The following is a 567,641-nucleotide window of genomic DNA, read 5'->3' as shown; positions in this document are numbered from 1 at the left end:
TCTTGGTGAGTAGTATTCATGTGAGACACGAGGCTCACACGTGCTGCTTCAGTGCCCAGGTGCGCGCAGCAGTTGGCCATGCGCAGGGGCACGGTTCAGGGTCTCCCCCGTGGGCGGCAGGGACCCAGTCATTGAGTCCTCACTCGGCCCCTGCGAGTCTGCGTTTCCAGCCCCAGCGCTCCAGTGTCCTGACTGCTTCACCACGAGGCTGAGTGCCCCCGAGTCTGTTCTTGGCCCCTCCTCCTAGCCAACCAAATAGATTGCTCAGAGGTACACCTGCTTTCTAGCAGAGCGACTGGCGTGGCTCAAGGGACCAGGTCTGGATTCACGCGTAAATGTCTGGAGCTCATGGGAGTCACAGAAATGAGCGTTTCTCCTTGAGACAGGACTTCAGAAAGTTCACGGGAAGGGAATTCAAAGAGGAGTTTATTGTGGTGCAAAAAATTCTGAAATTCCTGCATATCAAGGACCTATAAAGTATGCAGACAGTGTTATGAGAAAACATGGATTTCAAAAATTTTTTGCACCAAGATAAAGCATTTTTGTTTTTAAGATTGGTTTGCAAGGCAGAGTGACACATCTTTCATGCACCGGTTCACTTCCCAAATGCCCACAACGCCTGGGGCGGGGTCAGGCCGAAGCCGGGGATGCCCGCCAGATCTCTCGGGAGAGCAGAACCCAAGTCCTTGGGCCATCACTCACTGTGCTCCCAGGTGCGTTAGCAGGAAGCTCGGTTGAGCAGCCAGGACTTGAACAGCACCCGGATATGGGGTGCAAGCATCCCCCAGTGGCAGCTTGACCTCCGTGAGCCGCAGCACCTGCCCCTGAACTTCTAATTCCATCTCCCATGAACTTTTTGAAGTCCTCTCATAATGTTCTCAAATGGAACAAGGTTTCTGTGCTTTGGAAATAAAAAAAAAAAATCACTCCCAATGCATTGTGCTGTCTGGATGCAAAATAGTGTTTTATTTATTCCTCTTTGGGGGGTAGGGGGAGCAGGGGGGCTCAGAACACGTGCAGCAGCCCGGGCCCTAGGACCCACGCCCAGCTGGTTTGTCCCTCTGGGCAGCTGGATGGGGGAGGAGCCAGAGCTGCTGGGGTGAGAACGCAGGTCACCTGCCAGCATCAGCCAGCAGGGTCTGTGAACGGGAACTTCAGGATGGTCCCAGGACTCGTCACGGGGGGTAGCCACAGGCAGACCCCTTGGCTCCCTCCACCTTCTGGTGGGCGTGTTGCTCCCTGCAGCCGCTGGCCTGGGGAGGAGCTGCCCACAGGTCTCTGTGCTAAAGCCCACTGGACAAGAGTGTGTGTCCCATTTCTGCAGGCTCCTCCCAGACTCTGCTTGCTACTAACAGCTTGATTTCCTGGGGGACCGCTTGGGCTCCCAGGGTTTTGAGAGTCGGCCTGCAGCACAGTCACAAATGTATGCATCTTCTTCCGCGATCTGAACCTGTTCGCCCAGGGCCTGAGCATCCCAGAACGGTGGGACCTTGCGGTGAGAAACACCTCTTGCATTGAGACCACGAACTGCACACTTGTCTGCATCAAGGCTTGCTCTGCACAGGAGACCTGTCGCTAACGGTGCACTGCCGTCGGCTGCAGCTTCTCTCCCTGCACCGCGGGTGAGCCAGGGCCGGGCACGGGGTATTGTGAATGCTGGCAGCAGCGCCAAGGACCTGGAGAGCGCCCCTTCAGGCGCTATGATGGGCGCGGCAGGAGCCTCCCTCAGGGCCTGCTCAGCCCAAGCCCCACTCGCTTCCACCTGGGAGGGCTCTCCCCAGTGGGGTGTGTGCGCACGCGCGCTTGTGCCGTGTGCCGTGTGCCGTGACTACGCTGGGCACCGCGCTGGCTCCTCTACAAGACGCCAGCCGGCTGTTGTCTGTCCTACTCCAGACCCCGAAAGCGGAGGCCCTCCAGCACCAGGCAGGACGATGATGGGTGCGCCAAAGCCGGGGTCCTCGCTGTCCTCCAGCAGACTAAAGAACAGGTGTTCTTTCCCCTTGCACGAGTGACTCGGGGGACCATCCTGACCTCCCCAGGAGGAGAGGCTGCCCAGGCCAGGAGCCCAGCCACCCCTGGGTTTCTGGACCTTTGTCCCGTTAAGGAAGCTGAGACTGCAAAGCAAACAGGACACAACTCGAGAGTGCTGTTAGGGGCGTGTATTTCAGTCGCTCAGCCAGGTCCTATTCGCGGACAACTGGCAGAAATAACAGTCTGGCTCAGTAGCTTTCTCTAAGAGGCCTGGGCTCCTCGCAGCGGGAAGCACTTGGCCTCAGGGGCTCTCAGGGGTCTCTGGGACACTGGGAGTGGGAAGGGTCCCGGGTAGGCCAGATGGCGCGACCTCAGCTTAGGGGAGGAAGAGGTGCCACAAGGGACGGTCCCCGGTGACAAGTACCCTCTCCCTCCCCCACGGGCGGAGGGCGTTGAAAAATCCACCGAGGAAAAACAAAGACCCCCGCCACCCAGCTCTCCTGCAGGCTGGGGCTCCTCCGGGCTCCTCCGCAGGCAGCAGGACCGGGGCCAGGCGGCAGGCGGGCGGGCTCAGGCCGGCTGCAGGGGCGCGGCGGCGCAGCCCACCTTGTTGCTGAAGAGGCGCGAGAGGCTGCGTTTGGAGGCGCGCCTGGGCGGCGGGGGGCGCGGGGCGCGGAGGCCGCGCACGTCCCAGAGGCGCAGGGCGCCGTCGTGCGAGGCGGTGTAGAGCACCTGGCCGTGCACCTGTGGGCGGGCGGCCTGTTCAGCTTGCGCGCCCGCCACCCGCTGCGGGGGTGCGGACGGAGGGGACCGCATCTGCCCACGGTGCGGGGCGGGGGGGGGGGGGAGACAGGGTGTGGAAGGTCTTCACCTCCCAGAGGGAACCAGGGACCGGGCGGCGGAGGTCCTACCTGGATGCAGTTGATAACGAAAGCGTGGCCCCGGAACACCCTCTGCAGCTCTCCGGTCTGGGCGTCGAAGGCCCGGGCGCAGGCGTCCCCGCTGCCCGTGAACACTGTGGACACACAGTGGGCGTCGGGGCCTCCGCCGCCACCTTCTCCCCAGAGCCCAGGAAGAGAGAGCAGTGTGGCCCCCGGCTGGCCCGCAGGGACGCCATAAGGGTCATTCGGAAGTAGGCAGAAGCCCCCACCCCGCCACCCCGCCCCTAAGGGAAACAGGAGTCATCTTCGCTGTGTCACCCCATCCCTGTGGGTGTGTGGAAAAGAGGGACCTCCCTCCATCTGCCTGCGGTCCTGCACCCACCCCCCACCCCGCGCAGGGGAAGCAGTCTCCTCTCCCTGGGAGCTTCCTCCAACCAACCCAACTTCTCTGCTGGCTTCCAGGAGCATCAGTCACCAGGAGGGGCCTAGGAAGTTTGCATTTCTCGCCCCTCCCCTCCCGCCTGAAGCTGCTGGGGGGGCGGTCACACTGAGACTACAGGAGCTCCCTCCCTTGGCCAACCCTGACTCCAGGATTGGAGGCGAATCGTTTGCTTGGCAGGCATCCCAGGGAGCACCCGAGGGGAGCGGGGGGGGTGGGGGGGAGGACGGGACCCAAGCAGGGGCTGCCCCTGAGCAGCAGGTGGCTGCTGGGGCCCTGGGGAGACTGTAACGACCCCCGCGGGCGTCAAGACCCTGGGCACTTACCCATCAGCTCAGTCAGTCATTGCTAGGAGGACTTGTGGGTGTCAACCCCCTCAGCACCGCCAGGGGGCGCTGCCCCTGCCAGGCTCTGTGTGTGTGTGTCTCCCAAGCACTGCCTGGGGGACTCCCTGCTCTGGGTACATCCACGCCTCGCCCTCGCTTCCTGCCTTCATCTGTCCGTCTGTAGCCTCTTTGCAAAAGCTGCAGGGCGCATGTGGCCCTGGGTGGGTGGGGGGTTCGCTGCCAGGCCTCTCCAGCTCCTTTCCCGCCTCCCGACCCCGCAGACCAGAGACAGCATGGCTGCTGAGCGGGCGTGGGCGGCGCGAGGGTCAGGAATTAAATCCTGTAACCTCGGTAACTTGGGGCAGCAGGGAGGGCCCGCGGGGAGGGGCTTCAACGTAGCCCTTGAGCCTAGCTGGATTACCGGGTATCTGCCTCGCTGGGAGACTTGAAGTGTGTCCTAGAGATGCGCTTTGGACCCTAGGGCCTCCAGACACCCAGGGGTATCTTGCAGGGGACGGCGAGGAGGCGGGGGCGGGGGCCTGGGACAGACGCAGGAGGAGCAGGTGCTGACAGTCCCCAGGGGGCTGCCCAGGCTCGAAGCAGAAGCCAAGCAGCAGAGGAAAGGGCGGGCAGCGCCCCCTGGCGGCACCGCTCACTTACACGTGCCCGCGTGGTACTTGAGGGCGCTCACGTTCCGTCTGTGGGCGGAGAAGGTGCGCAGGTGCTCGCCCGTGTCGGCCTGCCAGCACTTGACGGTCCTGTCGGCGCTGCCCGAGTACACCAGGCGGTCCACGAGCTGGGAGGAGGGCGGGGGCTGGCCTCAGCCGGGGCTCCGCGGCCGGGCCGGCTGCAGGCTCCAGGCGACCACCTGCTTTAGGTGGACGGCGCCCACTGTCCACTCCCGACAGCGCCCACTGCCCACTCCCGTGGCCCTGGGTGCGGGGTGAGGGGCCCGGAGAAGGGCTCTCGCACAGGACTTCGAGCAAGAGAATGATCTAGAACCCGACAGCCGGCTGCTGGCCCGGCAGCGGGCCCTTCAGGGACCAGCACAGGACTCCCCTGGGCTGGCACCCCCAGGGCAGGGAGGAGGGCCCGAGGCGCGCTGATTAAAGACAATCCCGCAGGGCGGGCCCTGTGCTGCAGGTTGGGCCGATCCGATAGGCTCCCTTCCCCTATCAGGAGTGCAGGCTGCAGTCCCAGCCCCTGGATTCCGAAGCCATCGGACCACCCAGGTATTCAGGGGCTGGCGCTTTGGTGCGGGCATCCCATATGGGCGCCGGTTCAAGTCCTGGCTGCTCCACTTCCGATCCAGCTCTGCTATGGCCTGGGAAAGCAGTGGAAGATGGCCCAAGTCCTTGGGCTCCTGCACCCGTGTGGGAGACCCAGAAGAGAAGCTCCTGGCTCCTGGCTTCAGCCTGGCCCAAGCCTGGCCATTGCAGCCATTTGGAGAGTGAGCCGGTGAATGGAAGATCTGTGTGTGTGTGTGTGTGTGTGTGTGTGTGTCATTCTCTCTGTAACTAATGCCTTTCAAATAAAATAAATAAATCTTAGGAGAAAAAAAATACCCATGTCTGGGTTTGAGTCCCAGCTTGGCTTCCAGTTCCGGCTTCTTCCTAATGTGGATCCCGGAGGCAGCAAGTGATGGTGCAAGTACTTGGTCCTGCCACCCATGTGGGAGACCTGCATGGAGTTTCGGGCTCCTGCCTTTAGCCTGGCACGGCTCTGGCTGCTGTGGGCATTTGGGGAGTGAACCAGCAGATGGGAAATTTCTGTGTTTCTATGTCTCTGCCTTTCAAATAAATACCTAAGTGAAAATGAATAAAGCAGTAGCTGGCGTTCATAGTAGTCCTAGGATGCAGGGTGCCCCCCACTCCTCAGGATCTGCTTGCTATAACAGCACTTTTTTAAAATATTATTTATTTATTTGACAGATAGACAGTGAGAGAGAGAGACAAAGAGAAAGGTCTTCCTTCCGTTGGTTCACCCCCGAAATGGCTGCTACAGCCGGTGCTGCACCAATCTGAAGCCAGGTGCTTCTCCTGGTCTCCCATGGGGTGCAGGGCCCAAGCACTTGGGCCATCCTCCACTGCACTCCCGGGCCACAGCAGAGAGCTGGCCTGGAAGAGGGGCAACCGCGACAGAATCCGGCGCCCCAACCGGGACTAGAACCCGGTGTGCCGGTGCCGCAAGGCGGAGGATTAGCCTAGTGAGCCGCGGCGTCGGCCCTGTGACAGCACTTTTGCAAGGAGGCTGGGCCAGGACAACACAGGCCCAGTGATCTCAGGCTGCCTCTCTGGCCTCAGGGCCTTGCCTTTCTCTCTAGCTGTATTGGAAACATTCACTCTTTTTTTGTTTGTTTGTTTGTTTGTTTGTTTGAAAGGCAGAGAGAGAGAGAGAGAGAGAGAGAGAGAGAAATCTTCCATTGCATGGTTCACTCCCCAAATGGCCGCAATGACCAACGCTGGGCCATGCCGAAGCCGGGAGCCAGAAGCTTCATCCAGGTCTCCCACGTGGGTGCAGGAGCCCAAGGACATGGGCCATCTTCTACTGCTTTCCCAGGTGCATGAGCAGAGAGCTGGATCGGAAGAGGAGTGGCCAGGAATTCAACTGGCGCCCATTTGGGATGCCGGCACTGCAGGCAGCGGCTTAGCCCACAATGCCGCAGCGCCCGTCTCAGCATTTCACTCCTTTAGGCCAATGTTAATAACTAATTTCAAGAGCAGGATGTGGCAGCAGTCCCGGCTGCTCCACTTCCAATGCAGCCCCCTGCTAATACACCTCGGAAAGCTCAGGAAGATACCCAAGTGCTTGGGCCCCTGCACCCATGTGGGAGACCCGGATGAAGCTCCTGGCTCCTGGCTTCAGCCTGGCCCAGCCCTAGCCACTGTGGCCATTTAAGAAGTGAATCAGCAGATGGAAGATCTCATTCATTCTCTCTCTCTCTCTCTGTACGTCTGCCTTTCAAATAAATAAATAGATAAACCTTTAAATAATAATAATAAAAGAGTGAGCACACACGTGTATTTGCTATGCTTTGCACTGGAAATGTTTCACCCTGGCCCTGCACCAAGGGGACTATAAGGTCCAATAACACTGCGCGGATAAGGTCCTGGAAGGGGCCAGGGAATTCAGCGCCCAGAAGCCCTCCACCAGACGGCAGGGGGCGCCTGTGCGCATGTCCATAAACCTCCAGTGTGGACGCAGACGGCAGACCCGGCTCTCAGTTCTTTACCCAGATGCCTGTCTGTCTGCCTGGCATTCGCGCCACTAAACCTGGCTAGCATGCTTACTGCTTGAAAAGAGAAGGGGAGGGGAGGGGAGGGGAGGGGAGAGGATGGGGGAGGCAGGGAAGGGGAGGAGAGGAGAGGATGGGGAGGCAGGGAAGGGGAGAGGAGGAGGGGAGGAGGAGAGGAGGGAGGAGGGAAGGGGAGGGGAGCCAGTGGAGGTCAGGAGGGCCTCAGCCTGGCAGCAGAGGGGCCGGGCCCAGCCTCCCCACACAGATACAGCAGCCGGGAGCTGTAAGCCAAGTCCTCTTACCCCGGGTTCCCTGCGGAAGCCCTACCCCACCCCCAAACCGGGAAGGTGGCCCTATTTCGAGAAAGGTCTTCAAAAAGAGGTCGTGTGGGTGGGCGTTCGTGCAGTAGGGCGCCCCCCCCCCACCAGTCTGGGGTGCGTGGTCCCCGCGGAGCCGATGCACACAGCAGCCGGGCCGGGCAGGGCAGCTCTCACCTGCAGACAGATGACGGAGCCCTGGTGCTCCCGGAACACCCGCAGCTGCTCCCCGCTCCGGATGTCCCAGGCGCGGACGGTGGCGTCGGTGCTGCCGGTGAAAGCCGTGTAGCCGGGCGTGTCCAGCACCAGGCACAGCACGGCGCCCGTGTGGCCCCGCAGCGTCTGGTGGCAGCAGCCACTGGCCACCTGCCACACCTTGGCCGTGCCGTCTGTGCTGCCGGTCACCAGGAGCCCGCCGGCCGCCGTGGCCACCTCCTCTGCACAGGGAGCTTCCGGGAGGTCCCAGGGGGCAGAGTAGGCCAGCGTCAGCACGCAGTTGCGGTGGCCCCGGAACTCCCGGGACATCTGCCCCTTGTCCACCGTCCAGACGCGAGCTGTGCGGTCGTAGGAGCTGCTGAAGAGCTGGTTGTTGGCCACCAGGATCCTGGGGGCATCAGAGGCAGGGTCAGGGTCCATGGGATCCACACAGCGCCCCCTGCGAGCCAGCCTCACCCCCGGCAGCTGTAGCAGCCTCTCCTTCCGGTCCACACACTCACCTTCCAAGGCCCAGCTGAAAGCACCCCACCTCCAGGAAGCCACCCTGACTTCCCTTCTGTGACCCATCCCCGCGCTCAGCCACCTGCTCACCTGCCCTGCACCTGCAGCGGGGAGTAAGGTCAGAGGCTCTGCTCCCGCCCAAGGCTGCGCTCAGGGCAGCCACTCATGACAGTTAAAGGAGGAGGGCAGGAGGGAGACAAGGACGGAGGGCACTGAGCTTCCCAGGAAGTCTGGGGCTGAGGGGCTGAGCTGGTCCCCCTGGAGACAGCTGTTAGGAACTCCAGAAACACCTCCTGCCACTCCAGCTCCCAGACCCAACGCTGCAGCAGGTGGGGCGGAGGTGGGCTGTCGGCTCAGCTGCAGCTTTAGTGGCAGCCCTCGTGGGGTCCCAGGCTCCCAGCAGGCCAAGAGGCCCGGGGACTGCGGGTGGGAGAGCGACGGGGGCCTTGCCTCCCAAGGGAGCAAGCGGTCAGCAGGCCCGCCTCTGGATCTCAGGGTGCAGAATGCTAAGAACTTCTCCCGTTTGTCTCCTGAGCACAACCACGCCTAGCATTTCAAAGGGCCTGGGTTCCCGCCCCTCGCACATCTCTCATCCCCAGGGGAGGCCACAGGGCTCAGGCCCTGGCTGCAGCAGGAAGGGGTGGGGTGGGAGGAACGTGTGTCCCTGCTGGAATGGGACAGAGGAGCTGCCAAGGGTCAAGACCCCTCCTGAATCAGAGCTGGCCCCTGCACGGCTGGGAGGAGACCCAGTCCCGGGACCGCCTGCTGCCCCTCCCCTGCCCTCTGCAGGAACCCCTGCATTTGCTGCAAGTGACTCAGCCAGGATGCGCTGACACGCGCACTCTCGGCCCACGAAGCACCGTTTTCCCAAGAGGAAAGTGACGTTCTGGCACTGTGGCCCAATGGGTGCTGCTATGGGGCACGGAAGCAGCTTGCTGGCTGTGGTCCCGCGGGAGAAGGCAGGGACGGGGTGAGGGGCTTGGTGCCCCCCAACCCAGACTCACACGCCCAGCACAGCCCTGAAAAAAAGGAGCAAGTGATCAAGGGCCTCGCACTCACCCGCCGTGATCACGGTTACCTGACCAGGGACTCATGGGAAGAGTGTGTGCACCCGTAGGAGCGTGTGTCTGTGTGTCTGGGTGTGTTGTGTGTGCGTTCCGTTTGTGTTGTATACGGGTGATTGCATGTGTGCGCACATATGTGTACGTGTGTGTGTGTGCACAGGAGACTAAGGCTGGCAGATAAGAATTCCCACCTTGCACTGTTCACTTTTAGCTCTGACAAGCCAGCAGCCAAGGACACACTGCATCCCCTCCCGCCCCCCACAGCCCTGGCTGACTGATTCACACAGGGGGTTCTCCCCGCCCCCATACTGTTGAACTTCCGGGACAGACTGCATTCCAGGAAGGTCAGGGTGCCCAGAAGAGGCCGGCCTGTTGGTCCCAGGGCAGGTCTCTGGCCCCGCCTACTTCAGCTAAGGCAGGGGCTGGGCCGACACCCTCCCTGGTGCCTGGGGGCCTGCAGACTGATCTCTCTTCGGCCTTCTCCTTGCGGGTGCTCGGACCCCAGGCTGCTGGCCTGATCCCCGCTGCCGCCCTCGTCCACCCACCATGCCTGCCCCACCCTGCACTCTCACAGCCCCCCAGCTTGTCCCTGGCCTCTCTGCTGGCCCAGCGCCAGCCCCGGCCCCCTGCGGAGATCAGCCTCCCGCGCCTTCCCATTCCCCTCCCGCCCACTCCCTCCAACAAGGCTGCCAGGCGCCACGGCTGCCGCCCCAACCCCGCGCCCCGGTACTGGGCAACCCCCCAGAAGCCCGAGCAAGCATCTCAAGTCACACAGATGGTGTCCATTGATCAGCAAAGGAATGTCTACTGCTCAGCTCAGTGAGGAAAGAAAGGAAAACTTCAAACCCTCTCGGGGAGGGGGTGGGATATTTTCAACAACCACACAGAAAGGTTCAGAAACACCCTCCCCGCCATCTTATAGCAATCTCTCTCCGTTTGCTCTTTGGTCTGACGACAGGAATGAATTCAGCATCTTCCTCTGCCCCAGCAGGAGGCGCCCTATAGGCTTCCGATGCCTGTCCGGTGCCCAGCAGGGGGCGCTGTGCTGGCAGAGCAGCCCCTCAAGGGGGAGGGGGTGACAGGCACAACTCACAGGGGTGCGCCCTTTTTCCCACGCCTCCCCTTCCCAACCCTCCTTGCAGCCCCAGGCAGTGGGCACTTGGGCCCAGGGACACCTCCGTCCTAGACTTTCCGTCCCTGCGTGCTGCTGTCCACACAGGGACTTCCCCAGAGAACCTAGACTCCTCAAAGTCCAGGGTCTCTGTCCCCTTGACGTCCCATGGACAGGACGCGGCCCAGGCCCCAGGGCGGGCTGACCTGTTCACAATGGATGTGTGTCCTCGGTACACCTGCACACACTGCCCGGTGAGCACGTCCCATCTCCGGATGGTGCAGTCGGCGCTGCACGTGAAGGCGGCTTCGTCCTCCAGCTGACAGAAGGTGACGTAGCTCTCATGTCCTGCAGGAAGGGGGAGGTGGGCAAGGAGTGTGGGAGACCAGCCCGGGACTTGCCAGTCCCTTTTAAATGCGGACTTCAGTCCGGGAGCTTGTCGGAAGCCTGGGGCCCTGGGAGCAGTACGGCCAGTCCCCTAGCCCCGAAGCTTCTCTTCCACTGTCTCCCTCCTCTTCCTTCCTTATTGTGCCTTCTCAGTCTCCAGGCCTATTCAGCAAACCCAGCCTACACAGGCAGACGCACAGGGGCCAAGGCTACGGGCTCCATAGCCGGGAAGGCTGGACAAGGTCCTGGGACTGCCCGTGGCAAAGCGCATTCACCTGCGCAGCCTCCTGCAGTGACCGCGCCCGCCTCAAGGGGTCGTCGTGCAGACTGAGCTGCAGGAGTTGCAGTGCAGCCAAGCCGAGAGGTTGGCTGTTTTCCCTGCATTCGGCAGGCCCAAAGCTCGCAGGTCCTGTGTTACCTTACGGGAAAAGGGACTTCGCAGAAGTGATTAACTTGAGGATCTTGATTTGGGACGCTCACTCTGGAGTATCTGGAAGGGATCTGAATGCCATCACAAGGGTCCTTAGAAAGGAAGAGGGGGATCTGACACCCCAGAGGAGATGGCCACATGAGGCTGGCGCTGTGGTGTAGCAGGTAAAGCCATTGCCTGCAATGCCCGCATCTCACAGGGATGCCGGTTCAAGACCTGGCTGTTCTATTTCCGATCCAGCTCTCTGCTATGGCCTGGGAAAGCAGTAGAAGACAGCCCAAGTCCCTGGGCCCCTGCACACACGTAGGAGACCTAGAGGAAGCTCCTGGCTCCTGGCCTTCGGATCGGCGCAGCTCTGGCTGTAGCGGCCAACTGGGGAGTGAACCAGCAGATGGAAGATCTCTCCCTCTCTCTCTCTCTCTCTGTCTCTCCTTCTATGTAACTCTGACTTCCAAGCAAATAAATCTTAAGAGAGAGAGAGAGAGAGAGAGAGAGAGAGAGACAGCCAGCCACATGAAGACAGAGGCAGCCAGAAGCCAAGGAATGCTAGCAGCCACCAAAGCTGGACGCCACCAGGCATAGCTTGTCCCCCACAGGCTTCCCGAGCGGTGTGGCTACCTGCTGGCACTGGCGTCAGCCCAGGGACACTGACTGCACGCTCGTGGCCCTCACAGACTGCAAGAACACACGGGAACTGTTTCAAAGCGCCAGGCGTGCTCATTTGTTGCGGTGGCCCACGACACAACCGGAGAGACAGAAACCATCAGTGCATACGCCCCCTTCCAAGACAGCTCCCATAGCGCGAGTGCAGGCTGCGCTCAACAGGGCTCAGCTCCTGCACTGGCCAGAGGCTGGACCAGGCTTCCCAGAGGCCGCGGGAGGCTCCCACCAGGACTTCAGGGCAGCACACAGCATGTGGGCACTGGAGGCACCGGGGGCCTGGGAGGCCTCTCAGGGCAGAATCGAGCTGATGGCTGAGGAGTTTGGGACCTGGTGCAGGCAGAGGGTGAGCCACAGGTAAAGACGATTCCCCTGGGAGAACCATTGTTAGGGCCAAACTAGCAATAGAATGTAGGAATGTTAGAACCAAGAGCCATTTTACAGATGAGAAAACTGATAGATTCAAACACTCACAAGATTTGGGGGATACGTATTGGGAGGAATATTTATCACATTAATTCTGATTGATTTAAAACATTTATCTTGGGTCTGGCATTGTGGCGCAGCAGGTAAAGCCGCCGCCTGCAACACTGGCATTCCATATGGGCGCCGCTCCGAGTCCTGGCTGCTCCACTTCTGATCCAGCTCCCCACTAACGGCCTGGGGAAGCAGTAGAAAATGGCCCAAGTGCTTGGGCCCCTGCACCCACCAGGGAGACCTGGAAAAAGCTGCTGGATCCTGGCTTTGGATCAGCCCAGCTCAGGCTGTTGCAGCCATTTGGGGAATGAACCAGCGGGTAGAGGCGCGCTCTCTCTCTCTCTCTCTCTCTCCCCCTAACTCTTTCAAATAAAAAAGTAAATCTTTAAAAATAAATAAATAAAAGTAAAAATTTTCTCTTGATGTCTGGTATCGGGCAGAGAGAGATTCAGACTCTGCTGGTGGTTCAAGCTGATTCATTTGGGGCTGGGGGTCTTGGGTGTAGCCCCTTGGAGTCAACTTCCTGGGTTGTAGGAAATGGAATTTTTTTTTAAATGACAGTTTCCCAATCTTCTTGGAGAGCGTGCATCAGGCCTTTAAGAAAACAATGTAGGGCTCAAGTAAACACTTGAAGAAACTACAGATTATGTTTCCCTGAAAATACACGTTGGCTTCAAAGTTCAGGGCAGAATGTGTTTGGCAAAACACGGCCCAGATTTTTTGCCAGCCCCCAAGAGCTTATAAAATATTTTTCAGTTGTCAACAAACTTTCCCTGAAACCAGATCTGTCCCACCCTCGCTGCTGCCACCGGGTGGGCTCAGCTTGGACTCCGGGGGGGGGGCACCTCAGGCTCCCTGCAGGCCGGGCAGGGACAGGCAGCCAAGGTGCCCGCAGGGAGCCAGGCACTGTGTGTCCAGCCATTTCCATCCCATCCCATCCCATCCCAGGGGCAGGGAGGTAGAGGTGGGGGTGGGTGGTGAATTCAAAGCCAGTGGCCAGAACTACAGCCACCAAACCTGGGTAGCTGAAGTCCTGAGCCGGGAGATCACTTTATGACAAGTGTAAGGCGGTAAAAGGATATACAGATTGTGAATCAATGAAACATAAGTGCGCATGAAGTCTGGAAGAGGCAAGATAGAAAGGAAGTTACATTTTCCAATGTAAAAGAAGAAGCTTCATCTTTGAACTTGGGCCTGGCTGACCCCAAGCCTCCATCTCTGAACTTTGGCCTGGCATTCAGCCAGCCGAGGCTCCCGGTGGAGCCAGGGCCCCGCGGAGAACAAGCCCCTGACTCTGGGTTCCCAAGCACTCACCTCCCCGCCCCTTCTGAAGATAAACCCGCACAGGTCACAGGTCAGAGCCCGCCAGCCAAGGACTTTGCCTGACCCCCAAGATCCATATCCCACAGGACTCCACCAACCCGAGACACTCAGGGTCTGCCACGCCACCCAGGGCGCTCATGCCCCACTCCGGACACCAGCGATGGCTGAGGGAGGGCCCCCCACGCCTCCAGGGAACACAGCGCCTGGGCCTTCAGCTGCTGGAATTGTGCAGAATAAGCAAAAAACGCCCCAACTAAAAACAAATATTTTCGAAAGGATGAAGAATGCAGATAAGATACAGCTATGTTTAAAAGAACACGCTGAGGCCCGAGGGCTTCCTGCCAAGGTAGGGGGCCCCTTCCCGCCTCCCTGCCCGCATGCTAGGGGCTTGCAGCAAGTTCAAAGCCAAGCTGCTCCCTCCCTGCACTTCCTGGGCAGGGATAGGCTGCAGCCAGGAGCCTGGTGCCCCAGGGGACAGCCCAGCTGCACCAGACCTTTGTTTTAGCATAAAAGCTGACTCTGGGGCCGCTGCTGTTGTGGCCCAGTGGGCTAAGCCACTGGCAGTTCTCTAGGAGTGCTGGTTGGAGTCCTGGTTGCTCCACTTCCAAACCAGCTCCCTGGGAAAGCAGTGGACGATGGCCTAAGCGCTTGAGCCCCTGCCACCCACATGGGAGACCCAGATGGATTTCAGGACTCCTGGCTTCAGCGTGGCCCAGCCCTGGTTGTTGCGGCCAGCTGGGGGGAGTGAACCAGTGGATGGATGACCTCTCTGTGTCTCCCTCGCTCTGTAACTCTGCCTTTCAAATAAATAAATAAATCTTTAAAAAACAAAACACAGGATCTGGCCGGCTTGATGGCTACATGGAACAGGGATGCCATTGCTAACTTGCACTATATCCCAACACAGCAAGTATATGCGGAGAGAGCTGTCCGAAGGCTGTCTGCAGCCCTCCCCTTCGCTTCCCACCCTGCTCTCCTCCCCACCCCCACTGCGTGGCCTGCAGGACAAGGGGGAGACCCAGCAGGAGTGGCAAAAAGCCTCAGCCTTCTCCCCAGCTGACTCCGGGGCAGGACACAGAGGCGGGTCCGCTCCTCACCCTCACTTGTCAGGGAGAGAAGACAGTTCTGCAGGGTGCACCTCCCTTAGACTCTGCCTCCTTATTTGGAGGGTGCCGCCACCTTGCAATGCCATCTCGGCAAGCTCAGGAGTGCAGGGGTGTGGCGGCTACAGCGGGCAGTGACACTGGCGACTCTGGAGGGATCCCAAAGGCCAGCTGTGCTCTCACCCCTGCTGAGCAGCAGCACTCACCCCTTCCAGCCCAACCTCCCCCCTGGCCCTGACCCTTCCCATGACCTTGGCCACGGCTCCCCTGCCTCCTTCTGCGCCCATCTCAATTCACTCCAAAGAACTGAAGAGTGAATTACTGGAACGGGCTTCCCTCGCATCTCTACTTAGAGCAAACTGCTAGGGCAGGCATTTGGCTTAGCAGTTGAGACACCAGTCGGGTGCCTACTTTCCAATCCCAGCTCTGCTTTTTTTTTTGACAGGCAGAGTGGACAGTGAGAGAGAGAGACAGAGAGAAAGGTCTTCCTTTGCCATTGGTTCACCCTCCAATGGCCACCGCGGCCGGCGCGCTGTGGCCGGCGCACCGCGCTGATCCGATGGCAGGAGCCAGGAGTCAGGTGCTTTTCCTGGTCTCCCATGGGGTGCAGGGCCCAAGCACCTGGGCCATCCTCCACTGCACTCCCTGGCCACAGCAGAGAGCTGGCCTGGAAGAGGGGCAACCGGGACAGAATCCGGCGCCCCGACCGGGACTAGAACCCGGTGTGCCGGCGCCGCTAGGCGGAGGATTAGCCTAGTGAGCTGCGGCACCGGCCTCCAGCTCTGCTCTTAAGTACAGCTTCCTACCAACGCGCACCCCTGTTAGCAGCAAGTGATGGCAAAGCAGCTGGATTGTGGTGCCCATGTGGTGGCACTGGGGGGTTAAACCTCTGCTTGATTCACCTGCATCCTACACAGCAATGCCTGCTTCATGTCCTGGCCTCTGTTTCTGACCCAGCTCCCTGCTACTGCACCCGAGAGCGAGAGCAGCAGACGACGGCCAAGTACCTGGGCCTCTAGCACTCATGTGGGAGACCCAGTGGAGTTGCTGGCTCCCACCTGGCCCAGCTCTGGCTGTTGAGGGCATTTGGGGAGTGAAGCAGCAGATGGAAGATCTCTTTCTCTCCCTCTCCTTTTAATCTCTCTCTGTTGCTCTGCCTTTCAAGTAAATAAAAAATCTTCTTAAAAATGTACTCGGGGGGCCAGTGCCGTAGCATAGCAGGTAAAGCCACCACCTGCAGTGCTAGTTCGATATGGACGCGGGTTCCAGTCCTGGCTGCTCCACTTCCAATCCAGCTCCCTGCTAATGTGCTTTGGAAAGCAGTAGAAGATGGCCTAAGTCCTTGGGCCCCTGCACCCACGTGGGAGACCTAGAAGTTCCAGGCTCCTGGCTTCGGATCAGTGCAGCTCTGCTGTTGTGGCCATTTGGGGAGTGAACCAACAGGTGAAGACTCTGTCTCTCTCTGCCTCTCTGTAACTCTGACTTTCAAATAAATAAATCTTTAAACACACACACACACACACACACACACACACACCTGAGTTTTGAGCTCATGAGGAAAAAGTGTGCACCTCTTCTCCCCCACCAAACTTCTGCTGTTCTGCAGCTCCTCTGCCCCCGGCCCAGCTGGGTCTCTGAGCCTTTGCTTCCATCCTACCTGAAGTCTCGGTGGCCTCCTTCACTGAGCCCCTCCAAATGCCACCCTTGCTTCAAGTCTCCCTTCCAGTCCCACCTGGGCCAAGAGCTGAACCCTGGCTACCCCCAGAGTGCCTGCTTATCACAAGTTCAACTGCACACAGAGGTCCTCAACCATTTCCAATGCAGTCTGCACATTCACTGGGACAGGACCCGTGCCCTCTTGCATCTTCAAAACCGACAATGGCACCCAGCACAGTTAGCCCATCAGGCTGGCTCAAGTACCACCTGCTCAGGAGGTCAGCCCATCTGAGACTCAGTTTCCCCATTCACAAAGGGGACAATAAAGGGTCGGAGACACAAATTAGGAGGAACCTGTAACCTGGTGAAGTCAGGCGCCAATGACCAACTCACACAGGACACAGGCATGAGTGGTAAGACGATGCGATGCCAGAGCTGTTCACGAATTGGTTTCACCCCCACCGCAACTCCATTCGGCTAGGTTACCATTGCTAGCATAGGGTACAGAGGAAGAAACGGTGGCAGAAGAAGAAACAGGATTCAAACCCAAGCAATCCAGCTTCACTCGGAGCCAAGTCCAGCTCTCCGCTCACCAGAGGCCAGCAGTTGTCAATCCAGACAGGTTCAAAAGCACCAGGAGGGGGCCGGCGCCATGGCGCAGTAGGTTAATCCTCCACCTGCTGCACCGCCACCCCATATGGGCGCCGGTTCGAGTCTCAGCTGCTCCTCTTCCAGTCTAGCTCTCTGCTGTGGCCCGGGAAGGCAGTGGAGGATGACCCAAGTGCTTGGGCCCTGCACCCGTGTGGGAGACCCGGAAGAAGCTCCTGGCTCCTGGCTTCGGATCAGCATAGCTCCAGCCGTTGCGGCCATTTGGGGAGTGAACCAACAGAAGGAAGACCTTTCTCTCTGTCTCTCCCTCTCTCTGTAACTTTACCTCTCAAATAAATAAATAAAATCTAAAAAAAAAAAAAAAAAAAAAAAAAAGCACCAGGCCCACATTGTGGGGCTCCCAGGAAATAGAGGTCAAACCCAATCTCCCAGTCGTCAATTTCCCAGTCATTAGAAGACACAGTGAGAAAAACTGTGGACTGGCTACAGTGGGCACACCCTTTGGGCTGCGTCCCTTAGTCCTAGGCGCTGCCATTCTGGGCAGTGTTGTTGAGCTCACTGATGGAGTGAAGTGCCCCCAAGTGAGGGCACTTTTTCCCCTCAGGGGGAAAAGTGAGAAAGATGGGGAGACTGGGAGTAGCCATCAACTGCATCTGAAAACGGATTCCATGCATTTGAAAGCTAACAGTCCACAGTGAGGGCGCAGCTCTGCCACCCCAAAGCCTTCAAGGGCAACAACCTCACAAGGGTTCTGCTGCACAGGATCAGCCCTCCTGCCCTAAACTCTGCGAGATACACAGGGAAGCCTCCGGACCCCGACTTGCCTCTGCTACAGAGGACAGAGCTAGATGCTTGTCTTCAGAGGAGGAAGGCACGGTGAGAACCATCAAGCCCAGCCACTCTGTCCAAGAAATTCACAACTGACCAACAGGCTTTTTGATCAGAGGGCTTCTGGGGGCTCAGAGCCATACAGGGAGCAAGCACTCCACAGAGGCTGGAGCTCTGAATTTGGAGTCAGGAGCTTTTCTGGGGCTGCCATTGATAACCCCTGTGGGCCAGCACCGCGGCTCAATAGGATAATCCTCCGCCTAGCGGCGCCGGCACACCGGGTTCTAGTCCTGGTCGGGGCGTCGGATTCTGTCCCGGTTGCCCCTCTTCCAGGCCAGCTCTCTGCTGTGGCCAGGGAGTGCAGTGGAGGATGGCCCAAGTGCTTGGGCCCTGCACCCCATGGGAGACCAGCAGAAGCACCTGGCTCCTGCCTTCGGATAGGAGTGGTGTGCCGGCCGCAGCGCACCGGCCGCGGCGGCCATTGGAGAGTGAACCAACGGCAAAAGGAAGACCTTTCTCTCTCTCTCTCTCTCACTGTCCACTCTGCCTGTCAAAAAAAATAAATAAATAAAAATAAAGATAGCCCCTGTGTCCGGGTATGAGCAGCAGCCACGAGGCAGGGTGGATGCCCTCCCTGCTGTTGGCCCAGCCCCGTGACCTGGGACCAGTCCTGGGACCTCAGGGACACCAGACAGCACCCACCCACCTCCCAGGGTAGGATCTAGAAAACGTGGAGAGTGGGCTGTGTCGGCAAATCAGTCCACACCTCCTCACACCCACGGATGGCAGAGTCCTGAGGACTACTCACGCATCTCACTCAGATGAACATTTATAAAATCAAGGGTCCTAAGCCGGCGCCACGGCTCACTAGGCTAATCCTCCGCCTAGCGGCGCCGGCACACCGGGTTCTAGTCCCGGTCGGGGCGCCGGATTCTGTCCCGGCTGCCCCTCTTCCAGGCCAGCTCTCTGCTGTGGCCCGGGAGTGCAGTGGAGGATGGCCCAGGTGCTTGGGCCCTGCACCCCATGGGAGACCAGGAAAAGCACCTGGCTCCTGGCTCCTGCCATCGGATCAGCGCGGTGCGCCGGCCGCAGCGCGCCAGCCGCGGCGGCCATTGGAGGATGAACCAACGGCAAAAGGAAGACCTTTCTCTCTGTCTCTCTCTCTCACTGTCCACTCTGCCTGTCCAAAAAAAAAAAAAAAAAAACATTTAAAAAAAAAAAATCAAGGGTCCTAAATAAATGTGCTGACGTCACCAATACAAAGGCGCCTCCAGGAGGGGGCTGGCAAAGGCCTTGCTTTCCCCAGGGAAGCCACACAATAGGAGACCCTCACACCCCCAAGATGACTCCTGGACAGCTTGAATCTATTAGTGACCTCAGAATAAAGAAAGGCTACCTTTGTCCCCTCTGTCCTTAAAAATTCTTGAAATGCCAACCCTTGTAACAGCAGAAACTCTCGTGGTGGGGGAGACAGCCAAGCAGCTGGCCAATAGTTTTCCACTCCAGGGAGGATGGCCCTTAGCTAGGGCAGAAGGTCGGACACTGCCCCACCCCCCAGAGCATTCAAACAAGGAGCTATGAGGGCCACCCAAGTGGGTGCCAGGGAAGGAGGCCCAGACGCCAGGTGCAGAGCTGGGCAGGAAGGTGCACCCTGGGGGATGGGTCAGGCTGCAGAGGGGGTGGTCAGCCAGGCACCACCAGGCCAGGACGAGCCTGGAAAAGCTTGGCTGTTGGTCGGCGCCACGGCTCACTAGGCTAATCCTCCGCCTTGCGGCGCCGGCACACCGGGTTCTAGTCCCGGTCGGGGCGCCAGATTCTGTCCCGGTTGCCCCTCTTCCAGGCCAGCTCTCTGCTGTGGCCAGGGAGTGCAGCGGAGGATGGCCCAAGTGCTTGGGCCCTGCACCCCATGGGAGACCAGGATAAATACCTGGCTCCTGCCATCGGATCAGCGCAGCGCGCCAACCGCGGCGGCCATTGGAGGGTGAACCAATGGCAAAGGAAGACCTTTCTCTCTGTCTCACTCTCTCACTGTCCACTCTGCCTGTCGAAAAAAAAAAAAAAAAAAAAAAAACAAAACAAAAAAAAAAAAAAAAAAAAAAAAGCTTGGCTGTTGACAGGAGAAACTCAGCTAATAAGCTGGGCTCCCACAATGAGACCTGGACCCCAGGGCTCCCTGGTTACTTGAGCATCAGACCAACCCCAGAGCTTGTTAGAAATGCCAATTCTAGGGGCATTTAAGCCACAGGCCGTGATACCGGCATCTGGTATCAGAGAACCAATTCCAGCCTAGCTTTTCTGCTTTGGCTCCAGCTCCCTGCTAATGCACCTTGGAAAAGCAGTGGAAGATGGTCTAGGTGCTTGGGCCCCTGCCACCCATGTGGGAGCCCGAGATGGAGTTTGAGACTCCTGGCTTTGGCCTGACCCACTCCTTGCCTTTGCAGCCATTTGGGGAATGAACCAGCAGATGGCAAATCTCTCTCTCTCTCTCTCTCTCTGTGCAACTCTGCCTTTCAAATAAATCTTTTAAGAAAAAAAATGAAGAAATGCAATTCCAGAGACAGAGTTTGTGACACAGCAGGTTACACTGCCACTCAAAATGCCCACATCTCATATTGGAGTGTCCACGATTGAGCTCCACTTCCAATCCAGCGTCCTGTCAATGCACCTGGGAGGTAGCAGATGATGGCTCAAGTAGGTGGGTTCCTGCCACCCCCATGGGAGATCCAGGTGGAACTCCTGGCTCTGGCCTGGCCCAGCCCTGGCTGTTGCAGGCATTTGGGGAGTGAACCAGAGGATGGAAGATTTCTTCTTCTTTTTCTATCACTGTGCCTTTCAAATAAATAAATAAAAACTTAAAAAAAAAAAAAAAGAAACAATTCAAGAGTCCTATTCATGGGGGAAGAAAAAATCACGGGAGCCCAGGCCCAGGACTCTGCATTTCTGAAACCCCTTCAAATAAAGGCTTATGTTTGGGAAGCAATGCAAGTTGGATGAAGAATTTCTAGCGTGTTTCCCATCTTCTACGCTTAGTAGAGGGCTCACCAACGTGTGTGACTACCTAGGGGAGAGGGGACTGCGCGATCAACTCTCGCCCACACTCTTCCTTACCGAGCTTTGAAATATCTACCCTGTTTTTGTTTAAAGCCGACAGTGTCCGGAGCAGCCAATACTGAGGCTAATATCCTATGGAAGGAAAAGAAGCAGCCCAGGTTTTGCCGGGGGTGGGGTGGGGGTGGGGGGACACCCAGGACAGAAAGCCTGCTGTCTCGCCAGGGGCCTTGGGCGGGCTACTCTGGCAGGATCAGCGTCCATCCCTGCAGGCAACACACAGGCCCCAGGGGGGCAGGGTGGGGGGAGGACACACCCAGCACACAGGCCAAATCAGCAGGTGTGTGCCTGTAGAACTGTCACCAAATCTGTACACTGTGTGATACACTGCTGTCTCACCCCTCTTTTGAGAAACTTGGATCAGTCCCAGTCCACTCCCCTTCCTTCCACAGTGCAGAGACGTGGGGGGCAGGGGTGGGGAAAAGAGGAGAGAGGACAGCTGGCCAGGGTGGGACAAATCTGTTACACCTGTCCACGCTGGCTGTGCCACCCAGGGCAAGTTGGGTGGCTCTGAGCCTCAGCAGCTACGTCTGCTCGTGAGATAACACAGTGCAGATGACACACGTCCGGGACGTCACTGCCCACCACGATGGCCCCACAGTCAGCCAAAGGTCACAAGGCTACCCAGAGGCCAGGCAAGGCTTGCTTTCCAAGAGTGAAGGTGCAACTTTTTGTTTGTTAAACTGTCGGAGCGGTAAGGACTTGGTACAGCCGGTTGACACATGGTCGTTGCCTCCGCAGCGGGCGCCCCTCGGCCCACCAACCCCCAGCCGCACCCGCAGCCTTTTACCCCTGGCCGCGGTGCGCCGGACTCTGGCCTGGGCGAGCGCTCTTCCACCAGCGTGCGGGGACGGACAGGGAAGGGGATCTGCGGACGAAGGGTCAGGTCCTCTGCCTGGGGCAGGTGAGCTGGCGGCGGGGAAGTCAAGGGAGGGGGTCGGGAGCGCGCGGCGAGGCGGGTCTACCTTGCAGGAGCGCGCAGCACTGGCCGTCGGCGGTGCTCCAGAGCCGGGCAGTGCCGTCCTCGCTGCCCGTCAGCAGTCGCTGCCCGTCGGGGCTCAGGCTCAGCCAGTTGATCCCCCCGTGGTGGTCGGCACAGACCCTCAGGGCTGACCCGCCGCCCCCCATCCTGCCGGCCGGGCCGGGGTCGCGGAGGAGCTGAGCCCCGCTAGGGAGGGGCACCCCAATGTCCGCGCAACCGCTCCGCGCGGCGGCGGCGGCCGGCGGCCATCACTGGGGACCCAGGCACCCCACTCTTTCGGGCGCTTGTGGCGCGGCCGGGGTCACTGACCCTGGTTTCCCACGGCCCACCCGCCTCCGGATCGGTTCACCGGGCGGAAGCGGCCAACTCGTGACCCCCACCCCGCGATGGGGCAGTCTCAGGAGCGCGGGGCAGAGGGATCCCCTTCTCCGCACCGCCTCGGAAGACCCGCACGTCACCCCCACCCCCACCCCCACCCCAGGCGAGCAGGGCAGCGGCGAGGCCGGGGCCCGGGGGCCGGGAGAGGAATCCGGGAAGCTGAGCACCCAGAGCCCAGCGCGCCCGCCCCGGCCAGCGCCGCGCGCACCAGGCGACGGAGTGCGGAACAATGCGGTCCAGCCTGGCTCCTCCTCAGAGACCACCCCTCAACCTATCCCCTCCCACTTCTCGGGCTGCGCCCCAGGCCCCACCCCACGCTCCTGCAGCCTCCCCGCGGCGTCCTCTGGGGCTTGACCTCTGGCGCTCGCGCCAGCGACGGCTCCACGTGCGGACACCCCACCCCGGGCAGCCGGGCTGCGCCTCTGGGTTCTGCTCTCTGCCACTCCCGCCGCCCCCGTCCCCAGGAGGGAGCACGAAGTATGGAAGGGTTTGGGCCCTTTGGGGGCGGTCCCCCTGCTGGAGGGCGCGACCGCGTCAGCCCCTAGCCCGCCCTCCGTGTGGGCAATCGCGCGCAGAGCCCGGATTCTGCAGCCGTGCCGCCGGGCGTCCGTGGAGCTTCGCGGGGAGGCCGGGCCCGGCTGCGGCCGCCGCGAGTGGCCCCCGGCTGGGCGCGCGCAGTGCATGGCCCCCTGAGACCTGCGCAGGAATCCCGCAGCCCTCCCGGAGCGCCCGGCCGCTGGTTCCCATTAGAGCAGTTCCGGCGCCGACCTCGCTGCCTCGCTGGGGGGCGGGGAGGGTGACCCCCTACTCGGATCCTCTAGGTCCTAGAGGTAGCAGGATTTCCCGAACCTTGCTCTGCTCTGCCAGGAATCTCGGGGGCGGGGGGGGGGCGGTGCACCTCACCCGCCGGCTCTGGCTGACCCCCAGAGCGCGGAGCCCTGTGTTCCCCAGAGGCCTCACTAGAGAGAATCCATGCTTTCCCCCCTCAAACTTGTAAATCCGGTCGAACCTTAGCTTAAGGAACGTGGGCAGTGGGGGGCCACTGAAGTGTGTTAAGGGCGCTAGGGTGAGATTTGAGGTCTCCGGAAGAGGGCTGGTGACCCCTGGGGAGGAGGTGGCTCAAGGAGGCCGGAAGTGGTTGGCTGATCCCGTGGGAGAGAGGAAGGAGGCATGAAAGGGGCGAGGTATTCAGAAGTGGGCTTAGGCTCCAGGCCCCTGCAGTGGGGGCTGCGTGGTGACGCTGCCCTTGAGTTCATCCTGAGATCTGAGTTTGACTGCGAAGACTGACGGGCAGGTGGCCGCACAGCTGTGGCCGCCAGGTGCGATGGGATGGGCAGGGGAGGGTGGGAGTCCGGGTGGGCTTTGAGGCTCCGCTCTGATGGGAGCCAGAAGTAGGTGAGGATTGAGGACCCCAAAGACAAGGTTCACCCCGGGAAGAGCTGGGGGTGGGTATGGAAATCTGGGCAGAAGGGTGGAGGGCAGCTGGGCACCCCCCCCCCCATCCTAGAAACTGAGGGGAGGCCCGAGGCGGGGTGCAGCGGAGGTGGCGGAACTCTGAAGGAGCTTGCGCAGCGGCGGCGGGGCAGGCAAGCCGGCCACAGCGGGAGAAGTCTCAGTTCAAGGGCAGCGCGCAGTGTTACTGAATGAGGCAGGGCCTTGAGTGCTCACCCGGTTCCTCCAGCCAGCCACCTACAAACCATCTGCCTCCTGGCTCAGCCCCCAGCGTGCACAGCTGCCACCATCAGCTCCTGTACCTGCTGCTCACCCCTGCCAACTGCCTCTTTCCAAGTCGTTCTTCCTTTATTTCCCCTCCAACCCCCCCTCCCTCTACCCCCCTCTCTCCTACTCTCACTTGATTGGGGCAAAGCGGCCCCCTGGTGCCAGCTTTTCTTCCCTTTTCTCTTCAGGTTGCAAATGACATACTCAGCTCTGGAAAGTTTCGCCCAAACCCAACATGAGTATGAGGAGGTGGGAAATTGGAAAGCAGCCCCCTTCCCGCCCCCGGAGCTAACAAAGCCATAGAGATCCAGGGCCAGGCTAGATCTGCCAGCAAAACCGTGCAATCGGAAAAAGCTGACCTCCCTCCCACTGGAACCCTCCATTCTCTTCAGAGCTCCCCCCTCGTGTGGCACCCAGGTCTCTCTGAGCTCAGTCACCTGATGCATGCAAGGCCCCATGGAGGTCTTGTTGGAGGCATCCACGCAAACAGTCACAGCATCACCTATGGGAAAGCATGGCCCTCTGCGGCCTCCCGGAGAAGCACCAGGAAAGGTGGATGCCCTCACGTCTGGGAGGCGGCAGAGCGAGGCACCTTTGGTGGTGCCCACAGGGAGCTTCGCAGTGATAGCTCTGTCAGAACTGTTCCTTCGGGGCCTACGTTCTGGTGTAGCTGGTTTGCTGTCGCAAGCCATGCCGCATCCCACGTGCGCACTGGTTCAAGTCCTGGCTGCTCCATTTTTGATCCAGCTCCCTGCTAGTGACCTGGGAAAACAGTGGAGGTTGTCCCAAAAGCTTGGGCCCCTGCCACCCACCTGGGACACCCAGGTGAAGCTCCTGGCTCCTGTCTTGGGCCTGGCTCAGCCCTGGCCGTTGCAGTCATCTGGGAAACCAGCAGATGCAAAATCTCTCTCATGTGTAATGTCTCCCCTCCCCTCTGGAACTCTTTCAAATAAACCAACAAATCTTTTATTTATTTATTTACTTATTTGAAAGGCAGAGTCACAGACAGGCAGAGGCAGACAGAGGTCTCCTGTCTGCTGGTTCACTCCCCACATGGTCACAATGGCTGGAGCTGGGTCGTTCTGAAGCCAGGAGCCAGGCATCTTCCTGGTCCTCCATGTGGGTACAGGGACCCAAGCATTTGGGCCATCTTCCACTGCTTTCCCAGGCCATAGCAGAGAGCTGGATCAGAAGAAGAGCAGCCAGGACTTGAACTAGTGCTCACATGGGTGCCCATATGGGATGACAGCACTGCAGGCTGTGGCTTTATCCACTAAGCTGGCCCCCATATTTTTCTTTTTTTTTAATTTTTGTTTCTAGTTATGTTTGAGAGGTAGAGGGAGAATCAGAACTCATGCCCACTAGCTCACTCTCCAAACTCCTCCCAAAACCTGAGCTGGGCCAAAGCTAGGAACGTGGGAACTCAATCCAGGTCTCCTATGTGGGTGGCAGGGGCCTAAGCACTTGAGCCATCACCATTGCCTCCCAGGGTGTGCATTAGCAAGAGGCTGGAGTGAGGAGTGGAGCAAAGCATTGGGCCCCAACACTGCAGTATGCAGTGCAGGCATCTGATGTACAAGGCTACCGCCTGCACGGGTGACAGTATTTTTTAACAGGATGGAAGTCTTCCCTGTCCATAAGTCATTTGCAGACTACATTCCTAAGAAGAGCTCTGGGAATCCACAAGGGAATAAGAAACTCCTGAAGGTTTTCCAACCTGGAGTGAGGGTATGTGATCAGAAATGTCCTTTAAGGGATGGACATTGGGCCCAGTTAGGACACACGCATCTTACACCAGCGTGCTTGGATTCAGTGCCCAGTGCAAATGACTCCAGCTTCCTGCTGATGGAGGCCCAAGAAGGCAGCAGTGATGGTCCAAGGGGGCGGGTTCCTGCTCCCCATGTGGGAGACCTGGATTGAATTCCAGGCTCCTGGGTTTGACATGGAACAGCGCTGGCTCTTGTGGGCATTTGTGGAGTGAACCTGCAGGTGGGAGATCTTTGTCTTTCTGTCTGTCTGCCTTTCAAGTAAACACATTCAAAAACATTTTAAAATGAATTTATAAATTTAAAAATACACGAAATGCTCTATGAAAAAATAGATAAATTGGACTTGGTAAAAATTTAAAACTTTTATTGAAAAACACTATCAAGAGAATGAAAGACAACCCACAGAATGGGAGAAACTCTTAGGTCTGAAACAACTGTGTAATTCAGGATATATAAAGCACTCTTAGGTTCCAACACAAGAAGATAGCAACCCAACTTAACATGGAGAAAGGACTTGAATGGACATTCCCCAAGAAGATAAACAAATGACCAAAGAGCCCAGGAGATGCTCGGTAGCATGAGTCATCAGGGAAAGACATCAAAGGCACGATAGATGCCACTTCACACCCATGAGGACAGGGAACTATAGGATGGGAAGAATGGTAAGAACAAAAAGTTGGGCCAGCGCTATGACTCACTAGGTTAATCCTCCACCTGCGGCGCCGGCATCCTATATAGGCGCCGGGTTCTAGTCCCGGTTGCTCCTCTTCCAGTCCAGCTCTCTGCTGTGGCCCGGGAAGGCAGGATGGCCCAAGTGCTTGGGCGCCTGCACCCGCATGGGAGACCAGGAGGAAGCACCTGGCTCCCCGCTTTGGATTGGCGCAGCGCACTGGCCGTAGCGGCCATTTGTGGGGTGAACCAATGGAAGGAAGACCTTTCTCTCTGTCTCTCTCTCTTTCTCACTGTCTAACTTTATCAAATAAATTAAAAAAAAAAAAAAGTTAGTGTTGGCGAGGGTGTGGAAAATTGGAGCCCTCTTCTGAGCTGGTGGGAATGGGAAGCGGTTCTTTGTGAAGCAGCCTGACAGTTCCTCAGACTGCTCGTCACGCAGTGGCCGGCTGACCCAGCAGTTCCACAGAGACCCAAGAGAAGTGAGCATTGCTCATAACAGCCAAAGAGGACTCACCCCAGGCCATCCGCCAGTGAGCTCCTGTCCGGCATGGATTATCTGCTTGGTCCCAAACAAAAATGAAGTACTTTTATGTGCTTGGGCAAGGCTAAAGCCTGAACATATGTTAAGTGAGGGGAGTCAGTCGTGCAAGACCACAGACGTGATTCCATTCATGTGAAAGACCAAGAACAGAAAGATGTATAGAGATAGGAAGCCAGGTGGTGGCCGGCGAGGGCGGGGGCAGGAGACTGGAAGGAGCAGGAGGCGGTCGGTGAAGCACTCAGTGCTTCTTTCTGGGGTGATGAAAGTGCTCTAAAATGCATCATGTGGGTGATTGCATATGTCTGCGAATGCACTAGAAACCCTGGAATTCTGCTCTGGACGAGTGAATCGTATGGGATGTGAGCTGCTTCTCTCTAGAGCTGTTAAATGCATGCACACAGTGAGACACCACTAGGATGGTTTGAAAAATGGAAAGCCACGTGTTGATGAGGATGGGGAGAGATTGGAGCACTCCTCCATTGCTGGCGGGAATGGGAAATAATGCAGCCGCTTGGGAAACCAGTTTGGTGGTTCCCTCAAGAAGGTTAAGTGCAATGACCCAGGAACTCTACTCCTAGGTACATACCCAGCAGAATTGAAAGCAGGTGTTCAAACAAGAATTTGGGCATAAATATTCATTGCAGGTCTATTCACAATAGCAAAAAGTGGAAACAGCCCAAGTGTCCATCAACAGATGAATTCACAAACAAAATGTGCTATATTCATACAATAGAGTATTATTCACCTATAAAAGGAAGGAAGGACTGATCCATGCTGAACATGAATGAACCTAGAAAACATGCGAAGTGAGAGAAGCCAGAAACAAATATTATATAATAAAATATCCAGAATAAGCATCCACACAGACAGAAAGCAGATTAGTGGTTGCCAGGAGTTTGGAGGAGGGGAAATGGGGGATGATTGCTCCATGAGAACTGGGTTTCCATTAGGGGGTGGTGAGAAAATCGCGTAACTAGACAGTGGTGACAGGTGGATGCCAATGCGAATGTTCTAACACTGAGTTGCGTGCGCATGTGGTTACAATAGTAAATCCTGTGGCATGTATTTTACCACACAACGCAAAACTTACTTATTTTAAGGATTTATTTTATTTATTTGAATGGCAGAGTGACAGAGAAAGAGAGGGAGAGACAGAGAGAGAGCTTTTCCATCCACTGGTTCACTCCCCAAATGGCCACAACAACTAGGACCAGGCCAGACTGAAGCCAGCAGCCGGGAGCTCCATCTGGGGCTCCCACGTGCGTGGCGGGGGCTCAAGCACTGGCCATCTTCGGTGCCCTCCCAGGTGCATTAGCAGGGAGCTCGATTGGAAGTGGAGTAGCTGGGACTCAAACCCGGTGCGCCGATAAGGGATGCCGGCATTGCAGGTGGCAACATAACCCACTGTGCCACAACACCAGCCCCTGTGCTGTTTTTTTTTTTTTTTTTTTTTTTAAGAGAAGGTGTTAGGAAGCCTCTCTGTATTATTATTACTATTTGGAGATAGTCATCAGAGAATTAAAATCACTAATTCTTGGAGAATGATGCACATATACCCCTGGGACCCTGTATATACAGGTCCTAGGCTGTCAGTGTCACCAGGTTCAAAGGCGGGACCAGAACCAGATGCCAAGAGACCCAGAGTCTGAGCGAAGCCTTGAGCAAGGCATGAGCTGGCCAATGAGGCCACTCCTCACATCCCTCCTTTCCAGGACAGCAGTTCCCAAGGGGTTACCATCATACCAGCCAGGCTGTTGTGTATGAAGAAAGCCAGCTGGTAAACATCCCATCCCCCCAAATTTTCACTCCCCCGCCTCCCCCCGCCCCCAGCCTCCTGGGGCAGCTTGGGAGAGATGCCAAAGGCTAACTAGATTGAGGAAATGCAGTTTTGAAACAGCTCTCAAAATTCACCAGCTTGGACTCCCAACTTCCGGTCCAGACGGAGCATCAGGGACCCACTCATCCTCCCACCTCTCATCTGAAACACCCAGGAAGCAACCACAAAATATATGAAGCAGTGGTTTCCCAGAGGTCGGGCCAGCGGCGGGAAGGGCAGCAATCTCTAAGGGTCGGGGAGAAATGAGCTAAGCCTGTGACCGGCCCACACATAACCGCCTGGTGGGAATTTCCGGAGCCCAGCAGGGGACCAGGGAACCAGCCTGGAGCCCAGCAGACTTCCGGAGCTGAGCCGCCACCGAACGTCCAGCGGGCATAGAGAGGCAGGAATTGAAGGAGGCATGCCAGAGAGGACCCCAGCGAGGCATGCAAGGCCTCTTTCCAGGAGTTGATGGGTGCATGGGGGGAGCCCCCTCTGCGTGGGGTACGGCTTTGGGGCAGTGCCCAACCCCATGCACAGCTGAGAACGTTGCAAGGACTCGAACACAGCTACCATCTCAAATATATGATTGTTTGTTTTTAAAGATTTGTATCTATTTACTTGAGAGGTAGAGCTACAGACAGAGAGAGAGGTCTTCCATCCACTGGTTCACTCTCCAGATGGCCACAACAGCTGGAGCTGTGCCAATCCAAAGCCAGGAGCCAGGAGCTTCCTCTGTGTCTCCCACACGGGTGCAGGGGTCCAGACACTTGGGCCGTCATCCCACTGCTTTCCCAGGCCACAGCAGAGAGCTGGATCAGAAGAGGAGCAGCCAGGACTAGAACCGGTGCCTATATGGGATGCTGGCACTGCAGGTGGAGGCTTAGCCTACCACGCCGCAGCACCAGCCCCTATCAGGTTTACTTAAAAAGACACAGTTACTCTAACTGCATTCCGTATGTTCAGAAGATCATGTAAGAAGGTAGTGGAGGCTGGCGCCGTGGCTCAATAGGCTAATCCTCTGCCTGCAGCGCCGGCACACCGGGTTCTAGTCTCGGTTGGGGTGCCGGATTCTGTCCTGGTTGCTCCTCTTCTAGGCCAGCTCTCTGCTGTGGCCTGGGAAGGCAGTGGAGGATGGCCCAAGTGCTTGGGCCCTGCACCCGCATGGGAGACCAAGAGGAAGCACCTGGCTCCTGGCTTCGGATCAGCGTGGTGCGCCGGCCGTAGTGCGCCGGGCATGGCAGCCATTGGAGGGTGAACCAATGGCAAAGGGAAGACCTTTCTCTCTCTCTCTCTCTCTCTCTCTCTCTCTCTCACTGTCCACACTGCCTGTCAAAAAAAAAAAAAAAAAAAAAAAAAAAAAAAAAAGAAGAAGAAGAAGGTAGTGGAAGGCAAAGGAAGGTTGGTGATGGAAGTCATCAGGACGAGTCCCAAACCGACCTTCTAGAGATAAAATGTTCGCAATGAACATCATTGTTAATGGGGTTGACAGCAGATTAGACATCACAGAACATCTTAATAAACTTGAAGACAGATCTATAGAAGCTATCCAAACCAACAGCAACAGTAAGAAGGGTGTAGGCTGGCGCCGCAGCTCACTAGGCTAATCCTCCACCTAGCGGTGCTGGCACACGGGGTTCTAGTCCCGGTGGGGGCGCCGGATTCTGTCCCGGTTGCCCCTCTTCCAGGCCAGCTCTCTGCTGTGGCCAGGGAGTGCAGTGGAGGATGGCCCAAGTGCTTGGGCCCTGCACCCCATGGGAGACCAGGAGGAAGCACCTGGCTCCTGGCTTCTGATCAGCACAGAGCGGCAATTGGAGGGTGAACCACCGGAAAAGGAAGACCTTTCTCTCTGTCTCTCTCTCTCACTGTCCATTCTGCCTGTCAAAAAAAAAAAAAAAAAAGAGTGTAAAAAATGAGCATCACTGAACTCTGGGGCAACTTCAAATAGCCTAACCTACGCGTTTTGATAACAACTGCAAGTCTGAGGATCTAAGAAACTCATTGAACCTTGAGCAAAAGCAATGCAAAAAGACGCTCACTGTCAAAGCCGCACCGGGAGGAATTTACAATCAAATATCCCTGTGTCTATTTCCAAAATTGAGTATGCAGTTGACAGCTGTATTCGTCTGTTTTCTTTTGTTATTATAACAAAATACCTGAGGCTGGACACCTACAAAGAAAAGATGCCAGGGCCGGCGCTGTGGCGCAGCGGGTTAAACCACAGCCTGCAGAGCCAGCATCCCATATGGGCGTGAGTTCGTGTCCTGGCTGCTCCTCTTCTGATCCAGCTCTCTGCTATGGCCTGGGAAAGCAGTGGAAGATGGCCCAAATGTTCAGTGCCATGCACTCATGTGGGAGACACAGAAAAACTGGCTCCTGGCTTCAGATCTGCCAGGCTCAGACTGGTGCAGCCATCTGGGGAGTAAACCAGTGGACGGAAGACCTCTCTCTCTGTCTTTCCCTCTCTCTGTCTGTAACTCTACCTCTCAAACAACTAAATAAAAAATCCTTCAAAAAATTGTATTTACTTATTTTCATTTTATTTTAAAAAGGAAGGGAGAGAGAGAGAGAGAGAGAGAGAGAGAAGAGAGGATCTTTCAAGCAGTGAACTTGGTTCATTCCCCAAATGCCCACAACGACCAGGATTGGGCCAAGCCGAAGCCCAGAATCCAGAATTCAATCCAGTTCTCCCATGTGGGCAGCAGGGATCCACATACTTGAGGCATCATCTGCTCCCTCCCAGGGTGCACATTATAGGACGCTGGCATGGAAGAGGAGTAGCTGGAACGCTAACCAGGCACTCCTACATGAAACGCAGGCATCCCAAGCAGCGACTTAATGGCTTTGCCAAATGCCTACCTCCAAAACTCACTCTTAAAAATCTTAATACATTCATTTTAATTTTTTATTTTTTTAAATCTATTTGAAAATCTGAGCAAAAAAGAGAGAGGGCAAGACAATGAGAGAGATCTTCCACCTAGTGGGTCACCTCCCAAATGGCTGTAACATCAGGTCCAGGCCAGGCTGAGGCCAGCAGTTCCATCCTGGTCTTCCACATCAGTGGCAAGGACCCAAACACTTGAGGCATCATTGGCTGCCTTCCCAGGTCCATTAGCCTGGAGCTGGATCAGAAAAAAATGCATCTGGGACTTGAACCAGTTCCTGATAGAGGATGCTGGCGTCTCAGACAGTGGCTTAACACAGTGCACCACAATGCTGGCCCCACAACCCACTCTTGAAACTGAGTTCCCCTGAGAACTGCCTTAGTCCCTTCTGAAGATAGCGCCCCCCACCCAGTGCCCACCATCTCCCACCAGGTCCTACCTTTTAAAGGTTCCATCCCCTCTAACACTGCCACATTGGGAACCAAGCTTCCAACACCCGAACCTTTGAGGGACACACTAAAACTACAGCAAAACCTGTCCCGAAGAAGACTCAGGGATGGTGTGGTGCAGCAGCTGAAGCCGCTGCTTGGGTGACCACATCCCATATCAGAGTGCTGGTTGAGTCCCAGCTGCTCCACTTCTGATCCAGCTCCCTGCTAATGTACCTGGGAAGGCAGCAGAGGATGGCCCAGGTACTTGGGTTCCTGCCACCCATATGAGAGAGACCAGGATGGAGTTCCTGTTTCCTGGCTTTGGCCTGGCCCAGCATAGCTATTGTAGGCATCTGGAGAGTGAACCAAGGGATAGACAACTCTCTCTCATATATAATAAATTTTAACCAAAAAAAGCTGTTAAATGCTTTCTCTAAGTGAAAAGGTATAAGTTCTCCATTTAAGAAAAGGGGGAAAAAATCTTAAAAAAAAAAAAGTAGGATTCAAGGCCCAGATAGTTTCATGGGGAAAATGTGCCAAATATTTAAGAAAGAAATAATACCAGTTCTCCACAAATTCTTTCAGAAAAAGAGAACAAAAGACTTTTCAATTCATTCTGTAAGGCTGATATTACCTATATACCAAAATTGAAACCATTATATAAAAAGAAATCCACAAGCCAATATTTATAACGAACATGGATGCAAAAATCCTAAACAAAATTTTGGTCATCAAGTTCAACCACAAATAAAATATCATACTGAGGCTGGCGCTGCAGCTCACTAGGCTAATCCTCCGCCTTGCGCCGCCGGCACACCGGGTTCTAGTCCCGGTCGGGGTGCCGGATTCTGTCCCGGTTACCCCTCTTCCAGGCCAGCTCTCTGCTGTGGCCAGGGAGTGCAGTGGAGGATGGCCCAAGTGCTTGGGCCCTGCACCCGCATGGGAGACCAGGAGAAGCACCTGGCTCCTGGCTCCTGCCATCGGATCAGTGCGGTGCGCCGGCCACAGCGTGCCGGCCGCAGCGGCCATTGGAGGGTGAACCAACGGCAAAGGAAGACCTTTCTCTCTCTCTCTCTCTCTCTCTCTCACTGTCCACTCTGCCTGTCAAAAAAAATATATCATACTGAGCAAGTGATTCAAGGTGGGTTAAACGTTCAGAAATCAGTCTCACCAGGAGAGCCACACACATCCATGGAATAGACTTGAGAGCCCAGAAATAAACGCATGCATCATGTTCTACAAGGATGCCAGGATCGTTCAACGAGGAGAAGAGTAATCTTTGCAAACGCCGGTGCTGGGACAACTGGGTGACTACAGACAGAAGAATAAATTTGGACCTCTGCGGCGTATTCCACACTCAAGTCAACTCAGAGTGAAGCAAACATCTAAATGTAAGAGTTCAAGCTGTAACACTCTTAGAGGGAAGCATAAATTTTTATGACCTTGAATTAGGCAATGATTGCTTAGATATGACACATAAAGCATAAGCAAACAAAGGAAAAGAGAAAAATTGGACTTAAAAATGAAACGCTTTTGTGCTTCAGAATTCACCCTCAAGGAAGTGAAAAACAACCCACAGAATGGAAGAAAATATTTTCAAATCTCTCTTTTTTTTTTAAGATTTATTTATTTACTTGAAAGGCAGAGTTACAGAGAGGCAGAGGCAGAGAGGTCTTCCATCTGCTGGTTTACTCCCCAAATGGTCACAACAGCCAGAGCTGAGCCGATCCAAAACCAGGAGCCAGGAGCTTCTTCTGGGTCTTCCATGTGGATGCATGGGTCCAAATGCTTGGGCCATTTTCAGCTGCTTTCCCAGGCCATAGCAGAGATCAGAAGTGGAGCAGAAGTGGAGCAGCTGGGACTTGAACCGGCACTCATATGGGATGCTGGCCCTGCAGGCGGTGGCTTTACCCACTACCCCACAGCGCCACCCCCTGTTTGCAAATTTTGTGTCTGAAAAGGGCTACTATCCAGAATATATATATATATAAAATTTTTAAAATATTTTGGTTTTTTTTTTTTGAAAGGCAGACTTACACAGAGAGAAGGAGACACAGAGAGAGAAATCTTCCATCTGCTGGTTCACTCTCCAACAACCGGAGCTGGGCCAGGCCAAAGTCAGAAGAAACAGGATCTTCTTCCCCATCTCCCACATGGGTGCAGGGGACCAAGCACCAGGACCATCTTCTGCTACTTTCCCAGGTGCGTTAGCAGGGAGCTGGATCAGAAGTAGAGCAGCTGGGACTCCAACCAGTGCTGATACGGGATTCTGGCAGTACAGGTCGGCTGTTTTACCCACTATGCCACAATGTTAGCCTCCAGAATATCTTTTTTTTTTAAGATGATTTATTTATTTACTTGAAAGTCAGAGTTACACACAGAAGGAGAGGCAGAGAGAGAGAGAGAGAGAGAGGTTTTCTATCCGCTGGTTCACTCCCCAGATGGCCTCAATGGCTGAAGCTATGCCGATCCGAAGCCAGGAGCAAGAATTAACCATACACCTCCTGTATGACTCAGCCTTCCTCTCTGCTCAAGAGAAGTGAAGAGCTCATCCATACAGACTTGCATGTGGAGGTCCATCTTACGATCGGCTTTCTTCCCAGTAGCCACAAACTGGAAACCACCCAGATGTCCGTTACCTGGTGAACACAAATAGTAAATCAATCAATTCTAGTACATCCGTAACGTGGAGTGGTAGTCCTCAACCGCTTCTGGGAAGGAAGCATTGATACCCACAGCCACACAGACGGCTCTCAGAGTCACTGCGCTGAGCGCAAGAAACCAGAAGAAAACTGGTCGTGGTGACGGGGGGGGGGGGGGGGTGGCATTTACCTAGCAGTGAAGTCACCACTTGGGATGCCCACGTCCCATGTCAGAGGGCCTGGGTTTGAATGCCAGCTCCACTCTCATTTCAACTTCCTACTAATGGGCGGCTCTGGAGGCAGCAGGTGTTGGCCCAATTAATGGGGGTCTCACCACCCACACAGGAGGCCCAGATAAAGTTACCTGGTTCCCAGCTTTGACCTGGGGAGTGAACCAGCACATGAGAGCTGTCCCTGTCTGTCTTTCTTGCAAGTAAACAAAATAAATTCTGTAGTGACAAGAAAATGGACCAGTGGCTGCTTGGGGATGGGAGGAGGGGGCGGGCAGTGGTAAGGGGGAGACGGACAGAGGGGAGCCAACAGCTCTGTGCACCCTCTGGGCTGCCATGATGGCTTCAGAGGTGCGTGCACTTGCTAAAATGTTTTCAAAGTCTGCCTTTTAAATGCCTGCCGTTTGTGTATGTCAGACCTTAGATGGAGCTGTTAGCAACAGAGCCCAGAACACACCAGTTACCCTCCCTCCCTCCCCCCCGGGAAGTCCATAGCAGATGAAGCTCTGTAGGCAGCCCTGCCGGGCTGGCCTTCCTTCCAGCCTCAGTGCTGGGAGACAGCAGCTGCTAGGAGCAAGTACAAAGAGGTCAGAAGCCCTTCTTTCGGCTGCAGCGGCCCCGGGGTGCCCCTCACCCTTCCTGCAGGGTCCTGGTTGAGCCCTCTGCCTCCTGCACCTGTCTCCAGCAGAGGGTCCCTCCCATGACAAGGCAGCTCTGCAAGTACCACGTATTCTTTCCTTTTTCTTTTAAGCAGATTTATTTTCTTTATTTGAAAGCCAGAGAGAGAGAGGGACGGAGGGAGAGAGAGAGAGAGAGATCTTCCATCTGTTGGTTCACTCCCCAAGCCAGGAACCTGGGACTCCATCCGGGTCTAGTTCTTGGGCCATCCTTTGCTGCCTTCCAAGGTGAATTAGCAGGGAGCTGGATCAGAAGCCGAGCAGCTGGGACTTGAACCGGCGGTGCAGGCAGCAGCTTAACCCGCTGAGCCACGATGCCCGCTCCCTTCCCATGATTCTCAAAGCAGGGCTTCCTGGTGCTGCTGAGAGGGGGTAGAGAAGCTGCTCCTCTCCTTTCAGGACTTCCCAGGTGTTAGAAGGCGGAGGGAGGGCTGTGGGGCCGGAGAAGCCCCACCCAGGTGTCTGACTGCACCACGCAGGCAGCCAGCTCTGTGAAGTCCTCTTGCAAGTACTTAACCCCTCCCACCACCACCATCCACACTCTTCCCCAGCTGGGCGCCAGCTGAGAGCAGGCCTCCTGTCCTCGCCACTGGCCGATGGGAAAGCGACAGATGACAAGGCTGCTAGAAGCCGTGTGCCAGTTTCCACCCCGAACAAACAAATATCCCTACACTCCAGGAGGTCTTGTATCCTTCCACTGTGATCCAGTGAAAATGACAAGGCAGGCACCACACTGAGCACATTGTGTAAGAACTTCAAGCTTCCATAACAACTCGCAAAGATAAATATTATTCTGATTCGACTGATGGAGGGACGGAGGCACAGAGAGGTTAAGAAGACAAAGTCGGCTGGGGAGAGGAGTCTCGGGTCTGTTGGCTCGGCAGTCCGAGCGAGCTGTCTGCCTGATGAGAGGACTTGCTCTGTGCCTGAGACACGGAGGCTTCTGCTACTCTCTCCACGAATTTTCCTGAAGAGAGAAATCTTGGACAACGGTCTACGCAGAAGACACTTTCCTTGGGGCCAGCGTCATGGCGCAACAGGTTAAGGCGCCACCTGCGAAGCCAGTATCCTGTATTGAAGCGCTGTTTCAGGTTTTGGCTGCTCCGCTTCCGATGCAGCTCCCTGCCAATGTGCCTGGGAAGGCAGCAGAGGATGGCCCAAGTCCTTGAGCTCCTGCACCCCCAGAGAGAGAGATCTAGGTGAAGTTTCAGGCTCCTGGCTTCCACCTGGCCCAGCCCCGGCTATTGTGGTCATTTGGAGAGTGAACCAGTAGATGGAAGATCTTCCTGTCTCTCCCTCTCTCTTTGTAATGCTGTTCTTAAAATAATAAAACTAGCAAACTAGCAAGCCTTTTTTTTTTTTAAAGAGGCTTCCCCTGAAAATTCCTGATGAGCTGTGAGCCCGTTCTTAGCAGCACCTGACTCAGTTTGGCCCCAGTCAAAGCACTTAGATCTTGTGGGGGCCGGCGCAGTGGCATTATGGGTAAAGCTGCTGCCTGAAGTGCCAGCATCCCTGGGGCACCAGTTCAAGTCCCGCTGCTCCACTTCTGACCCAGCTCTCTGCTATGGCCTGGGAAAGCAGTGGAAGATGGTCCAAGTCCTTGGGCCCATGCACCCACGAGGGAGACCCGGAAGAAGCTCCTGGCTTCGGATTGGTGCAGCTCTGGCCATTGCAGCCATCTGGGGAGTGAACCATCGGATGGAAGACCTCTCTCTCTCTCTCTCTCTCTCTCTCTCTCTCCGTCTCTCCTTCTCTCTCTGTGTAACTCTGACTTTCAAATAAATAAATAAATCTTTAAAAAATACATATGGAAATCTGCACGTGGACATCCCTCTTGGGCTTGTGAAGGACTTTTCATACAGTGAGGCATCTGGGTTATAGTGTATGTGTGTGTATGCATGTGTGTGCATAGGTATGTGTGTGTGCATGTGTATGCATGTGTGTGCACATGCATGTGTGTGCATGTGTGTGCACATGCATGTGTGTGCATGTGTGCACAGGTATGTGTGTGCACATGTATGTGTGCATGTGTGTATGCATGTGTATGCATATGTGTGAGTGTGTATGTGCACGGGTGTATGCATGCATGCGCACATGCGTGTGCATGTGTGCGCGCATGCATGTGTATGTGTGTATGTATGTGTGCACGTGTATGTGTGCGTGCATGTGTGTGCTCGTGTGTGCACATGTATGTGTGTGCATGTGTGTGCATAGGTGTGTATGTATGTGTGTGCACATGTATGTGTGTGCGTGTATGTGCATGTGTGTGCACATGTATGTGTGTGGTTAGGAGGGAGCCCTGCCTAGCAGCATCTGTCTTCACTCACTGCAGATTTCTGGTTGCCCACAAAACGATGCACTTGCTTTTTCTCTGTGTGGCTTCTAAGGCCAAGTTTCATTAGTGCCAGGGTTGTTAATCTTAAGAAGGGCCTTCCCACAAGTTAGTGTCCTTCCTTCCTAATGGAAACCAGACCAGCTCAGCACCAGCTCGGCCATCTGCTTGGTTTTGCTGGGGCTGAAAAGGGGGACAGCGAATATTAGTCCGGATTCTTTGGTTGCAGTGAAAGCAACTTGAATCTAGTGAATTATGCGAGACCGGGGGAAAGATTGTCCTCGAAGTAGACAGGATAGCGGGGGAAAGGCCCCCGGCTCACAGAGGCAGAGCTGGTGGGATTTGTCTCCACGATTCTGCTTCGAGTTGACTTGGCTCCAGCCTCCTTTTTCCCACAAGACATTTGCAGCAGATTGCATTCTGAGGAGAGGTTAGTTGTGGCACCTTGGTGGAGAGCGGGACCGCGTGACTCAGCCATTGCATCAGGGACTGAAACAACGGATCCTCTGCAGCCTACTCTCCACCGCCGTGTGCGTACCGTCGCCATGGTTACAGTTCCAGAAGTGTCCCTGTCTCACAGCGTGATTGTCCCACCTGAAATCACAACGCACCGTCCCACTCCCAACAGGCCACCATCCAAAGACCCACCAGCTCACCATGCTCCAAAGTGCTGTGAGACGATCGCCGGTTCTGAATCCAAGAACTCCGAAGTTCCCTGTCCACTTAGATGTTCGTTTCATATATTTTTTTTGACAGGCGGAGTTAGACAGTGAGAGAGAGAGAGGCCTTCCTTCCGTTGGTTCACCCCACAAATGGCCACCACAGCCAGAGCTGCGCTTATCCAAAACCAGGAGCCAGGTGCTTCCTCCTGGTCTCCCATGCGGTGCAGGGCCCAAGCACTTGGGCCATCCTCCACTGCACTTCCGGGCCACAGCAGAGAGCTGGCCTAGAAGACGAGCAACCGGGACAGAATCCGGCGCCCTGACTGAGACTAGAACCTGGGGTGCCGGCGCCGCAGGTGGAGGATTAGCCTAGTGAGCTGCGGCACCAGCCGGTTTCGTATTTTTCCATGTGTCAACCAAATAAATTTAGACAGAAAATCCCTTAAAAAGAGAAGAATGTTTTAAATGTCCTTGAAGTAGACAGAGGCCACCATCGCTGTATCTGTAATTGACACCTGTGGCTTCAAGTCCCTGTTACCCATTCACAATGCACTAGCTTCTGGGTCCCCTACCTTCCAGGTGGGACTCCTGGCCAAGTGCAAGGACCTGAACTTTTATTCTTGAGAGACCCAAGTCCTTGGGGGTCCCAGCTGTTAATATGAGGGGTCTTCTAAAGCAGCATGGAAAATGTATATTATGGAAAAAAAAACTGTGCATGCATTTCAAAAAGGGTTTGCACCATAATAAACTTACCTTTTAATTCCATTTCCCACAAGCTTTTTGGAGTGCCCTTGTATAGTTGTTTCAGTGTGCCATTAGCCCTTACTGCCGGGCATGATAATAGAAAGATAATAGTAATACTCATTTAACCCTTAGAATATGTTAGACCCATGTGCTTTGAAGATTTTAATTAATAACCCTTTGAAGAGATCCTGTTAATGTTTCCATCTTGTTTGTGACAAAAGAGATACAAGGAAGTTAAGTGACACTTCCGGCTTCACACAATCAGTAGCAGGTGGAAGTGGAGGTCGGACTTGAACCCAGGAAGTCTCCCTTGGTGACATCCATATGTTTCCAAGTCATCTTGGGTGAGATGAGTGATGTGAGTGGAATCAGCCGGACATGCCTGTCTCCCCAGCCTTAGAGCCAAGTCCTCTGCCACACCAAACACGCCATCTCAGCGCCATCAGACTTGCAGCAGCCAGCCCCACTAATCGGGGGAGTGCAGGCAGCTGTCCCTGGCCAGCACACGGACTGCAGAACTGGCTTGTCCGTACCCTTGGTCCAATCCAGAATCCTGTTCCTCCCTCTCTGGCCAACCACCCTCAAAATCGATTCCCCCAAGCGTTCTCCAGGTTCCTGATGGTGTGAGTTAGTGAGCTCCTGCAGCCTCTCTGAGTGTCTCTCTCCCCACGTGGCTCCCACGTGGCTTCTGCCCATCTCCCCCCAGGCTAAGCCATGCAAGCTGACATTCTGCAACTGGACAAGGAACAATGACGCCTGAAGGGAGCAGGCGTCTCTCACAGGTCCAGACACATCGTGGGGAATGTTTCAAAGTACGTGACGAATTTGGAAACTGTGGTTTGTTTTTTTTTTTTTTTTAAGATTTTATTTATTTATTTGAAAGGCAGAGTTACAAAAAGAGAGGGAGAGACAGAGAGAGATCTTCTAGCTGCTGGTTCACTCCCCAAATGACTGCAACAGCTAGGACTGGACCAGGCCAGAAGCCTGAAGCTCCATCCAGGTTTCCCAATGGGTGGCAGGGGCCCAAGCACTTGGGCCGTCATCCACTGCTTTCCCAGGTGCCTGAGCAGAAAGCTGGATGGGAAATGGAGCAGCTAGGATCACAAACCGGCATCCATATGGGACGCCAGCATCCCAGGGGCAACCCAAGCTGCTGTGCCATGACGCCGGCTCCTCGGACCATCTGCCGCTGTAGAACGGCTGAGGCTGAGCACTTTATAAAGCAGAGAGGTTTACTGAGCTCACAGTGCTGGAGGCTGGACGTTCAAAATCAAGGTGCCAGCAGGCTGGCCCTGCCTGAGGGCTGTAGGAAGCTGGGCCAGGCCCCTGTCCCGGCTCCGGAGGTTTGCTGGCCACCTGCGCTATTCCCTGGCTGTTGAAGTCCCACCTGGATCTCCACCTCATTCTCACATGACCTTCTCCCCGTGCGTGTGTGTACCCGGATTTTCCCTGTTTATTAGGGTGGCAGTCCTACTGGATGAGGGCCGCTCCCACGCCAGCGTGGTCTTGCTACCCCACCCCACAAACCACCCCCGTGTGTGGAAGCCGGAACCCCAGCATGACTCTACTTGGAGACAGGACTCCTAGGAGCTAATGAAGGTGAAATGGGATGGTACGGGCAGGACCCTAATCCTGTGGGCTCGGTGGCCTTCTGAGGAGAGGGGAGACCCACTCTCTCAGACACGTGAGGACAGAGCTGAAGGTAGGAAGAGGGGCCTCACCAGGACCTGACAGCCCACGGCCTCACAATCTGGAGAAACCACCACCATTCTGGGTTGCAGCCGCCCAGTCTCTGGTATCCTGCATGGCAGCCTGAGCAGACCAAGACAGGCCCTGTTCTTCTTCTTCTTTTTCATAAGATTTCTTTATTTATTTGAAAGTCAGAGTTACAGAGAGAAGGAGAGGTGGAGAAAGAGAGAGAGAGAGAGAAGTCTTCCATCCGCTGGTTCACTCCCCAATTGGCTGCAACAGCCGGAGCTGCACCAATCCGAAGCCAAGAGTCAAGAGCTTCCTCTGGGTCTTGCACATGGATACAGGGGCCCAAGGACTTGGGCCATCTTCTACTGCTTTCTCAGGCCACAGCAGAGAGCTGGATCGGAAGTGGAGCAGCCGGGACCTGAACCGGCACCCATATGGGATGCTGGCACTGCAGGTGGTGGCTTTACCCACTATGCCACAGCACCGGCCCCATGCCCTGGTCTAACCAAGTGCATTGCCATGACCTAAACGGAGTCAGGTGCTGAGATAGTGGGGTTAGCACCTCAGCATTCACATCATGGTGTCAACCCATACCACGCTCCATCCCTGACGAAAAGCAGTTTAGCTGCTTTCTGCCCGTCAAGATCTCTCCAAGCGGTGCCAAACATCCTGCATTTCTCCCGTGGCCTGTGGCCCTCAATCTTGTGCCTCGTGGAAATTTCTCTCTTAGGGTTCCTGGTGTTTAGGCAACAGAAACAAACCTGAAAAAGCAGCATATCATGGCCCAAGTATTTAGGATCCTGCCATCCACGCGGGAGACCCAGATGGAGTTCCTGGCTCCTGGTTTCACCTTGGCCTAGCCGTGGCTGGTGCTGCCATTTGGGGAGTAAACCCGTAGATGATAGATCTTCCTCTCCCTCTTTAAGAAAATTAATATATATACTCTATTATATGTAGGAATGGGTTAGTACAGTATTTGTGGCATAGTAACTACCCAATAAGTGCATCATTCTTATTGGTATTTACTGATAAGCAAGCCTCATATTAATTACCCAGTTAGATACACTTAAAATTAGCTGAAAGGGGCTGGCCTGTGGCACAGCGGGTTAGGCCGCTGCTTGGAACACCTGCATCCCACATGGGAGTGCCAGTTGCAGTCCCAGCTGCTCTGCTTCCAATCTAGCTTCCTGAATTAGCTGGTAAGACAGCAAAGTGTTACCCCTGCCACCCATGTGGGAGAGATCTGGATGGAGCTCCTGGCTCCTGGCTCCTGGCTCCAGCCTGGCCACACCTGGTTGTTGTGGCCATTGGGGAAATGAGTCAGCAGGTGGAAGATCTCCCTCCCTCCCTCCCTCTCTCTCTCTCTCTCTCAACATTTCAGATAAACAAATACAAAATAAGGAAAACTTTTTTAAAAAATTAGCTAAGTGTTGATACATAAACTCTTCTTGTCCACCCAAAAAAACAAAAAACAAACACACCTATCTAGGTGTCGCGCCCCAGGCCTAACCCCGCGGGCTGGCGGCCGCGGCGAAGCTCCTGGGGTGCGTGTGGCTTTCCTCGTGGAGGATCAAGTGGCGGCTGAGGCCTGTGAGTCAGCCGCTGGGGTGCAGAGGACACACAGGGGAAGTTCTCTCTGGCCTGACTCCCGGGAACAGCTCTGCTTCTCCCGGAAACCTCGTGTCTTTTTATCTTTTTGGACTTGGTAACCTATGGAACGGAGCCTGGTTGCTTGCCTGCTCTGGCCCGATGGGGAGGCCCCGCGGCACAGAACGTAGCAACTCGCGCCGGGGACACCGGGAGGGATGCCCACTGTACCTGGGCCTCAACTCTCTGGCTACAACCTCTTTTGTAACGCTCCTTGGCCCCAAGGAGTTCTTCACATACCTCCCACCTTGTCTCATGAGTAAGAGGGCACCTCCCCTGGCCTGGGCACCGTGTGGGGCCTCCTGCCGGCTCAGAGGCAGCAACGGCCGGGGAGAGGGTCCCTCTGTCTGTCGCCTGTTTCTAACGACTTCCAGCTGGCAATCCCCTTGGATGGGTGCCCCCCCATTCCCAGCGCCTTGTATGTTTCTGCCCACGTGGCTTAGGAATTCTGGGGCCCAGGAGCCAGGCTGGACCCCCCCCTGTGACATGGACCAAGTGGACCTGCTACCTGGCTCCAGTGTCTAGCTCCCTGGGGACTCTCCCCCAGGCACAGAACTGGCCACTCTACGGGAAAGGGAGACAACGCAGCCAACCCCAGGCCAACAATCCATCCCCACTGGTGGGATCTCCCTCCTGGTGCTAGGAGACAGGCAAGGTGAGTGGAGAGGGTCTTCCTGCCCCTTCACTACCCTGACCTTTGACCCCACCCCAGCCCAAGCAGCCATCCACCCCTGCCCCATCCTCGCAGGAGTGCAGTCCTGGACCAAGGGCAGAGTGACTGTCATGCAAGGCTCAGTCTGTCCCCAGGACACATCCTGAGCCAGCTCCCAGGGCACCCCTCCCCCACCCCCCAACACACAGAGCAGACACATCATGGATTCCAAAGTCGGCATAGCCTCAGGCGGTGGGGAAACCAAGAGATGGTTTACAAAACTTCACTGCACGGGGCAAGCTGCACAAGCCCCAAAGGAAGCCACTCTTCCTGCATCCCAGTCTGCCACCAAGGGCCCAGGCTGAGCTGCGCTGCGGGCCGGCCACTTCCGGGCTCTCTGGGTGCCCTGCTGAGGGTGTGTCTGCAGTGCCCGTCCCACGCTGAGAGCCCCACGTGTCAGGGAGAAGGCGTTAGACGTCCCGGAAAGGAGAGTGTGGGCCACGTGTCCCCCAGGGGCCAGGGAGGGTTTTTGATACCCAAATCACCTCCCAACAGCCCACTGCACCTCAACAGCTAGGAGCTGCATGCCTTGTGTGGGGCACAGTCCACATGACGTCACCTTTCTCAGTCAACCTTTTTTTTTTTTTTCCAAACTTACTAATTCATCTGAAAGGCAGAGAGAGACAGAGCTCTCCCATTCACTGGTTCACTCTGCCAACATTCGCATCTGCTGAGGCTGGGTCAAGCCAACACCAGGAGCTAGATCTGCAAGCTGGGGACTTAAATCCAAGCTGCCTCCCAGGGTCCACGTTAGCAGGAAGCCAGAATAGGGAGCAGAGCTGGGACTCTAACCTAAGCACTGGGACATGGGAGAGGGACATCCGAAATGGTGTCTGAACCGCTAAGCCACATGCGTGCTGCCAACTGCATTCGGTGTACAGCTCTGGGCGTTGAGGGCATGCACGCTGTTTCCAGAACGTTGTCAGAGTCGGGGACTCTGGAGCCCAGCGCAAAAGCTGTCTCATCCAACAGTTCTTGATTGAAAATGTGCCATGGGGAACATAGACGTGTAGGGACAGGCAGAGCCAGGGAGCCTCCACCAAGAACAAGCTGGTGGGGACCTGGGGGAGAGAGGGCAGGGTGGAGGGGAGCAGAGAGCAGGCCGCCCACCGGAGGGGCAGGGCGGCCCGGGAGGGCAGAGGCCACAGGGACGTCGGAAAAAGCATCTGCAGGGCTTTCAAAGGGAATGTTTTTCCTGTGGTCAGGCCGGGCCTGATGAACAGTACATGTGGTCCCTGGTCAGCAGGGGCCCCGGCAGGGCAGGGGGACCCAGGGCTTTCCAAACCACAGAGCTGAGACAGAGGTATGTGAGGCATGCGTGGCTCTCATCCTTGCTCCTCGGACCCCCTGGACAGACTTCAGATGAATTACAAGACTGCCCACAAGCACTGTGGCGGGAAGCTTGTTTTTCTTATTTCAAAAGAAAAGCAGATTTGCTGACAGATTAGGGAGCAGGGGCTGGGGTGAAGGGGAGGTCACCCAGGAGCTCAGAGCCTGCCCAAGAGGTCTTAAATCACCGGTTAATGAGATGCCGCTAGTCCTGGAGCTGGGGCGAGAGGGAAAAGTTCAGGAGGAACCTCTGGACCGCGCTTGGAAGGGCTGCTGGGCCTGGCTCTCCCCCACTGCGGGGAGCTGGACTGAGCCCTAGGAGCTGGTGGTTCGCTTAATTAATTCCCCAGGAACCACTTCCGGACAAAGACCAGGCATGGGCATCCCCACCGTACACCTGAGGCCCCTGCGGCCTGAGCGGCGATGGTGCGAGGTGACATTCCAAGGAGGGACAGTGAGAACCAGACTCACATTAACCTCTCTCACGCAGGGCAGCGCCCCCTCCCCACCCCTGGCCTGGGCACCTTCTGCTCGTGCCCAGCGCTCACAGCACCGTCTCTGGGGCTACCTGGCTTGCGCAGGTGTAGACGGTTGGTCCAACAGATACAACTGTCCCCATCTCCCAGAGCAGAAACTGAGGCCTGGAGGCACTTGATTTTTCTCCAAGTTGGCACCAAAGATATGTATCCCTGTGTATGTGCACGAGTCAAGGGATCAGCCACCATGGCCTTGAACTCTGACTGCTGGATGACCTTGGGTGCGCCGCTTGACCTCTCTGTGTCCGGCTCTTCTCATTTGTATAGTAGTGATACTAAGCGTGTCACAGTCTTAGGGTTGTCGTGCATAATAAATAGAGTGACCTGGTTTCTGCTTACTGAAGAGCCTGACATAAAATCAGCGCCGATACGTGTTCATTAGTAGCACCATCACCATCATCACCATCACTGCCGGCACAGGACTGCGAGGGGTCGCATCTGAGCCGGCTGGGCGCTGCTCACCTTGGAGGTTTGAGGGCGGTGGCCGTGGGAGAGACGGGACGTGCCACCGTCACACTCGGCCTCAAGGGGAGCCTACACAGGGGATATGGCTGAACTCACAAAGAAAGCACCAACTCCCCTGACCAACTGGCAGGGAAACAAAACACAAGGGCAGGCCAGCACTGTCGCACAGCGAGCTGCGTTGCCACCCCTAACACAGGCCTCCTATAACAGCTTGCTGGTTCAAATCCCAGAGGCTCCACTTCCCAGCCAGCTCCCTGCTAATGTGCCTGGGAAAGCAGCAGAGGATGGCCCAAGTGCTTGGGCCCCTGCACCCACATGGGAGACCCAGATGGCGTTCCAGGCTTCTGGCTTCAGCCGGGCCCAGCCCTGGCCATTGTGGCCAGTTGGGGAGTGAACCAGGAATCAGTGGATGGATGTTCTCTTCTCTCTCTTCTCTGTGTGTGTGTCAGTCTCCCCTTCAAAGAAATAAATCTATTTTTAAAAAAGAAAGGAAAATAAAACCAGGACATGAGTTGAATCAACCCTCTTCTCACTTCAGAAAGCCTGGTTTCGGCCTCAGACTGGATGGCAGGACAGGGGGCTGGTTTGCTGCTGGTTCTTCAAGTTCATGACCTGAGCCTTCAGGGCATGCAGTGTTCAGTTCAGTGCCAATGGGCTCTCCAGGGCTCCTGCTCGGTGGGGCACAGGGTGGGGCACAAGGAATGCCTTTTGTGCAGCCCCCACCACCACCTGGGGGTGTCTGGTCCTGGCTCAGCCTCTGCCATCCTGAGGCAGCTTAGAGGGGTCTCCCAGCAGCCTCACGGGGGTCCCCCACATGTTTGCTCTGGACAGGAGCGTTCATCCTGGGTAAATACGGTGGCCCTCAAGGAGGAATCTTTCACCATTTCTCTCTCAGAAGGAAATGGTGGGAGAAGAGGGAGGGGAACTACCCAGGGAACCAGGACAAATAGCCCCAACCTTCCTGGGACCACCGACCCGTTGTCCGCCCAGGCCCTACGCTTCTGCGCCCCTTTCCAGGGCTCTCAGCTCCAGGTCCCATTGTACCCCCCCCCCCCCCAGCTGTCAGCAAGTCTCAGTTCCAGCCCCACATGAACTCCAGCGTCTGCCTGCCTTCCCCAGAAGTCCCGGAGGCCGGCCTGGAAGTGGTGCGAGGCAGACACGAGGCAGGCGGGCAGGGGAGGCACCCTCCGTCCTGCTGGGGTTTGCAAAGCTGGCTCAGCATCCATAGTGAGCATGGTGCAGGTGCTCCGGTCCCTCCTCCAGCCAGGGTCTCGGTCCCAGCACAGGCGGCAGCAGACATCCCTGTGAACCTGTCCCCAGGTCCCCAGGAACCCCCAGAGGACTCAAGACGGGCCCTTCCTCCCGCGACTGCCCCTCACCAGGGGCAGCTGATCCACATCTGCAGTCTCCAGGATTCTGCTGGGGGCTGTGGGCAGGGGCAAGGAACCACCTGGGCCACCCCCAGTGGCCAGGGGGCAGAGGCTGGACCTGGCTGGGGATGGCATTGGGGGCTGGGAATGTGGACCCTTTGATTCCCAGAAATCCCACTGCCTGGGCCCAGAGGTCTCATCCCAGGACAGAGACACACCCCTCCCGACCCCCACCTCTGGGTGTGTGACCCCCTCCAGACGCAAGCCCACCCCCACAGGGTGCCCAGTGTCCTGAGAAGGGTCAGCCTACAGGGAAGCCTGCGTGTTAGCTCCTGGGGCCGAGTGGGGCTAAGGCGACCGGCCAAGGGCACCTGGACAGACATCTGCCAGGCTCTGCCCTGGCTCTCACAGAGGCCAGGGTGCCGGCAGCTGCTGTTGCTGCCCAGTGTCCACCCTCGGCATTGCCTTGGAGCCCTCCTGTCCATGCAAACACCTCAAGCCCACTTCTCTCTCGCTCTCCATCAGGCAAGGGAGAGGGGCCTCCCTCATCCCCTTCCAGGCCAGGATCAGCCCCAGGGTTCCCACTGAGATAGATGCAGAGGCTCAGACCCCCCTGCACCAGGCCTTCCCCAGGCTCACCCAGTGGCTGGGCAGCCCCCGCCCGGTGCTGAGTCAGGGCAGGGCTCGGCCCCAGGGGAGCTGCTGGTTGGCCGCCCGGGTCCTCACTCACCCTCTCCGCTCCCAGGTCCCGCCCCCCCCGCCCCCCCCAGTCCCCAGTCCCCAGTCCCCGGCCCCTCCAAGGCCGCCGGGGGCCGAGAAAGCACTCGGAGGCCGGCTCGCGTCCGCTTCGAGGACTTTTATTGCCCAAGGTCCTGAGGCCCAGGCTGGGCTGCGAGGGGCTAGAAGAAGTTGACCACCCTGCGGAGCGACTGCACGCGGGCGCTGTGGGCCTCCCAGTCGGAGAAGCCGCGGAAGTCGCCCCTCTCCACCACGTACATGCGGCCACGGTAGTTGGGCTCCTCATACAGGACCCACCTAGGGGGGCAGCGGAAGGGCGGGTCAGGCGGTCGCCAGGACGCCGCCCCGGGACCACCACCCCCCACCCCCGCCTCCTGATCCTGCTGGCTCCGGGCGAGGGGGATGGGAGGTGCCCCGTAACTGCTGACGGTTTTAATTTAAAACTCACCAGTTGGTGGCAGGGACCAGCTGTGATTCCTGGATATGCTTCTACCCCCCAAGGAGGGGCTGGGACAGCTGGGAAATACCCCCAGGTCTCCTAAAGGGAGGAGCAGGGGACCCCCCCTGCTGGGACTGTTCCAGGGAGGCAGAGAGGGGAAGGAGGGGCGTGGCCTGCCTACACCTGCAAGAGGACTCTGCCTTCGTAGGGGGCCTCTGTGAGTGTCACCGTCCTGGCGCGGGGACCCAGCCCTGGCCCCATGGCCCTGTCAGGCAGCTTCTCCTTGCTGAGAGCTTGCATTGTTCAGAGTTCAAGCCCCAGGCCACGCTCCGCCCCAGACGTGGTGCCCCCAGCAACAGCCTCTGATTCATTTCCTGACCACTGAGCCTCATCCGCCCACAGGGCAAGCACAGGTTAAAGGAGATCACGTGCCTCCACAGTCAAAAGTGTTAGTTCAGGGACAGGTGTTTGGCCTAGCAGCTAAGCCCCTACTACCATGTCTGAGCGCCTGAGTTAGGTACTCAGCGCCCCTCGGACTGCGGCTTCCTGCTAATGTAGGCTCCTGGGAGGCAGCAGGTGATGCTGACCCCGGGGTGGGAGACCTGGATGGAGTTCCTGGCTCCCAACTTCAGCCTGGCGCAGTCCTGGCTAATGCAGGCATTTGAGGAGTGATTCTCTCTCTCTCTCTCTCTCTCTCTCTCTCTCTCTCTCTCTCTCTCTCTCTCACACACACACACACACACACACACACACCATACCTGTCTCTGTCTCTCTCTGAAAGAAATACTTAAGAGCCAGTGTTGTGGTGCAGCAGGTTAAGCCACCATTTACAATGCTGTCATCCCATAACACAGCACCAGTTTGAATCCCAGCTGCTCTGTTTTCAATCCAGCTCCCTGCTAATGGCCTGGGAAAGCAGTGGAAGATGGCCCAAGTCCTTGGGCCCCTGCCACACACATAGGAGAATTTGGAGAATGAACCAGTAGATGGAAGATCTCTCTCGCTCCCTCTCCCTCTCTCTTCCCCTCTCCCACCTCTCCATATTTCTCTGCTGTTAACTAACTAAATAAAATCTTTATAAATACATAAATACAGCAGTAGTGCCTACCTTCCCCACCTCTGACTTAACAAGCCCCCGAATTTTCTGAAGTGTCAAGAGGGGAGCTGTGTTTTGGGTCCCAGTCATCTTCCATGCCATGTTACGACTTTTACCTCATGAAACACAACTGAGTCAGCAAAATTTCCAGGTCAGATGTTGTTCTCCCTCTGGGGCCCCTCCCCTCTCCCCTCTCCCCCTCCCCCCTCCCCCCTCCCCACCCATTGCCACGAACTCCGCACAGACCTGAAATTTTGCAAAGGTAGAGAAGGAGCAGAAGAAAGACTGGCACAAGACAGACTCCTGGAGAAAGCCAGGGAACACAGGCGCACGGGAAGGGAGCCCAGCAGGTGGGGGCCAGGCGGAAGGGCGGGCAGCACAGCTCTGCTCAGCTCAGCCCTGGTCTTCCTCGGCCGCTCCCATGACCACCCCCTTGCACCCCTCCTGAAATTCCCTGATCTTGAACCTCAGCAATACCGAAGCGCACGGCTCCCTTAGCTGCTCTGACAGGAGCCAGGACAGGTTCAGGACAGATGGTGTGTGTGGGCGGGGGCAGAGCTCACGTGGGGTGGGGCTGGAGGGCTCTTCTCTGGAGGGGAGGGAGAGGGCTAAGGTCTGGGAAGACACCCAACCCTAGAACAGTACAGACTTGACCAGGCTGTGCCATTCCCACGCTGGCTGAGTCTCAGCTTGCTCCTCCATGAAATGGGGCCGTGGAACCCTGGCCGGAAGGTTGGGCCAATGGGAAGAGATGGCCAGCTTGCCAGTGCTCTCGGGGTAAAGAGTGCAGGCCGCCTTTGGCTGAGCAGAAGGAAACCCCTGTGTGCAGGGCCACCAGCAAAGCACAGGCAAGCACAGGGACCATCAGCTGTATAGAAGCAGGAAGCAGCCCCTCTGGACTTGGGTCAAGTCCATCAAGAGGCAGACAACCTGAAGCCCACCAGCCCAGAGAGGCCCGTGTGGTGGACATATGCCTGCTCAGCAGAGGGGTCTGGTGCAGGGGTCAGAGGTCAGCCTTGCAGGCTAGGAGGTGGCCAGGGTGGGCAGGTGCACCCCACTGAGAGCAGGGCGATTCCACCACGAGCTTTTTTTTTTTTAATCTGGAAGGCCCTGGTTGGGGGCAGGGGGCGGGAGTCTCTTGATTAAGAAAAACCAAAGATGATCTATGCTCCCGGTCCATCTCAGAGACAAGCCCTCCTCCCTCTAATCCAGCAGTGTTCCTGGGGTGCTCCCTGAACCCTTTCCTGGCCATGAGAGAGAGGCTGCCCACCTGTTCCAATGAGATTGGAGGGGCAGCTGAGGGAGGGGCAGGGCCTTCGAGGTGGGGGGTGCCCTGCTCATCTGCTGCAGGGGGCAGGTGGCTACGAAGGGCCCGGCTGGGCTGGGCTGGGCAGCCCCGGCCGCTACTCACGCTCCATCCCCGTACACCTTGATGGCGTTGACACAACTCTTGGTCCAGCCCCGGCTCTGGAGGAAGGGGCAGTCGTCCACGAACTCCAGGCACTGGCCCGTGAAGTTGCAGCCCTCGAAGATTTCCAGGCGGAAGTGTTCCCCATGCTCCAGACCCGAGATGGTGCAGGGGAGAATGGGAGGAAACGCTCTGAGCCTGCCCTCCCCACACACAGAAGGCCACTACGGGAAGGCGCTCTGGGCTCCCCGGGGTTCCTGGGCTGGACTGGCTGGGGGGCAGGTGAGGGCCCACCTTCCCACCCAAACCCATCTATTCCTTTTTTTTTTTTTTTTTTTTTTTGACAGGCAGAGTGGACAGTGTGAGAGAGAGAGAGAGAGAGAGAGAAAGGTCTTCCTTTGCCGTTGGTTCACCCTCCAATGGCCGCCGCGGCTGGTGCGCTGAGGCCGGCACACCGCGCTGATCCGAAGGCAGGAGCCAGGTACTTCTCCTGGTCTCCCATGGGGTGCAGGGCCCAAGCAGTTGGGCCATCCTCCACTGCACTCCCTGGCCACAGCAGAGAGCTGGCCCAGAAGAGGGGCAACCAGGACAGAATCCAGCGCCCCGACTGGGACTAGAACCCGGTGTGCCGGCGCCACAAGGCGGAGGATTAGCCTGTTGAGCCACGGCGCCAGCCATCTATTCCTTTTCTGACTGAGATGCAGCTGGATGAAAGAGCGCTGTTCCTTTAAAAAAGTTTCAGAGCCACTGAGCAGCTCAGAAGGCAAGATCCAGAGAGGGCAGTGCTACCAGGAGGCCAGCAGCCACTGGAGCCAGGGCCGAGGTCACTGGCTCCCCGCAGGTGCACCCCAGCCACACCAACACATTCCTTGGTTTGGCTTCTCCCCACTGGCCTATGGGCCAGAGGCAGGCCTTCAGATAATAATATTTGAAAATGGTAAAAGAACCTTTTATAAAAACATGAAGCCTGGGGCCGGTGCGGTGGCGTAGTGGGTAAAGCTGCTGCCTGTGGTGCCAGTATCGCCTATGGGCACCGGTTCGAGTCCCGGCTGCTCCACTTCCCATCCAGCTCTCTGCTGTGGCCTGGGAAAGCAGTGGAGGATGGCCCAAGTCCTTGGGCCCCTACACCCGCATGGGAGACCCAGAGGAAGCTCCAGGCTCCTGGCTTCGAATCAGCCCAGCTCCAGCTGTTGCAGCCAGTTGGGGAGTGAACCAGTGGATGGAAGACCTCGGTCTGCCTCTCCTCTCTGTATAACTCTGAGTTTCAAAAAAAAAAAAAAAAAAAAAAGCCCCAGATCTAAAACAAATAACCAATCTCATTAGCTGAAGTCCCGCTGGCCTGCCCAGATCCCACAAGATTCCCCCACGCTTCCAAATAGCACAGGCTAGGGCTGCTCCCCAACAGGCTCCATGCGGGGCCAGGCCCCCCCCGGGGGGGCTGACCTCGAAGACAACTCTCTTCGCAAGGCACCCAGGACGTGGGTCACACAAGTAACAGCTTCCCTTGTCCAAAAGTCCACTGCCCTGTGGGAACACTCGGAAAGGCTTCTTGACAATCCGAGATGCCAAAAACCAGCTGGTTATGCAGTCCCTGTGCGAGAGACGGGGTGGGGGCCCACGCAGACAGGCCCCTTTCCCAGGATCCTCGGGTGTCTGCCGGAGCCTGCAACCCAGGGACAGGTGTGCGCGGGGCTGAGGCGCTCCTCCACAAGAACTGCTCACCCCCAAGCTTGGGCACCAGCCACCTGCCACCAGGAGGTGGCCGACTCGTGGCAGGTCACTTGGCGCTTCTGGCTTGGGGAACCCTCAGTCCTCTAATCCCACCCTAGAGGCAACTGGACATAGAGGGTCCTTCTCCGTGGGGGAGCCACACCCTCTCATCTGTTCTCTCTGTGCCACTCCAAGGGATCCGCCCCCAGCAGCCCTGCTTGCATTGGCTGTTGGAGATCAGAGCCTCCAAGGCTCACAAATGCACCATAAGGTCTCCTGCACCAGGTCTGTCTGCACCAGTCAGTCTGACTTCTGCCGAGGGCGCCCCCGTCCGGTTGCAAATCCAAACTGACGATATTTCCAACCCCCTTTTTTAATGGGACATTTAGCTCGGGTTTTGGGGTCAGAAATTTAAAGTGATTTCCTGATCTGTGCCTGTAAGGGTACATGCATGGAGACTCCCAGCCCCCGATCCCCTCCACCGTCTCCCACCAGCTTGAGGCGATGGGTAGGGTTCTCTCCCAGTCTTAGTGCTCCGGGGTTACTTGTCCTGTGTCCGCCCCAGGCGGCCACCTCAGCCACCCCACCAGGAAGTGCCCAGCCCCCAGGGGGCGTGGCTACTCACCATTCCTACCGGCCGGCAGGAGCCCATGTGGTCATTGTGGCCGTTCCAGCGGAGGAAGTCGGGGTAGTCACCGTGCTCCAGGATGAACTGCTGGCCCCGGAAGTCGGGATGGTCGAAGCAGACCCAGGCCCCGCTCTCCACGCGAATGGAGTTCACCCTGTTCATGAAGCCTCGGTCCTGAAAGTTGTCGCACTCCCCGAAGACTTCCAGCTTCCGCCCCGTGAAGTGCTTGCCCTCGTAGAAAGTGATCTGCAAGGGCCAGGCTGGGGCTCAGGGTCAAGGGCATCTCCCTCTTTCACTTTTGGGGGTGGGGGTCAGGAGCCCAACATCCTTGATGGAACCCTGACCCTGGTGCAGGTGGCCCGGCAGTGGACATGCAGTGGGGGGGGGGGGACGAGGATAACACCCTGGCTGCTGGAGGCACCTGGGCTCTGGACTGCTTTTTTGTGGGAGTCACACGTGAAGGTGTGCCTCTGGCGTCCACAGGTTTGATCAGGGTAGTTGCACAGGGACGCTAGACAAGGTGGCAGGGAGAGACCAGTGCCTGCTACCCCTCCTGCACAGACACAGGTCTGGTCATCCCCCACCCCCGCCCCAGACGTGCCAGGACAGTTCACATCTCAGCGTGGCACAGAGATCCAGACCCAAGTGCCCCTTGAAGAGACCCTGAAAGAAATGCCACTGGGTGACCGGCCCCAAGCAAGGAAGACGCCGCAGCAGCGGGGACAGCAGGGCCCCGCAGCTCTGACCCCATCCTAGCTCCGGAAGACAGTCTCACCCCAGACAGGCCCTCGGCCAACAGCCAGGCTGCCCCACGGTCAGAGCCGATGCATCGATCGATCGATCACGCATGAGGCCCCCTGCCCGGTTTACGTTCGGCCGAGGGCCATACTCACCTTTCCGGAGCGCTGCGCCATCGTGCGCCGTGCCCAGTCCTCCGTGGACTCCCGTTTATACCGGGCGGCGCCCTGCTGGGTCAGCGCCGCCCCGGACAAAAGATTTGCTTGGCCGGGCACCGTCGTGTTAGTCCTGTCGGGCGTGCTAAGCCCGCGAGGGGCCACTGGGACGGCCGACGGGACCCTGTGTCACCCGCAGCCCCCAAGGCCTCCTCCCTCCCTGAACCTCCTTTCCAGCCCACCCGGCGTCCCCTGCTGAGTCAGGGCCAAAACTCCCGCCACCGCCTGGGGTGGGGAGGGGGTGTCTCACAGCACTCCCCAGTGCAGCCCCTCCCCCTGACCCACCTCCTCCTTCCTCCCCAGGCCTTCCGTGACCTGTACTGGCTGCACATGGCTCCACATGGTCACTGCCTTGGTTCTGTGGACAAGGATGGAGGCCAAGTCCCCCGGGGGTGAGGGAAGGCAGCCTTAACTGCAACTCCCCTCCCCCACAGTCCTGTTCCCGAGTGCCCCGCGCTGGGGGGCCGCTGCCGGGCTCTGCACCCCTGTATCTCTGTGGCCAGGCACACAGACCAGACGGCCCCCAGAGGATGAAGATCTGTTTGCAGGATCATGCAGCCCGGGCGTGGAAGGAGACTTTCCCAGGGCCCTGAAGGACTTGGCACACAGGAGAGGCTCAAATATTGTTTATGGAGGGAGACCGGAGTAAACACTGAGCCCACAATTGCTGGGGAGATGAGCTGTGAACAATGCAACCGGGAATCAGGTGGCTGCGGGCAGAGGGCTGCGGGGAGCCAGGCTCTGAGATCAAAGCAGACGGAAGCCTGCAGGAGGTCCTGGGGGAGGGGGGCAGGAGGGCCAGAGAGGGGGCACTGTGAGGAGCAGTCTCGGTGGCTCCTCTGCTTCCAGGAAAGCAGAGTCTAATTTTTCTCGTTGTGTCCCAGAGGAGGTCATGTGACTCTTGAGGCAGAGGAGTGACCTTGACCCCTGCCCCCCCCCCCCCCCCGCACTCTGGGAGGGCATCAGAGGCAGACAGGGCCTGGCCTGGAACGGGATGTCACCCTTGCATCCAAAGACAGCCCTGTCTCAGGGGAGCCCACCAGGCCCAGCCATCGCCTCCACATCCACCCTCCCGAACCACGTGTGCCAACCTTTGTGTCTCAGGACACGGCCTGGCCTGGCGGGGACGGATAACAGACAGCAAAATCTCCTGGCAACCCAGAAAACCTCTCCTGGAAGGTGGAGGGAACGCGGACAGCAGGGCTGAGCGCGCAGGCCCAGTCCAGGCGCGGGCTTTGGGACTGCGATGGAGTCAGGTGACAGCTGAGGGAGGCCCTTCTGCCCCTGGGGGAGCTGGGCCGTGGGACACCCGGCCATCGTCCCTCAGTGTGGCATTTCAGAGTGGTCCTGGGCTCCAGGAGGCAGTGAGCCTGAGCTGCCGGGTTGACTGGTGGCTTATTTCCTGTGGAGAGGATTTTTACACATTGGAAAAAGACAGAGAAAACAATTTTGAAAGAAATGGGAGAGAGGGAATGTCTCTTCCCTTACTTCCAGGAGGGGATATTAAGCCTCTTCTTACCATTTTAAAAAAGACAGGCCTTGGGGGCCGGTGCCGCGGCTCACTAGGCTAATCCTCCGCCTAGCGGCGCTGGCACACCGGGTTCTAGTCCCGGTTGGGGCGCCGGATTCTGTCCCGGTTGCCCCTCTTCCAGGCCAGCTCTCTGCTGTGGCCAGGGAGTGCAGTGGAGGATGGCCCAGGTGCTTGGGCCCTGCACCCCATGGGAGACCAGGAAAAGCACCTGGCTCCTGGCTCCTGCCATCGGATCAGCGCGGTGCGCCGGCCGCAGCGGCCATTGGAGGGTGAACCAATGGCAAAGGAAGACCTTTCTCTCTGTCTCTCTCTCTCTCACTGTCCACTCTGCCTGACAAAAAATTTAAAAAAAAAAAAAAAAAAAAAAAGGCCTTGGGAATCGGTGTTTAGCCTAGCAATGCCGACGGCTCTGACCCACATTGGAGTACATGGGCTCAATTCCAGTGCTTGGGTTTGAGTCTTTGCTCTGACTGCTGACTCCAGCGTCTGCCAATGGAGACCCAGTAACTGGGTCCCTGCCGTGCGGATGAGAAACCTGGATTGTGGTCTTGGATTCTGACTCCGGCCCTGCCCGGGCCATTGTAGACATTTGAGGATTGAACCAGCAGATGGGATCTCTCTCTCTCTCTCTCTCTCTCTCTCTGCCTCAAGTTTAAAAACACAGACCATTTTTTTTTAGAGTTTTACACTGACAGTAAAATGGGGTGGTGAGAGTTCCCACAAGTCAGGTTTGGAATTGTTCGGGGTTTTGGCCTTTCATACCCCCAGAAAAGAGACGGAAAAAGGAGCTGGAAACCGACCTCAACAGAGGCAGGTTGCAAAGAGGGGCGACAGCCTGTTCTTATGCGCAGGGCAGGCACAGGGCTGGGTTTTTACCTGGCTGAAGAGGGATTGGCTGCTGGTGGGAGGCAGGAGGCTTGCGGCTGGCGGGGAGTAGGCAGTAGGGGGCTTTCCGAGAAGCCGCTGGGAACTGTTCTCTTACCTGTTTCACAAGCTGCCCCGGGACGCTTACCCTGCTTTGCAGGGTCTGGGGGAGGTTGAGCTTGGTTCCTGCACCAAGGGCCTCCACAAAAGGAGGAAATGGGGCTTTATTGCCCTTTGTCATAGACCCCCTTCTGCGGGACCTTGCATGAGCCTGCCCCGCGGTCAGCATGTGGCCCCCCAGGTGGTCCCTTTGTTACAGTTGATGAACAGGTTCACTCTTAGTGATGTAATTTTGTGGATTTGGACATGTGTATTGAATGAATTCAGCCCAAAATATGCAGCTCTGATTTTTTTAAAGCTTCATTTATTCATTTGAAAAGCAGAGTTACACAGAGAAAAAAGGAGTTACAGAGAAAGGACTGAGAGAGAGAGAGAGAGAGAGAGAGAGAGAGAGAGAGAGAGAGAGAAAGGAGAGAGAGAGAGGGAGAGGAGAGAGAGAAGGAGAGAGAGGTCTTCCATCTGCTGATTCATTCCCCAAATGATCACAATGGCCAGGGCTGAGCTGATCTGAAGCCAGGAGCCAGGAGCTTCCTCCGGGTCTCCGAGGTGGGTGCAGGGGCCCAAGCACTTGGCCCATCTTCTGCTGCTTTCCCAGGCCACAGCAGAGAGCTGGATGGGAAGTGGAGCTGCTGGGACACAAATCTCTGCCCATATGGGATGCCCAAGTTGCAAGCAGCGGCTTAGCCTACTACGCCAGAAAGCCAGCCCTTGCTCTGTTTTGAATTAGAGACATTTAAAAAAAAAAAAGTGTGTGCAAAGATTACTCTGAATTCTGTTTCTAGGATTCAAGGAACTTCTTTAGGGAGTGGTGTAGCCTCTTATCTCAAGGACAGAAATGAAGGCTGAGAAGGTCCTGTACAGATCTAGTTGAAATGATTCTTTTTTAAAGATTTGTGTATTTGAAAGGCAGAGTTAGAGAGAGAGAGAGAAACAGAGAGAGAGGTCTTCCATCCGCTGGTTCACTCCCCAAATGGCCTCAGTGTCTGCAGCTGGGTAGATCTGAAGCCAGGCCAGGAGCCAGGAGCTTCTTCCAGTTCTCTCACATGGGTACAGGGGTCCAAGTGTTGTAGGCAGGCAGATAAGATAAAAGTAATTAGCTCACCAGCGCTATGGTGCAACGGGTTAAGGCCCTGGCCTGAGTACCGGCATCCCACATGGGCACCAGTTCGAGTCCCGGCTGCTCCTCTTCCAATCCAGCTCTCTGCTGTGGCCTGGAAAAGCAGTAGAAGATGGCCCAAGTCCTTGGGCCCCTGCACCCGTGTGGGAGACTTGGAAGAGACTCCTGGCTCCTGGCTTCGGATCAGCGCAGCTCCAGCTGTTGCGGCCATTTGGGGAGTGAACCAGCGGATGGAAGACCTCTTTTTGTCTGTCTCTACCTCTCTCTCTGTAACTCTGTCTTTCAAATAAATAAAATAAATCTTTTTTTTTAAGTGATTAGCTCTGCGAGCCGGAAAACCACACTCCCTGTGTGATCTCATGCCCCTACCTGACCACACCTGTGTACCCACCTGCCAATCAGGCTGTAGAATCACTCCCCTTTGGAAGTGAATAAAAGGCATGAAACAGGGTGGGCCTGGCCCTTTTGCCCTTTTTTGCCACTATGGACCTTTGTCCCCCCCCCCCCACCACCACCCGAGCGCCTTCGGGCACATGGCCTGCGGGCTGCCTGCACTGCCTGCCTTCGCTTGGCTGCCTGTGATAAGTTGCCGGTAGTAGCTGCTCTTAACCGAAGGCTTTGCTGAGTGTGGCTTTTGGCCTGCTCTCTGCTCGGTATGGATCTAGACTTCCCTTCCCTCCCTTTCTCTCTTAGACAGAGCCCTCACTCGCCTATGCATTTCTCTCACTGAATACAAAGCTTAAAAATGTAGTCTATGGCCGGCGCCGCGGCTCACTAGGCTAATCCTCCGCCTTGTGGCGCCGGCACACCGGGTTCTAGTCCCGGTCGGGGTGCCGGATTCTGTCCCGGTTGCCCCTCTTCCAGGCCAGCTCTCTGCTGTGGCCAGGGAGTGCAGTGGAGGATGGCCCAAGTGCTTGGGCCCTGCACCCCATGGGAGACCAGGAGAAGCACCTGGCTCCTGCCATCAGATCAGCGCGGTGCGCCGGCCGCAGCGCGCTGGCCGTGGCGGCCATTAGAGGGTGAACCAACGGCAAAGGAAGACCTTTCTCTCTGTCTCTCTCTCTCTCACTGTCCACTCTGCCTGTCAAAAAAAATGTAGTCTATTTGAGCCAGCAAGAACCCACAAGGCTTATTAATAAGCAAATCGGTATCACAAGGACTTGGGCCATCTTCCACTGCTTTCCCAGGCACATTAGCAGGGAGCTAGATTGGAAGTGGAGCAGCCAGGACTCAAACCAGCATCCCTGTGGGATGCCGGCACTACAGATGACAGCTTAATCCGCTATGCCACTGCGCCGGCCCTGACACAACTCCTATCTTTTAAGCCTCCCACATAAGCCAGCTGCTTTTCCACAACGTCCTGCTCTTTGCTCAATTCAGTTCATGAGGGTATAGTGGCCTCTTTGAGGCTTCTGTTTCCTAGGAAGTTTCCTCTGCCAAATAAAACTCATAGATGACATAGATTGGTATGATTTCTTCCCACTGCTCTGTCTTACGCCAGCTTCTACTCAGGCAGGGGCTCTAAGAGGGTAGAGGTGGGGTCTGTTGCCCCTACACGATGGCGACACATATCCCACCCACACCCCGCTACAACTTCACACAGTACTGCACGGCCTCCACCTGCTGTTCCGTCCCTCTCCTAACCCCTGGTCACTTCACTGCCTCCCTATTTTGCCTTTTCCAGAGTATCCTATAGTGGTAATAGTATATGCTATATATAGTAGTATAGTATAGTATAGTACAGTACATAGCCTTTTCAGGTTGATTTTGTTCACTTAGATGTATACATATAAGATACATATCTTAGGCTGTCACGTGAAACACCTGCAGCACATATTGGAATGCCTGGATTTGAGTCTCACCTCCACTTTTTTTTTTTTTTTTTAAGATTTACTTATTCATTTGAAAGGCAGAGTTACAGAGATGCAGAGAGAGAGAGAGGTCTTTCATCCACTGGTTCACTCCCCAATTGGCCGCAATGGCCAGAGCTGAGCCGATCCAAAGCCAAGAGCCAGAGCTTCATCCAGGACTCCCAAGCAGGTGCAGGGGCCCAAGGACCTGGGCCATGCTCCACTGCCTTCCCAGGCCACAGCAGAGAGCTGGATTGGAAGTGGAGTAGCCAGGACACGAACTGGCATCCATATAGGATGTGGCTTTACCCATTACGCCACAGCACCGGGCCCTCACCTCTACTTTTGATCCAGGTCCCCACTAACGTGCACCCTTGAGGGAGCAGGTGATGGCTCAAGCACTTGGGTCCTTGCCACCCACATGGAAAAGCTGGAAAGAGTCCAGCATCTACACCTGCTTTGCCATGACGCTAGCCCCAGAGCGCCTTATTTTCTTAATGACATAATGCGTTTTTTAAAATATTTACTTATTTATTTGAAAGACAGAGTTACACAGAAAGGTAGAGTCAGAAAGAGAGAGAGGGAGAGAGAGAGAGAGAGGTCTTCCATATGCTGGTTTACTCCCCAAATGGTCACAATGGCCAGAGCTGAGCTGATCTAGAGCCAGGAGCTTCGTCCGGGTCTCCCACGCGGGTGCAGGGGCCCAAGGACTTGGCCCATCTTCTGCAGCTTTCCCAGGCCATAGCAGAGCGCTGGATCAGAAGTGGGGCAGCCGGGAATCAAAGCGGCGCCCATATGGGATGTCCGCACTGCAGGCGGGAGCTTTACCGGCTCACCACGGCACCAGTGAGCTTCTTATTTTTAATCTGTATTTACACTTATCACACCAGGTGACAGAAGGTGATATAAGCAGAATTCAAAAGAATGGATAAAAATATACTTGGAAAAAAATAAGCCTCTCCACGGCCTCATTCAGGGCACTAGTATGAACGTTCGCTTGCACTCTCCATATCTGATGCAATGCTTCAATTCTCACCCGGAATTTTTTTTAAACTACTGAATTTTCTTTTTTTTCTCTTTTTTAAAATTTTTTTTTGACAGGCAGAGTGGACAGTGAGAGAGAGACAGAGAGAAAGGTCTTCCTTTGCCGTTGGTTCACCCTCCAATGGCCGCCGTGGCTGGCGCACCGCACTGATCTGATGGCAGGAGCCAGGTGCTCATCCTGGTCTCCCATGAGGTGCAGGGCCCAAGCACTTGGGCCATCCTCCACTGCACTCCCTGGCCACAGCAGAGAGCTGGCCTGGAAGAGGGGCAACCGGGACCGAATCCGGCGCCCCGACCGGGACTAGAACCCGGTGTGCCGGCGCCGTAAGGCGGAGGATTAGCCTAGTGAGCCGCGGCGCCGGCCCCTCACCTGGAATTTTCATGACAATTTGATCACCTGAGAAGAGGCCTGCCAAGATTCATACATTCGATGAGTATTTCTGCCCCAAATATGCACCAGCCAAGCTCGTAAACCTCACCATTCAGGACGGCGCTGTTGAAATGTCACTTGAAGCAGGTGAGAGCTTGAGCTGTGTATGGATGCTGGTTGGGGACAAAATGCTAAGGGAGCAAACCTAGAATGGATACTGAAGCAGTGCCTGAATGCTTTCCTGATTTAAGAAAATCTCAAGGGGCCGGTGCAATGGCTCACTTGGTTAATCCTCCGCCTGCGGCCCCATCATCCCATATGGATGCCGGTTCTAGTCCCGGTTGCTCCTCTTCCAGTCCAGCTCTCTGCTGTGACCCAGGAAGGCAGTGGAGGATGGCCCAAGTGCTTGGGCCCTGCACCTGTATGGGAGACCAGGAGGAAGCACATGGCTCCTGGCTTCAGATCAGTATGGTGCGCCGGCCATAGCAGCCATTTGAGGAGTGAGCCTACGGAAGGAAGACCCTTCTCTCTGTCTCTCTCTTTCACTGTCAAGAAAGGAAGGAAGAAAATCTCAATAACGTGTGACATTGGAGCCACCAGTAGCTGCTCTGCACCAAAGCAGCTTTAAAAAAATTATTTATTTATTTTAATTTGAAGAAAGAGTGAAAGAGAGATAGAGACAGAGATAGAGAGCTCTTTCATCTACTGGTTCACTCTCCAAATGCCTGCCCCAGCCAGGGCTGGGCTGAGCTGAAGCCAGGAGCCAGGAAACTATATCCAGGTCTCCCACATGGGGGGCTGCGACCCAAGTACTTACACCATCATCTGCTGCCTTCCCAGAATGCATTAACCAGGAGCGGGATGGGGAGCCAGAGTGGCACTCAGACAGGGGGTATGGGCACCTCGAGTTGTGCCCACCTAATGGGGTGTTACAGACTTGTACATATCCATCACCCACTTTCTGGTCTCCCTTTCCTGCCTCTTTGTTTTTGTCATATCTCTGCCTTTTTGGATAACAAAGAGCAGTCTAAAGAGTAAGATAAGGAACAATAACACACTCACTGGGTTTGTCAAATGTCCTCATTTTGCCATGTTTGGATCACATCCAGATTTTTAACTTCAAAAAGAATTATCTGGTGGGTGTGCTGGGGTTGTGGGTTAAGCTGCCTCCTGGGATGCCTACATCCTATACCAAAGTGTTTGGTTCAAGTCCCAACTATCTGTTTGCAACTCAGTTTCCTGCTAATGTAAGGCAGAGAACAATGGACAAAGTACCTGTGCCCCTGCCACCCATGTGGGAGACCAGGATGGAGTTCCTGGCTCCTGGCCAGGGGAGAGAGAGAGAGAGAAATCATTTATATGCTGGTTCACTCCCCAAATGGTTGCAGAGGTTGGGGCTGGGCCAGGCAGAAGCTGGGAGCCAACAGCTTCTTTCAGGCCTCCCATGTGGATTGCAGGGGTCCAAGGACCTCTGCTGCTTTCCCAGATGCATCAGCAGGGAGTTAGATTGGAAGTGGAGCAGCCAGGACTGGAACCGTCATCCATGTGGGATGCCAATACTGCAGTCAGTGGCTTAACCAACTACACCACAGCGCCGGCCCTCATCACTGTGCCTTTCAAATAAAGAAATAAAACAAGAGCTGTTCAATCCATTTCTTCTCCAAGTGTCAATTTCACTTCTGCTGATTGCCTTTTAGGTGCTCTATTAGTTATCACAGGTCAGGGAGAATGCATCTAAAAGGCAATCAGTAGAAGTGAAATTGACACTTGGAGAAGCAATGACTTGAACAACCCTTGTCTTGACTGTTGAGGAATAGTTTTTTTTTTTTCATAGTATTTGCTGAATTCTTAACATAGAGTTAATAATATGTGTATAAAGTCAATTGAAAATAGATCTCAGTAAAAAACAAGAGTGGGAATGAGAGAGGGAGCAGGAAGAGGAGTGGGAGTGTGGGCACAGTGGGAAGAATCACCATGTTCCTAAAGTTGTAATTATGGAGTATATAAAGTTTATAACTATAAAGTTGTATAGTTCTGATTACATTCCTATGGACTTACTTCTAAGGGTACAGTTTAAAAACTTGCTGTGAGACCCCAAGTCCCTTTAAGCTGGGTAGTAAAAATACCATCTTAAGTGTTAAAGTGATAATATAGATAGGATTAGGTGGTCTGGTAATAATAATAGATAGAATTAAAAAGGAGTGAATGCTCCAACATGGGAAACAGTCCACACAGCAGACTCATAGAATGACAATTGCTTTAAGTAACGCTCTGACCTCAGAATCAGCCCTTAAGGCATTCTGGTCTGGCTGAAAAGCCGAGAGCATTTCAGGCATGGAAAGCCAAGACACTGTGGCAAAAAGTGTCCAACATGAAGGATCTCTCTGGGTGAGACCCCAGTGGAAAGAAGTGGTCATCAAAGAAGGGTGTACTTTTCTCTGAAAGGAGGAGAGAACTTCCACTTTGCTTATGGCCTTGTCTAAATACTGAAAGAGGTTTCCATAGCCGAGGCAGCTCATGTCAAGAGCCTCAGGTGATACTGATGCCATACATAAGAGTGTTAACTTTAAATTAACAGGAGTCACTGTGCACTGATTTCCCAGCAGGACCTCTGTCCTCAAAGAGTTGTATTATGAGAATTAACAGTAAAACTTGATTTCAAAGATTTATTTCATTTTAGTGTATTAACTGAAGGATATTCTTATGTCTCATAAGTTTTAGTTATGCCTGAGTGTTCATCTCCATTGCTTATTTTCTTAGGTGATTCCTTAATTAATGATAAAACTTGTTCTCAAAGACTTATTTTCTTTTACTGTATTAAGGGGAGGATATTCTTATGTCTCATAAGTTATAGTTATGTCTAAGTGCTCACATAAGATGTATCAGTCTTGGGTTCTTCTTTAAAGTTAATTAAGTTTCTAAAAAAAAGTGAAATTAACTTCGAGTTGTAATGACTTTGAACAGCCCTTGTCTCGACTATTGAGGAACATCTTTTTTTGTTGTTTTTTTTTTTTTTTGTGCAAATTGTTGAATTTATTACTTTGTATAGAGTTGTTCTTCTGTGTATAAAGTTAATTGGGAATGGATCTTAGTGGAGAATGGTACTGGGAATAGGAGAGGAGGAACAGAAGGGGTGGAGCATGGGTGGGAGGGTGGGTATTGTGGGAAGAATCACTATATTCCTAAAGTTGTACTTATGAAATGCATGGAGTTTGTATTCCTTAAATAAAAGGTTTCTTTGTGAGAAAAAAGAAATAAAAATGAAAAAGTACAAAAAGGAAAGTATACACAAAGTTGAAGCCTTTTTTCTTCAGTGGAATAGAATACTCACTATCATAATCTAAAAATTTTTTAAAAGATATACTTTTTTTTAATCCCACAACCACTGTATATTATGGAGCTGACCCCTGATCGGGGTGATGGGCTTATCGGTAGGATTTCTGGTAGCGAGCATGGGCACTGGGGCCTCCAAACTTTTCTGGCTCGCTGCGGCAGGGGTCAGCTACCGCAGGGTGCGGTCATACTGGATGAGGATGTCTTTGATCTTCTTGGAAGCCTCGTCCACATATTTCTGGTAATAGGCCACCAGGGCTTTGGAGATGGACTGGCGGATCATGTAAATCTGAGCCACATGACCACCACCCTTCACTCGAACCCGGATGTCCATGCCAGCAAAGCGCTCCTTGCCCAGAAGCGGAACAGGCTCCACAGCTTGTACTGCAGCGTGCACGGCTCAATCATCTCCAGCTGCCTCCCATTCACCTCAATAAGCCTGTTGCCCCGTTTGCAGTGCGCCATGGCGGTGGCTGCCTTCCGAAGACTTGAACGGACTGTAGCGGGCCATTAGACAGCATGGCTGTGGCCGAACTACAGAGATCCTCACTGCAAGGCGCTGCAACCGGAAAAAGAAGATATATTACTTAAGAGGCACAGGGAGCAGGGCCAGCACTGGCGTAGCAGGTGAAGCCACCATCTGCAGTGCCGGCATCCCATATGGGCGCCAGTTCGAGACCAGGCTGTTCCTCTTCTGATTCAGCTCTCTGCTATGGCCTGGGAAAGCAGTAGAAGATGGCCCAGGTCCTTGGGCCCCTGCACCCACGTGGGAGACCTGGAAGAAACTCCTGGCTCCTGGCTTTGGATTGGCACAGCTCTGGCCGTGTGGCCATCTGGGAAGTGAACCACTGGATAGAAGACCTCTCTCTCTCTCTCTCTGCCTCTGCCTCTCTGTAACTGTGCCTTTCAAATAAATAAATAAATCTTTTTTTTTTTTAAAGAGGCATAGGGAGCAGTAAAGAGAGGGAGGGAGAGACAGCAAGCACTCTTCTGCTGGCTGACCCTCCAGATACCCGCAGTGGCTGGGACTGGGGCCCGGAGCTGGGAACTCAAACTGGGCTTCCCACATAGGTGGCAGAGACCCATTTACCTGAGCCATCACCGCTGCCTCCCAGGCTCTGCATCCGCAGGAAGCTGCCGACAGGAGCCAGCGTGGGACCCAGGTACGCAGTGTGAGAAGAGGATGTCTTTTTTATATTTAAATTTATTATAGATTTATTTGAAAGCCAGAGTTACACAGAGAGAGGAGAGGCAGAGAGAGAGGGGTCTTCCACCTGCTGATTCACTCCCCAGATGGCCAAAATGGCCAGAGCTGCACCGATCTGAAGCCAGGAGCCAGGAGTTTACCCTGGGTCTCCCACTCTGGTGCAGGGGCCCAAGGACTGGGGCCATCTTCCACTGCTTTCCCAGGTCATAGCAGAGAGCTGGATTGGAAGTGGAGTAGCCAGGACTCGAACCGGTGCCCGTATGCGATGCCGGCCCTGCATGCTGGGTCTTTAACCCGCTGTGCCACAGCGCCACCCCCCCTCCATGGATTTGCTCTTTTATAAAGCACTTGTGCGTATCATTTGCTTGTTCTCCTGAGTCTTTCCGTGTTGATGTGTGTGTTCACCTGTTGTCTGTTCCTTGGTCGTGAAGACCCTTCCCCAGTTTGTGGCTTGGAGCCATCCTGGTCAGTTTCTTTGATGGGCGTGTCCGAGTGTATCAGGGGAGGAAGTTCCGGCTCAGGAACCTGCACTGAGCCCACTCAAGTCTCCTGCAGGGGTGTCGCAGTCCCTCAGCCCCCTCGCCTGGGGCTCTGGCTGTGTGTGACAGGCTGGGAGCAGGCCCCTTGCCGGGCCCCCACTCCGAGAAGCATCCTCGGGCCTCAGGAGAGCAGAGCCGTGGCGGGGGCAAGGGGCTCGGGAGAGGCCATCCCTGGGCGGCCCCTTCCTAACGGAGGCTGTGTGTCTCCCAGGCCCACAGCTGGAGTCTGGAGCGAAGCTGACTGGACAACCGCAGGTGTCTGCCCCGCCCGCAGCAAGACGGAAGGCAAGAGGAGGGTCTGGCGGAGGAGGCTGCAGTCCTGCTCCCGGGAGTTACAGCCGAGGTGCGGAGGGACCGTGTGGACCCGGGGCGCCCCCAAATCGAGCCACAGCGGCTCAGCGCGGGCCATCTGCATGGGAGGTCTCTGGGGTCAGATGGGGGAGGCACCAGGGGGTACAGGGGGTGTGGGGACACTCATGTGTGAAGTCCTAGCAGATGGTGACCTAACAGTCTGACCTCACACAACTCCTGCAGCCCAGCCCTGTTCTCCAGGGTGCAGCTCCCGCACTTGGTCCTGTGGCCTCCGCCTCCAACCCCAGCGCTCCCGGCTTGCAGCTGGGGAGCCCAGGTCCCTACCTGCCTCATAGCCCCTCACACCTCGAGGGGACCTCACACGCTCTCTTTTCTTTTCTCTCTTTCCCCCCCTTCCCTTCTCTCTCTCCCGCCGCCCCCAACGCCACTCCCTCCCCCAATTAGGAATTATTTCAGCAGTCAGAAGGGTCAGTCAGTGAATGCGCTTCAGAAATAAAACATTTCAAACAGTGGGGGCGGGACGGGGGCTTCCTAATTTGAATTTTATCTTCTACAACTTAAAACCGACCCGGCCACTTTCCTGCCTAAAACCCCTCCAGCGGCTTGGCACACCTCCCTGCCGCCGGGTGCTGCGCGTTCGCCCGCGCGGGCTCGGAGCGGGCACCCGCCGCGCGCTGACCCCGCCGGACTCCGCGGCAGACCACCGGGGGCGGGCGGGCCCCGCAGCGCACGGAGGACCGCTGACCGCGCACGCGAGAGGAGCCCTCTGGGCCCTCCGGGCGCGGAGAAGCGCGCCCCCTGGCGGCGGAGTCGGAGCCCGCCGAAGCCCGACCCTGAGCCCCTGACCCCGCGCGTCCCTGCGTGGTCCTCCCAGGAGAGGCAACAGGTCTCCTAGGGACTTCGGACTGGGCAGGAAAGGCCAGGCTGGGCGACTGCTCCCTAGAAAACACCCCCGGTCCCCACCCGCAAACGCAGCGCGAGCTGAGGACAGGAAAGGTGCCGGAGTCTGACCTCTACTGGCGGAATCTGCCGGACGCTGGAGAGTCTGGTGTTGGGTCCAACTCCGTAATAGGAAGAGTGTTAGGGGTGCGTCCCAGCCCTCCGCCCAAGCATTCAGACTTCCTGATCCCGACACAAAACCTGATAATGTCCCCTCCTGGAAAACAGGCCCCTCAAAATGCAACTAAAACGCAGTGTGGGGCCAGCGTTGATGCACCCGGTCAAGCTGCAGCTTGTGATGCCGGCATCCCATACGGGCGCCAGTTTGAGTCCTGGCTGCTCTGCTTCCGATCCAGCTCCCTGCCGATGTGCCTGGGAAAGCAGTGGAGGACGGCCCTAGTGCTTGAGCCTCTGCCCCCACGTGGGAGACACAGATGGAGTTCCTGGACCAGCCCTGGCCGTTGCAACTATATGGAGAGAGAACCAGCAGATGAAGGATCAATCTCAGGGCCGGTGCTGTGGCGTAGTGGGCAAAGCCATATGGGTGGTTCGAGTCCTGGCTGCTCCTCTTCTGATCCAGCTCTCTGCTATGGCCTAGGAAAGCAGCAGAGGATGGCCCAAGCCCTTGGGCCCCTGCAAACACGGGGGAGACCTGGAAGAAGCTTCTGGCTCCTGGCTTCGGATTGGCACAGCTCCAGCTGCCACTTGGGGATTGAACCAGTGGATAGAAGACCTGTCTCTCTCTCTCAGCCCTCTCTGTTGCTCTGCCTTCCAAATAAATATTTTTTAAAATGCACAATGAAATTTCATTCTCCATCCATGAGGATGGCAGAAATGAAAAAAAAAAATGACGCTGTCACAAAGTATCGCAGGGAATTAAGCTGGTGCAGCCACTGTAGCTCTGCCGGTTGTTAAGATATCCCAGCCACACCTCCTGGCAATTCTACTCCTAGGTGTTCACCAAGAGAAACGACCACATGGACTCGCCTGTGTCACCAATAGCAGTTTCCTTCACAAAGCCCCAGGCCGGAAGCAGCCCCCGAGTCCATCAATGATGGACTAAGCTGAATGATAACCAAGTTGCAGTTCATCCATTCCACAGAGCCCGGCTCAGCCTCAGCAGTAGCCAGGACAAACGGCTGATTCACCACCGGATGCCACAGAGCCGCCTCAGGAACACGGTGCTGAGCCGAAGGCTGCTCCGTGGATGCCAGATGCGCGTGGAGCCCTCCCCGAGACAAGCGGCTTTTTGGCGATGGTTGGCAGATCAGCGGATCCTGGTTCAACGCGGGAGGAACTTGCTGGGGAGACAGAAATGTCCTGTATATCGGTTGCAGGGGTGGATACACAGGTGCGGAGGCTTGTCAAAACTCATCAAAATTCACACGTAACCTGGTTGAGGAAATGTGCCCTCCCTGAGTGTGCAAGGTGCCTCGGAGCCTGAGCGCTCTCCTCCCAGGGTCCTACAGACGTGGCTTCTGCCCCCCCCCAACCCCTGCATGGCCCCTCCCTGTCCCCCTGCACGGTGATAGGGGCAGGCTCCAGCAGGATTTGTGCAGGTGAGTGTGCTGGCCTGGCAGCTGTCCGTGTGTGTGTGTGTGCATGTGTGTGTGTGCATGCATGTGTGTGTGTGTGTGCGTGTGTGTGTAAGCTTGGTCTCCTCCTGGTTAGTTGGCAGAGGTGTGTGTCACCCTCGTGACTGCTGCCTGCTCTGGCCCAGACAGGGTGGCTCTGTGATGCATCCTCTGTGTCTGTCCCTGCACTGTCCCCAGAGCCACTGTTATCCTGGAGCAGGGCTGTCATTCATCCTGAGATGTCACAAGGCCTGCTTGTGAGACAGAAGGGCCACACAGAGTCACATTGTCCCTATCTGGGCTCCTGGCCTTAGTCGCCACATCTGGGAAAGGGGTACATGAACTCCCTCCTCCATAGACCTCCTGGGAGGCTTGGTGGCCAGGGTGGTGTGAGTGGTGATGTATATTGGTGTTTAACAAATTCTTACTGTTTAGTTAACGCCCACCCAGAAGCTCACAACCAACCTGTTGCCTTGGTGGCATCCTGTGCTGTTCAGCTGTTTGACAGATGTCCCCAGAGCAGAGGGACTGGACGCAAGGTGAGTGGCAGTGTGCTCCCGTCCCCAAGTGGCAGATGAGGAGACTGGCCACGGGGACAGGGACCCTCAGAGCTGCCCCAGGCAGGGGGAGGGCAGGTGGAGCCTCTTCCCCCAACCTTTGGCTGAGCAGCAGGTGGGCCCCTGGCAGGGAGTGGCAGCATGTTTGCTCCAGGTCCTTGCACACCTGGGAGGCAGCCATCCCCGAGGCGGGGCACCTGGATGGTCGCTAAGTGTCTTCACTCTTGTCACCTCCCAGCAGTGGCCGGGGGTGCAGGAGGCAGTGCCGTCCCAGGGCTGGGAGCTGGAATCTTTTGTCCCCTGCGCCTGGGTGACCGCCCCTGCTCTGGGTGGCCAAGTTTGCTGGCTTCGAGGAAGATGACTGGGGACTTCACTTACTGCTATGCTCTGAGCGAGTTAGTTTCTTGAAAGTTTTGGATCAACTAAACTTTAAAATCCATCCAGGCCTGGTGCCTTTTATTTTATCTGGGCTCACCTTCTGTGAAACTCACCATTCTATTTGACTATCCTGCTTTGTCCTGAGTTAATATTGGTCATTTCTATTCTTCTCTGCCCTTGGCCACCCCATCCAGAATGTCAAGTGTATTGGCCCAAAGATGTGCAGAGAGCAACTGAAAACATTTACATCTGCTCTGTCTGCAGTTCTCTCCTCCTGTCATTGCTAATCTGTTTTTTTAAAGGAGGTCTGTTTGTATCACAAGGAATGTATTTTAATTTTTATTATTTTCTAAAATATTTATCTATTTATTTGGAAGGCAGAGTTACAGAGAAGCAGAGGTAGAGACAGAGGCAGAGACAGAGGAGACTTCCATCCACTGGTTCACTCCCCAGATGGTTGCAATGGGTTGGAGCTGCGCTGATCCAAAGCCAGGAGCCAGGAGCTTCTTCCGGGTCTCCCACGTGGGTGAAGAGACCCAAGCACTTGTGCCATCTTCTACTGCTTTTCCAGGCCACAGCAGAGAGCTGGATTGGAAGAGGAGCAGCCAGGACTTGAACTGGTGTCCATAGGGGATGCCAGCACTGCAGGCGACAGCTTTACCCCCTGTACCACAGCGCCAGCCCCTCTAATCTGGGCTTATAAAGCACACGGCAAATACCCCTACCTGTGGGCCTGGCTCCGGCTGAGTCTCAGTCCTGCCCTCCATTTGACACCCCGCTCTGCCCGGCCTCCCTTGCTGGCTCCCAGGACTGCAACTGAGTGGGGATGGGGGGATCTTGAAGGAGAGGCCAGGGCTCTTGGGCTCCCCAGGGACTGAGCTGCGGCTCTGCCACTGGAGGCGCTGTCGCCCATCAGCGGGTCAAGTGCTCTCCCTTCTGTCCCCCTCTGTGTCTCAGCCCAGATCTGTCTCAGACAGATCTCTTCCCTCGGTTTCTCCTCTCTAGGAATCCTCACTTCCCAGGTGTCTCATCATGGCACGCGCCAGCCAACAGGGGGCGGTGGAGCTGCAGCCAGAAACAGCTGTGCCTGCTGCAGGCTGCCGCCCCCACACACTGGGCTGGAGGCTCTGGGTGCCGGGTGCTGGGTGACTCCTGCAGGAGCTCCAAAGAGAGAACCAGAGCCAGCTCAGCCTGCCCAGGAGAGCTCGGGGCCCGGCTCGTGTGTGTATGTGGGTGTGCACGCATGTGCGTGCTCACACGTGTGTCCATGGTGCAAGCAGGGGAGGCACAAGATGCAGACGTGGCCGTGGAGGGCTTCCCCAGCAAGACCCCTGCCCCTAAGACGGTCATGTGCACCTTCCTCGGGCACCCCAAGCCCTAGGGCTTTGGTCATCAGCCTGCCTGGGACTTCTGCGTTCCGAGCAGAGCCACCCTCAGGCCGGGCAGAACCTGGGCGGTATTTTGGGGGGCCCTTGTCTGTGTTAACAAATGGAGCCACCTGAAATCAGGACAACAGCATTGCCCTGGCAGCTCGAGCCTGGGTGACACAGACCGCGGCCAGCGTGAGCACTGCCTTGGCCCGCACTGGGGCCACTGGTCAACTCCCACCCCACCTGCTGAGCGCGTGCACACGCTTGTCTGTGTGTATACATGTAGACAGCTGGGGGAACACCCCAAAGGTGCAAGTTTAGCTCAGGGCACCCCATCCAGACGGCACGGCCAGCCCTGGCCAGTCCCAGCACCCAGAGCCTGGGGGAGGTCTCCGAAGCTTTCACATGGCAGGGGAGAGGTTAGGAGGGGTGGAGCTGGGGACAGTGGTGCCGGAGATACAAGCCTCTTGCTCCTGAGGCTAAGACAGGACTGATATGAGAACAGGATGGGGGACAGCCACGCCCAGGGGAGCTCCTGGAGCCGGGCTGCAGGGCCCCCCAGCCCTGTCTCCTTGGCAGCCAGCCCGCCTCCATCCTCACGTCACCCTCACCCTCCTCCCCAACAGCGCTGCACGCACACCTCTGGCCTCTCGACACCTCTGTATTTCTCAGTCCAGATCCTGGGTGGGGGCACCTCGTGCGGCTCACATGGGGCTGAGGAAGTCCCCGCCCCCTCTGTCCCGGCCGACTGCCTGTAGCAGAGGCAGCTCACGTGGCACATGGCTGCAAGCCAGCCAGGGGTGGGTGCATGTGTGGAGAGTCGGGGGACAGTCAGTGCCAAGGTCGCACCCCCAGGCATGCCGACCTCGGGCTGCTGCTCCATCTGCAGCGTTTGTGGCACTCCCATTGGTGTTCTTATGTTTCCTTCTACTTATTTGAAAGGCAGAGAGAAAGAGACAGACAGATGGAGACCTCCCACCCACTGGTCTGCCACACTGAGGCTGGGTGGGCCAGTGCCGGGAGCCAGAAACCCACGTACTTGAGCCATCATCTGCTGCCTCCCCAGGTGCGCATCAGCAGGAAGCTGGGTGGGAAGCAGAGCTGGGACTGGAACCCAGGCTCTCCTATAGGGCACGAGGCATCCTGACCACTAAAGCAAATGCCTGCCTCCGATTTTTCTTTTTTAATTTGAAACCAGGCTGCCCCAGGGGCTCTGCCCACTAAGTGTAGAGGACACCCCCAGACAGGGTTGTCCCCCTCCAATCCAGGCAGGGGATGCCTCCCCCACCCCAGGCAAGCAGCTGGCCCCCTCAGAAAGAGTCACACACTCGTTAGGTAGCAGGTGGTGGGAGAGAGGGTTAACAGTGTGGGTCTGAGGACTGCTAGGGCAGGAAGCCGGAGGGAAAGACACACACCACATCCGCTTCAAAAATGGGACCTGTGGAAAGGAGACAAATACACTAAGGCCACAGCCGCGAGGACTCTGCTTCCTGGAGACAGGGGCTCTGTGTGTGAGGCCTGGGATTCCCAGGACCTGGTGCTGTTGTGTGGCCAGTGGCCTTGGGCACCGGCTTCCCTGTCACCCGCTGCCTTCCCTGCAGAGCGATGAGGTGCCAGGCAGAGCAGGTGTTCCTGGGGGAACCATACGTTCAGATCTCCCTCTGCTCTCAACCTGGGAAACTCGGGGAGTAACGCAGATAGGTGAGGGAAGAGGGAGCAAGTTCATGTGCAAGGAAGGTGAGCACACCAGCCAGCAGCTACCAGTGGCTTTCTGGGACCAACTGCCCTGGGTGCTGGGCACCATGCTGCAGGAAGGGTTCAAGGAAGTCAAGAACCCCAGCGAAAAGAAATTGCACAGACAGCTATGCCTTTGTCCGACTCTAGGGGGCAGTAGAGTGAGCACAGCAACGCTGTGGGCCCTGCTTCAGCGGTTGGCGCCTGACCTTGCAGCAACCTCTGGCCGCAGGCACCTATAGATCAAACGAGACACACGCTCAGGGCAAGCTGGTGACTGCAGGTGCTCCTAGTTCAAGGGAAATGTTGGGGACAGGGGCGGGCATTTAGCCTGTGGGTAAGATGCCTGCGTCCCATATCGGATGCCGGGGTTGGGTTCCTGGCTCCTGGTGTTGTGGACATTCGGGGCATTAACCAGCAGATAGGAATTCTCTCCCTATGTTTGCCCATCTCTCTGCCTCTCAAATAAAAGAAAAGTGGGGAAAACAACTTCAAAGTTGAAAGAAGAGCTATTTGAGGGGCCGGCATTATAGAGAATTGGGATAAGCAACTTCTTAGATGCTCATATCCCATGTAGAGTACCAGTTCAAGTCCTGGCTACTCTGCGCTTCTGCTCCGGCTTCCTACTCGTGCGCTTGGGAGCTAGCAGGTGGGACTCGGGTCCTTGCCACGTGTGGGAGCCCTAGATTGGATTCCTGGCTGACCTAGCCCTGGCTGTTGCAGGCAATTAGGGAATGAACCACTGGATGGAAGCTCTCTTGTGTGCGCTTGCTTGCTCTCTTTCAGGTAAATGCATCTTTAAAGAAAAGGGAGAGAGAAACAAAGGTGGGCCCAGAAGTGTGGTCGGCAAGGCAGAGCGTGGGTGACAGCAGCATCCCCCGCCCTTTCCCCCTGACTCCCCAGCACTGCTCTGCAGCCAGGCACTGTGTCAGCCGAGGGCTCGCTTGCCGCAGGCAGTGTGGCCCCAGCGCACAGCCGCAGCGTCACCTTGAACTTAGCAGTGCCGGTTCTGGGGCTCCCCCTGACTTGCTGGGTAGGAATGGATACTATGCACACTTAGCAACAGTTTCCGCCTGTCTGGCTATCTCAGAGAGGCTCACACACGCCTGCGTGTGGATCCCCAGGGACCAACGCCAACTGTTGGGAAACTCGGGCACTGGTTTTCACTCTAACACAACTTCGTGCGTGATTCTGGGCTTGTCACAGCTCCAGGCTTCAGCGTCCTCCCCTGTTCACTGGCCCTCTGGCTCCGTGTCACTTAGGCACCTCCGTGACCCTGGGCGTGGTGGTGTCAGTTACCTGGCTTAGCTGTCCTTTAGGGTCTTCTTCCAGAAATTCCTGATCCTTGTGCTGGTGTGCCTGGGTCTGCTCTGGCTTTAAAATGGAAAAATCTGGGGCCAGCACTGTGGCACAGCAGGTAAGGCCGCCGCCTACAGTGCCGGCATCCCATATGGGCACCAAGCCACTCTTCAGATAGTGGTTCTCACAATGTGGTCCGGAGCCTGCAGTGGCTGCGGCGGCAGCAGCGGCCCTGTGGGGAAGGCACAGCCTAAGGCCACCGTGGGCCTGGGGAGCTGGTGTCTTGGGAGGTGAGGCTCTGGTGACATCTGTCATTGGGGACCACCCAGCCAGGCTCTCCAGGGAGCCGGCAGCAGTGCTGACCTGCAGCCACAGTCATCGGTTCACACCTTTGCACACTGTTGTAGCTCCAGACCCAGGACTGGGTGCCCCTCTGTGGGGTTTGTGCTACGCAGGGGCACAATGCAGCCCTCCCCCTTCCCAGCTGCCCCAGCGCCTCTGCGTCAGCCTGTTAGAGCAAAGTACAGGCTGACAGTAGGCTGACAGTAGCCCCGCCAGCCAGCCACGCCCAGATGACCGCATGGATCTACTCACATTCTTGCTGATCTGATAACAAAGCGGGCAGGCACCAGGGGTCAAAGTGACAAAGCCAAACCCTGGGAGCTCAGCTGCCTGCTGTGCGGGTCTCCTAGGGAATAAATCAAGAGGCATAAGGCCAAGGGGTCTTTTTGGGGGGCAGCAGCAGAACTGGGTGAAAGGTTGTGACGGCTGGGGCCGGCACTGTGGCTTGGCAGATGAAGCCACTGCCTGCGATGCTGGCATCCCATCCATGTGGGCGCCGGTTCGAGTCTCAGCTGCTCCACTTCCAATCCAGCTCCCCGGGAAGGCAGCAGAAGATGGCCCAAGTGCTTGGGGCCTCTGCCACCCACATAGGAGACCTGGAAGCAGCTCTAGGGTCCTGGCTTTGGCCTGGCCCAGCCCTGGCCGTTGCGGCCATTTGGAGGAGTGAACCAGCAGATGGAAGATCTCTTTCTGTCTCTCCTTCTCTCTGTAACTCTGCCTTGCAATAAATAAATCTTAAGAAACAAAAACCATAAAAGGTTGGGATGGTCGAGGCCACGGCACTTGCAGACTCTGCTATTTCATCTGAAATTACCCACCCTGAAAAATGCAAGCCATGACTGTTTCCTACGTTGTAACAGGTGTGGGAGTGGGCGGGGCTTTGGGGTCATCCCCACGCTCCTCTCTCCACCGATGAAGGGCAGGTGCCACCGCTCAGCATGCATGCCTGGGCAGAGTGGGGCTGAGGTGTGGGTCTGAGGTGGAGGGCTCCGATGGTGACATCGGGACATTTGACCTGGGAACACCAGGAGGCCAGCACTGACCTATCAGGTCAGAGGTCTGGATCCCTTGGGCCAGACCAGAACGCAATCTTTTCCGCAGATTTGGCAAATATTCCCTTTCTGGATATGTAGCCCGGGGAATAGGCCCCAGCACTGTAGAAAATCCGGCGGTACGCGCAAGGCCACCGGCTGTCGGAGGGAGACACGCCGGCAGGGACCTGACACCCGGGAAAGGACCGCAGGATGGCGGTCGAGGTCAAGCTCAGGACTGCGGACTCACGTAGGCACGGGACTTTGGGGCTGTCCCAGGCTAGCAGACTTCTGCAGAGGGAAGTTTCACGGGTAAGGGAAACAAGACTGCAGAATGTAAGGGGGTTGCCCACAGACTCCCATCAGCTGCGGAGTTGGGGCCAGAACCGGAAATCCAAGGCTCAGTCCGATGCTGATGTTAATTGAGTTTCCCTGTGGGTGTCAGGCTCACAGGTTGTGTAGAAAAATGGAGTCGGGGCGGGGCCTGGGGGTTGAGACAGCAGTTGGGACGCTCTCATTTTGTGTTGGAGTGCCTGCAAGGCAATAGGTGATGGCCCAAGTAGTTGGGTCCCTGCCACCCTGTGGGAGACCTGGATGGAGTCCCTGGCTCCCAGCTTTGGTCTGGCCCAGCCCAGGGCCATTGCTGGGATTTGGGCAGTGAGCCAGCAGATGACAGATTCTCTCTCTCTTTCTCTCTCTCTCTCCTTGTGTGCCTCTCCAACAAAACACAGCAAAAACAAACAAACAAACAAACCCAAAAGCCAAAACCACATGCGCAGTGGAAACAGCCATGGACTGATGGAGTGGGGAGCTCTGGAAGCCAATGATCCTTGCCCTCTCTCCTCCAAAACAAGGGCGTTGTTAGACCTTGGCTCCTTCAGTTCCAGTTACACCGCGGATTGCACTTGGCCATTCGGCTGCCCTCCAGGAAGTTATCAGAGGTAGGGAGAAGTCGTAAGGACTGAGCTGCACAAAAATTTTGCTTAATGCAAAATTTTGTGTTTTTAAGGCAGAGAGAGAGAGAGGGAGAGGGAGAGAGAGAGAGAATGAATATCTTTCATCCACTGGTCCACTCTCAAATGGCCAGGCAGGGCTGGGCCAGGTCGAAGCCAGGGGCTAGCAACTCCATCCTGGTCTCCCATACAGGCAGCAGGGGCCCAAGGACTTGGGTCATCATCAGTTATCTTCTCAGATGCGTTAGTAGGGAGCTGGGTGAGCAGCCAGGACTTCCAATACGGGATGCCCGAATGGCTTAACCCACTGTGCTACGATGCCGGCCTCAATTATTATTATTTTTTTTAATGTAAAACTTTCCCCTCCTGGAGGAAGGGAAGCCGATAGAAGATAGAATGGTTCTGGAATTTCTTAGGTAGGACTGCTTTAAAAGGTGTCCTTGTGTCTAGGCAGCCTCACTGGGTAGCTGCTGGTCCTTCCCGTGGTTGGTTCCTGTCGGTGTATACAGCAGACCTGGTTGGCTGGGGTCCCCAGGGCGCCCTTGGGCCATCTTCCACTGCTTTCCCAAGCACCTTAGCAGGGAGCTGGATCGGAAGTGGAGCAGCCGGGACCTGAATCGGCGCCCATGTGGGATGGTGGCGCTACACGCAGCAGCCTAACCCGTGATGCCACAGTGCCGGCCCCTTCCCATTTGATTTAAAAGGCAACTTGCTTAAGCAATTACGGGTTGATGGGCACACAAAAATATCAAAGTCATTATATGACGATGGCTGCATAAGTGAGGGAGAGGGAATGGAGTTCCATGTAGGGGCCAAGCTTTGATGTCCTACTGAAATTAAGTTGATATAATCAGAACTAGAGTAATCTATATTGTTTCTAAGAATTCTCATGGTAATCACAAATTTAAAAATGCATACAGGGAGCTGGCGCTGTAGTGTAGCGGGTAAAGCTGCTGCCTGCAGTGCCCGCTTCCCACATGGGCACCAGTTTTGAGTCCTGGCTGCTCCACTTCCCATCCAGCTCTCTGCTATGGCCTTGGACCACTCACCCGTGTGGGAGACCCAGGAGAAGCTTCTGGCTCCTGGGCTCGGATTGGCACAGCTCTGACCGTTGCAGCCAATTAGGGAGTGAACCAGCAGATGGAAGACCTCTCTCTCTGTGTAACTCTTTCAAATAAAAAAAAAAAAAAGGCGCATACAGGAAACAGAAAGCATACAGGAAACAGAACTTAAAATGGCACAGTAGGAAAAATCTGATTCCACAGGCTGAGCATCCAACGTGACTGAGGCAGACACTGTGTCCCAGTCGTGTCTAGACCCGCGACACCCAGTGTGCGAGAGGACCAAACCTGATGGCTGTGCCCGCTGCTGGGCTCTGATAAATTGTGGCAATCAGATTCCCCAGGAGGGGCGGTGCCAGCGGTCCTGGAAGCCCCTGGGAGGTACGCTGAGGCCTGGAGGCTCACTCACAGGAGGGTGCATCCAAGGCAAAGGGCAGAGCAAGCTGAGGACTGCAGGGCCAGGAGCTCGTGGCCCGGGCACTGACGGCAGCCGTCACAGGTGGTCAGGGCAGCAGACGGGCAGGGCAAAGCAATAGTCTCTTGGCCTCGAGGCTGGGAAAATTTGGGCACAGTGTCCGTGAGGGATTCGAGGCCAGGGAGGAACGTGACACAGTGTACGTTCCAAGCATGGTGGCTTGGGCTGCAGTGCAATGGTTTGGAGGGTGAGCTACTGCGGGAGACAGAGGGGAAGACAAATCCGGCTCGGGACTTGATGGATTGGATGGGGTATGAGGAGAGGAGACAAACTGTGTCCAGAGAAAGACTCCCCGATTTCTAGTTTAGGATCTTGTGGGTAATGGTATGCCTTCCTAAGAGTCCATGCGAGGACCAGGTTTTGCAGAAAAACAACTCAAATGTGGACACAACAGACCTGACGTGCTGAGACGGGGTCGGATGACGCCGCAGAGGTCAGCGTGGGAGACAGATGGTGCGCACTCTCCAGGCACGGGTCCAACCAGGGAAGGAGAGTCGCTCAGAAAGAGGGCCTGAGACAAGGCTTGGTAGAGACAGCCACGGAGACCAGTGAGCTGGGAGGAGGACCAGGGGATGGTAGATTCTGAAACAAACGCGGGATGCTAGCCAGGTCATGGAAGACGCCAGAAGGTGGTTCCTGGATTTGGTGACAAGAGGCTGACATCAATTTCACTTAGTCCACTGGTTCACTCCCTAAATGCTCACAACATCCAGAGCAGGCCACAGCCAGAAGCTGGGAACTGCAACACAGGTACTTAACTTCTTAAGCCATCACCTCTGCCTCCCAGGGTCCACGGGAGGCTGGAGTTAGGGGCCAGAGCTGAGAACTGAACTCCAATGAGATGCAGGTGTCTTAACGAGTATCTTAACCACTAGGCTAGAATGTCATTTTGTAATTCATAATCAAAACTTACTTTTGAATAGCAAAATCACTGAGTATGCATCTAGTTTCCTACTTGCACCGAGAATATGCACATTCCAATGCATCTAAGACTCTATGTACCACTAAGAAAAATCTATTTTATGACCATCTCATTGATTCTAAAATTCCTGTTTCAGAAATGTTTAAATGTAGAAAAAAAAGTCTTTAGTGACGAGATGCAGTATTTAAAGGACAAAAAATCTAGGTCAAACCTGGCAGCTACAGGAATTCCTTTAGAAGCTCAGGCATGTTAGCTCACAGGACGCAGGATGAATTTAGCTACTGTGTTTAGCCGTCTGACCTAAAATCACCTTGCGCACCTGTGTGATACGTAGGCACCACAGTATGTCCAGGCAAACCAGCACTCATCACAGCACAGGCAGTACCGACCACCTGCCATCACCAGCTGGGGTCATGAACCTGTCACTGACAGCCCCACACCCACCAGGTTGGTTAGAACATGCCCCACATACTCAACCTGCCGAGAACAAATCGTCTGGCCTGATCCCTCCCCTGGGCAGTGGGACTGGGCCCACCCTGTGGAGTCTCCAAGGTTTAAAGCTGGACCCAAACTCTACAGATTTCTCTACCGTGTTCACCTTGTGTCACAGGAGCTAAGAATCTGAAGGGGGGCCGGCACTGTGGTGCAGTGGGTTAAAGCCCTGGTCTGCAGTGCTGGCATCCCCTGTGGGCGCTGGTTCGAGTCCTGGCTGTTCCACTTCTGATCCAGCTCTCTGCTGTGGCCTGGAAAAGCAGTGGAAGATGGCCCAAGTGCTTGGGCCCCTACACCCACATGGGAGACCCAAAGAAGCTCCTGGCTCCCAGCTTCGGATTGGCACAGCTCTCGCTGGTGTGGCCATCTGGAGAGTGAATTAGCAGATGGAAGACCTCTCTCTTCCTGCCTCTCTGTAACTCTTCCTTTCAAAGAAATAGGTAAATAAATAAATCTTAAAAAAAAAACCTGAAGGGGCCAGTGGCATAGCGCAGCACTGGCATCCCATATGGATGCCAGGTTGAGTCCTCGCTGCTCCACTTCCAATCCACCTCCCTGCTAATGTGCCTGTGAAAAGTAGCAAAAGATGGGCCAAGTGCTTGGACTCCCACATCCATATGGGAAATCCGGATAAAGCTCTTGGCTCCTGATTGACCCAGCTCCAGCCGTTACAGCCCTTTGGAGTGAACCAGTGGATGGAAAAAGCTCTTTCTCTGTCTCTGGCTTTCAAATAAGGAAATATTAAAACAATCTGAAGGAACGCGTGAGGCACAGCATGTGAAAGAACACTAGCACTCTCCCTCCGTCAGAACTTGTTTCTAAAGCTCCTGTTTACATAAAATAACTGCAGATAAGAGCTGACAAATTTAAAAGGTTCTAGGACCACAACTTTTCTATTCTATTCGATTAAGAAAGCAATGGGACATTTGCTCCTTACAGAGAGGGAGGTACCTCGTCAGGGTCTGACCAGCACCTGCTGGGTCCAATCTTTTAAAGAACTGATGGTCTGGGAGCCAGCACTGTGGTGCAGCAGGCTAAGTTGCCTCTTGCCACACCAACATCCCATACTGGAGTGCTTCAGTCAGCTTCTTGCAAAGGCACCTGAGAAGGCAGGAGAGGATGGCCCAAGTATTTGTGCCTTTGCCACCCATGTGGGAGACCAGGCAGGATAGAGTTCTGGCTTTTTTGGGGGGAGGGGAGGAAAAGAGAGGGAGGGAGGGAGGGAGAGAGAGAGAGAGGTCTTCTATCCACTGGTTTACTCCCTAATTGGCTGCAACAGTTGGAGCTGTGCCAATCAGGAGCCAGGAGCTTCTTCTGGGTCTCCCATACAGGTGCAGAGGCCCAAGGACTTGGGCCATCTTCTACAGCTTTCCCAGGACACAGCAGAGAGCTGGATGAGAAGTGGAGCAGCCGGGACTTGAACCAGCACTCATATGGGACGTTGGCAGCACCACAGTGCTGGCCCCAAGTTCTGGCTCTTGGCTTTGGCCTGTCCTAGCCCCAGCTGTTAAGGCCATCTGAGGAGTAAACCAGCAGATGGAGGGTCTCTTGCTTTTCCTCTCTGTTGCTCTGGCTTTCAAACAAAAATAAACTTTGAGGAAGAAAAAAACACACCAAAAAACAAGCTACTGGTTATTCTGGGATGGTGGCAGACAAATCTACTTTCTAAATCTTATCCTGTCTGATGTGGACATTAAGCTAAGCACAGACAAAACATGTCTCACAACAGCCTTTCCAAACAGTGTGACACACACACCAAAGGGTACCGAAATGCCGAGTGACCACCACAGCCACCCGTATCATTCATCCAGGCAAGGTGTGGGATGCAGGGTGCAGCCACCCCTGGGGAGTAACTTAGTAACTCCCCTCGCTGGCCCCCAGGGCCATTCAGCTCCCAGCAACTACAGTCCAGCCCCATCACCCACCAGCCAGCGAGTCCAGTCCCTGGCCGGAGGCCCAGTGAGGCTCTGCATGCCAACTCCTGTGGCCACGGCCTCCACTGGCTCCTGGAATCCCAGCCAGAACCCTCCTGGAAGCTACGAGAAAGCACCAAGGATTAAGGTTTGCAGCTATTTTATTTACAAGTATACATTTAACACAATGAAATAAACACTGATATATTGAAGCCTAGTTAGTAGTGTAACAATATGTATCATTTTGATGATTACATTATTTTAAACAACAAACTACACTGAAAAATTAATGCCGATAAAATTCTTGGTCATAATATTATTAAGAAATACAATATATAAATTGAAAATATGATTGCTTAAAATTTGAAAATGGAAGTGAACTCATCTGGACAGAGTCAGAGTTTAACATAATCTGAAAGGAGGGGAAGCTCTGACCCAAATGATCTCTCTCAGGTTAACAGAAGAAAAAGAAGCAGAGTTTATCTTAAAGGATGACGGGCAGTTTGCTTCTTCAGGTAGAATGGATTCCCAGTGTCCTCGGGTTTTGCAGCGGCATCACATCACCGAGCACGAAGACTTTCCTTGTGAAGCCGCCCCATCAATTTTTTCTGCCTCCAAAATTATCCTTCTGAAAACATCAACAGCAGTCTAAAGTGGGAAAAAGAGAAACGGCGACAGCGTTAGGAAGGAACACTGGTGATGCGCTCCCAGGCTGAGAGAGGCGCTACCTGCTGGATACTCCCGTAGCTGGCCGCTGCGGCTGGGAAGGCCACGCCCCTGCACACTGCAACCCAGCTCCTCCCTCAGTCCCCGAACAGCCTGCGGAGTCCTCGTGCCCGACTGCTCCTCAGAGTTCCGGGCACTCCTGACTCTGACTTCCCCGGGGCTGCCTACCCTGCAGCTCCTTCCCGAGGGAGGGGTCATTGCCCTTCCATCCCCCTGGTGCCCTGGCACCTCCAGGAGGGAAGGCGCTCTTCTTGCGCTCACTGCGCCCTCAGACTTTTTTTGTTCCCCAGAGTTATTTATGTTTTTGAAAAGCAGAGTTGGGAGTGGGGTGGGGAGAGATCCATCTTCCATGTGTTTGTTCACTTGCCAAATGGCTGGGGCTGGGCCAGGCCAAAGCCAGGAGCCAGGAGCTTCATCTGGGTCTCCTAAGTGGGTGCAGGGGCCCAGGGACTTGGGCTATCCTCTGCTGCTTTCCCAGGTGCATTAGCAGGGAGCTGGAATGGAAGTGAACTGGCGCCCATATGGCATGCCGGCACTGCAGGCAGCTATGCCACAGTGCCGACCCAGCTTTGACTCGTTATGCCATGAGACCACCTCTATCACCTCCCACAGCTCTTTATCCCCAATCATCCTGGGGCCATCACACTGCTGTCTCCAACAGAACCTGAGCATAAATCCTGGTCATCTCCATCACAAGCCAAGCTCCCCACCCGCTGGTGCCTCAGCTCCGCCCCACCTCAGCCTCTTGGTCCCATGGCCGAACTCTCCCAGTCTCCAGTCCTCCACAACAAGGGGCCCTCTCTTACACTGGAGGACAATAACTGTCAGTCCCTGTCCTTTAAAGGCGGTCATTGTGACTGTGGCTCACGGGGCCTAGGTCTTGTCATTACAGAGCCACCTTCCTCTACGACTGCCCGTCATGCATGCCATCATGCCAGCCCCATAGCTCGCTTTCTTCTGATACCCTGAATTCTCAAGTCTACAGGGACCTGACATTGATCCCATGACACCATCTGTGCCACTTTTTGTTTTCCCTTTCCCTCCTGGCTAATTAGACCGTACACCTGCTGCCGAGTCACTGTAACTCACTTCCTTCTTCACCGGCAGCGCACCTGCACAGGGCCATGGTCATCCCGCTGCCCAGCCCTAGGAAACACACCACCAACTGCTCGCTTCACACCCTGACCAGGGACCCAGTGTGGAGCCTTGGTGTTGCCTGGCAACCCAACTACTTTTCTAGCTTTGTAGCTTTCCCAAAGGAAGGCGTCATGCGCCTTCTTTCTCCATCCTCCCCCCACGGAGACCTCTGTGTGCTCTGCTCTCTAAACGGGCCCATCCGACACACTCTGCCTTCTGTCCTGGTGCATGAATGAGGTGTCTGTACTCCTAATTAGTCTGCGGCCAGCCCCACAGCCCACCCCTCTTATCTAATTAAGGTCACTGGCTTAGAATCACTTGACTATCAGAAGGCACCGTACAGAGGAAAAAGGATGAGATTTGGTTTAGTTTAAAAAATTTAGTCCTAGTTCTGGTTCCATGTAGTATAACTGTTGAAAACTTATTTCACTTATTTGGATCTTAATTTTTTCACTTTTAAATGAGACGGTTCACTTTGATATTAAGAAAAGAGTAGGCAACCAATAAATGTTTGATTTTAATCAATTAAAAAATAGACATCTCTTACTACCTCCACTCTTGTTACCTAAATTCTACTTATCTATACTTGGGCAATGAAATGATACAGATAAATACCTTGCTAACTGGAACTTGGGAATTATACAGATTTAACATCCCTTCACATCTGAGCATAGGAAAAAATGAATTTGACTATCCAGGGATACTCTGCATTGATGATAATCTACTAGATGCAAAAATTGTGCTGGTGCCAGTGCTGTAGCATAGTGGGTAAAGACACTGCCTGCATTGCTGGCCTTTCATTTGGGCGACTGTTCATGTCCCAGCCGCTCCACGTCCCACCCAGCTCCCTGCTAATGCCCTGGGGAAAGCAGTGGAAGATGGTCCAAGTGTCTGGGGCCTGACACCCACAAGGAGACCTGGAAGAAGCTGCTGGCTCTGGCCTGGCCCAGTGCTGGCCACTGAGGCCATGTGGGGAGTGAACCAGAGGACGGAAGTGCTCTCTCTCTCTCTCTCTCTCCCTAACTCTGCACTTCAAATAAATAAGACTTAAGGGAAGAAAATTAAAAACCCAAACCATTGTGCTGAGTATTACGGAGGATATAAAGGTAAATAGTGTCGTCTCAGATCTCAGAGCACATGGAGGGAGCAAAGAGAGAGGAAACCACCCCGCATGGCAGCTCTGGGTGAGTCAAGGGGTCAGGCAGCTCTGGGTGAGTCAAGGGGTCAGGAATCAAGGAGAAGCAGCAGCCTTGCGGCCGGGGCTCCAAGCCCTGGGACATGAGGCCCAGCAGGGACGAGAGTGCCAGCTTCCTCCGGCCTCCACGCCTCCGAGGTAGTGACCATCCGCTCCTGCCCAACTGGAGCTTCCTTCTAAAAACGAACATCTTCTCATCTTATTGAGGCCCAAACACGGTGGAAATACTTTAAAAAACTGTAAAACAGGCCGGCGCCGCAGCTCACTAGGCCAATCCTCTGCCTGCAGTGCCAGCACCCCGGGTTCTAGTCCCGGTTGCTCCTCTTCCAGGCCAGCTCTCTGCTGTGGCCTGGGAGTGCAGTGGAGGATGGCCCAGGTCCTTGGGCCCTGCACCCCATGGGAGACCAGGGAAGCACCTGGTTCCTGATCGGCGCAGCTCGCCAGCCACAATATGCTGGCTGTAGTGGCCATTTGGGGGTGAACCAACGGAAGGAAGACCTTTCTCTCTGTCTGTCTCTCACTGTCTAACTCTGCCTGCCAAAAAAAAAAAAAACACCAAAAACCAAAAAAAAAAAAACACACCAAAACCAAACCAAAACAAAACAAAATGAAAACAAAACAAAACAAAAACCTGTGAAACGACACCACACGTCTTCCCAGCTGATTTAGAGAAACTGATTTTAAGCCAGAGAAGAAGGGAGACGTTCTAGGTGCCGACTGTGTCTGGGAAGTGGCAGGAGCTGGTACGGCTGGAGCACGGGATGCCATGGAGAAGCGTGCACTGTACCCCACGCCGTGCTAAGGGCTGCGGCCCTGTTCCATGGGCAGTGGGCAGTCCGCTGACACTTTCGGACTGAGGATGATGTCTGGCAGCAGAGATGCACCGGTGAGAAAATGGAGGCAAGGCATGAGCTCGGATGCCACAGGTCCTAGTGAATGAACATGACCCTAAACCAAAGCCAGGGACGGCCCAGGCAAAAGCCGTTGTAGGAAGCTTCTGGAACAGGACTCTCATCCTTCCTAGGCTACGCCTGTAAGGGAACGTCAGCAGTGCCGCGCTGCAATAAACGCCTGCAACATCGCTCTCAGTCACTTCTTACGCTAGCAGTGACAGTCAGCTGCAGCGCAGCCAGCTTCATCTTACATAGGAGAGGGCAGAGTCCCAGAAGTGGCGCCTCAGTGATTCACGGCAACTCTGGTTTCCTTTCTGTGTCAGCCTTTAATACAAAACAAAAGTGGCTGACAAAAAGTAGTGTTTTCTTTACTGGTTATCCTAAAAAGTCAAAAAGCTTCATAGAAAATGTATGATAAAAAAGGCAGGCATGGATCTCTAACTTTTGCACCAAAATAAATTCATCTTTTAATTCCATTTTTCCACAAACTTTCCCAAGTGTCTTTGCATTCTAGGTTCCATCGTAAGCAGAATACTGGCTGAATTTACAAAAACAATAGTATGTTTTTAAAGCAACCTACAACTTGGTACTAGACACCGTGAAAGACTAAAAATTAAACAGAAGTGGTACGGACGAGACCAAGTGCTGAGAGCAAGGAATGTATAACGCAACCGACGAGGACATGGGCGAAATCCGTTGTAAAAAGCTCAGACCTGATTTTCTTTAGCAGAAGACTCCAAAAAAGCTGCGTTCCAAGATTCTGCCAAAGCTTTCCCTTCTTCATAACTGATCACCCTGAAGGAAAAAGAAAGTTGAAATAAAAGATTTTGCTCTTTACTGCATCAAACGTTTCTAACTGATGTGAAACCGGCTCCACTGGGATGGATTTTCCCTCACGAAGCAGCACTGTCACCAAGAACACAACACGGGGGACAGCACACACACCTCCAGCAGGGTCTTCCAGTCTGGAGAACGTGGCCGAGTTTCCCAGTCCGCTCACCTCTGTAACAACTGATTACCCCATAGCTAGGTTTTCAGCACCCAAGGACAGGGAAATTCTGAAAGAGCTCACAGCGTAATTCTGTTACATATTTCCCACAACAGTGGCTTCCTCTCCGACATCATGGCCCACGGAAAGCAGCAGGGCCCACATGAGTGCTGTGTGTCTCTAGTTCTGCCTTCTGCAAGCTGGGAGTTACTTGAAGAACAATCTTCTATAGAGTCTGCGCCCTCCCTTCTGAAGGAATGTGAGGTGCACACTGCAGTCTTGCTCCTGCTGTGCGCAACCGCAGACTTTGCAGCAGACACGGATGGGACGCTAAACGCGCTCTGGCCACCTCAACAGTTAGAAACGGCATTCCAGTGACTGAGTTACCCAGGACTTCATTTTACTACTCAGTAGTGATTGAAAAGCCACAAACCTTTCCATATGCAGGTCTTTCTTATTCCCAACCAGCATAATAGGTATTCTAAGGGAGGAAAAAATCCAAGATATAGTCAGTGCCAACGTTTACTGCTCACAAGATACTATTTTAACAGAGTTTATTTACAAAGGTAAAATCATACTACTTACTGCACTTTCCCCACCATGTCCAACAATTTGCCATGGATAACTTTAATCACTTCAAAACTAGAAAACAACAAAACAAAGTAGGAAATCAGACACCCATTTTAACGCTGAAAATCTCCAACTTACATGAAATGGGGGAAATACAAAATGTCATACCATTTTAAGATAAACTGAACACAAAGTAGTCTCAGTTTCTCCTACCAATCATTTCCCGTGTGCATATATTTGACACTCAGCCATCCTGATAATGTTCAAAATGAAAGATGAGACACTGAACAGTGGGGCTGACAAACCACATAAACACCAACTTTCATTCTCCCAGCTCATCCAGCAAAGAACACACCATTTAACTGTAAAGTTCTCCGTAGGACGTGTTACGTGTTACTACTCAGCCCTGTCTTCCTTTCTTCCTGGATACACTCACCTTCTGGGGGTCCAACCTGTCTAGGTTCTGACTCCAAGTTGGAGATGGCTCGCCCCAGCCAGGCTGCATCTCTTACACTCAGGCCTGCATCCAACACATTTCAGCAGTAACTTGAAATCTGCCACTGATGGCTGGCAAATGGCCACGCACCATCCCCACAGGCGCCCAAGAAGGCATCTGTGATAAGCAACTGCCAGCACACCACTGGCTCTACTTTCAAAGCCTACCCAGAAATCTGGCTGCCTCTCATTCCTCCATTGTGGCTGCCCAGGTCTGAGCATCCCCCATATTGACCTGTATCACTGCACCAGCTCCAGTCTTTCCCCTCCAGCCCCTGCTCGGCAACCAGAGGGAACTGCTTTAAGCGCCAGATCACGCCCTGCTCAACAGTCTCTGCTGGACTCCTCTACTCAGTCCTGTCTTGACTCCACTTCCCACTATTCTCCTCATCTACTCTTTCATAGCCTTACCCGCTACGCCACAGCCCTCAGCGATGGGCCCTCACATATCTATCTTTTAACTGTTTGTCTTCCACACCAGAAATGATTAAGCTTCACAAAGGCAGGAATCTGCTTTGGGCACTGTTGGACCTCAAGCTTATTGAATGAATCATACACCATGTTATTTTACACTATACGTATTTGCTACTTTGATGGAAACTAAACTCATTCCCAAGTAGATAGGAGGTTGCATTACAAAGCTGTTTCCTTAGCAGGTGCTGCATTTGCCTACATTTGGAATAGTGTGGCTGCTAGGGAAGGAGCCCGCCAACCAGTCATGTCAGAGGCAGCTGGAAGGCCAGGTCTAGGTGGTGTGCAGTTTCAGTGTCAGTTCCCAGAATTCCCCATTCTCTTGGAAACCACACCTCATATCAACTCCCTGAGAGAAGATGGACTTAGTGACTCACTTCCAATGAACAGAATGCGGCAAAAGTGATGGGATGTCACTGAGGGCGAGTTTAAAAAGACCGTGGCTTCCTTCTCTCAGATTCTTCCTGTCTGCCTGCCTTGAGACGTCCGAGAACTAAAGGCAATGTCTAGAGAGCAAGGAACTTAGAACCTCCATCTAACAACTCTCAGGAACTTAGATCCTGACAACAGTCACATGAATGAGCTTGGGAACGCCTTCCTTCCCCAGCCACGCCTTCCGATGGGGCTGAGCCCTGCCCGACACGCTGCAGCTCTGAGAGCCTGGGACGCAGAGGGCCCAGCAAAGCCTGCCCAGGGTCCCAGCCCAGGGAAACCGTGTGATCCAAAGTGTGCTTTGCTTTAAATAGCTAAATTTTGGGACAACTTAGACAGTGAATACAGACTTTCACCTGAAAGCAAACTATTTTTTCATTTCTGATATTAAAATAAAACAGAACACCAGGGATTCATATCACCTTTTGATTCTTCCATTGATGTGAAAGTAAAACAACACTGGCTCTGTGTTGGTCTAGGCTACATTACAACCAACAGGTCAATGTCACAGGAGACAGATTCGAATCTATAAATCTATTTAAGAAAGTTTTTCTAAAACAGCAAAGCGTGATCTTAAAATGGATAAATTGTGCAAAGCGAGCCTGGAAGCACTTCGAGGTCCATTCCACCACAGTTCCATGGATTACTCTTACCCAACAGAACTCTAAGGAAAGTTACACAGGCACATCAGCTGCCTCAGCTGACCTCCACCTAAAAGACTTGTGAGATCAACACCAGGTTGTAGCCAGCAGTTTTTGAACTGGACGGATTTAATGAGTTAGTGCAGTACACTAAGCTATGAATCTCTCTCCATCTGCTCACACGACCTGGTTTTCACCCTACCGCCACCTTTGATCACCTGCTGCAGCACAGCTCCCGTGAGCTGCAAACGTGCTCACAGAGGGTCAGCTCCTCAATCTGCTTATGCCCAGTTATGCATACTTTATACTGCAAACTTGAAAAGTGAGTATTGACAGTTGTTTCCCTGAAAACATAGAGTTAAATAGGCGGACAACAATTCTGCTCCTTAATAAAGAATGTCAAAACAACTAAAAAAGCCCTATGTGTGTTTGGGGGGGGGGGGGAATCATACAAACATGTTTAAAAATCCTAGGCTGTTCTGTAAGTATTTCACTCTAAAGAAACTAAACTGGAGGGGCTGGCGTTGTGGCAGAGCAGGAAGCCTGCCTGCAACACTGGCATCTCATGTGGGTGCTATTTTTTGTCCTGGCTGCTCAACTTCTGACACAACTCCCTGCTAATGTGCCTAGGAAAGCAGGGGAGGATGACCAGAGTGCTTGGGCCTCTGCATCCACGTGGGAGACACAGCAGAAGCTCCTGGCTCCCGGTTTTGGCTTGGCCCAGCACTGGCTGTTGAGGCCAGCAGGGAAGTAAACCAGCGGATGGAAGATCTCTTCCTCTGTTTCAAAATAAGCAATAAATCTTAAAAACCAAAGGCCATGGCTAACACCTTATTTCAGTTAGTGGCTGAATGCCAATTACACATTACGTAAAACAACACTGCAGGTTCACAACACCTTTCTGATTCTTCCATTAATCAATGTTTTAAAGTAACTATCCTGACTGCCTTACACGGGAGGTTCTTTTTGATCACATACACAATTTGTAATTGACGCACCGAGGCACTGAAAAGAAAACCCACCTATTCATAGCTGTTAGTGGGGGTAAATGAGAATCTCAATCTTCCACCTCAACTCTTAGTTAATTCAATAAATATCAGACAGTTCTGGCCAACAGAAAGATATTTCTTGGATATTCACAAATATTTATATATTATTTAGCATATCAGTTTCTAAAAACCAAGCATCATGCTTCCCTCATATTTTAAGTTTATTGAGAATGCTCATGAAACCATGAACTACTAAGAAAAGACATTTAGAACACAACATTTTGGTAAGGAGAAATAAAGTTACAACCCACAGGCCGTGGGGCAGGCATTCAGTACAGCGGTTAAGGCACTGCTTGGTATGCCTGCATCTCATATCAGTTACGGGGTTAGAATCCCAGCTCCACTTCTGAGTGTAGCTTCCCGCTATCACACATTCTGGGAGCATTTCTGCTACCCACATGAGACTTCTAGGCTCCTGGCTTCAGTCTGGCCCAACCCTGGTTGTTGCATCTGGGCAGTGAACAAGTGGATGAAGATTTCTCTCTGCCTTAAAACAATGTGTAAAGGTACCACTAGGTTGACACAGCAAGCTTTGGGCCTCTGCTTTATATTAGACCACAGTTTTCTCAAGGTTCTTAGGGAGTAGTTTTCACATTGTCAAATCTAGCTCAATGTTTTAATTTCTCAAGTGAAAAACGCTGTTTTTAACCATTATTTAATCTTGTGCCCACTATAAAAAGGAGACAAAAACCAATGGATGTGGGGGCTGGCGCTGTGGCACACTAGGTTAATCCTCCGCCTGTGGCACCGTCATCCCATATGGTCCCGGTTGCTCCTCTTCCAGTCCAGTTCTCTGCAGTGGCCTGGGAAAGCAATGGAGGATGGCCCAAGTGCTTGGGCCCCTGAACCCGCATAGGAGACCAGGAGGAAGCAGCTGGCTCCTGGCTTCGGATCAGCGTAGCTCCAGCCTTTGCAGCCATTTGGGGAGTAAACCAATAGAGGGAAGACCTCCCTCTCTCTCTCTCTCTCTCTGTAACTCTACCTGTCAAATAAGTAAATAAAAATCTTAAAAAAAAAAAAAAAAAAAAAAAAAAAAACCAATGGATGTATCAGAAAACTTTCTATCCATTATTTTAATGTCTCAGGAAAATGACTTACTTATTTTATGGTGCCAGCACTGTGGTGTAGCAGGTTAAGCTGCTGCCTGCAGTGCTGGTATCCCATATGGGCAGTGGTTCGAGTCCCAGCTGCTCCACTTCCAATCCAGCGCCCTGCCAATATGCCTAGGAAAGCAGAAGATGGCCCAAATCCTTGGGCCCCTGCACCAACATGGGAGACCTGGATGAAGCTCCTGGCTTTGCCTGGTCTAGCTCTAGCCACTGTGGTCATCTGGGGAAACCAAACCAGCAGAAAGATTTCTCTCTGCCTCTCCCTTCCTGTAGATCCACCTTTCAAATAAATAAATCTTAAAATGGCAGCAACAGCTGGGGCTGAGCCAGGTCAAAGCCAGAAGCCTAGAACTCCATCTGAGTCTCCCATATCAGTGGCAGGGGCCCAAGCACTTGGGCTATCTTCTGTGCTTTTTCAGGTGCATCAGAAGTGGAGTAGCCAGCATTCAGGAATCAGACTGGTGCTCATATGGGATGTTGGTGTCCAGGTGGCAGCCTAACCTGTTGCACCATGAGGTTGGCCCCATTTTTTTCAAAGCTAAAGCATTTTTTTATTTTTGACAGGCAGAGTGAGAGAGAGAGAGAGAGACAGAGAGAAAGGTCTTCCTTTTGCCGTTGGTTCACACCCCAAATGGCTGCTACGGTCAGCGCGCTGTGGACGGCACATTGCGCCGATCCAAAGCCAGGAGCCAGGTGCTTCTCCTGGTCTCCCATGCGGGTGCAGGGCCCAAGGACCTGGGCCATCCTCCACTGCACTCCCAGGCCACAGCAGAGCGCTGGACTGAAAAAGGAGCAACCGGGACAGAATCCAGAGCCCCAACTGGGACTAGAACCTGGTGTGCCGGCACCACAGGTGGAGGATTAGCCAAGTGAACCGCAGTGCCGGCCCCTCAATTTTTATTAAAAGGCACAGAGACAACAGAAAGAAATATTCTATTTGCTGGTTCACACCCTGAAACGTCCCACAACAGCCAGGGGTAGGCCAGGCCAATCCAAAAGCCTGGAACTCCATCTAAGTCACCCAGATGGGTGCCTCATGAGAATATGAGGCATGATCTACTGCTTCCTAGGATGCATATTTATCAGGAAACTGGATCAGAAGCAGAGTAGCCAGGCCTGAACCACACATTCAGATGAGAATCTCCAGCAGCACTTGAACAGCTGCACCAAACTCTGTCCCAAGGGTAGCAATTTATAAAATAACTAACAGGGGCCAGCGCTGTGGCACAGCAGGTTAAAGCCCTGGTCTGCAGCACCAGCATCCCATATGGGTGCTGGTTCAAGACCTGGCTGCTCTACTTCTGATCCAGCTCTCTGCTGTGGACTGGGAAAGCAGTGGAAGATGGCCCAAATGCCTAGGCTCCTGCACCCACATGGGAGACCCAGAAGAAGCTCCTGGTTTCAGATCAGCTCAGCTCTGGCTGTTGCGGCCATTTGGAGAATGAACCAGCAGAGGGAAGGCCCCTTTCTCTCTGTCTGGCTCTACCTCTCTTTAAATCTTTCAAATAAACAAGATAAATCCTAAACAAACAAACAAACAAACAGTAATTATTCTCCAAACTCAGCCAGAATAAAACTATACTTCAAACAGCAAGACCTTCAACGGTGCTTTTCCAGGTAAACTGGTAAAATAATGGGAACACACGAACACACCCAATCTTGCAATATGCATCAGATTAATAGGTATATAAATAAAGTCTGTTATGCTCAAGGCGTTACATGTGGTCTTAAAAAGTTTACAGAGAATGCATATTATGAAAAACTATACATGGATTTAAAAAGTTGTTTGCATGAAAATAAGCTTATTTTCTATTCCATTTTCTGTAAACTTCTTGAAGTAACCTTGTATATGGTAGACATTTAAAACTGAAAATCTTGGGACCGGTACTGTGGCGCAGTGGGTTAACGCCCTGGCCTGAAGTGCCGGCGTCCCTATGGGCGCCAGTTCAAGACCCGGCTGCTCCACTTCCAATCCAGCTCTCTGCTATGTGCTGGGAAAGCAGTGGAGGATGGCCCAAGTCCTTGGACCCCTGCACCCGCGTGGGAGACCCAGAAGAAGCTCCTGGCTACTGGCTTCGGATCGGTGCAGCTCCGGCCGTTGCCACCAATTGGGGAGTGAATCATCAGAAGGAAGACCTCTCTCTCTCTCTTTCTGCCTCTCTTCTCTCTGTGTAACTCTGACTTTGAAATAAATAAATAAATCTTTGAAAAAAAATTGAAAACCTTAAAATTTACGGATCAAATAACAGCTGATCATGAGTTATGTGCACAATAAATAAATTTCAAAATATTATCAGGGGCCCAGCACTGTAGTACAGTGGTTAAGCAATACTGGCATCCCATATTGGAGGGCCAGTTTGCGAACTGCTGCTCTACTTGTGATCCAGCTTCCTGCTAAGTGCACCTGGGAAAGCACCAGATGATGGCCCAGACGGAATCTTGGGAGACTCGCTTCAGCCTAGCCCAGCCCCTGGCCACTGCAGTCACTTAGGGATTGATCAGCAATTGGAAGATCTCTGTCTCTCCGTCTCCCTCTGCTTGTCAAATAAATAAATAAACCTTTAAAACAAGTTATCAAAATTGAGGAAATCACAAAGGAGGAGAGAGACACACAGCTCAATTGTCTATCCACTGGCTCACTCCCTAGATGCTACAATGACTAGGGCTGGGCCAAAGAGAAGCCAGAATCTTCGTCCAGGTTTCCCACATGGGTGGCAGGGTCTCAAGCACTTGGGCCATCTTCTATTGCTCTTCCCAGGCCATCAGCAGGTAGCTGGATGGGGAGGTGGAACAGCCGGCACATGAACCAGCTATTTTATTGTTTTCATACAGTAGATAATATGGGAAAATGTCCATTATATGGTAAGTAAAAGTGCTTCCCTTCCTCTCTTGCTTTCTATTTTTCACATTTCCCCAACTTTCTTTAAGGAACACATGGTTTTGGTACTCAGTTTTAATTCATGTGGGAGACTTCTCAGGGACTGGCAGTACTGGGTCTGAATATAAGAAAGGCCACAGTACTCAAACACTTTAGAGCTAGACCTCAGTACTTCAAAGTACATTTCCCTGGTATGGAGAAAAACGTGAAATAACACATTCACAGAAAAGCAGATTCTAATTCTCACTGGCAGCAAAATATGCAAGTAGTAAGGAGTCTGGGCTCTATCCAATATGGCAGCCAGTCACATGTGCTTACCAAGTACCTGAAATGTGGCTGCTATGACCAAAAAACTAAATTTAAACATTTTTATTTGGGGCCAGCGCTATGGCATAGTGGGTAAAGCTACCGCCTGCAGTGTGCTGGCATCCCATGTGGGTTCTAGTTCAAGTCCTGGCTGTACCACGTCCAATCCAGCTCTCTGCTATGGCCTGGGAAAGCAGTAGAAGACAACCCAAGTCCTTGGGCCCCTGCACTCGAATGGGATTCCTGGAAGAAACTCCTGGCTCCTGACTTCGGAAGGGTGCAGCTCCAGCCGTTGCAGCCAACTGGGGAGTGAACCAGCGGATGAAGACCCTTCTTTCTCTCTGCCTCTCCTTCTCTCATTGTGTAACTCTTTCAAGTAGAATAAATAATTTTTTTTTTTTAAAAAAGAGTATAACCATTTATTTGAAATGGCAGAGTTACAGAGAGAGGTCTTTACCCACTCCGCCATAGAGCCAGCCCAGTTTTTAACTTTAATTAGCTACACCCAGCACATACATAGAACATGCTCACTGTTGCAGTAAGTTCCACTGGATGGTGTCAGCCTTGAGTGTGGACCTGCGAGACATGGATATGAACCCCAGCATCATCACACCCTGTCCATGTAATCCTGGACAAGTTACTTCGCCTGTCACTCAGTTTCTTTCTATGTCAGGTGGGAAACCACATATTTCTGATGTGGAATTGTTTGGTTAAATGAAGTAATGTATTATTAAGTAAACAAAGAGTGTAGCAAAATCCCTGACATGTCACACACTCAACAGACACCAGTTATCCACCAAATTCCCTCCACCGGCACTGACATATCTGTGACATCTTCAAAGACAAGCTTTGCTGCTGCGTACACACAGCCACACGACTCCCCTCTTCCTGACAGATATGCCATCCTGGTAATTAGAGAAGCTCTTAACAAGAAATGTTTGGTAGAGGAGACAAAATCCATTCTGCCTGATAAAAACAGGCCCCATTTTTATGGAGTAAAGTGAGTCTCTATTACTCAAAGGTCTATATTTTATAAAGTCACAAAGGACAAAATATTCAAGAAACTGAACACCCAAACCGTATGACAAAGTTTATTCCACATTAACATGGTGAAAACACAAAAAGTAAAATCCATTTATATACTTCCTATTTCAATTAGCAGAAAAGCTTAGATCCTGTTCAATCACTCCACCTAGGTGGCATGAAGAAATCATTTTTTTATTTAATCAGGGTAACAGAACAGCTGTTTGGATATACTTTTCTCCCCTTAGTAGCCTAGCTGTTCCAAAAGAAAAAAAAAATCACTGAAAAGTAGTTTGTCTAATGACTAAGTGTAACTGCTAATATTACCAATTACAGCATAATCCTTCAAGAAGTTTAATACAATATATGTGCAGCAAATAAATTCAAGAAAGCAGAGGTCCTACCTTTTGATTGATGTAACAGAATACACAAGAATATAACCATTAATATCTATGGAGTATGTCTGAGGAAAGATGGAATATTCATCCTGTAGAAGAAAAATAATTACACTTGAGTCAAGCATAACAAGTCATCTTTGCCCAAAGTTTTTCATGTATTACCTGAAGAAACCAAAGGAATCTAAATAACATAAAACCAGAGAACAGTAATATGCCAGAAACAGCCTACACACTACATACTATGTAAGTTTTAGGGTGGCACAGTGGTGAAAATGTGTTCCAGCCAACATTCACAAACGACTCTGGCTGTAGTAGGATTTCAGAGGGGAGGCTGGTGACTTGGTTAACACTTGGGAGGAAAGGACGAGAGGAAGGCAGAGGTGATGGGCTCTGTGATCTCATACCCAGGTACCTGCACTACCTCTTTCTCTTATGGAAAGGAAGTCCAGAATATCTTAGACCTCACAGGAAATTTACAAGTCCCACATTCCTGGTATTTTCAGATTTCAAACTGTCATATTATAATTTGTCCTTTTCTTTACAGGTCACCTCACAATGGCATAAGCAACAATCCACAAGTTACTGACCAACAACAAATCACCAAGCAATTTTAGGAATTAAAAACAAAGACACACCTTCAGCAACAGTGTATTAGCCCTTGGTCTTATACAGCAGCCTTAGGAAACTTTGCCTGAATACAGATATAGAACATACAAAAAGTTCCGATGTCAACGCAGTTTTCAACAGCATATTCCACTGTCTGGTACAAACACTTCATTCTCAGGCGAAATATAATTACAATAATATAGCATACATTCCAAGCACTATTAATGCCAAACCAATTATGTCATGCCACATCATCAGCTCAAGCAGCAGTTTCTGTTAACTTTACAAACCCACAGTATGGTTATAACTACTGTTCATAATGGTGAAGTTCTTAAAAAGAAAATAAAAGAAAAGAAAAATTAAGCTTTAACTATCATTTCCTTGATTTCTGGCTTTGGCCTGACCCAGCAGATGAAGATCTCTAACTCTGCCTTTCAAAAAATAAATAAATGAGTATTTAATAAAAAAAAATCAATTATTTGACATCATAAATAGTGGTTGTTAACCAGAAAAGAGCTTTTCACAGAACTTGCATATACGCAAAACATTGTTTTCATTATTAATCCTTTTTTATTTATTTTTTTGAGAGGCCAGAAAGACAAAGAAAGCTCCCATTCACTGGTTCACTCCCCAAATGACTATGATAGCCAGGTGAAGCCACAAGGGTGACAGGAATCCAACTACTGGAGCCAGCACCACTGCCTCCCTGAGTTTGCACTGGCAGCAGTGGGGCAGTAAGGAGCCAGAGGCCAGTACAGAACCCAGGTGCTTCAGTATACAACAAAACTGCTAAGCTAAACTGCTGGGTGTTAATGTTAGAAAATAAATTTTTGTTAATGCAACATACTTTTCTGCCAAGATTAAAAACAAAATTCCTGATGATTTTAGTCACCAGCTCAGCCACTAAAATAGGTCCAAAGTTTGAATGCAAATAGAGTAATCATGTTTAAGAAGCACTGCAAAAACCAACCATTTAGAAGACATAACGCAGGAAAACTGCACCCCACTCCACTCTGCAACAGCAACCAAAAAGACCAGATTCTCAAGAATAAAATTAAGAAAACAAAAGCATTTAATCCATTTAAAGACAAAATACTGGCTCTCAGTTCTTTATTGAGATGCTTGCCTGGCCTCTCAGGTGTACTCTTATTTCTCTGTATTAAACTTTGCTAGCATGCTTACCACTAAAAAAAAGAAAAGAAAAATATTTTCAAGAGGTTAAATAAAGAAGGGGCCGGCACTGTGACCGGGTAAGCCTCCACCTACAATGCTGGCATCCTATATGGGTGCTGGTTTGAGACCCAGCTGTTCCACTTCTGATCCAGCTCTCTGCATCACGACGCACCTGAGAAAGCAGTGGAAAATGGCCCAAGTGTTTGAGCCCCTGGCTTTGGTCTGGCCCAGCCCTGGCATTGCAGCCATTTGGGGAGTGAACCAGTGGATGGAAGCTCGCTCTCTTTTTTTGTACTCTGCCTTTCAAATAAATAAAAAAGAAATCTTTGAAAAGAAAAAAAAAAGAGGCAAAAGAAACAAATGAACAGCATACATGGTCTTAAGCAAAAACATGCAGAATCAAAAGGACACCCACTAATGAAGCCTAAGTTAATCTGTAAATGTTAGCATGATCCCAATAAAAAGCAATTTCTGAGAAACACCACCAACTGCAGGGGCAGGTGAAAGAAACCATAAAGCAACAGTAATTAAAATAATGTTGTAACGACTCATGAATGGAACATCCAGAAAGACTCAAACAGGTATCGGAACTAGATATATAATAATAAGGCATTCGAAATAAGTGAGGATAAAAAGTAACCCTCAACAAAACATACAGGGACAAGTGTAGAGCCACCTGGGAGTGAACAGCCAAGTTGGATCTGTAGTTCACACCTTTGCAAAATTACATTCCAGAAGAATCTAAAATTTAATGATGAAAATTAAAACTCTGCATAGAATTTGTTTTTAAAAAAATCAACTGAAAAAAGATTACAAAATTTAAGTGTCTGAAAATGAAAAAGTTCTTCACGGTGAAAATCTCCTAAACAGAAAGCATGAACAGACAGAATAAAATAAAACCTTGTATCTCAGATAACACACAACATGCTAATTTCCTCCATACTTAAGAAATTTCTAGGGGCTGGAGTTGTGGCACAGCAGGTGAAGCCACTGCCTGTAGTGCCTGCATTATATATAGGCGCTGGTTCAAGTCCTGGTGGCTCCACTTCCAATCCAGCTCCCTGTTAATGGGACTGGGAAAGCAGCAGGATGGCCTAAGTGCTTGAGCACCCATGTGGGGAGACCCAGAAGAAGCTACTGGCTCCAGCCTGGCCCAGCCCTGGCCATTGTGGCATCTGGGGAGTGAACCAGCAGATGGACAACTCGGCCTCTCTCTCTTTCCCTCTCATTAACTGCCTTTCAAATGAATAAAACTTTAGAAAGGAAAAAAGGAAGGGCAGACACTGTGGTATAGCAGGTTAAACCTTCACCTGCAGCACCAGCATCCCATATGGGCACCAGTTAGTGTCCTGGCCGTTCCAATTCCCAGCCAGCTCTCTGCTAATGGCCTGGGAAAGCAGTAGAAGAGGGCCCAAGTGCTTGGGCCCCTGCACCCATGTGGGAGACCCAGAGGAAACTCCTGGCTCCTGACTTTGGATCGGCCCAGCTCCGGCTATTGTAGCCATCTGGGGAGTGAACCAGCAGATGGAAGACCTCTCTCTCCATTTCTCCCTCTTTCTGTAAGTAGCTCTCAAATAAATAAATAAATCTTAAAAAAGAAAAAGGAAATCTCTTAAGTCAACAAAGATCAACAACACAATCTAAGAAATGGCAAAATAAATGAACAGGGTAACTCACAGGAGAGAGAAATCTCCTCAAAATGAAAACAGGATCAAAGCCCTTCATACGCTGGACTGAAATACTGTTTTGCATTTAGAGCAGTAAACAAGAGTGCGTGAACACATTGTGTTGAGGAAGGTGCTCTCAACTCGATGCTGGGAAGGACACAAACCCTAAGCAGCACATCCCCACTCTTAGAAGTTTACATACAAATACTGTGTGTCTAAAATGACACCTAGGATGCTCACTGCAGCCCTGCTGGTGGTAGCGATACAGGCAACAGTGTGTAATACACCTTACCAGAGGCCCAAATAACTGGGTATCATATGGCCAATGGGCATGCCAGTGACCTGTGTTGAAACAGAATGATATCCCTATGGAGATGGGTTACTTTTTGTGTAAGAAAATAACTTGAAACCATATTTTTGTTTCCATTTATAAAGTATCTTGGAAGCACAAACTGGAAACTGGTAATGGGTTGTCATGGTGCGAAGGGGGGATTAAGACACCTATTTATCTTTTTGTGCTATTTTGTCTTGTACCACGTAGACTTAGATCTTTTTTTTTTTTTTTTTGACAGGCAGAGTGGACAGTGAGAGAGAGAGAGAGACAGAGAGAAAGGTCTTCCTTTGCCGTTGGTTCACCCTCCAATGGCCGCCGCGGCCAGCGCGCTGCGGCCGGCGCACCGCGCTGATCCAATGGCAGGAGCCAGGAGCCAGGTGCTTTTCCTGGTCTCCCATGGGGTGCAGGGCCCAAGCACCTGGGCCATCCTCCACTGCACTCCCTGGCCACAGCAGAGGGCTGGCCTGGAAGAGGGGCAACCGGGACAGAATCCGGCGCCCCGACTGGGACTAGAACCCGGTGTGCCGGCGCCGCTAGGCGGAGGATTAGCCTAGTGAGCCGCGGCGCCGGCCCTAGATCTATCTTTAAAGAAAGATATTTGGGGACAGCATTGTGATACAGCGGATGAAGCTGCCACATGGGACACCAGTAACCTACATGTAACACACATGCTGGTGTTTGCGTCCTAGCTGCTCTGCTTCCCATCACAAGTACCTGGGCCTCTGACACCCATCAGGGGAGTGAACCAGGGGATGGACACTCTCTCTCTGCTTTTGAGTAAATATATCTATGATGTATATATATATAAAACAAACATTAAGTGTATGTATGTATGCATGTTTATATATTTATATACATAGACTTAATTTTTTTTATTTCAAGATTTATTTATTTATTTGAAAGAGTTATAGAGAAAGAGCAGGAGCAGATAAGACAGAACTCTCCTATCTGCTGGTTCACTCCCCAGAGGGCTCCAATGGCTGGAGCTGGGCCAATCTAAAGCCAGGATTCTTTAGATCTCCTTTGTGGGTGCAGGGACCCAAGGACCTGGCCATCTTCTACTGCCTTCCCAGGCACAACAGCTGGGAGCTCGATCGTAAGTGGAGCAGCTGGGACTTGAACTGGGCCCATATGGGATGCTGGAACCACGGGTGGTAGCTTTACCCACCATGCCATAACGCCACCTTTAATATTTGTTTTATTTTTATTTTTTGTTTTGTTTTTTTGACAGGCAGAGTGGACAGTGAGACAGACAGAGAGAAAGGTCTTCCTTTGCCGTTGGTTCACCCTCCAATGGCCACCGCGGCCGGCACCCTGCAACTGGTGCACCACACCGATCCGAAGCCAGGAGCCAAGAGCCACTCCTGGTCTCCCATGCAGGTGCAGGGCCCAAGCACTTGGGCCATCCTCCACTGTACTCCCAGGCCATAGCAGAGAGCTGGCCTGGAAGAGGAGCGACCAGGACAGAATCCAGCGCCCTGACCGGGACTAGAACCCTGTGTGCCAGTGCCGCAGGCGGAGGATTAGCCTATTGAGCCACGGTGCAGGCCTAATATTTGTTTTAAAGGTGAATTTCGTTACATTATAACATTGATTGTCACCAACTGACTTGTCATTGAATTTAATGATTAACACAGATTCCTCCCACCTTTTTTTTATTGAAAGCTAACATTTTTTTTTAAAAAAAGATTGACTTTGATAGTTTTATATATATACACAGAGACAGAGATCTTCTATCTCCTGGTTCATTCCTCAGATGGCTACCACAGCCAGGGCTGGGCCAGGCAGAAGCCAGGAGACAGGAGATTCATTTGCGTCTTCTACTTAGGTGCAGGGGCCCGAGGACTTTTTTGGGCTGTTTTTTTCTGGGTCATTAGCAGGGAGCTGGATCAGAAGTGGAGCAACTGGGACATGAAACAGCACGCATATGTGGTGACAGCATCACAGGCAGTGGCTTTACCCACTATGTCACAGTGCTGGCCCCTGAAAGATCACATACTTACTCCAAAATTCATTTAGGGTATCTACTTTCACCTCAAAATCAGGCCAAAACAAATCTAACCTACCAGCCTTATCCCCATCTGGACAACTCAGTGATAGTGTCACACATACTGACAGCAAGCACTGAGTGCTTGTGGCCACACAGACCCACGCAGCCATTTAGTGTGTAATTTTACTTCTAGGCATGTGTAAGTTAGTGATCCAACTCACCACAGATGGCTTTTATAAAAGTCTATCCATTAACTGTCTTCCTCTACTACTGCCAGTCTTACTCCCAGAACTAGCCCAGTATGAATCCAATAGCTTTTGAAGCAATGAATGTGAAGATTTTGTTCTCATCCACGTTTCTACAGAATGGCAGGAGATGCCTATATTTCAGCATCATGAATTATAAATTCTAGTATAATTTTTTAATGTTATTGTCTCCTGAGAATGTAACCTTTAAGAACCATTAGCATGGGGCCGGTGCTGTGGCATAGCAGGTAAAGCCGCCACCTGCGGGTGCCGACATCCCATATGGGAGCCTGTGTGAGTCCCGGCTGCTCCACTTCCGATGCAGCTCTCTGCTGTGGCCTAGAAAAGCAGAAGATGGCCCAAGTCCTTGGGCCCCTGCACCCACGTGGGAGACCCGGAAGAAGCTCCTGGCTCCGGATTGGCACAGCTCAAGCCATTGTGACCAACTGGGGAGTGAACCAACAGATGGAAGACCTTTCTCTCTCTCTCTCTCTTTCAAGTAAATAAATAAATCTTAAAAAACAAAACAAAACAAAACAAAACAAAACAAAACATTAGCTGCAATGAAAACAAGTTATTCAAAGTAGCTTAAAAGTGAATATAGGGGCCGGCACAGTTGGCATAGTAGGTAAAGCTGCTGCCTGCAATGCCAGTATCCCATATGGGTACTGGTTCAAGTCCCAGCTGCACCACTTATGATCCAGCTCTCTGCTATGGCCTGGGAAAGCAGCAGAAGATGGCCCAAGTCCCTGGGCCCCTGCACCCACGTCGGAAGACTTGGAGGAAGCTCTTGGCTTCGGACTGGTGCAGCTCCGGCCGTTGTGGCCAATTGGGGAGTGAACCAGCAGGTGGAAGACCCCTCCCACCCCGCGTAACTCTTTCAAATACATAACTTTTTTTTTTTTTAAAGTGAATATATGTTGTATAAAAATTCTCTAAATATTCTTACAGAATAGAAATAGAACCCAAAGTAGTAAGACTAAGTAGATGGCAATCTGACCACTACTCTTGTTATATATCATATACACTCACTCCCTAAAATTTGATTCTTTATTTGCATTATTATATCTTAAGGCACTGCAGCTCTACAAAGGCTTATGTTAACCTCAGCCTAACAATCCCATGAAGGTAGGTACCAGTCACCACCATTTCACAGTTGAAGGTGCCAAGGCACATCAAAATTCAGTCACTTTCTTCAGGTCACTCAATCAGTAATTACAAAAAGCCAGGACTCAAACACACTGCAAACAACTGTGAAACCTGGGGGCCCCTTCTGGCCTGATATAAAATACATTTCCAAAGTAATAGGACATGGAAGTGACTCAATCAATTTACATGCTCACGCCCACTTTTCAAGACTCTAACAGATTCCAAAGACTTAAAAGCAAATCAAAATCCTGATGTCATAGTCCTACTGTAAATGGAATGGCTGTTCTTTTTTATAGAAGAAAATTGTTGGAAGTGGCATTTTAAAAAGATTTATTTATTTACTTAACTGAAAGGTACAGCAACAGAGAGAGAGAGAGAGAGAGAGAGAGAGAGAGAGATCGTCCTTCCACTGATTCCTCCCCAATGGTTGCAACAGCCAGGTCTGGGCCAGGCTGAAGCAAGGAACCAGGAACTCCAAGCAGGTCTTCCACCACGAGCGGCAGGGGCCCAAGTCCTTGGGCGTTTTCAGCTGCCTTTCCAGGCACACTACCAAGAAGCTGGAGCAGAAGCAGAGCAGCCAAGTCTTGAGCCAGCACTCTAATAGGGGATGCTGGTACCCCAACCCACTGCGCCACAACATCGGCCCCAATGGTCATATCCCTTTGTTCAGACATTATTTATTTATTATCACAGCATAATTACTGCTAGTAGTCCCCCTCACACTCAAAGAGTCTTGGTTCAAATTATAGTCACTGAACTATAAAACCAGATAAAAAGCCTAAGCTTACAATGCAAACTCTTTACTCAAGAGGCCCTTCCACACCATCTCATAAGAGAAACTATGTCCTCTATGCCATTGCTGCCTGATGGAGACTTCTACTGTCCCCCTTGTCTCAGTAAGCCCCAAACTTACTTTCTGTCATGTGGCCTGGTTTACCTGTAAAATCCCAGGATGATTCTGCTCCAATAAAACCACCCAGATGTCTGATTACCGAAGTATATTATATTCACTACTGTGTACGAGTATGCAAGGTGAATGAGAGAGGTGCCTCATTGTTCTGTGAACATGCTCAATGATAAACACAATTGTCTGTTCTAACTATTCTGGGTTCCAGAAAAGAGCTTCCATTTAACACAGCAGACTAGATCATACTACACTCACCGTCCTTCCAGTCTGATCCTTTGTTGACTGTAAGATGCTAGGGCAATGAGGCTGGTGCTGTGGCATAGTGGGTAAAGCCACCGCCTGTAGCACTGGCATCCCATGTGGGCTATAGTCTCGGCAGCTCCACTTCCAATTCAATTCCCTGCTAATGCACATGGGAAAGCAATGGAAGATGGCTCAAGTAACTGGAGCCCTGCTAGCCATGTGAGAGACCTGGAAGAAGCTCCTGGCTCCACATTAGCCTAGCCCTGGTTGTTGTGGCCATCTGGGGAGTGAACCAGCGGATGGAAACTCTGTTTCTCCCTCACTCTCTGTAACTCTGCCTTTCAAATAAATAAATCTCAAAAAAAATGTATTCGTATCTTTAAAAAAAAGATACAAGGCCAAGAGGAGTGAGTTACTGACTTCTCAACTTCTTTGTACTCCCTACCCTCTAGAGAATGGGGAGAATTCAGTCTAACAGAATGGTTCCTCATAAAAGCAGGGCTGGATGCATGCTAACGGGGGGTGGCAAAGCTATCTAAAGGGCCTTTTTTGTTTCCTCCAAGTACTCTTTTTCTTTCCCCTTGCTTCTAGGCAGCACCCTGGGTGATCCATTCCATGTATCACTACTACACTAAGCCACGTTCACCCTTTTTTGGGGGAAGGGGGGTACTTTAAGCTTTAGCAATTATTACCTACCATCTGGCAAATCCAATCAACACTCTACAGTCACTCCAAATGTACCCATCCAAACATACAAACTAAAGGCAACACTCAAACTGAATCTTGGAATCCAATCAAATGGGTGTTTTATGGCCTAATCCCTCACCAGATTCAACCAACTGCTTCTGCACATCCTTCTCACAGCTTTCCCCACCAACAGGATGCACTGTGCTCTGAATGTGGAGTACATTATTAGAGAAAAGGCACTACTATGAATTCTCTAATACAGAATCAAAGTTTACAATACAGAAAAAAGAACAATTTAAACCAATTCTAAAACAGAAAAGCAAGCTATCCGAAAAACTGCAGAAGACAGCATATTAATATCCAGTTATATACCAAGGGGGGGTCTCTTGGTATGTGTGAGGATCTGTGCCAGGCCCAGGACTGTCAGAGGTGCTGTATGGGATAGTGAGATAACCGAGGTCACTTACTTGCCCAGCTGTGTCTACAAGTTGAAGATGATATTCTTGTCCATTTACTGTGATCAACTTTGTGAAAGCTACAGGGGAAAAAAAAAGGGAATTATTAGTTTTAAAAATTAAATAACTCTAGATCATTTTAAGTTTGAACAATGACAACCAAGCACAGAATCCATAATAATCTCAAAGTTCTACAAAATGAAAAAGAACAAATTTTTGAGTTGTACAGGTTCTCCCTTTTTTCCAAGAAACACTGGCTAATAGAAGTGGGAAAATCCTGAATCTTTTTCAAAGAAACAAATTAAGTAATAATTCATATCCTGTAAGAAAAATTTGAATGCTCTGTGGGGGAAGTCTCTCCTTTTGTGAAAAACTGAAATTAATACAGAAAATCTGAAGTCTACAGTGTTAATTTATAGAAAGTATGGTATCATAGCACAAAGAGCTAATAGTAATTGAAGTACTAAGAACTTTCAGAACACAAAAAAATTAACCATTTTATTGGCAGATAAGACCGCAATAGAACAGATGTTCTATGTTAAAGTCATCATTCCCACTTAGCTTAAGGACTCAAGCAATTTTTCACAAGTTCTTTTCTCCAACAAGGGAGGAGAAGGAAATGAGTTTTAAATAACTCCCGAAAAGTCACTCCAGAATTCTAAGGAGACAGACTTCAAACAAATATAGACAAAGGAAGAAAGAACCATTAACAGAGGCAGAACATTAAAAAGTAACCATCTGGAACCCAGACAAGAAAGCAGAGCACATTTCCTATGCGTGCCCAGCCCCAGCCATCTTGCTTCACGGTACGTCCTCCAATCACCTAGCTGCCATCCTGTGTGCCAGAGCCAAGCAGCAGAATCTACTCCTTAGACAGCTGAGGTGTCCCACTTCATACCACAGCCAAAAGGCAAAGCAAAACCAGATAAATAGAAATTAGGCAAGAAAACTCTAAGTGACAAGGAGGAGACAGGAGAGCTTGCTGAATTATGAGTTCCAGAAAGGATGGCTGAAAAAGCTGTATCTGAAAGAATCTACTATCATAGTTTTCTGTTGCAGGCAAGGGTGCCAGAAGAAAGGTGAAGAAAGGTTACACACCAGACACCTAAGCCAAGAGCCATACCTTACATTGTCTGTGTACCCTGGACTGTCTGGAAATGATCACTTTAAGGAAATAGTTAACCAGATGAAACTGAATCAGAATAGATGAGGAATGATGGGGTGTGTGTTCGGTGGAGCAGCTGTGCCACCATGAGATCCCTGTAACCTATATTAGAGTGCCTGGGTATGAGTACTGGCTGTGCTTCTGATTCCAGCTTCCCACTAACACGCACCCTGTGAGGAAGTTAGCTGGTGATGGCTCAAGTGGTTATGTTCCTGCCACTATCTATGTGGGAGATCTGCATTGAATTCCTGGCTTCAGCCTGACCCAGCCCAGGCTGTTGTGGGTATTTGGAGAGTGACCCAGTGGGTGGAAGATCTGTATTTCAAATAAAGCGGAAAGAGAGAGAGAGAAAGAGGAAATATCCAATGTAACCTGTTCCATCAATTCAAAGAAAAAATACAAATATAGCTTTTCATACAATAACCTCTCAATTTGGGATGTATCTTGCAACTCTGGAACTTTCAATCAATGTCAGCCAAACAGCAGTCACTATGTATCTTACCTTCAGTCAGGTAAGATAAAAAAAAGTACATTACAGATTTAATGAAAATTATCAAGAAACACTGTTGAGCAAAAAGACCAGTGACCTTCAATTAGAAGTAACTATAGTTATAAAATATGATCTTAAGTTTTATGACAAATTATTGAAACAAAATTTAATACATTTAACAACTATTTCCTGAGTGCCTATTATCACCAGTAGGCTGCTTCAGGTGATTGGAATGTTGGGGTCCCTGACCCTTAGTGAGCTGACATCCTAGCAAAGGAAGGAAAATACACACACATGCACGCACACACACGTGCACCCGATCTGTCTAGTGTCTCCTCTAGGAGAAGAGCATCCATAGCATCCATACATACAGAGGTTATAAACAAACAGCAAGAAAAATAAGCAAGCATGCCATTGTGGCTGAAGGTGAGAAAACTAGGTAGGCAACTAGCTTGGAAAGGAGGCAAAAGACCTCAGGATATTGAATTTTTATTCTTTCTTTTTAAAATTTTATTTATTTAATTGAGAGGTAGAGTTCCAGACAAAGAGAGGGAGAGACAGAGAGGTCTTCCATCCACTGGTTCACTCCCCAAATGGCTGCTATGGCCAGAGCTGGGCTGATCTGAAATCAGGAACCAGGAGCCTCTTGAGTCTCCCACACAGGTACAGGGGCCCATGCACTTGGGCCATCCTCCACTGCTTTCCCAGGCCATAACAGAGAGCTGGGCGTTTGGCCTAGTAGTTAGTAGGCCTGGGATTGGGAAGTCTGCATCCTAATATTGGAGTGCCTGGATTCAAGTCCTAGCTCTATTCCTGATTCCAGCTTCCTGGTAATGCACACTCTGGAGGCAGCAGGTGATGGCTCAGGTAACTGGTCTATGGCCCTCATGTGGGAGATATGGCCCCCGACTTCAGCTTGTCTTACCCCTGCCTACTGTGGACATTTCAGGAGTGAACCGGTGGACAGGAATTCTCTCTGATATATATATATTTTTTGACAGGCAGAGTGGACAGTGAGAGAGAGAGAGACAGAAAGGTTTTCCTTTACAGTTGGTTCACCCTCCAATAGCTGCTGCAGCTGGCGCACTGTGGCCGGCGCACCACGCTGATCCAAAGCCAGGAGCCAGGTGCTTCTCCTGGTCTCTCATGTGGGTGCAGGGCCCAAGCACTTGGGCCATCCTCCACTGCACTCCCTGGCCACAGCAGAGAGCTGGCCTGGAAGAGGGGCAACCGGGACAGAATCCGGCGCCCTGACAAGGACTAGAACCCGGTGCGCTGGTGCTGCAGACGGAGGATTAGCCTAGTGAGCCGCGGCGCCAGCCTCTCTCTGATATTAATAAAAATAATCACATCATTCTGGCTTTGAGATAGTAAGATACATACATTGGACTTTCTTTTGATCCATTACTTACCTGTAAAGAAAAATTATGTGCAATTATGAAAGCACTTCAGGAGCTAGCACTGTGGCATAGCAGGTAAAGCTGCCAGCTGCAATGCCAGCATCCCATATGTGCACCAGTTTGTGTCAAGGTTGCTCCACTTCAGTTCTAGCTCCCTGTTAATGTCTTGGGAAAAGCAGTAGAGGATGGCCCAAGTACTTAGGCTCCTGCCATCCACATGGGAGACCTGGAAGAAGCTCCTGGCTTCTGGTTTTGGGCTGGCTCAGCCCTGACCCTTGTGGCCATCTGGGGTGTGAACCAGCGGTTAGAAGATCTCTCTCTCTAACTCTTTCAAATAAATAAATAGAAAAAACCAAAACACTTTAATGGGCAGACTATCAAGAGAAATATCTTCTACCTTTCTATGAATAGCATTCCCAAATGAGCCTCATCTTTTTTTTTTTTTTAAATTTGAGTACTGTGTGCAGTTGCCTTGTCAGGACCAGATCAAGAGATTTTCTGTACTTTATTTTTATTTGTTTATTTTTTGACAGGCAGAGTGGATAGTGAGAGAGAGAGAGAGAGAGAGAGAGAAAGGTCTTCCTTTTGCCGTTGGTTCACCCTCCAATGGCCGCCATGGCTGGTGCGCTGCAGCTGGCGCACCGCGCTGATCTGAAGGCAGGAGCCAGGTGTTTCTCCTGGTCTCCCATGGGTGCAGGGCCCAAGCACTTGGGCCATCCTCCACTGCACTCCCGGGCCATAGCAGAGAGCTGGTCTGGAAGAGGCGCAACCAGGACAGAATCCGGCGCCCTGACTGGGACTAGAAACCGGTGTGCCGCGCCGCTAGGTGGAGGATTAGCCTATTTAGCCGCGGTGCCGGTCAGAGCCTCATCTTTTTAAGGATATAAAATCCTAAATTGCTATACATAGCAAATTAATGTTTAGGCCAAGATTATGGTTTTCTTATGTTATCACTTCAGTGGACAGATAACCTAATTTGTTCACCTAGCATTCAAATTAACCTGGTCCTTGGGCCGGTGCTGTGGCACAGCGGGTTAATGCCTTGGCCTGCAGTGCTGGCATTCCATATGGGCGCCGGTTTGAGACCTAGCTGCTCCACTGCCAATCCAGCTTTTTGCTATGGCCTGGGAAAGCAGTAGAAGATGGCCCAAGTCCTTGGGCCTCTGTACCCACGTGGGAGATCTGGAAGAAGCTCCTGGCTCCTGGCTTCGAATCAGTGCAGCTCCGGCTGTTACGGCCAATTGGGGAGTGAATCATTGGAGGGAAGACCTCTCTCTCTCTCTCTCTCCTCTATCTGTGTAACTCTTTCAAATAAATAAATAAAATATTTTTTAAAAGAACAAATTAATCTGGTCCTCATTTTGTTACTTTTTTACACATAACCGTCTCAACAAATCAACACAGGATACATTCTGGACTCTTCCCTGAAGAAACCAACAGAGGTGAGTTTCAAACATGGATTTTGCCAGAGTCATTTTAGAAATCAACAGTTTCCTTCTCTGCCAACAGTACGCCAAGGCATCAAGGATTGTCAAATATTTTAACTTTTTTTGTAAAAGGCTAGAAAGTAAACACTTAGGCTGTGTAAGCTATATGGTCTTTGTTTTAACTATTCAACAACTGTGTCACTGCAGAGCAAAAGCAGCCAGACATAAAGGTACAAACATGGCTGTGTTCTAATGGAACTTTCATTTATGGATGATGAAATACGAATTTCTCATAATTTTCATATGTGACAGACATTATTCTTCACTGAACTTCAAAAAAAGTTTAAAACTATAAAAACTGCTGTATCCATGTGATGCCCTGCCTTCCCCTAGGGCTCTGCAAAGTCCCCACAAGTAAGAAGGCTTGAAGCCCCTGACCTTGGACTTAGCCTCCAGAATTCTAAGAAACAATTCTTTACAAATTACTTAAAAAAGAAAACAAAAAAAAGGAAAGAAAAGGGAGGTGGAATTCTCTTGGGCTGTACAAAATATGCAGTGGACCTTTTGGTCTGCAGGCTGCTGTGTGCCAGCCCCCCTACCATAAGCCAAAGCAGTCAAGTGTTCCTCTTGTAAGATTCCAGCAGGTCAAGTTCACGAACCTAGTTGTTATATGTTTATGAACCTAGCTGTTAAGTCTGATGCCTAATAGGCCATTTTTTAATGAATCTGGCATTTAAATCTGTAAGTTTGTGGTAACAAATCCTCAGTAAGTCCTGGTCTCAAGAACCTGAGAACACTGGCTCCAGGGCCTACCTAGAAAGGTACCAGGGCCTCACCTGTAAAGAGATCAGTTTCCAATAAACCAGCCTCCTAGCATGGAGTCATCCTCAGAGATTCGCCTTACAGTCCTAGAATCCTCCAGGAGGATTATGAAACCACAGATGGGAACTGAATCAAGTAAAGGTTGTGGTTCTGGTTGACTGTGCTTTTCTTCTGAACATGGCTTGAAATGCCAACAGGTTTTCTCAGCCAACCTCTTTTTCATGCTTCAAATGTTCTGGCCCCAGAACAGTTCATTTTTCCATGGCCTTCTTTCAAGTCTTTAGGACTAGGAGGGGTGGGTGGAGGACTAGTGCTACAGAGTAAGGCACAAGGGATCAGGAATGTTTTCATTCTTTCTTTTCAAGCTTGAAATCCCTAAAAAGGGCTGCTGCTGAGAGGAACAAGGGACCCTCCCCAAAGACTGCACTTTCTCTTTCTGCTTTCTTAAAGCAGATTCTGGGATACCAGAATGTTCCAACAGAATACCAATTTCTACTAACTTAACTAACAATTTCTAGATGGTAGGAGATGTTGAAAGAAGGCAATAAAGTTCTGCCAAGCTTTCTTTGACCTCAAAGAGACACAGATATAACTGAATTCCCCCTGTAATCAAAGCCTCCATGAATACACAATGGTTATTTGTATGCAAAAGAATGATTCTCAGTTTATAAGTACTTGAAAACAATACTTACTGTTTTCTATGGTTGGATCGTAGGAGTCAACAAATTGACCTTCAACAAACTGAATCGTCAATGAGGATTTCCCTATAAAAGAGAACAACAGCTCAGTATGTACTGGCACACTAAGGTAAAAAATACTTTAATTCTAGTTTTTTCTTTTTAAAAACCATTCTAGCAGATGTAACAAGGGAAAATGGGGGGGGGGTCAGAAAACATTTTTTTTTAATTAGCATTTGAGCTATTTTAAAAATGTCATTAATGTGGCTTTATAGCAGTGTGTATGTATTTATAGCTATATATGTATATTTAAAGAAATTAAGCTATTATAAATAAACACTTTTGTGACTGACCAACACATCAGAAATTTTGTTAGAGATGACTATTAATTTAGGTCTAAACTAAGCTAATTACCTCTGGTGTCCTTGAAATGAGGCTTAATCTTAATATAAAAATCAATAAAACATAACTAGCTTACATTCTTTCATATGACTGTTAGAAGTGCTACCAGGTACACCTTTTAAAAAAAGAGTAATCTCAAAATATGTAATGAAAGTCTTCATTTTAAAAACTCCTTGAAGATAGAAATCCTGTCACTCATTCAGTAAAGGTCTAGAGTATCCAGACAATTAAGACACATTTTCAAATCAACAACCACAGACTCAACTTCTCACCTCTCTATCTACAATTTTTGCAGGAAGACTTCAGAACAGGGTTTGTATCCAGTGAAGAAATGGTTCAGATTTTTAATCACCAGGAAAAAGGAAGCAATCCCTCCCCAGTTTCACTCAATACTCTCCTTTTCTCTTATTCATTATTACACTCTACCTGCCATACCTAACTCCCACCTCAAAAGAATGTGCAGTGAAAGCAAAAGAGAGTTACATTAACACCAATCTTATGCTCCTGAGGTTTAACTTGCACTTTTCCCACTTCCAAACCACAAACAGGTGTTGCTTGCAGATGGTAGGCACAATGTTGTCAACACCAAAGGCCTACTTCATAAATTCAAACACTTATTTAATTAAAAAGCTGGCTTAGAAATAGAAGCTGCTGAGAGACAACTAGAAATCTGCAAGTGGGCAGACCTATTTCCCACTCATTAGACATAAAAGAACTTGGTAAAAGCAGGAGGGACATGTCTGGAGAGTGGGAAAAGGTGGCTGGCACAGAATGTCAGAAAGTAGCCCAAGAGGGGAGGGTCTGGTACTGTGGACCCAACATACAATTTAAAGTGTCCACTAGAACTTCTCAAACTTGAAGTATTCTCTACAAAGCAGCCTACACAAACTTTTGAAAATTAAATGTTCCTTCTTTAATTAAAACTTTGTTGCAGGGGTGGTATGTGGCATATAAGTGAAGCCTCCTCTTGGGATGTCTGCATTCCACAAGGGGGTGCCTGGTTCAAGTCCTGACTACTCCACTTGGATCCAGCTCCTGCAGCTGTGCATCCTGGAATGCAGCTGGTGTTGGCTCAAGTAACTGGGTCCTTGTCACATGGGAGATCTGTACTGAGTTCTGGGATCTGGCTTCAATGTAGCTCATTCCTGGTTGTTTCGGGAATTTGGAGAGTGAATCAAAAGATGGGAGATCATTCTCAGTCTTTCAACCAAAATGAAAATAAAGTTTTTAAAATCCTCATTGCAATTAGAAAGCCTTCTCAATTCCTGACCATGGATTTGGACCACGTCTCCAGTCACATCCTTTCTGCTCCTGCCAAGTTCCCAGTTGCCTTGGCCCTTTTGTTCCTGCCACCTTCTAGATCTTTGAATGTATGACACACTTTTGTCATTCTAGTCTGAGTTCAAATATCAGTTCTTTAAAATGACACTGTTTAAGGCAGACCCACTCCTTATCAATCTCCTGTCTTATTTCTGCTTAGTACTTGAATTTATCTAAAATTATCCTCATTTATTAATTAGCCCATCAACAACTGGAAAGTACGGCCAACATACACTCAGATTGCTGAAAAACGAATGCCATTAAAACAGATCTCTGAAGGTCATTTTCATCTAGATAGCACAAAAGATCAATTGTATATCAATGAAAGAGGAAATACAGTTCAATAAAATCAAGAAACAATTCAATCTGTATTTATTGGCACCCAGTCATGGACACAGGGATATGATAGTAGTGCAAGAAGAAACCATCTTACATACGCTAGCCCATAAAGGAGAATTTAACTCAAAATATAGCAATACTACTTTATGTAATGAAAACAGTAAGGGGAGGGGGGGAGCTGCACTGTGGTGTAGCGGGTAAGGCTGCCACCTGCAGTGCCAGCATCCCATATGAGTGCCAGTTCAAGTCCTGGCTACTCCACTTATGATCCAGCTCTCTGCTATGGCCTGGGAAAAGAGTGGAAGATGGCCCAAGTCCTTGGGCTCCTGCACCCACGTGGGAGACCTGGAAGAAGCTCCTGGCTCCTGGCTTCAGATTGGCGCAGCTCCAGCCATTGCAGCCATCTGGGGAGTGAACCAGTGGATGGAAGACCCCCACCGCAACTCTGACTTTCAAGTAAATTAAATCTTAAAAAATAAAAGGGGGAAACTCCCTTATGTTAGCAAAACCTAAAAATTAAAAAGAATGAAATTTTTACTTACACTGAACACTAGTACTTGAAGCAAAAGAAGTTTAATTAGGAAGAAGGAAGACAAAGTGAAACTAAGGGTGTTCAGTGGGTACTTCTAGCTATTCCGTGTAGGCTTTAATATCCTTATATAGGTACTTTAATACTCTTATATACATAGAGAATAAGGGTTTATGTAGTTTTTGGAAGCAGAACTGGGTTAAAAATAGTGAAAGGGTTAAGGATAAGATATGCAAATCACCCCAAGAGTTGGGAAACAGCAAGAAACACTGGATTAGACAGTTCTCTGCAGTGGCACAGGCAGACCTCAACTTCACTTGCAGGGCTGAAGGGAGGGGGAGCATAGCTTCAGAAATTATTGCTATGGTTTGAATATGATTTGCACCCCAACCCCCAAAATAACTCATGCAGGAGATTTCATCCCCAAAGTCTCATTAATGGTATTAAGAGGATGGAAACATAATCCAATATGGCACTCAAAGGTGGATCTTTGGAAAGTGATAAGATCACTAGGGTGGGGATCCCCCCATGACTGAATCCTGGTGACCTTGTAAGAAGGGAGCACAGACCATGTGTGTTTCTTCCATGAGGTGATGCACTCAAGGGTGCCCTCACAAAGCGAGTGTCATCCTCTTTGGGCTGGGAACCTCCAGTCAAGAGCCAAAATAAACCCCTTTTCTTTAGATAGCAGCCTGCTCAGACAGCTTGTTATAGTAACAAAAAGCTAATACAGTTATGTGAAATTCAGGAAGCCACATTCAAACTGAAAACAAAGTTATACACATTATATTAACATGGGATAAAAGTCCTAAAATGGAGTGACAGATAAAAGGATCATGTATTGAAGATACAATTATCTCTACACAAAGAGTTTCCCACTTGTATCATAAAGGGCATAAAATATTTCACAGACTAATTTGAAAAGCATAAAGCAATTATCCCAGTAAAAGCAGACAATGTAATCTAATCGAAACAGCCAGCTGCTGTCTTCACAAAGCATAAATGGCTCTGCCACCCCTCCAGCGCTGTGGCTTAGTGGGTAAAGCCATCGCCCAGGGCACCCGCATCTCATGTCGGCGCTGGCTGGAGTCCCTGCTGCTTCAGTTCCACTGCAGCTCCCTGCTAATGCACCTGGGAAAGCAGATGGCCCAAATCCTTGGGCCTTGGCACCCTTGTGGGAAATCTGGAAGAAGCTCCTGGTTTCAGATCAGCCTAGCTCCAGCTGTTTCAGCCATCTGGGGAATGAACCAATGGATGCAAGATCTCCCTCTAACTTCTGCCTTTCAATCAAATAAATCTTAAAAAGAGTAACTGGGATACCAGAATTTAAAACCTTATCCCTTAGGGCACAAGCTGGGTTTCTCAATCAGACTGGTCCCTGAGACAAAGGTATTATTCATTGGCAGAAATGGTATTGAAGAAAAGCTGAGTTTCCCTTGGGTCTCTCCTTGCCTTTACCACCCTTACCCCAAGGGGAGACAATTAATTACTGAAATCAAGAAACAGAAAGGCTTGAAATCTTTACAAGTCAGCATTAAACAGTAATTTATCCTTGTAAATAAATCCTACTGCTCATTTTCAAGTGCTCTCAGTTCTGATTATTGTCGTTTCTGGCTTGAAGAGAGGTCCTCTGAAGAAGCCATTCAGCCTTTTGGCCAAGCTTTGCAGGAAGTGTGCTTGCAGCTACAAAGGGGCATTTTTTAAAAAAGATTTTATTTTATTTATTTGAAAGTTACAGAGAGAGGTAGAGACAGATAGAGATCTTTCATCCACTGGCTCACTCCCCAGATGGCCACAACGGCCGGAGCTGCACTGATCTGAAGCCAGAAGCTTCTTCTGGGTCTCCCAGGTGGGTTCAGGGGTCCAAGGACTTGGGCCATCTTCTACTGCTTTCCCAGGCCATAGCAGAGAGCTGGATCAGAAATGGAGCAGCCAGGACTTGAACCAGCATCCATATGGGATGCCGGCAATTCAGGCCAGGGCTTTAACCTGCTGTGCCACAACGCTGGCCCCAAAAGGGGCATATCATGTTCTTTACTGTGGTCACCTTTTAAAATTTCCCTTCATAACTTCATACATTTACTCTTGCTTTTCGTAGTCATCTCCTGAAGATGTTTCAGCAACAATCATGCTCTCAAAAGACATACAAATCTGTACAGTTTGAGAATCTCAAACTCCAGATCACCTCTTTAGACAAACAGACATAACTCACTCGTTTTATGACAATATAAAACATTTGAACAGGATATATCCCAATTCCCACAGTGAAATTCCAAACACTCTTCCTAGGGGCTGGTGCTGTGTCATTGTGAGCAGGTAAAGCCAGCATCGGCAGTGCTGGCATCCTATATGGGCACTGGTTCGAGTCCCGGCTGCTGCTCTTCAGATCCAACTCTTCTTATGGCCAGAGAAAGCAGTAGAAGATGGCCCAAGTGCTTGGGCCCCTGCACCCATGTGGGAGACCCAGAAGAAGCTCCTGGCTCCTGGATTCAGATCGGCACAGCTCCGGCCACTGCAGCCATCTGGGGAGTGAACCAGAGGATCACTCTCTCTCTCTGCCTCTCTGTAAGTCTGCCTTCAAATAAATAAATAAATATTTTTAAAAAATACAAAAATATTGTTCCTGCAAACCAAAAACCACTCTAAAACTACAAAAATTTAATCAAAAAATTTCTGTGAGTAAAAATATAAAAACAGCATAATTTTATGCATTTATATTTTTCAACAATGTAAATAGTACATATATTTTCCAACAATGTAATACAGTAAATTTTTTTTACCCAGTAAATTTTACTACAGAAGATACACTTTCAAGGTACACTATGTTGGATCACATACTTTGCAATTATTGCAAAATAGTTATTGTTTATGTAATTATTTTAATAGTTTTAATTTTGAACTTGTTTTCAAACTTGCTCTCTAAAAATATTCCTAGATTATATACACACATCAACATATATTTTCGAGAACAATTCACTGGGATATAATGGTTTTCAATTTACTAACTACTAACATCAAGAAAGTCATCTGACAAAAGGGGGAGTCCATTAAAACTTATGTATTATGTAAGATATCTGGAACACAACTCATTATTATGAGGACAGCTGTCATCTTCACCCCAATTTCTTAGCATCACTTTGAGGGACCCTGACATCCGTGTGCATAAGCTGTCTACACCCAGACTGCACCTCTTCTGACACCTGCATGAGACAAGAGATTCCCCGGTGTTCATACTTTGACTCTCATCACCGAAACAGCGGCTTTGATCCAGAGGGTCAGGAAATCAACATGCTGAGCCATGATCCCGTACCGTTTTTAGGTACACCAGCACAGATCGCAAAGAACAGAAGTGTTAAGAAATGTCTGTTTCATGTTATATACATGTTATGTCAGGTGACCATAAAATGTATTTCTTTTGCAAAGATTTTTTATTTACTTGAGAGGCAGAGTTACAGACAAGAGAGGAATAAACAGAGTCTTCTGTCTGCTGTTTCACTCCTCAAATGGCTGCAACAGCCAGGGCTGGGTGGTATCTGAAGCCAGGAGCCTCTATCCACCTTAAGCCTCAAGAGAAATCGCTTTCCACAACTCATCAGAAGCCTCTAATTCCCTCTCTGTCACAACTGTTTAATCTAATCAATTGCTTTGTGAGTCTGAACCAAACTACAGAAAAATCCCACAACCACTTGAGTTGGTGACCATTAACAAGCCATGGTCTTATCACTTCTCTGTCTTTTGGCTAAGATCAAGTGTAACAAGCCACGGTCTTTGCTACTCTGTCCTCTCTCTAGGAGTGCTCTGTGTAGTTACTTTCCCTCCTATAGTAGTAGTTCTAAGTGCTAAGTGCTAAGGATGAGTCCAACAGCTTAACAACACAGGATACCTTTGATATGGGCAGGCAGATAGCATTAAATTCATGAGCTGGAGACCGTGCCCTTACCTTACCTCACCTCTATATGCCCACCTGCCAAACTGACTACATAGCCACTTCCCTCTTGGAAGTTAAGAGGCGTGGAACGCCCAGGGCCCACCCACCCTTGCTCTCGCGTGCATCTCTAGAGTGCGGCCATTTGGCTGTTTCTCCTCCTGTTTGTTCCCCAGCCCGCCGCAGGTACTTGCTGCCACTCTGGCCTGTGCGATTTCTCAGTGCAGCTCCAGCTGGTGGACTCCTGCATGTGGTCCTTTGGCCTGCCTGGTATGGAACTCTCTCCCAGTTATCTTTCTGATCCCCCTCACCCTTAAAGCCCTCACGTCCCCAAATAAATCTTGAACCTTGCCTGTATTGTTTATGTCTAAGCTTAGGATGCTTGAGACCAGAACCCAAAATATTAATTTTAAAATATGTTCCCCAATAACAATAGTAAGTGATACAAAGTGTAGGTCATAAATTTCAAATAAATGATTTTGGTAATTTCCACAAGGCTAAAAATAAAACTTACCACATGATAATCATCTTTTCCCACTTCTAGCGATCCGGGATAAGGTAGCTAGCTGAGCTGGAGGTCACAAACCATAAGTCCCTACCCCCTGTAATTCTATCTCGCTTGTCAATCAGAACACCCCTTTCTCAGGACCTGGGTGGGGGGGAAGTTGTGTAAATATGTGTATTAAGCACCACCTGCAACTTTATGGAGGTATCATAAAATTCCCAGGTGAACACATTACCTCAAAAGAGGAGGGGCTGGGAGGTACTCCCTCCACCCCTTCTGTGGGAGACCAAGACTGAAGGAGATGCAGAGGTACCACCTCTCTACTTCTCCCCCACCCTTTTACTCCCTCTGGCACACTCCACTCCTCAACTATGCCCACATTTTTTTTAAAAGATTTATTTGTTTATTTGAAAGTCAGAGTTAGAGAGAGAGAGAGAGAGAAAGAAAGAGAGAGAGAGAGGTCTTCTACCTTTCACTTCACTCCCCAATTGGCTGCAATGGAAGGAGCTGCACCAGTCTGATGCCAAGAGCCAGGAGCTTTTTCCAGGTCTCCCACGTGGGTGCAGGGCCCCAAGCACTTGGGCCATCTTCTACTGCTTTCCCAGGCCATAGCAGAGCTGGATCAGAAGTGGAGCAGCCAGGTCTTGAACTGGCACCCATTTGGGATGGCGGCACTGCAGGTACCAGCCCCTACACCCACCTTTTAAATAAACGTTATCACTATATGCTCTGTACAAGTGCCTGTATGTAGAATGCTGCTCTCAATAGAACAGGGACCTGGGATAAAAAACTGGACCCCATTTCCCCCACTTCACCAGGATTCCATTTACTCCAAGATGCATCTGTCAATGACAGAAGCTCTTGGAACCAAGAGATGGCAAAATCAAATTTACAACACACATCTGTTTCAGAAATACAGTAATTAGTAGAAATAAGATAGCGGGTAAAGTTCCAGGATTTGAATTCAAGATTAGTTATGGTGTTAACCCTAGTTGTATCTCTAGAGAAGTTAAGCTCTCTGGGCCTCAAAATTCTCACTCATCCTGAGGATTAACTGAAATCACAGCTATAAAGCACAGTACCTGGCATGTATTCAATAAACAGTCACTAACTTCCAGGACTCTATTCCCAAAGCCGAGCAAGCCTTTCTCAGATTATGGTCAACAGAGTACATTTTACATCCACAAAGAGTAGCTTGAGTCCTATCCCATGTCCCATTTTTAAAAAGATGATAGCATAATAATATACCTGACTAATAGTCTATGAGGTCCCTGAAATCTTAACAAGAAGATACTCACTGTGAAAAGTCAAACTGAAGACTTTTTACTTTATCCTGTAATAAAAGCCACTGGAGGTTTTTCTAGCCCGGAAAAGGACATGACAAGGTGAAATGTCAGGAAGATCAGAATTTCGAAAAATGGACTTGAAATGAAAATTGGACTTTTAAAAAAAATCTATTTCAAAATAGGTGACAGTAAAAAACAAAAATGGAAAAAAATGATCTCTAAGGGGGGAAGAAAATCTTAAGACACAATATACCTGATTTAAAGAGTTACACAGCAATCAAGACACTGTAGCATTGACATAAAGACAGAAATTAAATTAATAAAATGGCCTCCATTGAGGGTGGCACTATGGCGTAGTGAGTAAAGCCACTGCCTGCAGTGCTGACATCCTGTATGGGTACCTGTTCTAGTTCCAGCTGCTCCACTTCTGATCCAGCTCTCTGCTATGGCCTGGGAAAGCAGAAGGCGGCCCCTGCACCCATGTGGGAGACCCAGAGGAGGTTTCTGGCTCCTGGCTCGAATCAGCTCAGCTTTGGCCATTGCGGCCATTTGGGGAATGAACCAGTGGACTGTCAATGACTGCCTCTGCCTTTCAAATAAATAAGTCTTTAAAAAAGAATGGCCTCCAGTAACAGATCCACACACACATATGATCAACTGACCTTTCAACCAGGGTGCAAAGGCAATTCAAGAGAAAAACAGTCTTTTCCAACATGATGCCGAAACAATGGGATGTCACTACAAAAAAAAAAAAAAAAAAAAACTGGACTATATACTTGGCTAGTACCGTATAAAAATAATATAAAAAATGGATCACAGGCCTAAATTTAAAATCTGAACAATGAAACTTTCGGAAGAAAATGTGGGAGAAAAACTTTGTAAACATGAGTTAGATGAAGATTTCTTAGATGTAACACCCAACACACAATCTATGGGGAAAAAAAAAAGATACAGAGGACTTCATAAAAATTAGACTGCTGAGAAAATCCTTGTTTTATGAGTGGAACACAAAGCCCAGGGATCAAGAATATGTGTATATCAAACTAAACAAGAAAGTGAGCAACATCTGAACTTGAAACTTGAAGGAAGAAGATACTTCAAGGAAGGTACTCAGACTGTAAATAAGTGCAAGAAAGGATGCTGAACATGACTCACTAGGGAACCACAAAATCACAATGATATCATGCACCTACTTTAAAAAATACTACAGTCAGTTGGTGAATATACCAACTGACACTTTCTTTTCTGTTTTTAAGAAACCAACTGATACTTTCACCCACTGCTGGCAGGAATGGGAAATGGTGGGCCGCTATGGAGCAACTTCTGTAGGTTTTTTTTTTTTTTTTTTTTTTTTTTTTTTGACAGGCAGAGTGGACAGTGAGAGAGAGAGACAGAGAGAAAGGTCTTCCTTTTGCCGTTGGTTCACCCTCCAATGGCCGCCGCGGCCGGCGCACTGCGCTGATCCGAAGCCAGGAGCCAGGTACTTATCCTGGTCTCCCATGCGGGTGCAGGGCCCAAGCACTTGGGCCATCCTCCACTGCACTCCCTGGCCACAGCAGACAGCTGGCTTGGAAGAGGGGCAACCGGGACAGAATCCGGCGCCCCGACCGGGACTAGAACCCGGTGTGCCGGCGCCGCAAGGCGGAGGATTAGCCTAGTGAGCCGCGGCGCCGGCCTTCTGCAGCTTTTTAAAAGTTACACATATGCTTATCAAATGACCCAGCAATCTCATTCCTAGGTATTTATTCAAGAGAAATGAAAATTTATAGTCAGGGGCCGGCGCTGTAGTGCAGCGGGTAAAGCTGCCACTTGCAGTACCAGTATCCCATATGGACGCCAGTTTGAGTCCCGGCTGCTCCACTTCCAATCCAGCTCTCTTGTGGCCTGGGAAAGCAGTAGAAGATGGCCCAAGTCCTTGGGCCCCTGCACCAGAGGAAGCTCCTGGCCCCTGGCGTTGGATCAGCGCAGCTCCGGCCACCATTGAGGCCAATTGAGAATTGAACCAGCGGATGGAAGACCTCTCTCTCTCTGCCTCTCCACTGTGTAACTCTGATTTTCAAATAAATCTTTAAAAAAATTTATAGTCATACAAAAATGTGTATGCATGTTTATGCTGGCCATTCATAACTGTCCCAAAGTGGAGATAAACCAAATGTTGTTCAACAGGTAAGTGGATAAACAAATTATGTTAATCAACAAGAAATACCATTCAGCATTTAAAAGGAATGAAATAGTGATACACACAACATGGATAAACCTCCAATATATTATGCTAAGTGAAACAGCCAGATGCAAAAAGTTTAATAATGCCATTTATCTGGCATTTTTGGCAAAGACAAAACTACAAGGACAGAAAACGGAAGAGGGAAAGAATTAACTAGAAAGGAGCACAAGGGTACTTATTGAGTTGATAGAACTCTTCGATACCCTGATTGTTGCTACATAACCATGTACATTTTGTACATGGTTTGTCAAAAACTCACTGAGCTCTAACACCAAAAAAGACAAGTTTTCTTGTATGTTAACTCTAAGTCAAATTTTATTGTTTTGAATTTTCAGGCACAGTGGGTTAGGCCCCTGCTTGCAACACGTGCAGCCCATATCAGAGTGCAGGCTGGAGTTGTGGTTCCTCTGCTTTCAATCCAGCTTACTGCTAATCATCCTGGGAGGAAGCAGATGATGGGCTCCTGCTCCTCACATGGGATTCCCAGATAAGAGTTCCAGGCTCCTGGTTTTGGCCTATCTAGCTCAGGCATTTGAGAAGTGAACCAACATATGGAAGAGCTCCCTTTGTGTCTACCTCCCCCCCCCACCCCACCAGTCTCTGCCTTTCTAGTAGATGAAAATAAGTAAGAATACAGAGCTAAACAAACTCCCAAAATGAGGGGGAAAAAATTCTCTGGGGCAGGTATTTGGCCTAGCAGCTCAAATGCCATTAAGGTGTCTGGGTCGCATTATCTGAGTACTTGGGTTCGAGTCTTGGCTCTAGCTTCCTACTAATGCATTTCCTGGAGGTAGTGGTGATGGCTCAACTAGATTCCTGCTGGATTGTGTTTCTAGCTTTGGCTTGGCCCAGTCCCAGACACTGTAGGCATCTGAAGAGTGAACCAGTGGATGGGAGTTCTGTCTCAAATTTAAAAAAAGAAGCAGAAGAAGAATCTTCACTCTTATCTCATATACAAAAACTAACTAGAGGCCGGCGCCGCAGCTCACTAGGCTAACCCTCCGCCTTGTGGCACCGGCACACCGGGTTCTAGTCCCGGTTGGGGTGCCGGATTCTGTCTCGGTTGCCCCTCTTCCAGGCCAGCTCTGTGCTGTGGCCAGGGAGTGCAGTGGAGGATGGCCCAAGTACTTGGGCCCTGCACCCCATGGGAGAACAGGATAAGTACCTAGCTCCTGCCATTGGATCAGCGCGGAGCGCCGGCTGCAGCGCGCCGGCTGCGGCAGCCATTGGAGGGTGAACCAATGGCAAAGGAAGACCTTTCTCTCTGTCTCTCTCTCTCACTGTCCTGTCAAAAAAACAAAACAAACAGACAAAAAAAAAAACACCTAACTAGAGGGGCTGGCATTGCGGCATAGCAGGTAAAGCCATTGCCTGTGGCTCTGGCATCCCATATGAGCACCAATTCCAATGAGTCCGAGCTGCTCCACTTCCAATCCAGCTCTCTGCTATGGCCTGGGAAAGCAGTAGAAGATGGCCCAAGTCCTTGGACCCCTGCACCCACCTGGGAGACCCAGATGAAGCTCCTGGCCTCGGATTGGCCCAGCTCCAGCCATTGTGGCCAATTAGGGGGTGAACCAGTGGATGGAAGAGTTCTCTCTCCTCCTCCCTCACCTACCTTTAAAATAAATAAATAAATCTGAAAAACAAAAAACCAGCCTTTTCCAGTTGAGGTGCCACACGGTGAGGATCTCTGCAGTATTCCTGTACTCAAGAGAAATATGTGGTAGTGGCTACCACACTGGATGGCTTATTTTTGGAGGGTGTTTATTTCTACCTAGTACAAAACCTTTAACTTCAGGAACTGTGCTAGAGATACTTCTTGAGACTAATTAGTTAGTTAGAAGCAACTCTCCCCCACACCCAGAATTTTATATAAGGAATACAAATTTCAAGTCTTTCATAAATACAACTTTAGGAACATACTCATTCTTTCCACCACACCCACCTTCCCACTCACACTCCACCCCTCTTTTTCCTCTCTCTTATTCCCATTCTTATTTTTTACTAAGATCTATTTTCAATTAACTTTATACACATAAGTAAGGAGTTCAACAAATAGTATGAAAAAAACTGTTCCTCAACAGTCGATACAAGGGTTGGGCTGTTCAAAGTCATCATATCTCAAAGTGTCAACTGCACTATATAGAATACCTTTTAGGTGTCCTATTAGTTACCACATATCAGGGAGAACATATGGTATTTGTCCTTTTGGAACTGGCTTATTCACTAAGTATGATGTTTTCCAGTTTTATCCATTTTGTTACAGATGAGGATTCCATGTTTTAAACCGCTGTGTAGTATCCCATGGTATACGTATCCCGTAAGCTCTTTTCCAGTCTTCAGCTGACAAATATTTGGGTTGATGCCGAACCTTAGCTGCTGTGAACTGGACTGCAATAAACATGGCAGTATAGGTAACTCTCTCATATGCTGATTTCATCTCCCTTGGGTAAACTCCCAGGAGTGGGATGGCTGCGTCACACGGCAGGTCTATGTTCAGATTTCTGAGGTATCCCTGGAGGTAACTGAGCTACCCACTCTGCAGTACGAGTTGCTGGAGTCTGTTCTGCTTTGAGGCAAAGAGTGGTGTGCTGGCATTGACACCTGGGTCCGAGTGAAGGGTGGTGGTCATGTGGCTCAGATTTATACAGTCCATCTCCAAAGCCCTGGTGGCCTATTACCAGAAATACGTGGATGAGGCTTCCAAAAAGATCAAAGACATCCTTACCCTGTGTGACTCATCCTGCTAGTAGCTGACCCCCAGCGCTGCAATCCAACAAGTTTGAAGGCCCTGGTGCTGTGCTCGCTACCAGAAATCCTATGGATACGCCGGTCATGAGGATCAGGGATCAGCTCTATAAAGCAGTGATTGTGGGATGGGATTAAAAAAAAAAAAAACAAAAAAACAAAAACCCTCAACTATAAATGGATCATAGACCTAAATTTAAAACCATAAAAATTCCAGAAGATAACGTGAGAAAATTTTTGTGATCTTCGGGCAGGCAAAGATTCCTTACATGATACCAAATGAATAAAACCATCAGAAAAGAGAGAGAACCTGTTCTTCACCAAAATTACAAACTTCTGCTCTTTGATGAACACAGGAAAATGAAAAAGGAAGCCACAGACCAGGCAGAAATAGCCTCTAGAAACACACACACACACACACACAATTTGAAAAGACTTTTATTCAAAGGAAACCAATAAAAAACAATCCAATAATAAAGGCAAAAAGCTGAGCAGACACTTCACGAAAGATATACAGATGACCAATAGGTATATGACAAGATGTTTAACATCATTAGTCACTGGGAAACCCAAATACAACCACAACCTACCATGTGAGAGTGGTTGAAGTTAAAAAGACCACCAAAATTAAGTATCACTGAGGACAGGCAGGCAACAACTAGAACTCTCATCCACAGCTGCTGGAAGCATAAAATGGTACAAATGCTGGAGAAGTCTGATAGCCTCCCATAAAATATATACTTAACATACATGTGACCGAGTAATTCCATTTCTAGCTGTTTGCAACAGAGAAATGACTTCACATCCACAGAGACATATACAAATGTTCCTAACAGTGTTATTCTCAGTAATCACATACTGGAAACCACCCAACTGTCCACCACAACAGGCGACCAGATAAATTACTTACACATACAACACCATGGGTGAATTTTAAAAACATTACACTTGTGGTAAAGCTGCTGCCTCCAGTGCCAACATCCCATATGGAGTGCCAGTTCGAGTCCTGGCTGCTCCAATTCTTATCCAGCTCTCTGCTGTATGGCCTAGAAAAGCAGTAGAAGGTAGTCCAAGTCCTTGGGCCCCCGCACCCGCATGGGAGACACAGAGGAAGCTCCTGGCTCCTGGATTCAGATCAGCCCAGCTCTGGCCATTGCGGCCATTTGGGGAGTGAACCAGAGGACAGAAGAACTCTCTCTCTGCCTCTGCCTTTCTGTAACTCTCAAATAAATATTAAAAACGGGGGGGGGGGGGGGGGGACACAAGACTATAATGGGGCCAACATTGTGGCCCAGCGGGTTAAGCTATCGGCAATGCTGGCACTCTATGCTAATGGCCTGGTAAAGCAGTGGAAGACTCAGATGAAGTTCTTAACTTCTGCTTGGCCCAGCTCCAGCCATTACAGCCATCTGGGAAGTGAACCAGCAGATGGAAGCCCCCTGTCTCTTCCTCTCTCTTTCAAATACATACATACATACATACATACATAGAAAAAGGGAAGATAAGGCATTTACTATTTTTTCCCAAGCCACATGATGATGATTATTAGCTATGACTTACAGAGTTTTCCTGGGTTTTCTCATTCATAAAATGGAGATATTAATAGCACCTATCTTATAAGGCAGTTGTGAGAATTAAATGAAAATACATTTGAATATCTGGTACACGTAGTATTAATATGTAGTAAGTGCTCAATAAATTTCACTATTAGTACTAGGTATTAGTAACTTTCCTTAAGAGAAACACAATCAGTTTAGGAAAAATAGCATTTCTGTAACTTTCTATTATTGCTAGTAAATTAATCTGAAATTAAAGCAGATGATATATAATGACTACTTCAGCTAAAGTTTCAAAGTGATAAAAATAATAAATATGAAACACACATACATACATATCCCTAAGGTAGAAAATTTGTTTTAGCTATCAACTGCTGCATTACAAACTACTCCAAAAGCTTAGAGACTGAAATCAACAAACATTTCACTTGTTCCTCTTTCTACAGGCAAGGCTGGGCTCACTGCGGTTACTCCTCTGCCTGCTCTCAGCAGCCAGGCTGGCCAGGCGAGACGTGACTGGGATGGCTGGGCCTTCGTTCTTGCCATGTGGCTTCTTCTAAGGCCTCCCAAGTGTTATCTGAGGCTCTCAAGAACTCAGAAGAAGCTGCCAACTTCCTAAGCCTTACAGCCAGGCACTGGCATATCATCATCTACTGCATTCTGAAGGTTTGACAGTCAACAGGTAAGAGTAGGAACACCCAGAGGGTGCTTCACTGGGGACCAGACACAGAACAGACAAAATGAATTTGGCTTGCAAATAGCAGAAAAAGGTTGCAGAACCACCTGGGGTCTGGTTATAAATGGACTGTACCCTGAATACATCACCACTGTTAAAGGGGATGGAGAACAATGAACTGCATAACGGTTTCCTAACAGTGTGCTCCTTACCAGGCACGCAATGCCAGTAACACACTGAGCAGTGGTCCACTCCCTTCAGTAAAAGCAGTCCCTCCACGGCAGCATTGGCAGCACGAGCGCCTACTGCTTTTCTCAGGGGCAATATTTTTATAAGGCAGAGCCACCAAGGAAAGATTCTGGAAAAAAAAATACACTTAGCATTCTAATTTTAATGAAAGGTGCCTAAAAAGTTTGTGTTTTGGAAAAGGGCTCTGTGTGACTAACATGAATATCCATTCCCACATCTCCATCATACAGTCAGACCACAGCATGTAATATGTAATTGTTGAACAGAACCTACAAGTGAGATACTGCTTTAGAGGTCACAAAACTTTTTCACATGAATTATCTTGCTTGTCCATTTGAATTAATCAGGGTAGACATCATCTTGTTCTTTCTCACATCGTTTCCCTAACTTCAAAAATAAATGCTCAGGGAGGAAAAAAGGAGAGAAAAAAATTAACGAGCAAATAATCACAAAGAAAACGCAGAATAAGGAAAACTGCCTCATAAAAGTATCGCTTAACTCAAATATTAGTTGCATGCCTACTATTACCAAGAATGATACCAGAAAGTGTCCTATCAAGGAAATTATGAAAAAGTTTACGTTGTAATATGGGTGAGTTGCAAAAGTGAAGAATTTTATTTACTTAGTGCAAGGGCTATTAAACGAAAAGGAAGAAAAAGTGCTGCCCAGAAGGGCCATGAACTGTTTTCCTGAAGACATTTTAAATAGGATGACAAAGACGAAGACAATGGAAGGCAAGGACAGATGTAGCAAACTGCAGGAAGTTAAATGTTTGAAAACAACAAAGAATGAATTTTCTTAGATTTGAGGCCAAAATGGGGAGAAGGATGGCAGTGAGTGTCAGGGTAGGCAAGAGCTAAGGAAAATCGACGAAAGAAATTCTCAAATCATAACACAATCTTTAATATATAGAAGAGCATGAAATTTAAGATGAAGCAAAACTAGCAATAACAAAGGCTGAGGGGAATGGGACACAAAATAAAGCCTACTCATCAGTCACCATGAATGGTTCAGTACATTCATATTATGAAGATTTTCTTCAAAAGTTCTTCAAAATCTGTACTGATCTCATTTACCAACATCAATTCCCTCCTTATTAGACCCATGCTGTCCAATAAGGTTGCAGCAGCCACATGTGTAGAGCACCTAAAATGTGGCTAGTCATGAGAGGTGTTAAACCCAAAAGAGGGGCCGGCGCTGTGGCGTAGCAGGTAAAGCCACCGCTTGCAGTGCTGGCATCCCATATGGGCGCCGGTTCATGTCCCGGCCGCTCCACTTCCATCCAGCTCCTATGGCCTGGGAAAGCAGTACAAGTTGGCCCAAGTCCTTGGGCCCCTGCACGCATGTGGGAGACCCACAGGAGGCTCCTGGCTTCGGATCAGCACAGTTTTTGGCCATGGCAGCCAACTGAGGAGTGAACCAGCAGATGAAAGACCTCTCTCTCTCCTTCTCTGCCTTTCCTTCTCTGTGTAACTCTGACATTCAAATAAATAAATAAAAAATTTCTGAGATTAAGAAAAAATGTAAAAATAGCAACAATATTCACTACGTGCTGAAATGGTAATATTTTAGACATCCCGGGCAAAATCAATTGTACTAAATTAATTTCACCTGTTTTTTACTTGCCTAATGTGGCTACTGGAAAATCTAATTACCTGTGGTTTATACTATATGTATCAAATTTCTTTGGACAATGCTGTTCCATAACATAGGCTAAGGGAATAAATAGAAGAATCCATTTTGTGTAAGGGTAGCTCCCTAAATTTATATAAATTTAGTTCCAAGAAGACTTCCATAGGTCTAAAAAAAATGAAGGTGGGCTCATTTTGTGTAGTTTAATTTTTTAGCATACTGCTCATACAGAAACATGGTAAGATTCAGAAAGCAATTTATTATAAATATGCACACATCTGTAGCAGTTATAGAGGAAGAAAGGGTCTAGAGATGGAGACCAACCACCCATCCTCCAAGCAGGAAAGGCAGAAACACTGTGTAGTTAGGTAGGAATCCTCAGTAGTCTGCCTGGCAGAGTGGGCAGTCAAGAGTGTGTGTGGCCTCCTGGGTCCTACCCTTTGGTAACAGAAGGATCCAGGAGCAGCAAACCCTCACAAGCCGAAGTGCAGGTACAGCACCTGTCTCCAGGATCATGAGAAACGCATCCATAAAGCAAGACAAGTGTGTGGATCTGGCAGGTATGTGACAAGGATTTTTAGACATTTAATCATTCAATCGAAAGTCAGAGCTAGAAAGTGAGGGACGGGGGTGGGGTGTGTGTGAATGAGTGTGAATGAGTTTTCCATTCACTGGTTCATTCCCCAAAAGGCAACGGCCAGGGCTCAGCCAGGCTGAACCCAGGGGCTTTATCCGGGTCTCCCACATGGCTGCAGGGGCCCAAAGACTTGGACCATCTTCCGCTGCTTTCCCAGGCACATTGGCAAGGAGCCGGATAGGAACTGGAGCAGCTGGGACTCGAACCAGTGCCCATATGAACTGCTGGTGCTGTAGCCAGGGGCTTTTCCTCCTATATCACAAGTCAGTCCCGGTATGTGACAACTCTAGTCCATCCCCTAAAGCTGACCCTGGCCTCCTAGTTCTCATTTTAGCCAGTGGCAAAATTAACCACTTACAGTTACAGCTCCCTCAGGAACAAAGTCTCCTTGTCCATTATCTCCTCATCTTGCTCACACTAACCAGCCCATGACACCTTTCCTCCTGTCTCCTTTCCATTCTCTTAGCACTCCCCATCCCTACTGCCCAGAGTACAGGCAGCATATTTGGAGGATATAAGAAAGGACCAGTAAGCTACAGACCAGGGAAGAAATTTGCCCCACAGTCCGTTTCAGTTTTACACCACCTATGAGCTAAGTAAGAACAGCTTTTTCATCTTTAAATGGCTGGATGGGAAAATCACTAGTATTTCATGACACGTAACAATCACAAGAATTCAAGTGTCATATACATAAAGCAAGGTTTACTGGCACACAGCCACACCCATTTGTTGACATATTATCTATGGCTGCTCTCCTGGTACAGAGGCCACATGGCATGCAAAGCTTGAGATATTTGCTATCTGGCCTTTTAGGGAAAAAGTCTGCCAATCCCTGGTACAGATCATCATTTTATTTGTTGCTTAAAATTCTTTCAGTGGGGCCAGCGCCCTGGCTCAACAGGCTCATACTCCGCCTGCGGCACCGGCACACCGGGTTCTAGTCCCAGTCGGGGCGCCGGATTCTGTCCCAGTTGCCCCTCTTCCAGTCCAGCTCTCTGCTGTGGCCCAGGAGTGCAGGAAGATGGCCCAAGTGCTTGGGCCCTGCACCCCATGGGAGACCAGGAGAAGCACCTGGCTCCTGGCTTCGGATCAGCGCGGTGCGCCGGCTGCAGCACACCGGCCGCAGCAGCCATTGGAGGGTGAACCAACGGCAAAGGAAGACCTTTCTCTCTGTCTCTCTCTCTCTCACTGTCCACTCTGCCTGTCAAAAAGGAAAAAAAAAAAATCCTTTAAGTGACTCTCTACCGCTTGTAGGAAAAAGTCTAAAACCTTCAACAGGACCTACAAAGTGGTTCTTGACACTTGGCACAGAAGTCCCAACTTCCCTGCCACTTCCCCATATCCATGATGATCTTGTTTTACTAGCTGAGCCACACAGACTTTTCCTTGGAGACAATTCTTTCACCTATGCTAAAGTTAGCTCTTTTTCTCTGAAGCAGTTATCCTAGTTGCATTTCAATAATTTGTGCAGTTTTAAAGAGTGTCAGCTTTGATGCCACTGCCTGAGTTCAAATCATGACTTTGCCACTTATGGTTTTTTTTTTTAACTTTTATTTAATGAATAGAAATTTCCAAAGTACAGCTTATGGATTACAATGGCTTCCCCCCCCATAACTGTGGGGAGCCATTGCACGGCGCCCTAAAGATGGCGCCGGCTCCTTTCCCCCGGAAGGACTGGCGAGAAACAAACATCTCCTAATAAGGAGATGTTTGAGCTCCCTTCCGGCTTCCGCGTTGCTGTACCAATCAATGCTTGCCACTTGGCCGCTTTTGATTGGTGCGCGGATGGCTATAAGAGGGAGGGGAGAAAAAAGGGCGCGAGATTCAAAGTTTGAAAGAGGTTCCTGAATAAACTGCTGGAAGAAGAGTTCGGGTCGTGTCTTCCTTGCTGGTCGAGGGACGCGACAACTGGTGGCCCGTACGGGGAACATCTCGAACGCGAACTCAGAACTTCCTGCAGTCAGGGCAGCGCTGGTAAGTCCCCCGGGAAAATAAGGTGGGGATCCGCGATAAGAGCGGGCAGTCCTGCGATAAAAGCGGGAGGGTAGTTCTGCGATTAAAGCAGAGGAAGTTCTGCGACAAAAGCAGAAGGAGCTCTGACCCGTGGCCAGGGAAGGAGCGCAAATCTTTGACGATGGGTAATTCACAGTCCCATGAAATTTTTCTGGCGCTGAATGCGCTGCTTCGGGAAAACGGTTTGAAACTTAAGCCTAGTACGTTGCATAGGTTTTTACGTAACTGCGATACCATTGCACCCTGGTATGGGGTTTCGGGAAGCCTTACTATCCCTTCATGGGACAAACTAGGCAGGGATTTGGATTTTGCATTTGAACAGGGTAATCTTGAAGGGGGAGTGAGACCAATATGGAAGTTAGTGCGAGCATGCCTCGAGGATGAGCAGTGTAGTGAAGCTATTCTGAGCGGTCAAGCTGCCTTGGAGGAGCTTCAGGAAGAGCGCTCTGAGAGAGCTGCCAGTGAAAAAGGGAAAACTTTGAAGGAGAGTCGGAAAAGAACTAGGAAAAAACTGTACCCCGATCTTTCTGAGTTGCGCAGCCCCTCCTTAGTAAGTAGTTCTAGTGCAGAAAGTAGCTCAGAAAGCAGCAGTGAGTCTGAAGAGTGTGGCGATAACAAAGAGTCTGGTATAAAGCAAGTACGGGAATTAAATCGGCAAATGAGGAAATTGCAATTAAAAGGAAAAAAGGAACTTAAGCATGGTACTTTCAAGGGGAACTTAGGGGAGGAGCCTGAAGCCTCTCCTCCTCAGTATGAGCCTGTATCCGCGCAAGAAAGAGGGCGGACTTTCTGTCCGGGAGTCTGGAAACAGGTTGGTGCGGAGTTGTTAAGTGCCTATCCTGTCTTCCAAGATCCGCAAGGGCAGAGGTACGAGGAACCCCTCGACATAAAGATAATCAAATCACTAGCGGAGTCAGTAAGAGCCTATGGCATCAGCGGCTCGTTCACGCTGGCTCAAGTAGAAAATCTTCAAAGATACTGCATGACTCCAAATGACTGGAGCGGGTTGGCTCGTGCCGCATTGTCACCAGGACAATACTTAGACTTCAGAGCTTTCCTGATTGACTTTGCCAATGAACAAGCGGCAGAAAATGCAGCGGCAGGGAATCAGCATTGGGACAGAGATATGCTGCTAGGCATAGGGAGATTCGCTAACCAGCAGACAGGTTACCCACATGCAGTGTATGAACAAGTTAACAAGATAGCCATCAAGGCTTGGAAGTCTATACCCAACAGAGGAGAGGTAAGTGGGAATTTGACAAAGATTACACAGGGACCCACCGAGCCGTTTTCAGACTTTGCAGCGCGCATGGTGGAAGCTGCGGGTAGGATTTTTGGAGATCCAGATCGCGCCATGCCGCTGATAGAACAGTTGGTTTTTGAGCAGTGCACTAAGGAATGCAGAGCCGCTATAACACCATGGAAGAGCAAAGGGCTTCAGGTATGGATAAAACAATGCAGGGAAATAGGAGGGCCGCTATCCAACACTGGCCTTGCTGCAGCAGTCCTTCAAATCACGAAGGGCAATAGGGGATCAGGGAACGCTGGAGCATGTTTCAGCTGTGGAAAAATGGGACATATGAAGCGGCAATGTCCGCAAAGGGGAAGAGGCAAAGAACAAAGACAGGAAGGACCAGGAATTTGTCCAAAATGCAGGAAGGGAAAGCACTGGGCCAACGAATGCCGCTCGGTAAAGGACATTGACGGCAACGTCCTTGTTTCTGGCAATGGTGGGGCGCGTCCAAAAAACGGGCAGCGGGGCCCTCGTCCCCAGGGCCCGCAAATATATGGGGCATTCGAGAGTCAGCATCAGGGCGCCCATCAGGACCAGCAGCAGGGGAGGCAAAGTCAGTGGCCCAGCTTCAGACATCCCAGAGACCACGGAGAGCCACTGCAGGCTCCGCAGGCCTGGACCTCTGTGCCACCACCAGACTCATACTGACACCAAAAATGGGAGTGCAAGCCATTGAGTCAGACTTTCAGGGACCCCTAGAGGAAGGGACAGTGGGATTGTTGTTGGGACGTTCATCCTCTACCTTGAAAGGTCTCATAATTCATCCAGGAGTCATAGATTCGGATTATACTGGCATGGTGAAAATCATGGTTGAGTCCCCTAGAGGTATAACAGCTATTAATCCAGGAGACAGGATTGCACAACTTGTAATCCTTCCTAGCAAGCATTTGCAGTTCAGTGCATCAAAGAAACAACGAGGAAGTGAAGGCTTTGGGTCCACAGGCATAGATTGTACCTTCTTGTCTTTAGAACTAGACCAGAGACCAACCTTAAAGATAAAAATAAATGGAAAGGACATTCTCGGCCTACTAGACACAGGTGCAGACCGTAGTATCATCGCCTCCAAGGATTGGCCTCCAAAGTGGCCTAAGCAGGCATCCTCACAATCCCTTCGGGGACTGGGATATTCAGAAACTCCTGAGATGAGCGCAGTAATGCTGCGCTGGGAGGATGCAGAGGGACATTCAGGCACGGTGCAACCTTATGTTTTGGATTTACCTATCTCTTTATGGGGCCGAGACCTTTTGAAAGACATGAACTATAAATTAAGTAATGAATACTCCCGTGTTTCTCAAAAATTGATGAAGGATATGGGACACCATCCGAATTATGGAATAGGAAAATTCTTACAAGGAAGAAATGAGCCCACTGAAGTAGTGCAGAGGCCTTCTCGCCAAGGGCTGGGTTTTTCATAGGGGCCGCTGAGGAAGGTATTCCCATTACTTGGAAGCACGAGGACCCAGTGTGGGTTCCTCAGTGGCCTCTGTCCTCAGACAAATTGGTCGCAGCGCAGCAATTGATTCAAGAACAATTGAATTTAGGACACATTAGACCCTCTGTATCGCCTTGGAATACTCCTATTTTTGTAATAAAAAAGAAATCCGGGAAGTGGCGGTTGCTACATGACTTGAGAGTTATTAATATGCAGATGCAGGTCATGGGGCCGGTGCAACGTGGGCTGCCTCTTCTATCTGCACTTCCACAGGGATGGCCCATAATAATAATAGATATTAAAGACTGTTTCTTCTCCATACCCCTACATACAAAGGATTGTGAAAGGTTTGCCTTTACCTTGCCGGCGTGCAATCATGAGCAGCCTGACCAGAGGTATGAATGGGTTGTGCTTCCACAGGGCATGGCTAACAGCCCCACAATGTGTCAGCTATTCGTGGGTCAAGCGATTGGGCCTTTACGTAAGAGATTTTCTTCCCTAAAATGCATCCATTACATGGATGACATCCTCTTAGCAGCAAAAGACGAATTCGTATTAGATGATGGCTTTGCATATTTGATTCAGTTGTTAGAAAGTAAGAAGTTATTTATTGCCCCTGAAAAGGTTCAAAAAGGAAGCATTGCAACTTATCTGGGATCCTGCATAACTAGTACTCAAATTGTTCCTCAAAAGGTGGAATTGCGCAAAGATAGTTTAAAGACTTTAAATGATTTTCAGAGATTATTAGGAGATATAAATTGGGTTAGGGGTTATTTGAATCTTCCCAATTATGAACTTAAGCCACTTTATGTCATTTTGCGTGGTGATTCGGCATTGGACTCACCGCGGTGCTTAACTCCGGAGGCCAGGGAGGCCCTAGAGAAGGTAGAAAAGAAATTACAGGAGGCATTCTTATGCAGAATGAATGAAAATCTGCCATTGTCATTATGCATTCTCCCAACGCTTAGCCAACCTACAGGGCTAGTATGGCAGGAAGGTCCGCTTTTATGGATACATCCAAGGAGCTCTCCAGCCAAGTCTATTGAGTATTATCCAGCAGCGGTGGCAAAGCTAGCACTGGAAGGTTTGCAACAATGTTTACAATATTTTGGAAAATTGCCGTGTGAAGTGATTGTTCCTTATGATGCCAAACAAGTCAACGTCCTATGTGCTCTTTTAGATGATTGGGCAGTGTTTCGCTGTGGGTTCCCAGGCTTTATAGACAATCATTTACCAAAAAGTCCATTGTTACAATTCTTTAAAGAACATCCGGTAGTATTTCCAAAAATTACAGCCACTGAGCCATTACTAGGTGCTCCAAATATATTTACGGATGGGTCAAAAACAGGCTGTGGGGTTTATATGGTAGAGGGTAATGACCCGGTATTTCATCAGTTTCAGCCAGGTTCACCTCAAGTTGTGGAGTTAAAAATAGTTATTGAGGTCCTTAAGCAGTGCTCTTTTGCCTTTAATTTGTTGTCAGATTCCTTATATGTGGTGAACGCATTAAAGATATTGGAAACCGCAGGGCCGATTAAACCTTCTAGCCCAATTGCATCCCTATTACATATAGCCCAGCAGTTGCTTTGGTCACGGAAAAATCCCTTTTTTGCTCAGCACATTAGAGCCCACACAGGCATGCCTGGTCCTTTATGTGAAGGCAATGCGCGAGTAGATCTGTGTACTAGACAGGAATTCATCTTTTTTACTACTTCCGCAGAGGCTGCTAAAGCTTTCCATCAATCTTTTCATGTCAACGCGCGCGCTTTGCAGCAGAAATTTCATCTTTCCCGCGCAGATGCCAGACAGATTGTACTTGATTGCGCTGACTGTGCTGTTACTCGTGCACAACCTAGTGTTGGCGTAAACCCTAGAGGGTTACTGCCTGGGAGAGTATGGCAGATGGATGTGACCCATGTATCGGAATTTGGGAAATTGAAATATGTTCATGTCTCAGTGGACACGTGCTCAGGCATTATGTATGCCTCTCCCCTCAGTGGTGAATCTACACGTCAAGTGATCGCTCATTGTCTGGATGCATGGGCCGCCTGGGGGAAACCCCAGGTGCTAAAAACTGATAATGGCCCGGCCTATACATCTCAAACCTTTACCACCTATTGCCAAAAAATGGAGGTTCAACTTGTCCATGGATTGCCATACAATCCTCAGGGCCAGGGCATAATTGAGCGAGCACACCGCACACTGAAAGAATATCTTTTAAAACAAAAAGGGGGAGTTGGCTATAGCCGCACCCCGAGAGAGAGAATTGCCTTAGTCTTATTTACAATTAATTTTTTAAATTTGGATGTGCATGGGCACTCAGCCGCGGACAGGCATCAGCAACAAGGAAACCCAAGTAGAGGGTTGGTAAAATGGAAAGATCTCTTGACGGGCCAGTGGCGTGGCCCTGATCCCGTGCTGGCATGGGCACGAGGTGCTGTTTGTGTTTTTCCACAGGATCAACATGACCCGGTGTGGGTTCCGGAGCGAGCGGTCAGGCGGGTCTGCCACGAGGAGAATCCTGCTGTTGCTCTTGATACTTCTGCCTCAAATGCAGCGGACACTGGCGGAGCAGAGATGGGGGATTCTATCAGTATTCCCAAAGCCGATGCCGAATTGGTCCGCGGAATTTGACTACACCTTGGAGCAACTGCGCCTTGCCGTGGTCACCATCAACTCCACGCGTGTGGATGTCTCCTTCGCATCTGGACTGTCATCCCAGATCCAGCTGTCTCCAGCCTGAAGGAGTGGGTGGGACTTGGAGCTTTGACGGGGTTGCTGTTACTTGTTGTGTTATTTTGCCTGTGGTGTTTGTGCAGGATGAGGACAGCTCATTGGCGGGAATTGGCCATGATAGCTCAAGCCTTTTATGCCCTTGAGGCTGGACAACTGCCGCAAGCATGGCTGGCCTTCCTTGAATGCTAGGCATGGGTGCAGGGTGCGAGGCAAAGCACTGCAGAGAGAATGAGCCATTACGTTCTCTGGAAGGCAAGTCTGTCTGCATGTGGGTTGGCATCCCAGATCCCACCCCCGCGAAAAGGATGCTGTTCCAGGTGGATGCCTGGCAGTGGGGGACAGACCCCTACCTTCTCCTGTAATCCTTAGATGCCTAGTTCTAAAACAAAAAGGGGGAACTGTGGGGAGCCATTGCACGGCGCCCTAAAGATGGCGCCGGCTCCTTTCCCCCGGAAGGACTGGCGAGAAACAAACATCTCCTAATAAGGAGATGTTTGAGCTCCCTTCCGGCTTCCGCGTTGCTGTACCAATCAATGCTTGCCACTTGGCCGCTTTTGATTGGTGCGCGGATGGCTATAAGAGGGAGGGGAGAAAAAAGGGCGCGAGATTCAAAGTTTGAAAGAGGTTCCTGAATAAACTGCTGGAAGAAGAGTTCGGGTCGTGTCTTCCTTGCTGGTCGAGGGACGCGACACATAACGTCCCTCCCACCCGCAACCCTCCCCTTTCCCACTCCCTCTCCCCTTCCATTCATATCAAGATTCATTTTCGATTCTCTTTATATACAAAAGATCAGTTTAGCATACATTAAGTAAAGATTAACAGTTTGCTCCCACACAGAAACATAAAGTGAAAAATAATAGATGATTTTTTAAATGATGATGAAATCAGATCAGACCTATTGTCATGTTTAATCCCAGTGAGAGTCAAGTTGGGAATTGATAATTTCTTTTTCTTTCTTTCTTTTTTTTTTTTTACAGAAGATCAGTTTAGTATACATTAAGTAAAGATTTCAACAGTTTGGACAGGCAGAGTTAGACAGTGAGAAGGGTCTTCCTTTTTTCGTTGGTTCACCCCACAATGGCCGCTGCGGCCAGCACACTGCACCAATCCGAAGCCAGGAGCCAGGTGCTTCTCCTGGTCTCCCATGCGGGTCCAAGGCCCAAGCATTTGGGCCATCCTCCACTGCCTTCCTGGGCCACAGCAGGGAGCTGGACTGGAAGAGGAGCAACTGGGACTAGAACCCGGGGTGCTGGCGCCGCAGGCAGAGGATTAGCCTATTGAGCAGCGGCGCAGGCCTGTAATTTGATTCTAAGTCACTTACTTTTTGTACTTGTGTCCTCATCTGCAAAATAAGCAAAAAATGTACAACGTTCCTACCTGGGCTCATCTCATTGTTCTGGGTCATTATCAATCAACACAGGTAGAGTATTTACAACTGCACTCCACTCAGTAAATGCTTCAAAAACACCAAGATTTATTACCAGTACTGAAGCACTAATTGTTTCCTGTGTTTTCCTCACTAGATGCGAGTTCCTTGATGGTAAGGGTGCTAAGTGCCCTTGCCTTTGCCTAAGTACATGGTAAGAATTTATTCATTTGATGAACATTTATTTGAGTAACATGTTAGCACACAAAAATCCTCAAAATATCCTTTTCAACCAATAGTTTCAGCGACTGAATCTTTTGGGGGACTGAAATGCTTCTACACAGCTGAGAAAAGCCCACAACTCTTCCCCCAGAGAATACATACAAAATTTCAGGGAGAGCTCACGAACTCCAAGTTTAAAACCTCTAAGGTTGGCAATGCTCCTCAACACACGACACCTAGAACGGAAAAGAATGCTCTACTGTAGCTCAGAGCTCGGCTGAAATGGCTCACAGTGAGTACAAATCAACTAAAATTCCCAGAAAATTAATAGAGGCCTCTCAAGCTATATGCACACAGGTGACTTTTGGCCCTGAAACGTAAACATAAGACATTATGTCTGCAGAGTGAATGTCTGTGGTGGTCCTTTCTCTCCAGGAGCAATCTTTGTGATGTTCTGATCCAAAACCTTTGCATTGCTTTCATATATCAGTATCAAGTGTAACCCCCCCTTTTTGGTATTAAAAATATTTATTTATTTGAAAGTCAGAGTTACAGAGAGAGAGAGACAAAGAGAGAGATTATCCATCAGCTGGCTCACTCCCCAGATGGCCACAACCACCAGGGCTGTGCTAGCCCAAAGCCAGGAGTCAGGAGCATCACTGGGTCTCCCATGTGGGTGGCAGGAGCTCAAGCACTTGGACCATCCTCTGCTGCTTTCCCAGGCACATGTGCAGGGAGCTGGATGGGAAACAGAGCAGCTGGCACATGGACACATATTGGTGCCGCAGGTGGTGGATTTACCCACTTTGCTCCATTGTCAGGTATTCCAGCCCCTTGATGTACACAGGGCCATTTGAACCAGGCCAGAAACTCCCCATATCACAATGGAAGAATTTCCTTGCACAGGGATCGGAAATTCCACAGTACTTCCTCTCCTACTTCCACTCACATATGAAAGTTAGTCACCACAGGGGCTGGTACTATGGTGCAGTGGGTTAAAGTCCCAGCTTGCAGCGCTGGCATCCTATGTGGGCACAGGTTCGAGTCCTGGCTGCTCCATTTCCAATCTAGCTCCCTGCTAATGTGCTTGGGAAAGCAGCGGAAGATGGCCCAACTCCTTGGGCCCCTGCACACATGTGGGAGACCTGGAAGAAGCTCCTGACTCCTGGCTTCAGATCAGTCAGCTCTGGCCATTTCAGCCCTTTGGGGAGTGACCCAATGGATGGAAGACTTCTCTCTCTGTGTCTCTACCTCTCTCTGTAACTCATTCAAATAAATAAAACCTTTAAAAAAAAGTTAGACACCACAGTTGAATTTTTGCCACTTATGTTTTTATTTAACCACTCATACAAATCAAGAACGAGGACCTAGTTCTTTTTAAAGATTAATTAATTTGAAAGGCAGACCAACAAAGAGAGAGAGAGGGTAAGAGAGAGACAGAGAGAGAGGTTGCTGCTGTGGCACAGTGGGTTAAGTCAGCCTGCAGCACCGGCATCCCATATGGGTGCTGGTTCAAATCCTGGCTGCTCCACTTCCCATTCAGCTTCCTGCTGACACACCTGGGAAGTGTGAGGATGGCCCAAGTGCTTGAGGCCCTGCACCCAGGTGGGGGACCCAATGTAGCCCCTGACTCCTGCCTTCAGCCTGGCCCAGCTCCAGTGGATTACAACCAACTAGGGGGTGAACCAGCAGATGAAAGATCTCTCTCTGTGTAACTCTTTCAAAATAAATAAATCTTTAAGAGACAGAGATATCTCCCATCCACTGATTCACTCCCCAAATACCCCCAACAGCCAGGTCTGGGCCAAGTTGAAGCTAGGAGCCAGGAACTTCATCCTGTTCTCCCATATGGGTGGCAGAGGCCCAAGTACTTGGGCCATCTTCCATTGCCCTCCCAGGAACATTAGCAAGAAGCTGAGTCAGAAGCAGAGCAACTGGGACGCACACCAGCATTCAAATATGGAATGCTGGCATTGCAAGCCACAGCTGAATCTGCTATCCTGCAACAATAGTTCCAGAACCTACGATTTAAAACATTCTTATGTAATTTAGATTTCAAAATCAGCAAAAATATTAGCCAAATGCATTTATATCTAAGACACAAGTCTTAGAAGATAATTTTCATTTCATAAAACTATATAACCATAAAAACCAATATCTGCATACTTGATTCACATTATTTACTATGCCATCGTGTAGTTAACATTTAATTCTTCATCTTGTTAAAATACTAATTTTTATTTCAGAAGTCCTTGAGGAGGGGATAGTGTTGAGGCACAGCAAGTTGGGCCAGCAACTGCAACAACGGCATACTAATGAGTGCTGATTCAGGTCACAGCTGCTCCATTTCTGATCCAGTTCCCTGCTAATGCACCTGAGAAAGTGGTGGAGTTCTAGGCTCCTGGCTTGTGCCTGGCCTACCCCTAGCTGCTGCAGGCATTTGGGGAGTAAACCAGCAGATGGAAGCTACTAACTGCCTTTCAAGTAAATAAATAAATCTTTTAAAAATCAGAAAATGGGGCCAGCGCTGTGGTGTAGCAGGTAAAGCCGCTACCAGGGGTGCTGGCATCCCATATGGGCATTGGTTCGAGTCCCGGCTGCTCCACTTCCCATCCAGCTCTCTGCTATGGCCTGGCAAAGCAGTAGAAAATGGCTCAAGTCCTCGGGCTCCTGCACCCATGTAAAAGACCTGGAAGAAGCTCCTGGCTCCTGATTGGCACAGCTCTGGCTGTTGCAGCCATTTGGGGAGTGAACCAGCGGATGGAAGACCTCTCTCTTTCTCTGCCTCTCGTTTTCTCTCGGTGTAACTCTTTCAAGAAAATAATCTCTCTCTCTCTCTGTGCCTCTACCTCTCTATAACTCTGCCTTTCAAATAAATAAGTAAATCTTTAAAAAAGAATATATCCCTGAGGAGTCTTTCTCTAAACAAGAAGCCACAGGCGTTGAGAGCAGTGAAGTCACCTATGCCCCACATCAGAGCACATGGGTTCAATTCTCAGCTCTACCTCCTGACTGTACGTTCCCCAAAATGCAGACCCCGGGACACAGCAGTTATGGCTCAAGTAGCTGGCTTCCTCCGAGTTATCAATGTGGGAGACCTGCACTGAATTCCAGGCTCCTCAACCCTAGTCCTGGTACGGCTTTGGTCATTGCAGGCATTTAGGGAATAAAATCAGATAGGAGCTCTGTGTTTCAAAGTTTCAAAAGAAAAGCACAATGGATAGAGAAATTGGGGAGGCACATCAGTTCTGTAATCATTAAGACACACTTAGGAGTCGATTTAATCAGTACCCTGTATCACCCTGTTTTTTGTTTTTGTTGTTTTGACAGGCAGAGTGGACAGTGAGAGAGAGAGAGACAGAGAGAAAGGTCTTCCTTTTTGCCGTTAGTTCACCCTCCAATGGCCACCGCGCTGATCCGAAGCCAGGAGCCAGGTGCTTCTCCTGGTCTCCCATGGGGTGCAGGGCCCAAGGACTTGGGCCATCCTCCACTGCACTCCCTGGCCACAGCAGAGAGCTGGCCTGGAAGAGGGGCAACCGGGACAGAATCCGGCGCCCCGACCGGGACTAGAACCCGGTGTGCCGGCGGCGCAAGGCGGAGGATTAGCCTAGTGAGCCACGGCGCCGGCCGTGTATCACCCTGTTTTAACCACCCAAAGTGCACAATAAAAAGGTTTCTAGCACTGCCTGTTCTAAACTAATATTTATTCTCCAAGGTCTTACAAGAAATTCTTTTATCACACACCCAATATACATTTAAGAATAGTAAAATACTAAAATGATATTCAAAGACCTTTATGTTTGATTTGTTTGTATTTCTAAAGCAAGCAATTCACGTTCAAAGTGCTCAGCAGTTACAGTCTGACTTGAGGACAGACTGTGAGTGCCACAACCAACTGTTAAGATCTGGTACTTCAGAATAAACTAGAACTAAGGATAAAGGTTCTTTCAAGAGTGATCACTAAAGATTTCATAATGTTTTAAATTGCACAATCACATCCAAGTTCAGTTTTGATTTGTTCAGATAACTAAGTACAACTCACTCATGAATAATACTAAAGTAATTAACTCATTATTCTGAATCTTAAACTAAGTAAAGTGTTGTACACGTATGATTTCCATAATCACATATAGAGGTAGCTGTGTTTTCAAGTTATTAAGAGAGAGAGAGAAAAAAAAAACCTTCCATCCACTGGTTCACTCTCCAAATGGCTGCAATGGCTGGAGCTGGGCTGATCCAAAGCCAGGAGCCAGGAGCCTCTTCTGGGTTTCCCACGTGGGTGCAGGTGCCCAAAGGAGTTGAGCCATCCTCCACTGCTTTCCCAGGCCATAGCAGAGAGCTGGTCGGATGTGGGGCATCCAGGACTTGAACCAGCGCCCTTAGAGGATGCGGCATGTAGGCGGTGGCTTTACCAGCAACAACACAGCACTGGCCCCCATGTTACTATTTTTAATTTATGCATCCCTCTTATAATTTCATCCTCATGCTTATATTTTGAAACTGATTAGTGTATGAGTCTTGATTTGCTGCTCCCCTTGGCAATTTTTACTTAACTTTGTGTGCCTCATCATCACCAGGTGCAAAGACAATTAACCCAAAATTGCAACACAATCCGAGTTCAAGTCAACTGGCACAGAGATATCCCAACTTCCAATCCTTTGGTAACTCACTGCTTACTAGGCTGAATGAACAACTTCCTAAAGTTACTTCAAGGCCCTGAATAATGCAGCTCCCGACTTCCTTCCCAACTTCATTTCCTATTCCTACCTGTGTTCTAGCCACCCCCATGTTTCCTTCCATTTTCAATCATGCCAAGTTCTTTCCTGCCTTACCAGCCTTGTCTCTTACAATGATGCAGGGCCTCTCCTAGGAGGCTCTTCTAAGAATGCTGTACCTCCTATCTCCTTGAACAGCATCTAGGAGGCAGTCACTCTCAATTCAAGTTCACACAACAGTTAGCAGCAAAATCCTAGCATACTAGTGTAGCTGTTCTCAAAAGTGTGGTCCACAGACATCTGGGGGTCCTCTGAAACCTTTTCAGGGGTTCATGAGTTCAAAATTCTTTTCATAACAATCTGAAGATATTATCTGACTTTTCCCCTATGTGCACAATTGCACTAAAGGAGCAAATGCAATATTGGGCAAAACAGCCAGCTTGGTACCTTTCAGCATGAAGCAAAGCAGTAGGTTACAAACTGAGTAGTAAGTATTGTATTCTTCACTACCACGCACTCACAGTTTAAAACAAACAAAAGCTATTTTTCCTTAACAATGTCCCTGAGAAAGCAGCAAAAATGATTTTTTAGAATCCTGACCATTTAATATATCTTTTTTATATTCTTTTTGTTTATTTATTTTATTTGAAAGGCAGGGTGACAAAGCTATCTTTTATCAGCTGGTTCACTACCCAAATGGCTACAACAGCCAGGGCTGAGCAAGGAATTCCACTGAGGTCTCACCCTCATCCACTGCCTCCCAGGTACTGTAGCAGGGAGCTGCATCAGAAGCATGGAGTTGCTGAGACTTGAACCAGTATTCACACATGGGATGTAGGCAACACCTTAACCCACTACATCAATGTATATTATAACTCCTGAGATTCTTTTTAAAAATATTCAATTTATCTGGAATATGGACAGAAATCTTCCATCTGCTGGTCCATTCCCCAAATGCCTATAATGACCAGAGCTGAAGCTGGGAACACAATCCAAGTCTCCTATGTGGGAGGCACTGCCTCCAGGATATGCATTAGCAGAAAACTGGAATTCAGAAAGGAGCTGGGGCTTGAATCCAGGCACTCTGACGTCAGATGTGGGTGTTTTAACCACAAGGCCAAATAGTTGTCTCCTTTTTAAAATTCTGCATAACAAAATAGGACACATGCATAAAGAACATTGGGGCCATAATGAAATGTGATGGTTGTCTCCAAGAAAAGCACTTGTGCAATTGAGAAATGACCTGAGCTAGCCACTTTTTAAGTATTATTGCATCCAACATGGGTATCTGGTGCAATTTTCTTAGAAATTAAAGAAATGAAATTGTCAATTCAAGTAAAAACTGGCATATGCTGCTAAAAGTAAAACTTGAACTCTCAAGAGGCAAATCAGAATTCTGGGAAACTTGCATCACTCATGGTGAGCTGCGCAGTGTCCCAATACTTAGACTTTTCTGAGACTTCTGGTGACATTAACAACTGTGACCGTGGCTGGTGCTGTGGCATAGCAGGTCAGGCCGCCTTTATCCCACATGGATAGTGGTTCAAGTCACAGCTGCCACACTTATCCAGCTCCCTACTAATGTGCCTGGGAGGGCAGCAAAGGATGGCAAGAGTGCTTGGGTCCCTGCCATCCATGTGGGAGGCCCAGATGAGGCTCCCGGCTTCGGTCTGGCCCAACCCTGACCATTGTGGCTATTTGGAGAGGGAACTCTCTATAATCCTGCCTTTCAAAATAAATAAATAAATCCTAAAAAAAAAATGTGATTAAGATGTGTAAATATGCAGATGATCTGCTTAACAGTGAATCAATATTTTCCAAATGATCAATGGACAATGTTATGAAATAGGGTATGGGTAGAAGAAGCATTCAAACTATAAGGTCGAGCAGCGGTGTTTAACGTTAACACAACAGGACAAATTCATCAGTATGATTTCACACTGCAGCTAACCTTAAAGAAAACTCATGTGAGAGTTTTCTCACAGAATTCTCCTAAGAGAATTCTGGCTCCACTTCTGCTCCAGCTTCCTTTTTTTTATTATTTTTTTAAGATTTTTTATTTATTTTCCTTGAAAGAGTTATGGGGACAGAGAGAGACAGACAGACAGAGAGGGAGGTCTTCCACCCGATGGTTCACTCCCCAAATGGCTGCAATCGCTGGAGCTGCACCAATCCGAAGCCAGGAGCTAGGGGCTTCCTCCAGGTCTCCCATGTGGATGCAGGGGCTCAAGGACTTGGGCCATCTTCTACTGCTTTCCCAGGCCATAGTAGGGAGCTGGATCGGAGTGGAGCAGCCAGGACTCAAACCGGCGCCCATATGGAATGCCGGTACTTCAGGCCAGGGCATGAACCCACTGCGCCACAGCGCAGGCCTCCAGCTTCCTGTTAATAGAGTCTAGAAGGCACAGGTGATAGCCCAAATACTTGAGTCCTTGCCACTTACATGGGTGACCTGGATTGAATTCCTAGCTCCTGGCTTCACCTTAGCCCACCTTTGGCATGGGGGAGGAGGGCAGGGGAATGTAATCAAGTGAATGGGAGATCTCTCTGCCTTTTAAATAACACAAAAAATTTTAAAGCTTTTAAAATATTTATTAGGAAGGCAGAGTGACAAAAAGAAATATCTTCTAGCCACTGGTGCATTCTCCGAATAGCCACATCAGCAGGGCTGCTCCAGGCTGAAGCCAGGAGCCAGGAACTCCATCTGGGTCTCCCAGGAAGGTGCCAGGGGCTCAAGTACTTGAGCCATCTTCTGCTTCTTTCCCAGGTGCATTAGCAGGGAGCTGGATCAGAAGCAGAGCAGCTGGGACTTAAAGCAGCACTTTGATATGGGATGTTGTTGTAGGTGGTAGCTTAACTTGCTACACCACAATCCTAGCTACAAGAAATAAAAATTTTAAGAACTGTAACTTATAGGGGAACGTTCAAGTCTCAGGTGCTCCACTTCTGATCCAGCTCACTGCTCATGCATCTAGGAAGCAGCAGAGGATGGCCCAAATTCTTCAGCCCCTGCATACGTGTGGGAGACCCAGAAGAAGCTCCAGACTCCTGGCTTTGGTCTGGCACAGACCAGGCTGTTGCAGCCATCTGGGGCATGAACCAGCTGATGGAAGATTTCACTCTCTCTCTCTCCTCTGACTTTCAAATAAATAAATAAATAAATCTTAAAAACAAAACAAAACAAAAAAACTCTGTAACTTACGGAGTTGAATGAAAATCGAGGGACATCCACAATTATCTGAAAAGCTGTTCAAATATTCTACCCCTTTCCAACTACACACCTGTGCAATGCTGAATTTTCACCTTCTATTTCTTTAAAATAGTGTGAAGCACATGAGACTTGCTGTTTTTAAAATCAGGTTTTCATGATACTGCAGAGGCCTGCCAGCGTTGTGACACAGCAGGTAAAGCTGCCAACTGCAATGCTGGCATCCCATATGGGAGTGCCAATTTGAGTTCCCAGCTGATCCGCTTCCAATCCATTTCCCTGCTAATGTGCCTGGAAATGCAGACAATGACAGCCCAAGTGCTTGGGTCCATGCCACCCATGTAGGAGACCTGGACGGAGTTCCTGGCTCTTGGCCCAGCCTTTACAGCCATTTGGGGAGTGAACCAGCAGATGGAAGAGATGGCAGATATCTTCCTCTCTCTCTGTCACTCTGTCCATCAAATAAATACACCTTAAAAAAAAAAAAGATATTTTAAAACACACTAGCACAATCCCATTTGCTTTTCAGCAGAAACTGACAAAGCCAGTCCTGAAATTATATAGAAATGCAAGGGACTCAAAACAGCCAAGATAATCTTGAAAAAGAATAAAGGTAAGGGATCCACATAGCCCTATGTCAAAACTGACAATGAAACTATAGTACTGTAATCAGCACTGTATGGGACTGGAATGAAGGGTAGACACAAAGATTTATGGGATAGGAAAGTCTCGAAATAAACCCTTAAGTTTTCCAAAAGGTAATTCAATGAGGAAAGAATAGTCTTTTAACAAAAGCGGCTGGGACAACTTGATATCCATCTGTTAAAGAATGACGTTTCCCTCCTCCCTCACACCATAAGTATGCGATAACTCCAAATAGATCTCAGACCTAATGTCAGGGCCAAAAGAACAAAATGTCTAGACGAAAACATACGAATAAACCCATGACCTTAGATTAGATAGCAGTTTCTTAAATGTGATACCAAAAGCACAAATGTCAAAAGAAAAACAGATGAATGGGACCTCAAAATTAAAAGCTTTTTGTTTCAAAGGACACCACCAAGAAAAGTAAAAAGACAACACAATCGGGAGAAAGTTACAAATAATGTACAAGATGACTTCACATCCACTAAGGAGGCTGAAAAAAAAGACAATAACAAGCGTCGATGAGGATCCACAGAAGTTAAAACAATCACCTGCTGTTAGTGGGAATGTAAAACAGTTCAGTGACTGCTGGGGCTGGCACTATGGTGCAGCAGGTTAAGCCAACACCAGCATCCCATGTGAGTACTGGTTCTGGTCCCAGGTGCTCCACTTTCAATCCAGCTCCCTGCTAATGCACCTGGGAAAGCAGCAGAAGATGATTCAAGTATTTGGGATCCTGCCACTCACATGGGAGACCAGATGGGAGTTCCAGGCTCCTGGCTTCCATGTGGCCCAGTTCTGGCCATTGTAGTCATTTGAGGAGTGAGCCAAGCAGATAGAAGATCTCTTTCTCTGTGTCTCTCCCTCTCTGTAATTCTGCCTTTCAAATAAAAATAAATCTTAAGAAAACAAAAAGGTTCAACTGCTTAGGACAATGGTTTGATTGTTCCTCAAAATGCCAAACACAGAGTTACTAAATGACCCAACAATTTTACTCTTAGGAATATATCCAAGAGAAATGAAAACCCACATCATGTCTACACCAAGGCTTGAACAGGAATGTTCACACTGATTTATGATAGCCAAAAAGTAGAAGTAATCCACACACACACTGGCAAATGCATAAACAAAATGTGGCACACTCACATAATGGAACATTATTCAGCAGTAAACAGGAATGAAGTACTGATGCATGCCACATATGCTGAGGGAAATAGTACCTGTCACAAAAGACCACATTTGCATGACTTCATATTAAATATCCAGAATAAGCAAATCCATAGAAACAGAAAATAGATTAGTGGCCGACAGAGGATGAGGGGAGGGGAGAAGATGGAGAGTGACTGATGGCTCATGAGTATGGTTACTTTTTGGGATGAAAGCAAGTACTGATAAAGTCACTACTGAAATCAAAGCAACATTTGGCCATGGAAAATCATAATCACAAATGCAAGCTCTGACTGTTCTCTTATACAGACCAACAGATGAAACTGGGAAAAAGTAATCCAATACAAAGTGGCCACTCCAGAATGACTCCCAGTCACAAGTATACATCAAGTTGTAATAAGCACCTGAACACACACAATTTCACACACTCGTAGATTTTATATATGGAAAAACACCTTTCTACCTTTCAAAATTGCCATGTGTCCAAAAGGGATAATTTAAAATACGACTGTGCTTTTTTGGAAACCACCAAATATTTGACATCTTTTCCTTGTGAAGTGTCCTGAAGGATTCTGGCAAGATAGCAATTTGAGCACTTTCACTGAACTGCCGTTTACGGAACCACACAGCTGTTTCATTTCCTCTTAGGATCTTTCAAATTCCTATGATCCCATCCTCTTATTAACCCTATGTAAGAGGCTTATACTCACCAAACAAGCTTCTGATTATAGTCTAACGGTGAACCAGTTTAACAAAGCTCTTTGTAAGACTTCAAAGAAAGACGCACCAGACTGAAGATAGTTTAGGGCCACTACAACTTCAATTTGATTAGATCTAGTTACCACCTGCAGTGGGACCGACTAGTTGGTTGTGCTAGAAACAATGGAATGAGAATAAACTGGTGCATTTGGATACCATCAAAACAATCCTTGAAAGTCAGAGTTACTGGCACCCTGTCCTTAACAGGTTTAACACTGTAAATAACAGGAAAAGTGGGGTGGGGGGAGGGAGTTATATAAACTACCTGACCAATGTTTCAAAAAAAAAAAAAACCACAAAATTTCAAAGCCAAGATTCAGTACAATAGTAATAGTATTTATGCTATGTGTAACAATCACAGCACTTCATGCTTTAAAGTGAAGGCACACTTTTAAATTCTGTGACATAACAAAGTCACAATGACAAGTATTCTAATCAAAATGGCTTAAAATATTTATGACATAACAGCTTAGCATCACAAAATATCACAATAAGAAACACATATTCCAATTTCTCAAGTATAGCACCATTAGCAAATGAACAAGTCAGTATCACCAGAAGCGTGAATAGTGAAGAATTCTGCAAAGAGTAGCCAGTACAGGGAATCATGCTGGCAGAAGGCCAATCTCCCTCCCCCCAAAAACCCCACAAACTACCAAGCATCGGGGATCATAATAGAGGCAAATAACGTCAAAAGCAAACACAACACTGGAGCTAATTTCTCATGTACTTTCATCTCACTATGCTTGAAAATAAATATGGAGAAAATGGAGTAGGCTGTAGAAATATGACATACTGTAGAAATACAACATACTAGGAGTTACTATGCATCCCACTGGAGGCTAAGTTAGCAGCACAGTGCTTAAATAGTTTAACAGTGATAAAACACTGGACTTGCTCACTGGAGACTAGGGTCGCCATTTCAAAATCGTCAAAGGGTAAATTAAGTCATAACCTTCAGGCCATTTGCTTGGGTTGAAACCAGGTAGCTGGCTTGGCTCTGTGGCATAGGGGGTAAAGCCACACTGCCTGCAGCGCTGGCATCCCATATGGGCGCAGGTTCGATCCTGGCTGCTCCACTTCTGATCCAGCTCTCTGCTATGGCCTGGGAAAGCAGTAGAAGATGGCCCAAGTCCTTGGGCCCCTGCACCCAAGTGGGAGACCTGGAAGAAGCTCCTGGCTTCTGATCGGCCCAGCTCTGGCCATTATGGCCATTTGGGGATTGGACCAGCAGAATAAAGACTTCTCCCTCTGTCTCTCTGTAATTCTGCTTCTCAAATAAGCTCAAAAAAAGAAAAGAAAGAAACCAGGTAGACTAAGTGCTCATCACTGTAAGCTCGTTCTTCCGAGACTCCTATCTTTGGTCAGCACTATGTATCTGATCAGACAGCACTCAAGAGCCAACACCTGCCACAGACCCTCTCTTCCAAACGCACACAAGGAAACACGGAGAACACAGAAAAGCAAGAAGATGCCTCAGGCTGCTGATAAAGTTTAGATCACAGGACCATACTGGCATTTGGAAAGCGGACTGCGGAGCGCCTTTCCGGCTGCAGCTGTTAGGGCTGTCACCTGCTATTTCCATCTGTGCGTCCAGACCTCTGATGTGGGACTGCGGGCTAGGCATATCCACACAGCTCATCCACCTCTGATTCCCGCCCACCGCCGAATCTCCGGACTCCCCCCGGAGAGACGGTAAAGGGATGAGTAAGCATGCTGTAGCCGATCTGGGTCAAAGCGAACAGACCCTGGCACGGGCGGTGGAAAGTGGGGGTGAGGCAGCGAGAGAGACGCACAGCCGGGGAGTTCCTCTGCCGAGCGCCGGCAGCCACGGTTCCCTCCAGCGGCCACCACCAGAGCCGCCAAACGCTGGCTTTCCCCTCCGCCCCGCAGCGTGCTCAGGTGCACACTGTCTTTCGACAGTTACTTTTTAAAAAAAACCAGCAGGACAACATAAACGTATTTTCTCCAGGTATCGGCTTGTCTGAGACAACAAAGCCGCCCCCAAGTTCAACGGCTCTGTTTTTTTCCCAGTATGACACTCAGGGCACCAACCCCCGACTCCCTCTACCCAGCAAAGCAGCGACTGCCAGAAACAGTTTCAAATATATGCCGACCTCCTAAGAAAAAAAAAAAAAAAAAAGAAGAAGACTTCCGAATCACTCCAACAGCCTGAATACAGGCACCTGACCTTATTATTTTTTTTTCCCCTAAGAAAAATAGGGCACCGAGAGACGAGAAAATTTTCTCTCCTTTCTTTCCTATTTTGGCCGCCAAGAGTATCTGGAGCACTTTTGGTCTCTTTGGGGGGCTTTTCTAGGTTTCTTCGTTAGGGAACTTGCCCTCAGTAATTAAACTCTAACCTGGGGTGTGTGTGTGGTGTGGTGTGTGGTGTGGTGTGTGTGTGTGTGTGTTTCAGGCTGAACTTCACAGATTTAAAGGACCCAAGGTGCCGTTTTCTTTGTCAAAATCCCACGGACTTCACTGGAGGCCGGGGTGGCGGAAGGCGGCAGCCGGGATCACGAGCGCCGGCGGCCGAAGGCGGAGGGAGGCAGGTGCGAGTCCCACCTGCTGGGAGCGCCCGGCAGGGCGGCAAGCGACTCCCACCGCCGCCAAACGCGCCCTCGGCAAACCTAGGGCTCCTCCGCGCCCGGTGGCCCCACGTGCCCCGCCGCCACCTGCCCGCCCCGGCCCCGGAGGGCGCCGGTTCCCGCATCGCCCGGTCCGGCGCGGTCGCCGCCGCCCCGACCGCCGCCACCTCTGCTCAAAATGGTGGTTACGAAACGCGGCCCCCCTCCCGCCCGGCCCACGGCCGCGCCGGCTCCACAAACTTCGTCGGCGCGGCCGCATCCCCGCAACCCAGCCGAGGTAGAGGCCCCGGCGGCGCGAGGAGGCCGCGCGGCGCCGGCCACTCACCCACAGACCGGTAGCCCAGGATCGCGATCTTCCGGGACTTGGACTGCGGCATCTTGGCGGCCTCCTCAGCCCCGGCCCAACCACATCAACCGCGGCGGCGACGGCTGCTGCTGCTGCTGCTGCGATCGGCGGCGGCCGCGCCGGGGGACAGCGGCATACAGGGCAGGGGCGGCGGCGGGCGCGGCTGCTCTCTCTCGCTCGCTCGCTCTCTCGCTCGCTCGCGCGCTCCAACCGCCCGGAACCGACCGCGCGACGGCGCCCCTCCCCCCACAACACGGCCACGTGACCGCCCGCCGCGGCCGCCCCCTCCGCCAGGGCCCGCGTCAGCGCCGCTCCTCCCGCCGCCGCCGCGGCTCGCCGCCTCCGCCCCCTGTAAAGGCGCGGAGGATGCGTCGGGGCAACGTTCTACTTTAAAGGGAAAAAACAGGAACGCCGAAATGCTCCCGGAAAAGTCAAGACTGAAACTCGCTGCGTCATGACCCTCCCACCTCCTTCCGCCGCTTTTTAATTACGCCAATTCTCTCCGGACGCTGATTGGACAGTTCCTGCCCGCCCGCGCGATGACGCGACGGAAACTCCGTCTCCCATTGGGGACGACGAGGAGGCGGGGCCAGAGGCGGGGCTACTCGCCGGGAGGCTAAAAATACACCCGGCTCCTCCGCAGCGCCTGGGCGCCGGCGGGGTTTGAAGGCTTCGAACTTGCAACGGGTGGGAAGTGGGCGGGAGAGGCGGAGAGAGAGCGCGCGAGCGAGCGAAGATGCTCCGCAGCTATTGGCCCGAGAGGAGCGCGGGGCGGGGCTAGCGGCGGGAGGCGCGGGGATTGGAGGAACGTCGAGCAGTTGGCTGACTGGCTCTCGCGGAGCCCTTAAAAGGTTCGAGGCGCGTGGCCATGGCGGGCTGGCTGTGGGTTGACCGGCTCCCCCCTCTTTTTTTTTTTTTTTTTTTTTTTTTTTGGTACAGTCTCTCACCGCTTTGGCGTTCCCAGGTCTAGGTTTGAGGATGTAGGTGGTGACTAAGCGTCGCCCGAGGCTTAGAGACTGTGGGCTGAAGGGAAGCTGCATGAATTCCGAGATGTCAGGAATTTCATTAAAAACGGCGCGAGCCTCTGCAGCTGTGGTGTGAAGCCCTGTGACGGGCGGGCCCGGTGCGGGAATCCTGCGGTAACAACCAACGCCAGACCCTCGCGCTGCTCGTCCACGAGGCCGTTCTCGGGGAAGGGGCCGGGGTGGGCGTTGGGGGGGCGCAGGCTGTCGCGGACAGACCCCCTTTTGCAGGGTGTCTGTGAAGAGCCGCGGCCGCCCCGCGGAGCGCAGGAAGGCGAACCAGCCCGGGAAAGGCGGGCCTGAGAAAATGAAGATGCCGTTGGGAGACTCCCCAGCCATGGCAGACAGCGTTGAATGTGGTGGTGGCCGAATAAGCAGTTCCACTGCTGCCGCTCCTGCGAATCTGCCCCTGGTGTGCGGCCTGGGCTGACGACAGCTGCCCTCGTGCCGCCCTCTCCCCCACGAGTGGGGCGGGGACCCCCGGGGGCCGGCCTTGGGTTGCGGAGTGTGGAGATTGTTGTCTAGCTGCACCTGGTCGAATTGCAACCCTGCCCTAAGCGTTCCGGCTTACCCACCGAAACCCTCCTAGGAAAGGGGAGAGGTGTACGTTTGTATCCTCAGGGTTCTGCAGATTGAAGTCGCAGACAACCAGCTGTAAGCCATCTTTAAAACTCTATGGTTTGTCTCAGCGAAGAATTGCCTTCTCTATAATTTATTTAAAGATTATTTTAAAAATTTTATTGTCACTTATTAGAGAGAAAGAGATAGCTTCTGTCTACTGGTTGACTCACCAAATAACTACAACAACTAGGGCTGGGCCAGGCCATACTCAAGAGCCCAGAACTCAATCCTGATTTTCCCACGTGGTTGGCAGATACCCAAGTACTTGAGCCATCACCTGCTTCCTCCCAGAGTGCGTTAGCAGGAAGCTGGTTCAGAAATACAAGAGTCGGGGCAAGCACTCCAATGTGAGGTTCAGGCATCTTAACCATGAATCAGACACTTGCCCCTCCTTCAAATATATTAAAACTACAGGACTCAAAATGGACCCTCCAGAAAAATACAGCACATTTGTCCAGTGAATTTGGATGCAATGAATGTATCACGTATTTTAAAAGTTTTTTTTTTTTTTTGTAAACTTGTTCTCAAGGACTTACTCTCTTTTTTTAAAAAAGTTTTTTTATTTTTGTTTTTATTTATTTGAAAGAGTTACGAAGAGAGGCAGAGAGAGAGAGAGAGAGAGGTCTTCCATCTGCTGGTTCCTTCCCCAGATGGCCACAACAGCCAGAGCTACGCTGATCAGGAGCCAGGAGCTTCTTCAGGGTTTCCCATGTGGGTGCAGGGGTCCAAGGACCTGGGCCATCTTCTACTGCTTTCCCAGGCCATAGCAGAGAGCTGGATCGGAAGAGGAGCAGCCGGGACCAGAACCGGTGCCCACATGGGATGCTGGTGCTTCAGGCCAGGGCCTTAACCCGCTGCGCCACAGCGTTGGCCCCATGTTTTAAAAGTTGTATTTATTTATTTGAAAGGCAGAGTTAGAGACTGATAGAGGGAGAGAGATTTTCCATCTACTGGTTCACTCCCCAAATGGCTGCAACAGCTGGAGCTGGGCCAGGCTGAAGCCAGGAGTGTACTCTGGGTCTTCCACATGAGTATAGAGGCCCAAGCACTTGGGCCATCCTCCGCTGCTTTCCCAGGCACATCAACAGGGAGCTGGATCGGAAGTGGAGCAGCCGGGACTCAAACTGGTGTCCATATGGGATGCCTGCATTGCAGGCAGAGGCCCAACCCACTGTGCCACAGCATTGTCCCCTTACCATGGTATTTTTGGACGGATGGTACTGAACTCCTTGGTAGATAGCAAAATCAATTTAGACAATGTTAGCTTTTTTTTTTTTTTTTTTTTTTTTAGGGAACAGAAAATAGTGCGTATAGTGTACTGGGATCCATTATGAAATACATTTCTTATTATGAGTTACCTCAAAGAGTTTGACAGCATTGTCCTAGCCTGGGGATATTAGTAATCAGATTGAGAAGCACAGCTGTAAAGGAAAAACTCATTCAAGACGTTTTCCAGGGGCCAGTGCTGTGACACCGTGGATAAAGCCACTGCCTGTGACCTGGCATCCCATCTGGGCCAGGGTTCGAGTCCCAGCTGCTCTACTTCTGATCCAGTTCCCTGCTAATATGCCTGGGAAAGCAGTAGAAGATGGCCCAAGTGCTTGGGCACCTGCACCTTGGAGACTGGGAAGAAGCTCTTGGCTCCTGGCTTCAGCCTGGCTCAGACCCAGCCATTTCAGCCATCTGGGGAGTGAACCAGCAGAGGGACAATCTCTGTTTCTATCTCTCCCTCTCTGTAACTTTCAAATAAATCGATCTTTAAAACAAAAAGACATCTTCCAGCTATTGTCTTAAAGCCCCTTTCAGTCAGACCCAAGAGTTTAGAAGATCCCTTTATTCCAGAGTGGAAAAAATTATTTTGCTTAAAAATAACTCAGATTACCTAAAATAATAGGGACTGATGGTATGAATTCACATTGAAATAGTTGCAACCAGAGGAATACATAGTTGGGAGAAATGGACTTGCAATTGAATCCAAAGTTATCTACTGCTTGAGAGAGCTTGTTAACTGTTTAAGGGCTTAGAAGGTGTGCTGCCACCAATCAACTTCTCCCTGGCAGGTTCTGCTAATTCAGCGCTGCTCTGTTTTATGGTCTCTACATGCTCTCTTCCCTCTGTCCTTCCACTTCTGTTCCCTTTCCCTGCAAGCTAAAAACTACTCTGTCTTCTGTTCAAATTCCCAGAGAGAGAGGACATAATTAAATTAATTAATTGCCATGGTCTCTTGAGTGAGGAGCTCACGCTAAACATGTGAATTGCCTGGCAGGTCTCTGTTGGCCCTCACTCCCAGTGTTGGTGGCTGTGGAAGTTATCCGGAACTTGAACTGTCTGATATTGTGAGGTTCTTGTTAACTTTTCTTTAAGTATATCCAAGAACATCTGATTTTTTTTTACTTCTTATTTTAAAATTTATTTGACTCTCTCTGTGTAACTCTTTCAAATAAATAAATCTTTAAAAAATTGATATGAAAGGCAGAGTTAGAAAGAGAGAGTGCTTCCATCTACTGGTTCATTCCCCAAATGGCTGAAGTGGCTGAAGCCAGGAGCCAGGAGCTTCTTCCAGGTCCCCCATGTGGATGCAGGGGGCCAAGCATTTGGGCCCACTTCTGTTGCTTTCCCAGGTGCATTAGCATGGAACTGGATAGAAAGTGGAGCAACCAGGACTCGAACCAGTGCCCACATGGGATATAGATGGCAGCTTAATCCACTATGCCACAACGCTGGCCCCAGAACATCTGATTTATAGTTACAACACTTTGTTTTTAATTCCAGAAGATAATCTACAGAACTTTTTCTCTTCTGCCTTTGGGTTAGACTAAGATAAGAGTGAAAACTACTGCTGTGCTTGCTTTTACCAGGAGGACATCTATGAAGTTATTTCACGTGGCAAAGTGTGATTCTAATGAAAGTGGACATTAAGGAATTTTGTTGTTGTTTTAAATGTTTGATTGGGAAATACTGGAGAAGAACTAGACTTGTCTATATCTTGGCCACATCAGTCTGATCTGTTTTCTCTCACCAAAGTGATTATTCAAAATCAAACAATGCAGACAGGAGGAAACACGCCAAAGCCATTCCGTCACATGATCGTCGTGAAATCAAAGGGGACAGATCTATAGCTGTGGATGGAAGAAGGATTTTCTCAGCAGGGAATTGATAGTCCTGTCGTCATTTAGGACCAGAGCCAATGCAGGGAGAGCAAGTCCCTGATGTACGCTGGAATGAAAGCAAATCCTGCCCTCTCTAACACAAAGGATTTGGACTCTGAGGTATGCATTGCGTGCAGCGCTCCCAGAAGAGGGAATGTAGGGTATGCCGGCTCTGAGTCCACGGGTGCAGCCCACATGGGAGAGAGCAGGCTGCCTCAGCAAGGAGTTGTGAGGACGGATCATGGGCTCCCAGGCTTTGTGGTAGTTGTGAATTATTCTAAACTGTTATGCATTAAATTGTGTTGCCCCCAAAAGGATATATTGAGGATCTCTCTCTCAGAATGTGATCTTATTTGGAAATGGAGCCATTCCGATGTGATTAGTTAAGATCATACCGGAATAGATGGGCCCTAAGGCAGTTGGACTGGTGTCCTTTTAAGAAGTGGCACAGACCAGAAGGAAAGATTGTCAGTGTGAAGTCAAACCAGGGGCTACCTGAAGTTGGAAGAGGTGAGGGAGGATCCTTTCCCAGAGCCTTCAGCAGGGAGCATGGTCTCGGTGACACTTCGATTTGAGACTTCTGGCCTATGATACCATGGCAGAATTCATTTCTGTTGTTTAAAGCCACCCAGTCGGTGATATTTTGTTATAGCAGCCATGGGAGACCAACAAATCAGCTATCCAAGGAATCAATAAAATGTGAGAAGTTCAAATCTTTAGACAGACTTGGCCCAAGCCTGGGCCAGAAGGCTCCTTGTAGGGTCTTTCACCAGCAGCAGCTGCCTTGCCCACAAGCAAGTCTCCTGAGGGTGCTGAGCTGTGGCGTGCCCAGATGGTCAGAGCACAACACTTGGGGCTCCTCTCTGTGAACCCGTGCAAAGACACCTGGATGATGCTCTGGAAGAGCCAGCAGGCTAATTCTTTGCCATAAAACAGGCGATGGCTTGTGTCAGTGTGGTTTGGATTACATACGTTCCTCAAACGTGCCTTAGATGTGGAAGTTAGTCACAATAGTCACAAGCCATTGAAAGATAAAATCAACATTTGAGGGACATACTCAGGATTGGTTCATCCTATAGGAAAAATTCTCAGTTAAAAAATTTTGGGGTAATTATTTTTTAGATTCTTGGGTTTCCACTTGATTCTCTTTTTTTAATTAATTTTTTTTTTTTATTTTTTGACAGGCAGAGTGGACAGTGAGAGAGAGAGACAGAGAGAAAGGTCTTCCTTTTCTGTTGGTTCACCCTCCAATAGCCACTGCGGCTGGTGCGCTGAGGCCAGCGTACCACGCTGATCCGAAGCCAGGAGCCAGGTGCTTTTTCCTGGTCTCCCATGGGGTGCAGGGCCCAAGCACTTGGGCCATCCTCCACTGCAATCCCAGGCCACAGCAGAGAGCTGGCCCGGAAGAGGAGCAACCAGGACAGAATCCGGCACCCTGATCGGGACTAGAACATGGTGTGCCGGCGCCGCAGGTGGAGGATTAGCCTATTGAGCCGCGGCGCCGGCCACTTGATTTTCTTTTATAATTTTTGTATCTTTCCTGAAATTCTCTACTTCCTTACCCAAAATATCCATGTTCTGTAGGCCCTTTAACATACACAGGGTTAAAGTCTTTGCCTGCTCAGTGTAACATCTGGAGGCTAAAGGTGTGTTTTTATTGAATGACTCTTCTCTTGATTATATGTCATGTTTTTGTGTTTTGTTCACCTCTAGTAATTTTTATTGCATTATGGATGATATAGAAATTCTGGGCCGGCGCTGCGGCTCAGTAGGCTAATCCTCCGCCTGCAGCACCAGCACCCCAGGTTCTAGTCCCGGTCAGGGTGCCGGATTCTGTCCCGGTTGCTCCTCTTCCGGGCCAGCTCTCTGCTGTGGCCTGGGAGTGCAGTGGAGGATGGCCCAAGTGCTTGGGCCCTGCACCTGCATGGGAGACCAGGAGAAGCACCTGGCTCCTGGCTTCGGATCAGCCACAGTATGCCAGCCACAGCGGCCATTGGAGGGTGAACCAATGGAAAAGGAAGACCTTTCTCTCTGTCTCTCTCTCTCTCTCACTGTCCACTCTGCCTGTCAAAAAACAAACAAACAAAAAAAAAAAAAAAGAAAAGAAAAGAAAGAAATTCTGTGAAACTCTTGAAGTTAGTGCTTATTTAATATCTGTATGTGGTGAAAGGTATGGATTAACATTCCATATTTCTTTTTTTGCATAGAATATCCAGTTGGGGCCAGCTTGTAGAGTGGTGAGTAAAGCCACCACCATGTAAGCACCAGTTTGTGTTCCAGCTGCTCTGCTTCTGATCCAGGTCCCTGCTGATAGCTTGAGAAATCAGCAGAAGATTGTCCAAATGTTTAGGTTCCTGCCATTCATCTGGGCATCCTGGAAGAAGTCCTTGGCTCCTGGCTTTGGCGTTGTGCAGCTCTGGCTGTGGCGGCCACCTGGGGAGTGAACCAGCAGATGGAAGATCTCTCTCTCTCTCTCTGTAACTCTGACTTTCAAAATAAATACATATTCATTTGAAAGTTAGAATTATAGAGAGGCAGAGGCAGACACAGAGAGAGATCTTCCATCCTATGCTTCACTCCCCAAGTAGCTGCAAAGGCTGGAGCTGGGCCCATCTGAAGCCAGGAGCCAAGAGCTTCTTCCTGGTCTTCCATATGAGTTTAGGGGGACAAATACTTGGGCCATCCTCTGCTGCTTTCCCAGGCACATTAGCAGGGAGCTGAATCGGAAGTGAAGCAACCAGGACTTGAACTGGTACCCATATGCTGGCACTGCAGGCGGCGGCTTTACCTGCTGTGCCACAGTGTCCACCCCAATACATTAAGTCTTTAAAAAAAATCCAATTGTTCCAGCACAATTTGTTGAAATGATTCTGCTTTCTATGCTGAATTTTCTTCACATTTACTGTCAAAATTCAGTGTCCCATAAATGCATGGATTATTTCTGGACTCTCTTCTGTTCTATTGATTTGTCTGTCTTCTACAACAATACTGTACTGTCTTGATTACTGTAGCTTTATAATGAACGTTGAGATCAGGTAGTTTTCTGCCTCTAACCTTCCCCTTCATTTTTAAGGTTGTTTTGACTGGCTTATCTGTGTCTTTTACATTTCATAAAAATTCTAGAATCTGCTAGTCACCAAAAAAAAAAAAAAAAAAAAAAAGCCATTGGAACTTTGGCGTTATTTTGAATCTGTAAATCAATATTGAGTCTTCTGACCCAAGAACAAGGCATACACTCCATTAGATTGGGTTTGTATTAGTTTCTCCCAACAATATTTAGTACTTTTCAGAGTGTGCTATGTTTATACAGATTTATCCCTAAGTATTTGATATTTTGATGCCATTATAAATGGGATTTAAAAATTTTCAATGTTAGGCCGGTGCCGCAGCTCACTAGGCTAATCCTCTGCCTGCAGCACCGGCACCCTGGGTTCTAGTCCCGGTTAGGGTGCCGGATTCTGTCCCGGTTGCTCCTCTTCCAGTCCAGCTCTCTGCTATGGCCCGGGGAGTGCAGTGGAGGATGGCCCAGGTCCTTGGGCCCTGCACCTGCATGGGAGACCAGGGGGAGGCAGCTGGCTCCTGGCTTTGGATCGGCACACTTGGGGGGTGAACCAACGGAAAAAGAAAGACCTTTCTCTCTGTCTCTCTCTCTCTCACTGTCTAACTCTGCCTGTCAGATAAAAAAAATAAATGAATAAATAAAAATTTTTCAATGTTTGATTGCTTGTTGGTCTTTTATCTTGCACTTTTGCTAAACTCACCGATTAGCTTTAGTAGATTTTTTGTAAATCATATCTACATAGACAGTCATGTAGCTTTTACTGTTTGTACTTTGGATGCTTTTTATTTCATTTTATTTCATTACTTTCTTGCTGAATACAAGTAATAAGAGCAGAAATCTATCTTTTTGTTTGTTTTTAAAGATTTATTTATTTGAAAGGCAGAGTTATAGAGAGGCAGAGGCAGAGAGAGAGAGAGAGAGAGGGAGAGAGAGAGAGGTCTTCCATCTGCTGGTTTGCTCCATAGGTGGTCGCAACTGTTGGAGCTGTGCCAACCCAAAGCCAGGAGCCAGGAGCTTCTTCCAGTCTCCCACATGGGTACAGGGGCCCAAGGACTTGGGCCATCTTCTACTGCTTTCCCAGGCCATAGCAGAGAGCTGGATCAGAAGTGGAGGAGCCAGGACTCCAACCGGTGCCCATATGGGATGCCAGCACTGCAGGCAGCGGCTTTACCTGCTATGCCACAGCGATGGCCCCTGTCATTTATCTTACAGGGTAAGCCACAAAAATTTCACCATTTGGTATAGTTTTAGCTTTAGGTTTTCATAAGTGCCCTTTATCACTTTGAGGTTTCCTTCATTTTCTAGTTTAATGATAACTTTTACCAGAAATGGATATTGAATTTTGTCAAATATTTTTCTGAGTCTATGAAATGATTGTTTTTTTTTCTATTTTCATTTGTTTATCTGATGAATTATAGTGATTGAATTACAAGTGTTAACCTAACCTAACCATGACTCCAATCTGTCATGTTCTATTATTCTTTTTATATGTTGCTGGATTAGATTGGCCAAAAATTTGTTTCAGTTTTTTTGCATGTTTCTTCAGGAGGGATAATGGTCTATCATTTTCTTTTTGTATAATTTTTTGTCTGGTTTTGGTAACAGGGTAATTCTGGCCTTGTGGCTAGAAATGTTTTATCTTCTTCAGTTGTCAGAACTATATTAATTCCTCTTTAAATGGTAAAAATTCTCCAGTAATGCTATCTGGGCCTGGAATTTTCTTTGTGGGAAGATTTTTTTTTATTTTTTTTAAGATTCATTTATTTACTTGAAAGTCAGAGTTACACAGAGAGAGGAGAGGCAGAGAGAGAGAGAGAGAGAGAGAGAGAGGCCTTCCATCCGATGGTTCACTCCCCAGAAGGCCGCAAGTATTTATTTACTTTTTTTGGTTCACCCCCCAAGTGGCTGGAGCTGCGCCATTCCGAAGCCAGGAACCAGGAGCTTCCTCCAGGTCTCCCACGCGGGTGCAGGGCCCAAGGACCTGGGCCATCCTTTACTGCTTTCCCAGGCCATAGCAGGGAGCTGGACCAGAAGTGGAGCAGCCGGGTCTCAAACCAGCGTCCATATGGGATACTAGTGCTTCAAGCCAGGGCATTAACCTTCTGCGCCACAGTGCCGGCCCCAGTATGGGAAGATTTTTAGCTACAAACTTAATATCTTTTTAATAAGTAAGGGCTATTTGGATAATCTATTTCTTCTTCAATGTGTTTTGCTAGTTTGTATCTTTCAAGGAATTTGTTCAGGCATTTGGTACAGCGGTTAAGATGCTGATGGGACACACACATCTCACATCAGAGTACCCAAGTTCAAGTTCTGGCTCTGCTGCTGATTCCAGCTTCCTGCTACTGCACATCTTGGGAGGCAGCAGAGTAGTCGGGTCCCTGCTACTCGCACAGGAGACTTAGATTGAGTTCTTGGCTCCTGGCTTTGGCCTGGTCTGGTCCTGGCTGTTACAGGGGGGAAGTAAACAGTGGATGGAAGATAACTCTCTGTTTCTCTCTGCCTTTCAAGTAAACATTTAAAAAATAATGTTCCTTAATAAAAGGGAATTTATCCATTTCATCTAAGTTGTCAAATTATCAAATTTATTAGCATGAAGTTGCCCATAATATTCCTATATTACCTTTTTAATATCTTAAAAATCTATAGTGATGGCACTTATTTCTGAGCTTTGCAGTTTGTATCTTCTTTGCTTTATTCTTCATTAGAATGGCCACATTTTCATCAGCTTTATTGATTTCCTCAAATATTCAGGTTTCGACTTGATTGATTTTATTTTTGGCAGTTTTCTATTTTACTGGTTTCTGCACATTTTTCTGTTCATTTTGGGTTTAAATTGCTCTCCTTTCCCCTGTTTTTAAAATATAGATGTTGAAGTTACTGATTTGAGAGCTTTCTTCTTGTAACATACATATTTAGTGTTATAAATTTCCCCCAGTGTTGCTTTGTATCTCACACACTTTAAGAAATATTTATTATTTATTTGTTTGAAAGGCAGAGTTGCTGAAAGACAGGGAAAGATGGACAGAGAAAGGTTTTCCATCTACTGCTTTACTCCCCAAATGACTGCGATAGCCAGGACTTGGCCAGGCTGCATCCTGGTCTCCCATGTGGGTGCAGGTGTACAAGTGTGTGGACCATCATCTACTGCTTTCCCAGGCACATTTGCTGGGAGCTGGATTGAAAGTGGAACAGCTGGGACTTGAACTAGTGCTCAGATGGAATGTCGGCGTCTCAGGTGGTAGCTTGACCTGTTGTGCCACAACATGGGCCCCAACATCTCACAAATTTTTTTTAAAGATTTATTTATTTATTTGAAAGGCAAAGCTACAGAGAAGCAGAGGCAGAGGCAGTGAGAGGGAGAGGTCTTCCAGCTGCTGGTTCACTCTCTAAATGCTGCAAAGGCTGGAGCTGGGCCAATCTGAAGCCAGGAGCCTGCTGCTTCCTCTGGGTCTCCCATGTGGGTGCAGGATCCCGAGGACTTGGGCTATCTACCGCTACTTTCCCAGGAACATTAGCAGAGAGCTGGATCAGAAGTGGAGCAGCCGGGAATCAAACCAGCACTTATATGAGATGTCGGTGCTACAGGCAGTGACTTTACCTCCTATGCTACAAGTGCCAGCCCCTCACAAATTCTATCTGCAAAGTTTAAATTTTCTTTCAGTTCAAAATTCTTTCTTTTTTTTAAATAAAAAATTGCATTTACTTAGAAGCATTCAGAATGTCAACAAAAGAGCTGCAACTTTATTTTTGCAATTACAGAGTGGTATTCAGTTAACAGAACAACGGTTATTTCTTATAAACTGCATCAGAGGCAACTGAAGATGAAAAAAATGACCAGCCCTACATATAACTAATTTGTGCTGTGCACCAATAGGAACCTGCTTTAAATTCCCATGCCAGTTTACAACCCTCATACTGTACCAGGCAAGGTTAGTGGCTACTGAAATTACCACCAGGACAGGGCTACATAAGAACATATTCGAGGCCGGCGCCGTGGCTCACTAGGCTAATCCTCCGCCTTGTGGCGCCGGCACACCGGGTTCTAGTCCCGGTCGGGGTGCCGGATTCTGTCCCGGTTGCCCCTCTTCCAGGCCAGCTCTCTGCTGTGGCCAGGGAGTGCAGTGGAGGATGGCCCAAGTGCTTGGGCCCTGCACCCGCATGGGAGACCAGGAGAAGCACCTGGCTCCTGCCTTCGGATAGGCGAGGTGCCCAAGCTGCAGTGCGCCGGCCGCGGCAGCCATTGGAGGGTGAACCAACGGCAAAGGAAGACCTTTCTCTCTGTCTCTCTCTCTCACTGTCCACTCTGTCAAAAAATAATAATAATAAAAAAGAACATATCCCGTGGTGTATTAACTATACAAAAAAAGACACACTACAGATTAACAACAAGTCTTAACACATTCTTAATTTCATTTTTTTTTCTTTAAAAGTAGTGAGTTGTGTACAGGGGGTTAAATGCTTTATGTACAAGAAAAAAGTACTGTGCTAGAACCAACTTATTCCTCCTCCTCATCTTCCTCTTCCTCTTCCTCCTCTTCTTCATCTTCCCCTTCTTCCTCCTTTTCTTCTTCATCCTCTTCTTCCTTCTTCTTCTTGCTCTTTTCGGCATTGATGTCTCCCTTTTTTGCTGCCTCAGGCTTTCCTGCAGCAGTGTTATGCATGTCTCTCCCAGTTTCTTTGCAATATCACCAATGGATAGGCCAGGAAGTTCTCCTTGGATTTTTGGGTGATACTCGGAACAGAACAAGAAAAAAGCCAAAGGAGGCCTCTTGGATACATCCTTGAACTTCTTTTTTGTCTCCTCTTTAGGAGGGATATAGGTTTTCATTTATCTTTCAGAACGAGCCTTGTCCCCCTTTGCCATGTCTTCAAATTTTCCCTTCTCTTTAGCAGACATGGTCTTCCCCCTCTCTGAGCACCTCTTAGAAAACTCTGAGAAGCTGACAGAAGCATGCGGGTGCTTCTTATGCTCCTCCTGGCAAGTTTGCACAAAGAGTGGTGACATTTCGCTTCTTGGCTTTTGAGGGTCTCCTTTGTCCATGTTTAGTTATTTTTCCTCAGTGAGGCACAGAGTGGCTCAGTGCCCGTCTGGCTCTCACTTCCCCTGGCGCTATCTCTATGGAGCTCAGTGTACTGCAATGGCTGTGTCCAGAATACTTTCTAATTTCCTTTTTGATTTCTTCTTTGACACATGGGCTGTTTATATGTTGTTTATTTTCCATTCAGGTCTCGTGTGTGTGTGTGTGTGTGTGCGTATGTTTTCCTTTTTTTAAAGATTTATTTATTTATTTGGAAGGCAGAGTTACAGAGAGGCAGAGACAAAGGCAGACAGAGATCCTCTATTCACTGGCTCACTCCCCAAATGGCTGCAATGGCTGGAGCTGGGCTGATCCAAAGGAGCCAGGAGCTTCTTCTGGGTCTCCCATGTGGGTGCAGGGGTCCAAGGACTTGGGCCATCTTTCACTGCTTTCCCAGGCCATAGCAGAGAGATGGATTGGAAGTGGAGCAGCTGGGTCTTGAACCGATGTCCATATGGGATGCTGGCACTGCAGGTGGTGACTTTATCTGCTACGCCACAGTGCTGACCCCAAGTTATCCTTTAAAAAAATGTAGTCATTGAAACCAAATCTTGAAACCCAGTAAATTTAGGATAAATAGTAGAAATTGCTGGGGTTTTAATGGGGATGGGAGGGATGGCAGGAAATATCAGGAGTTTATTTTTGGTCTTGGTATGTTTGGGATTCCTGTTGGAAATCCAAATAAAGATGCCAAATAGGCAGTGTGATGTTCAAGTGTGGCATTCAGAAGAAAGAGCTGGCTGGAGAAATACACTTGGGAATTGTCAGCGATTAGAATAGCATATAAAACCCTGAGACTGCATGAGATCACCGAGGGGGAAAGTATAGAGAGTAAGGAGAAGTGTTCTCAGGACACCAGCTGAGATGCCCCAAGGCAGAGGGCCCGGGAGAACTATGGGAAAGCAAGGCTGAGGAGGAAGGGCAGTGAGGAAGGAGGTCCCAGAGAGGTATCCTAGCAGCCAAGTAGGGCAAATATTTTAGGATAGAGAGTGACCACATGTGTCGGACTGTTGGCAGGCCAAGAAAAATGAGGCTGAGAAATAGTGACCGAATTTAGCAATGCAGAGGTGACTAATGATCTCCAGTGAGCTCTTTTGCTGGTGATGTGGGGCCAAAAAACCTGACCGGGGTGGGGTCCAAGGACAGGGAAGGAATTGCAGGCTGCATGTACAGGCACACTTTTGTAGGGCTTCGTTGTAAAGGGAAGATAAGTGGGAGGTACCTGGAGTGAAATGCATAAGTCAAGAGAAGATTTTTTATGTGGCATATGTATAATAGGACATTTTATTTTATTTATTAATTGACAGCTAGAGTTATGGCAGGAACTGCACCTGTCCGAAGCCAGAAGCCAGGTGCCTCCTCCTGGTCTCCTATGCAGGTGCAGGGGCCCAAACACTTGGACCATCTTCCACTGCTTTCCCATGCCACAGCAGAGAGCTGGACTGGAAGTGGAGCAGCCGGGACCAGAACTGGTGCCCATATGGGATGCCGGCGCCGCAGGTGGAGGATTAACCAAGTGAGCCACGGTGCCGGCCCCCATTTTATTTTATTTTTTAAAAAGATTTATTTATGGGGTCAGTCAGCGCTGTGGTGTTATGGGTAAAGCTGCTGCCTGCAGCGCCGGCATCCCATGTGGTACTGCTTCAAGTCCAGGCTGCTCCACTTCCAATCCAGTTCCTTGCTAATGTGCCTGGGAAGACAGTGGAAGATGGCCCAAGTATTTGGGCCCCTGACACCCATGTGGGCAACCCAGAAGAAGCTTCTAGCTCCTGGCTTCAGATTTATTTATTTATTTGAAAGACAGTGTTAGAGAGAGAGAGAGAGAATCTTCCATCTGCTGGTTTACTTCCCAAAATGGCTGAAATGGCCAGGGCTGGGCAGGCTGAAGCCAGAAGCCAGGAACTCCATCTACATCTCCCACGTGGGTGGTGAGAACCTAAGCACTTGGGCCATCCTCCACTGCTTTCCTAGGCACACTAGCAGGGAGCTGGATTGGAAGCAGAGCAGCCAGGACCCTCCTACAGTATGCCGGTGTCACAGGCAACACCTTAATCCCGTGTTCCACAATGCCAGCTCCTGATAGGACACTTTGAGAGAGAAATTTTTTAGGAAGTAAATAAGAGTTTTAAATAATTTAGAGGTGAAATATTTTACGTTTTAATTTTGATACACATTGCAGCATTTTCACAGGCATAGAAGGAGAGTAACCCTTGAAATGTTCTGATACATTAGAGATGAGACAGCCATACCCAGAATTTAGCAAATTAAGGTCTTTCAATGTTATGTGCATCTTACATTTCAGAACTAATTCTGTATTTTCCTTGTCTCCATAGCAAGACTTTTCCATTTGAGGGACGAAACAGTGTCTTATGCTCTTATCCACCATTAACCTCATAGAACTTCTATATGAATTTACTAATTTGATTTGTAGAAAATTAAAGGTGTTAGGAGGAGGTCCATATATTATTTACTACCGATATTGATTTATTGTATTTGGTTCTTGCTTTTCTTTTTTTAATATTTGTTTATTTATTTGAAAGGCAGTGTTGCAAAGAGGCAGAGAGAGAGAGAGAGAGAGAGAGAGAGGTCTTCCATCTGCTGGTTCACTCCCCCAAATGGCCACAACTGCCAGAGCTGTGCCAATCTGAAGCTAGGAGCCTGGAGCTTCCTCCAGGTCTCCCACACAGGTGCAGGGGCCAAGGAATTGGGCCATCCTCCACTGCTCTCCCAGGCCACAGCAGGGAGCTGGATCAAAAGTGGAGCAGTTGGGACTCAAACCAGCACTCATATGGGACACCGGGACTCCAGGTAGCAGTTTTACCCGCTATGCCACAATGCCAGCCCCTCTTGCTTTATGTTTTTTTATTTTTTTAAAGATTAATTTTATTTATTTGAAAGACAGAGTTACCAAGAGAGGTAGAGACAGAGAGAGAGAGAAGTCTTCCTTCTTCTGGATCACTCCCCAGATGGCCGCAGTGGCCAGAGCTGAGCTGATCCGAAGCCAGGAGCGAGGAGCCTCCTCCTGGTCTTCCATGTGGGTGCAGGGGCCCAAGGACTTAGAGTATCTTCTGCTTTCCCAGGCCATAGCGGAGAGCTGTATCGGAAGTGGAGCAGCCAGGACTTGAACCGGCACCCATGTGGGATGCCGGCACTGCAGGCAGTAGCTTCACCTGGTATGCCACAGCACCAGCCCCAAGCCACTCTTGCAAAACCCACATCCCATCAGAGTGCCAATTTGAATCCTGGCTGCTCCACTTCTAATCTAGTTCTCTGCTAACGAGCCTAGGAAGGCAGCAGAGAATGGCCTTAGATCTTGGGCCCCTGCGCCTTGTGGGAGACCTGCTGTCCAGAAGAGGGCCCTCACCAGAGCCTGACCTTGCTGGCGCCTCTACCTTGGACCTCTTAGTCCCCAGAATTGTGAGAAATACATTTGTTTATAAGCCGTGCAATCTATGGTCCTTTGTTATAGCAGCTCAAACAGACGAAGACAATCTTAAATAGAAATTTGCCTTTCTTTCCAAAGATGGGCCTATAAGCATCAGAAATTGGTGCTTCTTTACTGAGGCTGTGAGGTTTCCACAGGCCTGTCCCCACCCTCTCATGCAGATCTCACCAGAACCCTGAAGCTCGGTGGGTCAACAAGCAGGTGAACTGGCAGGGTAGCCAGGGATGAGCTGAATATCAACCGAGATTTGCACTGGGAAGAGGAGTGAGGTCTCTCCTGAATCCTGTCTTTTCATAAGAGGTTTGTAGTACGTAGAGATTAGCCTTGTCATTTAATGACTAACTGCTAATCTCACTACCATTGCCTGATTTGGTGGTGATAGAGGTGGGCATAAGATTGGCTCAGACTTTCAGACCTTAGCCAGAGAGATTCACAGCTTAAATCATTATGGAAAGGGACTGGCATTGTGGCACAGCAGGTTAAACCACCACTTGCAATGCTGGCATCCCATATCGAGTGCCAGTATGAGTCCGGCTGCTCTGCTTCTGATCCAGCTTCCTGCTAATGTACTTTGAGAGCAGCAGACAATGGCTCAAGTACTTAGGGCCCCTGCCACCCATGTGGGAAACCTGGATGAAGTTCCTGGCCCTGGCATCAGCCTGCCCCAGCCCAGGCTGTTGTGGCCATTTGAGGAGTGAATTGGTAGATAGAAGATCTCTCTCTCTTTCTCCCCTTCTCCCTCTGTTCACTTTGCCTGTCATAAACAAATCTTTTAAAAAAATCATTATGGAAAAAGAAAAGTCAAGCAGTATGCCAGTTTTATCCCAGAAATGGCCTCTCCTTGAGGCGGTGACTTCAGTCTAGAGTTGGAACCCCTGAGTCGCATTCCTACTCTACCACTAGGACACACGCAGCCTTGCTCAGGTTGCTCCACCCTCTGTGCCTCTGGGGCCGCTGTGAGGCCCGAGCCCGGCACACATCTCGTCCCCTGCCTTTGCCTTCCCTCTTTTCTCCTCTGAGATTGGCTGAAATGTTTGAGTCTGTCGGTGTGATGTGGAATATGAAATTCCCGTTGGACCTTGCTTTCAGATTATCCCGTGGTATTAACTTTCCTCCAGATCTTTTGTAATAATAGTCCATTCCTTGTCACTTGTTCTTTAATTCATTTTTTGGTCAAGCTTTCATTTCCAAGCAAAGACCAACTTTCCTTTGATTTTGATGCAGGAAAGGTTGGCTACCTCAACCATTCGAGATTAAAGCAAAGCAGCAAACACAAAATGAAAGCAGTTATCACCTGCTTCCCAGAGTTACGAGAGTTCCCGTCCCGGGACCTCTGAAGTTGCAAGGCATACTGCCACTTGACCTTAAAGGAGGCACCCAGGAGAAAGAGGACTAACTATAGTAGTTCAGAGCAGACAGGGGAACGGCCAGCTGGACAGGAGCCAGGAAAGAGCACTAGAGGCTGCCCTGGGCTGCAGGAAGAGGCGGCCTGCCGTCAGTGTTCTGCACCGATGTCTTCCAGCCATCTGTGCAGAGCCTGCTTGGGTTGGAAGCCTCCACTGTGGATCAGCAGGCCATACCACCAAGGTCAAGGTCAAACAAGGAACTTTTAAATGGGTTGAATTTTTTTTTTTAAAAAGTGATTTTCCTGAATCTTGATGTGAATGGAAGGGGAGAGGGAGTGGGAAAGGGGAGGGTTGTGGGTGGGAGGGACGGTATGGGGGGGGAAGCCATTGTAACCCATGAATCGTACTTTGGAAATTTATATTCATTAAATAAAAGATAAAAAATAAATAAAAAAAGTGATTTTCCCAGGTAAACAAACTATCAGGACAAAAAATAGCTTCATTTGTATAAAACATTTGGGCTGTTAATTTCCATAAGGATTACTTCAGATTAATTCAAGATGAAATTAGCCACCTATCCATCTACAGCTCAGGAAAATTTGTCACTGGGTACACCATACGCTAAACAGTAAAACACTCCAACAGGAAGGATAGGTGTCCGGCCCAGTGGTGGGGGCACTGACCTCCCACGTCATTTCAGGACCCAGCTGTCTGCTGACTCCAGCTTCTCGCCAGTGCACACCTTGGCAGGCAGCAGGGAGGGCTCAAGTCACTGGGTTCCTGCCACCCAAGTGGGAGCCCTGCACTAGTATCCAGCTCCTGGTTTCTTCTTGGCCTGGTCCCAGCTTCTGCAGGTATCTGAGGAGTAAGCCAGCAAATGGGAGCGCTCGCTCTCTCTCTCTCTCTCTCTCTCTCTCTTAAACTAGTAAAAATGTTAAACCATTTTGCAACTAAGCTTTGTGTCCTGCTTGGGAAATAGATTACCTTAGAGAATTTAGAAGTACATAGTTCCTTTTTCTTAAAAAAGGTTATTTATTTATTTACTTGAAAGGCAAAGTGAGAGAGAGAGAGAGAGAGAGGATCATCCACCTGCTGGTTCACTCCCCAAATGGCTGCAAAGGCCAGAGCTCGGCCAATCTGAAGCCAAGAGCCAGGAGCTTCTTTCTGGTCTCCTACATGGGTTCTAGGACCGTAGGACTCAGACCATCTTCCACTCCTTTCCCAGACCATTAGCAGGGAGCTGGATCGGAAGTGGAGCAACTGGGACATGAACTGGTGCCCATATAGGACGCATGCTATGCCACAACGTAAGTACATAAATTCTGTACTGAAATAGCTGATCCTTTTTGGAGTATAGCTTTATGTCCATGTTAGCTGAGATGCAATTTCAGTAGTAACTTGCCAGCTAATATTCCATACAGCTCATTCAATTAGTCCCTTGTCTCCATGGGGATAGTTCTATATCCAGCTGTTCTGAGCAGGTGAAGCTTGCTGGTTAGCTATACTGCTGTTTCCTAGGGGATTCTTAGGAGGCTTTTCATGCTCAAAGGGCCCTCCTGGGAGTTTATTCGGCATAGTTTGTCCTGTTCTGTGCAATGTGACTCTATGATCTTGATCCATAGCTGATTGGGTCAGAAATGAGCCCCTGACCCAAAGGCAACCTGTTTGTTGGTCAGCCTGTGGCTCAGTCCGAGCTCTGCTCAAATCAGCGAGCCTCGCTGGCGGGGCAGAGAGGTTGAGTGTGAGCGAGGGCAAGACAACAGTGGGACGCAGGTAGGAGCTAAAGGACAGCCAGGCGGGCAGGGGCTGCGGACAGAAGCGCAACAGGACTGCAGCCGCAGAGGCGTTGGCTCATGGAGGGGTGGTGTTAGCGGGGCTCAGTGGCCACCGCTGCTGCTCTTGGGTGACAGCAGGACTGGAGCAGGAGAGCCATGCTGTGTCTCTGACGGTCTCCCTTTGCTGGGCCCTGTTCATGTGTGTGTGAGACTGGCGAGGCAGGGCAAAATCTCTAGCAGCCTTAACCTTCCCTGTGTCACCAAGGTAACCAGCCAGTAGCTTTCTTGGGGTAGGGGGGCCCAGATGCCGAGCAAAGCCTTCACGCGTTGAACTGATTGGTTCCCTCAGTGTCTCACAGCATCTCTGAGCGACCTTGGGACGGTTCTGGTCTTTGCCCATTGTCAGTGTTTAGCCAGAAAACAGACAAAGGCAGCGATGAGTGGGCCAGCCAGTAATACCCCAAGAGAAGTACTAAATCCTATAAAATCAGAACATTTATTTTAAAGATTTATTTATTTATTTGAAAGGCAGAGTTACAGAGGCAAAGAGAGAGAGAGGCCTTCTATCCATTGGTTCACTCCCCAAATGGCCACTACGGCTGGAGCTGGGCCGATTCAAAGCCAGGTGATTCTTCCGGGTCTCCCACGCAGGTGCAGAGGCCCAAGCACTCGGGCCATCTTCTACTGTTCTCCCAGGCCACAGCAGAGAGCTGGATTGGAAGAGGAGCAGCTGGGACTCAAATCGGCGCCCACATGAGATGCCGGCACCAAGACAACAGCTCTACCCTCCAAGCGACAGCGCGAGCCCCCAAATCAGAGCATTTCATTATAGGAGTTCATAGTATACTCATTCGCTACTTAAAAAATTTGGGACAGTTTAAGTAAATTTCTGTGAAACAAGAATTGTGGATTGTGACAATTACCAGCATTCTGAAACGTCACGAAAGCCCTCCCTGAGTTTAATTTCGTTGCATAAAAGGGCAAACTGCTGGCAAAGACAGTAAAAGCCTTCCTTCCGCTGGGTAGGCCCACGCCACCAAAAGGCTGACCTCAGAGCCAGGCTTCGTCTTAGGACGGCCATTGAGAAAGTAATTTTTTTTTTTAATTTTTTCACAGGCAGAGTTAGACATTGAGATAGAGACAGAGAGAGAGAGAGAGAGAGAGAGAGAGAGAGAGAGAGAGTTATAGACAGTAAGAGAGAGACAGAGAGAAAGGTCTTCCTTCCATTGGTCACTCCCCTAATGGCTGCCACGGCCGGTGCTGCGCCAGTCTGAAGCCAGGAGCCGGGTGCCTCCTCCCAGTCTCCCATGTGGGTGCAGGGACCCAAGCACTTGGCTCATCCTCCACTGCCTTCCTGGGCCACAGCAGAGAGCTGGACTGGAAGAGGAGCAACTGGGACTAGAACCTGGCGCCCTAACCGGGACTAGAACCCGGGGTGCCAGCGCTGCAGGAGGAGGATTAGCCAAGTGAGCCACAGTGCTGGCCAAGAAAGTCATTTTAAAAAGTATTATGTAAGCATGTATAAGAAAAATGCAGACAAGAAATAACACAAAAAACCTCAAGAGCGTATTATCCAGAGATGAACGTGACTTCGGTATAATGTGTTTCTAGATTTTTTTCTAATCCCACCTTTATAATACTTACAAACTGTACAGATAAAATCATGCTTTCCATACCATTTTATGCCATCTTTCTTGAATACGCAACCATTTGCAGCATAGCACCGTCTTCACAGTATTTAACCACATGACTGTTACCATAATGCACTTCAGCAATAACAACGATTTGTAAAGCTTTTATTTGGTCTCAAGAGCTTTACAAATATTCGCTCCACCAACTCTACAGCAGCTTTGTGGGGCCAGGAGTGATTTAGGGTCTCCATTTCCCAAGACGAAAGCTGAGGCATGACCATAACCTGCCCCCACAGCCCCAGCGACCACCAGGCGGAGATGGCCTTGACGCACGCTGACCCACTGCAGAGCGCATGCTGGTGGCCACGGCGCCTTGTGCTTACTGTTGTTGGGCACCTGGGTGGCTCCCCTAAAACAACATGCCCATCATTATTTTAGTCTAAATGTCATTTTTAAATTATACCAGCTGAACAGTCAAGCATCACAGATCAAGATTTTAAAAAGAGATTTATTTATTTATTTGAAAGGCAGAATTAGAGAGAGAGAGAGAAAGAAAGTAGATCTTTCATCTACTGGTTCACTCCCCAAATGATCTCAATAGCCAGAGCTTGGCCAGGCTGAAGCCAGGAGCCTGGAACTCCATCTGGATCTCCCACATGGGTGCAGGGGCCCAAGCACTTGGGCCATCTTCTGTTGCTTTCCCAGGCACATTAGCAGGGAGCTGGGCCAGAAGCGGAGCAGCTGGGACTTGAATCAAAACTCACACGGGATGCCGATATTACAGGCAGTGGCTTAACCCCCTGCCCCACAACAGTGCCAGGCACCAAAGGACACCGTGACGCTCCTCTCTGGGTCCTGCTCCCAGGACTTCTGCCCCGCTTCACCCGCACATTTTGTCCCCATGCTGGAAAGTCAGAAATTCAGGAGCAGCCCCACATACAGTGCAGAGACCCCCTCGGCTCCGAGGGAGAAGCAGCAGCTTCCCACTCGCAGGAGAGCACGGCACCGCTCCTTACAAAGGCTATTTCTAGAAACGCTTGCTAGCTGTAACTTGAACCCAACATGGTCTTTCTCCTGGGAGCGAAGCGTCCCCTAGCTTGGTAGAGGAGCAGCGCTGAGCATTCTTAGACTGTGGTCCAGTCTGATTCAGACTCAGAAACGGTCACTTCGAGTGGGAACACAGGCTTTCTGAGACACGCAGGACGACGATTCAAATAGAGCCCATTTCCAGGCTTCCCTCCCGTGTACATCCTCTCTCCTACCTGCATCGGCCCATGAATGGCCCTGACCAAATCCTCCCAGGTTGCATCATTTCCAGCGCACAAAACCCTGGGGCACCAGACAAGGGGCGATACCTCTGTTAGGTGACTCGTGGAAGTGTAGCCTTCCTTGTCATCCACGGTTACGTGAAGGTTGCAGCCTGGTGTTAGAAGGTGGCATTTCTGCCAGAATGGAGGCTCAGAATTCAGAGACCGAACAGCAAGGGGTGGTGAGAAACCATCCTCACTGACTCCCTTTTCTGTCCCTGGACTCTCATCAACATCTATGAAATATGATGGCTTTAAAAATGTTAACATTATTTTTCTTTATCTTAAAAGCAGAGAGAGAAAGAGAGAGACTTTCATCCACTGATTCACTCCCCAAACACCCACAACAGCCAGGGCTGAGCCAAGACAAAGCCAGGAGCCTGGAATTCAATCTAGGTCTCCCCCAAGGGCAGCAGGGACCCAGACACTCCTGCTGCCTCCCAGGGTGTGCATTAGCAGGAAGCTGCATTGCAAGAACTGGGACTTGCAGCCAGGCACTCCCATATAGCATGCAGGTGCCACAAGCTGTGTCTTGGCTGCTGTCCCAAATGCCCATCCCTCGCGGGTAAGCTTCAAAGGCAGCAGTGTTAGGAATAACGCGGATGAAAACTATTTCAGGAAAAAGGTACTGGGCATAGTATTCCTTCAGGTGCTCTCAATACTCATCTCCAGCATGCGGCTTAACTGGAGGGAAGAGAACTTCAAATAGCCAGAGGAGTAGACTGGTACTTATGTAAAATAAGTTAAGCAAAACCTGAAAGAACTACAAAAAATGTAAATAATGTGGGATATTTTCACACTTTTCTCTTTGGAGCTGACAGGTTTTTTTTTTAAAGATTTATTTATTTTTTAAAAAAGTTTTATTTTATTTGAAAGGCAGAGCTACAGAGAGAAGGAAAGACAGCAACAGAGATCTTCCATCTGTTGGCTCACTCTTCAAATGGCCATAATGGCTGAGGCTGTGCTTGGTTGAAGCCAGGAGCCTGGAACTCCATCTGGTCTCCCATGTGGGAGGCAGGGGGCCAAGCACTTGGGCCATCTTCCACTGCTTTCCCAGGCATGTTAACAGGGAGCTGGATAGGAAGTGGAGCAGCCAGGACTCCACCCGTCACCCATATGGGATGCTGATGTCGCAGATGGTGGCTTAACCACTAAACCACAATGCCGGCCGCAGTTTATTTAGTTTTTAAAAATCAGTAAGGATTGGTAAGAGTTGAACAATAAAGTTAATGAACTTGTTTATCAGCTACCTATGGAACATTGTACTCAACCAATGGGGAATACATTCTTTCAAGCATATAGAAATAAGAAAATTGACCATACAATGGTAAGTCTTAACCATTTCCAAGAATTTCTCACATTAATTATATTCTGACCACAGAACAATGAAGTTAGAAACCAACAACAGCAATATCAGAAACAGAGAAAGAGAGCCCCGTTCTCTCGGAAAATGGGATTATATAATTTTACATCATTTGTGAACCAAAAAGAAGCAAAGAAAATTTAAAAACATTTACAGTAAAATGGTAATAAAAATGCTACAAATAAGTACTACAAGTGAATATTTATGGGATGTCAAAACAGAGACATTTTTAACCTCAAATGTCTACATTAGGAAGAGAGAGAGAGAGAGGCTGAATATTAATAAGCTTAGTGACCTTGTGCAGAAGTCAGGACAAGATTAGAATCAACTCAAGGAAAGCAAAAGGAAGAAGGCAGACCTACAATTTCAGGTTTGGAAGAGCTGGTGTTGTAGCACAGAGTTAGACCAGTGCTTACAACCCCAGCATCCCACATGGGAACGCCAGTGCCAGTCCTGGCTTCCTGCTAATGTTCTAGGGAAGAGGAAGAAAATAGCCTAGGTACACGGGTGCGTCACTCATGTGGAGACCTGGACGAACCTGGTTCCTGGCTTCTGAGTTTGGCCTGGCTCTTGCAGATATTTGGGGAGAGAACTAGCAGATCCTGCTTTCTCTGTTGCTCTTCCTATAGAATAAATACATCTGTTTTTTAAAAAATAGAAAACAGAGGTAGGCAACTGACTCAGCGTCAGTGATGCCAGTATCCCATCTCGGAGTAAGTCCCAGCTCTGCTCCTGACTCCAGCTTCCTGCTGAGGTGCACCCTGGGAGGCAGCAGGTGCTGGCTCAAGCATTTGGGTCTCCTGCCTCCCGGTCTGGGCGGCCCCAGCCCCCTCTGTTGCAGTGAGTTAGGGACAGAACCAGCAGATTTAAGTTCTCTTCCCTTGACTCTCACTTTCTTTGTCTCTCTGCCTTTCTAAATAAATAAATGAAAGTCACACTTGCTAGGAAAACACCTTATTTTTTTTTTAAAGCATTTGGGTCAACTAATTTGTAGCATGAAAAATAGAACTTTCAGATGTGCAAGGATAATGAACACACTGAATATTCATCACTAAGTGTTAAGGTGTTTGAAATCTATAATATGATTATTTTTGAGTGACTCTCTCGTCAATGTGCTAATAATAGCAGGATGCCCTATTTCTAATGAATGCAGTCAGAATACCAGCAAATGAATCTGTTGCCATTTGGAAAATCTCAAGTGCCTATTTTTAACTCTCCACCATATCTTTCTATTAGACATATTTTAAGTTTAACAATTATTTTAAAAAGATTATGTTGTCTTTTTTTTTTTTTAAAGATTTATTTATTTACTTGAAAGTCAGAGTTAGAGAGAGGCAGAGGCAGAGAGAGACAAAGAGAGGTCTTCCATCTGCTGGTTCACTCCCCAGCTGGCCGCAATGGCTGGAGCTGCGCTGATCTGAAGCCAGGAGCCAGGAGCTTCTTCCAGGTCTCCCACGTGGGTTCAGGGGCCCAGGGACTTGGGCCATCTTCTACTTAGTTCCCAAGCCATAGCAGAGAGCTGGGTCAGAAGTGGAGCAGCCGGGACTTGAACCAGTGCCCATATGGGATGCTGGCACTGCAGGCAGTGTCTTTACCTGCTATACCACAGTGCTGGCCCCCCAAAATAGCTATTTAAGACACATTCACTTCGTAATAGGTTTTAAAATATGTTTCTTTTATTATTATGTATTTGAAAGGCAAAGTTAAAGAGATAAACTGACGGAAAGAGATTTCCCATCATTGATTCACTCCCCAAATGTCCGCAACAGCCAGGGCTGGGTCAGGCTGAAGCCAGGAGTCCAGAGCTGAATCGAGGTTTCCCACACGGATGGAAGGAACCCGAGTGCTTGAGCCATCATTGTTGCCTCCAGGGCCTGCACCAGCAGGAAGCTGGTGTGAAGAGCCAGAGCCAGGCCTTGAACCCGGGCACTTGGGTATGAGATGCAGGCATCTTAACTGCTAGACCAAATGCCCACTCCTCCACTCCTTTATTAAAAGATTTATTTATTTGAAAGTCAGAGTTACACAGAGACAGAGAGACAGAGAGAGACAGAGAGAGAGAGAGAGAGGTCTTCCATACTGGTTCACTCCCCAGATGGCCACAATGGCCAGAGCTGAGCCTATCTGTAGCCAGGAGCCAGGAGCTTCCTTCCTCCAGGTCTCCCACATGGGTTCAGGGGCCCAAGGATCTGGCCATCTTCTATTGTTTTCCCAGGCCATGGCAGAGAGTGGATCGGAAGTAGAGCAGCCGGGAATCAAAGCGGCGCCCAAATGGGATGCCGGCACTGCAGGCGGCGGCTTTACTTGCTATGCCACAGTGCTGGCCCCTCCATTCTTTTTTAAAAAGCAACTAGCGGGTCGGGAAAAAGCAATAATCAAGGCTGTGACCTCTGCTCTCCCAGCAGCAAGTCCACGTACAACTCAGGCATGAGGTCAGCGAGCGTCTCCCGAGCCCATACACACAGCATCTGTAAGCCTCCACTCCCTGCCGAAGTCTGCCGGACACTGGGGTCCGCATTTTACGGATCTGGAAGTTGCGTCTCAGAGTCCAGGAACTTGTTGCAAGGCCCGAGACGTAGGGCGTGGAGGACTCGGGTACTGCCCCCACGCACCGCCTCTGACTCAGGTGCAGAGCCCAGAGCCCTCACCCCCACTGTGCCCTGTAGCCTCAGAGACAGGCAAACGGAAGAAGCGTTTTGTGACAGAAACAGGGCCTCCAGCATTTTCTTTTCTTTTCTTTTCTTTCTTCCTTCCTTCCTTCCTTTCTTTCTTTCTTTCTTTCTTGGACAGGCAGAGTTAGATAGTGAGAGAGAGAGAGAGACAGAGAGAAAGGTCTTCCTTCCGTTGGTTCACCCCCCAAATGGCCGCTACAGCCAGTGCGCTGTGCCGATCTGAAGCCAGGAGCCAGGTGCTTCTCCTGGTCTCCCATGGGGTGCAGGGCCCAAGCACTTGGGCCATCCTCCACTGCCTTCCCGGGCCACAGCAGAGAGCTGGACTGGAAGAGGAGCAGCCGGGAAAGAATCCGGTGCCCCGACTGGGACTAGAACCCTGTGTGCTGGCGCCTTAGGAGGAGGATTAGCCTAGTGAGCTGCAGCGCAGGCCGATTAAGCATTTTTAAAAGAGACTACAAAGTGACAGATTCTGCTTCCTTTGTTGTCAATCAAAAATAATACAAAAATTTTGCTCCCAAGTACAAATCTCTTTTATTTCCCTCCGGGGAGCTAGCATGGGACAGGCCTCCAGGGGAGTGATGGGCTCCCAGTGGTGGGAGATGAGGGGCTCCCCATTCAGCACCTGAGGTGCCTGTCATTTCTTCCTAGTTTTGATTTCTCTGTTATTAAGTTCTGGGGCCAGCGCTGTGGCAGAGTAGGTTAATCCTCCGCTTGCACCGCCAGCATCCCATATGGGCTCTGGTTCGAGTCCCAGCTGCTCCTCTTTCAATCCAACTCTCTGCTGATGGCCAGGGTCAGCAGTGGAAGGTGGCCCATTGGGTCCCCTGTGTCTGCGTGGGAAGCCTGGAGGAGGCTCCTGGCTCCTGGCTTAGGATCGGCGCAGCTCGGCCATTGCGGCCATTTGGGGAGTGAACCAGCGGATGGAAGACCTCTCAGTCTGTCTCTCCCTCTCACTGTCTGTAACTCTGCCTCTCAAATAAATAAATCTTAAAAAAAGATTTAAGTTCTGATCTCACTTAATATCCAAAAAAAGTGAAAATATAAAATTTATAGTGGAGAAAAAAAATCAGTAAAATAGATTGTGAAGAGAAACATTCAGCTGTATTAACTTCCTGGCTGCCGGCTGCTGTAACGAAGTTTCACCACCCAGAGGCTCCAGACACAGAAATGTATTCCCTCACTGATCTGCAGGGAAGGCGGTCTGAAATCAACGTGTCAGCTGGGCCGCATTCCCTTGGAAGCTCCAGGGAAGGATCTGTTCTGTGCTTTTCTCTGCCCCTCCCCCCTTTTTTAAATTAAGATTTACATATGTATTTGAAGGCAAAGTTACAGAGAGACTGGGGAAGAGAGACAGAGAGAGTAGGGGAGGGATAGGCAGAGAAGTCTTCCATCCTTGGGTTCACTCCCCAACTGACTGCAACAGCTGGGGCTGGGCCCGGCTGAAGCCAGGAGCCAAGAACTCCATCTGGGTCTCCCACATGGGTGCAGGGGCCCAGGGACTCGGGCCATCTTCCACTGCTTTCCCAGGCACATTAGCAGGGAGCTGGATGGGAAGTGGAGCGGCTGGGACTTGAACCAGTGCTCATAGGGGATGCTGGCGTCGCAGGATGGCGGCCTGCCCCACTGCGCCACAGAACCGGCCCTTCCGTGTTCCCTGGGCTTCTGGTGTTGCAATCAGCTTTGGCATTTCTTGGCTTGCAGCTACTCCATTCTAATCTCTGCCCCAAGTTGGCACCTGGCCTCCTCCGTGTGAGTCTGCATCGACGTCCCTCTTGCAGGAGCAGAGGTCATATCGCACTAGGACCCGCCCTCTTGTCCTCATCTTAACTCAGTTATATCTGCAACCACCCAGTTTCCAAATAGGGTCACATCCACAGTTACAGGGCGGGGGCTCCGATGTATCTTTCGGTGGGGGGAGGGCACAAGTCCACCTGCAATAGCGGTTAGGAATCGGCCTAAGTCCGTTGGATTCGGAATTAGATAGGAATGAATTAGGTCAAACTGGTTAACATTTTGGGATGAATTAATGCTACCCCACAGGGGCCAGTGCTGTGACAAGTGAGTTAAGCGGCTGCTTGCTGCTGGCATCCCATACGGGAGGGCTGGTTCAAGGCCCGGCTGCTCCGCTTGGGATCCAGCCCCCTGCTAATGTGCCTGGGAAGGCAGCAGATGACGGCCCAAGCTCTTAGACCCCTGTAGCCACGTGGGATGGAGCTCTTGGCTCTCCACTTGGACTTGGCCCAGCCCTGGCTGCTGCAGGCATTTGGGGAGTGAACCAACAGGAGGAAGCTCTCCCTCCCCATCTCTCTCTCTCTCTCTCTCTCTCTCTGTGTCTTACCATCTAAATGCCCAGCCTTTCCAATGAAATAGATAAGTTAACAAATAGTCTTAATAAAAAGAGCACCTCCCCACATTGTGCAAGGATTTAAAAGGATGATGTGGATAAAGCACCCCCGACCCCTATTTCTCGCCACCCGTCAATGGTTGTCTTATAGTAGCCATTATTAAGAATCTGTGGCCAAAACTCAACTCCTCAGGGAGAGAGGGGGCTCTGGCCTCCCGCTGAGGCCCGGGAACAGCCCAGCAATGCGAGCAAAGACCCCCGCACAGCCTCTCCCGTGGCTCTGCTTCCTGCCGCCTTTCCTGCTCTCCCCAACCCCCACTAGAACGCGAGCCTGGAGCACGGGTTTGTTATGCTCCTCTGTGTGCCTCCTTCCCCGGCTTGTAGCAGGTGTTCAAGGAATGAACTCCTCTGGATGCGTGGAGCCAGGGGACACATGGCCATTCTCCTGGGCACGGTTCAGAAGTCAAGGAGACCACCTGCCTGACACTTTTTTTTTAAGATTTATTTATTCATTTGAAAAAGTTACAGAAAGAGAGAGAGAGGGAGAGATAGAGGTCTTCCATCCACTGGTTCACTCCCCAGTTGGCAGCAACGGCCCGAACCATGCTGATCTGAAGCTGGAAGCCAGGAGCTTCTTCCGGGTCTCCCACGTGGGTGCAGGGGTAAAAGGACTTGGGCCATCTTCTACTGCTTTCCCAGGCCATAGCAGAGAGCTGGATCGGAAGTGGAGCAGTCAGGTCTCGAACTAGCACCCATAAGGGATGCTGGCACTGCAGGCTGCGGCTTTACCCGCTTATGCCACAGCGCTGGCCCTACTGTCTGATACTTTTGATTATGACTTATCCCAAGGGTTCCAGGGGCTGTGAGGATACTTGGCTCATTTTAGTTTTTTTCGACATTTTATTTGAAGGCAGACATGCACGGGGCGGGGTGGGGGGGAGAAGGGAGAGCGAGCAAGCAAGCGAGCGAGAGAGGTATCTGAGTTATCACGTGCTGCCTCCCAGGACACAAATGAGTGGGAATCTGGAATTGGAAGCAGAGCGTGGACTTGAACCCAGGTCCTCCTGTGTGTGATGCAGGCAGCCTAAGCAGCCGCCTTAAGCACTGTGTAGAAGGCTCGCCCTTGCTCCCTGCTCCCGGGTGCCGACAGACTAAGAAGTGCACTCACTGGATCCTCGCTCCTTTTTCAGAGGCGAGGAGCTATCTTTACGTTCGCGTCTTTCCTCTCTCTCCCTCTCCCCGTCCCTGGAGCCAGACCTGTGTTTTTCTCTGAGCATGCATTCATGTTCCTTTGTTCTAAAAAGACAAGTGTTTGGTCTCACAGTTAACGATCCGCACACCCCACACGAGGGTACCTGGCTTGGAGTCCCAGCTCCCGACTCCGGCTTCCCAGTGACGCAAGCTCTGGGAGGCAGCCGTGGTGACTCTAGGACTTGGGGTCCTGCCACCCACCTGGGAGACCTGGATGGGGTTCTCTGACCCAGCCCAGCTCTGACCGTGCTGGCATTTGGGGAGGGAAGCCGCAGAGGTGAACTGTTTCTCTGTGGTCCCTGTCCCTCTCTCTGTGTCTCGTGGGACAAGGAAGGGGCGCTCCCCTCACGCACGGCTCCCTTGTGTCGTGCTCAGTGTGCACACTAAGCCCCTCGGGATCTGTAGGCGATACTCCATGTCATGTGGCACCTATCAGCTAAACCAGCAAGAGAGAGGGAAACCCACCAGCCCCATGGCGCGGGGAGATGTCCTGGTCTTTAGCCAACACTGATGGAGCTGGGGAGAGAGGCAGAGAGGACGCTGTTACCTTCCCCGGGGGACTCGGGGGCTCCGTGTGCTAGAGTTCACGAGGGGCTCTTCCGTCCGTGTACATACAGTGCACACGCTACACGTGTGCGAGCCCTCTCGGCCACTTTCCACGGACGCCAGGCTAAGTCAGCGATTGCCCGACAGTTTCCGGGTCCCCTCCCGCAGCACTAAGCAGCGAACCTTCCCCCTGCCCGGGAGAGGTCGGGGCCGTGCAGAGTTTTCTCGGGGAGCACTGAGGGAGCGCCTCTGCCCGCACAGGGGGAGTCATCGGAGCTGCTGGGGTTCACCTGGGCCCCGAAGAGGTCCCGTGGTGGAAACCGCAGCCCCTCACTCACGCCCTGAGCGCGTGCTGACCCCTGGGCAAGCAGGACTGCGGGCGCTCAGGACAGGGTGCCCATGGTGGCGTGACTGGTTTGCAGGAGCAGACAGGCCGGAGCCAGCACTCTGGCTTTTCAGAGTGACAACCAGCACTGCCTTTTTTTTTTTTTTTTTTTTTTTTTTTTGCATTTAAATGCAATTTTATTTACTTGAAAGGCAGAGCAACAGGCACACACAGATCTCTCCACCTCCTCACAATAGCCGGGCCGGCCAGGTCAAAGCCGGGAGCCAGGGACTCCAGCCGGGTCTCCAAACTCCCACGCTTGCTGTGTGGCGTCCCTTTGAAAAGGCATCCTAAAATCGCAGCATTTCTGACGAAACTGACTCACAGCATGAGCCCTCAAACGTGTCCCTCCAACACACAGCCCTGAATGTGAATTTAACCGACCCTCGGATCACTTCTCAGAACCTCCACAGCCCTCACTGTGCCTGACTGGCGACAATGGCCCCTCAGAGCGGCCCTTCCGGGTTTCCCAGCCCCGTCACCCCCAAGTCAGCTGCGGCGCCCACGCCGGGCGGTCCCTGGGCTGCTTCCCTGACCGTCTGACCCCACCGACAGACGCGCACCTCATCTCAACAGCGTCAGACGGCTTCGAGGCCCGAGAGCAGGTGATCTGTAAGCACAAGTTTATTCGGCTCAGGATTCTTGAGGCCGTGAAGGCCAGGATCACAGCACCGTTGTCGGCTGTCGTGGGCCTCGCACTGCATCCTGGGAAGCCCGAGACCAGCGTCTGCTGCCCAGAGCCTCGCGCGGCATCCTGGGAAGCCCGACGGCAGCGCCGGCGTCCTGACTGCCCTGCTTCAAGTGCCGTCTCCCCTCATTCCACAGAAAGCATGGAGAAGCCCATTACCATAACCACGTGGCCCGGCACAAGCGCTCACCCTCAGCCAGAAGGAGAAAGGGCCGTTGTTAGCGCGTCCACGGACAAGCGAGGGCGGCTCCGCAGCCGGGCCACACCTGCAGGCCACGCAAACATCTGCTCCAGGCCTTGGTGCGCCGGGCAGGTGTGCAGGATGCAGGCTCTGATGAAGTGTGGGTAAGGCAGACCTCGAACCTGGCCTCATGGGAACAGAAACTAGTACATCCCTCTGTGGCCCCCAAAGTGTTACGTGGGGCAGAGATACAGGCCATGCCTTAACCTGTATATAGTCACTGCCATCCACACAAGGGGCTTCGACAAGCTCATAGAACACAGAATTGAGATGTTTATTTTCGTTCAAAAATATGTTAAGATCCATGTTTGTTTTTTCCCCGTGACATGGATTTCCCATGAATTTTGTGCAGAGTCTTTATGAGTGGCCTGGGAATGCATCGGCATGTGACGGAATGGGGCAGGGAGAGGCCGGGAGGCCCTGGAGTTTCAGAATTGTGCTGTTAGCAGCTCTGCGACTTTTCCTTTTTCTCCAAATACTGTCTTCAGTTTCAGTGACAATCACTGCTGTGCATATACCCTTTCTCGCCTACTTCTTACAGCAAATACAAAAATGGAGAGCACCAGAGTCTGTGTGGCAGGTTTCAATGTTAGCTTTTAGTGTTTAAAGGCAGAGCGATCGTCCATCCACTGGTTCACTCTTAATGCCCGCTGGGGCTGCCCCAGACGGAAGCCAGCAACCTGAAGCCTGGAACTGCATCCTGGCCTCCCACGTGGGTGGCAGTGCCTCAGGTACCTGGGCCCTCATCTGCCTCCCAGGACGCAGTAGCAGGGAGCTGGATCAGAAGTAGACGTGGGACTAACCCCAACAGAGAATGCAGGCATCCCAAGTGTTATCTTAACCCGCAGTGTCCCAACACTGGCCCCAAATATATTCATCTTTAATACTGGAGAGATTTGCAGTCTATGAATTAAGAAAGAGACAAGAATTCATATGCTCCTTTATTCAGGGAGAAAACAGTGAAGTGGAAAACTGGATGTAAAATTGAATCTTCCTTGCACTGGTTCTTTCTCCAAATGCCTGCGACACCAGGCTGGGCTGAGTCAAAGGCAGGAGCCAGGAACTCCATCCTTGCCTCCCTTGTTGGGTGGCAGGGGCCCAAGGGCTTGGGCCATCATCTGCTGCCTCCCCAGGCACATCGCAGGGAGCTGGATCAGAAAGGTGGAACAGCTGGGATTCCACCAGGCACTCTGCTATCAGATGTGGGTGTGCTGTGAACTATATGGCATTTTAAAGAACTTCTTTAACAAAGTGGTAGATAGTAGGATTTATTTTAGTTTTTCAATCTGAAAAAAACAAACAAAAAAACAAAAGAACCCAGCTGTCCTCATATATATATATATGTATATATACACAGTGTCAACATTTTCAGAGCACTTGTATTTAGGAAGGTCTCTCTTCAACCATAACAGTACTGGATGTGCCACGATAAAATTCACAAACAATCGCATCAGCAGCCATACACACATCATGATTTTACATTTCAATACACGAGAAAAAAAATAGACATCTCCCTGGCACTTGGTTGCCTCCTGACCACAGCCCGATTCCACACATACTTTTAGAAACCTCAGCTTTTGAAACCCAACAGTGCTTGTTTTACAAGTCATATCCTTTTCCGATCCAAACTTAAATAAAGGGAAATTCGCCATCGTAAAATAACAACCAGGACTTTATTTGTGGATGTGGTGAAATTTGCCCACCAAAAGCTGTGTAAAAAATTGCATGGAAGTAAAAATAAATAAAGCTGTTGCCAAGCAGCCTGGTTTACACGGTAGCTCCGGACAAAACGCTTACAAGTGTCACTGACGGTTTGATAGTAATTATTTATACTGGAATCACATCTTTGCAACAAATCTAATGAGAACAAGCCGACTTGGGGCAGAGGTTCTGAGGCTTGCACGCTCAAACTCGGCCGCGGCTCCGGGCGCTCTGCGGCAGGTGGGCGGGCGGGCAGCAGCGATGACCTGTGGCCGGGCTCGGACATAAGGCACTGGGATCTGACTGTGCCGGACACTCACCTTATGTCGCGTCACCTGGCTCCTACCAGTGAACTCTTTGAAATGAAAAATAACAACAACTTCAGGACGCAGTGCACTTTAATGAAATACAGCATTTAAAACCCTTCAGACGGACGTCTGGGCACAGTCTCCTAATGCGAGCCTGAATCCTCAAGCACATAAAATCTTTTTTTTTTAAATTTTTAATGCTTACATCACTGGAAAAAATACTCATCGCTAAACCCTGATATACATTCTTGGCCGTTTACTCTTCTATTGCAGCCAGTGTTCACGAGGCAAGACGTGACCCAGAAACTTTGTTCAAGTTCTCCTGTGAGGGCGTCCGCATTCACGGGGCTCATTCCGTCTCTGTCTCCTTCTGTTTGGCACCTGTCAGTGGACGGAAAGCGAAGCGTTTCAGAGCGCAGGCCAACAGCAGGGCGCTCTCCGCTGGAGGTCTGCACCTGCGCCCAGCGTGCCTTAGCTCCCTCCCCCCACCGGCCCTCACCGATGCTTTCATCTGCATGGTATCTTGTAATTCTATGTCTGTCAGATTTAATATGGAAAAAAGTGTTCCTTTCACGAAACAGTCGTGTGTGCACGTCAGGGTGAAGGCGCAGAGCATGTCACTTGTGCACACCCAGTTATAAAAGCGTACAAAGTGGCAGCACCACCTATCTGGGCGGGCTGTTCTCATCAGAGCACTTTCTCTATTTTCACACCAGGCACTGGACTTCTGAAAGAAGGAACCCCCAGCAGAGTGAGAGGCTAAAAACACCGCTCGGGCACAGGTGCATCTGACGGTCTAACAATGAATGATGGCTGAAAACCTTATGAAAAACAGTGTCCTTTACAAAAACGACCACCATCTCATCAGAACTCCTTTTTCCAGGGCATCGCTGGGAATTGTTTTGGCTTATTTCACTGCTCAATCTTGTCTGTTTAATTGGCACCGAAGTTGCACATATGTACGGGATGCCAGGTGATGCTGTGATACACGGATACACTGCACGTTAGGCAGGCCTATCTAACTCAAGCATTTATTTATTTTTATTGTGGTGAATACATTCAAAATCTTCTCTTCTGGCCTTCTGCAGCGTACACAGCACGCTGCTGTGGGCCGATGGCCTCCACGGGGAACTGTGGCCCTGGCCGCTGATAGGAAGTCCTGCACGGGAGTGGGCGCTGCCTCCAAGCGCCTTCTGCTGGTTGGCCCAGGAGCACTGGCCTGGTGGAGCTGTCCTGGGTCGAATGTCTCACCGCGCACACATCAAACGCTTTCATTCCCGCTTTTGGTTGCCTCTCCTAGAGTCTTTGGAGGGGCTTGGGCCAGCGTCACTCAGCTCCTTCTATGGCTGAAGAAACTGGGGCTAAATGGGGTAAAGGAATCCGCTCCATTCGGCCGGCTCTCGGGTGGGGCAGGCAGGACTTGCACTAACGGTGCTGGCTCCCACGCGTGCACCGGCCTGCTGGCTCCCGCTCCTTCTGACAGGGGCATTCCCCGACTTCTCCTCCCAGGGTGCGCTCGCCCCGCAGTTGTCAGGGGGCACAGGACACTTCCCTCAGCCCCGAGTGTTAAACACACAGTGTTGCAAGGAATCCCGGGTCGGCTACTCCTTTCTTTTAGACATAACTCCTACAGCAAGCTATATTTCAATTTCCAGATGTGAGATACACTTCCTCCCTGCACTGGCAGGGCTAGGAGAAGCAGTGTTGGCTTCGAATTTGAAAATATCCAATCAGGATGGAGATTTCGACTTACCCAGCCCTATCTTCTCATTCTTATGCTCTGAGGCAAGGAGGCATGGGGCGGGGGGCACTCTCTTGCCTGGTTTACTCTGTCTGCAATGAGCATGTCCAAAGGGCCGCAGACAGCTGCAATGCATCCGGCCCTGAGCCTTGGTGGGGCGGCACCTGGAAAGGGGTCTCTGAAGGCGCATAGGTATGAGCTGGCGCCCGGGGCTGTGGGGATGAGCTGGAGTGCCCCAGGCCGTGGGAATGAACTGGAGCGCCTGGGGCTGTGGGGATGAGCTGGCGCCAGGGGCAGAGGCCTTTCCCTGTCTGGGCAGGGCTGCTCCAGGAGAGTTACAGAAAAGCGATCCTGGGACGCGGTTGCGCTTCCTTTGCTCAGGGCTGTTTGTGGGATGCCGCCGCTGCCCAAGACAGCTGTGTTGTTCATTTTCAATGCTGTACAGCAGTCCACTGAATGAACAAACCCCCCTGTATCCACCCTTCCTCTCAAAGGCACTGGGACCGCCTCCGGTTTTAGCTTTGCACACCCTGTGATGAACAGCCTTACGTGATTATAAAGGCCATTGTGAGGCTCAGGTCCCTAACGCTGGCTGACGCCTGAAAAGGGCCGTGCCACACCCCAGGCGTGGGTCTGACCCAGCAGATGTAAGCGGGGGTGGGTCCCAAATGGACATTTCACACAGCTGCAGGCGAGCCGAGGAGCGCCCGTGAGACCACTGCTCCACGGCAGGCCCTGGCCTTTTCGCGCAGTGAGCACCAGGAGACGGCGGGGTGGGAGGCGGCCCTTCAGGGTGCATGTGTTTAGGTTACAGACGAACTGTGCCCTTAGCTGAGTGCGCTGCACTTCTGAATGAAAGAAAATCGATAACTGGCGTGCACACATCACTTACTGTGTAACTCCTGAGGGTTCAGAGAGCAAGCTCCTGCCAGAGGCGGGGCTGGGGAGCAGAGCAGTGGGAAGAGTGGAGGGGGGGAACGGGGGCTGCTGGTTTACCCCCCGAAGCCCCCTCCTACCACTGAATGCAGGGGACAAGAGGAGGGCCTGTGCTGCCTCCCTCTGCGCTCCTCCTGACTGGGACCCGAGAGCTTGCTGGCCTCAGTCTGGCCATCCGGTCGCTAACGTCACCTCCACAGAGCATCAGCGAAGCGAAGTGTTCGTGTGCTGTTTTATCTACTCCAGACGTCTGTGAATTGTTTTTAAGGGGAAGATGGAGGTTTCAACCGTTAGGACCCAAAACACTTCCCTTTGGGTTTTTTCGTTACTAGCTCTCAGAATAAAGCAGAACTGAACTTTTAATGGAGACGGTTCTGAGGAATACGGCACCGGGTCCTGGATTATTTAGGCACTGCGGGGCGCCAGCAGGCTGCTTCACCGCGACCCCGCTCTGTGTAGACGGTTCTCATCTGACAGACACTGCACTTCAAAGCAGAGGAGGAGGAGGAAACGGGTCACAGGGCGACGCGCACGTGCTCGCGCGCGCACACACACACACATACACACACAGGCGCGCGCGCCTGTGCAGCTCCCTCCCCGCCTTTCTACCTGCTGGTGTGAGGATGAGGGCCTGCAGGATGTCGGACAGGGAGATGATCCCCACGATGCTATCCGCCTCGTTCACCACCACCAGCCGATGGACCTGGGGAGAAAGGCAGGCCGCGGGGGAGGGTTAGATGAGAAAGACCCGGTGCTCGAGGGGTTACGTCAGCTCGGAGAGGGGACGATGGGTTTCGGGGGGACACTGGACAATGAGCACACCCCACAAGGGGGAGAAGGGAGCGGGGCAGAGCTGTGTGGGAAAGCGCGGGCTGACTGGCTGCACCGTTTGTAGGAACAGCGAGCTGGCGCTGTCTTGCTCAGCGTTTGAACTTCAGGACCCTGAAGCCAAACCCAGGGCAGGGCTCTTGGATCCCTTTCCTCTCCCGCGGTGTCCGTCCTCTAGGAAGCCCATGTCTTAGCTATCCTCAGGAGGACCCACCAGACCGAAGTGAAATGGATGCTGTTTGTCCACAGTTTTCTGCGCTAACGTCTTGTACAAACGCAGGGCGCATGTGCTGAGCCGCCCCTGTGACAAGGCGCGCCCCCAGCCGGCAAGGCGAGAGCAGCGCGCCCCGCCGACTTCGCAGCGTCCCACGTGGCCCGAGGCTGCCGCGTGCCAGCTGCTGGCCTCGGAGACCCTGCCTATGCACGAAACGGGGACACAGGAGATGGGAGGAGCCTACTTTTACATCTTGTCTCCAGCAATACTGTGCTGGTGATATTTCTGACAGCATAGCTTTAGATTAAAAAAAAAAGAAAAAGTGATGTAGTCATCGTCCTCCTATCCACAGATTTCTCTCAAACTTTTCTCTACTAAAATGTTTGGCTCCTCAGTGTCCTGGACAGAAGTTTATTAGCTATAATTATAAATTACAGTGATGGTTCACAGCTGGAGCAGGAACCCTTCACCTCTGCACCACAAGCATTTACTGTTAACGTTCAGGGCGGGCCTTCGGGAGGTGTGAAGTCCTGGTCAGGATGCCTGCAGCACAGCGCCTGCCTGTTTCTGCCTCCGGCTCCGACTCCGACTCCGACTCCAGGTCCTGCTAAAGCAGACCTCGAAAGCAGCAGGTGGGCTCCTGCCACCACGTGGGAGACTTGGATTGAGTTCCTGGCTCCTGACCCTGGCAGTTATGGGCATCAGGAGAGCGAACCAGTGGATGGTTCTCTCCGTCTGTCTCTCCCTCTGCCTCTCAAATAAACACCAAGCAAACATCCAGTAATGGCAAGTTGGTCACCGTTTGACTACAGAAGGTCCAACAGAATCGTCTCACCCCACGAGCTCAGCGAAGTCTACCGGAGAGAAGTGACTACCAAAAACCTGCTCTCGCCGGTCATGGCTCAGTCTACGCTTACTCACCTTCCTTGTCTGAGGGGCCTACAGGTCGGTGGTATGTTTAGGTCACAGAGGTAAACTGAGTCATTACTGATCCTGTGTACTGTTCTCCCGACAAGCTCCATTAATGTTAAAAAGTGGTTCTGATGGCCTTGCGAGGAATCATCTGTTCACATAATTATTATTATTTTTTACTTTTTTTTTTTGACAGGTAGAGTGGACAGTGAGAGAGAGAGACAGAGAGAAAGGTCTTCCTTTTCTGTTGGTTCACCCTCCAATGGCCCCCCCCCCCCCCCCCCCCCCCGCTGATCTGATGGCAGGAGCCAGGTGCTTCTCCTGGTCTCCCATGGGGTGCAGGGCCCAAGCACCTGGGCCATCCTCCACTGCACTCCCAGGCCACAGCAGAGAGCTGGCCTGGAAGAGGAGCAATTGGGACAGAATCCGGCGCCCCGATCAGGACTAGAACTCAGGGTGCCAGCGCCGCAGGCGGAGGATTAGCCTAGTGTGCTGCGGCGCCGGCCCTGGTCACATAATTCTAACGAGGACAGAGTCAAGAAGTCTACCTTAGGGGATGCTGCTTAAGGGCAACTTGCTGTCCCCAGTCCCTATTTCCTGTGACGGGAATTCCCCCGCCCCCAGGTGCACGCCCCACCCCCACCCCCGCCCTGTGGGCACCGTGGGGGAGCTCTGTCTTGTTGGCTGTGCACAGGCACCTACAGTGACACAAAGCAGCACAACGCGAGCAGGAGCAGACTCTGTCACTTAGCAAGAGATCGCGGGCGTTGTTCCACACCAACAAAACAGCCTCCTGTAACGTGATTTAAACTCGTCGTAAAGAACGCCATCCCGTCAACGTCCACTGTCCCTATAACTGTGAGGGTGGGGCCTCGCCCATTGCTGCTTACAACCTTCACCAGGCCCAGGGGTTCAAGGACATGAAGACAATGGGAAGCCAGTTAAGAGCCTTGTGAGAACATGTAGTGATGGAGGCTGTGTGCGGGTGTAGGAGGGACTTCCTGCCAAGGGCCTCGGGAAGTGGGCAGAGCCGTGGGAGCGGAAGCCAGGGTAGGGGGAGTGAGACCCTGACTGTTGCTCCCCCATTCGCGGAGGAACGACACTAGACCCTGCGCTGTTCTTTTGTCTGCTCGGCCCTTCCCGGGTTGGCTGTCGATCCCTCCACCTCCGTGGAGGGGCGGCTCCCCCTGCCACTTTCCCCACTTCTGCAGGGGAGCGGCACACCACCGGCGGGCTCTCTCGGGGGCTGCTCAGATGTTATCCGGATGTTCCTGGTGTATGTTGTCTCTCTCCTCCTTTATAGTCCTCTTCCACCAATCCCAACTCTGCTACCCACACGCCGAACACGCTGCTCTCCTCCAATCAGGAGCAAGATCAGCTCCTGCAGCTTATTGGTCGAACTGGAGGCAGCTGTGTAGAAGTTGTTTACTCCTCTCCCAGCGCCATATTGTGGGAGAGCAGATGCATAGAATAAGTCTTAATTCCAGTAATTTAGTCTAGTCCGAGTTGCTCCCCACACCCGACCACACCGTCAACAGGGGCTTTGGGGCCCTCTGGGAGCGCTGGCGCTTCACACCACTCTCCATGCAAGTCCAGGTCACCCGGTAACAGCCTGCCAACCAACCAGGTACTCCGCCTCTGGGCTTCTGCTCTGCATTTATATCATCAAACCGACTTCTCGTGAGTGAGTGTGGGCTAATTAGCGCTTGTTCCAGAAGGAACAGTCGCGCCCTTTCGTCCTAAAGAGTGCCAAGCAGGAGGACCCTCCAACTCCTAACAAGAAAGGAAGGACTTCCCATCCACGTGCATGCTCAGTGAGACAGGCCAGAAAATGACTCCTCTCGTCTTTTACGCCAGTGTTATGCCAAGTGTATCTCGAAATACTGCCGCGAGTGAAGTCAAGGGCAACGTTTACACACTCTGATTCCAGATCCTGCCCGGGACGTCCCCCACTCTTACCCTCTAATGCTCTGTTTACATGAAGAAAATCTTTGGAGAAGTGGACTAGCATCTAACGGGTGCCGGGTGCCACCAGGAACCCGCACGATGGGCTGCCCCAACAAGCTCCCCGGGGAGCAAAGTCTTTGCCGGGACGCCTCTGGGGACCCGTCAGGAGAGCAGGCGACCGCGGCCGGCTCTGCAGGCGGGGCGCTCCCACACCACTGACTAGCGTCTGAGGCAGGAAGGAGATGCTGGTGGACAGAGAACAGCACTTCCACTTAAAAAGTTTCATGTTATGGATTTAGCATTCACTTTGTTATGTATATTAGACTTTTAACTTTGAATTAATAAATTCTGCCATTAAACTTCAAGTTCCTGGGACAACTTTTGCCTTCTCAAGTACATTTAAAAATGAAAAACAACAACTTGAGAGGCAGAGAGAGAGAGAGAGCGAGCGCGCACGAGCATATGTGCGCAAGCACGTGCTCCCATCTGCTGGTCCACTCCCCAGATGCCGGCAACAGTCAGAGCTGGGCCTGGCCAAAGCCCTGCTGTGTCCCCCGTGGGGAGCAGGGACCCAAGGACTGCAGCCATCGCTGCTGCCTCCTAGAGGTCTGTGCCAGCAGAGAGCTGCGGTCAGAAGCCGGAGCTGGGAGCTGAGCCAGGCACTCTGATGGGGCAAGCTGGTAGGCCAGACGCCTGCCCTCAGCTACCCATGTTTTAAGCCATAAAACTGTCTCACTAGCATGTGCGATTCAACTGTGGCATCGGGACTTCTGACCGAACCTGGACGCTCCCTCGCTGGGCCTTCAAGTGAGCCCCAGCTCCCCGGGCACCACTTGCCGCTTCGTTCTTGCAGGGTAACTGGGGTGGGGTCGGGGTGGCAGGCAGGCACCTGCGAAGCTGCCTCACCTCGGCTCTTACTATTCTGTCCACAATGGTCTCCAGTGTTTCCAGCTTATTGCACTTCACGACACCTTCAAAATACTGCGAGCGGTGCTGCAGGGCCTGGGTCACTGTGATATCTAGGTTATTGTACGTTTTTTCAGCAGCAAGATTCTGTAAGAAAGCCACAGAAGAGATCACACCCTTTCATTTCAAGTCATTCAACTCAATTAATGAGCAAAAGTCGCAAGTTTAAGGCCAGCTGACTTTTAGAAACTCTAGTGTCTGTCTTAGTTTGGTAGCACCATACATCAAAGTTCTCCTTCCAGCTTACAACACGCCATCAGCACTGTTACTGCCTCATCGTGCCGCGCATAATTAAAGCCCCCACATTACAAGGTGTACCTTAATTAGGAAGCAATGCTGCTACATTCTGACTGCATATCCTGCCAGAGACTCTTCCCCACTCTTACACTAATGCTCCACACTATGCAGGAGTAGAATCTTTGGCGAGGTGAACTAGCGTCTGCAAAGGGTGACAAGTGCACAGGGCCAGGGAACCACAGTGATGGGCTTGCTCCGCCAGCTCCCCAGGGAACCGAGTTGTTTCTGGGGAGCCTCTGGGGGAGCCATGAGGATACAGCGTCATCATGGCAGAGGAACAGTCCTATCGATCCGAACGGCTTCTCAGGGCTCTGATGAATTCACAGGGTCCCGCTCAACCGGAATCCCACTGAGCATAGTCTTTGGTGTCTATTTTTTTTTTTTTTTGACAGGCAGAGTGGACAGTGAGAGAGAGAGAGACAGAGAGAAAGGTCTTCCTTTGCCGTTGGTTCACCCTCCAATGGCCGCCGCGGCCGGTGCGCTGCGGCCGGCGCACCGCGCCGATCCGATGGCAGGAGCCAGGAGCCAGGTGCTTATCCTGGTTTCCCATGGGGTGCAGGGCCCAAGCACTTGGGCCATCCTCCTCTGCACTCCCTGGCCACAGCAGAGAGCTGGTCTGGAAGAGGGGCAACCGGGACAGAATCCGGCGCCCCGACCGGGACTAGAACCCAGGGTGCCTGCACCACAGGCGGAGGATTAGCCTAGTGAGCCGCGGCGCCGGCAACTTGGTGTCTATTATGAACAGAACAGGATGGACGGAAGGGCTGAGACAGCGCAAGAGAGTACTGACCGTGAGGTCAGCGCTGTGGCAGCAGGCGGGCCCGCGTCTGGGGCCATCAGAACCTCGGTGCCCATAGAGAGTGTGAAACTCCCCGGACGCACATTCACGAATGAAGGGGGGGCGGGAGGGAGGGCATCAGATGCAAAGACACGGCGTCAACAACAACCCCGGCACGTTGGAATGAGGGACTCAAACATGCGCCCTCACGGAACTCTACTGAACACGTAACTTTAGTAACATGCGTGCTGTCTTCTTCAGCGCGGTAGGTAGTCAGCGGGCAATGGGGTAAATTCCACAGGGGACCGACCACTGATGGGTGCACCAGCGCACGCCAGCCGGCAAAATAGAGAGCAACTTCCACACAGAAACGTCACGGCTTACAACACACGCACATGTGGTGACGGACAAAACACACTGGAAGATGGAGAATTTTAAGATGCTACTAATTTACAAATCACTGATAAACCAAAGAATATTACAGTACAATTACTATGAGGAATCCTCAGAACTCTGATAGGATCCCAATATCAGAACAGTTAGCAGTTATTAGAGAAGGAACGAGAAGCAAGCATGAAAACAGACGAAATGAGTATATTTTAAAATGCATCCTGGACAACAGGTTTTAAAAAATTAAAAATACTTACAATTACATCAAATTTGGAATAAATATCTACAACTTTTCCTAAAAATGAAAATACGTGTTAGAAATACATCTTAGAGACAAAAAATAACTCATTTAAACAGTCCTAACTGGCTGATTACTAGGGATTCAGCGCTGACAAACAGACGGGCTGTTCTTAAACGGCTAGGGAATCGGGTCTTAATGGAAATTTGACAGTTTAAAATCCTCATCGTCCCGAGCGCTCCTGGGAGCCGTGTATGCACCATCTCTAAGCCTTCCCTCTGCCCTTAGCTGCCGTGCTGGTCCTTTCACAGCAGGGCTACCCCAACAAGCCCACCAGCTGCGCCCGTCCCACTGGCAAGGTCAGACGCACGAACCTGACTCATCCACCACAGGCAGGGCCGATATTCGTCTCTCCACAAATATGTTCAAGGCTTTGATGATAGGAGTGTCTGGGTATATGAAGGCAATGTTGTGGTACGTTCCTATTCCCAGCTCATCCAGGTTCTGCTTCATGAAGGCAGGCTTTGGCATATCAGACATCTAGGCAGGAAGACAAACGCACATGTTCTAGCACCAAAACACACCTTTCTCATGCTCAAATGTGCAGTTCAATGAAAAACTATGTCCGACAAATTAGTCTTTTCTAACAATCTACCGGGATGTCTGAATTAATACAAGAAAGTTACATGTAAGAATTGTATCTTTTGCTCAAACCAGTTTGCATAGCTATACCTCTGCTTATAGCTAACTGCTTAGTGAAACACAGCCAAGGAGCAACATGCTAACACGCCTTCTTTCCACTCTCTGAGAAAGCAGATAGAAGAAGGGAGCCAACAGGTCTATCTGCAAGAATCAGACCTGCGAGCCGCCGGGAGTGCGATCCTTCCTTCTGCACACTCACCCGCAGCTCCTGGCCCTGGCCGCAGCATTCAGTAGCACTTACTAAGAACGCACAGGTTGCCAGACCCGCAGCAACAACCCATGGGGCTGCTGAGCGCCGCCCGGCCAGCCCTCACTCCATCCCACCTCCACACCCGGGATTCTCCTCGGAGGACTCCGATCGCTGTCTACCAGGAACAAAGAACAAGCCAACGGAACAAGTATAAAGGAACCTTTCAAAAGTAACTTTCCTTTTCAGGGCTCTTTTAAAGGAGGAGGGATAAGTCAGAAGAGAGAATCTAGGATCGTGTTTGACTATAACAAAATAAGGTCTACTGTTTCAAAATCCACCTTTTATAAAGGGTATAGTCGATTCCATCCTCCTGGTGTACCTTATAATTATCAGGAAAAGATGAACAATTAGAAGAAACAAAATGTTCAAGTCAAAGAGTTCATCAATATTCAAATCATGAGAATCCTAGAAATTTAGAGAAAAAAAAAAAAAGACCTATTAGGTCATCTAGTCCATCTCCATACAGGATAATTCCCTGTTCTATACTGGAGGCTTAGGCTAGCTTTCAGTGTCTTGAAAGGTAATGCTACCTTTTCTCAGAAGTGATCTCCTAACTCAGTCACAACCAGGCTCGGAAATGTATTTGTTTAGATTCTATATTTTTATCTGAAAACCTGTGGTGGAATATTCTAGCAGCATGGTTCTAATTACCACACTGGCCCAAATGGAAGGCGATACCAGGCAAGGGCAACCCCCTCTCCTTTTTAAGGACGAGAAGGACCTCAAGCAGCTTTGCAAAGGCCAGTCTCAAACTTTTACTTCCTCTTGTGCGGAACACCAATGGTCTGGCTTGGGAGTTAGAGCCGGCAGGGTCTGACACCTACCGCTTCCTGTCTGTGTGACTCTGGTGTGTTTTGAGCCAGGCCCTCGCCTCGCGTGCACTAGGTGATACAAATGCCTGCCTCCCAGGGCTGGTGGGTGGGGGCGAGCATCAGAGGGTAAGGCGGTGGCTGCAGAACCAGAAGGCTTGACTTGGATGTTGGCACTCCCACTTACCAGACACAGAACCTTGGCAAAGTCACTAACCTAACTAGTGGTACCAACTACACAGGGGATTCACGAGAACACCAACCTGACAGGGCAGCAGCAAGGATTTCTCAGTGAAAACTGCGTTGAGGACAATGCTGGACAGAGCAGTCAGTGCTCACGGCTGACTTGACATTCTTCCTCTAGATGAGCGAGTCCATGCCCTCACTTGCCCCCTCCCTTCCTGCCAAACCTCATACGCTAAGGCTGCTGCATCCCAGACGCAAAGTCTGGTAAACAATCCTGATACAAGCCTCATTCTTTTCTCCTAGGCTGCCCATTTATTGGACATTCTGGTTTTTTCTTTGCGGGGAGGGGTGGGAGGCAGAAATTACTCTTCTTATTTTCTTAGCATTTATTTAACCACAAAGAGTGTTATTCGCTCTATAAGCTGTGAAATGCAGGACTGGTGTGATCACAAACGGTGCCTCTCTCAGTGCTAAGCCCTGTGCTTCTGTCAGCAAGAGCGGCCTTCGAGGGCTGCTCCCAGGGCGGAAGCCTACCTCTCAAAGGAGGTAAGACTACAGAGCTATTTTAGTTCCTTCCGTGAAGCTGTGGAGGCGAAAATGGAAAGCTAATTTGAAGCTGAATTTTAATATCTGTCACATTCTTTAAAAAAAATGACTCTTCTTCAAATTACCTCTTTTGAACCATTAATGCCTCCTACTGAGTCTATTACACCGATCACTCAGAACCTCAACTTCAGTGCATGTAATTAAAAGGCAAACACAAAAGCCCTCTTGCAAAAACTCCCCCTTCCATCTGTGCCTTTCCAATATGGTCTACCACTGAGGCTCTACGTTTTGCATGGTTATGAACCGGCTCATTTCAAAAACGGCTGAGAACCTGCAGATCATAGGGGTCATAGGGGCCTAATTTGGACCAACATGGTAGGCTCTTGCCAACGTGTTATGTGCTGGGGGTTATTCTATTGTTTCAGTAATAAGACAATCTTGGGGACAGTATTTTTAGAACATGTTTCTAAAACCATGACACCAATAAACACATCATAAAATAATTTTTGCTCTAAACACGGGCTCCATTTTTCTTGTACACCAGTCCTTAAGCAGACTACCTTGCAAACGGCTTCATTTCCCATTCATATGTCACATGATAAAGGGCTTGAATTTAAGCAGAAAATTCCAAGAGTTTTTCTTGCTCTGGTCCTTGCACTGAAAGGTGACTGTTTTTGAACTAGAATCAACTTTGCGAATGTACAATTCAAACAGCAGTGAGTTAAAGAAACTGAAGTCACAACCAGCAATTTCTTCTATGCAGAGTAACAGGAGCCAATTTACTTGCATGTCACAGCAAAAGCAGCTATGTCTTTAGAAACGCTGAAAACTACTTACAAAAAGCTGGAGGAACTTGAGGATTCTTTTGTGGGTAAGTATATAAAGTGCATTCCCACTGATAGGGTCAATAACTGGCAATCTGTGGATTTTATTTTTGATCAACGAATATACAGCATCGAAGAGGCTGTGGGAAAAGCCATCAAAGGTGTTAGGAGGCTTTAAAAGCAACGTCAGGAAACTTCGGGCCACCCCTGCCGTGGAGCGTTGGAGCGTGTCCGTGTCTGTGTATCACAACAGAAGGCTGAGCGACTGAAGAGTGTTCTGGGAGACTTAAATGGGAGATCTCAGGAAATTTCCGTTTTTTTTTTTTTTTTTTTTTTTTTTTTTACAATTTGTTAATACATCTGAAAGACAAGTGTAAACTAACAATCTTTAGAGAGCAGTCTTTTAAATTAGTGCGCTCAGAGGTTTTATTTGAAAGAAGCCAAACCTAAGCCCTTAGGAAAGCCGGCACTGGGGAGCTCAGGCGCGGTGAGGGCCGCAGCCAGGGCCTGGCTCGGGGAGCAGTGATTCCTGCTCTGGCCCTGGCTGGCCCAGCCCGCAGATTTAATACAGCAGGCCCTGCCCCGCTGTGCCGGCAACAAGAAGGCTGGGCGGGTGTATCTCGTTAAGACTTGGAAATAAGATAATACAAATAAATATTTAACTTTTTCTCTAGTGTGGGCTTGAGTTTTTAAGACGCATTTAATCAAACGCTTAAATGTGTCACAGCCATCCCGCATGGCCTGGATCAGAAACGACAGCCGGGAAGAAGACAGCAGAGAAGCAGCCCCACCTGCCAAGCCCCTGGGCCCCGTGTCTGAGACGCTTGTTTTGAACATCAGTGCGGATCAGGATCACTGGCGGAGCTGCTTACACGTGTATGCCTGGGCACTGCTCTGATGGAAAAGGCTGGGGGTAGGGCCCAGGAATCTGTGATTTTAACAAGATCCCTAGGCTGGTTCTGCTCCAGGTCATCTGCTCAGGGTGACCACCTGCCCAGCCTACCATCAGTCTTCGGGCCCAGCAGTGGCCCCGAATGTGCTGAACTCAGTATGCGGAATTCAGGAGGCTGGCCCCACCTAGATGGAACCCGTTTGTTTGTTTGTTTGTTTCCATCTACCTATCGTGGTGATAAAACAAACAAATCTGAATGTTTTCAAAGGAAAAAAAAAACACAAGTTTACCTTGCATCTGGAGATATATTCACTAAAGGCTTAAATGTTTCTTGTAAATAAAGCTCTGTATTTGTAGAAAGAAAACATGCAGTTAGTAACGTATCTGTTTGCAATTACTATATAAATTCAAATCTTTCAGTTTACAGATGACAATTAAAAATCCAAATCAAAAGAATTTAATCTACCCCCAGCCTTGTGTTAATTTCAGTTACTGCTATTTTACCCAACTTCCAAAGTGTTTCTTGGGATGTTGCCTCTGAAGGACAATTAAATACCTAAAACACAATTTGACGGTAGACGTTTATAAAATCAGAAGCAAACCCCAAGCAGTCTGGTCAGAGAGCAGCACCGGCGGAGGCCGCCAGCGCGCTGTCGGGTTAACATCGCCCCCAGGAAACGAGGCATTGGTGAAGTTACTTAGGACCATTTTCATTTGACAAACTTTGCTCTGAAAGGTTGTTAAGCTGTATTTTCCCCAACTAATGCCCAAAGCCCACTGCATCTTGGGAGTCCTTGCAGCATACGGTAATTTTCTTTGCAAAGCTGTCGACTAGGTTTCTGATGAGAAGGCGCTCAAGACCACCGTGGCACTACTGCTCCCGAACACCGCGCCACGCAGCGCCGCGATGCACCGAAACGTAAGCCGAGCCCTCACAGTACTGGGGCAGGAGAATCTCCTGGTGCTAAGTTACGCAACCGCTTCATAATGAGGCTGCGTGGCTTCCATGTTCACCCAGTTAGTTTAGCTTGCCTTGATAAAGCCATAACAAATCAAACATGAGGCCTTGAAACTTCCCAATCATACGGAATTACAAAGGCCCACAGAGCTTGTTAGAGGGCTGTGAAGGCTGCTCCAATTTCAGAGCCAGCAACCAGGGTTGCTTGTGTCACGCATACTATGGGAGCTGCAAAGCCAGGTCCTTGAGATGGAACCTGGAGCTTTCTGAGCCTCTGTGTGTGTGTGTGTGTGTGTGTGTAATCTGGAGTTTTTTTTGTGTGTGTGTGTGTGTAATCTGGAGCTTCCTGACACTGTGTGTGTGTGTGTCTGTGTGCAATCTGGAGCTGTGTGTGTGTGTGTGTAATCTGAAGCTTCCTGTGTGTGTGTGTGTGTGTGTGTAATCTGAAGCTTCCTGTGTGTGTGTGTGTAATCTGAAGCTTTCTGTGTGTGTGTGTGTGTGTGTGTGTAATCTGGAGCTTTCTCTGTGTGTGTGTGTGTGTGTGTGTGTGTGTAATGTGGAGCTCCCTGACCCTGTGTGTGTGTGCGCCCCTGCTTTTCTAGAGGCTTTTCCTTGAACCCCCTACTAAGGTTCCTCTGGGTCAGTCTGTCTGGGTCCTCAGAGCGGCTCTGTTCTTAGGCCCCCCAGCCCCATAGCCGCCGTGATGAGTCTCATTCAGACCAACAATTTCCCAATCGTGAAACGAGGATTCTACAAATGGCTCCACCGCAGAAAAGGGTACCAGGACTGTAAAGAGTGGATTTTAATGGGTCAAACAAAGCAGTCTTGAAGTTATTTCCATGTGCTCTGGTCCAAGTCACCTAGTTGAAGGTTCACCTGTTCTCAGGTTGCTCCATAATTAAGTCTCAGTAAGAAGAGATACTTGCTTTTGTTTGAAGTTAGGCCTGCCTTTGGCACATTGTCTATACATAGGTGAAATTCGGAAGTAACCCTTCCTAGTGAATGTGGCTCCATGTGGTTGGGAAGGTGGTGTGTGTGTGTGTGTGTGTGTGTGTGTGTGTGTGTATGTGTGTGTGTGAGTGAAAAGCAGCGTGGGCTTGGGTCCAGTGTACTCCACTGTCTCGTCCCAGCCTCACACATGGCCTTGCACGCTCTAAATGTGGATGGGATTTAAAGCAGTAGGGCTTACTTTCAGAATTAATACAGAAAGAAGTAGAATGTTTTAATTAACATTTTATTATCCAGCAGAGAATGGATCTGTGGCATTCCAACAGAATTTACACACTAAGTATAGCATTTCCCCCTGAAATGAAAGGATCTTTAACAGCCGGTAGTGCTTACCCCTCCAAGTTTCAATCTTATGCTCCTCTAATTCATATATCTGTACCTGCAAATGGGAAAAAGTCCTATTTACAAATGTGAACATGTACAACACAGGCATAAATAATACTGGGAAAAAGGAAATAAAACACATCTTTCATAATGGCATTTCTGTTCATAATTAGAAAATGAGGGGAAATACAGAGGAAAAAAAAGTGTCCTAAAGTGTTCCAAAAAACCGAGCTGTATACTGGCTCTCAGCAATTCTGAGTTACTAAGCTACAGCTGAGATTTGTTGGATGGGTTTGGCTTCATTTTATCAAAATTTAAAAATCGCGCTTTGTGTAGTCTGAAAGCAGGGATACAACCATGATGAAGAGAAGCTGGTATTCACGGCCACTGGGCAGTATTCACGAAATCAGGCATGGAAAATAAATGCAAAATATTTACAAAGTCTTTGGTACAACTTCCTTCTCAGTGTATGTCTTATGAGGAAACTCATTTTTGTATTTTACATAGGAACTTAATTATTGGACAATACTGACCATGACATGTAACACATATTAACTGGATTTACTCGACACCTTGTAGATACTAATGCTAGCTAAATAAACACAGTGTACGATTCTGTTCTTTCCCACCCTTGTACACAAACAGACCCATGGCCAAGCAGGAAGAACGACACCATCACAGTGACAGGAGGAGGGAAGAAGCAGTTTCCCATCAATGTCTAAGAGGAGAGCTGGACAGTGTGCCAGGGCCTTCCACCGCTACCCTCAGCCAGGAGCAATCTCTTCTAACCGGCACAAAGATGTCCAAACTGAAGTTCTTCAACTTTAAAATTTACTTATTTAAAACCACAAAGTAGACTTTTAGAAAAGATTTACTTTATTTGAAAGGCAGAGAGTCAGAGATCTTCCATGTGCTGGGTCACTCTTCAAATGGCCATGACAGCCACGTCTGGGCCAGCCTGAAGTCAGGAGCCAGGAACTTCATCCTGCTCTCCCGCACAGAAGCAGCATTTGGCTACCTTCCACTGCCTTTCCAGGTGCATCAGCAGGAAGCTGGATCAGAAGTGAAGCAGCTAGGACTTGACCCAGAACCCCAGTGGGATGCCAGTGTTGCAGCTGGCAACTTAAACCACTGTGCCACAACACGAGCCCCGATATAATTCCTGTTTTAAAACTGCTTGGTGTGGAGGATGGCCCAAGTACTTGGGCCCTGCACCCCATGGGAGACCAGGATAAGTACCTGGCTCTTGCCATCGGATCAGCGCAGTGCACTGGCCACAGCATGCCAGCCGCGGCGGCCATTGGAGGGTGAACCAACGGCAAAGGAAGACCTTTCTCTGTCTCTCTCTCTGTCCACTCTGCCTATCAAAAAAAAAAAAAAACAAAAAACAAAAACCTGTTTGGTGAGGCTGGCGCTGTGGTGTAGTGGGTAAGGCCACCGCCTGCAGTGCCAGCATCCCATAGGGGTGCCTGTTCAAGTCCTGGCTGCTCCACTTCTGATCCAGCTCTCTGCTATGGCCTGGCAAAGCAGTAGAAAATGGCTCAAGTCCTCGGGCTCCTGCACCCGTGTGGGAGACCTTGAAGGAGCTCCCGGCTTCTAGCTTCAAATCGGTGCAGTTCCGGCCGTTGCACCCATCTGGAGAGTGAATCAGCGGAGGGAAGACCTCTCTCTCTCTCTCTGTGCCTCTCCTCTCTCTGTGTAACTCTTTCAAATAAAAAATAACTCTTAAAAAAAAAAAAAAACTGCTGGGTGACTACATCAAGCTCTACTCAAACTGACAGGTCTGCAAAGATAAAGCCCTAGGCCACCTTATCTCAAGAGCGAGGCCACTGCTGGGTCAACCACCTTGTGAGAGTTGGCGGGGGCAGGGCCTCCCGTTCAAAGTCCCATGCAGAATGTCAACCCTGCAACATTCCCATAATACTGCAGAGATCAAACAGAGGGAAGTCAGCCAAACGTCCAGAACATCTACGTAGTGAACAACTACACAGAGTCCTGCTCCCCCACAGCATTCTGAGAGAGGAACAAAGAAGCTGTGACCCTTCGTTCTTCCTACAGATACTTTCTTCATGCACAAACATATCACGTACAGTGAAGCTAGCCGTTCACTAGGCCTAGTAGTTGTACAGCGAAGTTCTCTGCACTTTACATGTACTTGGACAATCAACCATCACCACCACCAACCTGAATCAAGAAAGGAAAAGGTACCCACAGAATATCTTCACACACACACACACACACACACACACACACACACACACATCCCTACACACATAACACACACAGATGGCTGCAATTACCAAAATACTAATAAGGGTTGATGCCACTTACCATAGGTGATTTATAGTATCTATGTAGTATATTTATGAAATCTGTGATTGTTAGCATTCCTGGAAGAAACAATTCTATATTAAAAATAAAGCAAGAAAATATTAAAAAAAACTTCAATGACAAATCTGAAATGTTTACTACAGAAGCTTGTAAAATATACTTTGAAGATAGCAAATATGTTTAACACACTCAAACTATTACTCAAAACTATTATGAGTGTGCTAAGTATCTACATTAAGCTAGATAAACCAAGGCAGCAGGAATTAGACAGCACGTACAAAGGAATTAACTGCAGCATTTGGCAAATCAATGACAGAAAACTTACTTATTATAAAATATCAAAAATAATCCCACCCACATGTAAATCATCTAAAATACTTAAACACGAGACACAGTATCAGAGTATTCCATAAGCTTTAGAAACATGACATTTGTGGGAGCACCTGGGTTTCCTGGGACACATTCTGAAAACAATGGTTTTAAACACACAGTCACCATTCAGGGAGTGCCTACCACTCATGTGCTGCACAGGACTACAAAAATCCACAGACATGAACCCCTTCCCTGAAGAATGCGCAGCCTAGAAGGGGAGGCAGACATAAAGAGCTAACCCCACAATAAAATGACGGGTACTCCCAGAGACACTACCATCACTGTCTACTACCAGTTGTAAGACGGGAAATGACGGCGTTTGAGCAGGCCTAAGTTACACGTGGTTTTTAATGATCTAACAATGGTTCACCACATTTTGCCTGTCCTGTAAAAAGGTGTCCACCCAGTAGATGCGTGGTGCAGCCACGACACTAGGCTGGCAGTGGACAAGGGCGGCTAACTTAGGTCTGACCACGGCGGCCCTCTAGGGATTCTGCTCGCTGGCTGCTAAAGGCACACAGGTCCCCAGAAGTTGCTGAACCAAAACAAGTTCAACCAAAGTAAAAGGAGCTCCAGAAAATACAATGGTGTTTCCCATGTGCTGTCAGCTCTACCCGGCCAGAGGGTAAAATTAACAGTGTCCTGGAGCCGGCGCTGTGGCTTGCTTGGTTAATCCTCTGCCTGCGGCACCGGCATCCCATAAGGGCACCAGATTCTGTCCTGGTTGCTCCTCTTCCAGTCCGGCTCTCTGCTGTGGCCCAGGAGGGCAGTGGAGGATGGCCCAAGTGCTTGGGCCCTGCACCTGCATGGGAGACCAGTCTCTCTGTCTGTCTGTCTGTCTCTCTCTCTCTTTTTTTTTTTTTTTTTTGACAGGCAGAGTTAGACAGTGAGAGAGAGAGACAAAGAAAGATCTTTCTTCCATTGGTTCACTCCCCAAATGGCCGCCACAGCTGGAGCTGCGCCAATCCAAAGCCAGGAGCCAGGTGCTTCCTCCTGGTCTCCCATGGGGTGCAGGCACTCAAGCACTTGGGCCATCCTCCACTGCCTTCCCAGGCCACAGCAGAGAGCTGGACTGGAAGAGGAGCAACAGGGACAGAACCGGCGCCCTGACTGGGACTAGAACCTGGGGTGCCGGCGCCGCAGGCGGAGGATTAGCCTAGTGAGCCCCGGCGCCGGCCTCTCTCTTTCTCTCTCTCTCATTTTCTGTAACTCTACCTGTCAAATAAAAAAAAGTTTTTTTTTTTTTTTTTTTTTTTTTTTTTTTTTAAAAAAAAGAGTGTCCTTTAATCTGCCTCAGCGTTTACCAGGGCGGCCCTGAACCAGCGCCCGTTCGGAAGCTGGAGGCTCTCTGTGCGGAAGCTTCCCCCTCACTCTTCCCCAGGCCCACCCGCTTACCTACAAAACGCTGCTTTTTACTCTCCCACAGCGGTGCTGCTCGAACACCATTGGCTACCAAGGCAAAGAAGGCCTTCTTAACCTAAAGAGAAACAGGAGACAAACATGCTTTTAGCATCCACACGGCAGGAAGAAAAACACCTTCAACTAGGATATTCAAATCCTGACCAGGTCCCTTCAATGATCTGCTTTGTGAGTTTGATAAGCAAAAAATAACTGAATTCCATCTGTTGATTACATTAGCAAGAAATCCTTTTGTATTATACCTAAATTGGGCATGTAGGGATTGGCGATTATTTTTCAAACCTGAAACAATGCAATTAACTTGCATTTCGTTTCTTATTGCATCTAAAAGCTCTTGCATAGACACTTTATATAATCAGAACCATACACAGTTATTAAACACGTCTTATTTCTCCTTTATGTGATTATTAGTTCATCGGAAGACAGTGAAGTTATATCAAGTTACTTAAATTGAAGATTTGTTCTTATAATGTTCCATAACAACAGATGCTCTTTCTCGTTTCCTCGAGGAAGAAAAGGCACAGAAGATACACTCGGGTTTTCTGTCTTCTAGAGACAAGCATTCACGCCAGCTCAGTAAGGGGCAGGCATTGTTCAGAGCAGGTTAACACAGGCAGCTCGTGAGCACTCAGAAGCAGCTGTTGGCATTTCCTCAGCTGGCATCCTTGATGGTTTAATAGTAGCCAACAGTGGAAAATGAGCCTCTAAATACAAACAGCAAGTAAACACAGGGAAAGCAGTTCTAGCTTATTAATAACCCAAGAAATACAAACTAAAGCAAACTTAAAGTATCATTTAGCTATTTGAATAAACCAACGTTTTTAAGTTACAGCTTCTAACGCAAGTGCTGTTATAAAACTACTGGTGGCACCATAAATTGGTAAAATATTTTTGAGCCCCAGCTTGTATCAGGAATCACAAAAATGAGGTGGTACTGCGGTGCAGCGGGTTAAAGCCCTGGCCTGAAGCGCCGACATCCCATATGGGCGCCGGTTCTAGTCCCGGAGGCTCCTCTGATCCAGCTCTCTGCTATGGCCTGGGAAAGCAGTAGAAGATGGCACAAGTGCTTGGGCCCCTGTACCCATGTGTGAGACATGGAGGAAGCAGGTCCTGGCTCCAGACTAGCCCAGCTCCAGCCATTGTGGCCATTTGGGGAGTGAATCAGTGGATGGAAGTCTTTTCTCTCTGTAACTCTGCCTCTCGAATAAATGAATAAATCTTAAAAATAAAAACACCCCCTCATTGTGAAAAGAAATGGGTAAGAATGAACAGAACTTAGAGCAGACTGTGGGACTAAGAACTCAATACCTATTTCTTCCTTTTTGTGACACAATTTGCATTTATGTAGAATTACATATGTGCCCGGCTCACCTACACAAAAATGTAAAGGACTCTGTGGTATGACAGGTTGCATTATTTATTGTATACATTTATCTTAAGCCAGCCCAGCACATGTCCTGAGTATAGCAGAGATTCTATATATAGATGAACCAGCACAGAACTGGGAAAAAGGTAAGAAGAGCCAGCCCAACGATACGGCTAAGAAATCTAACTAAATGGCACTCATACATTGAAAAACTATTTTTGAATCACACTTTGTACCAGGGATCATAAAGTAGTCATACCGTTTGTGTAAATATATGGCATCCAGGGATGGAACACTGATTTGAATGGTCTCCGTTTCTACCTGGATGATACCCTGACAATCCCTGATCCTGGGCTTAGAAAATATTATAAAAAGGGACTGGCGTGGCACAGCAGGTTTAGTTGTTGCTTGCAGCGCTGGTATCCCGTACTGGAGTGCCAGTTCTAGTCCTGGCCACTCTGCTTCCAATCCAGCTTCCTGCTTATGCGCCTGGGAAGGCAGTGGATGATGGCCCAAGTATTTGGGCCCCGTCACCATGTGGGAGACCAGGAGGGTGTTCCTGGCTCCTGGCTTTGGCCCGTCAAGATCTGACTGTTTTGGCGATTTGAGGAGTGAGTTAATGGGCAGAAGATCCCCCCACCTCATCTCCTTCTCTCTTTCTTACTCTGTCTTTAAAAAAAGAAGATAAAATACAAGGAAAATCACATCTAAATAGTTTTTTTTTTTTTTTTTTTTTTTTTTTGACAGGCAGAGTGGACAGTGAGAGAGAGACAGAGAGAAAGGTCTTCCTTTTGCCATTGGTTCACCCTCCAATGGCCGCCACGGCTGGCGTGCTGCGGCCGGCGCACCGCGCTGATCCAAAGGCAGGAGCCAGGTGCTTCTCCTGGTCTCCCATGGGGTGCAGGGCCCAAGTACTTGGGCCATCCTCCACTGCCTTCCCGGGCCACAGCAGAGAGCTGGCCTGGAAGAGGAGCAACCCGGCGCCCCGACTGGGACTAGAACCCAATGTGCTGGTGCCACAAGGCGGAGGATTAGCCTAGTGAGCCACAGCGCCGGCCTAAATAGGTTTTAAAATACATTAAATATCAGCTTAGTTTGTTTTTCTAAACTGGTTAGAACAGGATAGAAATGGAGGGAATCATTAAAACCATAAACTATTTTCTTCGGAATAAGAGACTTAGCTGTAAGAGTTCGGTGTGAAGGCTAAGTTGCCACTTGGGTTGCTGTATGCCATATCACAGTGCTTGGGTTCAAGTCCCAGCTCTGCTCCTGATCCCAGCTTCCTGGGAGGCAGCAAGGTGACGGCTCAAGTTCTTACCACCCACCAGGTTGGTATTTGGAGAGTGAAGCAATAGATAGGAAATTTCTGTCTCTCTCTCTCTCTCTGCCTTTTAAATAAATAAAATACATAAAAATTTCACAACATCAGAACATGTAGCAATGAAAATTACTAGTTGGGATGATTCATGAAACTCTAAGTGGTCACGTTACGGAAAGGCTACTCCTGGAAGGTTTGAGTTTGGCCACAACGGAACAGCTGGAAACGAGAGAAACCATGTACAGAAACCATGACACACCACTTGGAAGCACTGGAGTGCATCAACAGAGGCAGGGTTCAGGGGGCTACACATTTTTCAAAGTGTATTAATTTGTTTTTATTTATTTGAAAGGCAGAGAGACAGCGAGAGATGCAGATGCAGAAAGAGACCTATCTGGTGGTTCACCACCCAGATGTCTGCAACAGCTGGGGCTGGGCCAGGCAGAAGCCTGGAGCAAGGAACTCCATCTGGGTCTCCCACTTGGGTGGTGGGGCCCAAGTGTCTGGGCCACCACCTGTTGCTTCCCAGGATGCACATTAGCAGGAAGCTGACGGGAGGCAGAGGTGGGACTTGGGCCCAGGCACCATGACATGTGACTGGGTATCCCGAGCATCAGCTTAACCTGCTGCTTCCTGGGGCCTGTCACTCACTTGTCAAGGCGGGAGCTGTAACTCTGGAAGGAGAAATCAGTACGTGCACTGAGATCCACATTAATTCCAGAATTTTTCTGAGGGCTTTTTCCAAATCATCTTTGAGCAGATACATTTCAACAGAAAAGTGGAGTTAAATAAATAAACCACAGGCAGGATAAATACAAAGAAAATGACACTTAAGAACGTCAGAGACAAGTTGCTGAAAACCACAGGAAAAAGAACAAACCAACCAGAAGACAAAAGACTCATCATTAACTTTCAAAAAAGTGACAATCAGACTGATGGGGACTTTTGCAACTGAACTGTGAAAGCTAGAAGAAGGCATCAGAAAGTAAACTTCAAGATGCTCAAAGACAAAGATCCTGACAACCTAGAGTGTATGTCAGCAAAAAACACCCTTCAAAAAGGACTGGCTAAGTTAAGTGGTTTTTTTTTTTTGACAAACGGAAGCTGAGAAAACTGTTGCCAAGCAAACCATGGGGTGACACAGGGGATTTCCGGATGCTGCCGGAGGGAGGCTCCAGAGCTGCCAGGAAGGAGGGGATGTGGGTGAGCAGAGATAAACAATGGGTGTTTGGAACCGGAGAAATAATATCCTGTGGAACAGGTTGTAAGCCACATATAGAAGCAAATACACACCAGTGACAACACACAGGGCAGGAGAGGGGTTACTGAAGTTAAAGCTGTTAGATAACATTTTGCACTGCTAGGGAGATGGAGAAAATATTGTAAGATGGGAAGTATATCATAATCCATATGGTAGTATCCAAAAGATTAGTAAAAGAATGCATAACTGAAGAGCTAACTGAGGCAAAAAGTGCAGTCAAACGAAGGAAGGAAGGAATAAAAGAATAACACATAGGAAAAATAAACATAAGCAATACAACAGACCAGACACTAAATAAATGTCATTCTGGGCACTCACTGCATGATTTAATCACAACTGTAATGAACGCAGAAAACCAAGAGAATGCTGTACACAACCTTGGGATCCTATCAAGGAGAGCCTTTCTCTAGGTGGCTATGAGCTGAATGATCTAAACTCTGGATGTGTGAGAGCCAAATGAGGAGTCCTTCCTTCAGGGGCCTTATTTCTAGAAGTTTCTGTTCTATCCAGGGAACCAATTACCTTCCAGACACAAGTGACTGAGCTTCATGGACAAACAAAAAGAACTGGTTAGAAGGTACAGTAAAGGGGCTGGCGCTGTGGCACAGCAGGTAAAGCCGCTGCCTGCAGTACTAGCATCCCATATGGGCGCCCACAAGTCCTGGCTGCTTGACTTCCGATCCAGCTCTCTGCTGTGGCCTGGGAAAGCAGTGGAGGATGGCCCAAGTCCTTGGGTCCCTGCGCCTGTGTGGGAGACCTGGAGGAAGCCCCTGGCTCCTGGCTACAGATCAGTGTAGCTCTGGATGTTGTGGCCACTTGGGGAGTGAACCAGCGGGTGGAAGACCTCTCTCTCTCTCTCTGCCTCTCCTTCTCTGTGTAACTCTGACTTTCAAATAAATAAGTCTTTAAAAAAAAAAAAAAAAAAAAAAAAGAGCTAGAGAGAGGGAGAGACCAAAGACAGTGCTGGTTCACTCCCTAGATGGCCACGACGACTGTAGCTGGGCCAGGCAGAAGTCAGGAGCCTGGGGTTTGTGGCAGGAGTCTAGACACCTGAGCCATCTTCTGCTGCTTTCCCCAGGCCATTAGCAGGGAGCTGCCTCAGAAATGGAGCAGCCGGATATGAACTGGCACCCATATGAGATGCTGGCATCGCAGGCAGCAGCTTTACCAGCTATGCCATAGCACCAGCCCCAATACCTGATTTTCACAGCTAACAGTTACACTTTATACAAATATCACATTAGGTCTAGCAGTTATTTTTTTTTTTAAGATTTATTTATTTTACTTGAAAGTCAGAGTTACAGAGAAAGAGAGAGAGAGAGAGAGAGAGAGGTCTTCCACCCGCTGGTTCACTCCCCAAGTGGCCACAACGGCGCTGCGTGGATCCAAAGCCAGGAGCCAGGAGCTTCTTCCAGGTCTCCCATGTGGGGGCAGGGGCCCAAGGCCTTAGGCCATCTTCCACTGCTTTCCCAGGCCATAGTAGAGAGCTGGATCAGAAGTGAAGCAGCTGGGATATGAACCGGCACCCATATGGGATGCCAGCACTGCAGGCGGTGGCTTTATCCTCTATGTTACAGCGACGGCCCCCTAGCAGTTATTTTAATTGACATTTTCATACTACTAAACTTCAAACTTAAAAAAATGACAGCAACATAAGCAGTGATTTAATTTTTTAAGAGTTATTTATTTGAAAGGCAGAGTTACAGAGAGGCAGAGGCAGAGAGAGGGAGGTCTTCCATCCGCTGGTTCATTTCCCAAATGGCCACAACGGCCGGAGCTGGGCCGATCCGAAGCCAGGAGCTTCCTCCAGGTTTCCCACACACTGCAGGTGGTAGCTTTACCCACTACACTACAGCGCCAGCCCCCAGGGATTTAATTTTAACACTCAAATATAATGACTTATTTCAGAAAAAATATTTTGCTTCCTCATGATAAGTTCTCTGACTAACCTGCTACTTCACCTGCTGCAAAGTCACTAAAAGTCTCAAGGCTACTGCAAATCAAATCAAAGGAAATGACTGTGTAACAGGAGTGTTCTCTCTCTCTCTCTCTCTTTTTTTTTTTTTAATTTGAGGAGAGAGAGAAATCCTACCCCTTAGTTCAGTCCCCAAACACTAGCTGAACTGGGCTGCAGCTGGGACCTAGGAGCTCAGCCCAGGTCTCCCATGCGGGTGGCAGGAATGTGATCACTCGAGCCTACACAGCTGCATCCCGGAGTGTGCGTCAGCAGGCAGCTGGCATCAGGAGCCGGGGACGGGAACTGACCCAGGCCCTCCAGTGTGGGACACGGGTGTCCTACTGCTGGGACACCTGTGCCTCAGCACGGCCCTGCTCCGTCTTCTTACTTAGCTTTCTTTACTGAGGAGGGGAACGGAGAATTCTTCCGCATCTGCTGGTTCACTCCCAAAGGCCCACACATGGAAGCTACATGAGAAGGCAGGGCTTGGTCCAAGACACCCTCATAGCAGGTGTGGGCACGTCAAGTGGTGGCTTTAGCCCACTGTGTCCCAGTGCCCGTCTCTTAATAAACTGTTATGTCAAAGCTTATCAGGTGGATTTAATAATAACCTGACGGCATCTATCCTCTGCATAAAGGGTTCACTTTCTTTTTCTTCTAATTTTTAAATTCATTTTCATTTTATTTCAAAGGCAGGGAAACAAAGAGAGACATAGAGAGATCTTCTATCCACTGGTCACTCCCCAAAATGCCCACAACAGCTGGGGGTGGACCAGGACAAAGCCAGGAGCCAGACTCCATCCGGGTCTCCTACGTGGGTGGCAGGGACCCAAGTCCTTGAGCTGCCTCCCGAGCTGTGTATTAGCAGGAAGCTGGAATCCGGAGCAGAGCCGGCCAGGCATTCTGACATGCAATGTAGCTGTCTCAGGCAGCGCCTCCACTGCTGTACCAAAAGGCCCACCCGGCGTCCAGCTTCGTAAGAATGGTCTTCAAGAGCCTTTGTGAGCCGGCCCCAGCTGTTCCTCAACAGCTGCATCACACTCCTCAAACTCTCCTTCCACTCTTTCTGCCATGCCGTTCCTTCTACCGAAACCTGTTCATCCTCAGCGTCTGACTCCGGAACAGAACCTACCCACACCACTCCAATCCAAACAGATCTGTCCCTCCCCTCTACTCTTGCAGTATCTAATATAATGCAGGCTTCTGCAGTTTCCCTTGTACTCCCCAAATTTAAAAACTATCTCAAACTACAGAATACAAGTTAAAAATGTTACAAACTAAGAGCCACTCACGGGCCCAAATGCTGCAGAAAACGAGAGCGGCAGGAGCAGCTGCTGACAGACAAAGAGGAAGTGGCAACGCCCAAGGCTCCGTGTAAGGTGGGGATAGGAGTCGGCCCGAGGCCAGGGCCACACTGACCCCTCCTGGAGACCTTGGCAGGGGAGAGAGAGGGCCCAACAAGAAAACAGGAGGCTGTTTCAAATCCGGTGATGGCACAGCTACCTACCACCACCACCAGCGCCACGGAATTACTTTCTGGAGAAGCTGAGTCGCTCCAGAAATAAAATGCACAGACAGGGACATCTGGAGCGGGGGCTGGCCTGGCGCTGCTCACTGAAGCCACCCACTGTGCACGGCGGGTCCGTGCCAGCTCTGGTGCTGTGAACGAATGGGTGGTCACGGGCCAAGACTCCGGATGCTGAAGTCACACACCTCCTAGTTTTCTGTGTAGCTTTTTAGAATGATTAAGAAAAAAAAATTTCCAAAAAAGTTGAACATAAATACAGAGAAAGAGAAAAAAAAAAGACAGGATAAAAATATTAAAGATTGAGACTGGTATTTTGGCAAAGGGGGTAATTGTTCCACTTACAATCTAGCTCCCTGCTGATGTGTTTGGGAAAGCAGCCAAGGATGGCACAAGTACTTGGACCCCTGCCACCTATGTGGGAGACTCAGATGGAATTCCAGGCTCCTGGTTTCAGCCAGGCGCTACCCTGGCCCTTGTGGTCATTTGGAGAGTGAATGAGAGGCTAGAAGGTTGATCTTTCTATGTCTCTCCCACTCTCTCTGTTGTCTCTTTCAAACGAATAAACAAATAAATAAATCTTTTTTAAAAATTACAGATTAGGGGCCGGCGCTGTGGTGTAGCAGGTGAGGCTATGGGCATATGGGCGCTGATACGAGTCCTGGCTGCTCCACTCCTGATCTGGCTCTCTGCTATGGCCTGGGAAAGCAGTGGAAGATGGCACAAGTCCTTGGGCTCCTGCACCCACGTGGGAGGCCCAGAGGAAGCTCCTGGCTTCGGATCAGTGCAGCTCCGGCCACTGCAGCGAACTGGGGAGTGAACCAGCGGATGGAAGTTCTCTCTCTCTCTCTGCCTCTCCTTCTCTCTCTGTGTAACTCTTATCAAATAAATAAATAAATAAATCTTTTTAAAAAATGAAAGATTAATTCAGCGTGTCTACGTTCTGCCAATGGGGGTTCTAGAAAAAAGGAAGCCGTGGGAGGAAAATGACAGAGGGAGGAACAGAAGCAACACAGCACTGCACAATGTGAGTGCCGGCACGCGGCAGCCCAGGGGACCACAAGGCACACTGTTGGGGGTGGGGGGCTGGAGACCAGGTAGAAAGAGAAAGCCCCAAAAGCTTCAGATAGGAACTTATGAAATACAATTGCAAATAAGACTGCTTTCCAGCAATGCTGCTGGCCAGAGTAATGGACTGATGCCTTCAAAGCTCTTAGGAAAAATGATCTCCATCACGGAACTGTATCGAGCGTAAGGGACATCTAAGATTTCAGGCAGTGCGCGCCCAGGCATCTTTTCCTGGGAAGTGTTACGGACTAAGTATGTGTCTGTGTTTAGTTCAGCAGCTCTGTGGGGCGTCTGGGGGAATACGACAAGGAAGTAAGGACGAAGATGAGAGACTGCCTTTTTTGCTATAAGCTTTTTTCTAACACTTTAAAACTATTAAAAACTATTTATAAGAAAATCTGAAGATGTCTGAATTAGCCAGGAGTCCGCCGTCTGTTCCGGCGACAGCACACGCTCCGGCAGAGCCCTAGTCCACTCTCTTCTGGAGTGCTGATGGACTACCACTTCCTCTGTTCCAGACACCAGATGCTTACTAGTTAGTCCTAAGAACATTTAGCTTAGGAAGACGCCTTCTGGGTATTAATTATTATTAGCCATTCCCTCCTGCTTCAAGTCTCCCGTAAAGCAGATGATGCCACCCACACAGTCAGTTTCTGTCACAGCTCCAAACGGCGAGGAGCTCAGAGGACAAGTCGCCGGGGTATCACCAGTTTCTCGGCGTGCGTTCCCTGGAAGGCAGAGCTCGCCACCATGCAGCTTATTTGGGAATGTGATGCCAGGACGCAGGAGCGCTGGTGGCAGGAATGACACAGCCAGGAGGGTGAGTCAGCACAAGGAGGTGCTTCTGAGTCAGCCACAGTGTGGGCAGCCTGGAGTCTTCCGAGGACTGCCCGCCCCAAGGGCAGGGAGAGGCGGCTGTCCACTGGCTCCTGTCCTGCCCCGGCTAAGGCAGCCACGGGCACACAGAGTGGGCCTGAGGTGAGCGCCGTGCCGCTGCACCTGCATGAAGTGAGGAGTAGCTGGAATGTGAGGGCATGAATGGTTTCTCAATGGCCCACAAGAGGTATCCAAACAATCAGATAGCTTCCTGCGGGTTACTGAGGTTTAATTAACACTCTCTTAAGGTTCAATAATGAGCCACTAATGCGCTGAGTGCGCTGTCAAATCACACTTCTGCATCTCATCCACTAGGGCACCACCCAAGGCTCTGCCAGCTCTCCAGCTGAAACTCGCACACGGCGGTCCTGGCATCACCGCATCTACAGAACTCTCAGGAGGGGACCATCACGTTACTCCCTGGGGACACTCCACTCACTCACAACCTTAACCGGGGCTCACCCCACCCTCATCTTCCTTTACCCCTGGCCTCTGACATCAGCCCCGTTCACCACCCTTCTCCCAGTATCATGAACAGTTCTGAGACGTCCTTTCTAAATTCCCTTACGACAGACACAGGCTCAGCCTGGACTAGCAGTCAGACCTGGTCAGTGCAGGCGGGCACTCTCCTATGATCTCCAACGTCCTGGGCTCTCTCCCCTCCCACCACGGTGTATGCTCCCTTTCCCTTGTGCAGATCATTCTCTGACAGGGAAAACAGCACAGCCCGAGCTGAGGAGTCTCACCTTCTCTCAGCACCGGCAGCAGCAACAATCCCGAACAACAGCATTCCCGCTTCTCTTTCCTTCTGGCTTTTCACACAATCGAGCACCCCCTCTCCTCCGTGCTTCTACATTCTGATCCTCAGAGAGGTTATACGGGGAAGCCCCCTTCCATTCATGCCCTTCTTTAAATTTGTTTTTGATTATATGCTCTTCATTCTGTATGTCCTACTTAAACACACACACACACACACACACACACACACACACACAACAGTGCTTACTAATAGGTACTTATCTGGATACCTGCCTACTTTTCTTTCAATGGCAATATTAAAGATCGTATTGCTGGAATAATAATACAATAGTACTTTAGTATTAGATTGTAACTGAAAGTGTAAAATGAATATTCCTAAGTCCACACTGAAATAAATGACTGAATCAATGAGTAAAAGAGGGGAGAAGACACAAGTCTCCCTAGCTCAAAAATCCCAACCGATCTGTGCAGATGCTGCACTCTTAAGCAGGTAGAATCTGACTCCCCACCCCTTAAGTGTGGGCTGTGGACGGTGACTTTGTCCCAGAGACCATGGTACAGAGCGAAGAACAAATGTAACCTTACGGCGAAGACACCTGCCAGTACCTGGGCCAGGTGAGTCACATGGGTGTAGGACGGCAGGAAGAAAAGGGCACTTCCATGCCCCGAACCCTCATTCCCAGTCTAACTACGGGAAACACATCAGGCAAATCTCAACACAGGGCACTCGACGACGTACCTGACCCATGCTCCTGAAAAACCATCAGGCTGTCAAAGCCAAGGGAAGTCTGAGAAACCATTAGAACCAGAGGAAACGGGCACATGAAGATTCCATGTAACAGTAACCCCGGCGGATCCTCAAGCAGGAAGAACAACATCCGGGAAAAACTGAGGACGTCTCAATGTGGTACAGACCAGTTAATAGTAAGGTATCAATCAACACTGGCTCCTTCATTATGACGGGCATATCTCACACTGAGGAAAATGGAAAAAAATAAACTTGGACAGTGTTCCTATAAATCTAAAACTACGCTAAAAGTTTATTTAAAAACAAAGCTACTGTTTAAAGCGCCCAGTCCCGGCACGTGATGCTTCCATTATGAATTTTTACTTGTGTTTGAGAACCACTAACTCATACCTGCTCTCTGAGCTCTCGGGCTTACTGGGAAGGGAATGGGATGCGTCTTCCTTCTCTACTGCGCCAGCGATGATTAAGTTATTGTTTCTTTGCTCCAGCTTGACTCTGAAGCTGGGACTTGGAGACAACATTTGGCACTGCCAGCTGGTTCTACTTCAGGCTCCATCGAGGAGGTGAGTGAGGGGCTCAGAGCTGGAGGAGGGGGGCCTGCTTTTTCCCGTCTGCGACCTGCGGGCTTTCCAGTCCGCCCGCTGAGCCTGTAGGTGCTGGGCCTGCACCGCCTCACCTGGGGACCCACTTCCTCCTCAGAGCAGCAGCTCAGCCAGTCTGTCATTTCTTCATCACGCACAGGAGCTCCTCCAAGCCCCCACTCCCACCCAGACACACAAGCACCAGCCAGAAGCGTACCGTGGGGTCCCTCTTAGTTCCCTACGGCACCCTACAGCATGGCTGACACCTCAGTGTGCATGACTGTCACTCAAAGTCCCAGTAAAACATGCACCTCTGGGTCTCACCCCAAGTTCCCGAGTCAGCAGGTCTGGAGGGCCTGACAACAAGCATTTTGTAGGGTCCTAGCTTATGGTGAAGCTGCCAGTCCACAAATCAGAACTTCACAGTACTGCCTTAGAGGGCTTTATCCTTTCAGGCACCCAGCAAACCTACAACCAACGAACAGCTGTTTATGTTAAATTTCTGTTCAAATAGCCAGTATGGCTTCTGTCTCCTGGCAGAGAAGTTGGCACCAGCAGTGGTTCTCAGAAACAGATCTGGGATTGGGCTCCTGCGTGCTTGGGCTTGAACACAGTGTGAACTCTGTCAAGGGGAAATCAGATTCCTGTAACCTAGGGCAAAGCTGTGGCATCACAACCCACCAACTCATCATGTGGGGCTGTGATGCCACCTGCCAGGGGCCACCGAGCCAGTCCCATGGACCACAGGGCTGGGTGTGAGTGCACTGGAGCACACATGGAGAGAACGGCCAGTTCAGGTCACGGCCTGTGGCTCTAGAGCTTCCACGGCAGCACTAAAAGGAACCTTTTCCCTGAAAAGCTCCAGGCTGGCTGTGCTCTGTCGGCCAAGCACGGGCTGTGGACCCTGCAGGGATGGCCTCACTGATTCCAATGGGAATGACCTTGCCTAGTCATTGCCCAGACCTCGCCCAGTAGCAGGGACAAGTGCTGGGACTCCTGCGAATGACAAGGCAGGCACAGGTACCAACGTGGGCAACCAGGAATGAAAGTTCTGAACATAGGGGACTTCGGTGGTAGCTAACTGACTACAGTGTCCCTAACAATGAAACAGGTGCACAGCCTTCTAAAACAGTACTTGATCTATATACAAGAAAAACTCTTGAGGGTAGGGCTGAAAATCTAACTTGAATCATCAAACTGGAGAGTCTGGTCCTCTCACCGAGGGTGCAGACCTGAGCCAGCTCCCAGACTCACTCTCCCTGGGGAAGAAGATGGCAGCGCTGACCCCTCCCACTCCCCCCACACCATTTTTCTTCGCCCCATCCTTCCCATAGGGGCGTGCAAAAAGCCATGCAGACTTCCCAGAGTTACTGGACACTGGCTCTGCGTGGATGCCAATCCCTAGAACCCAGACTGTCACCGTGGTCTGTCGGTCAAACTGGGGGCCATGGCCCCATAGGAAGCCTCTGGAACTTGCTCTTGGTACGAGGCTGTGAAGCGATGCAATGGAGCATCCCTGGGGCAAGCGCAGAGGCTGGCGTGAGGGACCCTGCAGAGCCGGGCAGTTCACCATCAAGGCCCCGGGAGACGGCCTGCCTGGCTTGTGACTGCATCTTTGAGAAGGACTGGAGAGTACTGCGTACCCAGGACTGTCATGGTTGCTCACAATGTATATCCAGGGGACCTGAGGCCACTGCCCAGACAGAACAGCCTACAAGGTCCCTCCGCAGTCTGCTTCCCCGGCCACAGTATGCTTTCTCCAGGCTGTACACTGCTGCGACCTGCAGAAGTCCAACACCTTCACACCCCCCAGATCATCACAGGGCCCCCCCACACAGAGGGCATGTGCTGGCAGGATCTGGCAGGCAGGAAGTACCAGGGCTTTAGATGCCTCAGAGAGACATGTGAACCAGAAGGCGGGCCGGCGCCGCAGCTCACTAGGCTAATCCTCTGCCTGCAGCACCGGCACCCCGGGTTCCAGTCCCGGTCAGGGCGCCGGATTCTGTCCCGGTTGCTCCTCTTCCAGGCCAGCTCTCTTGGCCCGGGAAGGCAGTGGAGGATGGCCCAAGTGCTTGGCCCCTGCACCCACATGGGAGACCAGGAGGAAGCACCTGGCTCTTGGCTTTGGATCGGCGCAGTGCACCAGCCGTAGCGGCCATTTGGGGGGTGAACCAATGGAAGGAAGACCTTTCTCTCTGTCTCTCTCTCTCACTGTCTAACTCTGCCTGTCAAAACAAACAAACAAACAAAAAACCCCACAAAACCCATAAGGTGAGGGACAGACCCCACACAACTATAGGGTCTGACGCCCCAGAATGGCCTGGAACATACAGAGGCCCCCAAGGTAAAGTTCAAATTGTGGCTCCTGTTACCACATAATGTGAGGTGGGTCTTTTGGATGCAACAGGTACATTTGCATGTGTGACTCTGACATGTGCACTGAGTGACTCTAAAAGCTATTTCCAGAGGGGACCACAGCAGGATCAGGCTGGTTCTCCACAGCAGTCCTAGGGGTGCTATACAGTGCTCCCACCAACAGGAAATTCACAGGGCAAGTGCAGAGGGACCTGGGGGGAAATCCGAGACCACGAGGTCCTCGCCTGCAGGTAATTTTCCTCTCAGGAAGCAGCTCCTGGCTGAGTACTGGGCCCTGACTGACACGGAGCAACTAACCGTGGATGCTAAGTGACAGTGCAACCTGAGCTCGCCATCGCGAATGCGGGTCTGGTCCCCACGCCGGGGTCAGCGGCGCTCCGCTCTCAGGTGCACACGGAGCTCGCCAGGCCTGGGGTGCGAGGAGGCTGCTCTGGCACCCAGGCCTCCCCCTCCCTCGTCCGGTCTCTGGGCAGCTCCTCAGGCAGCAGCAGCCAACGGGGAAAACTGGGCTTGGTCAACAGCACAAGGTGGCTCTAGAGGACTGATGTGAGGACAGTCCCCCAGCTGCAGAACCTGAAGTTGTCCACTGAATTTCTACTTTCTCGGGACACATCCTTAGGCTAATTCCAGCGTTGAACTTGGGGGAATTCCTCTCTCCCCAATTCTGGGGGCAGCACACTTCTCATTTCCACTCTTCCCAGTGCGTCTGCTCCGTTTTCCTATTTCTGGTGTAGATCCCCTCTTTCCAGCTTCCTTGCAAATGGCCGACTCTGCTCCCTTGTCCAGTTCGGCTCAAATGCTCTGTGCCCTCAGAGTAACCTGTCATTGTCTGTTGTGCTCTGAAGATGGCCTTTATTTTTTCCTAAAAAACTAAAATCTAAATATATCTGTTACAACTTTGCTTTGCTTTTATTTACAGCTACAGGCATTCCACTAGGTCCACACTGGAGTTCACTTAACCAGGCTCTCAGTGGTGGACACCCGGCTGGTCCCGGGACCCTGCCACCCCTGTGCTGTTTTCCTCTTAGCTTGCTTTCTTTCTTTCTTTCTTTCTTTTTTTTTTTTTTTTACAGGCAGAGTGGACAGTGAGAGAGAGAGAGAGAGAGAAAGGTCTTCCTTTGCCGTTGGTTCACCCTCCAATGGCCACCGCAGCTGGCGCACTGCGGCCGGTGCACCGCGCTGATCCGAAGGCAGGAGCCAGGTACTTATCCTGGTCTCCCATGGGGTGCAGGGCCCAAGCACTTGGGCCGTCCTCCACTGCACTCCCTGGCCACAGCAGACAGCTGGACTGGAAGAGGGGCAACCGGGACAGAATCCGGCGCCCTGACCGGGACTAGAACCCGGTGTGCTGGCGCCACAAGGCGGAGGATTAGCCTAGTGAGCCGCAGCGCTGGCTCCTCTTAGCTTTCTTAGCTTTGAGGGTGGCTCTATGACTAGTACTGCAATCTGTGTCTAGAGAATACTCATGTCTCTTCTTTTCAAAAGACATCTTGGGGCCGGCGCTGTGGTGTAGTGGGTAAAGCTGCTGCCTGTAGTGCCGGCATTCCACATGGGCACCGGTTTGAGGCGTGGCTGCTCCACTTCTGATCCAGCTCTCTGCTGTGGCCTGGGAAAGCAGTGGAAGATGGCCCAAGTCCTTGGGCCCCAATACCCACATGGGAGACCCGGAAGAGGCTCCTGGCTCTGGATCGGCACAGCTTCAGTCATTGAGGCCAATTGTGGAGTGAATCAATGATGGAAGACTTCTGTCCCTCTCTCTCCCCCTCTCTCTCTCCTACTTTCAAATTAATAAATAAATATTAAAAAAAACCATTTTTTTTGGTAACAATTTATTTGAAAGGTGGAGTTACAATGAGAGAGGTAGAAGAGAGATCTTCATCTGCTGGTTCACCTCCACATGGCCACAGTGGCTGGAGCTGGGCCAGATCAAAGCCAGGAGTCAGGAGCTTCTTCTGTGTCTCCCATGTGGGTACAAGGGCCCAAGGACCTGGGCATACTCCACTGCTTTCCCAGGTGCATTTGCAGGGAGCTGGATTGGAAGCGGCGCAGCCAGATTAAACCAGTGCCCATATGGAATGTCGCTGCCGCAGGCGGAGGCTTAACCCATTACGCCACAGCACCAGCCCCTCAAAGACATCTTTTACTTTGCTTTAACCAGTACCAAACAACTTTCTCCCCTATTTCCATGATAGTAAATTTTTGCTCCTTCCAAGCTTAGAGCCTCACAGGATAAATGACTTCCTGGAGGTGATGTGCACACAGCTCCTACTAATTTGGAAGTGATATTTGCTGGGCTAGTGACCTCTGACATCTGAAGAACACCGCATTTCTCATGTATTACTCATTTGGGCTAAATTCTAAACTCTAGAGAAAGTCAGCTGCACGGTGCAGGGAAGAGCCAGGTACACAGCACGTCAGATCGGCTGTCGCTATTTTTCTGTTGATGGCAACGCCAAGGGTCAGCAGAGCAGGTACTTTCAGCAATGAGCCTTTGGTGGGGGAGGGGCGAGCTAGCAGTCCATTTTGGAAATTCAGAATGTCTAGTTACTGCACTCCTGAAATTCCTGGTTGCAGGTGTACAGACCACATTTCCTAAAAATGATTCCACATTGCCCCTACTGCAACCCCGTATTTGGATGCTTCCCTGTGTCAAACAATCAGAGAATCTTAGGGTTTTCAAAGGGACTCTGAAGGTCACCTGCTGCAGTCACAACACATAAAGTCAGTTAACAAAAATCCATTGTATTTCCATATACTAGTAAGAAATACCTGGGAAATGAAACTAGACAAAACCAAAATCACTTCCTCCTTCCTGCGAGTCCTGTGCGGCAGGCACAGAACCCAGGCACGGTGCATGCAAGAGCCCGGGGAGTCCTCCGGGAAAGAGCCACATGTGCAGATGTGGGAGCCAAGGCAGACCCTGGCTGCAAGGGCCCGTGAGAGGCCTGAGGGCCTGGGAGGAAGCTGGAAGAGCCTGGGCGGCATCGGCCGGGATGGCCTGGGAAGGCTTACCTAGGGCAGGGCTGTGGAGGACGCTGGGATGGACTCTCAGGGGCTCCACTGAGTCCAGGGCCCTCTGAGGACTCAGCTCGAGGCCACCCTTCATTGCACCTTGTTCCCTGCCTTGCCCTAGAACTCCTGCAGGGTTTCTCCTGGGAACGCACCCTTCGTAAACTACCTGCCCACGGCTTCCTGGCTGACCGTCCACTTCTGGGGAACTCAAGTGAAGTCAACCCTACTGATGATTCACACAGAAATATACACGCTACAGGCGCACTACAAAGGTGTGTACAGTATTCACATGCATGTATTTTATTTCATGGAACGCAGTTTGGTCAATACATTGAGCATATTATTTGGGATGTTTCATATGTGATCGTAAGTCACATTGATACAAAGTAATTTTAATACCAAAATGATCAGGTTCAAATTTTTCCTAAAAGAGATCAATACAGTACTCCCTGAAAGCTATTTACCTTGGCCTTTTCTTCTTCTAACTCTATTATTTCACATTTATCTATCACGCAGTCTACTAAAATCCATCAGGACAAGCTTAGGGAGGGGTGCACTTCCACAGTGAAGTCAGGCTCTCACATACAGCAGACGGACTTGTGCTCAAGTCCCAGACTTCCTCACACCTGAGCTCTGTGCACCAAGCCCTTAAGCTCTAGAACTTGCAGGTTAAGCCTTGTGTTAAGGTTTCGAACTCTAGAATTTGGGTTTCATTATCTGTAGGAGGAAGACGACAGTGATAGCACACTCTTTACATAAGGATGCCACGGAGACGGAGAGTTCAGACAAAAGCTCAGCACAGTGCTTGATATTTTGAAAGGACTCAGTAAAGGTCTGCTGGTATTGCTGGATTTAGATGACTGGGGAGGGGCTGGCGCTGTGGTGCACTGGGTTAAAGCCCCCGCCTGCAGTGCCAGCATCCCTTATGGGCGCTGGTGGTTCGAGTCCCGGCTGCTTCACTTCTGATCCAACTCCCTGCTAATGCACGTGGAAAGTAGCCGAGGATGGCCCAAGTCCTTGGGCCCCTGCACCCAATGTGAGAGACCCACCTTTGGATTGGCTCAGCTCTGGCCATCGTGGCTATTTGGGGATTGAACCAGTGGTTGGAAGACCCCTCTCTCTGTCTCTACTCCTCTCTGTAATTCAGTCTTTCAAATAAAATAAATCTTCAAAAAAAATAATAACATACTGTGTAAAGAAACTATGCAAACATACTGAAAAATCTATGCACTTACTTGCAATGTAGTATCAAAGACAACAAGCTTTGAACTGGTTGGGACGATGTCGTAACACTTGTGTGATCTCATGAATCGCATGTAAACACCGCTTTCTGAGTCTTCTGCTGAAAGAAGAAAAAAAATATGCATCAGTTAACATAAAAGAACTCCCTGAACCAGGCGCTAACAGGCTTAGGGGAAAACATGACATGTTTTCCTCATCAGATCCAATACGAGGCAGGAATATCCACTCTCCCTAATTGTATTCAACCCTATGCTGAAGCTCCTTGCTGGTGTAATAAGGCAAGGAAAAAAAATGGAGGGCACTCAGGCGGAGAAGGAAAAAACAGGAGCCAGAGCTGCGGTGGACGGTTAAGCTGCTGCCTGTGACACAGCATCCTGATGAGTAACGGTTCCAGTCCCGACTGGGGAAGCAGCAGACCATGGTGCACGTGCTTGGGCCCCTGCACCCACGTGGGAGACCCAGATTTAGTTTCTGACTCCTGGGCTTTGGCCTGGCCCAGCCCCGGCCATTGCGGCCACCTGCAGAGTGAACCAGCGGATGGGAGACCTCTCTCTCTCTCTCTTTCCAACTCTGACTTTCAAATAAATAAATATTTTTTTAAAAAAGGAAAAAAAAACCTTAACATTTATACATTGTATGAGCAAGGTTAGCAAAGTCAAAGAATACAGGGTTTATTTATTTTTAAAAAGGTTTTATTTATTTATTTGGAAGTCAGATTTAGAGAGAGAGGAAGAGACTAGGAGACAGAGATTTTCCACCAGCTGGTTCACTCCTCAGATGGCTGCAATGGCCATAGCTGGGCCAGGCCAAAGCCAGGATCCAGGAGCTTCTTTCAGATCCTCCATGTGGGCAGCAGGGAGCTGGATCAGAAGTGCAGCAGCTGGGACACAAACCGGTGCTCATATGGGATTCTGGGTTGCAGGCAGCAGCTTTTACCCACTACACCACAATGCCGGCCCCAAACATAGGATTTAGAAAATGAAAGCAAAGCTCCTGTGTAACTATATACTAAGAATACACAACAGAAAATTAAAATAAATGCCATATGGAAATAGGTACCTATATAGGGGAATAGAGAGCATCAAAACTGTAAACTGCCCAGGCAAATAAGTCTTTTTATTATTTAAATCTCTATAACAAAGTTAATTGACAATTTAAATAAAAAATTGCAATGCATTATGGATTTATGGCATATTTATAAGTAAACTGCCTGGCACCGACTCCCAACCAGACTCCCAATGCAGAAATCTAGCAGTTGTCCTTGTCATTGTCTTTACCCCAGCCAACGTATCACGTCCTGCTGGTTTATGCCCCAAGTCTCTTAAATTCACCAGTTCTCGCCGCCTCCATGACTACCCCCCTAGTCAGTGTACACCCTAACTTCCTGACTGATCTCTCTGCTTTCCACACTGCTCTCTTCAACAGCTGTCCACACTGCACCCAGACAGAACTGCCAGATGGGAGTCTGTGTCTGCTGAAACACTCCAATGACTTCCAACTGCTTTAGAAAGAAAGCAAAATCCATGAAGCAGCTGCAAGAAGCTGGCCTTGAAAGGCCTGTCCCCCCCAAGCCTCACCCATCACAGCACCCTACCCCGATATTCTCTCTAGCCAAAGGGCTTCTAGACTCTTCCATGGGGCCTGAAGCTACAATTCCTCTGCTTGGAATACTTTTTCTATCTCTTCCTGGTCCAGTCACTTCCTTGATTAGACCTCAGTTCAAGGACAAAGCTAGTAGGTTGTGGAACCGGCATCTGAACCTGATGCCCCCCAATTCCAAAGCTGTGTGTTGGCCAGGATGCTACCCCCTTCCCTTGGCCTGCCATAACGTCTTCCCCTGTTCTGTGTATTAAATCCTCACCCATCATCATGGTTCAGTTTCTACCACACTATCTCTGAGAGGCTTCTTTGACAGTTCCACTCAGCCCACGAAGACCTGTATATTTTACTTTCTTAAACGTTTTCTTTAGAAAAGCAGAGCAATGTGGGGGTGGAGAAGGGAACTGAGATTGAGAGAGAGAGACCTTCCATTTGTTCACTTCCTAAACATCCACAATAACTGAGCCTGGGCCAAGTCAAATCCCGGAGCCAGGAACTCCATCCATCCAGGTCTCCCGCATGGCTGGCAGAGACCCAAGTACTTGAGTCACCGCTGCTTTCCAGGGCGCACGTAAGTAGGAAGTTTGGGGCCGGCGCTGTGGTGCAGCGGGTTAACACCCTGGCCTGAAGCGCTGGCATCCCATATGGGCACTGGTTCTAATCCCGGCTGCTCCTCTTCAGATCCAGCTCCCTGCTATGGTTTGGGAAAGCAGTAGAAGATGGCCCAAGTCCTTGGGCCCCTGCACCCACATGGGAGACCCGGAAGAAGCTCCTAGCTCCTGGCTCCTGGCTTCGGATTGGTGCAGTTCTGGCCATTGTGGCCAACTGAGGAGTGAACCATCAGATGGAAGACTTCTGTCTCTCTCTCTTTCTGCCTCTCCTCTCTCTGTGTAACTCTGACTTGCAAATAAATAAGTAAATCTTTAAAAACAATAAGTAGGAAGTTTAGTGGGAAGTGGAGGCGGGACTTGAATCCAGGCTCTGTTATAGGACGTGAGCACCCCCAGGGGCACCTTAACTACCGCACTACAACAGCTGTTCCTGACCTGTCTTGCAGAAAATTTAGACTACTTGGGAATTATATGGGCAGAAAAAAATTACCTTAGCACACACAGTAATTAGCAAAGTAAGTGTTAAATCGTGTGATACTAACCAAGTTCCCTGACACTTATCTTTTGTGTCCCACTGTGCTAGTCCAGGATGACCAATGGCCAATTTCATTACAAACTACGAGGACCATTCCCAAGTCCGTTTTCAACTCTGGCATCTCCTCAGGGAACCATAATTCATCCTTTAGAGCTCTCTCCTCCCTGTCATCTCTCGGACGTCTCCATCTCACATGCCTCCCCTCTGGCTGTGGAATAAGGCCACGCACCCTGGGACTGCACTCAAGACTCTCCTTGTCAGCTTCTCGTATCTTATTTTCTCACCTCTGTTTTCACGACCAGGCAACAGGTTCCCTGTGAAGTTCCCCATCATCTTTAAGAACTGCACTTTCTTTAATTTCAATGTCTTCCTCTATTTTTTCTTTTCCAGGTTTTAAAAAAAGTATATTTTATTTTAAAGGCAGAGATAGATCCCTTCCAGTTCTGGTTCACTCCCCAAATGCCCACAACAGTTGGAGCCAGGCCAAAGTCAGGAGCCAGGAATTCAATCCAGGTCTCCCATGCAGGTGGCGAGAACCCTGCACCTGCGCCGTCACTGCTGCCTCCCAGGATGTGACCGGCAAGAAGCTGGAACCGGGAGACATGCCTGAATTTCTTCACTGTACAGACGAGGGAACTGAGACTAGAAGTTATGGGACTTGCCCAGAGCCAGACAGCAAGGAAAGGACTCCAGTGGGATTTAAAGCCACATCTCAGACCACAGCAGCTCTTCTCCTTAAACTCTGCTGCTCCACTAATAACGCACTCACCCAACAGACACTCGTGGAGGCTTCCCTTGCGCTATGCCCTGTCCTGGGTGTGGGGCCCTAAAGGTGAATACGATGCCTTGTCCCTGCCTGCAAAGCTTCCGTGTCAGCCAATCACGTAGGATCACACAGGCTGCTGACAGCCCTAAGAAAGGTCAGGAAGCGGGGCCGGCATCATGGCCTAACGGGTTAAGCTGCCGCCTGCAACACCAGCATCCTGTCTGGGTGTGGTTTCCTGGCTGGGGCCTGGCCCAGTCCCGGCTGTTGCAGCCATTTGGGGAGTGAACCAGCAGATGGAAGAGGGAGCTCCCTCTGTGTCTCCCTCTGTGTAACTCTGCCTTTCAAATAATTGAAAAGTGACTTGTTTCAGAATGCCTAAGGCTTCTACACCTTATGGAATACCACTTTATATTTTGTTAACAGTAATCAAATATTTCCAATATTCTTTCCCTTGGATAATTTCTTTGAATAATCAGAATTTTATTTAATTGAGGAATTCATCCTGTCAATAAATATCTATTGCATGTTTTCCTAGTGTGGGGACCAAGACAAATAAGACAGGGAAGGAAAGCATTTCCAAAGGGAAATACCTGCCAGCAGAGGAGAGCTTCTTGAAGCTGTGAGACTGCGATGCAGACCTCAGAGCTGTAGGGCCTTGCCCGCCTCGCTCAGGGCACTCCCACCAGCATCTAGGCCCGCAGGTCCGGCTGCCAAAGAATGCCCTTGGCTAGAGGTGCTGCAATCTGAGAATTGGGCTAGCCCAGAGGATGCGGGTGAGGCACCAAGGCACCTGCTACCAGCTGTGTCCACGCGCTAGGGGCTGGGGACGCCGGGGGAACGCAGTGCATGCGGCTCCTGCCTTCACCGATGCTATACGTGGGTGGAGAAGACACAGTCGTGCGTGCTACCAAGGGCAAGCGTGGGGCTGGCACTCAGGCACAGATGAGTGGATGGACGAAACTTCCGTGTACTTCCATTTTTCTCAAAACATTTTTCTATCAGAAATGGGGGTCCCTGCACGGGGAAGAAGTTAACACAGGAAGCTCTTTTAATAGCTGTGTAGAGTTCTGATCCATTTCTGCCATCATTGCTAATGAGGATACGTGTGTTTTGTTGACGGCACAGCTTCCTTACAGCTTATTCAGTAAGGGACTGTGCAGGCACACCAGTCACACTGAGGCAGTCATGTATGTTTCCACCAATATTTAACTTACAAATCACACTAGGTCTACATTCCTAAAACTTAAATGGATAAAATCAAGATGGCAACTAGAAAAATAAAATGTAACAGTCCATCTCTTCTGAAAGGAAACCTTTGAGACACTTGGTTCATTAATTAAATCAAGACATTTTATAAATGGGGTATACATTATAGATGCTAATATTGCTATATGAATATTGGAAATAAAATTTTAAAATGCTACGAAGTAGGAATGTTCAACTTTTTAGAATTTTGAGAATATGTTAAGTTTTGGATGGGTCATACTTTTTAAAAAAGATTTATTTATTTATTTGAAAGAATTAGAGAGAGAGGAGACATACAGAGAGATATTCCATCTGTTGGTTTACTCCCCAAATGGCCACAATGGTGACAGCTAGGCCAGGCTGAAGCCAGGTCTCCCATGTGGGTAGCAGGGACCCAAACACCCAGGTCATTCTCTGCTGCTTCTCCCAGGGCACCAGCAGGGAGCTGGATGGGACATGAACCGGTGCCTACATGGAATGCGAGGACTGCAGGCGGCGGCTTTACCTGCTACTCCACACTGCCAGTCCCTGGACATGCTTTTTAGTGGATCACCTTTAGTCCTCTGGTAACTTCTAAGATGTTTAAATACGCACTGCATTTTGAATATTTATTTTAGATTTATATAATGTTACAGTTCCCACATATCCAACATAAGGCTTCCTCTAAATTTTCTTCCTTTATTTATTTGAAGGTCAGAGTTACAGAGAGAGAAAGAAAGAGAGAAGAGAGAGAGAGAGAGCGTGTGTTTCTTCCATCCACTGGTTCACTCCCCAAATGGCTGCAACAGCTGGAGCTGCGCTGATCCAAAGCCAGGAGCCAGGAGCTTCTTCGGGGTCTCCCACATGGGTGCAGGGGCCCAAGCACTAGGGCCATCTTAGCAGGGAGCCAGATCAGAAGTGGAGCAGCTGGAACTAGAACTGGTGCTCAAATGGGATGCCAGTGCTGCAGGCGGTGGCTTTACCTGCTATGCCACAGTGTTGGCTAGGCTTCCTCTAAATTTAACATCTTAAGTTACTATGGCACACTTGTCACAAATGAACCAACGCTGATGCAACATCATAAACTTCAGTTATTAGGATTACTTTAGCTCTCCCCCAACGCCCTGGTTTTTGCCCAAGATCCCAGCCACGACAGCTGGTTTAGTCGTCAAGCCTCAGTATGCTGTTCTAGATGGGACAGCTTCTCACAGCTTGTTTTTGAAAAGTTGACAGCTTTGAGGAGGGCCAGGTGGGGAATCTATAGGACGGTCCTCAGCTCGGGTTTGCATGAGGGTTTCTCACGATCGGAAGCTCGGGGAGTCTTTGGTCGGAGTGAGGGAGCTTTCAGAGGAGGAGGACAGGGCAAAGTGCCCTTCTCATCACATCGTGTAAAGGATACACACTCCACTCTCGTCAGCACACCAGGGAACACGCTCCATTCCCCGTCCCTACCACTGCATTTCCACCATCCTACCGGGGTCTCCGCCCCATTCTCCTCCCACGTGGAGGTGCACTGTCCTCAACAGGTCCTATCACAGGCACACGCGTACACAGTCAGCATGACTGTAACCACTGCCGGCCTGCTGAGCTCCTGTCAAGTTTCCCCACTGTAAAATTACTCTCTCCCCTTTCTCCAGTGCAGCCGCTCAGAGGCGCCGCCTTCCTTCCCTAGGGCTGAGACGTTTATGAGATGCTGGGAACTGTTCTGTACAGGAGACCGGCCTGTCTACTCGACCACTTGTTTCTCCCGGCGTGGAATCATGGATGTGTACTCGCGGATGTGTACTCACACCCTGACTTGGATCCGAGACACATGGCACTGCTGGGTCACACACAGGCTCTGCTTCAGCCAGCCGGGCGCCCAGCCTTCGAGGGCGGCTCTGGGCGTGGGCACGGAGGGAGGGCTCCGACGGGCCCTGTCCCCAACTTCCTGCCAGGTCCTTCCAAGACCGGCTTCACAGGCACAGCCTCCTGGCTGGCTGGGGCTGCATCTGTGTGCGTGCCTCCCCACAGCGAGAGCGAGCCAGGGCTGCATCTGTGTGCGTGCCCCCCACAGCGAGAGCGAGCCAGGGTGCCAAGCCCGGCTCTGTGGGCTCTTCCTGTGCGCACAGCCTCCTGGGCAGCTGAACGTGGGTTTCCTCATCAGCAACTTCTTACAAGAAATGAATCGATAAAATAACAAACACTACTTCCTTAATGTTCTTTTTCCGAGCCAGAATCTCATCCAGGATGCCATATTTGCCAGTCACTTCTTCTCAAGAGCCTTTTGGCTACGACGATTTCTTGGATCTTTCTTGTTTTGGTGACCCTGATGTGTCCATGTATTTTAAAGGGTGATTTTCTAAAATTCATTTATTTCTATGAGAGGCAGAGAGAGAGAGAGAGAGAGAGAAAGGAGAGAGAGAGAGAGGTCTTCCATCCACTGGAGATTCTCCATCGTTGGTCACTGGTTCACCCTCTAAATGCCTGGAACAGCCGGGCTGGGTTAGGCCAAAGCCAGCCTGGAAGTCACGCTGAGTCTCCCATGTGGGTGGTAGGGTCCCAGGTACACAGGCCATCATCTGCTGCCTTAAAGGGTGCACAAGCAGGAAGCAGGATTGGAAACAAAGGAGCCGGGACTCAAAATCCTCTGATGGAGGATGTGGGTGTCCAGGTGGGCCCCAGGTGGCATCTGAACTGCAGCGCCAGACTTGTGTCCGCTGAAGCACGGTTTTTGGAAAGTTCCGCTTCATTACTTGAAAGACAGGGACAGACAGTTCCCACACACTGGTTCACTCCCCAAATGCCTGAGTGGCAGGTGGGCTGAAGCTGGGAGCCTAGCACTCCATCCAGGTCTCCCACACAGGTGGCAAGGACCCAGCTACCTGAGCCCTCACCGCTTCTTCTCAGGGTTCAGGATCTGGAGCCGGGAATCAAACCCAGGCACGCCGCTGTGGGGTGCATCCAAACCTCTAGGCAAGAGCCCACCCCACGTCGATAGCTTTTAAAAGGACTGGTCAGCTGCTTCCTAGCTGCTTACGTCTGACCTTTTTCCTCAAGTGCAGACTGGGACTGTGGATTTTGGGGAGGATCTATAGTTTTTTTTTTAATTACAAAAAGTTTGATCAAGCAAAGCAAAATATTAAATATGCAAAACAAATTATAATAACATTTCTTCTGGTTTGGAATAAATGTAGATTATTGATGTAATAAAACATTGATAACAAAAGCATTCACATTTTAAGTTAGGAAAATAAAATAAAAGTAAAATATTCTTTCTTTTGTATGTTGTTTTTCCACTTGTGGTAAAAACTTTGATTAAAGGCAGCACCATGTGTTATCGGTTACATTATGGTGAGTTTCAAATTGCATATAGAGGAGGAAATGTCTTGAAATACAGAGAAAACAAGAGTAATTTAGGGTTAAGAAAAAAATGAAAATAAAAAAACAAAAAACCCCCCCCACCAAAATTATTCAACAACAACAAGTTGTTTGAAACACATTATTTAAATTCTTGAGGAGGCAAGAAGTTCAAACTCTCAATATTCAAAAGGTAACAAGTGGAGTTTAGATATTATCACAATGTTCTATTCTTGCTTTGTTTTTTATACACTGCCGGATAGAAGCCTAATCACAGACCATTACACTGGCATTTGAGATACTGGTCTACCAGAGGAAGGAACCTGTCTGATGTTAAATCTTTTTTTTTTTTTTTTTTTTTTTTTTGACAGGCAGAGTGGAAAGTGAGAGAGAGAGAGAGAGAGAGAGAGAAAGGTCTTCCTTTGCCATTGGTTCACGCTCCAATGGCCGCCGCGGCCGGTGTGCTGCGGCCGGCGCACCGCGCTGATCCGATGGCAGGAGCCAGGTACTTATCCTAGTCTCCCATGGGGTGCAGGGCCCAAGTACTTGGGCCATCCTCCACTGCACTCCCGGGCCACAGCAGAGAGCTGGCCTGGAAGAGGGGCAACCAGGACAGAATCCGGTGCCCCAACCGGGACTAGAACCCGGTGTGCCGGCGCCACTAGGTGGAGGATTAGCCTAGTGAGCCACGGCGCCAGCGTGATGTTAAATCTTAACTATCCTTTAAGTAGTATGCTAACCCAACATTCAAGCCGGTTGTCAAAGAGTGATACTGGGAAGTAGCAAGTGTAATACTAAAGTGTTTGATTTATAAAGGTTAGAAATAAAATGTTTTAAACCTAACATCTGAGTTTAAATGTAAACCATTACACATACCAAACAGAATTAAGTGGAAGTAAACATTTCTAAAGCAGATCTGATTACATAATCACCCCAGCTTAATAACTTGAGCTTAATAACATGATACACCCCATACTCATCTAAAGCTGCTAGCGATCCAGCTCTAGCTGCCTGCCCAGTCTCGTCTCCCGCGACACCCACCAGCAATCTTAGACTCCAGGATCGGGTCAGTCTTTCGGGAGTGTGCTCTGATGACCCCATCTCGGCATCTGCATGTGCCGCCTCTCCTGCAGGACCCTTTACTATCACGGTCTACAGATACCCCCCTTACCTTCCTGTAATGGGCTCACACCAGTGGCCCCCCAGAAAGGATACGTCCGCCTGAAACATCAGAATGAGACCGTATTTGCAATCAGGGTCTTGGCAGCTGCAAGGAAGGTAAAGCTCTCTCGATGAGGTCAGCCTGAATTAGGGTGGGTCCCTTACCCAGTGAGGAGTGTCCTTCGGGACAAGACACACGGTGGGGAAGGCCTTGGGAAGGCAGAGGCAGAGACTGGGGCGACGCCAAGGGATGCCAAGCACTGCCGGCAACTACAGAGCTGAGCGGGGCAAGGAAAGGTTCTTGCCTTGAGCCTTCGGAGGGAGCACACCCTGCCTGCCTGCACGCACTGATTTCACACTTTGGGCTCCAACTGTGAGAATACACTGCTGTTGCTCTAAGTCACCAAATTTGTGGCAATTTGTTACGGAAGCCTCAGGGCACTTACATACCTTTAAAGTTCAAGTCAAAGACCACTTCCCTCCCATTACGTCTTCCTCTGGAGACCCCCAAGTTGGAATCAATTGCTTCATGCCCATTAGTGCTTTGTGAGTTTAATTTTGGAGTCGTTTTATGCCTTGTCCTGAAGTTACAGGTGTTATAAGTTTTTTGAGGGCACTGGACGTACCTCTCTTCTTTATAATCACAGGCACTCAGAGAGTGCCCTATAGATAACAGGCACAAGTTAAGGCCTGCTAGTTGTATGTCACTCAGACATGCAGACATGCACAAATCAAATGCACAAGGAGCAATTATGAATTTGAGATTAATCGATCATGTCTCTGTCCTTGGAAAATGATAATGAACAAAGCACACAGTTTGAAAATACTACTTAGAGGAGCGGAGGCTGGCACTGTGGCGAGGCAGGTAAAGCTGCTGCCTGTAACATCCACATCCCCTATGGGTACGGCTGCTCCACTTCTGATCCAGCTTCCTGCTAATGCGCCTGGGAAGAGAGCAGAAGGTAACCGGAGTACCTGGGACCCTGCCACCCATACAGGAGACCAGACTGGAGCTCCTGGCTCCTGGCTTCAGCTTGGTTCAGCCCTGGCTGTGGTGGCCATTTGGGGAGTGAACCAGCAGATGGAAGCTCACTCTCTCTCTCTCTTGCTCTAGCTCCCTCCCTATTGCTCTGCTTCTCAAATAAATAAATATTATAAAACCATAATATTGGTACATTTAGATTTAGTAACCAGTAAAAAAAATTCATTTTTATACCTTTATAGACTTAAAAGATTGGAAAGGGTTGTTTTCTTTCAGAGAAATAATGCACCCATGGAAGTGCTTTGTAATTTTTTAAAAGCAAAACAATGTCAGTCTGTAACTTCAAAGTATCATAAAAGCTGCTTTCTAATTCTACTGGGCAAAAAACACAGTTGAATTAGATTCAATTAAATTACAGCAGACATTAAAATGTTCACAAAATCATGTATTTACTTTAAAAATGTCTGCAAAGATAGCAAACAACCTGACAACTTCATGTTTCAGAGATAATTACTACAGCCATAAGCTACCTTTTCTGAAATGTGTTTGCACAGAATTCTAACTCAGAAAGAATTTGCAAAAAGTGTACTGCCAAATGGCATGATTCTTTGGCCTTTTGGGCCTTGACTATATGAAAATGCACAAGATTACAGCATCTAAGAGGCTTACTTACACACATCAATCAAACTGACAGCAGGATGGTAAACAACACAATGACGCAAACATCAATTTCCAGGTATCCATCTCACACAGATAACGACTGCAGGTCTCTTAGTGAGCACACCGTCACCACCAGACCACTCATCCTAGCCTCCTCAGCACCCAGGCAGTGAATGAACTAGCAGACTCCTGGGCAGCGCCTGCCCCGGCCTTCATCCTCCCCTGGACTGCCTGCTCCTGGGACTCTGGCTTGGTTAGGATTGTCTCATCACGCCTAGGAGCTGTCTTTTCGTTTTTCAGATGGATCGCAACTAGGAAGGGAAGCTTACCGTGTGGAAGGAGGGAAGAGGGTCTGAGAGCACCTGGCCTACACGTGGGGATGGATGAGCACACAGCCCGGTCCCTCAGCAGGCAATGGCAGCAGCACACAGCCGCTGATCCAGTCCCAGCCACCGCACAGCCTGCTGTCCCCCTGAGGTTACTGTGACCGCTCACGTTTCAACCCAGGGACCCTTACAGGGGTGTCTGTGTGTTCCTACAGAAGGTGGAGAACACGTGACACGTGGGGAGGCTGCGCTGAGGTCAGAGTGCCTAGGTGAGGGGTGGAAGAGCGTGGAGAGCGAATCTCAGGGCGGCCAGCAGCCACCTGGCGCCCGTCGCACTGATGCAGTCTCGTCTGCACCCACACCTTACTCATCCACACTCTGCGTTCAGAACCTACCATCTGATGTAGCAACAAGAGGCACAAGGTGTTTTCTACATCTGACACCGGTTGTCTGCAGTAGCTCAAGTTTAGTGAGCACTTAGCCTACGCCACGGTGCTGCTCCGAGCACTCAACACCACTGGCTTCTTCGTGTCCGCAGAAACTGCAAGTAAGCACAACTACTATACCTGTTTTACAGAGGAGGAAACTGAGGCACAGAGGGATCAAGTAACTTTCTCCAAAGCAACGCTGTACTGCTAATAACAGGGCAGCCAGGAGTGTTCCCGCCAGCAGCCAGGTTCTGACATGCAGAGAGGTGGCAGGGCAGAGTGGATGAGTATGGGCAGAATCAATTCACGGTCATCACACACAGACTAAAGGCAACACACGGGTCAGGACAAACAAAAGGACCCGGGTGTCCTGGAGGAGCCCTGCCTTGTGCCCCGATGTAAAAGGAAACCCGGGATAAGAGCAGAGCAGCAGTCTGTGGGACGACTGAGGCAGGCTGGGGTCAGCTCCAGGCCTGGGAAAAGCTGACAATGACACACTTGTTCCTGGGACCTCTCTAGATGGATCTCTTGTAGGTGGGCTCCCCTATGACATCGCAGGAGGCCTCTCGTCCACGCAATCTCCATGCCTTCCGCTACCAACGCCCCTCCAGTCCCACTGATCACCCCCTGGCTGCGCTGGGGCTGACTGCAGGGCGTGCTCATCCCATGGCCAGGGAGTGATGTTCTGCTCACACCCAGCGCCCTGTGCCCTGCAGGGAAAGGAACTCTGGGTGGAGAAAGAGTCCCTTGGAGCCCAGGGTGGTGGAGGTAGGCTCAGGAGGCAGCAGGTGGCTTGGCATGACTGGGCCCACACATACATACATGGTGGTGGTGGGGGAGACACAAAAAACCCACAGAGGTTTTCTCAGCCCTTGGAAAAGGATGAGAGCAAATCTCCACGCGACCTCACTGTGGCTCTCAGCGCCACCCGCCTGCTTTTCTGTCAGAAGCAAACATCTCAAAGCCAAGGCGCCTTGTCCCAGGTCCCGTCTCACAAACAGCCCCTTCGCCCCTCTGCTGTCAGCCTCCTCCTATGGCTGACTCTACGGCTGCCCCACCCGTCTCCCTGACCATGAATTATCTGATGCTGTTCTCCTGACCCATTTCCTGCCCTTTGCAGCAGAATAAAAGGAGGCAGGGCGGGGTCCCATCTCTGCTCTAAGAAGGCTGAGTTCTGTGGAGGAGACAAACAGAGCATGAGCAGTGCTGAGGGAGCAGAGAAGGGCCCGGAGTCCCTGCTGGGACTGTTTCACAGGGCGGCAGAGGCGCGCGACTCATTAGTGGGGAAGCAGAAGAAAGCACACAGATGCCAGTTTCAATTAACTTCCCTGGGTCCCCTACCGGTGCTGCTGTAGCTTCCACAGCCTCCGAGCAGTGTGCTGGGACACCGCGCTCACACGAACATGAAGGCAGGGCGGACGCCTCGGAGCTGGTGCACGGTCCTGAATCAACCACGGCAGCCTCCTTGGCAAACAGGAAGTCCTGCTAGTCAGAGTCTGATGGAACAGAGCCGCAGGGCCAAGGATACACCACTGACAGGCAGAGTGGGCAGAAGCTGCAAGCGAAGCAGTGGCTTCTCCCCAGGGACTGGCTTCTGAAGTCACCATCCAGCTCCACCTGCAGGAGGTTCTGCTCAGCCAATGCAAGCAACAGGATTGGGAACACACACACCCACACCCCTGATAACCACGCCAGATCCTCATCTCTTACTTCCAGTGACTGAAGATTGATTTTTTTTTTTTTTTGACAGGCAGAGTGAACAGTGAGAGAGAGACAGAGAGAAAGGTCTTCCTTTTGCTGTTGGTTCACCCTCCAATGGTCGCCACGGCTGGCGCACTGCGGCCGGCACACCGTGCTGATCTGATGGCAGGAGCCAGGTGCTTCTCCTGGTCTCCCATGGGGTGCAGGGCCCAAGCACTTGGGCCATCCTCCACTGCACTCCCTGGCCACAGCAGAGAGCTGGCCTGGAAGAGGGGCAACTGGGACAGAATCCGGCGCCCTGACCGGGACTAGAACCCAGTGTGCCGGCACTGCAAGGCGGAGGATTAGCCTAGTGAGCCGCAACGCCGGCCTGGAGATTGATTTTTAAGTCATATACTCATTCGTCACAAGTCACAGAACCAGATCCACAGCATCTCGTTAAGAGCTGAGTATGCAAGAATGAAAGGTACCGTACAATATATGGGTATGGAGCAGACATCTGGCATGGTGGTTAAGATGCCAGCATCCCACATCAGAGTGCCTGGGCTTGATCCCTGACTCCTGACTGTCAGCTTCCTGCAAACACAGATCCTGGGAGCCAGTGGTGATGGCTCAAGTAACTGGGCCTGAGTTCCTTGCTACTGTCTCTGGTGCCAAGCCAGCCCTGGCCCAGTCCTGGCTGTTGTGGGCACTGGATGAGTGAACCAGTGGATGAATGGGAGCGCTTTCTGTCTGTCCAAAATACTGTTCAATTAGTTAAAGATTTAATTATTTATTTGAAAGGCAAAGTTACAGACGCATAGACAGAGAGAGACAGAAAGAAAGAGAGAGGCCTTCCATCCATTGGTTCATTCCCCAAATGGCCTCAACAGTTGGAGCTGGGCTGATCCAAAATCAGGAGCCAAGAGCTTCTTCTGGGTCTCCCACGAAGGCGCAGGGGCCCAAGGACTTGGGCCATCTTCTGCTGCTTTCCCAGGTGCATTAGCAGGGAGCTGGATGGGAAGTGGAGCAGCTGGGACTCAAACCAGCACCCATATGGGATGCTGGCAATGCAGGTGGCGGCTCTACCTGCTATGGCAGCGCTGGCCCCCCAAGTAGTTGAGATATTTGCCTGCCATACTGGAGTGACTGGGTTGATGCCCACCTCTGATTTCTGACTCCAGCTTCCTGCTAATGCAGACCGTGGGAGGCAGTGGGCACAGCTCAAATTGTTGGGTCTCTGCTATCCGTGAGGGAGACCTGGACTGAGTTTCTGGTTCCTGGTTCTGGTCCAGCCCAAATCTGTCTACCACAGACATTTGGGGAGTGAACCAGTAGACAGCAGTTCTGTCATCTGTCCGTTGTCTCTGCCTCTCTGCTTCTTGAAGGAAAAAAAACCTGAAATATAAAAACCCACACTTCCCAAACTTCACCAAACCTTCCTTCTAATCAGAAATGACCTTGTCCTCAATCCCTTCCATTTAAACTTAAAAATACTTATTTATTGGAGAAGCAGAGAGAATACATGTTTCCCCACTGCTGGTTCTCTCCCTACTGCTCATAATGGCTGGGGATGGGCCCAAAGTGGGAGCCAGGAACTCAATCCAGGTCTCCCGTAAGAGTGGCAGAAACTCAATCACTTGAGCCGTCCTAGGATCTCCATTAGCAGGAAGTTGGATCCAGGAGCCAGAGCAGAGAGTTGAACTTAGGTAATGCAATAGGGGATGCCCAGCATCTTAACTGCTATGCTAAACAAAAAGGCCCACCCCTTAATTTCTTATATTGAAGCGTCATCGTAATTCCACCAAGAAATCAGTATGTTAGTATTTTAAAATTTATCTTCTATACCTCTATTCTACATTTGGAAACACAAACTTATTAAACTCACATAGGCTATTTTCTTTTTAGAAAACCATTTAAAAGAGTTAAGCAAGAAAATAAGCATAAGAGGGGAACACGGAAGTTAAAGCAGGTGGAAAAGATTAAACCCTCAGACAAGTTTTTCTTAATGTGCTCAGATACACAAACACTAACAAAGGCACATGTTAAATATAATTTCATAGGAGTTACAAGGTAGAAGAATCAATGAAGTCCATTCGTTGTTCTCCCTTTCCACGCCTTTTTCATTTGCTTTCCGGAGGGGAGGGGTGGGCTGGGTAGTAAAAGTGTGCATTGCCAAGAGAATACAGACTTCTTCCACATTGGGGGCAGCAAAAGAGCTGTCAGCAGAGGAGAGGGACAGGGTGCCCACTCAGAGGGCTGAAAGGGAGCTGTGCTAAACACCTAAGAAATGTCGGGGCCACGCTGGGCTCTTGAAATGACATGTGCTTCCCATTGGAATTTTAAAGTTGTGTCACGTTTAATTCTAGGAACTACTAACCAAAGCCCCTAGCACAGCCAGCGTTTCCTCTTTTTCAGGGAACGGAACTCAGGCTCTAAGCTGAAGCAGCAAGGATCAGGGTTAGCTTGCAGGGCTAAGCGCCGGGCACCAGGCGGGTCAGGAGAGCAGGAAACACCTTGACCGCTGTAATACACAGCCACTGCCCTCAGACGTACTTTCAAAACATTCCTTCTATCCCTAGCTTCCTGGGGCTCTTCCTGGGGAACATATGCTCTTTCAGCATTTGTATGATGCTCATAGCTTTCTCTCCTTTCATCTGTTGGTGTTGGTTCTGTAGCAGATTTCTTAATATGCGCAAGGATTCCTGCATTTCTAGTATAAAGCCTGCTTGGTCACAACACACGGTTGGGCTTTCGATACAGTGCACGGCTCAATTTGCTCTCGTTTGTTTGTTTAGGAGTTCTGCTCACACTCTAGATGTAAGATTGACTGCCTGCTTTCTCCTCTATGTGCTATCCTTCTCTGGTCTTGCTTTTAGGATCAAGGCAGCCTCACAGAATGCACCGTGAAGTTTCCATCCTTTCTTGTGCTCTAAAATAATCTAAATAATCAAAGAATTAACTGTTCCTAGAAAGTTTACCGAATTTGCCCTTTAACAGGCTGAGTGTCACGCCTCTCCTGCAGGGAAAGAGGGACAGTAAGGCCTTTTAGTTACTTCTTTTAAAATTTATTTTTTGTTGATATAAAATTCACATTGACAGAGTTCAAAGTACATGATTCAATTAAAACTCTTAAATTTCTTCTACAGTGATTGGTGAAAAGAGCAATTAACTAGGAAAATACAAACTGATAAGTTATCCAAGAAAAAGCTTTAAAGATTATTGATAAAGTTTGCTATATCCTTTCTTTCAGTATTATTTTGTACAATCTGTGTTTACAGTCAAAAGTTTTTTCTTTTTTTTTTTTTTAAGATTTATTTATTTATTTGAAAGTCAGAGTTACACAGAGAGAGGAGAGGCAGACAGAGAAAGTCTTCCATCCAATGGTTCACTCTTCAATTGGCTGCAATGGCCAGAGCTGCGCCAATCTGAAGCCAGGAGCCAGGAGCCTCCTCCAGGTCTCCCACACGGGCGCAGGGACCCAAGGACCTGGGCCATCTTGTACTACCTTCCCAGGCCATAGCAGAGAGCTGGATCTGAAGAGGAGCAGCAGGGACTAGAACCGGCCCCCATATGGGATGCTGGTGCTTCAGGCCAGGGCTTTAACCCACTGCACCACAGTGCCTGCCCCAGAAGTTTTTATTTCTAATGCTTTGCATTTTCACTCATTTTTCTTGAAAAGATTTGACAAAGGTTTAACTACTCATTGCCTTCTCCAAGGGCCAAGATTTTGTTTCTGCTGAGCAAGACTGTCTTTACATTTGATTTCAATGATTTGTCAGTCGAATAGATTTTAGGAAGGAAGAGATATAGATGAATATATTCAACAAATCATCTCCGAGTGGCTGATCAAGTTGGTCCATCATTCAGGGGAATTCAAGATGGATACTTCACTCCAGTTCCCCCAAGTGCCCTGACAAAAGGCTACCCCAATCCCAGAGGAGACATTACAGCTTGCTGGGGTTCCAACACATATCCATAGCTGTGGGCGTGACTTTTGGGCACAGCAAAGGATCTTTCTCATACAGCAAGGACACCATCGTTCTTACAGGATGTGTATGCAATGTTAAGGATTACTATAACAAATTAAAGACTCAAAAAAAAAAAAGTGCAGAATCATCATAACAGGGCACTAACAGTGCCTTTAACAGCTTATGGGCTCTGGGTCTGGTCGTCAAGATGCTAGATAGCAAGCCTGGGGGCTCCAAGGGGGACTACTCGTGTATTCCAAGTGTAAATGAACAGCAGACGAAAGGACGGAGCAACGCCTATCTGAACCTCAGTCACAACACTCATGACCTTCCTTGTGACCTTGAGCAAATTAACTCCTCCGCAGAACAGAAAAGGGCTGTTTCCTATGATCCTCTCTCTCACTCAACAGTCATTCCAGAACGTTTCTGTGACCAAGCGTGTGAGGACTTTTCCCGACACAAGGGAAGCAATGCTTTCTATGGCGGACACCAGCTGGGTGCCCTCTGCTCCGGTGCAGAGAGAGAGACAGAGAGAGTGCCAGAGCCGGCAGACTCTCGAGGGCTCCGTCCCACAAGACCACCCCACTTCAGATCCACTTGCAAATTCCGAGGACGGCCTATAAATTGGGGTTCCCATGAACCCCTCCTTGGGTTTGCTTAATTTACTACAGCAGCTCACAGAACTCACAGAAATACGACTGGCTTAAGGCTATTACAGAGGTCACAGAGAGACGGACTGGAGACGCATGTGCGAAGGGGCACAGTTTCCAGGCTCCCTGGGTGTGTCACCTTCCGGAAACCTCCACACAGCAGCTCTCTGAACCCACTCTTCTGGGTTTGCAGGGTAGCTTCATTACACTGGCATGCCTGATGAAATCAACCAACAGGCGCCAGTTCAACAGTTAGCTCCTCTCTCCTCCTTGGAGGTTGGGGCCGGGGAGGGCTCAAAGTCCCAAGCCCCTAATGCTGCCTTGGTCTTGGTTGACTGCTCCCAACCTGAAGGGGCAGCCAGCCATCAGTCAACTCAGTTGCATACAAAAAGGCAGGGATTTCAAGAGCTGTATGGCAGGAAACAGAGAAAAAAGACCAAACATATTTCACAGTGTCACAATCCCCTCGTAAAACAGAGTGACACCTCTTTCCTGCAGGGATGGGGAGAAACAGGCTCAAACGCTGCCCCAGGACAGCTCACGACAGCTCACCCCCGCGTGGACATGGGGAAGACAGGCAGCCACTGCTGGGGGACGCGCGAGGAGCTTCTGCTCGGCGCCTGTTCCGTTCTTGGAGGGTCACCGTCACAGTTCCTGTCCACGGACACCACCTCGTCCCAGGCACTCCCGTGACCGCCGTGCTCATGTTATTTAACCTGCATCCAATCCGAGGAGCGGGCTACCATGATTATTTCCAAGTCACACGTGAGGACACTACCACTTGAAATAACTCGCCCAAGGTCTCACAGCTATTAAAAAGAAATGGGACTCCAATTTGACTCATATTCTTTTGTTGAGATATTTTTAATTTTTCCCCAGAAACTTTTTCTTTCAGGAATACAAACTTCATAGTTTCATAATTATAACTTTAGGAACACGGTGATTCTTCCCATCGTGCCTGCCCTCCCACCTAACACTCCCACCCCTTTTCTTTCTTTCTCTCCTATTCCCATTCTTATTTTTTACTAAGATCTATTTTCAATTAACTTTATACACATGTGATTAACTCAATATTAAGTAAGGAGTTCAACAAATAGTACAAAAAAAAGTACTTTTCCTCAACAGTCGAGACAAGGGCTGTGTAAAGTCATTGCTTCAACTCATATTCTTAATTAGTATGACACAATTACAGATGCATTAAAAAAAGAGGGATACCATATATACATACTACAAAGCTAGAGAACTCAGCATGAAAAGTGAGAGCCAAGCAGGGAGTGTAAATAAGGGCGTGCGCTCCTGAGGTCCTGATGGAGCAACTGAGTATTTCACCTCAAAGAAAACATACCACACGACCTGTAAACTCACACTTGATATTGGCAATTTACTGCTATCTTACAAATGACCAAGGTACGGCCTACAACAGAATGAATCAGCTGACACAACATTCAAAAGCCTCAGGATGTTACATAAATTCAGATACATGGAAGGCAGCACTTCAAACAGACTAAAAAGTAACTAACATGGAGCCAGAAAGTTTCTGTGTTAGTTCTCTCCCCGGAAAGACTGTCCCCTTTCATTATCAGAGGTAAGCCAGACTCTTCCCTAACACTAGGACAAGTGCGACCGCTGCCACAGAAGGAAGAGCTCAGCACTCTCCTTCAGACACTGGCTGGCGGGAGCCAGACGTCAGTGCACCTGCGTGCTGCTGCCTCTGAGCCACCCGGCTCCTGGATACAGCGCATCACCCACTTCTCTGCTCTGAGCTTCTGTGTGTGTGCTCAGCGACCACTGACATGGCGAGTGGGTGTCTGCTCATTTTGATACCGGCTTCCACAGAAAGGCCTGATTTCTTCAGAGGATCACCTGAAGTACACTAAGCCCAGGAGCCAGAGCACAAGTTAACGCTCCGAAACACATCCGCTCACTGTGTAACACAAACACATCCACTCACTGTGTAACACTCCTTGCCTGAAAACCAAGTCTTACTCATCCAGCCTAGTACCCGCAAGACAGGGCAACTCGGAACTCTTCTGTCCCTAGTCCCTGCACCTACAGCTTGCGACGGAACAGCAAAGACATACAAGTAAACACATTTTTCCCCAACAGCATCCAGCAGCCGTGAGGGACTCTTGGGGACCCTGTGAAGTCCTGTCTGGGGTTTCCTGGAAGTTCCTCCCACCCCAGCCCTCCACCAGGAAGTGACACCTCACATGAGACTTGAAAAGAATCCACGGGTGGTGAAGAAGAGAGGGAAGAAGAACCAGAGAGTGGGAGCAGCCTGTGTGAAGTCCCCAAGGCCTGGAGGAACGAGGCAGTGGAAGAACTTCCAAAGGGCCAGACGGGGACAGGCGCTGCGGCACAGCTGGTTAAGCTGCCACTTGCACCGCCAGCATTCCATATGGGAGGCCGCTTTGAGTCCAGGCTGCCCTGCTCCTCACCCAACTTCCTGTTAATGTGCCTGGGAAGGCAGCAGATGATGGCCCAAGTCCTTGGGCCCCTGCACCTGCGTGGGAGACCCAGAAGCTTCTGGCTCCTGGCTTTGGATTGGCCCAACTCTGGTTGTTGCAGCCATCTGGGGAGTGAACCAGTGTATGCAAGATCTTTCTTGCTGTCTCTCCTACTACCTTGTAACTCTACCTCTCAAATAAATAAATAAAATCTTAAAACACACACACACACACACCCCTACCTCTAATTGAAGCATGGGAAATTGATGAAGAGGGGGCAGTAGGTGCTGGGAGAGATGCTACTGGAGTAGTTTATGACAGCTTGGCTCAGCGTGATGGTGAGCAGCAAATACAGGAAGTGACCTCAAGAGGATGTGGGCAGTGTGAGAACTAAACATCAGGCGAGCTAAAAGTGCGTGCAGGGGGGTCAGCGTATGGATGCCGGTTCCTGTCCCGGCTGTTCCACTTCCAATCCAGCTCCCTGCTGATGGCCTGGGAAAAGTGGCAGAAGATGGCCCAAGTGTTTGGGTCCCTGTCACAGATGTGGGAGACCCAGAAGAAGCTCCTGGCTTCAGCCTGGCCCAACCCTGGCAGCCTTTTTGGGGACTGAGCCAGTAGATGGAAGATCTCTCTCTCTCTCTCTTTTAAATAAATAAATCTTAAAACAAACCAAACAAACAAAACTACACAGGGGTGCTGCCATCAGGCTGATTGAAAAAAAAAAAAAAAGAAAAAGGAGGCAGGGGACAGGAAGGAGATGAGAACAGAGGAATTGTGAAATGACTCAGACTAGCAAGTGAGCAGTCACGGAGGGGCCTGGCTGCAGCTCTGAATCTGGACACCATCGGTCATTAAAGCGTCATGGTAATGACATCCACAGGGTGAGCACAGTGGGCAGCAGGGATCAGGGAGTCAGAGCCGTGGCCGTGAACAGGTATCTGGGGCGAGAGGACTTCCTCGGTCAAGGCCGTGAGGGTGCACACTCTCTAGAGCTTCAGATGGAAAGGTACCTGTGTGGTACAAGACCGGCGTCAGACCCAGTCTGTCACTGAAAAATGAAAGGAAAAGGGAGGAGCGAGAGCCACCAAGGGAATCAGTAGCCAGACGCGCCGAGAGCAGCAGCAGTGCTGTGGTCAGGAGTTCCGGCTGTGCCTGGCGAAGAGACTAGAGGACACCGCTGCTGACTAGGGCTCCGAGTCAGCGAAGGACTGGTGATGTCTCCTGGATTCTACAACAGGGAAGCCATGGAGAGCCCAGGGAGCTTGAGTGGAGTGGAGGAGATGGGTTACTGTGGGTCCAGCCCCAGTGTTAGAAGCCTGGCTCCCCCCCTGCCCAGGTGTATCACGTGAGCTCTTTAACGGCCGACTTTCCCAGTCTCCTCCTCCACAAAGTCGGGATGATAAAGGTATTTACCTCTCAGGGCTGTCCTGAGGATTAGGTGAGTGTTCCAGACTTAGAACAGTGCCTCCATATTCTTGATGTATGTCAGCTATTATTACAATCATAAAAAAGTAAAAGATCTTCCAGTTTTCCAGTCGCACTGCAAGTACTTCATGCAATCAACAGGCTTCCTTTAGAGCCCGCAGGTAATGCTGCAGTGGCTGGAGTCAGCAGTCCAGCACTCCAGTCAGTTGCCTGGCGGTAAAGCTGGGTGGTCAGGGGACCAAGAGGCCATTTCCAGACACCCACCAGGAAGCACAGACAGCCCTGGAGAGGCAAGGTCATGTGGTCCTAGAGAGCTGACATTTGGCTCCGTGCACTTGTGAAGCCTGGGAGAAGTTCCCGTTGCCATTTGTGAGATAACTACTCTCTCCTGTCGAGTCTAGGATACTGTCAAATCCCTTCTGACTTCAGGGATACTAAAATGTGTACCCTAAAATTTAGGGAACAAGGCAATAGGTTAACTATAGGCTGGCTACAGGGAAATTTTCTTTTTCATTTTATTCGAAAGGCAGAGAGGGAAGGAGGGAGGGAGGGAGACACACATACACACACACAGATCAAGAGAGATCTTCCTTCAACTGGTTCACTCCTCAAACGCCTGCAACAGTTGGGCTAAGTCAGGCCGAAGCTAAGAGCCTAGAACTCAATCTGGGGCTTCCATGTGCATGACAGGGACCCAAGTACTGGGCCATCACTGCTGCCTTCCAGAGAGTGCACTAGTGGGAGGCTGGGATCAGGAGCAGAGATGGGTGGGACTCAAAACCGGCACACAGTTGAGTGGGAGGCAGAGTGGGAGGCAGGTGTCCCGAGCAGTGTCCTAACTGCTGTACCAAATGCCCACTCCGGAGAGGAAAGAACTTAGACGGTTCACAGCACTGCAGCTGCTCTTGCCTAAAAGGAGCATATTAATGAGTGGGGAAAGGTGGAGGGGCCAAGAGACCACCACCAGGGCCTTCCACTATGGTGAGCAACGTCAACAAGCAGCGCCTGTCACTCAGCCTCTCCACCAGCAGAGGTCAGCACCCCCGTGTTCCCGTCAATAAACCTCAGGCCGACTCTGTCCAGTCTCACAGAGGTGACAAGGGGATCGGGCAGTGGGCCACCGCAGACACACAGGGAGGCAGCTCCCCCTCAAGCCAGGGCGGTTTCCCAGGCCTCTGTGCCTCATCTCCCTCCCCCAACCTCCTCTCGAGCCCTTTTACTCATTCCCCCCGACTGTCCTACCCCTATGAAATTTTAATACCACAGATAAATTATGTATTTATTCATGTACTGCGGTCCCGCGGAGGGACACAGACCATTGTGATATCTAAGACTTTTTGTCCCTTTACAGGAACCTTCCTCATTCTCTCCTGAGCATTATTTTCCCCCAAGCTGGGAACGAGTGCATTGTTAAGTGAACACACATTTTTGTCCTGTGGGTTTGTATAGTTTAGCTGTTGATTGCTTTTGGGGGTCCTATTTTCAAGCTAGAAGGAAAAGCAGAAGACTGCCCAGTGCCAGTCCCCTGCTCTGTAGAGAGAATCCATAATGACAAGAATAATAACAAACACGGCCCCAAGAGACGCGAGGGGTTGGCCAGGGAAACAGAGCTACTTCGTCACTGAGCGTGGCCTAAATCCTGAGATTCTAGATTGAAAAAAATCTTTCCCTCCCATGCAACATGGCCTCTATAGCTTTTCTGCTTGTTTTTTGTTAAAGATGTATTTATTTGAAAGACAGAGTTAAAAAGAGAGAGGGAGAGACAAAGAAGAGCTCTTCCACCACTGGCTCACTCCCCAAGCAGTTGCAATGGCCAGGGTTGTGCCAGACCGAAGCCAGGAGACAGGAACTCCACCCGGGTCTTCCACGTGGGTGGCAGAGACCCAAGCACTTGGGTCATCTCCCGTTGCTTTCCCAGGTGCATTTCAGAAACGGAGCAGTCGAGACTCAAACCAGCCCTCACATGGGATGCTGGTGGTAGCCTAACCTGATGCCCCACAAGGCCAGCCTCCCTTCCCTATTTCTTACCTATTTTCATCTCCATAGACTAGACTGACCAGTCTTGCTAGAACAAGTGAGTTTGGAGGTGAGTTCTGGAAAGAGGATTCTACTCTGGAAACTGCCCCACAGGTATATCTGAGGTGAAGGAGGACTGGCCAGGACAGAGCGAATGGGGTGGGGCCAAGTCAGTGGCAGGTGACAAGGGGAGGTGGGGGAAGCTGACAGACAGAAGTGGGTGAAATCCCCACAGCAAGTTCCAGGAGCCTCAGATAACCCAGAGGACAGGAGGGAAGCCAGGAGAGCACACGGACAGTTCAACAGGGCTGCAGAATCCGTGAGGCAGTACCAGACTTACAGGCTTATTGACCACGCAGAAAACCGTCGAGCAGTATGTAGTCTGACAACCACCCTCGGGCTGTGCTCACACGGTACTTCCGGCTTTGTCTGGGCCAGCTAGTCTTGATACACACAAACAAGGAAAAGATGCAACTAATACAACAAAGATTTTAAAAGCAAACACGTAAAGTGACTGCCATAGGCTAGGTGCCGGCCTCTTCGATTTTCCCCTGTTGAATCATTTCCTCTTCCCAGCGTCCCCACAAACCAAGTACAGACTTCTAATGCGATCCCCAAGATCCTGAGACTGCCGAACGCCTACTGCGCATCGGCCCTCACGGCAGGCGTTGGGAAGACTGGGTGAATCGCGAGAGGGGTACAGAAGGTAGCTCGGGGGAAGGCCTCAGAGAGGTGGGATTTGGGTTGGCGGTGTGTCGAAAGGGTAGCATCTACAGAACAGATACAGTGAGGGACACACGGAGCGGGCTCCGGCAAACCGCCCCTGAGGGCCAAATGTGGCCTGTCTCGGTAAATCAAGTTTACTGGAAGTCAAGTTTTCCCAAGTAACTGGACCGTGTGTGGTTTTTAGCTGCCTTCTGCAAGGGCAAACTGAGTACTTAGCAGAGACCAGGACTGTATCGTCTGCAAAGGCTAAAACCCTGGGAGAAATGCAGGACTCAGGTCCCATCTCAGGCCTGGAGATTTGAGGTCTGCCTTTTATAGAGCTCTGGTGATTCCAAACACACAAGGGAGCTGCAGGCCGACAGAGGCCTGCACGCACTCTGTGCGCAGATGGGAAAGGGATGGAGCGTCTGCCGAAAGCGGATGATGCCAGCAGACCCGCGCGTCACAGGGGTCCCTCTTCTCACGCGTGTATGGTCAGAGGCGCTGTCGGCGGACCCGCAGTGAGAGCTCACCTCATTACCCAGGCGGTGCAGGAGCCCAACCGTGCAGGGGAGGCTCTGGCTCAGCCCTTCCCTTCTTCCCACTTTCCCAGTGTCTCCAAAGTGTCCCTAACAGCTATCATAGCCATCAGAGTTTATTAGGAAATAGAAGAATTCTTGGTAACCAAAGTAGCAGTGAAGGGGCCAGCGCGGTGGCGCAGCAGGTAAAGCTGCCGCCTGCAGTGCCAGCATCCCATATGGCATCCCGGCTGCTCCGCTTCCCATCCAGCTCTCTGCTGTGGCCCGGGAAAGCAGTGGAGGATGGCCCAAGTGCTTGGGCCCCTGCACCCACGTGGGAGACTCGAAGGAAACTCATGGCTCCTGGCTTTGGATCTGCACAACTCCTGTCCATTGTGGCCATCTGGGGAGTGAACCAGCAGATGAAAGATCTCTCTCTCTCTCTCTGCCTCTCTGTAATTCTGCCTTTCAAATAAATAAATAAATAAATCTTTTTTTTTAAGTGGTAGTTAAGTTTGTGTTTCTATCTATAACCAAGGTATCTCGGAGTAAGTCTGCCTCCAGACAGTGCATAAATTAAGACATTCACTGGACGAGAGGGAAGTGTGGAGATGAAACAGGGCTGCGTTTATTCGATAGGCTAGGTACACATCAGGTCACAGGACCTGATCTTAAAGTGGATGTGGATGTCGTATTGCTAGGGCTTCCCCCTCCCCTCAGATAAATGTAAGATTCTGCTTGATATTCGGTTTTTCTATATTTGGGAAGAATAAGCCGTTTAAAGTTCAAAAGAAACAAAGCAGCATTTTGGATTACCACGCCAACACTAAGCCTTCTTTCAGCTCCACTAACAGCTTCCGAGTAATTGTTTAACATTCTGCCTCCTTAAAAACCAGAAAAGTCTGACAGGGTTATTTGTGGGATTAAAGTAATGACAGCAATGGGTTCAGAACAGATGGGTGAAAAGGGCGAGTTCCCGTAGACGCTTAGGTTTAATCCATTATATTCTTTACACTGGCAGGACCGATGCAAAAGAAACAAGGCGTATACTAATCAATCCCAAGGAAGAAAACAATCAAAAGGCCACCAAACCTGTGTGGAGAAGAATCTTTGTGTTAAATGTATTAATAAAAGCCTTTAAAAGTCCATGAATTTGGTACTTTGGTTAATGGCACTTAAGCAGTAAAAGAGCAACTTTTACAAAGTGCTTACTGTGGATCTGCAGTGTGTACTACAAATGAGGAGACTAAGACACAGAGAGGTTAGGTAACTTGTTTAAGGTCACACAGCTAAAGAACAGGTGGAGGTGAGACTGGAACTTGGGTCTGGGTTCTTAACCACATTAGGCTTTCTCTCTAATGGAGACTATTCTGTCTCTTGCCTTCACATTAGCTGCAGAAATTTTAAATGCCATAGATTCTCATTGTCACTCCATCAGAGATGAACACAAAGCTAAACAAAAACACACCCCTAAGATTTAGACTCAAAAGATTCCAAGTCTTAGCAGGTAGGGCACACGATATCTCCCTGTGGCCAGTGGCCAGAAGGCAACCTGCAATACGATAACACCGAGGAGCGGGGAGGTGGATTCAAATTAAGTCCCTGGATTATATTTAGGTAGAATAAGATGCAAATGAAACCCAGGGAAATTCTGAAATGCACCATTTGCTAATAATAAATATGGATGAAGACTTCAATGATAATTACCACGGCTGCATTATCTTCCAGCTAGCATGTCTGTGAGATGCTGCAGTGACTGGGGAAGTCACAGGCAAAGGCCTAGTGCTATCGGCTGACACTCCCAGGCGGGAGTGTGCATGCTGACTTAAGTGACTGCCTGCTCACCAGTGCACAGAGGTACTGAAGTGAAGTTGGTACAAGCAGTAGCATCCGCGCGGCACCATCTTTGTTTCAGGAGCTTTATTCTAGTAAGGCTGTCACCTAGCAAATCATGGAAATACACAAGAGTGCCGAGGCCTCTGGCCTTCTTCGAACTGTCAAGTGTCTCCACGTGAAGTTCCTTTTGGACTTGGAGCTCATCGCAGTCCATTTTAAAATCCTAATTTTGCCAGAGAACAAGCTCGCCCCCTTCACATTTCAGCAGCTTCAAAATCAGATCCGGGCGAAAGCGCATCATGCCATTTGACACAGGAATTCTGCCAAAGAACAAACTCATCCCCCTTCACATTTTCACCGTCTCCAAACAAGATCCAGGTTATCTACCTGTAAGGAAGACGCCAGAGGAGAACAGGGCAGGGAGGAGAGAAGCCGAGCGAGACGGGAGGCGACAGGACCGACGGAGAGGGTCGCCGCAACTCAGGCGGCCGCTCCGGGCTTCCCGATGGAACTTTCCCCATTAAAACGGCAGACACACCCTGCTGGTGGTATTTTCACGAATACGGCGCAGGGAACCAGTTCGCTACTTAAAGGCACGGGCTGCACACACGACCCGGGGGTTCCCGCGGAGTGCCCGGTGACATGCAGGACAATCAGGGCTGCATGACACCTGGCTCTAATTCGACTTAGGGTGTAAGGACAAAAGGGCCGCCCCTGCGTGCGGAGCCGGCTCGCCGGGGCCCCATGCGACAGGCACAGCGTGCCCGGCAGACCGAGTCTCGCCGGCCCCGGCCGCTCCCGCAGGACGCCACCCCGCCGCCGCGAGCGGCCGGCCGAGGGGGCGCAGGGTCCGCGGGGCGCAGGCAAGCCGAGGCCGAGGCGGCGCGGGGACCCGCGCGGCCCTCGCCGCGGGGATGCGGGCGCGTCCGGCCGCACTCACCTTCTTCCTCGAACTCCAATTTCTCCAGCATGCCGGCTTCCGCGGGTCCCGGGGCCGCCGCCAGCGCCGCCTGAGGGGGAGGAGGAGGAGGACAGCGATCAGCATGAGCCGCGGCGCTCGTCCCCGGCCGGCGGGCTCGCGGCCGGCCGAGCGCTCGGGCCTCGCTCCGCCGCGCCGCCGGGAGGAGGGGCCTGGCGGGCGGACGCAGGCGGCGGGGCCGGGGGCGGAGCGGGCGCGCGGCCCACCCGCCCGAGGCCGCCGTCGCCGCCGTCGCCGCAGGTGGACGGCGCCCGCCCTCCGCGAGTGGAACGCTCCGCTTTGCGCCCCCCCCCACCCCGGCGCCTTTGGTACGGCCCGCCGGGGAGGAAGCGTGGGAAGGGGAGCCCGGGAGCCAGCGGGGCGGCGCGCCAGAGCAGCCCGGGGCGCCCGCGGCCGAGCGGCCATTAGGAGAGGCCCGCGTTCTCCTCCTCTCTCGGCCCCGCGCTCCGCGCACACCCACTCACCTCCCCCTGCACCGGGTCGCGCGTCCGGGCAGGTGAGACCTGCGCAGGTGTAGGCTCGGCCAGCCCGGGGGTGGGGCGGGCGGTGGGCGCGCCTCCTGGGTGGGGGTGGGCGGGGCGAGCGGCGCTGCGGGCTGCGGGACCCCGTTCTTGCTTTCCTTTTTCTTTTTAGGTTAGATCGCCCAGCCCCACGCCCTGCAAGAACTGTTCCATGGGTAACACGTATTCTAGAAGTGCTTGGTGACTACCAGGTTTTTCCATCCTTGGAACTCTTACTGCTTCCTCTCTCCACCGCCAGTTCTGTTCTCCTCTTGGGGAGCTGGTGCCAGAAGCTCACACAAGCTCAATCTCGCCCTGGCCACTCCTGTCACCCTGGATCTGGGCATCGGAGGCTGTCCTGTCGCCAGCTCGGGTTGGCAGACGGCGAGGCTGGCAGTGGCCGGCTGCCTGGAGGTGCAGCGCGGCGGGAGGGGGGACTGCAGCCCTGCGGCCGCATCCACAGGTGCCTCCAGCGGGGTGGGGCTGAGGGCAAGGGGCGGGCAGTGACGTTAGCTCCGATCTGGGCTGCAGAGAGCCCCAAGCTCTTGAAAGGAACTCGGTCCTACTTTCCTTGAAGCCTAGTTGGAAGGAGGAAGTACAGAAATCTTTTTGTCACCTCCAGGGGCCGATCCCTAAGTGGTGAGCTTTCCCCTATAGAAGGAAAGGAGGCCTGCGTAGGAAAAGAACACTAATTCTCTAAGATGTTTCTCAGTACAAAGCCTACAGGTCACGTCTAGTTGAGCAGTGAGAGGCTGAATGCGCTCCTTCTAAGACAAGGATGTCCGTTCTTGCTAATCTTATTCAACATGGTATCTCAGGTTCCAGCCACTGCAATAAGGCATGAAAAGGAAATACAAGGCATACAGATAGGAAAGGAAGAAGTAAAACCATGCAGATGGTAAGTAGAAAATCCCAAATCTACAGAAAAAAAAAACACACAACCTAGTAACTTCAGCAAGATCCTAGGATATTACAAAAATCGATAGCATTTCTGTGTGCTAACAGTGAGCCTGTGGAAGCTGATGTGAAGAGACAAAATCATTTGCAATCACTTAAAAGATTAATACTTAGATGTAAACTCAAGAAACCATGTACAGGATCTCTATGATGGAAATGACCGATTGTGAATGAAATGAAAGGAGTGACAAAATAGAGAAGCACCCCTTGTCGTGAATCGGGAGACCCACGGAGTAAAGAAGTCCCCTCTCTGCCAAGCTGATCCAGCTTAATGCAGTTCCTACCAAAATTTTTTTAAAAAGTGGGTTTTTGGAAACAAGCAGGCTTATGTTAAATTTATATGGAAAGGCACAAGCTCTACAATACCCAAAACAATCCTGAAGAATGAGTGGGAGGCGTCACTGTATTCAGTAGTAAAGCTTACTATTCTTACGGAGCTGCAGTAATCAAGAATGGTATTGGCAGAGGAATAGACACTTTGATCCATGGATACAAATAGCGAACCCAGAAGCAGACCCATGAAAACAGGCCAAACAAAGGCCAAAATGCTTTTTCAGTAAAAGCACTTTGATAAAGGCGGTCTAAGCAATGGTGCTGGAACACCTAGACGTCAAAAGACACACACACACACAGTGTCAGTGGAAGCCCCACACTCCACACAAAAAATTAAGCTCAAAAACATCATGGTCTTAAGATGTGCAATTGAAGCTTTTAGGAAAACAGTATGAAAGCATCTTTGGGACCTAGGGCTAGGTGAAGAATTAAAGGTGATGCCAAAAGCACCACCCATAAAAGAGAAAGATGTATCAATTGGACTTTATTAAGAACTTTTGCTCTGGGAAAGGCCCAGAGAATGAAAAAGTAAGTTTTAAGAGTGAATGATGATATTTGCAAACCACATAGCCAACAAATTACTAGTGTTTGGAATACATCTTAAAAGAAAAAAAAAAAAAAAACGAGAAAACCTTCAAACCTCTATAGAAAATAACCAATTCAGTTAGAATAGGATCCAGACATGAAGAGACAATTCACCACACAAGACAATGGTGAAACAGCACATGAAAAATGCGCAACATTGTTAGCTATTAGGGAAATGAAAATTAAAACTACAGTGAGGTCTCGCTGTGCATCTATTAGAATGACTCATGTAAGAATAGTACCAGTACACATGCTGATGGGACACGGAGAAGTGGGATCACTTCTGTACTGCAGGTGGGCCTGGAAAATAGAACCATCCTTTCTGACAACGGGACGGCGCTTAGCTCTGTGTTAGGATGGCTGTGTCCCACACTGGAGTGCCTGGTTCCCACTGCCAGCTTCCTCTTCCAGCCTCCTGCTGATGTAGAACCTGGGAGGCACAGTGATGACTCACGTAGTTGGGTCCCTGATACCCGCACGGGAGACCTGGATTGAATTCTTAGCTCCCAGCTTTGGCCCCCAGGCCCCGCCCTGGTCATTATGGGCATCTGAAGAGTGAACCAGAGCTCTGTGTCTTTCTCTCTGCCTGTCAAATAAATAAATAAATAAATGAAAAATTTCCAAAAGGCATGAATTATTCATAGAACTTGGATAAATTCTCCAGGACATTATGCTGAATAAAAAAAAAAAGCCAATTCTGAAAAGGCACACACTATATGATCCCACTTATATTACACTCTGAAATGATAAAATGCTTGAAGTGGAGAGCAGATTAGTGAATTCCAGGGGCCATGGGTGGAGTGGAGGCACCGAAGTATCTATGGGTATACAAGGGCAACTTGAGGGATTCTTGTGACGGAACCAAGCTGCACTGTGGCTGTGCCAAGGTCAATATCCCACTTGTGATGTCACGCTGTATTTCCCCCTATAAGCCAAGCCGATTTCATCATGTGGAGAAAATGGCAATTTGGATTATTTTTTAAAAAGCCTTCGATTGTAACTCACATACTCATAACTCACCCATTTAAAGTATACAATTCCATGATTTTTCAGTACCTTCAGAGTTGTGTAATGATCTGAGTTTACAACATTTCCATCATCCCAAAGGAAAACCCCAAACTCGTTAGCAGTCACTTCCTGCTCAAACCACCCTCCTCTCCCCATTCCTTGGAAACCCGTCATCTATTTTCTGTCCCCATAGATTTGCCCATTCTGGACATTTTATATACATAGACTCATCCCGTGCGTGGCCTTTTGTGATTGGCTTTCGAAAAAGGTGTTCAGGCGGCTGCCGTGTTGTAACATGTGTCAGCACTTCATCATGTGGATGTACCACATTCGGTTTATGCATTCATCATCGATGGGATGTAAGTGATCGGCGCTTTTTGGCTATTTTGGATGACGCTGCCAATGGACGAAGTACCAGTGTTTGCTTGCACATGTGTTTTCATTTTTCTTGGGTATCTACCTAAGGAGTAGAATTGCTGGGTCACATTTTAAGCAATGACCAAACATGCTCTGCATTGTGTGCACCATCTTACACTTTCACCAGCAGTGTAGGAGGGTTCCAGTTTCTCTTGTGTTTTATAGTTCTGCATGATGCTACCATCAGGGGAAACTAAGTAAAGTATACAGGAAGGGGCCGGTGTTGTGGCATAGCAGGCAAAGCTTCTAATATGGCATCTAATATGGGCACTGGTTTGAATCCCGGCTGCTCTACTGCTAATCCAGCTCCCTGCTAATGTGTCAGGGAACGCATCGGAGGTAAAGCAGCCCCTGTACCTGTGTGGGAGACAGAAGAAGCTCCTGGCTCCTGGCTTCAGACTGACCCAGCTCTGGCTGTTGAGGCCATTTGGGGAGTGAACTGGTGGATGGAAGACCTCTCTCTCTCTCTCTCTCTGTTTCTCGATCTCTCTCTAACTCTACCTTTCAGATAAATAAATAAATCTTAAAAAAAAAAAAAAGGAGAAAAAGAGTATATAGGAGGGGCCAGCATCTTGGTGCAGTGGGTTAAGCTGCTGCCTGCAACACTGGCATCCCATATTGGAGTGCTGGTTCCAGTCCTGGCTGCTCCATTTCTGAGCCAACTCTCTGCTAAGGTCCCTGGAAAAGCAGTAATGGATGGCCCAAGTGCTTGGGTCCCTGCCACCCATGTGGGAGACCTGGATGGAGTCGCTGGCTCCTGGCTTTGGCCTGGTCAATAGCCCTGGCTATTGTGGCCATTTGGGGAGTGAACCAGTGGTCGGAAAATCTCTCTCTATGTATCTTCATACACCCCCCCGCCCCCCGCTGCCTTTCTCTGTCATTCTGCTTTGTAAATAATAAAACAAACCTTTCCTGAAAAAGTATACAGGTATCTCTGTCTTGTACCTTACAACTGTTTTTAAAATATACAATTATCTCAAAAAGTTCAATTCAAAAGAAGATTTGGTGTTGCATAGGGGAAGTATTATACTGATTTTTTTAATCTACATTTTTTTCTTGTGTAGTGTGAGTATAATTTTTAAAAATCCCTAGTTGACGTTTAATTATAAGGAACATCATCCATTTCATCTATAATCCTGATGGCGTATTTTTTGGGAGGCAGAACTGGGCAGCAAATGGGAGAACATGTTTCAGGAGAAACTGTGCTCCTGGCAAAAGTGGTCCACAAACTAGAAGCCTACAGCTGTCACTGCAGAAGATGGTAGAGAACAAAAATGGAAGCAAATTAACATTGTATGCTGCTTAACTTGATAGTGGATATATAGGAGGAGGCCATAATAGGAGTAGATTATAACACACACACACACACGCACACAATATGCTGGAGAGGTTGGAGGGTTGCACTTTGTAAGACATCTTTGTTTTTCTTCTTAGATAGTTTTCCTTCTTAGATGGTCTTAGAACCCGGCAAAACAGATGAAACTGTTTCCTATATAACCTAAGTCAATTTCAGCAATGTGAGGGTTTCAAAGCTTCTGGGAGTACGTAAATAAGTGTATACAGGGTCCTAAGAGAGATGGACTGTCTAGTACAAATAATTTGAAGTCGGTGATCATCAGTTGTCCTTTCTTGGTGATGTTTTGTTGAAGTCTCAATAGATGTGTGTCAGACTTAGTTTTGGCTAGTTCAGGCAGGTAGTGGCAAGCCAGCAGACGAGACACAGAGACAGGGGTTTGTGCAACATCCTGCATGTTGCCCTCACTTAAGATCCGGCTTCAACTCTCAGCCCATCACCACCAGCTGCATCTGATGCGGCAAACACAGCCAAGGCCACCACCCTACCCCTGCTGAGAATCCAGATCCATTTCCCCAGGGAGAAGGCAAGGGGCATGCTGGACAGGCACTGGGCTTCCCTGGCTAGGCCTGGTTCAGGAGAACTTTCCACCTGTCTGCCAGTGGCCTCTGCAGCCACACTGGGGCTACTGGACTCTCACCTGGTGGGAGGGAAGAGAAGGCCGAGTTGAAGTTTATTGAGAGAATTCCTGAAAATTCCCGTGAAGCCATTAAAAAGTGACTTTTTGACTGGTGGAAAATGTTAAATCATTAAGGTTTGTCTTCCATGATTATGCACAGGTACAGTAAAAGGTATTATTCTGAAGGGCTATCGGAAGGGAAAACTTCATCCTGAACACTTAATCACAGAATGACTGCCAAAAAAGCACTCCTTTCTGTACTGAAGTCGGATGTGAATTTTGTCTGCCTTAAAAAAAAAAAAAAAAAAAAAAAAAAAAAAAAAAAAAAAAAAAACTTAAATAGCTACTGCAGGAAATAAATCAGCCTTCAATACTGGATAAGGAGCTCCTGAATAATTTAGTGTAGCTTCCGTGCATCCCCTGCTGTCTTTTTTCTCTGCAAGGGCATCCTCTGCAGGATCAAGTTCAACGTGAAGCTCCCCCGGTGTCTGGACGGCAGCCACGCGTGCGTCTGTGCTTCTCACCTGCTTCTCCAAACAGCTCGGACGCACCCTGCGTGCACCACTTCCAAGCCTCAGGCTTCCATCACCTGGGGCTTAGCGACTGCAGCAGCTTCCATTCCTACAGCCCCATCCTTGCCTAGGTGGTGGGCTACCTTGTAGCCAGAGTGATCTTTTACAGACACAGACTTCTTGTTACCCCGGGTTGTAGGGCCACTCCAGGGCTCTCAGGAACCTGTAGGATTTTTGTGCGAATCCCCCAGCTCAGAGCAGGGGCCTGCTTGCTCTTATTTCTTCACCTTCTCCTGTTAATTTCCTTTGTGTGCCGTACACTTTAAAAACCTTAATGCATTATTCCTGGAATAAACTGTACGTTCACTGCTGAAAGGTTACTGAACTTCCTGGCTGTTCCTTGTACTTTCCCTATCACTTAGTTCGTTCCTTGAAGAGTCAGCTTTGTCTTCACCAGGAAGTGTGTTTCTGATCCATTTCTCTCTCTCTCTCTCTCTCTCTCTCTCTCTCTCTCTCTCTCTCTCCTCTCTCTCTCCTTTCTCTCTGTCTTTCAAATAAATAATACATCTTTAAAAAAAATCCTGTAAACTCTTTAAAGGGGAAAAAATGACTGGGCATCTTTGGATTGCCTGTGTCTGACACATGGTAGGTATTAAGAATGTTTGTGTGAAATGAATTGTTCCTTATTGGTAAATAAATTAAAACTTGGTGAACAAACAGTTGATTTTAAAAGCACAAATGGATTTGGAGATTATCTCAATTTACTCAAGTTTCCCTCGGACCTATTTAGAAATGATTACAGTCATTTTCCCATGGTGTTGGAATTGACATTTTGAAGAGAAAAAGTGCCTGTGCAGAGAAATAGTAGCATCAAGCAGTTTCCTTCCAGTTTATTCTATCTGAGGACTTGAGGTCATTAACATCACTTCACATCTTGGCTTGGCTGTTGGCTGTTGGCTGGAACCCGGCCAGCTCTTGCCACCATCCTATAATTTTGGTTTCTGTTAAGTGAAAACCATTGATTTTTTAAAAGTGGTGTAGAAATTTGATAAAAACTCAAAAATAGAACATATTCTACCCAAAACTATTCTCCTGGTTTATTTTAATTAATATATTTGAGGGAAAGATTTTGTTCATTTTGATACTTTTCCAGATAACAATTTCAGATGCTGTAAAATAAATTTAGTTCCTCGATAACTTTTATCTATGATTTACCTTAAGGAGCATTTATTCTACAGTTTCTTTTCAGAAAGCACTGTGGCCACTCTACAGATCTACAAGTCAACTGAAAACCTGTTTCAAAGGACGTGCTATTAGGTAAAAGGCAAAGGAAACATTGATCTGAAAAGAGTTTTGGTCTGGATTCTCTGTTAAATTATCTTCTAACTTCCAAAATATGTAGATGATGTCCACCTCATTCAGCAAATATTTAATATCTTCTATGTGCCAAGAACCATGGTAGTTGAGTAATAAAATATCTGTGGATTGACCGTACCCTGGTATGATCTGACACTGTCGGAGAAGATATGAAGTAGCAATCCTACACACAACCGGGGTCAGCATGATTGGCTTGTTACCCTTCAAGTTCTGGCTCGGCTCTGAGTTCATTTGTCAGGTCTATAATGTGCATGTCCCTTGTTTGTTTGTGGCTTTTGTTAATCAAAAAATTTGATTATTTTGGGCTTAGTATGAATTACTGGGAGTTAAAGACATATGTTCTACTAGGGTGACAGTGCTCACTACTATCATCTCCTAACGCTTTGCAAATAAAAACGTTGAGTATTGTTTACGAAGTTCAACTAAACTTTCTGTTGTTAACACATCTGAGTCATGGCCTTTGAAACCTGGTCTATTTATATTGTAAAGCAAAGCACAGACGGATAAAACATCACTAGGAAGCACTTCCCCTCACTAATCTTCCCAGAACAGACTCTGCTGATAGTTTCCTTCATTTATGGACACTCTGGCCATACCTTAGTGAGAAGCTACAAAGGTGCTGAGACAGAGCAATACTTCTCCTTCTGCTCTGTGTACATCAAGTGATCAAAAGGAAGCACAATATTCCAGCTGAAGGGCCTGCGCGTGCTTCTGCTCCGTTGTCCACACTCGAGACTGTGGTCTTCATGTATGGTCTATGGTGTTACGCAGCTACTTCAGATGGATGAGGCTGAACTGGGGTCACAGAGCCCACTAAATGCAAATGTAGGACTGACATGCTACAAAATGTACATCTTTTAAGAATGATTTTTGGCTGGCGTTGCGGCTCACTAGGCTAATCCTCTGTCTGCAGGGCTGGCACCCTGGGTTCTAGTCCCGGTTGGGGCGCTGGATTCTGTCCTGGTTGCCCCTCTTCCAGGCCAGCTCTCTGCTGTGGCCTGGGAGTGCAGTGGAGGATGGCCCAAGTCCTTGAGTTCTGCATCCGCATGGGAGACCAGGAAGAAGCACCTGGCTCCTGGCTTCGGATCGGCCTAGCTCCGAAGTGGCCATTTTGGGGGTGAACCAACGGATGGAAGACCTTTCTCTCTCTCTCTCACTGTCTAACTCTGTCAAAAAAAATGCTTTTTAATGCGTCTTTGCTTTTAATCAGGGTATAATAATTTACCTACAATTAACTGTCCATTTCCAGCGTACACTTTCATGAGTTAACATGAAATCGGCACTAAAAACCAAGAATCGAAACTCAGGTTGGGCCCCGTGTGCCTCATTCCTCCTTCCAGCTGAGGTCCCAGGCAATCGCTGATTCGCTTTTTTGTCAATATGTTGCTCAATTATTTTTCTAGAATTTTATATACAGGTTGAGCATGCTGAATCTGAAAATCCCAAATCCGAAGTGGTGTGAGCGCCAGCACAACTTCACAAGTGGGGGATTTTCACATCTGACCTCATGGGACAGTGGCAGTGGAGAAGCAGGCAGACTGTATAAGGCTGTCTTCAGGCTCTGGGTACCACGTATACAGGAAGCAAATGGATTTCATGTTTATACTTGGGTTCCATCCCAAGATAGCTCATTTCAAATGAGGAATAATAAGCTTGCACATGGAATAATACAATATACACACTTTTGCACTGGGTTATTTAATGAACAATGATCTGGAGATTCATTTGTATTGCTGAGTGCATCTGTGTTCACTCATTTTTATTTGTAAGTAGCATTCCTCTGTAAGGATATATGGCGTTCCAATTTTACCACTGTGAATTAAGCCATGAACGTTTATGTTCTGATCTCTCTATAGGCACACTTGCATTTCTTCTGGGTATTTTGGTAGGTAAACAAATATGTTTAACATGAGAAACTGCCAGTTTTGCAGACTGGCTGCACCATTGTGTATCTTTACCAGCAGGGTATGTGAGTTCCAGTTGCTTCACATCTTCATCAACTCTTGCTACGTTCTCTTAAATCTGTGCCATTTTCGTCATTCTGGTGGGTGAACAGTGGTTTCTCATTGGGGTTTTGATTTGCATTTAATTTATTGGCCACTCACATATACCGTTTGTGAGTGACTGTACAAACGTCTTGCCCAGTTTTGATTGGATTTTCTGTTCTTAATGAGTTTCCTGAGTACGGCACACAGAATCTGAGATGGACCCCAACGAGCCTCCTGGTCTTCAGGAAGCTGCATGAACCTCTCTCCTTGAGCAGGACCTGCACCCAGTGACTTGCTTCTAACCAACCGAGTGTAACAAGGTGATGGAACATAACCTCTCTGACTAAGCTTCTGTCTACATGAGACTGTGGCATGAAGTAAGCACCGCCGAGGCCCCGAGGCCCAGCAGGCTACAAGGAAGTGAACGGCACCACCAACGGCGGGGGGTTGCGAATGCGGCCTTCGCCGGCTGAGCCTTCAGACCAGACCCGTGTCCTGGCTGACGTCTCGATTGCCACTTTCTTGAAAGACCCCGGAGCAGAGGAGTCAGCTGAGCTGTGCCTGAACTTTGGCCACACAGAAAGTGTGAGATGACAGACACATGGTTTCAGCTACCAACTTCGAGGCCATTTGTTACACAGCAGTAGACAGTACAAAGGAATTTTGAACAATATACTTAGGATGCAAGTCCTCTGTCAGATACATGGACTGCGAGTCTTTTCCGCTCATGTCTTGTCCTTTCATAGTCTTGTGTCTTTCAAAGAGCAGAAGTTTTTGATTTTCAGAAGATCCAGTTTATCCTTTTACAACGCAAGCTTTTTTGTGTTCTAAGAAATCTTTGCCTTCTCTATTCTCCCCGTCCTTGCAAGGTTGGGAGGATTTCCTTCTAGAAGATTTACATTTTGACTCTCACAATTAGGTTTATGATCCACTTCATTATGATGAGTGGTAAGGGTTGAGGCTCCTTCTCCCCATATTGAAAAGCAGATGTTCTACACTGCTTGTTGAAAAGACTTTCCTTTCCCCACTGAACTGCCTTGGCACCTGTATCTAAAATCAACCGACAGTCTATTTCTGGACTCTCTCTGCTCATATATCTGCATCGATATGGTCTGTCATCAAGATCACACTGTGTTCGTTTCTGTAGCTCTACACCCAGCCTTGAAACCAGGCAGCAAACACACGCCAACTCTGTTCTGCATTAAAAAAATTGCTTCGAATCCTCTAAGTCTTTTATGTTTCCATATACATTTTAGAATTTTTTAAAAAAATATGTGACTTTAACTGGGATTGCACTTGATCTGTAGATCAAGTTGGGAAGAAATGAACACAATATTAATCTTCCAATTCATGATGATGGTACGTGTTTCCATTTTTTTTCTCTCAGCAATCTTTTATAGTTTTCAGTGTAGAGGTCTTATGTATATTTTGCTAAATTTATTCTTTGAAATCCATGCATAGTTTTTTCATAAAATGAATCTTCTACATTTATATAAAAACATTTTTGCACCAAAATAAACATATTTTAGTTCATTTTCCATGAACTTTTTGAAGTCCCTTCATAATATCTATACTTATGTGTTTTAAATATTATAAGTAAACTGATTCTTATCTAAATATGACATTGTTTACCTGTTCTGATTCAGATGCATCATATATATTATGTATTATATATTATAAACAACACATATGTACATATATGAAAATATGTTTACTACTTTAGGCTTAACTGCATGGTTTAATTAGCAACGCCTACCCCTCTGTGTGTGCAGACTACACGAGGTTGTAGTGGATACTGTTGGTTGCCTACTTGGCACCCAGGATCTTTCCTCTATCATCCTTCCCAGTTCAATGGGAATTTTGTGGTGGTTTGCAACTTTTCCTTACATGAGTTATGATGTCAATCTCACCCACGCTATCTTGGACTAAGGGGGAGGACTCATGGCTGCAGAGCACCAGCTCCCAGGTGGATGTGTACATGTCCCCACCATCTCCAATTCTTGCCAAGGCAAACTTGTGGCCCTAACTGCTACTGAGATGAAGTCTCTGTTGAGCAAGAACAAACTTGGGTCCTCGGTGACATCATTGACAGATTGACATCACTGACAGATAGTAACTGTACATCATTATGGGGTGCAGGGTACATGTACACAGTGTGTATTGATCAACTCAGGATACAGGTTGATTTTCTGTTGCTTTGCAGCCACAAACATCTTAGGTGATCTATGAGTGTTATATAAGACATGGGCCCTGCCCTCAGGAGGTTTAACTCTAGTTGGATGAAGGTTGTAATCTATTCACAGTATCCAGATTTCTGCATGTTAACACTGCAACAAAACAAACAAACAAAAAAACCCAAACCACCAAGAGCTTAAATTTTTAGAAAAAACCTACAGCAATTGCATACACAGATGGCTAAGGAATACTTGAGTGGAAGGCTTTACAAAGAGATACATTGAGGCAGATTATGGAGGAAGATTATGGAGGAAGCCAGGAAAGGAGGCATTCGGGTGGTGGCTGAAGAGCCCTGAAGCTACGGATGCTGTGTTGTCTGAGAGAGGAATGTTTTTGTAGACAGAGTAGTCGAGATCACTGGAGCTAAAAGAATGGAATTAGACGTGAGAGTAAATATCCTCAAATTACTTATGCACCAAAAAGATTTTAGTATGTGCGCAAAGGGGAGGGGGCTGGGTGTGGGAGAACCTGGAATCAGCGAGGACACCGAAGGCACCCTTACAATGAGGGTCAAAGCTGGGCTCGCAAATCCCAGAGGTATGGCCGAGGGCACGCGTGCGACTTAGTGATTAAGAAGTAGAAACAAGACTGGGAATATTGGGAAAGTGATTGAATGGGCTTGTCTGAGGTAAGGAGAAGAAGAAATGCTGTGATAAATGATAAATCTGTTCATTTCCGATATTAGCTGGCTGTTCTGGAAGGGCCTTTCGGTCTATAATTAGAGTCACTGAGAGTGTTGGGGGGAATGGGAGTGGGTGGTGTGGATCCTGTTGCCCAAGAATGAGAGGGCCCTTGATTCATCGCTGTGCTTCTCAATCTCCAGGCAGGTGCCACCTTTATCATACCTCTATCCACTATTTAAATTGACCTGAAAACACAAACTAGGCTTATTTTAAGCAACAAGTCCACAAACCATAGGTTCTGAGGTTCACTAGGTAAATGTTCCTGATCCACGAAAATGCAGCTGTTAAAACTGTTCATCCTCATATCACCTGAAATCATCTCATGCTACAGTGGCTGTCACCCTTGGCTTTGGGAAAACTGGAGTGGGAGAACAAGAGGAGTCCCTGGGAAGGACCAGACACTGCCCGCCCCTCCCCCACTCCCTGGGCTCATGTTCACAAAGGGGGGGGGGGAGACTATTTCATTGAGGAGACGGTGTCCCCTGATTGAATCCATAAGAGAAATCTCGAGGATGAAGGAGACACTGGACTTAGCAAGAAGTGGTCCCCTAAGCCCGTTTACGCTCATTGGAATAGGAGAACTTGGGCTGTAAGAAATGAAAGTCCAAACCAGTGCTCTTGGGACTGTAAACTATGACTCATTCGCAGACCATGAGAGCAATTTAACGAGCTAACTGCTATAAAATAATAATTTATTTATTTTAAACTAAAACAGAATGGGAATGGTATTTTGCATGGCAGGTTGTTAAGGGTAAAGCTTGTTTTTAAAAACTTGTCTTAAACAATTATATATCTATATATAAATTATATATATATAAATAGTGGGCCAAGTGTTTTTCTCTTTAATATCACAGACCAGATAATGAAGAATTAGAGTGTAAACCTTCAGACACCTCTTGGTTGAAAAGTTTCATCATGTGTACAAGATATGAGATACAGAATGTGTTCAGTTTGTCACTAAAGCAATCAAGTTTCCTCTCTCTAGAAGGAAAAGTAGCCAATGTCTCTAAGGACTACTTTAGGTCTGAAGGGAAGAATGATTTAAACCCATTCTATTTTAAGTTGCAAGAAATACAGGGAAGAACGATCCTGTACCGACTCCCTGTCGTGTTGGCTGATGCTTTTTAAAGGCACACAGACATTAATTCTACATTCTCGGGTGAAATGTGCACGCACGCGCACACACACAGAGCAGGGGCAAAGAATAAAGAGTACTTGGTCGTCTTTTTTTCTTTCAAGCAGCAAACATTCAAGGAAGAATGGTAATGGGTTTATTACTTTTCTGCTGAGAAGTGGATAGTTAAGGAAATGTTACCTGGGGCGGATGGTTTGCGTGTTAGGATTGGGAGCAGAGCAGGGGAAGTGGGGATGGTCACAAATCCTACCCGACTCAGCAGTCGCTGTGGCTGTGTGTTCCTCAACAGCTGTGGATGACAGTGACGCCTTAGAGCAGAGGTGGCTGCCTGTGCACTGTACGAGTGGTTCTCAGTGGCCACAGGCCTCCCGGGGTCCCGGCACGGTGCAGACTCTTCATAGTAACCATTGGCTTTGCTTTTGCTCTGCCAATGTCAACACGGGGGAAAACTCCAGCACCTTGCTTTGTGTCAAGGCAGTTTCCAGAGGGAAAAAACCCTCTGTCACTTAATGTCACCGAGTGACACCATAAAATTTATCCATTTTTATTAAAACTTGATCCTTGAGGCTATTTTTTTTATTTGACAGGTAGAGTTAGACAGTGAAAGAGAAAGAGAGAGAGAAAGGTCTTCCTTCTGTTGGTTCACTCCCCAAATGGCCCTACAGCTGGAGCTATGCTGATCTGAAGCCAGGAGCCAGGTGCTTCCTCCTGGTCTCCCATGCGGGTGCAGGGCCCAAGCACTTGGGCCATCCTCCACTGCACTCCCGGGCCACACTGGCCTGGAAGAGGGGCAACCGGGACTAGAACCGGTGCCCACATGGGATGCCGGAGCCACAGGCGGAGGATTAACCAAGTGAGCCACGGCGCTGGCCCTGAGGCTATGTCTTTTTAATTTTCTGTGTCATGAAACAAGTACATAACACATTTTTGCTGCATACCAAACATGATGGTAACCCTGAAGAAAATACGCATGCAACTCAACTGCTTTTTAAATGAAACTCGGAAAAACTGGGATCATTTGGATTTGGGGTATTTCGTAGATGTTTTTTCCCAAAATGAACAAACTGAATCCATCACTTCAAGGAAAACAACTGACATATCTGTTGTCTATGATAAAATATGAGCTTTCAAGTAAAAATTAGAATTTTGGAAAACTTGTATCTAACATGATGAGCTTGACAATTTCCCAACACTTTAAGACTCCTCTGGGGAGATCGGTGGCGTTATTAGTGAGTGTTCCGGGGTATTATGTTATGAAATGTGTCAGTGTTTGGAAGCTCTGCATAAGGCCGAGCTCCAATATTTTCCCAATGTCCAATGCTTGGTATTACAAAATCAGGTCCATTCAAAGTGCAAGAGACACTGATGGGGTTCAACGTGGTAGACTGTATGAACCAGACCGTGAAAAGTTCATTGATGTGGTTTCATAGTCCACATTGCAGCTGGCCTTGGAAACTACCCTCTTGTCATCCCGGTCCATCCATGTTGCCACAGATGGCATTATGGTAAGTGAGACAAGCCAGGTACAAAAAGACAAACGCTGCACAATCTCACTTACACACAGAACCATACAAAGTCAGACTCACAGAAGTCGCGTGGAATGGGGTCACCAAAGGCTGGGGACAGATGGAGAAAGGAAGATGTTGATCCCAGGTGCAAAGTTAGACAGAAGGAGTACACTCTAGTGAGTGACCTAGTGACTACAGTTGATAATAACACATGTGTGTCCCAAACTTGCAAAGAGTAGACTTTAAATATTCTCACTAAGGGTCTCCCACATGGATGCAGGGGCCCAAGCACTTGGGCCATCTTCTGCTGCTTTCCCAGGCCATAGCAGAGAGCTGGATTGGAAGTGAAGCAGCTGGGACTTGAACCAGCGCCCATATGGGATGCCGGCGCTGTGGGTGGAGGTTTAACCTACTATGCCATAATGCCAGCCATGGATATTATGTTAATTAGCTTGATTTAAACATTCCATAAGGGGCAGGCAGTTTGCTCTTGCGATGAATATGTCAGTTGAGACACCTGCATCCCAGTCCCCCACTGCAGTGCCTGGGTTTGAGTGCTGGCCTTGCCCTTGATTCCAACTTCCCGCTAAGGCTCACCCTGGGAAGCAGCAGGTGACAGCTCCGGCACTGGGGGCCCTGCCACACCCACATCAGAGCCCTGGGTTGAGTTCCGAGCTCCCAGTTTCACCTGCTATTGTGGGCATTTGGAGTAGTGAGCCAGTAGATGGGGGCTCTCTTGCTCTATCACTCTCAACTTAAGAAAATAAAAAATAAACTTTCTACAATACTTTACATTTACCATAACATCACCCTGTACTCCATAAATATACGCAATCATTTGTTTTTAAAAAATCCTACCACTTGTCAAGATTATCCAGGAATACCTGAAAAGGTTAGTAAAAATACTCCTTCCTCTTCCAGTGATCTAGCTGTGTGGGGCTGGAGCTTCCATGTGCACATAAGCCCAAAAACACACTGAAAGAGTTTGAATGCAGAAGCAGACACAAGAATCTCACTATGTTCTTTTAACCCAGACATTAAGAAGATTTGCAACAGCTTTTCCCCCCGTAGCACTGCTGGGCCTGCAGGTCTGTGTCGAGCCGGTTTCTGCTCCATGGGACGGGGTTTGTTAAAGTTGTCAGGAACAAGGCCTGCGTTAAGAGATGCCAAGGGAAAATTTAGAAGACCATGAGAGGGTAAAACTGGTTACTGTGCTTGGAAATGCTTGGTGATCCAGGATAAAAATAAGCACAACACACCCAAACCCAGGATGACAGTTCGTGTAACTGGCAGAGATGTCATCTGTCGGATTGCTGATGCCCACATAGAAGGGGATATGATGGTCTGCACGGCGTATGCACAAGAACGAGGAGGCTGGCCTGACAGGGGATGCTGCAGCAGCTGCAGGCTTTGCAGGAGGTTTGGCGTGGACAAGATCTGCGAGGGCCGAGTGAAGGTGACTGCGATGACTACAATGTGGAAAGCACTGATGGTCAGCCTGGTGCCTTCAGCTGCTGGCCTGGCCAGGTCTACTACTGGCCATAAAGTGTGTGGAACCCTGAAGGGAGCTGTGGATGGAGGCTTGTCCACCCCTCACAGCACCAAATGACTCCCTGGTTCTGATTCTGAAAGCAAGGAGTTCCCTGCCGAAGCACATCACGGGGCAGGACGCTGCAGATTCTGTGTGTGTGCTCATGGAACAGGATGAGGGTGCTTACGAGAAACGGTTCTCTCAGCACATGAAGAACAAGCTGACTCCGCATGATGGAGGAGATGTGTAAGAGAGCGCACATGGCTAGAGCAGAGAATCTGGCGTATGAGGAGAAGCCCAAGAGAGAAGTCAAAAAGAAGAGGTGGAGCCCTCCCAAACTGTCCCTTGCCCAGGCGAGAGATCGGGTAGCCCCAAAGAAAGCGAGCTTCCTCAGAGCTCGGGAGCAGGCAGCTGGAAGCTAAACCAGACAATTTTCTATGAAAAAAATTTTTGATAAAGACAATAAACTTACTGCCAAGCCAAAAAAAAAAAACCCACCATATTGGCAGTAATGTAAACCAATGCTACTCTTCTACTCTATTTTTTGGAAAAAGTTATTTTTATAAGATATATTTATGATAATACAGATGTAATGAGTTTATTGGTAATCTTTTTAGATAAATTAATAAATACTTACAATGTTTCAGCTTTTAACTTCCAATGCAGTAAATATCGAAAGATGGGACTCGGGCCGGCGCCGCGGCTCACTAGGCTAATCCTCCGCCTGCGGCGCCAGCACCCCGGGTTCTAGTCCCGGTCGGGGCGCCGGATTCTGTCCCGGTTGCCCCTCTTCCAGGCCAGCTCTCTGCTGTGGCCAGGGAGTGCAGTGGAGGATGGCCCAAGTGCTTGGGCCCTGCACCCCATGGGAGACCAGGAAAAGCACCTGGCTCCTGGCTCCTGCCATCGGATCAGCGCGGTGCGCCGGCCGCAGCGCGCCAGCCGCGGCGGCCATTGGAGGGTGAACCAACGGCAAAGGAAGACCTTTCTCTCTGTCTCTCTCTCTCACTGTCCACTCTGCCTGTCAAAAAAAAAAAAAAAAAAAAAAAAAAAAAAAAAAAAAAGATGGGACTCATACCAATAAAAGCCCTTTGGGTCTCAATAATCATGAATATAACTGGATTCTGAGACCAACCAGTTTGAGAATAGCTGAATTGCACAGTAAAGTAATCTAAGGCTCAGAAATAGTACTTCAGTAATGAAAGCTAAAGGAAATATCCCTTTATCCCCTTTCTCTGGATTTTATGCCCTTAGATATTAGCTGCTTGCATTTTATTGAAAAACTCATGTTTTAAAAATGATTTTTAAAAATTTATTTTCATCTATCCAAAAAGCAAAGTATGAGAGAGACAGATGTATCTTTCATCTGCTGGTTCACTCCCCCAAATGCCTGCAACAGCCATGGCTGGGCCAGGCAAGGCCAAAGCCAGGAGCCAGGAAATCCATCCCATGTGGGTGGCAGGGACCCAAGGACTTGAGCAATCATCCTCTGCCTCCCAAGGATGAGCTTTGGCAGGAAGCTGGACCAGAAGCGGAGTATCTGGGCCCTCCAATAGGGATGCAGCAGCCCAACCTCCTATGCTACAACACCCGTCCCCTAAAACTCTTCTATAATTAAAAAAGAAAACCGTAATCAACATCTAAATTTATATGAGTTTTTGTAAACCATGAAGTCCTATTCCCTTTATTTCAGTCAAAACATAAGTAGTTTTGCAAGGTGAAAAAATTGCTCAGGAAATTTGCTTGTTAAAAAAATGACATTAATTTTTGCCTAAATGGGGCCAGCATTGTTGTGTAGCAGGTAAAGCTGCTGCCTGCAATGCCAGCATCACTTATGGGTGCCATTTTGCATCCGGGCTCCTCCCCTTCCTATCCAGTTCCCTGCTAACGGCCTGGGAAAAGCAACAGAAGATGGTTCAAGTCCTTGGGCCCCTGCACCCATGTGGGACACCTGGAAGGAGCTCTGGCTCCTGGCTTTGCCCTGGTCCAGCTCCGGCTGCTTTAGCCATTTGGAGAGTGAAGCAGCAGATGGAAAGTGAAGATCTCTCTCTCCCTGTCTCTCCCTCCCTGTTTGTAACTCTGACTTTCAGATAACTAAATACATCTTAAACAAACAAACAAAATCCTTTTCCCCTTACGTTTCTCAACACATACATTTCAAAGTGCAAGGCATTTTAAGCAATTCTAGTGTTGACTCATACAGCCTGAATCAGTTCGGAAACAGGATAGAAGCCATTCTTACAAAGTGAGTTCTGGATAAAGAACAGAACATGCATAATTGAGTTGCTCCCACCCACCTACAAGACAGCCCTGCACAACCTCAGGCTCCCAGGATCCTGGGCACGGTTAGGAAGACGAAGAAGGGCCGACAGGAGCGGCTGGGAAGTTCTTTCCTTCATCTCACAGACTTGGCACACTTCCCACAACAGGCTGTCACTTTGATCCTGCCATGCGTTTAATGACAGCAACTTGTCACCTGTCTATTTCTAAAAAGAAATGGAACCCTATTTACATGGATAAATGCCCTCATACATGATATAACTGTTCCTGTTTAAAAATTATCATTCTTATTTTAGGTCTTTTAAACTATGGTGTTTTCAAATCGAGAGTTTCTTGGCATTTTATGTAGACTCTAGAGTTCTCATCTGTTTGTGGACAAAAAAAAAAAAAAACAATCATTTTGACATGGTCACACAATGTCCATCAGCTGATAAAAGATACCTCAATCAGAGGCGGTGCCCCTCCCCCACGTAACTGTGTCTTCAAAGAACTAAGTTCTTAGGGCTGGTGTTGTGGCATAGCAGGTTAAGTTGCCACCTGCAATGCTAGCATCCCATATGGACAACAGCAGTTCAAGTCCTGGCTGCTCCAATTTTTTTTTTTTTTAAAGATTTATTTATTTATTTGAAAGGTAGAGTTATAGAGAGGCAGAAGCAGAGAGAGACAAAGAGAGGTCTTCCATCCACTGATTCACTGCCCAGATGGCTGCAACAGCTGGCGCTGCACCGATTCAAAGCCAGGAGCCAGGAGCTTCTTCTAGGTCTCCCACGCAGGTACAGGGGCCCAAGCACTTGGACCATCTTCTACTGCTTTCCCAGGCCATAGCAGAGAGCTGGATCGGAAGTGGAGCAGCCAGGACTTGAACTGGCGCCCATATGGGATGCCAGCACCGCAGGCAGTGACTTTATCTGTTACACCACAGCGCTGGCCCTGCTCCACTTCTGGTTCAGCTCCCTGCTAATACACTGGGGAAAGTGACAGCAGATGGCCCAAGTACTTGAGACCCTGCACCCATATCAGATACTTGGATGAAGCTCCTGGCTAAAGCCTGGCCCAGTTTCAACCATTTCAGCCATTTGGGGAGTGAACCAGCAGGCGGAAGATCTCTCCCTCTCTATGTAACTCTGCTATTCAAATAAATAAAATAATTTTTTAAAGAGGAAACACATCTTCAAGATGTTAAATGGGGAAAAGACTGTCCCTTAGCCCTCTGTGCCTTGCGTGCTGCAGCCTTCTCATCCAATAGATGCAATCACTCATCACGATTAGCTCTTCCCTTCTTTTCACGCATACCACTAACCAACACGCTTATCTGTTCTCAGCTCAGTCCCTTCTATTTCCTCCCTCTGCAGAAGGCCAAGCTCATCACTCTCGAAGGTACCCTGCCCCCATCCGTGCTCCCACTGTCCGTGTTTAGAGTTACGACTTCCTTTTGGTTGGGTCATTACCCCAGGTTTAGCATTATTATCACTGCCTGAGTCAAAAACCATATAACATTGGACTACAAATAACTTTCTACCTCAGTGCCTTCTGGAAGCTTCACTTTCCTTCTTTTTTTTTATTAATTTATTTATTTGAAAGGCAGAGTTACTGAAAGGCAGAGGCAGAGAGAGAGAAAGAGAAAGGTCTTCCATCTGCTGGTTCACTCCCCAATTGGCCACAACGGCTAGAGTTGGGCCAATCTGAAGCCAGGAGCCAGGTGCTTCTTCCTGGTCTCCCATGCGGATGCAGGGGCCCAAGGATGTGGGCCATCTTCCACTGCTCTCCCAGGCTATAACAGAGAGCTGGATTGGAAGTGGAGCAGATGGGACTCGAACTGGCACCCACACATGGGAAGCCAGCATTGCAGGCGGCAGCTTTACCTGCTACTCCACAGCGTCGGCCCCAAGGAGCTTCATTTTCTATGTGACTATCATGGAAGCACCCCCAAACTCTGCCAGGGCTGGCTGGCTCCTCTCAGTACTGTCAGACACATCTGGCAGCACGTGCCTTTGTCCTCCTGGTGACATCAGGGTCTCCAGGCTCCAGCGGCTCCAGCCCCTTTACCTGGTGGTCACACTGCTGCTTCTCTGCCTATCCGTCTGCCACGGCCCTCCGCCCCTCTTCCAACTCCTGGATCTTACTCTCCGTGTGTATCGTGGGGGACAGAACGCTCCAGGAAAGGTATTTGGGAGACCCTGCATGTCTGAGCACGGCTTTCAATTGTATGCTGTGCCAAATTATCAATTTGGAAATCACCTCCCTTCCGTTTTGAAAGTGTGGCCCCACTGCCTTCCAGCGTCTTCCTTCTGACCCCTGATCCACAGTCAACTTTTTGTTCCATCTCCCCGCTGGGAGCTTTTGGGAGTCATATTCTTTGGATCCCTGCTGTCTGAAATTCCATAATGCTGTGTCTTGGTGTGGGTCTTTCTCCTTTTCCGTTTCCTATACTTTCTGTTGTGTTTCAGTTTGTGCTGGGCCTCAATGGGAGATGATCTTGTTCTCCTTGGATTCTCCTGGTTTGCCTCCTTGTTCTTCCTCTCTGGATCCTGGTGTTTAGAGGCTGCATTTCCTGGACTGATCCTTTCTTTTTCTTTCTTTCTAATTGGTTTTTATCCTTGCCTCTTGGTTCTACTTTCTGAGCAACTGCTCAGCTTCATGTTCCAATGTACCTTAAGTATTAACATAGGTGTGTACCTGTTTTCACACCTTTTTAATTAAAATAAACTTATGTTTAGTTTTCTTAGAGAGAGAGAGAGAGAGAGAGAGAGAGAGAGAGGAGAGTCTGGACTTTCCATCAGCCAAGGTTGGGTCATGTTGAAGCCAGGAATAAGAACTTAACCTGGCTCTCTCCCGTGGGTGGCAGCGATCCAAGTCCTTGGGCTGCCTCCTGCTGACTCCAGTGTGTGCACCTGCAGGCAGCTGGAACTGGGAGCAGAGCTGGGACTCCCAGACACTCTGATATGGGATGACAGTGACCCCAAATGTCTTAACCACTGCGTCAAACACCCATATCTGTTTTCATATTTTTATTTTCCAAGAATTTTTGATTTCAGAATAATCTTTTGTTTTTTATAGCATCCTGCTCTTATTTCTAGCTGCACTAACTTTTACTCCCTGTATTCCTTCCTCAGTCACTTCTTTCCGATTGCTTTTGCTTGGATCTTTTATATCAGAGTTTTTCGTTGGCTGTATATTTGATAGGGACACTGTTAACAGCTGGGTCGAGACATCTGTATGGAAGGATGGAAGTTAGCTGGGTTTCCCTGTAGTGCAACCAAAGTGGCAAGCCAGGATTTTCAAAGAGAAATCCCACCCTTTTCTGCTTCAGTGGGTGGCTATGGGGGTAGCCCAGCTGCCCACATTCTGGGAGCCAAGTGGACGGTACAGGGGTTGGAGGGAGCCACTCACTAGTCTAGGACTATCTCCTCCCTCTTTCAGACAAATTCAGCCCTCTGCCTTCAGCGTGGCTGGCACCTCCAGGCCCCCTTTCGGTGGGGCCTGAGTTTTCCTGAGAGTAGTAACAATCAAATAGACGCAATCATCAAAGGAAGCCCTTAACTGCTGCAGTGTGGTCTTCATGAGGGCACAGGAAAACCAGCAAAGGGAGGATGATGCGGCCAGAGGCCTCAGGTGTGGCTGCAAATGCCCCCCGGAAGCTGCTGGAACCAAGGGGCTCCTGATCCAAGACCTTCGCCAACACTTTCTGTTGCTTTGGGGTCAAGCACTGTGCCTTAGTCTTAGTCATTGGTTCTGCTTTATAACTCGCTTAAAAAGCAAGAGTACAACTTGAAAACTGAATTTTGGGGCCAGCGCTGTGGCATGGTGGGTAAAGCCACCACCTGTAGTGCTGACTTCCTATGTGGATGCTGGTTTGAGTCCCAGCTTCTCCACTTCTGATCCAGCTCTCTGCTATGGCCTGAGAAAGCAGTAGAAGATGGCCCAAGTGCTTGGGCCCCTGCACCTGCATGGGAGACCCGGAGGAAGCTCCTGGCTCCTGACTTCAGATTAGCGTAGCTCCCGCCATAGCAGCCAACTGGGGAGTGAACCAGCAGGTGGAAGACTTTTCTCTCTCTCTGCCTCTCCTTCTCTCTCTGTGTAACTCTGACTTTCAAATAAATAAATAAATCTTAAAAAAAAAAAGAAAACTGAGTTTTGTGTAGCATTGTTCTGTACTGGTACTATATAGTATTATATAGTATCTACAGTTTGGAGAGTTTTTTTCTTAAACAATTACAACACCCCCCCCCCCTTTTTTTTTTGACAGGCAGAGTGGACAGTGAGAGAGAGAGACAGAGAGAAAGGTCTTCCTTTTTGCCGTTGGTTCACCCTCCAATGGCCGCCGCGGCCGGCGCGCTGCGGCTGGCGCACCGCGCTGATCCGATGGCAGGAGCCAGGAGCCAGGTGCTTTTCCTGGTCTCCCATGGGGTGCAGGGCCCAAGCACCTGGGCCATCCTCCACTGCACTCCCTGGCCACAGCAGAGAGCTGGCCTGGAAGAGGGGCAACTGGGACAGAATCCAGCGCCCCAACCGGGACTAGAACTCGGTGTGCTGGCGCCGCTAGGCGGAGGATTAGCTTAGTGAGCCGCCGTGCCGGCCCAACACCCCCCCCCCCCCCTTTAAGATTTATTTATTTGAAAGGTAGAGTGACAGAAAAGGAGAAAGACAGACAGACAGAGAGAGGTCTTCCATTCACTGGTTCACTCCCCAAATGTCCACGACAGCCAGGGCTGGGCCAGGCTGAAACCAGGAGCCTGGACTCCATCTGGGTATTCCACATGAGTGCAGGGAGCCAAGCACTAGGACCATCTTCCACTGCTTTCCCAGGCACATTAGCAGGGAGCTGGATCAGAAGTGGAACACCTAGGACTCGAACTTGTACTCTGATATGGGATGGTGGCATCGTAGGCCGTGGCCTAACGTGCTGCCCCAAAATGCCAGCCCCATAACATTTTCTTGAAAAGCTTCACTATCCTCAGCCACTCAGGACCTTTCCCACCCCAACTATTCTCTAAAAAATCATCTACTTTTCAAAGAACAATGGTGCTGCTTTCCCACTGCTGGTGCAGGTGTTTCAACAACAGGTGCTGAACGAGAGGCCAGAACAGAGATGACACAAACATCACTCAAACAGATGAAATGGGGCAGGTGTGTCACACTGGAGCTTTGAAAAACAGAACAAGCATTTAGAGTTAAAGGAGAGGAACTCACTTGGGTATCTGTAGTGTGAAAGAACAGACTTTGGCGCCTTATCATTTTTCTATCATTTTTTTTTGTCCTACTCAGTCTGACATGGGAGAGAGTGCCAGAAATAGTCAAATGAGACAAAATAAAGGGGGAAAATAAAGGGTCAAAGAAGTTCAGTTCACTTTTTAAAAAAGAGATTTATTTATTTACGTGAAAGAGTGAGAGAGAGAGAAAGAGAGAGAGAGAGAGATCCTCCATCCACTGGTTCACTCCACAAATGAACACAATGGCCAGGGCTGGGCCAAGTTGAAGCCAGGAGCCAGGAGCTTCTTCCAGGTCTCCCAGGTGGGTGCAGGGGCCCATGCACTTGGGCCATGTTCCGCTCTTTCCCAGTTGCATTAGCAGAGAGCTGGATTAGTAGGAGAGCAACTTGAACTCGAACTGGTGCCTATATGGGAAGCATCATGGGTGCAGCCCAACCTGCTATGGCATAACACTGGCCCTTGAGTTCACTTTTGAAAATGAAATATTCCCAGATTTAACCCTAGGAGAGCTGTACAAATTACAGGTATTACATCAGGAAATACATAATATTTAAGAATAATCAATATAAAACATAATAAAAATTATATTTTACTTTTTCTACTTATTTGTTGTTTCCTTGAACATTCTTCAGAAAAGAACAGCAATAGTTGTAAACTCTTAAAGGACCCCAAGTCAGAGAGTGGCCAGCTCTGGCCAGCCTCACGGAGGATGCTGCAGGGCCTGCCTTTTCCCGAGTTCTTTGCAACAACCAGTCAGCTACCAGCTGATGCCCCCTAGGAATCTTCTCAGTCATTATTCACTCGCTGCGGCTCAGCCTGGCACCCGCCCGCGGGACCGCGGCTGTTCCAAGCAGCCCTAGAGACAAAGCCCGCTGCGGCTCTGCAGTTTGGCAGCCTCTCTTGGACTTGCTTTTCTCTCTGAGGCACAGATTAGCAAGGGTAGACTGCAGATTCTAACAGGCCATGTTTGGGCTTAATCCTGGCTTGGGCAAAGGATTACACTCCACGACTGCCTATGTCATTTGCCTGGCCCAGAGCAGAAATGAAAATGAGGGGTCCCTTGTTCAACAATTAAGAATTTCAAGATGTTGATAGCAGAATACTTAAACCGAGAGCAGAGCTGTTCTATGTGCTAGACCCTGTGTGTCTGCATGGCCCACTCATCCATGAAGCTGTGCATGTCTCAGTTTCACCAGCTGTAAAATGGGGATAACAGTGCCTACTTCATAGAATTGTAAAGAATATGTGAGTTAATCACCTGTAAAGCACTTACAACAGTGCCAGCCCCTAGAAAGTGCTCGAGAAATTATTATCGCATCCAAAGACCCTATATCTTCAGTCAGACCACTGAAAACATTCTATCTAAATCTGGTAAATGTCCATTGACTATTTTTTTTAAATATTGTAATAGTCAAACAGACAAACCTAACTTTATAAATTTGATTAAAAATTAAATGGCCAATGATGATGTACTCTTCTCCCCCCCCCCCCCCAAGAAACCTTTTATTTAATGAGTACAAATTTCTTAAGTACAACTTTAGGAATACAATGATTCTTCCCACCATACCTGCCCTCCCACCCCCACTCCCACCCTATCTCCTCCTCTCTCCCATTCCCAGTCCCATTCTCCATTAAGATTCATTATATATCCAGGAGACCAACCCTATGCTAATTAAAGATTTCAACAATTTGCACACACACGCACATACAAGAAAAAAAAAACGGTTTGAGAACTAGTTTTACAGTTAACTCTCACAATACAGCTCACTGCATGGGAAGTAAGTGCACAGTGACTGCTGTTGTTAATTTAACAATTAACACTCTGATGTATGACGCCAGTGACCACCTGAGGCTCCTGACACGAGCTGCCTAGGCTATGGAAGCCTTCTGAGTCCATAAATTCCATCAGAATTTAGAAAAGGCCATAAGCAAAGTGGAGGTTCTCTCCTCACTTCAGAGAAAAGTACAAGATGATATACTCTTTTACAGATACATTTATTTTTTATTTGAGAGACAGAGAAGCAGAGAGAGACAGACAGACAGACCTCCTATCCACTGGTTCACTCCACAATTGCCTGTGCCAGTGGGGCCTGGCCCAGGGCTGGAGCTGGGAGACAGAGACTCAACCGACACCTTCCATGTGGGTGATAGGAGACCAATTCTCTGAGCCATCACTGCTGCCTCTCAGTCTGCGTTAGCAAGAGGCTGAGGGCGAGAGCAGGAGGTAGGAATCACAGCCAAGCACTCCGATATGGAATGCCAGCATCTTCAACGACATCTTCCTACCGGGCTAAACGCTTGCCCCTGCTGAGGTAATTTTAAGATTTGGCATGCTTATCAGTAAATACATTTTCTTAACTGCAAACTGAGTCTAATTTTGTTAAGCCAGAAATCTTGGTAGTTTATTGTTGTAGCTTAGTTTAAAAAACTATAAGTATAATCATTGTTTATCATGGTCATAGAGAAATGTAAGTGTGCCATCTGATGAATCAAGAAAAACTGGAAATAACTAAAAAACTAAAAAGGGTGACAATACAAGATATGCCTCCTGCTAATGAAGGAAACCACAGCTTATTTCAAATGCAAGTGTCTTAGGTTCAACAACAGGACGGGTCTTCTGATCGTTCAAGGGAAACACATGTGATGAAAAAACCACGCAAGGTTTCTTCAAAGATTTTTTGCACTAAAATCAACTTAACCTTTAACCCCATCTTTCACAAACTTAATTTTTTTATTTATTTGAGAGGCAGAGGGAGAAAGAGAGAGAGAGAGAGAGAGAGAGAGAACCCCACCTGCTGGGTTCATTACCCAAATGTAGGGAGCCAGGAACTCAATCCAGGTCTCCCATGTAGGAGGCAGGGACCCACGTACCTGAGCCATCACCTGCTGCCTCCCAGGGTGTGCATTAGCAGGGAGCTGGAATCAGGAGCAGAGCTGGGGCTTGAACTCAGACAATCTGTTATGGGACATACTCAAACCCAAGCTCTTGGATATGGGATGTGGACAGCAGATATCACATTGACATCTTTTCAAAAATTTTTGTTTGTTTTTATTTTGTTTGAAAGGTGGGGGGAGGAGAAGAAATGAGGGAGAGATTGAGGGAGAGAGGGAGGGAGGGGGAGAGAGAGAGAGAGAGAGAGAGAGAGAGAGTCTTTCATCAGCTGGTTCACTCTCTAAATTTAACAGTCAGGGCTCGATCAGGCCGAAGCCAGGACCACAGAACTCCATTAGGGTCTTCCAGATGGGTGTCAGGGACCCAAACGCCTGAGCCATTACTTGCTGCTTTTCAGGGTGTGGAAATGGAGTAGCTGGAACCTGAACCAGGCACTCTAAATGGGATATGGGGAATGGCTGCCCCATCTGTGAACTTTATGAAGTTCCCTCATGTATTTAGCTAAGTAAACATCTTTGAAGGGTTGGATCCATTCATTAGGACCTAGGTAAAGTGATGCCAATATCTTGGTAGGCATACAAGAAAAGACTTTAACAAGTTCATGGAAAAAGGAAATTAAACAAGTTTATTTTGCAAAATAATGGTGAAATCCATGCACAGTTTTTTTTTCCATAATGCACGTTTCCCATGAATGTTTTGAAGATCTCTTGTAAATGAAGTCAAAATTTGTCTTTTGATATTATTTCCTGATTTACAAATGAAAGATGAGTTGATTGTACTGGTTCAGTAGTTTGATTCAAGTAATATCAGGAAATTCCAAACCAAGCAGGGTACTCATTCAGCTGTTACTGATTTTAATTAAGATCTCAAAGAATATGCTGAAAGTCACAAAGCCTGCTACCAAAGTGTAGTAAAACAAAGAAAAACAAACAGTGCTAATGGGAATACGGTGAACGCATTCTGACCTTAAAGCTCAGGCCTCTCCTCACTCTCAATACCAGCTGTGCCACACACTAGCCAGACGCCTGGTCTGTAACCCAGACTCAGCCTCGTGCCGGCGGTGCTGTGTGACTGGAACGGTTCTCGGCTCGGGCTCGATGCCAAGAACGCTGCTCTTGGTTTGAGCGATGTCCTCTGGTAAAGTGAGAAGAACCTGCGTTTCAGAGGTAAGTCTCTCTCTCTCTCTCTCTTTTTTTTTTTTTTTTTTTTTGCCAGGCAGTTAGACAGTGAGAGGGAGAGAGACAGAGAGAAAGGTCTTCCTTCCGTTGGCTCATCCCCAAAATGGCCACTACGGCCGGTGCGCTGTGCTGATCCGAAGCCAGGAGCCAGGTGCTTCCTCCTGGTCTCCCATGTGGGTGCAGGGCCCAAGCACTTGGGCCATCCTCCACTGCACTCCCGGGCCACAGCAGAGAGCTGGACTGGAAGTGGAGCAGCCGGGACCAGAACCAGTGCCTGGACCGGGACTAGAACCCGGGATGCCGGCGCCGCAGGTGGAGGATTAGCCTATCGAACCACGGCACCGGCCAGGTAAGCCTCCATGTGCAGAGTGTCTCTGGCGTTGACCAGTCACACATCTCAAGCATTTATTTTTCTAGGCCTGGCTTCTTGACCTTGCAGGGAAGGTATGAGAAGGCACGGAAGCAGTGCAGGCCTGGTTCACAGAGGGCATCAACAAGGAAGTGTGACTCAGTGTTCCTAGTGTCATAATCTAGAAACCACGCAGAAGACGCCAACCGTGCTGGGCTTCGAGGGCTGGGTGCCAAAGCACCTGCATTGGCTTTAAAAACCAAACATGCCAAAAGGCATTTGCTTTTGTTTATAAAGGAAGAAGAATAAACAACATTATACCCAAACAATGGTGGAAAAATTTCTCCCACAGATTCCAGAGCCCCTCTCAATTGCTCAATGCATCGTCCACGTCTGCTGGAGATTATTTTAAGATTTAAGATGACATTTTCATACATTATCTGCTACCAAAATGTGCCTTATCGAACTCAGTATCAGGCTGAGGACTGAAGCAGAGGCATACAAAATAGGATTATTTCTAAGACATTCATGAGGAACATGTTATAAGGTGATTACAAACTACGGCGGCCACTATCACTACACATCTAGAACGGCATGTTACGAGCATTCCATCAAGTTATTGTATGCGAGCCCCGGGAACCAGGGGCCACTCTGTGTTACTGGACTCCTGCCCATTTGTAGTAAAGGAGTGAGCTGGCCGTGAGGCACATCTTGTCTTTACTGATCTGAGTCAATTCAGAAGTTTTCAAGAAATTATTTTTAAAAATTTATTTATTTGCAAGGCAGAGTTGGAGAGAGAGAGAGAGAGAGAATGAATCGATCTTCCATCTACTGGTTCACTCTGCAAATAGCCACAAGAGCCAGGGGCAGCCTGGGCAAAGCCAGGGGCCGGGAACTGCATCCTGGTCTCTCACTGGGTGGCAGAGGCCCAAGTACCCGGAGCACCTTCCACTGCCTCCCCAGATGCCAGATGCATTAGCAGGAAGCTGAGTCTAAGCAGAGCTGCCGGGACTTGAACCAATACCCTGATACGGGATCCCAGCGTGGTAAGGTGGCTTAGCCCACTGCACCACAATAATGTCCCCCAGTTCAGAATCGAATGCAATGAGACTGGAGGAGGAAGGAATGAAACATGACTGATGGTCGTCATGCAATTTTTGGTGCCATATTCAGTGGCAAGAAGATCCAGTAGGGAGAGAATTTGGTGACTGCGTAATCAACCATCATTGAAATTAACTTGTTACAGTGCTGCTTAAATGAAATACAATTTGACCTTTTGCTATGTACACCACTCAACAATTTGTAAATACAACAGGATCTTCTGACATTTGGTTGAGGTGGTTTATTTGAAAAGCAGTCTCTTTATCGTTTTGTTCTGCAGAGACCTTTTGTTGTTGTTGTTGTTGTTGTTTTTCCAGGCAATATATTTCTGTTTTGCTGTTTCTGTCTTCTGCCTTCTCTGAAAAATTAAAAACTGACTTTGCTTTGTTCAGGGGAGTTCATGGCTTGTGCACCTCTTCCATTTGAGTCTGGCCAACAAGCTATAGGCTGGCTTTGCTCTGAGTTCCTTGAGCCCTTTAAATTTGCTTTTGCTACCATAGAGATACCTTAACACAGGAGTTCCAGCATAGTTACTGAGCAGATGCACAGGAAACTGATGCATAGGTTAAATGCAGCCTACAATTCATGCCTGCGGGAAATAGAATTATTCTTTGATTGCCATTTGTAAGACTGCAAAAGTGGGCAGACGGAGTGAAAACACAACCCTTTCAACAGACATGTGCCCTGGGGACAGAAAGGATCACACAGATTCTTGAGCCACTAAGACCAAGCCTCTATGCTGAACACAACGATCTTGCTTATTTCAGCCTGAGTTGCTCTATTCAGCCTCTTGGAGCTGAATGAATTGTCTATATTTTCGACAGCTGTGTTTGAACACATCAGACATAGCTATTGGAAAAGCATTTCTATAATTCACTCCTATAGGATGGAAATGAATAACCATGCTGATGCTACACTCCAATTCTACATCGTTACATATGGGTAGGGCTGTGGCTTGGATGTGGTTTGTGCCTGCCCAAACTCAGGCTGTGGAGTTTAATCCCACTGAAAGGTAATAAGAGGGCAGAAGCTGAGTCTGTTTAGAGGCGGGGCCTCTTGCAGGTGATAAGGATAAGATCAGATCATCCAGCCCCCATGGCTGACTGTGATAGCTGAAGGAGAGGGAGAGACCCGAGGAGACAGGAGGCGAGGAGACGCCACCGGTGCCCTCCGGCTCTTTCCGTGGGACGCCTGCAGAGCCTTGAGGTCCTGCCAGCAGGAAGGCCATCACCAGACACAGCCCCTCAACCTTGGACCTCCACAGCCCCCAGCCAAAATAAACATCTTTCAGGTTTTATTAGTGACCGAAAACAGAATAATACAGGAGCAAATGCATGAACTGCTATTCCCAGGTCCCCAAACCAATCTTTAATTGCTAGACATAATAATAACAGTGGAAGGCCAGATACTGACCCAGGCATATGAACAAATCTTAAGAAGGAATACAATTTCCTCAGTCTCCTCTCTCCCAACTTCTCAAACTGACAGCTGAGTCTTGGGCAGGCAGGTGGCTCAAAAACTTTCAAGGCCTCCGAGGTACCGAATTCAGTTTCTTAAAATAATCTGGTTACTGTTGAATAAATCTATTGAAACTACCCTATTTTTATCCATCTGTTCACATGAACTTTATGTGATAGATTTTTGGATTTACTGTATTAGACTTCATAGTCTCCTTATATTATATTTGGAGAATATAAAGTCATAGTCAAGAGGTAGGTGTTTAGAGGTTAAGACACCTGCACCTTGGGGCCGGTGCTGTGGCACAGGTTAATCCTCCACTTGCAGCACTGGCATCCCATATGGGCACCGGTTAGAGTCCTGGCTGGCTTCTCTTCCGATCCAGCTCTCTGCTATGCCCTGGGAAAGCAGTAGAAGATGGCCCAAGTCCCTGGGCCCCTGTACCCGTGCAGGAGACCTGGAAGAAGCTCCTGGCTCATGGTTTTGGATCAGGCATTTGGGGAGTGAATCAGCAGATGGATGACCTCTCTCTCTCTCTCTCTACCTCTCTCTCTCTCTCTGTAAGCCTGCCTCTCAAAAAAAAAAAAAAAAAAAAAAAAAAAAAAAAAGACACATATGCCTCACATTGGAATGCCTGAGTTTGATTCTTGACCCTGGCTCCTGGGTCTAGCTTTCTGCTAATGCAGACCTTAGGAGGCACTGATGGTGGTAGCTTAGGTAGCTGAGTTCCTGCCAGCCACATGGGAGACCTGTACTGAGTTCCTGGATCCTGGCTCTGACCCTGACCCAGCCTTGACCATGGAGGGAATTTGCGGGAGTGAACCACTAGATGAGAGACTATGTCTCTCTCTGTTTCTCTTTCTGCCTCTCAAACCAAAAAGAAAAGAAAAGGAGACCTAAAGAAGACCGAGACTTGATTAAAATAGTAACTGAAAAGCTAAGTTGCTCACCAGTCTCTCCCAGGGCCTCCATGTATTTCTGTATGTATGGACTGGGCGAAAGCACTATACTGAATTTAACTGCTTGTCTTGAAGTGTGGGGATTACAGGGCATTTACATCTTTTTTTGTATGTTATTCTCTTTATATACAGAAGCATGTCATTAAAATTTTTAAAAACTGTGGTACAATACACACAGCATAAAATCATCTTAATAATTCGCGAGAGCACAATCAGTAGCACTAAGTGGGTTCACATTGTGTAACCAACCCCTGAACTTCTTCATTTTAGAGGAAGACTATTTTTGAAAGCAAGAACCAAATACTTTTCCAGATGTCTCCAATTTCAAAAACTAAATGCAAACACAGTAAATGGAGTGGCTTAATCAGGCTAAACCACGATAACTGAATAGCCTTCCCAATTTGTGAGTGAGTTACAGCAAGCAACGAGCTTTCACTGGGAAGAGAGGGAATGATGGCAGAGGTGTAGAAATCACAGTAGAACTTCCTCTGCGGGTTCCTCTGAGAGGTTGTCCTTGAACCACCTGCTTCAATAAGATCTACCTGTTCTGTCATCACACGCAGGATGAGCAGCTGTCATCCCTAGCTGGAACTCAAAAATCCAGTGTTCTGGGGTCCCACACTCAGCCTTAGAGAGTGTGGTATGAATGTGTTAGAACACACGACCCCTTGAAACAGGTTTACTCAAGCCTCATGAGAGGAGCTGGACAGTCACTCATTAACAGATTATGCACTCCATTCTCAGACAGCAAAGGAGCCTTGTTCTAAAGTTTTCCACCATCCTAACAACTAATTCCTACTGAGTCATTAAGGAACACTATTAATACTGGTGTTAGGGTTCGTGTCACCACTGTACCAACGACATCTCACTAGCTAGAGTTAATGCTTTTCTAAGTGCTGTGGGTTAGGGGACAACCCTGGTTCTGAGCTAAGGAATTCTCATCTAAATGCAAATCAAGACAAGCCCATCTAGGATGCATGAGCAAGTGCAGTCATTTTTCCACCAATGCACAAAAATCGGTATTGAAGTCTCCCTTCTTAGAATGATACCGTGTTTGCTTTCTTCCCTGCACCAGCAGTGAGATAGGCAGAAGGTGTTTATAGTCTTGATTTTTTTTTTTTAAATTTTGACCTAATGTATTAAATAAGATGGACAAAGAAAATCATCTTTCTAACCGCTACTTCTCCACTCCTGACTTACACAGCCAGGTCCCTGACACCTCTATTTGAACTCCTCCAGCCTCACGTCTGTTACCAGAGGAATCCTTCTGCCAGATATTTGCCACTCCTCTGAAAGCCATGTTAGGGAGGCGGTGACAAGTCTATCATGCCACCTCCTTCAAACATGCATCCTAGGCCGGCGCCGTGGCTCAATAGGCTAATCCTCCACCTAGCGGCACCGGCACACCGGGTTCTAGTCCCGGTTGGGGCACTGGATTCTGTCCCGGTTGCCCCTCTTCCAGGCCAGCTCTCTGCTGTGGCCAGGGAGTGCAGTGGAGGATGGCCCAAGTGCTTGGGCCCTGCACCCCATGGGAGACCAGGAGGAAGCACCTGGCTCCTGCCTTGGGATCAGCGCGGTGCACCGGCTGCAGCGCGCCAGCCGCGGCGGCCATTGGAGGGTGAACCAACGGCAAAAGGAAAACCTTTCTCTCTGTCTCTCTCTCACTGTCCACTCTGCATGTCAAAAAAAAAAAAAAAAAAAAAAAAGTAGAGCAGCCAGGACTCGAACCTGCACTCACATGGGATGCTGGCACTGCAGGCGGTGGCCTCACCCATTATGCCACAGCACCGGCCTTGGCCTTATATTCTTGTTGCAGTTATTCTTGTCGCTCCCCGTCTTCGTGGAGGAACGACACAGGACCCTGCGCTGTTCTTTCGTCTGCTCGGCCCTCCCCGGGTTTGCTGCTGGTTCTTCCCGGGTTGGCTACTATCCCTTCCACCTCCGTGGAAGGGCAGTTCCCCCTGGCCGCATTCCCCACTTCCGCAGGGGAGCAGCACACCGCCGGCTGGCTTTCTTCGGGGGCTGCACGGGTTCCCTTAGATGTTCCCCATAGATGTTCCTGGTGCATGCCGTCTCTCTCCTCCTTTATAGTCCTCCTCCGCCAATCCCAACTCGGCTGAGTACGCTGCTCTCCAATCAGGAGCAAGTCCTACAGTTAATTGGTTGAACTGGAGGCAGCTGTGCGGAAGCTGTTTACTTCTCTCCCAGCGCCATATTGTGGGAGAGCAGATGCATAGAATAAGTCCTAATTCGAGTAACTTAGTCCAGTCCGGATTGCTCCCCACAGATCCCCCTTTCTTTTTATTTTTTAGCGTTGATACGCGCCTGTCTTCGGTGTCCCGCGGAACACACTCTGCTCTACTTGCTAGAGTTGCCACAGGCTCTTACAAGTCCTATCAATCAGGAAAACCGAATCCGGGTCCTCTCTTCGCCATTGTGAGGAGGTTTTTAGGCGCTGATGCATGCCTGTGTTCGGTGCCCTGCAGCGCATGCTCTGCTCTGCCCGCAGGGGCTTACAAAACCTATCAGGCAAACCGAATCCAAGCCTTCTCATTGCCGTATTGTGGGGGAGACTTATTAGTGTTGGTTCGTGCCTATCTTCGGTGACCTGCAGCTCATACTCTGGTCGAGCTTTGCTGGCGCTTACCGCCTTAAATCAGGCAGACCGAATCCAAGCCTTCTAATTGGCATGTTGAGGGGAGGCCTTATTTTTCTCTATTTCTCTATCTCCGGGCATTTCTATTTCTCCCATTTTACTTCTGTCTGCCAACATTCCTATTTCTCTTTTACTTCTAAACTTCTGTTTCTCTTATCCCCGCAGCTTTCCGGCACCTCGCCCCGCCGGCGGGTTCCCGGCTCTGCGCCGCTTCAGCCCGCGCGCCTCTCTGCGCGGCTTCCCGGCTTTGCGCGGTCCGCGGTCTCCACGCTTAACCCTTTCGCGTCTGAACCACGGCCTACGCCAGCGTTCCCTATCTATTCACGCCCCGTGCTCTCTCTGCACGCAGCGGCTTCCGCGAGTAACACAGCGTAGCTTGCGTCTCCGCCACTAGGATTCAATCTAAGTTCCCCGGGCTAGCCTGGCGAATTCAACCCAGCGTACGTCTCCGCCCCACGATCTGGCTTCCCGTCCTTTGCTCCCCGGGCTAATCAGACGGATCCCAATCTGGCTTACGTCTCAGCTTCTGGTTTCAACTTTTCGCCCCCTATTCCCGGGCTAACTTGAGAACCCCAAAGTGGCTTTCGTTTCCGCCTCGGCCTGCCCCCCGCGGCTTCAATTTCCCTAACATTTTTCTCTACCCGGTATATTTCCCAAGCTTTCCTCCAACAATACTCCTCCCTCATTTCTCCTGGCCTCTCCCCACAGTCCGCATCTGAGTCTGTTTGTTCTAGCTTTCACTTTCGCTTTCAACCTTAGAGATTCCTCCCAGCTTCCCCCCGTAGTCCGTATCCGAGTCTATGCCTAGGCTTTCAATAGCTTCTTCCGGCTCCTTTTTCGTCCGGCTTTTCCCTAGGCTGTTTGCTAGTCTCTCTCTCCGATATTTTCCCAGTTCTTCCCGTTTCTTCCCTCCTAAGTTTCATATCCGAGTCAGGTTTCCTATCCGAGCTAGGTTTCCTATCCGAGTCACGTTTCTTCCCTCCTAAGTTTTCTATCCGTCCTAGGTTTCCTATCCGAGTCACGGCACCATTATGTCGCTCCCCGTCTTCGTGGAGGAACGACACAGGACCCTGCGCTGTTCTTTCGTCTGCTCGGCCCTCCCCGGGTTTGCTGCTGGTTCTTCCCGGGTTGGCTACTATCCCTTCCACCTCCGTGGAAGGGCAGTTCCCCCTGGCCGCATTCCCCACTTCCGCAGGGGAGCAGCACACCGCCGGCTGGCTTTCTTCGGGGGCTGCACGGGTTCCCTTAGATGTTCCCCATAGATGTTCCTGGTGCATGCCGTCTCTCTCCTCCTTTATAGTCCTCCTCCGCCAATCCCAACTCGGCTGAGTACGCTGCTCTCCAATCAGGAGCAAGTCCTACAGTTAATTGGTTGAACTGGAGGCAGCTGTGCGGAAGCTGTTTACTTCTCTCCCAGCGCCATATTGTGGGAGAGCAGATGCATAGAATAAGTCCTAATTCGAGTAACTTAGTCCAGTCCGGATTGCTCCCCACAATTCTGCTATTGGAGCCAGAAAGGCAGCCATAGATGATATCTACATGAGGGAGTGTGGCACTGTGCCAATAAAACTCCAGCTACAAAATCAGGTGAGGAGCCAGATTTGTGCCATGAGATGTGGTGTGCCCACCCTTGAATTAGGCCCATGAGCAAATACAATGAGTCGGTGTGTGATGGATCAGCTGAGAATCTTGGGCTTCTCTAGTAGTATTAAAAGACATGCCAAGGGGCCGGTGCCGTGGCTCACTTGGTTAATCCTCCGCCTTCGGTGCTGACATCCCCATATGGGCACTGGGTTCTAGTCCTGGTTGCTCTCTTCCAGTCCAGCTCTCTGCTGTGGCCCAGGAGGGCAGTGGAGGATGGCCCAAGTGCTTGGGCCCTGCACCTGCCTGGGAGACCAGGAGGAGGTGCCTGGCTCCTGGCTTCAGATTGGCACAGCACCGGCCGTGGCGGCCATTTGGGGGGTGAACCAATGGAAGGAAGACCTTTCTCTCTGTCTCTGTCTCTCACTGTCTGTAACTCTACCTGTCAAATAATAATAATAATAAAAAGACATGCCAAGAACATGGGTTCTGGAGCTCAGCTGCCTGGGTCCAAATCCTGGCTTTCGTGTTTGCTAGATGCTAAGCTTTTGAGTGAGTATCTCATCTGGTCTTTATAATCCTGTAGGCTAAATACTGCATTCCCTTTTAAAATCGGCAGGGGTAGAGTGGCACCAAATCTATCAGCACACTAACATGTTCAAGTTGCTCTCATCTTTTCAAAGAAATGCCCTTCCTGGTCCCACCCCCTTTCCACTGCAGCCTCCCTCACATCTCCTCTTCACACCAAACTCTGTGATAAAGCTGCCCACATTCTCCATCCACACTTTGTCACCTCACACTCACAGAGCAGCCCTCTGGAGTCTGGCTTCTACCCTTGGCTTATGGAAATTGGTGACAGTTTCATCGGGATGATTTCCTAAACGAGAAACACGTGGCTAAGGTGTGCTGCATACCTCAGGGATGTCCTTGGCACTGCCGGCCCAAGTTAGGGGAAAAGATACCGGTGATGCATTCTGCCTCCCAATAGAAGTACTACCTATAGATTCTCCGAGCTGCAACTGCAGTGAACAGCCCAACTGCATATTTAAAAAAAATTAAGTATTTGAAAGGCAGAATTAGAGAGACAGACAGACAGACAGAAACAGACATCTTCCATCTGCTGGCTCAGTTTCTAAATGGACTGGGCCAGGCTGAAGCCAGGAGCCAGGAGTCAGGAGCTTTATCCAAATCTCCCGCATGGGTGGCAGGGACCCAAGCACGTGGGCCATCCTCCACTGCTCTCCCAGGTGCATTGGCTGGGGGTTGGATTGGAAGTGGAGTAGCCGGGACATGAATGAGTGTCCATATGGGATACTGGCACCACAGGCGGTGGCTTAACCCGCTAAACCACAACACCAGCCCCGACATCAATATTTTAACCATTTTCTCTTCCATGTGAAGTCAGGGTTGCACCTCTAAGGGTGAAAAAACTCAAGATGAATCCTGGCCATTGTCTTGAATAAGGGATGTAGATTAAACCATGAGAAGGGTTGTCTCTACCAACCAAGACAGCAAACAAATACGCTCTTGGAAACTTACATTTTCCACAGTGCACTGGTAACTCCAGGACCCAAACAATGCCACGTACACGGTCATGTGACCTTGAATCTCTAGAGGCAGAGCCCCACTCTGAGAGTTTTGTTATCGGAGGGTGAAGAGGGCAGAATGCTCCCCCAACTGCTGTGTCTGGGGTTCTGCTTCTGGAGGATTTCCTGTGTGTGGGGGGGGGGGGGCAGGAAGGGCAGGAATTATCTCACCTGTCTCAGAGTACTCAGTGCCTAGGGGAGTGACAGGCACATTAGCAGGGTCTTAGGAAACAACACTGGACACATGATTTCCCTCACGAGTGCCTAGGGGAGTGACAGAGGCAGGGCAGGAACAGTAAGAAAAAGATGCAATGTCTTTGTCTTTTCTTCGGAGTTCAGTTACCCTGGGGGACTGAATAGAGAAGAATCTCGAAGACCCCGGCACTGCCCAGATAAATAGGCCAAGCCTTCAGCTATGTGTTAGGCCCTGCCTTTTTCCTACTCAAGGAGTCACGATTCTAACTGCAGGAACTCAGGAAGAATGCCAATTATACTAGTTTTTTTTTTTTTTTTTTTTTTTTTTGACAGCTAGAATAGATACTCTCTGCCTGTCTCCTTCAGCACACAGGCAACACTTGTCTCAGCTCCAGCTTTCCTGATAACCAATCCATCACGATTCAGTTCTCTCTGTAGCTCCTGCTCCTTGACCCAATGTGAATATTTTTCCAAACTATTTTTAAAATATCTAATCTGTTGTGAGTAATAGATGATGGAAGTGTTAGCTTGCCATTTCTGGGCAGACAGCATCAGCATCAAGACTTTATTAGGATATAACTTGATATTTACAATGGTAGGAAAGAATACAAAAACCAAGTAGTGTTTTACATTAAAATCTTTAAGTGGTTCTTGATGCCAAGTGATTTGAAATCGTCAGAGATTTTAAAGTGCTTTTCTATCATTAAAAAAAAGATAATTATTGCAAATAACAACTTTAAAGAACTAGTCAGTGATTTCATCCCAAATATTTATACTAGGAAAACTAGGGATCTGGGATTGATTCAGTCTGTTTTGTAGAAGAACTCAACGTTCCTGAGTTTATTGTTTATTACTCAATTCACTGAGTCATGCCGACTCCCCACACACGACGGAACAAGTATTAGTTTTCTGTTGATACGTGAGAAATCACCGTACATTGCAGTAGCTTAGGTCAACAATACTTTTTCAATCGTTACGAACTGAATTCTGTCCCCCACCCCCACGCCATCGTATATTGAGGCTCGTGTCCCCAGCGTGACTGTATTTGGCGGTAAGGTCCTGAAAGAAGTAACTGGAGTTAAAAGAGATCACAGAGTAGGCCAAAGTCCAAAAGGACTGGCATCCTTATGAGATGGGAAGGGAAAGAGACACCAGGGATGTGGACGCAAAGGACAGGCCATGTGGGGACACAGCCCCAGCTCTGTAAGCCCAGGAGGGGGCCTCAGGAGAAGCCGGACCTGCTAACACTGTGGGCTTGGACCTGCAGCTCCCAGAACCGGGAGACATCCCTTGCTGCTGTGTGGGCCACCCAGTCTGTGGTATTGTTATGGTGGCCCTAGCACACTAATGCTCCTTGTGGGTCAGTTCAGCAGGGTGGTCCTATTGCAGGGGTCCCTGTCAGGTATGACCAGGGCTTCCTGGGGCTGGATCACCCACTCCCATGGGGGCACCCTCCCATGGCAGGCGAGTTGGTGACCATTGTTGGCCAGGGGCCCAAGTTCTTCTTCCCTTGGGAAATTACTATTGGAAAATATTTAATTTTTTTTGACAGGCAGAGTGGACAGTGAGAGAGAAAGACAGAGAGAAAGGTCTTCCTTTGCCGTTGGTTCATCCCCCAATTTCCGCTGTGGCCGGCGCTCTGCGGCCAGCACACCGCGCTGATCCGAAGCCAGGAGCCAGGTGCTTCTCCTGGTCTCCCATGCGGATGCAGGGCCCAAGCACTTGGGCCATCCTCCACTGCACTCCCTGGCCACAGCAGAGAGCTGGCCTGGAAGAGGGACAACCGGGACAGAATCTGGCGCCCCGACCAGGACTAGAACCTGGTGTGCCGGCGCCGCAGGTAGAGGATTAGCCTATTGAGCCGCGGTGCCGGCCGGAAAATATTTAATTTTTTAAGATGCTTATTTCATTCATTTTCATCTACTTGAAAGGCAGAGCACAGGGGCCAGGGGTAGGGGGGAAGAGAGGGAGAGAGAGAGAGAGAGATAGATTGATTGATTGATCTGTTGATTCACTTGCCAAATGCCCACAACAGCCAGGGCTGGGCCAGATCGAAGCCAGGAGCCTATCTCCTACATGAGTGGCAGGAACTCAAGGACTTGGGCCATCATCCTCAGCTTCCCAGGTGCATTAGCAGGGAGCTGGATCAGAAGTGCGGAGCAGTCAAGACACAAATGGCACTGATATAGAATGAGAGTCTGAATCAGTGGCTTACCCTGCTGTGCCACAGTGCCCACCCCCGGAAAAACACTTTCCTTCAGCCCCACTCATCCGTCCTTCACTCCTTAGTTCAGCTGCGTGTTAAATACGTCGCAAGAAGAAGCAGGACACCCTTATTTTCACCTGCCAGGAATTTAGTGTAAAACTGAAACTGAAGCAGTGAGCAAGTCCACGCATGAGAGCTTGTGACACCACCCAGATCCCCTCTCGGGGATGGAAGGCACTTGCCCCAGGTGCTGGGCATTCTGCCGACTGCCAGCTCCCACCAGGCAGCTGGATGCGATTGGTTGAGGAGCACGGCTTTGCCCACAGTCAGCCCTGTTTCCCGGCAGCCATCACCTATCAGCTGATGATCAGGCGGGAACCCAGCCCTTGCAACACCCCTACTTTAGCACCCGTGGGGGCGGGCTGAGGCCCTGGTTGGGGCTGGATCGGGTCACACACAAAACCGCTGCCTGATCTCACGTCCCTTCCTTCTCGCACGGGTGTCGATCCCAAGAGTGCATCCCAACAAACTTCCTGCGCACTAGGTCCTCCTTGGAGTCTGTTTCTCGGGGAATGTGAACTCTTGCAGTCTCCTCTACAGAAAGATTGCTCTCACCCATTTAATTAGACTCCAAAAGACAAACAAGCCTCTATTCTGTGCTCCACTGTAGAGCCACCGACTGAAATCAAGTGATGAGGAGTGCCCAGTGTGCCACCCCCTGCTGGATCCACTCCCTCTGTAATGTGACTGTCACAATGGCCTCATCTTGTCAGCCACAGCAAGTCCTAAGGCCAATCCAGACCCAGGGGGAGAGGAGACAGAGTTCACCCAGACAGGACTTGCGGCACGCCAGTTCTGCGGCTAGGCCTCAAGGCACTTTGTATCTGCTTCTACCTCAAACCCTGTCATTGCTGTGGGAACAAGTCAGGGCTGGCCTGCTGGGTGCAGAGACCACAAGGAGCAGGGACAAACCACTCTGGCCAAGGCCACCCTTGTACAACTAAGCCCCCAAGGGACCTGGCATGTGTGACTAAGCACAGCCACACCAGGAGAATGCCCGTCCCAAATTGCTAACCCGCAGTTAATAAAGAGTTGTTTTACGATTCAGGAAGCCGTGCTACGCAGCAACAGGAAAAACGGATATGGTACCCAATCCTCCTGTTGGATGCGGGAGTCAGACGGGAAAAGAGGATGCAGGCTCCGGGGTTAGGAGATGCCCTTGTGTTCTTTCTCACCGGCTCTGCTGCACCCAGCCGCTGAGCGGCTGCTGTTAATGGCTCATCTGGGGCATGTCATAACAGCGTGAGAGTACAAAAGGCCAGCTCCTGTGCCTCTGCAGCAAATGACACTCAGGACCTCTCCTGTCCTCAGACAGAGGCTACTCCTCAGAGCACATCCTGGCCTTCCGGGTTCCTGCTGAGGGTACCCCCACTACAGACAAACTTGTACCTGGAACCCCATCTCAACCTCTGCTTCCAGGGACAGGTCACGAGTGAAATTCTGGGGCCAGCGCTGTGGCATATGGGGCTAAGCCTCCATCTGTAGTGCTGCCATCTCATATGGGCACCGGTTCGTGTCCCGGTTGCACCATTTCCGATCCAGCTCTCTGCTGATGGCCTGGGAAAGCAGTAGAAGATGGCCCCTGCAGCCACTTGAGATACCCGGAGGAAGCTCCTGGCTCCTGGTTTCAGATCAGCCCAGCTCTGGCTGTTGTGGCCATTTGGGGAGTGAACCATTGGATGGAAAACCTTTCTGTCTGTCTCTCCCTCTGTCTGTAACTCTACCTCTCAAATAAAGAAATCTAAAAAACAAACAAACAAAAGTGAAATTCCTAGAAGAAAAAGGGAGAGCTGAGAGTGACTTCAGTGGACAGGAAACCAGAAGTGGGTTGATCCTTCTAACACCTCTGCACTGGGAGTTTTCTACCCAAAGGGGATGCCTGTCCCGTTACTCCGAGACAAAACACATCCACTGTGTGTGCTCTCACCTCCCAAAGAAACTCACTCCTGGGGCCAGCACTGTGGCAAAGTGGGTTAAGCCGCCACTTACAATGCTAGCATCCCATATGGGCACCGGTTCAATTTCCGGCTGCTCCTCTTCTGATCCAGCTCCCTACGAATGCGCCTAGGAAAAGTAGCAGAAGAAGATGGCCCAAATTAGGGGTCCCTGCACCCACGTGGGAGACCTGGAGGAAGCTCCTGGCTTCAGGCTGGACCAGAACTGACCATCGCAGCCATTTTGGGAGTGAACCAGCAGATGGAAAATCTCCCCCTGCCTTTTTAACCCTGCTTTTCAAATAAATACAAAAATATTAAAAACAAGAACAAGAAACTCACTCCTTTCAAGACCAAAATGTGACACTGTCGTGCCCCGTCTTTCATTTCTCGCTTCTGCTCCTTCCCAGCTGTGTGTGAGCTTATTCTCAGGAGGGAGGCCACCACCACCTCCCTTCTGCAAAGACGGCCCCTGCTACCCTCCTCACGTTGGGTTTCCTGAAGGAGGTTTCTGCACCAGAGACTGTTGTGTCGTTAGGCGTTAGTCATTCAGCTCACATTATAGGGCTTCCGCCCGTGACCATGCGGTGGTCAAGAAAGCCCTCCTGCTAAGGTCACGGTGACCTCAGTCCTTACAATCCATGGCCAGTCTGCTCTGCTGATGTCATCACCCCCTCCCTCCAAGTGTGCGAAACATAATGACACACATTCCTTTTGCTCCTGCAATGCCCGGTCTGCCTGTTTTACTGCCTACTTCCGAGGCAATCTGGAATCTTCCTCCTCTGTTTGCCCCTTAGGCGTCCACTGGTTTTCTGGTTCTGGTCCTCTCTTCACCTCTCACAGGTTTCTCTGGATTACTGCATCTCTCATCATGTCATCTGTTTAGATCTGGGCAGTCCTCAAACCTTAACTGCCAGCTCTGGATGCACATATCCGATTGCCCCTTGGATTCCTCCACTTGCATGTCCCCGGGCACCTACCTGTCCCAGAGCACAGCCGGGCGTGCGTGTCTGCACATCCCAGCCCTGCCTCAAGCTCAGACACACTGCACCTCTTCTTCCTCGGTCCCCTCTCCCAGCAAATGGAACTGCCTTCCATCCAGTTCCCCAAGGCAAAGACCTTTGGAATCATCTTCTCCTTCCCCTTCAATTAATCCATCCCCATGTTCCACTCTCCTTTCCATTCTGCCTCCTGGAGGACACAATTCCACTTCCTTCCACCTGCAGCTGCCATTAGACCTGCAGTCTTTCACACCGATCTCACCTGGGCTCCTGTTCTACTCACATCTGATCCAATTCCCACACCCTGCCGGAGAGATCCCTTTAAAATGCAAGCTGACTGTTGCTCTTCCCGGTGGAAGAGAATGTCCACGTGCCCTGGGATCAGCTCTGGGACACACTTCCACTCACCCAAACAGGATGGCCTGCTTCCTCCAGTAATAACTAGCCAGGCTCTGTCACACTCTATTGTAATGACTACCTGTCTGCACCCCCTAACAGACAAGAGCTCCCTCCTTTGCTCAAGCAGATGATATTTACTGAAACCCTCCCACACATAACCCTCCCAAGGAAATGGTGAATGAAATCAACATCCTTGGGCCAGCCCTGTGGCACAGCAGGTTAAGCCGCCACTTGGGCTACCTACATCCCATATGGGTACTGGTTCAAGTCCCAGCAACTCCACTTCTGACCCAGCTCTCTGCTATGGCCTGAGAAAGCGTCGGAAGATGGCCCAAGTACTTGGGCTGCTGCACCTGCATGGGAGACCTGGACAAAGCTCCTGGCTCCTGACTTTGGATCAGCCCAGCTCCGGCCATTGTGGCCATTTGGGAAGTGAACCAGTGGATGGAAGATTCTCTCTCTCTCTCTCTGTAACTCTGCATTTCAAATAAATAAATAAATAAATGTTAAAAAATAATCCTTGTCTTATGAGTGTGGCTCACATATTTGTCAACCTATCATGCACGCTACACCATTTTTCGCATGTAGTAGTTACAAGTATTTCCCAAATAAATGATAAAGTGAGTGCTGCCTACTAAAGACTAATTAGGTGCCCCCACCCTCTCTCCGATTTTAGAATAAGATTCACAGAACAGATAGTATAGCAGTGATCTCCTGGTGAATGTTCACAGCAAGTGTCCTCTGATTGCTCTGGGCAGAGATGCGTTCCATCTCAGCATTTTCAGGCCTTCACACGTCTTAGGCAGCTCACATTCCTCCAGGAAGATTATACTGGTAGCAAAATTAACAAAATCAACCAAGCTCTTGAGGAATTTAGTACATAAATTGAAGGCACCCCACAAAATCCAATGATAAAGGAACAAATTCCGTATGAACTTGACACCGCGCCCTGCCTGCTGCCAGGGCTGCTGGAAGCAGAGACAGGGTCACACAGTGGCTGCACAGGCCTGAGTAGCACTGGTGAGCGTGGCCCTTGGAGCCCTGGGGCGATGAAACCCACACAGGACAAAGGGCCTGCAGGATCGCAGGCAGCCAGCAGGGCAGTCTCTTCCAACTCCTTTTATTTTTCAAACATTTATTCATTCATCTTGAAAGGCAGAACAACGGCCGCGCACACACACACACACCATCTTCCACCCACTGGTTCACTCCCCCAAATGCTTGCAGCAGCCAGCACTGGGTCAGGCTGAAATCAGGAGCCAGGAACTCCATCCTGTCTCCCACACGGGCAGCACGGTCCCAGGCTGTGCATTAGCAGCTGAATAGCTGGGACTTGAACTGGCACTACCATATGGGTTGTAGGCATCACAAGCGGAGACTTAACCCACTGCGCCACAATGCCCACCCCACCCTGATTTTCTGAAGCCTGAGCTCCATGGAACATAGTAGATTTTACTGGATCATTCTCCTGCTTCCTCTCTTATTGTGGCAAATTAAACATAACATAAAGCTGATGTGAGTGTCTGAGTGTACAGTTCAGTGGTATTATGCATACTTACACAGTTCAGCACAGCCACCACTACCATCCATCTCCAGATCTTTCTCAGATTTCCAAACTGAAGCCTGTATCTGTGAACACCACCCTCCCACTCCCTCTCTCCCTAGCCCCAGGCTGCCAGCATTCTCCTGTCTGTCTCTCTGTCCTTAGGCCTCTGGCATATGACCTCAGAAGGAAGCTCCTGTGACAGGGTAGCTTATAAAAGCTCAGGGGGACCTGGCCTGCCACCTGAGTGTCCCTCTGCCCACACTGCATCGCCATCCCCCAGCCTCCCCAGACAGCTGAATCAAGGGGGTGCTGATCAATCTTGGACTGCGAGCCTCCAAAATCATGAGCTAAAATTAACTTCTTTGCTTTGTAAGTACTTGTTGTAGATATTTCATTCTAGTAATGCAGAAGAAGGGAGAGATGTTAGGATTTCTTTTTTTATTATTATTTATTTATTTATATTTGAAAGGCAGAGATACAGAGAGAGGACAGAGAGAGATCTTCCATCCGCTGGTTCAACCCACACCAATGGCCACAATGTCTGGGGCTGAGTCAGGCTGAAGCCAGGAGCCTGGAGCTTCTTCCTGGTCTCCCACATGGGTACAGGGGCCCAAGGGCTTGAGCCATCTCCCGCTGCCTTCCCAGGCACATTAGCAAGGAGTTGGGTTGGAAATGAAGCAGCTGGGATGTGAACCAGCGCCCGTATGGGATGCCGGCACTGCAGGTGGAGGCTTAGCCTTCTACGCCACAATGCCAGCCCCAATCCTGGGATTTGTTCCCCTTTGCCTCGACAGGCATCTCAGACCAGTGACTGTATCTCCTCTGTGGCTCTGGCTCCTGCTGGGTACCATCGCCTCCTTGCTGCGCCCCTGTGCCCTTAGGGAATGGTGGCTTCCTGCTTTTGATAATCTTTGAGCTGCTTCATCATCCCCTTTTGGGTTGCTTCTCTGTTCCATGATTTCTGTAACAACTGCCTGGGGTTGACATGGCACACAACCCCATATCAGAGAGCTGGTTTGAGCCCTGGCTGCTCTGCTTCCAAACCAGCTCCTGCCAATGTACCTGGGAAGGCAGCAGAAGATGGCCTGAGCACTTGGGTCCCTGCCACCCTTGTGGGAGACCAGATGGCGTTCTTGGCTCCTGGCTTCTGCCTGGCCCAGCAGCAGCTGTTGCACTCACTTGGGGAGTGAACCAGTAGATGGACTATCATTGTCACTCTGCCTTTCAAATAAACAAAATGAATCTTTGAGGGAAAAAAAAAAAAGCCAGGAAAACAGAAGCCTCTGTAGCTCTTTCCTCATTCACACGCAGAACGAGGAAGTTCTTCCTCCGAGCCCCACACTAGGCTGCAGCCCTGCTCTGCACCATGGCTGCACACCCTGTGCTCCCTCAGGCTCCTCCCCCCCGGGTGGGGTGGGTACCGCAATGCAGGGAGGTCCTCCTCCGAGACAGCCTGTGCCGCATCTGCAAGCCCACACAAGCTCTTCCTTCTCCACGCTACACATCATGCTCATCCCCAAGCCATGGTTCGTTCTCTTTTTAGAGGGCCGTCCCTTTGCCTCTCACCTTATTTAAGCCCTGCCGCACACTGCAGGCTCAGCTCAGTCAGGGGCCGCTGCTCTGCAGCCATCATCAGCCTCGGGAGACCTTTGCTTCCTCACCTCCTGTAGCGCCCACCATTCCTTCCACTCATCACCCCCTCCCCAAACTACTTTCCACTTTACTCAGCTGTCTCACCTGGGTGCTATTCTGTTCCCAGCAAGACTACAAGCTCTGGAAGGCAGAAACAATACCCTGCGGTTTAAACGATGTTTGCTAAGCACACATTTAATAGAATGATCACCGAATGAACAGGAATTGTGGCGGTATGTTCTCTGCGCGGCAAACACACCTCTCAAAAGACAACGACTTCAGCTGTGGCCTCTAAAAAGACACGCTGAAGTGCTAACCCGCAACACCTGCGAGCGTGACCTTAATTGGAAACAGGGTGTTCGTGGAGAAGATCAGGTGAAGATGCAGCCAGTGTGACTGCTGTCCTCGTAAGAAGAAGAAAACTGAGACGCAGACAGGGAGGGGAGAAGATCCCACGAAGATGGGCGTTGGAACTGGACTGATGCTGCCATGAATAAAGGAACGTGGGCCATCAGGAGCAGGGAGAGGCAGGCGAGGGTCCTCCCTGGGGCTGAGGGGCAGATGTGACCCTCACAAACCTTGCTTTCGGACTCGTGGTCTCTAGAACAGGAGTGGGGAACCTTTTTTCTGCCAACAGCAATTTGGATATTTATACCATCATTCATGGGCCATACAAAGTTATCACCTTACCCTGTTGAAAAATGTTTTTAAAGATTTATTTATTTGAGAGAGTTACCGGCAGAGTGGGAGCAGGAGTGGGAGAGGGAGAGAGAGAGAATCTTCTGTCCACTGGTTCATTCTCCAAATAGCCACAATGGCCAGGACTGGGCCAGGCTGAAGCCAGGAGTCAGGAGCTTCATCTGGGTCTCCCATGTGGGTGCAGAATGAAGCACTTGGGCTATCCACTGCTGCTTTCCCAGGCTCCTTAGCAGGGAGCTGGATCAGATGTGGAGCAGTTGGAACTTGAACTGGTGCCCATATGGGAGGCTAGCACTGCAGGCAGTGGCTTAACCCAGTGCACCATAATGCCAGCCACATTCAGATTTTTTGAATTTTGAGTCCTGCTGTGGTTGCCTTGGCAGAGCCAAACCAAATGATTCTGTGGGCATTACATGGCCTGTAGGTCACACGTTCCCCGCCCCTGTTCTAGAACCAAGAGATAAGACATTTCTGTGGTTTTAAGCCGCCCAGTCCGTGGGACCTCTGTTAGGGAAGGGCCGGCTGTTTCCATGCATACAGGCAGATCCCAGTGATATGGTTCATACGTCCTTGCTGGGCCCAAGAGTGACAACTGGATGGCTTTGGCCCCCTTGGCATGAGCTAAACAAGCAGCGGTGGGTGGGGTCTCTACTTTGAAACACAGAGTGCTCAGGTGCTGTGGGGAGGCGGCGTCCTCCACTGCAAGCGTGGGCCCTCCCCAGTTCACCTGGGAGGCTGCAGACGCCGGCCATGCTGCTCCCCTGGGAAAGGTCCCCTCCCCGCAGTGTGTCCTAGCCCAGGCGAGGTCAAACTGTAAACCCTAACACTCAGGACGTGATCTCTATTTTTCAACTTTTTTTTTTTTTTTTACTTTAGTATCCCATGCAAGGTACATCCCAGTAAAGCTTTCAATAAATGATTTTTAAGAAGTTGAGGGAAAGAAAAAACTTCTCCCAGTCATGTTCCTGATGTAGCAGCCTGGGATGTATGATACAATCCACCCCAAACGCCAGGTGTGGCCAGCTGGTTCGGCTTGGGAAAATGGCGGCCTGCCCTCCCTCCAACACCCATTCGCCCTGCCCATGGGAGCAGGGCCCAGACTTACAGTTTTGGAGGGAGCATAGTGCGTGGGTGAGCCCAGTGGCGGCCTGGCTGCACTCTGCAAGGACAGGCAGAACCTCTGGCCGGTGTCCGGAGGCGGCGAGGAGGCGTGGACGCGGTTCTCCAACCGCTCGGGCTCTTGCTTGTAGGACTCGAGGGGAAACGTGTGTTGCTTGGTCACCTGCGTGGGTGTCGACGGAGAGGAGGAGAGGCTGGAGGCTGTGGGGAGAGGCAACACAGTGCTGTTGGAACCCGGCTGAGGGCGGAAATGAGTAAAACCTACAACCCAGAAGTGGGTGTTGTGGCACAGTGGCTTTAGCCTGCGTCCATACCAGAGGGCCTGGGATGCAGCCCCACCTCTGCTTCGGGTCCAGCTTCTTGCTAATGCGCTGGGAGGCAGCAGGTGATGGCTCCAGGACTTGAGTCCCTGCCACCCGTGTGGGAAACCCAGATGGAGCTCCTGGCTCCTGGCTTCAGCCTGGCCCAACCCTGGCTGTTGTGGCCATCTGGAGAGAGGACCAGTGAAAGGTCTGTGTCTCTCCCTCTATCTCTGTCACTCTACCTTTCAAATGCGTAAATCAATAAATCTTAAAAAAAGAAATCCAAACCCAGAAAGAAAAGCAGAAGCAATCTCTCTCTCCCTAGGAAACAAGAAAAAGAAGAAAGAAAAGAAAAGAAGAGAAAAGAGAAGAGAAGAGAGGAGAGAGAGAAAAAGAGAGAGAGAGAAAGAAAGAAAGAAAGAAAGAAAAGGAAGGAAAGAAGGAAAGAAGGAAGGAAGGAAGGAAGGAAGAAAAAAGAGGGCAGGAAAAAAAGAAATAAAAAAACCAAGTAAGCAGAGACTCCGATACTTTCATGTACCGAAGAATCTCGAATGGCAAAAATATAAATTATTAAACTCAACATTGTGGAAGAGGTTTTTATAAAGTTATTTCTGGTCTCTGGGAACCAGCTGTGTCCAGCTGTGTCATCATCCGACAAGGGCCCAGGCAGGCTGCTACTAGGCGGGGCTCCAACACTGCCCGCTCCAGAGTCCAGCCCCATCTGACTCCTCCCCCTTGCCAAGCACAAACCCACAGGTGCCATGTTCACTGAGGCGGCACGTGGGAAGGCCATGGTTTTCAAGAGACCCAGGTCGATGCTGCAGAAGTGACGTTTAGGGGGACAGGTGGGACCCGAGGAGTTCCGGCGCGGCTGCCAGAGCACGTGACACAGCCATTGTGACTGTGAGTTCACGGCAGTGAGCGTTCATCACAGGGAAGGTGTCAGAGGAAGCTCCAGGCCGGGGAGGGAGCAGACAGGGGACAGCAGAACGGAGGCAGCGACAGCGTCGGGAACGAGTTGCAGGGAGACTGGGGACATGACGCCGTCGGGAGGAAAGGCCGTCCACTCGGACAGGGCTGCCGCAGTGCGGGACTGTGCAAGTAGGCAGCCGAGGCTTACCGACTGACGTCCGGCTGTGAGAGAACTGAGCCATCTGTGTGCACCGAAAGGAGGACACTGAAGTCCGAATCCCCGGTACCTGTCAATGGGAACTTTTTTTTGGAAATTGGCCACTTTAAGATGAAGTTGTGCTGGGTTAGGGTTGGCCTCTGACCTAGTTATGACTGGTCTGATGAGAGGAGCCGAGACAGAGGGCTGCTGGCAACACCAGGAGCCACAGCAGGCGGGAAGCATCCCCACCCCCACCCCCTGCGGGTTCCGGAAGGAGCAGCGACCTGCCACACCGGAGCCTGGACTTCCAGCCTCCAGAACACTGGGGACTTAAGCGCCCAGTCTGTGACCTTGTTACTGAGGCCCGAAAGGAACTGAAATAATAATGCTCCCTGATTATGTTTTCCAGGAGAGACCAAATTTGGACTTGAGTCCGCAAGCTCACATGCTTCAGGTAAGTATAGGGAACCTCGTTCTACATTGTAAATTATGCACGTCAAACAGGATGTCACAAGACGTGGCCCAAGGGCCTCCATTTGCTACTTCTGACCCAGACAGCGAGGTGGCCCTGGGGCCATGGCCCTCTGCCAATTCCAGATTCCTCCTCACAGCCCTGGGTGCATGCGTCCCCTCTGCTCCCATCCGCCCTCCCACTCTTTCTGTGCCAATCCATCCAACCTCCCTCCCTCACGTGTCTCACACAAACTGTTTAACTCTCAAACCAGATAGAAAGATATGTTAATCTCTTTTCCCCAACAAAATCCCTCACCTGTCTTCAAGCCTGGGACCCTGCTCCCAACATGGAGCGAGCCAAGTGAAAATTGTCCCCACAGGTCTTGAGAAGCGAGCCCAGCTTTGAGGTGGGGCTGGGGAGAAGGGGGAGGGAAGAAAAGAGCTGGAAGGGTCTGCCATGGCTTAGCTCTTCAGGAGTTGGGGGTGTGGCCGGTAGGGCCCTCCTGCAGCCCAGGCTTCAGCTGGGTGGCACCAGCCGTCCCCAGGGATGCCCGTAGAGCCAGCAGGGTGTGTCTCGGCCTTTCAGAGGGCTCTGCTGGGGACCTGGGCAAGAAGCCCCTGGTGATGTTTTGTTTGCAGAGCAGGCCCTGCAAGGGGCCCCAGACTCCCAGGGTGGCCATGTGTCCCTTAAGGCTCTTGCAGAAAGGGTGTCCTCAGCAGGGACACTGCCATTCTGGACCCTCACAGCAGCCAGAACAGGTGGCTCCCCTCTGAGCTCCTGCCCCTCCACACAGAGCCCTGCCCTGGCACCTTCCTGCGGGCCGCGTGTGCAGGTGACCTGATGGGTTGGAACAGAAAGGGATGCGCTGGGCGTGTTAAGGCTCAAAAGCCTGTGCCGCCCACCACATCGTACTGGTCTGTGGTAGCACCATGAGCGACCCCCTTTTGGTCGTCAGGCAGCGGGAAGGAAGGCTGGTCTCTGGTCTCTAATTGCCCCTCAGCCCCAGTGGTGGAAAGCACAGAAGTCCATCCACTCTCGGGGCACAGTCGACCCGAGCCCTTCGAATCCCAGACCAAGCTCAGACTTTTTTTTTTTTTTTTTTGGTCTCAAAGCACATCCATACAGGCCTCTTCAAAATTCCAGAGGCACACTACAAGTGCGCATGTCCCTGAGCCCCCTATTCTGTTTCTGGGAATTCCTTCCACAGACATCACTGCCTCACTGCTGAGCACATGGGGTTATGCATTACACTGCTGCCCTAATAGCAGAGCCTGGAGACACAGACGCTGCTGAGAGGGAGCGGGGAGAGGAGGAGGAGGAGGTGGCGGCAGCGGTGAAATAAATCATGCTGGCGCATCCGCACCGGCAGCAGGATGCACCAAAGCCTGGTTCTTTTCATCTCCAACACAAAGTGGTGCATGAAAAAAGCCAAGTGCGGAGCCATCTGTGCCCAACGAGGCCATTTGTGGCTTTAAAAAGGAGAGAAGGGCTTTACATATTACAGCGTGCATACGCTCAGTCTGTCTGCAAACGCTCAGGAGGTCTCCAGGGAAGGGACCAACTGGTAGGGAAGGCTTTCACCCTGCACCCTGCTCTGCTGATTACATTTTACACGCGAGGCTGTATCTGCTGTTTCGAGAAGACTCTGCTCCGCTCCTGACTTGCGCTGGGGATGCTGGAGTTAAGCCCTCCGCCGCCTCCTGTGCCCTGGTCCCACCCGAAGCCTGACTTCGAGCTTTTGGTGTGTGGTGTCTCCGTGTGACAGCTCACAGTCACTGCCCCCCGCCATTTCTATATCTTGGTCTCACTCTTCGAAAACTATCCCACTGCTGTTGCGTAAGGGACCTCATAGTCAGCAAAAAGACGCCTCTCTAGTTGGCAGGGTGCACAGTGTTTCTCTTTCAAGTGTAAATTATTTAAAGAGACGTGACTAAGTGGCTTGCCTCTAAGAGGTCTCTTTGAAGCACAAAACACAGTGGTGTCTGCATCCCCCGGGGCCCCTGGCCCTTTGTGAGGGCTGGGATGCTCCTCACCCACTGTCCGAGGAAGGCCAGCGAGAGGGCGAGGTGCGGAAGGCCGGCGGCCACAGACACAGCCTGGCAGAGGTGTTTTGGATGGGGAGAAGGAAAAGCGGACTTCTCAGCTGCTGCTGGGAACCCCTTGTTTCTGGTGGGACTGACGCACTGACTCGCCATCGCTCTCACTGAAATCTTCCCAAGCTCAAAAGATGCTTCCGGAGCTGGCGCTGTGGCTTAGCAGGTAAAGCCACTACCTGAGACACCAGCATCCCATATGGGCGCTGGTTCCAGCTCCGGCTGCTCCACTTTGGACCCAGCTCCCTGATGATGGCCTCGGAAAAGCAGCACAAGTTGGTACAAGCACTTGGGCCCCTGCACCCACATGGGCGACTGGGATGAAGAGCTGTCTGGAGCCAAAGACGTGCCCCCTCTTCTCATGGGGGCCTGAGATATCCTTAGCAGGGGTCGAGCTGTGTACACCCCAACTTTTACAGGGAGCCTTATTGTCGGCCGAGAGGGAGGGGGCGGGCTACCAACCCACTTTACAGATGCAGAAACTAGACTGGAGGAAGCTGAGTTAACAGACTGAGCCAGTCCACAGCAGAGGTCACACCTGACTCCAAACTCTAGTCTCCGGGTCACGATTAAACTGGGATATCACCAACCGAGACAACCCGGGATTTAAAATCCCATTTCAGCTGGGTGAATTACTCTTCTAGAAAGCGAGGTTTCACAGGCTGACCAGAAGAAGAGCCCACAGGGCGCTGGGTGCCCGAGATGAGAGCTAAGAGGTGCGGGGGAGGGGGTGGGTACGGACAGGGTGCTTCCTGCCGTCGGGTGGCCTTGGCCTTTCTCCAGAGGCATTTTTCTTCGGGTTGGATCAGCCAGAAAGAGCAGAGACAACGGGCAACAGAGAAGGGACTTGGATTCAAGTTGGTACTGCCGAGTCAGCATGGGGGAAACTGTCTTGTGGCAGCCAAGTGGGGCAGGTGAGAATGAGATTCCCGAACTCCCTCTCTGCTTGGATACTGGTGTCGCAATGCATACACACAGAGCAAAAGAGGCCACGCGGACACACTCCCCGACTCCTTGTGACGACACCGCTTTACTTCTTAATCACAGGGTAAGCTGCCACATTCAGACCCTGCAGGAGCTCCCCGTGTCTGCCAGGCCACAGTGCAGGTGTGGAAAGAGACGTGCGTCAAGATCGGCCAGACGGAGTCTCAGCTCTCAGCCTGGCTGGGGAGGCAGGACAAGGGCAGTACGCGTGGTGCAGTGGTTCCCATGTTGCACCCCTTACTCCCTACCCCTTACTCCACTGCCTCCCATTCTGATTCCAGCTTACTGCTGATGTGTACCTTAGGAAGCAGCCGGTGATGTCTCAAGTAACTGGGTCTTTGCCACCCACTTGGGACACCCGGACAGAGTTCCAGGCTCCTTCCTGACTTTGGCCTGGCCCAGCCCTAGCTGTTGCGGGCATATGGGGAGTGAGGCAGCAGACAGGAGAGATCTCTGTCCTTCTCTCTGTCTCACTGCCTTTCAGATAAATGAAGATGTTTTAAATTTCCAAATTATTTAAAGAACCCAAAAAGCGAACCCAAGAATACCACGCAACAAGCCTTGACTGTCACATGCAAGGCTTGCCGAAGCCAAGGGAGCTCAGGGAGGAAACACGGGATTTAAAATCACATTTCAGCTGGGTGAATTACTCTTCCAGAAAGCAGAGGCTGCAGGGGAGGGCACGCTTCACAGAAACACCTGAGGATTGGCCCTCAGATCTGGGAAGCAAAATGAAGCTGCTCCCAACTCGGGCAAATTCCCTAGGGGCCCAGAAGGGCCTGGCTAGCCGTGGCAGCAACCCGGGAAGGCTCTGGCCGGCCGCAGGACAGACAGGCTCTCCGGTCTGCTTCTCCTGAGCAGGCGTCTCCCTTCCTCTGCTTCTCCAGGACTCTGTTCAGGGCGCCGTCAGCTCTGCGGGGAACAACGCCGTTGATTTTCCTGGGGCCACAGCCAGGCCCAGTGAATAGGCCCAGTGAGTGAACACAAACTGCTCCTGGCAGCCCCACACAACACCACGCAAGTGGCTCCAGACACCAGGGAGCCATGAGCTAGTGACTTCACAGGGCTTGGCTGTCCCTCCTGGCGGGAGCCACGTCTAGAGAGAAGGGGGAGGAGAGAGGAGAACAGAGGTGCCGCTGGCAGGAAGTGGCCACCAGCCTGCAGAGAATACCTGGGGTGTGGAGAGGAACCCTGGGTGTCAGAAGCATCCAGCCCAAGGCCTGGTTTTGCTACAAAGTAGCCTTGGTGAAAAGAAGCCAGGTAGACCAGATGGCTACATGGAACCCTCCAGCCCGCTGTGCTACATCAGTGGGATGAGCTGCAGCCACTGGCCTTTTGCATGCATGGAGTTGGGAATGACAAGGAAGAAGGAAAAAAATTCTTTTTGTTGACTGTTGTTCCAGAAGGCAAGCAGTGAATTTACTCTGGATGGCGGGGTTGTTTATGTGGGGTTTTTAAACCACTAACCGCTCATCACAGAGATGACGGGTTGGTGGTGTTCCTGACTTTGGAGGGATGACGGCGAGGGTCACAAAGGGGACAGCAGCACAGGGAGGGTGCCAAACCCAAGTGCCACAGCAGGATTGCTTACGGCCAAGGCCCCAGGTCCTGGAGAGGGAGTTACAAGGGACACAATGCGATACTCATAAGTGGTGCGTGTACAGCGGGGTCTGAGCGAGCTGCGGCAGCAGAACCAGCATCGACTGCGTGTTCGCCGAGGGTCTTCTCTTGAGGAGGGCGTGCATGGCTTTCATTTCTCAGGGCCTGGTTTCTCGGCTTTCCCTCTGGCCTGGTTCCCCGGACCCCACCATGCACTGTCTCCTCTTCTGTCTGCCTCTGACAGGCTGTGGGAGCTGGCTCCCTGGCCTGCTGGCTCTGGCGTGGTTTTGGTCAGTGCAGGGCACTGGCAGAAACCTGGGGGTCTGGAGAAGATGGGGGTTCTCCCCGGACCTCCTAGCCTCCACCTGCTGGCCTTGGCCTTCAGCAACATCTCCTTCCCTGGGCTCTTCAGGCCTGGGTAGTAACAGGCTCCTCTCTTGCCATCCCTCCCTACTGGCTCCCAAAACCCTGGGAGCCATACCTCTGGGAGGCCTATGCAGAGCCCCAGCCCAATGTGCCTGTGTTTCCCAGCCCGAATGATACGACCTGCAGCCTCCACTCCCAAACCACAGTGAGGGACTGCTCAGTGCAGCGGAAGGCACAGAGCCCTGGAGCCCACAAACCTGGGTCTGACCCTAAATGCACCCCTCGGGCTGTTGGTGGCTTCAGCGGGGCTGGCGCAGCTCAGGCCCTCGGTTTATTACTAGACAACATGAGCCACCCAGGGGCTTTCTGTGATGAGTCAGAGCACCCGGAACACCAGCTCCCACGGTATGTCCTCAGTGATCGGGAGCTGCCATCAACAGCCGACAAGACTTTAGGGAGAGAGACCCCGTTGGCAGAGACCTGGCTGTGCTGTGCTGTCTCTGGCGGTCTGTGATGCTCAGGAGGGGAGGAGTTTGACCCAGCTGACGTTCAAATCTGGGGTCACCCCGCCCCAGCTTGCTCTGGTGTGGTGAGGGGGTGAGAAATGCCCACCTGCCCCTCTTGGCAAGTTGGGGGTTTTCCTGTGGGCAGTCCTGGCCATCGCTACCACACGGATACTCAACTCACGGTCTGCCAAGGTGAAGTCTCAGGGGCGTCAAAGACTGTCATGGGCTTTCCCCCACTCAGATCTGATGGCTTAAGGCAGGTACAAAGGTTGGAGAGTGCAGAAGCCCACTCAGCGGGGTTTGCCTGGGGTGGGTATTCCACGACACTGACACGGAGGCCAAGGACAGTCACTCCCGGGACCCAGTGAAGGGCTGCTGTCTGGGTGACCCCAAAGCAGGAATGCTGTCCACAGATCAGGCCTGCCCGTGAGACAAGCGACATCCTAATACCCTTTTTTCTCATAAATCCATTTTCCTCCTTTCCCCTCAGCCTGCTACTTGAGTCCCCAGGTCATTCTTCAAGACAGTTTCTAAAGGACCTGCTTTGGTGGGATGCATTTTACCTGTGCCGCCTCACCTGCCCCACCCCACCCCCGGCCCACAGACCCTGGGAGACCACCGCACTGGGGATGCTCCACCCAGACCACCCCGAGCTTCTCCTTGAGAACCACTCTTGCAGTCAAGCGTTTTAGTTTCAGAACCCCCAACCCTCTTTAAAATGCTATTTGCTTTAACATGGAATAAGTCTGCTATTGTTATTTGTAAGTCAGTTATTATTTTAAAATGTTCCATTTCAATTTCTCATGCAGTGACTATGGACACACAGGAAGGACCACATCAACAAGAGCTCTTTGGATCCAGTGCTCTGGCATAAAACTGTGGGTAAAGCTGCTGCCTGCAGTGCCTGCATCCCAAGTGGGCGCTGGTTTGAGTCCCGGCTGCTCCACTTCTTCTTCTTTTTTTTTTTTTTTTTTCAATTTTCTGCCGGGGGTGGGTGCCACTTCTGATCCAGCTCTCAGCTGTGGCCCGGGAAAGCAGTAGAAGATGGCCTAAGTCCTTGGGCCCCTGCAACCACGTGGGAGACCTGGAAGAAGCTCCTGGCTCCTGACTTTGAATCGGTTGAGCTCCAGCCGTTGCGGCCGTTTGGGGAGTGAACCAGAGGATGGAAGACACTTCTCCCTCCCCCCCGCCCCGTAACTCTGCCTTTCAAATAAGTAAATAAATCTTAAAAACAAAACAAAACAAGAGCTCTTTGGGATCCTCAATCCTTTCTCTGAAGCAGTTTCTCTCCAATCTATACATAGTTTTTGCAAATGTCTTCAATGTCTGACTTATGTTAACACGCTAGATTCTTCTACCTGTTTCTGGATTCAACCTGTTCATTGCATGGTTATGGGTGAAGTAGATGGAAAAAAAAAAAAAAAAACTTAGCCTCACTTAGTTAGCAGAGAAACCACAAGATCCTGTGAATGAGACTTGGGGCCCAGAGGGGTCCTTGGACCTCACTCTCAGAACCCATATTATATCCACAGAATTATGCCCACATTATGTCCAGCCCGATTATGTCCACAGAATCCCCCCCAGGACCGGCACTGTGGCACAGTGCCCCAGCCTGCAGCGTCGGCATCCCATATGGGCGCCAGTTCTAGTCCGGCTGCTCCACTTCTGATCCAGCTCTCTGCTATTGCCTGGGAATGCAGTAGAAGATGGGCCAACTTCTTGGGCCCCTGCACCCATGTGGGAGACCTGGAAGAAGCTCCTGGCTCCTGGCTTCAGATCAGCTCAGCTCTGGCTGTTGTGGTCATTTGGGGAGTGAACCAGCGAATGGAAAACCTCTCTCTTTCTCTCTCTGGCTCTACCTCTTTCTGTAACTCTGTCTTTCAAATAAAATAAAATAAATCTTTAAAAAAAAGAAGCCCCACCCACTTATTTTTGTTTTAAATATATAGTTAATTTTTCTTTGGTAGAAGTTATTCCATTCAGTGACTTTTCAAAGATGTGTATGCATGTATGTATTTATTTATTTATATCTACTTGAAAGGCAGAGAGAAGGGGGGGGGAGAGAGAGGGGCAGAGACAGATCTATCTACTGGTTCACTTCCTAAATGCCTACAACAGCCTGGGCTGGGCCAGGACAAAGCCAGGAGCCAAGAACTCCACCCCGGCCTCCCATGTGGGTGGCAGGAGCTGCATGACTGAAAGCAGGGGAAGTGGGACTTGAACCAGCACCTCCATGTGGGATGCAGGCCTCCCAAGCGGTGCTTGACTTGTGGTACCACAACGCTGGCCCCAAGCCCACTTGCTTCTACCTGCTCTTTCCTCTGTTCCCCGCAGTCCTCTGCTCCCCGCGGAGGCACCGGCACCCTTGGCTGGTGCCGCGTAACTGAAAACAGGCCATCCCTCAGTGCTCACATCATGTGATGTTTTGCTCCCCTTCACACGATGATATCCAGTTTGTGTTGGGGTTTCTCGTGGCGCCAAGCACAGCGCTAAGCATTTGTACCAGTTGTTGTGGGATGATTTTCCTTAGCAGAGCTTGAATTCACTGAGGACACACACACAACAAGAGATGACACAAGAGAATTTCAGGCACGGTTCAGAGACAGAGGTGTTTCTGTCCAGGGTTTTCAAGGCCTGCCAAATCACATGGCTGTGTCTGAAGAACACCCCACCCTCTTCCTCCTCTCAATTGGAAAATCAAGTCCCCCAAATTACATCGACTGCTGAGCAGGTGCTGCTGGAGTACTTTCAGAGCAGAGTTCCTCCCCCAACGTGGAGCCCCACGACCAGAGCACGTGGGCTTGGGAGGCTCTGCTTGGAGCTACTTTACGTCTCCCGCTTCCCTCAATGGCCCACAAGATTGTCCATGTCTTACAGACACTAAGAGGCCCAGCATCAGAGGGCTCATGTGTTTGGTCTAAACTGTTGGGCATACCTGATCCATTTTGGTGTGGTGTCTGTGAACTTCTCAGGAACTCTGTGGTGTGCTAGAGACACCCTCAGAAAGTCCTGGCACGGCCAATTCACAGCCCACTGTGATGGCCATGCCCTAGACCAGCCTGATCACACCAGTCCTGAGGGGTCTGGAACACACAGAATCTCACATGAGTGGCCAGAGGTAGCCCAAGATTCAGGCTGAAGCAGTGTGGCCCCTTGGCATTGCTTCTGCAAAAATGGCCTAGAGAAAACCTCCTTACTCTGATACAAATCCAATCAGGCTCTTTTTATTTATTCATTTATTTTGAGAGATGGGGGGAGAAAGAGAGAAAGAGAGAGAGAGAGAGAGAGACCAGAGACAGAGACAGAGAGCTTTATCTGCTGGCTAATTTCCCAGAAGCCTGCAATAGTCAGGCCTGGGCCAGGTCAAAGCCATGATCTCCCACTTGGGTGGCAGGAATCCAGCCCCTTGAGCTGTCACTTGCTGCCTCCCAAGCTGTGCACTAGCAGGAAGCTGGAATCAGGAGCCAGAGTTGGGAATTGGAATCCAGGCACTCCGATGTGGGCCAAGCACATTTTAACTGCTAGGTCAACTGTCCATCCCCAGGTTATTTTATGAGGATCACAACCCCCTCACCCACATTCAGGTCTGATGATTTCACTGAGTTTGCAGAAAATGCCCTGCTTAAGGCCTCTGAGCAGGGAGCTCTGGCCAACACGGTGTTTATGACACCCTTTTATTGTGAATGGAAAACCCGTCTTGATTTTATGAGGCCCGAACACAGAAGCTGTGAAGACCAAAACCGAAAGGCAGGAAGAAGAGCAGAGAACCCAGAAAAGGAGGAAGGAAACTCAGTTCACAATTACCCTCAAAAGAGTACATTTTTTCCTCCAAGTAATTTTTCTTTAACTTTCTTTCTTCACGTATGTGAATGGCACTTACTGTTTTATGACCCAAGTGGAGTGTGCTTGTTTATAAAACCTCAAAATGCATTGTTTGCATTCAGTGGCTGCCACCCTTCTCTGATATCTTCAGAAACAGTGATTAGTGGGATGCAGGGTTGGGCTGGCAGGCTTGGACAGCGCCTGGCTGATTCTAACTATGTGTTTGTGAATAAATGTTGTCTTGAAATCGTTCAACTTTCTGTGCTATCCTCTGGAAATTTTTTTTAACTAGGCACCAACTGTGCTATTGACAAAGGGGACTGCAGTAGAAGAGGGGTTATTAGCAAAAGCAGGAGGGCCAGAGAAGGAGTTGGCATACCTACCAGGGCACCTATTTATACTGATGTCAGTGTATTCTAAAAACAAGATAACAAGCAGTATATATAATTCTCCCATCCCCCTCACAAGAAGTCCTATTAGTGGCTTCTTAGATACTGGGTCCTTGAGCACAGCAGGCTTTGCTCTCCCCAGTGGGGACCTTGGCCTACCCGTGCTCCCCTGACTTCCAGATGCCAGTGCACCCCCTCAGGGAGCTGAGGGCAGTGAGACTCAAGGTTCACTTTGAGTGCCTGTGGGCTGGTCAGCAGATCTTGTTCTAGGGTCACAAGCCACACCCTTGGCCCTACCAGGGCTAGTCTACAGACCCGTTCACTCCGGCAGGGAGAGGTCGGGGCAGGAATGGAAGGTGTGGCTCGGGGCACATTTGCAGGGAGGTGGCTGGACGTGAGCCAGACCCTGCTTGGTGGTAAGTCTCAAGTGCTCCAGGACACAGGGTTGTGGCAGAGCCTGCGGGTGCAAGAGGTTATCTAAGCTGCAGCCATGCCTCATCCGTGACTTCCGGGAGGACTACAGACCCACCACTGGTCTGTCCAGCAGTGAAAGCTGGCCTGGGCTGTCAATAAATTCAGCAGGGTAGGATGGTAAGAAAGGGGAGCCCTGAGGCAGGAATCCTGCAAGAAATCCCTTCACCCGTGTTTCCTTCTGGACTAGGCAAGGGAGCTTGGAAAAGATCAAAGGCAGGGTTGGTCTCAGTCTAAAGGAGTAGAAAGTGGCATCACCAGGAAGTTCGCGTGAAAATCTGGGGGCCCTGGTGAGCCTCAGGCGCGGGCTCGGCTTTGAAGTCTGAACTCCGGCGGTGGGTTTCCAGGTCCTTCTTGTTTGGGCGGGACCAACCATGTTTTGTGTGTGGGGACTCTCCCAGGGCTTGAACTTGCCTGGGGGGAAACTGGGCTTCCTGGCCTCGGAGGTCTGGGTTTCTGTGGGAATCGTGGCAGGCACCTGTTCCCCTCTAGGGATGTTTGTGCGGCCCAGCTCTGCACATGTGGTCTGCATTTGTCCCAAGCCAATGATGACCTGCTCTGCAGCTCAAGGCTGAAGATCCCTAGAGAGCCCTCATGCTTCTCCCACGCGCTTTGGCTCCCTTTCTGCCTCTGTTCCCTATGGGTTTGGCTCAAAACCCATGATCTGGGCAGCCCCCAATCTCCATGCCCAGGAAGTCGAAGCCAAGACGCTGAGAAGAATGCTTGTGAGCACCGAGATGGTGGGGAAGCTCCGAGGCCACAGTTTCCAAACCTGCCTGGGCACAAGGATTATCTGGGAACTTGGAGAATCCATATTCCCAGGCCCTGAAGATTCTGATTGAGTGGGGTGGAGCGGGGGTGGGGGTGGGGAGCCTGGGGATCCGTTTTTAAAGCTCCCCAGGCGGCCTGCACAGTTACACAAGTTTTGGAACCCTTCATTTACTCCAACTCCCTCATTTTCCAGATAAGAAACTTCCAAAGTAATTTCTAGTTTCCATTCTTTGTGGCCGTGCGGCCTCAGGGCCTCAGCCCTCTTTCTCACAGTCCCTTCCTTGTGAAGTCCCAAGGCCCCTGCTTGCTCCCCAGCATTAACTGTTCCTCGTGCAGCCCCCTGCAGGGGCTCCTGGATCACGCAAGCGTCGTGCACACTAGGCGTCCTGCAGTAGTCGGCCAGCTCTGCTGGGTGCCCCTCTCTTTTCAGCTGACTGCTCTGAGACCCAGATCTGAACGAGGTAGAATCAATCACCTACTTCCTAAAAGAGGGTTTCTCATCGCTCTAGGACTCTCCTACTCCAGGATCCCTCTGCCAGGGGCAGGGTCTCTGGGCTCTTGATTGGAATTGGCACAAATATCTCAATGACTGGCTCTGGCCCTCCTTGAGCTGATGCTTAGGGAGTAAGATTGGATAAGGCTGTAGAAACTTAGGACATTTTCTTTCTTTTTTTTTGACAGGCAGAGTGGACAGTGAGAGAGAGAGAGACAGAGAGAAAGGTCTTCCTTTGCCATTGGTTCACCCTCCAATGGCCACCGCGGCTGGCGTGCTGCGGTCGGTGCACCGCGCTGATCCGATGGCAGGAGCCAGGTGCTTCTCCTGGTCTCCCATGGGGTGCAGGGCCCAAGGACTTGGGCCATCCTCCACTGCACTCCCTGGCCACAGCAGAGAGCTGGCCTGGAAGAGGGGCAACCGGGAAAGAATCTGGTGCCTCGACCGGGACTAGAACCCGGTGTGCCGGCGCCGCAAGGCGAGGATTAGCCTAGTGAGCCGCGGCGCCGGCTAGGACATTTTCTAAGGTTCTTGTTTTCCTTGAAGGAATCCAGGAAAAAAGTAGTTTTATGTGGCTTTGTCCACCCAAGAGCATTCTCCACCTAGTCAGTAGATATTTGCATGTGTAAACTGGCAAAGAGAAACAAAACAGAAATGGAGATGGCGGAAGGAAGTGGAAATCTTGTTAAGACTAAGTTTAGGTCAAGCCCAGCGGGGTGGTGCCAGCCGTTGCTGCCTGCTCTGGCCTTTAGAGAAAGCTCACCTTTGCTAAGCTCACCTCAGGATCGAGTTCTACCTCAAGGACCCGAGACCTAACCTGAGTGTGATTTTCGTGTTGGAACTAAAAGGCAATCCTTGGGGGAAGGGCAGAGAGGAAACAAATCTGTCAGCTGCTTTGTGAAAGTGAGAGAGAGAGAGAGAGAGAGAGAGAGACTAGGCAGAGCACTGCCTATGTGAGAACAACTTCTGAAAAACCACTGGCTAGGAATTTGTCAATGAACATAAGCTACTGCAGGCCCGTGTGATTATTGGTATTTGCAGATGTACAAAAGCAACAGGCTGTGCAGATTTATCCGGCTGAACGTGACAGAGTCAGGGTAGTCGTCACCACGGAGAGGCTCACGGGAGGTTAGGATCGACCGTGACCTTCAGGACCAATGGCCCATGACCTCCTTTTATGCTGGAGGAAACACGGGCCCTGAGAAGCCAAGGGTCAGGCCAGGGTCTGTCTACACCTAGCCCAGACACATGGAAGAGAGGATTACATTAGGTTGTTTTGAATCAGTTCTTGGTTACAAGGCCCACTAGGAAGGGGTATGGGTCCAGGGTTAGACAGAGAGTGGCTAGACAGATGTCCCTGCAGGAGTATTGTCTGCACAAGGCTGTGCTGGCCTCTGTGCAAGGCTGAGTGCCGGCAGAGACTTGTGATAATTCCTCATCAGGCAGACACACAGGAGGATCCCCTCCTTCCGAACCTCCTAGCTTTATTTATTTATTTATTTTGTTGTTGGAGGTTGACGCAAGCGATTCCAGTTTATTCCGGTGTTTCTCATACCCTGGGCTTCTGGGGGAGCAGACTGTGTGCTGGTAGTGGGACAGAGCTGAGGCAGGTGCCTGCGGTCAGGGGCACGAGGTCTGTGGTGCACTCTGCTCCTTGGGGACACTCGTGGGCCTGCCTTGGGCTGCCTCTCCAGGGGTCTGCAGCGGTCTGGACTTCTCCCTTCCTAGGCTCCTCCAGCCACCCCCACGCAGGGCACATCCCACTCACTGTAGGGTGCATGGAGTATATGTGTGTATTTGGGGGAGTGAAGGCCATGACCCAGACATGTCAGAGTTGGCATGACACAGGCAGAGGAAGAGCTAAGGCACCTGGGCTTCTCCTTGGGTCCCTGTGAGGACTGTCACGGGCTCTGAGGAAGGAAGGGAAGGCACAGTGCAGTAGGAGACCGACTGGTGCAGCCTCATACTCTCGGGCTGATGCCGAGGTGACCTGTGGGCAGCGGACAGGGTGGAGCCCCTGTGCTCTGCCTGGTCACGTACCTTCTTGGGTCAGGACCATATGTCTATTCAAGCTCAGGAAAGTCATTCAAACCTTGATGCCTCTGAGACGCCTATGTATAGCACAGCATCATTCAGGCAAGTTGTTCGGGCAGAGCTGGCCTGTCTTGTACACGTGGGTACCACTGAGACGTAAAACAGCAGATCTGACTTGGGGATGAGCTAAGATGCACTGAGGAGAAAACTGGGCCGACAGTCGGGTGGAAAATCAGCGTGAAGACTACGTCCACACCACTCCTATGAGACGCCAACTCACTGAGGTTTCCAGAACATGCTTTTGAAAGTCTGAAATTGTACCGTGGTAGAAACACACATTGGCCATAACCTTTCATTTTTCCTTATTTATTCCAGAGGGAAGGAGAAAGGAAGGGGAAAAAGAGGGAGAGACAGTGTGAGTTCGCATCCACAGGTTCACTCTCAGATGCCTTGCAATGGCTGAGACTGAGCCGAAGCCAGGAGCGGGGAACTCAGGACGACTCTCCCACGTGGGGGGCTGGGACCCAACGACGTAAGCCATCGCTGCTGCCTCCAGGGCCTGCGTGTGCAGGAAGCTGGAGCTGGGCACTGAATGCGGGCCCTCCGATGCGGGGAGCCGGGGTCCGGCACCCTGACACGGGGAGCAGGTGTCCGGCACTCTGACATGGGGAGCCGGTGTCCGGCGCTCTGACGCGGGGAGCTGGTGTCCCAATCTCCACCTTAACTGCGAGGCCAAATGCCTGCCACTGTTCCTTGCGCTTTTTCTGCCCTTTCTGCCATACAGTTGCCTGCATCTCTTCACAACTGTGCAAACAGCTCCCCTGCACCCTCAAAGACTGCAGGAGCTCACGGATGATGAAGGTGGCCCCTCTGGCCATACTCAACGGCCCCCAATTTGGACCCATTCCTGGGCTGTTCAGCCTCACCTTGGACCAGACTCTGAATGCTGGATGATCTGGGGGTGGGGGGGCTTTGAGCCGCCAGACCCTTCCCCCAGGTGCGTCCCGGTCTTTTCCAGGTACACAGCTCTCCGGGGACACAAGACCACACAGTTCTCCCAAGCATGATGGAGTGTAGACTCCAGCAGCACAGTTCCCAAACCTCCACCTGGGAAAGGCACACTTGGCTAAGTGGGAGGAGGAGGCTGCGGCTGGGGGCTGGATTCTGTGAGTGTCATTCAAGCCCAGTTCTCTCCCCTTCCTACCCCGCCTCCAGGGCAGGGCAGGCCAGGTGGTGGCCGGCGGCCAGCCACGGGCATTCCCTTCCAGGGAGCTGGCTTCAGCCAGCTGCCATGGGACACAGACCACGGCTCTCCTGGGGCTCTGTTGACTCAACACATCATCTGACACCGCCTGCCAGGCCCTCTGGGTGTGAGGTGCCAGTGAGACGGGTCGGGGAGGCTGGGAAGATGTCCAGGCCACTGCCTCTGCCCACAGCCTGTTTCTAGGGTGCTGTTGCAAGCTCTTACTCCCCTCAGTCACATCGCGAAGAAAGGGGTTGAGGGCGCTATTGCTTATGGCCTTCGGTGACTAATGGGTAAGAGGAGAGGAAGGAAACCTACACAGGAAAGGGAACCAAGTGACTAGGGGTATAAACCAGCTTACTGGCTGGCCCTTTTCAAACACAAGGCAGACTCTCAAACCTAGGCCTGCACCCCAGCAGCACCAACAACAGTGCCGGCAGTGCAGGGCCATGGCACAAGAGCACAGTGGTCGTCCTGGTGCTGTTCACAGAGGGGGATGGGGCCGGCGCTGTGGTGTAGTGGGTAAAGCTGCCACCTGCAGTGCCGGCATCCCATATGGGCGCCAGTTCAAGTCCCAGTTGCTCCACTTCCAATCCAGCTCTCTGCTATGGCCTGGGGAAGCAGTAGAAGATGGCCCGTCGTTGGGTCCCTGTACCCACTTTGGAGACCCAGAGGAAGCTCCTCGCTCCTGGCTTCAGATTGGCACAGCTCTGGCCGTTGCAGCCATCTGGGGAGTGAACCAGTGGATGGAAGACCTTTCTCTCTCTCTGTCTCTGCCTCTCTGTAATTCTGCCTTTCATATAATTTTTTTTTAAAAAATAGGGGTGACAACACAAGCAAAGGGACCCTCTTTGGGGAGCCTGGCAGTCCCAGGGTAGCCGGCATCGGACACACAGTGCCCAGCACTGCCAGAGCTCGTTCTGCGGGAGGGAGGACTCAGGCTGGTGGAGTCTGGAAGTCCCCTCCCCCCTTCCAAATGCCTCATTGCCTGATCCATCTCTGATGACCCGGCCTCCCCTTCCTTCACACTGAGCCTGGAGGGTTCAGTCCTCGTTAATCCTGGCCACCTGCTGACTGCGGGCTCGGATGCAGTTCCTTTACACAGTACCCAAGAGGAGCAGCCATGTGGAAGGTGCAGTGGGAGAGGGGGGTGTCGGGGAGGGTGTCTCCTGGATTCCATTCTGGAGTCAGTGCATGCTAACTCCAGAAATTTCTCTTTGGTGCTGACTCACAGGTTTCTGGAATCGGAATGCTGTGCCGAGGGGAGTATTTTTTTTTTTTTTTGTCTGATTCACTGAGATACCACTATATACCTGTTGGATCGGTTAACTTAAAAAAAAAATACCCATAATTTAACCACACTAAGTGCTGGTTAGGTTTGGAGCAACAGCCACTCTCCTACATCACTGATGGGGATGTAAAATGGTACAGCCCTTCTGGAGAAGATAGGGTGGTTTTTCTTAGAGTTAAACGCGTAATTTATCACATAATCCAGCAATGCTGCTCATAAGGGAAACAAAGACTAAACGTTCACGTGAAAACCTGAATGCATTTGTCTCCAGTGACTTCACTCATGGTTTCCCCAAACTAGGAACGAGCCAGCTGTCCTCCCACTGAGAAATAAACACGCAAAGAGGTGCATCCACGCAATAGAACACCACTCAGCCACAAGAAGGAGGGAACAACTGATACAACAGCACAGATGAATCTCAAATGCATTTTGCTGAATGAAAGAAGCCACAACCAAAAGACTACATGCCATGTTTCCCCACTGGTATGACGTTCTGGAAAACGCAAAACTACAAGGAACAGAAAAAAAGATGAGTGTTGAGCGTGGAGGGAGACCCTGACCCAGAAGGGGCCCTGTGGGAATCTGTGGGGGCAACGGAATCACGCCGAGTGCTGGGGGGAGGGGATTATACCACTGCACCAGGACCTGTTGGTCAAAACTCACAGATCTGTCCGCTGAGAGTGGGTGAACCTTACATGAATTATACCCCCTTAACCCTGACTCTCTACCAAAGTGCTCGCCCGTGAGTGGGCTGGGGGGCTTGACCATGCAGTGGAGGCCAGTGGGAACCTGGTGCTATTTCTGATGGAGACACCCCAGCACTACAGTAAGGGCTGTGCCTCAGCCCTGGGGCCCAGGACCTGCTCGGATAAAAATAGCCGCTGGAATCCCTCTCCCTCTGGCTCAAAGGTCATCTCCCAAAGGAGACAGGATGGAGCCTCGGGAGGGGCGGGGTGGGGGTGAGGCCTTGGCTCTGGGAGCCCTTGGGGCCCAGCGGCCTGGGCACTGCCGCTCAGCCCCTTCCTCCTCTACTGACGACCGGCAGCCACGTTCTGGAGAGAGCTAGAGGGTCTGGCTGGGGAGAAGGAAGAAGGGTCCCACCCTTCCCCACAGAGGCCACGCATGGGCATGGACACGCAGGTCCTGAGGCCCAGAGGTCAGGCTCGCACCCCGCCTGTGACGGGGCTGGGGAGACATGACTTCCCCCGACACTGCTGCCTCTACTAGGGTGGTACCCACTGCTCCGGACAAGTCGGTGAGCGCTGTCGGTGGGCTCTGGCACAGGTCTAAGAACAGAAAAACTGCAACAACCTGTTGTCCAGTGCAGGCCCAGAACCTTTGGTGCCAGAGGCATGAGCCCGGCCGCAAGGGGACCCTGGGGCTCTGCCAGCAGTGCACACAGGTTTCAAGGTGAAGGTGAAGGGGCAAGGTCCCACCCGAGCTCCCCCAGTTCCATCTCCACACCCTGGGGTTGGCCTTGTCTCTCGCTTCATGGTCCACAGGAGGGGTCTGTATCCTTTGTTCATTTTAGAAAAATTGTGGTGTTTGGCTTTTAAAGAAACCTTCTATGCTAAGTACACAAATACTTAAGAATATCCTAGAAATATGTGAGTAAAGCTTCTGAATGCTGGGGTCTGAATGCTTGTGTCTTTCTTCCCTCAATTCATGAGTTGAGTCCTCACTCCCAGTGTCACAGCCTTGGGAAGTGGGGTCTTTGGGAGGGGATCAGGCCATCAGTGTGGAGCTCCATGAAGCAGTTTAGTGCCCTTACACAAGGGACCCTAGAGAGCCCCCTCTGAGGTCACAGGGAAAAGACACCATCTGTGGCCAGGACGCCCTCACTCGACACTCAGTCTGCCAGAACCTTCACCTTGGACTCCCAGCCTCCAGAACTGCGGAAAATTATCATTTTGGTTTTCTATAAATCACCCTATGATATTTTGTTGTAGCAGCCCATGTACGCTAATGCATTAAATAATTTATGTGTTGACCAAAACTGTCTACTTTTAAAAAATTTACATTGGATTGCATTAAAACACGCATAACATAAAACTGACCATGTGTGGTCAAGGCGCACAGGTCCGTGGAACTCAGTCTGTTCTCGGTGTTGTGCAACCACCACCACCACTCATGTGCTGAACTGTCCCATCCATCCAGCAGGAAACCCCGACGCGCTGGACACCGGCTTCTCTCCCCAGCCGCTGGCAACCCCTCTTCCACTTTCTACGGATCTGACTGCTCTCAGGAATCATGCAGCATTCACTCTTTGCTGAATGCACACTTTACTCAGTGCAGTGGTTTCGAGGTTCATTCATGCTGTGCCATGTGTCAGAATTCCTTCTTCTTTAAGGCTGATTAGTATTCCATTCTATTTCACACACATGTATGTACATATACCGTATAGACGCAGAGATTTATATACCACACATGCACACACACATATGTAATATATGCATATGTATATACTATATATGCTATAAACACACTGAGGTGTACACACTACATACTCACACACTTGTGTATATACTATACACACTCAGACTTATACACTACATGCACATGCGTATGTACTACACACATACCAGGTATGGATACTACATACATGCACATGTTTATGTACTATACACACACTGAGGAATATATACTACATACATACACACATGTGTATATCTACTATACACACACTCAGGTGTACACACTACATACACACACGTGCATATCTACTACACACACACTCAGGTGTACACACTACACATGTTCATCTACTGTACACAGAGGTATACACACTACATACGCACACACACAGGAGAGCCCTCCACCTCTTACCCACAATTGCTCTCCCCAATTTCAGTGACCTGTGGCCAACTGCAGCGAGTCTGAAGAGACGAGCGATCCCGTGTTCATGTTTTCAGTTGTGTGCCAGGCTGAGCGGCATTGTGAGATCTCATGCCATCCCTCTCTGTCCCACCCAGAGACAAGAATCGTCATTCTGTCCCACGTGTCCACACTGCAGACACCACTGCCTGTTTGTTAGCTCCTCGGCGGCCACCTGACTCAGGTGTACCGACTCAGAGAGGCGGCGAGGCGGTTGGCAGCAGCCTGGTGCTGCATTGCGCCATCTCTGTCATGCACCTCCCTGCATCTCGTCGTAGGCCTAGATTGTCTCACACCATCACAAGGATCAGAAACGAGTACACTACAAGGTAGTTTGACAGAGAGATCACATTTTCCTAACTGTTGTTACTGGAACAAGGATGGTCCAGGAAGCTTGTGGGAAAACGGACTTAAAATAAGTTTATGTTGGCACAAAAACCTTTGCAATCCACGTGCAGTTTTCCTCATAGCACGCACACATTTCCATAAACACCTTGCAGCCCCCCGGCATACGGCAGGAATTCCTCTGAATAACTATGACTTGGAAGTATCTTACTGTGCCTCAGTAGGAAGTTCAACTCTCCTAGCTATGTGCGGATAGGGAAAGACACAGTAGACACAGGGATCAGGACTGTTCAGTTTCAGGGCCCCACTGGAGGTCCTGGAATATACTCCCCATAGATACGGGTGACTACTGGATACACCACACAGTGCTTGCTTTTCAGCAGACTCCCAAAGAGCTTTGCCATTGTCTTGCTATTGCGTTGTTCTCCCAAGAGATTGTCAGCCTTCTACATCTACAATTTAGTTTTCCTGTGCTTGGCAGCAAGTCGTCATGGCCTGTACAGCCCAGTTCCTGTGTCTCCCCCCACCCCCAGATGCAGGATGCAGAGGGCCCAGAGCAAGGGCAAGGTCCTTGGATCCACACACTGCTCCCCAATGTGTCCTGGGGAGGCCCCAGTCCCTCCTGGTTAGAATCCATCATCCTAGCCCGTGCCCACGCCAGGCCCTTCCTTCTGGGCCCTGGTCACGGGATCCAGAACGGGCCCACAGGCTGGAGGCCGGGAGGGAGTCCAGGGAAACATCAGACATTCTTGCCCTCCGCAGCCAAGTTTCCAACGCGCTATCTGAGAGGCCCTGCCAAGGGTAATGTGACATTGCCGTGACACCTGCTGGGGCTGCCGTGGTGACATAACAGGAGGGGCTGGGGGTGTGTCCCCAGGCGCGGCGCCCGCAGCTCTGTGTTGTGTACACAAAAGTACTGTCACCTGGTCTCAAGTCACGGCTTAGACCCGCTGCCTCTGACGTACCCACGGACTCGTGAAGTCTGTCACTTCCCCTGTGGGCGCTCTTCAGCCTTGCTCTCCCGCTCAGTGCCAGAGAAGGCCATGTGATAAAACGCTGCCAGCTTCCTGGGGGAGGGGGGGAAGGGAAGACGCCCTGGTGGGAACTACTGGGAGACCCTCAGAGAGGACGACGTCTGACTCCAAGCAGGCAGCTGTGACAGGTCGGCCCGTGTGTTTGCTCATGTAAGCGTTCACTCACAGGCTCGGTAAGTGCCAGCCCTGTGCCAGACACTGTGCCATGAGCTGACACAGCAGTGGGAGACCTAGACCCTGCCTTTATTCAACTCATTTTGCAGGAGGTTCAGGATCAAACTCTTGTTCTGTCGCTCATGGGCTGCTCATTTATTATCTGAGCCTCAGTTTACCCATCAGTGAAATGGACAATTCAAATCTGAATTCCTGAGTGGGGCCCTTCCACTGCATAGCAGGATACCCTTGCTCCCAAGGGTGCTGCAAGCTGGCTGCCTTCATTGTGGTCTGAGCAGAAGTTGTCGGGCGGAGCTGGCCTTGCTCCTGGCCCAGGTGTGGGGACACCCTGGCCTTGGCCCTTCAAACTAGGCCCAATGGGGGCTTTTTTTTTTTTTTTTTTTTGACAGGCAGAGTTAGACAGTGAGAGGGAGAGAGACAGAGAGAAAGATCTTCCTTCTGTTGGTTCATCCCCCCAAATGGTCCCTACGGCCGGTGCACTGCGCCAATCCGAAGCCAGAAGCCAGGTGCTTCCTCCCAGTCTCCCATGCAGGTGCAGGGCCCAAGCACTTGGGCCATCTTCCACTGCCTTCTGGGCCACAGCAGAGAGCTGGACCGGAAGAGGAGCACCCGGGAAGAATCTGGCACCCAAACTGGGACTAGAACCCGGGCTGCTGGTGCTGCAGGTGGAGGATTAGCCTAGTGAGCCACGGTGCCAGCTGTAATGGGGTTTTATTTTCCTGTAGACAGGTGGGCACTGTAGGCACTATCTCCTCCCGGTGATTGGCACAGTAAGAATGGACGGGGTGCAAACACGACACCAGCCAGCTCCCCAGGGGCTCAGAGGGTGGATGAGTTGCCACTGCCTTAAGGGCAGTGCCGCGTGCCAGAGTTGCCCGACACATTCCTGAATGCCCGCAGTCTATCCCGGCCAGGAGCCTGGCTGGCCTCTGTTCCACTTCACCCCCACTGCCCCAAAACCTCCTCCGCCCTGCTTTCTTCCCCCTGTTCTTTAATATTCAAAGCCTGACTCTGACAAGCTCCAGCCACAGCGAACGGGACTTTCAGAGAGAACCGTGGCGCGCCCCGGGGGCCTTCTCACTGGCACTGTGCAGCCGCGGGAGCAAGGAGCAGCCCCAACAGCAACCGCAGGCCCTCCAGCCTGGCTCACGGACAGTGTCTGATGCCTGTGGCCAAGTGGTTGCTTGAAGTGGCCTGGGGCAGGTGGGAAAGCGGGGAGCAGTCGGGCCTTCCCTGCAGCCGAGGTCTGCGGCGTCACTCGGCCCCGTCATCTCTCCTCTGACTCTGGGCCTCCTTTGTTGCCTACATAGCCGAGGCCAAGAGCGACCCACCCTCCTGATTTGTGATGGCTTTCAAGAAGTCCCTCTCAACCACACTCATCACATCCAGCTGCCCGCAACACAGGCCGTGGATTCTAGAACCTCAGTCTGCAAGGAGGTCTGGGATGCAGGCGAGGGCAAGGCTCACCTCCCCTCTTCTCTCAGGTGAAAAATGAACACACCTGCTAGAAAAGGCTGCGAAGGCGGCAGCGGAGGGGGAGGCAGGAGGAGCAAGCCCAGTCCCTGCCTCCAGCTGGGAGGGTCCTCAGGCTGGGAAAGGCAAGAGCCACTGCCTGGTGCTTGGCCCTGCAAAGCCAGGGCAGCCTGGAGACCCCACAGCTGTCATCGGTAGGTCCAACTCCTGCCCACTCCCCCCTCTTCTTGCTCACCCATTCTTTGTGAGAGATGGAAAATTGACAACAGCCCTCAGAGAACTCATAGGGACAAGAACGGGCAGACCCGTGGGTGGACCACGGCATCCGGGTCCATCCAGGACGGGGCAGGGCTGGACATGAGAGCAGGTAGGGGTGCAGCACGGGTTGAGGCATGGTGGGAGGAGCTTCCCTGGGAGGGGCTGCAGAGTCAAAGCCCAGAGGGTGGTGAGGACCAGCGAGTGCAAGATTCAGCAGCCTGGGTGACATTGGAACCGTGTGGCCTGCAGTGGTTGGAACACAGGGCGTTGCCAGCAGGGGAAGAAGTGAACTTCAGTTCCAGCTGACCCAACATGCAGCACTGGACGTGGCTCTGCTGTGTAGTCCCCTGGGGGAAGCAGCAGGAGCCTGAACTGTGCCAGGGGCCCTGGGGCAGAGTGGGGTGGGAGTGGAGGGTCAAAGAAAGAGCAAGCCCAAGGCCCAGGGGCTGGCACTGTGGCATAGCAGGTAAAGCCAACGCCTACAGTGCCAGCACCCCATATGGGCACTGGTTCGAGTCCCAGCTGCTCCATTTCCAATCCAGCTCTCTGCTATGGCCTGGGAAAGCAGTAGAAGATGGCCAAGTCCTTGGGTCCCTGCATCAGCGACGGAGACCCAGAGGAAGCACCTGGCTCCTGGCTTCGGATTGGCGCAGCTCCGGCCGTTGAGGTAGTCTGGGGAGTGAACCAATGGATGGAAGACCCCTCTCTCTCCCTCTCTCTGCCTCTCCTTCTCTCTCTGTGTAACTCCGATCTTCAAATAAATAAATTAATTAAAAATTGAAGAAACCAAAAAAAAAAAAAAAGGAGGAAGCTCAGGAACCCCAAGTGGCCGCTTGGATGGCTGGACAATGACACCCAACACTTACGGGCTCCTCAAACGACAAAGTGACCCCTGACTCTGCTGTGTACAGGGGTCAGTTGAGGAAGGCTCTGACACAAAGTGGGAATGTGAGGGCATAGGGGGGTGGGACTGAGAGGTGAGCAGGGCAGGACCCAGGGGAGGGGCAGGAACCAGGGGCAGCAGGCTCGTGTCAAGAGCAGCAGCCCCGTGAATCAGAGGGTCCAGAGCTCAGGATACACCTGCTCTCCACCGGGCCTTTCCAGCTCACTGGTGAAATGGTTCTACGTCACCAGAATAGAGAAGGTCAAAGCCAATCTGAGCATGGAGGGGTGCACGTGCAGAGTATGGTCCCACAGGCCGCGGGTGGGGACAGGCAGGTGCATCAGAGAGGCAGAGTGGAGGGACACGCTCCCGCCCCCGATGACGCGGACCCCCTTGTCTTGGCCCCCTCTGAGTTCACCTGCGGCGGGGGGGGGCTGCCTCAGGCGGGGTGCAGGGCTGCTTGCCACCCAGGGTCACCTGAAGGGACACATGCCTGCGTGCTCCTTTTCCCCAGGGGGGCGATCCTGGGGCACAGGCAGCTGACACTGCACAAGGTCCTGGCCAGGCTGAGCTCTAGCTGCTCCCGCAGGGCTCCCTCTGCTAACAGTCTTTTCTACTTTCCATCCGCAGAGTTGCCATCTCTTATTTACTTCTTAGGTGTTTTCATTTTATTTGAAAGGCAGACACAGATATTGATTTTTCCACCTGTAGCTTCACTGCCTCAATGCCTGTAACAGCTGGAGCTGGGCCAGGCTGAAGCCAGGATTCAGGAACTCCATCCAGGTCTCCCATGTGGGTGGCAGGGACCCAAGTACTTGAGCCACCACCTGCTGCCTCCCAGAGTGTGCATTCCAAAGGAAGCTGGAGCCTGGAGCTGAGCCAGGACTTGAACACGGGCACTCCAACACAGCATGCAGGCGCCCCACTGTGCCAAACATCACCCCTAGAAGCAGTCTTTCATCAGCTTGCCTCAAGCCCTGCTCCCCCTCCCCACTCCTCACGTGTGCTCTCTGGTGTCTCCCCCAAACACACCTGTCCTGATCCCTTGTCTCCAGGGCTACTTTTGAGGGAACCCACATTATGGGCAGGGGGACAGGTGCAATGAATGCTAGCCTCAGCCCCTCGAAGGCCGGTCCAGATGCCTGGGACACACCAAGGCACCAGAGACACAGTACCACGACAAGAAGGTCCCCCATAGACAGGCCACATCACACCATGTGTACACGACTGACAGACCGAAAGGGTCATGAACAGAATTGCAGTAAGAGTAAAGGAAACAACCCACAAATCAGCAGATCCTCTCCAGAAACTCCAGGCAACTGCCCCCAATGCCCCGGTGACATCTGAGACCACTGTGTCTCCTCTGATCTCCATCCCCCGTCCCTGCCAAGCTGTGTCTCCTTGATACCCGGATGTTGGCTGTGAGCGCTAACCTGCGCTGTACAAGGGTCAGGCTGCAGGGGTCCTCTCAGAGGAAACCCCCCCCCCCCCCAAAGGCTGTCTTCTTCCCCTGGGTGAGGCTGCCTACTGGCCGAGACCTTGGAGAGATGCCGACCGCCAGCCCAAGCCCAGTGCCTACCTGCTTGTGGTCAGCCCCCTGCTGAGAAAGAGGAGCTAAGGCTACCTCGGGGAGACCGCAGAGGTGGGGCTGGGACGCGGGGGAAGCAACCTTGACTGTGAGGCCAGCCTAGGAGGTCCCTCTTCCTGTCGGGCCTGTGTGTTTCTTAATTACAAAATGGTCTTTCAGACTATTTAGGTTTTGGAATCAATTAGTCAATCGATGAGATGATAAGTATGTACTGGCCCCTACTGAGCAGTGAAGTCTACGGAGGGAGATGCAGAAAGGCTAAAGCCACAGTTTGAACTGAGCCAAGGGGATGCAAAGAAATGCGTGAGCCCATTAAGACACAAAGCAGAGAGCAGATGACCAAGGAGGCCACAAATCCTGCTGGAGGAGGAAGAGTTGTCTGTCAACAGTGAAACCAAGGAAGATCAGCAGCCTGGCTCCCAGAAGTGCCTGGGCTTTCAGAGAAAGGAGGGGGCATGGCTCTTGAAAGGAGCTGGGTTTTGAGAATGATCAGGACTGAGATAGAGTGGGGTTAGCAAGGCAGTAGGAAAACAAGAGGGCAGTGGAGGGGACAGTGGCTGTGGCCACAGACTCCCCCAGAGTGACACCCCAAATTGCAGAAACAGTAAGCCTCAATAGGAGACTTTTCAAAAGATTTATTTATCTTAAAGGCAAAGTTACAGAGAGGAGGGAGGTGGGAGACAGAGAGAGAGAGGGAGAGAGAGAGAAGAAATTGATCTTCCGTCTGCTGGTTCACTCCCCAAATGGTCGCAGCGTCCGGGGTTGGGCCAGGCTGAAGTCAGGAGCTGGAACTCCCTCTGGGTCTCCCACATGGATGGTAGGGGCCCAAGCACATAGGCCATCTTCTGCTGCTCTCCCAGGTTCATTAGCAGGGAGCTGGATGGGCCATGGAGCAGCTGCCTGCCGGGTTCCAGGGTAAGCACTGGCCCTGTTTCAGCCACGTGGGCCCCCGGGGCAGGCCTCGCAGGCAGCTTCAAGTTTTGCCCTCTGTGGCCAGGTCACAGTTCCCTTTACCTCGCACGTCCATTTCCCCCTTTTGGGCAGAGTCAGCTCTTGGGCTGAGCCTCACACCATCCTCATGCTTGACCTGCCCATTCAGGGCCCAAGCAGCCACCCGGAGCCCATCCAGCTTGGCTGGGAACCAAGGAGGGATCTCTCAGGACACCCCCAGCGTCCCTAGGCAGGCCAGGCCACAAAGATTGAAGGCATGGGGACAGCGCTGTGGCACAGGTTAATCCTCCGCCTTGGCGCCGGCATCCCATATGGGCGCTGGTTTGATACTCGGCTGCTCCACTTCCAATCCAGCTCTCTGCTATGGCCTGGGAAAGCAGTAGAAGATGGCCCAAGTGCTTGGGCCCCTGCACCCACGTGGGAGACCTGGAAGAAGCTCCTGTCTTCGGATCAGCCTAGTTCTGGCCATTGCGGCCAATTGGGGAGTGAACCAGTTTCTCCCTCTCACTGTCTGTAACCCTACTTGTCCAATAAATAAATGAAATCTTTAAAAAAAAAAAAAAAAAAAAGACTGAAGGCGGCCTTGAAGTGCCCTGAGCAGCCAGTGACACCAGTCCTCTCTCCCTCACGAGGAGGGGTTAGAGTACTTCCCTTCCAGGTCTGTAGCCCAGGCAAGCCTGACTGGAGCAAGCTGTGACACGGCCGGGGTCCCAGGGTGGCTCTGAACATAAGGTCCAATTCTCCCACTTCCATCTCCACGGCCTATAGCTGGGCTGCTTAAGAGATAGCCACCAGGTCCTATGGCAATCCACGTTCACAACTAAACCACAGGGAGAGGTCAGGCCCTCAGCTGCTGTCATGAGTTGTACTGTGTACCCTGGAAAGGCACTGAAGTCCTCACACCTGTGAGTTTATTGAGACACAGTCATCACAGACGTAATCAGGTTAAGATGAGGTCATTGGACCCTAATCCAAGGACTCAACTCCTTGCAGTGACAGGGAAGGGGCTGGCATCTGGTGCAGTGGGTTAAGCTGCCACTTGTAATTCTGGCATCCCATATTGGAACACTCAATTCAAGTCCCAGCTGCTCCACTTCTGATCCAGCTCCCTGCTAATGTGCCTGGGGAAGCTGCAGAAGCTGGTCCAAGTGCTTGGGCGTCTACCACCCATGTGGGGTACCAGGATGGAGTTCCTGGGTCCTGGCTTCCGCCTGGCCCGGCCCTAAATGTTGCAGCCATTTGGGGAGTGAACCAGCAGGTGGAAGATCTCTCTCTCTCCCCCCTCTCTCTCTCTCTCTCTCCCTCTCTGTCACTCTGCCTCTCATATAAACAAACAACTGATTTTGTGTGTGTGTGTGTGTGTTTATTTTTTGAGAGGCAGAGTGGACAGTGAGAGAGAGAAACAGAGAGAAAGGTCTTCCTTTTACCGTTGGTTCACCCTCCAATGGCCGCCGCGGCTGGCGCGCTGCGGCTGGTGCACTGCGCTGATCCGATGGCAGGAGCCAGGTGCTTATCCTGGTTTCCCATGGGGTGCAGGGCCCAAGCACTCGGGCCATCCTCCACTGCACTCCCTGGCCACAGCAGAGAGCTGGCCTGGAAGAGGGGCAACCGGGACAGAATCCGGCGCCCCGACCGGGACTAGAACCCGGTGTGCTGGCGCCGCAAGGCGGAGGATTAGCTTAGTGAGCCGCAGTGCCGGCCAACAACTGATTTTTTTTTTTTTTTTTTTTTTTTTTTTTTTTTAAAGAGGGAGCTTTGGACGCAGGCTCACGGGGGGAAGCCATGTGGAGGCAGAGGTGGAGACAGGAGCGATACACCTGCAAGCCCAGGGACACCACGCATTGCTGAGAACGCCCAGGAGCCAGGTGTCAGGCATGGAACAGAGTCCCCCTCAGAACCTACAGTTGGAACCAAACTGCTGACTGCTGACCTCTGATCTCAGACTTCTGGCCCCCAGGACTGGGAGGGAATGCACGTCTGTTGTTGGAAGCCACCTCTGTGGTGCTTTGTGACAGCAGCCCTAGGAACTAACGCTGTTGCGCGCTATTCGGATTTCCGGTGCTCAGCAGTTGCACGTGGCTAGTGGCTGCCTTACCGAACAGCACAAATACAGGATACTTGTATCTTTGCAGGAAGTTTGATTGGACAATGGTGTCCTACAGGGTGCTTTGCACGAGAGAAGCCAAAAATTAAGCTTGATTTTTCAGAAGAAGCCCTTGGGCTGGTCTAATCTTCCCTAGTCTTCATATTCCTGATCCTAGCCCTTAAAAGAGAGGGCACCTTCATTGTCAAGAGAAATTAAAAAGTCTGTCCTCTCTGACATGCAGGAGTGGACTCTGCGTCAGAGTTTCCACCCATGCTGATGGCAGATGGGCTGGGGGCAGGTCTCCCTGCACCTGGGAGTGCCATCCCAGGACAGCCCACCCCCACAGCCCTGCCTGTCGGCTCCCATCTGCTCATCTCACTGGGCTTTCATGTGAGCGCCTCCCCTGTCAGGCCACCGCCACGTCCCACTCTGTGCACAGACAGACGCTAACTTTGAAGTTGAATGCTCACTTGTTAATAATTTATGACTTAGGACGGAGGCGTTCCTTGCCCCGAGAATCCCAAGTTAAAATACTCCCAGGAGGGAGCACCATGTCAAATGACTGGGGAAGACTTCAACATGAATTAATGATCAGAGTGCAGGCCTGGGGCACAGCTCCCTATGCGGGTCAAGTCTTGACGGAGGGGTTGGGGATGGTAAGGAGGACCAGAGCCCACAGGTCTCCTGGGAGGGCCCACGGTTGGGACCACAGGTCCCAAAAGCCAGAAGCTGGGCATTGCATCCAGAGAGCTAGAAAGGCCAAGAGCAGCTTTGCTTCAGAGGAGCCCGTCCCCCATCGCGGGCCCCGCCCACCTCCCCAGGGAAGCACTTGCTTTCTTTAGGCAAGCTCCCCAGCGCGGCACGCCAGCCTGCCAACACATTCTGTGACCAGATCCTCAGTGGGGGCCAGACGAAAACAAAGAAGTGGCCCTTCTTGCCATAACGAATCAAACGCTCTGCCACGAGACTGCAGCTGCCCGCGGCCAGAACTCTGGAGTTTCCAGAACTGCGCCCACTGGTTTCCAGCTACTTGACCAGCGGCGAGTAACCTGGAGCCTCCCCTGCTGTGTCTTTGGCCTGCATAGTGTTCTCAGTTGTGGCCCTAGGTCACATGGCTGCCTCAAGCTCTTCGGCTGTATCCCTGATGAAATTAACTCTGATCATCCCGCACCCTCCATGTCGTCTGGCTGCTTTTGTTTTGTTTTGTTTTTAAATGCTGTCTTGAGCATAATACAGACAAACGCACACACCAAGAGCGTACAGCTGACAAATCCGCACAAAGTGCACATCCATGTATCCAAGCACTCAGGTAAGGAGAGGGACGGCGCTACGCCCAAGGGCCCACTTCGGGCTCCCTGCCAGGCACCACCCACCGCTGGAAAAAGTCCCCGTCGTGATTCTAACATCATATGCCTGTTTTTCCTCTTAGACTTGACCTCTCTGCTTAATGCTTTTGTGAGATTCCCCCTGTGGCTGCTTGTAGCTGGCGGCTGTTCCTTCACATTGCCATGGAATATTCCATCGTGTGAACTTACCACAACCTACTTATCCTTTCCTCCACCGATGGGCGCGTGAGCAGTTTCCACTCGGGGGCCACTACGAATGACGCTGTGTGAACATTCTGCAGGAATAAGTGTGCTCACCACCATTGCTGCCGGCCACAGGCGTCTGGTGCAGCACTCACGATGCCCACATTCCACGTTACGGTGCCTAACTGAGCCCTGTTCCAGCTTCCTGCAAATGTGCATCCTGAGAGTCAGTAGGTATGGCGCAAGTATTTAGGTCCCTGCCACCTGTGTGGGAGATCTGGATTGGTTTCCAGGCTTCTGGCTTTGGCCTGGCCCAATGCCAGCTGTTGCAGCCGTTTGGGGAGTGAACCAGCAGATGGGAGACCTCTGTCCATTTATCTCTCTGCCTTTCAGCTAAGTAAAGCTAAATCACTTTCCACAATGAAATGATATTATAGGGAGAGAGGAAGAGGGGAGGAGCCTAACTGTGCATTAGTGGGAACCTGCAATGGGTGGGGCCTTTGTCACTGATTTGATCCACAGGCACCTGGGGGGGGAGGGGTAGGTCTCCAGTACCTCTGTGTCCCAAAGACAGAGACTGGTAGCTGCTCAGGAAAGCACAGCAGGTATAAGACTGGTAAGGACGAGTGGGTCAAGCTTAGGTCCCAAGCGTGACCCAGCCCCCAAACCTGTGATTTAGTGGACAGAGTAAGTCCCCCAAATCAGTGCCCAGCGGCCGCAGCCACAGGAAGCAACCCTGGGCTCCAGGAGGTTTCTCTGGTGCATCCCCTGCTGCTACCGTGAGAGACACGGCTGACAGCACGGCCAAGCGCTGAACACACTTCTACTGGAAAACATTTTTTGATGATTAGCAGGTTAATGAGAATTTTCCAACGTTCTGATAAGATGGAAATGCAGCCAGGCTGTACGTGCAGGGGGCTGTGAAGAGAGGAGGCGGTGTGTGACATGTACAGGACAGGGTGCCCGGGTTATCAGCCTGCTTCTGAAATCCCTCCGGGGCGGGGCTGTCTGAGAACCTCAGGTTTCCTTTTCATTCCTCCTGATAAGAGGAAAGCCCACTTCCTTTCCAGCAGCACCAAGAAAACAAGGGATTATCGTGCCTGTTCCCTAGAACACACACACACACACACACACACACACATGGAAGCTAATCCTGCCCAGAAAGCTGGCTGGCAGTGCTCAGCCCCAAACAGGACCAGCCCTGCAGGCTGAACACACAGGCAACATTCTCTGCAGACATCTGTCTGTGGCAGAACGTCAGGCTTGGGGACAGCAGCTCTGTGACAGGGAGTGGAATGGCTGTCTGTCTGGTTCCTCGCTCTAGCCCTGGAGCTGTGACAGCAGGGTCTGGAATGAGATGTTAGGGGAACAAACGCACCCAACGCTGTTTTGGGTTTTTCTCATGTTCTCCCATCATTGGGCGGACAGAACGTGTTTCTTAGTCTAGCAGGGGCTGGGTGGGAGGCAGGGGAATTAATGATACCTGCCTCATTCTATCTAGAAGCCTGGCTTTGGAGCCATGCTCCCCTGTTAGGTCAGCTCCTGATTTGCTTTCTTGTGTTGGGGGACATGAGACACGGTGGCCAGGTGAGCAGCTTTGGCCACGCAAAGGGAAACTGGGACCTTCCGGAGAGCAAGATGGGAGAGTTAAGTGCAGTTCATTCTCATGAGGACCCAGGAAGCAATCCAGGCCCAGACCAGCTCTCCAGGGCTCTCCTGGAGCTAACACCTCTGATCTGAGTGAATGTCATTCTACCTGCTACCCTGGGACAGGAGCCCTGACTGTTCTCCTTATGCTGCACTTTGCAAGTTGCTGTCACTCCCTTGCAGAAGTCTGTGGACAGCACTAGCCTTATCAGAGTGGCCCTTATCAGCCATGCCATTTCACCCGCAGCCTCTTCCTTGACATCCCTACACACCAGCATTAGGACTTGGCCCCTCTGGCTCCCAAGTTCAATGCCGCAAAGGGCAGAACTTCAAGCCCAGAGCCTGGGTCTCCTGAGCCCTGCTTTTCAGGGTGAAGGCCAAATGGCACGTGTGTGGAACTGTGCAGTGTACTGCAGAGCAGGTGGGCACAGCTGGCATCCCTCCTCCCAGTGACAGGTTAGACACCAGCCCTAACACGCCTCGGCCTCATGGCCCCTCATCCTCGGAGTCTGGGCTGCCAACCACCGCCCCTCCTGCCCCGGTGTCCTGAAGCATCCAAGGAGAAATGAAGCCTTACTTGTGGGCAGCAGAAACTGGTTAGAAATGAGGCTGCTCAGGCCCGGGGCCCGGCGTCCCACTGCGGCCTCACCCTGCCTCTTTCTGGTCAGGTTCTACACATCTTCTCAGGCCACAAATAGGAGTGCTGAAAGGGTAACCGTTCCCCTCCTCTCACTGGGGACAATGATGGACCAGAGAGACTAAGATCCAGGAGACACCAACCTCTCCCCACGGAGGGTGACAAGAGCCCAAGTGTAAGCCCCAGGTCTCCCCTATTTATCCCACCCCACACACACACCTGCTTCCTGCTTCAGGAAGACACATGCTTACAATGCAAAGCATGGCGTTTACAGAATTTCAAGCCCAAACCATTGGACTTGCTCCCAAGGAATGTATGCAAATGAAGATGCAAACCCACCCTGGCTGGGCACTGGCTGTGGCAGGCACTGAGGCTCCCGCAGAGCGCTCCGCACAGGCTGACCCTAGGATGTATCCTGGCAGCTGCCTCTGCTCCTGAAACCTGACACCAGGCCCACCGTGGCCCCAGTCCCCTGGCAGCTGTCCTGGCAGGGAACAGAAGGAACTGGGCGCTTGCACGTGGACGCCTCTGGCGTCTGCTGAGAGTGGAAGATGGCTCCCCTGGCTTAGCCCTGCCCCAACCCCCAAAGGCTCAGCTCTGCTGTAGGCCATTCCAAGGGAATTCCTTGTCCGCTGCTCCCTGGGGGCTCCACCCCAACAGAGCTCTGCATTCTGTTTCAGGGTCCCAGGCCCACCCAGGACACGTGGCACCTGGTCAGAGGGCACCTCAGTCCCATCACTGAGCCCACTCCCCCCCAGACTGTTCCCCAACTTGAGGCGCTGTTGTCCCTTTCATTCAACAAATGACCTGGAGACCCCCGACGAGCCAAATCCTCAGGGGTCACCAGTGTAGGGCTTTGGAGCGGTGCTGCTGAGTGGACGGCGGGGCCTCTGCTGGCCCCCATGGCCATGCGGGGACCCCCCAGGAGGCTCCTGCCTCCCCTCCAGCCTGCAGTTCGGCTTCTCAAGTCTGCAAAGCTCAGGAGGACGGAGCGGTGGGCTCTGGGGAAGAGGAATAGGAATTCCCGGGCAGCGGGCACCGGTTCCCTTCTCCCGTGGCATGCCTGATAAGGCGACTCAGTTCTGTAAGCCAAGAGCAGCCATCAAATCCCAACCATCCGGTGCTGAGCGAGGAGCTGGCAGTGAGCAGGACGGAGCCCGCGAAGAGTCCACGCTCCTCCCCGTGGTGGCAAACAAAGCACGGAGCACCTGAGCAGGAGCCAACCGTCGAGCTGGGCCCAGGTCAGCGGGGGGCTCCGAGTGGGCTGCAGAGCTGCAGGGGTGCCTGACTTCCCCAGGTGGCTGCAGTGGCCAGTGAAGCACAGGTACTGCTCCAAAGGCAGGAACGCCCCAGAGCGGACGTGGCTGCTCTTCAACCAGAACATTCTCCCCCAAGCCCTCGGAGGGGCGGGGGCGAGGCCCATAGAGACCACGCACAGAGCACCCTCCATGAGCAGCCCCTAACAGACCAGTGTGTGAGAATGCAGTAATGTGGCCTCTTGTAAGGATGGGGAATAAAAGTAGGAAGGGAGGAAGCAGCTTGCCTGAGGTCACTTGACTTGGAGCTGAACTTGAACCCAGGACTGTCCGGGACCCCACGACTGCTTCCCACTGTACAGGGGCTTTCGGAAAGAAAAGCAGAGCCTGAAGAACAGTCTGGAAACTAGAAGGCTGAAATGAGGCCAGAGAGTAGAAGCCGCCACGGCGTTCCCGAATCTGGTTCCCGGGGAGCGCCGCTGGCTGGGCGGACTGACCTGCCCTTAGGGCAGGCCTCTCCCCGAGCTCAGGCTCAGATGTGCTGGTGCAGAGGGGACCACGGGGCACCTCAATCATGTACATTAGAATTTATAATCCCAGGCCTTCCATTGTTCCACGCCCCGCCAAGACTGTGCCCCCTCAGTACACGGCAGCTGCGTGCCCCAGGCCTCCCTCTCACACCAGCACCCGATCCGCCAGACGCTGAGGCCAGAACGCAGCCACCATGGCCGTTTTCCGCACTCCTGCCTCCATGGCCGGGCCCCACCTCACCATGGCAGCCTCCTTTCCTCCCCTCACACCCCTGCCCCTCGGTGGTGAATTCTGTCCCCAGAGAGGCTGCACACGCCTTCACTAGACGAGCTGATCTTGTCTCCTCTGTGCCCAAGGCCCCGCCACACTCAGAAGCAAACTTGAAGCACCGGGGCCCGTGGGCCACGCACACCCGGGCTTGGTGCCTTGCCAACACTCACTGCCTACCACCTCATCCTCCCCAGGCCCTGGGTCTCCCTGTCCACCTCACGAGCCACAGGGCCTTTGCACCTGCTGTTCTCCCTGGTATCCTCACCCTCTCTCTTTCATGTCTCCCAGGCCCCAAATCACAAATCAGCCGGGAGGGCCCCACCTGCCCACTCACTCACCACACACCAGCTCTGCTTCAGTTTTCTTTGCTCTGCACATCACTCCTCAGCTAACACAGAAATGGGCAATGCTATGGAGTCTGCTCTGCCCCTCCCCACCAGCAGATGAGCCCCACGGGGCCAGAACTCTGTCTTCCTTACCTCTCTGTGCCAGCAGAGCCTAGAACGCTGCTGGACACAGGGTACTAGCAGCGCCAGGCCCATGGCACCCACAGTGCTAGGAGCCCAGTAGAAGTGGTGCCAGTGACTGAGTACTAAGAGCTCTAGGAGTGCAGCACCCATAGTGCTTGGCACAGAGTACCAGTGCTTCCTGGGAGTACGCGTGGTGGGAGGCACGGATTTCCAACATCTTGGCGTGGGGCACTTGCAGTGCGGGCTGTGCGAGGCACGCGGCGCTGGCAAAGGCAGGCACAGGGGACTGGGAGCACCCGGCGGGGAGGGCTAACAGAGGCAGGCATGGTGCGCTAACTGCTACAGCGCCCAGTGCTGTCCGTGCTGGGCACAGGAGGGAAAGTCACAGCACTGACAGTGACAGGAGTAATTATGGAGCCCTTGGGAAAACAGTCAGTGAGTTCCTGTTCCAGTGGGTTAACGTATTTAAATACTTTCAATTACTTCATTCAGTCCCCGTAAGCTTTGGACGTAGGCAATATGCATTATGTCCATTTCACAGATGGTGAAACTGAGGCCCAGCATGGTCAAACAACCTGGAGGAATTTTTAACATGTTTGTTGAGTGAGGAAGTGATGGGTTACCCCTCACTAGAAGGGATCAAAAGGAACCAAGGATTCCTTCCCAGACTTGCTGTGTGGAAAAACTACACCCCCAGCAATCCTCACGAGAGCTGCTGGTTTGCCTGGACTCAGGCCCAAGAACCCCAGGTTCTAGTCCAAAGGCTGCAAGTCCTCAGAGCCCAGCACTCTTCCAGGCCACAGCCTCGGGGTGACCCAGTGGACATGGGGACACAGGCCAAGAGCCAGTGGCACGGTGCCAAGTGGGTTTGGCACCATCACCCGAGATGCCCCCTTCTCTGGGGTTACGGAAATGTGGCAGCAGCCTCGGGACTTCCTGGTGCTGCCCCACGAGGTGACATGCACCCCACTGGGTGACTGGGTCACATTTCGGGTGACGCAGCAGCTGGGCAGATCCAGTGTCAGGGTGTGACTGTCTGGAGGCAGCAGCAGCTGAGTGTCAGGTGCCACCTGGGACTCTGGGGTGGGGTGGGGGTGAGGGAGGAGGCCCCCACAGCTGCCCATCACGTGGGGTAACACGAGCAGGGCTGGCCCCACCCTCACGTGCCCTCCTGGCACCCCTACTGCGGCTGCCTGGGGCTCCCTGAGGCTCCCTTTCCTGGGGACGGCGCTCCTCTGGCTGCCAAAGGAAGGGGCCCGTGTGCCAAGCCCAAGAAGCAGATGAGGCGGTCCCCATGCGGTCTGCTTCTCCCACTCCCTGGAAGTGACTGATTTTGAGGCCTCACCCGGCTGCCACAGGACAGCCCTGCAAGGGCTTCCATTCTGGCCCACTGGGAAAGCGTGTGCCCACTGGCCTGACCTGGGACGCAGGGCTGCAGGTTGCAGAGGGGACCCAGTCCCCAAAAAGTAGATGCTGGAGTGAACCGCACGCACACTCAGCTTACCCGGGGTCCCGGCCTGCTGAGGGAGTGGAAGGAAAATAGAATGATCCTCTCCCCTCTCGACATTTGCCTCTCCCAGGGGAGGTCGTGCGCGCTCATGAAGCTCTGGGCACAGTGTGAGGCTTCAGAGGATAAAGGCTCTGGTGGAAAAAATCCACTCCTAACTTCCCCATCCCGTGGTCGGGTTCCCCAGCACCAAAAAGGAATGATGCTCACGGAGCGCCCCCGCGCGCTCAGGGACAGTCGGCCGTGCCACGCGCAGGGCGGTGTGTGCTGGTGTAGGGCGTGCTCTCTGCCCCCTCTACAACGCACGTTCCCATTTCTCCTGTATGTCAATGTCAAGTTCGGCCAGAGTAATGGAATATGTGGGAAAACGTGGAGAAGGAAGACATGAGGGTAAAAACGTCTCAGAAGGGCAGGAGGTCAGAGAAGAAAAAAGAATCCCAACTCCGGTATCTTAGAAATTGGAGATGCTGTACGCAGCCTAAATCCCTTGAACCGTCTTCCAGGATGGCAGGAGCCATGGACTTGGCTGTCTTTGCTCTGATCCCTCCCCGTGCAGAGGCAGCCACGACTCCTCAGCTCTGGGGCTGGAGGATGCGCCCCTGACTTAAAAGCCTGGCTGTGCATCGGCAGTTTTTGAAAGGACCTAGCACCGAGTCTCTGAGAATGCTTTTGGCTTTCTTATTTTTTAGCAGGGAGAAAACCTGAACACATAGAGCAGCATAACGAGCCTTCATGTTTCTGTCACCCGACTTCCACATCTGTCAGCCTGTGCAGACCGCGTTCGCGGGTGGCCCCGAAGCTTCCGCAAGAGAAGCATTTAGAAGTCTTGCCCAAAACGCAAATTCCCAGACACCACCACACATCAGATGCATCACCCTTCAAGGTCGAGTCAAAGAACCTGCACGTTCCCTGTCCACTCTCCCAAGGGATTCTCATGGATCGTAATGTGAGGGACTCACTGGTGGGGGTCAGATACTTCCATCCCTTCCACCCACTGGTTCACTCCCCAAATGGCCACAACAGCCAGGGCTGGGCCAGGCTGAAACCTGGAACCCGCAGCTTCTTCCAGGTCTCCCACGGGGGTGCAGGGGTCCAAGGACTTGGGTCATCTTCTGCTGCTTTCCCAGTGCGTTAGTAGGGAGCTGGATTGGAAGTGGAGCAACTAGGACTCCAACTGCCACCTGTATGGGATGCTGGCACCTCAGTCAGCAACTTTATCCACTATGTCACAACATCAGGCCAAATTGTTACTTTTTTCTTCTTGTTTTTTTTTTTTTTTTCAAAAGATTTTATTTATTAATTTGAGAGGCAGTTACAGATAAAGAAAAGGAGAGACAGAGAGGTCTTTCATCTGCTGGTTCACTCCCCAAGTGGCCACAAAGGCAAGAGCTGAGTCAGTCCGAAGCCAGGAGCCAGGAGCTTCTTCCAGGTCTCCCACGTGGGTGCAGGGGCCCAAGCACTTGGGCCATTTTCCACTGCTTTCCCAGGCCACAGCAGAGAGCCAGATCAGAAGAAGAGCAGCCGGGACAGGAGCCAGCACCCATATAGGACGCTGGCGCCACAGGCGGAGGATTAACCTATTGCACCACAGCGCCGGCCCCAACTGTTACTTCTTAAATTAAGTACAAGAAGTGTGAAATTCTGCTGAATTAAAAGAAGACCTTTAAAAAAAAAAAGCTCCAGTTCTATTTGGGACCAAAAAGAGAGGAGGCTGGAGTGGAAAGGGAGGAAGATGGGAGGTATTAAAGGACGAAAGAGAATGCTGGGAGGTCAAGGGCAAGAACACGGATGGAGGCGGTGAGGGGCAGGGGATTCCACGGTCACACACATGAACTCTGCCTGGTCAGTGAGGGACTCTCCCATCTGAGGGGCTCTTAGCATTCCAGGAAGGAAGGAATTTATAAAAGGAAAACTTACAGATAGAATGAAATGTCTGGGATTTGCTTCCAAATGATCAAAGAGGCAGGAGAGGAGGCTGTGTGTAGAGACGACGTGAGCCTGGCCTTGAGCCAACAGTCACTGAGCTGACTGGCAGACACACTGCACTCCTCTCTCCTCCCATCATAGAAGTTGGAGAACTTTAACCACTGATGATGAGGGGCACAGCAGGCAGTTAACATGGCGCGATCAGCCCCAGTGGGTGAGATACGGGACTAAGCCCGAGGTCCTTTGTTCTTTATCAAGAAAACCCACAGATTAAAGGGGGACAAGTGTTCACTACTGGAGGTCAGGTGAATGAATGCCAGACCAATGGACGGAGACCACTGGCATGTCATCAGGCTTTGTCAGTCTGTCTCCCTTGTGTGTCCCCGGGGAGTCATTAAAGACGCAGGGGGTTCAGCAAGGGCCGGTGTGTGGGTTCCCAAGAGAGTAGGCCCACACTGTTCAGACAGAGAGAGATTAAACCTATCAGCCCTGGGGCCAGCGCCATGGTGTAGTGGGTAATGCCGCCGCCTGCAGAGCCAGCATCCCATATTGGTGCCGGTTCTAGTCCCAGCTGCTTCACTTCCCATGCAGCTCTCTGCCATGGCCTGGGAAAGCAGTAGAAGATGGCCCAAGTCCTTGGGCCCCTGAACCCACGTAGAAGACCTGGAAGAAGCTCCTGGCTCCTGGCTTCGGGTCAGCTCAGCTCTGGCTGTTGCAGCCAACTGGGGAGTGAACCAGTGGATGCAAGATCTCTCTCTCTGCTTCTCCTTCTCTCTCTGTGTAACTCTTTTAAATAAATAAATAAATAAATCTTTTTAAAAAATCTATCAGTCCTGTCCTCATCAGCTCCAGGCTGAAAAGACAGCCAACCAGTCACAAACTTGTTCCCTGTTTGACTTACCCAGAACTTGATGCCTAACAGGTGCATGGTAACCACTCATGCAGGAAGATGGGGGACACGATTTCCATGAAGATGTGGAAACTGAAGCTTAGTATAATCAAGTAATAATGTGGCTCCTTATAATATATATATATTTGCAAAGCACAGGGGTCAGTACAATGCTATACGTTAGAAGTTTCAATTCTGCTATGGTAGGCAGCTCCCACAACACTGCAGAAAACATGCATTCCTGGGACAAGTGACCTGTTCAAGATCTAATGTGTGTGGGGCGGAGGAGGCGCAGGCTGACCTTGACCTTGAGCTTCTCTGACCTCTGAGCGTTGGCAACAAGGGAGAGCAAGAATTCAGGAAAACAAAAGTAGGAAGGAGGTTGCCCTTATAAAGTTAGGCTTTAAAAACACATAAAGAGCTGATGTAATTAGACAGTGATGAGAGGTGCCCAAGAGATTGTAATTATGCGGCTAGAGGACTTGGGAACGCCCATGACTCTGCACGAGGTAACCCGGGTCACCTGTGGGGGTTGGGGTGGGGGTGGGGACAGGAATAACATTCTACTCTAACTTAATGACCAGAAGCCTTTTGGAGAAACTCCAGGTGAAGTGAACAGTGGGAGGTTGGCCATCCAAGGGCATATAACAGGATGCTCCAACACCCAACAAGGGAAGGGCTGCCTGGCTACAGACCCACCCCACACCCTACCACGGCCACCCAACAGCCTCAGTCTGGCTCCCCACGTAGCCTGGCCAACAGTGACGAGGCCTCGGTACACTGGTGTCCCCACGGCAGTCCACGGCATTGCCATTATGTGTGCCAACTGGAATGAACAGACTCTAGCTCTGGCTAAGGTTCTGTGAACTATAAGATAAATCTGTTCTTGGCATGCTGATAACAGGGGGGAGCTTTTTTAGCCTACAAAGTGGGTGACCCATCCTGAGCCTTGATGACTGCTACGGTTTGAATATAGCTGCTCCTTCGAAATGCAAGTGCATATATGACTACCGTGGCGGTGCTGTTGGCAGGTGCGCCCTGTGAGGAGGGATCAGTCACTAGCAGGGATTCAAGCCTTCTTGTCCCCTAAGCGTGGGTTGCTACCGAGCCAGGCTGCCCTCTGTGTTATGCGTCTCTTGCACGTGCCCAGTTGCCCTGGTGCTTTCTGCCATGAGTTGAAGTAGCCAGGGGCCATGCTCTTGACCTTGCCAGCCTCCAGAACCGTGGGCCCAAATAAACGTCTTTCCTGATAAATCAGTCACAGGTATTTTGCTACAGCAGCTGAAAACCTACACTAAGGAAGTGTCCCCACATGGGAGAGCAGCTGGTCTCCACCTGGCTGGGGCTTTCCCCAGATTCACCATTGCTAGGTCGGGCTTGTTGTTCTTTTTGCCCATCCAGCATCTTTTTGCATCTTCCCTATGCTTGGCCTCTGGACTGAGAGCAACGGGCTCCAGCCCTCAACTCCCAGCCCTCCTGTTGCCGTGGGATCTAGACTCGACTGGTGGATATCACGAGCCATACCCAGCTTCCACTGGGTAGAAGCAGGTGGATGCTGGCATAGTCAGCTCAGGCTGTCATAGCAAAATGCACAGTTGGGGTGGCTCAGGCAACAGACATCCATTTCCTCACAGTTCTGGAGGCTGGAAAGGCCAAGAGTAAGATGCCAGCATGGCTGGGTTCTGATGAGGGCTCCCTTCCTGGCTCGTTAGTCCTCTTCTTAGAGGGCCACAATCCCATCAGTTTAGGGCCCCACCCATGGGACCTCATTGACCCTTAACTGCCCGTGAAGACAGTCACACTGGGGGTCAGGGCTTCGGCCTATGAATCTGAGGGGACACGGTTCAGTCCATAGCATGGCAGGAGTCCTCTGGGTGTGCCCCGGGCTCAGTGCACAGCCTGCACCTGCGATGGGCCGCATGGCCTCCACCACCCCAGCCCACGAGGTCTCTGTGGGCACTTCTAAGGATCTCCCTGTCTGGTGCTTTGCGCTGGGGAACCTGAGCTCCTGGAAAACACTTTCTTTCTTCTCCAATAAAATTAGATTCCCTGAATCTTCAAATGGGATTCTCCAGTTTTTGTTCACCACCTGGAAGCAGGCCTGCCTCCAGCTGCCTTGCACCTTCTAAAGAACCTGATCACCTCTCTTCTCAGCATCGGCCTTTGGGGATGGAGAGGGCCACCTGTTCTAGTTCTGTCTTCCCCGGGGTGCCAGTCTGCCTCATCAGACCTAGCGCTACATCCACAAAGATGCATGCAGTGCCTGCTAGCGTGCCCCTTGCACAGGCACTGCACACAGACAGGCGCAGGGGCCCGAGGACACGCAGACGGCAGCATGCTGTTCCCACCTGGAGGGTCCAGACACATCTTTTAAAGCGCTCAGCAGGGAAGTAGCTGGATCAGACAGCAAAGGGCAGAAAGGCCCTGCCTGGTCCCCGGCCTGCACCCCTCCCTGCAGTTTCTTGTACAAGTTATGCGCTTGGGCAGACAGGACGTAAGGAAGGTGACGGTTGGGAAGCTGCAAAGCTCCAACCTCCTGCTAGGCGAGCCTGACTACCAGGGCCCCTCCCTGCCCTTCCCACAGAGCCACCCCCACCCACAGGGGTCACAACTGCTCGGAAGGCCCTCCCCATCTCTTGCTTCCCTTACCCTTCCCAGCTAAGATCACCCACTGACTCCCTGTGTGCTAAGTCCTGTCTTGGCGTCTGCCTTTTGGAGGGCCTGCGCTGGGCAGAGGCGGCTCTGCTTTGTTCTCGGGCTCCAGTTCCATCTCGTCCTGGGAGCCAGTGCGGTCACTCTTATCTGGCTTGATGGGGCTCTGTCTTCTCCCTACCTGCAACTAGAGAGCCTGCTCTATCTCCCGAGTCTGCCTGTCACTGTCAGCCTGTGCCTTCCACACAACTCTCCCTACTGGCCGTGCTGGCTCTGTCCCCGAGCTGGCGGCCCCCACCCCGACCTCATCCTCCAGTGATGAGCTTCACGGACAAGGTGGGAAATGAAGGGAGGCCCGGCCATGAAACTGAGCCCAGGGCAAGCTCTTGTGAGGTGGTGCAACCAGAATGGGGGAAGGGCTTCCCTTCCGGGACAGGGGTATCTTTTTTCCTTTCCCTCACTCCTAGATGTCACTTGCAAACTGCCCCAGCTGCTGCTGCTGGCCTTTCAGCACCCCGAGGACGGGTGGCTGAAGCCCGGGTAACTGCAGAGAGACCACACGGCACATCTGGACTTCCTGTTCCGAGACAAATGTCGTTGCTTGAGCCAGTTAAGAGCTTCCGGTATTGACAGCTCCCAAAGCATCCCCAGTAGGAGAGTCTGTCTAATTTAGCCAGTCCATGGCCCTTTCCAGAAGAAAGTGGGGCTATTAGTTCAAGATCTACATGCAACTAAGGTGTGTGTGTGTGTGTGTGTGTGTGTGTGAGTGAGTGACACAAACTGTGTTCTTGCTATTTGTGGAAAATAATTTTCTTAAAATAACTCAGCACAGACCCCGCCACCCTGAAGTTAAGCACTGTGAGTCTGTTTTGGAAACAAGACACTGTCAAGAGCTGCAAGATGCGTGTTGGGCCCAGGGAAGGCAAAGGAGGGGGCAGCGGGGTCTCCAACCCTGCCTTTGCTGAGGCCACCATGGGGTGGCAAGGTGGGAGCTGGGCCCCCTCTGATTCCAGCTGTGCCTATCTGTGGTGGACAGTCCCCCGGTGGGCAGGGCCTTATTACCTTATTACCCTGGGGCTGCTCTGAGGCTACAGGTGTCTGTTAGCCTTGGAGGGTTCACACCCCCAGGGTGATCTTTAGCCAATGGGAAAGGCAGACTCTGTGACTGGCCTCTTTGATTCAGTAGAATTGGGGGTGGGGTGGGAATCCTGCCCCAAGGCTCCTTGGTAACCATGGAAACACACCCTCCACTGCCCTCCTCCTTGGCCACTCCTCCCTGCTTGCTGGGGTCACCTTCCAAATTAAAAGCCTGTTTTCCAGATGTCTGGGGAAATAGCACTTGTCTGCTCTTTATTGGTCTAAGCACCTTAACACCCTCTGGGGCACGAGTTGCAGCCCAAGGTGTGTTGCTCAGAGGGCCCGGCTGGCTGTCCTAGGAGCGATGGCCCCGCCATCCCAGAGCCAGCCTCCGAGGCCCAGAGCACACTCACCGCCACCACCATGCTAGTGTCCTTGGGTGCCCTGTCCTCCCTCAGCCATCAGCATCACCACCCACCCTTGCTGCCTCTTCCACCATCTCCACCATCTCATCCAGGGCTGAAGCCCAAACACCAGCAAGCACAAGATGCAGACAGGGCCAGGAATCAGGCTGCAGCATGGCTGAGGGTGACCTGGCCAGACCCGGCTCCCCACAAGCACTTCCTTCCTCAAAGGTTTTCCCTGTGAGCACTCAGGGTGAGCAGCCAACGCCCACAGGAGAGGTGCCACCCCCATATCTGCTCTCACTCAATGTCTTCCTTGATGCCTGCACCCACGGCAGCCAGGGGCGCGTGCTAGGACCACGGAGCGGCAGTCCAGGGCATCTGATCCTGGCAGCCAGGAAGCAGCTGATGGGCAGGTGCTACCATTGTCTGAGAATATACTCGGCTTCTCTGGAGTGGGCCAATGGTTCAGCTTCAAGTATTCGCAACCACAGGCCACTGTGCTGTTGAGCCCCTATGGGCCAACTGTGTTTGCTTTCACAGATATTATCTGGCCCTGCAGTTCCATTCTGACCCATGTGCCCCCGTCCCCATGACAACCCCCTGCGAGTTCTCACCTACTCCCTGCCCTAGATTCTTCTCCCTCATCTGCCTCTACCAACCTGACTACCCTGCTGGCCCAGCTCCAGCCCACCTGCTCCTTGCAGCCTTCTTGGATGACCCCCAGCGGTGGTATTACATCTTGTTGGTGAACTGGCTGTGGCTTCCTGCACATTACTGTCATGTACATTGCAAAATCCTCCTGGCAAATCTCCTATGGTTAGGTCTAATGCCGCAGCACTTTAGGCTGAGCCTTTAACATGAGAACAAAAAGTCTGCGGAAAAATGGAATCCAAAGATACACTTACTTTGGTGCAAAAATTTTTTGAAATTCATGTACAGTCTTTTCATAATACGCATCATCCATACGTTTTCAGAGCACCTTTGTACACAGTTCTTCCTGGTATGTTCTCCCGTTTAGCCCCCGTGGACGTCCTCCGTGACAGGATGTAGACTCAGATCTGACCAAGACTTTGCTATCCCATAAAAGGGGTTCGGTTTAGTTGCAGTCTGGTTCCTCGAGCCCCTTCCCTCACCTCCTTTTCCCCCAGCTAACTTTAGGGGAACCTGATCTGTCACCCCCAAACCTTGATGTGGCACCGCCCACCAGCTCAGCCTTAGATAAAGATGAGAGAGTCTGAAAACCTAAGTGACAGAAGTTGGTCACCTGTGATTTTGTATGAAATGTCCAGAACGGTGAATCCGTAGAAACAGACCAGTGGTTGCCAAGGGCTAGGGGAGCCGGGGTGCGAGGAAATAGACAAAAGGCTGCAGGATTTCTTCCTGGGGTAGCAAATTGTTCTAAACTTCACTGGGACAGACGTGCAGCTCCACGAACATTCCAAACACCAACGAATGCACACCATCAATGAGTGTAGGCAAGGTATGCGAGTTATGTCTCATTATAGCTCTAGCTATGAATTTTTTACAAAGGAGTGGAAAAGTAGAAATTTGGTGCATCAGGCCCGATGGGAACATTTGGAGGAGTGGCTGGGGGTGGTGGGGGGAGAGGCAGATTGCCTCGGTCTTACCCAGGTACACTTAGATGAGAGCGATCATAACCAGGGAGAGATAGGATCTTGGCTGAGGGCCACATTCCAGGCAGCAGATTAGAAATACCCACATTTCTTGAGCTGCTGAAGTTCCTTAATCCCAAAGAGGGAGGACAAGTGACCCGGAATGCACAGCAGGTGCATTCCCAAGGTAGAAGGAGCCCCGTGTTCCTTGGGGCTCCTTCATTTGTTTCTTCCACAGACACTCAGGCACCAGACGGGTGCTGAGGACCCTCAGGCCTGAACAAACAGGGACCAGAGGATCTCGTGGGCTGGTAGGGAGGACAGACACCCTCTGGGGAGCACACATGCAGGAGCAGCGACAGATGGCCTGGAAGGAGAGGAGGGTGCCTCACCCCATCAGCCCGGGGGGTGGGGTGTCCAGGAGCTTCCTGGGGGGGTGGCCTCTCCAGAGGGGTGGGAGTGGTGACTCAGACAGAGGGAACAGCTCCTGCAGGAAGCAGAGAGCTGAAAATACATGACCCACTTAGAGAAGGGCAAGGTAGCTGGGGCAGCTTGGCGTCCAGGGTTAAGGCTGCACAGGGGATGAGCGGTGAGGGTTGAGCTGACTGAGACTGCACCACAGTGGGCTGTGGAATTTGGAATTCTAGAGCAACCCACAGCTTCTCATGGCCTTTGGGAAAACCAGGGCCAAGACGAGAGGGCATCCACAGTTGCGTGGGTTTTGTGGCTGAAGGGCGGACAGACGGGCAGCCTCCTGTCCCCAGCATGGTCTCCTGGTACTATCTGGGCTCTGGCACTTCAGCTGTTGGCGCTTCTGAGCCTGGTGTGCTTCAGGGAGAAACCAAGACATAAAATCCTTGTCCCACCTCCTTTGGGGGCTGCTCCGCAGATTTGTGGGGGCCATGTGTGAAAATATTCACATGCATTTTCACCACTATTCTAACAGCACAGCAATGGCCACTTGGCTCTGGAATGGTCACAATCAACCAAGATTAAAAAGTTGTGACAGCACAGTGTGTCGGTAAGGGCACTCATCTGGGCTGATGAGGGGTTGGAACTTGGCACAACTGCAATGAAGGGCAATTGGGCGACATCTGTCAATCTAAACAGACACACAGGCGTTCTGTGACCCAACGGTTTCACTCCCAGGAATTTATTTCCGAGGTATATTTGCCCATATGCACACAAGACATGTACAGCAAAAGTTGTTGCAAGATTAGATATACACACACAGCACAGACGAAGGGATTTCTGTTTCTCCTTTTTCTTTTTTGATGAGCAGAGCATTTGCACATGGGATAAATGCCATAGGGAGTTGACCCCCACGTACAGATGCTCTGCTTATTTAGCTTTTTCTTTTTTTAGATTTTTTTTTAAAAAAACTTATTTGAAAGACAGAGTTACAGAGAGAGGAAGAGGAGGAGGAAGAGGAGGAAGAAGAGGAAGAGAGAGAGAGAGAGAGAGAAAGGGAGAGAGAGAGAGAGAGAGAGAGAGAGAGAGATCTTCCATCCACTGGCTGACTCCCCAAATGACCGCAATGGCCGGGGCTGGGCCAGGCCAAAGCCAGGAGCCCAGAGCTTATTCCAGGTCTCTCATACGAGTGCAGGGCCCCAAGCACTTGGGTCACCTTCCTCTGTTTTCCCAGGAACATCAGCAGGGAGATGGATCGGAAGTGGAGCAGCTGGGACTCAAACTGGTACCCATATGGGATGTCAGCATTGTAGGTGGAGGCTTAACCTGCTACACCACAGTGCTGAGCCTGAAGGAATTTCAAAAGTTCATGGCAAATTCACATTTTCTTTTAATTCCAAAACTTAATTTTGCTTTGAAAGGCAGAGAGAGAGAGAGAGAGAGAGAGAGAGAGAGAGAGAGAGGAGAGACAGACAGACAGACATCTTCCATCCACTGGTTCGTTCTCCAGATGCCTAGCTGGGGCTGGGCCAGTCTGAAGTCAGGAACCCAAAACTCAATTGGGGTTTCCCATGTGGGTGGCAGGGACCCAAGTACCTGAGCCATTTCTGTGAACTTTCTGAAGCACCCTCGTGTGTGTGTGTGTGTGTGTGTGTGTAAGAACTGAGAGCTGCTTCATCAACAGGAGGTTGACTAAGTGATTTATGAATGATCTATACGGCGGAGTACAATACAACCATAAAAACAAGGAGACATCTCCTATGAACTCCTGGGAAATGACTGTAACATAAATTGTTGTGAAAACTGTCAGAATCAAAATGGAATCACTTGTGTCAAGCTCTAACATAGATAAGAAATAAATAAACCCAGAAGGCTATGAAGGAGAAAACCTCACGCTTATGCCTAACAACAAGAGCAATCGCAAGAGACTCTGCCAGCACCAGGCTCTGCACAAAAGCCAGCACACTTGACACAGGAAATCTTCTGCAAGGACGTCAGCCCCACAGCTGCCTGTTCAGTCCTGGACTGCTGCCATCCTTGCTATTGATCCTTGTGGCCAAGGATGGATGACTGTGTCCACGTATCCCACGAGAGCCTCCTCATGTTGCCTGTAAGCCATCCCCCCTGCCCCAGCCTCCTTGAATAAGGCACGTGATTTTCCACGGCACACCCACTCCCACTGCGATGCACTGCTGTTGCCAAAGAAACTTACAGGTCAGTGGCGGATCTGTTATCTCGGTTGACATTGTGAAGGTGTTAAACCACAAGCAGCACAACAGTATGTAAGATCCGTTACCATTTGTGTGAAAAAAATGAGAAGCCTATAAATGCAGAGAGTATCTTTGAAAGGATGTGAAATAACTTGCCTCCGGGCAGGGGACCTGGGGCCAGGCATTTAGAGTGGAAGAAATGTCTTGTTTCTTACCATGCGCCACCGCTATGTTCTTCCTGAATGTTTGAACATGTACATGCATTGCCTGCTACAGACATGTTTAAGCAAAACATGATGCCAGGGACTGAAGTTGATCTATGAGTTTCTAGTATTTTCAGCTCTACCTGGTATTGTACAAATCACTCCATTTGCACCCCGGGTGCCTCATTGGTAAAACAGGTGCAATGGTACTTTACCTACTTGGAAGCAGCAGGTTGGGTGGAGGGTTCTTTTAGATCCCTTCCATGTCTAAGACAAGAATCTCACATGGTCCAGCTCGAAGACAGGGCATCCCAGTGAAGGGATCCCAGGACCCTTGTCTGCCTGAGGTCCCCTGGAGTAAAGCTTGTGGGGCCAACACTACAGGGGTTTGTAGGATTATTGGAAACTTCCTCCTCCTTCCACCCCTGCCCCCAGCAACCCCGCACCACCCACACCATTCTACCCGGCAGCCTGCCAACTTGTTCCTCCCCACACACAAGGACACCGTGCGCTTGGCTTCCTTTCTCACCGGCTCAATACCTGCCCCACGACAAGGCTCTAGTATCCATCACTTGCTCCTTCTCCCTTGCCAACGGTCTCCTCTGCCGGCCTTATCTCTCACTGTGCTTTGATGGAGGAACAGGCAGGCGAGGAGGGGGACGCAGGATCCCTTCTGAGACCCACTGAGACAGCAGCGCCGCTGGCGCGCGTGCGCACGGGAGGCTCTGGGTCAGCAGGAGCGCGAGAAGAGCGCACTGTGGCCTTCCCACCGTCAGCCGACAGCTCAACACCAATTCGGTTCCCGGGCCGTCAGCCAGCACGTTCTTATTATGGATGTGCCGCTCACACATACCCCAGCTGATTAGATAGACCAGCCGGCAGGCTCTGATTACGCACCATCCGCACTTCCCCGCATGCCTCTGCATCCCGGAGCCGCTGCCAGGAAAGGCGCCCGCTCTCAGGGAGGGCGAGGGAGGCTCTGTGCTCCCGTGAGCCCCTGTGCGGAGAGGAGGCCCACATCACTATCTGGGTCTCCTGGAATGAGTGGCCACTGAGGGTCGGTCTCATGTCAGCTCCAGGAGCCTATTTGTTCCTCTCTCGCCAATGCTCAGCTGCCCTGGGAAACACCCTCACTGTCAGGGGGAGACAGACAAACAGTCACGGTGGACATTCTCCTCTCTGTAACGCGCATTCCTTTTTCAAAGCGCTCTGCGTCTGGGAACTGACCCTGGCCAGGGAATGGCTTGAGAAGCTGTGATTCCGCACCAGTCACTGTTCTGTGTGCTGTCACCTCTGCTGATCTGCACCTGGCCTCTGGTGACTGAGCCCCTGGCCCCTGTCACCCCGGGGCCCCAACACTCCCACTGCACTTGGATCCCCGCTTGGTGACAATGGGTCCCTGCTGCAGCGACCTCAGAGCTCTTCACGGGCCTGGGGCCCCCTCACCCAGCCTTGGTGCAGGTGGGTCTCTGGGGCGCTCCTGGGGTGGGCACATAGGTCTTCACTGGCAAACCCCCTCTGAGTTCCCATTCTCCCAAACCTCCGGACACCTTCCTCTGCGGAATGCTGAGGGAAGGCAGGCACTCCCACTCCACTCAGCGTGGGCTGCCTCTGGGCCACATTTTAGCCAACCAACCAAGCAAACTGCGAGAGCCCTGCCTAGTCCCTTGAACCCTTCTTTTTTTATACATTTTTTTAAAATTAAGATGGATTTATTTATTTGAAAGGCAGAATTACAGAGAGGGAGAGAGGGAGAGAGATATCTTCCATCTGCAGGTTCACTTCCCAACTGGCTATAATGGCCAGGGTTGGGCCAGTCCAAAGCCAGAAGACTGGAACTCCATCCAGGTCTCCCACATGGATGGCAGGAGCCCAAGAACTCAGGCCATCTTCTGCTGCTTTCCTGGGTACATTAGGAGGGAACTGGACCAGAGGTGGAGCAGCTGGGACTCGAACCCATGCTCACGTGGGATGCTGGCATTGCAGGCAGAGGCTTAACCTGCCACACCACAATGCCGGCCCTCAAGCCCCTTCTTGGAAAGAACCCAGGGAGTGGCCATCTCGCCGAGCAGTTGAGAAGCCAGTTAAGATGCCCATGTGCCACCCTGCAGTCCCTAGGCGCAACACATGGCACTGGCTCCTGACTCCAGCTTCCTGCCAATGCAGACTCTGGAGGGCACTGCTGACGGCTCAAGTACCTGCCACCTGTGTGGGAGACCTGGCTGGAGTTCTCAGCTCCTGACTTCAGCCTGGCCTACTCCCACCTCAGTAGGCATTTGGGAATGACCCAGTGGATTGGAGTTTTCTTTTTCTGTTTGCCTCTCAAAAAAAGAAAAAAGAGAAGAGAAGAGAAGAGAAGAGAAGAGAAGAGAAGAGAAGAGAAGAGGAAAGGAAAGGAAAGAGAGTGGCCATATCACTAATGGCTCTAGTGGAGCTGACACTCGGGGTCCTGGAGCCCTCGGCTGCCCAGGCCTGTGCACAGTGGGCAACTTCTGGCAGCATGTGGCCCTGAGCTCTCCACCTTTCAAGCTTGGTTCCTTCGCTCCCCGATGCCCACGTGCTATCCATAGCCAGGAGGGCACAGGGCCTCTCAGTGAATCTCTTGTCCAGTGTTTAAAACCCACCCAGGGAGAACAAGGAAGGCTGTCCAGGACGACACCCGCCTGGTCTCACCGAGTCTTGGCAACCCCGGGTGGGAGGCACAGTCACCCCAACTCGCAGAGCAGGCAAAGGCGAGGTGCGGGCCCAGAGCCAGGACTCGGTCTCCTTCTTCCTGCAGTAGCCATTCCCAGAATACTTCTCCAACATTTTGAAATGATTTTTCACTTTTATGGTTTAAAAATGCAATCAAATGCACTAAAAATAAACACACATACATCACGGAGGAGCCACCACTTCTCCCACAGAGCTGAGTGCAAGGAGGTGGCCACCCCGCGTGTGGCAGGCAGGACAGCTCCTCCGACACTGGAGACTGCCCCCGCTGCATCCCCGAGTTCACAACCCTGCCAAGTCTTTCAGCTCCTTTTCATATGCCGTGAGTCCGAGTCCTCCCTCGTATCTCCTCGCTTAATTAAGTCCCTGCCCTTGGAAAATATTTACAATACCAGAGGAGAATGAAGATTAAGAAACTGAGTAAAACCCAAAAGAATTAACAAAAGACTATATTTATAATTCAGCATTACATGCTGTGGTGGAGACGAGAAGGAGAGGAGGGAGGGTCTGAAGGCGCGAGGAAGACCTCACTCCACAGGGGCTCCTGGATGCTCACGGCTGTGGTGCCGGCCCCCTTGCCCTGTTCCTCTCCATGCAGGAGACTGTGGGTCCCTCCGAATACCACCCACCACCACCCCGCCAGCAGTCCCACCCCTGCTTTGATTTTCTTTGAGTTTTCTATCCTAGGGATGAAGGTGATCTATTTTTAGTGTAGAGGCTGGTGTAAGTAAGGGGTTGCTATAGCGACAGCTGGTGGTTACAAACCCAGTCCTGCTACAGCTCCTGGTCACAAATAACGGCTGAGCCCCAGGAAGAATGCATTCTGGGAGATCGGAGAGCCCCCTTCCCCTGGGGGGCACTGCCTGCTGTCTTCTCGGGGTGCCGCCGACAGGCTGAGCCTTGCTGGTGGGGAAGCAGATCACACGTGGGACGCGGGGCACTGCCCAGCAAAGGAAGTGGGACCTTGTCAGGGACGGATGCTGTACATCAATCACCAGGTGAGCGAAACACCTGAATTGTGCAGACACGGATGGTGTGCAGCTCAGGGCACAGGGCAGAGAACACACAGCACCTGCTCCCGGAGCAGCCGAGGAGGGGGGAGGCATTCACACAGTGATGCTGCCTCACCCACGGAGGCTGCACACCGGCAATCCTAGTGCGAGTCCAACAGAGAGGCTCATAGACACAGAGGACGGTGTGGAGCCGTGCTCTCTGTCACAGCCCCGCCGGACGCCTGGATGGATGCGGGATTTCCCATCAGGCCTCAGCCCTGCAAGTGAATGAACCTCAGCTCCACGCACTGACACAGCTGCATCTCAAACGTTCAAGCGAAGAATCCAAACACCTAAGCTAGCGTGTGGAGTTCCAAGCTGGATGCTGCTCACTGTGACAGGACCCTGGAAGGGGAGGTGGAGGGGCACTTCTGGGATATAGAAGGTGTTGTGTTCTTTGAGCCACATACTGGTTATATCGGCGCATTCAGTTTGTGCAAATTTACCACCAATGAAAGGCGCATTTTTCGTATATGCAGGCTTATACTTTGGTATACTTTGCCCTAAAAAGCTCTGAACAGTCAGCCTTGTCAGTCAAATCGCAAAGGCGGAACCAGAAGATATTCAGTGCCGGTGTGGTCTGAAGGGAAACCTGCTGACTGCGGCTGGGGGCCCTCCCGGAGGAGGCAGGCCCAGCTGCACAGGGCTGCAGGCAGTCCACACGCGGGATGCCCAGGCCTGGCCATCAGGCTTGGTTGGACTCCGAGTGATGCGCCAAGAGCCACGGAGCCTGCAGAGAAGGAAGACCCTGGTGACAACACCAGGGCACCGAGGGAGACCCGAGCCCGGGTGCCCCTGGGGAGCCATGGAAGGGGAAGCTCATTGTGCCTGGCCCACCCACTGGACCTGTCTCCTCGAGGTCCCTGGCCACAGCTGCTGAGAGCTCACCTCCACGACGCAGCCACTCCTACGGTCCCTTTCCATCAGCCGTGGCTGTTCCTTGACCAAAACCCGGGCTGGCCAAGCGAAGCCGCCCAGAAGTGAGAAGCAGGATAGGGCGGGAGGGGACTCCGACCTCACGCCCGTGTGACTCACAGGCCAGCCTGGGGGGAGTGACAAGAGTGTGGACGGGGGACATGTCAGAGAGGTAGTGCAGCAGAGGGTGTGTGGACAGTGGCTGGAGGGGGCTCTGTGGACAAGAGCGCCTGTCTCGCCGGAGGTGGGCTGAGAGACTGACATGTCTCCTGGCCTCTCTGGAACTTAGTTTTCCCATCTGCAACTTGACCTGCATTGACAGCTACCAAATGCAAAGACATCGTAGATGCCCCACCCTGTGATGGCATCACGGAGAGTTACGGTGATGTCCTGGCCCAGGCCGGGGCTCTAGCTCCCCGCCCACTCTGGCCTCTCTCTGCCCACCTGGATGACTCCAGTTCACCCCCAAGTTCTGGCCCGCCTGCTGCATGGCCCCCTCACCTTTCACACTGTCTCTGAAGGCTGGGGACACGGTGCTGTGCACACAGGGCCTGGGCTGGGAGTCACGCCCGCTCAGTGGGACGGCGCTGTCACAGCTGAGCAGCAGGAGGCAGTGGCTGTTGTACTCGGAAAGCCTACAGATCCCGGGGCCCCTCCCGCCATCCCACCCTCAGCCTGTTCCTCCCCTGTGTAGGCCCCCTGGGGAGTTCCGGTTCCCTGGGGTTCACCCTCTTCCAGCCTGGCATGTCCTAAGACCTGGCACCATCCTCTCTGGACTTTCCTTTGTTTCCCTCCACCACTTGGGTCCCTCCCGTGACATGCAGGGCAGAGGCCACCCCAACTTGCACCCAAGCTCCGGAGCACTCAGCATTAGCACCCGTAGCCCGGGGCGGTCCCGGCCCCTCAGCTGGACTGCAAGCTGCAAGGAGCCCCACTTCAGGCCTCCACGTCCTCTGCAGGCCAGCCTAACGCCCAAGGACAATGGATACAGTCGTCAGACCGACCAACCTGGGCACGTGTTTGCTTTACCCAGTGATACGCAGCCCCAGGCACGCCATCGGAGGCCTGGGTCGAGACCAGCTTGGCCTAGTTCGGGCTTCACAGCCGACTTCCAAGCTCCACGTGGCAGCCTGGAAGCCCAGCCTGAAGGCTCCAGGTTGGGGACTCCTTTCCAATTAAGCCACAACATGAAAGTCCACAGACAGGGACCCAGTAGTTTCAAGAAAAACACCTGCTTGTTCAGTACAGCACCCACACTTTCAGGAAGCGAAACGCCTGCAGTGTCACAGGCACACAGGGGCTGGACGCGGGTCTCTGGGGTGACCTCAGAGGCAGCCCCCAGCCTGCTCCTCAGCAGCTGCTGTCTACACCATCGCCCCAGCACAGGCTTGGTCATCAAGTGCATGCTTCATACTCCGTGAGTTCTCTGTGAGGCTCTAACAGTTAGGATTTCTCTCTCTCTCTCTCTCTCTTTTTTTTTTTTTTTTTTGACAGGCAGAGTGGAAGAGTGGACAGTGAGAGAGAGAGAGACAGAGAGAAAGGTCTTCCTTTTGCCATTGGTTCACCCTCCTATGGCCGCCGTGGCCGGTGCGCTGCGGCCGGTGCATCGCGCTGATCCGAAGCCAGGAGCCAGGTTCTTCTCCTGGTCTCCCATGGGGTGCAGGGCCCAAGGACTTGGGCCATCCTCCACTGCACTCCCTGGCCATAGCAGAGAGCTGGCCTGGAAGAGGGGCAACCGGGACAGAATCCGGCGCCCCCACCGGGACTAGAACCCGGTGTGCTGGTGCCGCAAGGCGTGGAGGATTAGCCTATTGAGCCACGGCGCCAGCCTTATCAGTTAGGATTAACTCTGCTCACATTTAACTGAAAAATTCAAAGAAGCTGTACTTTCAGAATGTTCCCACCCTGGCTGCATCGCTGACCATGCATCAGGCTCCCTAAGAGCGGGCTTGGGCTTGTCTGATGGAGTAGCACTCCCGGCAGATGGAAGCAAAGTGAGGCTGTGTGCTTGTCTGCTGACCCCACACCAGCATTCTCATGGCTGGACGCAGGTAGGGGATCGGAAGCCAGCTCCAAAGCCCTCTGCCTTATTCCTTGTGGGTCAGAGGTGTGCTCAGGGCCTGGACAGATGGTGTCTTTTTTTTTTTTTTTAATTTATTTGACAGGTAGAGTTATAGACAGTGAGAGAGAGACAGACAGAAAGGTCTTCCTTCCGTTGGTTCACTCCCCAAATGGCTGCAATGGCCAGACCTCGCCGATCCGAAGCCAGGAGCCAGGTGCTTCCTCCCGGTCTCCCATGCGGGTGCAGGGCCCAAGGACTTGGGCCATCCTCCACTGCACTCCTGGGCCACAGCAGAGAGCTGGACTGGAAGAGGAGCAACCAGGACTAGAACCCGGCACCCATATGGGATGCTGGCACTGCAGGTAGAGGATTAACCAAGTGAGCCATGGCGCCGGCCCCAGATGGTGTCTTTTAAAGAACAAGAAGTGGCCTCAGCCTGGCTGAGAAACACATCCCTGAGAGAGGTGAGCCATAAGGAGGCCTGAGCTGGGCGCATGAAGCCTGGGGGAGGGCCCGGAGCAGCCGAGCCCCGGACCAGGGCCCCTGCCTTTGGAGCCGCCTGGCTCAGAGACTTCCTACCCAACAGAGCCAAAAGCACTTAGAACTGAAGAGGACAGGTAACTGACGGGAGCGACAGCTTGTGTTAGTATTTTTTTAAATTTTCTCTCTTGATGTCTGGCATCTGGGGTCCAGCTAACTGCCCCATTCAGGGTTAGCCAAACCTTAGAGACGCAAAGAGCTCTCACGTGGGAGCCCATTTTCAGGTGTAAACCAACCAATCCAGAGCCCATGCTCCAACTACCTTCCTTGTCTGGCTCTTACACACTCCAGAGGCAATACTCCCTGGCCGGGGGCCAGACAGCTGGAGGCAGCCCCTGTTCCAGACGGACGGCGTGTGAGATCACGCAAACCAGCCAGTCCTACACCTGCTTACCCTGCCTGGCTTCGTGTTTCTCTGCGAAACCACAGCGGAGGCTCCTGCCCACACTCCCCCTGCTCCCTCTGTGTCTCCTCTCACAGGGCCCTCCTCCTCCTCTTGGGAACTGTGACAAACCACCCTCTCAGCGACAGGCCACCTCCTCCCAGACCCTTGGCCTCAGCAGACCTGAATGACAATGAAGCGCACACCACGTTGAAGTCTCCCTGTTGCCTGTCCAAGCTGTTTCCCTTCTGCTTTGCTCTGCACTGGTTTCCCAGTGTGCATGCTCATTAACTTGTTTATCAAAGGCAGCGCTTGAAGAGAAACGTGCACTTATTTCCGACCAGCAGAGGAGTCCTCAGAATGGGACCCACCCCCCCCGAAATGCTCTCCTGGGCACTGGGTGCCCAGCAAGGTCACCCACCCGCACTTGGCCACCAGGAGTCTGGGGCTCAGACACAGCAGTCAGGGCCTTTGCTCTCTGGTTGCTTCCAAAGCTCCTGGAGGCCAGGGACTCGAGATTACTTGAATCACTGATAAGAAAGCTAAGGGAGACCACATGGATGTCAAGCTGGGCCCCAGCAGTGCTAGCTCTCCTTTGCTGTTCATTTATGAAATCACTGGGATTGGAGGATTTGCATTATCAGTCAAGCGTTTTCGTTACCCGATTCACCCAGGCGTCCTGTATCCGCCTGCAGCCCTGCGACCGGACACTGGTCCACTCCACCAGCCCGGTCCACGCTGCACAGAACCAGCACTGAACAAGCACCGTTCACTTCAGACTCCTCCAGAAGCACAGGGTCAGAGGAGGGGCCCAGCCGGGAAGGGAGACGCCACCTCCCGGGGCTTACACCTTGCACCACCGCCGCCGCCCCTGCCGTCCTCAGAGTGTGGTGGAAGCTGGCAGTGGCTGAGCCAAGGCCTGGGGCCAAGGATACAGTGGTTTCAGTTGAGGTCGTGGCCCACGGGGAACATTCATGTTGATTTCTTCCTGAGAGTGTACTTCACGTATGTTTTGTTCTTCCCAATCACTAAAAGGCAGTTTACTACAGGAGGGTAGAATTCACCTTGCTCTCCGGTGTCCTAAGCCCTTAGAGCTGATACTCTTCAGCTCCCCAGGCCCACGGGGTCCCCTGGGGCCAGGCCCCTTTAGGAGGGCACGGCGGACAGAGGGTGGGGCAGGAGCTGCCCCATATCCAGCAGGGCTTCCGGCCCCAGCGCTGAGCCACCAAGCCGTGCAGGGCAGGGGGAGGAGAGGGAATGGGAGTTCGGGGTTAAACAGGCCCAGAGTTCCAGTTGTGGACGACGGAAAGTTCTGGTGATGTCGGCTGTGTGACAGCGTGGATGTCACAGTGCCGCACGTCCAGCACTGGAGAAGGTGGCGACACCACAGCTGTAGAAAGCCCTGCAGCTGTCTGTCCATGCTCAGCCGGGCCTGTGCACGGTGAGGGTGGGCCGGCCTCCAGAGTGTGGGTCAGCGCTGAACCTGAAGGTGGGGCAGTTACAGGACGACGGTTCTCCCCGCGAGGGACTGAAATCTATCAGAAACAGCTACATAGCTATGGGCAGAGCTCAAGGAAACCCAATGGCCACGCCAGTCGCCAGGCCAGGGGATGAGCAACCGGAGGCAGCGTGGGGACCCTGAGGAGCAAGAAGGGAGCAGGGGGTCAGGCTGGAGGGTGCAGTTCAGAGAACAGACTTCACTCTGCAGCTCGCCCTCTGTGTGAGGCGAGGAGCCCAGGGCTCCACCTGCACTAACCGGGCGAGCAGCACTGGGGTGACCTGGACGTAGCTTTGCTCCGGGAGCCACTGCATGGTCATACCGAGCTGGGCTCACAGGCAGGGGAGGCTGAGGCTGTGGTCTCCATCTTCGCTCAGACCCTCACAACATGACCGCTGTCGCTGGGGCGGGCCCTCGAAGGGATGTCTGCGTGGAAGCAGACTGCAAACGCTCGCTGGGTACTCAGTTACGTCCCTCTAACTACGCAGGGTGGAAATGCACTGCCCCTGATGCTCTTGGATCTGATTAGCATAAGCCCGCCCCCATCTTCCTTTACATTTTCATCGCCATCACAGACTCTTTGTCCAGCTGATCTGGGCCTCTCTATACCACGGAGCATGCTAGACGACCTGAAGTCAAAGTCCTCACTTGCCCAACACGCACAGCATGGACCGTGGGGGAGGCAGCTGTCCCTGCCTGCTCAGAGCGGGAGCTGGGCAGGTGCAGAGCTCAGCGCAGGGGCGGGGGGCGGGGGGGGCACGTGGGTGTGCAGAGCTTTAGGGGGGATTTTATCACAGTGCTTTAGGGTTCACACTTCCCGTGGATGTCCTCCTGAGAATGCCTCCCCCAGGCCACCACACATGGGCTCAGTGCACTTGCTCTTCTGTTTGCTCTGGGCGGTCGGGAGACTGTGGGGTCAGGTGTGTGTGTGTGAGTGTGTATAGGTGTGAGTGTCTGAACAGGTATTTCAGTGTGAGTTGCCTGTGCACTCACATGTGTAGGTGTGTGTGTGCATGCCCATGGGTAACAAAGATGTGTCTTCTGACCTGAGCAAGGACAGGGAGGTCACCCGAAGAAGCAGTGCATCTTGTCCCCTTGGGGAGCGGCTCCACCCTCTTTGGGCCCAGAGGGGACAGTGGTTCCTGGAGAAGACTGGCACAGTTCCAGGAGAGACCAGTGTGGCACAAGGGATCAATGCTGGATGCCCAAGTACAGTTTATTTGGGGGGAGATGAGGATAACTAAAACACAGGTATTTTCGGGGCTCCTCTTGGAGGGGGAAGAAGAGGCTTCATCTAAAACTCATTAGCTAGAGGAATGTGAAGGAGAGGGAGCTACTGAGAAAGACTTGACAAAACGGAATCCCGAAGCAGTACTTCCTAGAGCCAGGAAGGGCACTGGAGTGGCAGATTTTCAAGCCATCACAAACCTGCGTCTGTCTATGGTGATCCTGCAAGGGGTCCGTGCTAGCGACAAGGACAGAACAAGCCCTCCAGGACAAGATCCCCACCCTGCAGGGGCCAGGAGGTCATAGAATGGGTCCCTGGGAGTGATTCTGGAGAGACTGATCCCACAGCTGGGTCTTACAAGGTGCGGGGAGGGGTCAGATTTCCAGAGCAGAGAGCTGGGAGCGAGGCTCTCTGCCGACTCTCTTCAGCTGTTTTTCCTTCACTCAGTGGATCCCACGCTGGGCACTGCAGAGGGGCTAACACCTCCTGCTGGCCTCCCTCGTGCCCCCTCTCACTGCAACTCTGAAAGTCAGGGGCACAGCAAAGCTAGCTCCTGGGCTCTGGCCACCACCCAGGGGCCTCAGCCCGGGGAGGGGCTGTGGCGTTGTCACTTGCTCCCCAAATCCCCGAGGAAGGCTTGGTGGGTGTGGGGAGAACGCTGAGGACCCTGTGGTCCATGCTGGGGCATCTACACGGGCGCACTTGCACAACGCGGTTGAGATGCACATATTAAGTTGATCTCAGGAGCCCAGAAGACAGGATGACTGCCAGCTTTTAAATGCCAAGGGAGAAACCACCGTCTGGCACATAATAGGGCTTTAATAACGGGCCTGCCCATTCCCATTAGCAAAAGCAGATTTTTTTAGTCCAATAATAGGTTCAGCTTCAAGTCTACAGTAAGTGAGTGCTTATTACTTTATTATCTAACATTAGAGTCTTCTTTTTAGGTCATATCAATGGACCTCAAGTCCAGGGGGTCTCTCCGTGGTGATGGTGGAGTGCCTTATTCCCGTGCAAACTCCCCTCCGTGAGACCCCTGCTCTCCGACTCTCTGAAATGGGTTTTCTCCCACAGGAGGCTGAATGTCCCTGGATCCAAGGAGCACGGTCCGCACTGGCCCCCCGCAGAGTCCTCAGGAGGACACTGACCCACCTGACCGCCCGGAGCCACGCAGCAGGGAGGCAGCAAGAGCTCCAGGTGGATTTTATGCCGGCTTTTCTTTCCTTTCCGTTCCACTTTTCACTTACTGCCCGGATGCTTTGTCAAAGGCAGCTTCCTGCCACTTAACCTGTCACACTGCACACAGGGGACGCTGGGCATGGGTCCCCGTCAGCTTGCCCCTCTTGACTCCCGCACCGGGCTGTGTCTCCTGCACGGTGGTGTGACCAAGCTGACGAACCCCAGCTGGAGTGAGACCCCCTGTACCGCTCAGAACGATCCTGTGCCACCCAAGCAGTGACATCAGCAGCCGGCTATCGCTGAGCCCTCCTAAAGGAAATCTGCCACCTCAAACCACCCTGGCAAGCCAAGAACGCCTGAGGACCCACCTGTATAGCTACAGAGAGGAGCACAGCCCCCTCCCCCCCCCCCCCAGTTCCCAGAAGTACTGAATCACGGAGGCGCCACTTGGATCCCAGCCACATCTGGTCCGACCGACTGGACCCCCTCCTGCAGCTGGAGGTCTTACAGAAGATCACAAAGCAAGCTTCTCCCCAGGGACACCAATGGGGCAGGTGCTTCCCCTCATGTTAACCCGCAATCTGCCAGGTTACTCAGCCTTAGGGAACCTCTGACAATGCTTCTCTCTACCCACACAATTCATTTTTCACAGTTGAAATTAACAGCTCTGACCCATTCCTATCTATCCCCCAGGCCACCACTTTTCCTAACTGCCAATGCCACGGACCACTAACATCCCCGGGTCAGACAGAGACAGGACACAGCTTCAGAAGGCTAGCTTGGGCAGCTCACGCAGCAGCCTCCCCATCAAGCAGGACCACATCTCAATCTTCTGCTCTAACCACTCACTGCTAAGGGGTGCAGCCAGGGTTAGCAGGCAGCAGCGGCAAGGGCCACTGTGCGGGAGGGTGCGTGTACACACACGCCCTGGGTCCCTCCTGAGGCTCGGCCCTCAAGATTTGGGGGAAGGGGCAAGTCCTACCAAAAAGGCCGTGGGGCTCCGACTGGCGCCTCTCCGTGCTGCGGTTTTGGTCCTTGTGTTTCCTGTTGCCCCTCAGGCTCCCAAAGCGCTTCATGAGTAGCGTTGGCGACAGGTGACCATATCAGGACTCACAGGGCCGGTGTCAGCTCCGGGTGGCAGGGAGCTGCGAGGGGTGTGGCATCGGCCAGCAGGTGCAGGCTACTCCACAGCCGCGGGAGCTCCGGCAGCAGCCCGTGCGAGGCTGCGAGGCTGAGTGGTCTCACCTCCAGGTGAGCGTGAATCGTGGGCTAGGGCAGCAGCCACAGAACTCGCCGGCTAAGCCCACCGCGGCTCTCACTCTGGAGACCGTGGGGCTCCCGAGGGCTGGGCAGTCCTGACGGCCGCGCACCTCCTGCCGTAGCAACTGGAGTGCTGGCTGCTGTCCTTAAGTAGGCAAGAAGCTGCCGGAGGCACAAACGCAGCTTCGCAGGGGATCTGTTTATATAGTTAAGGTCAGCCACTCATGGATACACGCCAGGGTTGTTTTTTTTTTTTTTTTTTTTTCTCCTCTCCTTGCAATTAAAAAGGAGGGAAGACTAAATAGGCAAAGGGAGCACAAGCCGCTAGTCATGTGCAGCTCTGCATGATGTCTCTTTAAAAAGACTGTAAAAGGAAACCACCCAGGACAGACGAGTCTTGGCGCCAATTGGCCAGCGCGCATTCCCATTATGACATGACATCACACAACTATTTTGATTCATGTGTTCCAGGGCTCCGCGGGGTCAGCAGGCTCTGGCTGCCGCTTGTGGAGAAGCCACAGGTCCCTGGGCTGGAAGTTGCTGAATCTACTTTGGCTCACGGCTCCACTCCACCCAGTGAACACTGTAAGATCATCTTTAAGGAGGGGGTGGGTACGGGCGCCTCTGGAACTGACAGGTTTCCAGCAAATGCAACATTGAGCTCTGGTCTTGCTGGGAGCTGTAGAGCAGTCCCACTGCCCTCCACTGCACATGGGGAAACTGAGGCTGGGGCTGTGACTTGCCTGAGGTCCCGGCGTCAGTCAGGACTGGGATCCTAATCTCCTTGACTCACAGGCCAAACAGCTGATCCGATCAAACAAAAGATAAAGCTTTCAGTTTGTACGTGTTCTGCAACTTAAGCCATAGAAGCAGTGGACAGGACAAAAAAAATTCTCTTGTTTTCTTTTTGCCGATATCTTCACTGGACTACACGGAGGTTAGCTCCTCTGCCAAAAGCCAGCTGTGTGGCCTTGAGAAAGTCCCTTACCGTCTCGGGGCCTCAGTTTCCTGCTCCGTGAACCGCGAAAAGACTAGGTCACTTTAGGGTTTAGTCTAGTTCCAACAGCCTGAACTTGTAACAGGAACATTCGGAATCTCTGCAGATTCTGCCCAAGTGACCACAGGAGAACAAGACTGGGTCAGACCAGCTAAGTAACCCCCAATTAAAGATCAGAGCCTGGATTCTCCTGGCTGCCTGTGTGGGTGGCAAAGCCTTCAAGAATCTGCAGTGCTGTCACTTTCTTCTGCGAGACTGTTACTGTCTCCAGTGTGTCTGGGAAGGAGCGGGTGCACAGGCAGGAGGGTCCCCAGCCACGCGCCCTGGGAGCCTGGACCCACACTCAGAAGAATCCCACTCAACTCCTCCAACCCAGCCCCCCGCCCCACTCAGGGACCAAGCTTCTCTTTCCAGGCCTTCTCTCACCTCTCACTCTCCCAGAGCCCGGCCCATTCACCACGATTCCTTTAAGAGATAAAGGTGGGTCCCCAAGCTAGAGCCGCAGGTGGGGAAGAAGAAGGTGGCTGCCTTTCTGTCTCCAGGGAAACCCACTTCGGGTGGAATCTGGCCAAGCACCTGAGGCCCCAACAAGGGAAGTCTAGGATTCTGCCTCAGTGAGAGGAAACCTGGACTCTCCGCTCCTGCCCCCCCAACATCCCCGGGGGTATCCCTTTGGCCACAGTCCACAGAAGGCAGGGTGACACGTCCGCTCAGGAGCAGCTCTGGCTGGTTCTGACCTCCCAGACCCCAGGGACGTGCAGGGGTGGGGGCAGCCTGCGGAGGTCCCCCGCCCAGATCTGAGTGCCTGCTCTTCCCTACCTACGGGCCCCAGCCGCACTTGACCGGAGTAACTCCACTGTCACATCATTGCTGAGTGAGTGGGTCAAGACGTAACGGTCTCAGCTTCTCTCCGCTGTTGTGCCCCTGTTCTCTGAGTGACACCACTTACTTGGTTCCATGCGTGTGGGGTCAGGAAATGCTCTGAGGCCCGGCCTAAGCCTCGGAAACCTGTTTGGGTCATCTCCCCCTGCCCCCCGCCCTCGACTCCACCACTATTCCTTGGGAGCCCTCTCGGGAAGGAAGTACTTTGAATTTTTAACCTACCCCATCTCCCCATTTCCCTTCCCCGTCCCCCCTTCTTGCTGCCCTCAGTTTCCATCTTTGCCTGCTGAAGGCCTGGGGAGCTTTCATGGCCCAATTCAGAGGGCACCCCCTCCCCAGGTGAGCCCTCCCTGATCACTTTTGGAAAGGGGACATTGCCCTCCGCGGCGAGATTTTAGGACCTCTACTCCCTGTTGTTAAGATGGCCCATCCACAGAGAAAACTGGGAGCCCCAAAAGGGTAGGGCCCAGGTGTCATACATCACGCAGCAAGGCACCAGCAAGGTGGGAGGAGTTCCCTGGGCCCCTGTATCCACCCTCCAGTCTGCTCCTGTTGACTGGATAAGCTGCAACCTTAGGCTAACTCCCTCTGGCTTCTGGTGAGGTGCAGCCAAATGGGGGGTACCAGCAGGATCCGGGGGATGGATGAGCCGAGACAACCTCTCCACCCCTTCAGGTCACTCTGGCCTGGCTGTGCCATCTCCCGACGAAGGATCTGGCTCCCTCATCTTTTGGGGGCGGCATTGGAGACATCTGGGCTGACCGTAGCCTGGCTCTGGCCGGGCAGATGCTGCTGCATTCAACTCTCTTCCAGAGATCCTAAGTTCAGCGTGCTCCTCTTTCCCATCGGGACTGATGGGTAGGCACAGTGACCACATACTTGTAGCAAGGACACCCGTGCAGACAGAGCAGGTCTTGCCCTCAAGGGATCTGTAAATGGGTGGGACAAGCAGAGATCAACTGCCCCACGGTACTGACTGCTGGGACAGGGACAAGTGTGACCGATGAGCAGGAGTGGCCGGAATGGGCAATCAGTGGCATCACATGAGGGACGGGGCAGGATGAGATGCACCCAGCTCTGCCCAGGAAAGAGGAACCTGAATCGCGCTGCGGGGTTGCAGGGTGTGGAGAAGAGAGGAGCCGCCAGGCCTGGCAGTGCCATGCCCGTGGAGGAATGAGTCAGCGAGCCACTGTCTGCTGGGCCCCCGTGTCCACGAAAGGATCCTCTCTACTGTCGAACAGCCATGACTAGCCCACACTTGCTGTGATTAAACTCTGAAAAAGATGTACTTCATAGGTTTTGCAGTTTCATGTGGAGATTTAAAAAAAATCAATTTATCTTCTATGAAAACTGGTCTCCCAATTTAAAAAATTAAACAAGCAAACAAAGCCAAAGGCCTCTAGAACAGGACCAGTGAATCAGTGCACCAGCAAGGAAGACGCGTATTCAACAACAGGGATGAGAACTCTGCCACAGCACAGGCAGCTGCGGGAAAGGCCCACACCCCGTCTCGGAGTCCCTGGCTCCACTCCCAACGGCAGCTTCCTGCTAATGCACATCCGAGAGGCAGCAGCTGACGGCTCAAGTGCCTGGGTCCCTGCCACCCACGGGAACTGAGTTCTGGGCTCTTGGCTTTGGCCTGGCCCAACCTTGGCTGTTGTGGGCATTTGGGGAGTCAACCAGAGGAAGATTCTCTCTCTCTCTCTCTCTCTCTCTCTCTCTCTCTTTCTGCCTTTCAAATACATAAATTTTTAAAAAGTGTTGAAATGATACATAAAAACTAGAAGAAGTTTTGTCTAAGCCAATATAACAATCTTGTCCTATTTAATATGGTATACAGAAATAAATACTATTTCAAAGCCTTGCACCTAAAAGCGATTGGGTTTAAAAAGTTCATGAGGGAAATCCGCGGTGACACAGGCAGGCCTGATGATTCTGTGCTTAGGTTCAGATGGCAACTCGTCAGCACCTCGTTATTAACCTGCAGCAGATACTCTGGACGGTTGCTGATCGAGAGGATTAGGTGCTATGAATAATTCAATGCTACTCTGGGCCTCTAAGAACCACATGTTAATAATCACTCCCATGTATTGAGCACCTACCAACTGCTAGGCAGGGTGCTGGCCACCCTACAAGAATTATTTTATTTCACCCTTCCCACAAGGCTGCAGGGCAGGCATCAGCAACACTATTTCATTTTAGGATGAGCAATGGGGCCAGAGAGGTAGTTTGACTAGGATCGCACGGCGAGAACGTGGACTTGAACCCCTGGGATTAGATCATTCTAAAGCTGACTTATCTGCCTTCCAAATTCACATCTTCCCACCGTACTGCTCCTTCTCATGCCTGGGAAACGTCAACAGCAAGGCCAGAGCTCAAAGCCCTCCACCGACCCGACCCCCACGGGACTCGCCAGGGCCACTGTGCACTGAAGGGATTTGGAAGGGGGGGGGTCTCTCCACACATCCTCACTTGGAATGTTTGATCTGCAGGCTGGGGAACTTACAGGTGAAAGAGAGGAGAACCACGTTTCAAAGACTTCATTTGCATCCCAGTCACCTTGCAGCACAGGGCAGCTGAGTGGGGAGTTGGTGACAAGGGGGTGTGCTGACTTGGGGAAGGGGTGCACCTTGCATTGGCAACACAGGGCAGACCGGCTCACCCCACCTGGGACGCTGCTGTGCTGCTGTGCACAGAAGTGGGGAAGGCACAGTGTTTCCTTTGCCCTGCAGGCCAGGGCTCGTGGCTGCCGCCCAGCTCTGGGCTCTCCTCCAGGAATGCGCTCAATGACAACATTCAGCGCCTCTGTAGGGGGTAGGAAGGAACCGGCAGTCAGGCACAGCGAAGGATAGAATGGCCTGGACCTGTGAGGGTCACTGTTCTGCTGCTGAGGGGAAAATGATGGTGGAGTTGGTCTGATTCAGCAAAAAAAAATTGGCCCTGTATAGGTCTCTGTCCAACGGGATGGATCCCGGAAGGCTTTGGGCGAGCAGGCTAAGTGCAGCTTTAAGAGAAGCTGGATGACTACAGATAGGACAAGCTTAACAGTGACACAGACTCCCACAGACACCTTAACTGTACCCACAGGTGCCTCGGCCTCGCTCGGAATATTCTCCCCAGGACCAGCTGGACCCGGGCCGGAGGAAAAGGCTGCTGGCGACGCTGGGTCTAGTGCTGGAGCGGTGGGGTGCTGGGAAGGGTTTGCTAAGTTACTGGGAGGTGGGGTGCGGGGCACAAGGGCACAACGATGGGCAGTGTGCGCCGGCCTCTGTGCTGCACACACTCTGATGAACACTCTTCTCGGACTGGCACACTTCCTGAAGATCTCACAGCCGGCTTTCTCACCCCTGGGGTCTTCCTGCTGGACTCACACATGCTTGGAAAAATCCTTAAATCAGGGACCAAGCTTCTCATCTCACAATTAGAAAGGAACGCCGGCCGCCTGATGTGCTCACAGGGAGGGGCGACCCATTGACTGAGCAGGCCCCCACCCCTTCAGTGAGACTGACAGGCTGGGAAGGGGACCAGCCCCCAGGAGGGCGGGGCTCTGGCAGTCCCTTCTTCGAACTTTCCCAGGCTGATGGTCCCTCCACACACTGCGACCCCCTCTGATGGAATGCTTTCAGTAAGAGGAAAGGCTGAAAAAAAAAAACAACACACACACACAAAAAAATGGATGGATGGCTCCTAAGATGGAAGGGCATTTTATTAAAGTCCTTCTTAAAGGGCCAGGCCCTTTCTGGATGGTACTTTGAGTCCAGGTCCTGGTTGGTGCTGCACAAAAAGCCTGGAACAGCACCAGCTGGCTGGGATCACACCCTCATCCCTTATCTCTAGCACCGGTCCTGGCCAGGAGGGGTCAGGGCTTTCCGATCACCACTCCGCGCCAGTGTTACAAGATCTGGAGGGGGGTGGCATTACGGTCACTCAGATTGTGTTCTTTATGTGGTTGTGGGTTTTTTGGCTGTTACCATTCCTCCAGATTTTCAACTATAAACCTACATCCTATAGCCAGAAAAATGGAATGGTGGTGAAGAGTGCTATCTTGAGACTTTCACGCTGCTAGCCTGCGCCGTTGTCTGATTTTATTCTCACTATGTTGGTGTGAATCTTCTCTCCACTCGAGCTGAAAGCTCCCTGCTGGCAGGGACCATCTTCCACACTTCCACAGAAGGAACAGGATCAGCACTCACTGCAGGAGGTCCCAGGGCCAGGGCACAGCGAGCAGGCAGCCGCTCTGTGCTCCACAGTGCCCTTGAGGGTAGGGGGTGCTGTCCTGGGGGTTCATTAACAGGCTGTCCAGGAGCAGACTGGCCCCTGCTCTTGGCTGGGCTCCAATCTTGCTTGGCCAAAACTCTGCACGCACCCTAAGGGACATCCATTGCGGCAGAGCCACAGGACACCGGCAGAGAAACAGGTCCAGTTCACCCTAGAGTGTGGCTTTTACCAGGTGTTCCGGCCTCTATGCATCTGACTGCTGCAAAGCATGCAACAGGCAGGCTGTCTAACAGGTGGCGAAGGAGAGGTCAAGGGGATTGCAGAGCAGGGGGCAGCCCACGCAGCTCCCCTCAACTTCTGGGGACGGGGCTTTCGCTACGCCTGTGTGCTGCTGATGGCTGAGCCGTCAGGCTGAGCAGGCTGCAGGACGGCCCATCCTCGTCCCCGCAGGGCAGGATGTGGGACACCCACAGGTCAATCCCCTTGAGGTCCACCCTACCTCTGGACTTCCACACATGCTCGAGTCACATTTTAGACAAGATCCCAACCTTCCTCCTCCGTGAAGCCACCATGGGTGCTGAGTGGTGTGCAGCCGTAAACCATCTCATTGAGGTCACCACACGTGGCTTGGATGGGAGTGGATTAGCCGAGAGTGAGGGCAGGGCTTCCTTGCTACACATGCCTTCAGCCCTCGGCACAGGGGCAGGGTGCTGAAGCTTGTGAGCTCCAGGCAGGAGAACGAGCCCGGCTGCCGAGCGTGCAGCCTGCACAGCAGGGCCGCGCTGGGTCGGGGCACCGCAGTCAGCAACACCTTCCATCGGCACGGAGTGGAGAGACTTTCCCAAGCACTCTCCTAAGATCTTCTAACAGGTGGTGATGCAAGGAGGCCAGCCACTGCTCTTCAACTCAAGACATACAAAGGGACAGAGGTTCAGAGGCATTAAATGCCTGGCCCAGGTCCCAGGTCCCAGGGCAGCCAGCGGGAGAGCTCGGTGTAGATGCTGGCTCTGTTGTGCAGTTAGGCCCCCCACCCCACCCCATTGCCTCTTTCCTGTTGCTGGAATGTTGGAAAAGTAGACGAGGACATACTGATTGAAAATTCATTCTGAGACCTTTGTGGGTCACGAGCCAGTACCTGAAAAGCACCCACATTCCGAAAGGCTACACTCCCACATGATCTCATTATGTAAGAGGGTGCAGGTGCCCCCAGAGCCAACATGTGTTAGCACACACCTGCCAGAGCTCTCCTGCTGGTTGCACAATACTGTGTCACATTTCATGGAAAGTTCTAAAGGTCACGTCGCACTTGACTCTGATTGCTGTGTCACCTCCTTGGGGCCTCCTGTGTCCCCTCCCCAGGGGCTGTGTATGAGTCTTTCAGCTCCGAGGAGCACCCCGCCCCACATGACTCACGCTCCCATGCTGGCTCCGTGTCACCCAGCACACTCACAGTCACACACGGCCTTGTGACCCCCACAGGAACAGGAGTTCAGAGCCTTGGAGTGACAAGAGGGTGACCTTCTGGGCACAAAACTACCTCTGCGCACACCAGTGGTGTCTAGAGCCACTGAGCATTGTCCGTGACCACAGGAGTACCTTAATTTTAACACCACAGACAAACAGTGAAAAACAATGGCAATAATTACTTTCTGCATGCCAAAGTGTAGTGCCTGGAAAAGCAGGAGAGCCCTAGAGGCCCTTCAGATCTTGGTGGGACATCCCATGCCCCATGCAAGGGCCCTGGTGGGGGCCTCCAACCCCTCTGTGGTCTCTGGCTAGGACTCCCCAAGAGCATGTCAGGCCAGGGCCCCAAAGGCTCCTAAGATAAGAGTGGGGAGTGACAAGAATGTGCCAAGATGCCTAGGCCTCCCGACTCTCAGGGGGCCTGAGGCTGAGCCCTGGGTTCAGAGAGGGCCACAGAGCAAAGGCTGCTCAACCCAGACACCAAAGTTTGAACGAAAGGCCTGCATTTGGGTTTTCTGTTTCATTCTCCATGTTACATCGTAGAAATGTTGAAATGCGATGGGAACGTGCCCAGCCTTGGCAAGGAGCGAGGCCTGCTTAATTCGCAGGCTCAGCAGAAGGCCTGTCTGGCTGTCTCCTCCTCACTCGCTGGTAACTGGGCAGGACCTGGGGCTTCTCATGGAAGACCCCAGTTGTCTTTGCATTGCATTCATTTGGAAACCACTAGATGATGGCATGAGGCTGAGCTGAAGTTTGCTCTTGGTCTGTCTCCTCCTTGTAGTGAGATATATTCTAAAACAGGTTCATAGACAGAAAGACGTAAGACACTTCGGGTCAAGCAGAAGCATCTTAGAGGCGATTCAGCTTCATTTATCAGCATGCAATTTTGAGTTATTTAATTTAGTCCACATTTCTCCCATAACACAGACCCTAATACAGACTGAACCCATTCTGTGGGCAGAAATAGCAGAAATATCCAGTAAGCTGTCGTTCCAAAAAGCAGGCCCTAGCAAGCACCACTAGGTCAGACACAACACGCCTCGAAGAACCTCGCAGGGAAAGCTGCGGACAAGCGGTGGTTACCTGACAGTGCCCGCCCTAGACGCTGGCTCCAGGGCCCGCTGCTGAGATTGCAGACTGGACAGAATGTGGGGCTCAGCAGTTCTGGGCCCGCGCAGCAGGCACGGGGCTTTGCAATAGGAGCACCACACACACTGGCAGTCACAGCTGCAGATTTCCACGGAGAAATCAGAAATACCTGTGCAAAAGCCTGCTCATCAGACACATCGCTCTGAAGCCCGAGCACTTTATTTCTTGAACGGGGAGTGAAGGAGCTCTCCTATGAGGGACTTGCTCTTTGTAAGCACACGTACAACCACTGATTTCTTAGTAGGAGGTGGCAATGGGGGAGAGGATGGGTGCTATTTAAAGCAGCAGCGCTGACTTCCCACAGCCAGCAGGCGGCCTGAGGCAAGCAACAGGAAGTGTGTGAACTCAGGGAGGACGGCCAGAGGTCCTGGTGCTGCAGCATGTACTCACATCTGAAACGCTATGGGTAACCTAATGAGGACCCGAGATCCTCTGTAACGAGTAATGCGTTGTTTAGTATCTTTTGAGTAAGAAAACTGCAAAGCGTCCAATGCAGCTAAGTGTTTTGGTACTCGATGGCTCAAGTCCTAGACACCTAGAAGATTATGTGGCTGGTTCATTCCCTGAGATTGACAAAATAAAGTTAATACAGTATTCTCAGTGCTGGCGTTGTGCCACAGCGGGTTAAGCCGCAGTCTGCGACGCCTGCATCCCATATGGGCGCCGTTTGAGTCCTGGCTGTTCTACCTCTGATCTTGATCCCTGCTCGTGAGTCTGGGAAAGCAGTGGAGGATGGCCCAGCTATTTGGGTCCCTGCCACCCACATGGGAGACCTGGAAAAAGCTCCCAGCTATTGCGGCTCTTTGGGGGAGTGAACCGGTGGATAGAAGCTCTCTCTGTCTCTCCCTCTCTCTCTCTAACTCTGACTTCCAAATAAATAAATAAATCTTTTTAAAAAATGAAACAGTGTTCTATAATTCAGACTGTTCTATAATTCAGACTGTTCACGAATTCAGATGGACCCTACCCCAGATGAATCAGATGTCACTCTACTCGAGGCAGCCTCACCTCAAATTCTGTTCTGTTGAAGGTACCACTCTCAGTGAGGGTGATGTCACCCCACGCAGGGACAACTGGCTCCTGGGAAGGGGTAATAAAGCCTCGGGTTTTCCACACAGCACAGACACACAGGCAGTGTACAGTACACCTGCTCCATTCAAACTTCATCGGCTTCTTAGGGGAAAAATGCTCTTAGGGGACAATAAAAAGCAAAGATGGATTAATTTAGGAAAAAAGAGAAAACAGAGGGGACACTGGAGAAGGGTGGGGTGGGGAAGTGAGTCTCTCATCATCCATTGTCTTAGGCAGCCAATGTACAAGGTTTAACATGGATAAACCATACAATGGCTGGATTCACATATAATTTTAATAGGTGCCTTTTGAGTGTTGGCAGAGTGAGGGACTCGTGTGTCTTTAAATAAAATCATTTTGCATCGTCTGATGCTTTAACAATGTGATTGAACTACTTCGCCAAAAATTAAAATGTAAAGAGGAGAAAAAAAAAAGCAGGCGCCATCAGGGAGGCCAGCAGTGGAGCCGATGAGCTGGTTTCCGGTTTCTGGTTTCCGGGCAGCTGGCGTCTGTGGCACACACTCTTTCTCTCCCAGCACAGTCTCACGGCAACGATCCATACTGAAATGGCGTGGGCCGCAAGAACAATGCAGCTTGCTGAGGTGTATCACAAGCTGATTTCATCAGTTGACCCGCAGTTCCTGAAACTCACCAAAGCGGATGACCAAATCTACTCTGAGTTCCGAAAAATTTTTTGAGAAACTCAAGATGGATGTATTAGATCCAGGAGAACTCAAATCAGATTCTACAAAAGAGAAGTGAAGGCCATTCTGCTTGAAGTTGGAAGGGATCGTGGAAGACTGCAACTATGGTACTCTGCTGCGACTAGATTGCTCTCAGGGTTCCACTGAGGAGAACACCATCCTCACCCCCAGAATACAGTTTTGGGCCTTTGAGACCGCTTGGAGCCGGGAAGGCTATAACAAAGCAGTTAACGTCGGCGCTCAGCACAAAGGAGGAGAGAAAACAGGTGTCAGTGCAGGAGGGCAAGAGAAAGCCGAGAAAAAAGAAGAGAAAGGAGCCAACAGTGGCGGGAAAAAAGAGGAGGGGGTTGCCGGAGAGGGCGAAAAGGAGGAAAATGCCAAAGAAGGAGAAAAAGAGAAAGAAGCCGACAAAGAAATCTGAAGTGCGGAACAGCTATGTAAGGTGAACAGGGAGTAGTGCTCTAGAGGCTACCACAGCTGAACCAAATGCCACAGTGCTGTTTGCACAGACGCCTTGGGTTGTAAATGTGTATCTTTGTGCAATTGAAGGGCGCTGAGAGAGACATCTCTCCAGCCTGAGAGTCAGGAGCTGCTCCAGTTGTTTTATAAACTGGCTTGAAGACTATAAGTGAGGTTTTAGTTAACTGTTTGTATGTTTCTTGATTCTCATTGCTGCTCAAGTAAGAAATCTTGTAAATAAATGTCTTTTGGTTAAAAGAAAAAAATGCAAACATGCAAGCAAAATCCAGTAAATGGTAGTGGTTAGACAAAGCAGAAAAACCAGCAATGTGCAGCCTTAAAGGCAATGAAGCGAATTGAGACGCACCTTGTCACCAGGAGCAGGAAGAGGAGCAGCTTTGTCCTGCCACGTGGCTTCACCTTTTATCTCTGCTTAGGGGCAGAAAAATCAGCTCAACTCCCTGCGATGACAACTGTGAGAGGATCTGTGATTGATTCTCCAAAGTTCTAGGGCTCAGTCTGCAGGCTTTCGGGCAGCCTGGGGCTGCTCACCGCCCTTCACAGCATCAGAGGGAGCAGAAAACCAAATCAGCCCCTCCCACTGTGGTAGGCAGAGAATCAGGGGCTATGAAAAAGGACCTCATCCACCAGCCCATTCTGATGTCCATCTCTCCTACAAGAGTCATTCCTTTGAACCAATGAGCTGCAGTGACTGGGTCAGCCACTCCCCTTGCTTCATTGCAACAAGTTCAAGTGTCTCCGTGGGTCATGTGTGGGTACCAAGGAGCAACCCCATACTAAGGGGTTTTGGTCATCAAAAGTAAATGTTTTTGTGCACCAAGGTTATTATTAAGAAAAATGACAAGTCACAGCATGGGAGAAGACATTTACAAATCATTTGTATGGGGTGTCTGGTATCCAGATTGAAAGAACTACACTACACAACAAAAGGACAGCCCAGTAAGATACCCAACATTGTTAGAAAACTGCAAAATAAAACCACAATGAGGCACCATTCATGGCAATCAAGGTGGCCACAGGTTTACAAAATTAGACAATAACTAATGGCAAGGATGTAGGGAAATTGGAACCCTCACACATCACTTCTAGGAACGCAAATGGTGAAGCCACTATGGAAAACAGTTTGGTCACTCTCCAACAGATTAAAACACAGAATTACCACATGACTGAGAAATGCCACTCCTAGGTATTTAAACAACGTGCACACAAACACTGACAGCAGCAGTCTTCCCGAAAGTCAAAATGGAGACGGTCCAAATGCCCAGCAATGGACGGATGGATAAACCCAATGCGGTCTATATGTTCAATGGAGTATAACTTAGCTGTAAAAAGTAATGAATTCCTGATACACACCAATGATGTGCACGGACCTTTAAAACAGCAAGCTCAGTGAAAGAAACCAGCCACAGGAGCTTTCGTATTGTATGAGTCCCCTGTACAAGAGCTCCAGAAGAGGCAAATCCACAGGGACAGGAAGCAGACTAGCATCTCCAGGAGCTGGGGGGAGGGTGAGGCGGGAGTCATGGCCAGTGGCACTGAGGTCTCCATTTGGGGTGATGAAGCAGTTCTGGAAACAGACAGTGATGACTGCACAACACTGGCAATGTAGCTAACGCCACTGCAATGCACACTTCAAAGTGGTTACGGTGGTAAACTGCATGTTATATGTATTTTAGCACAATAAAAAAGTTCACTTGAGCCTACAGATGCCAGAGGCAAACATGGGTAAGTTCTTCTCCAATCTGGGTTTCTGGTGATGGCCGTGTAAGGACCACTCTCTTATCTCCCGGGAATTGGCTGCATACACTTTCTGCCATATTGGTTCAAAGATGCCACATTTTTTACAGCAACACACTATCCAACTGTGTGGGTGTGTCTTCTCTGTGCTTTTCAAGTACTGCCCTACATATAAGCTTTTTCATAACTAATTAATTTATCTGAAATGCTGGCAGAAGGGTAAGAGGCAAGAGAGAGAGTGATCTTTCATCTGCTGCTTCACTCTCCAAATGCCAGCAATAATCAGGGCTGAGCCAGGAGCCTGGAACTCAGTCTGGGTCTGCCAAGTGGAAGGCAGGGACCCAAGTACCTTAGCCATCACCTGCTGCCTCCCAGGGTACTCATCAGCAGGAAGCTGGAATCACAAGTAGAACTGGGACTTGAACCTTGGCACTCTGATATGGGATATGGATATTCCAGGTAGAGTCTTTTTTTTTTTTTTCCCAAAGAAACCTTTTATTTAAGGAACACAGACTTCATGCATTTCATAAGCACAACTTTAGGAATATAGTGAATCTTCCCACCACACCTGCCATCCCACCCACACTCCACCCTCCTCCTCTTCCCTCTCTCATTCCCAGTCCCAATTTCTTTATATAATTTTCTTGGTCTCTTTATATATTCTGGTTATTTATCCTTTATCAGTTGTATAGTTTGCAAATAATTTCTCCCATTCTGTCAGTTGCCTCTTCACTTTCCTGAGTGTTTCTTTTGCAGTACAGAAGCTTCTCAATTTGATGTAATCCCATTTGTCAATTTTGGCTTTGATTGCCCGGCAGAGTCTTTTTTTTTTTTTTTTTTTTTTTTTTTTTTGACAGGCAGAGTTAGGCAGTGAGAGAGAGAGAGAGACAGAGAGAAAGGTCTTCCTTCCATTGGTTCACCCCCCAAATGGCTGCTACAGCTGGCATGCTGCACCGATCTGAAGCCAGGAGCCAGGTGCTTCCTCCTGGTCTCCCATGTGGGTGCAGGGCCCAAGGACTTGGGCCATCCTCCACTGCCTTCCTGGGCCACAGCAGAGAGCTGGACTGGAAGAGGAGCAACCGGGACAGAATCCGGCACCCCAACTGGGACTAGAACCTGGGGTGCTGGCACTGCAGGCAGAGGATTAGCCTAGTGAGCCACAGCGCTGGCCAGGCAGAGTCTCAACCCCTGTGCCAAACACCCACTCCCCTCTCCACCATGAGCTTAAATTGTCTGCAATATATCTGCTGAGAAGGCCTAGAAGCAGAAACACCCAGTGTTGCAATGAGCAAACAGGTGCTGAGATCTTATTTGTAAGCACTATTTGCTACTAAAGTAGCAAGAACTCTTAGGAGCCATGGCTGACACCAGGGCTAGGCCAGGGAAGTACAAGATGGGCCAGGAACTTGGAAGTGCTTATAAGATAAGGGGGGTGACCCAACAACACAGGGATCTGCCTGAAGTGGCCCCTTCTGGTTGACTTTGGGACAATCTGAGTTTCAAACTATGACAACAACAAATGCGTGAGTCCATATGAACCTACATACATGCCCTGGAATCTTCCTTAAAGTACAACCTCAAACTGTCAGTGTGGAATCCATAATAACACTAGAAAACCGCCTTTCAGTGATCACCAGGGTAATAGCTTTGTCAAGAATCACTGACCGAGGCTAAACCAGCAAAGGGAATTCGACGACCGAGGGGATATTTACGTAACTCCAACATAACTGCCCCAAATACTGGCTGGTTCCAAAGAGAAAGGGCGAGGCCTGTCACAGCAGCCACCTCCCTTAGCCGTGTGACCTGAGTTCATGTCCCCAGGAAGGTGCCTCGGCGTCATGGGCTCTCTGCCGTGGTGCAGGGTGCTCCTGCCAATCTGCAAAAACCGGAACCTGCTCAGGGGGAAGCACCAGATGAACCCAAACACCGTGAGCTGTGTTGCTGAGAGATGCGAGAGCCCTGCAAGATGAGACAGGAGCCAGGAGCTGTTCCAGAGCGAGAGCCTGGAGAGAAGACATGGCGAGTTGTGACGCCTGGCAGGGGATTTCCTCACCCAGAGAATGATGGCACCAAGACTTTCCGCACATGCGAATGAGGTCTGCGGCATGGCTAGCAACGCCGGGCGGACGCTGGCTTCCTGGTCCAGACAATGGTACTGTGATTAGCAGAGTGACCCTGCTCTTACGGAACATATACCCTGAAGAACTTAGGGCTAAGGGGCGTGATGTCTGCAACTTATTCTCAAGAGCTCAGAGTTCACATAAATTTACACATTGAGAGAGATAGAGAGAGAGAGAGAAGCAAATGGGACAAAATGCTAACACTGGGACACCCGGGGAAGGAGTATATAAGAACTCTTTGTACTGTTTTCGTGACTTTTCTATAAGTTTGAAATTGTCCAAATAAAATGTTATTTTTGAAAAGCAATCCTGCAGGGTTCACTGCCCGCTTCTCCAGTCTCCCGAGGGAGGATCATCACCCCCGCAGGCCCGCAGGGGAATGAACTTTATAACTCCCAGAGGGACAGGAGAGTTTTCCAAAAATTCTTCCTTGGCTCCACCCAAATAATCATCGCCCCAACACACGCAGCCCTGCCCAGGCTGGGGCAGACCCTGGCTCCTTCTGCTTGGCAGCCACCAGAGGGCGTCCTCCCAAGGACCACACTGGGTGCCGGGCCACATAACTCTGCTGTGCACCACCTCTGGCTGAACTTTTCAGGAAACTGGGATGCCACACATACTTTTCCTTTCTTTGTGGCCAGGCAAGATGAGTCACGTTTTTCTGAAGTCTGCTCAGCCCCAGGATTCAGATCTCATCAGCTGCCCCGATCCAGAAGGCTCCAGCCATAGCAAGAGAGTGCAGGGCCCTGGGTGGCCTTGGGTGTGTGTGTGTGTGTGTGTGTGTGTGTGTGTGTGACAGGAATGAGGGGCAGCCTCTCAGCCTGGGAAGGAGCTGTGCTTGGAACTCGGCCAGCACCAGCCTTGAGCAACCCAGGGCAAATCTAGCTGTGCTGGGCACGGTGAACGCCACAGCACTGCCGATTTCTCGCAACATCCGGGGACAGACCAGGGCCCTCTGTGGAACTCACTGGGAACAGCCTGGAGCTGGGCTAAGCGCCTGGCTCCCTTCTCCCCCACTTTTCAGTCTCCTACCTCCATTCTTGCACCTCCCGCTCCCTAGCCATCCGCCCGTTCCCACCTGTGCAGGCCTGGTTCCATCCCACCTGCTCCCCTCCCCCTGCTCTGTCCCTGCTTCCCAGACATCTGAAGATAGGGCGACCCCCGCAGCTGTCTGCAGGAAGGTCAAACAGGACGAGTGCTAGGGAATGCTCCTGGGATCAACGTCCACTGCAGCACAGGGGCAGACCCGGAGGGTCCCCACAGGGATGTGCAGCTGGGGTGGCAATCAGAGCTGTCCTGAGGTGGGCTCCGGGGTGCTGTCCTTCAAGTCTGTATATGGACCAGGGGCCTGGGTGCAGGCTGGCCCCAGGAGGGGCAGCGCCTGCAAAAGGGGCTCTCTTCAGCTGAGGGCTGCCTGGGGTGGTGCAGCCTGGGCCTAGAGGTGGGACACGGTCAACATCTCAGAGAACAGGAAGCCCAGGAGGACAGGCAATGGACAGGAGGAAGCAGGGCCTGCCGACGGCCGGGCCCAGCAGCCGCACGGGCCTGGAAGCTCGCGATTTTAGCCCCACTGTCGAGGAGGCCACAAGGAGTCAAACAAAGGGTGACATAATCAGGCTCACATTGTAAAAACTGGCATCAGCAGATGACTGCCCACTGGCCACTTGCCTTCATCGAGACGGATGGGAACTCGGATGTGCCCACTGGCTTTGTCTCTGGCTGCAAAAGGGCCCCATCTGGCCTTCACGGAGAGAGGTGGCAAGTACTGGTTTAGGAGAGCCCTCTCTTGGCTGAGCAGGAGGGCTCCCTGGGGTCCCTGCCCCTCTCCCCAGTCACCTGCCTCCAGGCTTACACATGTGGTTTGGGATGTGCCAAGAGTCGTGCTACTTGCATGGGGGGGGAAGGCAAGACCACGCCCCCCACCCCCACCCCCACTCCCACCCCTCCCCACCTGGCACGCCTGCCCCGACTCCTTTCTGAGCTGACTGCCAGTCTGCTTGCCCTGCCTCATCAAGGGCACAGGCTGAGCCACAAAAACGGACAGTCCAAAACCGAGCTGATCCGTCGAGCAGCGGGCCAGGGGAACGGGAACGGGAGCGGGAGTTCTGGGCAGAGCCCGCGCTCAGGGCTGTGTGGCTGGAGCCCAGCCAGCAGGGCGGCCTGCCCTGGAGGGGTTGTGGGAGAGCCGCTTTACGGCCAGTGCAGTGGGAGGCCATTCCCGGGTGCCTCCCACTCTCCAGTCCTGGCCAGGCTTCCAGATGCTTCCCAGGATGTTTATGTCGGAGAGGCCCCGCCCGGGCAGGGGGCAAGCAGTGCCACATGATTCCAGGTGCGCCTCTGCCCCCTCCCTGCCTCCCCCCGCCCCTCCATCACCTGTTGGGCTTCCCCCTCCCCTCGCTCCCCTCCTGTCAGGCCCCAGGACCCTATGTGGTACCCGCAGGCCCGCAGGGTTCTCTGCCTGCCCAGCCACTGCGGGTCTGGTGAGCAGCCACGGTGGGGGAGGGAGGTGTATCCTCACAGACACAGCTTCCTTGGAACATAGGTGCTGGCGGCGCTTCGTGACCACCCTCTACTTCCGATGGGCTGAAAGCTTCCCGTCCCTGCAGCCCGGGGGGTGCACCCACACGGATTTGTCCTTGCGTCTGTCCCAGGCACCGGGCTCGGCACCCAGGCACGTACGGCTGACTCAGGCAGTCTGCCATGTGTCTGCTCCTTGTCCTTCCCCTCCTCTGTCTGGTGTACAGAGGCTGACCCCTGACCCCATCAGCCACGATGCTCAGGTCCGCTCTCCACGAGGGAAAGGGAGAGGCTGGAGCAGCAGTAGGCTCCTGTTGCTGCCGGACAGAGCCCCTGCGGCCCCCAGCTCCAGCTTCCAGCCCCCCACCCCATCCCGCCCTCCCCTCTTCTATCCGGGTTAAGAATGTCAAGGCTATAGCAGTATTAGCCTGTGTTCACGCAGTGTGGGTCTGCCTCCCGGGTAGGACCCCGAGTGGACGGGACGCTAACTGGCATCCCGAGGAAGGGCTAAGGAGGTGTTCCCACAGCGGTTCTGCAGAGGGACCAGCTGGGCGCCGAGACCTCAATGCTGGACAACGAAAATCACTCCAGTCTGACCCCCGCTTTTGGTCCTGCTCTCCCTTTAGGGACAATGGGCCCTATTGATGCTCACAAGCGTTCCGCGCCGGGTGTTTGTTCTGTGGGACAAGCCGGAGCGGGTGATTCGCAGCCCTGGGAAGCCCTTGGCATGTAAATTGAAGACTTGGAGACTCTAAATTAAAGTCTTACGAGCCCAAGTTCATTCCTCCACACGCAGTACAAAACCTTTGGCATTTTATGGGAAAACAGACTTTTATTTGAAAAATAAACTCAAGTTGCTGGGCTAGAAAGGAAGAGCTGTTTGTGATCCAAGGCTGAACCAGTGTGAAAGGACCCCAAGTTTGACAAGTTAAACAAAGTGCTCTGCAAAGCCCATTGGAATCTCAAACAGGCCCTCTGATAAAGATCCACAGATGCGTGAGAGCGGGACAGAGGGCCGAGGGGGGCGGCACAGCCACTGCAGGCCTAGAGCGCTGGAACGGGAGTGTTCCAACTCAACTGCACACAGAGAAAATCAAACTTCTGGGTGTTCAAAGTCCTCACAACTTCGGTCTTGGAAACCAGCAGTCCGAGAAGCTGCCATTGCACCGCTCACTGGCGGCAGGTTCTCGGTGCCCTGAGAACTGCCCAAATCAGACCCCCTCGTAGGCACTCCAAACTCACTCTGTTGTTCTTGGAACATCTATGGCGGTGTTGTCCAAACTGCCATTACCCTACCCCCACGCCAGCATGAACTCAACTCTCTGGGTCAGCTAGAGCAGGCACAAAGAACAGCCTAGAAAGCGGAGTACACAGTCCTGGGTAAATACCGCTCTGTAAAAAGCGGTGTTTAGTGGCACGTGCATGTGTGCTGGATCACCGTCATCACATGCCTTGCTTACAGTGGTCAAAAGTGTTTTCAAACCATGCTGCAGGGGCCAGCACGGTGGTGCAGTAGGTTAATCCTACACCTGCAGCGCTGGCATCCCGTATGGGCACCAGTTCTAGTCCCAGCTGCTCCACTTCCCATCCAGCTCCCTGCTAATGCCTGGGAGAGCAGTGGAAGATGGCCCAAGTCCTTGGGCCCCTGCACCTGCATGGGAGACCCGGAAGAAGCTCCTGGCTCCTGGCTTTGGATCGATCCAGCTCCGGTCATTGTGGCCATTTGGAGAGTGAACCAGCGGAAGGAAGACCTTTCTCTCTGTCTTTCCCTCTCATTGTCTGTAATTCTAACTCTCAAATACATAAATTAAAATCTTAAAAAAAAAAAAAAAACTACTGCAAGGAGACCGTGTGACCTCATTTGAAGGCCCCAGCGCTGCGAGTCTCCGCCAGGCAGATGGCCCTGTCCCTGGGTGCCAAGGGGATATTCTGCACCTTTTGCTTTTCTCTTGTCCTTCCAGATCCCATGGTTGTACCATGGTCGTGACGTAGAGTAGCCCTCGGTGTAATCAGAGTAGGAGGCTGTCCAGGTCAGCCATTTCCAACTCTGTTTTTTCCTAATAGAACAAAGATAACGCCCCAGTGCCCAGCAGGGCTTATTCCATAAGTGTGGACCACTGACCATGAGGGACCAGAGGAGGCCAGTTGGCCAAACGCCACCACACAACTGTGGCTTTCTGGGAAGGAACATGCTTCTAAAATACAATAGATGAGAGTACTTCAGAAAGTTCATGGAAACTGGAGTTAAAAGATAAGCTGATCTGGGTGCAAAACATTTTGAAATTCATGCACAGATTTTTCACAATATTGATTTTCTATGAACTTTGGGAAGATTGTTTGTATGTGTGGGAGGCGAGAGACCACCAAAATTTACCTCCAGGTCTGTCCCAGTGCCTGCTGAGCTGGCCCCCTGCCTTCCACCTCTGTCACCTCTGCTCTGAACAGTAGTCAGGTTCATTCCTTTAAAAGGCAAGACGTTCTCTTGGTCGGCATCTGACAGCTTTGCTTATCACTGCACTGAACCTGGAGTCCTGCCCTCCTCCTGCAGGGCTACTGCCGCCTCCCCCTCATATTCCTTGCCGGCCTCAGGACACCTGCACTGCTGGGCCCTCTGCTGGGCCCCTAGCTCCACCCCCTGCCTGCCTAGATGTCTCCATCACACCAGTCCTGCAGACCTTACCACACGAACACCGCTCCAGCCCGCATCCCCGGGCCCTGGTCTTCCTTCGTGGCACTCGCCACCACTCCACATTGTGGTGCCCACCTGTTTCTAGAATGTCATCCCTGTGAGGGCAGGGACACACTTGTTCTTGGCAAACAGGGACTCACTGAACGCCCTTCACTGTCAGTAAAAGGCCTGGCCAGCTACATGGTCTACCTGTCTGCTCTGTCTGGGAGATGCATTTGCAGGTGAACTTCCTGGAGCTGCAAAATGCCAGGCCGGAATGGTTCCTGCAGCTTCCTCCCTGGGCAGGTCCAGCTGCACCAGGCATGAGGCTCAGCATGTGGAGCTATGTCGCCCCCTAGTGGTCACTCAGCCACAAAGACAAACCAGAGAGCAGCTGAGGCAGGCGGGCGCCCAGGACCACTGTGGCAACAATGTTATTTAAAAATTACATTCGTTATTTTTAAAGGAAAACTACCATGGGGGGAGGCACAGAAAGAACACAGAAAAACTGAATTTGTAGGAAGCAGACCTCAGCCCTAGCTCATCACAGATCTCGCCACAGGTTTGTCCACATACACTTACTTGCTCATTCACTCCACTGAGGGAGAGCTTATAAAAAGCTGGAGACTGGGGCCGGCACTGTGGTGTATCAGATCAAGCTGCCACCTGCAGCACCGGCATCCCATGTGGGCACTGGTTCGAGTCCTGGCTGCTCCATTTCTGATCCAGCTCCTTGCTAATGCACCTGGGAAAGCAGCGGAAGACGGCCCAAATGCTTGGCCCCTGCCCCCACATGGGACCCAGATGAAGCTCCTGGCTTTGGCCTGGTTCAGCCCCAGGCACTGTGGCCATTTGGGGAGTGAACCAGTGGGTGGAAGATCTGTGTGTGTGTGTGTGTGTGTGTGTGTCCCTCTCTCTATAACTGGCTTTCAAATAAATAAGTCAATCTTCAAAAAGAAAAGCTGGAGACTGACGTACCTGACGAGGCTTCTGCCGAGGTGCCCTTGGCCTCATCTCTGCCCCCCACCTCTGTGTGGCTCCCTCTCCAGCTGTCTCCTGAGCAGAGGGCCCCTCCCTGTCCTGGATAAGACACAATGCACCCTCATGGCTCATCCTGGTGCCCTGTTTCATCTCCCTCCTGAGCACCGGGGCCATGAATGGCTGTGCTCCCGTGCCCCCAGCACCACCCCTGACCCTCTGGCTGGGAGCCCCAGGCCAGCCCTTCCCGGTTCGTCTCCATGTCCCTCGGATGAACAGCACGCCTTGGCCCCGGCTCACCGAGGCAGTCATGATGCTTTAATGGTGTCTAACAGGAAAACACAAAGGGAACTCAACAACAGGAAATCCTGCAGTCGGTCAGCGGGCAGTTGCAAAGCTGGTAGCTCTGCGGTGCAGGCTGCATGGAGAGCTACCTCCCGCCTTTCTGCTCCGCCATCTGAGCTGGCCTTGTCCTCCTGGTTGCAGAAGCTGTGTCCCCACGCCGCGGTCAAGGGAAGGGAGGCCCCTCCTCCTGAAGTCCCTAGCTGACCTTGCCTGACCTTGCCGGGAAGCCAGTCCGGGGCAAACAGGAAGGAGAGGCTGGAACTACCCTCACGCTCGGGGCTGCCGCCTGAGGGGAACCAGGGCCTGTGCCTAAGGGGCACGTGGCACACGCTGACCACGCACGGAGGGACCTGGGAGGAACACGCCCAGACAGGTGAGAGGGAGGGGGAGGGCGCTGCCCGCACCGCCACCCCACCTCCTGAGGGGAGAGGACTTCCTACAGCAGGCTAAGGACGGCCCACTGCGGGGAGGGGGCTGCGCTCCTTCCTGGTGGCAGCGTCCACACGCAGGCTCACTCACACTGTGAACCGTACACGGCACTGGGTGTCCGGCCCAGCGGCTAAGACGTCCGCACCCCACATCGGAGCACCTGGGCTTCATACCCAGCTCCGGCTTCTGATTCCAGCTTCTTGTCAGTGCACACCCTGGCAGGCCACAGGGACAGTTCCTGTCACTGGCGTGGGAAACCTGGATTGAGTTCCAGGCCACTGGCTTCGGCCCTGGCCAGCCCCAGCCGCAGTGGGCATCTGGAGAGTGAATCGGCAGATGGGAGATCTCTGGTTTATCCTCTCTCCCTCTCCCTCTCTCTCCCTCTCTCTCTCCTCCCTCCTTCCTGCCCTCCCTCCCCCTTTCTCTCTCTTTCCCTCTCTCCATCTCTTCCTGCAAATAATAAATAAATTTTCAAGATTAAGATGCATATGGAAGGTTGAGGAGAAAATAAACAGGTACATACTGGGTTGCATCTATAGTTTTGGGGCCTCCATAAAGAACCACCACTGACACAGCTGCTAATTAAGGGAGGCCACTGGGCTTAGGGAGGCCAGGTGGGCAGATCAGCCCTTGGGAGCAACGTCCAGGAGGTGCCGGGAAAGGCGTGAGCATGCTGGGCACCCACCGTGTCGGGGGCAGACTGGCTCTCACACGTCAGCTGTCACTGCCGGCTGTGGGACCTGCACAAACCACCTGCCTTCTGTGTCGGGAGTCAGCAGCTGCCTCTCGGGGCTGCTGAGAGCTCAAAATTGAACTTGAGGCCCACTGAGAGGTCAATGCTAAACCCTGGGGGAGAAACAAGAAAGTCGCATTTGCTGCATTCAGGTGGGACTCCTTCCCTGCCCCTTCCTCGCTTCTGCTTGTTGCTGGGGAGTTGCTGCACCATGCAATTCTCTGCCTCTGTCGTCACGTGGCCTTCCTTCTCCCTGCGTGTCTCTGTCGTCACGTGGCCTTCCTTTAAGAACACCCCATCAGCCATACTGCACTGGGGCCCCGCCTTACTGACCTTGTCTGAGCTACTTACAGCCGCAATGACCCTGCTTCTGAACAAGACCACATCTGACGTACTGGGAGTCAGGCCAACGACATACCGTTTTTAGGGGGAACATAATTCAACTCATAGAAGTTATGAGGAAGACTATATGAAATTACATGTATATCTATAATGATTTATTTATTTATTTGAAAGGTAGAGTTACAGAGAGAGAGACAGAGAGACAGAAAGAGAGAGAGTACATCTGCTGGCTCACTTCCCAGATGGCTGTTAAGGTCAGGGTCAGGCCAGGCCAAGTCAAAGCTAGAAACCAGGAGCTTCACTTGGGTCTCACATGGGTGCAGGGGCCCAAGTACTTGGGCCGTCCTCTGCTGCCCTCCCAAGCACGTTATCAAGGAGCTGGATTGGAAGTAGAGCAGCCGGGACTTGAACCAGTGCCCATATGGGATGCCCACTTTGCAAGCAGTGACTTAATCCACTACAACACATCACTGGCCCCAGAAATTGTACCTTTTTAAGAGTCTACCTATTAGTGTGTGAAATAAATTCTTTATCTTGCCTGATTCCCCAACTAGCCCTGGCCTAATAACTTGATTTTCTTTTCTTTTTTTCTTTTTTCTGTTTGTTTGTTTTTTGGACAGGCAGAGTTAGACAGTGAGAGAGAGAGAGAGAGACAGAGAAAGGTCTTCCTTCCATTGGTTCACCCCCAAAATGGCCGCTAAGGCCATCGCGCTGCGCTGATCCAAAGCCAGGAGCCAGGTGCTTCCTCCCAGTCTCCCATATGGGTGCAGGGCCCAAGCACTTGGGCCATTCTCCACTGCCTTACCAGGCCACAGCAGAGAGCTGGACTGGAAGAGGAGAACCGGGACAGAATCCGGTGCCCCAACCGGGACTAGAACCCGGGGTGCCGGCACTGCAGGCTTAGGATTAGCTTAGTGAGCCGCGGCGCCGGCCTATTTTATTTTTTTCAAGATTTATTTACTTGAAAGGCAGAATGACAGAAAGGAAGAGATGGAGAGAGAGAGAGAGACAGAGACAGAGAGACAGAGAAAGAGACCAGGGCTGGGCCAGGACAAAGCCAGGAGCCTGAAACTCCATCCTGGTCCCCGACATGGATAACAGGGGCCCAAGCACTTGGGCCATCTTCCACTGCCTTCCCAAGTGCATTAGCAGGGAGCTGGACTGGAATCCGAGCAGCCAGGACTTGAACTGACACTCTGACATGGGATGTCGGTGTCACAAGTGGTAGCTTAATCTGCTGTGCCCCAACGCCAGCGCCGTGATAACTTGACTTCGATTCCTAGCGACCCAAGCGTTCCCAACCGTCTAACCTGATGGTGACGGCAGCACCGCGTGCCTGGGTCAGGTGCCTTCCTGCCTGAGACAGACATTTCGCTGGAGAGTGGTTCTGAGCGTCTATTGTGTGCAGAACCCACAGGGACAGTAGAGAACCCCCAGCGACTACAACAGACAGCAATTTCAGAGGAAGTCTCATCTCCTCTTCCCACAACACTGCTTGAAGAGCAGCACAATAGAGCCCTACAAGAATACAGCCCACACCGAGTGGGCTGAAAGGGAGCAGTGACGCCATCGTCACTTCTCCCGCGAGCTCCGCGTGCAGATGGGAAGCGGCCAGCTCTGAAGCGTGTCCCCCAGCTTCACTGTGGCAAGGAGGAACACTGTCACGACCCGTTTCCTGCCAATGGGTGTGGAGTAGGGGAGAAACCTGCAGGAAGCCTCTTGTCAAAAGGAGAAATTCTGGAGCAAACATACAGGGGAGGGAGCTTGGGGGAGGGGCTGGAGGTAGGAAGTGGTCAAGCAGAATTCACTCCCTAGCCTGCACATCACATTACCAAGGGCTCAGCAGACAAAGGGAAGGAACCAGAGATCCTGGGTGAGCCATGAGAGAAAAGACAGAGCACTGGGATGAGCCATCCCCAGACACAGAACACCCCCCTGGGGGCTGACGCCTCAGCTGGTCAGGCCATTCCAGAAAGGCCGACAGGCTCCCGGCTCCCCAGCACTGGAGTGCTTTAAGGACGAGATGCCGAAGGACGCTAGGCTCACTGGCATGTTGACAGGGGCCTGCTTTTGCTCAGAAGGCCCCCTCCAGCTGTCCTTCGAGGCCCAAAATGTCACCTTTTCTCATGGGCGTCTCTCTGCTGACCAACGTGGCCCACCATGAATGTCTTCTATGCTTAAGGTTTATGTTGCTGGCTTCTGCACACCGACAGGCCGTGGAGAAGGTGCATGGTTTGGGTACGGCCTGGGTGTGTTCCCTCAAGGGTCCATGTGCTGGAAACATGGTTCCCGGGTGGCAACGTGAGAGGTGACGGAACCTTTAAGAGGTGGGGCCCAGTGGGAGGGGGTTAGGTCTCAGGTGCTGTTTCTGCAGAGAGAGTTCTCCTGGGAGGGGCTTGCTGTGAAACGAGAGGACCCCACGTCCCGGCTCCTGCGCGCACCCACGCTCCTTTCAGCTTCTCCTCCAAGTTGTGACGCAGCCAAGAGGGTCCTTACCAGAGGCCGAATGGACGGGGCTGCCTAATCTCGGATTTTTAGCCTGCAAAACTGTGAGCTCAATGATCTTCCTTTACAAGCACTCAGCCTCAGACGCGCTGTTACAGCAACCGAAGACGGGCTGACACACAAGACACACCCATACCTGGCGAAGAATGCCACGGGCTGAATTGTCCTTCCAAAACCTGTATGTTGAAATCTTTAGCCTCAGCATCTTAGCGTGTGACCAGGTCGTGGAAAATGTAATTGGCTGAGGGGGGAGTCGTACTGGGGGAGGGTAAGCCCCATCACCCTGTATGAGCAGTATCCTTATGAAAAGGAGACATTTGGACACACATACACACACACACACACTCAACCATGTGAAGATGAAGGCAGAAACTGGGGTGATGTGACCCCAAGCCAAGGAATGCTCAGGTTCGCCAGCAAACCAGGAGCTGGAAGGGAGGCTGGAACAGTGTCCTCCTCTCAGCCTCAGAGGGAGCCAGCCCACCACGCCTGCATCGCGGACTCCAGCCTCCAGAACTGGAGACGATGCATTTGTTAATATTCTCTGTTACGGCAGTCCTAGCAAAGGGACACGCACTGTCCAAACATTTCCTCATCGACCAGACTGACTCAACACGGAGGCTCAGGGAGCACTGGGTAATTGTTCAATCCTGTGGCAGGTCACTCTGCGACATGAGTCATTCCTCACAGACTTTTTAAAAACAAAACAAAAAACAAAACACAAGACTTTCTATCGTAGATCTGCCCAAAGCCAAGAGTCAGCGGATGCTTGGGTTCCCGCCTCTGACCCTGGAGCCATAATTAAGTGCTGCTGCCTGCAGGTTCCTGTTCCCCGACAGCCTCTGTTTTCCTCAGATGACTTCCTTCAGAAAGCAGAGCCCGAGGCCAGGATTAAGACACAGGATCAGCCGGTGCCACGGCTCAATAGGCTAATCCTCTGCCTAGCGGCGCCGGCACACCGGGTTCTAGTCCCGGTTGGGGCACCGGATTCTGTCCCGGTTGCCCCTCTTCCAGGCCAGCTCTCTGCTGTGGCCAGGGAGTGCAGTGGAGGATGGCCCAAGTGCTTGGGCCCTGCACCCCATGGGAGACCAGGAGAAGCACCTGGCTCCTGGCTTCGGATCAGCGCGGTGTGCCGGCCGCAGCAGCCATTGGGGGGTGAACCAACGGCAAAAGGAAGACCTTTCTCTCTGTCTCTCTCTCTCACTGTCCACTCTGCCTGTTAAAAAAAAAAAAAAAAAGACACAGTATCAGGTGAGGAGGAGGATCAGCAGGAGGAGTTGCAAAGAAACGCGCTGTATTCTGACTGTGGACGAGCAGCAAGCTACAAAAAAACAAAGCGTGCTTCCGCCCAGGAGCTTCATCCTCCTGACTGCTTGGGGGGCCACAGGGAGGGGAAAGGAGAAGGAAGTGATCTGCCCAGCTTTCTCACAGTTGCCCACTGGCTTGGGACATGGTCAAGGACTGCTGAACTCTCGCAAGCTTCCAGGCTACCCCATCCAGCCCCTTGTCAGGGCCTCAGGAAGCCAGCCTCAAATCGCAGGGCATCCTAGAGCTAAGGCAAATACAGCTGAAGTGGCCCCGCCACAAACCCATTAGGAAGGCTCAAAGGAATCAGTGGCCAGTGTTCATCAGGGGAGCCTGGAACCCCTGGTCTTCAGGCCTCTCCAGAGAGAACCTCAAGGCTGCAGTCAGTGCCAGGATCAAGTTCTTACCACACCGTGTGTCAGATCTCAAGTTCCAGGCCACGATCAGGCAGAACGAGAAGGCAGCATGGATGTCTCCAGACCCTCTCTTTCCACTCACAAATACTGCCCTTGGTCCATCAGGAAGTCTCAGAGATGAGTCAAGGTCAAAGATGCTGGCAGACCGCAACAAATGCTGGCCACCGATTACAGGAGCAGGCACTCTGGCGGCATGAGTATGGTGAGAGACTTGGGGGAGGGGCTGACGAGGAAGGGTGAGGCCAGCGGCACCTCCTGGCCCTATCCACCTGGAGACCTAATAGTTCTAGATTCTGAGGACTCCCCCTGAGATGGCTCCCAGTGAGTCTGTGTCTGAGGGCTAACTCCGTTTCAACGAGCAGAATAAAGCTGAAGTGGTGGTGTGTCGCTTCTGAGATTAGGAGTGGGCATTTGGCCTAGGGCTTAAGCGGCAGGCAGACCTGCATCCCATACCAGAGGGCTGGGATCAAGTCCTGGCTCCGATTCGGATTCCAGCTTCCTGACAATGTAGACCCTGGAATGTAGCCGGTGATGGCTCAGTAGCTGGCTCCCTGCTACTCACAGAGACCCAGACTGACTTCCTGGCTCCTGGCTTTGACTCAGCTCAGCTCTGGCTGTTGTGAGCATTTAGGGGAACGAACCAGTGCACAGGAGCTCCGTCTATCTGTTTCTTTCTCAAAAGAGCAGTGACTTCTGCCCTGTTGGCACTTCTTCATTCTTTCACCTGCCTCCTCTGAGGTTATGAGCCACTCCACAGAGAGAGATTCACCTAGCCAGGGACCTCCAGCCAACAGCCCATGAGGATCTGAATTCCACCAGCAACCACAAGAGAGCCAGAGTGGGAAATGAGTATTTCCTAACAGTGTCTTGAGATGACTGCATCCTGTGAGACACCTAGAACCAGGGACCCAGGTAAAGCACACCCACATACCTGACCCATGGAATGATGAAAGCATATTACTATTGTTCTAAGTCACCAAGTTTTGGAGTAAAATCTGTTATGCAGCAATAGGTAAGTAATACAAACATGTATTATGATTCAAGAAGCAGTTGCTCTGATGATTCTATTACTGAGATAAAGTTAAAGGATTAAAAGACATTACATTTTTATCAGTGTGAAAGACCCTACAGATCTTACAATATCTCTACATAGCTTCTAAATATCTCAAGTATCATTCATGGCAAACAACCCAGAATTCTAAAAAACTATTATGCTCTGCTCAAAGATTAGTGCTTTGAGGCCAGTCAAGTAAATGTAATTCACATTTCATGAGATACAACTGATAATTCAGCTGCTTCTATCAGATCCCACTGCTGTCTCCCTCAGCTCCTGGCCACCCACTCACCTCACTCCCTGGATGGCTCAGCCTCCCCAGGGCGAGGGCCAGGGCCCCAAGTTGTCCCTCTTCATGCTCATCATGCTGGACCTTCAACAGCCCAGTGCCCATGTCCACCCTAACTGAAACCACATGGATTCTGGGTCCTTCAGTGGTGGTCCAACCTGAGCCCAGAGGTAACCCTTCCGGCAGGTTGGAGGAGGCTGGGCGGACCAGTGCAATAATAACAAGACCTGAAGAATCAACTCCAGCCTCCACTTGGGACGCCAGCCTTCGTCCATTGTGGGGCCAGTGTCCACAGGCAACCTGTGGTGGCCGAGTGGCTGCAAGTCACACCTCTCTCATGACCAACCTCCCCTCCTGCAAGTAGCCCGGCCTGGGCCTGAGGTGAGTGGCCCTCTGCTGTCGGGGCTGGGTCAGGCTGTGGCCCAGGAAGGATTCTAAGCAGTGTGGCCAAACTCTCTCCTGGTGTCGGTGGGAAAATGCCCAGCAGAACAGGGAGGCTCATGGGAAGGCACCACTGGAGATGAACCCAGACAGGAAGACCTGCTGCAGGTGTGAACCTCCCACAGGAGGGGCCTGAGGGACAGGAAAGAGCCTCTACAGTTGAGTGGTCGGGCCTGACTGGCTGTGAAATCATTCAATTATCGCCCATGGTTAGTAGTCATTGCGAGGAAAGAGACAAGGACTTCACAAGGTCAGCGCCTCGATCCTGGCTGACTGTCGCTCCCTGTCTTCGTGGAGGAACGACACAGGACCCTGCGCTGTTCTTTCGTCTGCTCGGCCCTCCCCGGGTTTGCTGCTGGTTCTTCCCGGGTTGGCTACCGACCCTTCCACCTCCGTGGAAGGGCGGTTCCCTCTGCCACATTCCCCACTTCTGCGGGGGAGCGGCACACCGCCGGCCGGCTCTCTCGGGGGCTGCACAGGTGTTCCTTCAGATAGATGTTCCCCTTAGATGTTCCTGGTGCATGTTGTCTCTCTCCTCCTTTATAGTCCTCTTCCACCAATCCCAACTCTGCTACCCACATGCCGAGTACGCTGCTCTCCTCCAATTAGGAGCAGGTCCTACAGTTTATTGGTTGAACTGGAGGCAGCTGTGTAGAAGCTGTTTCCCTTCTCAGCGCCATATTGTGGGAGAGCAGATGCATAGAATAAGTCTTAATTCCAGTAACTCAGTCTAGTCCGAGTTGCTCCCCACAGCTGACAGTCTTCAATGCGCTGAGTCAGCCAGTCGGGTGACACTTCTGGATCGGCAGCGTCTCCCCCCATTTCCTCTCTGGCCCCAGCTTTTGTGTTGCAACACATCTTGCTCACTGAGACTCAAAGACAAAGGCAAAGGAAGGAGGATCCAACTGGAAAAGATTCTCTTATTTTATGCTCTGCCCCACGCCTACTCCAGGAGTTGAAGCAGAACGGTTAACTACGGAAGGCCTTTATGATGTAGCTGGATGGCGACACTCACAACAGGGCCCTACTACAGGGCCCGTCAGGAGCTGTGTGGCCAGAACAACGAGGCTGAGCGTCTGTGACATCAGAGTTCTTTTTGCCTTGGAGAAGTCATTGGTTTTGTGGGGCACAGGTAGATGTGTGTTCACTTCCTGTCCCCCAGTTTTGAATGGTAATTTACAATTAATGAGGAAATGCGATTCATTATTGCGCTTCAACACTGCTACAATTATATCCTCATCTTAACTTTTAAAGATGAGTTAAGGGGCCGGGGTTGTGGTGTGGCGGGTGGAGCTGCTGCCCGTGGTGCCAGCATCCCATATGGGCACTGGTTCTCATCCTGGCTGCTCCACTTCCAATCCAGCTCTCTGCTGTGGCCTGGGAAAGCAGTGGAGGATGGCCCAAGTGCTTGGGCCCCTGCACCTGTGCGGGGGACCTGGAGGAAGCTCCTGGCTCCTGGATACAGATCAGCACAGCTCCCACCGTTGCAGCCATTTGGGGAGTGAACCAGCGAATGGAAGACGCCCCCACCCCTGCTTCTGCCTCTCTGTAACTCTGCCTTTCAAATAAAATTAATAAATCTTCAAAAAAAAGATGAATTCATATTATTTTCTCAAAGATATCTCTTTGCAAAACAAAATCTATCCTCAAAAGGCGAAGATTGCCCATCATCAGGGATACTCTGAAGAATGCATTATGACTCTGAAGGCAACTTTCAAAGACGATTTTTAAAAATGTCAGGAGTGACTGATTCTTGCTGAAGGAAGAGTAAACTGTCCAGGCTGCACACAGACTTCCTCAATTCAAGACAACTGGTTCCTTCCAGGTCACTGGTACAGGCCAGCTCTGCACCTTGTGCAAGGAGCCTGGGAGGGGTGCCGGGCCTCATTTTTCGTGTTGCCTCACAAGCACCTTGCAAAGCCCTGCTCAGCACTTGGGTGTGAAGATGAACTGCCCAACTACCAGGGCCAGTTCCCAGAGCTCTTAGATCAGCAGCAGATCTGCTGGGGGCTGGCTGGTTACTCAGAGGCTGAGCAGGAGGGCTGCAGGCACTCAGCTTCACAGGGAGAAAATCATTCTTTGGTTGAGGTCAAACCAGAGGCCTTTGTTTCCAACAGCAATGTCAACAGTCCTAAGAGAACACTGCTCCTTCCTCCTCTGTGTAAACAAGACACTCACGTTTTCATTCTCCCAGCAGGTTGGGAGAGGCGACTGGAAGGGACTGGGAGACACACTCCTGAGGCCACAGAAGAGAGGAGGGATTCTAGCAGTGTCAGGGAGGAGGGACTGAACTTTCTAAGCTAAAGTGACTAACATTAGAGCTTTTATTTTCCTAAATGGATACTTGTCCCATCATTGGCTTATGCATTATTCCTCGCATCCACTCTGTCTTAGCACCTGGGTTAACGTGCACCTGCTCATTGGACGATCTGAGTTAAAACCTTGGCTGCAACTTACTAGCTGTGTGGCCTCTGCTCAAACACTTCACCCTCTCTTTCTCAGCTTCTCCTTGGGCAGAAATGTTAAAAAATGACCTCACAGAGCTGCTATGAAGATAGAAGGAAAAATTATTACATATAATGCACTTAGAATGCATATGGAAGGCATTTATAATCAGTGATTTGGGGAAGCAAAGTTTAGTAACAGGAAACAAAACCATTCTTGAGGTCATACTTTGCTGACTATGCAGAGTATTTTTGCTTAAAAAACTTTAATCTCATTATTTGCAGTTTGTGAACATATTGACATGTGCTTCCCTTTCCTCATCTCTAAAGGAAAGATCATCCTAAAACAAGCTGTTAAATCATTTTTAAAATATTTATCTTATTTATTTGAAAGGTAGAGTTACAGAGAGAGATGGGGCCAGACTGAAGCCAGCAGCCAGGAGTTTCTTCTGGGTCTTCCACATGGGTACAGGGGCCCACAGTCTTCGTCTATCCTCTGCTGCTTTCCCAGGCACATTAGCAGGGATCCAGTTGGGAAGTAGAGTAGCAAAACTCAAACCGGTGCCTATATGGGATGCTGGCATTGCAGGCAGCATTGGCTTTATCCGCTACACCACAATGCCAGCCCTATAAAATCTTTTGACAATAGATTCAGTGTTCTGGAAAATTCTATTGCCACATAGCCACTTAAGAATGTGTAGGGGCCGGCGCTGTGGCACAGCAGGTTAAAGCCCTGGCCTGAAGCGCTGGCATCCCATATGGGCACCAGTTCTAGTCCTCACTGCTCCTCTTCCGATCCAGCTCTCTGCTGTGGCCTGGGATAGCAGTAGAAGACAGCCCAAGTCCTTGGGCCTCTGCACCCACGTGGGAGACCCGGAAGAAGATCCTGGCTCCTGGCTTGGGATTGTTGCAGCTCTGGCTATTGCAGCCATGTGAGGAGTGGGCTGGTGGATGGAGGACCTCTCTCTCTGCTTCCACCTCTCTCTGTAACTCTGTCTTTAAAATAAATAAAGTAAATCTTTTTTAAAAAAAGAATTTGTACAGTACCAGAGCAAGGTCAATAAGGTACACATTTTAGACTTTGTGAGCCATACAGTCTCCGTGGCCACTGTTCACTCTGCTGTTGTGTGAGAGCAGCCAGAGGGAACAGACAGGTGGATGTGACTGTGTGTGATGATGCTGGGAGACCAGAATACGCCTCCCTGAAATACAAAGGATTGAGCTAAAGTTGTCTTTGAGAACTACCATCCCTGGTGTCCTCTGTGTAGATATGAAATACACATGCTAGGGGCCAGCACTGTGGGGTAGCAGGTAGAGCTGCTCCTGTGATGCCAGCATCCCATATGGGTGCTACTTTGTGTCCCAGCTGCTCCACTTCCGATCCAGCTCCCTGCTGATGGCCTGGGCAAAGCAGAAGATGGCACAAGTGCTGGGCCCCTGCCATTCACATGAGAGACCCAAATAAAGCTCCTGGCCCCTGGCTTAGGCCTGGCCCAGCGTGGCCGTTGCAGCCAACTGGGGGAGTAAACCAGAGGATAGACAGTTTCTCTCTCTCCCTCTCTCTCACTGTAACCCTTTCAAATTAATAGTAAATCTTAAAAAAAGAAACTCACATGTGCATAATCTGTCTCTTGTTAATTTGAATTTGGAACTGGGTTCCACCCAACCTAGGTCTTAATGGGGGTTATTAATAGTCCCCTACACAACTCTATGAAAAGAGTTGCCTGGCTCGCTTTTGTCCCCAAGCTGTGGCTGGCTCAGCACTGCATTACGGAAGAGGCAGAAGAGTGGCGGCGTTGTTTTGGTTGGAGTGTCCCACCCTGGCCATCAAAGGGAAGCAGCTTAGCTACTGTACAGCAGGCCTGGAGGGAGTTCGATGAAAGCACTGGAGAGACAAGCCATGAGTCCACACGCCACCGCCCCAGCAGAAACACCTGTGAGTGATGCAGCACGTGCGTGCAAGCAGGCCCTCCGGGAGGTGAGCTCCCTCCAGATAAAGATCTGGGCAAAGAACGCCGGGTAGCCTGGGTACTTTCTGGGCCCACGCTGGCTGCAGGCTCTAGAACAGTCCTCTCCATCTGCATCCCCTCTCCTGTTCTTACACCGTCCGAAACGGAATTCTCAGCTTTCCCCTTCTACCATTACAGTGATGGCAAGTTCTGGCTTCCCTTTCTTTCTGGCTAATACTGGAAAGCTGTGTTTACCAAGCCTCGCTGTGTATCAGCATCACCTGCAGAGCCTGTAAAACTTCAGGTTCTGTGTTTATCACACAGGTCTAAGTTACAGGACAGAAAGACAAGCTGAGGAGAAATGGGCATACCCTTGGGAGGATGGAGGACTCAGAAAACAGCCCAGCAGTCACACCTCCTGATGGTAATGGCTGTGGTACCCTCCCTTGGGGAAGCAGTGTGCACACTTACAGCTGTGGAGTGATGGGAATGGTCGGACCAGGGCCTCTGTAAACATGGGAAGGCTGTGTGTGCACGCGTGCTGGGCAGTGGAGGCGTACGACGTTGTGTCCGCCTGTTGGGTTTCCACCTGGGCCTCTTACCTTGGCGTCTCCCACCCTAACTCCCAGTTCTTGATCTCTGTGTTTTCTGCTGTGTGGGCCTGCCTACTCCTCCAACCCTCTACTCCTCCCTGGTCATACAGGGATCCTAACTGGGCCACTCAGGTATCCTATAGTAAGGAATTCAGAATGCTAAGTGGCGAGCCACAACAACTTGAACTTCCCACATGGATCACCTGGGAAGACCCATGAGTTCTTGCTGCTGGGCCCCCAGGGCCAGAGGGTTTGCTTCCCTTCTCTCCAAGTCCTCAGCATTCTGCTCTATTTTGACCTCTATAAATACCCACACCCCCTAATCCTCCCAATAAACTGCCATCCTTATTTGAAAAATTAGTTGGAGTCGGGCCGGCGCTGTGGCACAGCGGGTTAATGCCCTGGCCTGAAGCGCCAGCATCTCATATGGGTGCTGGTTCAAAACCTGGCTACTCCACTTCCTGTCCAACTCTTTGTTGTGGCCTGCGAGAGCCGTGGAGGATGGCCCAAGTACTTGGGCCCCTGCACCCGCGTGGGGGACCCGGAGGAAGCTTCTGGGTCCTGGCTTCGGATTGTTGCAGCTCCAGCCGTTGCGGCCAATTGGGGAGTGAACCATCAGATGGAAGACCTCTCTTTCTCTCTCTCTGCCTCTCTTCTCTCTGTGTAACTCTGACTTTCAAGTAAAATAAAATAAATCTTAAAAAAAAAGAAAAATTAGTCGAGTAAAAGTAAAAGGATAAGAACCCAAACTGAATTCTAAAATAAGGCAAGAAATGGGTAATAACCCAAACTGAATTCTAAAATAGGGCAAGGAATGGATAATAACCCAAATTGTACTCTAAAATAAGGCAAGAAATGGATAATAACCCAAACTGAACTCTAAAATAAGGCAAGAAATGCAACCCTTAATGCTTTTTGTTCAAATTTGGCTTGGAGACTTCTAACGGGGAGAGCACACAGGGAAAACTGGGCTGAGACATGATGCTGTCCACTGTGGACAACGACAGACGAGTCGATCAGAAGCACAGCTACTCCTGGTGTGAAGTCCAGACAGGAAATTCCCCTTGGGGACCTGGGTCATGAGCGATGTCTTCACGGCACTTTCCACGGCCAGAGCAGGGTCAGCGGGGCTGTTCCGTGGAGAGACCCTGCATCCAGGCCGACGGCCTAATGCTCAAGCTCGACTTCGTGGGAACAGTTCTGGGGTGGTGGAGAGCAATGTATGGCCTGGGTCCCTCGATCCAGGAACATATTTTTGGGTAAGGGAAAAGCGGGTAGGCTGTATATCCTCCACCCAAGCTTCACGCCAAGCACGATGAGAATCCAAGTGGACGGAGCTCAGGGTGACCCTCGCAGGCAAGTAGCACCCAGCCTGCAAGCACTGCAAGTCCCACTTGGACACAGCTCAGGACCTTTGTGCTGCGTTGGCTCCAGGACTCTGGCAGGGCTGCTTTCTTCTGGGGAACGCCAAGGAGCCAGGCACAGGGGTTCAAGGGCAGGCACCGAGCAGTTGCCATGGGGACCAGGCTTGCTTTGGTCTGAACACTCCATCCCAGCGGGCCTCTCTGAAGGAGCCAAGCCTCCAGTGTAATCAACGCTTGTCCTTCTGAGCAGCCTGGAGCCATGCCATAGCCTTCCCGAGCCCAGCCATGGCTGCCTAGCCAGATGGCAAAGAGCAGCCTTAACAAATTACACCCAGCCGAAGACACTGAAGGGCCTACAAAATACTGGACAGGGGCCGGCACCGTGGCGTAATAGGCTAAGCCTCCGCCCGTGGCGCCAGCATACCATATGGGCGCCTGTTCGTGTCCCGGCTGCTCTTCTTCTGATCCAGCTCTCTGCTGATGGCCTGAGAAAGCAGTGGAGGATGGCCCAAGTGCTTGGGGCCCTGCAGGACCCCAGAAGAAGGTCCTGGCTCTTGGCTTCAGATCGGCCCAGTTCTGGCCGTTGCAGCCATCTGGGGAGTGAAGCAGCAGATGGAAGACCTTTCTCTCTCTCCCTCTCTGTCTGTAGCTCTGCCTTTCAAATAAATAAATAAATATTTAAAAGCAGAAAATAGAAAGGGTAGAGGTGGGGACAGCATGCTTAGTGGTTAGGATGCCTGTGCCCATATTGGAGCAGCTGGGTTTGACTTCAACCACGGTTCCTGCCTCCAGCTAATGCAAACTCTGAAAGACGGCAGTGCTGGCTCAACTGCACGACTCCCTGCCACCCACAAGACAGACATGGATTCAGTTTCTGGCTCCCAGCTTTGGCTTGGCCCAGTCCTGGCTGGAATGCGCTTTTAGGGAGGGAACCAACTGATAAGAGCTCTTCACCTCTTTCTCCATCTGTCTGCCTCTCAGATTACACACAGAATCTGGGGGAAAGTCTCCCTGTGTAATCCACAGGCCCCGATGGCAGGGGCCACAGCTAGCACTCAGCTTGGGCTCCGAAGCCGCAGCAGCCCACGTGGACAAGTGGCCCAGTCTGCCCCAGGTCAGGCTGCACTCCTCACACATCTGTCCAGGACTCTCATGTCCCCACCAGCCAAAGTCTCCACACTCAGCTCGTGGAAGCACCTGCGCTGCTCAGCCTCTCCCAGCCCTGCCACACCCGACTTCCCCTGGCAGCCTTGACCCCTATGCAGGAGCATCAGCTGTGCCCCTGGCATCTTGGTGGCATTGCTTTCTCTGCTTCCTGCCAACACCTGTCACCTCTGTCCCACATCACACTACTGCTGCAAAGCTCAGATTTGGCACTCCATTTTTTTTCAACATACATTACGTTTTCATTTTTAGTTGTCAATAAATTAACGTAGTCTTCAAAAACTGGAATGTCTCAGATAAAGCAAAAGTTTTCTTCAACTCAACTATCAAAAAAAATCATAATCCTTCACTTACAGGTTGCCACCGGCAGCCTGAAAAATGTCCTTTAAAGATAAGACATGTGGCACAGGCGCTATGACGTAGCGAGTAAAGCTGCCTCCTGCAGTGTCAGCATCCCATATAGGTGCTGGTTCAAGTCCCAGCTGCTCCACTTCTGATCCAGCTCTCTGCTATGTCCTGGGAAAGCGGTAGAAGATGGCCCAAGTCCTTGGGCCCCTGCACTCATGTGGGAGACCCAGAAGAAGCTCCTGGCTCCTGGCTTGGGATTGGCCCAGCTCCAGCCATTGCAGCCACTTGGGGAGTGAACCAGTGGATGGAAGACTTTCTCTCTCTCTCTCTCTCTCTCTCTCTGCCTCTCTGTAACACTGCCTTTCAAATAAACAACTAAATCTTTAAAAAAAAAATAAAGGTAAGAGATGTATGTGCACCCACAGACTTGTATACACACATGTGCCCACACATACAAACATGCATACAAATACATATATATGTGTATGTATGTTTCACATACACATACAGTATCACACATACACACAGTGGAAATACATGATGTGGTCATATATATACACATATATGCACCCAAACAAATGTACAGTAATGCACCACAGAATTATATTTTGGTTACTGATGAACTGCATATACAACGATGGTCCCCATAAGATTACACTTCGGTGTCCCAGTGACATCACAGCCATGTGAGCTGGGAGACAGGGTCATCCTCCCCCATCTCCCAGTGCCCAGCGCTCAGCTCTGCCAGGACCACCAGCCTACAGGGCCTCCTCCTGCTCTTCTTTTTCCTTCTCTCTCTTACACCTTCCTTTTCCCCTCTTCCATGGGGGGCTCCGTGCAGCTGCTGGCAGGAGAGTGATCTAGAGGTGGCCAGGAGGGTGACAGAACCTACCAGAGACTCGCGCTTTTCCTCACTGGCGCCAGCTCACAAACTCCCTCATCTTGCTCCAGCCACCTTGCAACCATCAGGTTCTCTAGGACACTGTCCGGCCTCACCCACAAAGTAGGGCTGCCCAGTCTTAACTCGGCACAGCCCTCAGCAGCGCAACACCTAGTCCCATCTGCCAAAGCCTCTGTTCGCCTGGCTAGGGGCCCTTGGAGGCAGGAATCCTGTCTTTCCACTGAACAATTCCAACACATTCAGTTGACACAGCAACATCACTGCCCAACAAGGCGAGTCTACCTTCTCCCAGACAAGGACCACTTGGGGTCAGCTGGAGATGCCTCGGACACCTGTTTCATGAGGGCAGCCTTGACCCCACTTCTGCGTACAAATACAAGTGCTGTCTGTCCTAACCTCTGGACAACGTTGACACAGCTGGGTAGAAGAAGAAAGGTGTATCTTAAGAACCAATCACACAAACTTAAAGAAAGGTATGATGATCCCACAGCCACGTAGGGTGTGTAGAAGAATGGAGGCGGCCCCCATCCCACAGGCACACGCGTCCTCGTTTTACGTAGAAAGGGGAAACACAGAGTCCATCTGAGTGATGCGCCTCCTGCACGCACTGAGAAGACCTGCCACGCTCACCTCCAGCCTTCAGAGGGTGCTGCATGAAGAACTGACACCGACGAAGTTGCAGACCTGGCTTCTGGTCCCAGGGCCGCCTCTCACCAGATGGGGGAGTCAGAGCAAGCCCTTTAATTTCTCCAGCCTAGGTTTTCTTCCTACACACACTTGTTGTGGGAGCCCACGAGTGGCGTGACCCACCCTCTGCTTGACTTCCTGCAGTGTCTGTGGGCCACCTATGAGCTCCCTTGGACACCGCCACTGATTGCAAGACCATGGAGGAAACATCGGCATTAATGGAGCAGCCAATCTGGTCCCGGGAACATGGGTGTGCAGAGGGACAAGGCTTGGCCGGCAGCCACTCCTGGGGGCTCAGCCTGGGCAGCAGTGTGTGAGCATGTGCTACTCGGCCAAGGTTGCTCCAATAAAGTAGTCGGCACCCCCTCTCCCTGATCATCCCCGGCCTCCAAATTAATGTCATGCCCTCACCGCTTATTTATGAAATGACTGAGCCTTACTAGAAGGAGCTCCTGGACGTCCCAGAATCTCTGCCATCATCAGAGTGAGGAACTGGCCTGTGGGGCCAATGAACCTTCAGTGGCTTAGGAAAACATTCTTCACACCCCAAACCCAGTGCATGGCAGGGAGTTCACGCTGAGATGGTGAGCCTGGTTCATCCTGCCCCCTTGCACCCACCAACCCTCCCCTATCTCTATCTGGCCTCTCTATCTGGCCTGCTCCTTCTGCCTTCAGTAATATCTCGGATCCTAACAGGATGACCACAACTGGCAATGTGAATTAGCAATCTTGGCCTTTCCTGTATAAGTGGTGTCCTGGGTTGTGTAGAATTTGCATCAATATCTATGTCATGGGGCCGGGGTTGTGGCGCAGTGGGTTAACGCCCTGACCTGAGGTGCAGGCATCCCATATGGGCTCCGACTCTAGTCTCAGCTGCTCCTCTTCCAGTCCAGCTCTTTGCTATGGCCTGGGATAGCCATGGAAGATGGCCTAAGTCCTTGGGCCCCTGCAGCCACATGGGAGACCTGGAAGAAGCTCCTGGCTCCTGGCTTTGGGTCGGTGCAGCTCTGGCCATTGTAGCCATCTAGGGAGTGGACCAGCGGATGGAAGACCTCTCTCTCTGTCTCTACATCTCTCTGTAACTCTGTCTTTCAAATAAATAAAATAAATCTTTAAATAAAAAATCTATGTCATTCCCAGAACCTTAGAACGTGATCTTGTTTTTGGAAACTGTGCTGTTGCAGATGTAGTTAATTAAGATGAGGTCATACAAGAGTCGAGGAGGCCCTTAATGCAACACAACCTCCTTGTAAGAAGAGGAGAGAGATCCATGAGAACATCGCGTGGCAATGGAAGCAGAGATGTGAGTAATGCGTCTACAAGCCAAGGAACACCACGGATTGCTGGCAACACCAGACGCCGGGAGAGAGGCATGGAGCAGAACCTCCCCTGGCAACTTCAGAGGGAACCTGGTCCTGCCCACACCTCACCTTGGACTTCTGGCCTCTGGAGCTGTGAGAGAAAAACGTCTGCTGTTTTAAGTCTCCCACTCCACCCCAGTTTGTGGTGCTTTGTTAAAGCAACCCTAGAAAGCAAATGCAACCTGTTGTAACCAACACAGGTCTGACGCCACCTGTCAAGAAACAGGCCCTGATTTAGGTATCAGATGTGGGGCATGATGAAATATTTCACAACACAGGATGCTGTCGAGAAACCTGGGGTGCTCTCTAGAGCTTTGTGACCTCACTGCTGTGACATTCTGCTCCCTCCAGGGCTTGGTAGACACAGTTCCTAACAACTTTCCAGGGAGAACCATCGCTTTGTCATCCTCCCAATGCCTCATCACAGGATGTGTGTATTTACAGTTAGGCTCACGGACAGGCAGAAAAGCTCTCATTTTGAGATGCTCTTACAGGCTGGTGTTACGGTGTAGTGGGTAAAGCTGCCGCTCGCAACTCGGGCATCCCATATGGGTTTGTGTCCTAGCTGCTCCATTTCCTATCCCACTCCCTGCTAACTGCCTGGGAAAGCAGTGGAGATGGTCCAAGTGCTTGCACGCTGCCACCCACGTGGGAGATGCGGATGACGCTCCTGGCTTCAGCTTGTCCCACTGCTGGCCACTGTGGCCATCTGGGGAGTGAACCTGCAGATGGAAGCTCTCTCTCTCTCTCTCTCTCCGTCAGTTCCACTCCACCCCTCTGCCCCATAACTCTGCTTTCAGATAAATAATAGATAATCTTTTTTTAGAGATGATTTTAGAGGGACTAGAAACAATACCCCACACCATACACATACACAAGTAAAGAAGAGACAATCTCTCTTCTTCCTCTCCTTATAAACCAATTAAATTCCTACATGCTCTGCCTGACCCTGCAGGTCAAGTATCGCTCCACCATTGCAGTCTGGGGGCAAATACAACCTGAGGAGAAAGGTACACCACCCACACCTCTGATGCTTAGGGGCAAGCTTGCCTTCCTTATTGGAGGGCACTTCAAAAAGCTCATGGGAAAAGGAATTAATAGAAAGTTTACTTTGGTGTGAAAAATTCTGAAATTCGTGCATACGGGGAGTCTTCAAAAAGTCTGTGGAAAATGCCTATCACAAAGAAACTGTGCAGGGATTCCAAAATTATTTTTGCACCAAAATTTAAGATTTATTTATTTATTTGAAAGTCAGAGTTACAGAGAGAGAGAGAGAGACAGAGACAAACAGATCTTCCATCCACTGGCTCACTCCCTAGATGGCCTCAACAGCCAGAGCTGGCCAGGCCAAAGCCAGGAGCCAGGAGCTTCTTCCGGGTCTCCCACATGGATGGCAAGGACCCAAGCACTTGGGCCATCTTCCATTGCTTTTCCCAGGCCATTAGCAGGGAGCTGGATTGCAAGCGGAGCAGCAGGTACATGAACCGGTGCCCTTACAGGATGCCAGTACCACAGGCAGCGGCTCTACCTCCTATGCCACAACATTGGCCGTTGTACCAAAATTCTCTCTCTCTCTCTCTCTTGCAAATATGAGAGGCAGAGACACAGAAAGACACAGATAGCTCCCATCCAATATTTCGCTTCCCACAACAGCCTGGGGTGGGGGAGACCAAAGCCAGGAATGGGAACTCAACCCAGGTCTCCATGGGGTGGCAGTAACTCAGTTACCGGAGCCATCATCACTGCCTCTGGGGGCCACGTTAGCAGGAAGCTGGAATCAGACACTCTGATGGGGGTCCTAACTGGTATCGCAACCATTTATCTTAGTCCATTTTCCATGAGTGCTTTGCAGTAGTCTCATATATCTCCTGCTATGATCCACAGGGCTCAAGGGAGCACACTCTATCTTCAGATCACAAATACCCGTGAGCCTAAGGGGCTCTGCCGCACACACGTTATCTGCTTCCCATCTCTGCAGCAGATCCACCCTGCCTCCCTTCCCTGCTGCCCCCAGACCAAAATACAAGGAAGTCAGGACCCACCCAGGTTCCCAAAATACCGTACCCTAGGAGGTGAGAGGATGCATCAGTCAAAGCTGAGGCCGGCCCTCTGACCCCTGGGGTCTAGCCTCAGCTCCAGCCAACACTGCATTTCGGAGAGGCCAGTGTCCTTGCGTTCATACTGTGAGCATCGGGGTGTGTGCAGGAAAGATTGGGTTCTGACAGGTCGGCGCAGGAAGACAGTGACAGGCAGAGAGTGAATTCGCTCTGCAGAGAGCTTGGATTTGTTCGCAGGCGAGATGGACGCAGACCTGTGCACCCGGCACCCAGCCACTAACAGTCACCATGGCCCAGCCGCCACGGAAAATGTCCCCAGCAGCCCGACACCCACCTGAAACCATAGCATCATTGTCTTACTTTTTCTGGAGCGGGAGAAAAACCTGATGCCCCCGGGAGAGGTAGACGGGTTGGAGTTGGGCGAAGACTCTTTGGACGACGAGCGGAAGATCCCGCTAAAGCTCATGCGGCGAGCTGAGCGCGGGGGGGACTCCTGGTAGGAGAAGGGGAACACGGTTTTGGGAGATCCGGGGCTGGTCTTGGGCCTCACGGGAGCAGACACGGGGCTGGAGGGCCGGGGATGGGAGCCTCTGGAGAAGAGCCCTTTGGAGGGGCTGCCCGAGCTGAAGGGGCTGTCCACCTGCGGAGAGACAGACAGACACAAGGATGTGGTCACTCGCAGCACCGGGCGCTCTCCCCTATGCAGGACCTCTCAGAGCGGTGGGAGGGAGGGGCTCGCAGCGATGCCTCTTGCTCCTGGGGCCTATTTGCAGGCCTGCCTTCCGGCCCACCCGTGCATCCTTCTCAGTGTCTGACTGCCCAGGGATATAGTCCCCTTCCGCCCACATCCACGCCAGCGCTTGCGATCGAGAGCAGAGCCGGCCAGGCCTCGTTCCTGCCCAACCTGCCATCTGGGAGCCTGGGTTTGACCCCCCAGTTCTGCCTCCTACTGGGCCACGGCGGGCATGTTGCTCAGTCTCGCCAAGCCTCCGTTTCCGCGTGTGTACAATGAGGCTAGCACTACCTGGGCCGAGCAGCGCTGTGTCCAGTGCGAGGCCACGACGCTGTCCAGCTCACGGCCAAATCTACAGTGACCATTCGATGTGTGTTAAACGGCTGCCGCCCTATTTCTCGCCAAACTTGCAACACTGGGACGAAGACAACCTTAGGGACTCTCCAGTTGAGCACCAGAAAAGCACACTAACTTCCTCACAGGGCGAGACACTGGGAGGCGCTGTCATGGCTGCCCTCGTGGGACCAGGCGGCGCATGCGCTGAGACACAGCACCTTCCCACCCGGTGCGCTGCACTGATCTCGGCCCATGTGAGTCCTCCCACCACTAGAGGGCGCCCCCGACTCTGAGTCGCGGGGCTTTACAGGTGTCCTTGTCGGGGGTGGGGGACACTTGGTGACCACCAGCCACCAAATTGCAATCTCCTGCTAACAGCGGGTGCAGCCACGTGGAGGTGCAGAAGCTGACCCAGAGCCAATTCCCTCCTGTGCAGACCGCTCCAGCGGAGGGACCATCATAGGCAGTGACTCCGGCTCGCCTCGGTAGGAACAAGTTCAGGTTTTCCCCATTGTTTGACCCTTTAACATGGAAAGCATGGGCATTCTCTGCCTGTAGAGTATCCAGTTTAGCTGTCATCCCACCTGTGGGACTCAGAGTAAATCCTGAGAACACATTTTAAAACCAGAGTTTCATTAAAAGTTGGTGGGTCCTATGTGCAGGCATGAGGTGGGTACTGGGGGCAGAAAGATGCCTTATCCTTGGTAGCGACAGCGCAATACGGAATAGGGGATGACCCTATCGCAAGGCGATATGACAGGCATGGATTCTGGACAGAAACCCCAGTTTAAATCCTGGCTGTTTCTGGCAGAATAGACAAGTGACTTGAGCCATGTTATCTACCTGTAAAATGATGCTAGGGCTACTGTCACAGGAGAGGCTCACTGAAGCCACTGCTGGTGTCCGTTATAGGAAGGGAACAAAGATGGGTAGGGTCTCCAGGAGATCACAGAGCAAAGAGATGGAGGGGTGGCCCTGGCTGCTTCCCCACCGTGGGCTGGGGAGCCGTGCAGACAATGAAGCCGCCAGGGACAGAGCCTCAGTCCTGGCCATTAGGCAAGCTGCAAGAAAATGATACTTTGATCAATGTAATTGGATGATTCCCTGGGTGTAGATGAGACTCCCCACGTGTGCCTGGCTCCACGGGCGCTAATGGAGAGCAGGCTCTCAGGCCCCTGCCGGGCAGCCAGATGCAAACAGGGCCATTTGTCATGGAGCCACCAGCAGGGAGGCCGAGGCCAGCGCCACGCCACTTGATGCTCTTGGCTTAGCTGCACCGTTCCTTCTTCCACAATAGGGAAGAGACGGTGGCCGGCGTGTGAGAATGAAAATGGAATCCAAGAGGACTGGCTTCAGGATATTCCCAGAGGGACCACTGAAACTGGACTTCAGATGCCCCAGGAGCTGCCGGTAGGGGGCGTAGAGGAAGGAGGGAGCCAGAGAAGAAGCCAGGGAAGAGGAAGTCGCAAGCCAGGGTGGAGCTAAGGCACACAAAGGCTGGCCCTGGAATCCAGGGGCCCAGTGACCTGAGGGTTCCCACGTGGACCTGACAGAGGCTATCTTAGGGGGAGGAGCCATCTCCACAGCCAACACTGGATCAGAGTGTGCAGGTGTGTCTAAAGCCCCTCCCAATGAAAGGCAAAGGACAGTGGATGCACTTTTTCAAAGAGTTCAAGGTGCGCCTGGTCCTGCTGTTACACCTGCACTGCAGGCCTACTCTGTGCACCTGCCCTGTGCCAGGCCCCATTCTACGTCTGCTATATAAATAATTCCATTCAAACCTCATAAGAACAGGTAAGCACAATGATTGGCCCTTGTTAACAGGGAGACATGTACAGAGCATTACGTGCCCTGTCCAAGGTTACACAGAAGTGTGCATGTCAGGAAAGGTGGACAGATGGTCCCAAGCACAAGAGAGAAGAGAGGCCTTGGTCCTTTGTTGGGGGACTTGATGTTGGGGAGCTCTGCAGGCCCCTCCCAGCCAGGCCAAGCTGTCTGGCCAGGGGGATCGCGGTGGTGTTGGAAGACCCCACAGCGTCAGCTGGCACTGAGCTTCCTCGGCAGATGCTGGCCCAGCACCAGAGCCATGCGGGGTTAAAGTGACCAGGAGTTAGGGCACAGAGATGTGTTGTGTAATAAAGAGCTTGCCTCCTCTTGGAGAAGGGGCACCAGGGAGAGGGGCAGAGAGAGGGGACATGGCCAACCCATCTCCATGATGACATGCACCCTCGGGTAGTCAAGAATGCCTGAAACCAGACGCACCCCATCCACTTAACTACAAGTGGGGGTCACCGAGGGCCACATTGACACTTAGTGAAAATCTTCAGTGACCACAGCCAAAGAGGGAGGATTCCCCGAGAAGACAGGGAGCTCAGCTGCAGGTGCTGTGCTACAGAGGCAGGCAGGCAGGGCCAGGAAGCATGGGCGTGGGCTCTGTCCAGCTTAGGACACTTCGCTGAATGGCCCGCCCAGCTCCCCAAGGTTTGGGATGTCCGGGAGCATCCAGCACCCCAGATTCAGGGCCAGCTCCGTGAGGAAGCAGTGATGTGATGGAGGAGTAACCTCTCCATTCAACCCAGTCTCCTCATTTAAAAAAAAACAAAATACAAGCAGATTCGCTCTGAGGAACCCCAGGACTTTTGCACAAGCCCAGGAAGGATCGAAATTAAACATGTCCCAACAACCTGGTAGGATGGTGGGCCTGGAGTGAGGGTTAAGTTAATAAAATAAGGAGTAGGGCCATGTGCTTACTTGTGGAAAGGACGAGAAGATTTCATGTGGGGTGCGTCGCAAAGCTAGTGAGGCTCCTGGTGGCAGGGTCAGAGTCTCTCTGCCTCTGTCCTCCTCTGTCCCCAGTGTCCCCATCCTCAGGGACAGCAGTCCCTAGCCCACCCTCCTTACTTCCTCTCTGCCTTGGGAGCCCAGCGGCGTCTCCCGAGCCCCTGTCCACCTCCTCCCATCAGCCTCAGGAGCCCGACCACGGTCTCCTGTTCCGGGGAACTCAGCTTGCTTGGGATGCTCTCGGGCATCCCCTTCCAGGCTGGTGTGCAAGTGACCCTAGGTGGGTCACTTGTGCCGGAGGAGGGTGGGATAGGTGGGGGATGGGAGTGGGGCGGCCACGGAAGATCCTGAACCGCGAAGCCTGGGAACCCCACAGCCCCGCCCCTCCTCCCCCACTTCCGTCCAGCAGAACCGCCTCTCATCCCAGGTACAAGGTTCGCGGCTGTCAGCAGTGTGCGGGCCGCTGCGTGGAGCAGTCAGCTTCCTCCTGGTGACCTTTCGTCTCCTCCCCCAGCCAGGTCAGTAGCGTGGGTGAGCCCCACGTCCTGGGTCAGTCAGTGTTATTTCCAGGGTGGGGCAGCAGGAACACCCCCGCGGGTCCTTTTCCACTCAACGTCCTTGGTGACAATGACTTTAATCTGGACCCCGGTGGAGCCACCAAAGGCATCAGCCACCAAAGGCCTGAGCACCCCCACCCCACCCCAGCCTTCTGCGTGCACCCTTGCTGGGGTCTCAGCTCCTACGGGCCCTTTGCTGGCAGGTAGGGCTTTGCGGAGTGAAGCGCTTGCAGGCCCCAGTGCACAGGGAGGCCCAGACCCTGGGGGGCTGGCACAGGGGTCGGGAGCTTGGTGTCTGCTTCTTGCCCCTCTCTCTCATTCCTGCTGAACCAAGAAGTTCCGAGCCCAGGCCCGAGGCCATTCTCTGACTGTCTTTCCTGGCTGGGCCATAGTAACAGCTAATAAGGTTGCTTATTTAGGGCAGGGCGGGGCAGGGAGCTGCAGCCAGTTGAGGCCCACAGGCCTAACCCAGTTTGTTATTCCAACTGTGTGTGCAATTCAACATGCTCGGAGAATATTTGCCAGCATCAGAACTCCTGACCAAACCCCAGGCTGGTGAGCACCTACAGGTCGCTCCTACACACTGCACACAGCACCCATGGGCAGCTCCTTCCTGCAGTCACCTGCCCAGGGGTCACTGGGTAGGAGGAAGTCTGGGAGGACTCCCCACCCCACCTTCAGTTTCTGGGCAGGGTGCCTTGGCCTGCCCCTCCCTGGCTGCGGCCACCCCAAACTCTCACCTGGCACCTTGATCCTGCCACATGCACACTCCTTGGCTGCCTAACCCTTGGAGACCTTGGTTTCCCCCATGGAGAGCCTGTGGCCGGCCAGCAGGGGAAGCAGAGAGCCAAGGACGAAAGGGAAAGTGGGAAACTGACAGAGCCAAGGGAAAGCCACCTGGAACTGGGGAGACGGGTGAGAGGAGAGAGCTCGCGGGCTGGGAGCTGGGGCCAGAGCTGGCAGGTGTGGCGTAGCGGATTAAGCCCTCACTTGCGACGGCAGCATCCCATATCAGGGTGCACTGCTTTCCACCCAGCTTCCTGCTAAGGCACCTGAGAAAGCAGCAAGAGATGGCCCAAGTACTCGGGCCCCTGCACCCATGTGAGAGATCCGGATGAAGCTCTCGGCCCCTGCTTTCAGCTTGGCGCAGCGCTGGCCATTGCGGCCATTCAGGGAATGAACCAGCAGATGGAAGACCTCTCTTTCTCTCTGTGTCTCTCTCTGCCTTTCAAATAGATAATCTTTAAAAAAAAATATCAAAGACCCTGGGGCCATGGGGCAGGAGAAACTCTTATCTGTCCCAGTGAAGTCTTTGACCCTCTCTTAGCTCCTTAGCAGCCTGGGGTGCTTAGATCATTGCTAATGCTTTTCTTTGACCACCTGTGGGGAGCCCAGCAGTGAAGCGGATTGGCCAGTCCTGCAGGGGCGAGGGCCACGCCCACAGGAGTGAGCTGTCCCAGGCTGGGCTCAGCCCCCACCAGGTGTGCAGGGGGCAGCGTAGGTGAGAGCATTGGTAGAAGTGCAGATGGCAGAGCCCCGGGCGCCTCCGTGAGCTGTGAGGAAGGAAGCCTTACCTTGCGAGAATGCTTTTCTGAGCTCTCGAGGTCTCCATCCAGGAGCGGCATGGCAAAGGAGCTCAGGTCCTAGGATGGAAAGGGACACGCGGTCAGTATCTGTGCACCGCCTGCGCCGGCCCGAGTCCCCTCCAGAAAATCAAGCCTCCAGGGAGGACGTGGACGGAAGCCAGGTTTCCAGGAGCAGCCTCTTCCTGTCACCACCCCAGGGCACGTCGGGCACTGAGGGGCCGGGAAGGGACGGGGTCCCAGGAAGGAGAACAGAAAGAGGCCAGGGTATGGCAGGCCCACCTCGGGGCATTTTGGAGAGTGGGGATGGGCAGGAGTTTAGCTCAGGAGCCTCTACAGAGTGGTCCAGGGAGGTGTGTGCTTGGGACGATGACAGGGAGGAGGGGGCGGCGGGTGGGCAGCTCAGCACTCACTCCTGGCGTCTGAATGCGGCCACTGTTCTGCCCAGGCCCTGCTCCTCCCATGTCCTGCCTCTTGCCTGGGTGAAGACTTGCACCCAAGACAGAAACCCCCCTCGGCCATCCTCAGGTCCAGCAGAACCTGCATCCTTCACTTTTGCCATTCAATTTTAGATTGTAGGTTGTGGTAAGATACCCATCCAGTACCACCTCCTGTCTGAATCACTTTCGGTGGACAGCCCGGGGGCAGTGAGTGCATTCCCTTCGCCACTCTCTATTTGCAGGTCCTGTTCATTCTCCCCAACTGAAACTCTGTACCTTTAAGTCCAAACTCCGCTCTTTCCCCATGCGCGATCCTTACCATTCTCCTTTCTGTCTCTCTGCCTCTGACTGCCGAGGTGCCTCCTGGGAGTGGAATCCTACAGTGTTGGTCCCTTGTGGCCAGCTCCCCTCCCTCAGCTCCTGTCTCCACGGTTCATACCCAGGGCATCGTGTCAGCCCTGCCCCCCTTCCTAAGGCTGAGTACTGTTTTATCGTGCAGATAGAATGCGTCTTATTTACCCATCCGTCCACTGCGGGACACTTGGCCTGCTTCTACCTTTTGGCTCTTATGAATGATGCTGCTACGCACGTGTGTGTTGAAGTCCTAATCCTCAGGAGCTCAGAATGTGATTCAGTTTGGAGACAGGGTCTTTAAATAGGTGATTTAAGTTAAGATGAGGGCATTAGGGTGGACCCCACTCCAATAGGACTGCTTATAAGAAGAGGATGTTAGGGCACCAGCATTGTAGTGTAGCAGGGAAAGTCACCGCCTGCGACACTCGCGTCCTCTATGGGCACTGGTTCAAGTCCCAGCTGCTCCACTTCAGATCCAGCTCCCTGCTAATGGTCTAGAAAAAAACAGAGGAGGATGACCTAGGTGCTTGGGCCCCTGCCATCCACATGCAAGACCCGGATGAAGCTCCTGGCTCTGGCCTAGCTCAGCACTGGCCATTTCAGGAATCCATTGGGAAGTGAACCAGTGGATGGAAGATCTCTCTCTATGTCCCTCCTACTCTCCCTCCCTCTCTCTGTAACTCTTTGAAATAAATAATATCTGCACCACCATGTTTATAGCAACACTGTTCACAACAGCCAAAATTTGGAATCAACCCAGGTGCCTGTCATCAGATGAGTAGATAAAGCAAATGTGGTGTATATACACAAGGGAATATTATTCAGCTATAAAAAATGAAATTCTACCATTTGCAGGAGGACATCATGTTGAGCGAAATAAGCTGGACCCAGAAAGACAAATACTGCATGTTCTCCCTTATACGTGGGAGCTCAGATTAAAAAAAATAAAAAATAAAAAAAAAATAAGAAATGCCTGGTGTTATCAGTACTGCAGCAAATCTAGTTTTGTAAAACTTTGTTCTATACCTTTGTCAAACTAATGCTTAAGACTGTTATACTACTATAGTTTTAACTATCTGTGATTACTTTAAAATTTACTGTATGGGACCGGTGCTAAGACCTAGCGGGTAAAGTCGTCGCCTGCAGTGCGGGCATCCCATGTGGGTGCTGGTTCGGGTCCTGGCTGTTCCACTTCCAATGTAGCTCTCTGCTGTGGCCTGGGAAGCCAGTGCAGGATAGCCAGGGTCCTTGAGCCCCTGCACCTGCGTTGGGGGCCCGGAGGAGGCTCCTGGCTCCAGATCAGCACGGCTCTGGCTGTTGCAGCCAGCTGGGGAGTGAACCAGCAGATGGAAGACCTCTCTCTCTCTCTCTCTCTGCCTCTCCTACTCTCTGTGTAACTCTCTTTCAAGTAAGTAAATAAATCTTTTAAAAAATGTACTGTATATGGGTGACTTGGTCATTTTCCCATTCAATTATTGTCTATAGCTATTGTCTATATTCCCACTAGGCTGGCACCACGGCTCACTAGGCTAATCCTCTGCCTGCGGCACTGGCATCCCGGGTTCTAGTCCCAGTTGGGGCGCCGGATTCTGTCCCTGTTGCTCCTCTTCCAGTCCAGCTCTCTGCTGTGGCCCGGGAGTGCAGTGGAGGATGGCCCAAGTCCTTGGGCCCTGCACCCTCATAGGAGACCAGGAGGAAGCACCTGGCTCCTGGCTTCGGATTGGCGCAGTGCGCCAGCTGCAACACGCCAGCCGTAGTGGCCACTTGGGGGGTGAACCAACGGAAAAAGGAAGACCTTCTCTCTGTCTCTCTCTCTCTCACTGTCTAACTCTGCCTGTCAAAAATAAAAAATAAATTAAAAAAATAAAGTTTATATTCCCACTAAACCAGGATCTTTTAACTCTTATTAAACATACTCAGTGAATTATTAAGCCCTTTTACTGTAATATAAATTTAAAATGTTATCTCAAAAAAAAAAAAGAGGGAGAAGGGAGGAGGGTGGGAGGAAAGAAGGGAATATTATTATGTTCTTAGAATTGGGTCTACATATCACATTGAATCTGCTAATTTTTAAAAAAAATTACAAAAAATAAGAGGAGTTTAGCACTGGGACACACACACAGATGGATGGCCGGGTGCAAGCCCAGGAGAGACCACCCAGATGGCACCTTGACCCCAGGCTTCTGGCCCCCAGAACCGTGAGAACAAAACTTGCACTGTTGAAGCCCCTCAGTCTATGGTGCTTTGTGATGGCAGCCCCAGCCCTAACAAACTCATATGATCCCTGTACAGGAGTCTTGTCAAGACCCGCCCTTCGACCCCTCCTATTCCAGGAAGTGGAAATGCTGGATCCTTCTGGTAATCCTAGTGTTTAAAGAAACACCTCACTCCTTTCCTTGGTGGCTGTGCTGTGTTCCTTTTTTTCTCCACCTGCTCACCCACAATTGTTGTGTTTTGAGTCGTCAACCTGCTGGGCACGCAGTCAGTGGCTTTGATCTGCACCACCCTGATGGTTACTGATGCTAAGCACCTCTTCATGTGGCCATCTGACATCTTCAGAGAAATGTCCGCTGAAGTCCTTGGCCCATTTTTAAATCAGGTCATTTGTGGTTGAGCTGTAGGAATTCTTTTTTCTGGATATTAACCCCTTATCATATATATGGCTTGAAGATATTTTGTCATTCTGTGGTTGCCTTTTCATTTGGCTGACTGTATCTTTTGAGGCACAGAAGTCTGCGATTTCATTTGTCCCTTTATCTGTTCTTTCTTCCTGTGCACAGGATGTTGTACCCAAATCATTGCCAAATGCAGTGTCATGCTTTTCCCCTGAGTTTTCTATGTTGTGGTTTCGGCTATTGCATGTCGGTCTTCGGTCCATTCTGAATTAATCTTTGTGTGTGGTGTCAGGTGAGGGTCCAACTTCATTCTTTTGCACATGGATATAGATTTCCTAGAATCAGTTGTGGAAAAAAGATTGACATTCCCTACTGTCTTTCCTCCACTGTGTAGTCTTACAGCTTTGTCAAAAGTCATTCGACCATATATATAAGGGTCACCCATGTTTATATGAATATTTATTTTACATATAGGGGCTCTCTGTTCTGTTCCTTTGGACTGTATTTCTGGTTTTTTTTTTTTTAAGATTTATTTATTTGAAACTCAGAGCTACACAGAGAGAGGAGAGGCAGAGAGAGAGAGAGAAAGAGAGAGAGAGAGGTCTTCCATCCACTGGTGACTCCCCAATTGGCTGCAATGGCTGGAGCTACGCTGATTTGAAGCTAGGAGCCAGGAGCTTCTTCTGGGTCTCCCACGTGGGTACAGGGGCCCAAGCACTTGGACCATCTTCTGCTGCTTGTCTAGGCACATTAGTAAGGAGCAAGATTGGAAGTTGAGCAGCCAGGACTTGAACCGGCGTCCATGTGGGATGCTAGTGCTGCAGGTGCCAGCTTTAGCTGCTACAACGTATCTTTTTTTTTTTTTAAATAAAGATTTATTTATTTATTTGAAAGTCAGAGTGAGAGGAAGAGAAAGAGAGAGAGAGAGAGAGAGAGGTCTTCCATCTGCTGGTTCACTTCCCAGATGGCCGCCATGGTAAGGCTGGGTCAGGCCAAAGCCAGAAGCTTCTTCCAGGTCTCCCACACGGGTGCAGGGGCCCAAGCACTTGGACCATCTTCCGCTGCTTTTCCAGGCCATAGCAGGGAGCTGGATTGGAAGTGGAGCAGCTGGGACTTGAACCAGTGTCCATATGGGATGCCAGCATTACAGGCCCTTTCCCCCTTCTTTGCCCCGGGGGCCAGGCCTGCACAGCCTTCCCTATTTCAATGCATCCTTGAGTCTCTGCTTGAAGAGCAATCCCTGATAAAATGAGTGTTGCATGCCAGCCTCTCCCCAAGGCCCTGGGGACTCTGTCCCAGCCTTGACAATGGCTTCCACACCTGGCAGGCAGGATGCACTGGTGAGCTCTTACATACGCAGATGCTGGCTCAGCCACTGGGGTCCTGTATTTCAGCAGTCGCACACTGGGATGACCTGGGGAACGTGGGTCCCAGGGCAGAGGTAGAGTGGATTGGCCTCTGGTGGGCAAAGGCACTGATTCTGCCACAGCCCACGTGGAGAGCCACCAACTTCCCCTGGGGGCTTCTCTGGATCAACCAGAATCAGGAGCCCTCGGCTAGGCCGTGCAGGCTCCGTATTTCTGATGTGCGCTGCACCCGTCTTCTCTCCAGACAGACTGTGGTCACGGTTGTGTGTCCTCGCACTTTCTGCCTGGGACACCATCTCAACCCCTCAAACACTGCAGTGCAATCCCACTCCTCTGAGAGCCTACAGCTCTGTCCCCAAGCCCCCACCCTGCCCCGAGAGCTGACCCTGCTTCACTTCCGCTGCTCATGGGGTAGGCAGTGGGAGCGGGGATGGCTCCACTCTTTGACCCCCAAGCCCTAGCATGGAGCCTGAGCAACAATTAAGTTTTTTTAGTGATGTATTTATTTATTTGAAAGAGTTACACAGACAGGCAGAGAGAGAGAGAGAGAGAGAGAGAGGTCTTCCATCCGCTGGTTCACTCCTGAATTGGCCGCAACGACCAGAGCTGTACTGATCCGAAGCCAGGAACCAGGAGCTTCTTCCAGGTCTCCCACGTGGGTGCAGGGGCCCAAGCACTTGGGCCATCTTCCACTGTTTTCCCAGGCCGTAGCAGAGAGCTGGATCGGAAGAGGAGCAGCCGGTACTCGAACCGGCACCCATATGGGATGCAGGCACTGCAGGCTGCGACTTTTCCTGCTACGCCACAGCACCAGCCCCCTGAGATCAATTTCTACACTGGCTGTCATTCTTCAAACACCCGAAGCCCTTTGGCTGTTGCTCTCTCTGCCCCCCACCCTAACTCCTGGTTCACAGACTGAACTCCCGTATGTCATGCCGAAGACCGATTCAGATCTGCCCGGTTGGACTCACATTCAGGGGCCATCCACAGCCCCCTAGACATGCAGTTTGCACAGGACGCGTGGCGCTGTGTAATCAAGCAGCAGTAATGAGCTCTCTGATACTCTCTCTAACTTTGCCTTGGCCCAGGACAAGGGGAAAACTCTTCGTCTTGCTGTTCTCTGTGGTGCACTGTGCCCAGCAGGCAGCAGATTCCAAACATGTTTGGGGTAAACCCCTCGGCCCCTGCCCCTCACCCCAGCAGCCAGTGTGGCAGGGGCTGCAGAACCCGTGCCCCTGGAAAGCCGAGAAGCAGGCCCCACGTGGCTGCCTCCACCGGGAAACCAGGAGGAACGCGAGGGTCTCATCACTATAATGACACATCCCTCTCTGGTTCCGAACCATCGTCACCTGCTCACAACAGCTTGTTCAGCAACGTCACAGGCCAAGGCCTTTCCCATAGATACTCACAGGTCCCTCCCACAAGCAGCAGCTCCAGCAGCCATCGGGACGAGGACACTGACGAGGCTAGGATGGCCGGTGAGAGCTGAGGCCAGGACACGGGTCTTGTTTCCGGCTCAGGCTGCCTGCAAGCCCCAGGCAGCAGACAGAAGGGACCTACAGCAGGTCCCGCCCGGCCACTGCCACCTGGAGTGAGCCCATGAAAGGATCAAATCCAGACAGAAGCTGACCTGAAGAAATCCAGGCAAAAGCTCAAGTTCACCATCATTAATCTGACATCAAGTGTCTTTTCTTAAATGTCCCAATTGCTACTTCATTTGGTCATTACAGCAACCTGTACAAGTAGGAGGGGCTAACGGTATCGTCCCAGTCTAGATGAAGTCACTTGCCCAACAGCTGACCATCAGTCGCAAACGGGCCCACCCAGCTCCAGATCACAGCTCTATTTTTTTAAAGATATATTTATTTGAGGGGCAGAGTTACAGAGAGAGGGAGAGACAGAGAAAAAGGTCTTCCATCCACTGGTTCACTCCCCCAAGTAGCTGCAATCAAGTACTCCCCCAAGTAGCCCAGATCAGCTGGGCTGATCTGAAAGCCAGGACAGGAGCCAGGAGCTTCTTCCAGATCTCCCATGCGGGTGCATGGGCCCAAGCACCTGGACCATCTTCTACTGCTTTCCCAGACCATAGCAGAGAGCTGGATCGGAAGTGCAGCAGCTGGGACTCGAACCGGCGCCCATATGGGATGCTGGTGCCGCAGGTGGAGGCTTAGCGCGCTGTGCCACAGCGCAGACCCCTGCAGCTCTATTTAAGGAGCTTCACCACCCCCTTGGCGTGGCCCAGGTCCAGCAATAGAAAAGCCACCTGGTGTCAGAGGCGCTAGCGTTCAAAAAGGGCGCTCTGGGAAGTGCGACCCCAGGTGGATACTCTGTCTTTCAGCGCTTAACTCACAGTAACCGAATTTGCAAAGAAAAGGGTAAACTCTCCCTTCGCTGAAGGTGATCCCTGCACAGCCCAGCACTGCCTGCAGTGTGGAGTCCCACAAACCGCATTCCCCGGCCCCTCGGTCCCCCACTGCCCCGGGATTTCTGCAGCGGATACAGGGTTTTCGAACGTTTACCGTTCTTGCAGGGTGGGGGCTCTGGGAGTCACGGCTTAGCCCGAATGGGATCGGATCGCAGGTGGGTGATGGACACATACTGATCAGATAGAGGTCTGACCTTTCAGTGTTTCTGATGTTTTGGCTTAAAAAGCTCCTTTGTTGATGCAGCTGGGGTGCCCCAGAAAGAGGAATGACAAAAGTGCAAATATAGAACAAACAGAAATCGCGCCAGCGTGGTGGGGCTCCCACCTCAGGGCAAGCTTGGGGTTTTAAATGACGGGGTCACCACAGAACATTCCTGTTTGACTCCTAGGGAGGAAGGACTACACGGAGGCTGACTGCCACTCTCCATCCACCGCAGCACCACCTGCACCCGCTCTGCAGAGGGGAGGGTCCCCTCCGGGCCTGTGCCAGCCCAGCCAGAAGGGCTGAGGTCGCGCCCCAGCTCTGTTATTTACTCTCCAGGGTTGAGGGGTTGGGGGTGGGGGGTGGGGCCATGGGCATGCCTGAACTTAAGTTTTTTTTTTTTAATCTGTCAATGACAGGGTTGAACTAGATAATTTCGGAGGATGCCTTTTCAAAACACAGTCACTCCCCCCTCGCCCCCCTCCCGCCCCCGCCTGCAGAACTGAACAAGTGGGATGGGGGTGGGGATGCATCTCATAGGAAAACTGCTAGATTCAGAGTAAAAGGGGCCTTCGCATCCCCTGTCTTCAGCATGAAAATGATTTCTCCTATCCTCAAACCTGAGAATTATCTCATGGCACTCGCAGCCACAGGGCCCCTGGGCAGAGCCTCAGCGCGCAGTGGCTGCCTGGACAGAAGCGGAAGGAGCTGCCCTCCTGTCCTTCCTCAGGCCTCACAGATGCTGGGGTGGCCACTCAGGTGTGCTTCAGGATTCCCAGCTCCACGTGCGCCTTGATGCACTTGCTCGTTAAGGATAAGCTGGGGCCGGCACAGTGGCGCAGCGGGTTAAAGCCCCAGGCTGCAGCACAGGCACCCTATATGGGCAACGGTTTGAGTCCCGGCTGCTCCACTTCCCATCCAGCATCCCTGCTAATGCACCTGGGAAAGCAGCAGAGGATGGCCAAAGTGCTTGGGTCCCTGCACCCACATGGGAGACCCAGAAGAAGCTCCTGGCTCCTGCCTTTGGATTGGTTTAGCTATGGACATTGCGGCCATTTGGGGAATGAATCAGCAGATGGAAGACCTTTCTCTCTGTCTTTACCTCTCTCTGTAACTCTTTCAAATAAATAAATTTTTTAAAAAGCAATTTTGTTTATATTATTTATTTTATTTTCTAAGATTTATTTATTTATTTGGAAGTCAGAGTTAGAGAGAGAGAGAGAGAAAGGGGCTCACTCCCCAGATGGCTGCAAATGACCAGGGCTGGGCCAGTCTGAAGGCAGGAACCAAGAGCTTCTTCCAGGTCTCCCACATGGGTGCAGGGGCCCAAGTACTTGGGCCATCCTCTGCTGCCTCCTCTGGCACATTAGCAGGGAGCTGGGTCAGAAATGGAGCAGCCCAGGCCATGAACTGGTGCCCAGTTGGAATGCTGCTGTCACAGGCAGCAGCTTTATCCACTATGCCACAGTACTTCCCTTAAGCCTTAGTTTCTCAACTGATTTCCAAGATCCCTAATCCCGAGCATTGGGCCATTGGTACAAATGCCAGGGGATTCCAGGAAAGCTCCTGCTATCCCAGGCTCCTGCCTTGTACCAGCCTCCTTGGTCCCATCCCGTGCCTCCCCTACCTGTCAGTCACAGGTGCAGTGAGCAGCCAACACGGCTCTCCCCACACCAGAAGCTAAGCTGTTATCAGGGCATGCGTTCGCCTCTCCTGGTGACAGCGTTGGCAAGTCCCCTCCAGTGGGGGGCAAGAGGGAGGTGTTTGTGCTTGTGCAATCCTTTAAAAAAAAAAAAAAAAAAAAGCACCATCCAGGCAATTCTTGGTACTGGTGGGCAGCGGGAGGCGGCCAGGGCCCCGGTCAATTGGAGCCTTTGAAAAACATTCATGTTACATAACCACTCTCAGAAAAATAAGGAACAAACACTGAGTCACTGGAACTCGGCACCAGGGGAGGGACGGTGGCCAGAGGCGGGAGGGCCCAAGCTTCAGCCTCCGCGAAGCGGCAGCGGGGCCTGTGCAGAGGACACTGGGGGTGAAGCTGAGCAACTTCCCGGTGTGCAACAGAAGAGCGAGCCGCACGCGTGTTTTCCACTCCTGGGGCCAGGCCTCCTCCCCTCCCCAGGCCCCCTGGTCCTGATGCACCTGGCTCCCAGGCCCGCTCCTGCCTTGGGCTGCCTCGGCCCCTCGCCGGCAGCCACTCCTCTCCTGGCTTCAAGGAAGGACCCCCGGGGCCACTGATTCCTCACCCAGCCCGGTACCACCAGCGGCTTCTCTTTGTTCAATGGCAGCACTAGACATTAAGCTTTTTCCCCTCCAAGTCGAGTAACCGCGGAATCCCCAGGCCAGAGTCCTCAGTTCTTCCCCCTTAGATTTCCATTAACTTCTGGTGTGCAGCCAATCAGTGGCGTCTCCAGGGCCTCAGCTGTGCAGTCTGCAGCCTACAGAGGCCACAGTGCCTTCTGCATCCCAGGGAGGAGGCCCTTCCCTCAGCGCGAGTCCTTAAGCACTGGGGACTGTGAGGGCCATGGCCAAACACAGGTTCCAGCCCGGTGCCCGTCCACCTGGGAAGGCCAGGGTGGTCTCTCAGGCTCTACCTGGACCTGGCACGGGGTGGAAGGGCACCTGCAAAGCCATAGACAGCCCTCCTTATCCTTAGGGACCTGTCTCGACCCCTTTCCCAAGCCCTAACACAGGAAGATGGGTAACTCATCACAGTGACTCTGGACAGAGGTTACAAACTGCTCCTGCCGTCTCTGGCTCTCTCTTCCTGTCCATGGAACCTTCCCCGGGGACCCTGGCCGCGTCCTCACGTGTGGCTGAGGCTGCTGTGCGGGGGAAAACAGCGCCCCCTCTTGACCAGCCCTCAGTAGGTTGTGCTGTGGGATGCCTGATTCTCTCTGTCCCCAGTGTTCTCCGGCCCTCTCCCAGTCTCCCCACCCCCACCCCAGTGCAGGTCCTCCGGGCGGCCTCTAAATGCAACTGTTCCCAGGACAGGTTGGGTCCAGCCTCTGCTAACCTCTGGGGATTAGCTCCGTGCCTCCACGTTGCTGCTGATCTTCTTCCAGCCAGTTTGAGCGCCTCTTGGACAAAGAGAGAGTTGGGGTGCAGGGGTTAGGTTAGGTGGAGACCACAGGGGTTGGGGTGAGTGGGGAGATAGATAGCAAAGTCCCAGAGGCCCTGGGACACATAGGTCTCTGTAGCAGAGGTGGCGCCTCCCAGGCCACCCTCAGCCCACAGTGACTCAGACCTGCACAGGAGGTGTTTCAGGGCCAGCCTGTGATGGGCGGAGGGGGGTGCCACGGTGCGAGGAGTCTGAGCCACCCCACCCCCACCGCCAAGTCCCGGGGGAGTTGGCGATGGCTAATTTTACCTGTCAGCTTGGCTGGGGCATGGTGCATGCTGATTAGGTGCTGCTGGGAGGGTGTTATGTAGACACGGTTAAAGCAGGTATCAGTGGACTATAATTAAAGCAGGGTGCCCTCCGGAATGCGCGTGGGCCTCCTCCCTCTGGCCAAAGGCCTGAGGAGCAAACACGGAGGTTTCTGGCAGAAGAAATTGTGCTTCAAGGCTGTGCCATCAGCCGAGCTCCCAGATGGCCGGTCTGCCCCACAGACCGGGGACTTCACAGTCTTACACACGCCGGAGCCACCTCCTTAGGACAAATCCCTTTCCCGTATTATATGCTGCTATGTGCAATTCATTACTCGTTATGCACATTATATGGCATCAACATGTTAATATGTGAGTACTGCTCTTTTATACTTTTGAAGAAAAGATACAAGATATATGTGAGATACTTCAAGAAGTTTGTGGGAAATGGGATTAAAAGGGAAGTTTATTTTGGTGTGGCCAGTATGTGGCGCAGTGGGTTAAGCTGTCGCCTGCTATGCTGGCGTTCTATACTGGAGAGCTTGTTAGAATCCCAGATGCTCCACTTCTGATCCAGCTCCCTGCTAAAGCACCTGGGGAAGCCATGGAGGATGGCCCAAGTCCTTGGGACCCTGTACCCACGTAGGAGACCCAGATGGAGTTCCAGGCTTCTGGCTTCAGCCTGGCCCAGATCTGGCCATTGCAGCCATTTGGAGAGTGAACCAGCAGATAGAAGATTGACCTCTGTCTGCCTCCTTCCATCCTCCCTCTCGTCATTCTGCCTTTCAAATACATTAAAAAAAAAGCTTATTTTGGTACAAATATTTTTGAAATCCAATAGTATGCATTTCTATAAACTTTTGGGGGAAGGTTTCATGTCTGGTCTGAGTTCTGCATCTCTGGAGACCCACCCATATTTTTTTTAAAGATTTATTTATTTATTTTAAAGGCAGAGTTACACAGAGAGAGGAGAGGCAGAGAGAGAGAGAGGTCTTCCATCCACTGGTTCACTCCCCAGAAGGCTGCAACAACTGGAGCTTTGCCAATCCGAAGCCAGGAGCCAGGAGCTTCTTTCTTGGTCTTCCACACAGGTGCAGGGACCCAAGGACTTGGGTCATCTTCCACTGCTTTCCCAGGCCATAGCAGAGAGCTGGATCAGAAGTGGAGAAGCCAAGACTAACCAGCACTCATAAGGGATGCTGGCACTGCAGGCAGCAGCTTTACCCACTACGCCACAGTGCCGGCCCCTGGAGACCCCTGCAGAGCCCAGGGCCTCGTCCCCCGGGCTGGGGGAACACGGGGGATGAGTCCAGGATGCGGAAGACAGCCACTGAGAGGCTCTTTGCCGCCTCTGGATGACTGGAGTTGGGTCCACTCAGTTGGCAGGAAGACGTCCTTTTTTTTTTCCCCCTTGAGAGCAAGTTTTATCATTAATTAAAGAAGCCCCTAAGAAAATAAGGAATGGAGTTGGACACTTAGGCATAACTAAAACTTATGAGACATAAGAATATCCTCCACTGGATACACGTTAATGACATAAATCTTCGAGAATCAGTTTTACAGTTAATTCTCATAATACAACTCATTGAGGACAGAGGTCCTCCACGGGAAGTTAGTACGTAGTGATTCCTGTTGTTAATTTAGCAAATAACACTCTTATGTATGACGTCAGTGACCACCCAAGGCTCTTGACATGAGCTGTCCAGGCCATGGAAGCCTTTTGAACCCACAGACTCTGTCAGTATTTAGACAAGGCCACAAGCAAAGTAGAAGTTCTCTCCTCTCTTCAGAGAAAAGTAGCAGGTAGACTTTCTGTATGCTGTGCCCAGCCTCCCTCTGCCAAGGGCCCAGTAAAACACCCAGAGGATGGGAGACCTGGAAGAAGCTCCAGGCTCCTGGCTACAGATCGGCCCAGCTCCAGCGCTTGTGGCCATCTGGGGAGTGAATTAGCGGATGGAAGACCTTTCTCTCTGTCTCTTCCTCTCTCTCTGTGACTCTATCTCTCAAATAATAAAAATCTTCATACAAAACAAAACAAAACCACCCAGAGGAAACAGCTGGACAAGAGGATGAGAGATGCAAAAGGCTGCCTGTCCTGGCAGTATTTCAGGAAAAAGTGGAGCCAGCCAAACAGGTCCGTGTCTACGAGCATGGAAGTGCGTTAGTGCGTAAGAACAGCATGTTAAGGAACGTACCACAGTGGATTCTGATACGGGATAGCCAGGCAACTAGTCAGATCTGCGGAGACAAAAGTTACAAGTGGCCACTCTCCCCGCCCCTATGTACCCTCCTGCTTGTCTCTCAAAGCTCCTACCTTCCATGATGCACGCGCTGCATCCGGGACCTGGGCACAGAGGAGACAGAAGGAGGTGGAAGGTGGGAGAGCACTCTTTCCACCTTGGATCTCGCTTAGAGGTTCAGTGCCTGCCCTTTTAGCTTTCCCTCTCTCCCACCCTCCCACTCTTGGACAGACCTTGCCAATCACAGGCACCGTTCTTGGCTTTTCTTTTCTCCCTAGTTTATGGGCAACTCTTTGTCCCACTCGTGTTGTGTAGGTCTCTGTGTAGGAAGGCCCACATGCATGTATGAAGGAGTGCTTATTCTCTCACTGTAACTAAATCCTTCCCACTTGCACACAGTACCAGTCTCCGCTTAGTATTTCCACCTGCAGGAGACAAGAACCTGGACTCCGAGTGAATAAATTAATTGCTCACATCAGTTCTAGCCCCCCCTTGCTTGGGCCTTGTCTGCAAGACAGGCACAATCATTCTGTCTTCACACACTGGGTAAATTGTGTCCGTTTCCACCGTGGTATCTTGTCGCACAGGGTTATAACTGAGGCTCCTTCTCGCTCCATACACCACAGACCAGTGGGTGGTGAGGACCACATCTTAGTCACCGCTGAGTCACTTGCGCCTCCATGGACACCCAGTAAGATGCCCAGGAGAGTTCATCTTGCCCCTTAACAAGACTGCTACTGGGAAAGTGCTAATAAGCTCCCTGTGCCGAGGTATAACTGGTGACAGCTCAGTGCCCGGTGGAGACCTCACGGGAGGAGAATGATGCTCCTAGGAGACAATGTTGGGTTGCTGAGCCCTTATGAAGCAAGAGCAGACTGAGTAAGCTGAGGTGTGACGGTTCTTGCTACGGCTTGGGTGTCTCTCTGGGTGTCCCCCAAAGATGTAGTCGCCAAAGTCATATGTTAATGGTACCAAGGGAGTGAAACTCAGTCTAATTACAGTGTTTAGAAGCAGGCCTTTGGGAAGTGATTAGAGTGGATGTGGTTGCTAGGGTGGGGCCCCCAGGACTGAAAATCAGGGTGGCTTTGTAAGGACAGACATGGACACCCAGGCTCTCTCTTTCATCTGTTGTTCTGCATGATGTTGGGATTCTGCCAGCATGTGCACCATCATCAGATGCCCAACAAATGAGGCCACCCAGCCTTGGCCTGTGAACCTCCAGAACCGTGAGCTGAAATCAACCTCCTTTGCTCATAAGCCCCTATCTTGGGTGTTTTGTTAATGGTAATGAAAAGTTGATGACTAACACTACCTTGGATTCCTATGGGCCTTTTCAGCTCCAACAGTCTATGATAGCTTGGGAGCCTCTTGTGTTCACAGAGAGGGTTTATTTACCCACAGATAAAATGCCAAAGCACCACGGCAGGTGCCTTGGGTTGAACCCTCCATGACCACCCAATGTAAGGGCTCAATACCAAGGCACCCATGACTGCACACCCAGCTAGCTGGAGTCACTCACCAGGGTCACTGGGGCTTCCCACACTTTGAAGGGGAAAAGTCAACAATGAGGGGAAGTGCAGATGCTTCTGGGTCTGTTTCCCATTGCAGGGACCCAACAGTCCTGGGTCAGATCTCAGCTACCCCCAGAGCTGCTCCGCTAGCCACCTGCTGAGTGCTCCCCCAGCGGGGGTGGAGGGGGAACCAAGTGTTTTTGGTTTATGTTTGAAGAGAAACTGCAGGAGGCATATCACTGACTCAAATAAAACTGGGTGCCCAGGGAACACTTGAGTTGCTGGCTGGTTCTGACGCACCCTGCTCTACTTAGAACCCCGTACAGGAGAAGCCACCTCTAAATCATGGCTCAGAGACACCCCGTCTCTACTCCCAGTCACCCACTGCACGGGCAGCTCTGCTGCAGAGCCGAAGCCCACAGCGGTTTTCAATGCAGTGTTTTTGGAACATCAAGTGTTTGCATTTATAAAATCATATATTCTTCCCAAACAGTCTCTGCAGGTGCCCAAGACTTCCTCCCATTCCTTCTTGTTTCACCTCCTGCTCTGTGCCAGGCATGTTACAGATCAAAAAGTACAAGAAGGGGCTGGTGCTGTTGTGTAGTGGGTAAGGCCACCGCCTGCAGAGCCAGCATTCCATATGGGCGCCAGTTCGAGTCCCAGCTGCTCCACTTCTGCTCTCCGCTATGGCCTGTGAAATTGGTAGAAGATGGCCCAAGTCCTTGGGCCTCTGCACCTGCATGGGAGACCCGGAGGAAGCTCCTGGCCCCTGGTTTCAGATCGGCTCAGCTCCGGTCATTGTGGCCAGTTAGGGAGTGAACCAGCAGATGGAAGACCTCTCTCTCTCTCTCTCTCTCTCTCTCTCTCTCTCTCTCTCTGCCTCTCCTGTGTGTAACTCTGACTTTCAAATAGATAAATAAATCTTTTTTTTTTTTAAGTACAAGGCGTTCAGAGGAGGGCGCAAACACCAAACTCTTAAAAAGAACGCAAGGGCTTCACACACTGAGCAGAGTGAACAGAAGTGCTTTTATTTATTTGTTTATCCTCATGTTCATCCCAAGGGTGAACTGGCTATTCCAGAATCACCTGGCCTGGGCCAGCACTGTAGCACAGTGGGTTAAGCAGCCGCCTGCAATGCCAGCATCCCACACAAATGCTTCTTCAAGTCCTGGCTGCTCCAGTTCTTTTTTTTTTTTAAGATTTATTTTTTTATTAAAGGCAGAACTATAGAGAGGCAGAGGCGGGGAGAGAGAGAGAGAGAGAGAGAGAGAGAGAGATCTTCCATTTGCTGGTTCGCTCCCCAGATGGCCGCAAAGGCCAGAGTTGAGTCCATGTGAAGCCAGGAGCCAGGAGCTTCCTCTGGATCTCCCACGCAGGTACAGGGGCCCAAGGACTTGAGCCATCTTCTACTGCTTTTCCAGGCCATAGCAGAGAGCTGGATCAGAAGTGGGGCAGCTGGGACCGAACCAGTGCCTATATGTGATGCCAGCACCTCAGGCAGCGGCTTACCTGCTATGCCACAGTGCCAGCCCCTGCTCTACTTCTGATCTGGCTTCCTGCTAATGTGCCTGGGAAGGCAGCAGATGCTGGCCCATGTGCTTGGGGGTCCTGCCACCTATGTGGGTGGATAGAGTTCTAGACTCTTGGCTTCAGCCTGGCCCAGCCTTGGCCATTGCAGTCATTTGGGAAGTGAACCAGCACATGGAAGTGCTCTCTCCCCCTTTTTGTAACTCTGACTTTCAAATAAATATTAAAAAAAAAAAGTACCTGGCCACAGTTTTTCAAACTAATGGTCCCAACCCATCAGTGGGTCATGAAATTGAATGAGTAGATTGCACAAACACCAAACATTCCAATAAAATAAGAATGCAGCTCATTGTGGCATAAACAGGCATAAACATTGTGTCTTATTCACACACACACACACACACACACACTCTTCATCTTCTATCCGCCCCTCTTTGTCCCTCCCCTGCCTGTGACAGTGGGCTCTGGCCCACTGCAGCCAGTGGGGCTCCTGCCACCTGCAGCGCCCCCAGCCACCTCCAGGCCCAGAGCAGCAGTTATGCCTTCTGGGGCAACCACCCAGCCCCAGTCCTTTCCAAGAAGCGTTTGTCAGTGGCTGTGCTTGCCTGGCCCAGGCCTGTGGCAGGCCCCCTCCTCTCCTGACGCTCGGACCCAAAGTGGCAGGAGCCCCTAGCTATTACAGCTGTAATGCTCTCAGACATCCTCCAGCGCCTTGTATCACAGGAGCGCAGCAACTGCCCAGAGGGATTCCAGCGAGTTGCTGCAAGCTACAAGGCAGTGCCGTGATCCAGCAGGAGCCCAGTTCTGGTCTTGCTACTTATAGCCAGGGTCTTCTGTCCATCACACAGTCCCTCTCTAGCTGGCTCTGCCACAATAACAACTCCCTGACAGTGATAACGCAGTGGGAAGCCCCTCGCCCAGGCCCGCTTGTTAGACACCCAGTAGGTGCCTGTAGCGAGGATTACATAAGGCCAGCCTCTCCCTGAGATTCTGGGGTACTAGCAGAGCCCTGTTCCAAGCCACCTTTCTTGGCCCCTCATTGGCTCTATGTGAATTTGCTACTTGCCACGAAGTGTCCACGGCTGTTAGGGTGGGCAGCTCTCCGAGGACTTGCCAGGAACTGCACAGATGGCCGTGTCCTTCACATTGAAGGATGGTGGGCACTTGGCACACTGGGGCTCCGGTGGCACTGGTGAAAATGTTAGCAACAGCAGGAACACAGAGACCCGCCACGCCCGGGCGATGCAGTCTGCCACTTCCCTCCAGGTGGGCCCTGCTGGGGGCCACTCTGAGCAGCGCCAGGTAGGACACACGCCCTCCTATAGTGTCCCCCTCCCACCTCCGCTACCACTGACCACTCCAAGGAGCCCCACCCTGGCGGGAATCCCCCACACAGCAGGTGAGTGGCTCTCAGAACGCTCATTTCGCTAGACTGGTGCCCTTTGGGTCCTTTTCATCTATTTGGCTCCTGTTGCTAAAAGGCGGCTTAAGTCCGTCCCCTCTCTGAGTGTCGGCATCAGTGGGGGCCTCCCTTCCCCTGCTGGCCTTTCATGGTCTCCTCTGGGATAGCAGGTGTCAGGCTTGAACCCTACAGCAACTCCAAATGGCCAGCCCTCTCCCAGCACTGGCACCCCACGGCTCCTGGCTTGGACACACCAGGGTGGGGCACCCAGGCCGTGATGGGTCCCGGGGGCGGGAGCAACTCCGCGGTGGTGGCAGGGTAAGCACCACTAGTGAGAAATGGTAGTCACCTGGAGCTGAGTGATGGAAGGTGGGATGAACGGATAGAACAATTCACAGGGACCCCTTCCCCCCACCAAGTGACACAGTGGGGACACACTCAGGACATGGCACGCTTGCCAAACACAGCATGTACAATGCGAGGGTCATCCTGATGTAAACTGAAGTTCAGTTACTAACAGTGGGTCAAGAAATGCTCGGTTGTCACAGCGCACCACGCTGATGCCTGCTGGTGCTAACGGGGGAAACGGGGAGGGAGGCTGGGCTTCCTGCTCAATTATTCTAGAAGCCTGGGGCTGGCGCTGTGGCGCAGCAGGTGAGGCCACCACCTGCGATGCTGGCATCCCATGTGGGTGTCAGTTCGAGTCCCGGCTGCTCCACTTCCGATCTGGCTCTCTGCTATGGCCTGGTAAAGCAGTAGAGGATGGCCCAAGTCCTTGGGCCCCTGCACCCGCATGGGAGACCTGGAGGAGGCTCCTGGCTTCTGGCTTCAGATCGGTGAAGCTCTGCCCATTTCGGCCAATTGGGGAGTGAACCAGCAGATGGAAGACCTCTCTCTCTCTCTGCCTCTCCTTCTCTCTGTGTAACTCTGACTTTCAAATAAATAAATAAATCTTTAAAAAAAAAAATAGTAGTTGTAACACATGGCCAGAGACGGCCTGAATTCTGCCACCCACCCCCTTGGAGGCTGGGCCCAGGCCACCCAGCCTCAGTGTTACCATAGGAGACAAAAGGAGCTTGAGATCCACAGGAGCTTCTCAGAAATGCCTGCGGTCTTAGGTTCACCTGAGAGCAGGTGCCGAGAGGCCAGTTCTTCCTGTGTCCCGGGTTCCCGGTCCTTCCCAAACGAAGGGGAACAGGTGCATCCTCCAGATTCAGGGTCATGGGCCAACAGGGCTTGCCTAAGACTCAGCCTTTCAGGCAGGGACGATAAAAGAGGCACAGGAAGCTTGGAGATTCAGGACCGGCTGGGCTTAGACAGAAGACAGTCAGGGACAGGGGTCTAAGACCCGGGTTCCCAACCCTCGGGCTCAGCTCATCCGACCCACAGCTCATGGGTCATGCCTTCACGCTCGGGTGGCGGCCACGGACTGGCTGGAGTCATGGCACACTTAGAGCGTGTCAGGGGTGGGGAAGAGTCACAGGGCCTGGTGGGCAGCTGGGGTCCTCAAGGAGACCCCGTGTGTGCAGCATGCCTTGAGTTTCCTGGTGTTGGGGACTCAAGGCTATGAATCATGGCACTAATGCATCCAAACAAGAGACTCTGCTAGGTTTTCAATTTAAAAAAAATTCCTTTTTTGCTGCCAACAAACCCATTCCATCCTGGAGGGGCTGGTTATATAAGGAGAGGGGAGAGGAATGCTGGGATGGGAAGCCAAAATCACCAGACGTGCAGAGGCGTCGAAAATCAGCTGCTGCTCAGGCGGGGAGTCAGGTACAGAAACAGGGTTGTTTGCAGCTCTGCTTTTCTCCAAGAAAGGAGAGGGGGAAAGGCTGCTGCTCACATCCTAGGAAACAGGCTGAAGTCATTGTCTCTTGGGACTTGAGTTTGGATCCTCCCCTCGGGAGGACAGGGCCACTGCCACACCCCTGTCCCCCATGCCCCTTGTACAGACAGGGCCCCAGAGCAGCCCATGCTGGGGCCAGGGCTGCGTGGCTGCCCCACAGAAACCCCTCTGTGCACGTGTCCTCAGCATTTCTCCCATCTCCTCCCTGCGACAGGATGCTGGCTCAGGTGCTGTGGACACAGCTCCATGGGGTAGTCTGTCCCTGGCATCACCAGCTCATTTCCATTCCTGGCTATCCTGGTAGTTTCTGGACCACACAGCTCTGGCCACTGCCCTGTGACGTCCCGGGGACACCCCCTCCCACTTGTACACCACAGGGGCTTCCTGTTCCAGGTCCTCATTCAGAGTGGGTGGTGTCTGACCTTCCAGGATGGATGGCCTCAGGGACCTGGCATTTCACACTGACCAGGGAGGCCAGCACCTCCTGGGAGACGTCCCCGAGGAAGGAAGGGGAGCTCCGCAGCAGAGTGTGGAGGCCTGGAATCGGCCCGGCTGCCTATCCGGTGCCCTCTCAGCTTACACGCTGTCCAGTGTTCACGGCTTAAAGGACAGAATGAAACTCTGGCAGTAGGCCAGCCCTGCCTCGGTCTGTGCACCCAGCCCAGGCATACAATGAACACTGAGCAGGAGCCTTCAGGGGGTGCCTGCTGCCTGCCCAGCCATCCACGTGCCCGAGGATACGGCCCTGGCCTTATGGTGTCCGTCCTCCAAGCTCACTCTTCTGCTGATGGAACCACGCCCTGTCCCAGCCACCTGCTCTTCCTCTCCTCGCCCAAGCTGCTGCTTATACCAGCATTCAGGGCTATAGGCTCTCACACGTGGAAGCTTATTTTATGCAAAAGATTTCAAAGGTAGCAGTTCTGAAATCAGAATTCCTTCGAGTGATGATTTGCAAGGAAAAGCACTTTCTCCGGAGGTGGGTGTTTGATGCATAGATAAGATCCCTCCTGGGAATGCCCACATCCCATCCTGGAGTGCCTGAATTTGAGTTCCGACACCGCCTCCAGTTCCAGCTTCCTGCTAAGGAGAGCAGCAGGCAGGTGATGGCTCAAGTGGTTCTGTCCCTGCCATTTACGTGGGAAACCTGCCAATAGGTTCTGGCCCAGCCCTGGCTGTTGTGGGCATTATAGGGAGTGAATCAGTAGATGGAAGCCCCCCTCCACCTCTCTCTCTCCCTCTCTCATAGAAATGAAAATAAATGAATAAATAAATGTTAAAACCACTGTGATTGGACAGGCATGTGAGGAGGTGGTTAGCATCTTGGAGTTCAAGGGCACACATCAGGGACAGCAGGTGCTCTCCCTCTCAAGGCCCCTTCCACACTACCTGGTTGGGAGGCACCAGTTCACACCACCCTCACCCATCTGCATGGACCTACCCCCTTCCTTTGCCTCATTTACACCCTCCTCATCCTCAAGAACTGGCTTTGATCCCACAGATTTAGGCTGACTTTTCTGACAAGTGCAGGGGGTAATGATCTTTCACTCTGCTATATTTTAATACCTAAGAATTGAAACCACTCACATGTTGCCTGTTGGCTATTTATATACACATTTTATCTGAGTATAGAGTCTAAGCACTCTGAGGGGGAATGGCCATAGTATCCAACTAATTCAAAAAACAAAACAAACAAAAACAACAAGAGGGGCTGCTGCTGTGGCATGGTGGGCTAAGCCTCTGCCTGCCATGCCAGCATCTTATATGGGTGCCGGTTCGAGTCCCAGCTGCTCCTCTTCTGATCCAGCTCTCTGCTATGGCCTGGGAAAGCAGTGGAAGATGGCCCAAGCTTGGATCCCTGCACCCATGTGGGAGACCCAGAAGAAGCTCCTGGCTTCGGATCATCTCAGCTCCAGCTGTTGCAGCCATGTGGGGAGTGAACCAGAGGATGGAAGACTTTTCTCTCTGCCTCTCCCTCTCTCTGTCTATAACTCTATCTCTCAAATAAATAAATAAAATATTTAAAAAACAAAGAAGCAAAACCATAGGACTCAAAAGTTGAAATGATGGATAATTAAGAGCTGTTCTAGAATCCTTCACCCATCCACGCCATGTCCCCCTGGAAACCACGGTAAGTTTCACATCCAGCCAGGGTTTCTTTACACAAATCCTAAAACACAATGTTTCTTCTTCATACAAGGCTGCTTCAAGAAATTAATGGAAGATGGAATTAAATTTATTCAGGCACAAAAAAGTTTTGAAATCCATGCATAGTTATTTTCAAATAATATGCATCTCCCATGAAAGTTTTGAAGACCCTGCATATGCAAAATATTTTTTGCACCAAAATGAACTTATCCTTGAATTCCATTTCCCACGCACGTAGGGAAGCCCCTCCTACAAAAAGAGCTCCCTGTTTTCTTTGCCCCGCCTTGTTTGTGACCTCACACTCCCAGGAGAGCTGTCAACATCAGCACACCAGCCGTGTTTGGAATCTGCGGCGTGTTCCTTTGAAGCATCCTAGTTTAATGAGTCACCTGTAGCTGCCACCAGCTGTTCGCAAGCTCTGAACGTTACAGATAATTGATGCTGCGATGACAATTCTCTACGGACGTCCTATTTCTAGGATCCGTTCCCAGAAGTGTGACTGCTGCTCCCAGGGCAAAGCACTTGTGGTTTCTGGCAGCGCCAGGTGCCCCGCCCAGAACTAGACCGTGTTGCTTTCCTAACTGTGATGCAGGAGACAGCTTCTTCCCCCTACCGCACCCATAGATTGTGTTGTCAGACTCCCAGGTTTTTGCCAGATCAGGGAGCAATAGCACATGGGTGACCTCAGCTTGCGTCCATTGCACTTCAGTCTTTGGAGTTGCATCACAGAGCAAGCAGCCGAGGTGGTCTCCTGCGGAATTACTGCTTCTCAAACTGCCTGACTGTTGTGGGCATTTGGGGAATGACCAGTTGAAGAAGGATGTGAGGATGAAGAACCCTTTAGATGGTGCCGGCCTCAGCCACCATCTGCCTGGAAATGCACAAGGAACCCAAGAGAGAACTGCTCACCCAACCAGGCAGCCCCCAGTCCCTGAGTCAGGATTCCAAATTCTGTTTCAGTTTGGGGTGCTTTGTTATGTCACAACAGATGACTGGGACACCGTGTAACCTTGTGAAACATACTTCATTTCATTTTTCTAGTCTGAAAAATGGAACTACAGGAGTTCCTATGAGAAATACAAACAGAACACACGTGAGTTAACATGTGAGGATGTTCCTGGACACACAGAACACACATGAGTTAACATGTGAGGAGGTTCCTGCATGCACAGAACACACATGAGCTAACAGTGAAGAGGTTCCCGGATGCATGGTAGTTACCTGAAAGCAGTTGCTACTCTAAAATACCTGGTGGACTCCAGGGGCAGCAGGCTGTTATTATGAAGCCAGAGAGTAGACCCTAGAATCCTTTTACTCAGCGCTTAGCTAAGCAGAAAGAGGCAGACTCAACTATACCCTCCTATCTGCCAGGATCCAGCCGAAATTTCCATGTGGAAGGGCAGTTCTGGGCGGCAGGACGAAGCACATATCAAAGCCTCCGGAATGAACTTAGGGACACAGGAAAGTCCTTGTAAACTGAGGAAGTCCTTGGGGTGCCCCGCAGCGAGCTCCTGAATCGCTCAGTGCTGCCTTCCCGAGTGAAGACCCCCCCACCCCCTGCAGGGAAGCCGGGCGGTGCAGATCTGTGATTCCTGGTCCGCCTAGTGGTGGACACTCCTGCAGTTTTCTTGGTACTGCAAGGAGTTGCTCATTTACCCGTGATTTGTATAGGCCAACAATAACAGCAAGTCCCTGCTTTTAGCTGGAATCTTATCAACTCGGGGCACCCTGATGCTCCAGTGCTGATCAGGAAGACCTACATGATGAAATTATTACACTTGATCTTAGCCAAAAGGTCGGGAAGCAATAAAATGAGGAAATTATTAACAAATGCTTATTTGGTAGTCTTCCAAAACTGAACGTGAATGATAGGAAACAGCAGGAGACTTGGGGGTATTTTAAAAATACATTAGACACCCTGATGTACTCACTCATTGAAACATCTGTTGGGTGCCAGGCTGTGTCTGGGATCGTGCGGACCTGGGGTGCATTGAGAAGAGACCTGGGCTCCACCCTCCAGAGTCCCAGGATGGGGAAGGGACAGACTGCAAAAAACCGGGCGGCCCCACAGGGAGATGGAAGGGCTCTATACCATGGTGCGGTGACGTCACATCCTAACTCACCTAATGGTAGACTTAAAATCGGTGTGTTTTATTATATGTAAATTTTAGCCTCAATAAAGTCTACCAAAAAGTGACCAACCACCACCCTACCCATGGGGGAGAGGGAGAAAAGCAAGCAATCTTCTAAATGTCTACACCATTAAACCTGGGAGGTGGCGTGTACTTTTGCATGTAGAAGTCCCAGGAAGTAGATGTCCCAGGAAGCAGCTACACTATGGGTGACGGTCACACCTCACTCTCTAGCACAAGTCTCTGGTTTCAATTGACCTGAAATGGTGAGTACCACTTCCTCCAGAACCCAGCTCACAGGCACAGATGCCCCAGAGCTGGGCAGAGTGATCTGTTAGAGCCCAAAACCCCGATTCCTCCTGAAGGCAAAAGTCCCCAGAGTGTGAGACATCAGAACCCTCCACAAACGCGGGTGCAGCCCATTCCTGGGACCCTTATTTGGGTGAAGACTGTATTGAAAGGTAACCAGGAACTCGTTAACTGACCCTCCTCTTCGTTGGTAGGTGATTGGATTAGCCAACCTCCGAAGAAGACCCTAAGGGATTAGTATGGATAGGGTAGAGACGGTCATACAGAGAAGAATGCTTGGAGACGACCCCCTAAGCAGCCCTGGATGGGGCCCCAGACTAAAGGGGAGGTCTTAGGAGTGGAGACAGCGCTGAAGCCGTGGTTCCCCACTCTCTCCCTATGACCCACAAGGAAGATACTCATTTATTTATTCTTGAATTATTGTTTATTGAAAGGCAAATGCCCACAATAGCCAGGCTGACCCCAGGAGCCAAGAACTGAATCCGGGTCTCTGACATGGGTGGTAGGATCCAAGTACTTGAGCCATCACCTGCTGCCTCCCAGGGTGCCCATTAGCAGAGAAGCAGAGCCAGGACTCAAGCCCAGGCGCTCTGGGATGGGATGTCCTGCTCAAACGCCCGCCCAGACAGTGGATAATTCAACAGGAAGAATGCAGCCAACTCATCTCCTATCTGTCAACCTTGCAGCCTCACCCTCTGGCGTCCCAGACTTTGCCAAAGTGGCAGTAACGAGACCCTTAGGCACCGCTGGTGACAGACACTGGGTGGTGCTCAGGTTTGTGTCACGGTCACGTGCACTGGGTAGTACTGTCCTCTGGGCTTCTGACAGCATTCCAGATAAGGCATAGCTGGCAGCTATCAGTCAGGACCTAGGATCCACCACAGTGCCTAGGCATTTAAGATTACTGAAAATTACCCTCCCCCTCCCTTATTTTTGCAATGGCACGACAAATTTCCAGGAAATTGGTGACCTCCATGACTTGCTGGATCTTGGGCCAGGATATGACAGCCTTCCCTCCCCCTCACCTCAAGAGTTTATTTATTTGAGAGGTAGAACCACAGACAGAAATATCTTCCAGCCACTAGTCACACCCCAAATGGCCACAACAGCTGGAGCTGGGCTGATCTGAAGCCAGGAGCCAGGAGCTTCTTCTGGGTCTCCACGTGAGTGCAGGGGCCCAAGAACCTGGGCCATCCTCCACTGCTTTCCCAGGCTATAAGTAGAGAGCTGGATTGGAAGTGGAGCAGCCAGGACTTGAACCGGCGTCCATATGGGATGCTGGCACTTGCAGGCAGAGGCTTAGCCTATTACGCCAGAGAGCCTTCTCTTTAGACAAATGAGCAAGAAGGAGAAAGAAAGCTGCTGTCTGGCAAAGTCAGTCCTTAGTATGCATCAGGCATGCCGGGCCTGCAGGATTCGCACTCAGCCCCTGGGGAGGGACCCTGACACACCCACTGTAACAGAAAGGGACTGGGAGCATGCGGGGGGCCACGCTTGGAGAGACACGCGGGGCTCTGGATGCCTTTTCACCCCCTTGGGAGACGGTGGGGAGCGCAGTTCTCAGAGACCACACAGAGCTTTGAAAAGGAAGAGGAAAAGGATGAGAGGCCTCGCTCGGCAAGCCTCCCTCCAAAATCCCTCCCCGGGGCGAGCCTCGGCTCGCAGCACGGCCAGATGGCGGCGTGGCCCGGCGCCCTGGCTGAGGCCGCGGGAGGCTGACCACGGAGGGCTGGACTTGGCAAGGCCTGGAGAGCACCCCCAGAGCCTCCTGAGGGACCCGGAGCAGAGCTGAGGGGTGAGCACCCCCCGCAGGGCCCACCCTCCTTTCCCATTTCCCCCGGGGCTTGCGGTTTGCGTTGGAAGGTGGACGGGGGAGTGTGGTTCAAGGCTGTGTGATTGGAGCAGATAAGTGTGGGATGACTCAGAGGGAGTGGGTGGTGACAGATGCCGGCAGCCAGCTCGGAGCCAGGGCCGGCCGGGCCGGTAAATGAAAGGCTGGGGACTCGGCCTGACATTAAGGGCAAGTCCCACCGGGACCAGGGGCTCCGTGTAAACAGGCAAATCCCCCGTGCAGCCCAAGCCGTCCCACCAGGCCCCCCCACCCTCAGTGGGTGCCACCATCGGTGGGAAGCCCTGCATACTCTGGAGCAGGAATCGGAATGGGTCTCCTTCCAAAATCAGGTTCTGAGGGGCATCTACGCAGGCTGCGGCGGCCAGCTGCTCTCCCCAGCCTTCCCGGGGCTGAAAAGCACATCATTCCTGCTCTCTATTAAAAAAATATTTTTTTCCTGGGGCCAATGCCGTGGCATAGCCGGTAAAGCCGCTGCCTGCAGTGCCAGCATCCCACATGGGTGCTGGTTCAAGTCCTGGCTGCTCCACTTTCGATCCAGCTCTCTGCTGTGGCCTGGGAAAGCAGTAAGTCCTTGGGCCCCCGCACCTGCATGGGAGACTGGGAAGAAGCTCCTGGCTCCTGGCTTCAGAGCAGCCCAGCTCCAGCCGTTGCAACCATTTGGAGAATGAACCCATAGATGGAAGATACCTCTCTCCCTCTCTCTTTTTGTTACACTACCTTTCAAATAAATAAATAATAAATCTTAATTATTTTTCTTTAGAGTCAGATAGACAAACAGAGACAGAGAAAACACACTCCACTCCTGTGTGCTGGCTCACTCCCCAAATGCCTGCAACAGCCAGGACTGGGCTGGGCCAATGTCAAGAGCCAGAAACTCAACCTACATCTCCTGTGTGGTGGCAAAAACCCAATTGCTTGCACCATCACTGTTGCCTCCCAGGGTCTGCCTTGGAAGAAAGCTGGGATTGGAAACCGAAGCCAGGAATCAAACCCAGGTACTCCAATATGGCATATGGAGTCTTTTTTTTTTTTTTTTTTGATTTATTTATTTATTTGAAAGTCAGTTACACAGAGAGAGAAGGAGAGGCAGAGAAAGAGAGAGGTCTTCCATTTGCTGGTTCACTCTCCAGTAGGCCACAACAGCCTGAGCTGAGCCAATCTGAAGCCAGGAGCCAGGAGCTTCTTTTGGGTCTCCCACATGGGTACAGGGGCCCAAGGGCTCGGGCCATCTTCTACTGCTTTCCCAGGCCATAGCAGAGAGCTGGGTCAGAAGTGGAGCAGCCGGGACTTGAACAGGTGCCCCTATGGGATGCCGGCACTGCAGGCGGCAGCTTTACCTGCTACGCCAAATCAAGCACCGGTTCTCCGGGGAGGTTCTATTATCCAGAAAACTCAGCCTGGAAGACCTGCTGTTTCCTGCCAGAGCTGGGGTGAGACGGCCACGGCAATTCTGGGTTACAGATCACTCACTTTCTTGGCTCAGTAGAAATCACCCTTCGGATGCTTACTGGGGACAGTATTTCCAAGAGTCTCTGCACATTTCCCTGCCTTGGTAAGATCGGGGAGGGCAGGGCTCACCATCTGATGGCTACCGAAGCACCAGAGCCTCTACCCTGGCCACGGTCCCAGGCCCAATTCACTCTCAGTCCAGAAGTGCCCTTCCCGGAGCGAGAGAGAAACAAGACCCACGCTTGCTACGGCTCACGCTGTGTCTGCCCGTCAGCCCCTGGTTCGTTGGAACATGAAGTGAGGGGAGTGTCTTGCTCTGTTTCCTTGTGACCCTTCCCCGCTCAGGCCATTCTGCCCACCTTCCACCTGGGCAGCTCCAGGTGGGCTCCGGACCCCCCAGGGAAGTGGCAGAGTGCCCGAAACGTTCCCATGGGCCATCCCCATGGATAACAACACGACTCTGCTCACGACTTGGCCAATGCAACTGGCTGATCAAGGATAACGTCTGCACTTAACATCAGAAGCATCAGCTCCTTGGGTCATGAGACAAGGAAAAGACCCCCCACGGTTTCTGAGGCTCCGCGCTGCTTCTCATCTCTCCTCCATTCCTGATTCTGTAGCTGGTGCTCATGCTAAGCAGCCGCCAAACCCCGGCCCAGCAGCTCCCAGACCACAAGAGCCCTTGACCCCCCCCCCCCCAAAAAAAAAGAAAGAAAAAAAACTAGGCCGAGAAGGAAACCCCTGAGCCCACGGTCCTCTGCTCTGCCCAGAGGAGCCACCCCAGGCTGCTGGATTCCCCCACCATCACCACCACCACCGAGCAGCCACCCACGCCCGCTGTGGGCTGCACCTGCGGAGCTCCGGCTGGCTCTGCTCCCACAGCCTTGCCTGGTGTCTGTTATCTTATTTACTGAAATCCGCCCGGCTCGGCTCTCACTCACGGGTGACTCATGAACTGAAGCCATGATTCTCAGACAGATGGCAGACTCCCTTAAAAGCAGCCATCGGGCAGGAAAATGCCACCACATCCCTCGCCCGCAAAGTAAGATCGCTACGGCATCCTAAGTCTGGTCTTGTGTTTTCTTCTGCTTTCTCCCCACCTCCCCCTGGGCCATAGCTCAGGAGGTAGGGGAGGGGAGATCCTATGGACAGGAGAAATCCTATGGACATGCCACGGTGACCTTTGGGAGAAGGCACCGGCAGCAGAACCACAGTGGAACACCAGATGGCCAGGGGGCACAGGCCTTGTACCGGCGTGATGGGCAGGGCGGGGGGAGGGCCAGGACTTGTCCATAATCTAGGACAGGTGGGGAACAGGTGGTGCTGCAGCGGCAAGGGGAGCTACACACCCCAAAGAAGCCAAAGCCTTGACGGGCAGGCGAAGTGATCAGACCTGGAGAATTCTAGAAAGCAGCCAGTCCCAGGGACTGCTCTGCAAAGTGTTCATCCTGCCAAGCTCTGCCTGGGCACACGGCAACGGAGCACTCATCCAAAGAGAGGAAAATACCGTTAGTTAAGCATCTATTGCATGCTGGTAGTTGGCCCTTGGCCAGATGACCTTCCCACCGGCCCTGTGAGGCAGGTACCATTGTCTGCATTTCTGGAAGAAAATCAGATACAGGCAAACAACATAACTTGCCCATGGTCCCCAGTTGGTGAATGACAGAACACGCTCGGCCACTTCCAGGCTGAAGACGAGCACCACCGAGTTCTTGATTCCATATTTTTCCCTTCACTCAAATTTTAGACCCTGGGGTCAGAATTCTGCAGCCTCAGTTAACCTAACCCCTCCGAGGGCTCTGGGGACCTAAGTCATGCTCATGGCAAAAACCATTTGGGTGGCAAGCACACAGAGCTTCCGGTTCCGGCTCCTACCTCTGGAGGCAGGTAGGCTGCTGAGACCTAGGGCGGAGAGCAGGCGGGGAGGCACAAAGCCTTACAGGAGCTGCCTGGCTGGAGGTCCTACCCGGGTTTCCTGCTGAGTCACCACACCCACAGAGACCAGGTTTCTTGCCGAGTCACCACACCCACAAAGAGTGCTGGGATGCGAGTTTTCACAGCCAGACATTCGCCACGTTGGCTGGGACAGCGCAGGCGGAGAGACAGCACTGGAGTTGCCAGGGGGTCTGAGTGCGAACCACAGGTTGCCAGTTACTGGCTATGCAATCTCATTCCCATTCACGGAGCCTTATTTTCCTTGTGTAAAACCAGAGGGGAATAAAAACCCTCCAGGATCAAAATGAGCCTTAAAAAAATTCACATCCAGGAAGATGCCAAGTGTGGCACCCGGTGCCTAAGAAATTGTCAATAAATATTTACTAAAATAAGCAATACAAACAGCTAACAGCAATTTAAGAAATGACGTGAGGATAAATCCTTTTAAGAAATTAGGATCCTAGCTGACCGCCTAGGGAGTTATCAATCGACTCTACCTAGAACAAAACAATGTGAAAAACAAAAAGTATAGATATGAACCTAGATTAGCCCACAGACCGAGCACAAGTATAAGGGTTTGCTGCAAGACCAGTCTATGTGGCATTTTACCTGTCAAGGAAAGAAAAGGCCTATGGATTGAAAGAGTAGTGATGGGGCTGGAAAAATCCAAGGAAGATTCCACTAGTTGACAGTGGGGCTGCAATGAGAAGCCAGAATGGAGCACCTGCACTTCTCCGGACACCCTCGCTATGAATACAGCACCGTCATCCCTGAAGCCAAGGCCAGGTGTCTAAGTGACTGGGCCACAGGACTCGGGAGTTTGTTTCATCCGAGCGTCGGCTCGAATGGCAGCAGAGGGACAAGGCCTGATGAGAATTCGGGCCTGAGAGATAACAGCAGATAAAACCGTGGCCACGGTGGGGTCTTGTCCGCCCAACCCCAGCCCACCAGCCTCCCACTCCCTGTAGAAAGACCAGACGTCTCAAGACGTCTGCCCAGCCTACCCACTCTGTGACTTTGCGCAAAGCAAGAATATTAAGTACCTTAAATAATCTTAGATTTTTCCATTATGTTCCTTGAGTGAATTTAACCTGTTAACCCCCTTCCTTCTGTAAAAAAAGGAGTTTGTACCTGTCTCAGGGCCTAATGTTGGGCTAAAAAAAAAATATCCAAAAACTCCCACTTTGGATGTCTGTAGCCTTGGAAGTCCCCCATGCAAACGGGGAAAGCAGCTGGTAAGGGAGGAAGCCCCTGCCCCCCCCGAGCCCGCAGTGCCTGCCTGCCGAGTCAGTCACGCAGATTGCTGGAGCCTGGCTGGGGGGTTATGGGCTGCACCTGTTTACCTCCCAGCTGGCCCTTCTGCATTACTTTTATCTGGTCGTACCCAATGGGCCCTGAAATTCTCCTCTGTGTAGTTTTGGGGTCTCCTCTGCTCTCAAACAGGAGCCTCCTGTCTGTGTCCTGGTTGTAGCCCCTGGGGCTTTAGGCAGTGCCCGCTGAGCCCAGCCCTTCCACGAAGCCCTCTCCCAGCTGAGCCCACGCCACCTCCCCTGCCCCCAGCTCCCCTGCCGCTGCAACTCAGTGCTTGGTTCTCTGCCAGCGCACGACCCCTGCACTTTTTTATTAGCATTGCCTTTGCCCATGACTTGGACAGCAAATTCAGAAGTATAGCCCCAAGCCACATGCTGCTGTGCCAGCCCCTACCAGGTCACTCCCACCGCCAGGACCCAGGCACCAGGAGCCAGACTCTCAAGCTGAACCGCACTCAGCGTGCACACACGCCCCTCCGAATCCAGCCCTTTGCAGCCTGGCGCTCTGCTTGTGGCGGTGCACATCCATCCAGGTGAAGGCTCTGGGCCCTCCCGCTCCCCGCCAGGGAGCACAGCCGTCTCCCTCTCCTCTTTCCCTTCCCCCAAGTCGAACATGCAACAAGTAAGCTTTCGAGAGCGCCACCCTCCCAACACCCATGGTGAACGGAGTCCGGAGAGGCAACACACGGACCACCCCCCAGCTCCCCACAGGGGCCCCCACCTTTACCTTTTGGGTCAGGTTGAACGAGTGATGACTCAGGAGAGGGAGAGGTGGAGGATGACAACTTAGCTAAGATTTCTGCCCCTGCAAGGGACTTCAAGGCAGGGGAAGCACATGGGGAGGGGGCCCTGCACTCAGGACCCCGCCACGGGCAGCCCTGCCTCCCTACCCCCCACCCCCCACCCCGCAGCAGCCAGGCAGGGAGGAGACACAGCCTCCAGGAACAGGGATGAACACGCCCACACACAGACCACCTTCACTAGTCATTCCCCTTAAATCTCCAAGAAAAAGTTATGTAAGGGGAAGCCACACAGCCCCGAAGGGGAGAGGGAACATTTTGTTCAGCCCTGGGGTATTTAACTGAATAAGAGGCTCCCAGAGAACAAAGCGAGAATCCAGCGTCAGTCTCCCATACAGAGAGACAAAGCATCAGGAGGGGAGAAGCACACGCAGGCGCCCACCGTTCCCCGTGCACCTCGGCATCCAGGCCCGGAAGGGCTGCTTGCTTACTCGGCTCCAGGGGTTCTGGAGGTCTCCTCTTCTCGCAGGAAGCGCAGGGCTGCCCGGTGCTGGGAGGCAGGTCACAGGCGACAGGACAGGAACAGCTCCCGGCTCTGACAAACCCTGCTGCTTCCCTCCGAGGGCCCATCAGAGCCGGGCTGTCCCAGCCCCTTCAGCAAAGGTCATGTCTAGGTTCGGCTGCTCTCGGAGCTGTCGCCACTGCACGTTTGCAACAGATGGGGCCCGGGGCTGGGCGTGTTCCCAGTCCCCACCGCGGCGCAACAAGCGGCTGGCAGACAGCATGAGCCGGCCTGAGACAGCGCAGGCGACAGTCGTGCCGGCTAGAGCTGGTTTGCTGCTCGAGAGGCAGGCAGAGCTCGGGCGGATACCCTCATTGATGGGACTGCAGCAGTCTCTCATTACCACCTGTGTCAGGGCTGCCGGGGAGCTAACTCCGGAGCACACAGGCAAGCCAGCAGGAGGGAGGGCTGAGCCGGAGCTTTTAAAAAGACAGGCTGCAGGGGAATGAAGGCAGGACCCAGGCCGATGAGACAGCAGTTGAGGCAGCTGGGCTCGGGGGGCTTCTGGCCAGCACTGCCCCTTCCTCACTTTCTTCAAAGGCTGGACACAGGCAGAGCAAAACGGCACGTGGGTTTCAGAAATCCATACTCCCTGGGAATCCCTGTCCTCGGAGGAAACAGAATCCAGTTTTTCTCTAGCAAGAAGCAGCAAGAATGGCTACGGCCCCCCGCAAGCTCTTAGGGATGTCTTCATTGACACCAGGTCCCCAACGCCTACCAGACAACCTGCAGACATCCAGAAGGCAGCGCGGCCCCTGCCTATGCTGTGGACTGAGTTTTATTCTCTATGCTCTGATGCTTTGGTCTGAGGGTCTTCCCAGGCGTAGCCAATGCCTAGAGAGTAAGTAACTCCCTGTGAGCTCACCGTTCTTGTGCAAACCGACTCGTCCAGAGCCTCACCCCTCCCACCTCCGCTGTGGGGGCTCTCAAGCCCTGGGCCGCTATGCCTCTGCCCTGACCACCCCCAAGACAGGGACCAGACAGCCAGGAACAGCCCCCACGCACACCTCAGGGCCCATGCAATTCAGACTCACCCACTCCTTCCCATGCAACCACAAGGAACGCTCCTGGGCCCTTTTGCCCCTTGCTCTCCTCTGCCTCATGCCTGAGGCTAGTGCTGGCCGGTGTGGCCCTGCGTGACCCTGCGTGGCCCTGCATGGCCCATGTGGCCCTGCGTGGCGCTGCCTGGTGTCCTGAACCTCCCATTTCCAGAGATCTGTGAGGATAATAACTGCCCTGTCAGGGTCTTGCCACGCCTGATTCAAACAAGTCCCAAGTGCGCTTTGAAGAATGCTCTAAGGGATGCATAACTGGTTGGAAACAAGCTGAGCCTCAATCATTAGGCAAAAGCGCAGGTCCCCACTTGAGCAGCCTGCGATGTTGATTATTACATGCAATTGCTAATGACTTGGATTTCCAGCAATGGAGGCAGTGCCTCGAAAGACAGTGTTCAGGGGAGGAGGGTTCTTCCAAAGGCTGTGACCCAAGGGCTGTGAGGAAATGGGCAAATTTGCAGCTCGTGGAAGACAGGCAGCAGCGAAGAATGGGAAACACGAATGTGAACAGCGTATGCAGAGGGCCAACGAAAGAACGTCACGTGGCTGCCTACCAAGGCTGATGAAAAAAAGACAACCACTGGGGCCCGGCACTGTGGTGTAGTAGGCTAAGCCTCCCTATGGGTGCCGGTTCGAGTCTCGGCTGCTCCATTTCTGATCTGGCTCTCTGCTGTGGCCTGGGAAAGCAGTAGTAGATGGTCCAAGTCCTTGGGCCCCTTCACCCACGTGGGAGACCCAGAAGAAGCTCCTGGCTCTCGACTTTGCATCGGCCCAGCTCCATTTTGGGAGTGAACCAGTGGATGGAAGACCTTTTTTCTCTGTCTGTCTCTGTCTCTGTCTCTGTCTCTCTCTCTCTCTCTGTAACAATAACTCTCAAGTAAATAATAAAAATTTTTTAAAAAAAGAAAGACAACCACCGAGTAAGCACGGGGGTTTTGGGAGACTGCTGACGGGGTTGGGAGTCCATGTCTTATTAAGGGCACTGGCAGTGCAGGAGGGTAACACACACTTCTTGCCCATCTCATGGTTCCTTCTGACACGGCAGAGGTGAGCGGCGTCTGGTGTGGGGACGAGATCTCCAGGAGTCCAGGGAGCCGGCCTCACCTGTGGCCGTCCCAAGCAGACAGGCTTGGAGCTCCTCTTGAAGCCTCAACTCTGTTTTCGTGTTTGTTGATGGAACAACGTGTTACACGATGTAGCTCAAGGTCCTTTCCAGCCCTAAGCACCAATGTTCTGTGACCACAGCTCAGGCCCAAGTCATGGCTAAGGCATTTCTCTGAGCCTCCAACCCTCTTCTGGAAAAACAACCTGAGTGGAAATACTTGCTCAATGCATCTCCCAGGGCTGCTGTTGGGATAATGGATGAACAGGCATTCTGGACAGAAATAAGCGTCGGCTTGGGATATGCGAGATGACTCTGGAACCAGAAGGCAGTACTGGCATAAACGCGAGGCTTAGCAAACAGCTGGCTCTGTGTAGCCATGAGCAAAGGGCCGACATCCTGTGGCCAGCCCCCGGGGCGAGGATGCGAGAGGCCAGCTGCAGAGCTGGCCAATCTCAACACCGTCCCCTGCTGATTCTAGCCTTGCTGGGTGAGCTGGGCTTGTTTTATTTTCTTTGTGCTTTATTCCAAAGCACACAAACAGGCCTGTGGAAAAAAGCCCAATTCGTTTTGCTTGGAAAAACTGGGAATGCCAAGGGAATGAGGGCCACGATTCAGAAGACAGGAAGGCTCAGCGACACTCAGAGATGAGCACCGGGTGCGTTGATTCCCTGCAGCTCCGAGGGAGGGGCGGGGGCTGTCTCCATCACGCCATGCCAAGGGTTCTGCTCACGCCGTTGACCTCTACTGGGGCCACTCCCACCACCTGCCTGGACTCTCCTGCGCTCACCTTGGTGAGTCTCACTTCCCCTTCAGGCTCTGAGCGGTCCCTCTTCCCAGACGTGGTCCAGTAGATCAAGGACACCTAGGAGAGCCTGCAGGCCACTGTTGGTGCAAAGGGCTACTCCCAGAACGGGGAGGGACACAGCCCTTCCAGACTAACACAGCCCTCCCTGACCTATCTCCCTCACTAATTAACCTCCCTGAACGCTGTCTTCCAGGCGTCATTCTACACTTGATCCTAGCCGAAAGGCCGAGAAGCGATCCCAGGTATGATTCTTGGCACCTTCACCAGGCCAAAAAAGAACAGAGCAGACCTGAAACCCTTCGCTCACTCCCTGCTACCTACAGAACGAACCCTGATCTTTCAGTGTGAGACACTGGCCCACGGGGACCCTTCAGGCCTCATAGCCTTGCCAAATCTGCCCATCAGAGCCCTCAAGGGCCCCTGAGCACCCCCACAGGCACCCACAGATCTGCATCCCCCGATGCCCTTCCCTCCCATCGGTAGGCTGTGGCTCAACTCCTCTGCCGAAATTGATTTTCTTACTGTACTTCCAGTACTGAGCGCTTTTCGTGAACTGTCTCAACCTGCACAACAGGACCACAGACTGATTGACAGCCAGGACATCGAGGCTCTGAGAGGCAGAGTCACCAAGGTTGCAACTCCTAGATGGGCTCGTGGTGACATTTTCCTCCAGAGCCTGGCTCCGTGCCACGCTGTCCTAGCGCTTCACACACACCGCGTGCCCCTTACTTATTTGCTTTTGCCTATGTGTAACTTTGGGTTTTCCTGTGGCCGAGGCTCCTTCATTGCTTGTGTGATCAGAGTAAAAGGAATAGGGGTCAGCGCTGTGGTGTAGTGGGTAAAGCCACCACCTTCAGTGCCGGCATCCCATATGGGCACCGGTTCTAGTCCCAGCTGCTCCTCTTCCCATCCAGCTCTCTGCTGTGGCCTGGGAAAGCAGTGGAAGATGGCCCACGTGCTTGGGCCCCTGCACCCACGTGGGAGACCTAGAAGAATCTCCTGGCTCCTGGCTTCAGATCAGTGCAGCTCCAGCCATTGCAGCCAACTGGGGAGTGAACCAGCAGATGGAAGACCTCCCTCTCTCTCTCTCTCTCTCTGCCTCTCCTTCTCTCTCTATGTAACTCTGTCAAATGAACGAATAAATAAATCTTTAAAAAAAAAAAAAAGGGAATACGCTCCCACTCTCCGTGTTGGTCACTGCCCTGCCCACCCTGAAGAATGTCAGGAATGAACAGGGAGTCTCTGCCATGATAAGGAAGGATTAGACACCACTGGGTGTGCAAATCAGGGTGTCACCACGTCTGCTAGGATGGAGTCACACGTTGTGCTGTTATGAGATGATGGAAAAATTGAAACGCCATGCAGAAACCGTGCCTCCTAGACCCTGCTCCTGAATAACAGACCTGGGTTAGATTCTTCAGCATCCCAGGGATCCAGCACGAATCCTTGCCAAGTCCCGGGCCATCATTAGCCTTGAGCTTAAAAGTCAGATTCTGCATGCCAGGCACCCCTGGGATGAGGCCCCCACTGCACGTGACCAAGTGATTGCAGCCCTAACAGCAACAGACTCCCCACAGCCCTGTGTGCAGAGCCAGCCACAGCACAAGGCCCTCACAGGCAACATGCAGAGGGCTAATAGCAACTACCCCAAAGCCGAGACGCTGCTCAGTTAAGCCTTGATTCCTGCTATAGGGGCTGTCACTGTCCCCACCCTCACAGTTAAAGTCCGGGGCCTGGAAGAGGTGTGCAAGCCAGAGGCAGGCAATGGAGCTGTGGAGATGCTGAGACCAGAGGGGGCCCCTGGGTCCAGTGCCTGGGTGCTGGCTTCACCGGCCGTGCTTGCACTACACTGGGAAGCCTGGCAGCCCAGGAGAGGAGGCGTGGGCTGGGCCACCCTGTGGGGACAACAACATCTGAGCTCCACCAGGCAAGAGGGCTGCCGACAGGCTGGTACTTTACTTTGGAACTCCCTTTGACAAATAGTTCGAGTTCAGTGTCCTTATACTCGCTCACTGCACAGAACAGGTTGGGGGTGGTTTGGTAGCCTTCGAAATACCCTAACTGGGAACCAACCCGCCAACATCCCTGTTGAAATCTGGAGCGGAGGGCTTGCATATCAGCTCCGGGACAGTTAGAAGCAGTTTTTCAGGGCGGATGATGCTGTGGCACAGAGGGTTGGCCACATTCCCATATCAGAGTGCCCGGTTCAAGTCTGGGCTCCTGCATTCCCAACCCAGCTTCCTGCTAATGCATCTTGGAATGAAGCAGGTGGTGGCCCAAGTACTTGGATTCCTGTCATCCATGCGGGAGATTTAGATGGAGCTCTTGGCTCCTGGCTTCAGCCTGGCCCAATCCTGGCTGTTGACAGGCATTTGGAGAGTGAACCAGCAGATGGAAGATTTCTCTCCCTCTCTCTCTGCCTTTCAAATAAATGTTTTTAAGAAATGCCTTTACACTGGTGAAATGAGTGGTGCTGAGGGTAAGTGTGGTGGCAGGAGGCAGTGCAGGCTGCGGCCCCCTTGAACAAGCCTGATGGAGGTCCTGGCCAGCTCAGCAGCCGACCTGAGCCGCAGTCCTCGAGGCCCAGCGGCCATCCGTCCCATGCTAAGGACACTTTTGGGTCCTGCTCTGGGTTATGCTGCCAATGGGTAGTGGCGACAGCTACCGGAACTGATTGGACCTGCTATCTAAAGTCACCTCCAGGATTTTGGCAAACTCTGGTTTAACGCCGGGGCTGGTGTTGTGGGACCTGCAGTGCTGGCATCCCATATGGGCCCTGGTTTAAGTCCTGGCTGCTCCACTTCTGATCCAGCTCTCTGCTGTGGCCTGGGAAAGCAGTAGAAGATGGCCTAAGTCCTTGGGCCCCTGCACCCATGAAGGAGACCCAGAAGAGGCTCCTGGCTCCTGGCTTCAGATCAGCCCTGCTCCAGCCATCACAGCCATCTGGGGAGTGAACCAGCAGATGGAAGACCTCTCTCTCTCTCTCTCCTTCTGCCTCTCTGTAACTCTGCCTTTCAAATAAATTAATAAATCTTTACTTCATGTGACAGACCAGCCAGTCCTGGTACAGGGGGATGTACAACCTCACCCACCTCCATCCCTGGAGAGCACCAGTATTTACCAAAGTCACAGGATATTTGCAGAACCAGCTGAGATGAGAACAGCTGGCCATGTAGCCACTCCCTGGCTTCCTCCATCAGACAGGACCAGCACTCCTGAAACTCCCAGCATGCAAAGCCTCTTGGAATCATCAATATCTGATGCCCTTATCTTAAAGGCAAAGGCACAAAATCAAACTAGAACCCCTGAAGGGTTAACAGTCTTTCCCTCTTTCAACACCAACTCTCAACACCTGAAGGTCTCAGGAGACTTGGCTACCGCTGGGAGCCTCACAGGTGGAACCAGCTCCCGGGCCCCACGCTGCCCTGAGCCTCAGCTATGGGAGAGGGGCCACCATCCCTCGGTCCGCAGCCGCGCTGTGCACACCGAGCCCACAGGTGGGGACCTCGGAGGCTGGCCTGTGTTCAGGAGTAGGCCATCCACTGCACTGTGGGCTTGCCTGTCAAATTAGCTAACATGCAGCAAACTGTAAGTCCCTGGGCAGTGACTGGGAGCTGCTGACAAGGCCCAGACTGGGTCCCAGGTGCTCATGGTTCTCTCTCGCTGCACGTGGTGAGGAGGAGACTGGGCTGCCCACAGGGAAGTGACCCGAGGTGTTCCACGTGGCTCCATGGTGACTTCCTCCACTGCAGCCTGATGGTATAAGCCAGTGGGTGCACCACCCAAGGGACCCGATTCAGAGCAGGAAGCAGTGTCACTCACACTAGCAGCAGCAGCAACCATTTTTAAAATAATCCAATGCCCACCCAAAGGCGCACTGATGGATTTAGGGTGAACCAGACACAGGCTTGAGACACCCTGGGATTTACAGAACTCCCATCCCCGTGCCAGGTCTGTGCCGGGGTGCTGGACATAAGAACATGAGGGAGACGCCGCCCCCCACCTCATGGCCTGCAGGGAAGTTGTAGGGACAAGAGTCACTGTCACTTCGTGTGCTACAAACCACAGCCACCATAGACGTTCCCAGAGGGGAGTGGCTGCTTTGGAAGGAAGTTATAAAAATGAGTTTCAGTGGTCGGTGCTGTGACATAGCCAGTAAAGCCGCCGCCTGCAGTGCAGGCATCCCATATGGGCGCTGGTTCTAGTCCCAGCTGCTCCACTTCCAATGCAGCTCTCTGCTATGGCCTGGGAAAGCAGCACAAGAAGGCTCAAGTCCTTGCGCCCCTGCACTCACGTGGGAGACCCAGAAGAAGCTCCTGGCTCCTGGCTTCAGATCAGTGCAGCTCCAGCCATTGCAGCCAATTGGGGAGTGAACCAGCAGATGGAAGACCTCCCTCTCTCTCTCTCTTTTTCTCTCTCTCTCTGCCTCTCCTTCTCTCTGTGTGTAACTCTTTCAAATAAATAAATCTGAAAAAAAAAATGGGTTTCACAGGGTCTGTCGTTGTGGTGCATATGGCTTAAACTGCTGCTGGTGACACCAGCATCCCATGTTGGAGCGCCAGTTAGAGTCCTGGTTACTCTGTTTCCAACTCAGCTCCCTGCTAATGCTCCTGGGAGGGCAGTGGAAGATGGCTCCAGTGCTTGGGCCCCTGCACCTCCGTGGGAGACGCGGATGGAGTTTCTGGTTACTGGAACTTCGGTCTGGTCCTGACCTGACTGTTGTGGCCTTTTGGGGAGTGAACCAGTGGGTGGAAGATCTGTCTCTCTGTCTCTCTCTCATTCAGTCTTTCAGATAAACCTTTTTAAAAAGGGTTTGAACGATAAGACTGGGATAAGGAGAACTGGGTAAAACTGGAGGCTTTGGGGGCTGTCATTGTAGCTAAGCCACCGCCCGAGATGCTGGCATCCCTTATGTGCACTGCTTTGTGTCCTGGCTGCTCCACTTCCTACCCAGCTCCCTGCTAACAATCTGTGAAGGCAGTGGAACATGGCCCAAATACGTGGGCCCCTGCACCCACATGGGAGACCCAGAAGAAGCTCCTAGCTCCTGGCCATCTAGGGAGTAAACCAGCAGATGGAACATCCCTCTCTCTGTGTGTCTCTCCCTCTCCCTATAACTCTGCTTTTCTAATAAATAAATCTTTTTAAAAAAGAAAGAAACAAACAAACAAACACATTGGAAGCACTGTTAGTTCCTCACATTTTGGAAACTAGTGCCTTCTCCTCCTTTGGCCCCAGACTCACTGCCAAGGCTCTGGAAGGCTCTGGAAGACTCTGGAAGGCCCAGCAACTTGGTCTTCTTTTTAAGCCAGGAGCCAGGATTGCCCCAGACTCAGCTCATCCACAGCCGAAGACCGGCTGGCTGCAGTGCGAGCCCAGCTCGGCTCTGGCCCGTGCTTGAGTTCAGGACATCTGTGACCTAAAACGGCCTCAGTGGCACCACCGAACAGAAGGCTCCGGCTGCTTGGGTGGTGGGAGGCCAGGCTGTCCCTCACCAGGCACCAGGCTCCTGGTTTAATTGAAATCAACAAAGGAGCAAAGCAATTTTTCTCTGCAGCCTGTGACAATGCCCCTGAGCGCGTCCTCCTTAGACAAACTGGACTCGCCCTACCCAGCCCGCTGCCGGAGACGAGTCCCCTGTTCCCTGGGCCTCCTTTCCCCTCCCTCCCTCCCTTCCCTTCTTCTTTGTAAATTCATTTGAAAGTCAGAGAGAGAGAGAGAGAGACAGACATATAGGCCGTCCACCTGTTGTCCACTCCCCAAATGCCTGCAACAGCCAGGGCTTGGCCAGGCCAAAGCCAGAACCCTCGAACTCAATATGGGTCCCCCCGCCCCCGCAGTGAGTGGCGGGACCCAAGTACTAGAGCCATCACCTGTCACCTTCCAGGGTGCGCACACTAGCAGGGAGCTGGAAACAAAGCCAGGCTTCAACCCCAGGCAACGCCAAACAGGATTTGGGCACACAAGCAGAGATCTGTTACACCAAACGCCCACGCCTTATGCTACTACTTTTCTACAGGTTCAAATCCCAGCTTTGCCAGTTCCTAGCTCTGTGACCTTGGCTAAGTCATTGACCTTTCCTCAACTATAAAATGGGATTCATACTAATGATACCTGCCCCTCTGGGTTCTTGTAAGACTTACATCAGTGTGTGTGTGTGTGTGTGTGCACATACACGCATACACATTCACATGCACATGCATACACAGAGGTGCTGTTTTCTGGGCTCTAGGGAGGTTAACAGAGCTTGGAGGCTTATGGGAAAAACCTGGGAGGAAACTCAGTCTGCTTCATGGTGATGCAGGCATTAGCGAGGCCCCGTGCGGGTCTCACCTATGACCACCGCCGCTTGAGAAAGCCACAGACACTGCACCTTGGGCAGCAGAGGAAACAGCAGGAAGTACACAGGAGAAAGCTCCGGAAACACACATGTGCGGTCCCCTGTGGGTGGGAGGACGTTCGAGCGGCACTGGGGTGGGGGGCAGAGCCATCGATGCCTGGGGAGCCTCTGAGTCAGGGGGAGGTGCACTTGGAAGGGGCATCGGGGTGGGGGTGGGCCCCCCTTCCTCAACTGGGTGGGCTCAGCCAAGGACAGCCCAGCCCTGAGGAGGCTTTGGATGCAGGCAGTGGGAACAAAGCAGAAGGCATCTCCTGCCACCAATGGGACAGACAAGGCTCAGGAAGCCCAGACAGGGAGGGAGGGGTGTGTGTGTGTGCGCACGCGCACAGGCGGAGTGGGGGGTCCTGGGGAGGGAAAGCCAGGAGAGAAGGTGAGTGGACCCCATGCCTGGGCTGAGGATTTGAGGGCAGCTGGAGACTCTGGCAGAGCCCCTCGGCTCGGTGACCTGGTGGCTGGGTGCAGCCAGCCTCGGGGAGCAGTCCCCTTAGGATGTGACCCGCACCCCGAGTTGGGTGACCCATGACTTCCTCCTTCTCCCCAGGCCAGATACCCTTCTTTCTCAGAATGGCTATCGGGGTGTATCACACAATGAACCCACAACACAAAATGCTCAGCCCTGATTTATAAAAATCAAACAAAACGCAACGGTCCTGTGGCAGTTTCTCAGCGTGGGGGAGCCGAGCTGCAGCCAGGCCTGCTGGGGTCCCCGTGAGCATGCAGGCTCCTCCCGGCACCCTGGCTCCCGGCACCCTGGCTCCCGGCATCCCGGCTGCCAGCACCCACGGAGGGAGAAAGCGCAGAACTTGCTCCCGGGGAACGGGCGGCCTTCGGAGGGCTGGGTGTGGACCCTCTCACCACCACCCGTGGACCTTCTTGGGAAAGCTCCAGAACCGGAAAAACGTGCATCCCATTTGTCGGTGGAATTTCCACCACAATCACTTTTTCCAATAACTGAATGAAGGCCAAAACGGAAGCTGAAACTTTAAAAACACTTTTTAAAAAGACTGATTTATTTGAAAGGAAGGGCAACAGAGAAAGTGAGAGAGACAGAGGGTGATCTTCCACCTGCTAATTTACTCTCCAAATGCCTACAACAGCCAGGGCTAGGCCAGGCGGACACCAGGAGCCAGGAACTCCGCCTGGGTCTTCCACATGGGGGACAGGAACCCAAATACTTGGGCCATCATCTGCTGCCTTCCAGGTGCGTTAGCAGGAATCCGGGTCAGAAGCATGGCGTAGCCAGGGTTTGAATCAGGCGCTTCAAAGAAGACCTCCCAACCAGTGGACTCCCGGCTCTAGTGATTTCTCTCAGAATGTGTTGTGCCCTTCCCTGCTGTTATGGGGTGAACTGCATACCCCCAAAAAAGACAGGTTAGAGTCCTAACCCCCTCCCCCACCTATGATTGTGACTTTATCTGAAAATAGAGGCTGTGCAAACTTGGCCTCTGTTGGTGAGCAGTCAAGTGTGCCAGGCACTGTGGCAGGTGCCGGCCCCTCTGCTACCTAACTCTGGGCACAAAAGGGAACCCAAAGAGATGGGACCCTCTGTGTTGACCACTCTTAGCCCTCGGCCAAGTCTGTATCTGGAGCCAGATCCTATGATCCTTCACCCGGGCTAAGCCCAGAGTTATCTGGGGCCATCCCCAACCGGCTTGAGCCAGTAGACAGTCAAGTCCACCCTGGCTACATCATTCGCTTACCAACTCTTAACCTAGAGGGGACATCAGACTCTCCGGGGCAAATTTTCAAAACACAGATCCCACATGGGAACTGGCTGGGTGACTGACACACACCCCTAACTGGGTCAGCCCACCACTGCCCTGCAAAGCTGGAACCAGGCAGACGGGGAACACGGGGGCTCCAGGCTCCCAATTACTCATGATAGAATTCACAGAGCCGGCTGGCGCTGGGGCTCAATAGGCTAATTCTCCGCCTGCGGTGCAGGCACTCCGGGCTCCGGGTTCTAGTCCCGGTCGGGGCGCCAGATTCTGTCCTGGTTGCCCCTCTTCAAGTCCAGCTCTCTGCTGTGGCCAGGGAGTGCAGTGGAGGATGGCCCAAGTACTTGGGCCCAGCACCCCGTGGGAGACCAGGATAAGTACCTGGCTCCTGGCTTCGGATCAGCACGGTACGCCGGCCACAGCGGCCATTGTGGGGTGAACCAACGGAAAAGGAAGACCTTTCTCTCTGTCTCCCTCTCTCTCACTGTCCACTCTGCCTGTCAAAAAAAAAAAAAAAAAAAAAAAAAAGAATTCACAGAGCCAAAATGCAAGTGCCTTGGAGAAGTGGAAATTTCGAGTGACCAGTCGGAACTTTGCCTTTAAGAGGGAAGCAGCTTTGGTCTTAAGGGAAATTGCAAAGCCATCACTCGGACTGGCTATTTGAGGGCATGTGGTCGATTGCCTCTGGTCCCAAATTTCTGTAATACGTGTGCGTTAGCAGCCTTCTTGCTGGAAGCTTCGCGAAGGGCTCGGGTTAGAGACCCCTCTACCGTGCTTCTCTCCATGTGCCTCTCTGCCTGTGGCCTGACACCCCCACCGTAAGAAGGTGCACATGTGCTTGGCCAGGCTGCCTGTTCCCCAGGGCTGTGAACTCCAGCTCAGGTAACCGCATGGGGCCGTCAGCTGCGGCTGAGACCCCTCCCTCCCCAGCGCGTGGCCGCTCCGCTCGCTTTTCCCAGGAGGCATGACCAGGGGAGGCTTTCACCTCGCTCTTGTCCTTCTCAAAGCAAGATCCCAGCCAGTGCCCGGTCCCAGGATGGACAGACAGCGCAGCCGAGAAGTCCACGTCTGTGCCTGCTCACTGCCGAGGACTTGGGGTCCTTTGCTACCCAGCATCACCCGGCTGACACTCACTCGCCGCTCTTCTCCTCGTGCCCTCTTTCTCTCCCTGGGTCTACTCCCTAATCTTATTTCAACTCACAGCAGTGGACAAAGTCACATACTTGGCTTCCTTGCCCTGGGGTTGCTGTCTGAATCAAGTTTGAATTGAAGGAAGCCTTGAGAGCCCTGAACCCAAATGCAACACGATACTCGGTTGTTCTTCAACAAATTCATTTTATATCCTGATTATTAATGTTTTAAGTGTACATTGTGTATCCTCAACAATATCTTAATGCGATGATGATGATGATGATGATGATGATGTTGTGGGCAAATATTCATAACCCTTAGCCCTTACAACCAGAAATCTAACATGTGCTTCCTCTTGCCGCATATCATTCCATAAATGTGTCCAGGATGTTGCTCATCTCCCAGGCAACAAGAGGCACAAGGAGGTACCCGGTCCCCACCCTTCAGATAATCCCCAGAGCACATCAGAGTCATGTTTTTGTCCCAAAGGCCAGCAACACCTTGACTCCGACAGGAAGCCCCGCCCCCTCTCTTTCTTGCCCTGCTGTTCTGGGTTCTACTGTTCTGCTGCCCCACTCTCTGCCTGGTGCCTGTTCATCAGGACAGGGGCCTTAGTGAAGGTACACCGGGCATTGCAGACCCTGGAGCGAACTGAAGTCCATGCCACTAACCACAAGGTCAAGATCACTAGCCCGTCCTAAGACTCCCTGCCTCCCTCGCCGGCTGCCAACTGCTTCCAAGCTAAAAGGCAGGAAGCAAGTGGCCAGTAGGTCCCTTACCAGCAGTCAGGGGCGCGCCCAGTCTTGGACAGCATGCACAGCTGTACAGAGTGTGTGCCCGGCTGTACAGCCGCTGCCGGCTGCCCCGGCCCTCTCCACCCCTCCACGCCCTCTGCCTCCGTCCCTGCCAGCCTGAAGTCCTACTAATTGCACCCATTTCCTCTTTCCATTTCCCAGCTCTTTGGTAAGAAGGAAATTCCCTCCCACCTTCCCTTCCTCTCTCTGTTTCAGTTATGAATTGAGAATTTGCCTTCATCAGTGAATATGAAGGGGGCTATGGATTTGTGCCTACCAAGGAAAAGTAATTACTACGAGGGAGAATAAAAATTTTGCAGTGAAATTAAGCATAAATACCAGGGTTGATGCAGCCCCCAACACACTGGGGATATCTAGAAGGCCCCTTTAGAATTTCCATGAGATTCTCACTTCTCTCTTTAGGCACCATTAATCAAATCTGTTTTCCAGAAAATACTTTTGAGATAAATAAAACACCATTGCCATTCCATTTTCTCTCCTGTATCTTAATTACTGTATTTATTCACTCACTCATCCGTTCAACTGCAAAATGTTCTATATTGCAAATTATAGCAGAGACTGTGGTCAGCAAAGGCTGTGTTTAAAACACAGGCCTCCTGGGACCAGCGCTGTGGTGCAGTGGGTAAAGTCTCAGCCTGCAACCCTGGTGTCCTACATGGGCGCCAATTCAAGTCCCGGCTGCTCCACTTCTGATGCAACTCCTTGCTAATGACCTGGGAAAGTAGCAGAAGATGGCCCAAGTACTTGGGCCCCTGCCACCCACGTGGGAGACCCAGATGAAGCTCATGGCTTCTGGTTTTGGCCTGGCCCAACTCTGGCCTTTGCAGACATTTGGGGAGTGAACCAGCAGATGGAAGATATCTCTCTCTCTAACTCTGATTTTCTTTCTTTCCCTTTTTTTTTTTTTTTTTTTGGACAGGCAGAGTGGACAGTGAGAGAGAGAGACAGAGAGAAAGGTCTTTCTTTGCCGTTGGTTCACCCTCCAATGGCCGCCACGGCCGGCGCACTGCAACTGGCGCACCGCGCTGATCCAGGTGCTTCTCCTGGTCTCCCATGGGGTGCAGGGCCCAAGCACTTGGGCCATCCTCCACTGCACTCCCGGGCCACAGCAGAGAGCTGGCCTGGAAGAGGGGCAACCGGGACAGAATCCGGCGCCCCGACCGGGACTAGAACCTGGTGTGCCGGCGCTGCAAGGAGGAGGATTAGCCTAGTGAGCCGCAGCGCCGGCCTGATTTTCCAATAAATAAATAAATCTAAAAAAAAATTTTTTAAATAATACACAGGCTTTCTTAGCTGCCTGTCAACCAGTGAAAATCCAGTTCAGAGAACATTTCTGATAGGGGCTGAGCCCAGAGCCACAGAGCCAACAGCCGCGCAGGGGAGCACACTTAGTCCTGCTGTCCTAGTGGCTCCGAGCTTCCTGCAGGCTGCTGGCTCTCAGCCTCAGACGCACCTTGGGATCATCTGGGGAGTTAAAGAAAGAAACAGCAAAACCCAAGGCCTGGTCTCAGCGTTTCCAATCTAACTGAGCTGCGCTGCAGTGGGCACTGGCACTTTTAAATGCCCTAACATGATTCTAATGTGCAGCCGAGGCGGAGAATGATTGCACAGACCATGAAAGAGGAAAACATAACCACAGGCACTCATTTTCACATAAGGAGAAAATCGACCATGTCCCGGGCAGCAGTGCAGCTTTTCCAAACACAATAAGAATTTCTTGAGATGGTTTTAGGTAAACGAGCAAACAAAACTGGACAGCTGTCACCTCTTCCAGCAAGGCTTCTAATGCCAGACCTTGCACAAGCCCGTGGGCCACCCCAGGAGGATGGCACCACATCCACCCTGGTGCCGCTTTCTCCGAGACTGTAAAGTGGGCCTGTCCTGGGTTCCCGCCCCACAGCAGATGCAAGGCACCCTGGCTCTACTTCACTCTTCCTTTGCACCTAGTTCAGAAAATGCCCGGAGCAATGCCCCAGCTGCACGCAGGCCTGGCTTTCGTCTCACCTCGCAACAGAGGCGGAATCCCAAGTGGACCCCAGTGCACTGGGACGACCCTCTCAGCCAACTAGGACACAGTAAGCACTGCTCTGCAGGGACCTCTGACCCCAGGCTGGCCCTGGAGCGAGGACAAGCCCTGGCCCGTGGGCCTCCATGGTTTTGTGAGGAAGACCTTTCTCTCCTTCCCATGGAGCCTTGAGAAGGACACCTGGGGTCGCAGTGGCAGTGTGGGGGCGATGGGAGACACTGGGATAGATCTTAAGCCCTGGCCCAGCAGGTGGGTAGGATGCTCTTGGAAAGTGGGGTCTGTATCTTCTCCATCTTTGCACAGCTCTTGGTCAACAGTCTCCAAGTATTTAGGAACAGTTTTAATGCATGAAGAGAGAAGGATGGCCCTATAAGCCATCTCATAGAGATGACAGGGACAGGCAGCCTGGCAGAGCAGACAGGACACACAGGAAGGGGCCTCCAAAGGGACCTCACCCTGCCTCATCTCTTCCGCCCTTATGTTAAGGGTTTTGCCCTCACCCAGATGTCAATATAAAACTGCCCATCCTTGTGCACATGTATGGTTTTTTAAAGATTTTATTCAGTTATTTGAGAGGTAAAGTTACAGACAGTGAGAGGGAGAGACAGAGAGAGAGGTCTTCCATCCACTGGTTCACTCCCTAAATGGCAACAACAGCCGGAGCTGAGCTGAGCTGAAGCCAGGAGCCAGGAGCTTCTTCCGGGTCTCCTACATGGGTGCAGGGGCCCAAGGACTTGGGCCATTTTCCACTGCTTTCCCAGGCCATAGCAGAGAGCTGGGTCAGAAGAGGAGCAGCCAGGACTAGAACTGGCGCCCATATGGGATGCCGGCGCTGCAGGTGGAGGATTAACCTACTGCACCACAGCACCGGCCCGCACATGTATTCTGTGTATTCTTGGCTTGTTGGGAGGATTCTTAGGTAGAACACCAAAAGCACAGGCAACAAAAGAAAAAAGCAAACTGAACTTCATCAAAATTCTCCAAACTTTTGTGCTTCAAAGGATACCGTCAAGACAGTGAAAAGACAGCTGGCGCCGTGGCTCCCTAGGCTAATCCTCCGCCTTGCGGCACCGGCACACCAGGTTCTAGTCCCGGTCGGGGTGCCGGATTCTGTCCCGGTTGCCCCTCTTCCAGGCCAGCTCTCTGCTCTGGCCCGGGAGTGCAGTGGAGGATGGCCCAGGTGCTTGGGCCCTGCACCCCATGGGAGACCAGGAGAAGTACCTGGCTCCTGCCATCGGATCAGCGCGGTGCGCCGGCTGGCCACAGTGGCCATTGGAGGGTGAACCAACGGCAAAGGAAGACCTTTCTCTCTGTCTCTCTCTCTCACTGTCCACTCTGCCTGTCAAAAAAAAAAAAAAAAAAAAAAAAAAAAAAACAGGCAAATGATGTGAAAGTATTTATCCAAGGGAGATTTCCCAATGGCTAACAAGCACGTGAAAAGACGTCGGACATTAGTTGTCAGGGAAATGAAAACCACAATGCGACACCACTTCACCCCCAGGAGGATGCGTAGAAGCGGGGAAAGCTATCGGGGGGAGAGTTTGGCAGCTGTTACGACACTGCTTGGGAAGCCCACATCCCACATCAGAGGCCCTGGGTTTGGGTCCCGGCTCTGTGCTCAACGCCAGGTTTCTGTACCCTAGGAGACAGCACATGCTGACTCACTGCTGCTCACTGGCAGGCCTGGATTGAGGCCTGGCCCTGTCCTAGCTCTTTTGGGCACCTGGAGAATGAACCAGCAGACTGGAAATCTCTGTCAGTCTCTTTCTCTTTCTGTAACTTTTCATCCATCGCTGGTGGGAATCGGAAACGCTGTAGTTGGTCTGGAAAACTGGCAACTCCTCAAAAGTTAAACAGCCACTAGCTATGTGACCCAGCTACTTCACATCTACATATACCATCCTGAGAAATAACATATTTCCATGCGGAAACCTGGACACAAATATTTAGGGTATGAGAATTCACAATGAGGTGGGGGATCTAAAGAGACAGAAAGTTGATTAGTGGCTGCTCAGGGCTGGAGGGGGTGGGGCCCACTTCTCGCCCACAGGACTGGTAGAAATGGGAATGTGTGAGAATGCACTTTGCTGGCAAGGCTGTGAGGAGGCAGCAGGCGCGTGCACACGCTTGCTGCTGGACACGCAGGCTGGCACAGCCCTCCTGGAGGGCACCTGGGCGACGCCTCTCATAACCACAGGGCACTGTCTGTGCACCCAGCACCTCCACTTCCGGGAATCTATCCTGAAGGTGCACCTCCCCAAACACAAAGGTGCACGTGCACATGGCTACTCGTGGCAACACTGTGAGTGCCCAATATTACCAACAACCTAAATGCCCACTCACGGGACTGGGCCGGGGCCAAAGTTCCTGCGAGCCAGGAACTTCATCCAGGTCCTCCCACGTGGGTGTCAGGAGCTTAACTACTTGGGCCATCACTGCTGCCTCCCAAGATGTGCAATAGCGGGAAACTGCAACCAGGAGCCAGAGAATGGAGATGAACCCACGTACTGTGACATGGGACGCAAGCATGTTAGCAGGCGTCTTACCCGCGAGACTGAACACCTGCCCTGATCCATGTTATCTTTTCATTCCATTTTCCATGAACTTTTAGAAGCCCATCATATAGCCATAGAAAAGAACTAGGAAGATCTATATGAGTGATTTTTTTTTTTTTTTGGACAGGCAGAGTGGACAGTGAGAGAGAGAGAGACAGAGAGAAAGGTCTTCTTTTGCCATTGGTTCACCCTCCAATGGCCGCCGCGGCCTGCGCGCCATGCTGATCCGAAGGCAGGAGCCAGGTGCTTCTCCTGGTCTTCTATGGGGTGCAGGGCCCAAGGACTTGGGCCATCCTCCACTGCACTCCCTGGCCACAGCAGAGAGCTGGCCTGGAAGAGGGGCAACCGGGACAGAATCCAGCACCCCGACCGGGACTAGAACCTGGTGTGCCGGCACCGCAAGGCAGAGGATTAGCCTCGTGAGCCGCAGCGCCGGCACGAGTGATCTTAAGAGATTTCCAGGCCAGTGCCACGGCTCACGAGGCTAATCCTCCGCCTGCGGCGCCAGTACCCCGGGTTCTAGTCCCAGTTGCTGGGTAAGGACTCTTACCCCAGGTCCTTGGGCCCTGCACCCGCACGGGAGACCAGGAGAAGCACGTGGCTCCTGGCTTCAGATCAGCGCAGCGCGCCGGCAATGGCGGCCACTTGAGGGGTGAGCCAATGGAAAGAAGACCTTTCTCCCTTTCTCTCTGTCTCTCTGTCTCTCACTGTCTAACTCTGCCTGTCAAAAAAAAAAAAAAAAAAAAAAAAGAGAGAGAGAGAGAGATTTCCAAGGCATAATGGTAAGCGAAAATGCAGAAGGCAGACTGTATCTATAGACTTTATCTCCCTCATGTGAGAAAGAAGGGGATTTAAGAAAGTACACGAGGGGCCGGCACTGTGGCATAGCGGGTGGAGCCACCACCTACAACACCGGCATCCCGTGTGGGCGCCAGTTTGAGACTCGGCTGCTCCACTTCTGATCCAGCTCTCTGCTGTGGCCTGGGAAAGCAGTAGAAGATGGCCCGAGTGCTTGGGCCTCTGCATCCATATGGGAGACCCAGAAAAAGCTACTGGCTCCTGGCTTCAGATTGGCACAGCTCTGGCCATTGCGGCTAATTGGGGAGTGAATCAGCAGATGGAAGACCTCTCTCTCTCTCTCTCTCTGCCTCTCCTCTCTGTGTAACTCTGACTTTCAAATAAATAAACAAATCTTTAAAAAAATGAGTATGAGAGCGTTTCACAAAGTTCACAGAAAATTTGTAATTATGGAGGAAAGCTAAGCATAAGTCTCTAAAATTTAAAAATTAAAAAAAAATTTTAAAGATTTATTTGAAAGTCAGAGTTACCGAGACAGGGATGGAAAGACAAAGATCTTCCATCTGCAAGTTCGCTCCGCAGGTGGCCGCAACAGCCAGGGCTGGGCCAGGCCAAAGCCAGAAGCCAGGAGCTGCATTCAGGTCTCCCACACGGATGGCAGGGCCCCAGACACTTGGGCCATCCTCTGATGCTCTTCCCAGGCACATTAGCAGGGAGCTGGATCAGAAGAGGAGCAACCGGGACTGCAACCGGTGCTCATGCAGGAGGCTGGCGATGCAGGCAACAACCTTACCTGCTGCCTGACCTCTAGAACTTTTGGGACCAAAACAAACTTATCTTTTAACCCCGTGCTTCCTCAAACCCTTGGAAGTGCCCTCCTAACTGCTCATGTGTGAAAAACAGAGGGAGGCCAGCCAGCAAACATGAGACGCATTACACAGGGCTGGGCTGGACAGGGATGAAAAAAAGGGAGGAAGGCAAAGGGTAGTAGGGATGGAGATCAAGGAGGCCCAAGTCCTGTTCTAAACCCACCCACCCCACCCCATCAGGGGCTGGAGCAGGGCCCCTCCCTCCCTTCGGGCTTGTCTGCTGGCCCCAGGGCATCACAGTCATGCTCCTCACACAGTCCAGTTGGGGTCACTCTGAGCCCTCTGTCCTGGGGAGGGAAACACAGGCTCCAGGTGCACTCCCAAAGGCCGGCCCTCACGTTCCAGGTGCAATCTGGGGACCGCGGTGACACACACAGACCTGGCCAGCTCACCTCTGGGGGTGGGGTCCATGGGCCCTCACTCCCTCTTCTCCAGGTAACAGATGGGCATTTTACAGAAACCCCTCTAAGCTCCTGAACCAGTTAAGATGGTGGAGGACCAAGGTTCAGGGTTTCTCCCAGTGTACCCACTTCTTTCCAAAAAAGCAAGTAGCACCTTGGGGTGGGGGGCGGGGAGTAAATCCACTCATTCATTTGCTCAACGCAATTTTTTTAAAGATTTTTTAAAATTTTATTTATTTGAAAAGCACAGGTACAGAGAGAAGAGGAAAGACAGTGAGAGAGAGAGAGAGAACTTTCATCTGCTCATTCATTCCCCAAATGGCTACAACGGTCGGGGCTAGGCCAGGCCAAAGCCAGAAGCCAGGAGCTTCTTCTGGGTCTCCCACATGGGTGCAGGGGCCCAAGGACCTGGGTCATCTTCTACTGCTATTCCAGGCCATAGCAGAGAGCTGCATTGGAAGAGGAGCAGCCGGGACTAGAACCGGCGCCAATATGGGATGCCAGCACTTCAAGCCAGGGCTTTAACCCACCGCGCCACAGCACCAGCCCCCAAGTGTCACTCGTGTTTGCTGGGACTTCACCAACCAGAAACCATCCTTGAGAATTAGAGGAGCAGAGCTGGGGGCAGAGGGCCCCTTCTCCATCACTGTGTCTGTGTGTGTGTGTGTGTGCACACATGCGTGCATGCACACACTGAGGGTATGGGGGGAACAGGAGTCTCCTGGGGCTGCCGAGGGAAGCGCCACTGCCTGGCTGGCACCAAACCACAGGTCTCTGTGGCCTCCCGGCTCTGGAGCCGGAGGTGAGAGACCAAGGCGGGCAGGGTCGGTGCCCTCAGAGGCTGTGGGGGAGACTCTGGCCCAGGCCTCTCCCTCGGCTTCCTTCCGGCGGGTTTCTGGCATCGCTCGGTGCTCCTCGGCCCGTGGCAGTGTTGCCCTGCTCTCCTCGTGCGTGTGTCGGTGTCCGCGTACCCCGTTCACCAGGACACCAGGCACTGGGCGGGGCCTGCCCTACTCCACACGGCTTCACTAACGACATCTGCAGGGACCCGATTTCCAAAGAAAGTCACATGCGCAGGTACTGGGGGTTAGCCCCAGCCGCCCAGGTCGGGGATCAGCATGGAGTTCCTGGCTCCTGTCTTCAGCCTGGCCCAGATCCGGCTGCTGTGGCCATTTGAAGAGTCAACCAGCAGATGGAAGATCTCCTTCTGTCTCTCTTTCTCTCTGCCTTTCAAGTCAATAAATAAAGCATTTTAAAAGGAGTTAGTTATTTATTTGAAAGGCAGAGTTGAGAGGGAGGGAGGAGAAAAAGAGAGAAATCTTCCATCCACTGGTTCACTCTCCAAATGGCTGCAACAGCTGGGGCTGGGGCAGGCCAAAGCCAGAACCCTGGAACCCCATCTGGGTCTCCCATGTAGGTGGCAAGGGCCCAAGTACTTGGGCCACCTTCTGCTGTCTTCCCAGGCCCTTAGCAGAGAGCTGGCTCAGAAGTGAAGCAGCTGGGACATGAATTGGTGCCCCTATTAGATGCCAGCATCGCAGGGGGTAGCTTAACTATACCACACTGTACCACAACACCAGCCCCATTAATATATATAAATCTTTAAAAACATTAACAATAAAGAACTCGGACATATCCTTTTTTTGGGGGGAACACAGTTCCACTCATGAGAAAGTGCCCTTGGAAGATTTAAAGTGTTTTCTTCCCTGTCTGGCCTCCTGTGCCCTAGGAGTCCTTTCTGGCCATCACCCCTCACTGTAAGCCCGCAGGCCCCTCTGTCTGCACAAGGTGAAAGCCGCACGTCGTGTCGTGCACGTACGCACATCAAGCCGGCCTGACTGCAGGAGCGGAAGCTAAAATACCTTTCACTCCAGTTCCCCCAGACCACCACAGCAGCAGGCACGGAGTCTCACAATCACGGAGCTCAGCTCTTTTTAAAATAAATACGAAACACTGCAGCTGGGCTCACATCCCGCGTCCTGGAGTGGGCGCTGCGCACAACCTCCTCTCTTCGTGTATTTTGAAATGTCACAGCTTGCTGGATAAGGAAAGACTGCTGCTTGGACACACACATGCACACACACACACACATGCATGCACACGCATGCACACACACACATGCACACCCACGCACGGGGTGCTGTCCCCAGGTCGGTGGCAGGTGCCCGCACCCCAGCCTGGGTTCTGCTGGTCTGGGTTAAGCCACCCGGAGGAGGGGGTGTTCGTCTGATCTCCCCGGGCAGCCTCTGGATAGCTGGGTTGACAGCCACTGCCGGCGATGCCAGAGGAAGCGCAGGGCCGTGCACGTGGCCGAGCTGGCCACTCTCCATGAGCACGGTGTCTGGTCCACAAAAGGCAATAAGCCTTTGGAGTCTGGAGAGTGGGGCACAGCCCAGGCAGGAAAGCATACCAAGACAGGGGCTGTGAAGGACAGAGCTGACAGGCGCCCCGGGGACCGGTGCACCCGCTCCGAGCTCCAATATTGCAGCCACGCCAGCCCCAGGCCCCACCATGTGGCCTGACTCAGGCAAAGCCTGACAACCCTCGTGAGATCTGGTTAAAGCGAACATTAGCGGTCGCTTCCCAGTACTGTCTCCCGCCAGGCATCTTCTCTTCATTCCTCCCCTAAACTGTGGGTCCTCTTTTACGATGCATGTGGCCATCTCTCTGGGAGGGTGGGGGGCTGTGGGGAGCAGCCCCCCCCTCCAGCCACCCCCAGCACCAGGCTGAGCACGATGGGGTCTGGCCACACCTGCAGGCTAGGAGCATCCTCAAGCATGAGACACAAGGAGGCAGTACTTCCTCCAGGCCAGCCACCCGGGACAATGTCCTTGACCCTCTCCAACAATAGGGGGCAGAACCAGGGTCAAGTCCAGAAAGCAAGGACCCAGAGCCCTATGCTGGCTCCTCCATGTGCAGGGATCTGGGCTCTGGGTACACTCCACCTTTCTGGTGTGGAGCCCCCGTCCAGTGCTGAGGCTGGGGTGGGGGTAGCGGATGGAGGAGATAAGGTTGGGTCTCCACATTGTCCCCAACTTCACCTCTGGCTTCCCACCTGGGAGGAATGTGTGTAGGTCCTCTAGGGTCTTCAGACCATCCCTGCGGGAGGCGAGAACCACAAGAAAGGTGGGACGCAGCCCCTGGAGTCTCCTGCAAGCCTGGATTCTGGACTTAAGGTCCTGTCAAACGAAATGTGGCGTGAGGCTGCTTCCGTAGCCAGAGCCCGCGGTAATGACCACAGCCTAACTGAGCAGCAAACCCACTGAAAGCTTCATTTAGGAGCACGGCGGCCCCCTGTATCCACGGGCTCTGCATCTGCAGACTCAACCAACCTTGAGTTAAAAACACTCAAGAGAAAAACAAATCGTGCCTCTAGTGAACATGCAGGGACTTCCTTTTTGCTGGCCATTAACCCCTAAACGCTGCAGTATATCACCTGTTTACACAGCAGGTGCACTGTGTTATTAGGTATCGTCAGTCACCGAGAGAGGATTTAAAGCGAATGGAGCATGGAGGTGATGGCATGTGACTAGGTAGCTAGTTCAGGTCAGTGTGAGCTGGAGGTCCCTGCAAGCAGCCAAATGCAATGCTATTCCCTGTCAATCAAAACATCCCCCTTTCCCAGAATGCACTGCCTCATCCTGGACCTAAAGGAGACAGGGGCAGGGTAGGGGGAATGCAATGAAAATATGGATATTAAGCTCCATGTGGAACTTAAGGAGGTGGCTTCATGCCTGTAGAGGCTCCACCCCCTACCTCACCAAAGAGGCCAACTACACAGTGGAGGGGGCGGGGCTCACTCGCTCACTCGTTCTCTCTCTTTTGCTTCAGACCATGACTGGAGATGTTATGCAGGTGTTCTCTCTCTTCCCATCCCGTCTCCCTGTGGCCCATCCTCTGGACCACTCCTAATGGGTATTTCTCCATGTGGGGAAAGTCACACTCACGGGTTCCGACTGGCCCAGTCCCCGCTGTTTCAGCCATTTGGAGAGTGAACCAGCAGATGGAGGATCTCTCTCTCTCTCTGTCTCTCTCTGTCCATCTCTGTAACTCTGAGTTGCAAATAAATTAATCTTTAAAAAATTTTAAATAAATGCTTTTCTTCTATTTATGTTTATTTGAAAGGCAGAGCAACCGAGAGGGAGACAGAGAGAGATGGAGGGAGATCTTCCATCTGCTGGTTCATTTCCCAAATGCCTCCAGCAGCTGGGACTGGTCCAAGCTGAAGCCAGGAACCAGGAACTCGATCTGGATGGCAGGGATCCATGTACTTGAGCTATCGCCTGCTGCCTCCCAGGGTGCATATTAGCAGAGAGCTGGATTGGAAGCAGAACAAAGACTCAAACCCAAGCACTCCAATAAGGGAGGCAGGTGTCCCAAGAGGCAACCCCTGCCCCCTGCTACTTGCTTCAACTTGAGTCTCGTTTCCCTTCCCTTCAGCTCAGCCCTGCTCTGCCCTGGGTGCCCTGGCCAACCTTTGCATCTCGTTGAAGAGACATCACGAGGCAGGAACACGGAGAAGAAGGACTAACGGCATTTCATAAACGTGCGACTCACAGCCAGCGCAGAGCGGCGGTCAGCGTCTACAGCTCCCCCGCACCCACGATCAATCACAACAGAAAGCAAATCAGTAAGATTTGGTGCTTTTTATAAAGCAGGGAATGTTCAATTTCTTCCCATAATCTCACAAGTAGACTGAAGTGGCCTTCAACTCCATACTGGGCCCAACTCAGGGGGTCCCGTGGAGGGAGAAGAGGGGAAAGTGGGCAGGAAGATGTAACCATGGGGGAGAAAGACTCCGTGGGAGCTCAGGGCACAGGGCTGAGGGGGACCCCGACATGCCCTCTGCTCCCCTCTTCCAGATCCCAACACTATCCCCTGAGTCCCGGCATCTGCAATGTTAGGAGGAAACGGGCCACATGAGATTGTCCCAGTTAACACAAACCGCCCACTAAACCTTTTCCCAGAGCCCGAGGCCGGACTGGCAGAGAGCAAGACCAGATGCACAAGGGCGGAACACTGCGGGCCAGGGCTCCCCCGCTGCCTCGGCGGTGGGCGTCTCCCCCTCCCCGACTCCTGCACCATTTCCCTGTAAGACAGTAACAGTCGGGGAACCTCAGCTTCCAGCCAGACTCCTGGGGCCTTCAGAAGGTCCCTGGCTGAGTGGGCCCTGTCACCCAAGCAGGGGACACCAAGCTGGGCCAGGGCAGCTAGAGCTAACCAGGCGCTCCCCATGCCTTGCAACAAAACCGACACAGCAGGTACTGAGGCAGGGCAGACAGACTCCTGCAGGCAGGGCTGGTGTGCACAGGGCTGGCCCTGGGGACTGCAAGCAGGCCAAGGGGAGGAACGAGGAGTAGAACATACAATAACCTGGGTTTCATCTCCCCGCCACCCTCGGTGGCACTGCCTCTGTTTCTAGAAGCGACAGACCCGGAGCCACAGCGCCTGCTGTCCCCCGGACTTGCACACGCAACAGCCCTGCCAGGCTGGGCCCTGCTGCCAGCACCTGTTCCCTCGGCACCCTGTCCCAATAGCCTCAGCTTTTCATCCCGGTCCCAGGCAAACGGGTGCCCTGGGCACAGCCCACCTGACGTGCTGGACCCAGGATCACCCAGAGAAAGAGCAGGGTCCCCCAGAACCAGCTCTGTAGACTCGCAGCCGCCAGACGCGTTAATCAGGCATCTCCTAATCTTCCAGGAGAGGACACGTTGTGCTGCAACTGCCCCACCCCCACGCCGCCGCCGCCGCCGCCGCCCTGACCCAATGTTCACTGGACCAAAATCTACCTTGAAAAACATTTTTTTTTCTTTTAAGGAAACAGGAAAGTAGTAATAGTCTCTGGCACGAGCCGGTTACAGAGAGCGCTCAGCAGAAGGAAGGGAAATTCAAAGAAAAGGCATCCAGTGACGTGTAAGAGCCAGGCAGTGTGGCGTGGCACAGCCCTCGGAGTGCAATTCTCTCGGTGTCATGCGGCTCGAGAGCTGTCCACAGCCCTGTGGTCGAGCCCTGACCTCTTTGGGCTGCACCTACACAATGCAGATTAGCCAATGCATCTGTTATCTCTCATTTCTCATTCAGCAAGCTCATAATCGGGCCCGCTTACGTATAAGAACAGCAGTGTCTGCAGCTCCAAAGCCTTGGCCGCACCTTCCTCCTGCCTTCTATTTTAACCCTGCTTGGTGGTTTACCGAATGCTTCAACAGGAATGCGAGCGTCAGAGAAATGTTGCCTCTGGCTTTGCTAATCACCAGGGCAGGAAGGAAGGTCAAGGCCAAACAGACCTGATTTGGGATCCAGCCCTCCAGACACAGCGCTCTGGGTGTGACCTGAGGGTGCTGAGTCCACACAGCCATACCTGCAGCTCACTGAGCATGGCAGGTGCCCATCACCCAGGGGAGAGCCTTCACAGGGCCTGGCAGGGACCTGTGTGGCCCAGGAGGCCGCCACAGAGAGACTAAGCGGGGCGGCCCTCCAGGGGACTGCACCAGCATCCCAAAGATTCTTGGATAATTGAGGGCAGGGCTCAAGGGCGGGACTGACTGTGTCCTAGCAAGGCAGGCCGGGCCTGAGCAAGGAACAGGTGCACTGAAAAAAGAGTGACTGTCCTTCTACCCTGATTGGTTTGTGTACCTGTTCTCGCGAGCATTCCATTGAATATTCCTCTTGTAATCAGGAAAATAGACCTTAAAAACAAGACATCAGGTGGGCGTTGTGGAGCAGAGGGCTAAGCCACCTCTTGGGATGCCTGCATCCCATATCAGAGTATCTGATTTGAGTCTCGGTATCTCCGCTTCTGATCCAGCTTCCTGCTAGCGTGCTTTGGAAGTAGCACATGATGGTTCAAGTACTTGGGCCCCGGCCTATCCATGTGGGAGATCTGGGTGGAGTTTCTGGCTCCTGGCTTCAGCCCAGCCCAGCCCTGACTGTTTCAGCTTTTTGGGGTATGAACAAAAATCAGTCTCTCTCTCTCCACCATTGCTTTGCCTTTCAAGTGCATCCATCCATTCATACAATCTTTTTTTAAAATAATAAAAGCCGATGCCATGGAAGTCATTCACTAGGGTGGTAGCAGGTTCGTCCCCTCCCAGCGCTGTCAATGACTGTAGGGAATCATTTGACGAGGCAGCTGAAGGGCAAGGGTACTGGGTCCCCAGAATCTTGCCTCTGGCTCAGCAAGCATTCCCCAGGCTGCTGGTACATAGAAAGCAGCAGCTGGCCCCCAGCTCCTCCCTCACTGCACACTGCTGAGGCTCCGTGCCCACAGGCCCTGTCCACAAGCTCGTCCAGCTGCCCAGGACGGCTCTGTGTCTGGGAGACGTCTGTCGGTTCACTGCAGTGAGAATGAGGAGTGAAAAGTCCACCTAAGATCCAAGTTCAAGCTTCTCTGGGGGCCGGCACTGTGGCGTAGTGGGTAAAGCCACCTCCTGCAGTGCCAGCATCCCATATGGGCACTGGTTCTAGTCCCAGCTGCTCCACTTCCTATCCAGCTCTCTGCTATGGCCTGGGAAAGCAGTGGAAGATGGCCCAAGACCTTGGGCCCCTGCACCCAAGTGGCAGACCCGGAAGAAGCTCCTGGCTCCTGGCTTCAGAACAGCACAGCTCCAGCTGTTGCAGCCAACTGGAGAGTGAACCAGCAGATGGAAGACCTCTCTCTCTCTCTCTCACACACACACACACACACACACACGCTAACACCCTCAGATCCACAGGTGTCTCTGCCCACCCAGGTGCCCAGACTTCCAGTCATGAATATGTGCGCTCCCCGCCCCAGAGTACCTGCATGTTTTCACGTATGTATATGTATGTAGAAACGCAGTGCACACAGACAAAACCTGCGCTCCGTCATGCAGTACCAGACGGGACCAGCGGCGCCGCTGCTTTCCTGGGTATGTTTCTGCAGCTGGGATCCATCAGACACCTCATTGTGGTGCACTGTGGTTTCGCCAGGGGGCTGGGGGGCCGTCAGGGCAAAGGATCGTGGTGCTGGAAAGATCTCAGGGTCGGGCTCGCCCGTCACGTGGCCACAGCTGTTGCTAGGCTTTCTAGATTTGTTGCTTTGCTGTTGTTCTCCCAAATGTTTAATAAATTCTGTCACCAACTTAAAAAAAATGCATGCTAATGTGCGGAGCAAAGTTGACATGATGTCTTGTTGGTGTGTGTTCCCCAAGGGAGCGAACGGCTTTGTGTCTACTCTCAGTCCCAAAGCAGGCTGTGGGCAGGCTTGTTCCAGCACTCAGGGTCAGTCAGGCTGAGGTCTAGCCACGTGGGGCTGGGACCGCTTAAGCAAGTTAAGATCACTTACTGGGGCCGGCGCTATGGCGCAGTGTGTTAAAGCCCTGGCCTGAAGCGCCAGCATCAAATATGGACGCCGGTTCAAGTCCCGGCTGCTCCTCTTCTGATCCAGCTCCCTGCTATGGCCTGGGAAAGTAGCAGGGAAGAGTACAGAGTCATCAGGGTGACCTGTGTGTGTCTGAGGGCGTCCGTCCATCACCTCCTGTCTGGCTGGAGGTCAGGCTCACCAGCTTCCTGGAGGCTCCTCTGGGAGCCGAGCTGCCTGGCGCCCCTCTGCTGTGACCACAGCACGCATCTGTGCTCCAGGGCCATCTGCATTGTGTGTGGAGGATCCAGACGGCCCAAGTCCTTGGGCCCCTGCACCCGCATGGGAGACCCGGAAGAAGCTCCTGGCTCCTGGCTTCGGATCGGCTCAGCCCCGGCTGTGGTGGCCATTTGAGGAGTAAACCAGTGGATGAAAGATCTCTCTTTCTCTCTCTCTCTCTCTGTAATTCTTTCAAATAGATAAAAATAAGTCTTTTTTTAATCACTTATAACCAAATGAGTTGACAAAAATGAATTAATTTGGACCCAACCCACACCTCTGGGCGGGAACCTCTGCCCACGCCCCTTGCACTGCCGCTGGGTGGACAGCCATGGAACAAGGCTCCACCATCCTGAGAGCTGGGTCGGCAATGTGAGGCACAGACGCAAGGCTCAGCCCCTCTGAGGGTCATAGTCACCAATAAACCAAGGCAGCAAAAGGGGAGCAGCGACAAACCACATAGCCGCTTCCAACCTGCGGCCTTGCGCCTATGTGCAGCCATGGGTCAGCAGCACTGGGAGACTTTTTTTTTTTTTTAATTTTTATTTTTTGACAGGCAGAGTGGACAGTGAGAGAGAGAGACAGAAAGAAAGGTCTTCCTTTGCCGTTGGTTCACCCTCCAATGGCCGCCGCGGCCGGCGCGCTGCGGCCGGCGCACCGCACTGATCCGATGGCAGGAGCCAGGAGCCAGGTGCTTTTCCTGGTCTCCCATGGGGTGCAGGGCCCAAGGACTTGGGCCATCCTCCACTGCACTCCCTGTCCACAGCAGAGAGCTGGACTGGAAGAGGGGCAACCGGGACAGAATCCGGCGCCCCAACCAGGACTAGAACCCGGTGTGCGGAGGATTAGCCTAGTGAGCCATGGCGCCGGCCAGCACTGGGAGACTTTTAAAGAATTCAGACTCTGGGGCCAGCATTGCGGCACAGTGGGCTAAGCCACAGCCTGCAATGCTGGCATCCCATATGAACGCCGGTACTAGTCCTAGCTGCTCCACTTCCGATCTAGCTCCCTGCTAATCCTCCTGGAAAAGCAACAGACAATGGTCTCAATGCTTGAGTCCCTGCAACCCATGTTGGAGACCCGGATGGAATTCTGGGCTCCTAGCCCAGCCCTGGCCATTGTGGTCATTTGGGGAATGAACCAGCGCATGGAAGATCTCTCTCTCTCTCTCTGTCTCTGTCTCTCCCTCTCTCTCCATACCTCTCCTTTTAAATAAATAAATAAATGAAATATATTTTAAAAATTTTTAAAGATTTTATTTATTTATTTGAGAGGTAGAGTTACAGACAGTGAGAGGAAGAGACAGAGAGAAAGGTCTTCCTTCCGTTGGTTCACTCCCCAAACGGCCTCAGTGGCCGGAGCTGTGCTGATCCGAAGCCAGGAGCCAGGATCCTCCTCCCAGTTCCCCATGCAGGTGCAGGGGCTCAAGCTCCTGGGCCATCCTCTACTGCTTTCCCAGGCCACAGCAGAGAGCTGGATTAGAAGAGGAGCAGCCGGGACTAGAACTGGCGCCCATATGTGATGCCGGCACCGCAGGCAGAGGATTAACCTACTGCGCCAATAAATGAAATCTTTATTTAAAAAAAAAAAAAAAAGAATTGAGACTCTGAGGCCTTGTCCTGGGCCTCTTGACTCTGAGTCGGGGTTTGGAGAGAGGTGGGGGCAGCGAGAGGAGCTCAGGGGAGCAGCAAGCACCGGACGATGCCATGGACTGCTGGTGAGTGGCTGGCACTGACTAACACCGGGGAGCCAAGGAGAGGCCAGTGAGCGGGGCTAACTGGAAGGGAGTCCTTCCCAAATACCAAAGGGGTCATGACCCCTCTGCTTCTCAGAGCCACCAGGAGTAACCCTCAGCAGCAGCCCTGGAGTGGACACTCAGGGTCCCTCTCCCTTGGGTCTGGCTCTGGATCCTCCACACACAATGCAGATGGCCCTGGAGCACAGATGCGTGCAGCGGTCACAGCAGAGGGGCGCCAGGCAGCTTGGCTCCCAGAGGAGCCTCCAGGAAGCTGGTGAGCCTGACCTCCAGCCAGACAGGAGGTGACGGACGGACGCCCTCAGACACACACAGGTCACCCTGATGACTGTACTCGTGGTGCAGGGTTTGTGGTGAGCCATTTCTACTGGTATTAGGTTGCCTCTTTCAAAAACAAATGCAAGCTTAAAAATTGTACTTTCGATATGATAAAAACCATGCCGGTGCGAATAACCACAACTTGAGGCTACCATATCCCACAGCGCTGTCTTTATTTCTCCAAGGGACACAGTCACATAGGACACTGGAGGAGGACAGCGTCCCCGTCCCTACATGCATGACTTCCCCTCTTTCCAACCCACATCCTCCTAGGATAGCAGCTTTTGTTTCCCGATCTCCGAACCTAGAAACTTGCTGAGACCTTCGAAGCATCCTACAGGGAGGTGGGGGGAGGAGTGCCCCCCACATTTCCATCTCCTCCCCTGCCCTGGGGCCTTGTTCACTGGACCCCTTTTGCTTCCAAGGCGACGATGAGCAAACCCAGCGGGCAAAGCACCCGTGCTCTGGGCTGGCGGTTGCGCCGGCCCCCCAGGCACCCGAGTCTTTCTAAAGGGCTCTTTCTTCTGGGCGCAATGTTAGTTTCTTCTGCTCTGAGGCTGGTGCCTGGGAGGGATCCGAGTGGGCAGCGGAGACTGGCAGCTCACAGACACTCTCAGGAGCCAACCACGGCATCTCTTCTTGGCGCTGTTAACTGATCATCACATTGGAATCTGCCATGGTGGAGGTACTGACACCATGGCCACCAGCAGAGCTGCCGATCTCCCCGAGCCGGCTGTCGAACTCTGACCAGCACCCCACTGCCACGGCCCTTAACCCTTGCTGCATGGGGACCCCTCTATACCCCCTCCTGGATGGAGAAGCCAAGTGGAAAAGATGAGGCTGAAGAATTCAGCTTGCGTGCATGGACCAGATGCATTGTGCCGTGGCTGGAATGTTTGTGTCTCCTCCAAACTCCACACTGAAACAGAATTTGCAGTGTAACAGCACTAAGAGGTGAGGTCTTTGCAGGAGCCCCTCATGGGGGGATCGGTGCTCTTGTCACAGGGCTGGAGGGGACCAGCCAGGCCTCCTTTTGCCCCTGTCTCCTATTACATGCTGACACGGGGTTCAAGGTCCCATCTCGGAGGCAGGGACCAGAGCCTCCCCAGACAGCAACCTGCCGGCACCTTCACTGGCCCCCCCAGTCTTTAGAACCGTGAGAAGGACATTTGAAAGCAGGATGATAAACAGCCTGAAAAGCTGGGTCTGAATTCCGCTAACTCGCGACGTCTCGTCTGATCCCCGCAGCCCGCGAGGCTGGCCGGCAGGCGTCTTTCTCTCCTGGTGCAGAAGAGGAAGTGGGAGGAAGCTGCTGAGCCGCTCGGAGCTGGCCCAGGCACGCCGGGTGGCCGGGGTTGCTCCCACGGTTCCTCTTCCCACAGCTTCGGCGGGTACTCCGGATAAGAATTAATGACTGTTTAGGAAGTTGGGATAAAAGGCCACGGTGGAAACCATGGAGGCACAGTTTTGCTGGGGGAAACACAACAAGCAAGGGCAGCCCTCGGCCTTGGCCCGCCGCAGGCTCCCGGCGTGTGGGCTGTGCACAGCGTTTCTGGCTGGCCTGGGGCTCTCTTGCACACAGCACTGGCACACACTGCTTTCCTACAACTGGCCTCTTCTTCTGCCAGAGTCCGAGGGACTCAGGCTGACTGGTGGGTGAGCTCCTGGCCAAGTCTTTCCTGGGCATCTGTTTCTCCGTGTTGCTCTTAGCCTCTGTCTAGAGGGACGGGGCGCAGAGGACGGAGGTGAGAGGAGGCGCACTGCCCTGTGTAGGAGTTGCTCGTGGTTTCTGAACAAGCACCACAAGCCGGGTCACTGAAATGCAGTGACGCAGTTCTGAAGGTGGGAGGTCCAGGCGCGAGGGGCAGACAGGACCCTGCTCCCTCGGGGAGCTGTCGGGATGCTCCCTCTGCCAATCCCTGTGGACCCTTGGCCTGCTGCACCTGAATGATCTGCCTCTGTCACCCTACACGTGCCACCACTGTCTTCACACTGCCACTTCACACTGCCACTTTACACTGCCACTGTCTTCACACTGCCACTTCACACTGCTACTGTCTTCACACTGCCACTTCACACTGCCACTGTCTTCACACTGCCACTTCACACTGCCACTTCACACTGCCACTGTCTTCACGCTGCCACTTTCCCTTTCTGTAAGGACACCAGTCATGCTGGACCTCATCTTCACCAAGTATATCTACAAAGAACTTATTTCATTTTTTTTTCAGATTTATTTATTTATTTGAAAGACAGAATTAGAGAAAGCGGGAGAGACAGAGACAGAGACAGAGACAGAGAGAGATCTTCCATCTGCTGGTTCACTCTCCAAATGGCCACAATGGCCAGAGCTGGGCCAAGCTGAAGCCAGGAGCCAGGAACTCCATCCAGATCTCTCATCCAGGGACTCAAACAGCACTCCCAGGTGCATTAGCATGGAGCTGGATTGGAAGTGGAGCAGCTGAGGTTCAAACCGGCTGTATCACAACAACAACCTCCTAAAACTCATTTTTCAAATAAGATTACATTCTGAGGTATAGGGGTTAGGGCTTTCACATTATCTTTTTTTGTGGCACACAGTTCAACCTATTACACCTGCTGTTGCTGGGTGGGTTTCTTTCTTTTTTTTTTTAAAGATTTAGTTTATTTATTTGAAAGACAGAGTTACAGAGAGGGGTAGAGACAGAGAGAGAGAGAGGTCTTCCATCCGCTGGTTCACTCCTCAGATGGCCGCAACGGCTGGAGCTGCGTCGATCCGAAGCCAGGAGCCAGGAGCTTCTTCCTGGTCTCCCATGCGGGTGCAGGAGCCCAAGGGCTTGGCCATCTTCTACTGCTTTCCCAGGCCACAGCAGAGAGCTGGATTGGAAGAAGAGCAGCTGGGACTAGAACCGGCACCCATATGGGATGCCGGCACTTCAGGCCAGGGCGTTAACCCCGCTGCGCCACAGCCCCAGCCCCCAGGTGGGTTTCGATCTGGGGAACCAGCTCCCTGCTCAGCCCCCAGAACGCTGCCATTTTCCAGAGGGTACTGTAGCTGTGCATGGAGAAGCAGCATGGTGCCCAGACACAGGGACCACAGGCCCTGGAGGGCAGGAGACAGGCAGACAGCACCAGTGAGGCTGAGAAGTCACACCACCACAACTGAGAGGAGTCAACCCAGTGTCCGCATGTGGTGGCAGGAGGAGGCCCTGGGGACCAATCATCACTTGGCATTTCTGACAATCACCCAGGCAGGGCTGGGAGTGCAGGTCAGGTGACCCCAGGATGAACCAGGAGGTACAGCACCCCCTTCCGGCCCAAGGAGCTTCTTGAGTGTTTAAATGGAGAGACAGCTCTCTGGAAGCCTTGCCCTGGGTGAAGGGATCAGATCTGCCTGTTCCTTTACACTGTGAACGTAACTGGTCAGCTCGGGTGACGCCACTTCATCTTTGGGAAGAAATGGGGCCCTGCGCTGTGGCATAGTGGGTAAAGCCACTGCCTGCAGTGCCAGCATCCCTTATGGGTGCCGGTTCAAGACCCGGCTGCACCACTTCCGATCCAGCTCTCTGCTGTGCCCTGGGAAAGCAGTGGAGGATGGCCCAAGTCCTTGGGCCCCTGCACCCACGTGAGAGACCCGGAAAAAGCCCCTGGCTCCTGGCTTCGGATCAGCTCAGCTCCGGCTGTTGCGGCCAAGTGGGGAGTGAACCAGCAGATGGAAGACCTCTTTCTCTCTCTGCCTCTCCTTTTCTCTCTATGTAAACTCTGACTTTCAAATAAATAAATAATATATATATATATAAAAGGGAAGAAACAAACACTGGACCACAAGGCAATTTGTTCTAGGCTCTGTCCTAATTTGGTGGTGAGCCCTGCCATTTTGGAGTTAGAAGAACCAAGCCTTGGATTGTTTTCTATTTGAACAAACCAATTAACCACCTGTCGTAGTAACTGGTCTTTAACTGGTCTTTTTCCATTTAAGCAGAATCCTGTAAGATTGCTTGTCTGTGGACAAGTGCACAAGCTCCCGAGGTCCCCTACACTCCTCAGCCTCACCCCATCTCCATCACTGGGCGTCTAGGAAAACCGCCCCACCCCCACTCCTTCACTCCCCTCCCCCCCTCCCCCAGGTCCTGCCAGGGACCCACGCTCTGAGCGCTGGCTTACAGCTGGGCACATCAGGTCCATTCAGAGAGTTTTAACTCAGTGCCCCACGCCCAGGAGAGCAGGGAGGAGGCAAGAGACCACTGGGCAGGCCTCAGGGAGTGGCTATCATTTGGCTTTGGCCAGTTACTCGGCCTCCGAGGTCACAGCCCCCAGAGAGGCACCTGCTCCCCACTGACCTGTGAACGAGGGAGTGAGGCCAGCTCAGCTCTTACGTCCCTGGAACAGCTCTGCTAAACACGCTGCTTTCTCTGAGCCTACACCTTCCGATCAGAGAAACACATCACTCGCACCCTCACTCCTGAGACAACTCATCTTCTGCCTTTTTTTTTTTTTTTTTTTTTTTAATGGCCCAGCAGGAAAACATCGCAAAGCAAACACACGCCAAGCAAAGAAAACAGAAAGAGCACGCGTCAGGGTTCAGCCCGACTGTGACAATCACTGGGTGCCTCTTCCTGCGAGAGCCCAAAACCACACTTTCCGGGCTGGAGGGAGTCCTCCGCGCTGTCATAACGCACACGGCACCGGGCCGAGTTTTCCCTGGTCGACACCGGTGAGCTCGGGGCCTCGGGCAAACAAGTCACTTCTGCTTTTGCCAAGCAGCTTCCTCTTTTCTGGAAACTTCTGGCTGCCCCCTTGCTGTCAGCAGCCCCTGGCTTGACAGCTGTGGTGGGAGGAGGGTGGCGGGGAGGGGGTCTGAGAAGTGCCTTGCACCCGGTCAGCGGTGGGTGGGTGTGGGTGTGTTGCTGTCATGTTTCACTCCAGAGTCTGCTATGGAAATTTCCATAATCTCCCATCCCACCCCACCCCACCCCCACCCCTGCGCTGCAAAACTCACAGGCTTTTGCTTTCATTATCATTGTCAAACCATTAAGCATTAACCCCTGCCTCCCTGGGGAGCACACTCCTGGGGCCCACGGCTCTGGGTGCCTGGCAGTGCTGAGCTGGAGCCTTCCTTCCCACAGACCCCGGCAGAGCCCCCCCCCCCCCCCGCCTTATGCACTACTCGCTTCTGCAATACGTGGGCATCTTCATTCCTTCTCCTCCCCAAGGCTCGGCCTGGCTTGCCTGGATGAGTGCACAGGAAAGGGCGCTGGTTCCGGCCGCCCGGCCAGGACTGGACACCATGGGCAGAGCCGGCGCAGGCGGCCGGCAGCACTGCCTCTTCTTTCTCCTCCAGCCCCCAACGTGCAGAGGAAGGCCTGCCTTGAATCAGCTGGCAAGAAACGAAGAGCAGAGTCGGGGAGTGTGAGGAGCCGGCGGCGACGGAGACACGGACACTGGCCGGGGGCGGGTGGGGAACTCTCCAGCATGTGAGCCCAAGGAGAGCAGGGCCATATCTTCCCTCCACTGCTGTATTCTCGGGGCCTGGACCAGGGCCTGGTCACCTACACACGCACCCCATGCACCACCCCCATCAATCAGGGTGAGGCAGGGGGTGGTTTGAGGCCCTAAGATAAGAACTGCCCTAGGGGCACAGATGCCCCAGCCCTGAGGGCCACACGGCTACACAATCCCTGGGAAGTGCAGGGTGGAGGTGTCCTGGGAAGGCATAGACCACAGTTGCTTGCCTGGAGCCCTGAACCCCACAAGGACAGCTCGGATCTTGAGCTGGATCAGCAAAGGAGCAGGCAGGACATGAACCAGGGCCCATATGGGATGCCAGCACTGCAGGCAGAGGCTTAGCCCACTACGTCACAGCACCGGCCCCTTCTGTCCCATCTTACAGCCTGCACAGGGCCCCTACTCAGCAGCCAAAGAGGTGATCGAGGGATACCGGCTCTTTTTTTTTTTTTATTTAAAAGATTTATTTATTTATTCAAAAGTCAGAGTTACACACACAGAGAGAAAGAGAGAGAGAGAGAGAGAGAGAGAGAGAGAGAGAGGTCTTCCATCTGCTGGTTCACTCCCCAGATGGCCACAACGGCCTGAGCAGTGCTGATCGGAAGCCAGGAGCCAGGAGCTTCTTCTGGGTCTCCCACATGGGTGCAGGGGCCCAAGGACTTGGGCCAAGTTCCACTGCTTTCTCAGGCCGTAGCAGAGAGCTGGATTGGAAGTGGAGCAGCCGGGTCTCGAACCGGCACCTATACGGGATGCTGGCGCTTCAGGCCAGGGCATTAACCCACTGCGCCACAGCACCTGGGACACCTGCTCTTAACAAGGTGATCCTGCCCTGCTCAGCCACAGCTCAGGGCCCCACCCCAGGACCATCTCTCCTAGCTCCCAACAAATCTCAACGTGGCTCTCAAACAGGAGGCGGCTTCCTGGACTGGATCCATGCGGGTTCCGGGCGTGCTCGTGCTGTCTCTGTAATCCCTCACAGAGCTCGGCACCCAGGAGCACCCAGGGGCTCCGGTTTGTTCTCTCCAACTTTTGAAAAACAGGTGACGACTGTGACGAGGCCACTAAGGCCACTCAATGCATGCAGTCTGCCGTCCCCAGGCCCTGGCTCTTGAAGGAGGAAGAAAGGGCTGCAGTTGGATGGATCCAGCAAGAATTAAAAAAAAAAAAAAATGAAGAGTAACAGCCAGTTTTGGCAGAGGGGGAGAAGCCAAGTTGAGAACTCTGTCGATAAAGCAATCTGCACTTTGAAAACTGATTGAAAGTGAGTCATGCACAGCTGTGAATGGTGCGCGGGTCAAAAATGACATTGAACTCTGTAAGATGATCATTTCTGAGGGTTTACAAATGGAGCAAATGTTGACTACTCCGTGTGGCTTAACCTAATATCAGCAGTTGCATTTCAGGGCTCAGGGAACAGGGTCCAGGTAGGAACCAGCGCAAAGACGGCTCAAATCAGGAGCTGCCGACCCCAAATCCAGGCTCTTGCTACTAAACCATGTCACCTCCTGCCCACGAATCAAGACAGAAGACAGGCCTTCCTCCCACTGCAGATAAGGGAGCTCCAGGCCAGCCGGAAGCTAGCCTAGGGATGCTTGGATAATGAGCCGCGACCCAAAGGGAAAAGTCACTGCTTTTCATCCAAGTCCAGCTCCTCCTACGTGACGCCACTACACTGCGTCCAGCCTGAGTCACAGAAGGGGCATCTGCCCCCGAACGGCTGCCATTCATTTCCCCAAGCACCACCTGCCAAGGAGCCTCGTTTGCACTTGGCACTTGATACACCTGCACCCGCAGGTGTCCCAGTCCTCACAGGGGCACACACACGGCACACCTGAACACGCAACCCTTCACCACTTAAGCAGCACGTGTCCCAGTTCTGATGCCCTAGAGGGTGGCGGTGCCTCGGTCTGGGACTCAGCTCTTCTGGACCCGGGCCTGGAGCTCAGGGCATGAGGACAGCCAAGGAGCAGGTGCCTGGTCCTCGGGGCACAGCTCCTGGGATTCTGACAGCATCGCCTCGAGGCAGAGCTGAGAGCCAGGGAGCTCGTCCAAGGTCATAGGGAAGGGAGGGACGTGAGGGCTGTGAGAACCACTGCTTCTATACAGGAGGGCTGAGCCGGGGACAACCCCCCCCCCCACACACACACACAACCATCCACACTCACACACACCTCTGTCCACATATACACACCATGCACACACACGGCCCAGAGTGCAGACAGACCACTGCAGCCCTGGGGGTGAGCCCGGCAAGGAGCGGCAGCACTGGCAGATGGAAGCGATTTGGCTGTACCATAAGGAAGGAGTGGGTGGGCGGGAGGGAGAGGGAGGGGAGAGCCTGGGCCAGGCCCACACCAGCACCTCCACCATATGGGTCCTCTGGAGACGCTGTGTTTACTTGTGAGACAGAAGTCACGGAGTTCCATGGTGCCTAGTTACACCCTGTCTTCATCACCAAAAGGACGCTTGTAGGCAGCAAGATGAAATACATCCAAAGAAGGAAAAACAGCAACAGCGGGGAAAGAGGGAAAGGCGGGTTCCGGAGTGAGGATGATACACAGAAAGCCGAGTCCTCTCCCCTGGCCAGACTTAGCCATGCATTCTGTTCTCGGGGTTTCTCTGACACATGAAGAAAGATGATTTTTTAAAAATTACAATTCATGCAGGCTGACGCACGCCCGGCTCTTTGCGTGACGTCATTCGATTCTCAGCACAACCCTCGGGTGGGTGTTCTCACTGCTATTTTACAAATGAGGCAACACGGGTTCAGAGATGTCAGAAGCCTGTCGGAGGTTGCACAGAGAGCAGGAGACAGAGCAGGAGGGAATCCAGGTCCCCAAGCCCCCACTCCTCCTCCCGATCTCTCCCAGACTGCAAAACCTGGCACTAACGGGCATCAGACAGAGGCGATGACGGATCGGATGTTGGGGGGAGGGGGAGGCGGCAAAGCCGAGCCCCAAGCGTGCTCAGCCATCGTCCACGTCTCAGCTTCTTTCGAAGGTGACCCGGCAGTCTCTGGGAGAGGAGTGGAGCAGCCACGCGCACAGCCACGGTCGCTGCAGGAGCCCTGGCTGGCTGGCAGCTGCAGCCGCCGCAGGCTAGAGAAGTGGGTCAGAAGGCAGGTTTTTCAAGCCTGGTGAAATGTAGCTTCAAGGAGACAAAACACGGGAGGACAGACACGGAGCCGGGAGACAGGAGACAGCGAGAGAGGAGGAGTGGGAGTGGAGCAGAGCAGAAGAGAACCGCGGGAGCTTCGAATTAAAGCGGGGTGGTAGCCAGTCTCATTGTTGGAGGCAACCTTAGGGGGAAAAAAATCCTAAAATCTACAAGTTTGCAATTAATCAAGGGCTGCCTGTTGCTGTAAAAAAGGTTGGTTAGCACGTGACGGCTGCCCACAGGATAAGTTGCGGGCGACACACAGGGTCAGCGTGAGAGGTCAGAGCAGGAAAAACCTCCTGGTGAGTGATGGTCAGGGCCCTTGCTCCCACCCTTCCGGCTCCCAGCTGCTGCCAGGCCACTGAGGGCTCCGGACTCCGGAGCAAGTGAGCAATGGGACAAATGCTGGGGGGGGAGGGGTCTGTCTTTGGCAAGGCAACTGTGCCTAAGGCAGACCCCTCAGCTGCTGGACATACAAAAAAAAAAAAAAGACTCCATTCTAGCATCTGTAAATGAGTCTATAAAAACACTTGGAAATTAACACCTCCTCCTGCCATGCATGTTCTCGGGCTGCATGCCATCTGTTCAGCACAGTGGTTCGGCACACAGGCACAGGTGCCAGACGGGCTCCAGCCTGACACGTGGCCAGGCCACCCCCAGCCAGGTGGCCTCTGCCACACAGATTTTCCCATCTGCAGAATGGAGTTGGTCACAGCAGCACTCACATGGCCAGTGTGGGGACAGAGGTGTGCTAAGGGTGGGCTGGCTCCGTGAACGCTGATTCTCTTTATAGCTACCACTGCCCCTCCTTTCTCTTCAAGTCTGACCTTGAAAATCATACTGGGGACACAGCTCAGCTTGGCCCTCTGTCCCCTCCAGTTCCCTCCCCTCCCCGGGGGCTAGTCTCCTGTTCTCCTATGAGCCCTCGGATCCCAACCTTGACACTTGGTAAGAACCGGCCAGCGCTGTGGTATAGAAGGCTAAGCTGCCACCTGCAGCACCTGCATCCCCTGTGGACACTGGTTCGAGTCCCAGTGGCTCCACCTCCAATCCTGCTCCCTGCTAATGCACCTGGGAAAGCAGAGGAAGATGGCCCAAGCGCTTGGGCCCCTGCACCCACATGGGAAGAAGCTCCTGGCTCCTGGCTTTGGTCTGGCCCAGCACTGGCTGTTGTGGCCATTGGGTGAGTGAACCAGTGGATGGAAGATCTCTCTCTTTCTCTCTCTCTCTCTCTCCCTCTCTCTCTCTTTCTCTCTCTCTGACTCTGCTTTTCAGTAACTCTGCCTTTCAAATACATAAAAACAAATTTGTAAAAAAAAAAAGTCAATTGAAGAGGCTGGCTTCTCATAACTTCAAGAAATACAGAGATTAGTTTATGATTTTATTCACCTGTGTCCTGAAATCCCTGCCGATTTTTTATTTATTTATTTATTTATGTATGTATCTAGGTATCACAATGATTTCTGCTCAGTGATTGGACGAGGTGGGCATTTAAATACTGATAACTCCTCAAATGAGAAATTCCACAGCCTCCCTGCCCCCCGTCTTCACTCCTCTCCTCCCTCCAGTCACTGAGAGGAGAGGGGAGATTTAGGGGGGACCGGAGGAAGTCCTGTCTCCTCAGTGGTCCAAGGTCACGGCAAGGTCTGACCGCATCGCTGCTGGAGGATGAGGGGTTGACGTCATTCACCGTGGGCGCGTCCAGCCTCCTGGGAGTTGAGAATTTTTCTGTGGGTGAGATGGGTTCGGGTAAATCCTCAAAACCAAAGACTCCCTGGTGCAAGCTGGGGTGGTATTTCAGGAGCACCTGCTTCGTGCAACACACAGTGCTGGACACTCTGAGGAACCATACAGGGGAAGCAACGGGCCTCAGTCGGGGGCCCAGTCCTCCCCTCCTGCCCGGCGTGGGGGGCTCTTCCCTCTACTGTGCAGGACCCTGGCATCAGCAGCAGGTCCAGCCCCATCCCCAGTCTTGATCACCCAGAGGGGGTTTTTCAGAAACTTCTCCGACCCAAGAATACACAGCAAACCCAGTGTCCCTGAGGAGGGGCTGGGCGCTGGACAGGCACCTCTCAAGCCTGTCACAAAACAGACCTAGGAAATGCAGGCTCCTCAGGCTCCCAGCACGGAGCAAGCTCTGGGTTTACATGCATCAGCCCTGGTCACAGCGTCTTCAGGACGACGCCTCTAGGGAAATGCACTTGAAGGACCACAGAGTGAGCGAGTGGGGAGCGCTACCCGGGCGAGGGCTGGGAGACTGATCTGAGCTGCCCAGCTGGGGAGAGGGCTCTGCCGGCAGCCACGCACTCACAGCAGCCTCTCTGTTCTGACACAAGAGGAGTGACCCATGTGCCACCTGACAGGTGGGTCCCCTCTGCCCTTGCTCAGCCACTGGCTGGCCATTCTCTCTGAACCCAGGTGGCAGCCGTGCCATCCAGGGCCAAGCGTGTGGACTGGTGTGAAAACCATCCAGCTCCTGTGACCACTGAGACAGATGCCATCTCACCATTATCAGACAGAAATCTGAGGTTCCAGGACTTGCTGGAACCTTCCGTCTGCTAGCTCACTCCCCAAATGGGCACAACAGCTGGAGCCAAGCCAGGTTGAAACAGGAGCCAGGAACTCCATCCAGGTCTCCCGTGCAGGCAGGTGACGGGGACATCAGTGCTTGGGCCATCACCTGCTGCCTCCCAGGCACGTTAGCAAGGAGCTGGATCGGAAGCAGAGTAGCCAGGACTCAAACCGGCACTCCAAAATGAAACAGGGGTGTCACAAGCAGCGACTTAACTCGCTGTACCTCGACACCCAGCCCAGCCCCCTCTTCTTCCCCTGCCTCCTACAGGCGGGACGGTGCGGCCGGGAGAGCCAGCAGCTGTTGACACCTGGAGCTCCGGCAGGCATCACAGAACCAGGTAACGCTAGCCCCGAGAGGCCCTTCCAGTCACTAGGGAGGCCCTGTCTCCCCATCAGTGCCTTCATCCACCCTTAATTAAGCACCATTAAGGAAGCAGCCGCCAAGCATCCTTAAGCCCACTGCTTCCCCTCACAACAGCCTCCCCGAGCAGCAGGGTAGGCAGGGGCCTGGCCAGCAGCCCCAGTGATGCTGCCTGGAGTGAGGATGCTGTCAGTCGCAGGGGCTCTGCATTCGCTCTCTGCCACAGAATCAGAGCTTGCTGCTGTACGCTGTCTTCCTCCAAGGCCCCAGGCGCCGGCTGCCCTCCTCCCTCCCTGCCACCCTCCCCACCCAGCCTGACCTGTCACCTGCCACCCTCACTGGCCCCTCCTCGTAGGGTGTCCTAGTCCACTGGCGCTAGTGGGCCATGAGAAACAGATGCTGTTGGGGCCGGCACTGTGGCGTAGCAGGTGAAGCCGCTGCCTGCAGTGCCGGCATCCCATATGGGCATGGGTTCCAGTCCCGGCTGCTCCACTTCCAATCCAGCTCTCTGCTGTGGCCTGGGAAAGCAGTAGAAAATGACCCAAGTGCCTGGGCCCCTGCACCCACTTGGGAGACCTGGAAGAAGCTCCTGGCTCCTGGCTTTGTAATGGCCCAGCTCCAGCCATTGTGGCTATTCGGGGAATAGAGCAGCAGATGGAAGGTCTCTCTCTCTCTCTCTCTCTCTCTCTCTCTCTCTCTCTCTCTTTCTTTCTCTCTCTGCCTCTGCCTCTCTGTAACTCTCCTTTTCAAATAAATAAACCTAAGAAAAGAAAAGAAAGAAAAGGAAAGGGAAAAGAAAATGAAACAGATGCTATGCTGGGAGCCACCTGAGGTTCAGCCATGGGAGGCAGCATTGGTTCATCACACACTGGGAATGGATTCGGAGGGAGAGCCACCTGCAGACCGGAGGGGACCTGACTTGGGGCCCAAGTGCCCCCAAAAGGTCCATGACATTCATTCTTTGAAGTCAAGGTGCAAAATCCCCAGGACATCCCTACTAGATGGCAAATGCCCCCCCCCCCCCAAGGGATAAGGTCACAAAACCTGAGAACTCGGTTCCAGGAATGCCAGCTGCTCCTGACCATGCGGGCTGTAATATGCTAGGCCGTCCCAACGCTCATTCTCCAGGACCTGGCTTCCATGCATGGTGACCCTACTGGGGGCCTGTGGTGGAGGCAGGTGAGACCGCAGGGGCCCTCAAGTCCCAGGATCCTGCCTCTCGGTGGGGCTTCCAGGTTAGATCTCGGTGCCCACTTGCCCCAATTCTTGGCAGCCTCACTCGAGCCCTGGCCTTCAAGTTCCTGACCTGTGAGCCCAAGGCCAAGGCCACTTCTAACCACTTCCCGCTAAGAGCTTCTGCATGGGGTTTCATGCCGGCTTTCACTCTGGGCCCAGGGCCTTGGCCTGTCTCAACTATAAATATAGAGACCTGCTAAGAAATCTGTAAACATGTCTAGTCAAAGTCTTACAAGGGATAAAAATGACCACCCCCATTCTAAAGAATAATAATAAATAAAACATGTTAACCTGGGACCATCCCCAGCAACTCAGCTGGCTGGTGGCCTCACCTGTGTGCCCAGGGTGACCTTCCCGGGGACTGCTCTCAAGGAGAAAGAAAAACCACACTTCTGGAACCCCAGCATCGTGTTCTAGGCCCAGCGCATCACCCAAGCTCACGCCCCCTTCCCAGGGACGCTGCCTGAGAACAAAAGCCTGGCCCCTCACCTCAATCCGGGACGACTCTGGAGGCCATCCCAGTCCCAGAACGTTCTGGGAGGTGGGCCGGTGCTTCCGCTGTGAGCGCTTCACACCCTGACTCCTCCCTCCCCAACCAGCGCAGGGCTAAGGCCCGCTGCCCAGAGCCACTGCTAAGAATAACCTCCGGGAGGGCAGCGGTGACTGTCACCTCACGAGGACGTCACACAGACCTGTCGTGCATCAGTCAGTCTAGGTCTGCACACCACGCCTACAGATCTCTGCTTGAAACCATCCCTGAAGACCGTGGTTGCCATGACGACAGAAGAGCGAGCAAGGCAGAGGGAGGGTGGACAGAGAGGTGGCTGGGTAAGCCTGCAGCCCACAACCCTTGCTCTGAGCCAGCAAACATCAGAACCGCTTTGAAATTGCAAAGAGCAGGTGTCTCTCAGAGAGTCTGGGGACCCTGGAAGCCCTTCCCTAACCTGTGGCCATGGGCACCCAACCTGCCAGAAAGGGTCTCCTCTCTCCCCATTCCTCAAGGAGAAAAACCCAAGGTTTAACCCCTGTCTTGCTGCCGGCCAATCACAGGACTTGCAGGCTGGCCCAGGGCACAGCTTCTGTCCTCCTTGGCCCCCAGGGGCTGCCACGTATCCTTGGGGACACTTGTACCCCTGGCCGACAGCCAGCAGGAAGGCTGCTGGCCAAGTTCCTCTTTGAGCTCAGTTTGGTACTGGGGCCTGGCATGTCCCTCTGCCTTTGAGTCGAGAATATTCTATTACCTGGGCCCAAGGGTGTTTCAGAATCTCAAAATACATTTAACAAGCAAAGTGCAGGAGTGAGGAGGAGACAAGAAACCTCTCTGCCCGCCTGCCTCTGGCTTCTCCCCGGGGGAAGCGCTCTCCCGGGACACTCACTGACCTTGGGTGGTGGAACGGGGGCTGTCGGGTACCCAGCTTTGGAAAGGACCCAGGTCCACTGCTCCTCTGCACACCTGCCCTCCCCTCTCACGGACAGTCCCATGAAGGCTGCCTGTCCCCAGGACAAGACACCATTTCCATACAGTTATAGTGCTCAAGGCCAGTGGAGACCCTAGGCTTCAACCCTGTGTCTATGTTTAATGTTTCAAATATTCTTTTTATTGATTCATGCACTGGCTCACGTCCCAGATGCCTGCGACAGCTGGGGCTGGGCCAGGGTGAAGCCAGGAGCTGAGAGCTCCAGGTCTCCCGTGTGGGAGCCAGGGACCAAACCACCTTGAGCCATCCCCGCTGTCTCTTAGCACCTGCATTAGCGGGAAACTGGAGTCAAGGCTCAAAGGTGCATGAAACCCAGGACTCTGTGCGACGTGAGCACTTAACCACTGCGCCTACAGGACATACGCATTTATACATATAAAAACGTTTTATATGTAATATATAATACAACCAGTTTAAACACTGTATAACTAGACACCGTAGGAATCATTTCATGAAATTAATGACACAAGATCCTAATGTGCGTCTATGAACAGAGATCTGGAGAGGTTAAGCAACTGGGCCACCTCATATCAATCCTTCTCCATCCCATCCATCCCCTTCCCCATCCTTTCCTGGGAGGCAGCTCAAGTGGTTGGGTCCCTGCCACCCACATGGGGACACCCGGACTGAGTTCCAGGCTCCCGGCTTAGGCCTGTCCCTCCCCTAGCTGTTGCAGGCATTTAGGGGAGTGAACAAGTGGCAAGGAGTAATGTGTGTGTGTGTGTGTGTGTGTCTGTCTGTCTGTCTTTCAAATAAATAAAAAACGTAAAAGGATATCGGGGGAAGCCATTGTAATGCCTAAGTCGTACTTTGGAAATTTATATTCATTAAATAAAAGTTTAAAAAAAAAAAAAAACGTAAAAGGTGCCAAATAAAGGATCCGGTGGCTTGGTCACCCCCATATGGATTCTGTCTTCTACGTGAGCACTGTGTGCAGGTATCTCTCTTGACCTGTCCATCCTCATCTCCTCCCTTGAGATGGCCTTGACTCTTCATGGACCATCAAGGTCAAGGCCAACAGGGACAACACATACCCCAACTAGGACACAATTGAGGTTTTTCCTAGAAGGTTCGGCTAGAATGGTTGTGAGCTATAGATGCTAAACGTCTTTTTCTATGGTAAGGATAGTAAGACCAACAACGATGGTGGTTAATAGTCCACACGACCATCTTAGAGATAAAGAGACGTGGTGTATACAAAAGCACACATCTGGCCTATAGCAAAGACTACATCAATATCAGCCATGACAACCACACCACCCCAGATGGTACCTGATAATCAATAATACGGATCAGTCATTGCCAATGTGAATGAAACTCCCCCAACAAGCAGTTTGACTCACATGGAGGAACACAGCTCCCTGGGTGTGTATCACATGATAGGTTGTAGACAAGAATGGGGCCAGGGTGCTGTGAGCTTCACGCCCTTGACCATGGGCTGTTCTCAGGGTTGATGCAGTAAGCAGAGTGCAGCTAGGCGGAAGGTGTACCCAGCAGCCAGACAGACACTCAGTGGAGCCTGCCGGCCCTGGGGCCTGGACTGCAGAGAGGTGGCGTGGAGCAGCGGGTAGTTCCACTTCCTGCTCAGCTTCCAGACGTGGGCAGGCAGGCTCCCAGCAGCCGCGTGCAGCTGAGCTAACGTGGAAACCTTCTACCTATCTCCACCCCACTCACCGCATGAGCCATGCAAGCAGCTGCTGAAGCCAACTTCACTACCAAGGAGCAAGGTAAGATCCAATCTGGGGGAAAATGCAAAGAGCTGTGGGCAGTGGGGAGCCCACTCCTTTCAGGCCTCAGCGCCCCCAGCACCTGTTCATGGGGCTCTCCCGGAGCTGAGACCGGAATCTTCTGACTGCTGCCTCCACTAAGCTCTGAGGGCAGGGACGCTGGTGGATTGGTTTCCTGGGGCTGCCCTGACAGTGGCAGCTGCCACACAGGCTGGGTGGCTAAAACGACGTGGGAAATGTATATCCTCACAGTTCTGGAGGCCAGAAGTCCAAAATCAAGGCATCTTCAGGGCCGTGGTCCTTCCAGACCTGAGGACAGAATGCTCCCTCACCTCTCCCAGCCCTGGGAGCCCCATGTCCCCCGTGTCCCCATGTCCCCCGTGTCCCCGTGTTTCCCGTGTCCCCCTGTTTCCCGTGCCCCTGTGTTTCCCGTGTCCCCCGTGTCCCCCGTGGCCCTGTGTTTGTGGATGCATCACTCCGGTCTCCGTCTCAGCCTCCACATCACCTTCTTTCTCTGAGCCTCTGTGTCCCAATGTCCTTCGTCTTACAGGGACACCACTCACACGGGTGTAGGGCCCGGCCTAACGCCCGCGTCTTCATTTATTGCCATTTGCAAAGACCTGGTTTTGAACAAGAGCACATTCCCAGGCTTGCTGGGTTAGGACCTCAACTTCTCTTCCCGGAGACCACAGTTCAACCTCTGCTTTGCAACCGCAATGCCTAGAACCTGGAACCCGGACACCAAGGAATCGGCTGCTCTCTAGTCCAGCTCTAACCCTACCTAACCCAGCTCTAACTACTCCCCAGGTCTCTGTTTCTTTAACCTCCAAACTGAGGAGTGACCCCTCCACCTGCCCTGTTGCATCCTTCCTCTTTCTCTCCCCACTGTCAGCGGAGATCCTACGGTGCTCCCTTGCCCCCGGACTGCCCACAGCCAGGACCGGACCACTGTGGAGGAGAGACTGGGATCCTGGAGTTCCCCAGAGCAAACTTGTTGTCGCTGTTATAGCAATTCTGCTGTCAGATCAGAGTCTACCAAAACAGAGAGGCCCCAGAGGCCCCAGAGGCCCCAGAGGCGAGATGCTGTCCAGCGGGTCTGCGAGAAACCAGGAATTGGCTTCCTGGCAACAGGAACTGAGAGATGGAGTTTAAATTATTTTTAAAGTAGGTAGTGGGAGAAGGAGATGAGTGAGATTCTGATGAGCCATTCCGAGGCGGCGTGAAACCACATGGTTCAACCTGAGGCAGCTTTTTCCATGGGCGGTGAGCACGGCCAGTTAACGTTTAATCACTTCCTCTGCTCCGGCTGCACGTGCTATGCAAGGGGTAGCAGTGGGGTCCTCGAAGAATACACTGTGGTTGACCCCGAGGGACACGACTTGGCTCTCACGTGGCTCCGCTCATCTCACAGCAAGGTCACGGTTAATGGGCCAAGCAAATTAAGGACCCTGTTTCAACTTGGCTGCTCAGCACTTTATTGGCCTTTGTCTGTTCCACATTTTTAAAGGCGCTGACAACACTTGGGGGTTATCCAGACGGTGGGCCCACCATTTTTAAAAGAATGAGATTACGGGGTGAGCCATGGGTGGGGTGGTACTTGCTGTTCATACCTGCAGTCAAAGGGAGGTGGGTGCAGGAGAACAGGAAGTAAAGGGGCGCATTCTCCCCAGGCTCTTCCAGGGGGTGTGCAGCTCCGCGCAGGAACCGTAGCAGCCCCCAGAGAAGGAAGAAAGTGCCTAGCGGACAGCAAGTTCCTTGCAGTGAGTCGAATTCAGCAAAATGGAAAAATAAATGGAAATAAAGAAAGAGCATATTTCAGAGTACATTCGTTTGCCTGGAGCTTTTAGAGGATACAAACACATTTTGAAATTCTGTAAATGAGGCCCTGGCCAGGGAACAGTGCTTCCCAGTGATGTCTGTAGCTGATCCAGGGTTTAGTGCAGACCCAACTGGAAACGCTGAGTGGATACCAGCACTAGGATTATAGCTTTGGTGGGTTTTATTGAAGGAGGGAAGCTCATGGAAACTAGAAAGAGAATGTAGGCAGGAGCGCACTGAGAACCCTAAATGCGTGGGACGTGTGAAAGGACTGCTGTATCGGACACACAAGCCGTATCAGAGATGTCGTTCTGGTGAAATGATGACCCAGGACTTAAACGTGTATTTATCACTAGGCTACTCTGCAGTACTTAGGGACTTGCTGATGCAAGGATCTTGACATCCTCCACCAAACAGGCACCCGGACAAGGCAGGACTAGGGCAGAGCGGGTTCAGCAGCACACAAGTGCGCACTTCACGTTCACTGCCATGACCCGTGTCATCAGCCGCGTGATGATGAGAGTGCTTTTTCTCAGTGGGGGGCGTCTCTAACGTGGGGCCCAGAGAATTCAGCACCAGAGCTGTAACCCACATCCCTGAACATGTGAATTGGAACTTCCCTGCTCCATCACTGGGTGAGCTGCCCGTGGAGGTCGAGTCTCTGAGGAAGGGGGACCACAGGTCCATTCTCTAGCTTCCCTGAACCTCCACCGCATTTAACCAGCACTCAGCTCATGTGCTGTGCCCACGCTCAGGAAGCGCGCCCACCGGCCAGCCTCTGCACACCCCCCATGCTGGGGCAGCAGCTCCTGGGCTTTGCTGGCAAATCCAGGAGCCACAGGAACGTTCTGGGGCCCCCATCACGGAGCAGCTGGACCACAAGGGTCCCAATCTCACACCCAGGGCCCTGAAGAGCCTGTGCTCAAGGCATCTAAGCCACTGAAGGGCAGAGTCCAGCAGCCTCTCATGTGGCCCAACAGGCTGGCCCACCTTGTGGCCTCTGGCCAGAGGATGATTTGGGGGTTCATCTTTATTTGTAAGCCAGAAATGCTCTGCCTTTGTAGTCAAGATTGCTCTTCTCAATGACAGCTGGGCAAAGTGCAAATGATTGACAGAAGGTAGAGAGATAATAGAGAGACAGACTGACAGACAGATAGAAGGAATAACTCATGGGGACAGAAGAAATACATCAGTATTACACCAGGGAGGCTGGAAACTAATAGCTTTTCAGCCCCAGGAGGCCCAAGAAGGACCTGGAAAACTTGACAAAAACACAGAATCACAGGTCCCACCCTTAGAGATTTCAACTCAGTAAGGCTGGACTGGGATCTAGGATTAAATATGCATACAGATAAATATAATGATTTATGTGTTCTCATTTAAAAAGCAGAGAAACAGAAGGGGAGAGAGAGAGAGAAAGAGAGAGATTCTTCTATTCACCGGTTTATCCCCTAAATGTCCTCCACGGCCAGGGCTGGGCCAGGCTGAAGCTAGGAGCCCGGGATTCCATCCAGGACTCCCGCGTGGGTGGCAGGGACTGAAGTACTTGGGCCGTCACTGCTGCTCCCTACGTGCGATCAGCAGGTGGCTGGCTCAGAGGCAGAGCGGGGTATGAGCTCAGGATGCGACAGGGGATGCAGGCAGCCCAAGCATCTTCTTAACCACTGCACCAAACGCCCACCTCGGATTTATATTTTAAGCCATCACTAGATAACGCTATTTCAGTAGGTCCCGGAACCACACTTTGAGAAACAGTGCCCCAAATGCAACGCATCTTGCTCCAGGTGGTAACAGGCTGACCAAGGCCACGGCTCACGCTGCATTCCCCTGACCCCTCACCTGCACGCCCCTTTCCTTGCCCTTAGACTTCAACCCCACACGGTCTACGTGGCGTCGGGCCCTCCTGCTCTGGGGACAGAACACGGCTCCCACTCCCCCCTTCATCCAGGAGGGCCCAAGCACGAGTGACCTCGCTGGGGCAGCAGCTGGAGCCAAGGTCACCAGCCCATAACCAACACGGAGGGCATCATGACCGCAAGCACCATGGGGCTTCCCCTGTGGCCACGCAGCTGGCAGAGGCGTCCTCCGGGACAGCCGTGTCCCTCAACCTTGCACCAGCTGCTCTTGGTTGTGTTTCCAGGGTGTCTGCAGGGACCGTGAAGGATTTGGGGAGCACCTCTCCCCTCTGCCTCCATGTCGTCCCAGGTTCCTGCCCTGTCACTGGCTTATAAATGGTTCCAAAGACCCATGACACACCCGCCAACAGCCATGGATTAAAGGGACCTATGGGATTCATGGTTCTTATCCACGGATTCCAGTGGTCTACGGGGTTCATGGATTTTATCATTAACAGGGAAGTCACTTCCTCTCAAGCAAACAAAAAGGGAGAAAACATGCTGCTCCCAAGGTTGTAACGGGACGCCAGGAGCAGCTACACTTCCAGTGAATTACTTTCACAGCCATTTGCCCCATCTTCATTATCCTGTTTTAAATTAGGGGAGACAAGGCAGGATGCCAAAGTGCCTCCATCTCAATCCTATGCCCGTCTGCTTCTCTGCAAGGCCCTGTGTCAGCTCAGGAAAGAATCTGCGTGCGCGTCTCCTCTCCTCGAGTTCACCCCTCCCCCCTGACAAGACCCAGAGAGGCCATCGGAACAGCCCGAAAATGAGGCTAAAACCAAGCAGGGCCACGTTCCCCGTCAGGCCCAAGGGTCATTTTCCCTTCCTGGTACCCAGCCGTCGACCTAATTCCATTTGTAAAGTACTTACTCCAGGCCCCTGTCACCTGCTACCCACAAGCTCTGGGGTGTCCCCTAAAATGCTCTTTTCTGGCGCCTTCAGACAGAGCAGGGGCTCTTGGCACTAGGGGAAGACAGCTTAAGACATAGCAGGAGTGCTGGCGCTGAGGCATAGCTGGTTGGGTTCCAGTTGGAGTCCCGGCTGCTGTACTTCCAATCCAGCTTCCTGCTAATGCTCCTGGGAAAGCAGTGGAGGATGGTCAGAGTGCTTGGGCCCCTGCACCTGCTTGGGGGACCCAGAGGAAGCTCCAGGCTCCTGGCTTTGGTCTGGCCCAGCTCTGGCTGTTGTGGCCATTTGGAGAAATGAACCAGTGGATCGAAGACCTTTCTCTCTGTCTCTCTGTGTCTCCATCTGTCTGTCTGTCTGTCTCTCTCTCACACTGTAACTGCCTTTCAAATAAATAAATTTTTAAAAAAGTGGGCAACAGGAGGTTGGAGTGATTTCCTGACACCCTTGGCCATGGTTCTGTGTATGCATTAGACACAGGTTTCAGGCTGGAGCCCTAGGGAACTCAATCCAATTCAACGGGGATGCTTGCCACCCCCACCTCTGGGTGCCACCAAATAACCCCACTCACAGGACTGCCAGGGCCACAAGATTTTTCAGGAGCAGCCGTCTGGAGTCCAGAATGGTCCTCTCTGGACAGCAGGATCACCTGCTGCTGGGCGTGAGGAAGCGGGCGTGATTTCCCCAGGGACCTGCTGCCCTCAGCTCAAACCCACCGTGGCGTGATGGGACTCACGCATCCTGCCCGCCCCGAGAACTGGCCCTCACAGCAAATCTCAGAGCTGTAAAGTCCAGTCCATGCCTGTCTCCGTTGCCATTCCCCGGGCACCAAAGCGCACCCATCCGCCGCCTCTTCCTGTCGGCACTTCTTGGACTTCCCCTCATCCTTACTCCAGGCCGGCCTCACTCTCTCTGCATGGATTTCCGCCAAAGCATTTGCATTGTGTACTCCGCACACTTTCCCAGGCTAATTCTCAGAGCACTTTCATTACCTTTCGACGGCTTCTCAGGTTAGCCTGGTCCCCCCACCTCCAAAGGTGGACAAAGATGGACAAAGACCTAGGTTCAGAAGTTCATCGCAGGGAGCACAAGTGATATAGTGGGGGAGGTGCGGCAGGGGAGCCAGAAAAGCCAGTAAGGGTGCCTGCGGTGGGGGAGGGGCTGTCACTGGGGTTAGAGGGCTCAGCTCTGCTAGACACCCCACGAGGCACCCACAAGGAGCCCGTGCCAGAACGTCCCATGAAGGAGTGCAGACACCGGGCTGTGCCCACCACTGCACCCCTCCTTGGTGGAGCGCTGCCCCTCTTCAGCAGGTCCTGCGCCCCTGCACTAGGTTGAGCAGGCTGTGTGGCCAGGAGGGAGTCCTTTGGGCAGAGAGAAAGACAGACGTGGGAAGCGCTGCCCATCACGCTGCAGGTGAACTGGGGGTGGGCCACGGGCATCGGGGCACAGCAGCAGTGGCATCCACCAGGGCTGCTCTGTGCCTTTGGGAGGAAGTCAGTGCCCCGGACCTGGCCTTTGAGGCAGGGTTACCGGATAGGACGCAGGACACCCAGTTCAGCCGGGATTTGACATAAACAAGGGATGATCTTTCAGCATAAGTGTACCCTAAACATTGCCTGGACCATCATTAGGCTGAGTATTATCGTTTATCTGAAATCCGAATTTAACCGGGCCTCCTGTATTTTTTCGTTACTAAATCTGACCGCTCCCCTTCCAGGCCGGGGGTGCTCTGATCTCAGTCCACTTCCCGTGACCCCACTCCTCAAACTCGCTCCTCCGCAAGCAGGGGCTCTTCACTAACCCTGGGGTGCTCAAATACCCTCCACCCACACACACTTCTCCCACGCGTCTCTCCTCCGCCCACCATCTCTGAGTCTCAAGTCTCTCTGAACACATCTATCTGTGGCCGTCCGTCCTTCCACTCACCTCCGCAAGCAGGTGCTACTGCACCTGTCGTTTTACAACCTTGGATCATTTGCTGGCGTGTCTGAACGCCGTATTTCCCCAGCTGGCTTGTTAACTCACGGCCATCAGAGGAGGAACACTCGAGGGTAGATGAGGAGAGCAGCAGCAACCGAAAACCCTGTAAGGACTGAGACAGAGCCCTCCCCTTCAACCCAGCTCTCACCATAACTAAAGCGCCGGGCACACGGGCACACCCAGCGAACAGCCATGGAATAACTGAATGAACACTGCCCTCTGTAAGAGCAGGCTCAGGCCAAACCTTGTAAACAGCCCCAGCGAGGATGATCAGTGGATCCCAACCCTTTTCCCGGCTCTGGTTGTTGTCCTACACTCCCACCAGCCCCTCCCCCACGAGCACCAGCCCACAAACACTCAGGGCACCTGGGACTACCCTTAGCACCTGACCTGTGCTCTGTCACGCTCGCTCTGTTACCTTCCGTACTCTAGTACACACGTACCAGCTATACACGTACAAAACACTTTAAACTGGGAAGGGCTTTCCTGCGAATTGTTTCATTCCAGCATCCCTGGAAGGCAGGCAAAATATGTGTTCTTTTCCGTCATTTAACAAACCAAACTAACTGGGTGCTTAAATGGGTCATTGAAGGGCTCACTGTTAAGGGAGAGATTTGTAGCAGTGCCTTTCAAATCTACAAACACAGCTTTAAAGTGTCTTACATGAGCAATGTCAATGCAAAAATTGCCTTTTCAAACAGAACCCAGAAAAACCTCTGGCCTCCAGCCTCTGGATCCTGGCTCCTTCATGCAAATGGGAAAACAGGTGCAGGTAGAACAGCTAAACAGAAGACCCCTGGGGAGGGTGGGGAGGGATTCTAAAAAGAAGAGCTCATTGGGGTTCACCGTGGAAACTGAGTGGCCAGCCACTGACGAGCCAGCCTTGCCTGTGGTGGACAGGAAATACTAGTTTCAATGGGGCGTCCAGGCAGCCCTCGGGGAGGAGGGTGGGTCCCACCGCCACTCCCCCCCTACCCTAAGACCCGCCACGCGGGAGAGAGAACAGAACTTGTCCACGGAGCTGCCTGTTCCATGGGTCTGCTTGCGTGTGCGCGTGCCAGGGGGCGGTCTGTGCCGGGTGTGGCTGAGTGTCGCCAGCACGTGGGTGGCACTTGGACATTTACACCGTTGGTGGAGGCGTGTGAGCGAGAGCGAGAGCGAGAGTGTGTGTGTGTGTGTGTGCGCGCGCGCACGCGTTCATTCCAGCTAGGGGTCCCTTCCGGGAAAGGGTCCCTTCCGCCACCTCTCTCACCCGCCGACCCCCTCCAGGGAGGCGAGGACACGGAGCCAAGGGCTACCTAGGCTGGCCAACCGCAGGGTGGGTGCTCGCCCCGTCCTGCCAGCCCCTCTGGCTGGACAAGGTCGAAGCAAAAGCCGATCGATGTTGCCAAAGTCCACAGCCCAAGGCCGCCGCGTGGCCCCAGGCTGAAGTTCGCGGCAGCCCTGCACGGATCAGGGAGCCCGAGCTCCCAAACAGTACAGAGGCCCTAAATACAACCCCAGGGGATGGGACAGGGGAAAGACTGCGGAAAGGAGAGCTCCCCCCCTACCCCGGGCCCGGAACCACCCCCGAGGGAAACCGAGGGGATCCGTGCGAGGGAGCAGCCACAGAGCCGTCGCCGCCGCTGTCCCCACCCACCGCCCCTCCTCTGCGTCCCCGGCAGCCGCACGCGGGGCTCCACCCCCCGGAGCGCAGTCCACACCGTCCCTTTTCTGCAAAACAACACGACGCGCCGCCCCCCGCACCCGCACCGGGCGGAATCCCCGGCTACGCCCAGCCGGCCACCAGCCGCGCCCGCCCGGGAGCGCGCCCTGCGGCCCGGCCGGTCTGCAGCCCCAGCCCGGGATGGGCCCGGGGCCCTGGCCTCACGGGCGTGGGGAAGCGAGAGGGCGCCTGGCTCGGCCGGCTCGGCGCGGCCCTGCAGCTCCGCGAGTCTCTCCAGCCGCCCGAGGGACCTGGGGGCACGCACGGGGCGCGCGCGCGCGGGGCGGCCCGCGTTAACCGCCTCGGCGCCGGGACTCACCGGAATGTGCACGCGCAGCGAACGCCTTTTCTGGTTGGCATTTTTCTTGCCGCCGCTCCCGCCGGGGCTGGAAACATCTTTCTTCTTCTTGGTGTCCATGGCCGCACTTCCCATAACTTTAACCAGAAGTTAGTCCACGCGACCCGTCCCTGGGATCCGGCCACCCCCGGCCGCCGCCGCCGTCGGCCCGGAGCCGCGCGCCTCGTATCACGGTGCTTCCACCCGAGACGCCTCGTGGGGACTTCCGCGCGGCGGGAGGGTGGGGCAGGTAACTCGCGCCGTCGCCGCCGCCGCCCGGAGGGGCCGGCGGTCGGCGGTGAGCGCGGAGCGCAAGCGTCCTCCTCCTACGGAATCATCGGCTGCAAAATCAAAGTCAGAGCCTGCCCTGGTCTGCGCTCGCGCCGGGTTACAGGCGGCAGAGGTCTCCTGCTGGGTGGCAAAGTTTTCTTCCTTTTGCAAAGCGAAGCAACATTTTCCACCCTCTCGGCTCCTCCCCCCAGATTCCCAGAGGTAAAGCGAAAGGCAGGTGCAATTAAAAACAGCAGTTTGGAAAACAACCCTCCGCTGCCTGCGCTTGCGGGAGTGGAGAATCTGGCGAGGGGGAGACGGTTTGTGCGTGAATACGATCCTCGGCCGCAGAATACAGCAGCCCGGAGCCTGGAACTAGGGCCGTCCTCCTTTCTCAGCGAGAGGGAGGGAGGGCAGGAGGGGAAGAGGAGGTGCAAAGGCGAATACTCGCAATTGGGTTATCGCTGGGCTGCAAACACGAGTTCTGGCGGCGGCACGCCGGGTCCTGCCAGCCCGAGGGCGCGCCCAGAGCCCCGCGGGCCGAGGAGGGCAGGGCGCCCGCCCCTCGCCCTCCGCCGCGCCGCAGTCCGGGGGGACGGCGAGGGGCCCGCGAGGGGCCGGGCCTGGCGCGGACGCAGGCTCGGGGCGCGCGGGGCGGTGGGCGGAGGCGCGGGTTGAACAGGAAGTGCGCGGCGTGCAGCGCCACAGCCCGGGTGGCCGCGCTGGGTCCCCTCGCTCCGAGCTGGCCTCGGATCCATCTCGTCTTCCAGCGTTTACTGGCGCCCGATCGCCCAGAAACACGCACACGCGCGCCGTGTCCCCGCAGCAGACTCTGCGGCGCTGGGAAGTCCGGGTCCGCGGGCCGCGCGCTGACCAGCACGTGTCTCGCCGAGCGCTTCGGCGCCTGCGGGTATGCGTTCCGCCCCGCCCAGGCCCGCCCGGCGTGCAGACCCGAACCCGCACCGAGAGCGGGCAGCTCACCCCACCGCGGGGCTTTTTCATGTTCAAGAGCTGCGCAGTGGATCCGCTTAATAGCGCGTTCCCGCGTTGCAGGAAACACGGGGTTCCTGACACTGTGGAAAGAAATGGATGGCAGAAGACCCCGAAAACGCGGGCGAGCGCTCCGCCGGAGTCCGCCTTCCTTTTTGAGCCACCAGGCTGCGGACCTGGCGCTGCACGCCGCTGAGGGCCCGTGCGTGAGGGGCTGGGGAGGGCGGGGTGACCTCCCGTAGGTGCGTGGCAGGATGCAGATTTAGACCTGCTGTAGATCGGGTGAGTGAGGATTGCTGCCCCCTGCTCTAGTTTTTGAGGACAGGGTGACCCCCAAAAGGCACGCGAGCTCACAATGCTGACGTCAGCTCAGCTGCTGCGCGTCATCAGCAATGCAGGGAAGCTAAAGAACGCGACAGGGTCGCTCCGAGGACTTCACAACGGCCGGTCAGGAGGTGGCCATAACTTGGCGGCAGGTGCTGCCGGGTTGTCCTCAGAGGAGGCGTGGTTAGCGCGCTTCCGGAGCATCCTTTGGGAAAAGGGCGTGCCCCCCACCCAGCGAGAGGCACCCCGCGCTTCCGCCGCCTTTCTACCCAAGTTCTGGCGCTGTTGCACGCTGTCTGCAGTCTGGGTGATTTCGCTGGCTCTGGTGGATGGATGCAGGGTGTATATCCTCCTCCCCTGCTGTCCAGCTCAGGGTGAAGCCAGACTGGAAGGGCCTCCCACACCCGGAGAAGCTGATAGTGCGCAATGCCTGAAGGTCAACAACCAAGGGGCCACACCGGCGCCCAGGGGTGGGGTTGGGGGGATTTCTTGGGCCTTTCCTAGCCCGCTGCTTGTTAGAGCAGTTCAAGCCTCAGCAAGTCCATATTATTCCAGGGAATGCGCCCAAGTGCTGGTCACAAGAGTAGACTTTTAAGCCACAGGATGTGGTTTCAAAGACCAAGAAAGCCCATCCTCACATATTACAAATCGCCGCATGTGCATAAATCACTCCATCTGGTGAGAATTACATTTGAAAGGAAAGGTGGAGGGGCCGGCGCTGTGGCACAGCAGGTTAAGCGCTATCTGTGGGGCTGACGTCCCATATGAGTGCAGGTTCCAGTCCCAGCTGCTCTGCTCTGAACAGTCCCAGCTGTTCACTCTCCAAATGGCCACAACAGCCAGGTCTGAGCCAGGCTGAACCCAGGAGCCAGGAGCTTCTTCCTGGTCTCTCGTGTGGGTGCAGGGATCCAAGCACTTGGGCCATCTTCTACTGCTTTCCCAGGCACATTAGCAGGGAGCTGGATCGGAAGTGGAGTGGCGGGGCCTCGAACCTGTGCCCATATGGGATGCCAGTGTCTCAGGTAGCAGCTAAAACCAACTGCACCACAGCACCAGCCTGTGGGGCAGTTTTTAGCAATTGTGACAATGCATACTTTTATCAATGGATCTGTGAAATATATACAATCATTCACCAAATGATTTATTCTCTTAGTTAATTTTATTGGAGTGCAGACTTTACTGCCTTAAGGTCCCAAATTAAAACATTTTACTGCATTGCCTGCATTTTAAGAACCTTTCTTTTTTTTTTTTTTTTTTTTTTTTTTAAGATTTACTTATAAATCAGAGTTACAGAGGGCAGAGGAGAGACAGAGAGACCTTCCATCTACTTGTTGGCTTCCCAAATGGTCACAAAAGCCAGGGCTGGGCCAGGCCAAAGTCAGGAGCCAGGAGCCTCCCACGTTGGTGCAGGGGCCCAAGCACTTGGGCCTTCCTCCTTTGCTTTTCCCAGGCCATTAGCAGGGAGCTGGACTGGAAGAGGAGCAACTGGGACTAGAACCCGGCGCCCATATAGGATGCCAGCATCCCAGGCAGCAGCTTTGCCTGCTACACCACAACACCAGTCTCTGGGTGTTTCTCATAGATTATGTCAGATGTTTACCAAAGATGTTTTTTCCTTCTGGAAAAGATAATAATAAATCATATATTTTCTGATTGGTGGAATCTTAGACTGGAGGGAAGACAATCAAGGTTTTTGCTTTGGTATACTGTCCCAAAACCCCCATCTTACCCTCCAGGTTGGGGTGCACACAGCTACTTTAAGCAGTAGCTAAATGTGGGTTGCCCCAGCAACGCTGCCCATACAATGACCCCTGATGGTCATAGCTTCTGAATGGACCTCCGCAAAATTAACAGAATAAAACCTGCTGAGCAAAATATCAAAATCTTTAGAAAAAGGTAATGTTACTGATTGGGCCTTTTGCCTTAGACTTTAACATTGTTCGACTTTAGCACTGTTACTGATTTTTTTTTAAAAAGATTTGTTTATTTATCTGAAAGTCAGAGTTACACAGAGAGAGAAGGAGAGGCAGAGAGAAAGAGGTCTTCCATCTGCTGGTTCACTACCTAGTTGGCCGCAATGGCCAGAGCTGTACCGATCTGAAGCCAGGAGCCAGGAGCTTCCTCCGGGTCTCCCACGAGGTGCAGGGGCCCAAGTACTTGGGCCATTTTCTACTGCTTTCCCAGGCCACAGCAGAGAGCTGGATCGGAAGTGGAGCAGCTGGGACTCGAACAGGCACCCATATGGTACTCAAGCACCGTAGGCAGTGGCTCCACCTGCTATTCCACATGCCAGCCCCCCTTAAAATGTAAAATTCTGATATTTAGAAAAATAATGCATTAAAATAGCACTTATCTTGAAGAACGAGTTTTGGGGCACCCCCTGAGGTTTTGCAGCCAAGGCCAGTGGCTCCCGCACGTCCCCTGGTCTCTCTTCTGCCGACTGGTGGGAGCAAAAGAACCTGCAAAGCACCACAGGCTGCAGTGGGGTCTGCTCCCCATGTTGCCCGAGGCCCGTGCTCACACTGCCACTGACTAGTGTGCCACACATGAAGTCGTTTAATGCCCCGTCTGTAAGAGGGGTGGGATGGTCTTTATAAGAGTTCCAAGGCCCCTTTAATAGGGGCTGATCTTTTGTCCTGGCGATATTTGCAATGTCTTTGTTAATTCTATCGCTCTAGTAATTCATGTTGATTGAATTTTATAAAAGCGTCCTGCAATGAATAGAAATTTTTTTAAAAGGATTTTATTTTTTTTTTATTTGAGAGGTACAATTACAGACAGTGAGAGCGACAGACGGAGAGAGAGGTCTTCCTTCCATTGGTTCACTCCCCAGATGGCTGGAGCTGCGCCAATCTGAAGCCAGGAGCCAGGCACCTCCTCCCAGTCTCCCATGTGGGTGCAGGGGCCCAACGACTTGGGCCATCCTCTACTGCTTTCCCAGGCCATAGAAGAGAACTGGATGGGAAGAGGAGCAGCCAGGACTAGAACCAGCGCCCCTATGGGATGCTGGCACCGCAGGCAGAGGATTAACCCACTTCACCACAGCGCAGCCCTAATGAATAGGGAATTAAATATAGAGAAAGGCACAGCAAGAACACCACCCTAGGACGTTCATACAGTGTGGGACAGAGCTGCTCATGGGAAGGGGGCACACCGAAGAGGCTTCCCATTGGAGCCTGGCTGCTCTAGACTGATAATAGGGTTTATCATATGCAGCACCCATTAGGTGACACTACTCAAGTGTTTTACGTGTTTTAGCACGTCTAACAGAAGGTGTTGTTGATCTTGCATTAACAACACATGTGTTGTGTAATTACTGTAGCACTACACTAATATCCCAGACTAACAGCACCTGCACATCTGGGGTCCCATTTCCAAGTGCTGGCACCACCAGTTCCAGGTCCACACACCAGCCCACCGCGATGGTGCCACCTCTTACCCAGGCAATATTTCATTCAGAGAAGATAATTTAAAATTCTGGGTTTAAAGTCAAGGCCTATAACCCAGACGAAAAGCAGTGTCCAAAGAGGGCAAGAGTTAATGTAATGGAAATCCTCAACCAAAGGTTTATGAAACGGATACTGGTTGTTTAATTTCACTTAACCTGATTTTTCAAACTTACATGCTCCACCATGGAGCTTTCTTCCCCCAATTTTGTCTATCAGCCTACCATATAAATGAAGCTCTAACATTTAGAAAGTCTTGGGTTTGGTGATAGGTCATGGATGTGGGGTCCACACTTGCCCTGTGCACCTGCAGTGTTGCCGTTAGATTGGGTCCTGATGACTATAGATGAAGGTCTGGGTCTGATGAGTTCGGGTGCCCTCACAATTCTCTGCATTGGAGAGAAGAAAAGGACTTACCTTTGGCTCACCTGTGACATGCCAGGCACCACGGTTGGTGTCTCATATTGGTGATCTAATTCCTATTAAAATCCCCCAAGAGGACCATCATTTCCCCTTTACATGGGGGACACTGGGCCCCAGCTGCTAGACAAGTTTCGACATCCACTTGTGTTGGCCTGACTTGGATGTGCTCTCTGGAAAGCATAAGAACCCTGATCTTTTCTTCTTCCAAAAGCTTTGCTCAACACTAATAAATCTCCTTAGGAAATGCCTCAGGGTGACCCTGGGCCAGCTACAGGACACCAGAGCTACCTTGGTTCCTTTGTGACACAGAGTTGATGACAGCCATGGTCCACACATTCAAGAAGCCAAGATTCAATTTTGTGCAAAAGCCAACTCTTAGAAAAATGAAGCAAATAGGGCTGGACTCAATTCTCTCTGTAAATGCTTTGCTAACTCATTGGATACCAAGCTAAGCCCCTTGTAGAAGTAGTGGGGGACACGGCTGAGATTCTGCCTCGCCATTTACTAAGGAGGCCGGCCCTGGGGCTTTAAAGTGCAGTGGACAGGCCTCGGCCTGTGTTACCTAATCAGGAAAACCAAGCAAAGAGTCTCATTCCATGTTTTATTTTGTTGTAAACTTGGCCACTGATTGTGTAACCTTGTGATGGTCTCTGCTCTCTGGTGGACGTCGAACATTAATATTGATCTGTGGGAGGAGGCCGAGGCAGGGGCCCAGGACCAGAGGAATTGCTGCCTTGGGTCACACCTCCTGACTGCCCCCTTTCCAGTCCATTTGGATTTTCTGGGACCTTCTTTATCTGTATTTCAGTCTGTCTTTCATCCATCATGCCAATCAATCATAAAGCAGCCCTGATCATGCAATCTAAGAAGTACCCGGGATCCAGGTAAAAGTGAACTCTTTGGCAAGATTCTCCCAAGTGACAGATCCACAGGTCACCCCTTCTCTCTAGAGAACAGCCTGTTTTCTTGACTAGCTCTGCGCCTAAACACACACTCAGCAGTTCTCCAGAATGACAGATTCAGCAGGCAGGGGATGTGTGACCATGCAGCACAGCACAGTGGAGAGCCATCCATTTGCTAAATAAAAGGGCCCATAATCCCGACCATCATGCGCCCTTCCTAAGTGTGATGGTCGTGTAAACAGCATTGGTTGGAAAAGAAGCCTTTAGTTCTACCAACAGCTGCCTTCATAATTGTTATGCAGAGAGATCCATGTGATCCACTGCGGTGGAAATTCTGAGCTGGTTACAGAATTTGACTAAATGCCTGTACGTTGTTCTGAGCTTGGAACACGTAATAAGCATTTAGAGTAACCCTGGAAATGTTGAACCCTACTATTACCTGAATAAGGCTCATGGCCAATGTCAGACCTGTCACTCACCCATTCATTGGTCCATGATTAAATAATGCAAGTTAATTATAATAATTTCCCAGCAAGTAAAATTACTTTGGTGATTATACCAGCCTCCTGGTTCCTGTATTGTACAGCTCTGACCATAACCTTGATGGAAGGCTAGAGCTGAAGGTCCGGCTGACCAGGGCACTGTCCTCTCATGTGACTTGCAGCTGATATTCTAGAATGGCCTCTAGAATGACTGCCGGTAGACTTTCCAACGAGACCCCAGGAAAAATACAGTGTCATCCCTGTCGCTCCCCGTCTTCGTGGAGGAACGACACAGGACCCTGCGTTGTTCTTTCGTCTGCTCGGCCCTTCCCGGGTTTGCTGCTGGTTCTTCCTGGGTTGGCTACCGTCCCTTCCACCTCCGTGGAAGGGCGGTTCCCCCTGCCACATTCCCCACTTCCACGGGGGAGCGGCACACCGCCGGCCGGCTCTCTCGGGGGCTGCACAGGTGTTCCTTCAGATAGATGTTCCCCCTAGATGTTCCTCCTGCATGTTGTCTCTCTCCTCCTTTATAGTCCTCTTCCACCAATCCCAACTCTGCTACCCACACGCCGAGTACGCTGCTCTCCTCCAATCAGGAGCAGCTCCTGCAGTTTATTGGTTAAACTGGAGGCAGCTGAGCAGAAGCTGTTTCTCCCTTCTCAGCGCCATATTGTGGGAGAGCAGATGCATAGAATAAGTCTTAATTCCAGTAACTTAGTCTAGTCCGAGTTGCTCCCAGTTGCTCCCCACAATCCCTTTGGATCGAGGGCATTTGAAGAAGAGAGTGCTGGGATGTATGCCTGATTTCCAGGTGCCTACAGGCTCAGATTCGGTGGCCTCCAAATCCCACTGGAAAGGCACAGGCAACATCCTGACTCTTAAAGAGAACTGTGTCCCTCCCAGAAGGGCCCAACCAAAGGCCATGCACAGCCCTGCTAGGCTCCATCTCTGCCTTTGTGCCTTGGCACATTAGGCCACAGTCAGTAAATGCCCATCTGGTGCATGGACAAAGCCCATGGGCACGCAGGGTGATTCGCAAGGACAGAGTAATGTTTGACAACTCCCCTCATGCCATGTGAGTCAAAAGGCATTCGCTAAAATGTCCCTAAATAGAAATCCCCCAAAATCACGTGAAGACTTTGAACTGTGGGCTTGCACAAGGTTCTTTTAGGTCATTGCAACACACACCCAGCAGTACCCGCTGTGCAAAAGGCCATGCCTTGTTTTTGTTGTTGTTGTTGTTGTGTGTGTGTGTGTGTGTGTGTTTACTGACCCCACTCATTGTAGCCTTTTACTTCCTGGGTCAAAAACTAAAGCATAATTGCAATGTTCATTGTTCTTTAACTCGCCTAAGAGAACATTTTCTTGTCATTGATGACCCACTCACCTGTGGCCCAAGGGATTCCTAACACCTCATGGGGTTGGATGCAGAAGTGCCAACGAGGAATCAGAGTCACTTTGTGGTTCAGGTGAGGGAGGGGCGAGGGCACGACTGCCCATAGGCTGTGCGTCATAAGGGCCCCACAGCTCTCCGCAGTCCGCGCACAAGCTGCTACACTCGTCTGGGACTCCTGTGGTTAGGATGCAATGAGAGAAACTGTTTTCTCGTGGAACTTCCAGAGAAGTTGCCCCTCCATAGGATCCTTGGTTCCAAGTCTAGTCTTTATCTTTGCTGACGTAAGAAACGGATGCAGTTTTTCACTGAGATGTTCACCAATACATCGCCAGAGTCATATCACCTACCCATGCCCTCATAGCAGAGGGACTCAGCCAGCAGAGATGTGTTCATTTGCATGGGGCTGCATTTTTGTGGGTCCATGTGCCTCTGCTCTCAGATCCCTTCCTTGACCTGCCCTTTCCATGATGCCAGGAATTGTAGTCCCAGGATCTGTGGCCAGCTGGTGTCTGGCCAGATTTGGTTAATGGGCGATGAGGTGGAGGGTGGGGGGAGCAGTGCACAGAAGTGTGGGACGAGGAGAGAGACCAGAGGGTTTCTGCTGCTCTTGTTTTGGTCCAGGTAGGTCTGAGCTTGACTCTAGAAAGCAGTGGACATTTGAGCAGACGTGAACCATGCGGGTAGTTGCAAGATGAGACAGGAGTTGGAAGAGATTGGCTAGGGGAAAGTGCAGAGCAAAGAGAAGCCAGGACTGACCCCTGCAGCCTCCCAAGGTTGCCAGCCTCTAGCTTGGCGAGGCAAGAAGCCAGCACAAGGGCCAAGAGTGGAGGCAGGAGCGGAAGGGCCCGGGAGGCAGTCGTGTTAGAAGGGGTAGCCACCAGGAAGCCGCTAAGCATGGCAAGAGCAGAGGAGTGTGGGAGCCAGAGACTGGCCGCAGCGGGCTCGCAGGAGGCCCAGAGGAGACACACTCATTAGGGGCCAATCACTCCTAGGAGCTTTGCTGAACAAACGAGCAGGGACAGGGGGTCGTGGTGCGTCGAGACAGGACCTGTGTTTTGTTTTGTTTTGTTTTTCAGGTGGGGATATCACTGCATGGTCGTGTGCTAATAATGACCCTTCACGATCAGGGGAGGGCATCCACGGTGCAGGCAAGAGGAGGAAGCCTGCAGGTGCGGAATGCTGGCATGGGCCAGAGCGATGAGCTGTAGCCACCAAGTGGCCAGCCCCAGGTGGGAGGTGGGCCAGGTCACCCACATGATAGGCAGGGGGCGTGTGAAGGCTTTTTCCTGAGCCGTTCTGCCTTCCCCATGACTGCTGGGAAGCAATGCCAGGCCCCCCACCCCACCCTTGGGAGGAAGACAGGCGGGAGAGCCAGGGAGAGAGAAAAGGTGAGACTTCCGGAGAAGATGGCGGCGGGAGAAGTGCGCATGTGCAGAATCCTCCCGCCGAAGGCGCAGGCGCGCAGGGCCTGGCTGCTCACTCGGCCGCAGGCCACGCCCACTTTCCCCCAACATCGCCCTTGGTCATTAGCCCAGACCTGGAGATGTGTGCACATATACATAACGTTGACTTTAAGGCCCGAGCTCGTGTGATTGTGGGGACCTGGCCAGCCTGAACCCCGCCTGTCGGGACAGGAATTCCTTCTCTGGGAGGTCACGGTCGTTCCTCGTGAGGCCTTGGGCTGACTGAAGAGGCTTGTATTAGGAGGGTGATCTGTAGAGTCTACTGGATTCAGTGCATTGCTTCGGTTCCTCCGAGCAACGCTCGCCAACGCACTTCTCCTCCCAGGTATCCTTGCAGTGTCTGCTCCAAAAGGAATGAGTTACTAACGGTGTAATTCCAGCCCCCTGTAGAAGTAGTGGGGGACACGGCTGAGATTCTGCCTCGCCATTTACTAAGGAGGCCGGCCCTGGGACTTTAAAGTGCAGTGGACAGGCCTCGGCCCTGGAGCCAGAGCTGCTCTCCACCTACTGGTGGCACAATGGCAGCTAGTCACTTAACCACCTTGTAAAATGGGGCTCGGGACTCCGCTTCCCTGACTTCCGGCTCAGCCAATCATAGTCACCCTCCTTCTGGGGGCTTGGCCTTAGACAGCCAATCAGAGCCCTTCTCTGGGGCTACTCACTGAGGCTGAGGGAGGCCTACCATTCCTGTCCCCAGGCTGAAAGACTTCAGCGTGGAGCTGCCCCACCCCACGGCTGGCCAGCCTGGGAGTGAGTGCAGTGCTCAGAGACAGAACACGCCAGCTGCCGATGTCCCTAAGACTGGCTCCTCCCTCTGCCTCTCCCTGTGAGCCAAGAAAACCCCCATGCCCTCTTAAGATGGAGTTGGCCTTCTGTCTGTTGCAATGCAAGAACCCTAATAAACTTCTCACTTTCTGTTACCTTAATTGTGTTGTAATCCCCCTACCCCACCCTGCGCCTTATAGGTTACTCTTTCTAGAACAAGCTGGGGAGGAAAAGAGGGGAGACAGGGCAGAGAAAAGCAAAGGAAAGCAATGTGTAAGCAGAGTTAGAAAGTAGCTACGCCAGCTGGCCCCTCTGACTCTCTGCTCCATGCCCGGCCCCATCCTTCACTGAACCCCAAAAGTGCTGCACTCATGACTGCCCCACCCACCCAACCCCAAGACCTACAGCCATGCCGAGCAGATCCCGTCCTGAGGATCTGTAGGGATGGAAGTCTCCATGGTTCCTATGTCTCTGGCCAGGTGGCCTGTGGCTCATCACGGTGTTTGTGGGATGTCAGGGCCATGGCACAGGCTCAAGCCAAAAAGGGCAGTGGAGCGTCTTGTTACTCTGTGGGATTTCGCTGAATAACTCTGATGGAATTTGGGTGTATAAATCTCCTATAGGAAAAGAACCTTTCCCTTTGTTACGGAGGAACGCCTGGCTAAACCTTACTAAATGACTGGGCTTAGCCATGTCCATTAATTTTTCAAGTAACCTGAGCAAGAAAAAAAAAATAGTGATGACAGAAGCCAAGACTCAGAGCTATCAGGCGTATGCTGGCCATTTATTCTGACAAGCACAATTCAGGTTCAATGTATTCAAGCTTACACGCCCGTGTAACCAAATAACCTTGGGCAGGGCATGGCCAAGACCAAGGAAAGAGGAACTTATAGCCCTTTTGGTTTTCTTACCTCTTCCTCATGTTTTTGGACCCAGTATCTCTTTCCATTTTTAAGTCCAGATTCACAAAATGCTTGATCTCTAGGCTATCTGAGCTTCCAAAACTCCCTGCCTTATACTCACATTTCCCATATTGCCTTCAGTAAGAGCAAGAAGGAATTATGCAACAGAATGCAAACCATATCAAAATATTTCATTAGGAGGATCCATATTTAGTTTAATTATGTTCCTGTAGCTTAAAATAGTTTGGAACTTTTGGAAAAGTTTAAATTAGGGCCAGCTTATGAGGTACAAAAAAAAAAGTCAGTGTCAATAAAGTGTCTCATGGAATATTTGTGAAGGAAACTAGCAAAGTCATCGGTGTCGAATAGCGCATCACCGATCCAGCTGCAATTTCTGCTGCGGGTCACAGGACAATCCCTTTACTGTACTCTCCATCCACATCTCTCCAGCCTTTTTCTCTAACTGAATTACTGGCTGAAATGCTAGTGCCACAGGCTTCCCCAGTTCATCGCTCTCTCTCTCCCTCTCTCTCCCTCTCTCTCCCTTCTTATGCAAACCAACAACTCCCAGCCTCTGTTCCCTACTACTGCTGTGTCAGTTGGTGCTATGGTTTGGATGTGGTTTGATGTACATCATCAGTGTGGTGATGTGAGAGCCGGTGAACCCTTTAAGCTATGGGGTCTGGGGCTGGTGGCGGTGGAGGTGGTTAGGTCACTGGAAGTACTGTCCTTGGATGGCTTAAAGGATATCTAGAAAAGCAGGACAAGCCAGCTTTAGGACCCTACCATGTCCTGCCATTACCTGGACACAACCCAGGAAAGGGTGGAGGACTCAAAAGGAGGTTCCCTGCTGACTGTAGGGGACGGCTCCTCAGCAGGTCTTTCAGAAGAAGAGACCCTCATGACCACCACTGTCCCCTCAGCACAGGCATGTTCCCATGTATACTTGGAGAGCAGTCCTTCCTCCACATTGATCCTTGGGCCTCTCATGCTGAAATAAAAACAACAACAACAACAACTTAGGACAAGGATGGGAGTGACTATAAGCCACCATCGCGTATGGTCTTATAGCATATCCATTCTAAATTTGGGTGGCTTTCTTGGTAGTGTGACCCAAACCTTCATCCTAAGAGCTCTGAGCCCTTGACAATCGCTCCTGCTTGGGATAGTTGGCTGCGCATATTGGGCAACTGTGAGGAGGAGCCACATGGATGCCTGGCTTCCACACATTCCTCATTGACCCGTTATGTAAAGGAACTCCACCTCTGCTGCCAATCAAGGTCAATCAGCCCCCACCAAGAGGAGACTTCCCTTCTCAGGACTGATCCCTGGATAAAGAAGTCAAAAGCATCCTGGTGGCAGTGGTAGCTTGTAGTTCAATGTTGGATACCCTGACAAGAGTGTGCTCCTGAAGGGACCAAGAATTTTTACTCTGCAGAGGCAAGAATCACAGGGACAAGAAGAAAAGGATGCTGTGACATACTGGGTAAAGCCACCACCTGCAGTGCCGGCATCCCATAAGGGTGCCAGTTTGATTCTTTGCTGCTCCACTTCCAATCCAGCTCCCTGCTAACAGCCTGGGAAAGCAGCGGAAGATGACCCAAGTGCTTGGGTCCCTGCACCCATGTGGGAGACCCGGAAGAAGCTCCTGGCTTCAGATCAGCTCAGCCCTGGCCATTGTGGCCATTTGAGGAGTGAACCAACAGATGGAAGGTCTCTTTATCTCTATCTCTCTCTGTAACTTTCAAATAAATAAATACATGAAGAGAGAGAAGATGATGACTGTGGCGCCAATGCAATGACATAAGCAGGGCCTCTCCTGCTTCCCTCCAGGTCCCTGGCCCATGGCCATGTGCCCATGTGTCCTTGCTTTGGGAGACAGTGCCATGGTGCTCTGATTTAATTCCTAGCTGTGTCTGAAGGAGGCTCCTTCCCATCCTTGCCGATTCTGCCTCTGAGCTTCAGCTATGCCTTCACTTGGCCACGCTAGGTCTTGGTAAAGCCTACTGTTGCTGGCTGGTACCATCTGTGGTAAAACCAGTGGATCCTACAGCTGTGGTCCCATTCTCATACCTTCTTGACTGTAAGGGGGGGGTCCTCTGTTGGACTCTGTGTTGTGTGGGATCCTGCACCTGTGGGTCAGCCCCCAGACGCTAGTACCTAATGGAAAGGCACACCCATACCTGAAATAGGTACCTATCCTCGAGAGGATGAAACACCAGCCCCTCCAAGATGTAAGGGTCTGACTGTAGCCATCTACAAGAAGGTGGCTGGTCTACTCTAGGAATAGCACCCTACTGGGGCTCAGCCTTGGTGTTAGCTGCTGAAAAAGAGCTTAGCTGGAAATTCAGTGAGGTGTTAGCAAGATTATCCCTGTTAAGAGAGAGTCCAGGCACATGTAGCTTCCATCCCTGCCACACTGCCTGCTCCACTCGTGTGTCCATTCTGCCAGTTCCACAGTGGTTGATGATGAAGGATGGCTGTTTTCAATCCATTGGTTCATGTCCCACAGCCCCAACAGCCAGGGCTGGCCCAAGCCAAATCCAGGAGCCAGGAGCTCCATCTGGGTCCCCGACCTGGGTGGAAAGAGACTCAGTACTTGAGCCATCATCCGCTGGCTCCTGGGCACACTGCAGGAAGCTGAGTTGGACACAGAGGTGAGACTCGATCCCCCTCTGACATGGGATGCATGAGCAGTGGCCTACCAGCTCCACCACAATGCCCACCCCAGGGCCATTGCTCAACGTGGCTGTAATGCAGCTGCCCCCGATTACTCTCTTAGGACGAACACCCACCAATCAGGCTTGAGCTTTTTCCTGTCCTCTTATGCTGGTTATATAGGACACTCTATCCCTCACATGACCATAGGTGAGACCTGGGGAAGAAGGACGACTAGGACCATAGCAGGTGGTCTGGGACTGGGGACACCTGTTCAGGCAGCTACCACGTGCCTTCTGATTCTGCTCAGGCTCATGCACAATTTATTTATTTGTTTAAGAGCCAGAGGGAACTCCCATCCACAGGTTCCCTTCCAAATGTCCACAGTGGCCCCTTACAGGGCTGAAGCCTGGAGACAGGAATTCAATCCAGGTTTCCCACAAGGGTCTCAGGGACTCAATTAATTGAGTCATCACCATTGACTCCCAGGGTCTGAATAGGAAGGAAGTGGAGTAGGGACAGAGAGAGAAGTCTTCCATTCGCTGATGGCCGAAACGGACGGAGCTACGCCCATCCAAAGCCAGGAGCCAGGAGCTTACTCCGGGTCTCCTACATGAGTGCAGGGGCCCAAGGACTTGGACCATCTTCTACTGTTTTCCCAGGCCACAGCAGAGAGCTGGATCGAGAGTGGAGCAGCCGGGACTAGAACCGGCGCCCATATGAGATGCCAGTGCCTCAGGCGGAGGATTAACCTACTGCACCACAGTGCCGGCCCCAGGGTGCAGGCATCTTAACCAGCATCTTACCCCCTCTCCCCCAGCACCAAGGCTCAGACTGCACGCACCATTTCCATCTGATGGTTCCTCAGAACTCAGGTCACAGGGGAAATTCAAATTCAGGGTCAGTTGCTGTTCCAAGGTCACACCAGCCTCTGTACCTCCAAAGGAGCACAGCTCTCTGCTGCAGCTGGCCAGGCTCTGCCCTGGTCTCCCAGGCACCTGCTCTCTAACTCTCCCCCACAGTGACCATGACCTCCACGCCGCCTCTCCCCCACCTCCCCCGACTGCTGTCACCCCAGCACTGCAACGGGTTCTTTAGGAAGTGACCCAAGCAGCCACCTCCAAGGCTGTGGCAACCTCACCCTCCTCCAAGACCTGCCATAGCCCCACCAGCCTTGCGATTCTGCCCAGCCTTCTCCGCAGTGTCTCCCTGCAAAGTCAGGCAGGCTGGCCTCTCTGCTCCAAACTACTGCTGTGGTAGGCTGAAATGTGTGCCCAAAAAACTTACTGAAGGGCTACTCCCCCAGCGGCTGTGCATGGGACCTTATTTGGAAACAGGGACTTGGCAGATGTCATGATGGTCAGACCTGAGAGTGAACTCCAGTCCCATAGAACTGGCATCCCTGTAGCACATGAGAGCAGAGACAGAGACACCAACACACAGGGAGAGAGAGAGGCAGAGGCCAGAGTGATGCATCCACAAGCCAAGGACTGCCGGCAACACCAGACGCTGGGCAAGAAAGGAAGCCTCCCCTGGAGCCTTCAGATGGAACGGGGCCCTGCTGACCCACTGAATTCAGACTTCCGGCCTCCAGAACTAGGAGAAAATACAGTTCTGTTGCTTTAGGCCGTCCAGGTCACTGTGCTTTGTGATAGCAGCCCCGCTTTTTCTCAGCCACCCCTCTCTACCTGCCCAGCCCCTAACTCCCAGACCCTGTCATAACTCTCAGTAGAACACAAATTAAATTCCGGATCTTGCCACACAAAAAGTCATGCACAGAAAAGGGGCCGTGAGGACCTGTTCCAGCTGTAAATCAAAGGCAGTTAGCGTTCAGCATTCTAACAGCCACACTTAGCTCCAAGCTCCCATTTTAGTTAAGGCTGACCAGCAGTCCCGGCCAGAGGGGTGCCACGTTCTCACGACACACCGGAGACAGTGTGTCCTTCAGCGGAGCTGCTGGGGGTGAAGGGGCTGCCTGGCGGCCAGCTGCGCTTGGGCTGCGCCTACAGCACGTGGCCTTGGGAGGGTGCATTCCCAGGTACGACGCGCACAGCTGAGGCTGTGTGAGGAAAACCCTGCTTACCGGCAGAAACGCCGCGGCCCTCTGCATTAACCCCCTCTTCTTAACGAGGGAGACACTGCGTCCAGAGACCCAGAGTGACCCATTTGGGATCGCAGAGCCACTGTAGAGGAATACGCCACCTCCCACATCTCTCCAGAGCCAGCTCCGAGCCCTGGGTCCCGCCCACCCTAGCTTCCTCCTCCGCTCTGTACGCATCCGCCGTGCACTGCTCTTTTATGATGATTCTTTTTTTAATGACCTGAAAGAGGAAGCACAAGAAGCAGCAGTTTGTCAACGTCAAGCCCTCTGCACGTACGGAGAGCGTTCACGCTCGCTGCTGCGCGCGTCCTGCAAACCCGAGGAACCTGTGCCTCGAAGGACGCGAGTTCCGTCACCAGGCACAGCGCAGGGGAAGTGCGGCTGCAGCAGGCGGAGAGGCCCAGTCACAGAATCTGCAGGGGGCAGCCTAGTCACATGGCAGGATGTCTGACTGGGCCACCCCTGTGCGGGGTCGACTGCCTCTGCAAGCAGGAAAAGGGTCGTGGAGCTCCTCACGCACAGGTGGAGCCCCACTTTCAGCAGGCAAACTTCGGCCCCTGGCGTCTGACTCCGTCTCCTTCTCTGTTGCTACAGGGATACGTGGATGCTCCTTTCCCAGGGGCCTTCTCCTTAGCAGCCCAGAAGGAGGAAGCGCCCTTACCCATCTCCACTCACCATCGGGGGACTCTCGGGGAGCAGAGGAGTAGAGGAACCCCACCCCACCCCACCCCAGCATGCTCTCAGCTGCCAGTGAGTCTCCTACCCAAACGAAGCTGTCCTAACCAGCATGCGGCTCATCAGGAGGAAGACAGTGCAACAGACAGGGGTGTCCGCTTTGGCCAGGCAGGCTTGGGGCTCAGGGATCCATCATGGGCACATGGCCCTCTCCGACCCCTCTCCATCCTCTCGCTCTGCCTTACTTTAATGGTTCTACTCTATCTGTGCCTTTGATTGTACATCCCAGATTTCTCCTGCCAATCACGCACTGATTGGTGTTTAAAATGGGGAGGATCGGAGAGGAAAAAATACTGTTGCTGACACGGGTTGATATTGTCGCCTTGCTTTTGCCCTGTTGTTTATAGTTTTGATGATCTCATAGTTTAAACCAAGACAAATACTCATTAAGTAGTGACTTAGTCAGCCCCAAAGCATTGATCAGCAGCGTCATTTCCCCTGTGGCCAGCGCTAGCGCCGGTCTTGTCAAGAGGCCGCAAAGAATCCAGGCCGCACCGCACACATGCAGGAGGGAAGAGGGGGTTCCCGCAGGACACGGCTGCCCCTGTCTCCTCGGTCATTGCAGAAGAAGCGCACTCGCCCCACCTGGCTACTGCTGGGCGCCTGCTGGCCAGGTGCCTTCAATCCACCTGCTGCCTTCAGCTGTCAGCAGTGAGCTGCTGCATAGATGAAGAAATGGAGACCATGATCAGAATCACAGGGCTCAGAGCCCCTGCAGCAGGGGCTGCCAGGAGTGTCTCCAGCGGAGGGGTCTCGCTTTAGACCCCCAACCTCAAGCCCAGGTGGCCTACACTGCTAAGGGTCACAGCAGGTTCCCCAATACCTGTTCCCCCTCCCAGATGATGCCTCAGGCCGAATTTTCACCAGGCCCCAGCCCACATGGCCCTGCCTCCTCGCCTGGTAACAAACCACCCCAGCCTCCCGAGGGACCCCCACCCCCCAAGCAGTTCTCCCCACCTTCTCCGGAAATGGTTCCGTCCGTTTCTCTTTCTCTGACACAGTGGTTCTCCGTCTTGGCTCCACCTTGGAATCGCCTGGAGAGCTTTCAGGCTACACACGGGGCCCACTCCCACTCCCCAAAGGTGTGGACCCAGCTGGGCTGGCGCGCGGGCCAGGCTCCGGAGATTGAGCGCTGCCCACGGGTCTCATGCGCAGCCCAGCCGCCCCCAGCATACAGCGTGCTGCTCCTTTCCACCCCAAAAGCCCCTCTTGACCCCCCCCCACCCCCTGCCTCCTCTCCCTTTCACAGAAACCCACAAACTTCCACCTGGCTTTGTGTTCTCCCACTTCCCCCTTCGTTTCCTCGCCAGCCCTGCCCCCAGTGGGACTTGCTTGCCACTTGACCACATGTTGGCTAAATCCACCTGCACGTCCTCCACCCTGTCCCACTCGCCTCCCCGCGGCATTAGCCAGGTGATCTCTTCTTGCTTCTTGAAGCATTTTCTTGGCTTGGCTTCCTTACATCACTGATGACCCCGGTCTGGACCCCTCTCCATGAACCCCAGACTCCCAGAGCCCCAAAGACCTGCTTGGCCTCTCCCCTTGGCTGACATGTGGACACCTCAGACTGAAATCCTGGCTTTCCTCCTCACCCCAAACCCATCTTCCCCATAGTCTTCCCTCTCTCTGGTCGTGGCCTTGGCAGGCTTTCTGATACCCAAGCCCAGGGTGAGTTGTCCCAGTTTCTGAGTCTCCTCCTTTCTGCTTTTCAGGGAGTCTTACCCCAAAAGCACGTTGAGAGCTGCAGGTCTCGCCCCTCCTCTGTGCCAGCAGGGTCCAGACTGCATCCTCCATCGCCTGGCAACCAGTCTCCATTTCCACCTCCCACACCCCTACGAGTTGTTCTCCAAATAACGCAGTGGTCCCTGCCAAAAACCCTCCGGAGACTCCTCACTGGGGACAGGTTAAAGAGGAAGGGACTTTGGGGTCTTGCAGACACTGGGTGGGTGGGCTCTAGCTCTTCCACTTGCCAGCAATGGTTTGGACAAGGCCTACAGCCACCCAACCTCATTCCCACACCTGTGAAATAGAGGAATAGCCCAGCTCTTCTGCAAAGCTGACGGCAGAACTCCAATGCCAGATACTTGCAAAAAACTATAGCTTCAGTCTGCGATTCCTGGGCTCGTCATTAGGGCTTCTTGGGCTTGGGGCAGGAGCCACAGCGGTCCAGGTCCTGTCCTCTAATGTAGATGAATCAGGCGAATCTGCAAGGGAGAGATCCCAGGGTCGGGACTCAAAAATGCTTGCACCCACGCACAGTCAAGAAATGGGTTCCCAGAAGGTCAAATGCCAAGGCAGGGCCACAGGCAGGAGGTGAGGGTGTCTCCATCAGTCCCCTGTGAGGATGGGGCCATCCATTAGTCCACACTGCATGCTTCAGCAAGAGAAGAGTTGATGATAGAGGACCTGGTTACACGGATGACTAAAATGACGAATGGCCAGAGAGGGGATTGGCCAGAGCAGAAGCGGCTACCAGGCCTGGTGACGTCATCCATGGAGTTTGGTGGAAAAGGAGCATTCAGGGTCCTTCAAGATGATTAAGCATTGAAGGGGCCGGCGCCGTGGCACACTATGTTAATCCTCCGCCTGCAGCGCCGGCATCCCATATGGGCGCTGGTTCTAGTCCCGGTTGCTCCTCTTCCAGTCCAGCTCTCTGCTGTGGCCCGGGAAGGCAGTGGAGGATGGCCCAAGTGCTTGGGCCCCTGCATCCGCATGGGGGACCAGGAGGAAGCTCCTCCTGGCTCCTGGCTTCGGCTCAGCACAGCTCTGGCCATTGTGACCATTTCGGAAGTGAACCAGCAGAGGGAGGACCTTTCTCTGTCTCTCTCTCTCTCTCTCACTGTCTATAACTCTACCTCTCAAATAAATAAATAAAAAATCTTAAAAAAAAAAATACAATGATTAAGCATTGAAAACAACAGCCAGGCACTCAGCCCAGCACAGGCCTCTGCCTTTGTGAAGGGGAAACCTCCCCCTGCAGTCTTCCTCCTCCCCAGCTCCCCTACCCAGGCATCTCTGGGACCCTGTTTTCTGGTTGGTTTTGCTTTGAAACAATGTGGGGCGTATAGGAAAGTTTCAAGGACTATGCAAAAACAAAAACAAAAAACCTCACGTTTTTCTCATTACATGTTTGAAGGTAGATTCCATGCTGAGACACTTTGCTTTCCAGGAAATCTCGGTTGTTCACGGGACAAGAGGAACCTATTGTTGATGCTAGGGCTTTTCTGTTGTGTCCCAGCAGGCGATGCATGCCTTCAACTGATCTTGTTCCTGGTCAGGTCCACTTTGATCACGCGAGGGAACTGTCATCCAGGCTTCTCCGCTCCTTCATCCCTGGTATCTGACAAGTGTCATGGAGAATTTCTTGGAGACTATGTAAGTCTCTGTTCCTCACCAAGCTCTCAATCTATTCACTTAGTTGAGTCAGGAGGGATTTACAGTCTTCTGTTTTCTCCAGTGGACTGGATTCCATTACTATCATCATGTATCTTGATGCTCCAAGTGTTCTAGATTCGGCCGATGGGGCTCCCTTCACCATGACTTTGTCGGTCTCCATCACCCTTTGAGGATTTACTTCCCTTCCAACACAGAGAGATACATCTGTTTCATCCTGTGTTTTCCATTCCATACCTGGAAGAGTCATTTCTCCAAGGACCCCTGGTTCTTTTGGGAGGAAAATGGTATTTAGAAACCAAAATCGGGCACTAGATGTGTTTGTTGCTGTGGGAGTCACTCCTGCTCACTTTGAGGTTAAGATGCCCTGCTTTTGTCAACTGTGGCCTCATCACAGCCACCCAGCCAAGGTGCCTACCTGGACTGGACTGTCCAGGGAATGGAAGAGGAAGCACATGCACCCTTAATTTTAATTCAGAAAATTCAAACATATAAACTCTGCCATTTAAGATATGTTTGTTGGAAAGACATACATTAGTCATTTGGACATTTATCTAAGAAGACACCAGTAGGAAAGGCTACCCTTAGATTCTCTATCTGTTAATCCAGGCTTCACTCTTGAGAGTGACATCTCAACTTATCCCAGTCCACTTGGACAGTCTCAGTACGTCTCATACCACCTCAGTCTGCCTTAATGCATCTACCTTAGGACCCAGCAGTTCCCTCCTTGGGTGTGTGCTGAACAGTCATGAACAGGTATTTTAACAAAAAGACTTGGGTTAGAACATTTAGAGCTGCTTTATTCATAATAGCTGAAACTAGCAACCATCTCAGGTGTCCATCAATAGGAGAATGGGTGAAACAACCTGTGATAAATTCACACACTTAATAATCATAGCAACAAATTGCTGATCCCTGCATCAAATGGATGAGTCTTGCAGAAACGGTGCTGATCCAAAGACACCAGGCACCAGAGGAGATCTCCTGTATTGGTCCACGTACATAAAGTTCCAGAATAGCAAAGTTAAGGTAGAAAAATTGCAGATGACGGATTGCGTTTCAGTGGTGGGGCAGGGATTGAGAGGGCAGGAGCTTGCTGGAACTTTCCAGGGTGATGGTTATGGTCTATATACTGGTGTATGCACCTGTCAATCTTCAATACATGTACAATCAAGATTTATGCATCTCATTGTTTATATATTTTACATAAAAAGAAACAAATAGTAGATTGTAGTAAGTGCAGAATGTGCTGGTGTCTGTAATTCAATTTGAAATACACCAGAAAAGTAGGAGGAGTTAGTGGCTGGGTTGATGGACAGATTTGTGATAAAGCAAGGACAGTGAAGTGTCAATTACATAATCCAAGTGCTTTATACCACGTGGTGCTCACTGTAAGGTTCTTCCTGCTTTGCTGTGTGTTTCTTATTTTTTTTTACAAGATTTATTTATTTATTTGAAAGTGAGGATTAGAGGGGGAGAGACAGAGATATCCTTCATTGTTGGTTCACTCGCCACATGGCTGCAACAACCAAGACTGGGCCAGTTTGAACTCAGGAACCAGGAGCTTCATCCGGGTCTCCCACGTGGGTGCAGGGGCCCAAGAACTTAGGCCATCTGTTGCTGCCTTTCCCAGGCCATTAGCAGGGAGCTTGATCAGAAGTGGAGCAGGCAGGACACAAACCAGCGCCCATATGGGATGCCGGCACTGCAGACAGCAGCTTTACCTGCTACACCACAACACCAGCCCCAACTGCTGTGTGCTTTTAAAAAATTGATGTATTTATTTTTTTAAAAGATTTATTTATTTATTTGAAAGTCAGAGTTACACAGATAGGAGAAGCAGAGAAAGAGAGGTCCTCCATCCAATGGTTCACTCCCCAGATGGCCGCAATGGCCAGAGCTGCATTGATCTGAAGCCAGGAGCCAGGAGCTTCTTCTGGGTCTTCCACATGGGTGCAGGGCCCAAGGACTTGGGCCATCTCCTACTGCTTTCCCAGGCCACAGCAGAGAGCTGGATGGGAAGAGGAGCAGCCGGTACTTGAACCGGTGCCCATATGGGATGCCGGCGCTTCAGGCCAGGGCGTTAACCCACTGTGCCACAGCGCTGGCCCCAAATTTATGTATTTCATTTATTTGAAAAGCAGAGGGCAAGAGAGAGCTTCTACCCACTGGTTCCCTCTCCAGATGCCTGAAAGCCAGGGCTGGCCCAGGGTGAAACCAGAAGCTAGGGACCCAATCTAGGACCCCATGTGGGTGTCAGGGACCCACATACTTGAGCTATCACCTGCTGCCTCCCAGTACGTGCACTAGCAGGAAATCAGAATGGAGAGTGAAGCCAGGACTCGAACTCACTTACTCTGAAACAGGACACCAGCGTCCACAGCTTAACTGCTGTGCCAAACACCCACCCTGCTGCATGTTTGAAATTTTTTCATAAGCAAATGGGAGTGCAGGAAGCAGTCTTCAGAGGCACGACCCTCACCGTGGTGGCCGCGGTTCCTGATCACTCCCAAAGCCTGATTTCTTCTCTCTCTCTCTTTCTCCCTCTCTCTCTCTCTCTCTCTCTCTCATTGTTTCTCCTAGCTGTCCTCTTCTCTCTCCTCGTTCCTTCCTCTACAGTCATCTTCAAATGCTGCAGTCCTTTTCCCACCTGCTGCCTTCCCACTCTGGTCCTGACTTGCCTGCCAACCACCTTCTCCTCCTCCTCCTCCTCCTCCTTCTTCTTCTTCTTCAGATTTATTTATGTAAAAGGCAGCAATACAGAGAGGCAGAGAGAAAGAGAGAGAGAGAGAGAGGTCTTCCATCTGCGGGTTCACTCCCCAGATGACCACAATGGCTGGACCTGGACCAATCCAAAGCCAGGAGCCAGGAGCTTCTTCTGGGTCTCCCACGTGGGTGCAGGGGCCCAAGCACTTGGGCCATTTTCCACTGCTTTCTCAGGCCATAGCAGAGAGCTGGATTGGAAGTGGAGCAGCCATATGGAATGCCGGCACCGCAGGCAGCAGCTTTACCTGCTACGCTACCGTGCTGGCCACAGCGCCGGCCACAGCCTCCGAACCTTCTGTAACAGGGAAAACCAACCTTTTCCACCCAGCACAACTCAGCACACATCTGCGATCAGGTATATTCCCCACACACCCAAAGACCACCAACTGGGGGGTCCTATAATTCAATTCCTTGCTGGCACTGTCTGCTAGAGACAACATCAGATCCCACAGGCTAAGGCCCCATCCCGCCACATTGCCTGTCCCCACCTCAGGTGCGTTGTGAGTAAATACGATGCCTAGGTCAAGACAGAAGGAGCCAGACTTTAACATTCCGATTTTCCAACTGGTGGGAAAAATTCTTGCCCTGTTTCTTTTTTTTATATATAATATATATTTTTTGACAGGCAGAGTTAGACAGTGAAAGAGAGAGAGACAGAGAGAAAGGTCTTCCTTCTGTTGGTTCACCCCCAAATGGCTGCCACAGCTGGCACGCTGCGCCGATCCGAAGCCAGGAGCCAGGTGCCTCCCCCTGGTCTCCCATGCAGGTGTAGGGCCCAAGGACCTAGGCCATCCTCCACTGCCTTCCCGGGCCACAGCAGAGAGCTGGACTGGAAGAGGAGAACTGGGACAGAATCTGGCACCCCGACTGGGACTAGAACCCGGGGTGCCAGCGCCGCAGGCGGAGGATTAGCCTAGTGAGCCATGGCGCCGGCCCTTGCCCTGTTTCTGACACAAAGAACAGTGGAGAAAAGAGAATGTGGCACCAGGCAGAGCCATGAGATCAGTTGCCGGGGACAATTTATAAATGTTTGCCCAGGGCTGGGGGAGGCTGTGCTTCATATACACAGTCTGTATTTTGTTTTCAAATAGTCCTGAACAGTGGGTGTTACCATTGCCATTTAAGAGATAAGAATAAATAAATATTAAAGAAAATAGATAAGCAAACACACTCAGAGGTCAAATAATTTTCCCAAAGACACATGCAAATGTCTGAGCTAGAGCTCACCTGTCATCTTTTACATCAGCTCGCTTCTACCGTAGGAAATACCCAATATTTGCAAGCTACTGGGGCAAGATCCTTGCGAGATATAAATATTAGTAAAATGGAAGCTTTGCCGAGTCCTGGCTGCTCCACTTCCAATCCAGCTCTCTGCTATGGCCTGGGAAAGCAGCAGAAGGTGGCCCAAGCCCTTGGGCCCCTGCACCCACGTGGGAGACCTGGAGGAAGCTCCTGGCTCCTGGCTTCAGATTGGCACAGCTCCAGCCGTTGCGGCCAACTGGGGAGTGAAACAGTGGATGGAAGACTCTCTCTCTCTCTCTCTCTGCCTCTCCTTTTCTCTCTGTATAACTCTTGACTGTCAAATAAATAAATAAATCTTAAAAAAAAAAAGGAGGGAATACGATGTCTCTGAACAGAAGTGCAGGGTGCTGGGGGATGAACGCGGCGTTACAGGGAAGAAAACAAGAAAAGCTTCCCATGGTCTCAGCGTGAGACCCACTGGTTGACATATATGGCTTCTCTCCATGAGACATCCAGCAGAAGCAGCAGTGAAAGAATTGTGAAAACTACTGTTTGTGGGAGCAGCTTCCCAGCGAGGCCAACAGCAGGTTCTTCCGTCCACGCGTGAAACAATTCAGTGGTGGAGGCATAACGATGCACGGCAGGGGGCCGGCGCCGTGGCTCACTTGGTTAATCCTCCACCTGTGGCGCTGGCACCCTGGGTTCTAGTCCTGGTTGGGGCACCGGATTCTGTCCCAGTTGCTCCTCTTCCAGTCCAGCTCTCTGCTGTGGCCCGGGAAGGCAGTGGAGGATGGCCCAAGTGCTTGGGCCCTGCACCGGCATGGGAGACCAGGAGGAAGCACCTGGCTCCTGGCTTCGGATCGGCACAGCGCACTGGCCGTAGCAGCCATTTGGGGGGTGAACCAACAGCATAGGAAGACCTTTCTCTCTGTCTCTCTCTCACACTGTCTATAACTCTACCTGTCCAAAAAAAAAAAAAAAAAAAAAAAAAGATGCACGGAAGGACAAGGCTTATTTGGAGCAACACAAAAGCACCAGCTGAAGAAGCAAGTGGTGCATAAGCAAAACAGTCTAAACTGGAAACACACACACACAGGAAAAACCCCTCTCCAGGGAAAAGCGTGCATCAGTGAAAAAGCCCTCCGGGAAGGGAAAAGCCCCCAGCCAAGGAGCGCAGCCTTGATTAGGAGGAAGCCTTGCGTGGGGCCGGCGCTGTGGCTCCCACAGCAGCACTGACGTGGGGTGCTGGGGAGACGGCGTGTGCACATCGGCCCCAGACTTTCTGCTGAACTTCTTCTAAAGGAAAGAGGAAGGAACTCCCAGGTTTAAAAACGGTGAGCGGAGGCCCCGGGGGACTCTCCACTGCTGCAAACAGGCGGAGCTCCTGGATGGAAACACAGCAGAAATGGCTTCCACCCGCTGCTGCAGGAGGGAAGAAGTCCCCGGATGGCAGAAACAAAACCACCAACAACCAGGCGGGTCGAGGCACAGATCCACACTGCCGAGGAGCCAGGGAGAAGTCACAGCTGCTGAGGGAACGTTTGTGTTTGTGTTTTTTTTTTTTTATTTTTTATTTTTATCTTTTGCTTGAATGATAGGATTACAGAGAGAGAGGGAAAGAGAGATCTTCCATCTACTGGTTCACTCTCCAAATGGCCGCAATGACTAGGGCTGGGCCAGGACAAAGCCAGGAGCCTGAAACTCCATCTGGGTCACCCATATGGGTGCAGGGGCCCAAGCACTCAGGCCAACTTCCACTGCTTTTTCAGGTGCACTAGCAGGGAGCTGGGCGGACGTGGAGCAGCCGGGACTGGACCCAGCGCCCATATGGAATGCTGGCAATGAGTTAACCTGCTATGCATGCCACAGTGCCAGCCCCCAAGGGAACATCTTAATGCTCATGTGAGAACAACAGATGTAGAAAAGGCCCTGATGGCGCGGGGAGCTGAAATGGAAACCTTGCACAAATCCAGCACGCCGGGGAGGTTTCCCTCCTATGTAAGAGACTTAAAATTTCTACCTTCAAAAGTTTCCACTGAGACCTGGGTGGGGGAGAAAGCCCTTCCTGTGAACATTCTTAGCCTAGGATTTGTATGGCTGTGGCACCTGTCCTGGCGACCCTGATGGTAGGGGACCCTGAGAAACCAGCAGGGAACTGGCCCCAGACCAGGGAAAGGTCTAAGGCCTATGGCAGAAACACATGGAACTCCTCTGTGGGTTCCACTTCACAGTTCAGAGTGTTCTGGACTCCACAGAGGAAGCCACCATCAGCGGAGGGCGGGCTCACGTTTCACTGATCACACGCATGAGGGCTGGATTTTCCGTGTGGGCTCAAGAGATGCATGCCTGGGGTTATCAGCTGATGAACTCAGAATGCAGCCCAGAAAAAATCAGAAGAGATGGAAAATATGAAAGAGTAGAAGGTAGCCAGTTCGAGTCCTGGCTGCTCCACTTTCAATCCAGCTTCCTGCTAACGCTCCTGGGAAAGCAGCAGAGAATGGCTTAAGTCCTTGGGCCCCTGCACCTATGTGGGAGACCCAGAAGAAGCTCCTGACTCTTAGCTGTAGCCTGGCCCAGCCCTGACAGTTGTGGCCTTTTAGGGAGGGAACCAGCAGATAGAAGCTCTCTCTCTCTCTTTCTCTCTCTGTATAACTCTTTCAAATAAATTAATAAATTTTTTTTAAAAAGAGAGATAGAGAGAGAGGGAGAGGTGGAAGGTAGAATGAGAAGGTGGGTTAGGAGTTGCACCAAGTCCCCTCTTCCCTACTCTGAGTGCTGCTTTGAGTCTTTGCTGACAGCTCCTGCCCCGAGACCTTCTCCAGACAGCGTGTTTGGCTGACAAGAGCCACCTCGAAGACTCCCCCTCCCCCAGGGTGTGACCAGCTGAGGCCCAGGGCCACAAGCCCAGCCCTCCTGACTCAAGACCAGGCAACTCCAACGACTCTGCCTCCCTCCGCTGAGACTGGTCCAGGTTAGACCTCACCTGAGACAACCTCCCGCCACTACCCCTGCTCCTCCTCCTCCCCCAGAGGTTTCTCCTGAATCACCCACGTGCACTCGGGTGCCTGTCTCGGGACCTGCCTCTAGGGACCCTAACGATTATGGGCGGATTGTGCTCCTCATAGTGAAGTCATGGCCCCCAGCACCTACGAATGGGGCCTGTTTGGAAACGGTCTCTGCAGATGTCACGAGGCACCCTTATCCCCAGAGGCTGTGTTCCAAACCCTAGTGGATGCCTGCAGCCACAGAGAGCCTGGGCCCCGGTGCACACTATGCATACATGCCTATGGGGAAATTTGATTTATGAATGAGGCACAGTAAACTATTAATAATAACTAATAGGAAATAGAAAAATTATAACTCTATAAGAAACTTTATGCAAATGTGGTCTCTCTCCCTCAAAATGTATGGTGCTATACTTGCTCTTTTTTTTTTTTAGATTGATTTATTTATTTATTTGAAAGGCAGAGTTACAGAGAGGCAGAGGCAGAGAGAGAGGTAGAGAGAGAGAGAAGGTAGGTCTTCCATCCAGCAGATAGAAGGTCTCTCTCTCTCTCTGCCTCTGCCTCTGCCTCTCTGTGAAGAGGGGAAACAATTGCACTTGAATTGAGGAAGCCCTGATGTGATAAGAGAAAGCACGACACAGAAGAGACTCACGTGATGTCCAGATGGGATGCACACACAACCCAAGAAAACCAAGAGTTTTTGCAACGGCAGAAAGGAAGATGAACGCGGGGAACAAATCCCCACCCCTGAAGTGCACGGAGGGAACGTGGCCCTGCTGACCCCTGGATTTCAGACTGAATGTACGAGGGTAAACTTTGGTTTCCAGCCCTTCAGTTTGTGGTCCTTGGTTATAGCAACCCTAGGAAACCAATCCACTGACCAAAGCACCGAGAGAACATGGACAGGACCAACAGCGGCTTAGGGCCGGTGGCAGCCTGCTGTCCCTTTCTGTGACTCTAACGTGAGCCTGCAGCTCCACACACAACACCCGAGCACATGGGACTCCGCTCCACAGTGAGGCCGAGTGGGAAGGCAAACCTAAACAAGTGTGGAGAGACCCAGGCCGGCTGTTGATGTTCACCGGTCTAGTGCTTCATTTCGAAATGTAAACAGACAACGGGATTGCCAAATATTTGAGAAAAACCAACAACCTGGAAGGCATGGATCAGGATGGACCAATGAAACAACAAATGAGAGAAAACAAAGATAATTAGGAAATGGGAGAGGCATTTTAAAATTTGGGTAGCCAGCGCTATGGCATAGCGGGTAAAGCCACCGCCTGTGACACTGGCATCCCATATGGGCGCCGGTTCATGTCCTGGCTGCTCTGCTTCCAATCCAGCTGCCTGCTGGTGGCCTGGGAAAGCAGCAGAAGATGGTGCTTGGACCCCTGCACCCACATAGGAGACCCAGAAGACGCTCCTGGTTCCTGGCATCACAAGGTGACGCCTAATTGTATCTTGTCATACAACAAAAAAAGTCAAATGCTAACTCCAGGAAAATAAAACTCTATCCTGCACAAGAAACTCTTAGTCTACAAAGAGGCAAAATAAGTGTGGTATGAGTCTGAGAGAGAGTGTGTCTGACCTCAGTCCTGGGAAAGCCAGCGAGCGGCAAATGAGTCCAAGCCTTTCTGGCAGGTGCCATCAGCCCTGGGGCTTCTTGTCGTGGACACTCAGAGTGGCATATATGGCGGGTTGTCCCTCAGCGCATTCCCATTGTCCTCGTGTTCCTCCCCGTTCTGCAGAGGCTGAAAAGCAAAGCGCACATTTCCACACTCCCTCCCCGCTGGACTTCCGCTTCTGACTTCACGGCAGCCGGAAGTGGGGCTGGCTGGCGAGTGTGGTCGCGGAGGCACTGGGTTGTTTGTTCTGCTGCTGGTTTCTCTGTAGCCGTGTTCATGGCATCTCGATGCCAAGAGCAGGGTGTGCGTCTCCTGGTTTCTCGGATGTTAGCCCTAGCATGTGGGTATGGCAGCCAACAAAAGCAGCGAGGGCAGTTTTTCCTGGTTCCTGTGCCACATCTAGACTGGCTTCCTGGAGCCCACAGCCCTCCACACTCTGCATTCCAGATGGTACAGAGGCCGTGGTTGCCCTGGCCAGAAACTTCTTGGAATCATTTGTGAAAGTCAAACTTAGCTGCGGGATGGGATGGGAGCTGGGGGGAGAGGAAGGGGAGGCAACGTAGTGGCATAGCAGGTAGAGCCACTTCCTGCAATGCTGGCATCCCCTTTGGGTACCGGTTTGGCAGCTCCCTGCTAAAGGCCTGAGACAGGCAGCAGGTGGCCCAAGTGTTTGGGCCCTTGCCACCCACGTGGGAGACCTGGAAGAAGCTCCTGGCTTTGGTCTGGCCCAGTGTTAGCTGTTGTGACCATCTGCAGAGTGAACCAGCCCATGAAAGATCTCTCTCTCTCTCTCTCTCTCTCTCTCTCTCTTTTTCTTCTCTCTTCCTCTCCTTCTCCCTGTAACTCTTTAAAATATATAAATATCTAATGAAATAACACATAACAGAATTTACATAAAAAATTAGAGCCTTTTTCACCATTCCATTGAACACACTTGGAAGCTCCTAGTGCCTTATAATGAGTCCCTTTCCTGCTACCCATAACTCAACTCTGACAAAATCGGTTTTCAACATTTAGAATGAACCTGCAAATAAAGTTTTTAATGTTGTAGACTAGAATATAAATACCGTATATCTTGACTATTAAAGGATTAGCAAGGGGAAGGGGTGGCATTGTGGTGCCGTGGGTTAGGCCACTGCTTGCAATGCCAGTGTCCCATTTCAGAGCTCTGGTTCAAGTCCCGGCTACTCTGATTCTGATTCAGCTCCCTGCTAATGAGCCTGGGAAAGCAGTGGAAGATGGGCCCCTGCCACCCACATGGGAGTCTCAGATAGAACTCCTGGCTCCCGGCTTTGGCCTGGCCCAGCCCTGGCCATTGCAGCCCTCTGGGGAGTAAACTAGCAGACGAAAGATCTCTCTGTCCATCTGTCTGTCTGTCTGTCTGTCTCTCTCTCTGCGCCTCTCTCTGCTTTTCAAATAAATAAATCTTTAAAAAAGGATTAGTGGGGCTTGCAGGTACAAGATGAGAAGAGGTAAAGAGACATGTGGTGCTATTAACTTCCTGAACTTGAATATATCACAGAGCAGCAATAGGTGTTTCAGTTTATTTTATATTTTTAACAGTATAGATGTAAGTAATGAAGAAAAGTAAAAGTGCAACAGAAAACTTAGAAGAGGATGGAAAGGAGGAGAAAACAGTGACAGCCTCATTTCTAATAACAATGTTTTCTAAAGTTGATTCATGGGAAAACAGGGTTAATGTATATAGTGAATGTGTAGTTTGAAGAACTGAAAGCAAAATGTTAACATGGCTACTTCTGGGAGAAAGGCTGTAAAATCAGTATGTGGAAAAAAGTCTTTGCATTTTTAAAAAAATTATTTATTTATTTGAAAGTCAGAGTTACACAGAGATAGAAGGAAAGGCAGAAAGAGAGAGAGGTCTTCCATCTGCTGGTTCACTCCCCAGTTGTCCTCAATGGCTGGAGCTGTGCCAATCCAAAGCCAAGAGCCAGGTGCTTCTTCCAGGTCTTCCCACATGAGTGCAGGGACCCAAGGACTTGGGCCATCTTCTACTGTTTTTCCAGGCCATGGCAGAGAGCTGGATTGGAAGTGGAGCAGCCAGGACTTGAACCAGCGCCCACATGGGATGCCAGCACTGCAGAAGGTGGCTTTACCCACTAGGCCACAGTGCCGGCCCCTAGTCTTTGCTTTTTATTTTCTACTTTCTGTGTAACAGAAACCTTCGTGACCACATGGACATGTTACTTATATAAAATCCATAAAAACTGTGCAACTGTCCAACACCAAGCATGTTGATCCGCGGAGTCCCTAGTGGAGTGATTTTTCAGGAATGGTAGTCGGCAGGTACACCTGAGGGTCTTTGCATATCTGCGAGTGTCTGCCAGCTGCCCTTACAAATAAATAATTAATCGGACCTAGATGTGGAAGTCACGGGCTGTCAGTAGCCATTGTTCCACTTGGCATTTTACGTTGTAGAGAAGTCTAACGGATACCTAACTTCTCCCTGTAGACAGTTTCCCCCAAGGGTGTATGAAGTTTTGTTTTTTGTCCCCCCCCCCCCCCTTTATCCACTTCCAAGCCTAGATCAGACTCCCAGGACTCTTGCTGTGTCGTTAACCAGCTCTCAAGCGCTCACTTTGGGCATGAAGACTTTCCTTCGATTCTCTCCTCTAGTTTCTCCTCCTTCTCGGTTGTGTTTTTCTGGAATCCTGTTCGGGAGCCATCTTTTATTTATTTATTTTATTTTATTTTTATTTTTTGACAGGCAGAGTGGACAGTGAGAGAGAGAGAGACAGAGAGAAAGGTCTTCCTTTGCCGTTGGTTCACCCTCCAAGGGCCGCCGCGGCTGGCGCGCTGCGGCCGGCGCACCGCGCTGATCCAATGGCAGGAGCCAGGAGCCAGGTACTTCTCCTGGTCTCCCATGGGGTGCAGGGCCCAAGCACTTGGGCCATCCTCCACTGCACTCCCGGGCCACAGCAGAGAGCTGGCCTGGAAGAGGGGCAACCGGGACAGAATCCGGCGCCCCGACCGGGACTAGAACCCGGTGTGCCGGCGCCGCAAGGCGGAGGATTAGCCTAGTGAGCCGCACGCCGGCCCGGGAGCCATCTACTCACATCTCCTTCGAGGATCCACCTAACTGGCCCCTCCAGCTCCAGCCTCAGCCTTCAGGCCCCTGATGCACTGGTATCAGGTTTCTCTTCCTCGTGATCACACGCAGTGTTCTGCGTCCAGCACACTCCATGGCCCTCGGGTACAGAGCCTTCCTCTGAACCAAACGCAGCCTCCTGCCCTGAGTTTAAAAAAAAAAAAAAAAAAATAGGGAAACGATAATCAAATGTTATTTCCTCCATTTACTTTAAGATATGCAACAAAGTCATTGAAGCAAGAGAAGCAGTCTCATTAAATTCTAGATAGACCAAGAATTCTACATATTGAGAAAAAGTTAAGACTTTCCATTCAATAATAGAATCATCTACCTGGTGAACAAATTAAAATTAACTGAAACACTTAGTCATTAGAAGGACAATTCGTGAAGTGATTGGAGAATAAATATGCACACTGTATGATTTCTTTTTAAAATTTTTTGCCAGGCATAGTTAGACAGTGAGAGAGAGACAGAGAGAGTTATAGACAGTGAGAGAGAGACAGAGAGAAAGGTCTTCCTTCCGTTGGTTCACTCCCCTAATGGCCGCTTCGGCCGGCGCTGCGCCAATCCAAAACCAGGAGCCGAGTGCTTCCTCCTGGTCTCCCACGCGGGTGCAGGGACCCAAGCACTTGGGCCATCCTCCACTGCCCTCCTGGGCCACAGCAGAGAGCTGGACTGGAAGAGGAGCAACTGGGACTAGTACCCGGCACCCCAACCAGGACTAGAACCCGGGGTGCCGGCACTGCAGGTGGAGGATTAGCCAAGCGAGCCACAGCGCCAGCCCACTGCATGATTTTTTTTATATAACAATAACTAGCTACGAAACTAAAGGGAAGAAAGATGTGACCACCCCCAAAGTGAGATATAAGGGAGCAGCATGCAACTCTTATATGAAGAGAATGACATAAATCTTGAATTTTAAAATGCTTCTAGGAGCACAAAGGAAAAAAAAGAATTACCACACTGTACCCCATAAATATGCATAATTATTGTTAAAAAACTATTTTTAATCTTTTTAAAATGACTAACTTTTTAAAAACGGACATGACAGGGCCTCAGCATGAGCCTTGCAGAAAAGTGGAATGAGTGGAGGGGTCGGCATATTAAAAATCCCCAAACTGCCGGCGCTGCGGCTCACTAGGCTAATCCTCCGCCTTGTGGCGCCGGCACACCAGGTTCTAGTCCCGGTCGGGGCGCCGGATTCTGTCCCGGTTGCCCCTCTTCCAGGCCAGCTCTCTGCTGTGGCCAGGGAGTGCAGTGGAGGATGGCCCAGGTCCTTGGGCCCTGCACCCCATGGGAGACCAGGAGAAGTACCTGGCTCCTGCCGTCGGATCAGGGCGGTGCGCCGGCCGCAGCAGCCATTGGAGGGTGAACCAACGGCAAAAAGGAAGACCTTTCTCTCTCTCTCTCTCTCACTGTCCACTCTGCCTGTCTGAAAAAAAAAAAAAAAATCCCAAACCACCAAGCTTCCCAAAGCTCTGTCTGAACTGAACAGGATTTTTAACACTTCACATGTGTGCTTTTTTTTTTTTAAGACTTATTTATTTGAAAGGCAGAGTTACAAAGAGATAGAGGCAGATAGAGAGAAAGAGAGAGAGATCTTCTATCTACTGGTTCACTCCCCAAGTGACCACAATGGCTGGAGCTGGGCTGATCCAAAGCCAGGAACCAGGAGCGTCTTCCAGGTCTCCCATGCTGGTGCGGGGCACCAAGGACCTGGGCCATCTTCTCCTGCTTTCCCAGGCCATAGCAGAGAGCTGGATGGGAAGTGGAGCAGCTGGGTCTCAAACTAGTATCCATATAGGATGCCAGCATTGCAGGTGGCAGCTTTACCCCTACACCACAGTGTCCTCTCCGGAAGATTCTTAAATACATATTTCCCAGGAATTTAATTTGTCAGTTCTGCGGCCGGCAAACCTGTTATGAAAACTTTCTGCAATGAATTACCAGTACGTGGATACTTGCAAATCAGACTTTAGAAATGCAGCGCCAGGTCCTTCTCTCTGTCGACAGTCGGGGCATACCAAGACTTGGGATGTGAATCAGTTACAAAATGTAGGAACTCTTAACCTTAAAATGTCAGAAGTTTATATGGAGATTAAATATAAAGAATCAGCTCAAGGGGGCCGGCGCTGTGGCATAGCAGGTAAAGCCCCAGCCTGCAGTGCTGGCATCCCATGTGGGCATCCGTTCGAGTCCCGGGTGCTCCACTTCTGATCCAGCTCCCTCCTATGGCCTGGGAAAGCAGTGGAAGATGGCCCAAGAGCTTGGGCCCCTGCACCCATGTGAGAGACCCGGAAGAAGCTCCTGGCTCCTGGCTTCAGATGGATGTAGCTCCAGCTGTTGTGGCCATTTGGAGAGCAAACCAGTGGATGGAGGATCTCTCTCTCTCTCTCTCTCTCTCTCTGTACCTCTGCCTTTCAGATAAATAAATAAATATTTAAAAAAAGATGGTCCACTTCTCAAAGTCATTTTTTTAAAAAATCAGCTCAAAAATATTTTTTAAAGTAGTTGTTCTTAGAGTGAATCGGAAGCAGACAGTTTAATTTTCATAAGAAGTCTTCAGCTGGTTGTCAACTCTTTTCACTGTTGACTTTGCCTGTTTAACTCCTGGAGCTGTATTTGTGGGTAAGGACAATAAAAACAAAATCCAAATGTAAACCCCACAGTGCCTCCCTCCCTCCCCATTTCCGGTTTCGCGCCCACCAGTGTTTGACTGCCTGTGGTTGTGGTCACCCAGGACAGCAGGCCTGACCCTTCCCTGTGCTGTCCTAAATTCTCCCCTGAACACAGGCTTGCAGGAACCGAAGGCTGAAGGAGGAGCAGGAGGCTGTGTAGCCAGGGATGGGAAACTATGCTGGCCCTTCCAGTGCCCACTGGGCTGGGCCCGGTAATGAAACTGTTTCATCACTAAAATGATGTTAACAAAAATGTTCACGGGAATCAAACCATTAATTCTCATGCTGGAGGTAGGCATTGGCCGTGTGGGTGGCTGAGGATGTTATCTTCTGTTTTGGTAAGCTGAGCCTTCCCTCAGCTCCTGAAAATTCACCCCATGGGAAGTTGTGGCCCCGCTACTCAACCTAGAGACTGTATTCAAGGATCAGGCTTCTGGAAACCTCCTCTCCCTTGTTTTCTGTCTCAAATTCAGCCAGTAGGAGACACATGGGCATGAGAATTAAAATCATCAAATCTAGGTCAAACCAATCCCTGGGGACCAGCTCTGTGGTCTAGCAAATAAAGCCACCACCTGCAGTGCTGGCATCCCATATGGGCGCCAGTTCATCTCGGCTGCTCCACTTCCAACCCAGCTCTCTGCTATGGCCTTGGAAAGCAGTGGAAGATGGCCCAAGTGCTTGAGCCCTGCACCCACGCTGGGGACTCAGAGGAAGCTCCTGTATCTTGACTTCAGATCAGCCCAGCTCCCATTGTTGCAGCCATTTGGGGAGTGAACCAGTGGATGGAAGACCTCTCTCTCTCTCTCTCTCTGCCTCTCTGTAACTCTTTCTTTCAAATAAATTAATTAATTAAAAAAACTAATCTCTGATGCAGAAAATTCAAGTTCAGCCTTATATTGGGTCAACTAATTTCCAATTATAGTTATAAAGTCATCCCAAGATAGGGAGAAGCCCAAGACTGAACATATACTATATATGCCTTTACTCATTCCTCCAAACGAAAGAATAAAGTTAAATTAACTAAAATTAGTATGCCTATTTTCATCAGAGTTCTCTTGAGAAACCTAACCAGAGAGACAGAAGATAAGTAGGTAGGTAGGTGGGTAGATGGGTGGATAGAAAGAGACAAGAAAAGAAATCTGAGGGTATCCCCCACATTTCCTGCATTGGAACCCTACTTTTTCAATGCAGCAGTGCTGGGAGGTGGGGTTTAGTAGAGCGTCATGGGCGGGCGCAGAGCCCTCATGTGTGGATTATGGTCTTTCTTGCCGGATGGGCTGCTACCGTGACCGTGGGTCATTATAGAAAAAGCTCCCCCCATGTTCCGTCTTGTTCCTGCTTGCCCTTCTGCTTCCCACCGTGAGCTGAAGCAGCACAAGGCCTTTGTCAACACCATGCTTGTCCCAGCCTCCAGAACTGTAAGCTAAAGTGCACCTCTTCTTTTTATAAGTTACCCAGTCTCCCTTATTATTTTATAGCAACATAAAATAGACATGATAGATAGATAGAATATACATGGATATCTTTCATACCTAGCTAGTTCAGCTATCTTGTGTTCATTAAGGATTTTCCAATTCAAATTGTGTACAACAGACTTCTCTATTCCACCAGTATCTTTGCATTCTGCAGTAGGAACCTTCTTTCTTAAAGATGGGGGGGGGGGCCAGCACCGTGGTTCACTTGGTTAAGCCTCTGCTTGAGGCGCTGGCATCCTATATGGGCACTGGTGCTAGTCCTGGCTGCTCCTCTTCCAGTCCAGCTCTCTGCTGTGACCTGGGAAGGCAGTGGAGGATGGCCCAGGTCCTTGGGCCCCTGCATCCACATGGGAGACCTGGAAGAAGCTCTTGGCTCCTGGCTTCAGATCAGCACAGCTCCGGCCATTATGGCCACTTGGGGAATGAACCAACAGAAGGAAGACCTTTCTCTCTGTCTCTCTCTCTCTCAATGTCTGTAACTCTACCTGTCAAAAAAAAAAAAAAAAAAAAAAAAAGATGTGAGGGATGATACTCATTGACTTTACCCCACGTGCTAGTCCTCAGAACAGCAATTCTAATACTACCATATTAATTATGATTACTAAAAGCACTTAAAATTTTTTTTCACATATGCTGCCTCAGATCTCCCTTTACTTATTGTGATTATACTATATGTTGTCAGGCCATACAGTCATCACATGCAGTAATCACTCCTTTTAGATTCTCACTTATCTTGGGTTACAAGTAACTCTATATTTACTTCTCATCACAGGCCCTTGGAATGAGATGTGCAGTAAGTAGTTGTCTGAAGCTCAGTCCGTAGTAAATGTCTTAGAGATTGAAGGGACAATATTTTCTGAAGTCTTCCATGCTGATAAGAACGTGTGCTCTTTATACGTAAAAGCTTTTTTTTTTTTTTTTTTGCTTCTTATAAAACCCTTGGTCCTCATCTTCCCTCCCCTGGTACCTCAAATGTCTTGCTCTTGTGGCACAAAGCAGTGCTGTTGAAAAGCCCGATGATAACGCAGCATTCTTCAGAAGTCAGTGTCTCCTTTTTATCTTGGTACTCACTTATTTTTCCTTTGTCCTTAAAGTCCTGCAATTTTACTGGGATATGTTCTGGTGCTGATCTTTATGGGCAGTATTCCCAGGTAATCTTCAACATGCAGTTTTAAATCTGTGTTATTTTAGATTTTTTTCTTTGAACTATAATTTTTAGTATTTGTTATGATCCCTTGCTTTCAATTTTCTTTTTTCAGGGACTCCTGTTAGTCATGTGTTGGATCTTCTTTGTCTCTCTTCACTATCTGTCAAACTCTTGAGTATTTTTACTTTTCTCTTTGTCACTTTTTAATTTTTAAATTCCCCTTATTTTCTATTTTTCTTGTCATTATCTGTTGCACTTACTTGTTCTTGTATTTCTTCTAGTTTTAGTCTAATTTTCACTTTCATTTCAAAGATGATTAGGTCTGGTTCTTTTTTTACTTCTATCCACTCATTTCAATGATTTATGCTGCTACTGTCTATCTTATTTCCTTTTCTTAATGCCTTTAGCCTTGTTGGGGAAATGCATTGTTATGTAGTCCCCTTCCCTTGAGTAGGGACAGCACCTTGACTATGAAGTGATTTTATTCCCATATTTTATTCCCATATTCATATTATAGGGCAAAGGTGAGGGGACAGTTAATGGGCTTGACCCAATCAGGTAACTCTGGTCAATGAGAGGTCAGAGGTCAGAGATTCAAAGCTGCAGCAACACTCTCCTGTTGGCCTTGAAGAAACAAACTACCAGGTCACGGAGAAGACTGGGTGGCAGGCAACAGTGGGCAGCCTCTAGGAACCAAAGGTTTTAGCTCCACAACCACAAGAAACCTGATCCTCCCAACAACCAGTGAGCTTGGAAAGGGTCGATGAGCCTCGGATGTGATCACAGCCCCAGCCAATACCTGCGTCTCAGTCTAGGCCTAGGCCTGGACGCCTGACCCACACGAACTGGCAGATAATAAATGGATGCTTTCAAGGGCTGAGTTAGTGGCTGTTACGCATCAGTAGAAGGTGAATGCAGTACACTCCACTGTGTACACTCCGGGAGCAGGACATTCCAGTGTGTTGGCATTATTTGTAGAGATACCATCCTACCCCTTTTCTTCTTCCTTTCCTAAACAGTAGCTTTGTGTGAGATTCGACCTTGGCATTCCTCTGCTGTTCATTTTTACATGCAGTGGTTTCCCTGTTTCTTACAGGAAGGTTTGGTTCTCATAGCTGCTTTCTTTTTTAAAAACTTCACGGAGATCCTTCTATTATTTGCATGTAGCAGATTGCTTGCTGAGATTTATTGGCTATTTCCCACTTTTATCTGGACATCCTCTTCTTTGTTTTTGTTTTTATTTTGTTATCTCTGCTCTGCTCTGTGGGGAGCAACTGGGAGCAACTCGGACTAGACTAAGTTACTGGAATTAAGACTTATTCTATGCATCTGCTCTCCCACAATATGGCGCTGGGAGAGGAGGAAACAGCTTCTACACAGCTGCCTCCAGTTCAACCTATAAACTGTAGGACCTGCTCCTGATTGGAGGAGAGCAGTGTACTCGGCGTGTGGGTAGCAGAGTTGGGATTGGCGGAAGAGGACTATAAAGGAGGAGAGAGACAACATGCACCAGGAACATCTATCTGAAGGGACACCTGTGCAGCCCCCAAAAGAGCCGGCCGGCGGTGTGCCGCTCCCCCGCGGAAGTGGGGAAAGTGGCTAGGGGGAACCGCCCTTCCACGGAGGTGGAAGGGACGGTAGCCAACTCGGGAAGAACCATCAGCAAACCCGGGGAGGGCCGACCAGACGAAAGAACAACGCAGGGTCCTGCGTCGTTCCTCCACGAAGAGGGGGAGCGACACTGCTCAATCTTGATTTGACTCCAAACAATTTCTTTACTTTGGAGCCCTATCCAGGACAGTTTCAGGAGTTCAGAGGACTGGACCGGTCCTGCCCTTGGTGGTTTCATAGCAGGGTCCTCACAGTCTTTCTCTTCTGGCGTGGACAAAGACCCTCCCCATTTCAGCCGCTCTCTTAAACTTGGCCTTCTGGATTCTGCCTGTTGTCCTGTTCGATGCCCCATTGCGTCCCTGTGTTCCCAAGCACAGGTGCTGGGGTTTTATTGGTTTGTCCAGCTGTTTGGATTTGGGGATTTATGGAGAGACCTTTGCCTCTAGTGGTCTTGTAAATGCTGTGCTTGGGTTGCGTGTTTGTATCTAGCTGATCAGTCTGTTTATACTTGGGGATTCAGAAAGATCAAAAGACTACATTGCTACCGCCACTGATGTCTTCCCAAAATTCTCTAAATATCTCCTTTTTATGACTTGAGAAAACTTCGTTCCCGGTAAAGAATTTAATTTAAGTCCCAGAGCGAGGGACTGGGGAAATCAGCACAAGCACTTGGCCCTGATTTTTGTTTTCCACTGTGTTTGTTGAATAACTGCTTTTGCTATGGCAAACTTAAATTGGTTTCTCATGACCTGAAGCAAAGCCATGTGAAGATTTCAGCATTCAAGTTCCCATCTGCCAAAGCAGCCTCAAACATACCCACTGTTCTGGCCCCCAAAGGTGATCTGGGTTCATTCTCTGATTCTTTAGGTCTTCTCCAAAGTCCAGATCAAATCTCTTCTGCTAACCAATTACTGGTAATGCCGGTAGTTTTTTTTTTTTTTTTAATTAATACCTGTGGACTATTTTTTTAAAGATTTATTTATTTATTTGAAAGGCAGAGTTAGAGGGAGAGAGATAGAGACAGAGAGATATTCCATCCTCTTGGTCAGTCTCCAAATGGCTGCCTGGACTAGGCCAGGCCAAACCCAGGAGCCTGGAACTTCACCCAGATTTCCCACATGGGTGCAGGGTCCCAAATACTTGGGCCATCTGCTGCTGCTTTCCAGGCACATTAGCAGGGAGCTGGATCAGAACTAGAACAGCCAGGATACAAACTGGCACCCTTCTGGAATGCTGGCATTGCAGGCAGTGGCTTTACCCACCGCGCTACATCACTGGCACAGGGGACTATTTTGAGGCATTAACCTGTGATTTTCTTTTTTTAAGATTTACTTTTATTTATTTGAAGGATGGGGGAAAAATAAGGGGATGGGGAGACAGATCTTCTACCCACTGGATCCTTCCCCAGATGGCCACAATGGCCACCCTGACTGAAGCCAGGAGCTTGGAACTCCATCTGGGTCTCCCATGAGGGTAACAGGGACCCAAACATGCAGGCAATTTTTTGCTGCTCTCCAAGGCACATTTGTAGGAAGCTGGATCAGAAGTGGAGCAGCCGGGACTTGAACTTGTGCTCACATGGATGCCAGCATTGCAAGTGGCTGCTTAACCCACTGCACCACAACACCAGCCCTAACCTATGCTTTTTTATACCTGTCTTAGTTCCTACCATTGCTGTAACAGGACACTGCAAACCGAGTGGCCTTAAAGAATGAGTGATCGTCTCATAATTGGGAAGGCTTCAAATCCAAAACCAAGGCATCAGGCAGACCATGCTCCCTCCGAATCCCGCAGTAAATCTGTCCTCACCTCTTACTAGCTTCCACTAGTGGCCGGCGATCGTGGGCGCTCCCTGGCCAGTAGGCAGTCCTTCCGTCCTCTGGTCCTCCGCCTTCACAGCGCCTTCTCTGAGCGTCTACGTCTTCACTCGGCTGTTGTCTTCTAAGCACACCGCTCATTTTTGCCTTATTCCAGGATAACCCCATCTTAACTGATTCTATCTGCAACAACCCTATTTCCAAATAGTGTCACGTTCTGAGGTCCTGGAGCTTGGAACGTGGGCATGTTTTGGGGAGGACACAATTCAACCTATAGCCCTCTCCTCCCTCTCTCAAAAGCAGGTGGGGGCCAGTGCTGCGGCGTAGCAGGTAAAGCTGCTGCCTGCAGTGCCGACATTCCATATGGGCGCCGGTTCAAATCCAGGCCACTCCACTTCCTATCCAGCTCTCTGCTACGGCCTGGGAAAGCAGTGGAAGATGGCCCAAGTCCTTGGGCCCCTGCATCTGTGTAGGAGACCTGGAAGAAGCTCCTAGCTTTGGATTGGTGCAGCTCTGGGCATTGCGGCCATTGGGGGAGTGAACCAACAATGGAAGACCTCTCTCTTTCTCTGTCTCTCTCCCTCTCTGTAACCCTGCCTTCCAAATAAATAAGTAAACCTTTTTAAAAAGGCGGGGGGTCTGGTTTTTCACCTTTTGCTTCAGTGGCAGGTGAGGCACCCACAAAGCCCTCCAACTTTGCATTTTCTGGAAAAGACAGTAGAATTGTGAACAAGGTGCCTTGGCCAGATGCCAGGAGCACATAGCGGTTTCTCCTTAGACTTGACAAAGAGATTTCCCCAAGCAGTGTGGCCAGGAGGCAGCCAAATCCCAGAGAGTGGGCAACTGTGTGGTACATTGGGTGTGTGGAGAGGCGGGGCGGGGGGGGTCATCCTCTGCTTCATCTGGCTCCCTGGCCCCAAACAGAGGCAGAAAACCACAGAGAGCCACAGGTCTGGAGGGCCCTGCCCACCAGCCAGAGAGTAGTGGGTCTTGTGCCTTTTTGTTGTACCTCTTGTGTTTCCAGAACAAGTGTATGTGTTGTAGACGAAGCGGGGCGGGGGCGGGGGGGGGGGGGCAACGTGCAGGACAGGCAAATAATCGAGTGTATGATCCTCACGTTCTCCAGACCACAGAGGGTGCGCACCAGGAGCACTGCTGTGGAACACGGGACACTCGGCGTATAACGTGCCCCGCACTGGTAGTGTTCCCTTTCTCCTCTGCTCCGTCTCTGGGCCTCCGTTTCTTTGTCTATCAGATGGAAATAACAAAATCTTACCACAAAGAGTTGTTTTAAGATCCAAAAGGATGCCATGCAGGGAAATCAGTCTGTAAATTACATAGAATGATAAAGACAGTAGCTGCTGGGGGCCAGTGTTGTAGTATAGCGGGCTAAGCCTCCGCCTGCAGCACCAGCATCCCATATGGGCTCCAGGCAGAGGCCTGGCTGCTCCACTTCCGATCCAGCTCCCTGCTGTTGTGCCTGGGAAAAGCAGCAGCAGAAGATGGCGCAAGTGCTTGGGCACCTGTTACCGACGTGGGAGACCTGAAGGAAGCTCCTGACTCCTGGTTTGGCCTGGCTCAGCCCTGGCTATTGTGGCCATCTGGGGAGTGAACCAGCAGGTGGAAGATCTCCATGTCTGTCTGTCTATCTGTCTCTCTCTCTTTCTGTAACTCTGCCTTTCAAATAAATAAAATAAATATTTATTTAAAAAAAAGACAGTCGTTCTGATTGCCCAGAGTGCCTCCAATGCTGTTTGCCATTGGCTCCCCTCAGGCAGCCCTGAGTAAGGAATTCAGGGCAGTGGAGGGCTGCACTCCCCCAGGGAGCTCAGGAGCACACAGTCCCCATCGGGCTGAGGCACCATCCCTCTCTCAGTCTCACACTCAGGCTTCTACAGGCGGAATTTCCCTCTCCAACCTGTTTCTCTCCTAAACCTGCACTCTGTGAGTTCCTTCTATGACAATAGCAATGGACTTCATGGCCATGTCTTGCAGCCACGTTCCTCTGGCTTTCCTAGACTCATGTGCAGAGGCAGAGAGAGAGAGAAGGTGGGGGAGAGGAAGAGGGGGAGGGAGAAGGAGAGAGAGAGAGAAAGAGAGAGAGAGACAGTTTTCCATCCACTGATCCACTCCCCAACTGGCCGCAACAGCCAGAGCTGTGCCAGTCCAAAGCCAGGAGCCAGGAGCTTCTTCTTCATGTGGGTGCAGGGACCCAAGGACTTGGGCCATCTTCTACTGCTTTCTCAGGTCACAACAGAGAGAAGGATTGGAAGTGGAGCAGCCAGGACTCGAACCAGTGCCCATATGGGATGCCGGCATTGCGTGCAGCAGCTTTACCCACTACGCCACAGCGCCGGCCCCTGTCTGCGTCCTCTTGTCGTACCTGCTCTGACACATTGCCGTCTCCCACGGGGGCATCACCATGTGCTTCTTTCTTCGACCTCCTCCCTTGGCAGGAGTCTTGCCTGGGGACTAGGATGGACGTTCAAGGGCTGAAAGAGCAGCCAGAGCCCACATCTCTGCTCCCTCTCATCTCTGACATGTGCCCAGGTAGCTGTGAAGTTACAGCGGCATGGCAGTCACACACCCTACCACTGCCTCTCATCCAGTAACCCAGAACATCTGCAAACATCTGCTTCTGTGTACAAGACCTGTGCTAGGAGCTGCGTGGAGTCGAAAGCAGCATCACTCTTCATCAAACCCAAGATGTGCTTGATGGACTGACACACCACTGTTTCACTTATGGCCAAGAAAGAAGCACCCCAACAGTTAAACCATGACACGCATGCAATGTGAAGGTGTAATCCCAATGTCAGAGGTGTGCAAATACCAAGAGAAGTGTGTCTTAGAATTGATGAGATGCTGTGTGAGGCACTGTGCCTCATTCAAAGAGCTGCCGCACCTGGGGCAGGGTCTGATTGACCACCAGAGGCGCTGGAGGGATTTGGGTGCTTAAGAGCTGAGTCTGAGAGCTGTGGTTGGTTGGGCCTTGGAGGACAGATTGGACAGCACCTTCTGGGTGGAGCTGAGGAGGGTCCCTGAGAAGAGAGGGGGAGTACAAGTAGAGGGAGGGGATGAGGTACTTAAAAGGTAGAAAGATGTCCGAATGGGAAACTAGGAAATGAAAGGGGGATGTGCTCATCCCTAAGGAGTGTGGGTTGCATTCTTTAAGCAGTGGGAGCCACATGAAGTTTTGGAGCAGGGGAGGAACATTAGGAACATTAATCTGGTGGGGACAGGCAGAATGTATGAAGAGATAGAATGTATGTAGGGGACCTGTTCAAGAAAGAACATGGTGAGGGCAGCATGGCGCAGTGAGTAAAGCTGCTGCCTGTAACACCAGCATCCCATGCAGGTGCCAGTTTCTGTCCTGGCTGCTCTACTTCCAATCTAGCTCTCTGATAATGGCCTGGGAAAAGTAGCAGAAGATGGCCCAAGTGCTTGGGCCCCTGGCATCCATATGAGAGACCTGGAAGAAGCTCCTGGCTCTTGGCTTCAGACTGGCCCAGCACTGGCCATTGTGGCTATCTGGGGTGAACCAGCAGGTGGAAGTGCTCGCTCGCTCTCTCTTTCTCTCTCTCTCTCTCTCTCTCTCTCTCTCTCTGTCTCCCCTTCTCTCCTCTCTCTGTAGCTCTTTCAAAATAAACAAATAAATCTGAAAGAAAAGGAAAGAGAGAGGAGAAAGAGGAAGGAAGGAAGGAAGGAAGGCAAGGAGGGAGGGAGAAAAGAAATAATATCAGGGCAAGCATCATGGATTAGGCCACCACAGTGATGCAAGCATCCCACAGGGACACCAGTTTGAGTCCCAGCTGCTCCACTTCTGATCCAGCTCCCTGGTAATGCACCTGGGGAAGCAGCAGAAGATGGCTCAAATGCTTGGCCCCCTGCACCCATGTGGGAGACCCGGATGAAGCTCTTGGCATGAACCAGTGAATGGATGTCCTCTCTCTCTCTCTTTCTCTCTCTCTCTCTGTAACTCTGTCTTTCAAATAAATAAACAAATCTTGAAAAAGAAAACAGCAGAAGTCCAGGTATACAGCAAAGAGAAGAACAGCAGTGCGAGCTGAAAAGGAAGGAAGGAAGAGAGGGAGGGAAATGAGCAGAGAACAGTCGAGCCGAACTTGCTCAGGAAGAGGGGTGCACCAAGGCTGCACCCCTGTATTTGGGTCTGGACAGTGGCAGACCCGATGCCGCGAGGGAGGTGCCCACAGCCCTTCTGAAGGGCAGTCCTGAGCCACGTTTCCTGCTGTGGGCTGCCTTGAATAATAATATAATAATAATAATAAAATAAAATAATAAAAATAATAAAATAATAAAAATCCCTGTAGCCACCAGGCAGTGAGTCTCAAGGGCACACTAGGCTGACGTCACATTTCGGGGCCCACAGCGCCCCCTTCCCTGAGGTGGTCTTAATGATGCTGACATCTTTAGTAACATCAAACAGGGGAATAAACACACGGCCTGTTATTATAAGCATCTTAACCACTTCCCACACCACTTCCCTTGGTTTTGAAACATCCTTGTGTACAGCAAGGACAAGTTTTACTCTGTGTGCATTAAGGAATCAGACGACCTTCATAAAAATTGCATAAGTCAGCAGCAAACCTGGGACTAAATCCAAGGTTTCCTGATTCCACGTTTGTATCTGCATGTGTATGTTTGCTCTGGGCCTTGCTACCTTCGGTAAAATAGAACAAAGTACTGTGTCAACATGAAGCACCTTGTAAAGCTCAGGTAGTGACCCGGCTGCTCTGCTCAGCCTAGGAGAGATGGTTCATTCAGAGAGGAAGGATTCTCCTTGTTGACCTCTGCAGCCGTCCCCAGTGCTGGTGGAGAAGGCATTGCGCTGGCCTGTTGCAGGCAGAGTTGGCCATGAAACATGGTGGTAATGCCCTAGACCACGCATGGCCCCTGGGGTTTAGCTCAAGAGTTGCAAAGACTCCCCAAGGAAGCACTACTTCTTGAAGTCAAGGTCCAGGAAAAACACTGGCTACGTTGGTTTCCACACACCCCCTTCTTGTTCCTCAAATGGAGCAGTGAGGTCAAGGGGTAAGCCGGGTTCCAGAGTCTCTGTTCATGACCAGCTCCGAGCTGCATCCATTAGTGAATGAATGAATTATTGAGCGCCTTCCATCTAACAGAGTTCAGGCCCTGCTCTAGAGGGTGGAGACACCTAGGCTCTGTCCTCAGGAAGCCTTCCAGAAGACAGAGTAAGACGTCAGTAAATCAGGAGGTCATGGCGTGGGGCTAAGTGCAGGCTGCATGGCCATGTGGCACAGCAGGTGGCTTGAGCTGCAGCGGTCAGCTCTCTGAAGACACAGGAGGGCTGCAGAGGGAGTCTGCACCGGTCAGGGGAAATACTGGAAGCAGAAGAAGGACCAGATTCGCGGACCCTGGGGTCAGCCGAGCCTGAGCAAGAGACAGAGAAAAGGCTAGGACGGCAGTGGGGAGGGCAGGAGGTGGAGTGTAGGGCCTGTCATCCTTCACAGAGAGTTTGCTTTTACTGCAGTGCATCCAGAGAGACCCAATCTGATTTCTCTGTAGAGCAGTCAACCCAGAAGCTGCATGTGGGATACCCTGCATGTGCAGGAGTGAAAGCAGAAGATGGGACACAGGACGTGGTGCGGGGGAGTGGTGATGGTCCAGGCCCAGGGTCAGTATGGCCTGGACTAAGGTTGTACCACCAGAGACGGTAGACCTAAGGTGTGAGAACTTGATGAGCTTGGATGGAGAAATTCCATGGTGGCATTGATTGAGTAGGGGTTGGGGGAGGTTTTTTCAGGGAACAGGTGTAGGGACATTCAGTAGTATGCTAAGTCTGAGATGCCTTTGACATCCAAAGCGTGACACCAAGGACATGGTTTGACATTCCTGTCTGGGACTAGGTAGGATACAAGGTCTGGATTGAGTTTTGTGTGTTCAGACTCATCAGTTCAAAGACAGTATATGAAGTCACGGGGTTACTAAATTGGTTTCCTGTGGCTCCCAAAACAAAGTACACACACTGGGTGGCATAAAACAATAGATGTTTGTTATCTTTGTTCTGGGCACTAGAAGTACAAGTTCAAGGAGTTGGATCATGCTCTCTCTGAAGGTTCTAGAGAACAGCCTTCCCTGGCCTCTTCCAGCTTCTGGTCAATCTTTCACATCACTGGCATTCCTTGGATTATGGCGACATCATTCTAACCTCTGCCTCCATTGTTGAATTGTGCTTCCCCTGTGTCTGTCTACATTCAAATCTCTCTCCCCTTATAAGGATACCAGGAACTGGATTAGGCTGTAATCCAGTATGACCTCATCTTGATTACATCCACAAAGACCCTATTTCTAAATAATGTTCTTGGGTGGATGTGAATTTTGGAAAGACACTACTCAATCCAGTACAGGCCCCCAGAGAAAGAGTGAGATAGAGAAGACAGCTGACAAGCACATGGTGTTGGGCTTCCCCTGTTTACAGCCCAGAGACAGAAGAAGAACTGCTTAATGGTGCGACTGGAGAGAGTACAGGCCAGGGCTCTGTCTCATGAGTCTAACAACGCATCATTTTCATAAAGGAATGATAAGCCATGTCATGCACTGCAAGAGATGGAGGACAGATCAACCTTTCGGCTATGGAAGCATTGACACAATGGGTGATGGTAGAGACACTTTCCAGTGAAACCATAGGGGCAAATATGATTGGGGACAGCGACAAAATGAAAACATCAAGTTCAGATCCCTCTTTCTATGAGACTTGAAAGTTAAGCATAGGAATGAGGTCAAGGTGAGGATTAAAAGATGTGTGACACTGATGCGTGTTTGGAAGAAGATGGTATGAGGAACACCTAGCAGAGAGGGAGAAGCTGATGCCATCAGAGAGGAGGAGATGCCTTTAGAAGTGCGATAGGCGGGGGGCTGGTGCTGTGGCTCAGTGGGTTAAAGCTGCAACCTGTGGCACCTGCATCCCATGTGAGGTACCAGTTCCAGTCCCGGCTGCTCCGCTTCCGATCCAGCTCCCTGCTAATGTGGGGGATGGCCCAACTGCTTGGGCCCGTGTACCCAACTAGGAGATCCAGAAGAAGCTCCTGGCTCCTGACTTTGGCCTTGCTGTTGTGGCCATTTGGGGAGTGAACCAGCAGATGGAAGATCTCTCTCTTTCTCTCTGTAACTCTGCCTTTCAAATAAATAAATAAATCTTAAAAAAAAAAAAAAGAAGAAGTGGGGTAGGCTTCAGATAGGAGTGGGGACGGGATGTCCATTGTAACAAGAGGAAGAACAACAGCTCTGGGTGCACATGCAGAGATGTCAGTGAGGCTGGTGTTGGGAAGACAACCAGTCCTCTTTAAATGTCCCCGGTTCTATGCCGGCGCCGCGGCTCACTAGGCTAATCCTCCGCCTAGCGGCGCCGGCACACCGGGTTCTAGTCCCGGTTGGGGCGCCGGATTCTGTCCCGGTTGCCCCTCTTCCAGGCCAGCCCTCTGCTGTGGCCAGGGAGTGCAGTGGAGGATGGCCCAGGTGCTTGGGCCCTGCACCCCATGGGAGACCAGGAAAAGCACCTGGCTCCTGGCTCCTGCCATCGGATCAGCGCGGTGCGCCGGCCGCAGCGCGCCGGCCGCGGCGGCCATTGGAGGGTGAACCAACGGCAAAGGAAGACCTTTCTCTCTCTCTCTCTCTCTCACTGTCCACTCTGCCTGTCAAAAAAAAAAAAAAAAAATGTCCCCGGTTCTATCAATCATCTTTGAGAAGGTCATCAAATAGGAGTTGGAAAGTGGGCATATTAGGAGAGAGCAGCTGATAAATAATAGAGTGGGAAGTAGACACCCCAGGGGTGCACAGTAAGATGGTCAGGCTGTGTCAAGTGCCCATTCAAACCAGTGTGGAAGGAGCATTGCCACAGTTTCTCTAGCCAAGTCCAGAGTGCATGCAGAGCAAGGGGTGGTTGGGTGTGATCCCGGCTGGGGTTTTGCCAGAGGGAGAAACCACAGGGTCACCAAGTCACAGTGAAACCTGGGCTTGGGGAGGCAGGAAGTAAGAGCATGGGAGGCCGCAAGGCAGGAAGGGCAGCAGGGGATAAGAAGTCTTATCTGGGCAGGGCAACTGTTGATACAGCATTAGAGTGTGTGACCTCTAAGGACAAAAGATGGCAGCTGGCGCAGTTTGACATGGGGATTTCAGAGGTGGGACAGCGTTTGGTCGTAACAAAACCTAGCATTCAGTCACACGAGTGAAGGGATGTTGTTAAAGTGAAGGCATGTTGAGGCAAAGGCATAGGAACCCAATGGGAAATCATACTAGTGCAAGAAAAAATATGGCACATTCAACTCTCTCCCCTCTACGTGGGGGTGAACTGCAGGCCAAGGAAGGGAAGCCAACATTCCTTGCTGGGACTGGAGAGGCCAAGGTCCCAGAGCCAAGGGAACTGTAGCAAGTGATCCAGACAGTCTGTCCTGTCTTCCAGGCTTTACAGCAGTCGCTCAGTGTAACCACACAGGGCCAAGCAGAGAGCAGGTGCAGTGGCCTCACAGAGCTGGGAGGGCAAAGAACTAGAGATCTTACACACCTGCCGCAAGGAGCGGCCCCAGCCAACACCCCACGCTCACGTGGAGCAAGGGCCAGCCAGCGAGACACCACCCCTCAGAGAGTTTGAGGTTATAATTGAGACGGGATTGAGAGCAGGAATGAAGGAGGCAGACATTATGAGAAGGGAATTGTTAAATAATCCACTAATTGTCGTCATAAAACCAGCGACAATGTGCTTCCAGCTTAAAATGTCTGAGGCCCCAGTGACTCTTCATTTTAAGCTGGGAGCACATTTTCCCTTGTTGTAGTATGATTGCTCAACTTGAAGTATAAAAGCATTTCACTGGATAAGATTCCTTCAGGTGAATCAAGGCTTTCCCGAGGGTGGGCTTGTGAAACATTGAACAATAAAGTGTTTGTTAAAATGAGAGGTGAAGCTGACAAGTGTGTTTGTCTTGGCAAAGGGGAGTCCTGGGTCACAATTCAGCTTCCCTGTCTACTCCTGGTGACTGTGTCCTTGGGTTTCTTTCCACTGTAACCCTAGACTGTCTTTGGTGGAGAGCTCAGCTTCTGTTCAGTTGCCCAACGAATTCTTGGTCAATGGCTACTGAAAGTGGGGGAGGAGAATAGAGTCGTGAGGATTAGAAACCCTGGGTAAAACCTGCAAGGACCTGTGTCTCTACTCTGCAAAGAGGGTACTGAGTGGCAGATACATTAAGTAACTTGCTCCTAAAACCTGGTAAGCGGGCGCCAGCCAGTGGCATCCCATATAGGACTGCCAGTTGGAGTCCTCGATACTCTGCCTCCCATCCACCTTCTTGCTAATGTGCCTGGGAAGGCAGCAGATGATGGCCCAAGTACTTGGACCCCTGCCACCCATGTGAGAGACCCAGATGGAGCTCTAGACCCCTGGCTTCAGCTTAACCCAGCCCCAGCTGTTGCATCCATTTGAGGAGTGAACCAGCAGATGGAAGATTCTCTCTCTCTCTCTCTCCCCCACCCATTTCAAAACAATAAATAAAAAGCTGGGACGCAGGGGAGCTAAGAGTCAAATTCGAATCTGCTGGCCCAAGCACTTCCTATAATAGCTCACTGCCTCATCACCAGTCTGAGTGGCACATTCGGGCACATGCCTCAGCACCCGTGGATGTTCACCAAAGATGAGAGGAATTTGCAGCACTGCGCTAGTATTCAAGCTTCATTCATTCATTCTTGCCGCCCCCCACCCAGCCCCAGCAAATAATCTATTGAGTCCTACTCTGTGCCATGAACTGTGTTGGAATCTTGGGCTACCCAGAAGGAACTCAGGGATGTTCCAATCCAGGAGGGGCCAGACAGCCTGCAAACAGTTCCAGTAGCCAGTGGCAGGCACCGAGGGGCAAAATACAGGGTGGTGCCTTCCCACAGACCCACTGCCAAACGAGGGGACGTCGGGATGAGAAATTGGAAACATGAGAAAAAACGTTCACAGTGACAAAGGCCGGCTGGGAGGCTGAGTCTGAACCTGAGAGCACACCGATGATGTTTTTTCCTAAACCACAATTCTGTTGGGAGAGATGGGCTGTGCTGCAGAGCGTGGTTGCCTCTGCGCATGCGCTCTCTGTCCTCACCCCCTGCACCGAGCCGAGGCCAGCGGACCTGCGTGGGCTGCATTAACGGGCACCTTGGCCTCTGGCTTCTGCTTGGTTTGGACCGGCGGTGACCAGGATGAGGGAGGTGAGGGAGGTTGGCCCCGTGTCTCCCTCCCCCCTCCCAGCCTGGCTGGGCCCCTCTGCCCCTGCTCTTCTGCGGGCTAGGGCAGCTGCCCCGCGTCGCCTCTTCAGGCTGAGGGAGCGAAGGTGTTTGCTGTCCCCAGCTGCAGGGGCCCGCGCTGCCCTCCGGGCCTTCCGTTACACCCTGTAACCTCTCCTCAAATTGTCTACGTTGTGGGTCCAGCTGTCGCTTCCTGAGACTCCGCTGACTATGCACGCCGTGCTGGGATCCGGGTCATTTCTGGCGTGGTTCTCTCCCATGTTCTGCTAGTTTTCCTCCATAGTTACCTTAGACCAATTCAGGACTGAACCATCCCCAAATCCCTGGGGTGGGCCCAGCACCCACATTTGTACCAAGCAACCCTCTCTCGCTGGGCTGGAGACCAAGGGTCAGCCCAGTCAACAGGATGCGGGTTCTCGGATGCCGGATCCGGCCAGGAGAGAGCTTGGCCAGCTACCACAGTCCTGCAGACAAAGACAAAGGCTGTTCTGCCAGAGGATCAAAGGGAGAAGCCAGCCGGGAGATGACCCCCAGCTGAGAGGCCTTGCAGACCCGGGATCCAGGCCCTTTCCCAACAGCACGTGGATGCCTTATGGCCCTGGGCGCCTTGTCCTCCCCCGCCCCCCCTTCTTTAGCATAAGTCACTTGGCATTCACACCTGTTATTTGTAAGCCAGTGATTACTGAATAATACAATCATGAATTACTTTCACAATTCAGATATAACAAAAGACATACTTTAGTTTTTGATAACTTTAAATGGTGAAGTAGTTATGGACTCACAGTAAGAACCAAAATAGTACAAAGAATCCTAGACACCCTTTGCCCTGACTCCTCCAGTAGTGACATCCGGTGTGGCTGTGGCACAATATCAAAGCCAGGAAATTGATGATGCTACATTTTTGCTACCTAGACCACAGGCATTCGATTCTCACCACTTCTTCAATCTATGTTCATGTGTGTGTGTGTGTGTGTGTGTGTATCTATGCCACGTTATTCCAAGAAGGGGTTCATGGATCCACATGCCAATCAAGGTACAGAACTGTCCTGGCAAAAAAGAACTCCCAGGGACTGGCACTGTGGCATAGTAGGTAAAGCTGTCGCCTGCAGTGCCGGCATTCCATATAGGTGCCGGTTCAAGTCCTGGCCGCTCCACTTCCGATCCAGCTCTCTGCTATGGCCTGGGAAAGCAGTAGAAGATGGCCCAAGTCCTTGGGTCCTTGCACCTCGTAGGAGACCTGGAGGAAGCTCCTGGCTCCTGGCTTCTGATCAGTGCAGTTCCAGCCATTGTGGCCAACTGGGGGAGTGAACCAGCGGATGGAAGACCTCTCCCTCTCTGCCTCTCCTTCTCTCTCCGTATAACTCTGACTTTCAAATAAATAAATAATTTTTTTTTTGCCAGGCAGAATTAGACAGTGAGAGAGAGACACACAGAGAGAGAGTTATAGACAGTGAGAGAGAGACAAAGGTCTTACTTCCATTGGTTCACTCCCCTAATGGTTACTACAGCCAGCTCACTGCGCCGATCCGAATCCAGGAGCCGGGTGCTTCCTCCCAGTCTCCCATGTGGGTGCAGGGACCCAAGCACTTTGGGCCATCCTCCACTGCCTTCCCAGGTCACAGCAGAGAGCTGGACTGGAAGAGGAGCAACCGGGACTAGAACCTGCGGTGGCAGCGCCGCAAGCAGAGGATTAGCCAAGTGAGCCACGGTGCCGGCCTAAATAAATATTTTTTAAAAAAAGAACTCTCTCAAGTTTCCTCTTTGTATTTGCACCTACCCCTTAGAAATCACTAATCTCTTCTTTGTACTCTGGTTTAGAGAATGTTATATAATAAAATGATATATAATATGTAATATGCAAAGTGATATGTAATATATAATTATTATATTATATAAACATATACTTATTATATATTATATACAATATGCCATATATAATTGCATAATAACATTCCAGTCAATGATACAACATGATCCCATAACATTACAGCAAAGCTGAAAGCTTCCTATCATCTGGCTTTTTACTGTACTTTTTCTGTGTTTAGATACACAAATATGTAGTATTGTGGTATTTGGGACAGTAGCATGCTACGCAGGTTCGTAGCCCAAGATCAACAGGCTATGCCATTAGCCTGGTGTGTAGTAGGCTGAGCCGTCTGCTTGTGCAAGCATGCTGTAAGATGTGTGCACAGTGACAAACCTGACACAGTTCTCAGGGCATACCCCAGTTAAGTGATGTGTGTCTAGGATAAAACTTTTAGAGACTTTTTTTTAAAAAAACATTTATTTATTTGAAATTCAGAGTTACACAGATAGAGGGCAAGTTGAGTCAAAGAGAGATCTTCAGTCCTCTGGTTCACTCCCCAAGTGGCCACAATGGCTAGAGCTGGGCCAGGCCAAAGCCAGGAGACTGGAACTCCATCCAAGTCTCCCATGTGGGTGGCAGAGGCCTAAGCACTTGGGCCATCTTCTGCTGCTTTCCCAGGTGCATCAGCAGGGAGCCAGATAGGAAGTGGAGCAGCCAGGACTTGAACTGGTGCCCATATGGGATGCCGGCAGCAGTTTAATTCCACAATGCCAGCCCCAGACTGACCTTTTGTTATTAATGTTGTTGTTGTTTTACAAAGTATAGTGCTCTTGAGGTCTATTCAATTCTATGTTCAATTATTTTTGGTAATATCCCACTATATATTATGAATGTACCATTCCCCCATAGAAGGACATTTGGCTTGTTTCCAGTATTTTGCTAGTGTGAGTTAGGCCACTGAGCATCCACGTATAGGCTTTTGTGTGGACATACGTTGTACACGCATTGGAATAAATGCCTGAGAGTGATTTCTGGGTCACAGGGTAAGTCCATGTTCAATTTCACGAGAAATTGTCAAAACGATTTTCCACATGCATTGGCCATTTGTTGCAACTATTCTGCAGTCCCTCCAGAAATGTGTGAGAGGTCGTCTCTCACTGCTGCGCTCCCCTCTGCTGGCCTGGCCTGGCCCTAGTGCTTTTGAAGATGGGTAGACAGCCGAGCAGAGATGTGCAGGGTGCAGGGGGCTGTGTAAGCCTGGCAGTTGCTGCACCTGTTGGAGTCCTCGGCATGGTGTTTGACACCTCGGGACACAGGAGGCCACCTAAGGAGAGAGAAGGCAGCTCAGATGGGCCCTGAGAGTGGCCAAGTACGTGGGCTGAGAAGCCAGGGGGTGGTGGCAAATAGCCACCAAGAAAGGGAGCAGGAAGAGAACAGCTCAGGTTTTCTCAGATGCACACTTAGAATTGTCGTACGAATTAAGATGCTAGTACATTCATAGCTCTGCCGTCAGCTTAATAACTTGCTATATTGAGAACGTTGTTCCTTGTCGTGAAACACACTTTCAGAATGCAAGTCTCCATGGCTGTGTTGGTTTTCACTGTATGGATGTCATCATGATTTACATCCTTTAAACGTTTCTCCCAGCGCCTCGTCAAGGATCAGAATCGATGGTAGTGGTCTGTATTCTGCAGAAATCGCTGTCCCCTGTAAGAGATCGGGGCTGCAGCTGCTCTCTGTGTCGTCCTGTGTCTCTGCTGGGTTCTGGCGTTCGTGAAAGCACACCATGTGTTCGTCAGTGTCGTCTGCCTACTTCTCTCACCCTCTGGAATATAGTTTGTTCGAATCAGATGTCCCGTCACCTCCTCATAAAATTAACATTGGTAGGGCCTAGCTCCGTGCTAGCTCCTTGTCATCTCACTAGTTATCACCACGCCATCTTGTTTACCTGCCAGAGTAGTCTGTGTGCTGCTTTGTTTACTTCTAAGTAGGTGCGGCGCCGTCTCACAGGGCGAACACGGTTTGCTTGCATTAAAGAGCTGGTGGGCAGAGCTGAGCAGACCCCCAGGCTTCTGATTCAAAGTCCAGTGGGAAGCCCAGCCTTCCTCTCACTGATGTTTGCTCTGCTCTTTGTGGTTTGAGGACAATGACCCCTAATGGAACAGAAGTCGAATCAGATTTAGCAGCTCTATTTTCTCATCTGTTCAAGTTCGCTTTCTGTCCCACGCGGGGAGCCTCTCTGTTGTTCCTCTTTCTCTGAGCATGACGACAATCCATTACAAAGCTGGCCCGGCATGCTTTGCCAGCCTTCATGCTGGGTGGCTCTTAGCATTCTTTGTGCAATTTAGCTCCTGGCCCTCTGTAACGTGTATCCTGGGTTACGACCAGCCTAGCAGCAATGGAGAATATAGATTTGAAGCCTGGCCAACCTGACGTTGAATCTTGGCAATCCACCAGTCACTTATTGGCTGTGTGACCCCTCTCCGAATGTCTCTGTTTCCCTGGGTGAACCCCACCCCTCCCTTCTCCATGCCCCTGTCTGGTCCCTCCACTCTGCATCGGGGCTGGCCCTGAAATGCACTTTACCCACAGGAAGCAGCAGAAGTGATGTTGAGCTGTTCCCAGTCTAGACCACAAGAATACCCGGCAGGCTCCAGCCTCATGCTTTGGGGAGCTATGTACCATCCTGGAAGATGTTTGTCTGCCCTGCTAGCCAAACCCGAATGAAAACGCTACATGGACAGACAGGTAGAAGGGAGAGAGACCCAGCTCAGTCCAGTCTACCTGTCCCAGCCAGGGCCCCGGATCCGTGCTCCAGTGCACAGCAGCCCCCAGGGGCCACAGCCTCGGAGACGCCATGAGGGACAGAAGAACATTCGGCTGAGTCTGGTCAGCCCACACAATCAAGGAGCTAGCTGAATGCTGCTGCTTTAAGATGTTGAGACTGGGGGCCTACATTGTGGTGTAGCAGGTTAAACTGCCACTTGCCCCCGGCATCCCATATGGATACTGGTTCTACTCTGGGCTGCTGCTCTACTTCTGATCCAGCTCCCTGCTAATGTGCCTGGGAAAACAGTAGAAGATGACCCCAAGTGCTTGGGCTCGTGCATCTACATGGGGGATCGAGATGAAGCTCCTGGCTCCTAACTTCAGCCTGGCCCAGCCCTGGCTGTTGCAGCCATTTGGGAGGTGAACCAGTGGATGGAAAATTTCCCTCCGTCTCTCCCTATCTGTAACTCTGCCTTTCAAAAAAACAACCATGTTGAGATTGGACATGGTTAGTGTCCAATCTCAACACGGTTAGTACACAGCTGTGGGAACTCTAGGCATTGCTAAATGGGGCAGGTGAACCAATGTTTATAGTGTTTAGTGTGGTGCCTAGCATAGGACAAGAGTTTAATATATGAAAATACTCTTTGTGGCCGGCGGGGTGCCGGATTCTGTCCCGTTGCCCCTCTTCCAGACCAGCTCTCTGCTGTGGCCAGGGAGTGCAGTGGAGGATGGCCCAAGTGCTTGGGCCCTGCACCCCATGGGAGACCAGGATAAGTACCTGGCTCCTGCCATCGGATCAGCACGGTGCGCCGGCCACAGCGCGCCAGCCGCAGTGGCCATTGGAGGGTGAACCAACAGCATAGGAAGACCTTTCTCTCTGTCTCTCTCTCTCTCACTGTCCACTCTGCCTGTCAAAGAAAGAAAGAAAGAAAGAAAGAAAGAAAGAAAGAAAGAAAGAAAGAAAGAAAATACTCCTTCTGTACTTTGTCAAAACTACAGATGTGCTGAGCGCTCCGTAGAGACTGATCTCTTGGGTGCCTACTTTGGCCAGAAAGGTCTGGAGCTGTCAACATCCCTCTCTCTCCTTGGTACCCTGAGCAGATAGGGGTGACCCTCCATTCATTCCTTCTCCACTTGAAGATATTAAGTTGCTGACGAGAGACGCACAGGGCAGATCGGGGACTGAGCCCCCTGCTGAGACAGGGTCCTGCCTTGACATCTCTTTTGCCTCTACTAAGTCAGTGCTGGGGCTTGTGCGCCTCAATGTCCTGCAGCCGGGAGCCTCTGGTCAACTCTGAGCCACTGAGCAGTTGACCCTGTCCCTGGAGCCGGGGGGATGCAGCTGGCCTGCCTGTGCAGCCGGGTGGGGCGGTGGATGGCACGACCTTTGCCTCACAGAGCGTTTCCACCTCCATCAGTGAGGTCAGCTGTGCCTTCCCCTGAGCCCTGGGGTGAGGGAGAAGGTGGGGCTGGGAGGCCCAATACAGCTTGGAGCGGCTACCCCAGGAGTCATGATACATGCGGAGTCGACCAGAGCAGGCGTTGTGGGACTGCCTTCCATCTGGGGACACTGGACAAGATTTACTTCCCAGTCGTGACCCTAGAACCCTCCCCTGCTGTGCAGAAGTCAGGTTGTTGCTGCGTTATCTGATACAGATAAGGCCCCTCTTTTGCAGAGCTAATTTGCCATTGAAAACTGTTTTTCTTTCAAGAACAGAAAAGTGAAGTTTTTTACTTAAGAAGAAAGACTCTGAACACATGGAGGGGCTGGTAGAAAGAAAGACCACGCTGCTGGGGTGTCGCAGTCTAGGGGTATTTGTATGTCTTTCCTACGTTATCTCCAAGGGAACAAAGGTAGTGGTTAAACGTTAGTTACTGTGAAGGCCAGGAGAGATCTCAAGGTCTCGAATGGACTTCCATCCTGTCCTGCTTAGTGTGCGTGCTGGCAGGGAGCTGTGGGATGGCGTGAGCCTGGCCTGCTTCGAGTCCCGAGCGCCCTCATTCCCCCCGCCTCTGCTTACGGGAACCCCGGCTGCTGGCAGGGGTTAGGCCAGCACGGCTCTGCCTTCTTCCAGCTGAGCAGGGGCAGGGCAGGCACTGGCAGTCAGACAGGGCTCCAGCAGGAGGCGTCCCCTCGGGGGGCTGCAGGGCCCGCTCACAGAAACTGCTTCCCTCCGAGGTTTTGTGTGCGTGGCCGTCTAGAATTCCACTGCGTCCAGTCTGGAGGAAACGAATCTAACAAGCAGATTAAATACACGGAGTCCAAGACAAAGGACCTAGAGGACCCAGGAAAGGCACTATCCAAACCAGGAGGGAGTTTTCCCAGTGAGAGGCAAACAGAAACTGACAGGAGGGGCTTGATGATAATCTCTGGGTGTTCAGGCCTGGCCAGGCACATGTGAGGCCCAGCCCGATCTCTCGCCTCACGTGGGGTACTGGAAGAGACATCAGAAGGGAGGGGTGAACCTCCTTAGGGAAGACACCCCCTGGTCTCCCATTACCCGGCCGGCCTGAGAACACAGCTGGCCAGAAAAGGTGAGTGTAGAATAGGCGGAGTCTCTAAAAGGAAGTTGACAGCTGCAGCCGTCCCTCAATGGCAGGGGCTGCCAGGGAAGCTGTGTGGAGAGAAGGGCTGATTCTATTCTCGTACGCAGGGTGTCTCTTGCTTAACCAGCTGAGACGCTGCGAGTCTGAGGCACTGCGCGGAGGGAGGAATATTTCGCGGTTCGTAAGCTAATGAGAAAAGAGCAGCAAGAGTCCTGACGTGTTAATAGCGGCTCAGAGCAAGCCAAGAGCAAGGCAAGTCCAGGGTCGCCAGGTGTCACTCAGCAAACCCGGCTTTCTCTGCAGTTCGCGTGTTTTATCGTGGAGCGCGAATGAAACAAAGAGAAAGCCTGATCGTCGTCAGATCATTCTGGCAGTGACGCGAGCACGTTGTCCCAGCATTCACTGACTTCCTTCAACAGCCTGCTTGGGACTTTTTTGTTTCCTTTCAGCAGGACTCAATCACCACTCTTAGCATTTAATGCCTGTTCCTGCATTTGGCAGTACTAAGTCAGGTACCTCTCAACTGTCTATCTCTGTATTTTAATAAAATATTTATTTATTTATTTATTTATTTATTTGCAAGTCAGAGTTACAGAGAGAGAGAGAGAGGTCTTCCATCTACTGGTTCACACCCCAGATGGCCATAACAGCCGGAGCTGGGCTGATCCAAGGAGCCAGGAGCTTCTTCCAGGTCTCCCACATGGGTGCAAAGACCTGAGCCATCTTCCACTGCTTTCCCAGGCCACAGCAGAGAGCCAGATCAGAAGAAGAGCAGCCGGGACTTGAACCGGTGCCCATATGGGATGTTGGTACTGCGGGCAGCAGCTTTACCCGCTACGCCGCAGCGCCGGCCCCTCAACTGTCTATCTCAAGTTGATCCCAGTGCTAACTCTATGTGAGCTACACTTTTACTGTCTACAACAGCATCTCATTTAGATTGGCATTTCAGATTGCGTGCTGGCAGAATTTGGTTAAGTCTGAAGTATGACGAATCTAAACCAGCTAACAAAGCGTTTACGTCGATAATGACATTTTGTACCATACACTGATAGGGAAAGACCTTCTCTATGTTCTCTACAGTGCTTTGAAAGCCAAAAACAAGAAAGCAGATTAAATATTAAACCAGGCCTCAGACTGCATTGTTCTTCTTTCTGTTCAAACAGAAATCTCATTTCTGTGAAAGAGCAGTAAGTGACCAGGCCGGACGGTGTGCTGACATTTAGTTTGTAGACTTGCTTTATTTATTTATTTATTTTTTTTTTGTTGACAGGCAGAGTGGACAGTGAGAGAGAGAGACAGAGAGAAAGGTCTTCCTTTTGCCGTTGGTTCACCCTCCAATGGCCGCCGCGGCTGGCACGCTGCGGCCGGCGCACCGCCCTGATCCGATGGCAGGAGCCAGGAGCCAGGAGCCAGGTGCTTTTCCTGGTCTCCCATGGGGTGCAGGGCCCAAGCACCTGGGCCATCCTCCACTGCACTCCCTGGCCACAGCAGATAGCTGGCCTGGAAGAGGGGCCACCGGGACAGAATCCGGCGCCCCGACCGGGACTAGAACCTGGTGTGCTGGAGCCGCAAGGCGGAGGATTAGCCTAGTGAGCCGCGGCGCTGGCCTATGTAGACTTGCTTTTCAAGCTGTCCTGTACTTAAAGTACTTTGCATTTGTGTAATTAAAGTATTGTTGTTAGAGCAAAAATAACGTAATTTTTGGATTTATTTATGTGAAAGATAGAATGACAGAGAGGGAGGGGGAGACGAGAGAGGGCTCTTCCAACCTGGGGAGAGCTCTGGGTCACCCACGGGGGAGGGGGCCTGGGAGGGCGTGGTGAGGTCTGGGGGTGGAGCAGTGCCATCACCACGGCACCAGGCACCTCTGGGCAGCGGCAGGGGAGATCCAGTGGCTACACATACCCACAATCCCTCCCTGTGCCCATGGTAGGCATTGCTAATCAATCACAGCATTCTTTCTCAAAGAGCCCAGGGCTACAGAAGTTGAAGAAGGTTTCTAGAAGTAGGAATGGTCCACAGCATCAGACGTTGCAGTAAGAGCAAACAGGATGAAGACTGAAACAGGTTGATGGGGTTGACATTTAGTAAGGCACTGATACTTTTTTACATCTCTTATAGAAACTGTTTGTGTTATTTGTTTGTTTTTTGACAGGCATAGTGGACAGTGAGAGAGAGAGACAGAGAGAAAGGTCTTCCTTTGCCGTTGGTTCACCCTCCAATGGCCGCCACGGCCGGCACGCTGCGGCCGGCGCACCGCGCTGACCCTATGGCAGGAGCCAGGTGCTTCTCCTGGTCTCCCATGGGGTGCAGGGCCCAAGGACTTGGGCCATCCTCCACTGCACTCCCTGGCCACAGCAGAGAGCTGGCCTGGAAGAGGGGCAACCGGGACAAAATCTGGCACCCCGACCAGGACTAGAACCCAGGGTGCCGGTGCCACAGGCAGAGGATTAGCCTAGTGAGCCACGGCACCGGCCTGTGTTGTTTTAATATTTATAATTTTTATATAAAAGTAAAATTCACTTTTATATAAAATTAAAAAATTAAAAAGTAAAATTTATAATTTTTATATAAAAGTAAAATTTACTTTTATATAAAATTAAAAAAATTAAAAAGTAAAATTTATAATTTTTATATAAAGTGAAATTTACTTTTATATAAAATTTAAAAAGTAAAATTTATAATTTTTATATAAAAGTAAAATTTATATAAAATTTTTAAAAATATAAAGTAAAATTTACTTTCATATAAAATTTACTTTTATATAAAAATTATAAATATTAAAACAACACAGGCCGGCGCCACGGCTCACTAGGCTAATCCTCCGCCTTGCAGCGCCGGCACACCAGGTTCTAGTCCCGGTCGGGGCACCGGATTTTGTCCCGGTTGCCCCTCTTCCAGGCCAGCTCTCTGCTGTGGCCAGGGAGTGCAGTGGAGGATGGCCCAAGTGCTTGGGCCCTGCACCCCATGGGAGACCAGGAGAAGCACCTGGCTCCTGCCATCGGATCAGCGCGGTGCGCCGGCCGCAGCGTGCCGGCCGTGGCGGCCATTGGAGGGTGAACCAACGGCAAAAGAAGACCTTTCTCTCTGTCTCTCTCACTGTCCACTCTGCCTGTCAAAAAAAAAAAAAAGTAAATTTTCAAAGTTGGAAAACGCTGAATAACACAAAGAGAATGATAGCAACCTGGGGCCAGCACTGTGGCGTAGCAGGTAAAGCCGCCTCCTACAGTGCTGAAATCCCATATGGGTGCCGGTTTGAGTCCCAGCTGCCCCACTTCTGATCCCGCTCTCTGCTATGACCTGGGAAAGCAGTGGAAGATGGCCCAGGTCCTTGGGCCCCTGCACCCATGTGGGAGTCCCAGAAGAGGCTTCTGACTCCTGGCTTCAGATTGGCCATCTGGGGAGTAAACCATCAGATGAAAGACCTCTCTTTCTCTCTCTCTCTGCCTCTGCTTCTCTGTAACTCTGCCTTTCAAATAAATAAAGAAATATTTTTAAAAATAATAGCAACCTGTAACTTTGCTATTGCTGATAATATTTTTATAAGATTTATTTACTTTACTTGAAAGCCACAGTTACATAGACAGAGAAGTAGAGGCAGAGAGAGAGACAAAGTCTTGCATCTGCTAGTTTACTCCCCAGATGGCCACAATGACTGGAGCTGGGCCAATCCAAACCCAAGTACAGGGGCCCAAGGACTTGGGTCATCTTCCACTGCTTTCCCAGGCCATAACAGAGAGCTGGATGGGAAGAGGGGCAGCCGGGACTCGAACCGGCACCCATATGGGATACCAGCACTGCAGGCGGCAGCTTTACCCTATGCGCCACAGTGTCGGCCCCTATAGCATGAATCTAACAAACCCTTTGACTGTCAGCCACACAGCAAGCACAGTCTTTTGCTGCTGGAGACACTGTTGGTGCCAACACAGGGGAAGCCCCTTTCCTCCCATAGACTAAAAGACACTAAATAGGGGCGCTGCGGCATAGTGGGCTAAGCCTGGGACTGAGCTGCCAGCATCCCGTATGGATGGCACTAATTAGCCACTAATTCGCAATGGCAAAAAAGAAGGACAGTTTCTTCCTGTTTCAGGAAAACACCAATGAATAAAGCAGTCTTCGTTTCCATAGCCTTCACAAGTTTGGATCAGACTGTCACAGGCGAATCAAGGCGCAGGACTCCCCGTGTGCAGATTTCAACCACAGGACTAAACCTCAGGTCGCGCTCCTCAGCAGTCTGCCCTTTCTGGCTCCAGCGACAGCGCGGTGGCGGCGTTTCGGGGCGCTGGGAGCCCAAGGGGAGTTCCTGTGTTCTGCGCCCTCCGCGGGGCAGCGGAGCGGGTCACCTGCGCCGGCTGCCTGGACTCCGGCGCGCTGCTCTGGGGAGGGCGTGGCCAGAGGGCGGTGCACACCTGGTCACCTGTCACCGCGGCGCTCCAACGGCTTCCTAGGGCGGCGTTTCCCTCGGTACGCATCTGCTCGCGGAGTTGTTGGAGTTCCCCCCCTTGTGGGCCCGCTGTGAAATAAAACACACCAACTACTTTCAACAGGCACGATAGAAAGCCTGTAAGGTTATAAGAAACAATTTCTATGACTCCCACGAGTTGCACAGGAGCTTTCATTGTTTTTATTATGAAGTATGACAAGCTTTAGATGTGCACAGAGCAGAATATAAAATTATCCGGTCATCCTCAGACCAGCCGTATCAAATCGTATCATTCTGCCCCGTACCTACTGTAGATCTTTACAAATCAAATCGAGTTGAGAGTCCCTGGGGAAGCTTATCTTGGTAACCATTATTCTGAATTTGTAGTCATTACTCCCCTACGTATTTCCAGGTGATACTGCAATTTAGAATAAAACAAAGACCAAAGAGCTGACTCTAGAAGGAGATCAGGCGGGTTTACTTTACATGTGCCGCTAAGTTAAGAAACACTGGGGTCTGCATTGTGGCACGGCAGGTTCCAGCAGCATCCCGTATGGGCGCTGGTTCCAGTCCCTGCTGCTCAGCTTCCCATCCAGCTCCCTTCTAATGGCCTGGAAAAGCAGCTGGTGGGAGACCTGGAAGAAGCTCCTGGCTTCCGGCGTGTGAACCAGCAGATGGAAGCTCTTTCTCTCTCTGTAATTCTGCCTTTCAGGTAAATAACTCTTTAAAAAAGAAAGGCTGAGTGAAAACTACGTGATTTTTTTTCTTATTTACAAAAGTTTATTTGTAAAGGTATTACAGGCTCCAATGCGTTCTAACCATGGGTGGCAGGGAATCCAAATGTTTAATGGGAGAAGAATCAGGGTCCCTGTCACTTCATACACAGGAAGCAGCTTACCCTGTGCTAGATTCCCTTTTTTAAAATATTTATGTATTATTTATTTGAAAGGTAGAGTTAGAGAGAGAGAGAGAGAGAGAGAGAGAGAGAGAGAGAGAGAAAGAGAGAAGGCAGATGAAGCTCTTCTACCTGTTGGTTCATTCCGCAAATGACAACACCTGGGCCTGGGCCAGGCTGAAGCCAGGAGCCAGGAGCTTCCTCCAGGTCTCCCGTGTGGGTGTAGAGGCCCAAGGACTTGGGCCATCCTCTGCTGCTTTCCCAGGCTCATTAGCAGGGAGCTGAATTGGAAGTGGAGCCACCAGGACTTATATGGCACCCATATGGAATGCCGGCACTGCAGGTGGCAGCTTAACCTGCTATGCCACACTGCCAGCTCCTATGTTGGATTTCCTAATTCCACTTGTGGCCAATGGGCCCTTCCCCCACCAGCCTTCGCTTTTAGCTCCTTGAATTTCTTCTGCTCTTTGTATTTTGCTTGAAAGCCTCACCTTCCTCTCCCATCTCCTTGGCCTGCTTCTTGGGCTCTTTCGGGGGCTGCTTCTTGCCGCCTTCCTGGCTGGACTTGGCACCTGCTGCCCCTCCCACCCTATGCATTTTGATGTTTTTCTACATACATGTTTGTCAATGCCATGCAAACACTGTTTTATATGTTTTAAACCTTATAAATGGATATTACTGGGGTCAGCACTGTGGCATAGTGGGTAAAGCTGCCGCCTGCAGTGCCAGCAACCCAAATGGGTACTGGTTTGAGTCCCAGCTGCTCCATTTCTGATCCAGCTCTCTGCTATGGCCTGGTAAAGCAGTAGAAGATGGCTCAGGTCCTTGGGCCCCTGCACCTGTGTGGGAGACCCAGCGGAAGCTCCTGGCTCCTGGCTTTGGATCCGCACAGCTCCGGCCATTGCAGTCATTGGAGGAGTGAACCAGCAGATGGAAGACCTCTCTCTCTCTCTCTCTCTCTCTCTTCCTCTGCCTCTCTGTAACTCTGCCTTTCAAATAAATAAATAAATCTTGTTTTAAAAAAAAAATGGATGTTATCACACTGCTTGCCTCCTTTCACTTCCACTTCCTCAGTGTTGTACTTTGGAATTTATTCCTGTGGCTCTGTTTCATTCGTCTCCCCCTGAGCACATGGCTCTGCATCTTCTAAGGAAAATCCACCTTTCGTTTTTAAGTACAAGAAAGAGTTAAGGAATCCAAAAATTAGCAGAGCCTCATGTGTCATCTATTTGAATTAAAGGAGAAAGTGCTGGGGCCGGCGCTGTGGTGCAGTGGGTTAACACCCTGGCCTGAAGTGCCGGCATCCCATATGGGTGCCAGTTCAAGACCTGGCTGCTCCTCTTCTGATCCAGCTCTCTGCTATGGCCTGGGGAAGCAATAGAAGATGGCCTAAGTCCTTGGGCCCCTGCATCTGTGTAGGAGACCCGGAAGAAGCTCCTGGCTCCTGGCTTCGGATCCGTGCAGCTCCGGCCGTTGTGGTCATCTGGGGAGTGAACCATTGGATGGAAGACCTCTCTCTCTCTCTCTCCTCTCTCTGTGTAACTCTGACTTCCAAATAAATAAATAAATCTTTATTAAAAAAAAAAAGAGGAAAGTGCTAAGGTATTGCCTTGTTTTTAGCAAGACAAAGACATGGACAGATATTTTTCCTTATATAAGCTATGCATGAGAGCTGATCATGTTTCCTTCACTTGAAAATGAAATGTCTTCTCCGAAAGTAGTCACAGCAAACTAGAGTGCAAGTTAGCAAGCATCACAGGAAGTCCAGAGGAAGCGAAGAGTGTTGATATGGAAGTGAAACCACGTCTACAAAGGCACATCAAGAATGGTTGATGCCGGGAGTTGTTTTCTCAGCAGGAATCAAAGGACACCAGTCATCTTACACATTTTTATGCAATGCCAATATAATTTTCTGTGCTGAATATATTACTGACACCTTGATCTTAACTTTATTAAAGTGTGAAAAGGGGAAGCAGTCGATGAGACTGAGTACTGCAGTAACCAGGTTCATCAAAAATGGGTCATGTGGGGCTGGCGCTGTGGCATAGCAGGTGAAGCCGCCACCTGCAGTGCCGGCATCACATATGGGCACCAGTTCGAGTCCCAGCTGCTCCACTTCCAATCCAGCTCCCTGCTAATGCACCTGGGAAAGCAGTAGAAGATGGCCCAGGTGCTTGTGTCCCTGTACCCACCCCTACTCCTGAAGTGCAAGGCCTGCAAGTGCAGAGCAAAAATGACAAAGTATTTTATACCCAGGCAATCAAAGATGCTTTCAGATTTGTAAGATCTGAAATGTCTCACCTCTCATCATCCTTTCTCAGAAAGATACCAGAGCATAAGTTGCCCCAACACGAGGGAGTTGATGAAAAAGACAGAGACAATTAAAAGGCAGGGACAATTGAAAGTCAAGACACAGGGACTAGGAAATCCAGTATGGAGAGCTGGAGGGGCCAGTGGAGATCCTGAGCAGCACTGTGAGTGGCCGGTCTAGACCGGATTCCAGGAAGAATGCTTCTGAAACTAGGAGGTGAGGAAGAGGAGGGTAAAGGGGAGAGAGGAAGGAAGGAGAAGGAGAAAAAAGAGAAGGATCACCTTGCTCCCTGGCCTCTGCACTGATCGCTGCATCTGTCTTTTCCTGGACGGCAGAGATACAGAGAATGTTAGAGCTTCCGTCTCATGGTTCACTCTTCAAATGGCCAGGAGCCAGGAACTCAGTCCAGGCCCCCCACATGCTGCCTGAGCATTCCCTGCTGTCTCCAGGGGTCTGCATTAGCAGGAATCTGGAGTCAGGAGCCAGGAGCCAGACGGGGGATCGAACCTGGTACTCCGATAGGAACTACAGCGGTCTAACTGCCAGGCTGAACATTCACTCGTAATTGCATCTATTGTAACCAGGGTTTTGCGTGTTTAGCTCAATGTTGGACCTGCCCAGAGGCAATTATTCTGTCAAAGCCATCAGCTGGGCCTGGGAAGGCAGTGACATTCTGGATGACTGAGATAAAAACTGACTTTGGCAAGGCAACTCCCCCCACACACTGACTGTATAAAATGACCAGGGGAAGCCAAAGTGATCCCCGAGGTCTCTTCCAGCTTGGACGTTGTATTGTTGTGAAAGCTAGGGTGATTCAAGGAAGATGATAATGTGGTCTTTTAGAAGAATACCAGTCAACTCAGCTGCTTTTGAGAGTTCATCAAATCAGACAAAACAAGGAAGGAGGACTTGGAGACCTCCTGGCTCACTTGAATTCCACGTGGCCACACCCCGCAGAGCAGCTCCCAGCAGCCTGAGAGCCTGCGTCTGCTTGAATGCACTGCACTTTGGGAACAGTCCCCAAGTCGTTCCCTTCACTCCCACCCACTCCTTCCCTTGGCTGATTTCTCAAGTGCTCCCGAATAGGCGGTCATTTGGCATGCAAGCTAAAACACCAACATCAAAAGACTCCACATAGACTGCTTCTCATTACATTATTAGTATCTTAGTAACTAACGAGGGCCCTGGGGTTTATGTAAGTTTCATCTTTACAGATCTGTTTATGCTACAGGTCTTCTTGTCAAACGAGAATCAATTCTGCTGTTTTATTAATTGAAGACAAAGCTCAAGGGGGCCACTGGTTAGCATCTATCCAAAAACAAAAAAGCCATTTGGTATTAATTATCTAGGGTACCTGGCCTCATTCGACCAAATTCACTCATGGGAATTCGATCAAAGAGTTTGCCTTGGGAGAAACAATGTCCTTTTTCCTGTGGAAGACACGACCAGCTGTAGAATAGGGTCTACTTTATCTATGTTCCTGGAGTAGCCTCCAGAGGCTCGGTACCCAGTGCTGCCAGTCAGTTCAATCAGATACCAGGCAAAAGGTACAGCATCAGCCCCCACCACCACCACCAAAAAAAGCAATTCACATTTTTCCCTTGCTTGCAAACTTCTTTGCCTTATCTGGAGTACTAGAAACTTAAGTCACCTAAGCAAAATACTGGCTTAGGATAGACACAATCAGGTCATGGTCTGTTGCAGAAAAACCAAAGGAACACTTTTGTCCAACATTTGTTACTCGGTTCTCCCTCCCTGCCGTCACCACACCCCAGCCCTGGCCCACACTTTAAGACAGCAAGCTATTCATCTCTTTCTCTCTCTCTTTTTTTTTAAGATATATTTATTTATTTGAAAGACATAGAAGGACACACACACACACACACAGAGAGAGAATAAGAATCTTCTATCCACTGTTTCACGCCCTAAATGGCTACAGTGGGGCTGGGCCAGGATGAATCCAGGAGCCTGGAACTCCATTCACTTCTCCTACATGGGTGGTAGGGGTCCAAACACTTAGGCCATCTTCTGCTGCTTTCCTAGATGCATTAGCAGGGAGCTGGATAGAAAGTGGAGCAGCTGGGTCTCGAACCAATGCCCATATGGGATGCTGGCCTTGCAGGCGACAGCTTAACCCATTATGCCACAAAGTTGGCCCCCATGCCATTCATTTCCTTTTTTTTTTTTTTTAAGAATTATGTTATTTATTTGAAAGGCAGAGTTACAGAGAGAGGTAGAGCCAGAGAAAGAGAGATTTTCCATCTGCTAGTTCACTCCCCCAAATGACCGCAATGGTCATCCAAAAAAAGCCAGGAGCCAGGAGCTTCTTTCAGGTCTTCCATGCAGGTGCAGGGGCCCAAGGACTTGGGCTTTCCTTCTGCTTTCCCAGGCCATAGCAGAGAGCTGGATTGGAAGTGGAGCAGCAGGGTCCTGAACCGGCACCCATGTGGGGTGCCGGCACTGCATGCTGGGTTTTTAACCCACTGCACCACAGTGCCAGCCTCGCCATTCATTTCCAATGTGAGCCTCTCACACCTGCCTGTAAGTTTCCTGAGCTAGGAGGTCACCTCCATGGGAAAAACTTATCACACAGATATTGAGGAAAGTGTTGCTTGTAGCCTGAGACAACCAGATCTCAAATAATAGATAGCAGTGGATCTTTTGAATGGTTGGGTAACCACAGTGAATGAGAACCATGTTCTCCCTAGGAGTATTTAAGATAAGGAAGAGCATAGAGGCCGGCGCTGTGGCGTAGCAGGTGAAGCCGCTGCCTGCAGTGCTGGCATCCAACATGGGTGCCGGTTTGAGTCCCGGCTACTCCACTTCCAATCCAGCTCTCTGCTATGTCCTGGGAAAGCAGTAGAAGATGGTCCAAGTCCTTGTCCCTGTACTTGTGTGGGAGACCTGGAAGAAGCTCCTGGCTCCTGGCTCCTGGCTCCTGGCTCCTGGCTCCTGGCACCTGGCTTCGGATCGGCACAGCTCCAGCTGTTGTGGCCAATTGGGGAGTGAACCAGTGGATAGAAGACCTTTCTCTCTCTCTCTCTCTCTCTCTCTCTGTGTGTGTGTGTGTGTGTGTAGTTCTGACTTTCAAATAAATAAATAAATATTTAAGCAAAAACAAACAAAAAAAAGGAAGAGCATAGGTTGGCAAAGCCGACAATGGGGCACATGTAGAACCTAGAGGTACACTATGTTGGGAGCAAGTTCATACACGTATCTCACCAGAGCAAGGAATCAGAATGAGTTGGAACGTTTGCATAGATGAACCCAACTGGGCGGATTGGAGGAAGTCAAGGTGAAGACTAAGGTCACTCTGCTGACTTCCTTTTTCTTTCTTTTTTTTTTTTTTTTTTTTTTTTGACAGGCAGAGTGGACAGTGAAAGGTCTTCCTTTTGCTGTTCGTTCACCCTCCAATGGCCGCCGCGGCCGGCGTGCTGCGGCCAATGCACCGCGCTGATCTGAAGCCAGGAGCCAGGTACTTCTCCTGGTCTCCCATGGGGTGCAGGGCCCAAGGACTTGGGCCATCCTCCATTGCACTCCCTGGCCACAGCAGAGAGCTGGCCTGGAAGAGGGGAAACCGGGACAGAATCCGGCGCCCCAACTGGGACTAGAACCCGGTGTGCCGGTGCCGCAGGGCGGAGGATTAGCCTAGTGAGCTGTGGCGCCGGCCACTCTGCTGACTTTCACACTTCCTTTTTTCCCTCCTCCTTCTTTTTTTTTTTTTTTTTTTACAGGCAGAGTGGACAGTGAGAGAGACAGAGAGAAAGGTCTTCCTTTTCCGTTGGTTCACCCCTCAGTGGCCGCTATGGCAGGCGCGCTGTAGCCGGCACATCATGCTGATCCGAAGGCAGGAGCCAGGTGCTTCTCCTGGTCTCCCATGGGGTGCAGGGCCCAAGCACTTGGGCCATCCTCCACTGCACTCCCTGGCCACAGCAGAGAGCTGGCCTGGAAGAGGGGCAACTGGGACAGAATCCGGCGCCCCAACCGGGACTAGAACCCGGTGTGCCAGCGCCGCAAGCGGAGGATTAGCCTAGTGAGCCTTGGCGCCGGCCACTCTGCTGACTTTCACACTTCCTTTTTTCCCTCCTCCCTCTTTTTTTTTTTTTACAGGCAGAGTGGACAGTGAGAGAGAGAGAGACAGAGAGAAAGGTCTTCCTTTGCCGTTGGTTCACCCCTCAATGGCCGCTATCGCAGGCGCGCTGTAGCCGGCACATCATGCTGATCCGAAGCCAGGAGCCAGGTGCTTCTCCTGGTCTTCCATGTGGGTGCAGGGCCCAAGCACTTGGGCCATCCTCCACTGCACTCCCGGGCCACAGCAGAGAGCTGGCCTGGAAGAGGAGCAACCGGGACAGAATCCGGCACCCTGACCGGGACCAGAACCGGATGTGCTGGCACCGCAGGCAGAGGATTAGCCTATTGAGCCATGGCGCCGGCCCCTCCTCCCCCCTCCCTCCTTTTGTTTCCTTTGCCACCCCCTCCCCCAAGATATTAGCATTCTTGGCACTGCTTAGCAGTTCCTCTGTCCTGTCCTAAGTGTTGTAATTGAGAATCGGCACCTACTGCAGATCAGGTACAATCTCTTGCCAGGGCTTAAAACAACAGGGATTTGGGGCAAGCGTTTGGCTCAGCAGCTAAACCACTGCTAGGGATCCCTGCGTCCTTTGTCATAATGCCTGATTGGAGTCCTGGCTCTGATTCTGACTCCAGCTTCCTGCTAATCACAGTCTGGGGGGCAGCAGGTGATGCCTCAAATAGTGGACCCCTACCACTCCCATGGGAGACCTAGACTGAGCTCCTGGATCCTGGCTTCAACTAGGCCCAGCCCCGGCTATTGTGGGTATTTGGAGGAGTGAACCAGTGGATCCTTCTCTCTCTCTCTCTCTCTCTCTCTCTCTCGGATTCTTTAGCACCTCTTCCCTGCAGGTGTAGAAAAGGAGGTCTTCCACTTCGAATCACACAGCACTGCTTTTTTCATGATTGGTTTCAGGATTCCCAGCTCTGGCAAGATTCCCAGAATACAAAGATGAACAACAGTCTCTTCCCTTCAGGAACGCGCCGGCTGGAAGGGGGCACAGACCCACAATTCCTATTGGTTTTGCAGTAAAGTGGCAGCCGTCATTCAGATTGTAAGTGCTCAGCACATAGGGAGGGTTCACCCCGGCAGTCCTCTCCCAAGGTGTCCCTGCGTCACTGGTTTTACTACACAGCTCTCCTCTGATGGTTCACCAGTTCTCCCCTTGTGTGTTTTCTAAGAATTGCAGTGTACCTAAAGACCTCTCCAAACACTCCAGCTGCACAATCGCCATATCAGTTTCTAAGGACTCAGTAGTGACCATGGCCTTGACGGCTTCTCAGTGGTGACTTTGATGAACAGTCTACTGGAGTGGTGGGGATGGAGAAATAATTAGAATGTGTAGTTATGCTACGATAGCAAATTACACTTGACATCTCGGGGCTCTAACGCAACAAATCATTGCATAAATTACACAAAGAAATTTCTTTTCATATATGAAGTCTGTACTGGGTCTGGCATCTTATCCTTATGCCCTGTAGTATGCTTCCCTCCAGGAAAAGAAACCCCCTAGGACAGAGTCCTGTGACCAGAACTAGTAGTATATCACACCTAACTGCAAATAATTGGAAACCTGAGGGGCCGGCACTGTGGTGTAGTGGGTAAAGCCGCCACCTATGGTGCCAGGTTTGAGTCCCAGCTGCTCTACCTCCAATCCAGCTCTCTGCTGTGGCCTGGGAAAGCAGTAGAAGATGGCCCAAGTGCTTGGGTCCCTGCACCCATGTGGGAGACCCACAAGAAGGTCCTGGCTC

General features: G+C 51.6%; 4 protein-coding genes, 7 long non-coding RNA genes and 4 pseudogenes across 28 annotated transcripts; 7 read left to right on the top strand and 8 right to left on the bottom strand.

Moving 5' to 3' along the window:
• Positions 1-2,144: 2,144 nt before the first annotated feature.
• On the bottom strand, positions 2,145-22,223 carry WDR86 (WD repeat domain 86). The gene is made up of 6 exons (XM_002715060.6): positions 21,608-22,223; positions 10,268-10,409; positions 7,347-7,773; positions 4,278-4,413; positions 2,883-2,986; positions 2,145-2,715 (listed from the first exon to the last, which is right to left on the bottom strand). Exons 1-6 carry the CDS (start codon positions 21,768-21,770, stop codon positions 2,542-2,544), a joined length of 1,146 nt encoding a protein of 381 aa, XP_002715106.2. The 5' UTR covers positions 21,771-22,223; the 3' UTR covers positions 2,145-2,541.
• A 25,492-nt stretch (positions 22,224-47,715) lies between these two features.
• CRYGN (crystallin gamma N) lies at positions 47,716-54,382 on the bottom strand. 2 transcript variants are annotated; one of them, XM_002715061.6, is made up of 4 exons: positions 53,792-54,382; positions 52,896-53,144; positions 50,564-50,709; positions 47,716-47,914 (listed from the first exon to the last, which is right to left on the bottom strand). In XM_002715061.6, the coding sequence occupies exons 1-4, from the start codon at positions 53,810-53,812 to the stop codon at positions 47,779-47,781; spliced, it is 552 nt and encodes a 183-aa protein (XP_002715107.1). In that variant the 5' UTR covers positions 53,813-54,382; the 3' UTR covers positions 47,716-47,778. The 2 variants fall into 2 exon arrangements, 1 of the variants encoding a protein (XP_002715107.1); XR_016211384.1 differs by lacking the exons at positions 50,564-50,709; positions 52,896-53,144; positions 53,792-54,382 and adding an exon at positions 48,066-48,401.
• Positions 54,383-64,094: 9,712 nt separating this feature from the next.
• LOC100348241 (small ribosomal subunit protein uS9 pseudogene) lies at positions 64,095-64,601 on the bottom strand (annotated as a pseudogene).
• Positions 64,602-81,321: 16,720 nt separating this feature from the next.
• RHEB (Ras homolog, mTORC1 binding) lies at positions 81,322-153,350 on the bottom strand. Of its 6 annotated transcripts, none has more exons than XR_016210395.1 (10): positions 151,916-153,350; positions 110,942-111,013; positions 104,958-105,025; positions 97,925-98,009; positions 96,125-96,180; positions 95,496-95,578; positions 86,703-86,759; positions 86,551-86,598; positions 85,843-85,924; positions 81,322-81,826 (listed from the first exon to the last, which is right to left on the bottom strand). XR_016210395.1 is itself a non-coding variant. In XM_002715063.6 (8 exons), the coding sequence occupies exons 1-8, from the start codon at positions 151,477-151,479 to the stop codon at positions 81,734-81,736; spliced, it is 555 nt and encodes a 184-aa protein (XP_002715109.1). In that variant the 5' UTR covers positions 151,480-151,639; the 3' UTR covers positions 81,322-81,733. The 6 variants fall into 6 exon arrangements, 1 of the variants encoding a protein (XP_002715109.1); XR_016210398.1 differs by having other exon boundaries at positions 97,945-98,009; XR_016210397.1 differs by lacking the exon at positions 96,125-96,180.
• Positions 130,791-137,080, top strand: LOC149125368 (uncharacterized). The gene is made up of 2 exons (XR_016210399.1): positions 130,791-130,928; positions 136,151-137,080. It is a non-coding gene; the product is annotated as an uncharacterized LOC149125368 (long non-coding RNA).
• Positions 153,351-163,800: 10,450 nt separating the features above from the next.
• Positions 163,801-164,345, bottom strand: LOC149125367 (high mobility group protein B1 pseudogene; annotated as a pseudogene).
• Positions 164,346-180,763: 16,418 nt separating this feature from the next.
• On the bottom strand, positions 180,764-183,946 carry LOC149125366 (uncharacterized). Of its 3 annotated transcripts, XR_016210392.1 has the most exons (4): positions 183,011-183,946; positions 181,982-182,032; positions 181,434-181,561; positions 180,764-180,978 (listed from the first exon to the last, which is right to left on the bottom strand). It is a non-coding gene; the product is annotated as an uncharacterized LOC149125366 (long non-coding RNA). The 3 variants fall into 3 exon arrangements; XR_016210391.1 differs by lacking the exon at positions 181,434-181,561; XR_016210393.1 differs by lacking the exon at positions 181,982-182,032.
• A 682-nt stretch (positions 183,947-184,628) lies between these two features.
• PRKAG2 (protein kinase AMP-activated non-catalytic subunit gamma 2) lies at positions 184,629-496,878 on the bottom strand. Of its 10 annotated transcripts, none has more exons than XM_051857058.3 (16): positions 496,073-496,878; positions 409,333-409,401; positions 403,712-403,991; positions 299,968-300,182; positions 251,162-251,231; positions 223,336-223,442; positions 205,230-205,311; positions 203,463-203,521; positions 201,141-201,186; positions 199,132-199,186; positions 197,963-198,089; positions 195,007-195,172; positions 194,652-194,689; positions 192,870-193,016; positions 188,672-188,765; positions 184,629-185,766 (listed from the first exon to the last, which is right to left on the bottom strand). In XM_051857058.3, the coding sequence occupies exons 1-16, from the start codon at positions 496,184-496,186 to the stop codon at positions 185,735-185,737; spliced, it is 1,701 nt and encodes a 566-aa protein (XP_051713018.1). In that variant the 5' UTR covers positions 496,187-496,878; the 3' UTR covers positions 184,629-185,734. The 10 variants fall into 10 exon arrangements, with proteins under 10 accessions (XP_051713018.1, XP_051713019.1, XP_069933401.1 ...); XM_051857059.3 differs by having other exon boundaries at positions 223,336-223,439; positions 496,073-496,756; XM_070077300.2 differs by having other exon boundaries at positions 403,686-403,991; positions 496,073-496,734.
• On the top strand, positions 251,439-251,911 carry LOC127493534 (uncharacterized). Its single transcript, XR_007923803.3, has 2 exons — positions 251,439-251,696; positions 251,834-251,911. It is a non-coding gene; the product is annotated as an uncharacterized LOC127493534 (long non-coding RNA).
• Positions 266,386-268,364, top strand: LOC138850279 (large ribosomal subunit protein uL18 pseudogene; annotated as a pseudogene).
• On the top strand, positions 279,359-308,638 carry LOC127493535 (uncharacterized). The gene is made up of 3 exons (XR_016210388.1): positions 279,359-279,488; positions 301,804-301,848; positions 308,206-308,638. It is a non-coding gene; the product is annotated as an uncharacterized LOC127493535 (long non-coding RNA).
• Positions 369,746-372,674, top strand: LOC127493506 (protein PBDC1 pseudogene; annotated as a pseudogene).
• Positions 391,354-392,090, top strand: LOC149125365 (uncharacterized). The gene is made up of 2 exons (XR_016210389.1): positions 391,354-391,615; positions 391,847-392,090. It is a non-coding gene; the product is annotated as an uncharacterized LOC149125365 (long non-coding RNA).
• LOC149125364 (uncharacterized) lies at positions 443,704-445,207 on the top strand. The gene is made up of 3 exons (XR_016210387.1): positions 443,704-444,027; positions 444,235-444,283; positions 444,956-445,207. It is a non-coding gene; the product is annotated as an uncharacterized LOC149125364 (long non-coding RNA).
• On the bottom strand, positions 481,436-494,310 carry LOC149125363 (uncharacterized). The gene is made up of 2 exons (XR_016210390.1): positions 493,995-494,310; positions 481,436-481,795 (listed from the first exon to the last, which is right to left on the bottom strand). It is a non-coding gene; the product is annotated as an uncharacterized LOC149125363 (long non-coding RNA).
• Positions 496,879-567,641: the final 70,763 nt, after the last annotated feature.

Source organism: Oryctolagus cuniculus, chromosome 7, assembly GCF_051225735.1.
Source record: "Oryctolagus cuniculus isolate XC-2025 breed Fujian yellow rabbit chromosome 7, ASM5122573v1, whole genome shotgun sequence".
In the NCBI taxonomy this organism is placed as follows: Eukaryota; Metazoa; Chordata; class Mammalia; order Lagomorpha; family Leporidae; genus Oryctolagus; species Oryctolagus cuniculus.
Note: the sequence above shows the minus strand (reverse complement) of the source record. Positions and strands in the feature narration are given on the sequence as shown.

Bases quoted from the DNA above. Each gene is read 5' to 3' on its own strand.
- CRYGN (XM_002715061.6), bottom strand. From the start codon at position 53,812: ATGGCGCAGCGCTCCGGAAAG. The intron at 53,145-53,791 runs GTGAGTATGGCC...TGGCCCTTGCAG, and splicing joins TGGCGCAGCGCTCCGGAAAG to ATCACTTTCTACGAGGGCAA. The intron at 47,915-50,563 runs GTGAGTAGCGGC...CTGCCCCCCTAG, and splicing joins AAGGTGTACGGGGATGGAGC to GTGGGTCCTGTATGAGGAGC.
- WDR86 (XM_002715060.6), bottom strand. From the start codon at position 21,770: ATGGGGGGCGGCGGGTCAGCCCTGAGGGTCTGTGCCGACCACCACGGG. The intron at 10,410-21,607 runs GTAGACCCGCCT...CCCTTCCTGCAG, and splicing joins GTGCTGCGCGCTCCTGCAAG to GACATGAGAGCTACGTCACC. The intron at 7,774-10,267 runs GTCAGCCCGCCC...TGATGCCCCCAG, and splicing joins CACACATCCATTGTGAACAG to GATCCTGGTGGCCAACAACC.
- PRKAG2 (XM_051857058.3), bottom strand. From the start codon at position 496,186: ATGGGAAGTGCGGCCATGGACACCAAGAAGAAGAAAGATGTTTCCAGC. The intron at 203,522-205,229 runs GTAAGCGGGTGG...TGTTTCTTCCAG, and splicing joins TAAAAAGCAGCGTTTTGTAG to GAATGCTAACAATCACAGAT. The intron at 198,090-199,131 runs GTAAACTTGTGT...CTTTTCCCACAG, and splicing joins AATATATCTCCAGATGCAAG to CCTCTTCGATGCTGTATATT.
- RHEB (XM_002715063.6), bottom strand. From the start codon at position 151,479: ATGCCGCAGTCCAAGTCCCGGAAGATCGCGATCCTGGGCTACCGGTCT. The intron at 86,760-95,495 runs GTAGGACCTCTG...GTTGTTTTCTAG, and splicing joins TCTGTTACATCAATCAAAAG to TTTTGAAGTGATTAAAGTTA. The intron at 81,827-85,842 runs GTCTGAGCTTTT...TTCCCACTTTAG, and splicing joins CTTCTGCTAAAGAAAATCAG to ACTGCTGTTGATGTTTTCAG.